Source organism: Choloepus didactylus, chromosome 18 (assembly GCF_015220235.1).
Source record: "Choloepus didactylus isolate mChoDid1 chromosome 18, mChoDid1.pri, whole genome shotgun sequence".
Lineage (NCBI taxonomy): Eukaryota > Metazoa > Chordata > Mammalia > Pilosa > Megalonychidae > Choloepus > Choloepus didactylus.
This window is the reverse complement of record NC_051324.1, coordinates 51,340,393-51,756,072: the sequence shown is the minus strand read 5'-3', so window position 1 is coordinate 51,756,072 and position 415,680 is coordinate 51,340,393. Positions and strand designations below refer to the sequence as shown.

At 49.6% G+C, this 415,680-nt stretch overlaps 22 protein-coding genes and 1 pseudogene across 52 annotated transcripts in view; 16 read left to right on the top strand and 7 right to left on the bottom strand.

Moving 5' to 3' along the window:
* Positions 1–17,086: 17,086 nt before the first annotated feature.
* Positions 17,087–19,252, bottom strand: LOC119514775 (annotated as a pseudogene).
* A 351-nt stretch (positions 19,253–19,603) lies between these two features.
* On the top strand, positions 19,604–23,888 carry GHDC (GH3 domain containing). 2 transcript variants are annotated; one of them, XM_037808942.1, is made up of 10 exons: positions 19,604–19,706; positions 19,899–19,982; positions 20,171–20,481; positions 20,767–20,882; positions 21,029–21,530; positions 21,918–22,110; positions 22,197–22,268; positions 22,341–22,474; positions 22,823–22,908; positions 23,178–23,888. In XM_037808942.1, the coding sequence occupies exons 3-10, from the start codon at positions 20,184–20,186 to the stop codon at positions 23,394–23,396; spliced, it is 1,620 nt and encodes a 539-aa protein (XP_037664870.1). In that variant the 5' UTR covers positions 19,604–19,706; positions 19,899–19,982; positions 20,171–20,183; the 3' UTR covers positions 23,397–23,888. The 2 variants fall into 2 exon arrangements, with proteins under 2 accessions (XP_037664870.1, XP_037664871.1); XM_037808943.1 differs by lacking the exon at positions 20,171–20,481.
* A 1,941-nt stretch (positions 23,889–25,829) lies between these two features.
* Positions 25,830–26,780, top strand: HCRT (hypocretin neuropeptide precursor). The gene is made up of 2 exons (XM_037807878.1): positions 25,830–25,850; positions 26,403–26,780. Exons 1-2 carry the CDS (start codon positions 25,830–25,832, stop codon positions 26,778–26,780), a joined length of 399 nt encoding a protein of 132 aa, XP_037663806.1.
* Positions 26,781–28,707: 1,927 nt separating this feature from the next.
* Positions 28,708–46,628, top strand: KCNH4 (potassium voltage-gated channel subfamily H member 4). Of its 3 annotated transcripts, none has more exons than XM_037809913.1 (17): positions 28,708–28,898; positions 30,835–31,068; positions 31,332–31,478; positions 31,610–31,737; positions 32,573–32,816; positions 33,157–33,314; positions 36,193–36,400; positions 37,788–37,982; positions 38,437–38,636; positions 40,349–40,598; positions 41,209–41,453; positions 42,112–42,150; positions 42,343–42,695; positions 42,976–43,082; positions 43,689–43,762; positions 44,946–45,659; positions 46,402–46,628. In XM_037809913.1, the coding sequence occupies exons 1-16, from the start codon at positions 28,823–28,825 to the stop codon at positions 45,348–45,350; spliced, it is 3,063 nt and encodes a 1,020-aa protein (XP_037665841.1). In that variant the 5' UTR covers positions 28,708–28,822; the 3' UTR covers positions 45,351–45,659; positions 46,402–46,628. The 3 variants fall into 3 exon arrangements, with proteins under 3 accessions (XP_037665841.1, XP_037665842.1, XP_037665843.1); XM_037809914.1 differs by lacking the exon at positions 46,402–46,628 and adding an exon at positions 45,822–46,376; XM_037809915.1 differs by lacking the exon at positions 28,708–28,898 and adding an exon at positions 29,235–29,352.
* Positions 46,629–48,178: 1,550 nt separating this feature from the next.
* On the top strand, positions 48,179–77,406 carry RAB5C (RAB5C, member RAS oncogene family). Of its 3 annotated transcripts, none has more exons than XM_037810199.1 (6): positions 48,179–48,323; positions 72,694–72,947; positions 74,437–74,588; positions 74,863–74,985; positions 75,866–75,959; positions 76,489–77,406. In XM_037810199.1, the coding sequence occupies exons 2-6, from the start codon at positions 72,782–72,784 to the stop codon at positions 76,602–76,604; spliced, it is 651 nt and encodes a 216-aa protein (XP_037666127.1). In that variant the 5' UTR covers positions 48,179–48,323; positions 72,694–72,781; the 3' UTR covers positions 76,605–77,406. The 3 variants fall into 3 exon arrangements, with proteins under 3 accessions (XP_037666127.1, XP_037666128.1, XP_037666129.1); XM_037810200.1 differs by lacking the exon at positions 48,179–48,323 and adding an exon at positions 59,657–59,791; XM_037810201.1 differs by lacking the exon at positions 48,179–48,323 and adding an exon at positions 59,871–59,942.
* On the top strand, positions 59,954–62,723 carry LOC119514445 (60S ribosomal protein L17-like). The gene has a single exon (XM_037810204.1). The coding sequence runs from the start codon at positions 61,327–61,329 to the stop codon at positions 61,765–61,767; it is 441 nt and encodes a 146-aa protein (XP_037666132.1). The 5' UTR covers positions 59,954–61,326; the 3' UTR covers positions 61,768–62,723.
* An 816-nt stretch (positions 77,407–78,222) lies between the features above and the next one.
* On the bottom strand, positions 78,223–80,151 carry HSPB9 (heat shock protein family B (small) member 9). Its single transcript, XM_037810203.1, has one exon. The coding sequence runs from the start codon at positions 78,737–78,739 to the stop codon at positions 78,260–78,262; it is 480 nt and encodes a 159-aa protein (XP_037666131.1). The 5' UTR covers positions 78,740–80,151; the 3' UTR covers positions 78,223–78,259.
* KAT2A (lysine acetyltransferase 2A) lies at positions 80,038–87,722 on the top strand. 5 transcript variants are annotated; one of them, XM_037810183.1, is made up of 19 exons: positions 80,038–80,440; positions 80,578–80,701; positions 81,057–81,202; positions 81,306–81,395; positions 81,687–81,868; positions 81,963–82,154; positions 82,392–82,485; positions 83,003–83,165; positions 83,365–83,475; positions 83,562–83,698; positions 83,796–84,004; positions 84,219–84,345; positions 85,273–85,383; positions 85,777–85,920; positions 86,224–86,338; positions 86,461–86,497; positions 86,570–86,633; positions 86,773–86,857; positions 86,971–87,722. In XM_037810183.1, exons 1-19 carry the CDS (start codon positions 80,108–80,110, stop codon positions 87,162–87,164), a joined length of 2,658 nt encoding a protein of 885 aa, XP_037666111.1. In that variant the 5' UTR covers positions 80,038–80,107; the 3' UTR covers positions 87,165–87,722. The 5 variants fall into 5 exon arrangements, with proteins under 5 accessions (XP_037666111.1, XP_037666110.1, XP_037666112.1 ...); XM_037810182.1 differs by having other exon boundaries at positions 83,559–83,698; XM_037810184.1 differs by lacking the exon at positions 82,392–82,485 and having other exon boundaries at positions 83,059–83,165; positions 83,559–83,698.
* A 336-nt stretch (positions 87,723–88,058) lies between these two features.
* DHX58 (DExH-box helicase 58) lies at positions 88,059–112,069 on the top strand. Of its 3 annotated transcripts, XM_037810190.1 has the most exons (13): positions 88,059–88,185; positions 88,366–88,534; positions 104,572–104,773; positions 105,137–105,327; positions 106,082–106,198; positions 106,729–106,855; positions 106,982–107,173; positions 107,803–108,056; positions 108,555–108,704; positions 108,798–108,959; positions 109,715–109,905; positions 111,001–111,097; positions 111,403–112,069. In XM_037810190.1, the coding sequence occupies exons 2-13, from the start codon at positions 88,367–88,369 to the stop codon at positions 111,586–111,588; spliced, it is 2,037 nt and encodes a 678-aa protein (XP_037666118.1). In that variant the 5' UTR covers positions 88,059–88,185; position 88,366; the 3' UTR covers positions 111,589–112,069. The 3 variants fall into 3 exon arrangements, with proteins under 3 accessions (XP_037666118.1, XP_037666119.1, XP_037666117.1); XM_037810191.1 differs by having other exon boundaries at positions 88,125–88,534; positions 105,137–105,252; XM_037810189.1 differs by having other exon boundaries at positions 88,125–88,534.
* A 942-nt stretch (positions 112,070–113,011) lies between these two features.
* ZNF385C (zinc finger protein 385C) lies at positions 113,012–162,562 on the top strand. 7 transcript variants are annotated; one of them, XM_037810194.1, is made up of 10 exons: positions 113,012–113,637; positions 134,734–134,985; positions 140,628–140,759; positions 154,766–154,911; positions 156,724–156,834; positions 158,266–158,431; positions 159,252–159,539; positions 159,988–160,184; positions 160,511–160,621; positions 161,111–162,562. In XM_037810194.1, the coding sequence occupies exons 2-10, from the start codon at positions 134,736–134,738 to the stop codon at positions 161,342–161,344; spliced, it is 1,635 nt and encodes a 544-aa protein (XP_037666122.1). In that variant the 5' UTR covers positions 113,012–113,637; positions 134,734–134,735; the 3' UTR covers positions 161,345–162,562. The 7 variants fall into 7 exon arrangements, with proteins under 7 accessions (XP_037666122.1, XP_037666121.1, XP_037666120.1 ...); XM_037810193.1 differs by having other exon boundaries at positions 154,763–154,911; positions 159,255–159,539; XM_037810192.1 differs by having other exon boundaries at positions 154,763–154,911.
* Positions 149,373–153,947, top strand: C18H17orf113 (chromosome 18 C17orf113 homolog). 2 transcript variants are annotated; one of them, XM_037810188.1, is made up of 2 exons: positions 149,373–150,726; positions 151,796–153,947. In XM_037810188.1, the coding sequence occupies exons 1-2, from the start codon at positions 150,046–150,048 to the stop codon at positions 153,278–153,280; spliced, it is 2,166 nt and encodes a 721-aa protein (XP_037666116.1). In that variant the 5' UTR covers positions 149,373–150,045; the 3' UTR covers positions 153,281–153,947. The 2 variants fall into 2 exon arrangements, with proteins under 2 accessions (XP_037666116.1, XP_037666115.1); XM_037810187.1 differs by having other exon boundaries at positions 149,373–150,741.
* On the bottom strand, positions 162,487–166,647 carry NKIRAS2 (NFKB inhibitor interacting Ras like 2). The gene is made up of 4 exons (XM_037810202.1): positions 166,520–166,647; positions 165,397–165,504; positions 164,719–164,960; positions 162,487–164,169 (listed from the first exon to the last, which is right to left on the bottom strand). The coding sequence occupies exons 2-4, from the start codon at positions 165,488–165,490 to the stop codon at positions 163,930–163,932; spliced, it is 576 nt and encodes a 191-aa protein (XP_037666130.1). The 5' UTR covers positions 165,491–165,504; positions 166,520–166,647; the 3' UTR covers positions 162,487–163,929.
* Positions 166,648–166,847: 200 nt separating this feature from the next.
* Positions 166,848–208,819, top strand: DNAJC7 (DnaJ heat shock protein family (Hsp40) member C7). Of its 2 annotated transcripts, none has more exons than XM_037808389.1 (14): positions 166,848–167,046; positions 183,102–183,190; positions 183,944–184,068; positions 184,462–184,575; positions 185,242–185,316; positions 192,247–192,365; positions 193,139–193,292; positions 199,457–199,621; positions 200,473–200,564; positions 203,562–203,635; positions 203,997–204,143; positions 204,377–204,529; positions 206,581–206,643; positions 208,477–208,817. In XM_037808389.1, exons 3-14 carry the CDS (start codon positions 183,946–183,948, stop codon positions 208,512–208,514), a joined length of 1,317 nt encoding a protein of 438 aa, XP_037664317.1. In that variant the 5' UTR covers positions 166,848–167,046; positions 183,102–183,190; positions 183,944–183,945; the 3' UTR covers positions 208,515–208,817. The 2 variants fall into 2 exon arrangements, with proteins under 2 accessions (XP_037664317.1, XP_037664316.1); XM_037808388.1 differs by lacking the exon at positions 166,848–167,046 and adding an exon at positions 169,060–169,180 and having other exon boundaries at positions 208,477–208,819.
* Positions 208,820–210,038: 1,219 nt separating this feature from the next.
* Positions 210,039–217,291, bottom strand: LOC119513310 (2',3'-cyclic nucleotide 3' phosphodiesterase). Of its 4 annotated transcripts, none has more exons than XM_037808390.1 (4): positions 217,143–217,291; positions 215,172–215,841; positions 212,973–213,112; positions 210,039–211,608 (listed from the first exon to the last, which is right to left on the bottom strand). In XM_037808390.1, the coding sequence occupies exons 1-4, from the start codon at positions 217,143–217,145 to the stop codon at positions 211,159–211,161; spliced, it is 1,263 nt and encodes a 420-aa protein (XP_037664318.1). In that variant the 5' UTR covers positions 217,146–217,291; the 3' UTR covers positions 210,039–211,158. The 4 variants fall into 4 exon arrangements, with proteins under 4 accessions (XP_037664318.1, XP_037664320.1, XP_037664321.1 ...); XM_037808392.1 differs by lacking the exon at positions 217,143–217,291 and adding an exon at positions 216,958–217,073; XM_037808393.1 differs by lacking the exon at positions 217,143–217,291 and adding an exon at positions 216,532–216,554.
* A 1,426-nt stretch (positions 217,292–218,717) lies between these two features.
* ODAD4 (outer dynein arm docking complex subunit 4) lies at positions 218,718–240,659 on the bottom strand. 3 transcript variants are annotated; one of them, XM_037809228.1, is made up of 13 exons: positions 240,489–240,659; positions 238,637–238,768; positions 237,826–237,976; positions 237,119–237,180; positions 236,654–236,819; positions 235,188–235,412; positions 234,764–234,971; positions 230,567–230,653; positions 228,688–228,884; positions 227,765–227,893; positions 223,782–223,882; positions 221,846–221,930; positions 218,718–219,464 (listed from the first exon to the last, which is right to left on the bottom strand). In XM_037809228.1, the coding sequence occupies exons 1-13, from the start codon at positions 240,600–240,602 to the stop codon at positions 218,920–218,922; spliced, it is 2,202 nt and encodes a 733-aa protein (XP_037665156.1). In that variant the 5' UTR covers positions 240,603–240,659; the 3' UTR covers positions 218,718–218,919. The 3 variants fall into 3 exon arrangements, with proteins under 3 accessions (XP_037665156.1, XP_037665157.1, XP_037665158.1); XM_037809230.1 differs by lacking the exon at positions 218,718–219,464 and adding an exon at positions 219,894–220,071; XM_037809229.1 differs by lacking the exon at positions 227,765–227,893.
* Positions 240,660–252,557: 11,898 nt separating this feature from the next.
* On the top strand, positions 252,558–295,005 carry ACLY (ATP citrate lyase). 5 transcript variants are annotated; one of them, XM_037809137.1, is made up of 30 exons: positions 252,558–252,704; positions 255,299–255,308; positions 256,964–257,134; positions 258,213–258,335; positions 260,199–260,261; positions 260,755–260,945; positions 261,439–261,518; positions 264,201–264,331; positions 265,097–265,215; positions 266,135–266,271; positions 266,895–266,956; positions 268,360–268,477; positions 269,553–269,707; positions 270,177–270,267; positions 271,437–271,466; positions 274,150–274,291; positions 274,622–274,790; positions 276,583–276,687; positions 277,550–277,746; positions 279,467–279,548; positions 280,268–280,378; positions 283,758–283,885; positions 285,333–285,426; positions 287,116–287,270; positions 290,416–290,566; positions 290,750–290,893; positions 292,672–292,785; positions 293,161–293,243; positions 293,549–293,625; positions 294,012–295,005. In XM_037809137.1, the coding sequence occupies exons 1-30, from the start codon at positions 252,568–252,570 to the stop codon at positions 294,104–294,106; spliced, it is 3,465 nt and encodes a 1,154-aa protein (XP_037665065.1). In that variant the 5' UTR covers positions 252,558–252,567; the 3' UTR covers positions 294,107–295,005. The 5 variants fall into 5 exon arrangements, with proteins under 5 accessions (XP_037665065.1, XP_037665062.1, XP_037665063.1 ...); XM_037809134.1 differs by lacking the exon at positions 255,299–255,308; XM_037809135.1 differs by lacking the exon at positions 255,299–255,308 and having other exon boundaries at positions 256,959–257,134.
* A 1,280-nt stretch (positions 295,006–296,285) lies between these two features.
* Positions 296,286–306,257, top strand: KLHL11 (kelch like family member 11). The gene is given in 4 exon segments (XM_037808901.1): positions 296,286–296,890; positions 300,767–301,730; positions 301,733–301,912; positions 301,914–306,257. Coding segments are annotated over 4 exon segments (2,127 nt in total). The 5' UTR covers positions 296,286–296,345; the 3' UTR covers positions 302,352–306,257.
* A 211-nt stretch (positions 306,258–306,468) lies between these two features.
* Positions 306,469–313,242, bottom strand: KLHL10 (kelch like family member 10). Its single transcript, XM_037808903.1, has 5 exons — positions 312,859–313,242; positions 308,907–309,396; positions 307,541–308,158; positions 307,058–307,207; positions 306,469–306,843 (listed from the first exon to the last, which is right to left on the bottom strand). Exons 1-5 carry the CDS (start codon positions 313,050–313,052, stop codon positions 306,469–306,471), a joined length of 1,827 nt encoding a protein of 608 aa, XP_037664831.1. The 5' UTR covers positions 313,053–313,242.
* Positions 313,243–314,004: 762 nt separating this feature from the next.
* Positions 314,005–324,022, top strand: NT5C3B (5'-nucleotidase, cytosolic IIIB). The gene is made up of 9 exons (XM_037808902.1): positions 314,005–314,016; positions 314,260–314,358; positions 314,895–314,964; positions 315,051–315,097; positions 318,986–319,071; positions 319,624–319,713; positions 321,331–321,493; positions 322,369–322,569; positions 323,500–324,022. The coding sequence occupies exons 1-9, from the start codon at positions 314,005–314,007 to the stop codon at positions 323,632–323,634; spliced, it is 903 nt and encodes a 300-aa protein (XP_037664830.1). The 3' UTR covers positions 323,635–324,022.
* Positions 324,023–328,120: 4,098 nt separating this feature from the next.
* Positions 328,121–336,318, bottom strand: FKBP10 (FKBP prolyl isomerase 10). Of its 2 annotated transcripts, none has more exons than XM_037808676.1 (10): positions 335,971–336,313; positions 333,402–333,547; positions 332,883–333,072; positions 332,618–332,763; positions 332,021–332,210; positions 331,688–331,833; positions 330,856–331,048; positions 330,256–330,398; positions 329,871–330,034; positions 328,121–329,482 (listed from the first exon to the last, which is right to left on the bottom strand). In XM_037808676.1, exons 1-10 carry the CDS (start codon positions 336,213–336,215, stop codon positions 329,297–329,299), a joined length of 1,749 nt encoding a protein of 582 aa, XP_037664604.1. In that variant the 5' UTR covers positions 336,216–336,313; the 3' UTR covers positions 328,121–329,296. The 2 variants fall into 2 exon arrangements, 1 of the variants encoding a protein (XP_037664604.1); XR_005212637.1 differs by having other exon boundaries at positions 329,340–329,482; positions 330,825–331,048; positions 335,971–336,318.
* An 819-nt stretch (positions 336,319–337,137) lies between these two features.
* P3H4 (prolyl 3-hydroxylase family member 4 (inactive)) lies at positions 337,138–343,377 on the top strand. The gene is made up of 8 exons (XM_037808677.1): positions 337,138–337,814; positions 338,000–338,152; positions 338,283–338,454; positions 339,149–339,277; positions 340,230–340,375; positions 341,040–341,123; positions 342,573–342,717; positions 342,925–343,377. Exons 1-8 carry the CDS (start codon positions 337,341–337,343, stop codon positions 342,945–342,947), a joined length of 1,326 nt encoding a protein of 441 aa, XP_037664605.1. The 5' UTR covers positions 337,138–337,340; the 3' UTR covers positions 342,948–343,377.
* A 9,444-nt stretch (positions 343,378–352,821) lies between these two features.
* Positions 352,822–375,945, top strand: LOC119513459 (junction plakoglobin). 2 transcript variants are annotated; one of them, XM_037808674.1, is made up of 15 exons: positions 352,822–352,948; positions 363,294–363,509; positions 364,820–365,079; positions 365,243–365,481; positions 366,194–366,395; positions 367,220–367,364; positions 367,461–367,564; positions 368,708–369,046; positions 370,722–370,877; positions 371,314–371,433; positions 372,682–372,832; positions 372,915–373,036; positions 374,411–374,450; positions 374,661–374,814; positions 375,183–375,945. In XM_037808674.1, exons 2-14 carry the CDS (start codon positions 363,302–363,304, stop codon positions 374,798–374,800), a joined length of 2,226 nt encoding a protein of 741 aa, XP_037664602.1. In that variant the 5' UTR covers positions 352,822–352,948; positions 363,294–363,301; the 3' UTR covers positions 374,801–374,814; positions 375,183–375,945. The 2 variants fall into 2 exon arrangements, with proteins under 2 accessions (XP_037664602.1, XP_037664603.1); XM_037808675.1 differs by having other exon boundaries at positions 352,834–352,948; positions 363,297–363,509.
* A 29,595-nt stretch (positions 375,946–405,540) lies between these two features.
* The window catches only part of HAP1 (huntingtin associated protein 1), an 11,267-nt gene continuing 1,127 nt past the window's right edge, over positions 405,541–415,680 (top strand). Inside the window, 19 exon segments of the mRNA XM_037810504.1 lie at positions 405,541–405,545; positions 407,294–407,727; positions 407,730–407,832; positions 408,864–408,927; positions 409,321–409,447; positions 409,542–409,594; positions 409,596–409,715; positions 410,380–410,549; positions 410,625–410,686; positions 411,971–411,976; positions 412,053–412,103; positions 412,106–412,172; positions 412,557–412,606; positions 412,609–412,631; positions 413,236–413,272; positions 413,275–413,311; positions 414,406–414,761; positions 415,107–415,226; positions 415,229–415,680. The exon segment at positions 415,229–415,680 is cut by the window's right edge and continues 1,127 nt beyond it. Of these exon segments, the coding sequence (XP_037666432.1) occupies positions 405,541–405,545; positions 407,294–407,727; positions 407,730–407,832; positions 408,864–408,927; positions 409,321–409,447; positions 409,542–409,594; positions 409,596–409,715; positions 410,380–410,549; positions 410,625–410,686; positions 411,971–411,976; positions 412,053–412,103; positions 412,106–412,172; positions 412,557–412,606; positions 412,609–412,631; positions 413,236–413,272; positions 413,275–413,311; positions 414,406–414,761; positions 415,107–415,226; positions 415,229–415,419 (2,076 nt within the window). The 3' untranslated portion in view covers positions 415,420–415,680.

Below are 415,680 nucleotides of genomic sequence, written 5' to 3'. Positions count from 1 at the left end.
AAAGCCTCTGGACTGTTCCTATGCCAGATAAGCCCTAAAACCCAGAGGTACCAGTCTCTCCAATGTACTCCATAATGTTGATGCCCCTTTTTAGAACGAAGAAGGTAGAATGGTCATGGCCCAGATATCTTTGAGGATTGAGAGAATGATCAAATGAGAGGGAGGAGTTATAACAGAGAAGTTAGGATTTAACAAATGATTATGTCCACTGACTCGTTATATTGATAACTTCTTTTTAGTTTTTAGTGTATTAGAGTAGCCAGAGGAAATACCTGAAAATGTTGAACTGTAATCCAGTAGCCTTAGTCTTTGATAATGATGTATAACTATGTCGCTCTTATCTTGTGACTGTGTGATTGTAAAAACCTTGGGACTGACATCCCTTTATTCAGTGTATGGGTAGATGAATAATAAAGATATAAATGGAAAAAAGAAAATAAATAATAGGTTGGAAGTATGGGGAAAAAATACTCCTCTTAAACAATGGACAGTAGTTAATACTACTTTGATAATCTTTCATCAATTGTAACAAATGTAACTACTGTTAAAAAAAAAAAAGTAGAATTACAAAAAAGTACTTTCATCAGTTGTAACAAATTTTCTACACCAGTGCAGGTGTTGGTGGTGGGAAGGTGTATGGGAATCCTGTATTTTATGGCATAATTGTTCTGTAAACCCACAACTTCTGATTTAAAAAAAAAAAGAGCACCAGGGGATGAATAGATAAACAAAATGTGATATATCCATACAATGGAACACTATTTAGCAATAAAAAGGAACAACATATGAAACAAACAAAAAACTTATTACATAGTCACAGTAATCAAAACAGTATTGCACTGGCACAAGGACAGACTTATAGAGCAATGGAATCCAAATTCAGAAACAAATCCTCATACTTTTGGCCATTTTTGTTTTTGATAAGGGTGTCAAGACTACTCAACAGGGAAGAAATGTTCTCTTCAACAAATGGTGCTGGGAAAACTGGATATCCACATGCAATACCTATTCCGGTTTGCTAATGCTGCCATTTTGCAAAACACCAGAAATGGATTGGCTTTTATAAAGGGGTTTTATTTGGTTACAAAGTTACAGTCTGAAGGCCATGAAAATGTCCAAACAAAGGCATCAACAGTAGGGTACCTTCACTGAAGAGCACCGATGGTGTCTGGAAAACCTCTGTTAGCTGGGAAGGCACATGGCTGGTGTCTGCTTGCTCCTAGGTTGCATTTCAAATGGCTTTCTCCAAAATGTCTATCTCAGCTGCAGCACTGAGTTCCTTCTGTTTGTCAGCTTTTATATGTCCCCAGTGATTTAATTAAGACCCACCCTGAATGGGTGGGGTAACACCTTCATGGAAATTATCCAATCAAAGTTCTTGCCCACAGTTGATTGAGTCACATTTCCATGGAAACAATCAATAGGTTCCAACTTAATCAACACTAATGTCTGCCCCCACAAGATTGCATCAAAGAACATGGTGTTTTGGGGGACATAATACATCGAAACTGACACACTACCTCACACCACATACAAAAATTAATTCAAAATGGCTCAAAGGCATAAATAGAAGAACCAAAACTATAAAACTCCTGGAAGAAAACATAGGGAAGCATCTTCAGAACCTTGTGTTAGGCAGGGACTTCATCAAAATTAAAAACTCTTGTGCATCAAAGGACTTTATCATGTTAGTAAAAAGACAACCTACAGAATGGGAGAAAATATTTGGAAACCACATATCCAATAAGTGTTCAATATCCAAGATATATCAAGAAATCCTGCAACTCAGCCACAAAATAAAAACAACCCAATTTTAAAATGGGCAAAGGACTTGTATAGACATTTTTCCGAAGAAGATACACAGATGGCCAATAAGCACATGAAAAGCCACTCAATATCATTAGCCATTAGGGAAATGCAAGTATAAATCACAATGAGTTGCCATTTCATAACCAATAGAATGGCTAGTAATAAAAAAAAAAAAGCAAGTACTGGAAAGGATGTGGAGAATTAGAAATTCATTCATTGTTGGCAGGAATGTAAAATGGGGCAGTCACTGTGGGAAACAGTTTGGCAGTTCCTCAAAAAGTTAAGTATGGAATTACCATATGACCCTGCAATCCTACTCCTAGGTGTATATCCAAAAGAAAGCAGGAAGTCAGATATTTTCACACCAATGTTCTTAGCAGCATTATTCACAACCCAAAAGATGGAAGCAATCCAAATACCCGTCAAAAGATGAATGGGTAAACAAAATGTGCTACATTCATACAATGGAATTTTATTCAGCCATCATTTTAGTTTCCTAGCGGCTAAAACAAATACCTTAAGCATAAGGAATTTATTGGCTCATGGTTTTGAGACTAAAAGAACTACAAAATTGAGGTGTGAGCAGGACTATGATTTCTCCCAGAAGATGTGTGTGCCAGTTTGGATATATTGTGCCCCTCCCCATATTCTTTAATGCAGACTAATGCGATCTGATTAGTCTGTTGGTTAGGGTGGAACCTCTGATTGAATTATTTCCGTGGAGGTGTGGACCCCGCCCATTCAGGGTGGGTCTTAATTAGATCACTGGCATCCTTTAAAGGGAGCTCACACAGAGAGCAGAGAAGATAAAATGCCCCCAAGACAAGCTGAGAGAGACATTTTGGAGATGGCTGTTGAAAGTTGATGCTTGCTGATGCTTGGAGATGCTTGGAGAGGCAGACAGAAGGACGTTTGGAGGACACACAGGAGCTGAGAGAGAGGAGTGAAGATAGAAGCCCAGAGACATTTGAAGAAAACCATTTTGAAACACAACCTGGGAACAAAGGACCAGCAGACACCAGCCATGTGCCTTCCCAGCTGACAGAGGTGTTCCAGGTGCCATCGGCCATTCTTCATTGAAGGTGTCCTCTTGTTGATGCCTTAGTTTGGACAGTTTTCATGGCCTTAGAAGTGTAAATTTGTAACCTAATAAATCCCCTTTATAAAAGCCAATCCATTTCTGGTATTTCGTATAATGGCACCTTTAGCAAACTGGAACAACATGGTATTCTGGGACTGGCTGCTGGCAATCTCTGGCCTTGACTTTCCATCACATGCACCTGTGGGCTTCTACTCCTTTCCTCTCCTAGTTCCATGACTTCCAGTTTCTCGCTTCATGCAGCTTTTCGTGTGTGTGTTTACAATTTCATTTGCTTATAAGGACTTCCTTTGTTTTTTGGATTAAGAGCCACCGTCATTCAGTTTGGGCATGCCTTAACTAATAGCAACTTCAAAGTTCCTATTTATAAATGTGTTCAAAGCCACAGGACCAGGGGTTGGGACATGAAAATGCCTTTTGTGGGGCACATGATTCAATCTCCAGGAGCCATGAAAATGAATGAAATTCTGATGAACCTTGAAGAAATCATGTTGGTCAAGTAAGCCAGGCACAAGAGCACCTAACCTTCCTTAAGTCACTGGAGAAAAAGAGCAAACTAAACCTTAAGTGGGCAGAAAGAAGGAAATCATAAAGATTAGAATGAAAATAATGGAACAGAAAATAGAAAAAGCATAGAGAAAATCAATGAAACCAGAAGCTGATTCATTGAAAATATCAATAAAATTGACAAATCATTAGCTAGATTGACCAAGGAAAAAAGAGAAGACTCGCATTATTAGAATTAAAAATGAAAGAGGGGACATTACTGCTGACCTAACAGAAATAAAAGGATTATAAAGGAATACTATGAACAATTGTATGGCAGTAAATTAGGAAATTCGGGTAAAATGGAAAAATTCCTGAAGAGAAACAGAGTACTAAAACTGACTCAGTAAGAAATGGACAATCTGAATAGAGCATAACAAGTTAAGGGATTGAATTCATAATAAAAAAAACTTACCACTAGAGATGAATATTTAAAGTGCTGATATGAAAAATTGTCAACCAACAATTCTATATCCAGCAAAACTGTCTTTCAAAAAACAAGATAGATAGATAGAATGTTATGGCAAATATGGCAAAATGTTAACATTGGTGGATCTGTGGATCTGTGGGGATAGGGGTATGTTGGAGATCTCTGTGTGGGGTTTGTTTTGTTTTTGTAACTATCCTATATGTTTGAAAGTATTTCAAAATAAAAAATGAAAAAAAAATTAAAAACATAAATTTACCCACAAAGCAAAATCCAGGCCCAGATAGCTTCACCACTGAACTCTACCAAATATTAAAGGAGAATTAATACCAATTCTTTATAAAAGTTTTCAAAAAATAGAAGAGGACAAAGACATCACAAGAAGAGAAAACTCTAGACCAATATGTTCTCATCCATGTAGATGCAAATACCTTCAATGAAATATTAGCAAGCCAAATCCAGCAACATTTAAAAAGAATTACGCATCACAACCAATTGGAATTTATCCCAGGTATACAAGGTTGGTTTAACTTAAAAAACAACAACAGGGGGCGGGGCAAGATGGAAGACTGGTGAGCTGTATGTTTTAGTTACTCCTCCAGGAAAGTAGGTAGAAAGCCAGGAACTGCGTGGACTGGACACCACAGAGCAATCTGTCTTTGGGCATACTTCATACAACACTCATGAAAATGTCGAACTGCTGAGATCAGCGAAATCTGTAAGTTTTTGCGGCCAGGGGACCCGCGCCCCCCCCTGCCAGGCTCAGTCCCGTGGGAGGAGGGGCTGTCAGCTCCGGGAAGGAGAAGGGAGAACTGCAGTGGCTGCTCTTATCGGAAACTCATTCTACTGATCCAGACTCCAACCATAGATAGACAGAGACCAGACACCAGAGAATCTGTGAGCAGCCAGCCCAGCAGAGAGGAGACAGGCATAGAAAAAAAAAACAACACGAAAAACTCCAAAATAAAAGCAGAGGATTTTTAGAGTTCTGGTGAACACAGAAAGGGGAAGGGCGGAGCTCAGGCCCTAAGACGCATATGCAAATCCCGAAGAAAAGCTGATCTCTCTGCCCTGTGGATCTTTCCTTAATGGCCCTGGTTGCTTTGTCTCTTAGCATTTCAATAACCCATTAGATCTCTGAGGAGGACCCTTTTTTTTTTTTTTTTTTTTTTTAATCCTTTTTTCTTTTTCTAAAACAATTACTCTAAGAAGCCAAATACAGAAAGCTTCAAAGACTTTCAATTTGGGCACGTCAAGTCAAGAGCAGAACTAAGAGAGCTCTGAGACAAAAGGCAATAATCCAGTGGCTGAGAAAATTCACTAAACACCACAACTCCCCAAGAAAAGGGGGGTGTCCGCTCACAGCCACCATCCTGGTGGACAGGAAACACTCCTGCCCATCGCCAGCCCCATAGCCCAGAGCTGCCCCAGACAACCCAGTGTGACGGAAGGGCTTCAAATAACAGGCACACACCACAAAACTGGGCGTGGACATTAGCCTTCCCTGCAACCTCAGTTGATTGTCCCAGAGTTGGGAAGGTGGAGCAGTGTGAATTAACAAAGCCCCATTCAGCCATCATTTGAGCAGACTGGGAGCCTCCCTACACAGCCCAGCAGCCCAGAACTGCCCTGAGGGGACGGCACTCACCTGTGACATAGCACAGTCATCCCTCAACAGAGGACCTGGGGTACACAGCCTGGAAGAGGGGCCCACTTGCAAGTCTCAGGAGCCATACGCCAATACCAAGGACTTGTGGGTCAGTGGCAGAGACAAACTGTGGCAGGACTGAACTGAAGGATTAGACTATTGCACCAGCTTTAAAACTCTAGGATCACCAGGGAGATTTGATTGTTAGGGCCACCCCCCCTCCCCGACTGCCCAGAAACACGCCCCACATACAGGGCAGGCAACACCAACTACACACGCAAGCTTGGTACACCAATTGGGCCCCACAAGACTCACTCCCCCACTCACCAAAAAGGCTAAGCAGGGGAGAACTGGCTTGTGGAGAACAGGTGGCTCGTGGACGCCACCTACTGGTTAGTTAGAGAAAGTGTACTCCACGAAGCTGTAGATCTGATAAATTAGAGATAAGGACTTCAATAGGTCTACAAACCCTAAAAGAACCCTATCAAGTTCAGCAAATGCCACGAGGCCAAAAACAACAGAAAATTATAAAGCATATGAAAAAAAACAGACGATATGGATAACCCAAGCCCAAGCACCCAAATCAAAAGACCAGAAGAGACACAGCACCTAGAGCAGCTACTCAAAGAACTAAAGATGAACAATGAGACCATAGTACAGGATATGAAGGAAATCAAGAAGACTCTAGAAGAGCATAAAGAAGACATTGCAAGACTAAATAAAAAAAATGGATGATCTTATGGAAATTAAAGAAACTGTTGACCAAATTAAAAAGATTCTGGACACTCATAGTACAAGACTAGAGGAAGTTGAACAACGAATCAGTGACCTGGAAGATGACAGAATGGAAAATGAAAGCATAAAAGAAAGAATGGGGAAAAAAATTGAAAAAATCGAAATGGACCTCAGGGATATGATAGATAATATGAAACGTCCAAATATAAGACTCATTGGTGTCCCAGAAGGGGAAGAAAAGGGTAAAGGTCTAGGAAGAGTATTCAAAGAAATTGTTGGGGAAAACTTCCCAAATCTTCTAAACAACATAAATACACAAATCATAAATGCTCAGCGAACTCCAAATAGAATAAATCCAAATAAACCCACTCCAAGACATATACTGATCACACTGTCAAACACAGAAGAGAAGGAGCAAGTTCTGAAAGCAGCAAGAGAAAAGCAATTCACCACATACAAAGGAAACAGCATAAGACTAAGTAGTGACTACTCAGCAGCCACCATGGAGGCGAGAAGGCAGTGGCACGATATATTTAAAATTCTGAGTGAGAAAAATTTCCAGCCAAGAATACTTTATCCAGCAAAGCTCTCCTTCAAATTTGAGGGAGAGCTTAAATTTTTCACAGACAAACAAATGCTGAGAGAATTTGCTAACAAGAGACCTGCCCTACTGGAGATACTAAAGGGAGCCCTACAGACAGAGAAACAAAGACAGGACAGAGAGACTTGGAGAAAGGTTCAGTACTAAAGAGATTCAGTATGGGTACAATAAAGGATATTAATAGAGAGAGGGGAAAAATATGGCAAACATAAACCAAAGGATAAGATGGCTGATTCAAGAAATGCCTTCACGGTTATAACGTTGAATGTAAATGGATTAAACTCCCCAATTAAAAGATATAGATTCGCAGAATGGATCAAAAAAAATGAACCATCAATATGTTGCATACAAGAGACTCATCTTAGACACAGGGACACAAAGAAACTGAAAGTGAAAGGATGGAAAAAAATATTTCATGCAAGCTACAGCCAAAAGAAAGCAGGTGTAGCAATATTAATCTCAGATAAAATAGACTTCAAATGCAGGGATGTTTTGAGAGACAAAGAAGACCACTACATACTAATAAAAGGGGCAATTCAGCAAGAAGAAATAACAATCATAAATGTCTATGCACCCAATCAAGGTGCCACAAAATACATGAGAGAAACACTGGCAAAACTAAAGGAAGCAATTGATGTTTCCACAATAATTGTGGGAGACTTCAACACATCACTCTCTCCTATAGATAGATCAACCAGACAGAAGACCAATAAGGAAATTGAAAACCTAAACAATCTGATAAATGAATTAGATTTAACAGACATATACAGGACATTACATCCCAAACCACCAGGATACACATACTTTTCTAGTGCTCACGGAACTTTCTCCAGAATAGATCATATGCTGGGACATAAAACAAGCCTCAATAAATTTAAAAAGATTGAAATTATTCAAAACACATTCTCTGACCACAATGGAATACAATTAGAAGTCAATAACCATCAGAGACTTAGAAAATTCACAAATACCTGGAGGTTAAACAACACACTCCTAAACAATCAGTGGGTTAAAGAAGAAATAGCAAGAGAAATTGCTAAATATATAGAGACGAACGAAAATGAGAACACAACATACCAAAACCTATGGGATGCAGCAAAAGCAGTGCTAAGGGGGAAATTTATAGCACTAAACGCATATATTAGAAAGGAAGAAAGAGCCAAAATCAAAGAACTAATGGATCAACTGAAGAAGCTAGAAAATGAACAGCAAACCAATCCTAAACCAAGTACAAGAAAAGAAATAACAAGGATTAAAGCAGAAATAAATGACATAGAGAACAAAAATACAATAGAGAGGATAAATATCACCAAAAGTTGGTTCTTTGAGAAGATCAACAAGATTGACAAGCCCCTAGCTAGACTGACAAAATCAAAAAGAGAGAAGACCCATATAAACAAAATAATGAATGAAAAAGGTGACATAACTGCAGATCCTGAAGAAATTAAAAAAATTATAAGAGGATATTATGAACAACTGTATGGCAATAAACTGGACAATGTAGAAGAAATGGACAATTTCCTGGAAACATATGAACAACCTAGACTGACCAGAGAAGAAATAGAAGACCTCAACCAACCCATCACAAGCAAAGAGATCCAATCAGTCATCAAAAATCTTCCCACAAATAAATGCCCAGGGCCAGATGGCTTCACAGGGGAATTCTACCAAACTTTCCAGAAAGAACTGACACCAATCTTACTCAAACTCTTTCAAAACATTGAAGAAAATGGAACACTACCTAACTCATTTTATGAAGCTAACATCAATCTAATACCAAAACCAGGCAAAGATGCTACAAAAAAGGAAAACTACCGGCCAATCTCCCTAATGAATATAGATGCAAAAATCCTCAACAAAATACTTGCAATTCGAATCCAAAGACACATTAAAAAAATCATACACCATGACCAAGTGGGGTTCATTCCAGGCATGCAAGGATGGTTCAACATAAGAAAAACAATCAATGTATTACAACACATTAAAAACTCGAAAGGGAAAAATCAATTGATCATCTCAATAGATGCTGAAAAAGCATTTGACAAAATCCAACATCTGTTTTTGATAAAAACACTTCAAAAGGTAGGAATTGAAGGAAACGTCCTCAACATGATAAAGAGCATATATGAAAAACCCACAGCCAGCATAGTACTCAATGGTGAGAGACTGAAAGCCTTCCCTCTAAGATCAGGAACAAGACAAGGATGCCCGCTGTCACCACTGTTATTCAACATTGTGCTGGAAGTGCTAGCCAGGGAAATCCGGCAAGACAAAGAAATAAAAGGCATCCAAATTGGAAAAGAAGAAGTAAAACTGTCATTGTTTGCAGACGATATGATCTTATATCTAGAAAACCCTGAGAAATCGACGATACAGCTACTAGAGCTAATAAACAAATTTAGCAAAGTAGCGGGATACAAGATTAATGCACATAAGTCAGTAATGTTTCTATATGCTAGAAATGAACAAACTGAAGAGACACTCAAGAAAAAGATACCATTTTCAATAGCAACTAAAAAAATCAAGTACCTAGGAATAAACTTAACCAAAGATGTAAAAGACCTATACAAAGAAAACTACATAACTCTACTAAAAGAAATAGAAGGGGACCTTAAAAGATGGAAAAATATTCCATGTTCATGGATAGGAAGACTAAATGTCATTAAGATGTCAATTCTACCCAAACTCATCTACAGATTCAATGCAATCCCAATCAAAATTCCAACAACCTACTTTGCAGACTTGGAAAAGCTAGTTATCAAATTTATTTGGAAAGGGAAGATGCCTCGAATTGCTAAAGACACTCTAAAAAAGAAAAACGAAGTGGGAGGACTTACACTCCCTGACTTTGAAGCTTATTATAAAGCCACAGTTGCCAAAACAGCATGGTACTGGCACAAAGATAGACATATAGATCAATGGAATCGAATTGAGAATTCAGAGATAGACCCTCAGATCTATGGCCGACTGATCTTTGATAAGGCCCCCAAAGTCACCGAACTGAGTCATAATGGTCTTTTCAACAAATGGGGCTGGGAGAGTTGGATATCCATATCCAAAAGAATGAAAGAGGACCCCTACCTCACCCCCTACACAAAAATTAACTCAAAATGGACCAAAGATCTCAATATAAAAGAAAGTACCATAAAACTCCTAGAAGATAATGTAGGAAAACATCTTCAAGACCTTGTATTAGGTGGCCACTTCCTAGACTTTACACCAAAAGCACAAGCAACAAAAGAGAAAATAGATAAATGGGAACTCCTCAAGCTTAGAAGTTTCTGCACCTCAAAGGAATTTCTCAAAAAGGTAAAGAGGCAGCCAACTCAATGGGAAAAAATTTTTGGAAACCATGTATCTGACAAAAGACTGATATCTTGCATATACAAAGAAATCCTACAACTCAATGACAATAGTACAGACAGCCCAATTATAAAATGGGCAAAAGATATGAAAAGACAGTTCTCTGAAGAGGAAATACAAATGGCCAAGAAACACATGAAAAAATGTTCAGCTTCACTAGCTATTAGAGAGATGCAAATTAAAACCACAATGAGATACCATCTAACACCGGTTAGAATGGCTGCCATTAAACAAACAGGAAACTACAAATGCTGGAGGGGATGTGGAGAAATTGGAACTCTCATTCACTGTTGGTGGGACTGTATAATGGTTCAGCCACTCTGGAAGTCAGTCTGGCAGTTCCTTAGAAAACTGGATATAGAGCTACCATTCGATCCGGCGATTGCACTTCTCGGTATATACCCAGAAGATCGGAAAGCAGTGACACGAACAGATATCTGCACGCCAATGTTCATAGCAGCATTATTCACAATTGCCAAGAGATGGAAACAACCCAAATGTCCTTCAACTGATGAGTGGATAAATAAAATGTGGTATATACACACGATGGAATACTACGCGTCAATAAGAAGGAACGATCTCGTGAAACATATGACAACATGGATGAACCTTGAAGACATAATGCTGAGTGAAATAAGCCAGGCACAAAAAGAGAAATATTATATGCTACCACTAATGTGAACTTTCAAAAATGTAAAACAAATGGTTTATAATGTAGAATGTAGGGGAACTAGCAGTAGAGAGTAATTAAGGAAGGGGGAACAATAATCCAAGAAGAACAGATAAGCTTTTTAACGTTCTGGGGATGCCCAGAAATGACTATGGTCTGTTAATTTCTGATGGATATAGTAGGAACAAGTTCACAGAAAGGTTGCTATATTATGTAACTTTCTTGGGGTAAAGCAGGAACATGTTGGAAGTTAAGCAGTTATCTTAGGTTAGTTGTCTGTTTCTTACTCCCTTGTTATGGTCTCTTTGAAATGTTCTTTTATTGTATGTTTGTTTTCTTTTTAACTTTTTTTTTCATACAGTTGATTTAAAAAAGAAGGGAAAGTTAAAAAAAAAAAAAAAAGAAAGAAAGAAAAACAAGGAAAAAAAAATGATGTAGTGCCCCCTTGAGGAGCCTGTGGAGAATGCAGGGGTATTCGCCTACCCCACCTCCATGGTTGCTAACATGACCACAGACATAGGGGACTGGTGGTTTGATGGGTTGAGCCCTCTACCATAAGTTTTACCCTTGGGAAGATGGTTGCTGCAAAGGAGAGGCTAGGCCTCCCTAGATTTGTGCCTAAGAGTCTCCTCCTGAATGCCTCTTTGTTGCTCAGATGTGGCCCTCTCTCTCTGGCTAAGCCAACTTGAAAGGTGAAATCACTGCCCTCCCCCCTATGTGGGATCAGACACCCAGGGCAGTGAATCTCCCTGGCAACGTGGAATATGACTCCCGGGGAGGAATGTAGACCCGGCATCATGGGACGGAGAACATCTTCTTGACCAAAAGGGGGATGTGAAAGGAAATGAAATAAGCTTCAGTGGCAAAGAGATTCCAAAACGAGCCGAGAGGTCACTCTGGTGGGCACTCTTACGCACACTTTAGACAACCCTTTTTAGGTTCTAAAGAATTGGGGTAGCTGGTGGTGGATACCTGAAACTATCAAACTACAACCCAGAACCCATGAATCTCGAAGACAGTTGTATAAAAATGTAGCTTATGAGGGGTGTCAATGGGTTTGGGAAAGCCATAAGGACCACACTCCACTTTGTCTAGTTTATGGATGGATGAGTAGAAAAATAGGGGAAGGAAACAAACAGACAAAGGTACCCAGTGTTCTTTTTTACTTCAATTGCTCTTTTTCACTCTAATTATTATTCTTGTTATTTTTGTGTGTGTGCTAATGAAGGTGTCAGGGATTGATTTAGGTGATGAATGTACAACTATGTAATGGTACTGTGAACAATCGAAAGTACGATTTGTTTTGTATGACTGCGTGGTATGTGAATATATCTCAATAAAATGATTAAAACAACAACAACAACAACAACAACAACAACAACAAAACCCTAATGTAATACACCATATCAATAGGAGAAAAAACAAAAACTACATGATCATTTCAGTAGATACAGGAAAAGCATTTGACAAAATCCAACATCCTTTCATGATAAATACACTCAACATCCCAGGAGTGGAAAGGAACGTTCTCAACCTAATAAAAGGCATCTACAAAAAACTCAACAGCTGACATCATACTTAATGGTGAAAGACTGTATGCTTCCCTCCTAAGATCAGGAACAAGTCAAGGTGTCCACTTTTACCACTTCTATTCATTGTATTAAAGTTTCTAGGCAGGGAAATTAGGCAAGAAAAAGAAAAGACATGCAATTGGAAAGGAAGAAGTAAAACTATCTTTATTCACAAATGACATTATCTTGTACATAACAAATCCTAAGGCCTACTCCTTGTGCAAACGCCCAAGTCTACTGTTCGTGAATATCCATCCCTCTCCAATTTTCTTCTTTTTTTTCTATCCATCTTTTCCTGAGAGAGTTTTTGGTAAGACAAAGGAAAGAGATAGAGACTGTAATTATGCAATAGTCCATGGAAAATGTGCTAGAAAAGAGAAATGGCATTATCAGTTAGAGAAAAGTTTGTTACTTTCTGGATATTTTACTCTTTCTGGATACTTTACTGCAGGGCCTGAAGCCTCTGCCCATAATGGATAGGGTAAGGAATCTGACTCAACTTCCCCAGCTGCTCATGGAGTTAAGGGAATTGATTTTCTGGGAGCCCTTGAGGGTGACAAAGGGTCCAAAAAAGCCAAAAAGGCAGGAAAGAAAAGGAGAGGGGAAAAAGAAAGGACTGCTGGAAGCCCATTTAGGGGGCTCTTTATGGACTGACATGTCTCATTGGGAAAAATAAAAAGCTCTGTGCAACATTGGAATAAAAAAAAAAAAAAAAACCCAACCCTAAAGAAGCCACTTTAAAAAACAGCAAAAGAAAAAAGGAAAAAAATCAAGCAAAAAACTATTAGAACTAATAAATTAGTTTAGCAATATTTCTCAATACAAGATCAATATGCAAAAATCAATTGTATTTCTATACACTTGCAATGAACTATTGCACATTCCTGTGGGTTATTAGATTCTGCTCCTGTTCATTTGTTTGAGCAATTTTACACTCCCTTTGTAAACTGCAGATAACTGCATGGTTTTGTTACCTACCTGTAAAGTGGACTAGATCCTGTGATCTTGCTTATATTTCAACCCTCTCGGTATTTTCACTTCTTACAGTTTCCTTCAATATCTGACTACAACTCTCCAAACAAACGTTTTCAGTTCCCCACAACTCCACTCCCCTTCCCTGATGTCACTGAAAAACTAAAACCTGACACCCCATCCTTATGGAGATTCTAGGTTGTCTTGGAGCTGTCCTTTCCCCCAAGATCTAAAGCAGCACTGCAAGCTAAAGCCCCACAACTTGAAATATACCTCAAAGCACTCAGCAGACCATGCTTGTCTTGATTTCTCCCTGGACAAGACACTTCTGGGTCACTAAAGAAGTCTGGTAAAATGCTCAAGCCATCCACACCCTCATATAAGAAATAACCATGATTGCAAACAATATCACCAAGGGCATCTATATCTCAGCTTCAAGAAACTCAAGGAGCAGGGCCACAGAATAGAAAGATTTTATCCCCCAACCCCTTATTCTTTAATGCACACTTATTTTTTTTACATTTTTTTGTTGTGAAAAATAACATATATACAAAAAAGTGATAACTTTCAAAGTGTGATTTAACAAGTAGCTTTAGAGCAAATTTCAAAGACTGTCATGGGTTATGGTTCCACCATTTCAGTTATTTCCTCTAGCTATTCAAATACCATAGAAACTAAAAAATATATGTATTTATAAAAAGATTCCATATTCATAATCCTTTGTTAAGTCCTATCTTGTCTGTTGCTACCCTCCCTCTTGTTTGATCACTGTCTCAATCTTCAGGGATATCTGGGCAGTGGCCACCCTAATTTGTTCATATTTTAAAGTGGTGTTGACATTATGATGAAGGGGGCTGTATCTAGTTGATGTTCTTGGAGAGGCTGTTGCCTCTGTGTTTTGGGACTTATCTAGCATAGGAACACCCTGGAGGTTTTAAGTTTCTGGAAAAATAAACTTAGTGAGTGAAACTCTTATAGACTCTCAGATAGGGACCTAGGTATTCTTTAGTATTTTCAGGACTACTGTTGATTAGGGCTTGGCACACTGTGGCCATTTGGAGTATCTAGCTTGAACTTGCATAAGAGTAACCTCCAGGGCAGCCTCTAGACTCTATTTGAAATCTCTTAGCCACTGAAACCTTATTTTGTCACCTTTCTTTTCCCCCTTTTGGTCAAGAAGGCATTCTCAGTCCCTCAATGCTAGGGCCAGGCTCATCTTAGGAGTTGTGTCCCACGTTGTTGGGGAGAATTACTCCCCTGGGAGTCATGTCCCATGTAGGAGGGAGGGTAATGAATTCATTTGCAGAGTTGGACTTATAGAGAGAAAGGCCACATCTGAGCAACAAAAGAAGTTCTCTGGAAGTGACTCTTAGGCATAATTATAGGAGGGCTCAGCCTCCTCTTTACTGCCATAAGATCGAGGGCTTGACTTATTAAGCAGGGGTTCCTAATTTCACATAACATATATTCTGACCAAGATAAACAATCAGTGTCTCACATTATCTTCACTTAGTTGTACAATCATCATCATTCTCAATTTTAAACAATTATCATAACCCAAAACACCCCAAAGCTCTTATCAGTCCCTAATTATTTATCCCTAATATTGGTGTGGTACTAGTAAGGTATTCCTATTAAATATAGTCCATAGTATGCAATAGGTAGTTTTCCCACATCCCAGTCTGTTGTTAACTCTTTGTACTAGTTTCATACCTTAGAAGTAGATCATGCAAACACTTATTTTTATTTGCAGTCCTTATCTGTGGGATACCTGCCTTTAAACAACCCTTTTCAATCACCTTCGCCTTCAGTGTGGCACTGATACTTATAATCCCATTAATGAACTATCATCACCCCTGTCCATTCCCAAACCTTTAAGTTCAACCTCATTAATAGATCTGTACATGTTAGGTAATTATTCCCCCTTCTCTATCTTCTGCCTATTTCTAGGTACCCTATATTCTACATTTTAAGACACCGATTCTATATATTCAGAAGATCATATTAGTGATAACATACAATACCTCTCGTTTTGTGTCTGACTTATTTAACTCAGTTTTATGTCCTCAAGTTTCATCCATGTTGTCAAATGTTTCATGACCTCATTCCTTCTTACTGCTGCATAGTAAGTATTCCATTGTATGTATACAGCATTTTGTTCATCCACTCGTTTTAATACACACTTTCGAATTAATATTTCTCTTTTTCCTTTTAGACATTGTCTTAGATGCCTGACCCTAAAACAACCGGCCTTTTGCCACCACCTCTCAACAAATGATTCAACTTGTCCTCTACCAATAAAAAACATCTAACGAGCCAATCAACTAAGTTATTCAGTGAAAAACTGGATGTATTTCTGGAATAAGCAGAGGGACTGATGAAAACAGTTTTCCTTCTCTTGACCAAGTTGCCAGCCTTATTCCTTGTCCTGACTATCTTGGAACTGTTAAATAAAAGACAAATTTTAAGAATTTAGAAAAGAGAGACCATTTATTTATCATAAGAAGACAATTTGGAAATCGGGGAACCCTTTATGCCAGGACAAAAGTGTTCTGTTTTTTCCTAAGAGAGCTTATATAGTAAATACAGTGAGGTCACACAAGAAAAACTATGGTTAAACAACAACAACAACAAAAAAAAACAAGAAGAGCAAGTTTTATAAGGGGATGGAATGCTAACTAACAAATTTATTTAACCCAAACAAAAGTCCCGGTTTGGGGGAAATCAAGACTCAGTTTCAAAGACTGTCAGAAGGTCCTAGCAGTTGTGAAGGTCATGGACTCCCAGATAATTTGTCTCACAAATAACATGTATGTGTGATTTCAACATGTACAGATAAGTTTTGCTTTAGGCATATGCGGACAAGTTGCCTCCAGGCCCTTGACAATTCATTTAACAGAACCAAACTTGCAGCTGAGGAAATGCAGGGAAAAACATCTGGGACTGCAGAAACAAACAAACAAACAAAAAATTTTTAAAAATTGGGAAGGAAGACAACTTCAGACTTTGACGATTCTATGTATCGATCTCACCCCCGACCACCCCCCTTCCCTCTCCTTCTAGGCTACCTGGGCCCCTGACTGGGTGGTTCCTTATCTCCCTCCTACTCTCTCCTAACTCTTACAGACTCCAGGTGGCCTAATTATCACAGAGGAAAGCATTCCAGACCAAGTGGTCCTAATCACAACCTTGGTAAATCCCTCACCGAACCCAGTAATCAACACCCCCGCCCCCACCCAGGGCTCTTCCTCCAACCCAGTCCTAGCCCTTAACAAGCTGCCTGTCCTTTGTTTCCATGGAGTTGAGTTCTGCTCTCTCTCCCTGCTATAGTGGCCCCTTGAATAAAGTCATCCTTGCCTGTTTAACATTGTCCAGTGCAGTTTTTTCTTTGATACATTATTGGAATATTATTTGGCCATAAAAAGGAAAACAGTACTGATACATGCTACAATATATGTTAAGTGAAAGGAGCCAGTCACAAAAAAAACACATATTATGCGAGTCCATTTATATCAAATGTCCAGAATAGGTGAATCCTTAGAGATAGAAAGTAGATTTGTGGTTGCCAGGGGCTTGGGGACAATGCTGGGGACATAGAGGGGCAAGAGTTAAAGGGTATGGGTTTCTTTTTTGTTTTTCTTTGGGTCAATCCATCTTTACTGGAAGAAACACTAGCAACTGCTTTAAATAATGCATGCCCTGCCCTACCCCATTTTGTGGGGGAGAGTGTTTGCAGACGGGCATCTTCCTCTGCCTGGCAATCTTGATGACCTGTTTGACAGCCCCATGGAGGAGAAGGTCATGTCTTTTGGCTTCTGCTGCTTTCTGGCAAAGCTGTAGTAGTTGCTAGGACCCAGGACCCACCCTTGCTTCTTGGCATAGTAGGTCATTTATTGGGGTGAGTTGGAGAAGAAGATCCAGGTGATCTCAGCAAAGAGGAATTTCTCAAAAGCCTTGTGGATGCACCCGGCACTCTCACCCCGGATAGTGTCAAGTGGGATGTCAATGAAGATGTAACTGGTCTGCAATTATGTTGCACTTGGCCAGGAACACCTTGTTTTAGCTGCCCTCCATCAGGTGCTGCTCAAGGGACACAAGAAGCTTTCGAGACAGACATTGGTCTAGATGTCCTTGGTGGGTAGCCCTCCAACTCCATGCAGAATTCAGCTGGCTCTCACATGGTTCGGGGACAGCAGGAAGAGGAAATTGAGACCCAAGAGCTGGTATCTGTAGGCTGACTCGAGGAGCTGCTCCTTGTAATCAAAGCAGTGGCCTTTGAGCTGGGCCATGCAGTGCTTGTGCAGGCTGCTCCCCTGGGCCCCCATCTCCAGTATGTCACAGGGCAGCATGTTTGGTCATCTTGGTTGGCAGGAAGTTGAGCTCCAGCAGACCCAGCATGAGGCAGCCCAGCTCTTCCCGCCCTTTCCAAGGTTGGGGCTGTGGCAGTTCCACTCGCCCCGGAGCTGCCACTCCTGAGGCCGCTGCAGGAAGATGCCTGCTGGGGGGGTTTCTTTTTGAGGTGATGAAAATGTTCTAAAATTGATTGTGGTAGTGGTTGCAAAAAATCTGTAAATATACTAAAAACCAATGAACTGTACTCTTTAAGTGGGGGAATCGTATGGTGTGTGACTACCTCAATAAAACTTTTTTTTAGTCACGGAGAGAAACAAAGGAAAAGTGAAAATGAGGAGGAGCAGTCAAGAGACTGAGAGGAGGCCATGTTTTCAAGAAGCTTGGCTGTGAAGAGAAGAGAGGGACCCTGGGAGATCCAGGGGGATGTGGAGTTGAAAGGAGGGGTTTTGGGTTTTCAAGAGCCTGGGTCAAAAGCAGGGGCGGAGAAAGGGTTTAACCATGGAAGAGAACCTCATTCTACAGCAGAGCTTCTCAAACTTTGTTTCCGCACTCTGGGGGGCTTGTTAAAATGCAGATTCCGATTCGGTAAGTCTGGATGGGGCCTGAGATTCTGTATTTCTAACAGGCTCCTGGGTATGGCAGATTCTGCTGGTCTGTAAACTACATTTGAGTAGAAGCTCCTGGGAGACTTTGAGGGCTGGGGGGAGGGGATGCATGAACTTCAGAAAGTTGAGGAATTTTCCAGCTGGTGGTAACTGCTTTTTTCCCTGTTATGATGGGACGTAGCATCTTGGGACAGAGAACATCTTGATCGAAAGGGGGATGTGAAATGAAACAACGTTTCAATGGCTGATAGATTCCAAATGGAGTGGAGAGTTCACTCTGGTGGACATTCTTGCACACTATACAGATAACACTTTTTAGGTTTTAATGTACTGGAATAGCTAGAAGTAAATACCTGAAACTACCAAACTGCAACCCAGTAGTCTTGACTCTTGAAGACGACTGCAAAACAATGTAGCTTACAAGGGGTGAGGGTGTGATTGTGAAAACCTTGTGGATTGCACTCCCTTTATCCAGTTTATGGATGGATGAGTAGAAAAATGGGGAAAAAACTAAATGAAAAATAGGGTGGTGGGGGGGGTGAAATGATTTGGGTGTTCTCTTTTATTTTTATTTTTATTTTTTATTATTTTTACTTTTTCTGGTATAAGGAAAATTTTCAAAAAATAGATTGGGGTGATGAATGCACAACTATATGATGGTACTGTAAACAGTTGATTGTACACCATGGATGATTGTATGATATGTGACTATATCTCAAAACTGAATTTTAAAAGAAATGATGGGATGGGGGAGGGCGAGGTGGGTCTGGGAAAGGCCTGGAAGAACAGCTGCTGGGAAATCCTCCCCTCTCTTCAGCCTTTCCCACGGAGACCTCCCATTTGCCTGCTCCATAGCTGTATGCCTGCCTGATCTTAGACTCTGGTAATGAGGGCTGCTGAACCTCTTCTTGCTTTCTCAAGCTCAAGCCAGGTTCTGATGCTCAAACCTGCTACAGACTGAGATGTGCCGCCTTCTCAGTTAATGCTGCTGCATAGGGCCCTTTTCCACACTCAGTTTTCTATTCCTTCCCCTGCACAAGTTTGAGGACCACACTACTCTGGCCCTCACTCCCCCATCTGCCAGCTTGAGCTAGCACCCAGCACGTCGTCCCTCAGGCAACCTGCCCCTTTAAGAGCCCCCCCCCCTCCACCGCCGCCAGCTCCTCCCTCTGGCCAAGTGGCCGGATTTCCCCATCTGGGCCCAGCCCTTTAAAGCCAAACCTCCCTCTTTCTGGCCGGATGTCTATCCAGATCGGAGCTGCTGGGGGCCCAGGGTGCTGAGAGTAGGAAGAAGTGGGCGGTGACAGGTACACGCAGGGCCTGGGCTCAGAAGGGACACAGAGCTGGGACAGAGTGGACCCCTGGGGAAGCAGAGCCAGTCGGGAGCGGGCAAGAGATGTCACTTACCAAGCAGCGCTATGTGCCAGGCACTGTGCCCAGCCCTCTTTGTACAGTTATCTCAGAATTCTGAGGGAGGTATTTTTATTTCCATTTTCCAGATAAGGGAAGGGAGCCCAGCGCTGTTAGCTGAATTACCCAAGGCCATACAGCTCCCGAGTGGCAGAGCCAGGATCCAAACTCAGGTCAGTGTGACTCCAAAGCCTTGACGCTCTCTTCTCTGCATCATACACCTGATAGGTCCTGGCCTCTTCCCATACTTGGGTTTCCCCTGTATGCAGTAGAAAGTGGGGAAGAAATGGGTTATCTCCTCGGCACACCCCTCCACCCCCAATCCCCCAATCCCAGTAACTTTGCCCCTCCCTCCTTCCAGGAGCTGCTGGGAGATGCTGCTGCTGCCGCCGCTGCTCCTGCTGCTGCTGCTGCTGGGGCTGCTGCTGCTGCTTCTCCTGAAGCTGCCGCCGTCGGCTGTGCCCAGGCAGCGGTGGTCCCAGCGAGCGGGGCTGTCCTGGCTTGTGGGCCTCCAGCATCGTGTGGCCTGGGGGGTCCTGGGCTGGGCAGCAGCCTGGCAGCAGCGGAAACTGGAGCAGAGCACTCGGCACGCAGGCCAGAGCCAGGAGCAGGCCTTGAGGCGGTGTCTCCAGGGAGCCCAGGGTGCCCCCCGCCCCCTCAGGGGAAACATAGGTGTGTTCCCCAGGGTCTGGGGAGGAGGCCTAGAGAGAAAGAAACCCCGCAGGACAGTCCAGAACCTGAGGAGCCCGTGACACAGAGGGGCCTGACCCAGAGTCCCTACCCAGGCTGGGGTGGACCCTCTTGCTCAAGATGGCTCTCCCCATCCTGGGCGTTTATAGCCTCCCCACCCCCAGGCCTATCTTGGGATCCTTCTCCAGGGGTCTCTCCAGGCTTCCATGACACTCTTGGGAAACACTGTAGCTTCCTGAGGAGTTTCTGGTGTCTTTGGGATTACAGACATGAGCACCTTCCGGAACCGTCTCCCTCTGACCAAGGCCACCCAGCTCCAGGAAGAAGAGAGCAGGACACAGCTCCAGCCCCCTACGCCAAAGCAGTACCATGCCTCTCTGCAGGTAAACTGGGGAGGCTAGAGCTCAGCCCTGCCAGAGGCCCCTATCTGTGGCCAAGCCCTCCCATAAGGGTAGACAAAGAACCCCCAAACTGTGGGGCCAGGGTCTGGCTCAGGCCCAGAACCAACACCCTCCTCTTGTCCCCCTAGGCCACCTTACTGGGTCTGGCAGCCCTAAGAAAGGCTCACCCAGAGGTGCTGGCTCCAGGGGGCACTGCCTGTGTGACCCCTACATCCCCCTGGCCCTGCCCCTTCCCCTGGCCTGGACATGTCCTGGGCCAGGCTAGTCCCTCTGGAGCCAGGGACCCTGGGGCCCTGCTCCTGGAGGCACTGAGGTCCCCCTGGCTGCGGGCACTGGAGGCTGGGACGGCGGTTGAACTGCTGGACGTCTTCTTGTGCCTGGAGGCCAATGGCAAAGAGCTGGCTGATGCGGTAGCTGCAGGGAACGCAGGAGAGCCTCTCCCCAGAAGAGCAGATGAGCTGCGGGCAGCCCTGGAGCAGGGACCCCGAGGACTGGCCCTTCGGCTCTGGCCAAAGCTGCAGGTGGTGGTGACACTGGACGCAGGAGGCCAGGCTGAGGCTGTGGCAGCCCTGGCGGCCTTGTGGTGCCAAGGGCTAGACTTCTTCTCACCTGCTTATGCTGCCTCTGGAGGTCAGCAGGGCTCAGGGGTAATGAGCTGGGAGCAGGGTGCAGAGATCATATAACTACAGCTCATGGCCATGTATTGAGCCCTATATAACCATCTCATTTAACCTCCCCAAGACCCTCTATAGTGGGGATTAGCGGCTCCGTCTTACAGACGAAGAATCTGAGGCTCAGAAGTTAAGAGACTTGCACAAATTCACTTTGGGTCTGCTACCTTCAGAACCACTACACTCTGCCTCTTTTCCAATAAGGGCCTGAGAGGCAGTGGCCTGAGCCTGGGGGTGTCAGGAAGAGTAGGGTGGAAGGACAGCAATGAGATCAGATGCTCAGAGGAGTGGGGCCTGGGGTCCAGGGTGAGGGGCTATTGATGAGGAGGCTGCTTGCTCCCCACAGGGGTGATGGGCCTGAGCCTGTGGCCAGAGCAGCCCCATGGGCTCTACCTTCTACTCCCTGGAGCTCCCTTTATCGAGCTGCTCCCCATCAGGGAGGAAGCCCAGGAGGAGGCCACCTCCACCCTCCTGCTGGCCGAGGCCCAGCAGGGCAAGGAATATGAACTGGTGCTGACTGATCACGCCAGCCTTACCAGGTGATCCCCTGCCCTCCACTTGCTGCCTCCTCCCCGGCCCGCAGGACCCCTTGGGCCTGACCTCACCCCCACTCCCACCCCATCAGGTGCCGCCTGGGTGATGTGGTACGGGTGGTTGGCACCTACAACCAGTGTCCAGTTGTCAGGTTCGTCTGCAGGTAGGTGACCTCCCAGGGCGCTGAGGAGTGTCCTAGTGCCCTGGGCTCCACTGCCTCCCCACTCCTCCCCAGGCTGGGCCAGGCCCTGAGCGTGCGAGGAGAAGACATTGGTGAGGACATGTTCTCTGAGGCCCTGGGCCAGGCAGTGAGGCAGTGGCCAGGGGCCAAGCTGTTGGACCACAGCTGTGTGGAGAGCAGCATTCTGGGTAAGCTGCTCCACTCCACTTCTTGGGGTGGCTGACCCCAACACTTGCCCATCCTGCTGAGAGAATCTCCAGGAAGGAGCAAGGTCTCAGCCTCCTTTGCTGCTCCTAATAAAAGTCCTTCCCCATGTCTAACTCCCAGCCCTCCTGCTGCAGTTTCTATCCATTTTCTTTCCTGACCTGATTCATATTTAGGGTTAGGCTCTAGGTGACTCTTCATTTACCCCACTCCCCACCAAGAAACCCCTTTTTACCCATGAACTTCAAAGTGGGGAAAAATAGATGGGGGCAGGGGCCTGGGAAGGCGCCCAATTCACAGGAAGTGTGTATGCCTCGGGGGGGTTATCACAGATACCTCGGAGGGCTCCGCTCCCCACTATGAGGTGTTTGTGGAGCTGCGGGGGCTGAGGAACTTGTCGGAGGAAAACCGAGACAAGGTAAATGAGATGGGGAAGGGTCCCCTCCACTCTGCCTGGCCCCGGATGCCGGGTGCCGTGGGGGCAGGGGAGTGATGGGCAAGAGAGGGGCAGGGGAGGAGGACTTCCCCGGGGCACTGGGAAGGGAAGGATGAGCCCCACAGAGACACACTTTTACACATAAGACTCATCCACACCCCTAGCCCTGGGCACGGCCATACACAGCTCTCCTTGCACACACAATCACACACAGCCACATGCCGGCCTCACTCAGACTGTTCTGTTCCCAGCTCGACCACTGCCTTCAGGAAGCCTTGCCCCGCTACAAGTCCCTGCGGTTCCGGGGCAGCGTGGGCCCTGCCCGTGTCCACCTGGTGGGGCAGGGGGCCTTCAGGGCACTCCGGGAGGCCCTCACCACCTCCCCTTCCTCCCCCTTCCCCCCTGAGATGCCCCGGGTACTGAGACACAGGCACCTGGCCCAGATCCTGCAGGGGAGGGTGGTGTCCTGAGCCACGGCCCACCTCCCGCAGAGGCCCAGGTCACCCTTTCCCCTGGGCCCCTCAGGATAAGGAGCCCTAGACTGGCATCTCTGACCGTGTCACCTGACAGTTGATGTGTCCTGAAGCGTAGGCCAGTGGTGCCCTGCCCACGTCCCCCTTGATCCACCCAGGACACTGCTAGGGTGTTCCTGTGCATGCTGATGGCTTCCTGGGTCTCCCAGCCTGAGGGTGTGTGCTTGGCCAGTGCACTGGGTGCTGGGGAGTGAATGCCCCCGGGAGCAACCCCCGGTCAGTAAGAAACAGGAGGTGGTAAATAAAGACCCCAGCTTCCCTCAATGGGACAATTCTCAAGTGTCTTTCAGAGGGTCCCAACAGTACCGAGCCCCAGCTGCCCACAGCAGCCAGCCACCCATCGGTGCCCCCTTCCTGGTTTTCCTCACTTCCCCTCTCCCCTCCTGTGCTTCCTGGAATCAACTCCCAAATAAACCTTGTGTACCCAGATTCTTGACTCAGGGTCTGCTTGGGGGGAAACTGCAGGGTGGGTTCCCTTCTCTCTGCTCCTGCTACAGCCGGGGCTCTCCCTACCCTGGCCCAGCTGTCCCCCTGGGAACCAGGGTGCACCCCTCCCCACCCCCCCCACCCTGCTCCAGGCTGGGTCAGGCCTCAAGGGTATGAACACTCAGGGCCTCAGGGACCCTTACCATGGCCTAGGCCAACCCAGCAATGCAAAGTCACCGCTTCCTGCCTCCCCCCATCCCAAGCTTAACCTAAATGTGGAGGGGCTGCTTTCCATCGCCCCCTTTCCTGGCCCAACACCCACGAATTCCTCCCATGGCAGTGGGGAAGGGGCTATACTTCAAATCATAAAACAGTAGAGCCAAAAGCAACCCCAGAGAGCATCTGGCTTAGCTGTCCATTTTGCCAATGGGGAAGCTGAGCCTCAGCAGGGTTGGGAAGTTTGCCCAAGACCCCAAAGCACCTCCTAAATAAAGGCAGCACCATTCCTGATTAGTTGCCGTCTCTCATTCTGCCTCTGATTTGCTTCTTGATTCCAGGCCCTGGCTCCCATGCACCCGGCCCCCATGTCAGCCCATAACCCCTTCTTGCTGAAATCCTCCCAATCGGCTTGGCCTATAGGACCATTTGACCCACGTCCCCACTCTCCAGGCTCCTTTGTCCCCTTTCCCTTTCCCTGAGGGAACCCACAACTATAAGGCCCACGCAGCACCGCCTGCCATGAGCCGAGCACCCCAACCCCTCCATGCCTTTGCTCAAGTCATCCCTTCTGTGGAATGCCCTATCCCCACTACCTGATGGAAATCCACTCTTCAGGCAAGGCCTTCCAGGGCCCCCTGCCCCCCACCCTGCCCCAGCCAGAAGCCACTGGCTCACTGGTGTGCTTATGTTTGCAAAAATCCTCTTCCCACTCGACTACGGTTATGCCTGGGTCACCCCGAACTTGGACTTGTGAGCGCCTTGAAAGCTGAGGCCACATTTTATTTGCCACTGTCACTCCAGTGCCCAGTGCAGGGCCTGGTACAGAACAAGTGCCCAAAATCAATTCCCTGGATAGGAGAAAACTCCAGCCTGGAGAGGGCCTGGGCCCTTCACTCCACGGCAGCTCCTTCACCCCAAGGTGGCTCCTTTACCCCAAGGCGGCTCACTCCCTGTTGATGGTGGGCTGGGACTGCATTCCTCCCCTCCAGGCAGCATGGCCCAGGAAGGAAGCTGGAGAAGTGGAAAGACAGCATCGGATTTGGCTTCCCTTCCTTTGGCTGCCCAGGCTGGGTTTTTAGGGTTTTCCCCGTTAGAGGTGGGTGGGAGGGGCAGAAGGGAAGAAGAGAGCTGGGGTGGGGTGGGGGGGAATCTCTCCCACGGAGGCAGAATGCCCTGAAGCCTGAGAGCCCCCAGGGGCAGCGACGAGAAGCAGTGAGGGAGCGGCTGCTGCTGGCCGCCCTCCTCCCCTCTCCCTCATACCGTGGGTCTCACCTCTTCTCCTGCCCCTAATTAGCAGCTGCCCCCACCGCCACCACTACATTGTCCCAGGCCAGCGACCCAGCCAAAGCCGCTTTTGTGCTCTCAGATTCCTGGGTGCAAGGTGGCCTCGTTAGTGCCCGGAGACAGTTCCATCTCCAGGGAGCAGACAGACAGATGAGGTGGGGGCAGAGGGTTACACAGATCCCAGCGCGGCTTCGGAACGCCTCAGTGGCCATTACTTGAGTTCAGCCTGGAGACGGCCCCCCTGCCGGAGGCTAATCTTAGCCCTGTCTTTGTCTGGCCCTGGAGTGGACGCAAGTGCCCACCTTCCCCCCCGCACCTCAGAGCACTATAAACCCCAGGCCCCTGGTAGTGGATCCCAATCGACAGTCTCAAGGTTCCTGGCTATTTGGACCACTGCAGACACCACCTTTCCCGGCTGCTGTACCCTGAGCTCCAGACACCATGAACCCTCCCTCCACCAAGGTAAAGACCCGGGGATGGAGGGGTGACACATCATTTCCAAAGAGGCAACGGAAGAAAGGCCAGAAGTGTCTCCGTTCTGGGCCTTTTTCCTTGTGGGTTCTGAGGCAGGGGGCTGGGTCTGGCTAACATTGGGTCGGGCTCTGTTCTCCTAAGAGCTTGTGTTTATTGAGCACTTACTATGTGACAGGTACCGTGTTTGCACGTCATCTCATGTGCCATAAATGGGGGAAATAAACAGGGCCTCTGTTTATCCTGAGCTTACAAACTTTTGGTGCAGACAGACTCTGCTGCCTGTTTCAAGGTGAAGTGGTAAGCACTCTAAATGGGGGTGCCCAGAGGAGAAAGAGATTCATTCTGCTCAGAGGCTTTTAGGGGACTTCCTGGAGGAGATGCTGTGTGGGGCCTTGAAGGATGGTTGGATAAAAGAACTAGGTGCGAGTCCTTCCCCAAGAAGCCCTCAGACGGGCACGAGCACGGACCCAGAGGGAGGAAAGCCAAGGGACAGTGAGGGCGGAGCGCAAGCCCCCAGCGCCGGGTATCCCACCTCCCTAGATCTGCTGGGCTGCCGTGATGCTGCTCCTGCTGCTGCTGCTGCCGCCCGCGCTACTCTCGCCCGGGGCGGCTGCACAGCCCCTGCCTGACTGCTGCCGCCAGAAGACGTGCTCCTGCCGCCTCTACGAGCTGCTGCACGGCGCGGGCAATCACGCGGCCGGCATCCTCACGCTGGGCAAGCGACGGCCCGGGCCCCCTGGCCTCCAGGGCCGGCTGCAGCGCCTCCTGCAGGCCAGCGGCAACCACGCGGCGGGCATCCTGACCATGGGTCGTCGCGCAGGCGCAGAGCCCACTCCGCGCCCCTGCCCCGGGCGCCGCTGTCCCGTCGCGGCCGCGGCCGCCACCGCCGCTGCGCCTGGGGGACGGTCGGGTGTCTGAGCCCTTGTTCCCGCCCCGTCCTGGCCCTGCCTTCTCCCCTCCTCCCGCCAGGTGTCAGCCCCCCGAAAAGCGGCAATAAAGACGAATGTCCATTAGTGTGATTGGTCTCTGTTCCTGTGTGGTCGCGTCCCGCCCTCCAGGGGGCGTGAGAGAGTCATGCGCCTGGAAGCCGGGCTGTGGAACACCAGCCTCAGCTGCCTCGTCGTTAAATCCGAAATCTACCTGCTTGGTAGCTCCCAGTGCAAGGAACGCGCGTAAGGCCCTGGCACGCGGGGAGAACCAGATACGTGCATGCTTGGAGGGGAGGATGCCGGAGAGACAACACGCTTGATGCTCTACAAGTCAGTCTGACAGGGCCTTAACAGAGGAACGCGCGGGAGAGGAGGGAAAGCAAGGGAGGCTGCACAAATGAGCAGAATCCGGCTAGGAAGGGATGGGAGTCGAGCTTGCCGAACAGGCAGGGAATATGAATCATCCAGAGGGGCTGCGGCGTAGGGTGCAGGGTTTTGGGAGCAGTGAGACGACGGAAGGGAAGTGGTTCGGTATGTGCAGCCTGGATTGTGAAGGGCCCCACAAAATCATCAGATTTTACACTTTATTCTGTAGGTAACTGGGAACCAGAGGAAGTCCTTAAGGACGAGATTTTCTTGCAGTGCTAGCCAAAGACTCCCAAAAGTAGAGGTGCAGAAAGATGGAGCACTTTTCAGCCATCTAATAACCCAGATGCTCAGCTCAGGCTGCCTCCCAACCCCCACCTTGCACCCATCTTCCCACTCTCACTGGCCTTCCCTGTTCTGTCCCGGGAAGCAGCCACCCTATGCTGTTTCATTCAGCCACCCCAGGAACTTTCTGCTGACGTGGTGAAAAAATCCTGTACCTGGTACCACTTGGGTCCTTCTTGCTACTGCACTGGTTCATTCCTGAAGAAGCTGGAAATCAAAGTCCACCTGTGCCCTTAGAGATTTGCACACGGTGACTCTGCCCACCGCAAAATTATCTTTCTCTGCCAAGACTTGCCTCTAGTCTCTTTTCTACTAGAAGTACAGCAGAGGAAAAGAGGGTTAAATCAGAGCAGGAAGGGGAGAGCAGGGGGACAATTGCTTTCCAAGATACTTATTTTGTGCCATGACATGTTATGCTATTAAACCGTCACAATAACTGCATGAGGTAAGAATCATTGGCTCCACTTGTTGAGGAGGAAAGCGAGGCACAGAGAAGTTAAATCAGACAATCAGTAAGTGGAAGAGCTGGGATCCTAACCCAGTGGGCTCCGAAGCTCTTTTCATTCCACTGCGCAGTTCTCAGAGGCAGTTTGCAAACTGAGGCACAAGGTAAGGATTAAGTGGTGCATTCTAGGAGCTGGTGTTCCCAGTCTTTCCCTCGATCCTCCACCTGCAAAACTAGCCTTTTACCGTTGCTAACTCAGATGAAAATGAGGGGGTTTAGGGGGTGCTGCGAAGCATCCAAACTCCAGCAGGCGGCACTGCGAACCAGACAGCATCCCCTACGTGGGCGGCGAGCGGGGAAACCCAATGGGGTGGAGACACGGACGCGCGGGGGGGGCCATCAGGGAACCACGAGTGGGGGAGGAGCCACTCTGAAGGGAGGGCGTGTCTATCATACAAGCCCCGCCCCTCCCCTTCGGGCCTCCTCACCCTGTGGGCGGGCCCCAAATTCTCTCCCTGAGAGACACGCGTGGGACGCTCCTCTAGGGGAGGGGAGCTGCGGAAAGGGGTGCGGGTGCCGCTGTCAGCCCCTCCCCGTGCAGGCCCACGTGGCGGGCGCGGGCCGAGCCCAGGGAGAAGAACTCGGCCCGCGGGGAGGTGGTGGGGGGTAGACCGAGAAGGCGCCAAGCCGAACCCAGCGCGACGGGGCTCCGGGCACAGAGGAGGCGGCGGCGGCGGCGGCGGCGGCGGCGAGAGGGAGGGGAGGAGGCAGGCGGGCGCATGGGGCGCCCCGGCCCCGCCCGCAGCGCGCCCCCTCCGGCCTGGCCCCGCTGAACGCCCCCCCAGCGCCGCGCCTAGATCTCGCGCCCCGGGGCCATGCCGGTCATGAAGGGGTTGCTGGCCCCGCAAAACACCTTTCTGGACACCATCGCCACCCGCTTCGACGGCACACGTGAGTGGAGCGGAGGCTGGGGCTGAAGGTTCGAGTTGGGGGCAAAGTCTCGGTCGGGGTCGGCTCAGGTCTCCCGGATGTGATGAGACCCGACGCGAGGAAAGAGTCGAGTTGAGGGTCTGGGAACTCCCGAAGCCGCAGTAAACCAGCAAGGCGGGGAGCGCCCTGCGAGGGGAGGCGGGGAAAGGGCCAGGAGCGCGGGGGTTCAAGGTTGGTGGGGGGTGTGTGACGCGAGGCAGGAGAGGCTCTTTGTGCAGCAAAACGGAGGAGGGGCCTTGGGAGCCACCCACTCCCGGCAGAGCTCTGCTGGGGGCCTCTATGGGGGCATTCGAGACGCGGGCGTGGGACGAAGTGGCTGGGTGCTCTGGGGTCTACGCGCAGAAGACTCCAGCTCTCCCTTAACCCCGAAAAAGGAGAAAATATCAGACTTCGGCAGGACCCAGCTTGGATTAAGGTCACACGCGCCCCCAAATCGGCACCGTGGAACCCGTGGTGCGGCTGTGTCTGAGGGGTGTGAGGCGGGGGGCGTGGGGTTGGCGGTCGGTGTGCTGGAGGGAACTCCGGGCTCGCCCACCCTCGTTCAGCACCCTGGACAGCTGCACCCCCTACTTCTGGGCCTCTTTTCCCGTCGCTTTCCCTCTTCCTACTCCGGAGCCCAGGGCTCTCCCCCTCCTCCCTTCAGGAACAGTGGCCGGGATCTGGAGGGTGCAGGAGCGGTACCCGAGGGAGGAAACCCAGGCGCCGGGGCCCTACCCGACTTCCCCCACCCTCCCTTGTTTCCATAGTGCCCGTCACCGGGGCAACAGGCCCAGGGATGGAAGAAGGAGGCTGCCGCCTGGGGCCCAGTGCCTCCAGGGCAGCCTCAGTGTCCCCCATCAACCGCTCCACCCCCAGACATTCACCACTTCTAGCGCCCTGGGATTGTCGGTCTCAGGCCCCATGCCTCAGCTGAGACTCTGTCCTTGGGCAGTCCCCCAGGAGACTCCCTGCAGCCTCCTACCCATTGGAACTGGAGGGAGCCAACTCAGGTTCTGCGGCTCGGGGTTGCAGGAGCCACATCCCCAATGCCCTCTTCTGCCAGGCTTTGAGCAGACCTCCTGAAATGAGCTAAATGGGGTGTTAAAAAGTGGACCTTTCCTGGAAGGCATCACTGTCTCCCTTCCCCCACACTTAGAACTTTTGTGACTTTAGAAAATCTCTGCACATTGGTTTCCTATTAATAAAATGGGTGTGATACCAGCAGAATCTCTGCCCTGCCTACCCTAGTAGGATGACAGGATGGTGAGTGTGGATGTGCTTTGAAAGCTGTGCGAATGTGGGGGAATTGCTTGTCAGAGAGCTGCAGTTGTAGCTCACTCTGTGCAGCACACTATGTGCCAGGGTGTGTGTGCTTCCTAAGTTAACTCCCGGAACTCTCGCGACAACCATGTGAGGAAGCTATGACTGAGGCACAGAAGAGTAAATTAACTTGCCAAGGTCCCACAGTTAGTCACTGGCAGGGGTAGGGTGCTGGAGCCCATGCTCCTACTCACCGTGCTATGCTGCCTCCTACAGGAATAGCTCACCAGCCCGAAGGCAGGGGGATGGACTGCATGACCACTTGGGGTTCCTTCTCCAACCCCCAGTAGTAGTCCCTGCCTCAGTTCCAGGCCCCCCTCGGGTCCTTGTCCCTTTGTTCTGTCTCTTCTTACTCTCATTTAAGAATATGCCAAACCCACAACTTCTCTAATTTAAATACACACACACACACACACACACACACACACACACACACACGCACACACACAAATATCCCCAAAAGGGGATCCAGGACATGGGAGCCTGAGAAACTTCTGGCTCCGAGACCTCTGACCACAGCTTCAGGGGAGGTGCTGCCCACCTGGGAGCTGAGGTCCTCTCCTGACCTTGACCTGACCTCAACCTCTTCTTCCCACAGACAGCAACTTCCTGCTGGCCAACGCACAGGGCCCACAGGGCTTCCCCATTGTCTACTGCTCTGACGGCTTCTGCGAGCTCACAGGCTACGGCCGCACCGAGGTCATGCAGAAAACCTGCAGCTGCCGCTTTCTCTATGGCCCGGAGACCAGCGAGCCAGCCCTGCAGCGGCTGCACAAGGCCCTGGAGGGCCACCAGGAGCACCGGGCTGAAATATGCTTCTACCGCAAGGATGGTAAGGGGCCCCGGACTCCAGGCCTTCCCCAGAGGCCATTTGGCACAGTGCCAGTCTGGGTGCTCTTCCTCACACTGCCGCAAGCTGACTGTGTGATTCTGCGTGTGTTCCTGTCCCTCTCTGGGTCTCAGTTTCCCCGTCTGTAAGATGAAGAACTTGGCTGACATCCTTCCCTCTCTAAACCTTTGCCAAGCCCTTTGACTAGAGGGAAGAGGGTGCCATGGACCTGCTTTACCCTGCCTCTCCTCTTTCCACACCTACAGGCTCAGCCTTTTGGTGCCTCCTGGACATGATGCCCATCAAGAATGAGATGGGAGAGGTGGTGTTGTTCCTTTTTTCCTTCAAAGACATCACTCAGAGTGAGGGTCCAGGACTGAGGCCCCCAGGAGGCCGTGGGGACAGTAATCACGGTAACTGCAAGTCATGGGGGTGAGGGGTAGAGGGGGAGTCAGAGATCCTTGTCAAAGGTCACACAAGACCTCTCCCTACCCAGTCTCATGGGATGTGCCCCCACTCATCTCTGCACCCTTCTTCCCAACAGAAAACTCCCTCTGCAGGAGGAGAGCCAGTTCAAAACTTCGGTCCGCCAGGAGGCAGAGTCGGACTGCCCTACACCGACTGACTGGTCAATTTGGTCGCCGGAGCCAGGGAAGCATGAAAACCAGTAATGTGAGTCCCATCCCAACATGTCCCAAGTCATCCGCCTTGATCCTGAGGCACCCTACCACTGCCCCCTCCATTGGCTTGTTCCTCTGTCCATTCATTTCCCATGTACCACTCTCTGCTCCATCCTCATATTCCTCCAATCTTCCTTCCATCCCCATGTCCTTTGTTTCCTTGGGTGATTGACATTACTCACCTCTGATGATGTCACAGGGGTGGGACTGTAGCAATAATCACATCACCTACCCTTGGATGAACAAGTCACATCACGGAGAATGAAATCACAAGCTGCTGTTGGTTCTGGGGAGACATTCCCCATTGGGGCCTGGTATCTAGCCCTGTGTACCTCCTCCTAGGACCCTGACAAAACCAGGGCATCGTGTCTCCAGCCCTCTGTGTGTGTCTGTTAAGACTGCAGGGAATGTGGTGGGCTGTGCCAGCCTCCCTTCACCCCTGGGACATGCCTGCTGCCCACTAGGCCCCCAGAACACAGAAGGCATTTGAGGGGGGAGTTAGTAACCCCTAAAGCTAGGGCATATGCCTGGCATCATAATTTCCTTCTCAAGCAGGGTGAAGGTTAAGCCTTGTAAACATCACCCTCTCTTATGCCCCTAGAACACGATTGATACAAAAGGGGAATTGGGCAGTAGCTTGGCAGGAGGAAGGAGATGTCAGGCATCAGCCTCTGAGCCCATCTCCTGCACCTTCTATTCCCTCTCATCGTCATCCTTGCAGTGCCCACCTCCCCTCTTTATCTTATCCCCACCCCTACCTCTCCCTCCCCCCAGCCCTGGCTCCTCTGTCCCTCAAGTGTCCCCAATTGCCGCCCCTCTCCCCTTAGAACATGTTTGAGCCAAAGCCATCAGTGCCTGAGTACAAGGTGGCCTCCGTGGGGGGGTCCCGCTGCCTCCTCCTCCACTACAGCGTCCCCAAGGCTGTCTGGGATGGCCTCATCCTCCTCGCCACCTTCTACGTTGCCATCACCGTCCCCTACAACGTCTGCTTCTCGGGCGATGATGATAACCCCATCACCTCCCGACACACCCTTGTCAGCGACATTGCCGTGGAGATGCTCTTCATCCTGGGTCAGACCCTCTGCCACACCTACCCTGGTGGGTGGGCCCGGGGGGACCCATCCAACCAAGCCCCACTTCCTCCTAGGCCTGTGGGACCCTGGCATTCAGAGCCCATCCATTTCTGGGTTTTTAAATCCCATGGTCCATGTGCCCTGACCCCTGGGCCCTTGGCCTTCAGCCTTTGGGTTCTCTCCTCCCTAAGGACCAGCCAAAAGCCCAGTCCATGTCCCCATCCTGCTGCCTCCTCCATTCCTGGTTGCCAGGCCTGTTCCCAGCTTGCCTGGTTTCTTGGCCCCTTGTAACAGCTCCTTGGCCCAGGTCCGCTAGTAATAGTTCCTTGCACCCCCAGATATCATCTTGAACTTCCGCACCACCTATGTGTCCCAATCCGGCCAGGTGATCTCTGCTCCTCGCTCCATTGGCCTCCACTACCTGGCCACCTGGTTCTTTGTTGACCTCATTGCTGCTCTGCCCTTTGACCTGCTTTATGTCTTCAACATCACCGTGGTGAGTGACCCCTCTCCCATCATGCAAACTAGCCCCCAACTTCAGCACAGCATCCCTCATCAGGAGACCCCAAAACCCAGACTCGGTCTTTCCCATCAATCCATCTACAAATATTTCTGAGGCCCCTGCTGTGGGCAAAGCCCTGTGCTAGGTGCTGGGAAGCATCCGAGAGGGTCTGTGTTCTCTGAGTCTCCGAGGGAAGCCGAGACAAATGAAAAGCTAACTAGGGCTACCAGGGCGGCTTGGTCCAATGCCAAACGAGTGGTACTTTTCACACTTTTATTTAACAAACAACCGATGAGCACTTAGCTGTCTGCAAAGCACTGTGTGGGGCATGGTCACCGTGGGGAAAGGGACAAAGATGCAGCCTCCAAGCAGCTAAGCCAGTGAGGGAGCAGGAAAACGGGAGGGAGCAGCAGGAAGAGAAAAGGGGAATGGGAGTGTAAGGTGCAGCCAAGATATTGTGAGACTCGGCGCTGGGCACACAGCTAGCTGACTTGGAGTTCCAGACTGGAACCTGGGCATGCGTAAAAATGATATGAAATCTGGCCAGCTCTGGGGAGGCAAAAGTACCTGAGCTGAGCAGAGGCTGGGGTGGTCTGGGAAGGGTCCCTGAGAGGTGGGAGTAGAGCTAGACCTCAGTGAGTAGGACTTGGCTGGCAGGAGATGAAAAGAGAGCGTTTGGAGGAACATAGTAAGACAAAACAAGGAGGCAGAGGCTGTGGCATGGATTTGGAGGAAGAGAATACCAGTACCTGTGTCCTCACGGCTCCCTGGGGTGCTGCCTGGAGGTGGCTCTGGACCCTGTTGATTAAGTAGTAGGTCTTCTCAGGTCTGGGGTCAGCAAGTCCCACCCTGTGTCCCCAGACCCCCTCAGTTGTTGGTTGGGGTGGTGGAGAGCAGTTTCCCTGTGTGCTCCTCTCCCTGCCACACTTAGCTATAGCAGGAAACCACCTACACACAGCCGAATTTAACTAGCCGCCAACGGGCTGGGGGCCTCTTCTCCTGGCTGTATACACGTGTGTGCACACTTCCACACACGTGCATGTGTGTGTGTCTGCCCTAAGACTCCTGTCTGCACTGAGGCTCTGGCCATTCTGGACAGAGCTCCCCACCCCTCCCCATGAGTGCATACGTCTGTCCCACTCAGGCAGGATTGGCTGGGCAGATGGCCGTCCCAGGGAGAGAGGGAGACCTACAGAGAGCCTCCTGCCCTCCTCCCAGGTAGTTCCCTCTCCTTTGGTACCTACAAGGGCACTTTACAGTTCACTAAATTCTTTCACATGCATCAACACACTGGAGCTTCAACAGCAAGCCTTAGGAAGCAAATTCTCCTATCCCTCTTTTTCAGAGGTAGATCCTGAGGCTCAGAGAGGTTAAGTGAATTGCTGAAGGTCACTCAGCTAGCAAGAGGCAGACAAGAGATTAGAACAAGATCCCCAGACTCCTAGCCTGGTATTCATCCCAGTCCACCATCCTGCTTCCCAGGAAACCAGGGAACACAAGTAGATGTTCTGGCTTAAGGAGAGATGGGGGCCAGAGGAAGGCAGAGCAAGGACAGATGAGTCGGTACTGGCAGAGCTGCAGGTTTGAAGGAGCCAGATATGAAACATTCTGGTCCAAGGAGAATGAGAGGAAGAGGGCCCCCAAGAGACTGGGGCCTGGGGGCAGGGCCCAGGGGGAGCCCTGAAGGACTCAAGCTTGGAGCCAGGAGCTCTGGGAGCTGGTGGGTAGGCATCAAGCTCTGGAGAAGTTCCATGGTGGTAGAATCAGGGTCACCTCCTTTCCAGCTCCTTCACCCAAAAGTGGAGAAAATGGCCTGAGATGGGTCAGGAGCAGTGTAGGGCCAAGGCCGAGAGAGGCGCTCCCAGAGCCCCCCTAAAAAAGGCAGTGAAGAGCCTCACATCAAATTCCCTGGGTGCTGCCACAGAGCCCCAAGCCCTAGCCACCATGGTGTTCCCAGCCAAAGGGTCCATGTGAGAAGATATGCCCCTACCTGCTCCTCACCCCCAGGAAGGGAAGAGCTCATTGACGTATTAATAACAATAACAAAAACAGTCGTAATATTAGCTAATGTTTAGGGCATTTACTAGGTGCCCATAGCCCCATTGACTCCCCTCCAGCACCACAAGGACTGAGACCTCACAGCCTAGGCTCACGCAGGCCCTGCTCTCCAACCCCCCCAACTCTCGGGTACGACTCTCTCATCTGCAGCTGATTCACAGGAGGCAGGCGCCCCAAACTTTCCCCAGGTCTCTAGCCTGCACAGAGTCCCTCTCACCTGCTCCCACTCCCCCATGCTGCTCCATGCCTCGGGAGGGGCCCCTGTTGGAATCATAGTCATCACTAACAACTAGCTCTTGTCCACAGCTGATTGTGCCCAGGACACCGGCGGCTTCCAGCAGGGGCCCCGATGGAGACTGTTCTGTCTGTCCCCTGCCTCTGGCCAGGACTGGCTCCTCCACCAGCCCTCAGTGCTAGGAAGCAGTAGAGCACCGAGTGGGCTTTGGTGTCAGCTCAGCCAGAAGCAAGTCCCAGCTCCCTCATTTCCCTGGCCTGTGACTTGAGCAAGTCGCTAGCTTTTCTGAGTCTTAGCTTACTCATCTGCATATTGGGAGCACTGTTGGTAACTGGAGTGGAGGCATACGATTTTTATAAGGATCACAGTTGCATAGCACAGTGCTTGGCACACACAGGGAGTACTTTTTATGTGTTCTCCTCTGCCCCCTGCATTTCCTGGTCACCGTCTCAGGACAGTGGGGATGTTTTCCTCCTGCGTTTTCACCTGGTGCAGGGCTCTGGTGGGAAGGGGCTGGGGGGCACGAGGGGTTCAGAGGAGGCGCACCTGCTGACAGCCTCCCCCACCACACCCCCACAGACATCGCTGGTGCACTTGCTGAAGACAGTGCGGCTGCTGCGGCTGCTGCGGCTGCTGCAGAAGCTGGAGCGCTACTCGCAGTGCAGCGCCGTGGTGCTCACGTTGCTCATGTCCGTGTTCGCGCTCCTTGCACACTGGATGGCCTGTGTCTGGTACGTCATCGGGCGCCGGGAGATGGAGGCCAACAACCCGCTGCTCTGGGACATTGGTGAGCCACAGACCCCAGGCTTTCACTGACCACCTGTCCTCCTGCCATGTCCACTCACATCCCCAAGGTGATGCCTCCGCCAGTACCCACACCTACCCTCCAAATTCCTTCATTCATCCCACACATACTCAGTGAGCTCCATCCAGATCAGCCCCTGGGAAGACTGATTTGAAGACCTCACAACCTAGCAGAGAAGCAAGACCAGTGATAAGCACTTACGATACAGTGTGAGAAATACTCCGTAGCAGGAGAGGGTGGGGATTGCATACAGGGAACAGCAGGTTCAAAGGCCCAGAAAGAGCTCAGCCTGTTGCCTCTCTGCCCCCATCATCCCCTTCTTCTCCCAATTTAATGGCCGCTGGTCAGGAGGCAGCCCCAGGCCCTCAGGGGCCCCCTGGAAGGCCCATCAGATCCAGGGCTTTGTCCCTGACACTTTTCTCTCCTTCACCCCCATATCTAGTCCATCACATCAATACCACCTCTCAAATATCCCTCAAAACTGGCCTCTCCTCTCCACATCCTCCCCACCACCCTCTCTCACCTCTCTGCCCTCTCCTCATCTGTATCCTACTACTCTCCACACTACAGCCAAATGAATCTTCATCAAACGCTGACCTGCCACATCCCTGCTCAGATCCTGCACTGTCAGGCTGTGCATTGTCCTCAGAATGATGTCCACACTCAGGCCACCCCCCATGCTTCCTGCATCCCCTCTATCCTCACCTGGCTTCCCTTGCTCCCATGCTTGCTGTGCTGCAGCCACGCTCGCCCATCTTGAGGTCTCAGGATGCACTGCTTTCTGATGTTGGGCCTTGGACGTGTTTCCCTCTCTGGAATCCTTCTCCTTTGATCTCTTCTCCCTTCTTCATCTGGGTTACTTTTCTGTTCCTTGCAGTCTCAACTGAAATACCTTGTCCTAAGGGAACCCTCCAGAAATCACCCACTCCCAAATTGGGCGGCTCTCTCTAACCTGTGGTGGTTCCTGTGACGCTCTCTGCGTCCCCTTCAGTAACTGGCCTCCCATCTGGAATGATTTATTTCATGTCTTTCTCCCCTCCAGACTCTAAGTTCCACCAGGGCAGGGAGAGTATCTGGCTGGGTCAAGTCTCAGCATGCTGTACACAGAAGGTGCTCAATAAAATATTAGAGAGTTGAAGGGCCCCTGGAACAGTCAGCAGTGTAAGGCGCTGGTAACTGTGGGCAGCAACTGCAATCAGTTCAATACGGAGAGGCCCAGACCCCGGGCTGCCCCTCCGGTTTCCGGTGCCAACACTGCAAACCGCCCCTCGCCTCAGTAAACACGTGTCCCAGGTGAGCGTGGCAGCCCAGGGAACCCCTGCTCTGGGCTGCAGGCGCAGCCGGGGCTCGCTCCATCTCCACCCCGCAGGCTGGCTGCACGAGCTGGGCAAGCGGCTGGAGGTGCCCTACGTCAACGGCTCAGCGGGTGGACCGTCGCGGCGCAGCGCCTACATCGCCGCACTCTACTTCACGCTGAGCAGCCTTACCAGCGTGGGCTTCGGCAACGTGTGCGCCAACACCGACGCGGAGAAGATCTTCTCTATCTGCACCATGCTCATCGGCGGTGAGGCCGGGCCCGCCACGTCCCCAGGGGCCCCTGCTAAGCCCAGCGTGCGGATGGGGAAACTGAGGCCTAGAGAGGGCAAGGTGTCTGCCCAAGTCCAGCCAGTCGTGCATTTGTTCATAGACGGTTCCTCAGCACTTACTATGTGTTGGCCCTTGGGGATGCCGCGAACCGAGGCACAGCCTCCTGAGAAAGAAAGGGGAAACCCAAATTCAAGACCTAAGGGGGCAGGGGTGGAGGGGTGGTACGAGGAGCATCGGGTTTCACCTTCCTCTGGACCACCCCCTATTCTCTGCCCCCAGCCCTCGCTTGGCATCGGCTCTCCCGCCCCTCTCCAGGAACCCAGGGAGCCGTCCAGGGCAGGCTGGGTTTGGGAGCCGGGGAGGACGCTGGGGGCGTGGCTGGTGGGGGAGCCCCTCCGCCCCTGACCGGCTGCCCGCCGCGGCCCCCGCAGCGCTGATGCACGCTGTGGTGTTCGGAAACGTGACGGCCATCATCCAGCGCATGTACTCGCGCCGCTCGCTCTACCACAGCCGCGTGAAGGACCTCAAGGACTTCATCCGCGTGCACCGCCTGCCGCGGCCGCTCAAGCAGCGCTTGCTCGAGTACTTCCAGACCACGTGGGCCGTCAACAGTGGCATCGACGCCAACGAGGTAGGGGGCCGGACTTCGGTTCCAGCCCGAGGCCCTGGGGACCCCAGGCTCGCCTCACAGTAGCGCGATGGGGAAGGGGTCGTCGCTGCCTCTTGGGGTTTAGAATGGCGGCAGACTGAGCATAGGGAGGCCGCGTGTCCACCCAAATCCAAATCCTTCCTCCTTTGCACCAGAACGTGGGAGCTTTAAGGGAGCCCAGGCCTTAGCTAATGCCATTCTTCCCTCAGCCATCATTTCCTGAGTGCCTGCTTTGTGCCAGCTTCCATGCCGAACATAGTCCTTGCCCTCGGGGAGACCCCAGTCTGGTGAGGGAGGCAGACAAGTAAACAAATCATTACGGAGAAATAAGGACTGTGATGGAGATGTCAGTGCCATGGGGGCCTCATTGTGCCCAGGCCCAGAGGAGTCAGGGAAGGTGGCACAGAAGAGGGCACATCGTGAAAGACAAGGAGGAAGTCAGCCGGCTAGGGGCAAGCCATTCCAGGCAGAAAGCAATACGAACATGGGTCCGGAAGTGTTGACGCAAAAGAGCAGGGTGTGTTCCTTCAGAGAACTGAAAGTAGTTCAGTAAGCCTCCAGGAACGGGGGTGTGTGAGCACGGCTGGGGGAGGAAAGAGGGAGGGAGTGCCAGAGATGCGGTTGGAGGGGCAGGCAGGCCCAGCTCTGGGATGAACTTGAATTTAGATCTTATCCTGAGAGAACTGTAGATTGTGAAGTGGCATGGGGATCTAGGAGGGAATGGATTGGGTAGGTATTTTTGAAGGTAGGATGCATGAGATTTGGTGAACAACTATTGTTGGAGAGGACCTCTGAGGGACTCCCAAAGTTTTGGCTTGAGCAAAGGGGTGGGGTGGAGGGATTCCAGGAGGAAGGCTGAGCTGAAGTGTTGTGGAGCCCCTGGGATCCAGGTGGAGGTACCCAGTGGGTTGTTGCAAATATGGATCTGCACCCAGGTTGGAAATTGGGGCTCACAGGTTGTAGGAAAGTCATGGGCCAGTTGCCACGATGCAGGGAGAGTGTGAAAAGTGAGAAGAGAGCCAGGGGCCGGGTGGGGAGGCTGAGTAAGAGGAGCCTGGGGACGAAATTGGGAAGGAGCAGTCAGAGAGACGGAAGAAGATCAGGGAGGGAATCATGTCACAGGAGCCTGGGGAGGACAGTTTCTACAAGGAGGAAGGGGTCAGTAAGTCAGAGCTTCCAAGGGCTCAATAAGATGAGATTGGAAATGTGAACATTAAATTTGGCCCCTAGGAAGTCGTTGGTAAAGTTCAAGATCTTGTGTAATCCAGCAGTTTACAGCTGGGGATACTGAGGCCCAGACGTAGGAAATGGATTGTTCAAGGTCTATGGGGATTTAGAAGCAGAGCTGACGCCTTCTCTCCTGACTCCCAGTTGAAGGCTGACCCTCCAGGGATGGTCCTTGGAGGTGTGGGGTTGAGTAAACAGGACATGCATGAGTGACCAGAGAGTGTAGCCACGGCAGTGAACAGATGGGAGAAGACCTAGTCTCGGCTCCAGAGATTGGCTTAGGAGATCTATACCACAACAAGCAAAACTGAGGTTAGACATGCAGAAGTCTTCCTGAAAGGCAGAGGTGGGTGACTTCAAAGCCAAAAGTAAGTTGGAGCTCTCTCCTTGGAGACAGTTCAGCATATTTGTAGACTTGAGTAGCAGCTGCAGGGGGATGGCCAGAATGACCTATGCCCCTTATGCAGTTACTGCGTGACTTCCCAGACGAGCTGAGAGCTGACATTGCTATGCACCTGAATCGGGAGATCCTGCAGCTGCCGCTGTTTGGAGCAGCAAGCAGGGGTTGCCTGAGGGCCCTCTCCCTGCACATCAAGACTTCCTTCTGTGCTCCGGGGGAGTACCTGTTGCGCCGAGGGGACGCCTTGCAGGCGCACTACTACGTCTGCTCAGGCTCGCTTGAGGTGCTCCGTGACAACATGGTGCTGGCCATCCTGGGTGAGGACCCCACCATCACCTACTACCTACCCCAAAACCCTCCCCCCAGGCCTTGGGATTGACCAGGAGTCTAGGGAATGGGATACCTCTAGCTGAGGCCTGGAGTTCCTGCTAAGGAGTACTCTTTCTTGGTCACCTCCACCCTACTAACCTCTTTGACCAACCATTTTTGACCGTTCCCCTCTGACTCTCCCCTAATCCCACTGGCCATCCTCCAACCCATCAACCTTTACCAGTACCTGTCCCTCAGCTCAGCTGATCTTTTCTCATAGCACCATCTCCCAATTCCATTGACCCTTCCCCATTGACCTTCAGCTCCACTGACCTTTCCCCTTTAATTGACCCCTCTGGCCATTCTTTATTGATCATCCAATTCCAACGATCATTTCTCCAGTGTTACTGATATCTCCCATTGACTATCTCCCAACCCACCAGTCATTCTCTACTGACCTTTTCCCAACTCTATTTATTATTTTCACCAATCCCACTTATTGACCAATCTTCAACATCCTTCAGTGACTTTGATCATCCTCAAGTCCATTGGCAACCTCTTGCTGATGTCCTCTTGGTTCCTCTGCCCCAGCTGACTGTCCTCATCCCTTACTCACAGGGAAGGGGGACCTGATTGGGGCAGATATCCCTGAACCAGGGCAGGAGCCTAGGTCAGGGGCAGGCTCAAGCTGTGTACTGAAGACCAGCGCTGACGTGAAGGCACTGACCTACTGTGGCCTGCAACAGCTGAGCAGTCGAGGGCTGTCTGAGGTCCTGAGACTCTACCCTGAGTATGGGGCTGCTTTCCGAGCTGGCCTGCCCCGGGACCTCACCTTCAACCTGCGCCAGGGCTCTGACACCAATGTATGTAGACTTCCTGTGGCTTCTGCTCCCCCAGCCCCAAGATCCCTTCCATCAATGCAGACCTCTCCCAACCCCAGAGAGGCTCATGCTCTCCCTCCACCCTGAAAACATCATCTCTCAACCCCACGTACCCTCCTCCATTGTCCCTTACACTCTTAACATATTCCATCCCCACTGACACTACTTTGTTGGTCGGCACCCAACCACATGGACCATCTCTCACCATCTGCTTCTTCCAACTCACTCATCCATCTCCTGTTGACCACCCGCCAGCCTCACTTCAGACTCCTTTAAGGATCCTCATTTTGGAAACAACCTCCCTCATATGCTCCTCTTCCTTCAAGTCCCTGTCTGGACTGGGCATCATTCCCTGGAGCTGCCTCTTCTCCATTCACCAAATATTTACTGAGCCCCAGTTAGTTTTAGGCACTGGACCAGGTCTGTAATTTACATCCTGGGCCTTTGTCTTTTCCTGCTTTTCAGTCTCACTTTGCCACTCAAGATTCTCTAATTTGGGATTGGAGATGTCTCTGACTCAATTCCATTCAAAAGCCCCACATTCTCAACCCCACAACACTGTTAGATGGGACTGGGAGGTGTCTGCTAAGGGATTGGGGAGGTGTGAGCCAGCTTGACACTGCCCCCCATGTTCCCACAGGGCCTCAGCCGCTTTTGCCGATCCCCTCACCTCTCCCAGGTAACACCTCCTTCCTGGTTGGGGGATAAGGTTGCCTTGGGGAGAAGGCTGGGAGTGGGGGGCACTTTGTCTTGGCTTCTCTGCTGCAGGAAGAAGGGAAGGGGGTGGGGAACAGCATCCACCAGTGGAGGCTGTTGCTTGATGAAGGGGTCTCTTGTTCAGTGTGACATCAGCGGTCCCTTCTGCCCACAGCCCCGCTCGGAAAGCCTTGGCTCCTCCTCAGACAAGACACTGCCATCCATCACAGAGGTTGAGGGTGGGATGGAGCCTGGAGGTGGTCCCAGGCCCCGCCGGCCCCTCCTACTGTCCAATCTCAGCCCCGCACGGCCCCGGGGCTCCCTGGTCAGCCTTTTGGGGGAGGAGCTTCCCCCTTTCTCAGCCCTTGCCTCCTCTCCTTCTTTATCCCCATCACCTTCCCCTGCCCTGGCTGGCCAGGGCCCCAGCCCTTCCCCTCTGGGCCCGCCCAGGGGCTCTGCCGCCTGGAAGCCCCCCCAGCTGCTCATTCCCTCCCTGGGAACCTTTGGACCTCCGGACCTCAGTCCCCGGTGAGACACCAGCCTCCCTTGCCTTCCTCATCCCCCCTGCTGGCTTCTAGAATCTTCTCTGGGCTCAGTCCCCAGTATTCCAACCAGTATTCCTCCCTGTCTTTGCCCCATTTGCCCACCCCTCCCTTCCTGATCCAACCATAGCTTGCAACCCCACCCCCGCTTTGACCACTGCTCCTTCCCAGTTCCCTGGCACTGCTACCTCCATTTACCCCCTGCTTGCTCTGCTCTGGCCCCTACTGGCCCCCATGGCACTGATGATCACTGCCTCTGCCCCCAGGATAGTGGATGGCATTGAGGACTCTGGTAGCACAGCTGAGGCCCCTACATTCCGGTTCAGCAGGAGGTCTGAGCCCCCAAGACCCCGCTCACAGGCCCCTCCTACAGGTAAGGGTCCAGCAGTGGACTTCAGTGCACATTCCCTCATTCATCTGCCATTCATTATATTCATTCATTCACCCACCTACATGCAGTAGGAGCCTAGCATGTGCCAGGTGAATACACAGGTAAATCACACCTGGCACATGCTTTCAGTGAGCTCTTGGTCTGTCAGAGGAGGTACCTGTATACATCTATGCACAGTTCCAGGACCAAGCCAAGAACAGGACTCTGTGGTAGCAGAAGAGGACGCCCCTAACGCTCCCTCCCAGAGGAGGGGGCTCTTGGGTTGGGTCTACAAGGGTGGGTAGGACTTCAAGGGTGGAGCCTCTGTTGAAAGGCATGACAAGCAGAAGAATGTTGTGTTCAGATACCAAACAGAAGCTTTCCATGTCTAGAGTGGCAGGTGGAGGTTGGGGAAATGGGGCTGGGGAGGTTGCTGCGAGGACTCCCTGGCCTCATTTTTGGGTTTCCCAGAAACGGGTTTCCCCAGAGCTTTATCTTTCCTTGCTCTCTGCCTGCCCAGCAACAGGAAGGGGCCCAACCCAGGCTGCAGGCTCAGGCGTCTGTGCTCCCTACACTCACCCTACACCCCTCATCCCTTTCTGCCTGCAGGGAGCAGGCCCAGCCAGGTACTGGCCTCTGAGGCCGAGGAGGTGAAGGAGAAGGTCTGCAGGCTGAACCAGGAGGTGAGTTAGGGCCGGCTCCACCCCTCTAACCTTGGAGAGTATCATCCTGGGATCAGAGATGTGCCTGATACAAGAGCATTTCAGGTTTTGGAGTCAGAGTCCTGAATGTACATATTCATACCAGCTGTATGACCTTGGGCAAGTCCCACAACCACTCTGAACTTGTTTCCTCATTTAAAAATGGGGGAAATAATTTGTTCTTCCCAGAGTTGCTGTGAGGATAAAATGAGTGCATACATGTCTGCTCCAGTCGCTGGCACAGTGTCGGTGTTCAATACCTGTCACTTCTCCTCCCCAGCCTGAAAAGAAGGCCTCTTCTCCCTCCACCTCCGTGGGATTCTCTCCTGCCTGGGACCCTGTGAAATGAGTGCCAAGTAGATGTAGGGGAAAGAGGACAGAGAGGCTGAGAGGCCTTCAGCTGTGGGGCCTTGGACCTGGTTGGGAAGAGCCAGATACTGTGTGCTGAAGCTCTGACCCCGCCTCCTCCCTGGGGATCTCAGAGCTGCCACCCAGCAGCCAGGCCCAGCCCCTGGGAGTTGGCCTTCCCTTCTGCTCTGATAAACATCGGGCCTCCCAGGGGGCTGACACCTGGGCTGGGCCAGGGCCCGCCCTTGTTCAGGAAGAGGGAGGACCAGTCCAGCTTCTGCTGGGTGCCTCAGGCACCCCTCACTTCTTCTAGGCCAGTAACTCCCCAACTTGAGTACCTATCAAAATCACCAGGACAACTTCTCGAAATGTATATTCCTAGGCTTCACCTAATGTAGAATGTCTGGGGTGGAGCCCAGAAATCTGCATTTTGACCAGTTTCTCAGTTGCTTCCAGTACTCACTGAAACTTGAGAACCATCTGTATAGACACTTGAACTTGTTTGATGGGATCACCTCAAAGTAAGGCTGTGTCTATCATTTCACAGCTGTGCTGCCTCTTTATGTGCATTTTTCTACATCTTATAATTGTGGGGGGGTGGGGAGGTGGGAAGCAGTATCCACTGTTCCAAATCCTTTTAGGAAAGAGGCTAGGGGATTTACATCTTGGCAAAAATAACTCCTGCCCTGCCTTCTTTCCAGGATGCCCATGAGCAGAGAGTGGTTGTGAAAGAACTTAATAAACTGAGAGGGGTGTGTACCTGGGAGGTGGTTATGGCTGTGGCATCTGTGAAACAACTTGATGTGTTTTTCAACAGATCTCCTGTCTCAACCAGGAGGTATCTCAGCTTAGCCGGGAGCTGCGGCACATGATGGGCCTGCTGCAGGCCAGGCTGGGTCCCCCAGGGCACCCACCAGTTTCAGCTTGGCCCCCGGACACCCCAGACCCTCCTGGCCCCCAGCTGAGGCCACCGTACATCTCTCCTTGTCTGTCTGGACCACCGCCTAGCCTCCAGGATACTCGGCTTGCTGAGGTCCACCGCCCGGCCAGTGTGGGGACCACAGAGATGGGGATTGCATCCCCAGACTCCAGGCCCCCCGCGCTGAACCCCTACCCCTCAGAGCCTGATCCTCTGAGACCCTCCCTGGTGCCAGAGGCCTCACCCCCGACCCCACGCCTCATGAGGCACAGCTTTCGTTCAAGGTCAGACACTTTCCACTGACCCTGGCCCTGGGCCCAGGCCTGCCTGGGGTGGGCATTGCCACCTGCCATCCAGGAAGGGGCTGGGCCCCTTGGCTTCCTGCCTCAGGGTCAGCAGCCTCCAGCTGGTCTGGTTGGCTCTGGATTCTCTGGACTTTTTGACAAAGCGTGGTCACCCTGACCCTGCTCCCTTTTCCAAATGTTCCCCTTCCTCCTCTTCTGTGAGGGGAGCCTCCTGAGGCCGTGGAACCTAGCAGGCATGAGATGGACCGTGGTGCCCACTGGGCTAGCAGATGAGATGTCCTGCTTTCTCTCCAGGACCTGAAGGCAGGTAGAGATAAGGGGGATGAGGGCACTGGGCCAGGGCCCCAGATCTAGGCTAAGGCAAGAAAAGGCAGGATCTTGGTGGTGGTCGGGCCTACAGCAAGAGGAATAGATTGCAGGGTTCCACTCTGGAGATGGCTTAGTGATATTGTGAGGTCTTCTGTCCCAGCCCCCAGGTCTCTACTGGAGATCGCTAGAGCAATGTTCCCTGGAGAAGAGATCCTAGCTGGCACTTGATCAACTCAAGACATCTTAGGTTTCCCACCGTCAGCCCAGGCTGGAAGGGCTTACCTCGTCCCTCAGCCTACACAGGAAACAAACTGGTGGCCCCCCAGACATATATTCTTTGGCTCTCATAACATTTATTAAAAATATGAATTAGTTACCAACATTAAACATCGGGAGAGTTTGCAGAAAAATCCAAACATCCCAGCTTCACTTAAAAATTTGAGAGATCTGGCAACCCTGGGCAACATTCCTATCTGGCAGTAATCAGCTGGGGTGTGGGTGGCCGCTGTCCTCTTTAGATAGGGGCAGCACCTTCTGTTCTTTGCAGTCCCACCTTTCTGGATCATCTCCTGACACCCAGCTAGCTCCCCTCCTTTGAACTCTTTGCCTGGTCTTGGTGGGTTTTGAGCATAAGAGTGTGCTCCTAGATTCCTATGCCCTGGGAGGTGCTTTTTGGACCCAGCAGTGTTGTTTCCACTCTTGGACCTGGGCCTGCTAACAGTGTTTCTGTCTCTCTGCAGGCTGTCACTCATGGTGGTCTCTTCTGCTGCCAACAGCTCGAAAAACAGTCCCAGCAGCACTTCCTATCCCCATGCTCCCTACCTCAGCCAAGCCTGTTCTTTCCCCTTCCAACATGGTCTCACTCAGGGCCCTGACTTCTTACAAATTTGCCCCAATCTCCCAGCTCTCCTTCACCACCCCACACCCTGGGCTCACTTTTGGATGGGAAATAAACTCTATTTTTGTAGCTTGTTGGCTCTGGCAGTTTCTGGGGGTTGGTCTGAGAGCTCCAGGGCTTTGAAGCAGCTGACAGGGCTGTCAATCCCCACACCCCAGGGCCCTGTTGCTGTCTCTGGGAAGGGCAAAGGTACCCGCCAATCCACTTGGCACCACATTCATGCCACCAGGGGCCCCAGGGAAGAGGGAAAAAACTTAATGAGTCACTATGGGCCAGTTATACCCTCTCCCAGTCACAGCCACAGATACAGACACAGTTAGTGGGAGGGACAGAACCCTGGCTCAGGCCCACCTCCAGCCCTGGGCAGAAGGGCCAGGGGACTGCCCACTCCTCCTGTGTGAGGAACCTGCTGGAACAGGGTTTGAGGGGCAAGCTTGTCACCACCAAACCCTGCTAGGACTTCTACTGTGCCCCATCCCCTCTGCCCTCTCAAGCCCTTTCTTCCCTCTTGGATTTCCTTTCTCTGATAATCACTGGCGAGCGTGGCCTGGGTGGAAGGGTGATGAGGTCATGGATGTTGTAAGATAGAGGCACCCTGATGACCAGATGGACATAGGTGTGGGCAGCATTTTGTGGCAAGCTGTCCTAGACAGGCTGATTCTCTAGCTCAGGCTCCAGATGTAACTGTGAGCTGGTCATAGGAACACCGTCCACAGCTGTCTCTGGGGTGAGCTTTGGTTCTATATAAGATTTTGAGTAGTGTCCCGGGGAGTGGGATGCAGAAGCAGAGGAAGTACTGGTCTCTGCTGGGGTACACGGGCAGAAGCAGAAGTAGTCTTAATCCATACTGAGGGCAGCGGAAACAGAACTGGTTCTGATGCATATGGGGGAGGGGAACCCGGACAAGCAGAAGTGGTTCCAGTCTAGATTTATGGATAACGGCTAAGGTAGAAGTGGTCTGGCTCCGTATCTGGCGTCAGAGAGAAGAGCTGATTCCGGGTGGGAAGTGGAGGTAGGCAAGCAGAGGTGGTCCTGGTGTGTTTGGGATCCAGCCAAAGCAAGAGGGTCCTGGTTTCCGGCTGGGAGGTGGCAGGCGCTCCCCCTTTGATTTCACCCGGTAGCCTCCAGAGAACAGTCCTTCCACCAGCTTCCCCAACACAGAACTCCCCCAACGTCGGGCTCCCAGAGCTGACTTAGCCTGAAAGTGGTCAGGGGCTTCTCCCGGTGAGCGAATGCCAGGGACTGGTCCGTGCTGCCTAATATGTATATTCATTCACCCATGTTTTTTCCTATCCCAATTCCGCACAGACAGCTCCCTGCCCTCTCCCAAAGCTCGGCAAAGCCGCCCTCCCTCGGGGAGCCTGGAACCGCGGTGACGCGATTTGCAGGCCTGCCCTTAAAATGTTCTCGGCTGGGCTCCGCCTCGCCGGCAGTCGGCTCCACCCTAAGCCCAGCTCCTGGGCGGCCACCGGCTCCTCCCAGCGATGCAGGAACTACAAGTCCCGCTGTCCTTCTCGCGTGCTCTTCTGCTTGTCCAGCTCCCCCCACTGGCGTCGCCTGTGGGCCTACCAAGAGTGCCTCCCATTGGTCTCTCCGCCCTGTCAGTCACCTGGAAGTTTAGAGAGGCGGGACGGAGATGGACATCCGGATCCGGAGCGGCTGAAAGGCGGAAGTGGAGGCCGGAGCCTGGGACACTGCCGGGGGGAGAGGAGCGGAGCCTGTCCGAGCCCCGGCCCGGAGTAACGCCGTCGCCCCGGAGCCGCGGTGAGTGTGCCTGTCCCGGGACCCAGTGTCTCGCCCGCGGTGAAGCCTCTCCGAGGCAGCCCTGCCTCCTTCCCAGTCCCAGTTTAGGGGGATACTGGCCCCTCCTGGGCTCCCTGGGCTTGACCCCTCCCCCGACCCGTAGCCCCCTCTTAAGGGGTTCCTCAGGCGTCGGACTGAGGCGCTACCCTTCTTTCCTTGCCTCTCATATCCTTCGTGAGCCTTGGGCAAGCCCCCAGTCCTCCGTTGCCTGACCAGTCCAGTTGAGAGAGAGAGAGAGAGAGAGACCCTAAGTTCCGCTCCTCCTACTTCCAGGATTGGAAGAATTTTTGCCAGCTGTGAAGGAACTGTCCCCCTTCTCTTTTAGAGGTGGAGGGGAGTGATGTCTGTTGCCTTATTCTTTATTCCCGCCCCACAAAAACGGTTGCCCCCCCCATCCCTGCAGGAGTTTTGTCTTGATTTCCTTTGGGGGGCGGGGGAGGTCTGGGTGAGACCGTCCCATACGCACAGAAGTGCATTTGTACTCCCCCAACTCCTTACTTCTCCCCTTTCTTCAAGCCAGAGAGCCATCCAGCACCTCAGCAGGGTCTGAAGTTTGGGTCACTTATTAGGAATTAACTGTCTTCTTTTCCTTGTCCTTCCCCCTCTGCCCCCAGCCCTGTCCTCTAGTTATGTTGTTCTCTGAGTGTGTCTCTTCCTGCCTCTGAAGAATTCAGCTGAGGTTTGCTCAATCTTAGCTACAGATCACAGATCAGGGTGGATCTGCCCATTCATTATCTTCTCTCTTCCCTCCTCCTCCCCCCTTGCTCCAGGCTCAGCCCTCTTCTCTTAGAGCACGTGAGTGGTTTCCAAGCTGCATCAGAGGGACTGCTTCTCCAGGGTCTGCTGGTCTATAGGGAGGAGAATAAGACCAAAAATGAGGAGTCTGGAGTTGAAGGGTTCTGAGCCCTTTCCACTTGTCCGCCCCCCCCCCCCCCAATAACACACACACTCACACACTCTCCAGAAACACCCTGAACAACAGGTCCACACCTCTTCTAGTCCCAGGTCTACTTCCACCCCCTTTTGATCTTGGACAAGCTATAGATTACAGAGAATTAAGTTGAAATCACAAAGGCAGCTTTGGGTTCTTAATGTGCTAATTTTTGTAGCCAAAGGAATTCCCAAACACGTCAGAAAGTGCTGGTTCCCCTAACTTCTGCAAGAGATAAGCTGGACTGACATATGATCCTTGTCTGTTGCTTGGGACTTAGGTGTGTGAAATGGCTGCTGTCTCAGACCAAGCTGGGAGGTTCTTTATTTTGTGGCCAAAGTACAGGCCAGAGACTGTACCTTAATGAGAAGCAGCCTGACTCTTTGAGGCCGTGACTGACTCTTGCTATGCACAGTGGAGGAAGAGAGGGAAAGCCATGCAATCCTTGGGAATTTCTGTAGTTCTTCAGCGTTCTGGGCCACTTTTACCACCCTAGGATGCTTTCAAATATTAAAGTACACTTATGAATGTGAAAGTATTTTGCTTTGAGATCTTTTTAGACTATTACTGGACAGTCACTGTTACCTGACTCCTACAATCTTTTGAACCAGACCTTGGATGCACTTATTTCACTGTTTATTAGACAACAAAAAACTTTCCTTATTAGGGTCAACAGGTGGATCAAATCCTCCGTATTTGTGTGGGCTGCTTTGGTGGGTTGTTGGCATCTTCTTTGGCCAACCTAGTTTCTCTAATCTGGGCAGCCTGTGCGTCCGGGAGGCAGGGCAAGAGAGGCCTGACTGCTGACCGGCATAGGTCTCTGACCAAACTCACCTCATCAGTCATGGAATGTGGTTTCTGGAACTCTTCAGGAAATCGCTGGATGAGGGCTGGCCAGCTTTCTGAGGGGCCTTCTTTCCTTTGCCTGGATGTGCTTTCCTAGCTCTGACTCCAAAACAGGCTTTTGAAGGAAAAACTCTCTATCGAAGAAATGAGGAAGGCAACAGTGTTCCATGTGTTACGTAGCCACTTCTGGCCTCCCAGAGTATAGAGTCAAAGCAGAGTTCTCACACTGTTTGGCAGAAAGAGGTAGGCTCTGTGTGGGACAGAAACCCTTCTTTCCCCTCTCTGATGCTGTTCCTCTCCTGCCTCCTTGCCTCTTTAAACTAGTTGCCCTTTCTCTGCTTTGATACTTTAGAGCAACAGTAGTGACTAATTTTTATAAGTCATTTTTAAATTAAATTTTAAGTTCTTTTCGTAAATGTTCCTCACAAAAGTGCTTTCAAATAGTGGAATTTGTATCCCCATTTTAGGGATGATGCTGAAGGAACTTAAGTATCTTGCCTAAGATCATCCGGTTAGAAAATGGTACAACCAGGACCTAGGATTTGGGGTTAGATGTGACCTCATCTTCCCTAATACTGGGCCTCATTTGGTCTGTTTGTTAAATGAATGAACATGCCTAACAGGGCTAGCAGTGGCACAGAGGCTGACTCTTAACCCGTAAGCATTCCTCATCACTGGTGTCCCTTCTCTGCTCCCATTTGCTTCCCTCCCCTCCCCTCCTGTCTTCTTGATTGACCTCTTTGCTTTACCCTCTGCCCCTGGGGACCATGGCAGTTATGAGTCCCAAGTCTCATGGCCCAAGAGATTGCTGACATCTGCATGCCATTAACTTGTGGGGATCTTGAAAGTCATGATGGCTAGAAAATGAAAGTAAAAGAGAGTGGACTGGGCAGGGTTAAGAGGGCAGGGAAATGACAGAACAGGCCTCTGATTAGCCTTCTGATTCCTCTTTGGTGCTTGCAGGTGGGAAGAATGTGACTCTTCACCAGGAGTTCCTTTTACTTGAATTTACTGATACATGGGAATGGAGCACAGGCATAAATTTAAATTCAGTCCCGTCAAGCAAGTGCTTCGTAGGAAGAACTTTCTTCTTCTAACCCTTGCACAGTAAACAGAGGCAGTATGTTCGGGTGGAAGGCACTAGAGCTTTAGAGTGAGCCAGACCTTAGTTCTCATCCGGACTCTATTTACCAGTTATATAACCTTGAGCTTGTCAGTTGATATCACTGAGCCTCTGCTTCTTCAAGTAAAATCAGGATAACTGTCTTAGAGAATTAGAAATAAAGGGTAAAGGAGCTGGTCCAGTTCCTCACACAGGAGAGATACGCAAAATATAGCAGCTGCCTCTGGTGGGTAGGTAGGGTTTTGAAACTGCATCCTAATTCGGTCCTAGGGTTCTGAGTCAACATAATGTCCCTAGTGTCTGCTGTGATGCCCTGTGCTTTGCTTGATAGTTTCAGGTATCATCTTGTTTGGTAGATATTGAGTAGAATTGATGTGGATAGTATTCCCATTTTACAGAAGAGAGTGCTAAGGATATGACTGCTTCCCACACTGGGGTAGTCAGATCCCTCTGCAGCCATGTTCTGTGGGTACTCAGAGCCACAGACTGAATGAGGTCTTTGCATCTTCCAGGCACTTCATTCTTGAGTAAGAATATTAAAACATTTTCATATTAAAATAGTCTTGGCTCCATTATAGATTGGAATGCAAAGTTTGCTTGAATTTAAGCTAAAACAGGGAACTTGAAAACAATATTTTGGTTGCAGCAGGCCGATTTGGGTTTGATGCCCAAATTCCTGGGATTTTTGCATTTCCTCTTCTCTGAATTGAGTCAGGGGTACTTTGGGGCCGTTTGAGAAGTACTGCTTCAGGGAGGATTTATAAACTCAGATGTCCCTTAGAATCCAGGTAATGGGGCTTTCAAGAATATCTTTTTGAGCGTTGGAATATCTTTTTAAGGAGTCCCCTGCGTTAATAACCTAGTATTATAAGAGATTAGTTTTCAGAGTGATATCCCAGTCTCCTGTATACAGGAATAATAATACAGATAAAAGTTAAACTTGCTGAGCTCTACCTATAATGTACCAGGCACTATTCTGAGCCCTCTGCGTGTGGTGACTCATTTAATTCTCACAACAACCCCAGGGGGTGGGAACTGTGATAAATCTCCATGTTATTGTGCATATTAAGTGGCAGAGCAAGGGTTAGAATTGAAAGTCTGCTTTTAGGTCACTATATGATCCAACCTGTCCTTGACCCATCTCTGGGCTAAATGTCCACCATTCCCTTTGCCCGAGGCCTGCCTGGAAGCTGCATCTCCTCACTTGGCTCTCAAAGCACGTTTCAACCATCACATCCTCTTTGAACCTTCCCTTCCACCAAGTAGACTGAGGGTTTTTTTCCATGTGCTTTCCTCTATTACTGCACCTAGCTCCGTGATTCTTACCTGGGTCCTACTCTAGTATCTGAACCCTTTAGGGGCACACTTCATGTTGTGTCTTATCTCTGCTGTCCATTACCTAGCAGGGTACCCAGATAGTAGGCTTCCCCCCGCGTGACCCCCCTGCCATGAGATTGTTAAAGGAAAGGGCAGACATACTAACCTGTCCCTGAAGCAAATGCCTGCCCACTTCCTTTAACACACAGCTCCCAAGGTCACACAGCTTGGATGTGGTGAATCTGGGATTCAAACTTACATCCATCTGATTCCAAAGCTTTTGCACCATTTCTTCAGTCCATCCTCCAGAAAGCTGCTCACAAGCAGCTAGAAGAGCAAACAGGTAAAGAGAATGAACAGAGGGTGGAGGGATGAGAGGAGGGTCACATACTAAATTTCCAGAGGGTAAATTTCTCCAAATCTCCATTTCCAGTGAAGGGTCTAATATGAAAAGGTGAGCATGGCTTTGGATCCACAGTCCTGTTGACCATCTTCTGTGGCGTGTATGTCTAATAATGGGACAAAAATATTCCACTTCTGCAGCTGTGGGTGATGAGGCAGCACCAACCCCAGCCCAGTACTTAGCGAGGATCAGTGGTAGTGAATTTAACTTGGGTCCAAGGGTGCTACTTTACACATCTGCATAAGCTCATTCTTGAGTGAGGTGGTCTTAAGAAAACTGTGCCAGCAGCTTTCCCTTAGGTATACCACTTAATGCTTGTATACGGTCTTCTATCACTTCTCCACTGATTTGCCCTCTTGGTCTGGCTCCCACCAACCCCCATCCCTGCTCTTCTCTCCACCAGCCCAGCTTTACACTTACTGCTCCATGTAAAATTAACTCATTTTACAAATGTGAGTTTATGGTAACTGGAGTCATTGGATTTCATTTTGTCATGTGTTGAGCCACTGTCTTTTTTTTTTTAATAAACTTTACTATAGAATAGTTTTAGATTTACAGAAAAAATACAAAGGTGGTACAGAGTTTTCCCACAAACCCTGCACCCAGTTTTCCCTATTTTTGACATATTAGTATGGTACATTTGTCACAATTAATGAACCAGTAATGATACATTATTAACTTAGGTCCATACTTTATTCAGATTTTTTGTTTTTACCTGATATCCTTTTTCTGTTCCAATTTCCTGTCCAGAATACCACATTAAATTTAGTTGTCCTGTCTCATGAGGCTCCTCTTGGCTGTGACAGTCTCTCAGACTTTGTTTTTGATGACCCTTGTGGTTTCAAGTAATACTGGTTTGGTGTTCTGGACAATGTCTTTCAGTTGGGGTTTGTCTGATGCTTTTGCTCATGATTAAAGCAGGGTTCTGAGTTTTGGGGAGGAAGACCACAGCTATAAAATACCATTCTCATCTCATCATAGCAAGGATACTGCTATCCACATGACTTGTCACTGTTGATGTTGACCTTGATCACCTGACTGGGGTAGTGTTTGGCAGGTTCTCCACCATAAATTACCCTCCCCACCCTTTCTGTACTGTACTTTGAAAGAAAGTCACTGTGTGCAGCCCACACTTAAGGAGTGTTGTTATGTTCCACCTCCTTGAAGGTGGAGTATCTACATAAATTATTTGGAATTCTTCTGCATGAGAGATTTGTCTCATTTATTTATTTATTCAGTCATTTATTTCTATCAATATGAGCTTATGGACATTTATTTTACACTTTGGGTTATAATCCAGTATAACTTTGTCATTTACGTTGTTCCAGCTTTGGTCATTGGCAGCCCTTTCAATTGACTCCTGTGTCCCTTTGCCATACCCCCATCATTCTGGGGTTTGTTTGGAGCACTTCCTTACTTTCTGGCACTACAAGATGCTCCAGGCTCACCTTATATCACCTTATATATTTCTTGTTCCAGACCTGGGCTCAAAGCCACTCCCTTTTTAGCAAACATATTGTCTCAAACATATTGATATGGAGTTCTGCATATGGGTTCAAGTTGTTTCTTCTCTAGATGGTTTGTCATAGTCACTGAAGGTTGGGTAGGGCAAGACGTACCAGGAAATGCACTCTGTGAGAATCGACTCCTGGGAGTTAATCCCAGCAGCAGTCTGTCGCTTGTCTATTCACCCATTCGTACTGTTTGTGCCCCTGCCTGATGTTGTGATTGAACCAAAAAATTGTCAGAGTTGGTATGTACTTTGGGGTTTACTCTCCAGTTGGGAAGATATGACATGTGCACATAATTGTTCTCTATTTCATATGCTAAATTCTCCGGCCAAACCTTCCTGGACTTGGGGTTTCCTAAGAGATTCCATGTAGTCTGTGCCAGCTCTTTTCTGCTGCCATACAAAACAGGGCCTCCCCTTCAGGAGGGCTGTGCATGGTTTGTGGCTCTAGGGGGGCTCAGGGCAGGCTGTCCCTTTGAGCTGTGATCCTGAGTCATTGAATAGCTTAAATCCCGTTGTACTGTCATCCCTTTGAAGATGTATAACTTGAGCCTTGCTGGAAACACTAACTCGGAATCTTAACTGGAGTCGGTTTACAAGCTGCTTGCTGTCTATTCATAGTTCTATGTGTGTCCCCTTCAGGTGGCTCTGTCAGAAGCACCCCAGGCGAGGGGGAGGGCATGGGTGGCCTCCCTAACCCTGGCTGCTATCCTAGTCCTCAAGTTGCTCTCTGAGCTGCTCAGAAGGCTGTGGTGATTTAATGACCCCAATTTACAAATCCCTAACATTTTCAGCCTGGTTTTGAAAAGGAACTCTGGTTTCTTTGTCAGCTGCCCTATTCCTGTCCCTTCCCCCTCCCTGCAGCTGAACTACTCTTCCCTTTCCTGAAAGAGGCTTTGAGATGGAAGGAAGGACATTTGGGCTTTAAGATGCTTTGTGTTGTGGGGCTCTTTCTTTTTTTAAAGGGTCTTTTAAGGGGTTATGGTTTGCCTGCTTGGAGCCTTCAACTCAATGCTGATTATTGGATGGTGGTGGATCCCCCTCTCCACTCAGTGGCTTTGAGAACCAGCCTCCAGAGAAGACAAGGTTGGGATTGTTCACAGGACTCAGGACATTGGGTGTGAGATGGTCCTTCTCGGACACTGGTAGAAGTTGTCCTGTTCAGCATTCTGTACAAATGAGGGGCACTGAAGATTGGGGTCCAGGGAAACTGGAGGCAAAAGGAATGTGTACATGGTGTCTGAAGTGCAGATTGAGGACTCTGTTTCCTTCATAGAGACTTCCAGGTTTCTCATCCCTGTCTCGTGGGTGTTTACTGAGGGCTTTCAGGAGCCGGGCCCTTTGCTGAAAACCTTACATGCATCATCTTCCCAACAGCACTAGTAGGTTGGGTGGTACTCCATTTTGCATGCAAAGAAAAGGCCACCCTTATAAGCAGCGGTTCCAGGACTTGAACTGAATTTAGTCTAACCCCAGCACTTATGTTCCTAATCCCTGTGCAGAAGGGGCACAAGAGGTCCTGTCTGGGGGTAGGGAGGCATCTCCTTGGCTGGGTTATGGCTCTGATAGGGGATCTGAGCAGCATGGCAGTTGGATATGTGTTTAAGTCCTCAACTGCCCCCATACACTTGCCAAACCCAACTAGACTGTGTCCATATCGCGTGTTCAGTTGAACACATTTATTGAGCACCTACTGTGTATTAGGCTTGATGTTATGTGCTGTTAAAACGAAACCCGTAGTCCAGCCTTTGAGGACTTCATAATGTGATCCTTTCCGTCTGCAACAGTGTACTTCTTTTTCACTCCCAAGCCCCAAGCCCCAAGTTCTCCAACCTCTTGCTACCTACAACAATCTTATGAAAACTTGGGGTCATACAAGTAGAAGTGTGATTCATTCACTGAAGCTTATTTAGATCCATCCATTGCTTGGTTTCTTCGCCTGGCACCATTCTACATTCTGTTCAACTCCATCCTGGGAGGTGTAGGTTGGGGCCAGAGAAGAATCTTTGCCTTGCCTGGCTCTCTTCTTAACATACCACCTGGCACTGGCGGGTGAAGAACTGGGTGATGGGGTGTGAGCCACCACACAGCCTTGCTCCCATCCCCACCATGCCCTGTGACTGGACATGTGTGTAGGCTTGCTGGAGAAAGTGCCAAATTTCAAATGGCACTTTCACTTGAGGCTTCTTGTAGCACTCCCCTAGTTGGGAAAGAGAATCTGTCAAAACCTTGCTGACTGAGGAGGGCTGACTTGGAGGCTGGCCCCTCTGACGGAGAATAGCGTCAAGAATGTCAGCGTTGGGGCCTAGGTCCCTGCTGGTGCTTCTTAGAATCAGTCAGTAGGATGAGCCTTGCCTGCTGGAGGCCTCCGTCTGTCTAGTCTTCCTCTCTGCCCCCCATGCAGGCCCTGCTCCTCTGTTTGCCAATAAGGAGGATCCCAGGGCTCCTTCCCCAGGAATCCTGGGCCCCTTCCATGGACGGCACAGACCACACCGACAGCAGATACAGGGAGACCTGTCACCCCCCAGCTCCCTAGTAGTCTTCCTCCCTATGGGCACAGGAAGAGAGGGAGCAGGGTCTAGAAGTTTGCATCCTTGGCCTGAGAGTTAGCATTGACTCTGCTTCTCTCTGCACCTTTCCAGGGAACCGATCTGTCATCTAGAGCTGAGAAAGCAACTCGGAGATCAAGGAAGGATTTCTTGGTGTTCTTGCTGGGGTAGGGCCCTGGAAAACTAGGGGTCTATCCCTCAAGAATAGCTCCTGCCTAAATCATCTTGGCATCCGTCCCGAGTGACCTGACAGGTTTCCCGCACACAGGAAAGGGGACAAGAGCCGGCTGTGCTCAGTTCTGGCCAACTCTTGGCAAAGCTCCAGGTCTCCAGTGTGTGGTGAAGGACCACTCGGCATTATGTGTCAGGGATTCAGCCTTCTGGTGTGCCTGCAGGCTTTGCAAGCTGTGGTAGCATTCCTGGCTTAGCTGGGGCCCCTTGGACTCCATCGGGGCTTAGCTGTGGGATTGCAGTCTAGGCACTCAGACCCAGAAGAGCCTTGTCATTGAAAGGAGAATGAAGGAGAATGGATCCAGTTAGGGAGCTGGGTGGGCTGAGGCAGATTCAACCGCCTGTCCCAGGGGAGGGTACTGAACCCAGCCTGACTCTCCCTCTGGAAAGGGAGCCGCCTTCCTGTGACTAAAGGCAGCCTCCCCCACCCCCACCCCCACCCCACGCTGCCATTCCCCTAAGCCCACTGCTTGCTGCTGGGATGAGGAGCCCCAGCCCTGACCTGACACCTCATCAGAGCCCTCCGCAAATCCCAACCTGGGTGTTAACCTGGCTTCAGGGCCAGGCTTCCTCCCGTACACTCCAGGTGAAACACAGGCTGTGTGTAGGGTTCCATAGTCCAGTTTACACAAGAGGACTCCCCTTTCTTTGATTCTGTGCCCCACCACTAAACACCCTTTTCCTCTGGTCTGGTTGGGGAGTGTGAAGCATCATGCCATTGTAAATCTTGGTCCCCCTTGAATAAAATAACTCTTGGCTTGTCTTTTTATGATCCTGAACACTTTAAACAATTTTAAAATTCTTTAGCCCTCAGTTAAGTCCAAACAATAAATATATCCTTTACATATATGCAGCAATTGTATTTGTGGATGCTGAATCCTATTTCTTGCCTCTTATTTGTGTCTAACATTTAGGTATCTTTGCTCTCTTTTGGTCTCCAAATTGAGGCAGCATCTTTTTTATTGTCTTTAATAGTGTGAATTTTTTTCATATTAAAGAGGAGGCAGAAAATATTTTATATACAGGGGAGCTAGTTTGGTTTCTTATTTCTATCATTTCTAAGCTTTAATTTTTCATTTTTATATTGAAACCTGTTTATTGACATGTAGCTTACAGATAGTAAAGTTTACCACTTGATGAACTTTTACTTTTGTATGTATGTATGTACCTCCCAAATCAAGATATAGGACTCTTCAAGCCAACAGCATGTTTTTTTGGTTTGATAGAAACTTGTTTTTCCAAAGTTAAAAGCCATATTTTATCAGAGCATACATAGGAGGTGGAAGCCCCTGTTATTCTTAGGAGAATGTGTTGACATTGTTAATATCCTTGATTTGTTATGGTGTTTTTTTCCTATCTCTGATGGGGAAGCCTTGCTCCAGTTACGAGTCCTGGGCTTGGGCTCTGCCACCAGCTGGCTGTGTGACCTTGGGCAGGCTACCTCACCTCGCCTTCATTTCCTTCTCTGTGATTGGAAAGAATGGGATTAGGTTTGTAAGGCTGGGCTCTGACACCCACAATTCAAAACTCTAATTAGACTGTTTATTGTTATAATCTTGCCAGTCGTTGAAACCTTACCTTCAGCCTAATAACTGTCTGGTGCACTCTACATGTTATTTCCTTTAATCTTTAAAACAACCCTGTGAGATGAGTGTTAAATAATGCCATCTTAGGGATAAGGAATTGAAGCTGAGAACAGTCAATTGTGTGACTTGGCCAAGGTCACACAGCTTGGTGAAGTGAGGCTTTCATCAAACCCGGCTCAGCCTCCCAAGTCCTAACCCTGCTGGCAGTGCCTGGGAAGGGAATGCTTTTTTCCCTGGAGTGAAGAGTAGCTGGTTCCTGGCTCTTGGTGCTTCTGATTCTTCTTTCCTCTGGGTTCGCAGCCAGCTAGATGCCTGGGTAGTCATGCTGTGGGTCTGCCCTTTGTTCCCAAGTGCTGGTAATGATTGTTTCCCCTTTGAGGAAGAGCCCTGTTCTTGGTTCTGCAGCAAATCATCTCCCAGCTGATCTGAACCTCAGAAGCATTCGCAGGACCTTAGCTCCATTCAGCTTTCTTTGAATGTCTTCCATTCATCACTTTTGAGCCTGTTACCTCTCTTGTACCCTTGTTTTGTTCTCTTCAAGCTAGCAAGTTGCTGTTGCTGTCTCCTCCTCTTCCCCAACTCTTGTGGTGTTCAATATTCAGGAATGCTTTTTTCCCCGGAGTAAAGAGTAGCTGAAGAGGCACAGTCACTGGCCAGAACCAACTCCGGGGACCCTGAGTGGGGTCACTTTGTTTGCAAGCTGCAGTGGATACCCCTGAGTGAGCAGGTCTCCACCCACCCTTGTGGTTGCCAGAGTCTGACTGGTTTCTTTACTCAGCTCACTATCCAGGCTGGGCTGGGACTCTATCTAGAGGAAGTCTCTGAAGCAAACAGGAAGCACCAGAGACACCCATCAGCTGGAATTCCTCACTTTTTTACCAGGAAGGACAAAAAGTATGAAGTGGGTGAATTCATGGATTAGAGAAGAAAAAGGTAAAAATTGGGAATGGAGTTTGGGAGGGAGGTGTATAACAACTAGCAACCCCTTCCAGCAGCACCTGCTTTCTTGGAGAAGGCTTCAGTTATTGGGTGAAGCCAAGAAGCCCTGCTCTCTCCCCAGTCTGATACACCTGCAGTACCAGAGGTCAGTAGCAAATGAGTGGTTATCCCCAGGGCTCATCTCGGGCGTCTCTCTGAGAGGGTTTCAGAGGGTTCATTTGGGGATGGCTGACATATGCTTTTATGGACACTGGAGATTTCCCTTTTGCTCTAACAATCTGGGGCACAATCTGGATTTTCTACACCAGGTGGTGTTCTTGGTCCCTGTCTCAGCTGTCAGTCTCTCTTGCACTCCTCCCTCCTTTTTACTATCAACTTTAGCTCTCCTGCTTATATCTGGCTACTTGGAATCACTTGGGGAACTTATTTTTAAAACATTGATTTCTTGTTACCACCTCTGGAGATTCTAATTCAGTTGGTCAGGGATTTCTTCCTAAATGTCTTTGGTGATTCTGATGAAAAAAGTTTGAAATCCACTGACCTGTAGTGTCCAGAGGAGAGGAAACCTCAGAGCAAGGAAGAGCAGTGTCCTGCTTTTTCTTTCTCTCCCTCTCCCACCCTTGACCCCAGAACTGGCTGGGCACGTGCCCATTATGCCTGTCTGTGGGGTCAAAGGTTTTAAGAGCTTGGACTGCCCTTTCCTGTGCATCATGGAAAAGGCAAATACACCTAGTATGTCCCCAGGTCCTTGTATCCTCTCATTTCCCGTGAAGATGTGAGGTTGGGACTGGTGCTCATTCCTGATAACTTCTCAACAAACCAGGGTTCTAATTTGAAGGGTGAGGAGAGCAGGTCATGGCAAGGGCAGTCTTTTGCTGTGAATTTGAAGTACCACCACTAATTATTAACATTCATGAAAATATCTATGAGGAAATTCATCCTACTCATTTGTTTTTCCTGGTATTGGAGAAACTGATTAAAAAAAAAAATCCCTGGTACATCCTATATTTTATAAGAAAGTGTGATTATAACTTTAGTTCTTAAAGGGAATTTGATTTTTGTTCCAAAGATTTTTTTAGCAGCTTTACTGAGATATAATTCACATGACAAACAATGCACCCATTTAAAGTATACAGTTAAGTGCTGGCATATTCACAGATATATGTAACCATCAGCACAGTCAATGTGAGAACATTTTCATCACCTCCAAATAAAACCTTGGCACTTCCAGTTGACCAAGATGGTGGCATAAGACACTCTAGGGTTCCATTCCCCCACAGAATCTTTGAACAGTTAACAAAAACTGGCAGAGCCATCTTCCTCAAAGTGCCAGAAAAAAGCTAAAGGATTACCATAACCAGGCAAGTGCTGAATCAAGAAAGTGCAGTGTTAAAAACGGTAGGAGCTCTTCCTGTAAATGGCCCGAGGTGATCTCTGAAAATGGTTCGCTATTCACTTGACCCAGAAAACCCCACAAAATCATGCAAATCAAGAGGTTCAAATCTTCATGTTCACTTTAAGAACACTTGATGGCTCAGGCCATCAAGGGTATGCATATTTCAAAAGCCACCAAGTATCTGAAAGATGTCATTTTACAGAAGCAGTGTGTGCCGTTCCGTTGTGACAGTGATGGTGTTGGTAGGTGTGCCTGGGCCAAACAGTGGGGCTGGATGCAGGGTTGGTGGCCCAAAAAGAGTACTGAATTTTTGTTGTACATGCTTAAAAGTGCAGAAAGTAATGCTGACCTTAAGGGTTTAGATGTGGATTCTCTGGTCATTGAGCACATCCAGGTAAATAAAGTCCCCAAGATGCACCGTCGTGCTTTCAGAGCTCATGATCGGGTTAACCCCTACATGAATTCTCCCTGCCACAGTGAGATGATCCTTACTGAGAAAGAACAAATTGTTCCTAAACCAAAAGAGGAGGTTGCACAGAAGAAAAAGATATCTCAGAAGAAACTGAAGAAATAGAAACTTATGGCTCGGGAATAAATTCATCATAAAGTAAATGCAAATTGAAGTTAAAGCAGAATATTGGTTGTCTTATTAAATATGTTAAATATTAAAAAACAAAACAAAACAAAAAAAACAGTAGGAGAAGCTTGTGGTGCCCTTGCTGGCCCCTCACCAACCCTGTTGCAGTGTGGAGCTAGCCTGCCCCATTCCAGAAGGAACAGAATAACCCTTAGACACATATTGGGTTGCCTGTACGTAGGTTCCAGTCTATCATGTGGCAGCCTGAAAGACTGAACCAGGAAACTCATCTCTGGTTCACCCTCCCAGAACTTGGCCTGCTGGCAGAAGCAGCTTAAGGACAGATAAAGCAAGGTAAGAAACAATTAAATCAAAGCAATGTGAGTCAAAGGAGTACCTGCTTTTAAGATATACAATAAAGCACATGGGAAGGGGGAAAGTCTATTTTATAGGGAGTCAAGAAGGCATTTGAATTCCTGTAAATGGGAGAATTCCTAAGACCAAGAGCAAGGACAAATACAGGACAAGACATACAATCAAAAACGACAGAGAGTACTTGGTACTTCACTTTGCCTCAGGCTGATATTCTTGATAGGAGGGCTAACTTTTGAATGAGAGCATTAGTCAATACAGAGTCAATTTGCAAAGACTGTAAAAGATGTTTTTTATGTTAGTTTCTTTTTGTTAGCTCCTGGCACTCAAGGAAATCCCCCTCATATAGCAAGTTGGATACAAACCCAAGGAACACACAGCTCGGTGACTCCCAGAGCTAACAAATTAAAATATTAAAATGTACAGTATGCAACAAAAGATTACAGGACAAAGAAATGAATGATAACCCATCCCAAAGTATGAGATAAAAATTCAGAAACCACCAATAAAGACACCAGACTTTGGACATACTAGTAATAAAGAGACAGAAATTTTAAAAAGGAACAGATAAACTGAAGTTGAAGACCACAATAACTGAAATGAAAAATTCTCTAGAGGGTTTCAACAGCAGATTGGAGCTGACAGGAGAAAGATCAGTGAACTTGAAGGTAAGACAATTGAAATGATTCAGGCTGAGCATCAGAAGGGGACACCATCAAGCATACCAATATACATATTATGGGAGTTCAAGAAGGAGAAGAAAGAAAAGGTTGAAGGAATATTCAAAGAAATAATGGTAGAAAACTTACAAAATTTAACAAAATACATGAATACCCACATTCTAGAAGCCCCCAAACCCCAGACAGGATAAACTTGAAGAGATCCACATTCAGACACTTAGTAGTGAAACTTACAAATGCCAAGGATACCTCTGTGGGAGCCCCAATAAGATTAAGTGCTGATTTCTCATCGGAAACCATGCAGGCAAGAAGGCAATGGACTGAAATATTTAAACTGCTGAAAGAAAACAATTGCCAACCAAGAATTTTATATCTGGTGAGACTGTCTTTCAAAAATGAGGGCGAGATTAAGACATTCCCAGAGAAGCGAAAGCTGAGGATGTTTGTCACCAGTAGATGTGCCCTACAAGCATTGCTAAGGGAGTTCTTCAGACTGAAAGGAAAGGACGCTAAGCAATGGATTGAAACAGCGTAAAGAAATAAAGACCTCTGGTGATGGTAAGCACATGAGTAATTATAAATGCCAGTATTATTCTATTGTATTGTTTTTTTTGGCATGTAACTCCACTTTTTACTCTTATAGGTTCTAAAATGCAAATGCATAAAAAGGAATGATAAAGCTATGGTTTTGGACATAAAATGTATAAAGATATAATTTGTAACAAGTACTAGAAAATGCCTGGGACAGAGGGATATAAGAACAGCATTTGTGTATATTATTTTAACTTGGTTTCAAATCAGTTGTGATTGTTACAGATTTAGGATGTTAAATTTAAGCCCATGGTAACCACAAAATATAGATATATAAATATATGCAGGAGGAAATGAGAAGGGACTAAAAATAGTACCCTACAAAAAATGATGGAAATATGAAAGAAGGCATTAAACAATGAATTGAGGGACGAAAACACACACACACACACACACACACACACACACACACACACACACACACACACGCATAAATTGCAAAGGCCAAATAGCAAAATAGCAGAAGAAAGTCCTGTATTATCAGTAGTTAATTTAAATGTAAATGGATTAAACATTCCAGTCAAAAGGCAGAGATTGGCAGTATGGATAAAAAAGCATGACTCACCTGTATGGTGTTTAGGAGAGACTCACCTTAAATTCAAAGACAAGTGGGTTGAAAGGGAAAGAATGGAAAAAACCAAATGCATATAGTAACCAAAGAAAGCTGGGGCAGCTATATTAATATCAGATAAAAAAGACTTGAAGTAAAAAAGTGTTATGAGGGACAAAGAAGGACACTATATATTGATTAAGGGGTCAATCCAACAAGAAGATGTAACAATTACAAACATATATGCACCAAACCACACAGCCACAAAATATATGAGGCAAATATTGACAGATTTGAAGGCAAAAAATAGAAGGTTCTACATTAATGGTAGGAGACTTCAATATACCACTTTCAATAATGGATAGAACATCTAGACAGAATATCAATAAGGAAATAGAAGACTTAAACGATAATTTAAACCAACTAGACCTAACAGAGATACATAAAATGCTTCACCCAACAGCAGCAGAATACACATTCTTCTCTTCTGCAAATGAAACATTCTCCAGGATAGACCATATGTTAGGTCACAAAACAATTCTCAATAGATTGTAAACCACTGAACTCATACAGTGTATCTTCTCTGACCACAATGAAATGGAATGATGCTAGAAATCAATAACAGAGGGAGAACTGGAAAATTCACAAATAGGTAGAAATTAAACAATGCACTCTTAAACAACCAGTGGGTAAAAGAAGAAATCACAAGGGAAATTAGGAAAATCTGGAGGCAAATGAAAATTAAAAATCCATACCAAAACTTATGGGATGCAGCAAAGGCAGTGCTGAGGGGAAATTGATGCCCCAAAATGTTTACATTAAAAAGAAGAAAGATCTCAAATCAGAGACCTAAACCCACGAGAGAAGGATCTAGGAAAAAAAGATCAAACTGAACCCAAAGCAAGCAGAAGGAAGAAATAGCAAAGATTAGAGTGGAGGTAAATGAAATAGAGAATAAAAAAGTAGAATCAATGAAATCAAAAGTTGATTCTTGAAAAGATCAATAAAATCAACAAACCTTTAGCAAGACAGAGAAGAAAAGAGAAGATGCAAATAACCAAAATAAGTAATGAAAGGAAGGACATTATATTGATGCCACAGAAATAAAAAGGATTATAAGTGGATACTATGAACAGCTATACTCCAACAAATCAGGTAACCTACATGAAACGGACAAATTCCCAGAAACACACAAACTACCTACACTGACTCGAGAAGAAATAAAGGATCTCAACAGACCAATAATAAGTAAAGTGGTGGAATCAGTAATCAGAAACCATCCCAACAAAGGAAAGCCCAGGACCACATGGCTTCACTGGTGAATTCTACTAAGCATGCCAAGAAATATTGACACCAATCCAGTTCAAACTCTTCCAGAACTTGAAATGGATGGAACACTTCCTAACTAATTCTGTGAGGTCACCATCACCATAATACCAAAACCAGATATAGATATCACGAGAAAAGAAAATTACAGACCAATTTCTCTTATGTATATACAGGTAAAAATCCTCAAGAAAATACTTGCAAAGAAATACAACACATTAAAGGAATTATACACCATCGTCAGGTGGGCTTTATTCCGGGTATGCTAGGGTGGTTCAGTGAGAGGAGATCAGTTAATGTAACACATCAGATTAACAGAGCAAAGGAAGAAAACCACATGATTATCTCAACTGATGCAGAAAAGGTATTTGATAAAATCTAGCACTCCTTAGATATCACTTAGAAAACAAGGAGTAAGAGGAAATGTCTTCAGCATGCAAAAGGTTATATATGAAAAACCCACAGCTAACATCATACTCAATAGTGAAAGATCAAAAACTGTCCTTCTAAGATCAGGAATAAGACAAAGATGCCCACTGTGGCCAGTGTTTTTCAACATTGTACTGGAAGTTCTAGCCAGAGCAGTTAGGCAAGAAAAAGAAATAAAAGGCATCCAAATGGTAAGGGAAGAAGTAAAACTTTCCCTGTGTGCAGATGACAGGATCCTATATATAGAAAATCCATAGCAAAGCTAAAAGAGGTAATAAACGAAATCAGCAAACTGGCAGGGAACAAAATCAATACACAAAAATCAGTAGTGTTTCTATATACTAATAGTGAACAATCTGAAGAGGAAATCAAGAAAAAATTCCATTTACTATAGCAACTAAAACAATCAAATATGTAGGAATAAATTTAACCAAGGATATAAAGGTGTTGCACATGGAAAACTATAAAACTTTGCTGAAAGGAAGCAAAGAAGACCTGAATAAATGGAAGGACATTTCCACGTTCATGGATTGGAATATTAAGATGTCAATTCTGCCCAAAGTGCTTTACAGACTTAAAACAATCCAATCAAAATTGCAATAAACTTCTTTGCAGACATAGAAAAGCTAATCATCAAATTTATTTGGAAGTATAAGGAGTCTCAAATAGCCAAAACCATCTCAAAAAGAGAAGAGTGAAGTTGGATGACACAGACTTCCCAATTTTAAAACTTACTTCAAAGCTATGTAATCAAAACAGCATAGTAATGGCACAAATCAGACATACAGGCCATTGGAATTAAATTGAGAGTTCAGAAGTAAATCCTCATATCTAGGGCCAATTGATTTTTTTTTAAATTAAATTCAGTTTTATTGAGATATATTCACATACCATACAGTCATCCATGGTGTACTATCAACTGTTCATAGTACCATCATATAGGTATGTATTCATCACCCCAATCTATTTTTGAACATTTTCCTTACATTGGAAAGAGTAAGAATTAAAAATAAAAGTAAAAAAGAATACCCAAATCATCCCTCCCATTCCACCCTATTTTTCATTTAGTTTTTGTCCCCATTTTTCTACTCATCCATCCATATACTGGATAAAGGGAATGCGATCCACAAGGTTTTCACAATCACACTGTCACCCATTGTAAGCTACATTGTTATACAATTGTCTTCAAGAGTCAAGGCTACTGGGTTGCAGTTTGATAGTTTCAGGTATTTACTTCTAGCTATTCCAATACATTAAAACCTAAAAATGCTTGTCTATATAATGCGTAAGAATGTCCACCAGAGTGACCTGTCAACTCCATTTGAAACCAGTGAAACTTTATTTCGTTTCATTTCACATCCCCCTTTTGGTCAAGAAGATGTTCTCAATCCCATGATGCTGGGTCCAGATTCACCACCGAGTCATATCCAGCGTTGCTAGGAAGATTTACACCCCTGGGAGTCAGATCCCATGTAGGGGGGAGGGCAGTAATTCACCTGCCGAGTTGGCTTAGAGAGAGAGGGCCACATCTGAGCAACAAAGAGGTACTCAGGGGAGACTCTTAGGCACAATTATAAGCAGATTTAGCCTCTCCTTTGCAGTAAGGAGCTTCATAAGGGCAAGCCCCAAGATAGAGGGCTCAGTATTCCAACCATCAGTCCTCAAGGTTTGTGAGAACATCAGCAACAATCCAGGTAAGGAAGTCTAACACTTCTGCATTTCCCCCAGCTCCTTGGGGGGAGGGCCAGTTGATTTTTGACAAGTGTGCCAGGTCCACTCTCTGGGAAAAGAATGGTCTCTTCAACACATGGTGCTGGAAAAACAGGATATCCACATGCAAAAGAATGAAGGTGGACCCCTGCCTCACCCCATATACATTAAAAATGGATCAAAGACCTAAATATAAGAACCCAAACTATGAAACTCCTAGAAGGAAACCCAGGGAACATCTTTAGGACCTTGTGTTAGGCAGTGGTTTCATTGACTTCACACCAGAAACACAAGCAACAAAAGAAAAAATAGATAAATCTATTTTGACTTAATCAAATAAAAAACTCTTATGCCCAAAGGACTTTATCATGTTGGTAAAAAGACAACTTACAGAATGGGAGAAAATATTTGGAAACCTAAATCCAGTAAGGGTTCAATATCTAGAATATATAAAGAAATTCTATAACTCAACAACAAAAGAAAAAGAAAACCATTTGAAAATGGGCAAAAGACTTGAATAGACATTTCTCCAAAGAAAATACACAAATAGCCAAAAAGCACTTGAGACATTAGACATTAGGGAAATGCAAATCAAAACCACAATGAGATATCATCTCTCATCCACTAGAATGGCTACTATTAAAAAAACAACAGAAATAACAAGTACTGGAGAGGATGTAGAGAAATAGAAACATTCCTTCATTGTTAGTGGGAATTTAAAATAGTGCAGCCACTGCGGAAAAAAGTTTTGTGGTTCTTCAGACGTTAATATAGAGTCACTATATGACCCAGCAATCTCACTTCAGTGTAGATTTGAAAGCAGGGATTCAGACAGATATTTGCACACTGATGTTCATAGCAGCGTTATTTGCAATTGCTGAAAGATGGAAGTGATCCAAGTGTCCATCAGTGTATGAATGGATAAACGAATTGTGGTATATATAAACAAATATTCAACTGTAAAATCATATGGTAACTCTGTTTAATCTTTTGATACATGCAACAAAATGGATAAATCTTGAAGGCATTATGTTGAGTGAAATAATCTAGACACAAATATATGATATTACTTACATGAACTAATTAGAATACGCAAATTTACAGAGTTAGAAATTAGAATAATTAGAATATGACGGGCAGGGATGGGGTTGGAAAACGGGGAGTTAATGCTTAATAGGTACCAAGTTTCTGTTTGGGGTGATGATAAAGTTTTGGTAATGGAGGTAGTGATGGTTGTACAACATTGTGAATGTAATTTACACCACTGAACTGTATATTTGAAAGTGAATAAAATAGGAAATTTTGGGTTATATGTATGTTACCAGAAAAAATTTTTAAACCATAGGACAGTACAACACAAACAGTAAACCCTAATGTAAACTATGGAGTATAGTTAGTAGTATAATTATAAAAATATTATTTCATCATTTTTCCTTAAGGTATCACACGAATGCAAAGTGTTAATAATAGGGAAAGTTGTACAAGTAGCAGGAAGTATGGGACTAGCTATCACCCCTATATCTCCCGCTTCATTCCTGCCACCACTCCCCACCCCACCCCCCAAACAACCATTAATCTATTTACTATCTATAAATGTCCCTATTCTGGACTTTCCTGTAGATGGAATCATATAATGTATGATCTTCTGTGGTTGCCTTCTTTCATTAAGCATCATATTTTCATGTTTCATGTTGTAGCATGGAACAGTACTTCATTCCTTTTTATGGCCTTTTTCATCCATTGCATTGATAGACCACATTTTTTTTATCCATTTGTCAGTTGATGAATGTTTGGGTTGTTTCCACTTTGGGGCTGTTACGAATAATGCTGCTATGAACATTTGTGTACAGATTTTTGGGTGGACATGTTTTCACTTCTTTCGGTACATACCTAGGGGTGGAATTGCTCGATCATATGGTAACTGTTTAATTGTTTGAGTAACTGTCAAACTCTTTCCAAAGCAGCTGCACCATTTTACATTCCCACCAGCAGTGTATGAGGGTTCCGATTTCTCCACTTCCTTGCCAACACTACTGTTAGCTGACGTTTTGATTCTAGCCATCCTGGTGGGTGGGAAGTGGTATCTCATTGCAGTTTTGATTTCTATTTCTCTGATGACTAATGATATTGACCATCTTTTTTGTGTGCTTATTGGTCATTTGTATATCTTCCTTGAGAAATATCTCTTCAGATCCTTGGTCCCACAGATTTTGACTATGCTATTTTCGGTTTTCATCGCATCACTTGACTGCACCAGTGGATATTTCTTGCCACTGGTTCAGGAGGAAAGATTCCCAGCAGTTCGATTCCCACTGCCAGGAGGCAGGACAGTTTGTTTAGTGCATGAACTCACCTTTACATCTGCTGGGGTTCAGTCTTGTTTCCCTTTCTTGTGGGTGGGAAGAGTGGTGCAAAGCTTCCTGGGGAGCTGGGCCTGGCCTTTGCCTGTCTTAACCATCCCTTCTTTGCAAAATCAGCCTCCTCAGTGCTTTACTGTCTGAGAAAGTTTGACACCTCTGCTCATGTGATCACTAAACAGTGCCAGGAAAACCATGAGGCAACAGGCTATGAAAAGTGCTGTGTGTGTATGCATTTTCAGGTGTCTCTAGAAGTCAGGACCAGAGTCCAGGTACAAAAAGTAACTAACCAGTTTGTGCCAGGTGCAGCCTGTCTCGGTTTGTTGTGGGGTCTGGGGTCTGTTCCCCAACAGTCTTAGAATAATGTCAGTACCATTAGCTACTGTTTATTTAACATTTTATGTGCTAGACACTTGGCAGACACTCTCATTAATCCTTGTAACCCTGTATTGATGATGGGAACACTGGGGCTCAGAATTCAGGTGGCTTCTATGAGATGACCCTGGCAGTGGCAGGAGGGAATCCTGCCCTTTGCTGTCTGAAGCCGATACCTGTGCTCTACCCGCTGAGCCAGCTGCTCTAGCCCTTGCTGTCCCTCACTGGCACCATGGTACTTTAAATAAAAAATACAGATGCCAGGCCTCACTGAAAATCTGCATTGGAATCTCTAGGGGCTGAGAACCACCACCTAAAAGCTGTTTTCCCTTCTGGCTTGTTTTAAAAGAAAAAAAAAATTACATTCTATCTGGGCAGGTCGGAAACTCACTGGTTTGACAGGGCAAGACTTAGATTTGTTTCCTCCATTTTTCCAGACTTGGAGGTGCTGGTTATTCCCCAGGCCAGTAACCCTCACCCCCAGCTGCTTGGGTTTTTGTTGGGACTGGAGGACTTCATCTTCTGTTCCCCTCTCCCCACTCAGCCATACCTCCTCCAGTGCTCCATCTGCTCTTTATTGCCCATCTAAGTTATGTATCATGTGGACTCCTGGTAATGACCAATTGTAATCTGTTGTGGTTTCTTCTCCCACTGTTGAGAATAACCAGACACTGCAGGATCAGTGTGACTGTTGACCCAGACCAGAGCTGGCTGGGCCGGCAAAGCCACTGCCACAAAAACAGAGTCTCATTCATGCAGCAACCCAAAACCAAACTCAGGGTGGGATCTACCCACATCGTCCTTCCCCCAGCAGAGAGAGTGGCCTGATGACGGCAGAACCTGGGAGTTACCTTGTCTCAAGGGTTGTATAGCCTTGCAAACATCATTGACTGGTGAGATGAAACGGCCTCTTAAGTTACAAAGAATTTCAAAAACAGCATTTCTTGTTACAGATTGAGATCTTCCCACCACCACCCTGTGTTTCCTTCCTTGTACTTTTGGGGAAGAGGTGGCCCCCGTTTCAAGCCTCTTTTCCTTTGGTACTGTCCAGAAAGGAAACTCTTGTTCCTGGTTAGTGAATCATGCTTCCTGAGGCTGAGTTTTTAAACCAGTTGCTGGAAGAACTTGGATGTGAAAAACGATTTGAGGTTGAACAAGGCGAGCCCTTTGCCGTCAGCTTCTTGCATGAGCGCAGACCATTTGCTTCCCACAGACATCTCCGATTCATTTATACCCCTGTGTCTTGGCTGTAAGGGAATGAACTCTCCTTGCTCATTGGGCAGTCTAGGGCTCTCCCTGGGATCTTGTTCCAAAGACCCCTCCTGTATCGACTCCAGTAAGCAACAATAAAAACTTTTTTTTTCCCATTCTGGTTTCAAATGCTAGACAGTATTCAAGACAGAATATCTACTCAGAGTCTTTCGTTTGTAAACCAATCTCTATATGTTCTGATATCTTCTAGAGGCTTCTGGAGATAGACTCCTCATCTTTCTTTGCAGTTCTAAATCTTGAAAAAAAGAAAAGAAAAAAGTTTGTGGCTTTTGAAGCTATCACTACCCATGACTAAGATGTCAGTATTCCTGGAATACCAGCTGTTGGTGGCACAGGTCTTGGTGTCTCATGGATGTCTCTGCCCTCCCACATCCCCTCCCCCTTATTCTTTCTCTGTGTCACCCTTGCCTCTGCCAGTAGAGAATAGAAGTGAGGCCTCTATTTAAAAGGGAAAGTTGGCAGCTGATCTGACTGCCAGCAGAGCTCTGGCTTCAATGTGTGTTTGTTTATGTGTGTGTCTTGTTTTTTAATGTGTGTGAGACTTCTGGCTGATCAAAAAGTTAGAGAACTGGAAAAAAGGCTCAGGATGAGAGAGTGAAATCTTGCTGTTATTCTGGAGCCACAGAGGCACACAATCCAGCCCCAAAAAGAGAAAGTCAGTTGGTCCTTCTGAAGATAGCAGGAGAAAAGGGCTATTTTGATAGCAACTTGCAGTGGCCAGACCCTGCCCCTGAATGTCCAAGAGGTTGGCCAAGCACCTTATCTAAGGAGCCTTCTATTGGGACTCCCTGTGCCCTTGTCTGCTTCACCACCCACTCTGGCTCTGCACAGAGGCAGGCTGTACTCCTAGCTAACAGACTGGAAGTTCATTGTTTGTTGACCTAAATCCTAGTATCTTCCTGGGCATTTTTTTGTACCCCAAGGAGCCTGTAAACTGTCACTGGGTTGGCATGTGCCCACTCCTCTCCTTTGTGTGTTTATGTTGGTGAATGTACAGATTTGTGTATTTGCTCAGAACCATGAGCCTTAATTTGGGAGACTGCCTTTCTCTTTACTGCTCAGATGGCTGAAAAGCAAATAGATGTGTAGTACAGTCTAGTTAGGGATCTTCTCCTAACTTCTAGTGGGGAAGGGGAGTTGGGGTAAGGGGAGGCCATCAGCCAAGTCATCAGGGAGGGCTAAAGGAAAGAGCTGTGACTTAGGAAGAGCTCACTGTGTGACAGTATGTGAACTAACCTGATACTTCTGATTTCCCTTGCAGTTGGAGACCCCTTCCCCACTAAGTGCCTCTTTGCGTAGCAGCGGCCCCTGCCCCCACGCTCACTGGTACCACTACAGCGGGACGGGCCATGGCGGGTCGGGGAGCTGCAGCACGACCCAATGGACCAGCCGCTGGGAACAAGATCTGTCAGTTTAAGCTGGTCCTGCTGGGGGAGTCCGCGGTGGGCAAATCCAGCCTTGTCCTTCGCTTTGTCAAGGGACAATTCCACGAGTACCAGGAGAGCACAATTGGAGGTGAGTGGACACAGGGGAGTGGGAGCGACCTCAGAGAGACCAAAGAAATGTCTTGGCATTGAGGAAACTACATCTAGGGCAGCCATACCTCTGCCTCATCTTGGCCCTGGAATCGAATCCAACAGCTGATCTCCATACAAGAAAGTCCCAAGAAGCTTTGCTAGTAAGAATCAGCTGGGAGTCAGGACCTGGCTTTCATCCTGGCCTCTTTATTATTTGTGTGGCTTGAGCCAAGATCCTTCCTCTGGCCCAGCCACTGGGAAGGGAGAGGCTGAGTGTGGATCTCCGAGAGTCCTTCCGATTATAACAAGCAATACATCTGCCCCGGCCTCACCCTCCTTCCAGAATCAGGAAATGGCATGATAAGTAGTGGCTTGGAGAGTAGGCCGGTGTTTCTGAAGCTGACCTTTACTGTTTCTTGAGCTCAGTGCGAGTCATTGACTTCCCAGTGCTCAGCATTTAGGATGTGAGAGTCTGGACCCAGCCTCCTCCCTCAGTGGCCAGTGCAGATCTGGAGGGGCCAGGGCTGTCCTTGGGCTTGAGTCATCCTTTCTCTACCCTCTTGGTTGGTAGGAGGCTTCCAGCAACTGGAAACAAAATGGGCCCTGTCAGCAGTCTTCCTGCTGCCTCCTCAGCACTCAGTCAGGAGCTGGCAAGGGGACTGAGGAAGTGGCCCTGGGCATTCACTGGGGTGGGGGAGGGTAGGCAAGAAAAGTGGGCTTTCCTCACAGAGCTGTCAGGATCCTCCGCTGGGCCCAGGGCGAAGGAGACTCCCACATGTCTGTTCCAGCTCTGGGACTTCTTTGAAGCATAGGCACAAGCGCCCCATGTTCCCCTGCCTCCTCAAGACCAAAGAGAGGGTCACTGTATTCCCTGAAAGTCAAAACACAGAGTGGTCACGCAGGACTGGGTCTGGGTTAGAGCTGGGGTGGTCAGTCAAAGCGCCTGGAAGTGGCAGGGCCAGGTGAGAAGCCTGGCAGTGGCACAGTGTGCACTTCTAGGCTTCCTCAGCATAGCTAAACCCGTGAGAGCGTCCTCTGGGAAGAAAGGTCAGCACCACCCCTGGGCTGAAGTAGCCTGAGGGACCAGAGAAGTTTCCAGCTGGGCTGTTTTCTCTGAGGGGAGGCAGTAGAGGAAGAAGAAGAGAGGATAGACTGACCCGTCTGTTCTTGGAGCCAGGTTGCCCCTCGGCTTTTCCTCTCCTGCCCCTTGCTTCATTCCTCTTCAGAGAGTGGTACTGAAATGAATCACATGCATGTAGGCTTCTCTTCTCTCCACGCCCTTGCCTAGGGTGGGTCTGTAAAGCTTATGCACTTCCCATCCCCCCAGGACACTGCTGCAAAAACACAAATTCCACCTGCCATGCATGGGCCAGCTTTGGCTCCTAGGCTAGGGATTTTTCTGTGCCCATCTCAGCAGCAGGTGGGAGTACGTGGCAGTGGTTTCTCTAACTCGTTCTTGCCTAATGGCATCACCTTCTCTCTTACAGCGGCCTTCCTCACGCAGACTGTCTGCTTGGACGACACAACAGTCAAGTTTGAGATCTGGGACACAGCTGGACAGGAGCGGTATCACAGCCTGGCCCCCATGTACTATCGGGGGGCCCAGGCTGCCATCGTGGTCTATGACATCACCAACACAGTAAAGATCTGCCCTTTCTTCTCTTCCTTGCCCTTCATCTTCTTAAAGCCCCAAGTATTGGATTAGAGAGGCTCCCTTTTCAGGCCCTTCGACCCTCTCTGTTCCTGGATGGGGTGGGGGCAGGCTTTTTCTATTGTTCGGGAGCATCTCGTCAGAATTTTTAGGGTAGTAATGCCTGAGACACTTTGGCTTTGCCAGCTTAAGCTTCTCTGGTGAGCAGCCCTGGGCAGAATGCCACCTCTGTCCCCCTGACCTCCTGGCTCTGTCTCCCCAGGATACCTTTGCACGGGCCAAGAACTGGGTGAAAGAGTTACAGAGACAGGCCAGCCCCAACATTGTCATCGCGCTCGCGGGTAACAAGGCGGACCTGGCCAGCAAGAGAGCCGTGGAATTCCAGGTGGGAGGATGGGCAGGATTTGCGGGGAAGGAGTAAGCTCTCTCCATGTGGCTTCCTCCAGGCTGCTCAGGGAGCTTTCAGCAGGGAGCAGGGAGCTTCAATCTTTTCTGTGACTCAAGCTTGGGCCTGAAAAGGAATTGTCACCTGCCTCTCCTGGTTCTTTTTCTTTGGCAGTGGAGCATGTGTATGAATATGTATAAATGAAGCTGTGCTTATTTTTTTCTTATATAAATTTTTAAGTAAATTTATAGAAAAAAATACTTTTTCTATCTTATATATGTACATAGTAAAATTTAAACAGTACAAGAAGGTATATAGAATGAAATAATTAAGTCGCCTCTAACCTAGAAACCCAGTCTCCCTTCCCCCAAGTTCCCACAGTTTCTTACCTTTCCAGAAATACACACATATATGAATCTCTTTCTGTATACTAATTATCTTAATATCGTAATTTCTTTTTCACCAGTCCAGTGTCGATGGTCTTCCAGGTCGTTTGTAATAGCAAAAGACTGGAAACAGTGTTGTGGTCAGTGTCCACTACCTGTGCTTTTGTCCAAATGCGCAAGTGTATTTGTAGAATAACTTTCTAGAAGTATTTCCTATCTTCTAATTTTGAAGAGCAAGTAGACAGAATGAGCCTAAGGAAACCTGAGTAAGACACCTGTCGATACTCTTGAACTCCAAAGACTGTAGGAGAAGTGGAGGAATGGGGGCACAGTGCAGATGTCTTGGGAGAACCCAGAGCTGAAGAGCCTTTAAGCCGCAAAGCCCCTGCATTTGTCCAGCCCCTCTGTTGTGATCAGGGAAGATTTCTATCTTGGGCCTCAGCCCCTGCCAACTGTGACATTTCCCTCCTCTTTCTCACCTCCATCCCAACCAGGAAGCACAAGCCTATGCAGATGACAACAGTTTGCTGTTCATGGAGACATCAGCAAAGACCGCAATGAACGTGAATGAAATTTTCATGGCAATAGGTGGGTCGCCTCTTGTGTCCTCCACACCACACACCACCACGGATACAGGACTTGCCTTCTGTTCTGTAGTAGGTCTGTGGGGGGGTTCCTTAACCAAACAAGGTTTTGCCATTCTTCTTCATCTGACTCCCACATGTAGGTCGTTCACCCCAGAAGTTCCTGAAGCCTGAGCCAGTGTCTCAACATTTCATTCCCTGACTCTTTAACTTGCAGCCCATTTCAGAAACAGCCATCACCATCCCCCCACTCACTTCTTAGGATTTTTTTAGCTCACTGGCTCAGGAGTCATCCTGCCCGGGTTCACATCCTAACTACCACTTAATTAACTCTGAGGCCTGGGGCAAGTCACTTCACCTCTCTCTGCCTCAGTTTCCTGAAACACTCCGAACATGCCTGGCATGTGGAAGCCTTCGATATATGTTATCACTGATAGGGGAGGAAGGGCCCAATTCTTCTCAGGTAGAATTGGAGGAGAGTGTTGGTGTACCCCTCCTGCTCAAATGCATTTTTCTCCTCCTATCCAAAACAGCTAAAAAGCTCCCCAAGAACGAACCCCAGAATACAGCTGGTGCTCCAGGCCGGAACCGAGGTGTGGACCTCCAGGAGAACAATCCAGCCAGCCGGAGCCAGTGCTGCAGCAACTGAGCCCCCCTTGCCTGCCCACTGCTCCCATCTCCTTTGCCTGAATGACCCGACTGGAATCCACTCTAACCAATCGCATTTAACGACTCGGGCACTGCTGGGGTGGGCGGCAGGGGGAGAGCTCCACCATGATTTCTCCATATAATTTTGATCATAGGCCAGAGTGAGTTATTCCACCTGCACCTTTCTGTACAAATACTAATTCAATTTTAAGTCTTAAGTCACTTTTTTAATATATAAGATCTTTTGCTCTTCCCACTTCCTCCCTTTCTACTGCTCCCCCACTTTTCCTTCGCTGGTAGTAGCCACCTGCTCCTGTTCCCCCTGCCCTTGTATCTGAGGACAGGAGGGTGGAGCAGTTACCCTTCCTTTCCCTCTTGCTGAATAGCAGGCCCAGTAAGAGCATCCTCACCCTTACCTTGGGCTTGGTTTGGGGTGGTGGGGAAGGCCGTAGGGGTGAGGGAAGGGAGAGGAAGCTCTTCCCTCAGCTGGCTGTCCTCGGGCTGCAGCCCACCCCCCTTCACAGCAGGGAGAGACACCACATTACCACAATGAATTATTACATGAATTATTGTGACAGCCACGAACCCATCAGCCCCACCCCACCCCCCTTGGTCACCCTGACCTCTGGCTTTGAAGCCCTCTTCTGACCAAATCACGATGATGAGTATTCAGGGGGGGGTGGGTAAGGGGGGGGCGTGGAAGGGGATGGAACCAACTTTTTCTGTATTTTGTATTGTATGTTTTCTTCAACATGTAACCAATCAGTATCTTGTCAATATAGTCAGCCGATCGATCGACCTTGCACTTGTCTTGCTTGTGTTTATCTGGCAGAGTTTATCAGACCATGCCTTCTTGAGTTTTCTTGAAGTGAATTTAAGATGAACCACTGAATCTTGTCAAACGAAAGTGGGTTTTTTTCCCCTAATGTGAGGGGATGCTGGTGGTCATGGTAAACAAGAGAAAGAGGCCCTTGCTGTTACCAGCACTAATGGGGTGGGGAGGGATAAGAATGACCTGGGGCTGAAATTCACCACAATTGCCTTTCCCTCCCACCTCCTCCAGATGACATCTGGGTGACATATACTCTGTATTTGCAGATTTTTGGTCTCTGAGATACCAGAAGCAACCTCTGAGGGTTTTGGGTTGGTCTGTAAGGGATTTGGTCTTACCCTCATCCCTGAAGAGGAAGGAACATCCATGGCCTCTAGAACCCTGGACTGGTCTTTGGGCCAGTGCTGCAGTGCCTGGCTTTCCTCACCACGCCTGTCCTCCACAGCACCCATCCACACCCCAGGCTTGAGCTACACCCTCCCTGGTCTCTCAGGGCCCTCTACTGACTCTGGAGCCGGGCAGCTCTTGGCCCCCCAGCCCTCTGCTGCTCCCTGCTGGAGTTGTTGCTCTCGGCCGCCAAAGGCTGGAGACGGGCAGTGAGCTGAGCTGAGCAGGGCAACGCTGTCCTCTTCAGCTTTGCCCAGGACCCCAGGGACCTTGATCCTTGGTGGATCACCATCTTGAGGTGCCTATCCTGCCTGCCTGGGCCCTCCACTCGGCTCCCCTCTACCTGTGGCTCTAGTCCCTTTGCCCTGCCTCTGACCCCAACCCCCAAAAAAGACCACAGACACTGAGGCTGCTGCACAGCACGGATGTTTACTGGCTCAGGCTGGGTTAGGACCCTTCTTAGAACCCTGGCCCCTGAGTCTTGGGGCCGGTCCAATTTGGGCTTCAGGAGAAGGCAGTGAAGGGCACTGGCCTCGGAAACACAGCTGGCCGGAGGGCGTCAGGCAGCAGCTCATGGAGGCCGGATCCACTTCAGGCGGCAGACGCACTTCCCGGTGCACCTTCCGCGCCATTCGGTAGCCGGCCCCATCCGGGCCGCTGGCCTCCAGTTCCTGATGTCCGGTCACTGTCAGCGAACGGCCGTCCACCTTCACCACGAGTTCTTCGGGGGTGAAGCCGTGGGCGTCCACCTTCATCTGGAAGCCGTCCTCCACATGGTCAGCCCGCGCAGCTCCTGGAGTGTCCCTGAGCAGCCGCACCGGCAGCGTGGCCCCCTGGTTTCGTTCAGCGAGGGCCACGCTGGGGCGCCGGGAAGCCACCTGGTTCTCGTTAGAGTGGCTGCTCCCGCCCCGCTGCATCCGACTGAGCAACTGCTGTCCAGGCACGCGCGGCTGCAAGCACAGGGCTCCGGGCGCGCTCACAGGCGCAGATGCCCCAGAGGGGAGGGGCCCCGAGGGGCTCCGCGTGGCTTCCCGCCTTCGCGTGGCGCCCTTACGCCACTCCGCCCAGCTCAGCTCTGTTCAGCTCGGTGCCCTTCCCTTCTGCACACTTCCGCTGCATTGCAGCGAGGGTCGCTTTGGCAGGATTCAGGGTCAGCTGTGCACGTCCTGCCTCTGAGGGTCAGGTTGTCAGCCGCCTTGGCGCTCCCGCTCCTGATTTATCCTGGGTGTTCCCCCATCCTCGGGCCCTCCCGCACCTCCGCCAGGGGGCCAGGGCGGCCGGACTGTGATTGAACTGGATCAACTCTGGCCTGGACAGGTCAGGGCCACAGACAGGAGATCAGATTGAGCCGCTGGGCTGGGAGGGGGCACTCTTGCCCTTCTGAGAATCAGGCCTGAGGGCAAGAGGACTGAGTTTGCAGAGTGTGACCTTCCAGGCGTGTTCTTCCATTCTTTGGACGTCCTGCCTTTTCCTGACCGCCCGCGATGGTTTCTCCCTCGTGCTGATGCAGGGGGATTGGGAGACAGACCCGTCTTTCTGCCTTTTATTCATCCATCCCTGGAGTCTACTGTGCCGCAGGCCCAGGGCTGAGCTTCCGGCCCACAAAAATGAAGGCGCAGGGCTGCCCCCAAATTGCCCTCGGTCTGGGGAGGGAGAATCAGGCTGTACCAAGTGCTCTCTACCTCATCCTCGCCTCAGCCTTCTTTGTGACCACAGCCATGCCTCTGGCGCTCGGTACTTTTATAATAAACTCTTTTTATTGAAATATAACATACATACAGAAACGTACACAAAAGGTACAGTTGATGAATTATCACAAAGCAAACACCCCTGTGTCATCACTACACAGCTCAGGAAATAGAACCGGTGCTAAATTGCAATTCTGTCCCCAAGACATGTGGGACAAGGCCTCTGCCGGAGATGGGGGTGACAGTAGGGTAAGAGGGAGGTGGGCAGGGTACTCCATTCCTCCAAGCAGGAGCCTGTTTCCTAGGATGCCCGCACTTGTCCCCAAAAGGACAGTAATCCTGACTATCGCGGAAGCCTCTATGAAGAATTAGAAGTGAAGAGGGGTCAACCTGGGTTACTCACTCGGGCCTCACTTGGCTGTCGAAGACCAAGAGATAGCACAGAAAAGTCTGGAAGCTGGAAGCCGAGGGGAGCGGCGATGGCAGACTACAACTCCCATCATGCTCCGGGGCAGCGGCGCCTGCGCACTGAGCGCCGGTTGCCCATGCGGCCCTAGGGCTGGGAGCGCCGCGCCGCGCTCCGCTGCGGGGGAGGCCATGGCGGAAGCTTCCCAGGCCCCGACCGCGACCCTGGTTGCGCAGCCCCGTCCCCTTCAGTCCCCAGCCCCTGCCCCAACTCCTACTCCTGCCCCCAGCTCGGCTTCGGCTCCAGTTCCCACCCCGGCACCAGCCCCCGTCTCAGCTGCAGCCCCAGCCGGGAGCACAGGGACTGGGGGGACTGGAGTAGGAAGTGGGGGGACCGGGAGCGGGGGGGATCCGGCTCGACCTGGCCTGAGCCAGCAGCAACGTGCCAGCCAGAGGAAAGCGCAAGTCCGGGGGCTGCCGCGCGCCAAGAAGCTTGAGAAGCTAGGGGTCTTCTCTGCTTGCAAGGTGGGGGCGGGGCCTGGGGTGAAAGGGGCGGGGCTCGGGGCATCCAGGGGCTCCGATGCGAATGGATGCAGGCTCTGGCTAAGGAGTGAATAATTGCCCCCGGTTGCCGGGTCAATGACTGATATTTCTGTCTCCAGGCCAATGAGACCTGCAAGTGTAATGGCTGGAAAAACCCCAAGCCCCCCACGGCACCCCGCATGGACCTGCAGCAGCCAGCCGCCAACCTGAGTGAGCTGTGCCGCAGCTGTGAGCATCCCTTGGGTAAGGCCGGCAGCACCCTAGTACCTGGGGCCAGGGGGTGTTGGTGGGCCCTGCTCGGACAGGTTAATTCAAGTGCCACAAAGCCTGACATCTGAAAAACCAAAGATGTCTCCTAAGGAGGGATGGGGTTGGGGGTGTATATGCCCCACCAGAGGAGAAGGGAAATCTGCCAGTCCAGAAAAGGCAAGGGCCACCCTCCCCACCCCCCGAGGAGGGCTGACATGGGTGCAGTCTCCTTGGCTGTTCACACTGCTTGGAGGAGCTGAGGGAGTATTTGGGGGGGTCTATGAAGAAGGGCAGAAGCCCATGTTGATTTCCCCATCCTTCCCAACTCTACCACCTGTCCCTTTTGCAGCGGACCACGTGTCCCACCTGGAGAATGTGTCCGAGGATGAGATTAACCGGCTGCTGGGGATGGTGGTAGATGTGGAGAACCTGTTCATGTCTGTTCACAAGGAGGAGGACACGGACACCAAGCAGGTGTATTTCTACCTCTTCAAGGTGAGCTTCCTCCAGATGAGGGTGTGTGGGTGAAGATGAGGCAAAGAGGGTCTGCAGCTCTGAGCTCTGCTGACCGGTACTCCCACCTTCCCCTTCCCCCCAGCTCCTGCGGAAATGCATCCTGCAGATGACACGGCCTGTGGTGGAGGGGTCCCTGGGCAGTCCCCCATTTGAGAAGCCTAATATTGAGCAGGTGGGATGGAGAACATGGTAAGAGGAGAATGGGGGGGTTGAGGCAGCTGCTTGGAGGAGTGGGGAGCCTGCATTCTCCATCCTTCTCAAACTGAGCACAGGGGAGGTTCAGAGACGAAAGGAGATTTTGTGCTAATCTCAGGGCAGAGGAGTGGGCATAGTTTCTCTTTGCCAAGAGCCCCAGAGTGAAGGAGAGCCTGGTCCCTGCCTTCGGGGAGCACCCGCTTTTGAATAAGAAGCCCCTGTTGGCTGCTCAGGCCAAGTCCCCTGTTCGTTTACCCCACCTTCTCAGGGCGTGCTGAACTTTGTGCAGTACAAGTTCAGCCACCTGGCTCCCCGGGAGCGGCAGACGATGTTCGAGCTCTCAAAGATGTTCCTGCTCTGCCTTAACTACTGGAAGCTTGAGACGCCAGCCCAGTTTCGGCAGAGGTCCCAGGCTGAGGACGTGGCCACCTACAAGGTCAATTACACCAGGTAGGCCCAGCCAGGGGCAGCATGGGGAGAGTTGTGTAGGCCCAGCCTGGATTCAGTGGTTACTGCTCTCACCTGCCGCCTCCTGTCCCCGCAGATGGCTCTGTTACTGCCACGTGCCCCAGAGCTGCGACAGCCTCCCCCGCTATGAGACCACTCATGTCTTTGGGCGAAGCCTCCTCCGCTCCATCTTCACCGTTACCCGCCGGCAGCTGCTAGAGAAGTTCCGAGTGGAGAAGGACAAGCTGGTACCCGAGAAGAGGACCCTGATCCTCACCCACTTCCCCAAGTAAGGCTGGTTCTGGCCCATCAGGATTCTGCACCCTCACTGTTGTACCCCCTTTCCCAGGAAGGCGTCCCGGATTGACCCCTCCTCTCCCCCCATGGGTCTCCTGGGCTCTGGGTGTCTACTGGGCAGACTCGCCCACAACCCAGATGCAACTTACTAGTATTTGCCTTTGCACGTACTTGTCTGGGGATGGCAGGTACATGGCTTGGTTCTAATGCTACCCCCTCCCACACCCAGGATAGACATTATTCATTGTTTCCCACGGGGCCTGGACACAGCCTCAGAGTCCTTCCCACCACAGCACTCCAAGAAACCAGAGCTTACACCTGAGGTGAAACCTATTTCCATCCCTGTTCTAGTCCTTTCTATAACGTCTTCCCCCCTTCTGCCACACCTTCCTCCCATTTTAAGTCTGCCTCACAGCCCCCCTCTTCAAGAAGTCTTTACTTACTAATCCTGGCCCTCAAGCGCCCCTTCTGCTGCCAGGTGGGAATAAGAGGTGGCAGGATGGGGCAGCCTCTGAGCCCCATGTTGATACCGAGCGAACTGAGGCTCAGGGTGGCTTGGTGGCCTGCCCGGCCACACCGCTTGGGGTGGCATCAGATCAGCTCAGACCCTGCCTCCCTGTGCTGCACATCAGGGCAGGAAGTGGCCCCTTTGATCTCTGTCCTAGATGTGTCCGTCTTCCACCATTGACGGGGTCTCCCAGAAGGCAGCGTGCTGCACCTCCCCCTTCAGACTAGGGGTCCCCAGAAGGCAGCGGCTGTCGCCTCTCTCAGACTCCCAGTTCCCTGAGGGCAGGGTCCCACTCTCTAACTTGCCTCCTGCTCCTTTGGTGCCTGGCCCAGGGCTCCACTCTTGGCTGGAGGGACAGAGCTGTGGGACAGACTATGCCCTCCCGCAGATTCCTGTCCATGCTGGAGGAGGAGATCTATGGGGCCAGCTCACCCATCTGGGAGTCAGGCTTCACCATGCCACCCTCAGAGGGAACACAGCTGGTGCCCAGGCCGGGTATGTGCTGCTGGGGCCCTGCTTGGCCCTCCTGGCTGAGCCAAGCTTCCCAGAGGGTAGGGGCGATGCTGAGAAGGGCAGCAGGGATGAAATGCCAGGGCTGGGGTGCTCAACTGGGGTTCAGAGGGCTGTATCCCTTGGAGAGATCTGCCCATATCTCCAGTCCCCATGCCCTGAGTTTTCCATCTCTCTCTCTCAGCCACGGTCAGTGCGGCAGTTGTTCCCAGCGCCCCCATTTTCAGCCCCACCATGGGTGGGGGCAGCAACAGCTCCCTGAGCCTGGATTCTGGAGGGGCTGAACCCATGCCAGGTGGGTACTTGACCCCTGACCTCTGACCCTCATCCACCCCTCTTCCAACCTCTTTCACCGGGCGACCTTGCCAACCTCCCCAGCAGGTGAGAAGAGGAAGCTCCCAGAGAACCTGACCCTGGAGGATGCCAAGCGGCTCCGTGTGATGGGCGACATCCCCATGGAGCTGGTCAACGAGGTCATGCTGACCATCACTGACCCTGCCGCCATGCTGGGGCCCGAGGTGGGCAGCCCGGCTTGCTGGCCCCTCTGTCAGTGGGTGGGAGAGGAGACCCTTGATGACCCAAGACCCTGCTCACTGCTCCTCCTCTGGTGCCCAGACCAGCCTGCTGTCAGCCAACGCGGCCCGGGATGAGACAGCCCGCCTGGAGGAGCGCCGCGGCATCATTGAGTTCCACGTCATCGGCAACTCGCTGACGCCCAAGGCCAATCGGCGGGTGTTGCTCTGGCTCGTGGGGCTGCAGAACGTCTTCTCCCACCAGCTGCCGCGCATGCCCAAGGAGTATATCGCCCGCCTCGTCTTTGACCCGTGCGTCCCTGGGAGAACCTGAGCCCCAGGGCACCACCACACCCCCGGGGCCTCTCCTCGGCCCCCTCACCCCTGCCCAAGCGTCTTCCTCCAACCTTTGGCTATTCTTGCTCCTCGTTTCCCAACCCTGAGTCCAGCTCACACCCCCAGGGCTATGGGTCAGGGAGCCTTTGGAGGACAGTCTGGGTCTGTGACATGCTCCTTGTCTCCTCAGGAAGCACAAGACCCTGGCCTTGATCAAGGACGGGCGGGTCATCGGTGGGATCTGCTTCCGCATGTTTCCCACCCAGGGCTTCACCGAGATTGTCTTCTGTGCAGTCACCTCAAATGAGCAGGTCAAGGTGAGCACAGGGCCCCTGCCCCATCCCACCACCTGTCACGTCCCACCGCCCACTTCTGAGTTTGGACCAGGTTAGACAGCAGGACATGTGATGCAGCAGCCCCCCAGCCCTTCGGAATTGGAAGAGCTTTTGGTAGCCAGTAGTTCCTCACATCCCCACAAGGTGGCAGTGGTGCTTCTGATAACTGTATTAAGAAAACACCTGTAGCCCCACGGAGCCCAGGACTTTGCCACAGTTTTAAATGGATCTGTGTTGTCTTCATCACAAGAGTATTTGCATGTATTAGTGAATTAATAGTGGGCGGTAGTCCTGGATTCTCTCCTTTAACTGTCCCTGATCACAAGTAGCATCCCTCATTCTCCACATCTGCCTGACCCCAAAGACACATCTGCCTGACCCCAAAGACACCCGCTGGGGTGCCGCCTTGGTCCCGACAATTGAGGAAGACAGGGTGCCTCTTCAGGGTTCAGATGCTGGGGTTAGCAGGCCTCTCGTGATTCCCCCTCCCCCACAATCCCAAGGCCCAGGACTGGGCCTGTGTTGCCTGTGGACAGCAGCTTCCTGGTTTGGAATCGGCTTCCTGGGTTTGGATCCTGGCTCTGCCGTGGCTGGCCACCTGCCCTTGGACACATTTGCTAACATAGCTGAGTTCTGCTTTCTCTCCTGTAAAGTGGAGGTAACGATACCTACCTCGTGCCTTAACTTGAGACTGGGTCTGTGACGTGCTGAGCCAGGCACCTGGCCCAGAGTAAGCTCTTGGTAATCCTGTGCCCTTCACTTCTCTCCCCACCAACTCCCCTCCCTCTGCCGTGTCACCTTCCCTGCTGCCTTCCCGATCTGCCCCCTCCTCTGGGCCCTCCTGTGACCTCCCCGGCACCAGGCCTGCCTCTCGCCCCTGGTGAGCCCGGCTCCCCCCACTCCCTGCAGGGCTATGGCACTCACCTGATGAACCACCTGAAGGAGTATCACATCAAACACAACATTCTCTACTTCCTCACCTACGCCGACGAGTACGCCATTGGCTACTTCAAAAAGCAGGTGATCCTGGGCCTCACCCCACACCTGCCCACTGCCTGGGGCCAGAGGTCATTCTCTCCAGCCCCCTGGTGTGGATGGAGTGGGAGTCCCTTTATGCTCCATAGTCCACTACCACCTGCAGGAAGTCCTTCGTGCTCCTGTTCTCCCTCTGTGGCTGCCCCAGTGGAGGGCAGGCTGGGCGACTCAGGAGGATCTTGCGGTGTGAGTCAGAGGGGGCAGCTGACCTGGGATCTTGCCAGGGACAGATTCATTGAGTCCTCGCTGTGTGCAAAGCACTGTGTCAGGTGCCCTGGGAGGGGGGCCACAGCATCCGCTGCCTCTCAGGTGCCCCTGGGGTGAGGGGCTGGGAAAGTTGGAAGACACTTGCTGATAGATTAGGTCATCAATCTCCAGGGCTTCTCCAAGGACATCAAGGTTCCTAAGAGCCGCTACCTGGGCTACATCAAGGACTATGAGGGCGCAACCCTGATGGAGTGTGAGCTGAATCCCCGGATCCCCTACACAGAGCTGTCCCACATCATCAAGAAGCAGAAGGAGGTTGTGTATATGTGTGCACGCATGCACGCACACGTCCATGGGTTCTTTTGTGAATGTGCCTCTGGGAGTGAGCTCATGTGCGGACCCAGATCTCATGTGCGTGCAGGTGCTCATGTGAGGTGGGGATGGGCTGTGGCCTTGGATCTTGCTCTACCTCTTGGGGGGAGTTTGCAGGGTGGGGGGCTGGGGGAGTACCTGGATTCAGTGACAGGGCAGCCTTGGTGTTCTCATGGGGGTTGAAGTGGCCTCAGGAGGGTTGTTGCCAGGGCTGGAGTTGGCCCCTCAGACCCTTCTTTCCCTCAGATCATCAAGAAGTTGATAGAGCGCAAACAGGCCCAGATCCGCAAGGTCTACCCCGGGCTCAGCTGCTTCAAGGAGGGTGTGAGGCAGATCCCTGTGGAGAGTGTCCCTGGCATCCGTGAGCAGGGGTCTCACCTCGGAGGGGCGGTCCATGGGCTGGCTAAAGGGTCAGGAGGGCACACTGCTTGTGGGGGTGGACAGGCATTCTCAGGGACATTCTCCCCACGCCCCACTTTGCAGGAGAGACAGGCTGGAAGCCGTTAGGGAAGGAGAAGGGGTGAGTATTGTATTGGAGGGGGGGAGGCAGAGGGACCAGGAGCCTCAGACTTGGCCTCTCTCGGCCCCCCAGGAAGGAGCTGAAGGACCCTGACCAGCTCTACACAACCCTCAAAAACCTGCTGGCCCAGATCAAGGTGGGGAGGCCAGGTTCCTTTCTGGGGGCCCCTGTGCCAGTGGCCGTGGCTTCGTGACCCCATCTGGGGCTGGGTGGTCCCCCGAGGGCTGGGCGTGGGGCGCCTTGGGCCTGGCCCCCAGCTTGGCTCTCCTCTCCAGTCACACCCCAGTGCCTGGCCCTTCATGGAGCCTGTGAAGAAGTCGGAGGCCCCTGACTACTATGAGGTCATCCGCTTCCCCATTGGTGAGGATGTGGACCCGTTCCTTCTGCCTCTGCCCCCAGACCTACTCCTGCCTTCCCTGGGCCCCAGCCCCTCCACCTCTTAAGGGTGTGCTGCTTCTCTCCTGCTGCCCCAGACCTGAAGACCATGACGGAGCGGCTGCGCAGCCGCTACTATGTGACCCGGAAGCTCTTTGTGGCTGACCTGCAGCGAGTCATCGCCAACTGCCGCGAGTACAACCCCCCAGACAGCGAGTACTGCCGCTGCGCCAGTGCCCTGGAGAAATTCTTCTACTTCAAGCTCAAGGAGGGGGGGCTCATTGACAAGTAGACCCCGGCTTCGGCAGGCAGCCCTGACCCAGGGATCCTGCAGCCTCGGATTCTTCTTTGGCACCTGGGGGTCCCCTGGCCCCAGGCCCCTGACTCTCAGCTTGAGACACTCCAGTCAGCGCCCCCCTGCAGCCCCTGCTCCTACCACCCTTTTTGGACCCTCAGGCACCCCCAAGCCTGCAGCTGTGTCCCTCCCTTCATTGTGTCTCACCTTGGGGTGGGGTCTCCTGGTCTGGGGCCCCGCCCCTCTTGTGTAGTGGGGGCAGAGGACGTACCCTGCCCAGCTGCGGTAGCCCCCAGACCTGGTCCCCACAGAGCTCTGGAGTCTGAATTCAGAGCCTGGCTCAGGTCAGCTGTTTCCTCAAGGGCTAAGACAGCTAATTTTAGTTTGGGTAAGTGGGCTTCAGGTGTTGGAAATTGCACCCTGACTGAAGGAGCCATGCCTCCCCTTGCACTGTCACCTGTCAGTCTGTCCCTCAGAGGTGGGGGGCAGGGGGATTACCCATTCCCTGGATTTATTCTGTTGAAGGGAACAATAAAGGTTGTTTTTTTTTTTTTTTTTTGCCTCTGTGTGTGATTGTTTCTTCCATCTCATCCTCCAGCCTGAGCATGCTGACGTCTCACCTCCAATAAACAAGCCTCAGGTGGTGCTGGGGCAGCTCTCCCCAGCCCTGCTGCGGTCCAGTCCCGTGCCCCTGGGTGATGGGACCTGCCGGGCTGCAGCCCACCACTTCTCGGGGCCCCAGTGCTAGGGGCGGGGCCGGGCGGCTGGGGGGCTGTAGGGGGTGAAAGCTGCTACTCTGTCCGCAACACAGCAACACCTCTGACCTCCCGCCCGAGCACCTGCAGTTCGGTTTCCAGGAGGAGGGCACGGGAGCTTTCTAAGGGGGATTTCTGAGGTCGGCTCTGGCTGGCTCCTCCCCGGTTTCAGCAGTTTCAGTTTCCAGTTTCCATCGCTAAGCCCGGCCCAGCGGCAGCGCATCCGGTGAAGCCACTGGGGCACCGGCAGGCCGGCCCTGCAGGTGAGCCCCAGGCCGGCGCGGGCCAGGTGTAGGGTGTTTCTCCTGCCTCTCCCTACCCCCCACCCCCACTCCTCCTTGGCCAGAAAAGGCCCCGGAAGGGGCCCGCGGGAGCTCTGCCTGGCTTCCGTCAAGCTGGAGGGAGGGGCCAGCCTGTGGCTCTGAGCGCCTTGCCGTTCCCAGAATGGAGCTGCGACCCTACCAGTGGGAGGTCATCCTGCCCGCCCTGGAGGGCAGGAACATCATCATATGGCTGCCCACGGGCGCCGGGAAGACACGGGCGGCTGCCTATGTGGCCAAGAGGCACCTGGAGACTGTGGAGGGAGCCAAGGTCGTCGTACTGGTCAACAGGGTGAGTGGCCTGTCCTCCCCTCAGTGGGGTCCCAGCTCCAGGCGCCTCTCCGGCCTGTCCCTAAGCTCGCCTATCTTTTTTTTTTTTTTTTTTTTTTTTTTTTTTTTAATCATCATTTTATTGAGATATATTCACATACCACGCAGTCATACAAAACAAATTGTACTTTCGATTGTTTACAGTACCATTACATAGTTGTACATTCATCACCTAAATCAATCCCTGACACCTTCATTAGCACACACACAAAAATAACAAGAATAATAATTAGAGTGAAAAAGAGCAATTGAAGTAAAAAAGAACACTATGTACCTTTGTCTGTTTGTTTGCTTCCCCTACTTTTCTTTTTTTTTTTTTTTTTTTTTTAAATCATCATTTTATTGAGATATATTCACATACCACGCAGTCATACAAAACAAATTGTACTTTCGATTGTTTACAGTACCATTACATAGTTGTACATTCATCACCTAAATCAATCCCTGACACCTTCATTAGCACACACACAAAAATAACAAGAATAATAATTAGAGTGAAAAAGAGCAATTGAAGTAAAAAAGAACACTGGGTACCTTTGTCTGTTTGTTTCCTTCCCCTACTTTTCTACACATCCATCCATAAACTAGACAAAGTGGTGTTTGGTCCTTATGGCTTTCCCAATCCCATTGTCACCCCTCATAAGCTACATTTTTATACAACTGTCTTCGAGATTCATGGGTTCTGGGTTGTAGTTTGATAGTTTCAGGTATCCACCACCAGCTACCCCAATTCTTTAGAACCTAAAAAGGGTTGTCTAAAGTGTGCATAAGAGTGCCCACCAGAGTGACCTCTCGGCTCCTTTTGGAATCTCTCTGCCACTGAAGCTTATTTCATTTCCTTTCACATCCCCCTTTTGGTCAAGAAGATGTTCTCCGTCCCACGGTGCCAGGTCTACATTCCTCCCTGGGAGTCATATTCCACGTTGCCAGGGAGATTCACTTCCCTGGGTGTCTGATCCCACGTAGGGGGGAGGGCAGTGATTTCACCTTTCAAGTTGGCTTAGCCAGAGAGAGAGGGCCACATCTGAGCAACAAAGAGGCATTCAGGAGGAGACTCTTAGGCACAAATACAGGGAGGCCTAGCCTCTCCTTTGCAGCAACCGTCTTCCCAAGGGTAAAACTTATGGTAGAGGGCTCAACCCATCAAACCACCAGTCCCCCATGTCTGTGGTCATGTTAGCAACCATGGAGGTGGGGTAGGCGAATACCCCTGCATTCTCCACAGGCTCCTCAAGGGGGCACTACATCTTTTTTTTTTTTTTTTTCCCCTTGTTTGTCTTTTTTCTTTTTTTTTTTTTTTTTTTTTTTTTAACTTTCCCTTCTTTTTTCAAATCACCTGTATGAAAAAAAAAGTTAAAAAGAAAACAAACATACAATAAAAGAGCATTTCAAAGAGACCATAGCAAGGGAGTAAGAAAAAGACAACTAACCTAAGATAACTGCTTAACTTCCAACATGTTCCTACTTTACCCCAAGAAAGTTACATAATATAGCAACATTTCAGTGAACTTGTTCCTACTACAACCATCAGAAATTAACAGACCATAGTCATTTCTGGGCATCCCCAGAACGTTAAATAGCTTATCTGTTCTTCCTGGATTATTGTTCCCCCTTCCTTAATTGCTCTCTACTGCTAGTTCCCCTACATTCTACATTATAAACCATTTGTTTTACATTTTTCAAAGTTCACATTAGTGGTAGCATATAATATTTCTCTTTTTGTGCCTGGCTTATTTCGCTCAGCATTATGTCTTCAAGGTTCATCCATGTTGTCATATGTTTCACCAGATCGTTCCTTCTTACTGCCGCGTAGTATTCCATCGTGTGTATATACCACATTTTATTATCCACTCATCTGTTGAAGGACATTTGGGTTGTTTCCATCTCTTGGCAATTGTGAATAATGCTGCTATGAACATTGGCGTGCAGATATCTGTTCGTGTCACTGCTTTCCGATCTTCCGGGTATATACCGAGGAGTGCAATCGCTGGATCGAATGGTAGCTCTATATCTAGTTTTCTAAGGAACTGCCAGACTGACTTCCAGAGTGGCTGAACCATTATACAGTCCCACCAACAATGAATAAGAGTTCCAATTTCTCCACATCCCCTCCAGCATTTGTAGTTTCCTGTTTGTTTAATGGCAGCCATTCTAACCGGTGTTAGATGGTATCTCATTGTGGTCTTAATTTGCATCTCTCTAATAGCTAGTGAAGCTGAACATTTTTTCATGTGTTTCTTGGTCATTTGTATTTCCTCTTCAGAGAACTGTCTTTTCATATCTTTTGCCCATTTTATAATTGGGCTGTCTGTACTATTGTCATTGAGTTGTAGGATTTCTTTGTATATGCAAGATATCAGTCTTTTGTCAGATACATGGTTTCCAAAAATTTTTTCCCATTGAGTTGGCTGCCTCTTTACCTTTTTGAGAAATTCCTTTGAGGTGCAGAAACTTCTAAGCTTGAGGAGTTCCCATTTATCTATTTTCTCTTTTGTTGCTTGTGCTTTGGGTGTAAAGTCTAGGAAGTGGCCTCCTAATACAAGGTCTTGAAGATGTTTTCCTACATTATCTTCTAGGAGTTTTATGGTACTTTCTTTTATATTGAGATCTTTGGTCCATTTTGAGTTAATTTTTGTGTAGGGGGTGAGGTAGGGGTCCTCTTTCATTCTTTTGGATATGGATATCCAACTCTCCCAGCCCCATTTGTTGAAAAGACCATTATGGCTCAGTTCAGTGACTTTGGGGGCCTTATCAAAGATCAGTCGGCCATAGATCTGAGGGTCTATCTCTGAATTCTCAATTCGATTCCATTGATCTATATGTCTATCTTTGTGCCACTACCATGCTGTCTTGGCAACTGTGGCTTTATAATAAGCTTCAAAGTCAGGGAGTGTAAGTCCTCCCACTTCGTTTTTCTTTTTTAGAGTGTCTTTAGCAATTCGAGGCATCTTCCCTTTCCAAATAAATTTGATAACTAGCTTTTCCAAGTCTGCAAAGTAGGTTGTTGGAATTTTGATTGGGATTGCATTGAATCTGTAGATGAGTTTGGGTAGAATTGACATCTTAATGACATTTAGCCTTCCTATCCATGAACATGGAATATTTTTCCATCTTTTAAGGTCCCCTTCTATTTCTTTTAGTAGAGTTATGTAGTTTTCTTTGTATAGGTCTTTTACATCTTTGGTTAAGTTGATTCCTAGGTACTTGATTTTTTTAGTTGCTATTGAAAATGGTATCTTTTTCTTGAGTGTCTCTTCAGTTTGTTCATTTCTAGCATATAGAAACATTACTGACTTATGTGCATTAATCTTGTATCCCGCTACTTTGCTAAATTTGTTTATTAGCTCTAGTAGGTGTATCGTTGATTTCTCAGGGTTTTCTAGATATAAGATCATATCATCTGCAAACAATGACAGTTTTACTTCTTCTTTTCCAATTTGGATGCCTTTTATTTCTTTGTCTTGCCGGATTGCCCTGGCTAGCACTTCCAGCACAATGTTGAATAACAGTGGTGACAGCGGGCATCCTTGTCTTGTTCCTGATCTTAGAGGGAAGGCTTTCAGTCTCTCACCATTGAGTACTATGCTGGCTGTGGGTTTTTCATATATGCTCTTTATCATGTTGAGGAAGTTTCCTTCAATTCCTACCTTTTGAAGTGTTTTTATCAAAAAGGGATGTTGGATTTTGTCAAATGCTTTTTCAGCATCTATTGAGATGATCAATTGATTTTTCCCTTTCGAGTTTTTAATGTGTTGTAATACATTGATTGTTTTTCTGATGTTGAACCATCCTTGCATGCCTGGAATGAACCCCACTTGGTCATGGTGTATGATTTTTTTAATGTGTCTTTGGATTCGATTTGCAAGTATTTTGTTGAGGATTTTTGCATCTATATTCATTAGGGAGATTGGCCGGTAGTTTTCCTTTTTTGTAGCATCTTTGCCTGGTTTTGGTATTAGATTGATGTTAGCTTCATAAAATGAGTTAGGTAGTGTTCCATTTTTTCAATGTTTTTGAAAGAGTTTGAGTAAGATTGGTGTCAGTTCTTTCTGGAAAGTTTGGTAGAATTCCCCTGTGAAGCCATCTGGCCCTGGGCATTTATTTGTGGGAAGATTTTTGATGACTGATTGGATCTCTTTGCTTGTGATGAGTTGGTTGAGGTCTTCTATTTCTTCTCTGGTCAGTCTAGGTTGTTCATATGTTTCCAGGAAATTGTCCATTTCTTCTACATTATCCAGTTTGTTGCCATACAGTTGTTCATAATATCCTCTTATAATTTTTTTAATTTCTTCAGGATCTGCAGTTATGTCACCTTTTTCATTCATTATTTTGTTTATATGGGTCTTCTCTCTTATTGATTTTGTCAGTCTAGCTAGGGGCTTGTCAATCTTGTTGATCTTCTCAAAGAACCAACTTTTGGTGATATTTATCCTTTCTATTGTTTTTTTGTTCTCTATGTCATTTATTTCTGCTTTAATCCTTGTTATTTCTTTTCTTCTACTTGGTTTAGGATTGGTTTGCTGTTCATTTTCTAGCTTCTTCAGTTGATCCATTAGTTCTTTGATTTTGGCTCTTTCTTCCTTTTTAATATATGCGTTTAGTGCTATAAATTTCCCCCTTAGCACTGCTTTTGCTGCATCCCATAGGTTTTGGTATGTTGTGTTCTCATTTTCATTCGTCTCTATATATTTAGCAATTTCTCTTGCTATTTCTTCTTTAACCCACTGATTGTTTAGGAGTGTGTTGTTTAACCTCCAGGTATTTGTGAATTTTCTAAGTCTCTGATGGTTATTGACTTCTAATTGTATTCCATTGTGGTCAGAGAATGTGCTTTGAATAATTTCAATCTTTTTAAATTTATTGAGGCTTGTTTTATGTCCCAGCATATGATCTATTCTGGAGAAAGTTCCGTGAGCACTAGAAAAGTATGTGTATCCTGGTGATTTGGGATGTAATGTCCTGTAGATGTCTGTTAAATCTAATTCATTTATCAGATTGTTTAGGTTTTCAATTTCCTTATTGGTCTTCTGTCTGGTTGATCTATCTATAGGAGAGAGTGATGTGTTGAAGTCTCCCACAATTATTGTGGAAACATCAATTGCTTCCTTTAGTTTTGCCAATGTTTCTCTCATGTATTTTGTGGCACCTTGATTGGGTGCATAGACATTTACGATTGTTATTTCTTCTTGCTGAATTGCCCCTTTTATTAGTATGTAGTGACCTTCTTTGTCTCTCAAAACATCCCTGCATTTGAAGTCTATTTTATCTGAGATTAATATTGCTACACCTGCTTTCTTTTGGCTGTAGCTTGCATGAAATATTTTTTTCCATCCTTTCACTTTCAATTTCTTTGTGTCCCTGTGTCTAAGATGAGTCTCTTGTATGCAACATATTGATGGTTCATTTTTTTTGATCCATTCTGCGAATCTATATCTTTTAATTGGGGAGTTTAATCCATTTACATTCAACGTTAAAACCGTGAAGGCATTTCTTGAATCGGCCATCTTATCCTTTGGGTTATGTTTGCCATATTTTTCCCTCTCTCTATTAATATCCTTTATTGTACCCATTCCGAATCTCTTTAGTACTGAACCTTTCTCCAAGTCTCTCTGTCCTGTCTTTGTTTCTCTGTCTGTAGGGCTCCCTTTAGTATCTCCAGTAGGGCAGGTCTCTTGTTAGCAAATTCTCTCAGCATTTCTTTGTCTGTGAAAAATTTAAGCTCTCCCTCAAATTTGAAGGAGAGCTTTGCTGGATAAAGTATTCTTGGCTGGAAATTCCGGTCTCTTGTTAGCAAATTCTCTCAGCATTTCTTTGTCTGTGAAAAATTTAAGCTCTCCCTCAAATTTGAAGGAGAGCTTTGCTGGATAAAGTATTCTTGGCTGGAAATTCCTCTCTCTCAGAATTTTAAATATATCGTGCCATTGCCTTCTCGCCTCCATGGTGGCTGCTGAGTAGTCACTACTTAGTCTTATGCTGTTTCCTTTGTATGTGGTGAATTGCTTTTCTCTTGCTGCTTTCAGAACTTGCTCCTTCTCTTCTATGTTTGACAGTGTGATCAGTATATGTCTCGGAGTGGGTTTTTTTGGATTTATTCTATTTGGAGTTCGCTGAGCATTTATGATTTGTGTATTTATGTTGTTTAGAAGATTTGGGAAGTTTTCCCCAACAATTTCTTTGAATACTCTTCCTAGACCTTTACCCTTTTCTTCCCCTTCTGGGACACCAATGAGTCTTATATTCGGACGCTTCATATTATCTATCATATCCCTGAGGTCCATTTCGAGTTTTTCAATTTTTTTCCCCATTCTTTCTTTTATGCTTTCATTTTCCATTCTGTCATCTTCCAGGTCACTGATTCGTTGTTCAACTTCCTCTAGTCTTGTACTATGAGTGTCCAGAATCTTTTAATTTGGTCAACAGTTTCTTTAATTTCCATAAGATCATCCATTTTTTTATTTAGTCTTGCAATGTCTTCTTTATGCTCTTCTAGGGTCTTCTTGATTTCCTTCATATCCCGTACTAGGGTCTCATTGTTCATCTTTAGTTCTTTGAGTAGCTGCTCTAGGTGTGTCTTCTTCTGGTCTTTTGATTTGGGTGCTTGGGCTTGGGTTATCCATATCGTCTGGTTTTTTTCATATGCTTTATAATTTTCTGTTGTTTTTGGCCTCGTGGCATTTGCTGTCCTTGATAGGGTTCTTTTAGGGTTTGTAGACCAATTGAAGTCCTTATCTCTAATTTATCAGATCTACAGCTTCGTGGAGTACACTTTCTCTAACTAACCAGCAGGTGGCGTCCACGAGCCACCTGTTCTCCACAAGCCAGATCTCCCCTGCTTAGCCTTTTTGGTGAGTGGGGGAGTGAGTCTTGTGGGGCCCAATTGGTGTCCCAAGCTTGCGTGTGTAGTTGGTGTTGCCTGCCCTGTATGTGGGGCGTGTTTCTGGGCAGTCGGGGAGGGGGGGGTGGCCCTAACAATCAAATCTCCCTGATGATCCTAGAGTTTTAAAGCTACTGCAATAGTCTAATCCTTCAGTTCAGTCCTGCCACAGTTTGTCTCTGCCACTGACCCACAAGTCTTTGGTATTGGCGTATGGCTCCTGAGACTTGCAAGTGGGCCCCTCTTCCAGGCTGTGCACCCCGGGTCCTCTGTTGAGGGATGACTGTGCTATGTCACAGGTGAGTGCCGTCCCCCCAGGGCAGTTCTGGGCTGCTGGGCTGTGTTGGGAGGCTCCCAGTCTGCTCAAATGATGGCTGAATGGGGCTCTGTTAATTCACACTGCTCCCCCTTCCCAGCTCTGGGACATTCAGCTGAGGTTGCAGGGAAGGCTAATGTCCACGCCCAGTTTTGTGGTGTGTGCCTGTTATTTGAAGCACTTCCGTCACACTGGGTTGTCTGGGGCAGCTCTGGGCTATGGGGCTGGCGATGGGCAGGAGTGTTTCCTGTCCACCAGGATGGTGGCTGTGAGCGGACACCCCCCTTTTCTTGGGAAGTTGTGTTGTTTAGTGAATTTTCTCAGCCACTGGATTATTGCCTTTTGTCTCAGAGCTCTCTTATTTCTGCTCTTGACTTGACGTGCCAAAATTTCAATTCTTTGAAGCTTTCTGTATTGAGCTTCTTAGAGTAATTGTTTTAGAAAAAGCAAAAAGGATTTAAAAAAAAAAAAAAAAACAAAAAAAAAACAAACAAACAAAAAAAAAACGGCCCTCCTCAGAGATCTAATGGGTTATTGAAATGCTAATAGACAAAGCAACCAGGGCCATTAAGGAAAGGTGCCCTGGGCAGAGAGATCAGCCTTGCTTCGGGATTTGCATATGCGCCTCAAGGCCTGATCTCCGCCCTTCCCCTTTCTGTGTTCACCAGAACTCCAAAAATCCTCTGCTTTTACTTTGGAGCTTCTCGTGTTGTTTTCCTTCTATGCCCGTCTCCTCTCTGCTGGGCTGGCTGCTCTCAGAGTCTCTGGTGTCTGGCCTCAGTCTATCTATGGTTGGAGTTTGAATCAGTAGAATGAGTTTCCGATGAGAGCAGCCACTGCAATTCTCCCTTCTCCTTCCTGGAGCTGACAGCCCCTCCTCCCCCGGGACTGAGCCTGGCAGGGAGGGGCGCGGGTCCCCTGGCCGCAAAAACTTACAGATTTCGCTGATCTCAGCAGTTCCACGTTTTCATGAGTGTTGTATGAAGTATGCCCAAAGACAGATTGCTCTGTGGTGTCCAGTCCACGCAGTTCCTGGCTTTTTACCTACTTTCCTGGAGGAGTAACTAAAACATACAGCTCACCAGTCTGCCATCTTGCCCCGCCTCCCCGCTTCCCCTACTTTTCTACACATCCATCCATAAACTAGACAAAGTGGAGTTTGGTCCTTATGGCATTCCCAATCCCACTGTCACCCCTCATAAGCTACATTTTTATACAACTGTCTTCGAGATTCATGGGTTCTGGGTTGTAGTTTGATAGTTTCAGGTATCCACCACCAGCTACCCCAATTCTTTAGAACCTAAAAAAGGTTGTCTAAAGTGTGCGTAAGAGTGCCCACCAGAGTGATCTCTCGGCTCGTTTTGGAATCTCTCTGCCACTGAAGCTTATTTCATTTCCTTTCACATCCCCCTTTTGGTCAAGAAGATGTTCTCCATCCCACGATGCCGGGTCTACATTCCTCCCCGGGAGTCATATTCCACGTTGCCAGGGAGATTCACTTCCCTGGGTGTCTGATCCCACGTAGGGGGGAGGGCAGTGATTTCACCTTTCAAGTTGGCTTAGCCAGAGAGAGAGGGCCACTTCTGAGCAACAAAGAGGCATTCAGGAGGAGACTCTTAGGCACAAATACAGGGAGGCCTAGCCTCTCCTTTGCAGCAACCGTCTTCCCAAGGGTAAAACTTATGGTAGAGGGCTCAACCTATCAAACCACCAGTCCCCTATGTCTGTGGTCATGTTAGCAACCATGGAGGTGGGGTAGGCGAATACCCCTGCATTCTCCACAGGCTCCTCAAGGGGGCACTACATCTTTTTTTTTTTTTTTCCCTTTTTTGTCTTTTTTCTTTTTTTTTTTTTTTTTTTTTTTAACTTTCCCTTCTTTTTTCAAATCACCTGTATGAAAAAAAAAGTTAAAAAGAAAACAAACATACAATAAAAGAACATTTCAAAGAGACCATAGCAAGGGAGTAAGAAAAAGACAACTAACCTAAGATAACTGCTTAACTTCCAGCATGTTCCTACTTTACCCCAAGAAAGTTACATAATATAGCAACATTTCAGTGAACTTGTTCCTACTACATCCATCAGAAATTAACAGACCATAGTCATTTCTGGGCATCCCCAGAACGTTAAATAGCTTATCTGTTCTTCTTGGATTATTGTTCCCCCTTCCTTAATTGCTCTCTACTGCTAGTTCCCCTACATTCTACATTATAAACCATTTGTTTTACATTTTTCAAAGTTCACATTAGTGGTAGCATATAATATTTCTCTTTTTGTGCCTGGCTTATTTCGCTCAGCATTATGTCTTCAAGGTTCATCCATGTTGTCATATGTTTCACCAGATCGTTCCTTCTTACTGCCGTGTAGTATTCCATCGTGTGTATATACCACATTTTATTTATCCACTCATCTGTTGAGGACATTTGGGTTGTTTCCATCTCTTGGCAATTGTGAATAATGCTGCTATGAACATTGGCGTGCAGTTATCTGTTCGTGTCACTGCTTTCCGATCTTCCGGGTATATACCGAGGAGTGCAATCGCTGGATCGAATGGTAGCTCTATATCTAGTTTTCTAAGGAACTGCCAGACTGACTTCCAGAGTGGCTGAACCATTATACAGTCCCACCAACAATGAATAAGAGTTCCAATTTCTCCACATCCCCTCCAGCATTTGTAGTTTCCTGTTTGTTTAATGGCAGCCATTCTAACCGGTGTTAGATGGTATCTCATTGTGGTCTTAATTTGCATCTCTCTAATAGCTAGTGAAGCTGAACATTTTTTCATGTGTTTCTTGGCCATTTGTATCTCCTCTTCAGAGAACTGTCTTTTCATATCTTTTGCCCATCTTATAATTGGGCTGTCTGTACTATTGTCATTGAGTTGTAGGATTTCTTTGTATATGCAAGATATCAGTCTTTTGTCAGATACATGGTTTCCAAAAATTTTTTCCCATGAGTTGGCTGCCTCTTTACCTTTTTGAGAATTCCTTTGAGGTGCAGAAACTTCTAAGCTTGAGGAGTTCCCATTTATCTATTTTCTCTTTTGTTGCTTGTGCTTTGGGTGTAAAGTCTAGGAAGTGGCCTCCTAATACAAGGTCTTGAAGATGTTTTCCTACATTATCTTCTAGGAGTTTTATGGTACTTTCTTTTATATTGAGATCTTTGATCCATTTTGAGTTAATTTTTGTGTAGGGGGGTGAGGTAGGGGTCCTCTTTCATTCTTTTGGATATGGATATCCAACTCTCCCAGCCCCATTTGTTGAAAAGACCATTATGGCTCAGTTCGGTGACTTTGGGGGCCTTATCAAAGATCAGTCGGCCATAGATCTGAGGGTCTATCTCTGAGTTCTCAATTCGATTCCATTGATCTATATGTCTATCTTTGTGCCAGTACCATGCTGTTTTGGCAACTGTGGCTTTATAATAAGCTTCAAAGTCAGGGAGTGTAAGTCCTCCCACTTCGTTTTTCTTTTTTAGAGTGTCTTTAGCAATTCGAGGCATCTTCCCTTTCCAAATAAATTTGATAACTAGCTTTTCCAAGTCTGCAAAGTAGGTTGTTGGAATTTTGATTGGGATTGCATTGAATCTGTAGATGAGTTTGGGTAGAATTGACATCTTAATGACATTTAGCCTTCCTATCCATGAACATGGAATATTTTTCCATCTTTTAAGGTCCCCTTCTATTTCTTTTAGTAGAGTTATGTAGTTTTCTTTGTATAGGTCTTTTACATCTTTGGTTAAGTTGATTCCTAGGTACTTGATTTTTTAGTTGCTATTGAAAATGGTATCTTTTTCTTGAGTGTCTCTTCAGTTTGTTCATTTCTAGCATATAGAAACATTACTGACTTATGTGCATTAATCTTGTATCCCGCTACTTTGCTAAATTTGTTTATTAGCTCTAGTAGGTGTATCGTTGATTTCTCAGGGTTTTCTAGATATAAGATCATATCATCTGCAAACAATGACAGTTTTACTTCTTCTTTTCCAATTTGGATGCCTTTTATTTCTTTGTCTTGCCGGATTGCCCTGGCTAGCACTTCCAGCACAATGTTGAATAACAGTGGTGACAGCGGGCATCCTTGTCTTGTTCCTGATCTTAGAGGGAAGGCTTTCAGTCTCTCACCATTGAGTACTATGCTGGCTGTGGGTTTTTCATATATGCTCTTTATCATGTTGAGGAAGTTTCCTTCAATTCCTACCTTTTGAAGTGTTTTTATCAAAAAGGGATGTTGGATTTTGTCAAATGCTTTTTCAGCATCTATTGAGATGATCAATTGATTTTTCCCTTTCGAGTTTTTAATGTGTTGTAATACATTGATTGTTTTTCTTATGTTGAACCAGCCTTGCATGCCTGGAATGAACCCCACTTGGTCATGGTGTATGATTTTTTTAATGTGTCTTTGGATTCGATTTGCAAGTATTTTGTTGAGGATTTTTGCATCTATATTCATTAGGGAAATTGGCCGGTAGTTTTCCTTTTTTGTAGCATCTTTGCCTGGTTTTGGTATTAGATTGATGTTAGCTTCATAAAATGAGTTAGGTAGTGTTCCATTTTTTTCAATGTTTTGAAAGAGTTTGAGTAAGATTGGTGTCAGTTCTTTCTGGAAAGTTTGGTAGAATTCCCCTGTGAAGCCATCTGGCCCTGGGCATTTATTTGTGGGAAGATTTTTGATGACTGATTGGATCTCTTTGCTTGTGATGAGTTGGTTGAGGTCTTCTATTTCTTCTCTGGTCAGTCTAGGTTGTTCATATGTTTCCAGGAAATTGTCCATTTCTTCTACATTATCCAGTTTGTTGCCATACAGTTGTTCATAATATCCTCTTATAATTTTTTTAATTTCTTCAGGATCTGCAGTTATGTCACCTTTTTCATTCATTATTTTGTTTATATGGGTCTTCTCTCTTTTTGATTTTGTCAGTCTAGCTAGGGGCTTGTCAATCTTGTTGATCTTCTCAAAGAACCAACTTTTGGTGATATTTATCCTTTCTATTGTTTTTTGTTCTCTATGTCATTTATTTCTGCTTTAATCCTTGTTATTTCTTTTCTTCTACTTGGTTTAGGATTGGTTTGCTGTTCATTTTCTAGCTTCTTCAGTTGATCCATTAGTTCTTTGATTTTGGCTCTTTCTTCCTTTTTAATATATGCGTTTAGTGCTATAAATTTCCCCCTTAGCACTGCTTTTGCTGCATCCCATAGGTTTTGGTATGTTGTGTTCTCATTTTCATTCGTCTCTATATATTTAGCAATTTCTCTTGCTATTTCTTCTTTAACCCACTGATTGTTTAGGAGTGTGTTGTTTAACCTCCAGGTATTTGTGAATTTTCTAAGTCTCTGATGGTTATTGACTTCTAATTGTATTCCATTGTGGTCAGAGAATGTGCTTTGAATAATTTCAATCTTTTTAAATTTATTGAGGCTTGTTTTATGTCCCAGCATATGATCTATTCTGGAGAAAGTTCCGTGAGCACTAGAAAAGTATGTGTATCCTGGTGATTTGGGATGTAATGTCCTGTAGATGTCTGTTAAATCTAATTCATTTATCAGATTGTTTAGGTTTTCAATTTCCTTATTGGTCTTCTGTCTGGTTGATCTATCTATAGGAGAGAGTGATGTGTTGAAGTCTCCCACAAGTATTGTGGAAACATCAATTGCTTCCTTTAGTTTTGCCAATGTTTCTCTCATGTATTTTGTGGCACCTTGATTGGGTGCATAGACATTTACGATTGTTATTTCTTCTTGCTGAATTGCCCCTTTTATTAGTATGTAGTGGCCTTCTTTGTCTCTCAAAACATCCCTGCATTTGAAGTCTATTTTATCTGAGATTAATATTGCTACACCTGCTTTCTTTTGGCTGTAGCTTGCATGAAATATTTTTTTCCATCCTTTCACTTTCAGTTTCTTTGTGTCCCTGTGTCTAAGATGAGTCTCTTGTATGCAACATATTGATGGTTCATTTTTTTTTGATCCATTCTGCGAATCTATATCTTTTAATTGGGGAGTTTAATCCATTTACATTCAACGTTAAAACCGTGAAGGCATTTCTTGAATCGGCCATCTTATCCTTTGGGTTATGTTTGCCATATTTTTCCCTCTCTCTATTAATATCCTTTATTGTACCCATTCCGAATCTCTTTAGTACTGAACCTTTCTCCAAGTCTCTCTGTCCTGTCTTTGTTTCTCTGTCTGTAGGGCTCCCTTTAGTATCTCCAGTAGGGCAGGTCTCTTGTTAGCAAATTCTCTCAGCATTTCTTTGTCTGTGAAAAATTTAAGCTCTCCCTCAAATTTGAAGGAGAGCTTTGCTGGATAAAGTATTCTTGGCTGGAAATTCCTCTCTCTCAGAATTTTAAATATATCGTGCCATTGCCTTCTCGCCTCCATGGTGGCTGCTGAGTAGTCACTACTTAGTCTTATGCTGTTTCCTTTGTATGTGGTGAATTGCTTTTCTCTTGCTGCTTTCAGAACTTGCTCCTTCTCTTCTATGTTTGACAGTGTGATCAGTATATGTCTCGGAGTGGGTTTTTTTGGATTTATTCTATTTGGAGTTCGCTGAGCATTTATGATTTGTGTATTTATGTTGTTTAGAAGATTTGGGAAGTTTTCCCCAACAATTTCTTTGAATACTCTTCCTAGACCTTTACCCTTTTCTTCCCCTTCTGGGACACCAATGAGTCTTATATTCGGACGCTTCATATTATCTATCATATCCCTGAGGTCCATTTCGAGTTTTTCAATTTTTTTCCCCATTCTTTCTTTTATGCTTTCATTTTCCATTCTGTCATCTTCCAGGTCACTGATTCGTTGTTCAACTTCCTCTAGTCTTGTACTATGAGTGTCCAGAATCTTTTTAATTTGGTCAACAGTTTCTTTAATTTCCATAAGATCATCCATTTTTTTATTTAGTCTTGCAATGTCTTCTTTATGCTCTTCTAGGGTCTTCTTGATTTCCTTCATATCCCGTACTAGGGTCTCATTGTTCATCTTTAGTTCTTTGAGTAGCTGCTCTAGGTGTGTCTCTTCTGGTCTTTTGATTTGGGTGCTTGGGCTTGGGTTATCCATATCGTCTGGTTTTTTCATATGCTTTATAATTTTCTGTTGTTTTTGGCCTCGTGGCATTTGCTGACCTTGATAGGGTTCTTTTAGGGTTTGTAGACCAGTTGAAGTCCTTATCTCTAATTTATCAGATCTACAGCTTCGTGGAGTACACTTTCTCTAACTAACCAGCAGGTGGCGACCACGAGCCACCTGTTCTCCACAAGCCAGATCTCCCCTGCTTAGCCTTTTTGGTGAGTGGGGGAGTGAGTCTTGTGGGGCCCAATTGGTGTCCCAAGCTTGCGTGTGTAGTTGGTGTTGCCTGCCCTGTATGTGGGGCGTGTTTCTGGGCAGTCGGGGAGGGGGGGTGGCCCTAACAATCAAATCTCCCTGATGATCCTAGAGTTTTAAAGCTACTGCAATAGTCTAATCCTTCAGTTCAGTCCTGCCACAGTTTGTCTCTGCCACTGACCCACAAGTCTTTGGTATTGGCGTATGGCTCCTGAGATTTGCAAGTGGGCCCCTCTTCCAGGCTGTGCACCCCGGGTCCTCTGTTGAGGGATGACTGTGCTATGTCACAGGTGAGTGCCGTCCCCCCAGGGCAGTTCTGGGCTGCTGGGCTGTGTTGGGAGGCTCCCAGTCTGCTCAAATGATGGCTGAATGGGGCTCTGTTAATTCACACTGCTCCCCCTTCCCAGCTCTGGGACATTCAGCTGAGGTTGCAGGGAAGGCTAATGTCCACGCCCAGTTTTGTGGTGTGTGCCTGTTATTTGAAGCACTTCTGTCACACTGGGTTGTCTGGGGCAGCTCTGGGCTATGGGGCTGGCGATGGGCAGGAGTGTTTCCTGTCCACCAGGATGGTGGCTGTGAGCGGACACCCCCCTTTTCTTGGGAAGTTGTGTTGTTTAGTGAATTTTCTCAGCCACTGGATTATTGCCTTTTGTCTCAGAGCTCTCTTAGTTCTGCTCTTGACTTGACGTGCCCAAATTTCAATTCTTTGAAGCTTTCTGTATTGAGCTTCTTAGAGTAATTGTTTTAGAAAAAGCAAAAAGGATTTAAAAAAAAAAAAAAAAAAAAAAAAAAAAAACCGGCCCTCCTCAGAGATCTAATGGGTTATTGAAATGCTAATAGACAAAGCAACCAGGGCCATTAAGGAAAGTTGCACAGGGCAGAGAGATCAGCCTTGCTTCGGGATTTGCATATGCGCCTCAAGGCCTGATCTCCGCCCTTCCCCTTTCTGTGTTCACCAGAACTCCAAAAATCCTCTGCTTTTACTTTGGAGCTTCTCGTGTTGTTTTCCTTCTATGCCCGTCTCCTCTCTGCTGGGCTGGCTGCTCTCAGAGTCTCTGGTGTCTGGCCTCAGTCTATCTATGGTTGGAGTTTGAATCAGTAGAATGAGTTTCCAATAAGAGCAGCCACTGCAATTCTCCCTTCTCCTTCCTGGAGCTGACAGCCCCTCCTCCCCCGGGACTGAGCCTGGCAGGGAGGGGCGCGGGTCCCCTGGCCGCAAAAACTTACAGATTTCGCTGATCTCAGCAGTTCCACGTTTTCATGAGTGTTGTATGAAGTATGCCCAAAGACAGATTGCTCTGTGGTGTCCAGTCCACGCAGTTCCTGGCTTTTTACCTACTTTCCTGGAGGAGTAACTAAAACATACAGCTCACCAGTCTGCCATCTTGCCCCGCCTCTCGCCTGTCTTTTTACACGCGGTCAGTCCCTGGCCACATCCTGGGGGTCCCCCACCCAGCTTCCTCTCTCCAGCTCATTCCCCACCCCCAGGTGCACCTGGTAACCCAACATGGTGAGGAGTTTGACCGCATGCTGGATGGACACTGGCGCATGATAACCCTGAGTGGTGACATGGGGCTACGGGCCGGCTTTGGCCACCTGGCCCGGAGCCATGACTTGGTCATCTGCACGGCCGAACTGCTGCAGAAGGCCTTGACCAGTCCCGAAGAGGAGGAGCATGTGGAGCTCAACAGTGAGTGCAGTGGATGGGGGGGCAGGGGAGGCACCCCTCTTGCCAACCCCAGGGCACCTCTTCCTAGTTTTTGTGGGAGTGAGGGGCGCCCCCATTCATCAACCCCCAGCATTCACTCTAGTGGGAAAAGATCTGACTCCCGTGCGGGATCTTGGCAAATCCCTTCCTCCAGCTGAGCCTCAGTTTACTAATCTGTTTCATGGAGGTAAATCATCCTCAGTTGGCTTGTTCTCCCAGGCCTGGCTGCAAATCGTGAAGGGAGGAAAGAATTCTCAGATGAGTTGTGGGGACTACATGAAACAAAGCCTATGGAAGGAAAGACTTTGCAGATGTAGGTCACAGCCTTCCCCCTTGTGTCTCCAGCCTTCTCCCTGCTCGTGGTGGATGAGTGTCACCACACACACAAGGACACCGTCTACAACAGCATCCTGAACCGGTACCTAGAGCTTAAACTCCGGAGGGCACGGCCCCTGCCGCAGGTGCTGGGTCTCACAGCCTCCCTGGGCACCGGCGGGGCCTCCAAGCTCAAAGGGGCTATTGACCACATCCTGCAGGTCAGCTTGGCCCCTGAAGCCCTCCCCACTGCCACACCAGATCCACCAAGGACTTCCCTAACCTGCCCTACCCTGCCCCACCCATGCTAGCCCTACTGGGGCTCCTCCTGACAGGGTTGGGGCCCCTTCCTTACCTAAGGTCCAGACTCCAGTGGCTTCTTTTTGCACTTAGAATTAACTCCCAGCTCTCTACTCCTGGTGACAAAATCCCACGTGATAAAGCTCTCTGCCTACCTCTCCAACCTCACTTCCTACACTTTCTTCCTCACCCATCCTACAGATTTAATGGCCTTCTTCTTTCTGGATCTCGAACAAGTCAGCGTCAGGGCCTTTGCACTTACCACTCCTTTTGCCTAAAATGCCCTTCTCCCTAAATTTTACCTGGTTGACTCCCTGTCATTCAGGGAATGGCTTAAATGTCACCTCTTCAAAGGCCCTCCCTGATCACTCCCACCTCACTCTATCATATCATCCAGTCTTATTCTCTTCAATGCTCGACACCTGAAATTCTTTCATTCTGTTTTTCGCTGGTTTAGCATCTGTCTCCCCACCTCCAAAGTAAGTGTCTTTGTATTCCTAGTACCTAGAATCCTCCGTCATACAGAGAGAGTGAGCAGTAAATATTTGAGTACATTAATCCCCATCTCCAAAGGCCTTGCCCCAGACTGGGACCCATCCTGCCCCAAAGTTCTGCCCATTGTCCCCACAGAACCCCCCCCCCCCAATTCCATGAACCCATCTCTGCTGCCCCCAGCTCTGTGCCAACCTGGACACGTGGTACATCATGTCACCCCAGGAGCACCGGTCCGGCCTGCAGGAGCACAGCCACCAGCCCTCCAAACAGTATGACCTCTGCCACGGGCGCAGCCAGGTGCATGGGGGGAGGGGTTCGAGGTGGGGCTGGGGTGAAGTTAGGGGACATGGGCTTGAATCCTGACTCCCCCTCACTAGCCGAGGTCACTTGCTTATGTCTCTGAGCCTCCATTTTTTGTTTCTGTGAAATGGGGCAGTTACAAGCCCATGCCCATAGCCTGCTGCTGTGATGGACGCAGATGCCTCTGTGGGGGCCTGTCAAAGCCCTGGGCACACTGCAGAGTGCTTTGCAGACCATAAAGCAGGTTACTTGGTGCTGAGGCTGTACCGGGCTCTCTCCTTCGGTGTGGGCACTGCTCAGTGTCTGCCATGACAGGACTGGGAAAGGGTGTGCTCAGACCAGAAGAGAGGCAACCTGATGGAGGGAAGCCGGTGTGGGTGCCTGACCCCAGCCGGCCTCGCTGAGCTCTCTCCCCTCAGATGGGGCAGACAGCGGGGCAGGAGCACGGCAGGGCTTCACACCCCACTCGGTGCCCATTCTCCCCATGTGTCTGGGAATCCGCTCACACCCTCCCTCCTCCCGCCCAGGACCCGTTTGGGGACTTGCTGAAGAGGCTCATGGACCAAGTCCACGACCACCTGGAGATGCCCGAGTTGAGTCGGGACTTCGGGACGCAGACGTACGAGCAGCAAGTGGTGGAGCTGAGCCTGGCTGGTGAGAGGGACCGCGCCGAGGTCGAGGGGGCGGGGTCAGGGGCGGGGCCTGCCTGGGCGGAGCTCAGTCCTCCGGGGGCGGGGCCGCGGCCGCTCGGACCCTGAGCTCTCTGCCCTCTGCCCGCAGCGGCCCAGGCCCGGCTCCAGGAGCGGCGCGTGCACGCGCTCCACCTGCGGCGCTACAACGACGCGCTGCTCATCCACGACACGGTCCGCGCCGTGGACGCCCTGGTTGAGCTGCGGGATTTCTACAACAGGGAGCGTGCCACCAAGACCCAGGTGCTGGCCGCTGAGCGCTGGCTGCTGGCGCTTTTTGATGGTGAGGCACAGGGCAGTTGGAACGGTGTTCAGAGGCCATCCTGGGCCCAGGTGCCAGCCGGGGGGTGGGGAAGGGACGAGGGTCCTGGGCCCTATTTTTCTAACCTAAAGTCAAGGCTGTGGATATGACACAAGATTTTCTTCCTCATTTGTGAAGGTGTGTACAGATATAAAAACTAAATCACATTATTGACAAAGATTTATTTGAAAATCATTTAACTGGGACTGTCCCTGAAAGTTTGTCCCTCATTTTCTTTTACACCAAGAAAATGAGGCAGTCAGAAGGTGACATTTGAGGCTGGAGGCCTCAGCATAGGCTGGGGGCTCAAGGATCTTTCTGAAGAGACCTGAGGTCAAGAGTCAATCCTGGATAGCGGAGGTCAGCGCAGAAAGGTCAAGGGTCAGCCTGGTGGCCGGGTTGAAGGGCGGTGCAGGTCTGACCTGTGTAAGGGAAGGATTCTGTACTGGTGTGAGACTGGCCTTGAGGCTGAGCAGAACAGAGGGTGTCCTTAAATGAGCTGTTGGTTCTTGCTCGGGGGTTAGGTAGGTGCAGGTATCCTTGGCCCCCTCTGTACTCCTGCGGCCTTATTCCTGTGAGTCATGTGCCTCTGTTTTGGGGTTCCCTGGCAGACCACAAAGATGAGCTGGCCCGCCTGGCGACTCAAGGCCCAGAGAACCCCAAACTGGAAGTACTGGAACAGATCCTGCGGGAGCAGTTCAGGAGTCCCAGCGGCCCCCGGGGCATCATCTTCACCCGTACCCGCCAGAGTGCCTACTCCCTCCTGCTCTGGCTCCAGCAGCAGCCTGGCCTGCAGGCGGTGGACATCAGGGCCCAGCTGCTGATTGGAGCGGGGAGCAGCAGGCAGAGCACCCACATGACACAGGTGAGCTTTGGGGAAAAGGACTTGGGCTGGGGGGGAAGAAAGGGAGTTAGGGTCTCAGCTCAGAGAGATGGGGAAGGGAGATTCTGGGGGGAGAAAACGGGGGAAGGGGCAGAATGTACCCCAGGCAGAGGGGCAGAGAGCAGGAGGGGGGAGAGGTAGACACCGAGGTCCCCAGTGCCAAAGGTCCCGCTAGTCCGGGAATCTTTGGAGGCAGAGGTGCAGGGGTCCGGGGTCCCTTGAGGAAGAAGATAGGGTCTGGAAGTTCCTAGGGTAGAGGGGCAAGGATCCTTAGAGGTCTCGATGGGGGAAAAGAGGCCAGATGGCCAGCTGAGAAGGGCAAGATCCTTGGAGGTACCTGGGTAAAGAGAGGTGTTTCTCTCAGGGTGAGGGTCCAAGATTGTGAGTAAAAAGGCCGAATCAGAAGTGGCTAGACTGGCAGGTAGGCCTGAGTCTCCCTCCGGTACCAGGCTCCCTCCCTTTTGTCCTCCCCCACCCCAGAGAGAGCAGCAAGAGGTGATCCGGAAGTTCCGGACTGGCACCCTGAACCTCGTGGTAGCCACGAGCGTGGCAGAGGAGGGGCTGGACATCCCCCAGTGCAGCGTGGTAGTGCGCTACGGCCTCCTGACCAACGACATCTCCATGGTCCAGGTGCCACACACCCCCCCCAACAGCCCTTGAAGGATCTTGCTGGGGACCACAGCCCCACTCAGGCCCTCTTGTCCGCCTTGTTCCCCTCCCCAGGCGAGGGGCCGTGCCCGGGCTGGTCAGAGTGTGTACTCATTTGTGGCCACCAAGGGCAGTCGGGAGCTGCGGCGGGAGCTGACCAACGAGGCGCTGGAGACCCTGATGGAGCAGGCAGTGGCCACGGTGCAGAAGATGAACCATGCTGAGTACCAGGCCAAGGTCTGTGGGCAGCCCACGCACCCTGCAGGGGAGGATGGGGTGGGTGTCTGTCTGTACACTGCCCCCTTGCTTCCCCCTTCCTCCTGGGGCTAACTTGGCCCCAGCTGGGGAAGGTTTGAATCGAGGTAAGTGTAGAGACCAGGGGTGGGGCTGCCTGGAGAGCCAATGGCTGGTCTCCAAGAGGTCTTGGGACCATGCTTTGTCCAGGGCTTTTAATTTATCCTCGGCACCAGATACTTTGTGTATCTATAAGGTCTGTCTTACAGCTCTTCTGGGACTAGGCAGGGGAAAACAAACCCAAATACATGGAACCAGGATTTCTATCCGTTCCCAGAGGCAGGGTCACTCCTGTCCAGCCTTGCCTGACATGGTCCCATTTACTTCCATTGTCCCAGCATAATTATCAATGATGTCCCTTTTGCTCTCAATAGTGTCTCAGGTTGGGCAAAAAGTTGTCTCTCCACCCTGCCCTGAGGTGATCTGATTCCATATCGGATACAAAGAAGCAGCTCTGCACCAAATCCTCCAGAGAGGGGGAAGAGATTCAGCAGGCAGCTTCAGTGCTGCCCCACCCCCATAATATTTTTCTCCCCCAGAGCTGCTTCTACAAACACCAGGGGCAGGGGGTGGAAAAGTCCCTTCTGGGTGCAGACGTTCTGAGGTATTTGGGAGCCCTTCGTCCTCGGGCTGGGGGCCTTCCTGGGGTCAGATCCCTTGGGTCCCCACCAAAGCCCAGGTGTCTCCTCGCACCCCAGATCCAGGATCTGCAGCGGGCAGCCCTGGTCAAGAGAGCAGCCCAAGCCACCCTGCGGGAGAGCCGGCGGCAGCAGTTCCGGGCAGAGCACGTGAAGCTCCTCTGCATCAACTGCATGATGGCCGTCGGCCACGGGAGTGACCTGCGGAAAGTGGAGGGCGCCCACCACGTCAACGTGAATCCCAACTTCTCGTGAGACCCGGGGAAGAGGCTGTCGGGATGAGGGAGAGGGTGGGCTGGGCTGGGAGCACGGAGAATCCTTCCACATTTATACAGTGCTTGGAGGGTTCTGGAGATTGAAGAACATTTTAACTTATACTGATACTGCATTTTCACAGGTCTGGTTAGTTGGGTTTTATCACCACTCTGTTTTGCAGTTGAGGAAATTGAGGCCCAGAGAGGCTAAGTGACTTGCCCAAGCTCCCACAGCCCCTGTGGTTGACCAAGAGCTAGAATTCAGGTTGTCAAGTGCTGAAGGGCCACAAGGGGTGGGACTCCTTGGTCCTACCTACTCTAAAGACACCAAGAGGTGCTAGCTGTCCCTGAGTCACACACACCCATCCTGTACCCCCTGGAAGATAGCTATCCTCCCATTACAAGACCTTTGTTCCCCATCCTTTATGAGTAAAATAACTATTTATTAGGTACCTATTGTGTGTCAAGCAGTGTGCCAAGGATTTTCTTGCAGATTCTCTCATTTGAGAAGGTAGCAATTTCACCTGGATCTCAGAGAATGGGTTGGGTTTAGATAAGAAAAGATAAGACCAGTAGAGGCAGGGACGTTGTAAAGCAGAGATGGGTAATTCCAGTTGTCTTGAGGGGAAGGGATCATGAGCGATGAGATCCAGAAGGAAGACAGAGCAGCCCAGTGTGAACCCTGAGGGTTGGGCTGGAAGTTTAGCCTGCATCCAGTAGGCAGCGGGCCACCTTGGATGGATTTTGAGCAAGGGGATGTCAGGGTGAGGTTTAAGTTTTTAGGTCTCGCTTTGGCGGTTGTTGGAAGGATGGCTCTGGAGTGGGAATAGGATGCAAGCGGGAGGATCCATTAGGAGACTGTTGAGATTGTCCAGGTGGGTGATGCTGAGGCCTGACTCGGGCAGCGGTGGTGGCACAGGCAGAACTGATTGCAGAGTGGATTTCCTGGCCCTGGGAGGTCTCTGTGCCTCTTGGTAGACAGGGAGACAGGAAGAACCGAGGCCAAGTGGAGGCTCAGTAGACAGGGAGGGGCATGAGATCTGGGGCCGGGGGATCCATGAGGGCTCTGTGGCCACCCTCATTTCTCTCCAGGATCTACTACACCGTCTCCCAGGAGCCTGTGGCCATTGACAGAGTCTTCAAGGACTGGAGCCCTGGGGGTGTCATTAGCTGCAGGAACTGTGGGGAGGTGAGTGCTTGGGCTGCTTCCCAGGCGCTAGAGTCCTCAGCCCTCAGTCTGAGGGAGGAGGGGGGTCCAGTCTCTGCGCTCTGGGAGCCCTCACTAGAATGGCGGAGACAGTTCTATCCCAGAGGCCCCTAGTCTGAGGGGGAATGACTCGTCCCTGTCTTAGGGAGCAAAGAGTGTGATAGGGGAGACAGCTCTGAGTCTGAGGTGGGAGACACAGCTTCCCTATCTATGGAACCCCAACTTGAAGACAGATGCCCAGCCTGAGGGAAGCAGCCCAGACCCTGCGTGCTCTGTCGCCCCCACAGGTCTGGGGTCTGCAGATGATCTACAAGTCAGTGAAGCTGCCAGTGCTCAAAGTCCGCGGAATGCTGCTAGAGACCCCACGAGGGCGGGCCCAGGCCAAGAAGTGGTCTCGCGTGCCCTTCCCGGTACCTGACTTCAACTATGTGGAGTACTGTACCCAGAGTCTGTCGGACCTGTCCCTGGACTGACCACCCCGTCGCTGCAGTGCCCAGCTAGGGCAGCAGGGGGCGGTAGAGCCTGCAGCAGCCACCGTCTTCCCCTGGGGAAAGCCTGGGTCCACACCTCTCTTGCCAGTCCCCGGCTCAGGGTACCAGGGTGTCCAGCCACCGAGGAGCCCCAGACGGCCAGGCTGATTCCAGCTCCCACACCAAGGAAGCAGTTGGAAGGTTATGGCTCAGCCCCAGACCAGCCTCACACATGCATAGACACTTTCATAGGCAATGGATAGAGATGAGGGGAAACTGAGTCAGGTGGCTCTCCACCCCGTATTAGGAATCACGACAGCTTCCCTTGGTCCCTTGCCAGCCCTTTGCTGCCAAAGGCACTTCCAATTTCTGAGGCTCTTTGTAAACTAAAAACAAAGAAGTGGGAAAATGGGGTAGACAATTTGTGGTATTTTAAAAACAGCTTGATCGCGGTAATTGACATAAACAACACATATTTAAAGTATGCAATTTGGTGAGTTTTAACATATGTATATTCCTCCACAGTCAATGTCATGAATATGGCCATTGCCCTCACAGTTTCCTCACATCTCTACTTCCTACCCCTCTGCATCCAGTGACCTGCCTTGTGGTATATTTGTAATGTTAATGTTTAATAGCCCTCTTTATGGCTGCATAGGTAAACTTATTCAGAGAGAGCACCCACAGTCTAAGTTTGAGGCTCGTGCCCCCTCCCTCCTGTAATAGGCTCCAATCCCAAGGCCTCCCTCTCCATCCCCTCTAATGCCCAGGTCATCTCCCCTGGGTTGGAGACAGGCTGAGGTCCAGGATTTGAGGGGTGAGCTCAGGTAGACATGGGAGTGGGTATGGGGGTTGCAAAGCCCTAAATTTTCTGTTCTCATTTTAAAAAGAAAGACATGAAAGGCAAGATCTAGGTTGATTCTTCAGGGAAAGGGCTATTTCTGTAGTAAGAGAGGCCCAGCAGGCAGGAGTCACCTTCAGGAGGAGGGGAGCGGCCTAGGGCAGAGATTCAAGTGTAAGATGGCAGTCCTTCCTGCCATCTAACCTCCTTCCCTCCTGCTACATCCTTGGTTCTGCCTCAGGGCAGATGGGAAACAATACACCTCCCCTTCCCCCAGCCTCATCTTCTTCACTTTGGCTTCTAGTCAGGCAGAGCTGAAGTTCCAGTTCCAGCCTTTCTGGTCCCTCTCCCATCCTTCCCAAGGCCCTTCTTCCTCCTAATCTCTGGGTGGCCCTTGGCCCTGGCTCCAGGAGGTGCCCTCCTCCCCAGTCTTGTCCCATCTCTGCCTCCGGAGTCCCCTTCTGCTGTCCATCCGCTCCCCACTTTGCCTTCAGTTATTATTCCCTTGCCAGCAACGTGCCTTTTACGGGTCAATAAAATTAGCGACTGGGGGCAGAGGGAGGGAGGGCAGGGGCTCAGGGGTGCTAAGCTCAGTGGCCTTGAATGTGGCTGGATGCACGGAGTCCGGACGCCTGTCATTCCAGAGCTAAACAGTGACAGCTGAGGGACCTGAGCTGGCACTGGGGGCTGGGAGGTTGGGGTTTCAGGGAGAGATGAGGATAAAGATGGCCTGGGTCCCTAATGGCCCCTCAGTGGCCCAAGCCCTTATGCAGCCAATTACTGGACAGCGGACCCTGCCTTTGAGCTGGGTGTCCTATCTCCCACCCATCCTGCCAGGCTCAGAGAGCTTTCTGGAGAAGGGTGCTCAGATGGAAGAGGGAACTCAGGCAAGGAGGGGTTTCTGGGCATTCCTCATGTGAGGGCGTCTTCCTATGGAGCCCCTGGTTCCAGGGCACCTGGGCGGGGTGCCTGAAGGAGATTTCATGAGGTCCTCGGCGGTGTCCTAACTTGCCAGCCCTCAGAAAAGCCATGGCTCCCGCCCTTGCGTACCCCCACCTGAAGCAGCGGCCCGCCCAGCCCCGCGGAGGCTCCTCCTCCCAGGCCCCGCCCCCGGGCCAGGCCCCGCCCCCTCGCCCGCCTGCCCGCGGCCGCTGCGCTCCCGAGCGCGGCGAGAGCAGGTGGCCGCGGCGGGCTCCGTCTCTGCCCCGCAGGTAAGAGAGCGACGCGGGCTGGTTCGCGCTGAGGACCTCGAGGGCAGCGCGGGAACACAAAGCAACCCCTTCCATCTGTCCCGTCCCCTCGTCTCAAAACTGGGGACCCCAAAAGACAAGTGAGGGCACCTCTGTTCTGGCTTTGCGCACCAACGCTGGGCATGTAGCCGGTGCAGCTAAACTCTGGGGAAGTTTAGAGGGTCCCTGACGCCGAGGTGGGCTCCGAGGGTGGGAAGCTCTAGGGATGTGACTTGCCAGAAAAGAGCAGGTTGGGAGCAGGGACTACAGGGACTCTGGAGTAAGGGGACCTCACTGAGTCAGTGCAGCATCCTCCCCTGGTAGGGAGTGATGAGGTGACCCAAATGACTTCTGTTCCGTGGGCAAATGAGGTAAGAGCCACTGCAAAGCTGAACTGGACCGGGACTTTCAGGTGAGCCCCAGGATGCCTGCATCATTTACACCTGGGAACAGGTGTGGGTGAGGGTGGGAGGTGGGGGAACCAGGGGTTGTCCAGATGGCCCGGGGAGTCAGAGAGCCTCCCGACCAAGTCTTTTCTGTGTCCGTGTTCCAGAACCCGGTGGGGAGGGGTCACAGACATATTCACACACATACTGGGCCTGCTGTTGACAGGAGTTTTGTTTGCATTTTCGGTGTTGGGACTTGCCTCCCAGGACCTCAAGGAAGGCTTCCTGGAAGAAGTGGTCTTGGGCTGCCAGCCCAGATGTGATGCTTAGAGCTCTGAACCACAAAGGAGAAGCAGCCTCTAGGCCTTGGAACTGGGCTGGGGTAGAGCAGAGGACCCTGTGTTGTAGAACAGAGGGAGATTAGAATGCTGCCTCCTGGATCCAGCCAGGGCCCCAGGGACCTCCCCAAAATGACAAGCCTTTGGGACAGGCATAGGTGACAGTTGAATTAGGGCAAGGGTCGAAGGGGGGGGCTTCCGTGTCTGTCGAGATTATTGTCTCCTTTCATCACTTAGGCCATCATCTTCAGGAAGTTCTTTCTTATATCTGACCTTCATCCCTTCTGCTTCTGTGCCAGCTTCTCGCTTCTGAGAGGCAAGGTGCTATAGTGGAAAGAGTGTGGGCTTTGGGGTCAGATAGACCTGAGTTCTGTCTCCTCTACCTACCATGTGACCTTGGGCAAGTTACTTAACCTCTCTGGGTTTGCTTCCTCACCTGTGAAATGGGGATAAGAATAGAACCCACCTCATAGGGTGGCTGCAAGGATTAAATGAGAATATGCACGTAGAGTGCTTAGCACAGTGCCTGGCACCTGGTGAGGGCTCAACGAGTATAAGTGTCCCCTCGTGTGTAGGACAGCAAAGCCGACCTGCAGGGGTGGGGGTGGGATGGGGTGGGAGGGGTGGAAGTTTATTTTCAAACTTGGCCAGACAGAGTGAAGCCTTTCACACTAACCCCCCGTCACCGTCACCACCAGCCCTTGCTGGCCCCTGGATCCAGCCTTTGTGTCTGGGCTGTACAGGGCCCCTCACCTCCTCCTCTCTTAGTCACCTGTTTGTCTTGGGGGTTGAGGAGAGACCCTGCCAGAGCAGGGACCTGTGACAGCAGGAGCCCCACTTCAGGCTGTGCCTCAATGGAATGAGCCCTGGCTTGGAGACCTAACCTGAAAAAAAAAAAAAAAAAAAAAATCCTCCCTGCCCTCCCCACTCCAGAAATCCAGAAGTTGGGATCAAGTCACACTAAAAATTTCCAGGAAGATAAATAATACTAGTAACTGAAAATCCTCTTTGGGGATTGTCCAAGCTGTCCTCCAATGGAAAGACAGCTCAGTCCCTGGCCTGAGCTCTGGAAGCCGCCGGGAAGGCTGGGCCCAGTACCACCCTTAAACCTGGGTGGGAGGGGGGTGCCCCAGCCCTGGAGCTGGGCCTTCCTCCAGCCATTCCTCTCCCTGTGGGGTGAGAAGTCAGCAGGGCCAAAGGGATGAGCCTACCAGGAGCCTGTGCGTCCCCATTGATAGCACACTCCTGATATCTGACTCGGGAGGTCTCTGCCCAGATGGTCACCAGCTTTCTCCCAGGCCTGCACAAGCCCCTTCCCTGGATCTGGCCTCCCCGGGGCAGATTGCCCCACGACTGTGTATACCCCTAAGCCTGAAGGATGGCCACGGGGCAGCTGCTTGCAGGGCGTGTGCATGGGACTAGGATGTGCTGTCTGGGGGTTCATACACATGCATGGGAGTCCCTGGAGTTGCAGAAAGGAGCTAGCACTAGGAAAGGGGGTGCTGGTCAGGGGCCAGGGATGGGAATGAACCTGTCTTTCCCCAGACAGCTTCATTCTGGTGCTTGACTCCCAGGAGTCAGGGAAATCTAAATTTGAACCTGGTCTTCCAGGTCATTCTGAAGGTGTATTTGTCAAGGTAAGAATTTGGAACATATTTCATTTAACAGTTTATTAGCTTGATTTATAACTTTTAAGTATTTAGACATATGTATGTGGATCTCCACTTGTCCTTATGCCCCAAGCCTTGCAAATTTTAGGGGTGGGCCTGGCTGGGCCGGCGACTGAAATTGCCATTTGGTGAATTCCCTCCCTTCTCTCCTTGCCCCACAATATATAGCAGTTCTCCTCTAAAACCAGGCTTAGGACATGCGCACCTGAATCAGGAAGGAGTTTCAAGGTGAAATGAAAACTGTCAGCTGTTGCCAATAAGCAGTCACCCCCTTGGGCCTCCTGACCTCATTCTCCACCCCAAAACTGGAACAATTTTTTAAAATGTCCTGTGGTGCTTGCACGGGAAGCAATGAGGAGGAGAGAGGCCGCTTGTCTCCCGGATGTGGTGTGGGAGTGGGTACTCATTGGCCCCAAGGAGCAAGGAGAGGGCTAAATGGTGCTGCGGCAGCAGGAGGGATGGAAGTTAGACTAGAAGAAGATCAGGGCTGGGCCCCACCCTGCCTCCAGCTGCCCTTCTAAGAGGGAGCTGTACCTGCAGCCAGGAAAGGGGCCCCGAGTCTGTAAGTCTGTAATGTGGGTCCTCCCATGAGTTTGGATCTTGGACTTTAGATGGGGAAGAATGTGGGGGCCAGCTGGTCAGGCAGTGGGGGTCATCCCTGGCTGGAATGAAGGGCACCTTGGTCTTGACTGTAGTGGAGGGCCCTGGGGCACCTGGACACACCGTCTGCTCCAAGGAGAGAGGCGTGCAGCCTTTTTTGGAGCTGTCTCTGACTCACTAATTGATTCTGATTGGGCTGTTTGGGGATCAAGCCTGCCACCTTGGCCTTATTAGTGTTTGGAGGTGCTTGATGGAACTGGACACACACACACACACACACAGGCACGCATGCCACCTACACTAACACACGGAGATGCTATACACAGGTGCATGCTCCTAAACACCGTTGCAAGTGTGATCTCGGGTGCCCATGCGGTTTGCGCCCCCACCCCACCCCACCCCTGTGCCCTCACCACAGTGACCATCTCACTCTCCCTGATCAGTGACTTCATTCACCTTGGGTGACCTGCCACCTCCTGTGGCCAGGGCCTGGCTTACTTGAGGGTGGCTGGAGGCCAGGTGCCTGCAGTGGTTTGGGGCTGGGACAGGAGGCAGCACTGCCCTCCTGGGACTCCCTGCAAACCCCACGGGACTCCACGTTCAGCACCTGGGATCCGCCAGAAGGGTGTCTCCAGGCCCTGAGTCTCCTCTTTGTCCGTCCGTCCATCCTTGTGTCGTTCTCTGTGAACACCTTTCCACCTCCCAGTCTGGGCACGTGTCTGCCCCTGGGCCCGTGGGCTCCCTGCGCTCTCTGCCCTGCTCCCCTGCCATCCGTTCTCCACCTCTCTCTCTCCTCTCCCCCGGCCTAAGTGTCTGCCTCCCTTTCCCGGTCTCTCCCTGCCCACCTCCCTCCCCAAGCCCCACTCACTCAGGCTCTCTCCTTGTCCCTGGCTCCGTGTCTCCCCGCCTGTCTGCATGTCCCTCTATTTCTGTCTCTCTGTGACCATGTTTCTATCTTTACCTCTCTCCATCTCTGCCTCTAAGTCTGGGTGTGAGTCTCTTGGACTCTCTCTCTGTCTTATTCTCTTGAGGAGTCCCAGGGGAACAGGACAGCCCCTGAGGGGGTAGAAGAAGCAGGGGACGCATCCTGGGGCCGCCATGCCCCCTGCCCTGCCAGGCAAGGAGGAGGAAGGGAATTCCAGGCCCTGAGAGGACCGAAGTTCACTCGTCTCCCTCCTTCTGCTCCGTTGAGCACTTGGGAACTTGGGGGGCTTTGGCTCCAGCCTCTGCAGTGATGTTGTTCAGCGACTCAGCTCAGGGTCACAGGCCTGAGAGCAGGGCTGGGGGGGTGAGAGTGACCAAAGAGAGCGATCGACCTTGAGCCAGGGGAAGGGTGTGGGGGATTTGGAGTCTCCCTCAGAAGAGGCATTGACCAGAGTGGGCCTGAGTTGACACTTTTCTTTTACCTCGAAGCAGCCAAGTTCAACCCACCCAACCCGGGCTTCCTGCTCCAAACCACCTCTGTGCTCCCCACCCTGCTCCAAACATTTCCGCCAACTGCTCTGGCTCAGGGGGGCCTGTTTAAACAGCCTCGCTGCCCCCTCCCCGGGGCTCCCCGCCTCTTCCTCGCTGCCAGGCTGGCTTCTCGCACAGGAGCTGCTGTGTTGGCTGTTTTGTTTATTTGACTGAGGTTTCCGTGGGTGGGGTGAGGACCGGCTCCCCAGATGCCTCTCCCACTTCAGATGCCCAGGCAAGAGGCCAGACCCGGCTCCACCCTGGGTCCCACCACCCTCATCGCCCTCCCCCACACCCCCAGCCACCTCTCCTACACCCCCACTTCTCTCTACTCTCCTGGTCTCAGGTCTCTCGATTCCATGACTGATGCCCAAGGACTCCCTCCCCCTCCCCCAGGGACCAGACGGTGACTGATGAGAACTCTGGCCCCAGGGGGGCAGGACAGGGACACCAGTCCCCCAGAAAGGGAGAGGGAATGCTGGAGAAAGTGTTGGGAGTTGGAACCTCTGGGTCCCCTGGGGATGTCCAAAGAGGGACAGGTGGGGTGTGATCCTTGGAGCCTGGGAGAGTCTGTCCACCTGCCTCCCCATCCTTGTTGGCCGAGGCTAGAGCCAGCAATGGGGTGAGGCTGTGGCGGAGGCCAAGCCCCAAGCATGCCTTGCAGGAAGACTTCTCTAATGGGCTTGGGGCCCCTCCCGAGGCCCATCCCCTGGGTGATCCCCCTGGAACCCCAAGCGGCCTTGCCATCCCTTAATTCCAGAGGGTACTTTGCCATATACAGAACTTTCTCATCCTATCCTATGTGCACCTGAAGAGGTAAAAGTCCTCTTCACGGATGAGGAAAGCTCCAGCTCAGGGTGGCAGAAAGACCTACCCTGCGTCAGTCATCCAGCAGAACCTGGACTCGAACCCAGGGCTCCCCACTCCCCACCGTCAGGGCTCTTTCCAGGACCTGCTGGCACTGCCTGATGGGCAAAAAGAACCACAGACTGCAGTCCCTCCTCTGCGATCCTTGCATCTCACCGTCACCCACATCTCCTCCATCTTCAGAGACCCGGAATGGAGACTCCCAGCCCTGTGTCTCTGGCTGGGAAGGGAGCAAAGGGGAGGTGCCATTCTTATGACCTCGTTCTGACATTCACTGTCCTAGTTCGCAGCTTCCTGAGGGGAGAGGGACAAGAGAGGCCTTTAGAGAGGGTTTCAACCATCTGGGTGTTAATTGGGAATGCAACTGTCCTGAGGTTGAAGCTGGCGACTGCTATTCCGAGTCTGCAGGATGAGGTGTGGGGGTGGGGAGGGGAGAAGGGGATCAGGAAGTTTCCCCAAATAGCCTGGCTGTCAGCCAAATATGGGAGTCCAGCTGGGGGGCAGCTGGCCAGTTGGCACGTGGGCCTGGACCTTGGGAAACTGGGCAAGGGGCAAAAATGAAGCAGGACTGGTTTTGTCTCCTCTTTTCTGTCCCACTGAACTGGGCTTCTCTGGAATTCAGTGTCCTGAATAAAGGTGGGGAGGGGGTGGATAGAGTGGAAAGGTGTGTTCTACCCTGTCCCTCTTCTCTCCCAGGGGTCCAGTAAGCCCTTGCCCACTCCCCTGCCCCTTACCGCAGTGACATTGTTATTCCTTCATTCAGTAAATATTTATTGAGCCCCTACTATGTGTTATCCTTGCTAGGCTCTCCCCTGGGGATTCAAGGAGAAACAAGACAGGGAGCTGTCAGAGGGAGTGAGAGAAGGGGAGAAGGAAATCTATCTTAGGGATAGATGCAGGAAGTCCTCTCACAGAGGTGATACTTCAGCATCAGCCATGAGGAGGGGGAGGAAAGAGTCAGGAGGAAAAGAGCAGAGAGAACAGCCTTCCAGAAGACTCCGAGGTGAGGGTAGATGTGCTGTGCCAAGGCACAGAAAGAGACCAGTGTGGCCAGAGAATCCCAAGCAAGGTAGGGAGTGGTACAAAAACAGATCGCAGGGGCACGGGATATTTTGACCCACACATTTTGACCCCACGGATGTTTTGAATGCAAATATTTTAAACCAAAACTCACCATCATTGAAAATTCTTCTCAGAAGGTATTTTCCAGCTTGAACTCTATTCATTCCAGTTCATTCCATTTTTTTTTTCTGATGGTACAGTTCAACAAATTTCCATTTTTGCATTCCAACTGAATTGTACAGAAATTATTTTGAGTGGGATCAATTCTATATAAATGTTGCTGCCAAGATTTGATTCATCAATCAATTTGGGTGTTGTGGGCTCCTAATCCCAAACTGGGCCATTTATGGGTTGGCCTGGGTAACCCCATTTGATTTTGGAAGATTTAAGTGCAGTCAAGATTTGATTCTGTCCATTTTCATCAATAACGAGTTTTCCCAGTTCTAGTGTTGTCAGTGTTACTTGTACCAGAAATATTTTCAGATAGAGAGTTTGTATTTATATCTCAGTTAATCTGCAGGAGCGATCTGGTGGGAGGGGTGGGGTGGGAGAGGAGACACGTTTAGGAGAGGCAGGTAGGAGCCAGAACTTCCAGGCTGGGGGCAAGGACTCTCCTAAGCTGGAGGAGAAGGCTTTAAAGATTTTAGGCAGGAAAGTAACATGATCAGATTTGCCTTTTTTAAAAGCTTGCTCTGGCTGTGTGGACTGCAGTGGCCGGGTGAGGGGGTGTATTGGGGAGGGGAGACTGGGGGCAGAGAGACCCCCCCCACCCTCTCCTCCTCCTGGTACTCAAGGCTGCTCTGAGGCCCCCGGACACCCCAGAGTCTGGCCACTCAAAGTGTGCATGGGGTGGAGAGCAAGAACTGGGTGTTTTCCTTGGGGATCCCTCCTAGCCTGTCGCCTGGCTGACTGGAGCCCTGGGGGATGCCCACCCTGCATGGGGGTGGGGGACAGCCCTGGGATCTGCCCACCTGGATCCCAGAGCGGCTGCTGGCTGTGAAACAGACACAGACACAAGGCGCTTGTCGGGCCCCTGGCTCTGAAGCTAAGGGCGTGCGTGACCCTGGGCAGGGGCATAAAGGGGCCTCTGTCTGTGTGGGGCACAGTGCCCACCTGGCCAGGCCGGGCACCTGAGGAGGGAGGGAGGTGGGCTGGGTGCTGGAAGAGAGAAGGTGGAGGCTTTGAAGTGAACAGATCTGATGTCTGAGGCTCACCTGGGACAGGTCACTTCTTCTTCCCAATCCTCAGCCTGGGCTCTTCCTCCCAGCCTCCCAGCCTCCCAGGCCTGGCCCACCATCCGGACCCACCATGTTGACATAACGATCTTCCTAGAATCATGTATTTTTAAATGTTATTTAACAAACACATACAGTGCTTACCAAGTGCCTGGTTGCTGAACATTTTAGAAATATTGACTCATTTAAGCCTCATCTCGACCCTCTAAGAGAGGAACTATTATCTCCATCTTGTAGACAGGGAAACTGAGGCACAGAGGTGTCCAAGGTCACCCAACTAGTAAGTGGCAGAGGTAGGATTTGAACCCAGGCAGTATGGTGACACTGTGCTGCTTCCAGGAAAGGGGTGGGGGTACCTTAGGGACCTGAATGGGTGGGGGCAAGGGGACCTGGAGTAAAGGGGGAGCCTCGGAGAGCGTAATGGTACATTGCCTCCCATCCCAGGGCCTGGCCTATGCCAGAACCAAGAATGCAGCAGGAGGGAAAGAAGTCAGACTCCAGGACCAGAGACCCAGGGCCAGGGGCGAAGCAGGGATCCTGAGGAATAGGTCACAACCCTGCCACCTTTAGCCCAGTTGTGGGAGCAGCTGTCCTGAGTGGGGTAGCTTTGGGATTCTTTCAGTAAGGATGAGTCATAGCCTGCAGGGTGCCAGGGTTGGTGCCAGGCACCGTGGAGGAGCCAGTCCTGCCCTGGGGAGCCCAGGGTCCAGCCAGACACAAAGCATGGACATACGCAGATGGCATGGGGACTTCCGCCCAGGGGGTGAGGGTGGGGAGAGCACAGAGCCTGAGCCTTCTGGGAACTCACAGAGGCAGGGACCTTCAGGCTTCGTGACAAGCAGGATTGGACTGGCTGAGAAGGGAGTGGGGCTTCCCAGGCTGAGGGCAAGAAGGTGGGATGGTGCATACGGGAAGCAACCAGTGTCCCCTGTGGCTGTGGCTGGGTCAGGGTGTAGAGGTTGCGTGCCCAGCTCAGGAGTTGGGACTTGCTCTCCTAAATGCATCCCTAGACCTTGCTGCGCCTCAGAATCATCTGGGTGCTTGTTAAAAAGGTAAATGCTGGGCCTCAACCCAGGCCCCTGAATACAGGCTTGACAGGCTCCCAGGTGATTCTCCCTTAGCCAGTTACTTGAGAAGCCTTCAGGGTGTGGGGTTCTCACCCTTGGCTAAACACTAGAATCACCTGGGCACAATTCAAATGTCCCAGTGCCCAGGTCCTGCCCCCACCCCCCAAGAAGAATCCCATCAGAATCATCTCCAGGGTGGGGCCTGGGCATCCAAAGTTTTCCAAGTTGCCCGAGTGAATCCAGTGTGCAGCCGTGGCTGAGGGCCCTTGATCTACAGTGAGGGAGGGGGAAGCCACAGGCAGCCTGCCCCTCCTGTCATCCGGAACTGGGCTGCACTGTCCCCTCCTTAGAGAGGCCATCCCTGACCACCCGTCATCTTCAAGCCCTCATCCTCCCTGACCGCATGTGTTTACCTGCTTAGTGTCTGTGCCCATTCCCGCAGATCGTGAGCTCCAGGAGGGCTCCTCAGGACTTTTGTTCACTGCTGGTCCCCTGCAGTGTAGAATGGAGGGTCTGGTGTACGGTTGGGGTTCAATAAATGGTTACTGAGTAAGCTTATTGAGCCCCTACCCTGTTCCAGACACAAAGGGAAACCCATTCCTAGTCATCTCTTAATCCTCCAACAACCCCACGGGGTAGATCTCTGGGGCCCATTTTGCAGATCCGAGAGGTGAAGCAGCTTGCCCGAGGTCTGAGAGCTCCGGAGCCCAGGCTCTGTCCCCCGCCCTGCACCACCTCCCAGCCGAGGCCTCTGAGCTGGGGAAGCTCCTTGGCAGCCTGCAGGCTGGACACAGGGCCTGGGGGGTACGGGGTGTCTTGGCACAGCCCGTCCTCGGGGAGTTTCCTGGAACCTCAGCTGGTTTTGAAAGGCCTCCTTCATGGCCAGCAACGGCCGTGTGCTTCCACGCCCCAGACTGATTTGAGAGGACGACGCCGTGATGTGGTGGCAGCTGCTCCCTGGCTGGCAAGGTCAGCGCTGGCCACCCCACCACCACCCTCAGCCAGTGGGCCTGGAGGGCTCTCTCCTCCCTCCGACTCCTGCCCCAGGTGACCTTGGGTTCTCGGGGTCGTCGTCAGTCTCCCCTGCCTCCAGCTTTCTGAGGTTAGGCGGATGGGACCCCAAGGCTCAGTGGGCTGGACTGGAGTGGGAGGATCCTGCTGAACAAACTAACAAAATAAAAGCCTCAGGAAATGAGGGGTGGGTCAGGAGAGGTGAAGACCTGAATTTCCATAGGGTGGAGGCTGCCTGGTGGTCAGAGCCTCTCTAGCATCTTCTGAATGCAGCCCTTTAAGTAAGAGGGAATGTAGCCAGGGTCCCAGTGAGGACCCCTGGGGCCATAGGCCTTGACCTTCCCTTCCATGGGATCATATGGAGAAGTGCGTCCAGTAAGCCAACTGCTTTCTAGACTGCTACTGGTGCAGCTGATATTCCCTGCTATTGGGCACCCCCAGTTCTCTGTCTCCCCTCCTCCAGCACCAGCCTCTTCTACATACTCCAGGCAGCTCTGCCAAGCTGGGTGAGGAGGTTAAAATAGTTTCCCTTATGTTGGCAACAAACACAAGTTAGATACAGTCCTGGGCTGGGAAAGAGTGGGAACGGCTGGGAGCCCTGGGAGGCAAGATGGTGGGCAGGAGGGCAGAGGCTTAGCTCGGACATGGGGGTGGGCACCCTGCACTGGGAGAGGGGATCTAGTTGATGAAGTTTTGGGTATTCTATCTAAACCCAGTCTTCCATTAGTTTCCAATGTACAGCTGTGTGGAAGTTCACCCTCCCTCCTGCTGTAACTAATGATGTCATCCCTCATACCTCGATGACTCTTTCCGGCTTGCAGGGTATTTTCTATATGTAATGTTATCTAATCTTATCAGCTATCACCCTTGAGGCAGGGGAGTTGTTACTAGTCATTGTTATCGTTGTCCCCATTTTACAGATGAGGAAACTGAGGTCCAGAGAGGAGAAGGGAGATGTTCCTGGTCACACAGCTGTAAGTGGCAGAGTTGTGATATAAACTCATGTTTGCCTGATTCCAAGTTGACTTCAGGTCCCCTGAGTCTCTCTGAATGATACCCATGGACACACAAGCACACCCCTCTCCCGTGGCTCCTCCCCCTTCCATTGCACCATGACTGCGGAAGTTTCTGGGCCTGGAGAAGCCATCCTGTCCATCCCCCTGCCTCTAGCCCAGTGCAGTGGATACTCCACGTGGCCTGGCTTTGGAGCACAGCTGGCCACGGTCCAGGAGACAGTGATGGTGGCAAAGTCGGGGGAGACAAGGGTGTCAGCTGCTGCTGCTGCTTTTTGAGCAAAGACTTTTAAAGTTTAATGTGATAATCTCATCCTGATTATTGCAAACTGAGGGCCCCAGTCCTGTCCAAGAATGCATTCCTGGCATGCAGGGAAGGGGGGGAGATTGCGCTGGGTCCTTCCAGCTCCCCCTGCCCCTCTTCCTCATGCATGCTGGGAAGGGTCCGAGCTAAGGCTTTCTTTAGTGGAAAGGTGTTTCTACTTCATGTAGGGATGATTCAGTCCTCTGACTTTGAGAGCTCTTCTCTTCTAGGTCTGAAAATTTAATATTCTAGAAAGATGCTGCTGGTGAGTCCAGCAGCAAGGGCCTACTGTGTGCTGGGCACTGTGCCAAAGAGGGGCCAGGCTTCAGGAGAGCAGCCCAGCCTGGGGCCCAGGAAGGGACCCAAGAAAGTCATGGCACTCCCTACGCCCCCTCCCCCCTATTTTCCTGGCTGGGAAACTGAGGCCGGTTGCTGTTGTCTCTACATCGTCCCCGCCCAGAAGTAAACCAATTAGCACCGTGTCTGGTTCTGTGTTCCCAGCACCTGTCTCATTATTTGGGGATTTATGTCCCGGTCACCGTGAAGGACGACTGTCCGAGTTTCCACTGGGGGGAGTGCGGCCGGTGCTGGAGCCCAGCGGTGGTGGGAGGTGGTGCCGACCTGCTTGGGGCGGGATGGGGATTTGATTTCAGGGGGATTTGCAATCGGTGGGAACCGCCCTAGGCACATGGTGGCTCAGGGCTATTTTAGGAGCCCAAGCCTAGCCCTGCAGGGGGAGGGGTCACGGTGGACCCGTTCAAGCCCATTAGTGAGTTGGCCCTTTCAGCGGGAGCAGAAAGGAGCCGTGATGGATCAGACAGGGGCTTCTCCCACCATCCTGGCACCCCAGGGGCCCAGAATTATGCCGCACGCCCCTAAACCCAAATTGAGCTGTGAGCAGAATAAAAGCCTGTGGGTGGGCAGGGGTCTTAGGATCCTTACCTGCGCCTCTTTGCCACAAGTTTTCCATAGCTGGGGACCCCGACTGTTATTATTAGGAACATTTATTGTAATAATCCCATGTCTTTGTAGAAGTAACATTTAATTGAGGACTCAGGAAAGGCAGGGAAAGGGCACAGTCTTGAAGCCAGGCACGTGCGGGCTCCTGCTCTGCACGGGCCACTTTCAAGCTGAGTTATGGTTGCATAAGTCGCTTCCCCTCTCTGAACCTCGGTGCCCTTGTCTCCAAAGCGGGGACCAGTTAACACCTAATGAATGATGCCCATATTGTTAATTGGCCCTCTGCTAGGATGGTCTCACATCACCTTCTGCAATGGTGTTTGGTATTAATGGCCCAGTTTTACAGAGACTGAGACTGAGGGCCAGAGAGAAGTAACTTGACTGAGCTCACACAGCCAGAGCCAGGAGCCGGATCCATTTCTCTCACACCCGCAGTGAAAATCGGTTCATTCAGCCAATCCAGCAGTAGGTGCTGGTTGCCTTCTGGGTGCCAGGCACTGTTCTAGGGCTGGGGATTCATCCACAGACTAAACAGAGGAAGAGGAGGTAATGGGATGAGACCGGGCAGCAGCGTGAGCCGGAATGGCTGAACTGGCGAGTCAGTGGCTTTATTTAGGCCAAGGGTAAATTTCCTGTCTGAGAGGGATTGAAAAGGGGGCCTGGATCCCTTGTTGGGCAAGGGGTAGGGGAGCAAGGGGGCAAGGGAGAGCCACCACCACATGGCCTGCCAGCTCTCCCTTACTAGGGAGAGATTTTCTGTTTTTTTCTCCCACCTCACACTACCTTTATAGGAAAAACAATGTCGTTGGGCATATTGGGATAAAGTCTCTAGTGGAAAGAGAGAGCCTGGGTTTTGGAGTCAACCAGAAATGGTTTAAATCCCAACTCCACCCCTTGCTAGCTGTGTGTCCTTGGGCAGGTAGATTAACCTCTTAGAGCCTCCCTTTCTTTATGTTCAAAATCAGGGGAGCAATACCAACTTCATAGGGTTATTGGGAGGATAAAATGAGAGGATAAAGGTGTGGAAGGTCCTGGAATACAGAAGGTAGCAATTTGTCTGCATGCCTGGTTGGGGTTTTAGGGTGTGTCATTCCCAGGAATCTATGTGACACCCCTGTGGTCCTGCTGAATGACTTTGACAGTCTGGGCAGAGTGGGAGAGCCAGCCAGCCTGGGCGAAAGGTCCAGTGCTCACAGGTCAAGAAATCACTCCTTGGGAACTGGATGGGAAGGCTGAACTCACCAGTGCACACTTACAAATAGATGTGGGGATTTCGGTGATCCTCAGCTCTATAAAGAGCTAACTCCAGAGCGCAGCATGAATAGAGGACAGGGTCTAGGACTGGAGGGGAAGTGATCCTCTCCCTTGTTCTGTTCTAAGGAGGACCCTGAAAACATAAATTAGTTTAGGGGGATGTGACTGAAATGATAAAATCCCTGGAAACCATTTATTCAACAAATATGTATTAAGTTTTTTAGTCCAGGGCGGTCATCATTCAGGGTAGTGGGCAGACAGACACGAATAATGGCCCAGAACTGCCTTTGGGGTGCTCAGTCTAGTGGGGTAGCTAGGGAGGGAGTTTGGGGGAGACAGTTCAATATAGTGACAAGTGCAGCATTAGGGACCCATACAGGGTGCCGTGAGAGCACATAGGAGGGGCAGGCACAACTTTGAAGGCTTCCTGGAGGAGGTGACCATGTCAGGGGACGAATAGTTGAGGAAAATGGGTGTCTCTCGCTGGGAGGGGAGACCTCTTAGGAAGAACGTGCCAGCCATGTTCACCTGGCTGTGGAGGGCGGGGTGCACTTTTTCTGCATGTCCAGGGGGCAGATCTAGGACCAGTGTGTGGACAGTAGAGGAAAGCAGCTCTCAGCCCCCCAAACTGATGGCCCAACAATGGGATGGGCTGTCTCAGGAGCCAGTGAGCTCTCCATCGTTCATAGGTTCAAGAACTGGCCAGAGAACTGCAGTTCTCCATGGGCAGACACGGAACATGGACTGTGATGAAGAGAGGTGTGACCGGATCAAGACAGAGGATAGGTGTGCTGCGGAGACGACGAGGCACACACGGTGTCCCCTGACTGCCACAGCCACCCCGGATTTACTTTTCTATTTTTTTGGTAACCTATTTTATTGAGACAGAATTCACATACCATACAATTCACCCATTTAAAGTGTACAGTTCAATGTGGATTTACTTCTAAAGTTGAAAGGAATTCATTTAGTCATTCAGCAGATGTTTATCAAGCACCTGTTAGGTAAGCTGTGAGGGTCTGGGTGGGGGAGAGCAAGGGCAAAGGCAGGGATGAGTCGGTGGGTTCAAGGAACAGGAAGATGTGCTGGGAGAGTGGATGCCACCCTGTGCCCTGCCCTGGTGGGAGAGACGTTGCCTGGGCTCCCCACGGTGGGCCTGCCCCGAGCATGCGGTGGAACGGGCAGCCTTGACACGTCTTTGGGTGCAAGAGCCCTTTTTGTCCCTTTCTTTGACTCTCCCTGTCTTACAGCCCTGCCCCCCCCCCCCAGGTCATGCCACCAACCCTCCGCCTCCAGCCCTCCCCTGGCTGTGCACCCACTGTGTGCCAGAGCCTGCTCCAGGCTGGGAAGGAGCAGAAATGACCCCCATCCCCCACCAGGGAAAGTCTCCCCAGCTGGCTCTCTGGCCGTCTTCCCTGACCTCTGGAGACAGCTCCCAGGAGCAAGCCGAAGCCTCCCAGTTGGAACTCATGTTATGCGTGATTTGGGACCAGTGACTTAACATCCTCAATCTTTCACATCCGGGTCTGTAAAATGGGAATCAAAGCACTCTCCGAAGAGCGGTTAGGAGGATTGAGTGCGATCCTTGCCTGCCACCCAGTAAGTGCCCCATGGGTGTCGGCTTCCTCCTTCTCCTGGGGCGTCCCCGGGCAGCCCCCTTTCCGGGCCCGCAGCTCCCCTAGGGCGCGCTCAGGGCGGCGCGGCTCCTGGCACCTGCTGGGCGCGGGGCCGCCGGGGGGCGGGCTCGGGCGAGCGGCGGCTGCCCCGGGGCGCGCGGGGACGGGACTCGCCCGCCGCACACCGCAGGGAGCCGCGGTTCCGGATCGCCCCGGGTCGCCGTGGGCGGCTGGACGCGGCCCCGCGCGGGGCGGGAGGGCTCGGCAGGTAGGCGCGGGCGCAGGAGTGGGGACCGCACGCCCGGCTCCCCGCCTGGGACCCGCGCCCGGCAGAGGGGGAGCGGGCAGGAGGGGTCCCGTGGCGTGGGGGGGGGGCGGGGTGGAGGCGTCTCTGTAGGACCCTCCCCGGCTTTGATGAGGACGAGAATCTCAGCTCACCCGGAAACGGGGTGTTGTTGTCGGGGGAGAGGAGGGGACAGCAAGGGTGATGGTGAGAAGGACTTCCAGTTCCCTTTAGCGGCAAGGAGCCTTCCCCCCACCACTGGGAAGAGGGTGTGACCCTCACTTCAAGGACGGACTACTCTCCCTGGAGACTGGGGGCTAGACCGAAGAACTCCCCTTCTTTCCCTAAGGAGTTTGGAGAATCCAAGAGGCAGCCCCCTCCCCATCAGCCCCCCGGGGATGGAATAGGATGGAAGAGGTGGGGGAGGGGAGAGTTCCTGTTGAAGTTTTGGGTGTGCAACAGCCCACCCACCACCACCACCCCTCCTCCCTCATCTTTGGCTGGCTTTGTGGGGGGGGGGGGTCTCTCTTACCTCCATGCCCCCTCCCCCAAGCAGACTGCCTCCTCCTCAGCAATGGGCGTAGGTGGGACCCTCCTGACCTGCGGCAGAGGCAGCACTCTACCCCAGCCCCGGCCCCTCTGGCTCCCAGGACTCACTCCTCCAGCCTTGACTTGGGAGTGCCTCCTGGGGGCCATCCTAGGCAGGGAGCAGGGTGGGGGTGGGTGGGGGGTGTTGGGGAGGTCCTGGGCTGGGAGAGCAGACAGTGGGTGGGGCCAGGACCCTGCCCTGGTGTGCGGGTGAGGAGGCACCTGGGTGGAGGCTTCCTGAGCCTTGCTTATCTGCAAGGACAAGAAAAGGGGGTGCTGAAGCTGACACTTCCTCCCTACCACCTGCATCACCACCTTAGAGGCAGCTGCTCCCTGTTGCCGCTAGGAACCCCCTGCAAGAAGAGATGCAGGTTAGATGGCAGGGACTTCCTGCCTGAGGGTGACCTGAGGGTCTGTGCCCCTTCTCCCTCCTTCCTGTGCCCCTTCTCCCTCCTTCCCTTGGAGCTGGAGCTGCACCTTTCAGCATCTCTGGCAGCTCACTCCTAGGAAGTGTCACGCTTCCTTTGTCACCACTTCCCATGGGAAGGCAGATCTGGCTGCCTTGGGTTTGCCCAATGGAACCCCCACCTGGCCCCACACCTGGGCCAGCTGTTGCCTGAGCACTGGGGCTTCCTGCTCTGGCAAAGTAGGGGTGTGGCAGGATGGGGGTTGGCACGGGCTGACCCCACTCAGGCCGTTCCACTCCTTCAGATGTGTGTGTGTTTGAGCAGGTGCTGTGGCTCCTTTTGGGGTGGTCTCAGGGTGTGACCCTGGTGACCCCAGCTCCCTGTGCCCATGGGATGGTAGGGGCAAATACCACTCTGTGGTGGCCACACACACGGAGGTGGCTTCTTCCCACTTCCTCATCCTGGGAATGTGCCATCTCTGGGAGAGGGCAGTGGAGAGGTAGCAGGTCAGAGAGACCAAAATGCCCAGTAGTGGCTCCTCTGGGACATTGCAGAGGCAGCCAGGCCTGAGTGCTCAAACTCTGCTAAGCCAAGAACAGGCAAGGCCTCTCTTCTCCCAGCTGCTTCCCTCTGCAGCTGGCTGGGGTTGGCGGGGGCAGGATCCCACACCCCTGCTCTTGACCCTGTGCCAGGGCCCATACCCCCCGCAGCAGAGAATGGGGGCACTGGCTCTACTTACCTGCCTCTCTTCCCAGCTGAGCCTCAGTTTTCTCACTGGTAAAGCCTTACAGGGTTGGTATGAAGATTAATGGATTTATGGTGCCCGGGAAGTAATGGGTGCTCAGCAGCAGGCTGATCTTTCTTCACACCCACCCTGCCACTCCCCAATGGCTGAGGCAGTGTCCCCCACCCTCTCCCTTAAAGGCAGCTGCTCTGGGTGCCCCCTGCAGCTCGGCCTGCAATGGACCTAGGAGATTAGCCTAGCCCAACCCTCTCCCTTTAAAGTCAGGAAACTGAAGCCAGAGGGGCAGAGACTGGCTGCAGTTTGGCTGGCCAGCCTGGCTCCCTTCTCAGAGGCACAGCCTGGGGCCTGCTGGGGAGGTGGGAGGGTGGCTGTTGGCACACAACGCAGGGGGGGATGCCGGAGTGTATTTGGGCTCATTAAGGGTGTGGAGAGAGAGCCCTTCCTGCCCCCGCTAAAGGCTGGGAACAGGCCTAGAAGCTTCCTCCTCGTTAATCCTGTGGGACATGCAGCACTTTCCTCAGGACCCCCTTCCCCAAGCTGCAGCTGAAATAACCCCTCTGCTCTGTGCTTTATAGCCTCCAAAATCTCTTTGCATCTATCACTCTTTGGGTGGGCAGGCCAGGGAATCCCACCCCCTTTAGTGCCTGAGGACCTCACCAAAACCCAGGGCCCAAAAGCCCATGCTTTTGTCACCCAGACAAAAGCAGGGAAGGTGGGGCCCAGGAGCCCTGCCCGAGTGTCCCACCCCACACGCAATCTCCACTTGGAGGGGCACAGACAGATAGGCAGACAGAAACCCTGGCCCCCCTCATCTCTCCAGCTCTTGTGTGAGTCCGCCTTCCGGTGTGTGGCTCCCTCTGCGATCTGAATCCCACTCTCCCTGCTGTAGCTCAGGGAAGGTGGAGGACAGAGGGAGGATTATCCCCTTTCCTATGTAAATCACAGACAGGTAGATGCCTGATCTTTTTCTCTGCTTTCACCTTGTCCTTTCCCAAGTAAGTTCAGCTCTCTCCTTTCCTTCACATCCCCTTCCTCCCAGCCTCTCTGGCTCTGGCACCCAATTCTTCCTGTCCAGGGTGTGGCACCTCCCTGTCTGGCACCTGGGGCCTGAGCAGGGCTGGCCAGCCCTCCCTGGAGCCCCTCTTTGAGTCTGGAAACCTTCTCTGCCACTGACCCTCAGCAGTTGAAATCAGGGCTTGGCAGACTTTAAAGAGAGGGGGATAGAGCAGTGGCTAGGGACCTGGGCTCTGGAGTCAGGTAAATACAGGTTCAGGTCCAGCCACAAAAGAGTCCCAAAGACTCTTCTCTAATCAATGAAATGAGAAAATAGGTTAATAATAGTGCCCACCTCGTGTGACGTCTTAAAGAGACCTGCATGTACAGCATCTAGCATACGGTAAACCCTCAATACATGGGCTCTTAATATAAAGGAGAGGTGGCCTTGACAGGTGGGTGCTGGAGAGGGAGACAAAGAAGCTTCTAGAACCAGTCCTTGCACTGTCATTCCATGGTACTTTGAAGCAAGTCCACTCCCCGGCTCTGGGGCTCAATTTCCTCATCTGGTAAAGAGAGTGTAGGGACCAGGTCCTGTCCAACGTTGGTCCAGTTAGGGTGAGTCATCCTGGTTCTGTTAGGGATCAGGGTGGGGGGTGGTGACCTGTGGGTGCTCATGGCAGGGGGTGGACATACCTGTATGTGCCCTACTAATTGCCCACTCCTCCAAAGTTTCTGGCTGAGAACCCTGGCTTAGCTGGAGGGATACAGCTCTAGGGGACAGCTGTGAAGGCTGGGGCAGGCAGGGCAGGCCACAGCAGGCCCAGCAGCCTGGCTGGGGGGACACAATTAGCCCTGGAATCCAGGCGGGCCCTGTGAGCCCAGAGGCTGTATATCACAGCAGTTTAATCAGCCACTTGGCAGATATTTGTCCGCTCTCTTGGGCCATGTCCCCAGCCTGCCTAGTCATAAATTGCACTGAGATTTCAAAATACCCCTGTCCTCTCCCTGGCGGGGCAGACAGCCCTCCATGGCGTGGCCAGGGAAATCTCATTCCCCCGAAGCCTGGCAAGTTGGACACGCCTCCCCTCCTGCAACACTTGCACCTGGATCTTCTTCCTGCTGGGAGGTTTGGGGGAAGCCTTGTAAAGGCAGGAGAATCGCTACCATGACTGCCAGCTGGAGGTGAGAGGGTACAGAATGTTAGTGGGGCAGCCCTCCAGGCAACTTTGGGTGGGGAGTGGAAGCTTCCTACGGGGGGTGGGAGCCACCATCAGTGTGTGCACTGTGGAAAAAGCTGTGCCCTGGGCCCCACACGTGGCTCTGAGGTACAGCCCAATTGCTCCATGAGTGTGGAGGAGTGGTCTCCCCCGTCCGCCAGGGTCTCCAGGCTCTGCCTCTGTCTTCTCTCTGGGTGCTCACTACGCCACCCGGAGGCGGTTTCCGGTACTTCAGCCGCAGCCCCCCCACCCCACAGCAGGTGTGCCCTCGAATCACCAGGCACCTGTTAGCACATAAGGGTCAGATCAACCGCAAGTGTCAGATGTGCAGTGACAGTCCCATTCCATGATATGTGTACAGTGACACCCACACTGTGACAACAGCTACAGTGACAGGCACAAGGAGTGAATAGCACAGATTCACCTTAACAAACAATGGACAACACAGGGACACCCACAGGGACCCAGATACCCCATGACAGACACGCAGGGCCACAGATGAGTGACTCCACTCACAAGCTGCCAAACCCAGTCACACCGCAGATTGATAATAGCTGATTTTATAGGACACTGGGAAGTGTTTTACACAGATTCGTTCATCTATTCCTGAGGAACTGCTTATCACTCCTATTTTAGAGATGCACAGAAGAGGGAACTGAGGCTCAGGTCAAATAGCCAGGAGGTGGCAGAGCTGAGATTCGAACCCAGGTTTGAATCAGGATGGAGCTGGTGGTCTTAATCAACAATCTACGCACCCCTCTTTTCACATGCAGGAATGACAGGCTGCCTGCGAGCCACTGCCCACAAAAATGACCACTCTTAATCAGCTTACCAAGAGCAGGGGGCAGGATCCAGAGACCGCAGGCCAGGCAAGTTCTTGGCTGAGGACTTGCAAATCTAATTGTCCTTTGTTGAGAAGCGGGCTCCCCCGCTGGGTGTGTGGCCTGCTGTGAGAACATTATGCCATTACTGGATGTATCTGCTCTGCCAAATGAACGTGAGCCTAAGGGCACAGGAAATGTCCTTCAGGGAGAGGTAGCTCTGTCACACCTCACCCAGGGCCTAGCCTTGGGGTTCCCACAGCCTGGAGGAGAGACACAGGCCCTGACCTCAGGAAGCCTCCCATCAGAGGCAGAGGCAGGCAGCACACACAGATTTGGGAAGGACGTGAAAACTGGCTCAGTTCCCTCGGAGAAAGGGCAATGGGCAACTCCTGAATAGAGCCAGTGAGAGGCAGACAAGTCAGGCAGGGAGAGTTTCCAAGTGAGTTGGGAAGAAAAGACTGGAAGACGGGGGTGGGGGTGATGGGAGGGCCCTACAGGGCCCTGGATGCTGTGGGTGCGTGTGGGCATGTGCATGTGTGTGAAGGGGCTGTGTGCAGCCGGCCCAGGCAGGGAGTCCAGGTCTCTACTGAAAACACCAACTGTCAGTTGCCACAGCCTGAGTGGTCAAGACGGCAGGGGCATCTGGAGCCTTGTGAGGCAGAGGTTTGGATGGCTTCTCACACTGTCACCATTTGTGAATGTCATCAGCTGGACACAGGGTACAGAGAGGTTGGGTTTCCTCTCATGGCCAGTGCTTGCCTGTCACAGGGTAAAATGAGTGCCTGCTGCTGAGCTGAGAACAGGACTCTGGCTTCCCAAAATGTGACCCCACTGGCCTCGCTGCTGCTCCTGACCTTGTGCCCTCCTCATCTCCAAGACTTGAGTCGCTGTCTCAAGCTTGCTCTGTGACCCTCTGGGTGCCCAGGTGTCTTGGTCACCCTATGTGTAGATTTGTTTCTGACACTCTTTCAGCTATTCCTGTATTTTAATCCTGCTTTACTGGAAATAGACCCTATTTTGCTCCCCTTTGCCATCCTTGGTTTGGGGGTGGGGTTCTCTGAAAGCTGGGAATTTCAGAGGGTATATAGGGCTCAGGTATCTCCAGGTCTTGAACCCCTCTAGCTCCTTCTGTGTATTCACAACCTCTCAGCTTTCATCGTACTTGTCTCCAACCACTCAGGTATGAAGCGGCCACTGAGCCCATCTCCCCCGGATAAGAAGGATCCCCCCATATCTGGAGCTGCTGAGTGTCCTCCTCATCCCCCAGCACCGTCTAAGCCCAAGCGGGAGAGGAAACGGCCCTCGTACACCCTGTGCAACGTCTGCAACATCCAGCTGAACTCGGCAGCCCAGGCCCAGGTGCACTGTGGGGGCCGGGCCCACCAGAGGCGGCTTCGGCAGCTCAGCTTGGGAAAGACCCCCCCAGGGCCAGGTCAGTGGGGGGGGGGGGGACCCTGCTCCCACAAACTTTGCTCCGGGTCCCCAGGGGAGGGCCTCTGTATTGGAGCCCCTCTGAGGAGCCCCATGCTGAGACCTTCCTGTGTGGGGTGTTTTGGGTCTGGGGTACCCTCAATGGGATTTTTGGGTCTGAGGCTCCCCTCATCCTGACAAGTTTTGTTTTGCATCTGGGCAACCTTTCCGTGGGTGGGGACTCTGGCTCTGAGGGTCTCTGGGACTGAGGCCTCCTCTTGACATCTTGTGGGTCTGGGGTCCCCCTCTGTGGGGTCTTTCAGAGCTACCACTGGCAGGGATCGTCTTTCAGACAAGAGCCTCACACGTGGGGGAGTCCCGGGCTCCCACTCTGGCCTCTGAAGGTCAAGGTCGGCCAGGTGCACAAAGCTTTGATCGAAGGACTGCTCAGTCACTCTTCCTTTGTCTGCTGGACCCCTAGCCAGGATTTCTGCTTCTCCCTGGTTGGGGTGACTTTCCAGAGGTTTGACTGTGAGCTCTGAAGGGGCAGCTGGCTGCAAGGCAGATTTCTGGGGGAAAATGGGTGAATGCACCCATGAGGGTGATTCCAGCTGACAGGCACATGGGAGCCATGGGGAAAACAAGAAGAGCGGAGCTGCTGGCAGGCAGGGGAGACAGAGTCAGAACCAGGCCCAGGGTGGGGAGGCGAGAAGTACCGGAACTTCCACCCGGCTCTTGGGGGAGGCCACCAGAAACCTACCTTCCAACCTAGGCCACTAGCTTTGCCAGCAGTTACACCTTGGACTCAGGTGCCCATTCTTTTTGTGGCAGTTCATGGAGCACCCTGCTGGTCTCCCCGCCTCAGGCACAAAAAAATAGATCAGTGTTGTGGGTGCCCATGGGACATACCCTGCAGGGTACAAAGAAGAAGGGGCGGTTCCACCTGGGAAGACCCCCTGAGGGAAGGCGGGGAGCTCTGAGCCTTGGAACAGGGGTAAGGGGAGAGGGGGCGGTCCAGACAGAGGTCACTGCACAAGCAAAGGCAGGGGATGCCCCGAGGGCTTGGACCAGCTCCTTCAGCCGCGTACTTGGGGCTGGACACCAAGGGCATGGCTGAACAGGAGTGTAGCTGATTGGATGGACCTCTCTGGTGTGTGTGTGTGTGTGTGTGTGTGTTTGGGTGCACAATTCATCAATTCATCAAATCTTTATTGACAACCTTCTAGGTGCAAGTTGATGTTTCAGGGGCTCACATTTTTCAAAGGCATCTACCAGCAAAAAGTCAGAGGAGGGAGAGCTGAACTCAGAAGTCAGAGAAAGCTGGGTCTTGGGGAGGGAAAGCCTGAGCCAATGGACCGAGGTCCTGGCTTTCCAGGGGTGATGAGCATGGTGGGCATTACTGGAGAGGAGCAGGGGCATTGGCCTTGGTTCTGAAGGTGTTGATTGTCACTGGAGGGTTTCTAGCAGGGGCAGTTAGTGCTTTTAGTTGTCTCCAGCCAGGGGAAGGGGCAAGACTTGGGGGTACATGAGGAGGAAGGGTGGGGGTGTAGTGGGGAAAGCAGATTCTGGAGCCTTCGCCGCAGCAGGACTGGCTAGACTTGATGGGTGATGGCGGAGGGAGGCACGGAGGACAACTCTAGGGAGGCACCGAGGACAGCTCTGGCTTAGGTGATGTCCTGGAGAGCAGTTCAGTTATCTGAAAGGGGACCCTGAGGGGGAAGCAGGAGTGCAGGGCCAGCGTTGGAGTGGAGAGGGCAGTGCAGACAATGCCCTTGGGCCACAGCCTCCTCGGGTCTCACCTCCTGGGCAGTGGCCCTGTGGTATCAGCCCCTTGCTGTCCACCTTCCCCACCACACCAACGTGGGGACAGCAGGTCCTTTGAGGTGTGGGGAGAAAAGACCAGTGCTCTAGAATGCCCCTGATCAGACAGGCTACCCGGAGGGATGCTCTTTACCTGGCTTCCCTTTCCCAAAATCCCCATCCCCTGAGGTTTGGGTAGGTTTGGGGAGGGTCACCATCTTGAGGGTCACCAGGACACGTGATGCCTGGTCTCCAGTCCAGATTGTTAAACTGGACCTGTTCATTCATCTGTTCATCCATCCATCCATCCTCTTTCCATCCAGTATTTCCAGATCCTGAGCCCAGCCCCATGCAAGATGCTGGGATACCCCACCCAGTAGGACTCTGTGCCTGCCCTCTGGGCACTTTCAGTTTAGAGGGGGAGACAGACATGGAGCCAGAACCAGAACTTTACAACAGCACTCGCCAAGAGGAGTGAACTGTATTGTGGGGACACAGGGGAGTGACAGTGGGCCTATGGCAGGGGCCAGGAGTCCTCAGATTTCTGGGAACCCTGGAATGCTGGGGCTCCAGCCTTAGAACCTCCTCTCCGCTGGTCTGATGAACTCTGGACCTGTTCCGGGCCATCTCCCACCATCACCCAACCCCCCTCCCACAGGTTCCTCCTGTTTCCTTGGCTCTCTGAGAGTTGGGGGTGGGAGAGGCAGCCCCCAGCAAGAGGATGCCTAGCAAGTGGCCCTGCGGTGGGGAGTGGGGGTGAGGGGCAGAGTGCCGGGGGGCTGTGCTCCATTCTGAACATGTCTCTCTACTTTGCCCAGGGTGGAGCCTGGGTGAGCTTGCTGCTCTCAACATACAGCTTTAGCAGAGTCCAGAGCCCTTGGGAGCACCCTGATGGGAGCACCCTCTGGAAAATGGGGAGAATCACATCTACTTCCAGGATTCTTGGGACACTTGGGGTTCTTGCATGAGGGGCCCTCAGCACACTGCCTTGTTCCTAGACCCTTGCTGTCTGAGGCTCCAGCCAGTGTGAGGCAGTGAGGAGGGGTGTGGATTCTTTGGGAGGGGCAGTGAGGGGGAGACAAACCAGTCATGCCGTCCCCGTTGGAGGCCTCCTGGAGCTGTCACTTTGATTAGGGGCCTGTGGGGCTGGCAGCTTCCACAGCGACAGGCTGTCACAGGCAGTGAGGCGGGATCCTCTCCTGCTCATGTCCCTGAGGCCGTCTGTGGAGACGGGGAGGTGGATATGGGAGCAGTGGCTCTTCCCCTTCTGAGCTTCCTAGCTAATGCCCTGGTCAGAGGCCTCTGTACCAGCAGCACCCAGCCTCCTGGAACACCTTTGAGGGGGCAAAGGATGGGAAACAGCAGGTACCCCACAAGTTCCCCATCTCCCCTTCTCCAGATCCTCCCCCAACTTGCCCTGCCCACCCCCCAGCCCCGTCTATCTTCTCCCACACAGGAGGCCCTTTCGTTCTTCTGGAATGTGTCTTGAGCCATCTTTCATCTCCCTGCCCCCCCCCCCAGGGGGGTGTGGGCTGCGGGAGCAGCCCCCCAATAAGGCTGAGCTCAAGGACCCTATTGACTATCACGCGCACACACATGCAGTCATACACACACCCCTACACAACTTTAGGTGTTTCATGAACATCTGCAGAGAGAGAAGGGTTTGCTGACTCAACCTTCCCAGCCATAACCTCTGATGCAGATGTTGGGCCACACAGGGCATGGGGCAGGGAGGTGGGGGAGAGGACACCAGAGGCAAAGAGCTGTGACCTACCTCCCACCCCAAGCCGAGCAATGGCTTAGGAGCTGAACTGTTTACAAGAACTCCCAGATTCACCATCCCATTCCCTCCTCACACAACCATCCTAGGAAAAGATAGCGCATGAGTCCTCATTTTACAAATTAGGACATTGGGGCTCAGAGAGATTAAGTAACATACCCAAGGCCACACAGCTGGGTTCAGAGACCAGCGTTTCTGACTCTAAATCCTCTATCACAGGTCCTGCCTCCCCCTTGCTGCCACAGAGAACAACATGTATTAGCAGAGATTGAGCCTTAATGTGTTGGGAGTGGGGAGGAGGGATGGCCGAGGGAAGGCAGACAGGCTCCCAGGACAGATGATTCCACACGAACTTCAGGACCCATGGCCTCTTCATGCCCTGCCTTGCTGTCTTTGACTGCAAAATGGGGAGATGCCAGTCATCTAGCCACCCCTACCCTGGGCTGGCTGGGGAGGGGGAGGGGAGCCTCCCAAAGCCATCTTCTCTCTCCCCCTGTCTCTTGGCAAGACTGACTCAGCCAGCCAGTTAGAGTGGGCCTACCCTTTGTTCATCACCCATTGCAACTTGACACCAGAGAGGAGAGAAAGGGATTTCAAAAATGACTTCAGCTCAGGCTTACTGAAATGGCCAGAGGGGCTTTGGGTGGGAAGTGCAGGGTAGACACTAAAGGGGACAGGAAAGCGGAAATGGAGTCAGACTAAAGGACTTCAGGGCAAAGACAGCCCCGATGCAGCAGACCTCCCCAAGCTTTTGGAGGGGGAACCAGGGGAAGGTCAAAGAGTGGCAGGTTGAAACTCTCCCTCCCTTTCTGCGCCCTCAGACCTCCCCTTGCTCCTGTGCTGATCAGGCCCTCCATCTCCTCTCCAAGTCTTTGACTCTAGAAGCTTCTGGCTGCATTCTGGGCCCGGAAGATCAAAGACCTTGAGCTCGGGTCACGCCTGAGTCACTGGCTTGATGAGCTCCTCGCCCCCACCCCCCTCCCCGCATATGGATTAATTTCAGTCTCGTCAGGAGGCCCTGGACCCTCCAGCCTGTCCCCCATCTCCTCAGTGTCTCCCTGGGTTGCTGGTTCTTCCTCAGTGCCCCCTCCCCTCATACTCACGCCTCTGGGTACAAGTTTCAAAGAAACAATGTCCCTCAAGGCCACCGAGAAGTTCTTCTTCCGGTCTCACCAGTGCCTCCTGCTGCTATTCTCAGCTCATATGCAGCAGGTGCTAGAGGCGCTCCCACGTGCTCCTGGACACCCAGCACACACCTGGGGTGTGAACCTGACCGCCGGCCCTGCCCCCCAACCCCACAGACCACCGGAAAAGGGAAGGCGAGTCTGGGTGGAGAATTAGGGGGCTTAGCTCAAATCCCCACCCCTGCAGAAAACAAAGATTCCGTCTGTGTCTCTGGGTGGGTTAATTAGCTCTGGGCTTGAGTTTCCTTCCTCTCGCGACCCAAGCAACTCCTTCCCTCCAGAGCCCCTTCCTAAACCCGTTTTCAGGAGCTGCTGCTGCCAACCCCTTCCCAGACCTTCTTTGTGGTTTTGAGTATTGACTGCTCCAGAGATTACGGGTTATTGTCTGGTGGAGACAGCATGCTGAGCGGGCGGGGGGCTAGCGGGGATCAGGGCTTGGAATGCGAGACTGGATCCAGCTGCAGGCTGGCTGTCCCCTTTCCCCCATTCTGAGCACCTCCCAGCCACCAGGTGCTCAGGTGTGTAGAAAGCCTGTTTTCCACAAGAGGAGGGAGAAGGAGCAAATAGAAAGGATGAGGGGGGTGGGAGAGGGAGGGGTGTCAGGGGTTCTTGCTGATCAGATGGTTCTCCCTGCCCCACCTTCTTTCTGGCATTGCCCAGTAGCAGTTTTTTTTTTTTTTTTAATTTAAAATTATTTTATGTATCAAATAAAAAATATTTCCTAACAAAACAAAACAAAGCAATGGGAAAAACAAATATCCTGAAATAGCAGTAGCAGTTTCAAGGGGCCCAGGTACAGGACTCCACGGGGCAGGACACCTGGCTTCCTTCCCCCATCCCCATGGCTGAGGTTCCGTGAGGGAGTGCTAAAACCTCTCTGAATCTCTGTTTCCCCTTCAGCAGAAGGAGGTAAATACAAGAGGACGAGTAAGGCTGGACGGGGGAATGGGGACCCTCTGAAGCCAGAGAGCTGCAAGAACTTTCCAGCAGGCAGGGAAGGAGCTGACAGCACCAACTTCCCCGGAGGTCTCTGTGAGCAGGGAGCTGCGGGGCTGGGGGTGAATGGGATGCTCCTGTCACCCTCCCCTGTCCCTAGTCTCCACGTTTGCCCCACATCCCCACTGGGGAAAGAAGTGCCTTGTCCTTTCCACCTGTGATTGGGATGGGGGAAACCAGGGGAGAGGCAGCTCCCTCCTGGAGAGGGAAATAGAGCCCAGTAGCACGCTGCTTTCCAGACAAGACCGGGAGTCCCTCCCTCTCGCCCTGCCCTCCTGTCCCTCGCCGCCGCCCCCCTTCCCTCTGTCACTCTCTGCCTGCGTTTCATTTGCTCTGCGCTTCTCTCCGCGGGGCCTCCAAAGGCAGAGAATGCTCTCGGGTGAGTGCTGAGGACTCCTGAGCTGGGGACGGTGGTGTTGGCTTGGAGAGAGGGGGCCACAGAGGGTGGTCCTCTCCCCTTTCCCCAGCCCTATCCTATTCCTATTGTTGGCCCCCAAAGTTGTCAGTCGGGAGGCTCCCATAGCTGGTTGACCCTGGGTACCTGTTCTGAGGCCCAGGGCTGGGCGAGGAAGCTCCGGTTCTGGCTGAGAACAAAGGTGGTGGTAGTGGGGGGGATGGAGGGGGGATGGCCGGGGAGCTGGAGCTCCTCCCCACAGGAATTAGGAGCGCTGCACATCTGGCCAGATGTGTGTCCAGGGAGCCTGGGTCAAAGGTTCCTTGTATCAAATCATACTTTCAACCCCCTTAGAGGAGGAATAGAAGCCCGAGGGGGCTAAGAGGGGGCTGTTACTGAAGCAGATGGAGGGAGAGGACGGAAATCAGGTGGGCTCCTACCTGAGGGCCGGCCACTGTGCTGGGGTGGACACTGATGTCCCCAGCTTTATCTGTGGTCTCCCCGCTTGCATCCCCATGCAGGGGGTTCCGCCTTCAAGGGGTATTTTTGACACATATACCCACCCCCCCCACCCCCCCAGGATGGGGCAGGGGCCTGGAGGCAGTGGGGCTGGGAGGAAAGTTTCTCTTGTGGCTGAGCTTTGGAGTTTTCTTTCAGTGTCGGGGTGGTGGGAAGGGGATCCTGGGGCATCCACAGAAGTGGGTTGGCAGCTCTGGAGAAGGTGGGAGGACGCCCTTGGCCGTGGTGGGCATCCTACGGGGGTCTGGGCTCAACACTCCACTCTCTGCCTCTGGATCGCTCTCCCTCCTGGACTTCCACTATCTTGGCAGAGTTTTGGTTTTGTCTGTGATAGAAATGGTAACTTCCTGTTATTTGAGGTGTGTGTGTGTGTGTGTGCAAGGGGTGGGGGAGACTGTGCTTGGCTATCTGAGCTTGTTTATGTCAGATGCATTTAATTTTGTAGGGGAGCAGGTGCACACATCTCTCTGGGTAAACGTGTCTGGATACACATCTGTGTGTACATGCAGCTGTCCTTGTGGAGGTGTGGGCCGCCGCTCGCCCGTGGTGTCACAGCGTCTCTATAAGCGTTCTATGAGTCTGCAGTTCGTGTGCTTCCACCCCTCCAAATATATGTGATCTGAGTGTGTCTTTGTTGATCCTGCCTGTCTGCGTACGTGCCTGGTCACGCGTGGCCTCTGTGCTGCCAGCATGCAGCATGGGTTTTGTCTGTTCCAGCCCGGGCACCACCACCTCCACGTGTGCAGCCATCAGTGTGCGTAGATGGTCTAACCAGGGGCTATGGTGTAAGCGTGCCCTGGAGGTGGTGCCTGTGTCTATCAGCGTGCAGTGGCCCCCAGTGTGGGTCCTGTGCTCTTGTGTGTGTGTGCGTGTGTGTGTGTGTTTTTTCCAGTTGTGACAAATCAACAGGAGGCAGTTTCCCCAGATCCTCTCCCTCGGGTGGCAGCCAGGGTGGTGTTAATTTATGAGTCACCTGCTCTGCACCCTTGCCCCAGATTTTGTTGTACCCCTGGTGGCAGCCTCTTCACCATTCGGTCTGGTTTGTTCAGAGCCAACACCGCCCCTCACAAAATGCACTCAGAGAAGATATCCCTCAACCTGACCCTTTTGGGGGTATAGAATTCTAGACCCATGGGGTTGTGTGGTGCCGTGGGGTTGCCCTTCATTTGAGTGCAACCACGAGCCAGGCGATGGCACGTGCGTGTGCATGTGCCATGACTCATGCACAGTCCTAGGCTGGGTTCACAGTGAATGTCAGAGGCAGCTGGTGGGTAGCACAGAGCAGTGCTGCGTGAGGGGCTCCAGCGGCCACTGGCGAGGCCCCGGCCTCAAAGCTACAGGCGCTCTAGGCTTTGTGCGGGGGAGCAGCGGCTGCCCTTGCGGGGTGGTGGCTGGGCAGCTTTGTGAAGAATGGGTCACCAGGTGCTTCGGTCCACTGCAGCAAGCTCACCCACCTCAGCACCCCCTCTGCAAACGGCCTCCACACCCAGCACCTCATTTGGTCCTCAGACCCACTCCTGTCCTGCCCTTTCCCTCCTTCCTCCCTCCCTCATTGTAATCCCCACTTCACAGATAAGGAAACTGAGGTCATAGCTAAGTGTCTAGTCCAAGGCTTCAGAGTTAGATGTAAATGGAGCTCCCTCCTGGGAGCCTGGACTCCAGGCCTCTAGGTCTGGGGGAGGGGGTGCCACCACCCCACATTCCTCCCTCAGGGAACCCATCCCCTTCTTCACCTCTCCTGGGTACGCAGTCAGGGGCGGAGGGTCCCCTGTGCATCTGAGGGTTCTAGAAAGAGGTCACGCCAACTTCCCTCCTGCCGTTTTCCCCCACCTCTGTCATCCCCATTGTAAATAACTTACTCAATTAAGGCATATAACCGCCCAGCCCAAACACTTTCTTAAGTTCCCCGTTAGGCCGTAGGTCAAAGTTCCCGGCAGTCTCTGTGGAGCCCTCAGGCAGCAGGCACTGCCCACCACTTCCTCCACTCCTCAGCTCTAAGTTGACCTCAGTGTTTTTTTTAAAAAAAAACAACTTTTTTATTTTGAAATAATTTCAAACTTACAGGACAGTTGCAAGAATAATAGAAAACCTCTACAGAAAACTCCAACATATCCCCCCCCAAAATACCCAAATCCACCAATTTTAACATTTTGCCACATTTGTCTTCTCTCTCTTTCTCTCTCCCTCCTTCCCTCCCTTTTTCTAAACCTTTGAGTATAGGTTATACACATCATGCTCTTTGAACACTTAATGCTGCCATGTACATCTCCTAAAATCAAGCATATTTACTTATGTAACCACCTTAAGTGCAGTTATCAAGTTCAAGCCATTTAACATTGATATAAAGCTTATAGTCTACTCCAATGGTTCGTATGTCCCTATAATGTCCTCTTGGGCCTTTTCTTCTCCATTATTGCATCCAGTCCAGGATCGTGTGTTACACTTAATTGCCATTGCCTTATTAGTTGCTCTTTTTTTTTGTTTTTAGTTGTGGAAACATATATACAACATAAACTTTCCCATCTCAACTGCTCCCAGGCACACTATTCAGTGGGATTACTCACATTCACAGTGTTGTGCTATCCTCACCACCATCTGTTACTGGAACTTTCTCATCACCCCAAACAGCAACCCTCCACCCATTATGCATTAACTCCTCTTTCCCACTTCCTCGCCCCCATAACCTGTACTCTCCTTTCTGTCACTATGAATTTGCATATTCTAGCTATTTCATATAAGTGGAATCAGACAATATCTGTGTCTGACTTATTTCACTCAATATGATGTAGTATGGTTCATCCATGTTGTAACACACATCAAAATTTCATTCTTTTTTATGGCCGAATAATATTTCATTGTATGAGATTTCCATTGTATGAAAAACATTTTGTTTGTTCATTCATCTGCTGATGGACATTTGGGTTGCTTCCGTCTTTTGGCTACTGTGAATAGCTCTGCTATGGACACTGGTGTACAAACATTTGTTTGAGCCCCTGCTTGCAATTCTTTTGTGTATACACCTAGAAGTGGGATTACCAGGTCATATGGTGCATCCATGTTTAACTTTTTGAAGAACCGCCAAACTGTTTTCCACAGTGGCTGCACCATTTTACATTCCAATCAACAACGTACTAAGGTTCCCATTTTATGCATGCTCGTCAACACTCCCTTTTTTTTTTTTTTACCATAGTCATCCTAGTGGGTGTGAGATGGCATTTCCCTGATGACATTTTACATTCCCACTGACAATGTACAAGGGTTCTAATTTCTTTGCATCCTCACCAGCACTAGTTGTTTTACGTTTTTTTAAAAAAATAATAGCCATTCTAGTGGGTGGGATCTCATTCTAGTAGGTGCGAGGTGGGATCTCATTGTGGCTTTGATTTGCATTTCCTTAATGGGTAATGACATTGAGCATCTTTTCCTGTGCTTGCTGGCCATTTGTGTATCTTCTTTGGAGAAATGTCTACACAAGTCTTTTGCCTGTTTTTTAATTGGGTTGTCTTTGACCTCAGCATTTTGAACCTGCAGTGCACTTTCAACTTCCTCTTCGTTGTTCCACCGTTGCCACTGCTTGGATGCCCTGTCTTGTAAAATGTCATTTATCCTTCTGTGAATCCTAATTGACTCTCCCCACAGGCCTTTAGCTAACCATCAGCTCCCTGGTGATCCCAAAGCGCTTGGTTGATAACTCTCAGAGCACTCACTCGCCAGGCTGCACTCTACCTGATTGTCTCTCACGGACTGTGAGCTCCTCTAGGAATCGCCTGGGTAAATGTGATGAATGAATGAACTCCTGAACCTCCCGCTCTCTAGGAAAAAACATCCTTCTATGGTCTAACTTCAGTCATTCCCGCTGCAGCGCACGCAGCGGGAGGAGGCTGAGGGTGATACCGGGCTAAGCGCCCTGGGCGGGAGCCGCGGCAGGTGGGCGCGGCCAGGTGAGCCCGGGAGACGCCGCCGCCCCGCCCGCGACCCCAGCCCGCGCCGGCTGCTGGCGCCTCTTCGCCCCGGTTACCACTAGTGGCTGCTGTCGCTCAGCGGAGCCCAAGGAGACCGCGGCCAGAGCGTCCACCGCCCAAGATGGTGGCTCCCGTGTCTCCGTGAGTGTGTGTGCGGCGCGGGGAACCGGGCAAGGCTGGGCGTCGGGGCTGTGCGCCCCCTCCCGGAGCTTCCGGGCAGGGGGCGGACGACGCGGGGCTGGGGGCCCTGCGGAGCGGCCGGGGGCGTGCTGGGAGGCGTCTCCTGCGTCCCCGGGACCCATCCCAGGGCTCTTTGACCATGCGCCCCCCAGAGGAAGTTCCCCAGCCCCCCAGGAGGACAGGCAAGGGGGTATAGGGGAGCCCCCATCTCACCAGCGGTGGTAGGGTCTGGAAAGGAAGGCTTTGGGGAGGAGGGCATGGGCCATGATCCCAGGGCCAAATAAATACTGTTTGGGGTTTCCATGCTGGCCTGGGATGGAAGGGGAAACAGACCATCCTACAGTGACCCCAGGAGCCCCTCAAGGGTTCCTGCTCCCACTAGCTGGCTGGGGCATGGAGACGTGTGAGGGACCCGGGTGTGTGACACGTGCCCTCCTGGTTAGCCGTGGCCACAACCGGACCTGCACGGTCACGGTATATTTACACCCCACCCGGCCTGGTCTTTGGGGTGAGGAGGATGTCAGTGGATTCTGACCTGTTTTTTTAGAGCAGCTCAGTCTGGGATGATGTAAATGTTTTATATCTGTGCTGTCCAATCCACCAGCCAGACGTGGCTACTGAGCACTTGAGATGTGGCTAGTGTGACTGAGGAACTGAATTAAAAAAAATTTATTTAATTCTAATTAATTTTTATTTAAATCGCCAAAGATGGCTAGTAACTTCACTACTGGACAGTGCAGTTTTAGAATCTTCACCTTCCCATGCCCCTCCCTACCTGCTCTCTTGTTCTTTCATCAAAGCCCCCTAAGTGTGAGACTTGTTTTATCTCCCCTGCAGAATGGGGCAGGATAGCCAGCCTCCGGGTATGAGGGAAGGATCTGACCAGCTTCCACCTTGGCCTTGTCCCCTCCCCATTCCTAGGACCTGTGGGTGATGGGCTGGACAAGGTCACGGAATCCAGGAATCTTGAGAGGAAAGGATATCAAAGGCAGCTGTTTTAACCACCCAACAGGTGCCCAAGAGCCACCCCATTGCTTTCTCTGCCTAAGAGTTCACTTTTCCTTATTCGTTCACTCCCCAAAGGCTGTGGCACACCCGCTGGGTGCCAGGCACTGTTCCAGTCTCCTGGGGTCCAGATGTGAACAAGTTAGTTATTTTCCCTGCCCTCAGGGAATTTGCACAGGGGTAGGGGGAGAGATAGCCAGGCAACAGAGCTGTGCAGAAATAAGCAAAGATCTGTAAACTGGGGAGTGCGAAGGAGGGAACAAATGGGGGGAAGTGATAGAAAGGAAGAGAAGGGGGACCTCCTGGAAAAGGACAATCAGGGAAGGCTCCTATGAAGAGGGGACGGTCAGGCTAAGGCTGAGGGGAAGTGGGATGGGACAGCATGTGCAAAGTCCCCGGGGTTGGGAACCTGCTCTCTGGAGGAACCGGGAGAAGGCCAGTGTAGCTGGAAGGGAAGGTTCAAGTGGCCGCCAGAGGTCAGCAAGGTGTGGGCATGAGGCAGGATCCTGCAGACCTTGAGAGGGATTCTGATGCTGGCCTCAGAGCAACGGGAACTCATGAAGTAAGCAGAGTAGTGACCTCATCCAGCATGATGAGGCCCAGAAACGGGTAAGGCAGAAACCCAGAGACCATCAGGTAGCGACTGCTGCAGTCCTGGCAAGAGATGAAGGCAGCCTGAAAGATGATGGTGGCAGTGGTGTGGATAAGTTAGAAGTAGACATGGGAGGTACAATCGATAGGACCTGTGGATGGACAAGCTCCTGGATCTAGGAGAGAGATGTAGGGGCTTGAAGGGGCAGATTTCTGGCCAGAGCACCTGGTGGGTATTCAGGCCGTTTATCCTGCGCCGGGGACAACTGGAGAGGCTCATCTTTTGCAGGGACAGACGGAGAGTTCTGTTTGGACAGGTCAGGAAGGTGGCTGGAGAGGTGTGTGCCCAGAGGAGTGGTCCAGGCTGGGCTCTGTTTGGGAATGGTCTGCAGAGATGGTTCTGAAATCTTTGGAGCAGTTGGAAGTTGGGAAGAGAAGGAGATGATATCAGAGGCCAAGGGGTGGCTGAGAAGGAAAACCAGGGGATGTGGGATCTTGGAGACCAAGAAAAGAGAGTGTTTCAGGAAGGTGTGGTGAGCAGTACCAGATGGCCTTCAGTCCAGGGGAAGAGGCCCAACAAGTTTCACCCTCATCTGGAGACAGAGAGCATCTCTCCTTACACTGACTGCAGCTGCCCCTGGCATTCCACTCATCTGTTTTATTTTACCCACCCACTGCCAGGCCCACATAGGGCACTGAATATACATCCCAGGTAGGCGAGACAGGGTCACTGCTTCCCCAGAGCTTAGAATCATCTAGGCAACAGTCTTACAAACAGGAAATTCTTTCATATGAGCCAAAATTCCACCTTCCACTTTTTTAAACAACCAACTTTTACTGAAAGGCATCTGTGTGCCCAGCCCTGTACAGGCACCAGAGATAAGAAAATGCACAAATGTGTTCTGGGCCTTCCAGGAACCCAGTGCAGAGATCCACAGAGAATCTGCTTTCATTATATTGTGTTATGAAGATGCACAGGATGCACAGGAATTACGGGAGGCCAGAGGATGAGTACCTGCCCAAGTTGGGGGGAATTGAGATAGTGGCGGGGCTGCCCGAGCAGTGTGCAAGGAATAAACAGGAGTTAGCTAGGAAAAGAGGAGGGATGGGGAATTCCCGGTGCTGAGGATGAAGGCAGGAACAGAAGTAAGAGCTGGCTCTGGGCAGGGACGCCAAGCCTTTGGAGCTGGTGAGCAGACAGGAGCGGCAGGAGGCTCTAGGGTGTTCAGAGGCAGGGGAGGGGCCTGGTGAGGTGGGCAGACGTGGGCAATGGGGCACCAGTGAAGGGTGGAGGCAAGGGAGGGCCGTACTTGGATTTGTGTTTGAGTGTGTTCTCTCTGGCTGCTGGGGATATATTGTGGTAAGCCAGACAGCCGTGGTCTCTACTTCCACGGTGCTGCCCCTAGCTGGGGACACAGACCAGTGCATGAGCAGCTCCAATGGGTTTGACAGAAGCCAAGATGGGAAAACTACAAATGCTTTTGGGGCACTAACCTAGTTCAGGGGATGGATTTGGGGGCCTGAGAGTGCTGACATGGTGGCAGCTGTCATCCAGGTGAGACAGTGAGGGCCCGAAGTGGGCCACGGCTGGGCAGCTGGTGGGACAGGTGGTGCCACACAGGGCCTCAGCATGGCCTGTGGGGTCAAAAGGACTCAGGCGTCTGATTCTGCCTCAGTCACTTACTGGTTGGGAAGCCTTGGATAAGTCACTTAAAGTTTCCCTCACAGAGCACTTGTAAGAGTAATGGCGACCTCCACGTGGAATCACTGTAAGGCCCTCCACACAGGGCCTGACACGGTTCATGCTCAATGAATGTTAGTGGCTGTTGTTGTTGTTAGGCCTGGAGAGGAAGAAACAGGCTTGAGAGATAATTAGGGGGCAGAGTGGGTAGGTTTGGGCCATTGGCTGGACAGGGCCTTCTGCTCCTGCATTTCTTGTCTTGGTCTCGTGCCGGGGGTGGGATGGGGTGGGGGTGGTAGAGTGAGGGAGGTGGAAGGCAACCAGGTGGCTGCTTTCAGCCATGGCCCAGCTCCCTGGGCAGCCCCCAGTTCCAGGCTACCCTTCCTGGAACCACACTCCAGGTGTGTGTGTGTGTGTCTGTGTGTGTCTGTGTCAGGGAGCAAAGCTCCAGAGAAGGTAAATCCTGGTCCTCAGTCCTGAGGCTCGGGAAGCAGCTCTGCTTTGTGCCAACTTCCATCTCATGGAATAAATGTCTGTATCCTGGAGGGACCAGTCATCCTCTAGTCTAGGAGTCAGGAGGTCTGAGTTTAGTCTTGGCTCAGCCTGAGAACCACTCTCTGTATCTGGAACTCAGTTTCCCCACCTGTAGAATGTGGTGGCGTAGACAGTACCTGGGGCTCTTTCTAGCTCTGATTTTTGACTTCTGAGATGCTTCAGCAGTCAAAGCCACGACCTGGATAGAAGGAGACCTTCGGAGGGGTCTGAGGTCCCCTACCATCCCCACTTTGGATAATCCTCCTGGCCCTTTGCATGAGTCCCAGCGGTCCCTGCCCCAACGAGTGCAGTCCACCCCTCAGCTGGGAGGGCTCTGTACCACCCTACCCCAAACAGTCCCCCCACAATGGACGCCCTAACACCTCTCCCTTGTCTCTTTCATCTCCAGTCCCTACCGGCGGAGCATGAATAAACTTTCCTGGCTAAGTTAGATGGATGGTCCCTGTTAGCCTGGCAGGCTGCCCCTGCTGCCTACCTCCCAACTCCCCTGGCCAAGGGAGGTGCCTCTGTATGTATGTGGGGAGGGATGGGGCTAGGGGGCAAGAGCATTTAGATGGGGGTGGGGGGTACCCTGCCCAGCGAGCAGGAATGGTGCCCCCGGGGAAGAAACCAGCCGGAGAGGCCTCCAACTCCAACAAGAAGTGCAAGCGTTATTTCAACGAGCACTGGAAAGAGGAGTTTACCTGGCTAGACTTTGACTATGAGCGGAAGCTGATGTTTTGCCTCGAGTGCCGCCAGGCCCTGGTGAGGAACAAGCATGGCAAAGCTGAGAACGCCTTCACCGTGGGCACCGACAACTTCCAGCGCCACGCCCTGCTGCGCCACGTTACCTCGGGAGCCCACCGCCAGGCTCTGACTGTCAACCAGGGCCAGCCCACTTTCGAGGGCCTGGCTGAGGGTGGAGGGGCCTACCCAGGCCTGGCCACCACCCCCACTTCTAGAGGCGTCAAGGTGGAGGTGGACCCAGCCAAAGTGGCCGTGCTGACCACCGTATACTGCATGGCCAAGGAGGACGTGCCCGATGACCGCTGCTCTGCCCTGCTCGAGCTGCAGAGGTTCAACTTGTGCCAGGCACTGCTGGGCATGGAGCATGGTGATTCCTACAGCCCCAGGCGGGTGAGAGACATGCAGGTGGGTGGCTGCCAGAGGCATGAAGGAGGGCTTAGGAAGGGAGGACACTAAGTCAGCTGGTCACAGCCCCAGCCTCTCAGGCCCCAGGGCAGCAGGCAGGACACTTCATTCATACTTTCATCCTTCAGAACCTTCACTGAGGCCCTACTATGTGCCAGGCCCTGGGCCAGCTGCTGAGGCTATAACAGTGAACAGGCCAGATCAGGCCCTGTCCTCCGGGGGCCGGGGGGACTCCCCTCACTACCTAGGCCAGAGGTTGCAAACAGATGGCCTGAGACTTGATTGGCCCACAGATGTGTCTTATTACTTTTCAACTTAAAAAACAAAAAAATTGGGAGATTACGTATAAAAATGTGGATTAGTGACTTGCTTTCATGGCAGGTAGTAGTGGAGTTGAAGAGCAGGGCACAGGCTTGCCGGGGTCTTCATCATTCCCTGTCGCTTATCCCTGGCCCCTCATGCTCAGTATCACCCACGCGGCCCCTGGAGGCAGGCAAGGCGCAGCTTCTGTGTGGAACTAGCTGTGTGGGTCCTGGGAGGCCAAAGTGGGAGGTCAGGGGAGTTGCATCTCATTTTACAGAGATTAAAGAGCACACAGCTGGAACCCTGTGTAAATGGTCAGGAGTTGGGAGTGAACGTCTTGATTGGTTAATCCCCGTGCTGGACGATACAGGAAGAAAAACCCAGGAATAATGCAAACTCGGGGGCCATGCTGTAGAAAAAACATAATAAAATCGAGCCTTCCTTCTTAGAGCCTTTTATGGTTCATAAAGCACTCTTATATTTATAAGTTCATTTGAATTTCACAACAACCATGTGAGTGGATTGGAGCAGGCTATTAGTCTGATTTTAGAGCTGAGGAACTGGGGCTCAGAGAGGTGACATGACTTGCCCAAAGTCACACAGCCGGTAATTGGCAATGCCAGGATTAGCACCTAAGTCTGCTGACCCTAAGGCCTATGCTCTTTTCCACCCCCAAACTGTCTGACCCCTCCCCCCTACTCAGGACAAGCCTAACTCTGTCCTCCCTCCTTTCTCTCCCTGGCTGCTCCAGGTGGCCATTGCCAGTGTCTTGAACACAGAGGACTGCCAGCGCCTGAAAGCATCCCCATATGTGGGGCTGGTGCTAGACGAGACCAGAGACTGGCCTGAGTCCCATAGTCTGGCCCTGTTTGCCACTTTAGTGTCCCCCTGTGATGGCCAGCCTGCCACCACCTTTCTGGGCAGCGTGGAGCTGCAGGAGGGTGAGGCCACCGCTGGCCAACTACTGGACATCCTGCAGGACTTTGGTGTGTCTGCACCCAAGCTGGCCTGGCTCAGCTCCAGCCTGCCCAGGGACCGCCTGGGGGGTGTGGGCCTGCAGCTCCAGGCCACCTGCCCACTGCTCACCGAGCTACACTGCCTCCCTGGCCGGACAGACTCTGGGCCCCCCGCCTACCTGGGTGAATATGAAAATGTGCTGGATGCCCTATTCCGTCTTCACGGTGGCCCTGGTTCCCACATGGTTCCTGAACTCCGGGCAGCACTGGACCTTGCAGCTATCGACTTGGCAGGGCCACGGCCAGTGCCCTGGGCCTCCATGCTGCCTGTCGTGGAAGCAGTGGCTGAGGCCTGGCCTCGCCTGGTTCCCACACTGGAGGCTGCAGCCCCAGCCTCACCCACCGCTGGGGCACTGGCCCTGGCCCTGCGCCAGTTCACCTTTGTAGCCTTCACCCACTTGCTACTGGATGCTCTGCCCTCCGTGCATAAGCTCGCCCTTGTCTTGCAGCCAGAGGAGCCAGACTTGGCCTTACTTCAGCCCCTGGTGATGGCGGCCGCAGCCTCCCTCCAAGCACAGCACAGCTCTGGTGGGGCCCACCTCCAGGGCTTCTTGCAGGAACTGGCGTCCTCAGGCTCTGACGGTGGCAACGGGCACTGTACCTACCGTGGCGTGGAACTGGCCGGCTACTCAGAGGCTGCCATCCGGAGCTTTGAGCGGCTGCAGGGCGCTTTCCTGGACTCCATGCGGAGGGGGCTGCAGGACTCCTACCCCGGGCCCTCGCTGGACGCCGTGGCCGCCTTCGCTGTGATCTTCGACCCGCGCCGCTACCCGCAGGCGCGCGAGGAGCTGGGTGCACATGGAGAGGGGGAGCTGCGCGTCCTGCTGCGCGCCTTCGCGCCCGCGGTGGTGCGCCAGCGGGCTCTGGGCGACTTCCCGCTCTTCAAGCGCGTGGTTTGCAGCCTAGGGCGGCTCGGCCCGCGGGCCTTGTGCGCCAGACTAGTGTGCGCGTACTCGGAGCTGCACGAGCTCTTCCCCGACTTCGCCGCCCTCGCCGCCCTGGCCTTGACACTGCCCGCGGGTGCGGGCCTCCTGGACAAGATCGGCCGCAGCCGGGAGCTGCGCTGGTGGGGACAGGCTGGGGGAGGGGAAGGCCGCGGCTGCCACGTGGTGAAGATCGCGGTGGATGGGCCCCCGCTGCACGAGTTTGACTTTGGGCTGGCCGTGGAGTTCTTAGAGAGTGGGTGGGGGGAGGGAATCCTGGGGGTGCAGCTCCCTTGAGGGTGGTCGCCCGTCTGGCGGCCCAGCCAGCCTGGGGCATTGGGCATTCTACAGGCCAAGCTGGATTTGACCATGCTGCGTCCAAGCTGACCTACTAACTGTGGCCTCTCCCGGCAGGAGCTCTCCCATCCACCTTCCTGTGCTCCCTCTGCTCCAAGCTGAGATGCTAACTCAGCCTGGTGGGCTGGGAGGTGGGGGCTGGGTCAGCAGGGGCTTGGGCAAGTGGGCAGGTGCTAGGGTCTCGGGCACCTTAAATTGCTCCTGTTCTTTCAAAAGTTTGTTGAGGAGTAGCTCACCCTTTCCCTTCTGGGACTTAGTCCAAGTTTTGGCCCTAGAAAAGTTCTGTCTTGGTGGGAGGGAGGAAGACTGGGTGTTGGGAAGTGGGATGTTGGGGAGACGGAGGATTTCGTAGCCCTGCTCCTGGCAGTCTCCCTCCTCCTTAGATACTGCCAGGAGTGGAGAGCCGGTGGCCTTACTTGTTCTTGACCCACGGACTCTCTCTGTGCACAAGCTAATGTAATGGTAGAAGGGTACAGCTGTTAGGCAGTGGTTCCTGCCTCCCCTGTATCCCAAAAGGCTGGCTGAGGGTGTTTCTGTATATGACCATGTATAGAGACATATAAATATATAAATGTGAAATAAATCTATCTTTCATAGTGTTAACACACAAAAATCTAAAAGGACTTCTTTTGGTTTTGCAACAACAGGGTCCCGGAAAGTCCCAAATGGATTGAATTTGATTCTAAAATTTGTCTTCCTCAAAGTCGGCTTGCTCTCCAAGTTCCTAGCCCCACCCCCCGCCCTTGCCTCAGGCCTTTAAGACCAGAACCACAGTGCTGGATCTGCTGCCTCTGAAGACTGGCCTCATGGCCTGACCCAGGGATGTCTGAGGGTTGGGTTTTTGTTTTGTTTTGTTCTCTTTTTGCCTCCTGGGGGAAGCAGTTGGGGCCTATCCAGAGCTGGGGATATAGTCTTTTGGATTCCAACCATTTTCTCATCTCTTGCTGTGAGTGCTGTGGGGATCAGGAGCGAGTAGAGAGTGAAAGGGTATGGGACTAGTCTTTCCCCAAGTCCCCTGACTTTGGGTTTAATTTGCAATAAAGTGGAAACCCTCGTTTTGTGCAGTCTCCATGGTGGTGTGTGTCCGGGGCCCCGCCCTGGATCCCTAGTTCCTCTAGCCCCTTTCTTGGCTGGACTCCGCTAGGGGGCTCATTTTGGCCATGACATTGCCTGTGTGGGGGCAGAGAGTGTTGTTCTGGGCTGGGAGCCTCGTGCTGTGGTCTCCCTGCCTCCACTTCCCCAACTGTAGGGGCCCAGGGACCCCTCGCCCCAGGCTTGGCTGGTGCTGCTTTGTGAAGAGGGAAACAAATTTCTGCCCTGGCTCCAAATCCAAGAAACCCATCAGCCCCTTGTTCTGGCTGCAGAGGTAGGAGAGAGCCCTGTGGCTCCCGGCTTCAGACCCTGCCCTTCTTCCTCCCACAGCAGGCCCTGCCTTTGGTGCCCCCAGCCCCCTGCTGGCCTCCCTGCCCCTGCCCACCCGGCCTCTGCAGCCCCCGTTGGACTTCAAGCACTTGCTCGCCTTCCACTTCAATGGCGCTGCCCCGCTCAGTCTCTTCCCCAACTTCAGCACGGTATGGGCTGGGCTGGTGGGAAGGGGGCAATCAGCCAAGGTTGGGGGTGGGCAGGGACGGTGGGCTCAAAGGGGCTGGCTCTCAGCAGCAGGGTCTGTGCAGGAGCTCATTCTCTTCCACCATCTCCCCGAGTGACAGGATGCACCCCAAATAGGGACCCCTGGGCTCAGCTCTCCCCCAGGGTAGGGAACAAGGATGGGCCCCTCTTCCCCACACACATACACAACTGCTGGGCCTGGGGGCTGAAGACTGTAGGTTTCACTTGAGTTTTTGTGTAGGGACATCTATGGATGACCTGTGGGTATCTCTGTGCAGTTTGGGCGTGCCTTCCTGTTTTAGTTTGTGTTTGTGTAGGTCTTTGTGGGTATGTGAGTTTGCATGCTGGTGTCTGGTATATGTGTTTGCAAACAGTTCTTGTGTGCCTGGGTAACTGTATGTAGTTAATGTGTGTGTCTGTGAAACAGATTTTTGTGTCTTTGTGTGTCTACTATGTAGGTGTTTGGTGTGTGTCTGACATCTGAGTGTGTGTGGTTTGGGTGTCTGGTTGGGTGTCATTTGTGTGCATAAGAGTCAGTGTACCTTTCTGTGTGTCTCTGTGATTTGTGGCTGTACATGTGGACTGTGTTTGTATACCATGTGTGATGATGTGTGGTATGAATTTTACTCCACTACATAAGGTATGTGAAATATCCCCCCCCTTTTATTTCACAAAAACAAATTTAATCATCAGCGAGGCCCATCTGATCTCCACAAGCTGGCAGGAGATTCAGTTTCCGTCCCCCTTAGGAATCCCTTTCTCCCCATCCTCCTGGGTTGCACTGAGGTTCCTAATCCAGAACATTTGGGGCGGGGCCTCTGGTCTTTTGTCCCCTCTGTCACTTGCTGATATGTTCCCTGTTCCAGGGCCTGGTCCTTCAAGGGCAGGTGAAACTGCTATTGTACAACCTACTGGGGCCTTGTAGGCCACTGCCCTCCCAGGTCCTGTCTTTGGGTGCTGGGAGAGTTAGAAGCTCTTTCTGTTTTCAGGGAAATTTCCAGAACTATGCTCTTTGCTCAGAGCTTCTGATCTCCTCCCTTGGGAAGGTTTGGCAAGTTCCTCTTGGCAGGCCCAGACAACTTCTGCTTTTGGCTCAACAACTAGGCCCCTGAGAAAAGGGAACATAAAGGCTTGGTTTGACCGAAGAAAAAAATTGCTTACAAATAAGGAAAAGGAAAAACAAAACAAAACAAAACCCTACAAATTACTCCTAAGAAACAATCCTGCCACTCAGGGAACCCTCTGGTCTCTACCTGCAGCCGCCTGCCCCTCCCCTGGCCTTCCCTACTTCCCCGGACATGGTCGTGGGACGGTCGTCAAGGTCTCTAGCCTCTGGCTTCCCTGGCCGTCCCTGTGTGTGGCAGGGTTGGTAGGATAGGACTTATCTTCAAAGGCTGCACTATGGGAAAGAAAACATCAAAGAGGGATTCTTTGTCCCTCCCGCAACTGTTTGTGAGTCTCCAGAATGAGGAAAAACACACAGAGAGACCAGAGGGGCAGCGAGAGAGGCCAAGATGATCAGCAGGACATGGTTTTGTTTCCCAAGACCCCAGAGATCCCTGGTCACCCCTGGCCTCAGAGCTGAAGCCCAGCCTAACGGATAAAGTCAGCCAGGGAAGAGGCTGTCTTTTTCTAACATCCACAGGATGGGGAAGTTCTTCCTAGAGGCTGACCACAGGCCCTCCTCGATAGTCTTTAGTTTCTGGCATCTTGTGCTCTCCCCCCTCTCCTGAGCAGATTCCAGAATTATTGTGGCCTCCCACCCCCCTTCACAGATGGACCCGGTCCAGAAAGCTGTCATCAGCCACACGTTTGGGGTCCCCTCTCCTCTGAAGAAGAAGCTCTTCATTTCCTGTAACATCTGTCACCTGAGGTTCAACTCAGCGGTGAGAGGGGGGTGTGGAAGCAGGTCTGGGGAGGGGGCCGGGTTCAGCTGGGGTCTGAGCTTCTGGGGTCTTTCCGCAGAGGGGCCGGTATTTTCCATACCTGTTTACTGAAGAGGCTCCCCTCGTCCTTTAATTGTCCCACCCTCTCCTCTCTCCAGTTTCTTCCACATCCTTCCTTGCTGCCCTGCTGTCCAGCTCCCTCCCCTCCGATTCCATTTCCTTCCCCTCTGCCTTCTCTCCTGTGTTCTAGATCCCTCTGTAGGAGAGGAGACACCCCCCTGCCCCCCAACTCTGTCCCCAGGCACCACATTCTGAGACCACCTGGTATTCTGTAAAGTTGTTAAAGCACCTGAGAGTTCACAGAATGTGCTCCTGCCCATCATCTTAGTTAGTTCTCATGCTACATCTGTGGAGTGGACAGGGGCGGTGTTACCGTCCCCACTTTTCAGATGAGCCACCCGAGCCTCAGAGAGGTTAACATACTTGCTTACAGCCACACAGTGGTAAGTAGGCCTTGAACCCAGGCCTGGCTGACCCCAGGGCCCTATTCTTTCTACCATAGCCTGTCTCTAGGTCACGGAGGAGCCTCATCCTGGCCAGCCAGGGAAGTTTTACCTTCTGTCCTGGCAACTCTGGGGTTTGGGAGAGACGTTCTGAGTAGACCTGCTGTGGTGAAAGGCTCCAGGGAGGGGCCACAGGGCCTGGCTTTCCTATGCTTGGGGGAAGCTGGCTGGGGAGCAGCCAGCAGGGACCCTTGGCTGAAGGAGGAGGGACACCCTGACAGGCCAGGTTCACGGGTTCCCTGCAGGCTGTTGGGTTACATGGATTGCACAGAGAGTTTGCTCTGAGAGAGGGACCGTGTCTTCTTCATGCAAGCCCCTGGCACCGTGCCTGGCAAATAGCAATAACTATTTGTTGAAGAAAATGAACAAAGGGATGAATGTTTGGGGGTGCACATACCCCGGTGTGAGGAATACTCTGTTTCCCCATTTATGTATTCGTAAACTTGGTAAGTAATGCTTATTGAGCACCTGCTGTTCCCAGCTCCAGCACATCATTCATGTTCCCATTTAATTCTCACAACCCCATGAGGTCGGTATTACCATTGCAAGGTTTATGGGTGAGGAGACCGAAGCTCAGAGAGGCATGTGACTTGCCCAAAGATGCACGGCTAACAAGTGGCCGAATCAGAATTTGAAGCCAGAGATGGCTTGCATCAGAGCTCATATGTGAGAACACATTCTGTAAAGCCCTCTGAGGTTTATATGCTGTTGTCACATCCCATGCTGTGATGACAGTGACAATGACTTGCCCCTTGTGTGGTCTGAGCCCTGCCTCCCTCTGACCTGTCCCTCTGCCCAGAGTTGGCACACGGATGGGACATGTAGACTAAGTGAATGACCAGGTAACCCCATGCTCTTCCCTCCCCAGAACCAGGCTGAAGCACATTACAAAGGCCACAAACATGCCAGAAAACTCAAGGCTGTTGAGGCGGCCAAGAACAAGCAGAGGCCGCAAGCTCCAGCCAGGGGAGGGGCAGTGGTGTCCCCAACTCCAACCCCTGCCAGCAGAACCCCCGGAGAACCACAGAGCAAAGGTCAGTCCTTAAATCTCCTCCCGTCTTTCCCACTCCAATCTGGTTTCTGTTGAGGGGTTGACAGGTTTCTGCTTGTTATTACTTCTGTTTGTGCTCAAGTATTCCATACATACAGAAAAGGGCTCACCTCACAAGTGGACAGCTTTAATGAATTCCCCCAATTTGAACATGCCCAGGCCAGGAAACAACATATTACCAGCTTCCCAACAGCTGCCCTGGGCCCCCTTCCAGTCACTACTTCCTCTACCCCTAGGGTAACTGGGATCCTGACTTTTCTCAGCATGGAAGAGTTTCTCCTGGTTTTGTTGAATTATCTAGTATGTAGTTTTTGGGTCTGGCTTCTTTTGTTCATCATATGCCTATAAGGTTCATCCATGTGGGTAGCTATAGTTCACTCTTTTTCATTGCTGTGTAGTATTCCATTGTATGACCATACCACTGTTTATTTTCCTGTTGAAGAACTTTTGGTAGTTTCAGTTTTATACTGCTATAGTGCTGCTGTGAACATTCTAGGACATGACTTTTGGGTGATTTCTGTTTATTTAGTCATTAACAAATAGCTAGAATAGTATCAGGGCTGTGAGGGCTTTCTGAGACCTGCACATCCACCTTTATGATTTCAGATGGGGAAACCAAGGCCCAAAGAGATGCAAGTCTGCCCAGGAAGTCGGGGGAGAGTGGGTCCTGGAGATCAGCACTAGAACATCAGGGAGCCTTCCACTCTGCGCTGCCACCCCCCCCTTAGTCAGTGTATAAAATCTCGGTCTTGAGAATCGGCTCGGGGCTTCACCCTCTCACCTGATGCCTTCCATCTCCCCAGCAGCCGCTGCAGCTACTTTTCCTGGCCTTCCCCTCCAGCCACCGCTGACTCCAGGCCCCACGCCAGGGGAGCCAGCCCACTCCGCCCTCTTGGATGTGGCCTCCTCCTCTTCCTCCTGCCCGCCCTGCTCCCCAGAGCCTGGGAGAGAGGCCCCAGGGCCCGAGCCAGCAGCAGCTGCTGTGGGAAGTGGCGTGAGTGGGGAGGGCGGGAATGAGAAGGGGCACCTCTACTGCCCCACGTGTAAGGTGACGGTGAACTCCGCTTCCCAGCTTCAGGCACACAACACAGGTCAGTGCCCCCCACCAGCCGAGTTCAGGGGAGGAGGGGGTGGGGACACACCACCAGGTGTGGGCGGGCTCAAGGGCTTGGGGACAGAGGTCCTCTGTTCAGCTGGGTCCTCCCACCAATCCCTGGGGAGGGAGAATTGGGAAGAGGAATGTCGGGCAGCAAGAACTCAGGACCAGAAGGAAGGGTCTGAGATTAGGGCTAAAGGAAAGCTGGCCAGTTACGCTGACAGGCCTTCCCTGGGGGGAGTGCGGGGGGAGGGGTGGCATGAAATGAGAAGCTGGGGAGGACTTGACAGAGACTGGGAAGAGAAACCTCATCTGGCTGGAGGGGAATGTGTGTAGAGCAGCCTCCAGGCTTTGAGGACGGCCAAACTGACCTCACTCAGAGGGCTCTCTGTGCCCCTGCAGCCTCTCCTCGGTGCTGACAGGCTGCTGTTCCCTCCCTCCAGGAGCCAAGCACCAGTGGATGGTGGGCGGCCAGCGAGAGACTCCCCGAAGGGGCCGGGGCCGCCTGGTGCCCCGGGGAGGAGCTGGACACAAGGCCAAGCGAGTGGCAGGGGGCCGGGGGGGGCGGCAGGGGCCAAGCCCCCCTTTCCACTGTGCTCTCTGCCAGCTCCAGGTCAATTCGGAGACCCAGCTCAAGCAGGTGGGAGCAGTGAGGCCGGGACTGAAGTTGGAGCAGGGGTGAAGGGTGTGGGGCTGGAGCAAGGCAAGGAGAGGGTGCCTGATGAGAGAAGTGGGGTAGGGGCAGGGCAGGGAGGGGCTGGAGGAAGACATAGAGGCTGCCGGACAGTGGGCCTTGAGGGCAAAGGCCGAGTCTTAACTCCCCTTCCCAGGGCAAGTTCCCAGTAAATGTGCATTATGCTTGTGAATTCCCGGTAGCGGAAGGCTGAGACAGTCAAGGATGATAGGATGGTTTGGGGGTCTTTGGGCTTCCTCATGTTGTTCCCAGTCTGTCTGTCTCTCCATTAGCATATGAGCAGCAGGAGGCATAAAGACCGCCTGGCCGGGAAGCCCCCCAAGACCTCCAGCCAGCACAGCAAGCTGCAGAAGCACGCAGCGCTGGCTGTGAGTATCCTCAAGGTATCTGTCTCCGGCCAACACAGTTGGGACCTGGGTCAAGAGGGGAGAGGGTGGCCACAAGGGAGGGCCAGCTGGGGGGGTTTGGGGGTCGGGCAGGAAGGAAGCCACCCTGCTCAGAGGCTCCTGGGCAGAGAAAGAGCTGGATGTCATGGGATCTGCCCAGAGGAATTTCCGGGTAGGTGGGCAAGGAGCAAAAGCAAGGGGTGGGCGTGCATTTCCGAGACCATCTCTGGTGCCCACCTCTCCTCCAACAACATCCTCCCCCTTTCTCCCAACCTAAGAGTCTCCTCCCTTTGGGCAGGAAGACAGGTGGTGAGAAAGCCTTTTGGAATGAATGTTTGGGGGTGGAAGGGAGGAGGATTTAGGTTTGGAACCCTAAAAGGCACGTTTTTCCTGTAGCAAAAACCCCAAGGACGGGGCCCCATGAGGGGGTCGGATTTTCTGGGGTCAGGGACCGTGTCCATTTTGCTTTCTCTCTCTTCTTTGTAGTCTAAACTGGCATTGCAGAAGCAACTCACTAAGACCCTGGCAGCCCGCTTCCTGCCCAGCCCGCTCCCCACCGCGGCCACCATCTGTGCCCTGCCAGGGCCCTTGGCCCTCCGGCCTGCCCCCACAGCGGCCACTACTCTCTTCCCGGCTCCAATCCTGGGCCCAGCTCTGTTTCGCGCCCCAGTAGGAGCCGTTCGCCCTGCCACGGGACCCATCGTCTTTGCCCCCTATTAACCCTCCTGAGGAGGCCAGGGCTAACTTCCCAACATTCACTCACCCAGTATCCTCCTCTCCCCCAGAGATGGCCTAGGTTTCTAAGACACCGCAGGGGCCTACCTTTTATAACCTGGGGATTCCTGCCAATCCAGGAAGAGCTGGGCTAGTTTTAAGGGCAGCAGCCCCTCACTCCGTCTGGACTGGGGAATAAACCAGAACCCATTCCGGATCATCCTCACCCTCCTCCTTTCCCCAGCCTTCTGGGGCTAGTCCTGTACTCCCCTGCATTTCTCAGCCCAATTTACTGGGAGCAGACTGATATATCCCCCAAATCTATGCAAAATCCCAGTGCTGTGGTGCTTTCAAACTGCCCCCTCTCCACCCCAAGCACTAAACCCAGGTAGTCAGAGGCCCTAGGAATCTTAGCGTTATGAGCCTGCCTCTTCTAGGCTGGGGACAAGCCTGTGACCCCTGCTGCCATGCTCAGGGGAGGGCCTCTCCCATTCACTGAATTCTCTGGAGAATCACCGAAACTGAGGGATGGGGTCTCAAGTAGAATTCAAGACTACCTGGACAAGGTGACCATGGGAGTATGGTAAAGAAAGGGAGACCCAAGAGCCCCTTCATCAAGCAGTACAAAGGTGAGGCAGAGCCCAGGAAGTAGGGGGCCTGGAGCCCAAAGTTTTTAGGGGCCTCATCCGGTTTAACTGGATGAGGCCAGGATAGGGGTGGGTGAGGGTGATGTTCTGGTTCCCAGTTTTATTAGTACAGGAAGTGATCAATCCCAGAAAAAAGGCTTCCCTTCTTAGTCCTTCATGGATTCATCCTTAGGGGGTCCCTGGGTCTCCCTCAGACTACAGACCAAGGTCACACCAAATACCCTATAGTTCCCTATCCCAAACCAGCCCCTGGGACTAAATTCAAGTTTCCCTTCTTCTCCCAAACGGCATCCTCCTAAATACCCCACTGTGAACGGGGTGTAGGGATCCAGTCTGATACACTCTCAAGACCCATTTTCAAACTGTCAATGTCACAGACACCACCCCACCTCAGCACTGTCCCCTCACCCCACAATATGGGACGTTGCCAGTATCCACCTGTCTTTTTTTTTTTTTTTTTTTTCAACATTTCCAATGGAAGAACAAGGAAAAGGAGGGAGGGGAGGGAATCTTTTTGATAACAAGCAGTTGTAGTTTTATTGTGTCCAGTGCATCAATAAATGAACTTTAAGCCTGAGCCTCTCTATCTCCAACCCTGCTCACCCAGCCCAAGGCCACCTGCCCCTGCTCGCTTCTCCTTCTGGGGAGAAGGGGCGTGTATGGGAGACTGCCTTGCTAGTGTGTCACCCATGCTAGGTGTGCATGTTAGAAGTATGAAGTGGGCACAGGAAGTCGTGGGTTATAAGCTCACTTTGTAGCACGTCTGAGTGTGGAACCACCCTTACGAGCCCAGACAGAAGGCATGTCAGCCCCTGAGAAGCTGCTACTGGTTTGCCCTGTTCTGTTCAGGCATCTGAGGTAAGAAGGGCTAGAGAAGCACCTTGTCCAGCCGTCACCATGGCAGCAGGTGTATAAATACAGGTACTTTATAAACTGAAGTCCAGCCATTAACTTAACCACAGGAAGGGGTGAAGACCAGCCCCAACGGTCGAGCGGGTAGGTGTGAAGTCTGGTTGACTGGGCACGCACGAGTGAATGGTGCACTCCTGCCCCCTGGTGGCTGGAGGGAGCGTAGTGTCCCAGCCTCCCTGGCTGGTAGGCATAGCACCTTGAAGAAGAAGCAAGGGGTACAGTCACAGATGGCCCAAGGCCAAGGGCATTATAAAATCATAGAGCTGGCAGGACCTAGGAGATAACCTAAGCAACTCCTGCAACCTACAGATGAGAACATTGAAGCCCAGAGAGGGGAAAGGCCCTGCTGGGTCAAAAAGCCAGTTGGTGACTCCCGGCCTAGTCACTCATTGTCCATTCAACCTCAACCAAGAGGCCCATCTGCTCCCTGAGCAGAAAGAGGAAGAGCAACAGTTGGGGGAAAGAGCTGAAACAGAACATTACACTTTGTAGGAGGCTAGCTTCTTCCAGCCAAGGCAAGGACAAGAGAAAGGTTGGGGTGTCACAAGACACCCCCTAACATCAGCTTGTACACATGTGCACGTGTACACATCCGTGCACATGGACATGATACCTGGACGCCCCTTGAGTCCAGGCTGGTGCCATGTCTGTGCTGTTGGCAGGAAGTCCAGGGGGTGGGACCATGTGAGAGGACCCAGACCTCGACTGGGCACTTCTGCATGGTAGCTCTGCTTTCCATTGGGGAGAGGTGGAAGTGATGCTGACCCCAGCTGCCCTGGGCCATGGGGGGCAGATATGGTAAAAGCTGGCTCGGGTGGGGAGAGGACTAACCTAGATTATCTGCACTTCCCAGAGTTGGGAGGGAGCAAAGGTGGCCTGAGCCCGGAGAGCCCAGCTGCCTGCCCCAGCGGGAAGCTCTCCTGCTGACCTTGGGAAGGAAAGCTTGTCTACTTCCCTTCCCCCCTCAACCCATCTTCCAGAGCCCCAGAAATTGGAACTAGGTTGGGAGGGTGATTGAGGGATGGCAGCTCTTCAGCCATCCAAGGAGCCACTGCCCTTGTTCTTGCGGCTGAGGGGGAAGGCAGACTTGCTCTGGGGCTGAGTCATCTTGCTGGCCAGGTAGATGAAGGGCTCCAAGAGGGAGCGGCGGTCAGCAACTGACACCTCCCACAGCTTCACCTTCTCTGACTTGGCCCAGTGCTGAGCCACGTCTGGGTCCACGCGCCGCTGCTCCTGCAGGTCACACTTGTTGCCGAGGACCACGATGGTGACCTGGGAAAGAAGGAAAAGACAGAGAGGGCTGTGGATGCATCAGAGACCTCAGGACCAGGGGTGGATAGGAAGAAGGAGAAGGAGTCTCAATGGTTGACATGTCTTCTCTTCCTCTGTTAGAAACCATGGACTGGGGGGACTGTTCAAGTTTTGGCCTCCTCTGACAATCCCTTCAGGAATTCTATTACAAGCCCTGTATCAACCATTCCTGCATACTGCTAGTTGGTTAGATTCTGGTTATAAAACTGGTGAGCACACACTCAGAACACCTACCTAAAAGGAGATTTTGGGGAACACAAGGCTATTATAGATAAGAGCATGGACCAGTCACAAAGAAAGTCTAGTGAATGGGGGTTTCATGCATTAGGTCAGGGACCCCTTAAACTGCAGAGAAGCCTCTTTGGTTGGGAAGTCTCACTATGTGGCCAACTCTAGGCATGAAGACACCCTCCAGTGGCTTCCACCCACCCCTCAATCAGGCACCCAACTCCTAACCAGGGCCCACTCTCTCCCAACTTTGGGCTCTCACCAGGAGCCTAGGGCACGCACCTCCTTTTTGTCCTTGGATTTGTCAATCTCCTTCTTGAGCAGCTCCACGCGTTGAAAGGACTCTCGGCTATCCGTGCTGTAGACCAAGACGTAGCCGTCCGTGCAGGAAAAGCAGTGCCGGGGCAGCTCAGCCCCATCTCGAAGCCCCCGGGTGTCATAGAAACGCACCTGCTCCCGCACTCCCCGGTCTGTCTCAATGGAGCCCACGTAGATGTCTTCCTGCGTCTCAATCATCTCAGAGCCTTGGATAAAATGGGGGTGGGGTGGGGATTGTTTGAAGGGGTAGGAGGAGATGGAATTGTAAGTGACTGAGAATATCCTGCCAGGCTGAGCAGAAAGGGAATGGAAGGAATGCAAGGACAAAGGAGAGAAGGACAGAAACTGGGACTCTGGCAGGACCAGAATGATTTCAGGGGCAGACACTGATCTCATGCTAATACCATGCTAAGTAAAAGCATGACTTGGGAGCTTTTCTCTCCCTGTCTTGGATATTGGGTTTCCTTCCTCTGGAATTGCAGAGAGGATGTTTTCATCTTCAATGCTGTAGGGTTGGGGGCAAGTTTTACTCTTCAGATTGCAAAACACATCTGGTGCTGCTTTCAGCCTTTTCATGTTGTGATAAAATCCTGTTCCTTATTCCATTTCTTTCCACCCCTCCCCACCCCCAACAACACTCACCCACTACATGGTTCCCATACAGAAGCTGTTCCAGGATTGAAGTTTTGCCCACAGATGCCTGGCCGCACACGACCACCTTGCAGCTCTTCCCCATGCTTAGCCTTCAGCCTTGAGGAACAGAAGCACACTGGGTGAGGTGGGGGAAGAGAGGAACAAAACAGAGGACAGACCTCCCATAATGGAGAGCCCAAGTTCTGATCCTAATATTGAGCCTCAAGGATTCATTACACCCTGAATCCAGTCAGGGTGTAATGAACTGATATGTCTATATAACCACTACTGGACAGTGAGCTGTATTTGCTTCATCTTGTTTTTTTCCCAGTACCTGCTCCAGTATCTGGCACAGAGCAGGTGCTCAGTAAATTTTGCCATAAAAGGGAAGGAGAAATGCTGGTTTAACCACTGGCCAGATTCCTTTCTGTGCACAATATGTGAAGAGGACCAGTTATACTGAAGGTGGCCCTGGCCCAGTTTCTTCTTTTTAACCATGACCCTATGGAGAAATAAGCAGGGGTTCTATTTTGAATGGATCTGTCTTAAGCCAGCCTTAATGAAGGGTGGGAGAGAGTAAGCCAATCAATGAAGATCACTGGCTTTCCTGTAAAACACATCTGGACAATCATTATTAACCTCTAAATGCCAGTCATGTTCATGGTTAAGATAAAGGACATCAGACAAAAAAGGAAGGAGTGAAAGAAATCTCAGAAAAAAGGGCTTCGGAGAGATAATTTTTGCTGCAGGGGGATAATATAAAGGCCCTTGGACTGCAGACCCTCCAGAGAAAGCCCAAACAGAGAAAGCCCCTCGCCGAGGACGCCCTAGAGATTCCCCAGAAGGCACCTCAGACATAGGCTTTCCAGAAAGCGCCTACACAAAGGTTCCCCAGGAAGCACAGCTAGAGACCACTCCCAAAGGGGACCCCTACACAGAAACCTCTTCAGAGGAAGCTCCTGACAGCACCCCCTCCAGAGGAGGGCCATACAGAGTACTCCAATTCAGAGGGTAGATTTCCCCCACAAGGGGACCCCCAGAGGGAAACAGAGGCAGAGATCCGCTACCAAAGTGGCTCAAAGACAGTGGCCGATTCCCGGCGCTGGACAAGCACTGCCTCCCAGCTCCGTACCTCGCCGGGTGCTCTCCTCGCAGCACCCCAACCGAACCCCTCCAAGCTGGGACCGAGCCAGGGGCAGCACGGCCGCACGAACGTCCCCTCTGTCTCTCGGGTCGGTCCCTGTTCCGCCTGGCCCCGCCCCCGCCGCAGGCCCGCCCCCTAACTTCCGGTTGGCAAGAAGAACCCCGGCTGCGGGGAGCGGAGCCTACAGCACAGCGCCCCCAGAGGCCGGCGGGGGAAATGATGGCCAGGACTTGGCCTGGTTGTACGCGGGAGCAGATGGTTCTGGGCTCCCTGGATGCGGGGTGCTGTTTTGGTGTTTCTACTGCCCACATGTTCTCCCCGCTAGGCCACCATAGCATAGTAACCCTTCGTTTACTCAATCATTTATTCATTAAATGTTTTCTGAGCACCTACTCTGTGCCAGGTGCATGGCCACGTACTGAAAAATCGCAGATGAATAAAGACACTGAAGCTACAACAGAACTTCACTGTCTAGAGGCGCTAGACGTGTAAACCAACGATTACAGCACAGCATGGTAAGTACTATCACAGAAGTCCTATGGCAGCACAGAAAAGGGGCATCAAGGGGAACTTCTGGAGGAGGTCATGTCCGGGTTGATGTTCGAAGGGCTTTGGGGGGAAAAAGTTGTTCTAGGATGGAGGAAACATGGCAAGAGTCGTTTTTTTCTGGAGCTACAAGTACTTGGGTTCAATAAAAATGGTAAAAGGGGGCCAAATAATCAAAACCCTTGTGTTACCAAAGAGATCAAACTGTATCCTGACAGCAATGGAAAGCCATTGATAGGCTTTATGTCTGTGAAGTGACCACTCTGGTGGAAGAATGAAGATTGGAGAGAGATGAGACTGGGGGACCAATTAGGAGATTATTGTAGTATTCCAAGTTTTTTTGTTTTTTGATTTTTGTTTTGTTTTGTTTTGTTTTTTTAAAGATGAGAGCTGGAATTGGGATGAAAAGGAGATAGATATTTGGGAGATATTTGCTAGGAAAATCAACAAGATGAGATAAATTGGGAGTTAGGTGAGAAAGAGGGAGTCCATGATGCCTCCCATCTTTCTCACTGGGTGCCTGGGTGAATGGTGAATCCACTCAACAAGATAGTGAATTTAGGAAAAGAGAATCATGAATAATATTTTTTTTTTCTGTTACTGAGTATGGGGAAAAAATAAATTCAGTTTAAGTACTTTAAGCCTTAGGGATTTTTGAAACATTCAAGAGATACCTGGTAGAGATCTGGAACTTAGAAGAGAGGTCTAGGTTGGAGATAAATATTTTGGGAGTCATCAACAGATGGGAGTTAAAACTGTGAGAGTAGATGAGTTGGCTTAGATATCGAGAACACAAAAGAAGGAAAATGGTCAAAAACAAGTCTGCCTCCTGCATTGGACCGTGAACCAATAGCAGGCAGGGAAGGTGGTCTGTGAGCCTCTGCCCTCCCAGGCCAGCACAGAGCGGGCATTTTCCAGAGGGCTGTTGAATGAATGGCTGGATAAATGACCTGACCAGTGTGGTTTTAGCCCCCTCAGCACTCGGGAGGCAGGGACCATGCAATGAATATAGACACGGCACATACTATTTTGCTGGAAGAAGGAGTAGATCCTTTTAAAGTTTCCTTGTCCCCTTTTTTAGTTCTCCTAAGTCTTAAATTTTGACTTCAGAAACTCCTCCCCCCATTTAATTCAAGCCCACAAATATTACTGATTTGGGTGAGGGAAATACTACAAAGATGATTAAGTTGTGTCCCTGCCCTCTGTGAGTTCCCAATCCAGACTGCATTCAGGACAAGCGTGCTGAGCCGGGAGATTACGTGAGGGCGGGAGTACTGGGGACAGTGTGGAGCAGGGACCTGCCTTATAAACTCCAGGGCAAGGACTGAGGCCCGTGCTACCCTCGCTAGGCTGAATGCTGAGATGGCACTCCCAGGCGGCTGACATAAAAGCAGCCTCATAAAAGGGTCAGCGTCATTAGGGTGATGAACCAGTTGGTGCTTGGAGATCCGGGGGGATGAAAGGCACGGAGTGAAGACGCCCTGCGTTCCCCTGGCTTGGTTGGGCAGGGCTTGCAGGTGCCGATGAAAGCGGGAGGACTGGGCTCACACTGTTTATTGTTGCCTTTCTCGGGAGGAAGCCTTGGCTACTCTCCAGGGTCAGGAAGGTAGTATTGGAGATTCTTTCCCTCCAGATTCCTGGGTCACCGGGTCCCTATCAAACTCAGACATCCCTGAGCCTTACAGGAGACTCTCTAGGGCTGAGAGTTGCTATGGCAACGAGGCCCTCCGACCCCTAAAGAAAGCAAAGGCTTAGAGAGGCGACGCCCTCCTGCATCTCCTTCCAAACAACGGGCAAAGTGGCGCCCCCTACGCACAGGAACCGTCCCTGGGTTCCCTCCGCCGCGCGGAGACCACCGTGGACCGCCGGGGGCGGGAGGCCGCTCTGGCCCCAAGCAGAGCCTCTCGCTGGTAGACGGGCCCCAGGGAGCTCCTCTGGGCGCAGCGCCACTGAGCTCCTCTATGCTCCGGCCGGAAGTGCTCTTCACCGCCCGCCTCCCACCCGGCTCTTTGGTCCCGGCGGTAAGATGGCGGCTGCCGCGGAGTGCGATGTGGTAATGGCGGCGACCGAGCCGGAGCTGTTCGACGGCGAAGAAGCGAAGAGGTAACCAGGTGGCAGGGTAGTGGAGGGAGCGAGTTTCAGTTTCGTGGCTTGAGGAAACTGATCCCTGCCGAAATGCAGTCCCCAGTGGTTGGGGTGATGCCCCGCCCTCCGCGAATCCCTCCCCCCATCTGAGATCAGGTCCGGATGGACCCCCTGAAGGAGCGCTCTTGGGGGTCGGTCTTTTTCTAGAGCTTCCGCCTGGAGGGGCCGCTGAGGCACGGCCTTATCCTCCACTTGGGAGGAAGGTCGTGCTTATTGTAGAAGCTAACTCGCTGAAGTGGGGTATTTCAGAGGTCGGGTGGGGGACGGTGCGGCGACAATGACGACTTCTTTACATCGCCCCGGACCCCCGCCTTCTCCTGCTAACTTCTGTGCATTGTTTTCTGCCAGCACTTTGCATTTCCAAAGCCCTTGCTCTCCTCACTTCTCTCTCTAGTAATTATGCTCTAGCGACCTCTAGTCTGGGTCCGAGGTGATTAAGTATCTCCTCTATTAACCCTGTCAGCTTTGCCATTCCGTGGTTACCCCACAAGTCGAAAATGATAGAGAAAGAGAAAAGAGGAAGGGTAGGGTCTTGTCCCATACTCTATACATCGAACTCCTCTCCCGTTGTCCTTCCCAAGCGGGATCTTCATTTCTCCCAGGACTGTTCTCATAAGTGAAGCAACTGCTTGGGTGCTGTTGGCACTGCTGGGCAACTGCAGTGACTCGAGATTGCCAGACCGGAGTAGTTGAGGGAGCAGCTGCTGAGCGAGTGATTTTCGAGAACACTCTCAATTCTGGGTAAAGCTAAGGCAGGTTATGAAAGTTTGAGGTACACAGTTGTGGGTAATTCATACTTGGTCTGACCTAAAGCAGAATTGACAAAAAGATTCTGGGAGGATGAAGCCCTTTCCTTATCAGCTGCAGTTTATTTTGATCCCTTTGTTCAGGATTGTCTACAATACTCTGAGTCTTTTACTCACATATTTCATATTTTGATACCTGGCCATTATTGGCGTCAGTCTGGGTGATTTGAAGTGATGATGTAGAATTCATTCATGAGATCTGAAATCAGGGTTCTGAGATTTCTACTATTGAAACGTAATAGGTACTCAGGGAGGTGGATAGTTTTTGTGCTTAAGGGAACTTAGCACAGTCATTGCCTCAAGTTTCTGAACTTTCGGGAGCTGAGTTTTGGTAGAGTGTGATAGGTCCCTGGGATATCAGAGAAGGCAGGATATTCAGAGTCCAGTCTCTCTCTGTTCTTAGTTTTGAGTTTTCACATTTTTCCTGGTTCTTAGAATTAAGCATTCTTAGAATTAATTAGAATTAGTTGTTAGAATTAAATTATGATACTTAGAATTAAGCATCATCTGGTCATATTCTTTATTAAGGAATTGCAAAATGGGAAACAAAACTCCTTCCAACTCAGAGCTTAAATTGAATTGTAAGGATTTACTTTACTGTGTTTTGGAAGAGTTCTGTGGTTCTGTGGTCTAGAGACCTGGGCTATATGTAATTTTAGAAACTCATCCTTCCCAGTGTAAATCTCTGTTGTAGGGACTGCCCTTCATTTGGGTTTCATTTCCAAGCCCTCTATCAACCAAAGCAAATCCTTTTCCTTAAAAAAGTCACAGATTGACTTTCTGCCATATAAGGTACCCTGAGGAAGGTAAACATAGTATCTCCTAGTATGAAAAAAATCCTTGTTTATGTATGATTTTCCAGTGCTGAAAATGGGGTGGGGTAGGGATTTAGGAGCTTTGGAGGGAGATTGTTTTGCATGTTTTACATATCCCTGGAATCCTGTGTAGCCCTAACAGAGGTGGGGACAGGGACATCCCTTACAAATGCCCTTTTACAGTCTGACTTGTTTAGGGACATGTTCTAGTTTGCTAATGCTGCCAGAATGCAAAACACCAGAGATGGATTGGCTTTTATAAAAGGGGGTTTATTTGGTTACACAGTTACAGTCTTAAGGCCATAAAGTGTCCAAGGTAACACATCAGCAATCGGGTACCTTCACTGGAGGATTGCCAGTGGTGTCTGGAAAACCTCTGTTAGCTGGGAAGGCACGTGGCTGGTGTCTGCTCCAAATTTCTGGTTTCAAAATGGCTTTCTCCCAGGACGTTCCTCTGTAGGCTGCAGTTCCTCAAAAATGTCACCCTTAGTTGCGTTTGGGATATTTGTCCTCTCTCAGCTTCTCTGGAGCAAGAGTCTGCTTTCAATGGCTGTCTTCAAACTGTCTCTCATCTGCAGCTCCTCTCTCAGTTCCTGTGCATTCTTCAAAGTGTCCCTCTTGGCTGTAGCTCCTCTTCAAAATGTCACTCACAGCTGCACTGAGTTCCCTCTACCTGTCAGCTCATTTATATAGCTCCACTGATCAAGGCCCACCCTAAATGGGTGGGGCCATACCTCCATGGAAATATCTAATCAGTGTCATCACCCACAACTGGGTGGGGTGCAGCTCCAAAGAAACACTTAAAGAAATCTAATCAAAACTGATAAAGTCTGCCCACACAAGATTACATCAAAGATAATGGCATTTGGGGGACACAATACATTCAAACTGGCACATTCCACTCCCTGGACCCCAAAATGACATTATCTTTCCATATACAAAATACATTCATCCCACAATATCACAGAAACTTACATCATTTCAGTAACAATAGTTAAGTACAAAATTCCATCAAAATCAATTATAGTCATGGTTAGTCCTAAGGTATAATTTTCCTTTAGCTGTGGATCTGTGAACTCAGAACAAATATGTGCTTCCAGTATACAAAGGAGGGACATTCACAGGATACACAATCCCATTGCCAAAAGAAGAAACAGTAAGGAAAACAGGGTTAACAGGACCAAAACAGTTCCTAAAACCTGCAGGACAAACTCCATTAGATTTCGAAGTCTGAGAGTCATTTAGAAAATGACATTGCATCCTTGGGGCTTGAGAGAGCAGGAGCCTAACCCTCCCTAAGGGCCTTTTTGGCAGCCCTTTCCTCTCCAAATGCTTAGGCGAGTGCCCCAACATATCCGCACATTGGGGAGACCACCTTCTCGGTCCCACCCTCCTCAAACATCGGGGCAGCTCCCAGATTCCCTTCCATCTCTGGGGCACACCCTCAACCCCTTCAGAACAGTGTGGTGGCAGCCAGGCTCTCCCCAATTCCCTGGGAATGTGCTCCAGAGTTCCTTCTGACACCAGGACTTGAACAGAAATGATGAATGTGTTGTTGCGAACTGGAAGAAAGGCGATCCTTGTTTTAAAGCGGCAGAGAATTTGGCAAAATTGAGTCCTGGCATCAGATGGAAGGAAGAATTTGAAAGCAACAACCTGGAATACTTAGCTGAAGAGATCTCCAGACTACATGTGGAGGATGTACCCTGGCTTTTCCTTGCAGCTTATAGTAAAATGCTAGTGGAGAGAGATAAACTTAGAACTGAACTCTTGGGTTCAAAGAAACCAGAAGCTGATGGCTTGGAAAATTATGGGCTTCCGGATGGAATCCCAGAAACTACAGCCCAACATGAGGATATAACCAAACATGGAACCCAGCCACCATTTCAGTACAAGCCGCCGTTTCAATACAAGCCCAGATTGGAAAAGGAGTTAAGCAGAAAGGATTTGTGGAAAGTCCTATTGCCTGATGGCTTTGACCCCTGTGTGCTTCATGCAAAGCCAGCAGAATCTTTGCGAGCTCTTTACAGACAGAGCCGCTGCCAGTCGGGACTGGAGAAGAAAGATGAGGAACAAACTGAAGGAAAAATTTCTTCAAAGACAGAGCCATGGAGGTTGAAGTCTGGAGTCAAGAGGCCTTGGGCTGGAAGAGTGGAGCAGCCCACACACATGGAAAGGGTGAGTTTGCCCTGGAGGTCGAGGGTGGGCATTCCACCTCAATGCTCTGGAAGAGTTTTGCCACCCGAGGTCCCAAAGAGGGTGGAGCACATTCCCCGGGAATTGGGGAGAGCCTGGCTGCCACCACACTGTTCTGAAGGGGTTGAGGGTGTGCCCCAGAGATGGAAGGGAATCTGGGAGCTGCCCCGATGTTTGAGGAGGGTGGGGCCGAGAAGGTGGTCTCCCCAGTGTGTGGATATGTTGGAGCACTCACCTAAGCATTTGGAGAGGAAAGGGCTGCCAAAAAGACCCTTAGGGAGGGTTAGGCTCCTGCTCTCTCAAGCCCCAAGGATGCAACATCATTCTCTAAATGACTTTCAGACTTCGAAATCTAATGGAGTTTGTCCTGCAGGTTTTAGGAACTGTTTTGGTCCTGTTAACCCTGTTTTCCTTACTGTTTCTCCTTTTGGCAATGGGATTGTATATCCTGTGAATGTCCCTCCTTTGTATACTGGAAGCACATAATTTGTTCTGAGTTCACAGATCCACAGCTAAAGGAAAATTATACCTTAGGACTAACCATGCCTATAATTGATTTTGATGGAATTTTATACTTAACTATTGTTGCTGAAATGATGTAAGTTTCTGTGATATTGTGGGATGAGTGTATTTTGTATATGGAAAGATAATGTCATTTTGGGGTCCAGGGGGTGGAATGTTACAGTTTGAATATGTTGTGTCCCCCAAACGCCATTATCTTTGATGTAATCTTGTGTGGGCAGACTATCAGTGTTAATTAGATTGTAATTCTTTGAGTGTTTCCATGGAGATGTACCCCACCCAACTGTGGGTGATGACTATGATTGGATAATTTCCATGGAGGTGTTGGCCCACCCATTCAGGGTGGGTCTGAGTTAAATTACTGGAGCACTGTATAAGATCAGACAGAAGGAGCAAGCTGCTACAGCCAAGAGGGACACTTTGAAGAAAGCACAGGAGCTGCAGATGAGAGACAGTTTGAAGATGGCCATTGAAAGCAGATTCTTGCTCTGGAGAACCTAAGAGAGGATAAATACCCCAAGTGCAACTAAGAGTGACCTTTTTGAGGAACTGCAGCCTAGAGAGGAACGTCCTGGGAGAAAGCCATTTTGAAACCAGAACTTTGTTGCAGACACCAGCCACATGCCTTCCCAGCTAACAGAGGTTTTCCGGACGCCATTGGCCATTCTCCAGTGAAGGTGCCCGATTGTTGATGCGTTACCTTGGACACTTTATGGCCTTAAGACTGTAACTGTGTAACCAAATAAACCCCCTTTTATAAAAGCCAATCCATTTCTGGTGTTTTGCATTCCGGCAGCATTAGCAAACTAAAACAGGACATTTGGTCAAGTTCCTGTCTCTCTGGTTACAGTCCTGCTACTAGTTCACTTGGTGACATGGCAGTCAGTGGGTCTCTTGGGTTGTTTATGGGAGGCCCAGCGCGTGAGCTTTTGCTGGAGTCCAGCAGAAGTCTTTTCTTCCTTGCATCTTTGCTTAAGGGAATTCTGCTGCTACTGCTAAGTTGTCAGAGTCCCACAGGAGGGGAAATAAGAGGAGCTTTCGAGACACAGGACCTCATCATAGCAGCTTTTTAAATGGTTACACACTTTATTTTCTTAGGTTTGGTATCTCTAGAGAGAAAAAAAAACGTACTTTAGTTTTTTTGCCTGCCACTCTGACAGTTCTTTTCCCACAGAGCAGCTGAGAGGCTAAAATAAAAGATGTGTTATTTGGCATTCCAAAGTAGATCATGTTCTGTGCATGAAGATTATTTATTTCTCTTTGCTCAACAGAACAGATATAGCTTCTTAGGAGTCAGAGGGTTAAATTTCGGAAGTTTTACATTTCAGTTAATTTAAGGCAATAGCTTCAGGTTTTCCTGAGAAGTTGCTGACTGCTTTACCTTCTGTGTGAACAGTGGCTGACGTGACTAGCAAGAGACCTACCATCGTGTCTCAAGTTAAGGTTCTTTGGTCATATCTCCTGGGATTAGTAGAGGAAACACTTGTGTCTTAGCATATAACTAGCAGTAGTAACTGGACTGTCAGGCCTAAAAGAATCAAGGAGAGCCATCAATTTAGGCGCCAGGACATCCTTACTTGATTCCTTGAAGTGATAATTGTCTCTGTATCTGTTTTCGTGAAAGAGCAATTATTATTAGGCCCTTTCCTAGAGCCTAGGTATTATAAACCCTTTGTGGATTAGGATTTTGCCTTTCTCTCTCCACGTTGTTGGTGGGAAGAATGAATCCTGAATTTATATCCCAGGGTCTGCTGTAGTTATTTTTTTATTGCAGCTTCTTGGGGCCTTTTGGAATTCATGTACTTATTTAACTGAAGAGCTTGTGGAGATGCCTTTTTCCTCCCTTCTTCCTTACCCTATTTTAAATGCTTAGGAATTTATCTCCCTAATCTTCTTAAAGTTCTAGGATGGGCATTTAGACATTTCAGTAAACCTGCAAACTGAATGGGAATTTATCTTTGACCTTGAGCCCAAATCAGTGAGAGACACTGCTCTCAGCATTTTCATTTTGGTGTATTTTAAGTGATGAAGAAATGGGGGATGGGCCAAATGAGTCATGGTTAAGGAAAGGATAAACCTAGGAATACAGAATCCTGAATACCAGCCAATTAATTGAACCCTGATATTAAATGGCAAAACTGTTAAATAATCAAGATAACCGGAGAATGGTAACTGAGGAGAAAGAGTCTCTCTCTTCCTATTGCTTTAGTTCAGATCCACATATTAACCAAAGCTGGGTAAACTTGAGTAATTTTGATAAAACTTTGGGCCTAGTGGCAGTTGCTCTACTGCCTAGACCATTCCCAACGGCCAGAACTCCAATTGGCTCAAAGCCCAATTCTGTTGGACATTCCTGCCAATCAGAGTTTAGCTTAGTCACTGAAGGTAGTCTTTTAAAAGTTTTTGAAAGCTGGGTACTGGGCACTTGCCTTTGCTTCCTTTCACTAGGACTTCAGAAGATTGGAGAACAGTGGTCAACAGCTGCCTAGGTGCCTTGTGGCCTGATGCACAGTCCCTCTGAGAGCCCATTTCTCCCTTATGGGGACTAATGTTTGTTCCCCTTTCTCCAGTACTGAGTGATGTGGAAATTTCTTAGAGGTCGTTCCAGGTATTCTTTTTTTTTTTTTTTTTTTTTTTTTTGATTTTTTAATTCAATTTTATTGAGATATATTCATATACTATACAGTCATCCAAAGTGTACAATCAGTTGTTCACAGTTCCAGGTATTCTTTTAAACTGTCTGAATTTCAGCAGTAAGAGGAGATTCAGAGTGCAGTTATTCCAGTCATCTGTTCATTCTGTTTGACAGTTTTTCTTCCCTAATCAGATCAAAACAGTAGTTCCCATGTTTTACCCCACTAGTGGCAGGGGTATGAGTGGTTAAAGCTTTTCAGAATAATGGGAGGAGGAGTACTTGACTTTCAGATTCTGATTTTGATTTTCTTTGGCATGTCACTTGCAGTTTGTGGGGAGGCTTGATAGATAGATAAGAAAAGTGTTAACGTTTTCTCCTGATCCTAATGCAGAAGGACAAAATATTGGGCTGTTCAGAGAGGGTATGAGAGGCAAGCAGGACCCTCTCTTGTTCTTGGAGTTTCTGTCCTGTGAGTTCTTCCTTGGACTTTGTTCTGAGATAGTCAGCCACTGGTTGAAGTAGGAACCAAGTGAGCTCTGGGAAGCAAAATGCCAGTTGACACTCCAGATTCCCCACTCTGGCCCCCATTCCCTTCCACCAGCATAACAGAAAACCTCAGAAACCAGCCTTTTTCTTATAGTTTCTCAGTTCTAGGTTTTTGATGGGCACTGGTGCCCCCATGAGGGTAACAGGAGATGTCACAGAATGAGGAACTGAGGGGTGGAAGGTGGTGGGTTTGGGGATGTCTTAGGAAAACCAATCTCTGGCTACTGCTGAAAAGCCAGTGACTTGTATCCTCAGAGTATCTTCAGGGAAGCTTGTTTCACAGAGTTACCTTTATGGTTGGGTGTAAATGAATGTTAGGTAGATGCCACAGGTTGTGACACCTCGCATTTAAGGAAATAGCATAAGTTTAAAACTCACAGTTGAGGCAGCTGTTTCTGTGGGAACGTCCCTGTGCCTGTATTTGATTGGAGTTTTGTCGGAAAGGACACATTTGATTGGTTAGTTGCCCCCCCCCCCACCATTGAATAAGACATAGCCAACTTCAGCATGCTGCGTGGTGTTCTTCCCCTACTCAAACAGTAGAGAGCGCTACTGCCCTGTGTAGGCCATATCTGTGTTTTCACTTTGTACCTCTTGGCTCTCTTCTGGCTGTGTTCCAGCTGAGGCTTCCCCTGAAGGTCCAAACAGAAAATAATTTGAACTGGTGTGTTAATGAGTTTTCTTCATTATCTTTGTATGCCGCCTTACCTCTTTTGGGATGGAGAATGGAGGCAGAGCAGAGGGGGTTGTTTTAATTGTGCTATTGTGCTTTAAAATGAAAGCAGAAGCTGTCTGTAAGAAATTGGGGAAAGGAGGCTGGGTGACCTACATTTGCCAACAGGTGGCAGTGCGATAGAGCCCACAGTCTATTTTCTCTGGACCATTATGAAGCCTTTATTTCCACCCAGTGTTTAGCAGCCACTCGGATATTTGTGCAATTGTTCTGAGTATTTATGGCTTCCACTATCTATGTGAAACTTAAATTAATTGACATTTCACCCCTAAATTAGTAGAAGATTGAAAAAAGAAAGAAACAGAATGACTTGCTTTATGTAAGATGGAATAGAAGTCAGGCTCCTAGGTCCCTTTTACTTTACTCTGTCACGAAGGTCGGATGTGACATTCCATTAGGGACAAGACTCTTGGACTGTGGGAAGGAGGAAGGAATTTCTACTCTGAGATTGGCTAAGATCCTGAAAATTCTGAAGAGTGGAGGAATTGTCTAGATCAATGGGCAACTAGTAAACTTGTCTGAATAAAAGAAATGAGCATAACAATCATAGAGGAAGGGTGACTTTCTGGAAGTAGTAATTATATAATAGGAATGCATAAAGGATATTTGACATATTGGCAATATAAATTACTGTTATTGTTAACAGCCTGAATCTTTGGGGGTAAAAAAGGGAAAGGTATCTTTCTAAGGTTCTTTCTGCCAATAAAAAATTATCCAAAATCAAAGGCCCCTAAACACTCCTCTGCTCTGACAAAACAAATAATTTTGTCTTGAGTTGTAATTTTAGCAAAGCTGGATTCTTCTTCCCCTGCAGGAATAATAGCATCAAGAAAATGCAGAAAAAGAAAGACCTTGCTCAAGCTGCTATATATATTTTAATTTAAATTATTATCAATGCTATTGAAAGAGCTGAACTTTATTAAAAATATATTATCCCAGCAAAATACTTGAAATAAATAAAAGCAGCATTTTTTTTTTGTTTGTTTGTTTGTTTTTTTGTCATACAAAAATCTAGTCAGCATTTCCTAGGTTGCTAATGTTACAAAATAGTGAAATCATGCTAGTCTTTATTTTTCATGCTCTGGGGTAGAGTAAATCTTGAAACAGTACTGTATAGATATAAAGAATCTCATCCCTGTTTTAATAATCTACAAAAACTTGGTATGTCATGCAATTCCAGAGAGAACCCCTAACTGTAGTGAGGATGTTTTCAAAACGATCACCCAGTGAATCCTGCATTAGTAGAGACTGAAGAAGATTGCTGAATAATTCTTTCTTTGCTAAAAGATAGACTAATTGGCCCGCGGCAGAGATTTTGCTTAAGTGTTCAACTTGGAAGTATTTAGAGAGAAAATTGAAATTTTTATAGGGCATCTAATTTGGAGCACATTGTAATGTCAACTAGGGTGTTTTAATGTGTTTTTAATTTAGCTGAGCTGTAAATGTGCAAAGTTGGCTGGCAATCATAAGCCCAAGTTGTTTGATTTGATCACATGATGCTGAGCTTTGCTAAGACTTGTGTGATACCAAATAATTCCCTTGGCAGTGTTTGTTGGAGGCATCAGTGATGAATGAGTGCTAAATTGGGAGAGGATGTAACTGCATGATCAGAGGGCGTACAGATTTTAACACCTGTATTGTGTGGAAGAGCAAGCTTTCAGAGCTGCAGTTTTCTGATTGGCTAAGTTATTTCTGAAAAATAAAAACATTTTAAAGAAGCAAAGCAGCCCAGTAGTGAAATGTATTCTCTTTACTTATATCTGTCAGAGAGAAGGCTGGGCCCTCCAGTGTTCACCTTGTTGTGGGGACCCTTCTATCATAAATCCAAAGAGGGCAGATTTTTTTAAAAACCTTTCAATAGCTGTTTTCATAAGAATTTTTTTGCTGGGTATTAAAGTTAAAAGCCTGGATTGGTGGAGGTAGAGTCATTCCTAGCATCTCTAGGTAAATCAGAGCTGTGAAGCTTATTCTGATAAGAGTTGACCCAAGGGTCTGGTGAGGAACTAGGTGAATTATTTTAATCTAAAAATCTTGACACTAACAGGATCTAGTGTGAATACATAGGACTAGGAGTTAGGCAACCTCTGCAGCCACCACAGGTGTCTCACTAGTTCTTCTCTGTCGAGGACAGGTAATACTATCCCTGTAACCACTTTAGAGGGCCATGTTGAGGATCTTCATTGGAAGTGCTTTGAAAATCTGAAAAAGTGCTAGAGATGTAGTGTAGCTCCTCATAGGGCCATCAGGTTAGTTAAAGCTAAGTCTGTTTTTTGCTGTGGTGTTATATTTCAAGGTTTAGTCTGAATTTTATTTCCTACCCATAGAAAATAATCTGTGATTTATATTTAGTCCCTTTTTGGAATCCTTTCCTTTTTTTAAGTTGGTCCAGGTGAACTCAACTAATCCTAATGCTTCCTTTCTTGGTACTGATGTGTTTTCAGTATGTACCTGTTGTGACCTTACTTGGTTATCAAATGGACTAAATACTACTGGCTGAATTGACCCTGGCAGTGAGTGGATTGACAGATGATGTCACCATCAGATTGCCTTCAGTTCCAGTATTAACCACCTCTTCTCCTTCTTTTCCAGTCCCTTGCCTTTGACATCTCATCCTTCAGTCCTTTTGCTGTAAGGGGAACTTGAACAAGCTGCAGCCCTTTCTCAGATTGCCAGGGCAGGACTTGAATGGATTTGACCCTGGAATTGTTCCTGATCCAGCTTTGTTCAGTTCTTGCTGCTGCCGTGCTGGATTCCAAAGATCCACTCTTTCCTCAGCTGATCTTGCAGGGTCAGACACATTGGTTAAAGCTTATCCTGTATTTTGTAGGGAGGTTCTAAATGAAGGACGTACTCCATTTTGGGCATTGGACCTGGGGTCAAAAAATAAGCGTTTAGTCTAAAAGCACTAAGTGCCCATTGTTTAGACAGCTGTCAATCAACCCAGTTTCTATGAAAATAAGTCCTTTTCATGAGGCAGTTGTGTGGGAATAGCTAATTCTGGCCTGATGCTGAGCAGTATGAGGTTAAAAACATGGTAACTTGTTACAACACAATTCTTCTTATTCTTTCTGCTGTGTGCTGACTCTACATTACTCGCTTTGTTTGCTCTAGAATGGAATCTACTCACCATTTACTAAAATGAAATGTGTTTCTTGGGGGAGGCAAAGTTCAGTTCACTAGGTCTTACATCTTAAAGAGACAGGAGCTTAGGACATGGAGGAGCCCTGCTCCTTCTATGACTAATTGTTAGGAATGTCATTTAGCTTGTTTAAATCCAGCATTAAGTTCTGGGGTTGGATTTTATATGCTGGGACTGTTTTGTGTCTTAGTTTAAAGAAATTCATATTCATTGCTCATGTCTGTTCCCAGCGATACAGATTAGTTCTTTAAAGTAATTAGCAATAGGTAGAGGTGAGTATCAGAGAGAAAGCTTAGCATAGTCGAATTTGCCCAAGTTTGGAATCTCACAGTTTTGGGTCCACATCCTGACCTGGGGCAAGTTATTTAACCTCCAAACCTTCATTTCCTCCTTTGAAAAATGGGGTTAATGAAATTCACCTGACTGGTTGTCTAGAACCGGTAATATGGAGAAGTACCTGGCCTTAATAATTATGAATAATCTTTCACAGTAATCATCCTTTGCATTTTTACTAGAAGCCACTGCTGAGCTCACTTACTTCCAAGAGAGTGAATAGTGTTTCAAAAAAGAAGGGGCACTTTTCAATAACTCTACAAATTATTTCACTTTTAACTAAAAAGCTTTATACTATTGACACAGCATTTGTCCAAGTACCTAGATGCTTTTGGTTTTCCTTAATGATTTGTACATTCTTAATTTAGTCTTCTAGATCCTCTTAGGTGCAGCTTGGGCCTGCTGTCTACTTTGGAATTTACTACTCCATTTCTTCACAGCAATTTGGCTCAACTTCTGAAATTCAGTGCTGGGGGAAACCCTTTCTTCAAATCTCTTGGCATATCTATTCTTAAAGAAAAGGTCCTCACAGTTTTTATAGTACTTTGTTTAATTTTGAGCTACAGGATGGTGTACACCAGGTAGAAAGACCATCATTGGTCCCATAACCCTTGCGGTTGGGAGATCTTTCTTGAGGACTTTTCATTACAGATGACCTCTTTTCAGCATTGTGATGGTTGGTGTAATAAAACTATTCAAGCAGATTTGTATCTATCACAGTTCATATCTGTCAACATTTATAGGTCATTCCCATTTTCCTTCTCCTTTCTTCTAGCAGCCTTTTCATATTAGTAGGGCTTCCCAAGACAGTGATGGAGAAGCATGGAAAGGGAGGATCACCTCTATAAAAAGAGGGTGGCTTTGCCAGTTTGTAGTTTAAAATATGTAAGTAAATAAATCACAATTCTCTCCAGTGCTAATACCCATAGAATCAAGCCATAGACTCCCAAACCATTACCAAGGTTAAGAACTATGACTTTTGTTACCACTTCAGGCAACGCTTGAGCTGTGTGTGTGTGTGTGTGTGTGTGTGTGTGTGTGTGTGTGTGTGTGCGCTTATGTAGAGCAGGAAGAGAAAAAGAATCTTCCTTATAACAAAAATACTCAAATCTTTAGTTATTTTGCAGCAATCATTTCGGTAAAAAAAGACTCACTCAAATTGGTCAATAGAATGATTTTGTGTATCTTTGATAGAGGTTAACTTGTTCTTTCAAAACATTGTTGATCATGTCTGATTTGATTCTCGTTCCTTGATCAGGAATGTAATTCCCAATTATGTAACATTGTTCCTTTGGGAAACTACAATTTGTTTAATGGCACAGCTTCAAAAAATGGATCTTTGGGGTAGGGAAAGAATTCTGGTATTACCTGTCTGCTTGATGTGGAAGGTACTGGAGGGATGGTAAAGGGCCAGTAGGTACCAGCAGAGATATGACTGGCAGAAGGCACACCGTTCGAGGGTACTTCTCATAGCAGGTGCTGGCAGCCTATACTTCATATGCCCCTGTCATCCAGGTTCAGTCTCTGCTGTCATTCAACTCTGTCCTCCATCTTAAACATAGATAGGCTAAGCTTTTAACTCCTTTGCCACCTGCTTTTGCTCTGCTTGTCCTTCCAGTGATAAATGCATGAGTGACTTCTCAAGAGAATAAATCATTGGAACTCTAAGGATGTGACCCATCTCACAGGGAGAAATTAGTTGCTCCTGAATGGAATTACCTGTAACTAATTTTATCTAAGTTTGCTAAAGAAACAGCAGTTGTGATACAGTGGAAAGGAAATAGATATTAAAAAAAAAAATTTAGTTGCTTTGAGGGAGTCTCTAAATTTTCCTGTCCTAAGGAAGGATGACTACAGGCAGGAATAGCAAGCAAGGTGAGGCAGGCCGCATGAGGTGGTGACTTTTTTCGTTTTTTGTTTTGTTAATTTAGTTTGACTGTATCTAGGTGACAAAAAATAGCCTCTGAAGGACTTGGGTTCTCTTTCATTAGCAATTCCTTTTGGTCAATCGACATATTGAGCAAGTACAAATTCCTTCAGATATCACACTACTCTTAGCTGCCTGTGCATGGGGCTCTAGACCAAAGATTGGTCCCATGAGATTACAGAGCTTATTACTAGATATAGTAACATGAGTTTCTTTCTCCTTTTCAGGCAAGCAGAATCTTTCAAGGAACAAGGAAATGCATACTATGCCAAGAAGGATTACAATGAAGCTTATAACTATTATACAAAAGCCATAGGTGAGAAGGATCTGGTGCTCATACTAGAAAATACTCATTTGTCAAATACCATTATAAATAGCTCCTGTCTAAGAAGTAGCCTTTTGTCTAATAAGTTGACAGCCGTTTCTGTGTGAAATCTGGGCCAAATGACCTTGTGAGAATATAAAAGGGATTCCTTTTTCTACCTTAGTGAATAGTTCTTTGATAATTTGGCAAATTATAGGCAATTCCAGAAATTCCAGATGTTATGGCAAAAAGATACTCACCTGAATGCATCTCAACTATTTGCCAATTCATTTACTATCTTAGAAAATGGCTTTTGTAGATAGTCAAGTTTCAGTTTCATCCCCTTGCTCAATTTACCAGCATATTTTTAATTCTTATCTAACATGCTTACAGCCTGTCTCCCCACCCCCAATCAATTAATGCAAATTCATTTTAATATTTTATTACATAAAGCCCAGTTCATTAAGAAGATAAATATGCTGACTCTCCGCTCCCCCCCCCAAAAAAAAGATCTTCCTTCAAAGCTATTATACTTCAAAGCTAAGTATAAATGATTTTTTAATTGTTTTTAAATTGGTTGTACCATCATTGCTGTCCATTTGCACAGGTAGTGAAAAATTGACTAACCTTTTAAAGAGAATGTGTCAGGATTCCTATTATGGTTTGATTGCATTGGCTTAGTTCTCAGGGAAATGGCCCTGAGCTTTTGAAGCAATGATCCATGCTGAACTTGGTTTTACATTTTTCTGCCTTTCCTATCTATAGATATGTGTCCTAAAAATGCTAGTTATTATGGTAATCGAGCAGCCACCTTGATGATGCTTGGAAGGTTCCGGGAAGCTCTTGGAGATGCACAGCAATCAGTGAGGTTGGATGACAGTTTTGTCCGGGTATGTAATGGGGCTGTTTGGGGAAGACAGAGTTGCTGCAGCTGAGTTCCTCTAGCCCCAGATTTATCCGCCTTGGCACTGTCAACGTTTTAGGCCAGACAGTTCTGGCCCAAAATGCTCTCCTGTGCACTGTAGGATGTTTAGTAGCATCCCTGGTGTCTACCCTCTAGATACCAGAAGGGTCCTCTTCTCCCCAGTTGTGGCAGCTAACAGTGTCTCCCAATATTGCAAATGTACCCTTGGGGACAAAACTGTTCCTGGTTGAGAACCACTGCTCTAGCCGTTTTCATCCCGTGTTGGTTTTGTGTATGTGTGTGTTTGTTGCTGCTATTTATTTCCCTCTACTTGACCAATCATGCTCCTTTTCTTCCCTTTTTTTGTTTCTTCTTCCAGGGGCACCTGCGAGAGGGCAAGTGCCACCTTTCTCTAGGGAATGCCATGGCAGCATGTCGCAGTTTCCAGAGAGCCCTAGAACTGGATCACAAAAATGCTCAGGCACAACAGGAGGTATGGTCCAATCCTGTCTGTATTAAAAGAGGAGTGTGGTGTATTTGGGAGGAATAGTGACGAGAGTCAGAACTGAGATCCAGTCCCACATCTGCCAGGAACCACCTGGATGACTACAGCCAAATCTCATGGGTTCTCTGAGTTTGCAGTTTCTTTATCTGTAAAGTGAACTTTGAATATGATTTCTAAGTTCATTCAGCTTTTAAAGTCTGTGAAAATTGGAGGGTTTCTAAGATGGCTGCAGGGGTAGACAGATACTTTAAGGAACTGATTTGAGTGAGGTTAAAGAATTGAGTAAATTCAAATCCTGATTAAATTGGTAGCTGCTAAAACTTGTTTCACTCTAACTTTCCATCTCCATTTACACCCAGTTACCCCAGATATATTGTGACAGGAATTAAAATTTTCTGCTCAGTCTGTGGCAATGCATTGCCTTTATTTTATGTATATCAAGGCCTATTCCTGACTTTTATGTTCAAACTGAGAACAAGGATTGAGCCTCAGGCTTTCTATTAAAGGGTCTTGGCTACATCTTCTTCACTTGATTTGTGAAAAGTCCATGGTACTCAAATTCTTGAATGTAAAAATTCTTCCAGGACTTGTTGATTTTTATGGTTGAATCTGTAACTTCATTAAAACTTTTCTATGTCTGATTTTCTGGTATAGTTCAAGAATGCTAATGCAGTCTTAGAATATGAGAAAATAGGAGAAACGGATTTTGAGAAGCGGGATTTTCGGAAGGTAAAGTACAACATCTACTCTTTCTCACAAAATTTCTATTTTGTGTGTGCATGATAAATTAAGGGAGTGATATGGTACAGAAGATCTAGAATAGCAAATTATCACTTTAATTTGTCTATTTTTATCACTTTATTTGGTTTTGACTTTCTTTTCTATTTTACCTCTTTAAAAAATTGTTTTTTCTTTGCTAAGGTACTTACTTTATTAATTATATTTGGCTTTATGACGAAAAGCATAACTAGTTACTTGAGTAAGTTCTGTTGTTGAGGTAAGAGAGAGGCCTGAAATTTTGCTGGCTAATAATAGAGGAGAAGCTGATTGGAATAAAATATTGCATTTGAGTAATCCATTTCTATGTGAGTAATGAGAACTGGCTTTAATTCCTGCTTTATGTGAACTGGGATGGAGCCATAAGTTAGTTCTTTCTACAGAAACGTGCATCCTTTCTGGAGCTGTTTTATAGTTCTTGCAAATTTACTTGCCAAATGAGTTGACATATCTGAAACATGAAAGATATAAAAATTCTAGGTATCTTTCTATATCATAAGTAGTTAAACCTGATCCGTATAATTCCTAACTCCCTTCCTTAGTTGGTACTTCCTTAGATGGGTACTTAGAAATAGCTTTTACTAGAATTTCAAAAGTATAGGCAAATGACCCAAAAAAGGTTTAAAACCACTGATAGGGAGAGATTTTTAGGATCACTTTTAAAGTTTGTGGGTACCATCTGCGAAATGAGTTGTCGCTTCATGTGGTAATTGCTCAGTAATCTCTATAGCAGGTGCTCAATAAATGTTTAACAATAGGGGACAGTAAGGATCATTCTTAAGTCACACACTGCAAAGGTCTTTTATTTGGTGATAAATATATCTGATTAGCATATGCAGAGACCCAGGAATAGCTTCTGTCCATTGGTTTTAATAGCCACAGTGTCTTTGTGGTGTGGTTCATAAGTTTTGTTTTGTATGTTTGGAAAGAGATTCTCCCTCCTGTCACGTTTTCTGAGGTTTACATAGGCAAAAGCTTTGTCTTGAAAGGCAGTCTTTTGGTTTCTTTTTTCTCTTGCCCACTCTGGAGCCAGAATCCCCAGTTTGTGACAGAATACTCTGTTTGTGACATCCCAGACCACCCCCCCACCCCCACCCCCAACTGTAGCTCATGGTGTTGTCACAAATGAAGAATTATGATCCTGGCAGGGGAAACAGATTGAACTTGGAAGAAACAAAGATCTTCTTTGCCTGCAGCTGTCCCTAGTCATAGGGAGGTGGGGGGTGGGAAGTGAAGCAGCCGAGCCTCCAGCTGACACTACCCATAAGGAGCAGAATCATCTCTCTACAGAATGTTGTGAAGGCAAAGGGTGCGGCTGCTTAAATTTTGAGTTATCTCCTTTTTCTCCCCTCATTCTTTTCCCATCTGAAGGGAAAAATGAACACCGTGACCCTTTGTAATGCCTGATACTGTCCTTAGAACTTCAGGGCAATAACTGTGCTGTTGAATGAGAGGCATCCTCGTCACTGCCCTGTTGATATTGCAGAAAGTCTTCTCAACAGAACAGCTCATGGTGTTTACCTTCTTCCCCATTATTTAAAAAGAATTTTGAACAGATGATACTCTTGGTAGATATTCAAGCTAGAAAGTATCCTAGGTATACACCCAAATGAATTGAAAACAGGTACTTAAACATTTACTTGGACATGAATATTCATAGCAGCACTAAAACATCCCAATATTTATCAACGGGTGAATGAATAAACAGATTGTATATACGTACAAGGGATTATGAGTCACCCATAAAAAGGAGTGAAGTACTGATACATGCTACAATGTGGATGAACCTTGAAAATTATGCTGAGTAAAAGAAGCCACACACAATAGGTCACATATCGTATGATTCCATTTATATGAAATATCCAGAATAGGTAAGTCCATAGAGACAGAAAGCAGAAGGGTGGTTGCCAGGAGTTGGGGGTGGGGAGGGGAGTGTAGGTAGTGTGACTGCTTAATGGGGACATGTTTTCTTTTGGGGTAATGAAAATGTTTGGGAATTAGACAGTGGTAGTGGATATACAACATTATGAATGTACTAAGTGCTACTGAATTGTCCACTTTAAAATGGTTAATTTTATGTTACGTGAATTTCACTTCAATTAAAAAAACAAGGCTAAAAAGCATAAAAGATAACTAATAATGAGTGTCCCGCAGTCTTGTCTTCAGTCTGCCCAGTTCCCACACCCCTAAGGTAACCATGGTTCTGTTTCTTCTATTTCCTTCCACAGCTTTATTCTGCATATGCAAACAAATATAAATATAGGTTTTTATTTTTCTTCATGAAAGGTAATATGCTACACATATTGTTCTGCATCTTGCTTTTGTTTCCTTTGCTAGATCTTAGAAGTCTTTCCATGTTAGTACATGGAGAGTTTCCTCATTCTATTTTAGAGCCACATAGTATTCCATTATATGAGTGATGAATGTGTACATTATCTATTGATGGAGATTTGAGTTACTTCCGCTTCTAACGTTTTGGATTTCATCTCTTCCTGACCCCTATGGCCAGATTCTTGAGTCATGAGGGTCAGGCTCTCATGAGGGAGTGTGTCACTTAACTCCATACTTCTCCTCTGGGTCTTTGGTTCTTGGGGAAGAATATGATGTAGCAAGAGTCTCCTAATAAGCTTCAGAAATAGCAACTAAACCAAAAATATAAGCTCAGAGAACAAATTCAGAAAAACATATGGAGAACCTTGATGATGCTGAAAGATTAATTTCAGCCTTTTTTGTTTTTGTGATACTTGGATTTTGGTTTGTATAGCAATGTGTTGGGAATGGTAATCTGATCTAGCCTGCTCAGAACCATTTAAAAATGAACTCTTTTATTGGTATGTTTCTGTATTAAAACGTAGATGGAATGATGGCCACCAGGGTACTGGTGTGAGGCTTCTGGCATAAGGAAGGAGGCAGTGGTGAGCAATTTCAATAGCATAGTGGGCAATGAATCTGTGCTAAGTCGTTTTTGCTATTCCTTGTCTTGCTAAGGAATGCGACTAAGCATGAGGAGGTATGCAAAGTAGCAAGTTAACAACACTTCTCTCCTAGAAGGATATGAGCTTTGATCACAGTCACTATGGATAGGATTCACTGTGGAGGAAGCTTAGTGTGGTGAGGATAGTTACATGCTCTGGAGTCTTACAGTCCTGGTTTTATCACTTATAGCTTTGGCAACCTTAAGCAAGTTACTTAATCTCTTGATGCCTTGGATTTCTCATCAGTAAAATAAAGGAATAATATTACTTCATAAAATTGTTATGAGGATTAAATAGGTTAATATATAAAGTACTCACTAAATGTCATTGTTAACATCTGAATCAACTGCTTTCCTCATTTCAATGATTAAATCAAATGAATTAGATATGATTTAAACCCTGATATCACTCTCCTGCTCAAAAGTGAACCCAGGGGGGAGGAGCTAAGATGGCGGCATAGAAAGGAGTGGAAGACTGTTAGTTCCCCCTGGAACAATTCATAAATGACCAAAAAACTAGTAAATAACCTGGAATAACTGTGGGGAGGCAGACGTGACTGTCCACTCATCATCCACCAACCTGAATTGGGAGGAATGCCCAAGATTGCAGCATAAAATCTGTTAAGTAAAACTGCGGACCCGCGCTGAGAGCCGAGAGCCGAGAGCCCCTCCCTCACAGAAGCCTCACGGTGCTAGAGAGCAGCACTCTCTCAGCCCAGCTCCAACTGGGGTTTTAATGTTAACTGCTCAGTACAGACAGTGAATCCTCAAAAAGCAGACAGAGGCTTTTGGTGACAACTGACCTTGGGAGAGTCGGGGGACATATCTGTCTCAGGACGGGGAACCCAGAGGATCAGGTGCTGTCTCTGGCTCACGGGTGAACCTGGGAGCTTTTCTGTCCCTTTCTCTCTCTGTGGAGAAAACCTCAGCCGTTTTCAGCCTGCAGCGCTTTGCAGTAAAGACAGCCTCAGCCATTTTAAAATCAAAACACTTTGATCAGCAGAGTCAGAGAAACAAAGAACTTGATATGCAGATGACCTCTTTGGAGGGGGCATAGCTTTCCAAGAGGAAAGGGAGGGGCCCAGCTCTACTGCCGGCCTTTCCACCTTTCCAGAACCAGACCGCAAAGCCTGGGGGAGGAGAGCCACAGGCCACACCCTCTTACACAGGCAGTGACAGGCTGACAGGTGCACCTGCCAGGCGGAAAAGCACAGGTGTATCAATCCTCTAAGAAAAACCGTCAGGGAAACCAGATACTGAGTATTTCCTCCTTCTGTGACCTGAGCCTGTTCTCGTCTGGGAAAACCTGATTGGGGTGGCCTAGGAGGTCAGATGCCTAGACAACAGAAAACTACAACTTACACTAAGAAAAACGAAGCTATGCCCAGTCAAAGGAACAAACATACACTTCAACTGAGATACAAGAATTTAAACAACTAATGCTAAATCAATTTAAAAAGTTTAGAGAATATTTTGCAAAAGAGATAGAGGCTGTAAAGAAAACACTGGGCATACATGAGGCAGAAATCAAAAGTTCAAAAAAACAACTAGTAGAATCTATGGAAATGAAAGGCACAACACAAGAGACGAAAGACACAATGGAAACATACAACAGCAGATCCCAAGAGGCAGAAGAAAACACTCAAGAACTGGAGACCAAAACACCTGAAAGCCTACATGCAAAGGAGCAGATGGAGAAAAGAATGAAAAAATATGAGCAACATCTCTGAGAACTTAAAGAAAGAACAGTACAAGAATGTGCGTATCATTGGTGTCCCAGAAGGAGAAGAGAAGGGAAAAGGGTCAGAGGCAATAATAGAGGAAATAATCAATGAAAATTTCCCATCTCTTATGAAAGACATAAAATTACAGATCCAAGAAGCACAGCATACTCCAAACAGAATAGATCGGAATAGGCCTATGCCAAGACACTTAATAATCAGATTATCAAATGTCAAAGACAAAAAGAGAATCCTGAAAGCAGCAAGAGAAAAGCAATCCATCACATACAAAGGAAGCTTAATAAGACTATGTGCGGATCTCTCAGCAGAAACCATGGAGGCAAGAAGGAAGTGGTGGGATATATTTAAGATACTGAAAGAGAAAAACCGCCAACCAAGAATCCTATATCCAGCAAAGCTGTCCTTCAAATATGAGGGAGAGCTCAAAATATTTTCCGACAAACAGACAATGAGAGACTTGTGAACAAGACACCTGCCCTACAGGAAATACTAAAGGGAGCACTACAGAATGATAGGAGAAGACAGGAGTGCATGGTTTGGAACACAGTTTTGGGAGATGGTAGCACAGCAATGTAAGTACACTGAACAAAGATAACTGTGAATATGGCTGAGAGAGGAAGTTTGGGAGCATGTGAGACACCAGAAGAAAGGAGGAAAGATAAAGAATGGACTGTATAACTTGGTGAAATCTACAGTGTTCAACAATTGTGATAAAATGTACAAATATGTTCTTTTACGAGGGAGAACAAGCAAATGTCAACCTTGCAAGGTGTTAAAAATGGGGAGGCATTGGGGGAGGGATGCAATCAGCATAAACTAGAGACTGTAACTAACAGAATCATTGCATTATGCTTCCTTTAATGTAACAAAGGCAATATACCAAGGTAAATGCAGATAAGTGGGGGATAGTGGATGCATGTTAGACACTTGACATTGGTGGTGTTGTCTGACTCTTTACTCTACTTTGATTTAAGGTTACTTTTCCTTTAGCTACTTCCTAGCTGTCATTTTTTTTCCTCTTTCTTTTGCCTCTACCTTCTTTGACTCTCTCTCCTGCCTTGTGGAAGAAATGTAGATGCCCTTATATAGATAGTGGTGAAGGTGGTGAACACACAAATATGTGACCATACAGAGAACCATTGATTGTTTACTTAGGATGGAATGTATGGTGTGTCAAAAAAACCATCTTAAAAAAAAAAAAAAAAAAATGGGTTGATGACAAAACCTCAAGGGCAATATAGTGAGTGAAATAAGCCAGACACATAAGGACAAATATTGCAGGGTCTCACTGGTAAGAACTGATTATAATATGTAAACTCATAGACATGAAATATAAGGTACCAAGATATAGGATGAGGCTTAAGAATGGGGAGTGGTTGCTTAGTATGAGCAGAATGTTCAACTGGGATGAACTTAAATGTTTGGAAACAAACAGAGGTGTTGGTAGCAAGATGTGAGAATAAGTGCCGAATGGTGTGTGAATGAGGTGGAAAGGGGAAGCTCAGAGTCATATATGTCACAAGAAGGAAAGTTGGAGGTCAAAAGATGGGAATGTATAAAACTGAATCCTATGGTGGGCAATGTCCATGATTAACTGTACAAATATTAGAAAACTCTTCCATGAACCAGAACAAATGTATGACAGTACAACTAGAAGTTAATAATAAGAGGGGCATATAGGGAAAAAATATATACCTATTGCAAACTATATACTACAGTTAGTAGTATTTCAACATTCTTTCATAAACAGTAACAAATGTACTATACCAACACTACGAGTCAACAATTGAGGGGCGTTGGTTAGGGATATGGAAGGATTTGAGTTTCCTTTTTTTTTTTTTTTTTTTTTTCTTTTTACATCTTTCACTTTATTTCTTGTCTGGAGTAATGAAAAGTTTCTAAAAATTGAACAAAAATTAAGTGCGGTGATGGATGCACAGCTATATGAGGGTACCAGGGGCAACTGATTGTGTACTTTGGATCTTTGGATAATTGTATGGTATCTGAACAATCCCAATAAAAATTAAAAAAAAAAAAAAAAAAAAAAAGTGAACCCAGGGAACTTCTTTTAGCTTTGAGCCAGTCTGTTTCCTGTGACTAAATTGAAGTGATAACGTTTCTGGAGTCCAAGATGAAGAGCCTTATTTGCTTTCTTCCTCTCCACAGGTTGTTTTCTGCATGGATCGTGCCCTAGAATTTGCTCCTGCCTGCCATCGCTTCAAAATCCTCAAAGCAGAATGTTTAGCTATGCTGGGTCGTTATCCAGAAGCACAGTCTGTGGCCAGGTATGAAATCAGGCCAAAGTATTGATGTTGTCTGGCAGTTCTCTAGAACAGGAGCCTAGAGAGTAGTCCAGTGAGTATGGTCTGTTAGTAGTCCGGAGGTTAGACCAGATTTGAAAACCCACAGGGGAAAACCCACAGCTAACATGATACTTACTGGTGAAAGACTAAAAGCTTTTCCTCTCAGATCAGAAACAAGGCAAGGATGCCCACTTTTATCGCTGCTATTCAGCATTGTACTGGAATACCCACAGGATATATAGGCGTACATAGGTACTTGAGCTGTATTGAAAGAAGATGTGTGCTGTGTGAGGCTTTTTTTGTTTTGTTTTGTTTTTAATATATTCCTTTTCCTTAGAAGTACTTCTCCGCGGGCTGGCAAACTTTTTCTGTAAAAGTCCGCTACTAGCAACTACTCAGCACTGCTATTGTATTACAGATAGCAGCCATAGATGATAGATAAATGAATGAGTGTGGCTCTGTTTCAATAAAACTTTATTTACCAAAACTGGTAGCAGGCAGGATTTGACCCATGGGCTATAGTTTGCTGACTCCTGTTCTGAAAAGGATTGTGAGACACAAGAAGTGTGTTAAAAATAAATACAGGTGGCTTATTCTGGGAAGGTTTGGGAGAGTTCCTGGGAAGCTAGCTATCTTTTAATACTTTCACTTATTAGTATTAGAGGCATGATCAATGAAAAAATTGGTAACAAATAGTAATAACAGTGGGGACATATGAAACCTCAGCTGAATGTGCCCCTTTCTGGCTATTGCAGTGACATTTTACGAATGGATTCCACCAATGCAGATGCTCTGTATGTACGAGGTCTTTGCCTTTATTACGAAGATTGTATTGAGAAGGCAGTTCAGTTTTTTGTGCAGGCTCTCAGGATGGCTCCTGACCATGAGAAGGCTTGTGTTGCTTGCAGAGTAAGTTCTACGTGCCAGATTTGGGTGGGAAGGGAAGCTCCTCCTTTGGGCCTTTAGGATGGGTAGAGTGGAAGGTTTTAGAATCACAAGGAATGTGGTGATGTCTCTCGACTTCCAGGTTTGAAAGATGCTTGGTCTTTTCATTAGAAATTATTTCAGGTCTACTTTTATTAAGGTAATACTTTACCTAAAGGTAAGATCATGTAATCATTATAGGGTCAGGTCCTTTTAATATCTAAGTGGTTGTTTTTTTTTCCTTTTTCTTTTTTTTTCTTCCCTCAGCTGAACAAATGACAGGAATGCTTGCCTGGGGAGAGGAGGCAAGCCCTGGGTAACATAGGTCTCATTGGTATATATTTTTAAATCTTGGTTTCCTCTGTCCACACTGTAGGAAGCACCAGTGAGAAACAAAGTAGCCTAGATGGGGGCGAGGGGGGTGCAGACCTGTGTGATGCTGAGCTGCTGGGATCCAAGAAATCGAAAGTAGACTCTGGCCTCTCTGTGCCATGGTCTGTCCGGCGCCCTCTCGCTCGGTCCCACGCGCCCTGTCCTCGGCCGGCAAGGAGAACAGAGGGAAAGAGGGAGAGACACAGACAAACTGACACTTGAGGCACACAGCGGCAGTGAATGCAAGCCTTTTACTGGAGCCAGGAAGAAAACTTTCTCTGTTACATATTCCACACGAGGCTTTACACCCCGTGGGAGAACAACCTCTATGCGGCCGTCAGGCACGGCTCCCTGTGGGCTGTCTCTCCGAGGCTAGCGCGGGCACTTTCTTATATACGATAGTTACAACCAATGTGCAGGCACTACGTAAGCGTGTACAATAGGCTAGCAGGCAACCGCCGCCCCATGCGTCATATGCGGAAACGGGATGCAGGCGCCATCTTGGCTCACTCGATGGGCGGGGGTAACTCGAGAGCAGGTCTCGGCGTGTCCAACAGGCCCTAACTCTAGAGCAGGTCGCGGCCCGTCCACTAGGCCCCAACCCGGGAAGCGGCTCTCCACATCTCCCCCTTTTTTATATATTTCACCCAGTGTCTCCATTGATGAGTGTACTCCCGTGGGCTTGAGTGACCCACTACATGTTTTGGTGCTTTGGGGAGTCTGGACTAGGCCCCTGCCATTTCACGGCAGAACCTCTGGCACCGACCAGAATGCTTACCTCATATAGAGACCGGAGAGCCCGTGAGCTGGAAACGACGTGACTCTCCCTACCGGACTTTGCCTTGTAACTGGGTAGTGATAGTTGGGACAGGAGAGTGGCATCCAGCGTCAAAGGCGTCACTAGGCGTCTCTGTGCAATGGCCAGAGCCCCGTGCGGCCGTCACCGGGCTCCCGCCTACGAGACTCACCTGAGACAAAATTTGAGACTGCTGGAACTATCAGCTAAATCCGGGATATGGCTATGGACTCTGCCGCGAACCCTGCCCCAGAGTGCCCCACCCCGAAGGGGATCGATCAGTCGAGAGCCTGCTGTTCAATATGAGGGAGGAGTAAAGGGAATCAACGATAGTTCAGCGAGTCGGGGGCTCAGCAGTGACAAGGCGTCTTGTCGATTGTCGATGGCTTAGCTGCTGCGGGCTAGGTGAAGGAGTCACAGGCGGAGGGAGGTTCAAAGTCCAACAGTTCAGAGAAGCCGGAGCGCGGCGTCGGTGCGATGCTTTTGCGACCGAGAAAAGCCTCGTGGCCGTCGAGCCGACCGATGGCGACGGGGTCGCGGAGGATTGGCTGGTCCTCCGGAGCAGTGGTCATCAGAGGTGGCGAGTTGCTGGTAAAAGATAGCACCGGTCTGCTTCCTCACAAGTTGGACGATTCTGCGAATGATGCATGGTCCTAAAGCAAGAGCTAGAATAATTATTATTAGGGGGCCAAGAAAGGGAAGGATATATGGGAGGACGGGAGCGAAGAAACTGGACCAATAACTGGCAGCCTCACGATCTCTTTTACGTTTTTCCAGTCCTTCCCGGACCTTCTTTAGACTGTTCTCTGCAAGACCTGTGGTATTGGCATACACACAACACTCTTCCCCTAGGGCGGCACAGAGGCCTCCCTCTTTGAGGAGCAGAAGATCGAGGCCTCGGCGGTTTTGGAGCACCACCTCAGAGAGGGAATTAATAGAATTTTTAAGATGGGAAATAGCGTCTTGTAGGTGACGGATGTCCTCGTCGACAGCAGCCCGGAGATGAGTTAGGGCGAGACTGTGACTGGCTAATGCAGCAATCCCGGTACCAGCGCCTGCAAGACCTAGGAGGGTGGCAACCGTGAGGGCGGTGATGGGTTCTCGCTTTTGCAGCTTGGCAGGAACTGCAGTTGTTTCCAGGCGGAGGAAGAAGTCTTCCTCACTATGGTATAAGACCCTAGGGATAAGGACAATCAGGAGGCAAGTTTCATTATATTCATTGATGACATTCGTGCTGAGACAGGGGGTAAGTCCTGTAGAGGAGCAGAGCCATTGGGAGGAGTTGTGGGGAATAAGAAACTTGGCAGAGCTACTGGGAGACGAATAGCTGGCACAGGCTGTGAGATTGGGAGAGTTACTTGAACGAGGGCGGATGCACTTTCCTGTAAAGGAGACTGAATGAAAGGTTAGGGGGATAACTGAGGTATTCCAATTGCATTCCGAGGGGTTGTCTTCTGCACTTTCTGAAAAGGAGAAGTTGGAGGCGATGGGCTCATACAGTGAGGAAGTGGTGGAGAGGCAGAGCCAACAGGAGGAAGTAAAATTGGGGTAGGAGACATTTAGTGAGGTGAAGGCTGCCTGGATAAGGCTGAGGAGGGGAGAGGAATAATGAGAGGGGGGCAGAGAAGGTTTGGGTGGTGGTTTTGGCGTAGGCGTGGCTGGCTCGAGCTGAGGTACGGGTGGTTGGAGCTGAGGTGCGGGTGGTTGGCTGTGAATTTTGGTTAATGACCTTATTGGGACCAATGACAGAGGGGTTTTTTAGTACAGCCTCCTTTTTTACAAGAATAAGGGAACCTGGGTCGACTCCTTTCCAATAAATCCTAAAGCCCCAGGTTCGACCGAGTAACCAGGAGGGATCATTAGGAAGTTGCACAGAGATTTAAATGTGAGCAGGTACCTGTAGGTGCAATGTGGTGATGGCCTCCATAGATTCAGGTGGTTTGCAGTTCAAGGGGGCCCATTTTAGAGTTAGGTAATGATCAGTGACGGAAGGCTTCCAATGAGTGGATAATGTTTCACATCCCCAGTATGCACAGTAATATTGGTTGGGAGAATTACAGTAAGATCTTCCAGAGTGTGAGGATGGGCACATGTAATATTGGGCTTGATTCCAACCAGTGGGGCGTATGGAAGGAGTGGGAAACAGATCAGTTGCGTTGACAAGAAAGGAAGGTCGTCCTGCCGTAACTTGGGTTTGTACAACTGTGGAATCCTCCCACCGCGCCAAGGTCCATTTCCAAGGTTGGTGGGGATTAGGATCAAAGATAGCGATACTTGGCTCACTAAGCATACTTTGCAGGAGAAAATGTAAGGTGGCAACTTTAAATGGCAGTAGGTACAACAAGGCCATACTAGAGGCTATAGGTTCTTCCCTGTTAAGGGAGACAAGCTAGCCAAGTGAAAAGCCCTACAATGCTCAAATATGTTATAGCAAGCAGAGATCTTTCTAACAGATTCCAATCTTTTGGGGCAACTGTTGCTAATCCGGCTGCAAACAGCGAAGCCAGAAGACCAATTAAGGAAAGCCAAAAGTAATTTAAGTGGTACTCCATACGATTAGTGATAGAATAAACCTGTAAGCAGGACTGCTTTCCACTTCCGGTTGTGTGCGGACTGGATGTCTCCGGATGGGTTATAGCACGAGTTATTGATGCGCTGGAAGAGAAAAGAAAAACATTTTTCTCAGGGAGAGACTTCTACCCTGGAAAGGTTATTATTAAGGGGAGCTTAATTTTGGATACTTGTGAAATTACAAGATGGCCAGCGTAAAATCTGGGGCATGGCTAAGGCCTTTAATTATAGCTTTAAAACCTAAGTAATGGTGGAGCAACACAGGGTTGTTTTCAAACAGAAAGCTCACCATGTGCTTTATATCAAAATTATATTTGAACCAGAGCCCTGATTCGAATTGTTATGTCTCCTAAAGATTTTAAATGCTTCTAAATCAAATTAATATTATTTCAGAGCAAATTTTTCCTTTTCCACCTTATAGAGTTTCTTTTAATCCACAATCTTAAATTTTTATGCCGCTGCAAAATAAAATTATCAGCAAACAAAGATCTGTAAATTAAAAGAGTTCACCATTTTAGTACAGAGTGCATGCAGCTATATGATAAGATTCCTTTAAACTCTAAAGACAATCCATCAGGGAAAAACTTTCCAGTGCATGTTATGGAAATGATTTGCACTGTGATAGTAAAATGAGGTTTTTGTTTTGTTTTATGTTATGTTTTAAAGACAATTCTAAATCATCTCTCTGGAAAGCAAGACCTCAAACTCTTTATCAGGACATTTCCTTCTCTTATGCAAATAGACAGTCCGAAGGCAGTGAGTCATCTCAATCGATTGTTCACAGTCAGCCACAGACCGATCTCCCTGCTCCACTCCCTCCCCCCTTCTCACTACCGCACCCGACTAGTCTTACATGGAGTCAAAAGTATGAGCAGACAAATACTGTTTTATTTACTAGTATAGGAAATTTTCTTAATAGTACAATTCAACAGCAAACTGAAAGACGTGGCTCCTTTGTCCAGATCAAATTTTTGTTTATATAATTTATATACTCAGCACCTCTTCTATATGGTTGTCATCATGAACTATGTTTCCCTGAGAATAAAATTATGTAGTCTTTCCTCAAAGCAGTACTATAACATGAATGTATTCATTTCAGTCAACAGCATTGAAATGCCTACTGTAAGAAAGGAGAGTTTCTCAAGTAACACATGGAACACAATTCTAAGAATGTGGCCACCCTTAGCAGTGTGTTCTCAATGTCAAGGAAACATTGCCCAGGTGGGAGCTCCCATCTGCATCCAGTCCACCCTTTCTCGCCGGCTCTCTCTTCCTCTAAGTGCCTGGACCGCTGCACACACTCTCGCCTCCCGGGTGGCTCGCGGCCAACCCCCAGTTCAAGGATCGCGCGAACGGTCTCCCATATAGGGACTAAAGGTGGATTCAGACAAACGTTAGTCCGACGCGCCCAATCTATATCGTGACCAAACTTCAGCCAAGAAGGCAGACCGAGGCTGCCGGAGGAGGGAAACCAGGGGGCAAAAATTTCAACATCATTAAGAAACTTCTGTAGGGAGCTTTTCCTAACTGAAATACCCCTCTGCTTCAGGAGGGCTTTTAAAGGAGCTAACAAGGGTAAACTTTCAGACTGCCCCATGCTTGCAGTCGGCACTGTACTTTTAGCTAACAAAGATAAACTTTCAGACTGCCCCATGCTTGCAGTCGGCACTGTACTTTCAACCACTCGGAGAGCTCTTCCGAGTCCCCGGGACCGCCTGAGAATCCACGGGCCCTGACTCTCACGTAAAAGGAGCACTCACCTTCTCGCGCTGGCCGGGCGCAGGAAGTCCGCTGTCCACCACCAGCTCAGCTGGTCAGAGCTTGGTCGAGTGTTCGAGTTCCCCGTACGGGCCACCACCTGTCCGGCGCCCTCTCGCTCGGTCCCACGCGCCCTGTCCTCGGCCGGCAAGGAGAACAGAGGGAAAGAGGGAGAGACACAGACAAACTGACACTTGAGGCACACAGCGGCAGTGAATGCAAGCCTTTTACTGGAGCCAGGAAGAAAACTTTCTCTGTTACATATTCCACACGAGGCTTTACACCCCGTGGGAGAACAACCTCTATGCGGCCGTCAGGCACGGCTCCCTGTGGGCTGTCTCTCCGAGGCTAGCGCGGGCACTTTCTTATATACGATAGTTACAACCAATGTGCAGGCACTACGTAAGCGTGTACAATAGGCTAGCAGGCAACCGCCGCCCCATGCGTCATATGCGGAAACGGGATGCAGGCGCCATCTTGGCTCACTCGATGGGCGGGGGTAACTCGAGAGCAGGTCTCGGCGTGTCCAACAGGCCCTAACTCTAGAGCAGGTCGCGGCCCGTCCACTAGGCCCCAACCCGGGAAGCGGCTCTCCACAATGGTCTGAGCCTTTCTAGATGTGTAACTGACCTCCCCTTCCTTTTCTCCTTAGAATGCCAAAGCACTTAAAGCAAAGAAAGAAGATGGGAATAAAGCATTTAAAGAAGGAAATTACAAACTAGCATATGAACTGTACACAGAAGCCCTGGGGATAGACCCCAACAATATAAAAACAAATGCTAAACTCTACTGTAATCGGGGTACGGTTAATTCCAAGGTAAGCATTTGGTCTGAGTCTTGGGGCCTATGGAGATATTTTTAAGGAACATCAAAGAGGTCTTAGGAAATCTGCCCAATGAGGGTAAGCCAGATGACAGGAGGAGAATTGTTTTGGTTACTATTTCAACTTAAGAACTACCTTCTGAGAGGCAAGCTTTAATTTCTCTTTTCTGTGGGCATTTCGGGGCACTGGAGGGACAATTTGGAAGAATATTCCTACGTCTTCCTTAGGGTCCCATTCCCCTAGCAAGAGAATGACTAGGGGCTTGGAGGTGCTTTTAAGCAAGCATTATTGCTGCTTGCTTAAGCAAGTGATCCTTTCTTTGTAGTTGTGATTTGGGAGAAATTAGAGTGTATGGTGGGCTTAGTGATTTTTTTTCAGCATGACTGAATGTCACTAGGCTCCACTGGACATGGCCTGAGTACCCCTATGGCCCTAAACTCATAAGAACCAGGCTTCTTGCTCTTGGAGAATTCTTATAGTTGAAAATCACCATAATTCTGATCCCTCTAGTTGTTTTCTGGAAACACTAGGGCAGGAACTACCCTTCTTATTTCTGTGTCATGGTTAGATTCTTAATATGAATGATAGAGGTGCTAAATGCCTGCAAACAGGTATGCTTGGCTTGCATCATAGAAAAGAAACCAATTCTGAATTCAGGAAGGCTACCCAGTGCATAGGTGTCCTCAGCACTCTGAGCAGTTCATTTTCCCAGTGACCAAGAACAAGTGTGACAGTTAGGGAGCCAGCATGAGTGATGCTCTTAGAATTCTGAAGCCATGCTCACATCTTCTGGGCTCCCTCAATCACCAAAGATGGGAAGTATGACTGCTTTCTCTCTCCTGAAGCTTAGGAAACTAGATGATGCAATAGAAGACTGCACAAATGCAGTGAAGCTCGATGACACTTATATAAAAGCCTACTTGAGAAGAGCTCAGTGGTGAGTGCCTCTGGTGGGTGGAGGGAAGAGGGAGTGGCAGATGGCCTACCAGGGGGAATTGCGTTATGGATGACTGAAGCAGACCCAGGGATATCGTGAGGTCATTTGGTCCTTCCCCCTGCCTCTAGGTGGGATTGTTCCAGTCCTAGACTCTCTTTATAGACCTCCAGCGGAGGAGATTGCACAAGCTCCCTCAGTCTCCCATGCCTGTGTCTAACGCCCCTCACGGTCAGTAAGTTTCCTCTGATACCTGACCCAAACTCCTTTTGTTAAAGATTAAGTCTATTTCCTTTGGAGATTTTACTTTGTATTGTACACTTTTGCTCTAACTTGGCACAGTGCTTGGCACATAGTAGGTGCTCACTCAATAAATGTTTTGTTGAATGAATGTAAGGTGCTTGGAAGAGGAAGAAATAGAGTATCTCTTAGAGACAGTTGGGAGTTGTGCTTATCCTCTTCGTTCTTATGCTTGGAAGGGATTTAGTGTCTCTGGCTCACTCTCCTAACAGGACAAGGAACCCTTTTTGACACATCCTAGATCAATAGTCTGTGCTCAGGTATTTTGAGCAAAGGCAGTGTATGAGCCAGCATATGCCTACCTTCCAGTGCCTAGATTTGTCTTCAGAGTCAGGGTGCTTGTTCATTTTACTCTCAGACCCACCAGACTTTTCTCCAGACAGGAACATTAACAATGACTAGGAGAGACTACTCTCAGATACTCATCTCTTCTAATTTCAGATTATTGCCCAGAGAATAACCTCCTGTCTTTAAAGTTCTTTAAGGAAGACATATATTTATACTAATCCCCCAATGCTTGTTCCATTCCATATTATGCAATGTTACATCTAGAGAACAGGTGCTATTAGTGATTCCTAGACCCAAGAGCCAAGAGTTCTTTAAGCTCCCCCGTCTTGTCAGTGGTGCAGGGTATCTCATGGACTACTTACCGTTTAGTTTTTAACCTTTCCTCCAAATTATCCACATTTAAACAAAAATAGGAAAACTGCTTCTGGGGTACTTTTTTTTGTTAAGTGAATTTCTAAAAAGATCACAAAGTTTGGCAGAAAGAGCAGCACACACAGAGTTAAATTATAGACCAATCATTAATCATCCCATCTTTGAAAACCACTGGCAGACAAAAGTAGAAGCTTTAGAGGACAAAAGGGTATTCTTGATTCAGCTAAAGACTTATTTCGGCAGAAGCTATATGCATGAAGATGTTTATTGTACTTTTATCTATAGTAATTCTGCCTAAAGCAGAATCACCTAAATGTATGGGGTAGGGGTGACTAGATGCATGATCAACTCAATGAATAATCTGCAATCTTCAAACAGAATAGGAAGAGAACAGAAAATCTGCCAAGAGTATAATGGGAGAGAAGGTTATTTTCTTCTTTATGTTTGTGAAATAAAAATCAGGAATTGCTTTATCTTTGTGGTAGAAACAGAACTGTCCTCTGAGTGGTTCTGCCTTTGAGATTCCACCACTGGGGGAGAGTGAGCACTGTTTGGCACAGTCGGCTGAGTGTTTGGCCTTAGCAGCTGGAATTGACAAGAAATATTGAGAATAGTTGAGACTGAGGCCTTCCTAGAGGCCTGCCCATTGTCCCAGTCTACTTTAGTTTGCCCCTAAAATTGGAGAGACTCCAAATCTTTGCTACATCTCCCATTGTGGGCTGGAATTCTCCCTTTTTCCCTAAAGCCCTGCTTACTTTTCTTTTTCTCAACTTGTTAATTTTAATTTAAAGTGGAAGTATATCCTTAAAATAAAAAAGAAAGCTGTGACATATGTGATATAAAGGTACAAATCATTCTAGTATAAGCCTATTTAATATGTCGTTTATGGACTTGAAAAGTTTATCAGGATTGCTCACTTAGATTATTCCATGCCCAGTGCTCTCAGTTACCAGTTTCTTCCTCATAAGCTGCTAAACATTTCAAATCTTACTACACTTCAGTCTGTGAATGGGTTCTCTGAACACCTAGTAGCATTTGTGCCCTGTGTCTACAGGGCATTGGTTTTGTTGCCAAGTCCTAAATTGAGATGTTGCCGGAAAATTAGAGGTGCCTAAGATGCTGGGTTTCTCTTTTTCCAGCCATATGAGTTGCACTTCCCCCCCTTCCCCAGTCCCCAAGCCTGGGGGTACTCTGTGGTGTTTGCAAAGATGGGCTTATGTGGCAGCAGTAGAATATGTTGGATCTCTTGTGCAGTGATCAGCTGAACTGCATTCTCTAGCTGATGGTGTCTGCCTCAGGAGCACTACCACAATCTTTTAGTTTCTAGGCCATTCTTGGTGCTAGTGATCATAACAGGACATGGGGACATGCCACTTCCTTCTGTGGGAGAAAGTTAAAAGCTCTGGCCATCAGCCTGTCATGCTAGATTCCTTCCATCTGGGGCCAGAGGCTTTTCCTTTCTTCTAAGCTACCAAAATAGAAGCAAACTTGTGTTTCAAGTCTCCTTTTCTGTCTCACTTACCTACAGGTCATATTGACTCGTCTTATTGGAAGCCATTTGCTGGCTACCATCTTGGCCTGTTGAGCTGACTCAGTGGCTCACTAACCCCACTCTGACTCTGGATTGGAGCTAGTCCTGCATGTTTATGGCACGATAGGTTTCAAAGCTCTTTCATACCTATTTTTCACTTTATATTTTTTCTCTCATTTCAATCCCAAGTAATCAACAAGGTGCCTTCACATTGTCCCATCTATCTCTTTGGTGGCTCTATGTCATGTTAAAAGGAACTTTCCTCCCTTGTTGCGCTCTGCTCAGAACAAAGCATCATTTCACTGATTGGGTGCCAGTGCCTTAAGGCCTCTTTCCTTGAGGAACTGGTAGCTAATTCTTGGGAGTGCTAAATTAGAGGCTCCTATTTCATGAAGTAACATACCAAAAGTGTGTGTCTTTTGCTTGAGCCATGCCTCTTCCCCCTAGAGTGATACTGAAGGCCATTGCTTTATGTTTGAGCATAGTACTGATCTGTATTTCCTTCTCAGTTATATGGACACAGAACAGTATGAAGAAGCCGTGCGGGACTATGAAAAAGTATATCAGACGGAAAAAACAAAAGGTAAAGGAGTTTGAGATCATTGGTTTCTTAGGGAACTTAGTGGTCTTTTAAAGACCTTAAAACTGGACATAGGAGTAGTTTGGTTCAGGGATCAGGGATGTACTTAAGGCTTATTTGGTACCAACCAGGAAGAAGTGAACAGGCACCTATTTTCTGGTCCCAAATCCACCCTGAATTTTCACTTCCTTCTCTGTGTGATGAAGCCGAAATGGGGAACCTAAGTATGAGTAGATGTTTTTTAATCTCCAGAAGAAAGCACCATAAAAGCACCTACTGTGGTTAATAAAGCTTATAACTCCAGGGACCCAGCAAGGGGTGCCAGAATCAGATTTGTCCATTAATGCCAGATGTCCTCCTTTAGAACACAAACAACTCCTAAAAAATGCACAGCTGGAGCTGAAGAAGAGTAAGAGAAAAGATTACTACAAGATTCTCGGAGTGGACAAGAATGCCTCTGAGGACGAGATCAAGAAAGCCTATCGGAAACGGGCATTGATGCACCATCCAGGTAGAGCCAGTGGCAGGGAAGGGACATAGTGGGAAGAGCAAGCAGGGCAGGCTTATTACCAAATTCAGTTTATAATGAAAGCCTCCAAGGGGCTCTTCAGCTGAGGCTGTGCTAAATTCCATATCCTCCAAATTTGGGGAAATACCACATTTTAAAATCAGGCAAAGAGTGGTCTTTTTTCTTAAACTTTGAGACTGATTTCATATGAGTTCTTCCCATACTCCTCCCTTTAGATCGGCACAGTGGAGCCAGTGCTGAAGTTCAGAAAGAGGAGGAGAAAAAGTTCAAGGAAGTTGGAGAAGCCTTTACCATCCTCTCTGATCCCAAGAAAAAGACTCGCTATGACAGTGGACAAGACCTAGATGAGGAGGGCATGAATGTCGGTGGTGAGTTGGTTGGGGCAACCTGGGATGAATCTGATGGTTGTAGAATGTTAGAATTTTTTCTAAAGACACTTCAGAAGGAGAGCTGGTACATAATCAGCCAGTAATACTCAGAGTGGTTAATAAAATGCAATTTGATGAGGTTGGTAAAACTAATGTTTGAGGCACTATCTTAGGCACTGTAGATACAAAGACAAATCAAACAGGTTCCCTAACCTCAAGGAGGTTCACAGGCAAGGGGTTGGCAAACTCCAGCCCATAGGCCAAATCCAGCCCCTGGTTGAGATGGAACGATAGACACGGAATCAAACAAATGCAGCAGAGCATGGCAGGTGCACAGGCTATGGGGTGAGCACCAAGGAAGTTTTGTGGTAAGCACTAACGAGAGAAAGCTTGAAAGTATAGTAAAGCCTGGCATCTTTGGGAGTTGCAGGTGGCTCAGTATAGGAAGATAGTAGGCCCTGGAGGGTGGTAAGAGATGAGGCTGGAAGGCAGCTGGATCAGACCTCACAGGGCCTTAAAGGCTGTATTGAGGAATATGGACTTAATCCTGTTGGCTGGAAGTTGTTTTTTTCCTGCTGCATAGCATATGCTGACTGAGGTGTATGTGTGTTATGCATCCTGTAAGGTTTCACAGATTTTTAATTTCCCTAAAAGACTTAGAATGAGGTAGAGCTATCATTGGTGGTGGTGTTCACCGTGGGCTTGGTCAAAGAGATAAGAGGCCCTGGGCCGTGCACAATTCTCAGACACAATTCTCTAATGCCACCCCTTTCTTTTCCACTAAGAAAATCTATTAGAATTTAAAATAAGATTTATCTCATTTAAAATAAGAGAGATGCCATTATATAGATAATCCTCCACAGCATGTGTATGAATCAACCTAGATTTATTAATAATAACCATGTTACACTGTCTAGCAGTTGAGAATAGCTACTATATGCACTTGAAAGCTGTTGAAAGGTTTGAAGTAGGGGCACTGTGGACCAGATTTAGGCCCTAGAAATATGTTTATGATGGCACGGAGGAGAGGTGGGTTGGAGGGAGTGATAGAGGATAATGAGATGGAGGGAAGACATAGTAGGGAGGAAAAGGCTGGAGGGCACAATTATGAGATATTAAGGTGGTTGTATATGGAATGTGTCAGGGAGAAGGAACAGACTAAGTGTATAGTGACTTTGGCTCAGCTGACTTGACAGGGCCATTCACTGAGCTGGGCCACTCAGGATGAAGATAAGGAGGTAGAGAGGAATTCACTTTTGGACACAGGTGCCTGTGGGATTAGCTGGTGGAGTTAAATATTTTGTTTGAGAAGGCAGGTGGGACTGGGGTCTGCAATCCTATTGTAGCCTGATGAAAAGAGCACAGTTAGGCACGAGTTGCTGCTTTCACTGGCCATGTGATCTCAGTCAAGTTACTTGAGCGTCGTTCATAGGTTTTGTTGGCTGTAAATTGGGAATAATAACTTTCCTTGACAATCTCTTCCTAGTATTAAATGATAAAATGTAAGCAAAGTACCAGCACCATGATTGGCACCTAGCAGATGCTTAATAAACCAGAGCTTTTTTCTGGTGTACAGTCTAGACAGGCAATAAATATGGAATCAAACAAATGCAGTAAATCATAGGTCTTGTTCTTATATTTATTCATGGTAGTAAATAAGTGATAAACTTTAGCTAGTGGCCCCAACATTACAGGGAAACAGAGTATGGGGGAAAAAAGACATGAACACTTAAAGTCTTGTGTCAGTAAGTGGAAATGGTGTTTCCAGTTGTTGAGAAGGCACAGTGAAGCAGGTTTAAGTAGGGAAAGCTTTCCTTTGGGACCCCACTTGGAAGAAGGGAGCATTTCCTAGTAGTGGGATCAAGTAGTAAGGTTTGCATAAGGTGGGGCAGATTTACTCATCTGTATTGAGCAAACTATTGGGAAAGGAGGGAAGTGGTATTATCTGGGAAGGGTTTGGAGACCAATTCTCAGTGTCCTAAGTTCCTCTTCAAACAGTTCTAACTTTTTCACCTTTGTGTTCCTTCTGTGTTACTTGCCCTGCTCCACAGATTTTGACGCAAACAATATCTTCAAGGCATTTTTCGGTGGTCCTGGGGGCTTCAGTTTTGAAGGTGAGTATGCCTGTCCTCCTTGGGAGCTCCTAGACCACAAACTGACACAGTGACTCCCCAGTTAGGTGGCTCTTCGGGAATCAGACACTCCACTCAGGTGTTGACGTAGCTGAGGATGGAGCACGGGCGGTTGCCAGGACACTTTGCCTAGGGACCATTAGCACCACACCTCTTCTCAGGGCGGCATCTCCAAGTTGTGTGGCACTAGGACTTCTCTGCAGAGTGAAGGTGTTTAGAAGTTGGCACACGCATATGCTCTTGTGTGGTCTCTCTCTCACTCTGTGGCCCAGGCTGTTTAATACCCTGTGGTAGTGAAGCAGCCCTTGAAGACTTTCTCATAATCAGACAACTGGTTTAAAAAGTGATCTTCCCTGGCTGAGAGATTTCAAATGGAGTCGAGAGGTCACTCTGGTGGACATTCTTATGCACTATATAGGTAACACCTCTTAGTTTTTTTTTTGTTTTGTTTTGTTTTGTTTTGTTTTATCTTCATTTTATTGAGATATATTCACATACCACGCAGTCATACAAAACAAATCGTACTTTTGATTGTTTACAGTACCATTACATAGTTGTACATTCATCACCTAAATCAATCCCTGACACCTTCATTAGCACACACACAAAAATAGTAAGAATAATAATCAAAGTGAAAAAGAGCAATTGAAGTAAAAAAGAACACTGGGTACCTTTGTCTGTTTGTTTCCTTCCCCTATTTTTCTACTCATCCATCCATAAACTAGACAAAGTGGAGTGTGGTCCTTATGGCTTTCCCAATCCCATTGTCACCCCTCATAAGCTACATTTTTATACAACTGTCTTAGAGATTCATGGGTTCTGGGTTGTAGTTTGATAGTTTCAGGTATCCACCACCAGCTACCCCAATTCTTTAGAACCTAAAAAGGGTTGTCTAAAGTGTGTGTAAGAGTGCCCACCAGAGTGACCTCTCGGCTCCTTTTGGAATCTCTCTGCCACTGAAGCTTATTTCATTTCCTTTCACATCCCCCTTTTGGTCAAGAAGATGTTTTCCATCCCACGATGCCGGGTCTACATTCCTCCCCGGGAGTCATATTCCATGTTGCCATGGAGATTCACTCCCCTGGGTGTCTGATCCCACGTAGGGGGGAGGGCAGTGATCTCACCCCTCAAGTTGGCTTAGCTAGAGAGAGAGGGCCACATCTGAGCAACAAAGAGGTATTCAGGAGGAGGCTCTTAGGCACAACCATAGGGAGGCCTAGCCTCTCCTTTGCAGCAACCGTCTTCCCAAGGGTAAAACTTATGGTAGAGGGCTCAACCCATCAAACCACCAGTCCCCTATGTCTGTGGTCATGTTAGCAACCATACCTCTTAGGTTTTTATGTATTGGAATAGCTAGAAGTAAATACCTGAAACTACCAAACTCCAACCCAGCAGTCTGGACTCCTGAAGACAATTATATAATAATGTAGATTACAAGGGGTGACAGTGTGATTGTGAAGACCTTGTGGATCACACCCCCTTTATCTAGTGTATGGATGAGTAGAAAAATGGGGATAAAAACTAAAGGACAAATGGGGTGGGATGGGGGGATGATTTGGGTATTCTTTTTTCACTTTTATTTTTTATTCTTCTTCTGGTTCTTTCTGATGTAAGGACAATGTTCAGAGATAGATTGTGGTGATGAACACATAACTCTGTTATCATACTATGGACAGTGGATTGTATACCATGGATGATTGTATGGTGTGTGAATGTATTTCAATAAAACTGAATTTAAACAAACAAACAAACAAAAAAGTGATCTTCCCTAGAAATTCACAGAGCCAGCTAATAAGCTTTTCTTTCCTCTTTCAGCATCTGGTCCAGGGAATTTCTTTTTTCAGTTTGGTTAATGAAACAGAAACCAACCACCCACAACCCAGAAAATGCAGACTCGCTGAGTTTAACCTTGAATATGGACATAATTCAACTCCTCCCTTCATCGTGTCTTCGTGTACTTAGAGCAGTTTCATTTTCTCAGTTGGATACCTCTGTGTCTGTGTGAGTGGGGTGAAGGAAAGGGAACCAGCGCCGAGGACTGCAGGTCAGGGAGGGAGGCGGGGAGTGGCTTGGGAGGCAGCTTGTGAATTTTTGTTTTACTGTTTAACTTTATTAAAAAAGAAAAAAAAATGAAGAGAATAAAACGTTTGACCCTTTCTGGCCCTTTGCTCTGGCAGTTGTTTTGTGCCACTCCAGAGTCCATGGGCCAGAGCTGGGCACCCAGGATGGAATTTCTGATCCTGGCATGAACTTGAGGCTCTGCCAAATGCTTGGCATGGATGTGCTGTTGGGCCCAGACTGATGCCAGTCAATGGGAAGTGAGTTAAGAAAATATGCTGGTTTTCAGTTAGGGGCCACCAGAAAGAGAAGCCGTGTGTGCCCAAAACTCATCTAGGAGCAGGGGTGGGGTGGGGTGCTAAGCATCAGGGTGGGCTAACCTAGGTAGGGGTAGCTTATGCAGATTCTCAGAAGTTCCTGTTGTCAGTGCTGGGCTTGATGGACATGAAGAGAATAAAATCCTGCCTCAACATCCCAACGCTTTAAAGTGGGACAGGCAGGTCCTGAGCCTAGGGGTCTGGTCACTGACATTGGGCTCATAGAATTGGAAACGCCCTCCTGAGCAAATGTTGCCTGTCCCCTCCACTGATTTCCTGTTGTGCCTCCAGGGACGGAAACAGTGCAGGCCCGGCTTGCTGTTCAGGTCAGGCTTCATGTTTGTGGGAGTAACATTCTTAGGAGCTTCAGGCAGAGGCATTTGAGGTGTTTGCAGAAGCCCAGATTTCTGATGCTTTGACAGAAATGGCCAGGAAAGGCCTTGGACCAGATGATAGTTACTTATGATTTTTTTTGCTTCTGAGCCCTTGCCAGTTTTTCTCCAGACTTCCCCATCTGGTGCCAACGCTGTGGTGAAATGAGTTAAGCCTGGAAAGTTTCCCACGTGTCTGACCAGGAAAGGACTCTTGCATCTTAGGTCTTCCTTGTGTTTGAAGTAGCACTGACCTGAGTATGGCCAGGAGAGAAGTAGGAAAAAACCCAACTGGGAACCTTGAGTCTTGCTGAGAAAGCTTTCTGATTTGACAGGGGACACATGTGGGCCTGTTGCAGCAATTAATGAGCGATGAGAGGCTCTGCTGCACACTCCTCACAGCCAACCACCCCCAACCTTCTGGCAAGTCTGAGACAGCCTCTCTTCTCTCTGCCGTCTCATGAAAGCTAGCACTGTTCAGCCGCCCAGCCTCACCACAGCTGTGCTCAGCCAGCAGAGGGGAGACAGGACCGATGGCCCCAAGCTGTGGGACAAAGCCAGTCCTAAAACGTGCAGCCCTAGCCCCAGGGAAGACTGCTGGGCACAGAAGGGTGAGAGAGACTGCACACAGTTAGGATTAACACGATTTATTTCATCTACCAGTCTTACAAGTTGGCAAAGTTGGACAAAGCCAGGACGGTAACTTAAATCCCAAGCATTTTTGTTGAGTAACAACTTGGTGTTAGTGAGGCTCTGTTACTGAGCAGAAGGCAGCAGAAGGCACCCCAAGAACCACAGCACATGTCAGAGTGCTAAAAACCCCTTCACAGAGGCAACACGTGGACTTCGCCCTTAACAGCCAGAAGTCCACCCATTGGCTCTTAGTGCCCACTGACCCCCCCCCCCCCCCCCTTTAGAGAAGGCCCAGAGGCCTCCAGAGGCACCATAGAGGCAAGATGGTCTGGACAAACAACAAAACAGGAGCTTCCCCCTATGTACTGTCTCTGGCTTCAATATCCCCATCCACACAGTAGAGCCTGTCCCCTTTCAGGGGTGAGATCAGAAGCCAGCCTGAGATGTGGCTGTTGCTTATTATTTTGTTTTCTTTCCTAGTTATCCAACTGTTACCTAGTTAAGGGGTGAAGGAGGAGGGGACAGGGACCTAGGACGAAAGGTGGGAGGTAAACCCCTTTTTCTACCCTTGTAAAGAGCCCCAGCTTTCCTGGAACTGTAATGATTAAGAAATGGGATCAAAGCCCAAGGATCCTCCCCATCAAATCCAACACTGATTTTCCATGGCTGTGGTTACCACTCCAATCCCACTGCCCTTTGCCACCAGTCAGCAAGGTACCTGTAGCTGTGAGGTCTCGCTCCACTAGCCCATCTGTAGGCAAAGCAGTGTATGTGGGGGTGTGGGCTGAGCTAACCAGTAAGTGGAAGCAGGTTCTGGCTGCGGCTCCAGGCCCAGCTCTGCCTGGCCCAGCCCTGTCAGTTTTGGTCCAGGTTCCTGGATGGTGCCTACCCACCTCCCCTGTGTTGAGAACTTGAGTGTTAGAGGAAAAGAGGGTGGGCAGGAAGAAAAGGACAGTCATTTTACAAGTTTCTAAAAAGTTACAGGTAGGTTAACTTTGAGAAAAAAGGAAAAAAAAACAACTTTAAAAACAAAGATGGTACAAAAGGCATGTCTCCCTCTGCTCCCGTCCCCCTCCCTTCTAAAGAGTGAGGGGCGGTACTGGTGGTAAGAAGAACATTCAAATGATGGTGCAGGACTGAAAGGCACCCCCCTTCCGGCTGCTCTGTGTGGGGACAGGTTTGCCCTTCCCGTAGTACCCCGTGAAGATGGCCCTCACCTCCATCTTCTTGGCCAGGCTCAGCATCCAGCGCCCATTGCCCAAGGAATAGAGCTTGCCCCGGTTTAGCTCACCCACCTCCTCACCTGGGTTGCCCGCCCTCTCCTGCCGCACAATCTCTAGGAGGTCAATGCCGGTCTGCACAGCCTCCACATCACTTGCACAGCCTAGGGTGATGTGAGCACGGCTCCCCAGGGGCAGGCTGTCAGAGGGTGACAGCTTGTCCACATCATTTGGCCACAAAAGCAGCTCCTGATCGCTCAAATCCACCCGGGCTCCAGTCGTCTTGGGTGTCACAAAGAGGGCAGAGATGGTCAGCGTGAAGGCCTTGCAATAAGATTTCTTCACCACCTGGGGAGAGTGAGAAACAGGACAGAGCTAGAAATGTTGGCCTCTAAAGAGGGACAGCCCCATCCCAGAGGAAAGAAGGCTGAGTCGGAACAAAAGGGAGCACAGCGGAGCCGAGGTCTTCTTTAAAGGCACATCATCCCCAAACACCTGTAATGCGCAGCAGCTGTGTCGGGAGATGTCTTTTTTCACTCATACTGTGCAGACTGATGTGAAAAGGAAGGTGTTCGGAGAGGCAGGATAGAGCAGGGTAGACAGCCAGACTGCCCAAGTTCAGAACCGAGCTCCACCACTTACTAGGTAGGGGCTTTTAGCAAGTGCCGTGCCTTGGTTTATTCACCTGTAAAATAGGGATACCACCCATCTCAGTTAATATCAGTGTTAAAGGAGTGACCAGGTAGCTTAGAACAGTGTGGGGCACCTAACATTACTGCCCACTCACACTGGAGGGCAGGTAAGACCAGACTGAAATGCTCTTGATCACTCTCTGCTTTGTACACTTTGGTTTACATCTGATTTTTTATCTCATTCTTAGAAAAAGCCTGTCTCTCCCATGTGACCATAAAAACATCTCTATTTTTGCTCACAATCCCCAGTCTCAACCATGTCTGGCATGTAACAGACGCTTAATAAATACTGCTATATGAATGAACAGTTAGAGAAATAGTGCAAAGTGTTACATAGTCTTTCACTCAACAATGTTAGGTGCTGGCAATACACTGATGAATAAAACTATAAAAAAAATCCTTGCCCTTGGGGAGCTTTCACTCAATTGGGAGGAGACCAATAAACAAGAGAATGGGGATGGGGTGGTCAGGGAAGGCCTCACTGAGAAGGTGACACTGAGGGAGTTGATGCTGAAGGAGCCATGCCTATCTGGGGATTACCTCTTGTGCAGGTGTAGGGTCCCAGCTGCGGACTGTGTGGTGGGGAAGAGGCTAGTACCTCTAAGCCAATAAGCTTTACTATCCCACAGCACTCCCTAACCCTGGGGACAAGCCCAGGCCTCAGACCTGGGGACAGGAACCTCAGACTCCCTGAGACACAAGGGACTTTGCACAATCTCAGAGATGCCACAGCAGGAGCCTGCTGCAAACCAGTGTTCTCCCTGAACCAGCAGAAGGCAGGCACCTGTGAGCAGGCCTTGGGAAGAGTGCACAAGCAGGTGGTACTGCCTGGGCTGGCTCCCCAGAAAAGGAACCAGATTTACACAACTCAGCCCAAAAAGGGGAGAGCTGGAGGGAGATGTCATTTTTCTTGAGCTGCTGTCTGGGTTCTGGAAGGTTCCTGTCTTGCACCTTGCACCGGTACCCATCTCCAGAGGGCCCTGCCCCCACCCCAGCCACATTTCCCTGGAGAGAACTCACATCCTGCTGGGCATACTCATCTGCCCCGGCGGCCTTCCCATAGTCGCAAAATTTGGTTGTGCAGTGCAGGACGCCTGGGGGTTTCCTCCCAAAGTAAGTGACCAGTTCAATCTTCTCCCTGGGCTCATCCCCAGAGACAACTGCGGGAAGAGAGACGGCAGTCAGGGCAGGGGAGCAGAAGCCATGGGGCCAGCTTCCCGCAGAGGCCGGGAAGGAAAAACGACATCAAGAATAAATTCTTGAGCTATCTACTATAAGTCATTCATCAATTATGTGGTCAAACCAGTAGCAACTTCAGAGCTATAAAAAGTATTTAAATTCCCTGCTTTTATATCACATTGATTTTTCTCTCTCCCAGACTTGAAAACTCTCAGGCACTTGTAACCCAGAGGTAGGCAGTATAAGCCAAAGGAATCAGATTTGCCAGCATTACATCTTAAAAAGGGGGAGCAAGTCATAAAAAGCAGGGTAGGAAAAAGGGGGGTTAGAAACAAGGGGGCACAGTGGAAGGAGCTCAGGCTTCATAGCCAGAAAGAATGTACTTTAACATCCCAGCCCTTAGTAGCCACTTTGTAGCTTTTAGATCCAGAGCAAGTGGTTGACCCTTGTCTGCCAATCTGATAAGATAATCAGAGTGACCGTATGCCCCAGTTTGCCTAGGACATCCAGGGAGCACCCCCTTTCATTCAGGGCCCATTTGGAGGCAGCTCATGGTCACCAAACTAATAAAACGCTCCCTTGCGGAGCAGTTTGGTGGCTGAGAATCTTATAAAGGACCTGGTACAAAAGGGTCTTGGGATGTCACTAGGTTTTTTCCTCCTTATTCCCCAAGCTGAATCCCTGCAAGGACGGCCCCACCCTCTGCAGGGGAGGAAGACATCTCTCCACTCTGCGCTGACCTGGTTATTGGCCCATTATGTGTCTCCTGCTGTATTCTGGGCAGAAAAGGATTCCATTTCTTAATGGTAAGAGCAGCTTTGAGGGATGGTTACTCCCCCTGGTAGAGCCACCAGCTCTGACCAGGAGCCCTCCCTCTACACTGTTTGCTCTTGAGCTCTTCACACAGACAGGGCTCACTTCTGGCCAGTGGCACTGCAGGCCCCAAGGTTCCCTGGTCTCCCAGAGGGTTCAAGGTTTAGAAACTAAGAGAGTTATCTGAGAACTTATGCAGGCACAAATGTGATAAAAGCTCATAAAAATAAACATGGGTGGGGATATTTCAAATATGAAAATAGCTGAAGATTTGGGGAACTGGAAATGGGTTAAAGAAATACAGATGGATTAGTGGGGGCCAGATTCCCAAATAGGCTAGTGTAGGAGAATGAGGGTCATCAGAGGCCTTATCTCAAAACTACCCTATTATTGGATCAAAGAGCCCTTGCTAGGAGAGAACCCTGGTCCCACCTGGTGGGGGGGCGGGCAGGGAACTGCTAGAATCGACAGTCCAGGGTGCCAGGTCCGGGGGCCTGGCTGCTCTACAGCATTCACTCTGGCTTCGGGCAAATCCCACGTCCCTTCTGGGCCTCTTTTCCTGTCTGTAAAACCAAGGGGTTTGGGACTAAATTTGAGACTTCTGTTCTCTGGAGCTGTGGGATGCTACTGAGGTGCCCTGGGGGCCAAGGAGGAGAGGGGGCAGCCCAAGGTCTAGGAACCGTTCCCCTGTAACGACAGGAAAGCCTTAGTTTTAAGGGTTGTTTTTTTGTTTATGTTTTTGTTTTTGTTTACAGGTTAGGAGTCCATGTAATATTTTGTTTTGAAAAACGGTTCTGTTAAAGTTGAGTTTGAAAACACTGGACCAGATTCTGTCTCTAGAGTTATAGTATATGGTGGCATATTTCTTGTTTGGACAGTAATTTGCTTTTCCCACCTCTGAGGCAGGACAGTGGTCTAGATCTAGCTGGGAGAGGGGAGATGGGGAGAAGAGAGCAGGAAGGAAGGTGCTCAGGAAGGGGCCGTCTCCATACTCCCCCTGTGCTTCCACTCCCCAAAGTCACCTCCCTTTCACACTGACTTGCCTCTGCCTCCTAGCAGGTGAGCCTCCATCTGCCTTCCCCACTCAGCTCCCAATTCACTGAGAATAATGATACACAGTCCTGTGCCCGGAGCACCTTGTGCCCAGTGGTGGCTGGGCTAAAGCCTGAGACTAACAGTGCAAGACCTAGCTTCCCTGTCTCCCACCCCTCCTACCCCACCACCTACAGTGTCGAAGCTCCTTCTTGAAGGCCTTGTGGTTCCCCAGCTCATCCAGGAAGGTCAGGCCAGCTTTGCGGAGGTTCTCAGAACTCTTCTTGGTCAGGAACCAGCCGAAGTAGAGTGGCAGGAAGTCCTTCTCCAGCCCAGGCTTCAGCTTCTTCAGCTCATCAGCTGACAGCTGCCACTGGTTCTTCTCCTTGAGCTGGGCACAGTCCAGCCGCCATGCTGTCTTGGGCTCCACCAGCACCACCTGGTACTGGAACTGGTCAGCCATTTCAAAGAGCTGCTCCAGCCGCTCCCGCTCATGGTTGGTGTCATCTAACACAAGAACTCTGACATCCCGGCGGCAGCAGGCAGCCAGGTCCTCGTCCAGCTGCTTGTACTCCTCGGAAAAAGCCCCACGAGCGCCAGGGGTAATCTTGTAAGTGTCGGCAGACACCATCTTAGTGCTGTCCCGGTACCTGTCCACGATGACCTGTGCCAGTGTGGTCTTGCCACTTCCTGGCAGGCCACGCAGGATGAAGAGCGTCTTGCATTCTTGCAGTGTGGCCACCGTCTCCTCGTCCTGCAGGAAGGGAAACTGCAGTTCAGGCTTGTCCTTGGCTCCTGAGGATGACATTTTGCGGATGAAGATTTTGGGCAGGAACGTGTGGCTCTTTCGGGAGAAGCCTCTACTCTGTGTGAGGAGAGAAGAGCAGATGTCAACCCGAGTCTCTCACAGCCACCCCACCAGCCTTGCCCCCTCAACTCTGGCCTAGTTCTAACCTGGAACCCCTGCGCCTGGCTCCCCAGTCCTGACTTTCAAGCACCCCTGGTGGCGTGGCCATCTTTCCAAGCAGTGGAGGGATGAACATTTTTAGGGCCTACCATGTCCCCCCTTTCCGGTCTCCTGGAGTACCTGTCTGCTCTGGGACTGGAGATCGGTGGGAAGCTTGTCCCCCAGCTTTCCTAAACTCTCACTTTTCTCTGGTTAGAGCTGCAGCCTCAAGGTTCACTCATCCTGCTGCCACCTCTAGAAGAAAAATGTATTGGAGGTGCAAGCAGGGGAGGGCCTGAAGCCTATGGTTCTAGGATCTGGCTGGAGTTTTTATATTCGTGGCACCTATTAAAGATGTCCTGTGTGGCTGCCCTGGCTCAGGGTGTGTATTGGAGGTGGGGAGGTGTTACTGTTGGCTGCCTCCCCTCCCCCAACAATGGCAGCAACATAATACTCTCTTGTCTGGGATGGGGGGACAATGGTCCCACAGAAGGGCTGGTGGGGGGTGCGGGGCAGGAGCACGTTGGACAAAGACCCTCATTCACCAGCCTGCCACCTCCTCCTTTGCCCTCTCTCTGCTCCCCACAAAGTTGTGGCCTTTGTGCTCACTCTAGGAGTGGGCAGTACTGGGCACCTGCTTGCAGGGTCTCGCTCTGCCCGCCGCTTTGCTGTGTGTCACCAGGCAGGTGCCTGTACTTCCCCGGGCCACTTGTTTTCTTGTCTGCTAAAAGCCATCAATAACTATAAATCATCTTCTAAATCGGACCCACCTCCCATCAGGACTTGAGAATCCCTTAACCGGCATATTGCTGTATTAAAGAAAGCCCTCGGGCTGGGGAAGGCCAGGAATGGCCGTCCACGCGCAAGCACGCGCGGGGTCGGAACCAGTCCGGGGCCCTCGTGCTGTGACACCTTCTGGGTCTCTCCAGATAAGCAGCAGCTTTTGTAGGTCCTGGGTCCCTTCCTCAAAAACGCCATCGTTTTCCTCCTCCAGCGGCCGTCCCCACTCCCCCCAGACGTCCCTCTTCTCCCTACCTTAGGACTGCGCCGTTGTACCAAGAAAGCTTCAACTCAAATCCGGAACCTCGGGTCCTCATTTGCATGCCACTTCCTCCCGAGAATCCCCAAATACTTTTGTTTTCCGTTATGGAGCTACCCCTCTGCCCGCCCCCATCTCCAGGTCCTCTCCCTCCCCTGCTGGCCTTCACCCGCCTGCTCACCATGATGAGAAGGGGCGCCGCTGTCGCCGCCTTTGCAGGCACTCGCTCTCCGAGATCACCCGCCTGCGGGGAGGGACACGGAAGTCCAGCGAGCTCGCCCCAGCTCGGTCCGCTTTACATAGCCCGGGGCGGAGGCCCGCCCTCTCCCCGCGCAGGCGCCGCGGAATCGAAACTCGAAACGGGTGCTGAGTCGGGAAGGCGCGCAGGCCCAGGGAGCGGGAACTCCTCACCTGCGGGGCACACCTGCACCCTTGTTCGGCCTTTTTTTTTCCAGTACATGTGAATGAGTAACTCTTCAATAGGGAAGCAGTCGCGCGCGCGCGCGCGCCCCTCCCCACGCCAATCCAGGGTCGCGATTAGGGTGCGGCCAGTGAGGCAGGGTCGTGCAAGTACAGGGTCAAATTCTGCGTTTAAAATTTTTATATTTTATGTATCGTGAATTTCTGCATTAATTTTGATTTTTTTTTACACTATGCGTTAAAATACTTGATTACTGTGTTTTGGGGCTCCTTTTTAACTTTTGCGTCTGAAGCTGTATCTCACTTGCCTCGCCCTAGTCCCTGCCCTGCCCCAGCCCCAACGCTTCCTTCTAGGAACTGTGGAGCCAACCAGGATGGCAGTGGCCAAAGGGACGGATGAATATTGTAGTGAAATCCTAACACTTTCTCTAAGGCCTGCTGCTCAGCTGCCACCTCCTCTGTGAAGCCACTCAACCCTCAGTTCAATTTTCCAGAGCTTTCTGTGTGCCAGTTGTGCTAAGCACTCAATCTTCACACCACCCCTGAGGAAGAAACAAGCTTGGAGAGCTTGATTTACTTGGTTGGACCACCAGGAGGTGGCAGAGGTGGAATCCAGCTGCTGCCCCTACTCCCAGGCTAAACCCCTATCTTTTTTAAAAAAATCTATTTACAAACTTAAATCTGATTTGATCTCTAGATCAGTCATTCATTTACTGCAAAATTATTGTTAATGGCACATACAAAAATAGCCCCCTTTCTTTTGCAGGAGCTAGCTTTCTTCCCCTCTGCTCTTAGCGCACAATGCTCCCTTATCGGTCCCAGCATCCATTTCACTCTGTTTTCCAGGTTTAGGAGTTTATAGGTCAGCCTCTCTGAAGGTGTGATAGCCGAGGCTGTCCCATTCTGGTTTCTCCTAGAAAACCTCCTACAGTGTCCTGTACATGATAGGTACTCAGCAAAACGAACCAACTGCCAGCGGCTGGGAAGGCATACCTCTCCTCCCAGGCCCTTCTCTTTCCTCCTCTCAATGAACTTCCCAGGTTCCTTGGAGGTCACCTGTTTGTTCTCCCTCCTGAAACCCTTTCTCATCAGCACCTTGCTCATTTCTTCCATGAGGTCCAAGGACAGGGTCTGGGTGAGAGGGCCACATTACCACACACCTTGGTCACACTTGGTCAGCCCTTGTCTGGAGGTCTCTAGGGTGAGGGCAGAGTTCTGCTTGGAAAGTACCACCCCATGCAGCATCACTGATTCCTTCTCTGAGGCTCTTCTGAGACAGGGTTGGGGTGACGAGGCACAATGATACACTCAAGGTGTGTAAGAATGAAAGCTATATATTTAAAGGGAAAATAGTGACAGAAAAAGGCAGAGGTGATCAGTGGGGCCCAGTCCCCCATTTTTTCCTATTCAAGATAAATCTCAGCTTGAAAATCAATTTAAATAAGATCCCCATGATCCCTGGGAACTCCGGCTTCCTGATCCCTAATGCTTCTCAACAATGGCTTTATTCATCTTCCATTTCATCTTTTTCCATTACTTCAGCATTTTCTGTTTTTTTCCATTTCTATTTCTCCTAATTTTGTTTTTCCCAGTTCTTTCGACTCTCTTTTTCCTACTTCTGAAAGTTTCTTCTCTAGTCCTCCTGATTCTCTCCAGCTTAATTCTTCTGAGGATGTCTCACCTAATTCCCCTGAAGGCCTTCTATAAATTTCTCTTGATTTTCTTCTGCCCACTTCTAGTAGTTTCCCGCCTGTTTCTCCTGACTCCCTTGTGCCTAATTTTCCTGACAGTTTTTTGCTGATGTCGGAATCTCTTCTTCCCCTTATTCCCAATTCTCCAAATTCTTTTTTTCTCGAGGAGCTGGCTTCCAGTCTCTGCCTGCTTTTTTCTTTTCTTAGCACTGTGCTTTTCAAATCTTCCTGAAAGGACTCTTCTTCTAAGTCTCTCTCGGTCTCACTCTGCTCTCTTTCCCACTGCTTCATCACCTTCTCGGTTTCCTCTCTCTCTCTCTCTTTTCTTATTTCCTTCTCCTCAACTTTCTTTCCATTCAGTGTTGTTTCTTCTTTCAATTCAGTGGTCTCTTCTGGAAAAGGAGAAAGAGGGATGAAGGATAAGGTTTGCTCATCTTTGGGCCTGTGTGAACCCCAACTTGTGGAGGCCTTTGCTTTTGAGACAGAAGAGAAAAAGACCCTGAGAAGGGCTGTTTTCACAGGCTCTTGAAATGGTGGTTGACAGCACACTTTCCAAAAAGGAAAGAAAGTGAACCATCATTCACTGAGTGCCAACCCTGTTCTAGTCATTGTGTGAGGTGCTGTATGATGTACACTTCCAAAGTCATGACAATGCATGGTGTCACTGATTCCATTTTACACTCAAGGGGAATGAGGTTGACAGAAGAGAAACACATGCAACAGTCACACTCCAAGTAAATGCCACTGCAGAACCAGAATTTGAACCCAGTTTAGTGCAATCCCAGAACACATTCTCTTTTCCCTACAACAAATAGCACTGATACAGGCATATCCCTGAGACATTGTGGGCTCGATTCCAGACCACCGCAATAAAGCAAAGTGCAACAAAGTGAGGTATGTCTGTACTGGAAATGACAGTAAGGTTCTCTTCTCCAGCATCCTCACTCTGTCATTTCTCTTTGTCCCAGGAAGCACATTCAATAGTTGTTGGGAGGTTTACTGTGAAAATATGAGCAGGCTGCTAGTAGGAAGTTCAGCTGGAGAGTTACTTTACAACCAAAAGGATCCCTGCTCCTTGCTTTTAGCAGGGGCAGATTGGAGAAAAGCTACCAATCCACCCCTGAGTCTCCCTGACATTCTCCTCCTGGAAGCCTGGGTTTCTGTGGGCCTATAGTAGCTCTTGGGGTTCACAGCAGGAAAAAGGCAGCCATTTGGAGGTGAAAACATAAGAAATGCTGCCACCTGCTGCACTCAGAGGGAAAGTGCTCAGCAGCTGCCATTGGCCGCAGTGCCTTCCGGAGGAAGGACCCCTTCTGCAGCACATGGTGCATCTACGGTTTCCCTGCTGTCTGTCTTCACTTCTATTGCTCCCATGGCTTCTTAGAGCAGCCCCAAGGGCTTGAGGGGCAGGGGACAAAGGCAGAGGTCCTCCTAGGGGATCCAGCCACCACAGTGTTATAGAAAGGGCTGTCATCTGGCTACTCAGATGCCCAGAACCCCAGCCCTGAACCCTTGCCGCAATGCCCAAGCCAGAGAGCACTTCAGCCTGGGAGCCTGAAGGTCCCACTCCCACCACCCCAGCTCCCCTTCACTGCAGTCTGGCTGGAGTGAGGGCACCACAGCGGGGGCAGACAGGAGGCTATTATCCCCTCCAAGACAGGGTGGTGTCATGGGAATAGCACATGTTCTGAAGCCAGACTACCTGAAACCGAACCCACTGTGGAGCCTTCAACCTCTCTCTGCCTCTGTGTCCTCATCCATAAAATCAAACTAATAATAGTGCTTATTCCACAGTGTTCTTGGGAAGACCAAATGAGACGCTCCCTAAGAATCCCTTAGAAGAGAGCCTGGTATTCTTATCGCCCCCTGCTCCTTTAAGGCTTCCCTGCCGGCCAGGTGGAGCCCAGCTTCCTGGTACCTCTTCCACCATGGAAGGGTACCCTGAGGGCCAAGCTGACATGGAGCCTGCCCTGGGCCTAGTGGAGGCAGATAGAGCCTGGAGGCAGGGGGTGAAGGGCCTCTTTCCTCCCTGGAGGCCTTGTGAGAAAGAACGTGTCAGGCCCCATCAGTCTGGGGTGCCAGGGGTGCCTGCCCAGCCCAGCACCGCCTAGCGAGGAAGCATGTGGGCTCTGGGTCCCACCGCCGGATTTGTGGCCCCGGCAGATTACTCGACCTCTCTCAGCTTCCAATTCCCCCAGATCAGCACCCACCTCCAAGGGTGGTGAGGACTGGGTGCGAGCACTCTGGTCTGGTGCTTACCTAGTGCCTGGGACAGACTAAGGGCCCCGAAAGTGGAAGTCTGGGAACTCCGAGCCCAAATCAGAAGGTTCTTCCTCTCAAAGCCTACCCTATCGCGCCCCCTTGTTTGTGCTCTCCTAGCAAGGCACTGCCACTGCACAGCAGCTCTGAAGAGTGCAGGATCGTGTGAGCTGACAACTCTCATTGTCTGTCTTTCCCAATGGCCTCTGTTTCCTTCTTGGCACATGCCACGTGCTCAAAAAAATATTTGATGAATTAAGTGAAGGAATAAATATGTGGGCTCTCCAATCAGAGAGCCTGGGTGCAAACCCCAGCCCAAGGTGAGCTGGATCCCTCCTGTCCTGCCCCATGGAACAAGCAGAGCCGACCAGAAAGGCTGGGGCTGCTGGCAGTGCTGAGATCAGGAGGCTCAGCGGGCAGCGCCAAGGCCCTGGAGTGGAGGGGCCGCCAAGCACAGCTAGGACTGACGGAAGGGAGAGCAGGGGGAGAATTCTTCAGGGTTCCAGGAGCTCACCTTTCTCTTTCTTATCTTTAAGATGCTCCCTGTAGTTGGTCTTCTTCAGTTCTTCAATGATACCCTTGTTGGCATCATCCAAGGCCTGTGGAGAGAGGGAGCCACTGAACTCTCCTAGACCCAGAGTGGCACCTGGGCCTTTTCCATTCCTCACCCCAAAAGCCACTCACAGAAGGCAGGGTCCTGGCTTACCCCGCCCACCCCGGTTTCCTTTTGGCTCCTCTGAAGTTTCCAGACGTGAGGGTAATTTCTACTTATCATCTTGGAATTATCCACACTAACTGCAGTGATACATAACTGCAGGTAGGTACAGATTCATCTCTCCTGGGCTTTGGCATGAATTTGGGGACTGTATCTGCCTGCTAATGTCTCCATTTTAACCTAAAGTGGCTCTTGGCTCCAGCCAATGCAAGGCAATTCAAGCCCCATAAGCAGTGAGCAGGGCAGCAAGGGAGGGGACTTGGAAACACACCGAGGAGCGGCAGGGGCTGGCTGCCTTCAGGAAGGGCTTTCCAGTTGATCATGGCAAGGGTTGGTAGGCGTTCTGCACGGAGGCCCCAGCAGCCAGCACAGGGCAGAGGCCAGCAGGCCCTCCACGAATGCTTCTCACATGACCACTGGCCCCAGACACTTGCCAGTATTGGTCTGCTCCCCTGGGAGCCCTTCTGCATGCCAGGGGTCAGGGGGCCTGGTCCCGTGAGGAGTCACTGAGAGTCAGGGGGTGGTTCGGCCTGACAGGCCCTTTCTCTCTGTCCCTCAACCCTTCAAAACCCTGCCCAGCCTTCAAGGTGACCTCAAACCCTACCGGATGGAAAAGCCTCCAGCCCACCTCCCCACTGGGGCCCTCTCGCTCCGTCTTTGAACCCCCTTAGTTCCTTTATCGCACTGGTCATGAACAAGGTTGTGCTTTTGTCCCAGACTTCCTGTTGGCCAGGAAGTCCCTTCAGGCCACGCCACAGTCATGTCACCTTTGGGCTGGACAGCACAGGGCAGATCCGTGCTCAGGAAGTATTTTTAGAATTGAATTGTCCTGCTATCTCTCTCCACACATCTGCAGGGCGACCACATGGAAGAGTCTTAAATGGGAGAGGCCCCGCATGTGAATCTGAGAGCTCAGGCTGGACTCCAGTAAAGGTGCGTGCTCTTCGCCTGGATGCCCCTGGGCCTGGGAGCCGGCTCCTCTCCACAGGCGGAAGGACAGCCTGCAGCTGTGGAAGCTGAGGACAGACTGCCACCTGCTGGGGCACCTTGGGAGCAACTCAGGGAAATCCAGAGGTTAAGTGGGGGTTAGTCCAGTGAAGGGAGTGGAACATTCCAGGCAGGGATAAAGGCATAGACTAAGGCCTAGAGGCAAAAGAAAGCCTGTTCGGGGATGATGTGAAGCTTTGGTGCTGCGGGGTTGAGGACTGGCCATCTGGAAGGCTGGAGAGGCTCACAGGAGAGAGGTTACTTACGGACAGCCTTCCTGGCCTAGGCAGAAAAAAGTTGAGAATGTTCTCCCAGAGACACTGGGAGCCAAGCAAGACAACGAGGAAATCAGACTGTATTTCTTGGTGTCCCCTGGTGGAGTATTTTTCAAACTGCAAGTCCTAAAATCAATTTAGAAGGTCCCAACCAACATTAAATAAAAGAAAATGAAAAATTAAATAGAATACAATAGAAAATATCAGTGTGCTTAGTATATAGTAAAGGTAAGTGTTGTTTCATAAAACTTTTGTCTGCATTACATAAAAATGTGTACTACTATATAAAGTAGCTTTTACCGCTGATGGCAGCAGTGACATTTGAAAGCTACTGCCCTACTAGAAGGTGCCTTGCCATAGGTGAGTGATAAATATCTGTGGAATGGCTGACTGGGAAGGCTGGGGAGTGCTCACGGCAGACCACCCACCCCCACACCCCATGGCCAAGACCCAGTTGGGTGGAAAAGGCTCACGCTGATGATGGCCTGCTGTGCCTCGTTGTTATGGACAAGCTTTGCTCTCTCCAGGGCCTTCTCGAAGTTGCTCACGGCTGACTCGAAGTCTCTCAGCTTCACTGGAAAGCAAGGGAAGAAGGCACAGGTTGACCATGACACTGGGTGCTGTGTGATACAGCTCCTCTGCAAGTGCCAGGGACACTCTGGAGCCCCTGGCCTGCCTGGCCACCCCCAGGTCATCCCCAAGCCTCAGGCACCATGTCTGAGCTGCCCGGCACTGCCCTTTCCATCTCACCACTGAGGAAAGGGGCTGAACCCGGGAACCTGAGCCTTGGATTTCAAGCCAGACAAAGGGATCCGTGAGGGAAGCGGTCTGGGGTAGGGACCTATTTCTCACATGTGCCAGGTAGGTGGGAGATAACCCCATCTCCGGCAGCACTGAGCCACCTTCAGATTGTTCAGGAGGGGCAAATCCCTATTTTTTAAATATTTGTTCAAAGCATCAGTGGGCTAGAGGCTGGAACCTCAGCTGGAGTTCGGCTCCCACCCTGGTACAATCTGAACCCAAAGAGGAGGTGGCTCAACCAAGCTCACCTAGTTAGTGGTGGAGCTGGGACTGGAATGATTGATCAAGATTTGGCCTTCTTAAGAATTTAGTTTCAGGAAGTAAGGAGAAAAATGCTCCCATACTCCAGTTTCTTCACATAGCACAGCTTTCTTTTTTTTAACAGTGTGCCCCAAATCCACCCACCTCCCAAGAATGGCTTTGGGATCCATGGGGAATGGAGGGTCCTGTGTTCAGAAGACTTCAAAAAGCTATTATAAGCTAAGCCTACTTATAATTATACCTAAGAGTCACCCCAGAGAACCTCTTTTGTGGCTCAGATGTGGCCTCTGACTCTAAGCCCACTCTGTAGGTAAACTCATTGCCCTCCCCACTACGTGGGACATGACTCCCACGTGTGTAAATCTCCCTGGCAACATGGGATATGACTCCCAGGGATGAGCCTGGTCCCAGCATCATGGGATTGAGAAAGCCTTCTAGACCAAAAGGGGGAAGAGAAATGAAACAAAATTTCAGTGTCTGAGAGATATCAAATGGAGTTGAGAGATCATTCTGGAAGTTATTCTTATGCATTCTATAGATACCCCTTTGTAGTTTTTAATGTATTAGAATAGCTAGATGGAAATAACTGAAACTGCTGAACTGCAACCCAATAGCCCTGATTCTTAAAGATGACTGTATAACTATATAGCTTATACAGTGTGACTATGTGATTGTGAAAACCTTGTGGCTTAACACTCCCTTCATTCAATGTATGCACAGATGAGAAGAAAAATGGGGACAAAAATTAAATGAATAATGGGGGTATGGGGGGAATGGAATATTTTGGGTGTTTATTTACTTTTTTTTTTTTGAATAATGAAAAAGTTCAAAAATTGATTGTGATGAATGCACAACTATATGACGGTACTGTGAACAACTGATTGTAAAATTTGGATGATTGTATGGTATGTGAGTATATCTCAATAAAAAAATGAAAAAATATATTAAGAAAAAAGGCTATTACATTTGAAAAGAGACTGATTCAAATGTACACTTTGAAATATGTGGAGTCACATTGAGATCAAATATACATTTTTTGCAAATAGACTTTTGAAAAGAAGGGGAATCAGCAGTGTTCATTCAGAGACAAAGGGGAATGACACTGATGGTCTGTGAGGAGCCTAACACCTACTCAAGGAAGTGAAACAGTAAGGACTATTTTTTTTTAATTTTAACTGATTATATGACCTGCTGTTACTTTGGTTCTGGGGGCTGCTCTTGCTTCATTTCCCCCTTCTGTGCCTGCACAGATTCACACAAGTAGACCTGTATATTTTGGTGGCCATAAATATGCTTTTCCAAGGACTGCAGTTGTTTCTCATCACTGTTGGAGACATTTGCAGGAAGTTCATATGGTGAGAAGAGTGGAAAGAAGTTACTATTACTGAGCACTCCTAGATGCCAGATCCTCTTCTAAGCGCTTGAGTGCTTGAGTTTTAACTTATTTCTCACAGCGACCCTATTGGTAGGCATAATGGTGATCTCTATTTACAGGTGATGAAACTGAGGCACAGAATGACCACTTCCCCAAGGTCGCTGAGCCAGGTGCTCTGGCTGCGGGAGCCCAAGCTCTCCCAGCTGGGCCGTGCTGACTCTAGAGGCCCATGGCTCCCCGGCTGCTGCATTTGAGTTAATCGACCCCACAGAGAGGAAACCGAGGCCAACCGGGAGTTACTTGGTTCTGCAGAGGCCCTCGAGACCAATTAAGTCCAAAAGTGGACTCAGGTCATCAATCCTGAGTGGTAAACCCCATCTCCCCAACAGTGCGTAAGAAGCCTGTCTAAGAACAGAAGAGTTGTAGGAAAAGCCACATTGGTCATGTCTTCCCCAATCTTCAACCTTTTGGTGATTCTCTCTATGCTCTTAGGAAAAAAATCTACAATTTGAAACTTGGCCAACGAAGTCCCATGGATGCGGCCTCACCTCAACCTCCTCCTCCCTCCACCCCCTCTCTGGCTCCCATAAGCTCCAGCCACCACTGACCTCCTTCTCCCTAACTTCCTAAATGCTGTTCCTTAGCCTCAAAAGCTCTGCCCTCAGCTCCTGGAACAGCTGGCAGAAAAGTTTCTCCTTAAAAGTTAATTTCTAAATAGTAATTTGAAGGCTATATCTTTTTGTATATATGTTATATTTCATAATAAGGAAATAACTGAAACTGTGGAATTGTAACCTATAATATTCTTTGAAATTTGCTCTCTAACTACTTATTAAATTGCACTTGGAAAGTTATCATTTTTAGGTATATATGTTATATCCTACAATAAAAATATGATAAAATAAATAAATAAATAAAAAGTGAATAAAAAGTTGATTCCTCAGTCCATCTCTATCAGCAGATGAATGAATAAACAAAATGTGGAATTTACATATAATGGAATATTACTCAGCCTTAAAAAGGAACGAGATCCTGACACTACTACATGTTTGAACCTTGAAGACATCAGGTTGAATGAAATAAGTCAGACACAAAGGGACTGATATTGTCCTATTCCACATATATGAAATAGCTGGAATATGCAAATTTATAGAGACAGAAAGAGAGTACAGGTTACTAAGGACAGAGGGAAGGAGGTATGGGGAGTTGATGAATAATGAGTGAAGAGTTTCTGTTTGGGGTGCTGGGAAAGTTCAGGTAATGGATAGTGGTGAGGGTAGTGTAACATTATGAATGTGAGTAATCCCAGTGAATGGTACGCTTGTGAGGGGCTGAGATGGGAAAGTCTATGTTGCATGTATGTTTCCACAATTAAAAAAAAAAAGAATGATTAAAGAGACAATGACAGTTAAATATATGAATCTGGGCCGGATCTAATAATGAGGAGACAAGGTGCCCAAAAAAACTCTATTGAAATATATGAAAAAATTAGAACACAGACTGTAGGCTTTATACCAATGTTAAATTCTTGAACTTGACAATTGTACTTAAGGTGGTTACATAAGTGAATATCCTTATTCTTATGAAATGTAGTATGTTCAAGGAGCATGATGTATACAACCTACTCTCAGATGTTTAGAAAACAGATAAATAAACGGACAGGCAGGTGAATGGATGGATAGATGGATAGAATGAAATGGCAAAAGTGACAAAATGTTCAAAGTTGCTGGATCTGGGTCTCTGGGTGGGGGTATGCTGGAGTTCCCTGTATGTGTTTTGTATTATTTTTGCAACTCTCTTGTAAGTTTGTAAGTATTTCAAAATAAAAAGTTAAACAGTTACTTCCTCAGATAGGAGGGCAGGAAAGATTTATTATTTTTGCTCACTACTGTATGCCCAACCTAGAGCCTAGAAGGTACCCACTAGGTATTTGTAAAATGAATAAATGGCGGAGTAAGTGCTTCTATGCCTGATTATACCCTGTCACATTTCTGCCTTCACTGGGGGTGAGCTATATACCTGGGAGGGGAAGGTTGAGCACAGTGATGATCAGGCTGTGCTCTGGAGTCAGATGGAACCAGGTTCTAGTCCCAGCTCCATCACTTCTAGCCATGTGACCTGGGGCGATTTCATTTTTCACTTGGTATTCTGAAAAATTTCAAACACACACGAAGTAGAAGAAATAGTATAATAAATCCCCATTAACCACCACCCAACTTCAACACTTATCAATATATTATCAATCTTGTTTCATGTCTATCTCCCCACCCCCTAACCCTTGCTGGTTATTTTTTTTGACAACTTTATTAAGATATAATCTACAAATTATAAAATTCACTCTTTGTAAGGGTACAGTACAATGATTTTTAGCAAATTTATAGAGAGAGTTGTGCAATGATCACCACAATTTTAAATCCAATTTTAGAATATTTCCATCACTCCAAAAATCCCCTCAGGTGACCTGGGGCCATGGGCCGAACTTCTCAGTGCCTCGGTTTCCCACTTATAAAATGAGGACACTAAGGCCTACATCATTGACTGGCCTAATGATTAAGTGTAAGAATGCTTGTGTGCAAAGTACCAGGGGAAGAGGAGCGGCTCACGACGTGGGCACTGCTATGACGAGGATGGCAGACTGTGTTGGTCTGTAGCTGAGCTTCTCAGGGTGTCAAGGGCAGGACTGCTCTCAGAGTGTCCCGAGACTAATCGTACTTTGCTTAAAGTAGGCACTTAACACGTGCTGGTTGAAATGGAGTGGTTTATCCCCACTCTCAGAACAAGTCCTGGTAGGGACACTCTAGGATGGTAACCTCAGCCCACAGAAGTCCCAGACCTGGGATGGCAGCTGGCATGAAGCAGGGGGTGAGAACGCAGATGGTAAGGAGCTTGGAACCTGAGCCTGAGAACTGGGAGAGGTGGGGTAGTCATTTCCGAGCCCATACCTTGTGCCTGGGCCACCAGGACACTGGTGTTCAGCTGCCACTCAATGTCCCCCTCTTCTTCAGCACACTGCTGGGACTTCTCGCCGTAGGTCTGGGCCTGCCAGGCCTGGTCCAGCTCTAGGTAGCAGCGGCCGATCTCGTGGAACAGCCAGGTCTTCTCCAGGGTGGTTTTTGCCAGCGGGATCTTCTCTTCCCACCTGGGGACATGAAGGACCAGAGTTAGCTTCTTTCACTCAAACCCTGCATTTGGCCATAAGAGGCCAAGGGGTCCTGCTGGGTGCCAAAATAAAAATTTTTCTCCAACTACCAGCTATTTTAGATGCAAGGGGAGAATTCATAATCATTAAGATCTTTTTAAAACTATCAAATATTTTTTAAAATTATATTGTGGTAACATATACATAATGTAAAAGTTGCCATTCATTCAGCAGTATTAATTAGTTACAATTGTTGGGTCACTATTACCCCCATCCATTACTTTCATCACCTAAAGCAAAAAATCTGTACCCATTAAATCTCCATTCCCCTTACCCCCTAGCCCCTGGTAACTTCTAATCTACTTTCTGTCTCTACAAATTTGCCCATTCTAGATACTACATATAAGTGGAATCATACAGTATTTGTCCTTTTGTGTCTGACTCATTTCACTTAGCATAATCTTTCCAGATTCATCCATGTTGTAGCCGGTATCAGAACTTCATTTCTTTAATAGCTGAATAATATCCCATTGCATGGATGCACCATGTTTTGTTTATCCTTGCCATCCACCCAAAATTACTTTGGTACATCTCTGGGATCAGATTTGATATAATAGTTGAAGATGGTGTTTACAAAATAGCCTTTGAAATAACATAAAACAGTAGTGAAGAATAGTGTTAAGTGAAAAAACTTGGGTGCAAAACTGTATATATAAGATGCTCACACACACACACACACACACACACACACACACACACACACACACACATGAGAAAATCAACCCAGAGGAAAGCCTGCAATGAATAAATTATCAATCAATAAATGTAAGATTAGGATCAGAACCAGTATTTGTCATTGGGTACTTTTCTGCATTTTCCAAATTAATATTCTAACAATAAGCAAATATTTATTATAAAAGCCTTCTATTATAAAAAGATACTAAGATCTAGCTCACATTCCTCTGTCTTTCAGCATATAGACACCAGAGGCTATTCAGGAAACCAAATTACCTGCAGCAGAACACTGCTGGTGAACACAGACAAGACTACTTTAATCAAATGATGGGGGCTCCGAGGACAATTTCTCTCCATGCTAAACATGCAGTGCTAATGGAGCCAGCCCAGGGAACTGGCTCTCCCAGAGCTGACTAGGCTCTGGGTCAGGGCCCTCACTGGAGCTGAGCCCATCCCATTCTAGGAGTTAACCAGACCCAGGGCTGCACATCAAAAGTCCGACATCTGGGCCATTTGGAGAGCTCAGACACTGTGTGACCCAGTGACCCTTTGTGATTGCAAGAGTCATAGAATAGCCTCTGAAAGGGGCTCAGAGGTCGAGTGGCCTGCCAGTTCCTGAACTTGCCCAAAGGTAAGAATCACCTGAAGTGTTTGTTAAAAGCATTCCTGAGTTCCAACCCAGACCTGTAGAATCAGAATGTCTAGGAGAGACATCCAGTAATTCATCTATTTAACAAGTGCTCCAGGAGAAAATGCCATTTCTATTCCAATAACTAATTTATTGGATTAAAAAATGACTTGCCCATGGAGGCCTGGCAAATCCAGGAGCCAATCCCAGGTCTTCCAATGCCTCTTTGCCTGGCATTCCAGGCCCACGCTGGAGCTCAGCTTGAGGGTGGGGAGTCCTTGCCCTGGGGCGAGTGGGGAGGCAGTCCTTGGTCACTCACGTGTCAATGGCTTGCTGGAATTTCCCAACTCTGGCAAAAACTCTGCCAATGTTGTCAAGGGCTCGAGATTTGGCATCAGGAAGGTCACTGTGGAGAAGCAAACCAAGTTGTTCACTAGACGTTGGCTTTCTAGGCACGTGGAGATAGAAAGTAAAGACAGGGGCCCTGGTCTGCAGGGACTCAAGATCCAGTTGGAGTGTGGTGGTTTAGAGCTATATGTACTCCAGAAAAACATGTCTTAAATCTAATCCATTCCTGTGGTGTGAACCCAAAAAGTAGGACTTTTTGATGAGGCTACTTCAGTTAAGGTGTGATTCACTTCAATCAGGATGGGTCTTAATCCTATTACTGGAGTCCTTTATAAGCAGAATGAAATTCAGAAAGACAGAGAAAAAGCCACAGGGGGAAGCAGCCAGAAGCTGGACATCAATGGAACCCGGAAGAGAAGGGAGAGATCAGGAGACCCCACCATGTAACAAGCTAAGGACTAAGAATTGCTGGCAGCCCGTCCCAGAATGCCACAGTCTTCAGTATTAAAGTGTCACTTTGATAAGGGCTTTTTCCCAGCCTCAAACCGTGAGCAAATAAATTCTTATTTCAAGGTATTGGCTTAAGCAGCCAAGGAAACGAAAACATGGAGGGCAACGCTTAGGCTGGCAAGGCTGTGAGCACACAGGGCCTCTTGTGCCCTGTGTCTGGGAACAGAAACTATTGGTGACTTTCTGGAGGGCAGTCAACAGCACACAAAAGTGTCCCTTGCATGCAGCCATTCCCCTTACAGGAATTTACTGCAAGAAGATAATGTGACAAGAACATTCATTAAACCTCTGTTTATAGTAATAAAAATTGGAAACAATCTAAATGTTATCTGTGCCCTCACACCAATTTTTGTATATGAAAAAATGTCCATGAAATAGTAAGTTAAAAAATCATATTACAGACAGTATGTGATGTGTAACAGTCCCGTTTGTGTTAAAAAAAATTATGTGGACATTTTTAAAAGAGGTAGAGAGACTGTAAGTCAAACTATTAACAATGATTATCCAGGGGAAATGAGATTATGAGGCAGACTTTCAGTGTATCCATATTACTTAAATGGTTTTATAGTACTATGTGTCATGTGGAAAAAAAGATGAAGATGTTTCCTTAAAGAAAAAGACAATTGCCCCCCCCCCAACCTCAATTCTTTACCATTAGCATATGAACTTATTTAGGTCTCTGTTACAAAACAGCCAACTCCCCACAAAAAAATAAAATAAAACGTTCCTCCAGCCCCAAAACCCCCAAGCAGCCTCTTCCCTCTCTCCCTCCATTCCAGGCAAGCTTCTTCACTTCCTCATGGTGCCTCAAGCCCCTCCAGCCCAGCAGGCTTTTGCACTCACCACACCCTGAGCCCCTGGTTTGCTCCTGCCCAGGTGAGTACCCCTGTGGTGGTCTGGTCCTCGACCTGCGCCACCCCTTTTGCGTGCCTCTTCCACAAAACCCTCCTCCTCTGGTTCGTTTTCTGCACTGTTGCCAGACCTGTTCTTTTAAAATGCAAACCGGATCAAGCCGTTCCTCTACCCAAGGTCCTCTGTCTAAACTCACAGACATCTGCCGAGTTCCACTGTAATACTATCTATTTTCAAGGGCAAAACGGCAAACAACCTAAGTGCCCACCTTCAGGATGTAGTTAAATAAATTATTGTGTGAAGCGAAGCTCCTTCCTACAAAGCCATTCAAACAGAGACTGTTTTCAAGATGTATTCTTTTTAAAAACCCACAAAAACGAATGGCTTTCGTTAAAAAAACCCCATGTATGTGTGAAGATACAGAAGTATGTGGGTAAATACATGGACAGGGGACCAGAAGGACACAGCCCAACGTGGTCCCAGAGAGGTGAGGGGAGTGGTGGGGGAGGGTGGGCCAGGGGGAACTTTCAAGTTTAAAAGTTTTCAGCTTTAAAACATACAAAAAAGGTGAAAAAATTATACAGTGAACACCCATCTACCACCACCCAGATACCACCCAGTTCCGAATCAAGTGCAACATTATAGTACTTGGTGCAAAAACAAACTCCGTCATTTGCTCTCAGGACCTTTGGGCTACAGTCCATCCGCCTGAGCGTGGCGCCCTGTCCTCCCACTCCCTGCGGGTCCTGGTCCCCAGCCCTGCCACGTCTCTCTGCCGAGGGTGCCCTTCTCCCTCCCCCTCATCGACACTGCTGACCCTCCCTCCCTGTCCTCGCGGAAGCCCCCTCGGCCACGCCAGGCACCGTCTGCTCTCACGGCATCTCTAATGTTGGTCTTCCCTTCTAGAGTGAGGGGCACAGATATGTGTCATGAATGGATGGAAAAACTAACTTGTCGGATGTTAATTTATTCATAACAATGACATGTAATAAGAAATAATAATAGTAATGAGGAGGCACGCAAGAAAATCATCTACAAAAAAGTACAGAGAAATAAATGAGGGCTGGGGTCACTGAGGAAGACCACTTGGACAAGCTGGGCTTTGTGCTGGAAGGGTGGCAGGCTTTGCATGGGTAGCGAGGGGAGGCCAGGACTGTAAGGTGAGGAACAGATAAGACAAGGAGGGGCGTGGGATGAGAACGAGGGAGTGAGTGGGGCACACGTGCTGCCCATGCAGAGACTGGAGCAGGAGGGGGAGGCCCATGTGTGGATATTACAAAGGAATTAAGGGACCCAAAGAGATCCTGGGCCACCCATGTCCATTCCTTATTTAATCGTCACAAGCCCTTGGAGTTGGTGTTGTATGCCTTTGTTAGAGGTGAAGAAGTGGAGGTGAGCGACTTAATCCAGCCCACACAGTTTCTAAGTGGCAGAGCCAGGAATCAAAGACAGGCTTTTCTCTAAAGTCGTTTTTGTTTTTGTTTTTTCCATACTCCTGGGATGGCAATATGTGATAACTCTTGCTCTGTGGGATGGAAGTGGCTGAGAAATGAACTGGGCATGGGCAGTGTTTAGGGTTTGGATAAGATGGAGAAGACAATATTCAGGAAATACAGTTTGACCCAAATGGAGGATGCGTACAGGAATAGAAAGCATACAGAAGTAGATTTAGAGAGAGCCTTGAGTGCCAAGCAAAGGAGCTTGGTTTTCATCCTGTAGGCCATGAGGGGCCAAGGATCTTTCGCCAGCAGAGGAAGAAGAGGTGATAGACGACGAGCAGTGTGTCTTTGGAGGTGATACGTGGGACCAGCTGGAGAGAGACAACCGAGGCGGAGAGAGCAGTAGTGGTCACCCCTAGGGCCGTGACAATGTGTATGAAAATGGAATAATCAGACACAAAGAGAGAGGCCTTCGAGCTAACTATGGGGCAGTTAGACAGCTGACAGGAAGAAGTCAAGGATGACTCCAAGAGTTCAAACCAGATGCCCAGAAAAGCGATTTTATCCCTGAGAGGAGAAGATTTCTGAGAAGAGGTGAAATCATTATTATTCTAGTGGATACCAGGCAGGCTTCTAAGTTCTTTACATGTATTTTGGCATTTCATCCTCCCTTCTGCCCATTTCACAGCTAGAAGACTGAGGCTACGGGACTTCCTGCTCCAGAAACCCTGCTCTTGATCAGCTCCCCAGTTTGCGAGGCTCTGTCGAGGCAGCCCCTGCCCACTTCTTCCAGCCTCCACTTGGGCCGCTCCTTCTTGGCAGGACTCTGCTCTCCAGCCTCCAGCTTCCTCCTGCCTCAGGGCCTTCCCACAGACCTTGTGTGTCCCTTCTCATTGCATGGGATTCTGTTCTTTTCCTTCATGTCACTGATCACAATTGCAATTAATTAACCACGTCACTTTTTGTTTGATCTCTACAGGCCAATGACCTTGTGTCTGTTCCCCTGTGATGTGCCCAGTGCTACCAGTGCTTGGCAGGTCTGGGGTTCATGAATGCTCATTCAGATGATGTAAGAATGAAAACATCCCCAAGAGTCAGACCACTGGGAGCTTTTTGAGTCTTGGGCCACTTCCTTAACCCTTGTGGCAAAAAAGCCAACAGTCTCAGATGTCCATTTGCTCTCAGCCCTGAGCATGTGCCCTTTACTTTCAGGGGAGTCTACCGCAGGGGTGCAGGGTAGAAAATGGGAGCCAGGAGAGGTAGCTTAGCTGCCAACAATCCTGGCAGGAGGCTGAGACACTGCACCCGACCCCATTTCCCTAGAGGCCCAGGGGCCTTGGCCTCTTGGCCCTCCCCGAAGCACTCACTATTCCTTGGCGATCTCCAAGTCCTTTCGGTGGCTCTGCAGGGCTGCCGCCATCTGCCCCAGCTCAATCTGGGCATTCCCTATGCAGCTGTACAAGTTGCCAACCAGTTCATCTTTGTTGGGCACCTCTTCTTTGTTCCATTCCAACATCTTCTTCAGCACTTTCTCAGCTTTCTGAAGGCTCCCGTCGGCACTGCCACTGGTCAGCACTGGGGAGGGAGAGAGGTGATGAGAAGATGGGGCCAGCCTGCGCATGGTTGATGGGGTAATCCCTCCCCCCACCAAAATGCCATCCACAGGTCAGAGAGGCCAGGAGCTCAGGCAACTGTGGTGCTCCCCCTCAACCCACCACCACCTCGCAAAGGCCCAGGGTACTCTGGGCTCTCTGGCGGCATCTGCTCCTCCCCCATGAGAACAGCACCTACACATGTTAATGTCCTCAAGGCTCTTCAGGATGTACCGGGCAGTCTGTGAGGGACGGCGTTTGCAGTCCCGCAGCCATTTCTCTTGCATTAGCTTCCGGTCCCGCTCCCGGGCATAGATCGGCTTCTGCTGCCTCCAGAAGTCACTGCGGGTGTCCAGATAGTTAATGCCAGTCATGATGAGGTCCTCCACAGTCAGGCCATGCTTGATGGTGCCTTTGATCAGGTCTGTGGGGAAGGGGAGTGAGGAGGGGTCAAATGGGATAGGCTTCTAAGAGAGTCACCACTTGTTGGCTTGGGGACCCTGCTGCAGTTCTCTGGCAAGCTCTGCCTGGGCTACAGAAAACAGTGAGGGAAGCAAGAGCACCTCCCCAGGCCAAAGTGAGGCCAGAGCCTCCTGCTGGGCCCTCCCATGGCACAGAGCTTAGTGCAGGGGCAGCCCTTTCTGCCAAGGTAGGAGAGTCAATGGGAAAGGCAGCTGGTGGGTAGCATTCTGAGAAGGCCCCAGCCTTTTGGGCAATCCCATTTCAAGCTATGTCCTCAGGGAAGACTGAGTCTAAATGCACGACCTGGCCCAGGTTACCAGTGCCAAGTGATCCCTCAGAGACCCAGAGGCTAGTGCATGCTGGGAAAATCCTGCCCACCCGCCTGACCAGAGGTCACCTGGGGTCACGTTCAGGCCACCCTCCCCTTCACAGAGGCAAACCTCTGGAGGGAGGAAAGCATTCAGGTCTGTTACCGAGGACGTGTGCTGGTGCTGAAGCTGCCCCTGCGATACAGACCTGTAGGGAATCCTGCAGATGACCTTGGAAAGTCCATTCTGGAGAAAAGGCCTTTGATTCAAGGGCTCAGGGCATTTGACTCACACTCAGGCTTATCAGCTAATGGAATACCCTCATGCCCTGTGTTTGGGTGAGACATTTATTTCACTGACAGCACAAGGTGGTGGGAAGAGCAGTGGACTGGAGGTTAGAGGCCTGGGTTCTCATGTCAACTTCACCACTAACTTGCTTGTCACCTTGGACAAGTTACTCCCCATTCCGGGTCTCTGTTTCCTCATCTGTGAAAGAGATTGGACCAGATGGTATTTCAGGACTAGTAGTCTAGGGAGTCCCTTCTCGTACCTCTCAGCTGGATTCCTTTGCCTAGTATACAGACCAAAGACCTGAGACCCCCTCGGGGACTATGGTGGTGAAGGAGCCTGAATCTCTGCTGCTCCCTCCCGGGATACCAGCATGCTTGAGAATGCTGGCTGTGAGACTGGTCTTCCAGGGTTCAAATCTACTTATGTGTGACCTCAGGTGACTGACTTAACCTTTCTGAGCCTGTTTCCTCATCTGTAAAGTAAGAATGCTAGTAAAACCTGTCCATGGGTACACGTCAGCTCTCCTTACGTGATGGGCTCATGCATAAACATCCTCCCCAGAATTCCGTGGCCCAAGCCCCGTTATAAACAAAGCATCTGACACCTTCATCCAGTAGGAGCTTCTCCAGATACTCCTTGTCCACGTAGAGCTCCCCCAGGAGCTGGCGGACCGTCTTCTCACTCTTGAGCGAGCCCTTCCGCTTGGATTCTCTCTTGGTGTCGTGCAAGAGGTGCCTCACGGGATGAGGCTTCTGCTGGGCTTTCTTATGCTGGGAAGATGGAGCAAGACCCAACAGAGCCTCAACAAGGAGCACAGAGTACCCAGCCATGGCCCCAGGGTCTGTGATCCCAGACTCCTTCTCTGCCACCTCCTCCAGGACTTCTCTGCGGGCTGAGAACCATGAGGTGTGTGAGACCTTGGCTGCCACCTGGTCTGGGAACATTCAGACTCCCAAGACCCCTACGGAGCTGGGACAGAATCCTATGCCACCCATGATGGGCAGGAGCTCCCCAGGCACATGTGGCCTTTTCCCTCAGAGGGACGTGGCCACAGAACAGGGGCCCTTACCTCAGCCTGCTTGCTTAAAAAGAAGAGGTCTCCTTTGTTCTCCAGCTTAATTGAAGAAGGACCTGAAAGGAAGGAGCTGGTGCTCAGGTCAGCCAAGGCCCCAGGCATGACCTATCACATATTTTTATGTCGGAAACAGCTAAATTTGGCAGACAAAAGGTACAGCCTGTTTGGTACGACACTCTCCTAGGAATCAGACAACCTCCGCTAGCCCAAGGCTATGGCAGCCAGATTTCCAAACTAAGTGAGGCCCGGACTAGGGGGCAGCTCTACAAATCCTGTGCCTTTTCTACACTGCCACCGGCAGACCTGAAAACATATGGCAAGCTCTCACTCTCTTCCCACTCCCCCATCATTGAGCCGATGGGCAAGGCCAGCCCCTTGGGTGCATACATGGTTAGGGAAGCAGCCACGGTCTAGGGGAGTCTGGGCTCAGGACCGGCCTGACCCCATTCTATCATATGACACCCGCCCAAAGAGAGGCCTAGTTTGAAACAGCCATTATAATCTGGCTTTGAGAAAAAGCAGATGTTGCAGTGCTCAGTACAGTGGATCAGGAACTGGTCCTCCAAATTGACAGTTCCTCATCCTCAGCAAAATCAGCAGGAGCCAAACCCAAATGTGGGACACAACCATTGTGCCTACCCCCGAACCTAAAGATTCCAAGAGTCTTCCTGGATAAGGCCATAGACTCCATGATCACTTACTTCCCACTGAGTTGTTTATGGCTTCCTGGGCTTTCTGAATTCCAACTTTGAATTCCCGGTCAGGCCGCAGCTTGTAGCCTCGATGATAAAACACCAAGGCAAACTCAAAGTCTCCCATGGTGTACAGGGTCTCGGCTTTTTGTAAAATCCCCTGGAATGAAAGGAAATCAGATCAAGGTGGATTGCCAAGGTGATACTGGACTCAGAAGTGGTGGAACAGAAGGGTCCTAGGTTGAGGTCAAGGTTGGAATACCGGGGTAGGGAACTGGGTGAGTGTGGGAACCCTGGGCCCCCAAGTGTCTTGAAGACTGTACACAGCAGTTACCTTGATGTAGGACAGTTAATGTTTGACCTATTCTCCTTGTCTAAATGTAATCTATAACTACCTCCTCCCTGAGACTCCCTGAGATACTGTTATCTACAAGATAATCTATAATCCTCCCCTCCTCCCCGTGGATTAAATCAATCCTTCCCTACATTGCAAACCCACCTTATGCTCTCTTACCCATTGGAATGTCGAGCCCTTATAACCAGCTTATTCAGCCCCCCACAAAGTGCAAGTATTGTCACTGCCATTCAGAGCAGCTCCTGAATCCATTTCAGAGAAGCTCCTGAATTCAGGGCAACATGACTCGACTTCTCACCCTGTCCATAATAAAGGCTCATGTCTCAGAATGTGTCTGGTGCTTTCTTTAGTCCTTTGGCTACAAAAACCCTCTTGGGCCATGACAGTGAGTGACCCATGAAAAGAAAAGTGGCAGGAAAGGGCAGTGGTTAAAGCAAAATTGAGTCCTTCCACCCATCCAGTCACCTTGCAGAAAGTTGGATCACCCTGGAGTGAAGCCTCTGCATCCTTCAGGGATTTCTCCAAGTCTCCCAATTTCAGGTAGCACTTGGAGCGGGCAACCAGGCAGTTCTTGTCTCCATTTTGAAGGTGAAGAGCCTGGGAAAGGAACCACTCAGGGTTGACAGGTGCCATGCAGGGCAAGGGAGGAGCCAACTGGAAAAGGCAGCCTCAACCCTTCCTGCAAGAGGCTCCAGGGTACTCTTCAGGGCAGTAGAACAGGCTGCTGGATCTCATCAAACCCAAAGCTGCACCACACTGAAATTTACTCAGTCAACATTATTATTTGCATGTAGCTCACTTGAATAAAGTTGAATCACAGGCTATTGTGGAAGCCACTGGTTGAGACATGGGAGCATGCTACGTGGAATCCTCCAATCCACTCAGGCAATAAAACCTTAGGATCTGTTGGGTGCACATTAAATTCAACCACAAACTTGACATAGCTGCATGAGACACTCAGAACAAATTTCAAAGGCTAAGCATTTGGACAGCAAATAAAACGGATTTTAGGACAATCTGTGAAGTGAGTTATCCATTTTATTAGCACTCTTTTTATGTAATTAACTGAGAACTAATCACTGTCTCAGGAGATCATGATGAGAAAGTGGCTTCCCCCACTCCTGGTGTCCTCTTTTCTTCTGTTTGAGATCATCACCATACTCTGTTCTGTACTGTCTTTCTGGAGGTGTACTGTCTTTTGAGACTGTACCCACCCCTTTCTAAGACCTTTCTGCTTTTCTAAGAAGTAGAAGTAGTTACTGTCTTTCGTGGAAAGAGGGCACTTCTCATTCAAGCCCACCTTCCCCCAGGGTGTTCTTTTACATCCTTGCCTGGGCTCCTGAGGATGGGACATGGTCCAGCAATTTGAGAGAGGGAATTGGTGGGGGCAGGGCTCCTGATCTTAATTGTTGGCCCAACTGGTCAATCATTTCTGGGTTTTGGGTGTGGTTGGTGGTTGAAAGGGACAAAAGACTCTTGGAGCAGTTGAAAAACTTGACTTTAGGGGGAGTCTTGGGACTGGTTAGAGGTCTATCCTACCATGCCATGTGGAATTAGAAGTGGGACATTTGCAGCAAAAGGAATTGTCATAGGAATATTTTATGGCTTACTTGTGAGGGCGAGGGAGTATAGTACATTGATTAGCACCTCAGCATGGAGTCTGAGTGCCTGGGTTTGACTCCTTCCTCTGCCACTTGCTAGTTTAGTGACCTTGGTCATGTTACTCAACCTCGGTCTCAGTTTCTTCATCTGTAAAATGGGATTATAATAGTACCTCCAGCCTAGACTTGTATTGCTCTTAGCATTGTGCCTGATACCTTAAAACAACACCCAGTCCCCCAGAGTGGGTGGGGCAATTTTTATTAAGGCTACATATAAATAGGCTAGTTATTTACTAACCATCTTCTATGAACTACTGTGTACTACAGACTTTATCACTTCTACACGCAGCCTCTCATTCAATTTCCCAGACAATAGTGGGAAACTGAGGCTGTTTAATGGAAGGAGGCCAGTTAATCATGAAACTTTAAAGTAAAAATGTAGGGGAAGGGGGTCATTAATGCAGAGAAGTGTCATTTAAAAATCAGGGTCAAGGAAAGTGGGAATTGGGAGAAAATGACCAAGCATGAGGCTCCTCTGTGACCTATGAAGCTAATCAGTGGTGTCAACCAGGAACCGGGTGAATAACAGAATGAGTTCTTGGCAGTTAACTGAATGTCGGCAGTTAACTGAATGTGGTCCTCCGGGTATTATTGGGACCTCAGTGTTACAGGTAACAGAAAGTGATGATGTGTGACAGGTTCAGAGCACGACTCACGTTGCTGAAGCTCTGGGCGGCTTTAGAGAATTCTCCGCATAGGTAGAGCCGCTCGCCCTCCGCCATATAAGAGGGAAAGGTGCTTCGCAAGCCCTCAGTTTCTGGGTCCGACATGCTGACCGGATTTGGAGACGCCAAAGCGAAGAAAGGAAAGGAAAAGAAGCCCTAGAACCTCTGTCTGGCTTGTGGAAGCCCCGTCTCTTAGCAACGGAGAGCCGCTGAATTACTTCCGGTCGTTCCTCTAACTGCTGCCGTGTCCTGAATCCTGGGACAACCGCCACGAGCGTGCGCATGCGCCCGTGGTGCCGCGCGCCGGGCGGGGGATGTGCGCGCGGAGAGGTGGTCGCGTCTAGCTGCTGCGTGGACCATTTTTTCTCTCTGCGGAGTTGCAACGTGTCCAGAGTTTACGGGAAGGCCCCGGTATTAAGCAGCCAAGAAAACAGGGAGCGGTTTAGGGGCAAAATTCGAAATAGGGATAGATCATAGGAGGCAAGGAAATGTGCACCGCGTTCTGTCATCAGGAGAAGAGAGCACTGGGCTTGGAGTCAGAGTACTTGGGCTGTCTTCACTCCTGTCATTTACTGACCGCATAGTCCTGCACAAGGCACATGAGGGCCCTGAGCCTGAAATTCTCCATCTGCTAATGAGCATGAGAATAATACAGCCTTCATGGATGTGAGGATTTTAATGAGCATACGTGGAAAATAAAGTTGGGTTCAACATTCAGTTTAACTCGTTTTTTCAGCACCTGCTAGTGGCCTTTCCGGACAGACCTCGCCTTTCCCTCAAGAGCCCTCAACTCCATCCCCACCAACCAAATGGACAAAGTGCTTCTTCTGGGTTCCTATAGCAGCCTGAGGAGCGCCATTAAGATCCCTTACCGCCTTACTTTCAAAACTTCTATTCCCAATATCGAGCTTGTGACCAGTACTCAGGCAGGGACCTTGTCTGACTTTGTATTCCCAGAATTCAACAGGCTGGCTGGCACATGATAGGAGTTAAATGAATCTTTGTTAAAATTTAAATGTAAACACACAGACACATGCACACAAGTATGTGTAAAATTGGGCAAATCTGAGTAAGATCAGTGGATTGTATCCGTGTCAATTCCCAGGTTGTGTTATTGTACTAAAGTTTTTCAAGATGTTACTGTTAAGTTTTTCAATAGAGAAGACACGAAAACTTGATCAAAAGGAAGTTCATTGTCTGCGCATGCGCAGGCGGGCTGAAGCCAAAGATGGTGACAGCCGCAAGCCAAGGGAACAGTAGGGCTTATAAAGGATGGTTGGCGGGAAGTTCGTTGTCCAGGGATGGGGAAGCTGGCTGATTTAGGTTTGCAGTCTTTCAGTGGCTACTTTTGGGAAAGGGGGTAGTTGGCAGATTTCCATTGGCTGGTTTGGGGGTGTGGTGCTTGGGAGCAGGAAAGTTTAAAATTTTAAACATTCAATATTCCTAAGGGCAGCGGCGGGGGCGGGGGCTTATTGTGGGCCTGCAGGGTTCCTAGGGTGGGGGGATGGCTCTATCAAAATTCCTAAGAGCAGGGGTGGGGTGAGGGACCCACTGCCTAAACCTAACAGTTACTATTGGAGGAAACGGGGTAAGGGCCTTGGGATCTCTTTGTATTATTTCCTACAACTGCATGTGAATCTACAAGTATCTCAAAAAGATTAATTAAAATATATATGAGCCTGGCCCTGGCATCAAGGGATTGAAACTACCTTCTTGACCAAAAGGGGGAAAAGAAAGGTTACAAAATAAGGTTACAGTGGCTAAGAGATTTCAAATAGAGTCCAGAGGCTATCCTGGAGGTTTCTCTTATGCAAGCTCCAGCTAGATATCCCAAATGGCCACAGTATGTCAAGCCCTAATCAACAGTAGTGCTGAAATACCTAGGTCCCTATCTGAGATTCTATAAGTTTCACTCACTAAGTTTATCTCTCAGAAACTTAAATCAGGAGAGTGTTCCTATGCCAGACAAATCCTAAAACCCAGAGGCACAGCCTCTTTAACAACAATCAGATGCAGCTCCCTTCTCCATAATGTTTACACCCCCTTTCAAATATGAACAAGTTAAGGTGCTCATGGCCTAGGCACCCCTGAAGATGGAGAAAAAGATTAAATGACAGGAAGGGGTAGCAACAGACAAGATAGGATTGAACAAAGGATTACGAATACTGAATCTCTATATAAATATGTATATTTTTAGATGCTAGGGTATTAGAATAGTTAGAAGGAAATAACTGAAAAGGTGGAACTGTAACCCATAAAATTCTTTGTAATTTACTCTATAGCTACTTGTTAAATTTTACTTTGAAAGTTATCACCATTCTGTATATATCTGATATTTCACAATAAGGAAAGAACTGAAACTGTGGAAACATAGCCCATAACATTCTTTGTAATTTACTCTATAACTGCTTGTTAAATTGTACTTTGAAAGTTATCACCTTTCTGTACATATGTTATATTTTAAGGAAATGACTGAAATTGTGGAACTGTAGCGAGGAGGTGTGTGAAAGCAGGAGGTGTACAAGTGTAAGGAGCAGCAACCCGTGCACTGGAGTGAAACTGATCCTGTTTTAGTAATTCGGGTGGGCTTGCAGGTGAGCTGAACACCGCTGCTGAGGTGACCTGAGGATAACTGCGAAAAGCCTTCTCTGCAAAGTCTGTAGATTCAATGCAATCCCAATCAAAATCCCAGCAGACAGTTGTGTAGAAATTGACTACAATTTATACAGAAATACAAAGGACCTGGAATAGCCAAAACAATTTTGAAAAAAGAACAACCAAATTAAAGAATTTACAGTCTCTCATCTCGAGACCTATTAAAGCTACAGTAATCAAGATTGTATGGTATTAGCATAAAGATAGATATATAGATCAATGAGCAGAATAGAGAGTCCAGAAATAAACCCACACATTTATGATCAATTGATGTTCAACAAGTTGCCAAGGCAATTCAATGGGGAAGAGAGAATCTTTTCAACAAATGGTGCTGGAATAATTGAATAGCCATAGGCCAAAAAAAATGAACCTTAAATATTGTATGATTTATCTTATCTGAAATAAATTAAAATAAGCCAATTCAGAGACAGAAAGCAGAATAATGGTTACCAGGGGTGGCAGGAGGGGTTGATAGGGGTATTATTGCTAACTGAATATGAGTTTTGGTTTAGAATGATGGTTTCACAGATGAAACACGGAGGCTGAGAGAAGTGAATAGAATTTGCCCCAGGCCACACATATAGGTGAGCTGGACTGGGACCCTGGGTCCTGAGTTCTGGAAATACACAGTGGTGAAAGTTACACATACTGTTAATGTACTTAATGTCAAATAATTGTCCATTTAAAATGGTCAAAGTGATTTTTATGTTTTGTATATTCTACTTCAATAAAAATAAATAATCACTAAACAGAAAAAATATATCTGACAAAGGACTTGTATTTACAGTACATAAAAAGCTCTTACAACTCTACAGCGAAACATATTAGCCAATTAAAAAATGAGCAAAAGATTTGAACAGCTACTTCACCAAAGAAGATATACAGATGGCCAGTTAGCACATGAAAAGATGCCCAACATCGTTAGTCATCAGGAAAATACAAATTAAAAACCACATTGCAATATCACCATACACTCATTAGAGTAGTTAAAATTAAAAAGACTGTTCTTACCAGGTGTTGGCAAGGAAGTCAAGCAACTGGAACTCTCATACTCTGCTGGTGGGAACATCAAATGGTACAGCCACTTTAGGAAACAGTTTAGCAGCTTCTTAAAAAGTCAAATATATACCTACCATATGACCCAACCATTCCACTCTTAGGAATTTACCAAAGAGAAATCAAAGCATATGTCCATACAAAGACTTATATATGAATATTCATAGCAGTTTTATCTGTAATAGTCCCAAACTGGAAACATATCCATCAAAAGGTGAATGGATAAAGAAATCATACTATACCCATATAATGAAATATTACTCAGCAATAAAAAGTAAAAAGTAATGAACTTTGGCTACGTGCTGTATTAGTTAGGGTTCTCTAGGGAAACAGAATCAATGAGAGGTGTCTCTGACTATAAAATTAGTAAAATTGACCCACACAACTGTGGGTATGCACGAGTCCAAATTCTGTGGAGCAGTTAGCAAACTGTCAACTCCAAGGAAGATGTCCGATGAACGCCTCAGGAAACGAACCAGCAACTTCGACAAACTCCTCAGGAAACGCTTCACTGGGCAGCCAAAGAAGAAGTGAAGGGCCTCTATCTGTCTCACTTATAAGTCTTCAACTGATTAATTGGATTAAATCCAGCCAATTGCACTCTCTCATTGTGGAAGACACGCCCTTTGGTGCGTCATCAGTCACAGCTGCAGTCAATTGACTGATGATTTAATAAACCAGCCTCAAACGTCTTCACAGCAATTGTTAGGCCAGTGTTTGCTTGACCAGACAGCTGGGTACTATCACCTGGCCAAGTTGACACATGAACCTAACCATCACACATGCATAATATGGATATATCTGAAAATAATTATGCTGAGTGAAAGGAGCCAGATCAAAAAGTTTATACGATTCCACTATGTAAAATTCTGGAAAATGCAAACTTAGGTATATAGACAGACAGCAAAACATCAGCTACCTGGGAACACGGCACCACGAGGGGTGGGAGAGATAGATTACAAAGGGAGACAAGGAAATTTTGGGGGGAATGAAAGATATGTTCATGATCTTGATTGTGGTGATGGTTGTATGGGTATATCAATAGGCCACAACTCATCAAAACAAATCAAACTTTAAATATATGCAGTTTATTCTACGTCAATTACACCTCAATAAAGCTGTTAAAAGAAAACATAAAATAGCAATAATAATGTGCAAATAGCTTTTTTGCAGTTTGCAAATCTCCCTCAGTGAGGGAGGGAGCCAGGCAGCATTTTCCTGGTTTCACAGGTGAAACATAGAGGCTAAGGAGATGACAGAATTCGCTCCAAGCCACTGTAACCCAGATATAGGTGAGCTGGACCGGGAACCAGGTCCTGGGTTAGATTGGTAAGGCGAAGAGTACAGGAACATATTCCAGCATGTTTCAGCCATTAACTAACTGGGCTCTTCATGTTACTTCTTTATTTCTTCTTTTATTGTGAGATAAAACACAAGGTACAGAAACATACATAAAATATGTATGGTTTAATAAATCATTATGAAATGAGCACCCATGTAAACACTACAGGGTAAGTCAAGAAATAAGACATTGCCAACATCCCCGAAGCCCCCTGCCCCTCGTGAGGCCCCTCCCCCAATCACTGCCCCCTCCCCTCCCCAGGTAACCACTACCTTCACTGTTGCAACCCTGGGCTGAGCCCCCATCATCTCTCACCTGGATTACTGCAATATCTTTCTTACCGGTTCTCCTTGTTCCTCTCAGCACAGCAGCCAAAATATTCCTTCCGAAATGCAGGTCAGAGCATGCCACTCCTCTACTCCCCTGTTCGAAACCTCACAGGGCTTCCCTGGTTCCCTCAGAATAAAAGCTGCTTTCTCCCTCACTCCCTGTGCACCAGCCACCTGGGCTTCTTACTGTTTCTTGAATAGGAAAATACCAGACGTGCTCCTTCGTTGGGACCTTGGCTCTCTCTGCCTGGAATGCTTTTTCCCCAGACAGCACTTACCTGACTCTCTCCCCTCTGAACACCTGCTCAGATCTCTCCTTGGCAATGAGCCTTACCCTGCCCATCCTGTTTCATACTGCAACCCACTTGTCCTCCACCTCCTAATTGGGCTCTCCTGATTTGGTTACTCCGATATTTTTCTTTCTTTGACATGCTCTATAATTTCTTCATTTCATGGGTGGTGTATTACCTGTTCCCCCTGAGACAAGGTGAGCTACACGAGGGTGAACATCTTTGCTTGTTTCCTTCACTATTGTTCCCCCAGTGCCCAGCGAGGCACGTGGTATGTGATGTGCACTCAGTAAATACGTACTGAATGAAAAAAACGCTCGCTGGCCGGACTCCCCTGACCAGTCTCCCATGATAATCATTTCCTCGTTTTTCTTTGTAGTTTTCTCACCTGTGTATCCATTCACAAATAACACCATTTCGTTTTGCTTGTTTTAACTCCCTACAACTTGAACCATACTATATTTTTTCTTTTATGTTTCACTTTTTCCATTTTGTTGCTGTTGTTCAACATTGTTTCTGAGATTCATCCATGTTGCTGTGTGTGGCTGCAGTTCATTCATTTTCCCAAGCTGTCGAGTCTCCTGCTGTAAGAACACCCCTCAACCTGTCCATCCTTTCTACTGCTGAAGGTCATCTGGGCACCTTCCAGCTCAGGGCCACATTGCACAGAGCTGTTAGGACAGTCTTGCACTGTCTCCTGGCACATGTGCATGTGAGATGCCACTGGGCATAAAGCAAGGAATGGAACTGCAGGGTCTTGGTGTACGTGACTCTTTGACTTTACCAGATGTTCTCGTTTGCTAATGCTGCCGGAATGCAAAACACCAGAGATGGATTGGCTTTTATAAAAGGGGGTTTATTTCATTATACAGTTACAGTCTTAAGGCCATAAAGTGTCCAAAGTAACACATCAGCAATCAGGTACCTTCACTGGAGGATGGCCACTGGTGTCCGGAAAACCTCTGTTAGCTGAGAAGGCACGTGGCTGGCATCTGCTCCAAAGTTCTGGTTTCAAAACATCTTTCTACCAGGACGTTCCTCTCTAGGCTGCAGTTCCTGAAAAATGTCACTCTTAGTTGCACTTGGCATATCTGTCCTCTCTTAGCTTCTCCAGAGCAAGAGTCTGCTTTCAACGGCCGTCTTCAAAATGTCTCTCATCTGCAGCTCCTGTGCTTTCTTCAAAGTGTCCCTCTTGGCAGTAGCGCCTCTTCAAAACATCAGTCACAGCTGCACTGAGTTCCCTCTGCCCGTCAGCTCATTTATATGGCTCCACTGATCAAGGCACACCCTAAATGGGTGGAGCCATGCCTCCATGGAAATATCTCATCAGAGTTATCACCTACAGTTGGGTGGGGCACATTTCCATGCAAATCTAATCAGCACCAAAAGGTCTGCCCCAAAAGACTGCATCAAAAAATATGGCTTTTTCTGGGGGACATGATACATTCAAACTGGCACACCAGATGATGCCAAACTGTTTTCCGGAGTGCCTCAATCTACCCTCCCATCTACAGGAAGTCATCCCTCTTTGGGCCTCAGTTTCCTCTACATTTCCTTTGTAAAATAAGAGAGTTGGACTCGGTGATTTCTGAGGTCTCTTTTGGTTCTGACGTTCTATGAATTTGTGATCAAGGAGCCCTGAATAAGCACCACCTGGGGCTGAGCATCCTTGAGAGAGCACCTAAGGCATGAGGGAGAGAGGCAAACACAACCCGTGTTTGGGATGTGGCTTCCAAACCTCCTAGGGTAAGGCACAGTCCTAAACTCTGAGACTGCTGTCAAGGTAAGGGCCTTGGTCCCCACGGAATCTGACAACTCTCATTTGCTCACCGCACCCTCTGCTCCTGCCTGCCCTTGAGAGAATTTCCAAACACAAAATCTGGCAAGGAGAGAAAAGAGGCAAAAATAATAAATGCATTCAGAGATAAGGTTAAACATGTCACATAAAAATCAAGGGTGAGGGCATGGGAGGAGCTGGGCAGGGTCTGCCTTGGACAGGAGGTTGTAAGCTCCCTTCCTATGGGAAGGCTTCTCGAAAGAAGAGGGAATTTCATAGGAACAACCCTGGTTGAAAGGAAGCAGCAACAGTTTTGTTTTCTTTATTTTTTGGTTGGAGAGAATGTGGTTTAATTAAAGACAAAGCTGATTTCAGCAGCTGCAGGTCTTGTCCAGACAGACAAAAAACAAACACCAAAACACAAAGAAAAGTTACTGAAACAAATTTTTGATAAAACCAGTTTCTGATAAAGATTCTTCTCCCTTTCTTCATTACTCCACATGAGGGGGATAAGGTGAGGAGCCCTGCCCCGAGTGTTAGAAAACATTTCAAATACCAAATTCTCCTGCAGAAATGGGGCTGAGAGGGATGGGGAGACTGTGGGAGTGAGCTGGTGAACCTTATTATGCTGCAAGAATCAGCCACAGTTCAAATACTGGAAGGTTGCAGCTGCCTGAGGGCAGTGTTCAAACACACAAACTGGGTAACAGTTTTTGGGGAGGAAGATTTGAGGGGAGAGAATAGGAGAAAGATGGGTGCAGGTAGGGGCTGGAGAATCAAAAGTTTTCATACTGCCACTGGGTATGGGAGGTAGAGTGCACAGCAGTAGTTTTTAAGAGAGCAGCAGAATTGGGGTGACTTTGGAAAGGGGCCAGTCGAGAGCCGGAGATCTGGTTGGTCTGGCTGGAAACCCCTTATTCTCTGAGCACCAAGCTGTCTCCTCAATGGAGAGATGCCTGTACCCAGGGGAAACAGGAGGGCTGGCCAGTTCAGTGGGCAGGAGGGGCTTGCTGCACCTCCCTGGGGAGCCTCCACCCAGACATATGGGCCCTTGGCTCCAGTTGGAGGCTGGTTAGTGCTGGGCAAAAGTGAGAGGTATAGACGTGTTCAGAAAATGGATTGATAGACAGACACATAGATAGATAGATAGATAGATAGATAAAATGATAAAGGCACAGGTGGCAAAATATTAAAATTGGTGGATCTGGGTGTTCCGGTTTGCTAATGCTGCCTTTTTGCAAAATACCAGAAGTGGATTGGCTTTTATAATGGAGTTTATTTGGTTACAAAGTTACAGTCTTAAGGCCATAAAGTGTCCAAGGTAAGGCATCAACAAAGCATACCTTCACTGGAGAAAGGCCATTGTTAGCCTGGAAGGCAGGTGGCTGGAGTCTGCTCGCTCCTAGGTTGTGTTTCAAAATGGTGTTCTCCAAAATGTCAGCAAAAGTCTGATTTTAACGGCCGTCTTCAAACTGTCTCTCAGCTGCAGCTGCTCTGTGTCTGGGCTTGTGTGGCTCTTGTTAAAGTACTCCAGCGATCCAAGAAAGGCCCACCCTGAATAGGTGGGGCAACACCTCCATAGAAATAATCCAATGAAAGTTCTCACCCACAGCTGATTGACTCACATCTCCATGGAAACACTGAAACAACAGGTTCCAACTTAATCAACACCATTACATGTGCCCCCACAGGACTGCATCAAAGAACATGGCTTTTTCTGGGGGACATAATATATACAAACCAACACACTGGGTACCTGGGGCAACAGGGGTATTTTGGAGTTCTCAGTATGTATTTGGGGTTCATATCATTCTTGTAACTGACCTATAAGTTTGAAAGTCTTTTAAAATAAAAAGTCAAAAAAGAGTAAGTGGTAAAGGAGTGAGAACGCTGCTGGTTCTTCCCAGGTGGGCTCAGGATGGGCCTCTGCTATAAGTCCCTGTCTCTGGCTATTTCAGGGAAGAGATGGTTTTAGAACTGGACACACAGATCCTCCTCCAGACTGCATTTCCTCTCTCCCCCCACCCAACTTCCCTACAATTTCTTTCCTTCTTTCTTTCATGCATTTATTCCAGTGTTCATTCAGCTATGTACACATTAAGTGCCTAATATGTGCCTAGCTCCATGCTACACATGGGAAATATCTTCCAATGGATTCCCAAATGAACAAGACACACACTGGACATTGAGGAGCTCACAGTCAAATGGGAAGACCCACTTGATATGGTCTCTGTGCTGGTTTGGATATATTATGTCCCCCAAATGACGTGTTCTTTGATGCAATCTTGTAGGGGCAGATGTATTAGGTATTAGTGTTGATTAGCTTGGAATCCTTTGATTGAGTGTTTCCATGGAGATGTGACTCAATCAACTGTGGGTAAAACATTTGATTAAAGTATTTCTATGGCGATGCAGACCACACCCATCAGGGTGGGTCTTAATTAAATCACTGGGATCTAAAAAAGAGTTCACAGACAGAAGGAGCTAAGAGCAGCTGAGAGGGACATTCTGGAGAGCAGCTAAGAGAGACATTTTGGAGACGGCCACTGAAAGTAGACTTTTGCTGAAACCTTGGAGATGCTAGTCCAGAGTTTGCTCCAGAGAAGAGAAGAGAGGACAAAGGTCCCAAGAGCAACATTTTGAAGAACACACAGGAGCTGAGAGAGGAGCTTGAACACAACCCAGGATCAGCAGACGTCAGCCACATGCCTTCCCAGCTAACAGAGGTTTTCCGGACATCATTGGCTTTCCTTTGGTGAAAGTAAACTCATGTTGATGCCTTAATTTGGACATTTTCATGGCCTTCAGACTGTAAATTTGGAACCAAATAAACCCCCTCCCAATCCATTTCTAGTGTTTTGCATAACAGCAGCATTAGCAAACCGGAACACTATCTTAGCCTGTTTCTTCAGCTATAAAACGGGGAGAATAACATTTATATGGCCTAAAAACCTAGCATATGTTCAGAGAGTACCTGTTTCCCTAGGAACTTACCTTTCTAACTAGAGGGGTTTACTGCTATACAGGTCACTTTTGACTACAATCGTCCTGCTAGCCCATGAAGTTCCTGAGTTGCTGCCCCCTCCCAAAGCCAGAAACTGGGTCCCTTCATGGGAAATATTTTCTTTACCTAAAGAGACACTACCCTTGAGGAGGTTCTTGGCCCCATTCATTTAGGGATCAAAGAACCCCTGGAACCTCTCCCCCCATTTTAGGACCAAGAAGAGAGGGTATGAGGAGCTGTTATTTCAGGAGGATGCCGGTTAAGAAAGAGTCCAGAAAATGACATCATCAGAGATCACCGTTTCAGGCATCAGCAACAAGTTCAGCTGTGCCATTTCCAGCTGCAACCGGATGGAGAGGGGAGGTGGCTTGGGGAAGTTTTTGTCCCCGTGTCATAACATTGTTGCTGTGTGAGCAGGACCTACAGTGCTGGGCCAAGGGTGCAGACATGCTGATTCTCTGCATGCTGGGTTGACCCCTTCACCTGAGCTGGCCTCCTTTCTAGAGCTAGACAGCTGTTGAGGCCAAGGGGGCAGCTTGCCAGACCTAGGAGACTGAGGTGGAGGTGGGGAAGCTCCAGAATGTCTGAGCAGCAATTATATGTCCTGAGTTTCCAGAACTGTCTGATTTCAAATATCCTGCCCCACAAGCTCACTAGCACCTGTTGATTGGGTATCCTGGTTTTGGGTTTGGAAAATGTGGTCTGTCATCATCGCGGGTAGTGGAGAAAGTGGGAAGGAGGCCACTCCATTCATTCCAGTGTTTAAGCGTGGGGTTGGACGCGAGGCAGGAGACCGGCAGAAATGGCCCCAGAAGGGCCCTGGTCCTGCCCTAGAATCTCCGACGCGAGGCAGGAGACCGGCAGAAATGGCCCCAGAAGGGCCCTGGTCCTGCCCTAGAATCTCCGGCTGGATTCTCAGACCTACCCTGATCCACGCAGAGGTGGGTAGGTGAGTGGGGCAGAAAGCAGTGTGACTGGCACCCTTCTAGCCGCACCTGCTCACCTGGTTCCCCGCTCCAACCCACTATGGGTGGTCTGATCTGTTAGTCCCGCTTTTGCCTCGCCCCAGCCGCTCAGTGGGGAGGAGTATTCAGGGAGCCGCGAGGCAAGCATGTGCTAATTGGAAACGCTTCTGTCTGCCACGCCTACTTAGAAAGCGGGTCTAAGGAATTGGGTTTGGTGTGGCCGATTTCAGGCAGCCAGGATGCGGACGTCAGTTTCTCCCATGGGGAGGGAGGAAAGGGACTCCAGGTCCTAAGAATTGCGCTACAACCAGTTCGGTCAACCACCCGCACCCTCCCACCAGAACGGCGGTCTGCCCAGCCCCCAAGCGATCAGGCCACGGCCCCCAGTCGCGGGTGTTCTGCTCCCAGAACTGCCCGGCCCATCTCCCCACTCGAGGCCCCACCCCCGGCCCCGCCTCGGCCCAGCCAGATCGCGAGAGGCGGCACCAGGCAGCCGTCTGGGGCGGGCGAATTTGTGGGACTACCTGTCCCGGCAGCCCCCGGGTCCGCCCCCGGGGGCGTGGCCAAACAGGACAGCGAATTGGGAGGAGCCCTGGCGCTCAGGCTAGGGAAAGCGTGTGACCAATCAGGGGGCCGCTCCCGCCGTGAGCCGATGGGGGTGGGGAGGATCCCGCCTGGGCCGGAACAAAAGCCAGGTCTCGGGCGGTTGCCAAAGACTGGAGCGGAGCGGAGAGTGTGGGGTGAGTTGATCCTGAGGAAGGAGCTCCGCGCACGGACTTTCGCTGAGAGGTGAGTGGTGGGCGGCTGTTTCCGCAAGAGGGGTTCCCACTCGTCTCAGGAGCGTCTTGCCTCCCTCCCCCAATCCGGAGCCGCCTCCCCTGGCGCCACTTGGTGCTCACGCGCCCTCCCTGCATCTACTTGGAAGTTTCTGGGGTCTTTGCTTCAGGTTAACCTGCGTCCGGGAGTGCGGCCGATGGCCGCCTGTCGACCACTCCCCACTACCCCACATTCTAGTTCTCAGGAGTTTGCTCAGGGCTTGCAGCTGTCCTTGCTTCTTTTCGGCCAAATTGCATTTGCCCCATCCTGGCGCCTCTCACCCCCACCCAGGGGCAGTTATTGCGCCTCCTCCGGCTTTATTGGGCCACTTTTCGCCCCCATCCGGGTTCCCCCACCGGATGCTGGGGACGGGAAGTAGAGAAAGCGGTGGCGACTCGCCCCACTCCGACCCCTCACAGGCAGGGCTCAGGCCCTTCCTTAGTTCTGGGGGGATCGATTGGACTCCACCCAGGGTGCCCGAGGCCTTGCTTTGCAGCGACATATGGCCGGGGAGCCCGTCTCCCTCCCCATTCCTGTGACTGCCGCCTTGCCTGGCGGCGGCAAGGTCCTCCAGGGGCCTGGAGGATGCTGCCGCCGCCCTCCTGTAGGGCCTGGCAGAGGGCCAGCCCCAGTGCCTGCTGCCCTCTCCAACCTTGGCAGAAACTGTGCAGGATCAAGAAGTACCGAATTTACTGGTCTTAGGGGTCCGCCTTGGAAGAGGGTTTTGGAGAGAGTGGTGTGAAGAAATGCAAAGCAAAGCAGTTTCGTCTTGCCAGCCCACCCCGTCTTCCCCATCCTTTAACCTTGCTCTGTGTTTCAACCTGCTCAGCTCCTTGTATTTCTTAAGTGTTGGTTTGGGGGCAGCTGCCCAGAAGAGTGGTAATTTTCAGCACCCCCCCCCTTTTTTTAGAGAAGTGGGTTTACAGAAAAATCATGCACAAAATACAGGATTCCCATGTACCATTTTATTATTAGCAGCTTGCATTGGTATGGAACGTTTGTTACAATTGATGAAAGCACATTTTTATGATTGTGATATTAACTATAAGTCCATGGTTTAACTTAGGATTCACTGTTTGTGTTGTGCATCATCCCTTCTTAAACAGCTTGGGGGGCAGTAATGGGAAGAGCCGTTCAGACATTGGGCAGCTGGTGTCTCTCCATTCTGGCGCTATGCTTGCTGGGGGTGGGGTATCCACAGAGTTCTGCCCTTCTTCTTTACTCCAGTGTTTGCCCACCCTCTCAAAAAAATCCAATCCTACTGATACTAACTATAAAATGAATGATTTTTATTCCTCCCAAAGAGTGACCCTAAGTAGTATCCTCAAATTATTCTTTTGCACTGATTGTGTCCTTGGGGCACCTTCCTTGTTAACAGGCTCTTTTCACTCAACCTTCCCTGTGGGCTGCTTCTGCTTCTGTGGCAGCTGTGGCTGAGCTCATTCCTGGGTGGCTCAGTCTGCAGAAAAGACTTCATTCAACTCATAAGGTCCCACCCTTGGAGTATGTGTATGTATGTGTGCGTTTTTGGTTTTTCTTGGCATGATTTTCCCCAAATGGTTTACATATTTACCTGTTGCCAAGTAGCAGTTCCTGGGATCCAAAAACGGACTCCTGGTGGTCTTATCTCTTCCATGAAGCCATGTAACACCAGTTTGACAGCAATTTGGCTGCTGAGGAGACAACCTAAAACTTTGGGGCTCCCCAAACCTAGGTCAGTTACACTTTAACTTGGGTCCTGCTGTCACTAGAGCAAATGTTCTTAACTTGTGGTCTGTGGTCTGATCATAAGTCACTAGTGAACACCTTGAAATTTTATGCATGATAGGATGTGTGCACATTTTTCTGGGCTATAGTTTCCTTCAGATGTGCAAAAGTCTGAAACCTCAAATGAAGTTAAGGAATTTCAAGACTTTACTGAACAAGTTGTGATTTGTCTCCAGTAAGTCCATTCACTGGATTTATGAACCATTTCCCTTCTAGCCCTGCATTGGTGAGTATGCAGAGGGCAGACTCTCTCCACTTTTATTCTATCGCATAAATTCTTTGTCTCGACCTGGAGAGGGTCTTCCCCCATCTACACCAAAGGGCTCTGGTAGCAAATCTGTTTTGGTAAACTGGAAACTCTTTTTTTCTGTCTTGTATCATCTCCCTATTGTGTCTTCTTCCTCAACCCACTTCCAAGACCCTATGGAGATGGGCACTTGCATCAGAGATTTGATCTGAGGCTCAAGAAAATTGTGTTTTTTTTTTTTTTTTTTCATCTGCAGAAAGTCCCCATTTCTCTCTCTTGTCCTTTCCAATGTTGGGTCTTGGGCCTGTTTGGGGAGTTCCAGGTTCAAGGAACAGTTTGATTGGGAATGTCAGACTTAGCTGACTGACTTTCTTTCTCCTGGAGTTTGTGATCACATGTGCTGGAAGTATCCAGATTGCTGAGGTGGTCAGTGGCTGTCCCCTCCTCCTCTCTGCTTGGTCTGCCCTGGGCTGCGCACTGGGAGGGGTGAGGCGGGCATGCCCATCTGATTTCAGGACCAGCTTTTCTGGTCTGAGTCAGGAAGGTTAGGAAGTGGAGCTGGAGTGGGTGGGGGGTGGAGGACTGTGGGACTGGTTGGAGCATCAAAAGGGGCATGTTCTTTGGAAACTCATTTTGAGAAGGAGCTGAAAGTCATCCCAGGGGAAGGCCAGAAAAGGGAACCTCTCTTTTGAGCCCCTTCCCAGCTACCCCACTTTGGGGCAGACACCAGGTTGAATACGCCCATTGTGCTGTGCTGGAGACAAGCTGGAAGACAGAGAGAGCCAAGCCAGGATTAGAACTTGAAGCCCGTGCCTGGCCAGTTGAGGTGGTGGGGAGGTGCAAAGTGGCCCCTTGTACGTGGACCTTTCCAGGCTGGGGCTGGAGTCCAACCTTCCCGTATGTGTAAACCAGCCAACTCCTTAACCCCACCCTCGTTTATTTGCACTTGGCTTTTTTCTCCCCCAGAAAATTCAACGGCTTCAATTCTGGGCCTTTGTGGGAGAGGCAGGAATGACCTTTCCCAATTTTGCCCAGCTTTTGGCAGGAGTGATGTGATTTCCCTTCCCATTTCTCCCTCCTCTCCTTGGCCCAACTTGTTCCTTGGGTTACCTTATGGGAGAATGGGTGTCAGGGCAAGGCCGTCGAGAGGGAAGATGAAGAGATTGTCACCACAGGCCCTTCTCTGAATTGAGGGGGAACAAGGGCTTGATTCTTGGAAAAATAGTCGGTTCAAGTCTTGGGTCCCCTGCTTGTTAATTGAGTTTCTTGGGCAAGTTAATCTTTTCCTCTGCTTGAGCTTCTATTCCTCATCTAAGACATGGGGTTATGAATTTCCATGTACCTTCAGAGGTACATGGAGATTCTGTATACATGAGTCCAGGAGGTTTCTGCCTCCTCTCTCGGTTCTGGCTCAGTTAGAAGTGACCAGTACATGGTGGTCCCCAGAGAGGCCTCTGTTTTGCTTAGTGGATTTTGCTGTAAATTAGCAACTGGATGACTCAGCGGGGTGGGTGGGATGTGCTAGAGGTCACAGTTTCCCCGCCCTGTGTCTGCTCTGTATTCAGGGGTGGGAGTCTAGTGTCTTGGAAGAAATGACCTTGGAGATGACTTCCCTTTTCCTCGTCCCCACCTAACCAGGGCCTTGGTAGCCTTCTTCTGCCTGAGACTAAGTAAACTTGCTGGCCTGGCCAGGGCCTGGTGATGTGTGTGTGTGTGTGTGTGTGTGTGTGTGTGTGTGTGAGAGTCTGGGTGTGGGGGAGACAAAACCTGTAGGGGAAGTAAGGCCAGCATTGGGCAATTCTGACTGTGTTCCCCACAGATCACAGAACTGAAGGGTGTGTGTTTCAGTATCTGTGCCCACCTTGGATTTGGGGTCACACCACTTGTATTCCTGGTCTCCCCAATATAGCTCCCTTTTGCTCCAGTATGAATGTGGTTGTGGGTGGACATAGTTTGCCTAGAGGGTGTAGAGGCCGTGTAGAGGCCAAAGAAAATGCCACCTTTGTTTTTCTCTACCATGTTCCCTCACCTTTTATCTCTGAATTCACCTTCTCTGCTGGCAAAAGTGCTATTTGAAATCTCCCTTCTGTCCCTCCTGCTGGGTAGCCCTTTTCCTCCTTAGGGGCAACTGGGAGTGGGTCTGCCCTGTTGAGGGAAGATGGTGCCTCCATTTTCCTAACCCTTCTGACCAGCTTCTCTCACCCCAACGGTAGAGCAGGTCTCTGCAGCCATGTCGGCCAAAGCAATTTCGGAGCAGACGGGCAAGGAACTGCTTTACAAGTACATCTGCACTACATCGGCCATCCAGAACCGGTTCAAGTATGCCCGGGTCACCCCTGACACGGATTGGGCCCATCTGCTGCAGGACCATCCCTGGCTGCTCAGTCAGGTGAGCCCCACCTTCACCCTGGGTCTTTCTTCTAGGCCCAGGGTCTGGGGAAGAGAAAGTAATGGGCCCATTGAAGCAGTCTGAGAAGGTAACGTGATTGTAGACTCCTATATGGGTGGGCAGCATGCAGTGGGCCAAGCAAGGTTTTATTCTCAGCTCTGGGCCCTGCACTTTGAGGTACTGTAGCATGGTATATAGAACCTGGGCTTGGAAGTGGACAAATGAGTTCAAATCTCAACTCTTTCTTTATTGACTACATGGCTTGGAGCAAGCCAGTTTACCCCTGAGTTTGAGATTCACCATCTGTCAGATGGGAATAACACTCACTCTGTGAGCTATAAAGAGTAACAGTAATATCGGAAAGCATTTGGTTTGCTGCCTGGCACTTACTAAATGCTCAATAAAAAGTAGGTATGCATTTCCTCTTCCCCCAGAAGCAGAGCGTATCAGGGACGTGCAGAGCAATGAGGATGTGTAACATTGATTGTGAAGAGTGGCCTTGGGGAATCTGCCTGGAGTAGAGGCTGCTGTCTTCTGATCCCTGCAGGGCTGTTTTTGAGAAGGTGTTGGGAAGCTATTAGACCTCTTTGGTGGGGCCCAGTGAGAAGGATGAGGACCAACAGTGAAAGTTTTTGGTAGTGATTTTCCTGGCACTTGGATGTGTGTGAGCAGTGGCTAGGGGCTGCTTGTTGGGAATGTTGTAGGTAGGGTCCAAGCACAGACATGGGGTTGACCAGATAGTCTCATTGGTACTTTATAACCCCAAGGCTCGCATGCTGCCTTTGGAACATATGTGCTGGTCCACATTCTAAGGACATAGGGAATGTTAGGAAATCGCTTATTTATTCAGCAGGTCTTGGTTGTGCCAGGCCTCTTTTTGTGTACTCATGGCTCCGGATTCCTAGGAGTCAAAAGAAAGATGTAGGTGGGGTAGGTGAAAGGTGCTTTGGGGGGTGGCTTTTGAAGGGTGATGGGAGTAGGGTGGATTGGAAACCATCAGGCTTTGTCCTATGCTTTGGGTCCTTAAATTATCACCTCTTACTCTGCTCCATTCTAAATACATTCCCTCTCATTTCAGAACTTGGTGGTCAAGCCAGACCAGCTGATTAAACGGCGTGGAAAGCTGGGCCTAGTCGGGGTCAACCTCACTCTGGATGGGGTCAAGTGCTGGCTGAAGCCACGGCTGGGACAGGAGGCCATGGTGAGTCTAGTATAGGGTGGGGCGGACCTGCAAGGTAATGGAAGCCAATGTGCTCTTGCGGATCAGCAGTCCTGTGGCCCGTCCCCACAGACCAGTCAAATTGCAGCCTAGGGAAGGTGGAGTTCTGCAGAGCTGACCTGCCCTGGTGGCTGTAGGCGGCAGGGCCAGTCTTGGTGCTCATTTCCAGCTGCCCCTGTCAGGAAACCTGAATTCCTTTTATCAGCCTGGGCAGAATATGCTGCTAAAGTGACCCAAGTACAATCTGAGAGCCAGGTGGAAGTGGTCTGCTTTTTTAACAACCATAATGGATGGAAACGGGACTCCAACCCCTTTCTGTTCACTCCAGGAACCCCTTTCTAATTTCCAAAAAAGGATTATGTTTGCTTTGTTATGATGTGCATACCTTAGGGGGGTGGGTAAGGTCAAACAAGGATGAAAATAAAAGGGAGATGCAAGAGTCAGTTAAGGCAAAGAGACGTTGGGCCAAGAACCAAGAGATAGTTAATACTAAAGAGTAAATTCAGCTCTTGGCTTCTCCTGGTTCAGTGATTAATTTCAATTATATAGATGACTAAAGTGAAATATGGTTTGGGAAGGTTGAGAGATGTTCAGAAATAAAATTGTGTCTCCTCTCCTCACCAAAGGTTGCTGGAGAACTGGGGGTCAGGAGTGGTGGCCGAGGCTTGGCTTAGCTGGGGTAGGATGTGCCACCCATCCCTGGCTATCTACACATGGTTCTGGAGGGACTAGTGCCCATCTGGGGTGAAGATGGACCAGGGCTGAGCTGTTCCTGGGCTGCCTTGGAAGTCGGAATGTAGGAGGCAATCGGGATGTTTTCCTCCCTTTCTTGGCTTCCCCAAAGCAGGCCCCAATGTTAATTTCCAGTTTCTGGCTCTCATGGGTAAAGAGAGATCTTTGAAATTGCACATGGTTCTGAGAGCAGAGGGACCCTCACCTTCTAGACCTTCTAGCCCCCAGGCCTTTGGGGAGGGGTCGGCGGTTGTGAGGCGGGATGGTGTCCCCAGGGAGGTCATCATGTGCCCTTGCCCTCAGCTGGCTGTTGGGAGGGGGATGTCAGAACGTCTGTGCTGGCAGCATCGTCGGGGCACATTACCTCCGATGGATTGTTGTCTGCTCCCTGACTCAGCAGTGACTCATGGGCCAGGTGGGGGCTTTGGGACACATTGGGATGAGGGCTGTCTGGCCTTGGCTGCCACCAGGGACCCACTCAAACTGATGAGCTCTGCAGGCCTTTTGTCCTCAGCCAGGGAAAGTCTGTGTAGAAAAGGTCCCCCATCAAGCTCCATTGCTTCTCTCTTCTCCCTGCCCCACCACTGGCCACACCTGGGCTCATATCCTCAGGCTGGGTTACCATGCCCACCTCAGAAAAGCAGGCAAAGCAGAATGGCCTCCCCTCCCCAAGTTCTCAGTCCTCCATTATCCCTGCCTGAGCTTTGGGGTGGTTTTGGTTTGTCTGAGCTCTTGAATTTGCAACGACAGGGAGGGAGATGACTCCTGATATATGTACTTTTCGGGGTGGGGACATGTTGCAGCTCATAGATCACCCTCCAGAGAAAGGCAGAAAAAGAATGTGCAAAGTCTGTACATGACAAAGAGTGGCTAGCACAAGGGCAAGGGGATGGAGGAAGGTACCCTACGAGGCCTTCCTGAGTTTAGGGGCCTGTGACTCCATTGCTTGGGTTTCTGGAAAAAACTTTTTTTTTTTTTGCAGGGTGTAGTGATAGTGCTTGAGCCCCACCTCTGATGGAAGGGCAGGTGGAGAGAGCAGAAGGTGATCTCTCCTGTCCTGGGGAGTAAGAGGTGCTGTTCATTTGGGCCTCATCTCCTTTGATATCTCCGCAGGTTGGCAAGGCCAAAGGCTTCCTCAAGAACTTTCTGATCGAGCCCTTCGTCCCTCATAGTCAGGTATGTGGGTGGTGGCTCCAAGGTGGGTCTTTTCCCTCCTGGAGCTTTGTGGTTTTTGACCCTAAAACAATGAAAAGAAAAATCAAGCTGATGGAAAAAAATGAAAAGGACCAGAGTCCGCGAGGTTGCTGTGGAGCAGGGAGTCAGACAAAGAAAGGGACTTAGTTTGCAGCAGGGGGAAGTTAGGGCTGGTAACAGAGGGGACTTCCGATTGCTGGGATGAGGAAGACTTGAAAGCAGCACCCCCTGCCCACTCCCCATCCCCACCCCCAAGATCAGGTCACACTGGCTCAGTCTAGACCATCAGCCAGTGTGTAGTAGCCTCTTCTCTTCCCAAGGGAAAGATACGTTGAACTGTGTCTGCTGGGTTAGTGTTTTCTAATGGGTTTTGGAAATGAGACCACAGGGGTTGGGCTCCTCTCTAGGGGTGAGGTGGTCCCATCTTCCCCAGTTCTCTGCCCCTCACCCACTTAATGCTGTCTTCACCCGCAAGGCAGAGGAGTTCTATGTCTGCATCTATGCTGCCCGAGATGGGGACTACATCCTATTCCACCATGAGGGTGGGATGGACGTGGGCGATGTGGACGCTAAAGCCCAGAAACTGCTCGTTGGTGTGGACAAGAAGCTGAATCCTGAGGACATTAAGAAACACCTGTTGGTCCATGCCCCTGAGGACAAGAAAGAGTTGAGTGAGAGGGATGGTAGGGAGGTGGCAGTGGGGCAGATGGGAAGACCAATAGGTCCTTTGCACAGACCTGAGAAAGCAAACTGGGCTCCCTGTCTGGAAATCCACCCTCTGGGTACTGTGGTGGGAGGCGGGGAGAGCAGGCGGCAGGGTCAGCCTCTTGGTCCGTCCAAAGGAGGAGAGCTGGGGGGCGGGGGGGAGGCTGGCTTCGAATCAGCTGAAATATGCCCATCAGCCTCCCTCACCTCCTTGCCCCTGTCTGTCTGGCGCCTCCTCCTTTAGTTCCAGGCCTGACAGCTTCCTTTCCGCCTCAGATGGCTGAAGAGTGATGTCCAGGAGCAGGGTTTGGCTGAGGAAAGGGAGGGGCCGGCATGGTCTGGTGTCGGGACATGGAGCTGACAGGGGCAGTGAGAGATTGCTGCGGGGGTGGTGGTGGTGCTGCTGCGCTGCTCCCTGATGGATTGACTGACCATTCCTCCCTCTCCCGTCTAGAATTCTGGCCAGTTTTATCTCCGGCCTCTTCAATTTCTATGAAGATTTGTACTTCACCTACCTGGAGATTAACCCCCTTGGTAACTCGCTTTGCTGGGATGGAATGGGACAAGGGTTGTTGTGCCGGTTTGGATATATTATGTCCCTCAAAGGTCATGTTCTTGATGCAATCTTGTGAGGGCAGATAGTAATCTTTTGATTGAGTGTTCCCATGGAGATGTGACTCAATCAACTGTGGGCGAGACCTTTGATTAAATTATTTCCCTGGAGATAAAGACCCTGCCTGTTCAGGGTAGGTCTTTATGAAATCACTTGAGTCCTGTAAGAGAGCTCACAGACAGAAGGAGCTTAGAGCAAGCTGTATTAGTTTGGGTTCCCTAGGGAAACAGAACCAACAGGAGATATCTGTAAATATGAGATTTTATAAAAATGTCTCACAAAACTGTAGGGATGCATGAATCCACATTCTGTAGGGCAGGCAGCAAGCTGGCAATTCCAATGAAGGTTTTCGATGAACTCCCCAGGAGAGGCTGGCTGGATGAAGAAGTGAGTTCTCTCTTCTCCCTTAAAAGTCTTCAACTGATTGGGTTAAATCCAGCTGATTAAATTATCTCATTGCAGAAGTCACTCCCTTCCTGATGTAATCAGCCACATGCAATGAATTGACTGAAGATTTAATAAACCAGCCTTCTGGTTTATTAAAGCCACAAATGTCCTTGCAGTAACAGGCCAGTGCCTGCTTGACTAGACACCTGGGTACCATCACTTAGCCAAGTTGCCACATAAACCTAACCATCACAGTCATTTATAACAGAGTCCTGGTAGCTATCACAACCCTGGCCTTGCCCTTCAGAGACCTAGACCCCAGTGGACCTTGGCACTTACCAGGGCCATGCAGACAGGTATGCCTGTATGGAGGGATCTCCAAGCTCATTAAGTGCAGGCTCCTGTTTCTGAGCTCTCAGAAGACAATAATTATCCCTTTTTTTTTTTTAACCAATTCCAGCTTCTTTCTTTGGTCTTGAATTGTTCCGTGATGGGGAAGTTCTGTTTTTTTATTTTGTTTTGTTTTAATTATTTTATTGAGATATATTCGCATACCTTACAATCATCCCCAGTGTACAATCATTTGTTCATGGTACCATCATATGGTTGTGCATGCATCATGAAAATCAATTTTTGAACATTTTCATTACTCCAAAAACAAAATAAATAAATAAAAATAAGGACAAAAATACAAATAAAAACACCCAAAACATCCCATCCTCCCTATTAATCATTTAGTTTTTTTGTTGCCATTTTTCTACCCATCTGTCCATATACTGGATAAAGGGAGTGTGAGCCACCAAGGTTTTCACAATGGACACAGTCACACCGTGTAAGCTTCATAGTTATACAATTCTATGAATCAAGAATCAAGGCTACTGGGTTGCAGTTCAACAGACTTGGGTATTTCCTTCTAGCCATTCTAATACACTAAAAACTAAAAAGGGATATCTTTACAACGCATAAGAATAACCTCCAGAATGACCCCTTGACTCCATTTGAAGTCTCACAGCCACTGAAACTTTATTTTGTTTCATTTCTCTTCCCCCTTTTGGTCAAGAAGGCATTCTCAATCCCACAATGCTGGGTCGAGACTCATCCCTGGGAGTCATGTCCCGCGTTGCCAGGGAGATTTACACCCCTGAGAGTCGTGTCCCATGTAGTGGGGAGGGCAGTGAGTTCACTTGCTGAGTGAACAAAAGAGGTTCTCTGGGAGAGACTCTTAGGCACAATTATAGGTAGGCTTAGCCTCTCCTTTGCAGTAACGAGGAAAGTTCTGGTTTTGATCTGAATGTGTGCTCTGTTGCTGTTCCTGCGAATGGGTTAGGCTGTCCTACCAGGCCAGGGAGTTGGCTGCCTCTGCCCTGACCCTTCAGACTCTTCTTTCCCCTTGGGGCCCTCAAACCCACCCACCCCCAGTCCAGCACACTGTGCCTGCCGGAGAAGGTGGTCAGTCATTGACATCTGATGTTGGGAAGAACTTGGTCCAACCTGCTCAGGCTGTGAAGGAGACAGGCCTGGTGGAGCAAAGAAGGTGTGGGTTAAAGAGGTGCAGGGTGGTTCTGTTCAGGACTTCTCAGAGCAGAGTCCAGGAAGCTGAGAAATCAAATCAGATTCCAGCTGAGGACATAGCCACCCTAATGGACCAGATGGTTCTGTGCTAACTTAATTAGCTAAATGGCCCTGGGGGGAAAGGAAGATGGATGTCCAGTGAGGTGGTGGCAGTAAATGAATCCTGCTGGCTGAGGGCCCAGTGAGCCCCACAGTTCCCATTCCACCCGACACGGAGGCTTCCCCCAGCTGGTTCCCAGGAAGTCCAGATGTGCACCCAGGAGCTGTCCTGGCACAACATGTACTTTAAGCAGTTTTTTTAAATGACAGGGTCACGGATAGGTAAATGGTTAGTTATTTAAAACAAGGAGTGTAGAGTTTTATAAAGATGTTAAAAAATTGCCATGGCAGCCAATACAGATTTCCTGGTCATGTTACCTTTAGATCAGGGAGAGATGAATCCATCTCATAGGATTTGTGTTCTCCTTTACTGGGGGAAGCTGTGTCTCCATTAGAGCCATTCTGGTTTCTTGTAGAGCCAAGGAAGTCCATGTGTGGGATCCCACAGGACTGGTGTTTGGGAGGAGTCTGATGGCAAGAGGGTTTGGGATTGATGGTCGCCTCTGTGTGGAGCTGGTGTCTGATTGCCTCTTCTTCTCTCCCAGTCGTGACCGAGGATGGTGTCTATATTCTTGACTTGGCTGCCAAGGTGGATGCCACGGCCGACTACATCTGCAAAATGAAGTGGGGTGATATAGAGTTTCCTCCCCCCTTCGGGCGTGAGGCTTATCCTGAGGTAGGGCTGGTTTCGGGGGCAGGGGGAGATGGTCTGGGGTAAGGGTGATTAATCTGAAATGAGCATTTGGCTCCCCTTGTGGGCTGTGTATTTGGCAGACAGAGGAAGGACAAGAACCATTTAATTTTCTAAAACCCCCGTGGAATGGGGTGGGAGTCAGCCAAGCCTCTGAATCCCAGCCAGAAATCCTTTTAGACATCTCTCTCAATCAACCTCCCTGGGTTTTTAACTTGATTTGTTGCTTCATGATAATTCTGAGTGGTTCCTCCTAATCCTACCCGGAAGGTAGTTTTCACTGGCTACTTGCTGAGAATTTTAATTGCATCCCTTCCTCTGAGGGGTCCTCTCCCAGCATCAAGCCTTCCGTGAAGTAACCCAGGCCAAGGGGAGAGGCTGGGTATGGGGGGAATGGCTGAGATGAGCTCAGCAGGCAGAGACTGGGAGTGGGGGTGAGGGGGGGCAGAGTAGAAGCAGAGTGATGGGGAGCTCAGGACTTGGGCAGAGGGCCACGAACTGGCAGCCAGAGAGAAAGGAGTTGGGAGGTCTGTCCCCAGGCAGTGGCTGTGGCTGTGGATGGTTGTACTTGAAGACACCATCTTGTTTTTCTCAGGCACAGGGGGACTTGCATAATCTCTTCACCCTCCACTCCCTTAAGGCAATTGAGTGACTCTTCACGTGCCTCCAGGGAAAGGGGAGGGTCTCTGGGTTCTGGAACCTGGTGAAGCAGGTAACCCAAGGGCCCACTTGTTGGTCTTTGGTCTCTAGGAAGCCTACATTGCAGACCTGGATGCCAAAAGTGGGGCAAGTCTGAAGCTGACCTTGCTGAACCCCAAGGGGAGGATCTGGACCATGGTGGCTGGGGGTGGTGCCTCTGTCGTGTACAGGTGACTGAAGGGGGCTACTGACGGGACACCACCAGGCCCACCCAGGGGTGTGGGGTCCGACACGTGATGGGGTCTGTCTGTCATCTGTGTGGCCCTGGTCATGCCTCACCTCGGAGGGCCTCTGGTTTCCCACTGAGATGTGGAGCAGGAACTTGTGAGGCACACAGTTGCCGAGATATCCCAGAAGGACCAGTGCTGCTCTGGTGAGGGCCAGCCCTGCACACAGTGTCTCCTGCAGCCTTTATTTGCTTCAAAAAGAAGTTCTTTGTGTTAATTTTAAGTCTTAAGCAAAGATACAACAAATACAGAAAGTGAAATTCCCTGGATATTTCCCCACTCCTTTTCCCAAGTCTGTCACTGTATGTACTTCCAAGCGTTTTAATGCCTCTATAGTTATTTTCATATTTTTTGCTTTGTAGAAATATGGGATCATATTTTATCCCATATTCTATATATCATATTCCATACACTTTGCAATATAATTAACTTTTTTTTCTCCCCACTTAAAGTACAGTAGGTGTCTGTCTGTTTCTGGACACATAACCTGTGTGTATGCTTTCCTTGGACTGCCCACAGTTTTAACTTCCATATTGGGCAGCCTGGCAGGGACTCCTGAGTAGGCTGTTTTCCTTGTCTTAGTGTCAGGGAGGCATTCCATATTCCTTTCACCTGCCATTACCTGGACCGGAGCCCCACATGGCACAGGGTTGGCAGAGTGCATCGACCAGATGAGTCTCCCCTGGCCCAGTTCACCTGCAAGTGTGGCTTCATGGGGCTTGAGGGCTGGAGGTCCAAGAGAGAACTCTCTCAGGTTGTCTTCAGCGCTGTGGGGGGAATCTGCATGACCTCCCAGGCACAGGCTGCCACCCTTTTCCCCGGAGAGTCAGAGCCAGCACTGATTTTGGTGTCTTCCTGGCAGCGACACCATCTGCGATCTTGGGGGTGTCAACGAGCTGGCGAACTATGGGGAGTACTCAGGCGCCCCCAGCGAGCAGCAGACCTATGACTATGCCAAGACGATTCTGTCCCTCATGACACGTGAGAAGCACCCAGATGGTGAGAGACGCCCTCCCCCAGCCTGGTGCAGTGGGAACAACTTTGTATGAGGCATTGCTGAGGTCGTGGTCCTGGGCCTTTGCACCCTCGGGGTAGCCGTTTAACTTCTGTACCTCGGTATCCTTGACTGCCTGGTAGTCAGTGACAACATCTATTTGAAGTTGGGAGAGGCAGCTCTGAAAGGGCAAGGAGGTGATGTGTGCATAAATAAAACCCTATAAGCAGGTGAAAGGAGTAGGAGGCAGTGGCATACTCTCTGATTGTTACAGATTAGTTCTAGTAGCACCTGCCCAGGATTCCATGTATACTAATTCCCATTCCCTTGAACCAGGATGAGATTCTGGGCAGAGACATCCAGAAACCAAGCTGGATTTCTGGATGCCCAATAGGATTGACATAGCAATTCTGTGGGTTTGCGTGAAGCATCTGCTGAGTGGCCCAGATGTGGAGAGCTGAGTGGTTAAGGCTGAACAGGCAGCATCAGCCCCTGCCTCTACTGAAACCTCCTCAGAGTTGGAGGTCCCTTGCTCAGAGGAGAGAACTCCTTCAGTTGGGTTTCTGCTAAGATGCTCAAGTCTACCTTTCTAACCATTTTTTAATTTCTCTTCTTACTCCAAACCTAGGCAAGATCCTTATCATCGGAGGCAGCATCGCAAACTTCACCAATGTAGCCGCCACATTTAAGGTAAGCAGCTGTAGTGGAACGGTGCAGTTTTGGGGGAAAGCAGGTTTGGGGAAGGGATCTGGTGAGCAAGGATTGAGACAGAGGCAAGTTCCCAAGAATTCCGCAGTCCAGGGACATCTCTTGGCCCAGGGTTTCCTGTTGGGCATGCAGAAGATGCTGGGGCGGGAAATCTGGATCTGAAGCTGTGTGTCCTGTGTGTCTGTGGGCAGGTAGCTGGCACTCACTGGACTGTAATTTTCCCACCTGAAGCATGGGGAGAAGGTGAATGTCTGCCTTCTCCCTTTTCAGGAGCAAGTTTTAGAGAACTGGCTCAACTTACCCTGCTTTCCAAAGCCCTGTTGTAAGACTCCTTGGGTCTCTGCAACTCCCAGTCTTTGTCATCTCTCCAACATCAGCCCCTTCTCCAAAAGGTCAGAATGGGAAGTGTTAGCTGACCTGGAGCTCCTGCTCATCCAGTCAGGTTCCCTCAGCCCAGATCCCTGTGTACGGGTCACAGCGTAGGCACATGGTTTAAAGGAAATGTCGATAAGGGTGACAGAGCCCACGTGTCGGGAGAGTTGTTCCCGTCTGGGTGGCCTCCCCAGGAGCCTGTTATTCCATACGCTCAGGTGCTCAGTGGGGCTATTCAGAAGAATGTGCCAACTTCTGGTGGTTCTGTGTAAGTTTTGTGAATAATGAATAAATGTCAACCTTGAACATCTGAGCTCTCAGGAAGTGGAGGACCAGGTCTCATCAGTCCTGCCTAAAACAGGGTCTCCCTAACTGGACCTGATTCAGCAGACAAATCTGAAACAGAATCTTGGTGGCTTTGTTTTAATTTCTAAGCAATCCTACAGTAAAAGGCATAGGGGCCGTTGATAGAGGCAGTTACTTCTGGAGCAGGAACAGTGTATGGAACCTCATGTGAAGTGCTTTGGGTGACAGAAGTGAGACTCCTGGCTCAGTAAACAAGCCCTCTGCCTGGGGAGACAAAGCCAGTGCACACCTTTTCATTCTCCCATTTTTCAAAGTTGATATCCATTGCCAGGGCTGTTCTTCTAAATCACTTGAAAAAGCATTTGTACGACCTTGACATTTAGGAAGACTATGTCCTGATACCTCTGAAAACCTTTGCGTAGAACCCCAGCATAGATTTTTTTTCCTCAAAATTTCAGTAAGCGGTAAGAAGGAGGACTGCAGACTCTTGGAGCAGCAACGTTTCAAGCACTCTCATGCCCTAGGCCTTTGGGTTGCTTTTGCATGGTCCAGGCCACACTGGTAAGGTTCTTGATTGCCAGGACCTGCCGTGCTTCGTAGCACTTGCTACATATGTCCTGGCACATTTGTTTATCACGGCTTAAGTCATTGCTTTATGGCTGTCTTGTTTTTGGTCACGTGTCTGTGTTGGCCCTTTGTGCTTCCAGGGTATCGTGAGAGCGATCCGGGATTACCAGGGCCCCCTAAAGGAGCACGAGGTCACGATCTTTGTACGGAGAGGTGGTCCCAACTACCAGGAGGGCTTACGGGTGATGGGAGAAGTCGGTAAGATGGGGATCTTTTCTCTCCCTCCCACTCCAAGGGTTGGGTGGTCCAGCTTTGATTCCTGAAAGAGTCAGTCCTGGAACTCCTCGTGCTCTCCACTCCACTTTCTGGCTATGCAGCTTTGAGGTAACAAGCTGGGGCTTTCTTCCACTTTCATATTCTGTGCCTCTTCCATTCTCTGCCTTCTCATGACACAGAGCCGGCCGCTTGCCTGTCCCAAACCTAAGAATGTGCAGTCCCCGTTGCCAAGGGCAGTTAGGTATGGAGCAGGGGTTCCTGTGACGTGTCAGAGTGGTGACAGAAATAAGATGCTCTTGTTGAGTAAGCAGGCCCTCTGATGGGACAGACAGCCTTTCTTGCCCTCCCATTTTTCCAAGTGTGGTATCCATGGCAAACACTAAACCCCTCTAAGTCACTTGGAGTGATTGCACTCATTCCTCCAAAACTGAGTATCCGCTGTGGGCCAGACCCAGGGATGCCACAGTGAGATTATCAAGATGTGCCCTCATGGTTGGGACATTAAACAAGTAAACACATGACAAAGATGCTGTCAAATAGGGATGGTATGAAGGCAGCAAGGGTGGCATGAAGACGGGTGGCTGGCAAAGGTCAGCAAAGGCCTTTCTCAGGAGGTGACACTTGAGCTGAGCTGAGTGACGAGGGATCCGGCTGATGAAGACCTGGGTAAGAGAGCTCCTGGAAGACGGAAGAGCTGGGGCAGAGCCCTGGGGAAAGGAGCTCAGGGTGTTCAGGAGCAGAAGGGCCAGGGAGGCTGGAGCTCAGGGAATGTAGGCGCTGGGGCTCGGTGGGTGGAGAGGCAAGACCGGGCTGCAAACAGGCGTGTGGATTCTCACAGTGCTTTTGGTCACTTGGGGCTCGCCAGTAGAGCTGTTTCTTGCTCTTACCAGCAGGTGATCTGGTGGTGAAAATATGACAGCTCATGTATCCTGGATAATTGGCTTTACACAGAAAGTATCAGACATTGGGCAAAGCTGTAAAGGGACCTTTGCAAAATTATGTGGCCCAGGCACTTATTTGAAGACTTGAATGATGGATTCTTTTCCTTCCCTCCCAGGAAAGACCACTGGGATCCCCATCCATGTCTTTGGCACTGAGACACACATGACAGCCATTGTGGGCATGGCTCTGGGCCACCGGCCCATCCCCAATCAGCCACCCACAGCTGCCCACACAGCAAACTTTCTCCTCAATGCCAGCGGGAGCACATCGGTAGGTGCCAACCTTCCTCTCCCCTTAAAGGGATCTTCTGGTCTTTTCCGCCATTCTCCTAACCATCCAGAACGCAATGCCCCTCCTCTGTACCTGGCCATTTGGGGGCATTGGGGAAATACAGAGGAAAATTAGTACATGGTCAATTTCTGGATCTCTCAGCCAATTTTTTTCCTGCCCAGTCAAGGTAGTATAAGGGGAAGAGTGAGGGTTTTAAAATCAGACATGAGTTCCATCCTGGCTCTTGTTGCTTACCTGCTGAGAGCCTCAGTTTGCTCATCTATAACATGGGGACAATATTCATTCCTGTCTCAGAGGGTTTTTATAATTGTGTTTTTGGAAGCAGCCTGTAAAGAACAGTGCTGTACATAATTATTATTGCCTGATTTTTTGGGAGCCCTAAGGACCGATGGCTTTTTTCCCCAGCTGCTGCCTGTAATTCTAACTCTCCCTCCTTGCCCACCCACAGACTCCAGCCCCTAGCAGGACGGCGTCTTTTTCTGAGACCAGGGCTGATGAGGTGACACCTGCGAAGAAGGCCAAGCCTACCATGCCTCAAGGTAACTCCCGGAAGTCTCCAGCACATTGCAGGAATGGCTCCGCGATGCCCTCCCTGTCCCCTTCCCTTTCCGGGTCCTGTTTGGGTCAGCAGAAGTGGATGGAAAGTTGTTGGAGCTTTGCTGTGAGAGTGGGCTTGGGCATGGGGTGGATGAGATAAGGTACCCTGTGGGCTCTCCTGATGCTGAGGACTCATGCCGCCCCTGGGCTCACCTCACTCCCCCTTCTTTTCCTCTACCCTCTTCCTCCCTGTGGGGCTGGGGAACTGGGCAGGGAAGCTGTGGAGGAGATGGGCTACGGAAATACCAGGAAGTGGAAAGGTGTCCCAGACTCTGCTCCTAAGGGGAGGGCAGGAGCCCGGCTCAGGACAAGAGCCAACTCTTACAGTGGTGGCTCCTGTCCCAAGCTCCGTCATCTGGGGGCTCCTACAAAACGTTCCCTCCCCTGTGAGCCCACCATAAGAAAGCATGTCATCTACCAGCCCATCTCTACTTTACCTAATTTGTTTCTCCATCATCTGATCATCAGAGACACAATACCTGCCAGTCAGCCCTTAGGACCAGCATCAGCTAACTGGGCTGGGCTGGTGCAGCTTGCCTAGCTTCTTCCTGCCACGTACAGAGTTGGCTTAAGGCATTTTGTGAAATAGTGACACTATCTCCGGGGACTCAAGATCAGAAGCTGCTGCCCTGAGAGTCCCAGATCAGCAGCTTTGTCAATCAGCAGCTTTGTCTGTAGCACGGAATGACAGTTCCAACCCCCATGCTGGTCCTGTCATCTTATCATGCTTTGTGGGGACAAAAGTGATTGGCAGTAAGAGGGTGGGGCAGGGGCAGCCAGAGAGCCCAGACAAGAGTGGAAGTCACCCCGCTGTCCCTCCAGAGGTTGCTCTGGCCTGGGGAGTTGGGGCAGCTCTGGTGTTCTGTACACCCTCCCTTGCCCTCCCTCTGCTGCCTGTGGTTTTCTGCCCCATCCTGCATCTGCTCTTCTGATTGATGCTTTCACCTGTTTGGTTGGCATCACTCCTCCCATCTTTTGTGGAACAGATGAGAGATGGTGAGGGCGTCAGTCCTGAGAGGCTTGTCCACGGGATCCTTCCCTACTCCCCCCTCCCTCCAAAGCCTCTGGCCCTCAGCGGTCACTCAGTTGCCTTGGTCATTTTCTTTGACAGATTCAGTCCCAAGTCCAAGACCCCTGCAAGGTAGGACACCCCACTCCCTCCCAGTTCCATGTGGGGCTTTGTCAGCAGCTTGTAATTTTATCAGGTGCTTTGTTTCCCCCTCCCCTGGTGGGTGGCAGTGTTGTCTGGTATATTTTCTGTCCCTGCCTCGGTGTGGCCTCCCCCCAAGTCTTAGTCTTCACTCTTCCACCCTCCCCACCCCCTGCGTAGTACATGCTGCCACTGCTGTCCTCACTGTGTGACCGCCTCTGGCTTCCAGCTTAGGGGGGGGATGTGGATTGCACAGGGAGTGAGAGCCAGGCCCTCGGCTCTGGAGAGTGGAGTGGCACATCAGGAGCAAGCATTGTCCTGGGAAGGAGGGAGCCATCAAACCTGGAGAGAGCAGTGGGTGTCTGTTCCTGCTGGTGTGGAAGAGGGTAGCCACGCATCACCCCCATTCTTGTTTACTTCTGTCATGACACCCTTGTCTCTTCCTGCCTCATCCTTACCCCTGCCAACTTCATCCCAGTGCTCCTAACAGTGGGGACAAGTTTAGATTTCTCCAGGCTTTTGGTGAAGAGGAGGTTAGCTAGATAGAGAACTAGAAACCTGGGAGGGTGTACAGTACATCCTTAGCCCAGGTTATTGGAAGGCATCTGGTCTTTGTCTGGTGTGTGATGTCATAGTTTACAATGTTCCTTTTTCTGTGCACACACACTCACCTATTAACCTAGGTGAATAGATTTATCTGTTTAAAATATCAGGACTTCCATTTAATTTTTTGACAGTAACATTTGCAGGGGTGGGGACAGCCTTCTGATGACCTCTGACCCCTGGCAAGGGGAAGAGAAGGTGTGATTCATCAGGGTGGCCAAAATCACACTGGAAAGGCCAGGAATGGCAGCCCTCTGACTGACCTGCTGTTAATCTCTACATTTTCTGCCTCTGGGTAGTTCCCTTCTTATTTAAAAGACTGGACCAGAGCTTGAGCCGTGGGTGGATGGGGACAGAATCTAGTTTACAGAGTGTTCTCCTGCCCCAGGGGGGAGGATGAGGAAGAAGGGGCTCCAGTCTTGTTATTAGTCTCTAAGCTGTGCTGAGAAGTAGGAGAGGAAAGAGGAGGGAGGTCAGGGAGAGGACAGATTGTGCTGGGGGGGTCTTAGACTCCAGAGCAGAGGTTCTCTCAGGGGCCTCCCTGCTGCTCACAGGACAGGGAATTGTTCCCTTCTGCTTTGGGTTTTCTGTGCTTGAGGAACTGAGTACTTTTCATTCCTGCCTTTCCTTAGTCTCTTCCATGCTTGTGGAGAGTCCAGGCTTTGTCCTCCTGCTCGCTGAAGCTTCTGGGAAAAAACATGTGCATCCCATCCACAATTGGTGTGGGCTCCCCTGAGAAAGGGAGTGGAACAGTCACGCTGACTTATATTCTTCCTTCTCAGTTCACAGTCAAGCTGCAGCTTAAGTTTTGAAATCCTGGCTCTGATGCTAGATGACCTAGGATCCATCATTTGGCATCTCTGGGCTTCAGTTTCCTGGGATGGAAAGTGAGGGAACTGGATTAGGTGGTTCCCTTGTTCTGTGATCTCCTGAATCCTTGGAACTCAAATGGGTCCAGGTGACAGTAAATCCTAGGTATTTGCAAAATCAGGAGGTTTCTGTCATCAGAGGCTTATGGCTGTTGGAAGAGGCAGGCCTTTATAGGGATGAGAATCCTACATAGCTAGGGAAAATAATCTCTTAAATTTATTTAATCAGACCTTGAACCAAGTCTGACTTTGGACAGTTAACCAAGTCTTTGCTGGTGTAGTGGGTTAATTAATAAGAGACACCACTGAGCTAGATGCATTGATCTCTCTGGGGGAGCTGAGAGCCTCCCCTGAGGGCTGCTTGACTCCTCCAGAGGGGGAGTCACCTGCCAGTAGGGAGGTGAGGGGGCATTTCCCTTCAGGCTGAAGAATGTACTTGTTCCAGCTGCTTTTGTCCTTCCTTTGCCCTTCATCCCTTTCCCACCTGCTGGGGGGGGCCTGTCCAAGAGCATTGTCAGGAGCAGGAGAGAGCCTCCTGGGAAGAGGGAGAAGACGAGGAGAATGGGAGAGAAGTTTGGGAGGCCCTGGACTCCTTCCTGTGCCAGAGCCCGGCCAGAAGCTGTTAGAGATAAAGCTGCCCTGTTGTGCTCAGCCCCAGCTACAGCAAACCTTTGGACCTACACTGACCTAGGATTCAAGAGAATTCAACACTGACCAGGGCTGGTTCATGTCCAGATTTATAAGGAGACGAGGATTGTTGGAGAGTTGTTTTGACGTCTTGGAGGCCACCAAATTTAGGAGAGCTTACTTTAATTTTTCCAGTGGCTTTAAAAATAGTTTCTCTGTACTCCGTTTGCATATAAGCAAGGAGGCTGATTGCACATCTTTTCTGAGAAATTAAGCAGGTCCTGCAGGAATTATCCTTGGCATCTTGGCTGAGGGGCTGTTCTCCATATCCCCGTCCTTTCTCTGTTCGTTGCCAGCCAGTCAGGGGCCTCTTTGTTCTTTTTACTCTGTCTGCCACCTCTTTCCAGAAGAAATTCCCCAAGCTCTCAGAATTCTATCCCCTTGACATTCCTTTGCAGTTTTGATGTGCCACATCCCTGGACTTGGGCTGGAGGGGTCTGGCAGGCAGCCCCTGCCCCTGTAGGGTTCCCTGGGGTGTGTATTCCGGGTGCACTCTCTGTGTCTTTGCCCACCAGGAAAGAGTGCCACCCTCTTCAGCAGCCACACCAAGGCCATCGTGTGGGGCATGCAGACCCGGGCCGTGCAAGGCATGCTGGACTTTGACTACGTCTGTTCCCGGGACGAGCCCTCGGTGGCCGCTATGGTTTACCCTTTCACGTGAGTCATACCACAGTAGGAAGGCCTGAGATAGAGGGTGAGTGGGCTTCCTCTTGTAGTTTTCTGCCTCTGCCAGGACAAAGGTTAGGGAACCAGATAGTTTATCCTCTTTGCTGGGAAAGGGTCTGTCCTGCTCCGAGACTGGGGAATGTTCCTGGGGGATCTTTTTCCATCAGATGGAAGTTCTTGAAGGGCAGAGACCCTCCTCTTCTACCTTCAGGGTGAAGTTCCTCCCCTTGGCTCCCTCCTTCCCAACTCTGCAAGAAAGAGGGGAAACCTTCCGGCTCTGACACCTGAGGGTTTCCTAACCCTTCCTCCCCTTTCTCACAGTGGGGACCACAAGCAGAAGTTTTACTGGGGTCATAAGGAGATCTTGATCCCTGTCTTCAAGAATATGGCTGATGCCATGAAGAAGCACCCAGAAGTTGATGTGTTGATCAACTTTGCCTCTCTCCGCTCTGCTTACGACAGTACCGTCGAGACCATGAACTATGCTCAGGCAGGTTGCCGGGCCCTGGGGAGAGGGGAGGCAGGGGGAAGCTCCACGAACGGTGCCCGTAGTCACCTGGGGCAAATGCCTGGGATTTGGGGCTAGCCGGTTGTTTGGGTGAAAGTGGTTAGAGACACTTGCAGGGCAGTCACCACTGGCAGGACAGGTCTGGGCAGCAGCTGTTCATGGACTGGAAATGGTCCAAGGTCTCTGCCCCTACCGGTCCTCTCTGTGCTGGATTAAATGACCAAGACTGGCTTAAAAAACAGAATCGAAAGCACTTTCTTCTTACAAAAACATCTCATATTTATTATAGAAACATTTAAAAGTACTGATGAGTAAAAAGAAAGAAAGAAATACCTCAGTTCCCATAACCAGCAACACGACAGCTAACATTCGGATATATCCTTATCCACATTTGGATTTGAACAAATGGGATGATATTGGATGTAGTTACTTTATAATCCACTCTCCTCAGTTACTCTTTCCACATCAATGAATGTTTATCGGCAGCATTATTTCTACCATTTCAAGTATTGTGATGAGCGTCCTTGGGTTAACATCTGCCTGTAACCTTCACGGTGTCCCTCGGGGACATCGGTAGTCATCCGAATGTGCGGATTTAAGAGCCTTTGATCCATTCTGACCAGCTGCCCTCCAGGAAGTTGTTTTGCTGTGAGCTCCCATTGGTAGTTTGAGTGCTGCTTCCCCATACCCTTGCCAACATTCAGTGTTAGGATTTTAAAAACATAGATATTTGTCAAATTGATAGACATTCTCTTTAATTTAAATATATTTGATTCTTAACAAAGAAGAGCATTTTAAAGTATTTATTGGCTGCTTGTATTCTATGATTTGCCCCCTCCCTTTTTTCAATGGGGGTGTTTGTCTTTTTTGTTGTTGTTAATGATTTGGAAGAACCCTTACTAAAGGAGGATATTGACTCTCTTACTCAAATTTACTGTCTCCTATCCCAGACTGGCTTATTTTGGTCTATGACTGGAGAATAGAAATTTGTTTTGGTATCTAGATGAGGTGAAAAAGAAAGCACACCTGCTTAAAACAAGCTACTCTTTCAGTCTGGAGCACAGGTTGGCAAACTACCGCCCAACAACCAAATCTAGCTCACAGCTGGTTTTTGTAAGTGAAGTTTTATTGGAACACAGCCATGTCATTCATGTACATATTGTCCATATTGCTTTCTTGCTACAAAGGTAGGGTGTATTAGTTGCCGCAGAGACCACAGGACCTACGAGGCCTAAAATATTTGCTATTTGGCTCTTTAGAGAAAACGTTTGCTGGCCCCGCGTCTAGAGGGAATACGGGTGGCTCTTAGGTATTTCCCACCTACCTCCATGCCCCTCTGTCCTCCCCTGGACCACTCTCGGCCTGAGTGTGGAAGCAACTCATTTCTCTCACATACTGGCCTTGTCCTGTGGGGACACAGAGTCAGCGATTCAAAGGGTACAGTGGAGAAAGCCACAGATAGCTGCATTATGGGCAGGTACAAAGACAGGTACGGAACAGGTGGGTCTCAGTCATGGGTTTGCTTGTAGCAAGTATTTGGGATCATTTGCTCCTGCTTGGTTCCTGAATCACTGGTGTTAACTAATGGAAATCACTTTTTAGGAGAGGGTTGGCATGATCAGGGTAGAACTAGGAAAGGCCTCTGGCAAGAAGGAGGCACACACTGTTAATATACTTTGATCTAAGAGTCTGGAAGGGGGCACAGAGGGGTTGGGGCCCTCATTGCCCCTCTGAGGTGAAAAGTTAAGGGGAAGGAACTTCTCTCATCCCCTAGATCCGGACCATTGCCATCATAGCTGAAGGCATCCCTGAGGCCCTCACGAGGAAGCTGATCAAGAAGGCGGACCAGAAGGGAGTGACCATCATTGGACCTGCCACTGTGAGCGTGTGCCCCGCCCCCCCCCCCCGCCCCCAGAAAGCCCTTGTTGAAGTTGGAGGCTGTTTTACGAAGTTCCAGGCCCTCAGGAAGCTCACTTACTGCCTCTTCAGTCTCACTCCTAGTCGAAAAGGTTTAGGGAATACCTCATGAAAGTCCGTCCATTTCCAGTTAGTTAATTTTTAAAGGGCTCTCTCCTCAGTCTGTCACCTTTATGGTTTAAAGGGACTAGTGAAAAGATATTTATTATTATTATTATTATTAGTGTTTTTCTACCCTTCTACAACCATAGCAGAGTCTTTGATTATTCCTTTAATTACAAACCAAAGGAAAAGCTACCCGGAAGCCTTATTTTTTGGCCTAAAGGACTTCAGATGAGAAGAAATTGCTCTCTGAATATATTTTTTTGTTCCTTGATTTTACTTAGTTGTGTCTAAAAATTTGTCTGAAGCTAAGATGTTTGAACTAAGCAAGAGACCTTTCACCTCAAGAGGCATGGGGTGATTTTTAACAGAGGAGCACACCTGTGTTCCAGGCTAGTGAACTTTCCTGAGTATGTGGCCCCTTTGGAGCACGGGAAGTGAGTGACCCAACTCTGAGTGTGCATATCTGAATCTGCAATAGTGAGTTGTGCTTTACAAGTAAGGCTTTCGTTTTTCCTGTAATGTCTTTTGAGGGAGAGAAGAGATTCTTCTTAAGCAGGAAACTCAGTGGGCAGGTTAGTTCTCTTGGCCATTTTCTTCCCAGCCTGGCCAGAGTGGACTGGGCAGGTAACACCTGGGTTTTGTGATCCCCTGAGCTCTGTGGTTGGTCAGGAACTTGCTCTCCCCACCTCCCTCCCTGACTGCTGTTTTGGCCCCTACAGGTTGGGGGCATCAAGCCCGGGTGCTTTAAGATTGGGAATACGGGTGGAATGCTGGACAACATCCTGGCCTCCAAGCTGTACCGCCCTGGCAGCGTGGCCTATGTCTCGCGTTCTGGAGGCATGTCCAACGAGCTCAACAATATCATCTCCCGGACCACAGATGGTGTCTATGAGGGCGTGGCCATTGGCGGGGACAGGTGATCGCGGGCAGTGGGCTGCAAGGGGGGCTCCTGTGCTGAGGGATGGGTAGCAGCTGGCCGGGAGCTGGGATGCTGGCTCCTCTGATCTCGGCTCACTGCTGCTTAGTTCCAGCCCCAAGGCATCTCTAACTTGTCACAGGACTGACATGCGCATAAGATCAGAAAATAAGCCGAAGGTGTCTTTCAAAGGTGTTTGGGCTTTGGGGGTAATTCTGTCTGTTGTCTGAGGTGCAGCCATAGGGAGGCAGCAGTGCAGTGGGTAAGCAGGGCCAACTCTGAAATCTGACCAAGGGATTCAAATCCCCGTTTCCCAGTTATCAATTGGGGTGTTCTGGGCAGATTACTTAGCCTCCCTAGACCTCCATCATCCTCACATTAAAAATGGGTAAAATAATAGCACCCATCTGATGGGATTGTTGGGAGGATTCCTGAGATGATGTATATACAGTGCCTAACACAAGGCCTGGCATTGAAGAAGTGCTCAGAGGGTTCATTGTAATTAGTAGAAGTATTCTTATTTTTTTTGTTAGTGGGAACAAAGATCAGTAGGTCATTGTTAGAGTAGTATTTTAGGGTAAATGCCTGGCACTCATTAAGTTCATAGTGACTGTTAACCATTGTGATTGTTTCTTACTACTTCTTTTGCTGCTTAGTTCAGAGGCCAAAAGCCGTTGGGAAACTGAGTCACCTTGTCAATCTCCCTAGCTTCACCAGATCATTTCAGAGGGCATGTCTGGGTTATCTGGTGAGGAAGAAAGGTCTCTCGCCAAGGTTTTCAGTGGTGTAGCCTGGGAACCAAGTCCGCAGTTGCTCCCTGATGAAAGGTCCTGGTTAGATAAATCTGGAAAATGCTGTTGTTATACCTGTGTCCTTGGATTTATAATGCTTGTGAGCGTACCAAAGGCACGTGAAAATTTGCAGAGATACCAGTTTGGCCTTCAGCAATCTTTTTGCAAACTTAGGCAGTAGTAGAAAATAGGGGGAAAAAAAACCGTAGAACTTCTAGCAGCAACCTGCCATCTTTGGTGGTCACTGGGACATAGCTTGGCATATTGTATTAACTCTCTTATTTTGTAAGAGGCTCAGGTGGACAGTTCTGGCTTGGGGTCTGTTGTGAGGTTGCAGTCAGATGTCAGCAGGGCTGCAGCCAGCTGTGGGTGTGACTGGGGCCAGAGGTGGCTCAGTCACGTGGCTGGCAAGTTGGTTCTCGGCAGCGTGGTCTTCTGCAGGCTGCTTGAGTGTCCGCAGAATGTGGTCCCCAGACTGAGCTCTTCAAGAGAGAGAGTGCCAGGCAGAAGCTATTCTTTTTATAACCTAGCCTTAGAAGTTAATGTCATACAGTAATTTCTGCCACATTTTGTTTGTTAGTTGAAAATCACTAAGTCTGGCCCATTTTTAGGGTCTACCATTTTCAGAGAGTTTGTGGGCATATTTTAAAACCACTACATATATGCTCTCCAGGGCATCACTTACTGCCAGGCAGACCTCTGTCTTATTTTGTGCCCAGTCTTCTCTTATGTAGGTTAAAAAACCTCCTCTTCCATTACTTCCATTGAGCTCCATTTGCTGCCTCTGCCCCCATTGTCCCTAAGGCATGTCTGGCCCTCACTGGGCATCCACATCTGCAGGGTTCCTAGCATGTGTGTGCTTCCCCTACCTGTGTGCACACCTCACCTAAGCCTTGTCCTGATCCCATATGTGCCCCCTCTCTGGACAGGTACCCTGGTTCAACGTTTATGGACCATGTCTTACGTTATCAGGACACTCCAGGAGTCAAAATGATTGTGGTTCTTGGAGAGGTAAGTTTAAAAACAAACAAACAAAAAAAAATGCACACACATACACAAAAACAACTTTTTTTTTTCTGATTGTAAAAATAATGCATGATCTCAATTTTTAAAAAAAAGATTCAAGCATTTTGGTTAGCTATAACTTAAAGTGGCCCATCCTGGTAATCCCACCCCCTGGGCTCTGGGGCCTAGAGATTGTCACTGTTAACACTGTTGTATATGTGCCTGAAAAAGGAGTTCTTACCTCCTGGTGGCATGAGACACAGCTCCAATAAAGGAGAAGCTTTGCACTGGCTGGCCGTGGTCTCTACCATGTGGCTAGATAGAGTAAAGAGTGCAATTTTTTTTTTTAAGTTGAAAGAGACTTATAATCTCATTCCTTGTTCATACCTCTGTGCAGGTCTGTTCCTAAATGTCAAATAAGGGAGGGGGCGTCCCAGGGACTTTCCCTAGGAGACCTGCTATCCCTTTAGAAGTCTTCCTTGTATACAGTCTGAATCTTCCAGGCTGAAACCTAAACTCCCTTTCTGCTATTTGGCCAAAGCTCCTGCCCCTTTATTTTCTAGCCAAATAGTAACTCACAGGACACTTGGTGACTTTAGGCCCTGTGCAATTTGGGGCTATTTTTCCTGATATCAGTAAATTTGGCTGGCACTGCTACTCTTGGAACAATTCAGAATGGGCTTTGCTAACTTGTGGGCTTTTTCTTGTTCCCTGTTCTTTGGCAGATAGGGGGCACTGAGGAATATAAGATCTGCCGGGGCATCAAGGAGGGCCGCATCACCAAGCCGGTGGTCTGCTGGTGCATTGGGACCTGCGCCACCATGTTCTCCTCCGAGGTACGGCCCGCACTGCTTGCTTCTTGCGGTGTCGGTAGACCAAGTGGAGGGGGCATTGGGGGTGAACTGGGTTGTCCTCTTACTAAGCACTAGTTCCTTCAGTGAATGTTTATGACTTGCTTGGTTGATTCAAAGTCCAGCCATGGCCCGACTCTCTAGGAGCTTATATCTGGTTGGAGGAGACAAACTTACGGGCAGATTGAGACCAGACCAAGGCTCCAAGACCCTTTAGAGGCCAGAAACAGTGCTGTGGGGACCTGGAGTCAGGGAGCAACCGATTGTCTGGAATAGTTGAGAAGGTGATGCTTCAACTGCATCTTAAGGGATGATGAGGAGTTGGCTGAGTGAAAGGGAGGTCAAGGAGGAAAGGCAGGGGACCAGTAAATGGTTACTTCAGAGCCAGACAGGGGCATGTTGAGAAGTTCTGTGTGGAGAGAGGTTATAGAAGGAAAGGGGCTTGTTACTGGTGTTAATTATTGTTAAAATGGTAAAATGTACGTGACACATAAAGTGCCCGGCACTTTATGTAAATATAAAATATAAACACTGTCTGAGCCTGTATTGGGTTTCTGCTGGGCTATTATAAGCCAGATCTCAGCTCCTGCACTCCAACTTAGAGAATCCTCTGTCTTGAAGATGGCTCATCCAGGGATGGATGACGAAACCAAGGGAAACAGACACTTGTAACCCACATCAGTTCATCAACAGCCACTGAGCAGCCTGTTAATCTGAGGCCTTGTCCTAAGTGTAAGGTGTATAAAAAGATGAAACTTGGCTTTCAAGGCTTCTTTCAACAATAATCCCTTATGCTTAAACTTTTAATTTTCCTACCATAAGCCTTTGTCACCCTATTCTTTCCCCCTAGAATGCTTCGCCTCCCCTTCAGGTTCCTGACTACCTCCAGGGGGCAATATTCATCTGATTGTCAAATGCACACCCCCTTTGTACCAGCAATTCCATTTCTACAGAGGTATCCTATGAATATGCATGCAAAAATGTTTCCAAGTTTATGTACAAGGATAATCTCAGCACCATTGTAGTGGCAAAAACTAGAGACAACCTGAATGCCCAAAAGGAGGGGACTATGTAATTGTGGCCCATCTGTCTATTGGTGTCACAGGCACCCAGAAAATGAGGCAGAGCTTGATACATTGATCAAGAAAGAGTTTAAGATGTATTAAGTGTAAGAAAGAGCAGGTTTATGATACATTCCCTTTTGTGTATGTATAAACTATATGTGTGTGAATGTGCGTGTGCGTGTGTTTTCCAAGTAAAGGAGAAGGGGAGGGTCAAAGAATCCCTCACAGTTGAGCTGTACTTGCACAGGCTTTGGAATCAGATATTGGAGGATCTGTACTTCAGTTTCCTAAGCTCTAAAATGGGATGATACAAGGTTATTGTGCGAATTTAACTAGAAAGTAAATGTAAAGGGTCTGGCATGTATAGGTCTTAGTAACTGTTTATTTCCGTTCTTCAGCGCACTTATTCCACGAAGCTGTCCCTGATTTCTATTTCTTCTTCACCAGCCCCCACAGCCAAAAATGATTCCTCCCTCCTCCTCCTCCATTATGTTGCCCTTAACCGTCTTTGCATTAGCAGCCCCTCTCTCTGACCACCATGCTGGGGACACCTCCAAGAGGGCAAGCACCTTGCTCCTCTGTTCTTGGTCAAGCACACATCACCCCAGGGGTAGAGCAGGTCCTCAAGAGATGATTGGTTTGTTGTTTAAATTAATTTTTAAAACTCTTTTAATAAACTTTCAAACATGCACTAAAGTAAAATAGTACATGGTGATTGCCAGTGAATAGATGGTTTTTGAATTCTTCAACAGGTCACAGTCCTTGATTTTGCCGAACTTGCAGTCTGTAGAGAGATAAGATAGGAATATGATGGAATCTCTGCTCACTGGAAGCCAGGAAAACTGAATTAAGGACTGGGGAGTTGGGATAGGGACAAGTGGGTATTGTGAAGGTCGCCTTCTTCAAAAGAATAGTCCACAAAACACTGGTCCTGTAGAGGTGGTCCTCGAAACAAAACACAAAACAAACCAAACAGAAAAACAAGCTCTGTAAATTAGGAAAATGCTATATTATCTGACTCCCTCTTAGAAATTTTGGTTTTTAGTTTTGAGAACACTCAGAGATAAACTTCGTTGAACCCTCCATTTTCTCAGTTTGAGTACAGAATCTCTTCTTCTTCCTACCCCATCCACCCATGTGTATTAGGTCTTCCAAGAATGCGTTGGGAACTGGTGCTTTATGGCATCTTTAAGACATGTTTTCAGGCTTCCTTAACCAGAGCAGGGCTTCCTAATCTTTTCACCATTAAAGGCCCCTTTCATTATATTTAGTGATAAAGAGCACAGGCTCTGAGGCCAGTTTGCCTGGGTTCAAATGCCACCACATATTAGCTTTGTGACCTTGAGCAAGTTACTTTACCCCTTTGTGCTTCCCTGTTCTTATTTATAGGAAACAATCATCGTTATTGGAAAGATTAAATGAGTAAAGCTCTTAGAAAAGTTCCTGGACGTAGGAAGTGTTATAAATGGGTTAGATTTGATTATCATTACCCACCCTGCCCCAAGTCTGTGTCTTTTTGGGCTTTGATGCCCGATGTTGCATTAGGTTAATTCATTTTCCCCATTGCTTGATTAAAGACACAGTTGCTACTCTGCTTTTCTAATGGGTTTTCTCTTTCCTCTTGCTCAGTCCCTATAGCCAGTCAATCCCCATATCCAATCATCAGGTTTATATTTCACCTCAGTGCTTGCTCAGGTGGAAGAGGGCCATCACTGCTTGGCTCTAGGGGAGTGTAGCCATGTTGGAATATGGGCCTGGTGATGCAAAACCTTCTTTTGAAAGAAAGTTGGAATTTGTATTCTTAAATGAAAACTTCTGGTTGTTTTATTTTAAATATTGGTGCATATTTTATAAAAGGTATGTATGGGACAATCAGTCAGATCATATCTATGAGTTCAACTTACCCTAAGGCTGCCAGTTTCTTTCATGTCACTCAGAACCAACCCCTGCCCCCATGTCCCTCACAACTACCCCAGGGGAAATTGAATGTAACTCGGTATTCTAAGAGGTTAATTCTAGAGTTGAGCTGCCAGGCTTTGTATCCTGACTCTAAAACACACTAATTGTGTGACCTTAACTAAGCTCCTGAACTTCTGTGTGCCTTGGTTTCCTCATCTTTAAGATAGGATTCATTCATCATACCTATTTAGTGAACTTGTTGAGGCTTGAAAGAGTGCCTCATGTGGCACACTTACCACAGTGCTGGCCTGTAATCAGTGTTGACATTTCTCAGGATCTTTTGTGTGTTCTCTCCTAGGGGATTAACAAGCCCAGTAAAGCTGCTCTCCTTTGCCTTCCAGGTACAGTTTGGTCACGCTGGAGCTTGTGCCAACCAGGCTTCTGAAACTGCAGTAGCCAAGAACCAGGCTTTGAAGGAGGCAGGAGTATTTGTACCCCAGAGTTTCGATGAGCTTGGAGAAATCATCCAGTAAGTGGACCTTGGGAAAGATGCCACCTTCCCTCTCCCTTTCCAAGTCCCTCCTGAGGACAGCAGCCTCTCCAGCCTAGGGGCGTCTCATATTCCTGGACCCTCGCAGGCAGCCAGTACAGCCATGTAGATGGTCTCAAATCACTTCTCTGTCTTCAGCTTTTGTTTTGTTTTGTTTTGTTTTGTTTGTAGAAGCAGTAACTTTCTCTTGCCCAATTACAAGCTGTTCAAGCTGGTATTGAGATGTGTCCAGTTCCTGCGCACTTGGTTGAGAGTTGAGAGTTGGTGGCCACAAATGAGAGACAGGCATAGAAACATTTAGAGGGTGTCACCTCTACTTGATTGATGAATTGGATATCCTATTGGCCCTCCCTGCTTCTACCTCTTAAACCTGCCTGGGATGCTCCCCTTCTGTCCTTCCCTGGACTCCAGATTCTTCTTTTTATAAAGCCCTATTCAGAGATGTGGGGGAATGGAGGCAGACTTGACCAGTACTTGTTTTCATTTAGCCCTTGGGAATCCAACTGGTAAGAATAGGCCATTGATAGTAGCAGGTGCAGAGTTGAAAAAAGTGAAAGTGTTTGGGGACCAGAGGGGAGTTCTTGATACTGATCAAAAGCAGTGGGTTTTCTGTCTGATTGATGTGCTCAGATGACCAATTCCTGAGACTTTGGGGTTTCAAAGAGGAAAGAGTTTATTGCTAGGCACAAAGCAGAAGATTAGACAGCCTATCAGCCTAAAAATCTGTCTCCCCAAACTGCAGTAATTCTGATAGTTTTGTAGTATCAAAAGATGGTTAGGTTGTAGGATAATGAATACAGTTGCTCAAGATGAGGTTAGAGATGATCTAATTATTGAGCATGCACAGATTGATTACATGCTTAGTCATAGACTATATGTAAGAAAATGGCAGCCTTAATATGATTATGGGCGTGATTTTTAGTATTATAATGAGGTAGAGGTCACTTAAAGGTTAAAATTTAAGGTGCTGCGCATGTCAGGCAGGCCAGTTTTGCTTAGATCCAGCTCCGTCTATCAAGATAGCTTTGGCATCAGGGTGGGTTAGTTCTGGGCTGACTCAAGGCCCTTCATTAATAACCGTTAGGGGCTGTTTTTAGTGATTGTAAGACTGACGTTGAAAAGCAGGATAAGGGCATACAAGTGAGGGTCAGTCACAAGGTTTTTAGAATCACAAGATAAAGGCTATGTAGTTATACAGTTGTAAATGATCAAGGCAGCTGGATTATAGTTCATTTATTTCAGGTATTTCCCTCTGACTATTCTAAAATACTAGGAAGTAAAAAGAAATATCTATATAATGATTCAGTAATCATAATCATTTCTTAAATCCTGACTTCACAGTTAATTCCTGAGATGACTCAGAAGAGTCCAAAATAATAAAATCTTTGTGAATGTCTTTTTTCCTGCCCTTAACCCCACCTCCCAGGTCTGTGTATGAGGATCTTGTGTTCAAAGGTGTCATTGTACCTGCTCAGGAGGTGCCACCCCCAACAGTGCCAATGGACTACTCCTGGGCCAGGGTAGGTGCCTTGTATGTCCCTGCAGTGAGGCGGGGGAGATTTGGGGTGGTATGGGGGGGAGCCAGATACCTAAGGCTTTTGAATTTATTTGCCCCAAACCCCTAAGAAACAGGCCTTCCCTGCTAATTAGAGCAATCACGTCTGTCACCATGCTCCAAACCACAGCCCTAGGTAGGCTTCTTCGGGGGCATTAGAAGAAACCCTGATGGTTGACTCTGGATTCCAGCCCCTCCTTGTATGCTAGAGTCGGCTTGTGAGGTGGTCTTCTCTGGCCCACGGGTAAAACAAATGCAGGGCTCAAGAGGGCCAGGGGCAGCCTGTGTTTCCCGTGGCTGTGTTGTCTGACTTGGAGACAAAGGGGCCTGGGGACAGGTCACCTCTAGAGGTGCTCTGCATTTGCTAAAGGATTTCAGGGCTGAAGTTGCGAGTCTACTCTGCCTAATTGTCCAAAGGGCATATGATAGATGAAGGGCTAATTTCCTTTAATATACAAGGACTCTTAGAAACAATTTCAAAAAGATCAATAACCCATTTTATAAAAGGGAAGGAAAAGTTCTTTTAACATGAAAAGATGCTTCACCTGTTTTCTCCTATCAGATCATCAAAGAAAAAAATTCTAGGATAAAATGTTGTGTTTTTAAGAGTGTGAGGAAACTGGTGCTTTCAGTCATTGTTGGTGGGAGTGAAAATGGCACAATCTTTCTGGAAGGGCACTTAGGCAAGATCTATCAAATTTTTAAATGCTTTTGCTTATGGCCCAGCAATTTCATATATAGAAATCTACTCCAGAGAGATGCATGCGTATGTACATGTAGATATATGTCCAAAAATATTTTTTTAGTTAGTGGGGAAATGGCCACATTGTGGTATTGTCATGTGATGGGATGCTACATAGCAGTTAAAGGAATGAACTAGATCTATGTGTACCAGTGTTTATAGAGCTCAAATTCATTGAGTTAACAAAACACATTATGGGACTGTATGTGTTTTATAATACATTATTATGAAAAATGAAACATGTCTGTGTATGTTTGTATATAAATAAAAGTAGGGCAAGGAAGGTCCAAAAGCCCACTAAACTAACACTAAGGAATAAGATCAAGATTTGGTTGGAGACCAAAGGGGGCATAGCTCTATCCGTAATGTTTTAAATTTTTAAAAAGGAGAACGCATTCATTTTACTTCTGTAATTAAAAAAACAACCTTTTTTTGGAGCATTCATGGAGTATGAAGAAGGGGTTGGATAGCATCACTTAAGTTGGCTAAGTTGTATGTGAAGTGTTTAAAAGATTTCCCTTGGATTTACAAACTGACTCTTAGCCATGCAGTTTTTGGCTGGTTACTTAGCTTTGTAAGCCTTGCTTCCTCTGTTAACCTTGTGGGTTAAATGAATAGATGGACATAGACTGCCGACCGCTGCCTGATACAGCATGGGCTCAGGAAAGAAAAGAAATCGTGCTGGAGCTAGTGGGTGCTACTGGGGTGGTTCTCCTGTTTTCTTTGCCCTCAGCAGTCTGATCAAAGAGCTTCTGTACTTCTTTCTTGGGAAGAGTTTATCTGAGAGTGGTTGCTTGGCCACCAGAATTGAAGACATTTTGGGGCCCTTTGGTTCTGAGAGCACAGACAGTAGGACAGTCCCGGGACAATCTCTGTGGTCACTACAGCCTTGCTTCCCTCTGCCCCACTCAGGAACTGGGCTTGATCCGCAAGCCAGCCTCGTTCATGACCAGCATCTGCGACGAGCGTGGGCAGGAGCTCATCTACGCGGGCATGCCCATCACCGAGGTCTTCAAGGAAGAGATGGGCATTGGTGGGGTCCTCGGCCTCCTCTGGTTCCAGAAAAGGTGAGACGTGGAGGGCAGAAGGCAGTTACAAAGTGTGAGGGTGGGTAGGGTTAGGGAGTGCGTCCAGGGTCAGTCTTTATGGCCACAATCATACAGGCTGTTCCCAAGTCTTCCAAGGACAGAAAAGCCAGTCTAAACCCAGAGGAGTAGAAAACAGTGCCTTCATCAGGGATCTTGGGCACCACCCCTACCACCACCACCCCCCCCCACCTTGTAAACTTTTAAGAAAATGGGGCAGAGTAAGTGCAGGCCTCTTAAGAAAAAGGCAGGAGTAAGCAGGGGAGATCTGGAGGGCTCTGGTAGCCTGAAGGGTGGGCCTGGTGAAGTTACTGACCAGGCATAGTTAAAAGTACCTCTGTCTTATGCCTGTCCTCTTTGCAAACTTGTGTCCCTCACCAGCTCAAATGTTAGAGAACTGGTTTCTCTGCACCTCCCAAGGCTAGCTGGTCCCTCTCCTGGGACCGTGGTCCACACTCGGAAGCCAGAGCTCTGGCTTGGGGTGGCACTGGGCAGTAGGCTGGATTGAAGTCTTGGTTTGTGTCATACCCTCACCTGTGGAGACACGGGTCTTGGTCCTGCTTTGGACCCTCCCTGGGAAAAGTTCATGGGTTGTAACACCTGAGAAGGTTTCACTGTGTCTGCTCTTGCATCCCCACACCTCCCAACTTCATTCTTGATCTTTGATTGGGAGGTTTATCTTTTTATTTTGAAATGATTTCAGATCTACAGGGAAGTTGCAAAAATAGTACAGAAATAATATATAGAACTCTAGTGTACACTGCCCCCTCTCCCATACCCAGATTTACTAAGAACAAGGACACTCAACTTATGTAACCATCTTAAGTATACCGATCAAATTCAACATTGATATAAGGCATACCGTCATATTCCAGTTTTGGGACATTTTGTCCTCCATTTATTAGATCCAGTTCAGGATCGTGTGTTGCATGTAGTTGTCATTGTCTCCTTAGTTTCTCTCTCGCACTCTCTCTCTTTTTTTTAATTGTGGTAGCATATATACAACATAACCTTTCCCATTTTAACCAGTTTGAAATACACAATTCAGTGGTGTTAACCACATTCACAATGGGTTACCATCACCACTATTTATTATCAAAACTTTTCCATCACCCCAAACAGAAACCTTGCACCCCTTATTCATCAGCTCCCTGTTCCCCCTCCCCCTTCATAACCTATGCTCTGCTTTCTGTCTCTGTGAATTTGCATATTCAAGTTATTTCATATAAGTGGAATCATATAATTTCTGTCCCTTTGTATCTGGCTAGCCCTATTTTTTATTGTAAAATTTAACATACATACATAACTGTGATAACTTTCAAATTACAATTTAACGAGTAGTTAGACACACATTTCAAAGAATGTTATGGGTTACAGTTCTACAATTTCAGTTATTTCCTTATTGTGAAATATTACAGATATACAAAAAAGTGACAACTTTCAAAGTACAATTTAACAAGTAGTTATATAGGTAATTTCAAAGAATGTTGTGGTTACAGTTCACAGTTTCAGTTCTTTACTTATGGTGAAATAAAAGATACATACAGAAAGGTGATAACTTTCAAAAAGTAAACTTTAACATGAGTAGCTGTAGAGCAAATGTCAAAGAATGTTATGGGTTATAGTTCCACCTTTTTGTTATTTCCTTCTAGCTATTCTAATACCTTAGCATCTAAAAATATATATATATTTATATAGATTGAGTATTCGTAATTCCTTGTTAAATCCTATCTTGTTTGTCGCTAACCCTTCCTCTTGTTTAATCATTTTTTCAATTTTCAGGGGTTTTGTCTAGGCAAAGACCACCCTAACTTTCTTAATATTGAAAAGGGGTGTCAACATTATGGGGAAGGTAGCTGCATCTGCTTGTTGTTTTTAAATAGGCTGTTGCTTCTGGGTTTTAGGACTTGTCTGGCATAGGAACACTCTGGTGGATTTAAGTTTCCAAGAGATAAACTTTGTGAATGAAACTTTTATAGACTCTCAGGTAGGGACCTAGGTATTTCAGGACTACTGTTTGATGGGGCATGGCATACTGTGGCCATTTGGAATATCTAACTGGAGCTTGCATAAAAGAAACCTCCAGGATAGTCTCTTGACTCTATTTGAAATATCCTAGCCACTGTAACCTTATTTTGTTACCTTTTTTTTCCCCTTTTTGGTCAAGAAGGTATTTTCAATCCCTCGATGCCAGGGCCAGGCTCATTCCTGGGAGTCATGTTGCCAAGGAGATTCACTCCACTGGGAATCACATCCCACAGAGGGGAGATATTGATTAATTTATTTGCTGATTTGTACCCTTTTTTTTTTTAATTCAGTTTTATTGAGATATATTCACATACTATACAGTCATTCATGGTATACCTGTTCAGAGTTTCATCCTATAGTTGTATATTCATCAATCACCCCAATCAATTTTTGAATATTTTCCTTATACCAAAAAGAGTAAAAATAAGAATAAAAAATAAAAGTAAAAAAGAATACCCAAATCACTTCATCCCCGCCACCCTATTTTTCATTTAGTTTTTGTCCCCATTTTTCTACTCATCCATCCATACCCTGGATAAAGGGAGTGTGAGCCACAAGGTTTTCACAATCGCACTGTCACACCATGTAAGTTACATAGTTGTGCAGTTGTCTTCAAGAATCAAGGCTACTGGGTTGCAGTTGGACAGTTTCAGGTATTTCCTTCTAGCTATTCCAATACACTAAAACCTAAAAAGTGATATCTATATAGCGCATAAGAATGCCCTCCAGAGTGACCTCTCGACTCCATTTGAGATCTCTGAGCCACTGAAACTTTATGTTGTTTCATTTCGCTTCCCCCTTTTGGACAAGAAGATTTTCTCAATCCCAAGATGCTGGGTCCAGTGTAGCCCTATTTTTAAAAGCAGTATTTGATAGCAGCCAAGTCTGCAGCAGCTGAGAATCAGAAAGTTTTGCCCTGTTGTTTTTGATAATTGAGGTAGACTTGGACTGGGAGGATGCCACCCTTCTTGAATGTGAGTGACTTATTCAGAGAGAAGGGGAAAAGAAGGGCCACGGCCTTGTCAGCATGCCTCCCATTAAGCAGCTTGCCTTTCTTTCAATTTTTCTTTTCCGTGCCCCTTCACTCACCCTCCTCTAGGTTGCCCAAGTATTCCTGCCAGTTCATCGAGATGTGCCTGATGGTCACAGCTGATCATGGGCCTGCTGTCTCTGGGGCTCACAACACCATCATCTGTGCCCGGGCTGGAAAGGACCTGGTCTCCAGCCTCACCTCAGGGCTGCTCACCATAGTGAGTACTGTCATCCTGGGAGGGGAACAGTGGGAAACAGGCTTTGGCATCATGCATCTTGGCTGCAGCAGGGTCCTACAGGGAGTCCCTGAGTGTAAGACCCTTTGACAGGGGCTGTTCGGGACATACCAGATTGGTGTGCCTACAAAACTGAGGGCCATCTGGGACTGTTTTCTCCTACAGGGGGATCGATTTGGGGGTGCCTTGGATGCAGCAGCCAGGATGTTCAGTAAAGCCTTTGACAGTGGCATTATCCCTATGGAGTTTGTGAACAAGATGAAGAAAGAAGGAAAACTTATCATGGGCATTGGCCACCGAGTGAAATCGGTGAGTTGTTGTGTCCTTCGGGGTAGGCCCTGGAAGACGGGTGGATGGCGATGAGAGAGCATCAGTTTAGTTTGGGAACACCCAAGCTCTCAACCCACTCAACATACAAAGCTTTGAACCTGTTGACAGATGCCATATATAGGCAGCTGTTTTTTCCACGTTATAATATAGATTGCTCATAAACACTTTTCATCTTGTTCAAGTGCAGGTAACTATATGATGAGCTGGAAACTTGGTAAGTTTAGCTTCCAGAATGAACCTAATGGGAGACAGGACTAATGTGAGAGTTAAGGGAATATATTGGACGGCTTAGGCTAGATAATGCTGCAGAAAGAAACAACTCCGAAGATCTCAGGTGCTGACAACAGCAAAGATTTATTTCTTATACACGCTGCATCCACTGTGGATGTTAGTGTAGCTCTGTTCTATATCGTTTTTATTCTGGGACCCATGCTGAAGGAGTGGCCTTAATCTGGGATGTTGGTTTCATGTCTGAAGGAAAAAAACAATGACCGAACCATGCCAAGGTTCTTGAATTTCTGCTTGGAAGTTGCCCAGTTCATTTCTGTTCACATTTCATTGGCCAAAGCAAATCGCACGGTTACACCTGGCATCATTTGGGCGGGAAGTATGATAATATCAGGCCTGATTGGGAGATACCAGTGGGGAAGGACATTAAATATTTTAAATATTTAGTACAGTCTCTTACAGGGCAGTTAGTCCTCTGTGTGTCCTGGTAGTGTGTTGGGTTTAGAAAAAGAAGTGAAATTGAAGAGGTTGCTGGCAGCTGCTCAGGGCCTTATAGGGTGGCTCCTTAGTAGGCACTTTAGCTCCAGGTCCTTGGCTTTGTAGCTTCAGAAACCTTGTTTGGTCAGGCACCCCACTGGTCAGGGTGATGAGTGTGACTCATAGTACCACAAGAAGTTCTGCCTGAGTGGGCAAGATGAGGGGTGTCCTTTCCCCATGGCATGTGATTCTGGACACCCCTGCCCAGGCCAGCTCAGGTTAGACATCCAGAGGTTACTTGGGGAGCAAGAACTAGATCAGAGCCAGGGAAGCTAGTTAGTTCTAAGGGACCAGATTTCCAAGAAAACACTGTACCTGCACTGCCGTCTTTTGAGTTCGTTCCTTTCTTGGGTCCATACTGACCTAGTGTGCCTGTTTTCTGAGGGAGGAGATGTTGGGATTTGGATATGCATAAATTGTCCCACTCCCCTGCTGGTGGATTATCGCTTAGCATGGGTCTTTTAACAGATAATCTTCATTCCTTTCAGGTCCTGAGTTTTCCTAGAATTTTTCCTAAAATTTCAGGAGTACTTTTCCTCCTCATTCCCAACATAAGCTTGCTTAGTGTAGAACTGGGTACCAGCTTGACTAGGCTCCAGAGCTGGTGGGCAGCTTGGACTAGTGGCTAGAACTGAAAACTTCTGGTTGGAGGGTGAGCAAGTCCCAACCCAAAGCTGCTTAACATCCTATGACTATGACTTAGTCACTCAGCATCTCTAAGTCCCCATTCCTTATCTTAACATAGAAGAGAGAACCTAGAAAGGTTGTTTTGAGGCCCAAATGAGATGTAAGAGGACTTCAAAAACCTTAAACTCCACAGCAGTGTCATAATACATGCTGCATGGACTCATCCAGGTGGATCAGGTCTGGTTCCCTGAAACGTCTCCTGTAGATGATCCATACATTCTGTCCACCTGTGACACAAGTACAAACATGTCCCTTAACAGCTGTGTTCTGAATGGGTCCTTCTGTAACTTTGGGTCTGTTTCCAGATAAACAATCCAGACATGCGAGTGCAAATCCTCAAAGATTATGTCAAACAGCATTTCCCTGCCACACCTCTGCTCGATTATGCACTGCAAGTAGAGAAGATTACCACCTCAAAGGTAATTAAAAATAAATAAATAACAAGGCAGAACTTCCCTAATTATATTTTTGGGTAAATTTCTTGGGGGGAATGGGAACCAGGTTGTATTTTGATTGATTGTGTGGTCAGAATCAAACCTGATTTTCTGGAAGATTTTATTTCTGTTCTATAGCTAAATTCAACTGATGTGTACTGAGAGTCAACTAACCATGGTGTCCCTTTCTGGGAATTCAGAACACAGGGAGAGCACAGTCTCTCTTAACCAATGCTTTGGTGGGAGGTTTTTAAATGGTGGTCAAAATCTCTGGTAATAGTAGTAGCATTAGAAGAAAATTGCAGCAACAACACAAAAAGTGAGATCATGATAAATGCTTTGAATTTTTTGCCTTCCCAGAAACCAAATCTTATCCTGAATGTAGATGGTTTGATCGGAGTTGCATTTGTAGACATGCTTAGAAACTGTGGGTCCTTCACTCGGTGAGCCTTGCAGCATTTTCTTCTTCATAATATTTATTGATTTTTTTTTGTTGATATTGTTGTTGTTTCTTCCCAACTCTGAAAATAATGTGTGTTATGTATGTTCATTGTAAAGGATTTAGAAAACTTTGGAGAGGTATAAAGAAGAAACCAAAAATTGCCTCTAATCCTATCACCCATTGTACTCCTGGTTTCTCCTTTGAAACCAGGGAAAGCTTCTCATTCCTGGGCCAAAGCGGTGCTGCCTCGGGAGGAGGGCAGTCATGTGAGCCACTTTAAAAATACAAGCTGACTGTGTGTTGCAGGGAAGAAGCTGATGAGTATATTGACATTGGAGCCCTCAATGGCATCTTTGTGCTGGGAAGGAGTATGGGCTTCATTGGTGAGTTCGTTGTTGTCGTTTTAAGGGTTTTTTTCCTAACCTCACAGTTCAGCTACATCAGTTAACCCATGTAGTGAGTTTCTTCTACAAAAGAAATATTGTATTTTCTTAATCATTGTTTCTAATCTTCATTTTTTACTTTAACTTCCCCCTTTATCTTTATCTTTGTTCTTAGAAATGGCTTTTGATAGGCCAGGAAAATAAAATTAAATACAACAGTTCCCTCTTTACCGAGGATGGCTGATCTACCTATGGATCTGAATGGATCTGGATTTACGTTCCCGTTTCTTTGTACCTAGTGTATTATAAGGACTTCTCTTCCTTATCCTTTTTCTTCAGTAAACCTTCCGACCTTCAGTAAAAAGATGATGTTTGCTCCTTTTCAGGACACTATCTTGATCAGAAGAGGCTGAAGCAGGGGCTGTATCGTCATCCATGGGATGATATTTCATATGTTCTTCCGGAACACATGAGCATGTAACTGAACCAGAAACTCAACTGCAGTGAAGTGAAGACAAAAACTCCCCCCTCCATCCCCTCCCTCTGGGAAATAGCTTGCAGACAGCTGCGCTAGAGCCTGCACTAGGATGGGCCTGGAATGGAAACAGCCTCTGGTGTACAGGCAGGAAGAGCAGCACCCTCAGGCTAACTCTGTTAGTCCACACAAAGAAGCTTAATATTTTTTTTTATATAAGCATAGAAATAGAAACCAAGCCAATACTTGTGACATTTGCTCTGCTACCTGCTGTATTTATTATATGAAAGCATCTAAGCACTGTCAGAATAGTGTTTTTCCTTGTTGTAGGTCATTATGATGTTGCTTCAGTTTTCCCATTTGTTTAAAAAAAAAAAAAAAAAAAAAAATTCCCTTGGAGAAAGAGAAAGACCTCAAAATATACCATACATTTAAAGTACTCTTAATATCTTGTTTTTCCACTTCCCTTTCTTTCTCCTCATTTACCATGAAGAACATTGTATTAATCTGATTTTTTTAGGATGTTTTTTGTATGTTACGTGTTAAGGGTGTGTTTGGTATCCCGCTAAAAAGTGTTCCGTGTTGCAGCCTAAAATCTGCTTATGTCAGGGGGATGGGACCATTGCATCCTCAGCCAGCATCACAAAATATGTGGAGTAGTAATTTAAAATGTAAAGTTGTGACGTACATGTTTAAAATGGAAATGCAAAGCAAAAAGCTGTGAAATGTCTTCTGTCTTATGTTCTCTGTATTTATTCAGCTGACTTGTGTGTTACTGAAGGATGGGGTCCAAGGGCTCTTCTCCAGCCAGTTTGCATCTAATCCACAAAGATTCTGGACAGCTGCCACTTCAGTCTCCTCTCTGTATTATCATAGTTTGGTTTAAATAAACTGTATAGTAACAATGAAGGCATAACGGTGTCTCAGGTCACCCAGACTCTTCCATCTGTACTTCCTTGAACTGTACTTTTTTATCTTTTAATGCTATTTTATTGAGATACATTCACACACCATATAATCTATCCAAAGTACACAATCAAGCTCACAATATCATCATATAGTTATGCATTCTTCGCCACAATTTTAGAACCTTTTCATTAATCCAAAATAAAAAAAATAAAAAAGAACACCCAAAACATCACATACCCCTTATCCCCCCTATTACTTATGTATATTTTTTGTCTTTTATTGCTCATCTGCCCATACACTGGATTGAACTGTACTTTCTAATAGTTACTATATGTAGTTTAAAAATGCTCATCCTGTCTCCTCAAAAAAGGAAAAAAAGATGAAGAAGAAATTATCGAAACACTATTTTCAAGAAACAAAAACTATCTTCTTCTCTAAACCTGCACCTCTCTCTCTCCTTGAATAGGAACCAAAGCTCTATCCAGATAGTCAAGCCAGAAGCTTAGGTTAGGAGTCTTCCTTTCTTCGGTTTCTCTGTCTGGTTGCCAAGATACCTGGTTGATTTACCCTTTAACTCTTGCTTTGATCTATCCATATCTGGTCTTGTTACTGGTGTCCCTATTTCCAGTTTTGTCCCCTTACAGTTCGTTCTCTACACAGCCATATTTTTAAGAACACATCTAATTGAGCTACTCCCTTGTTTAAAACCCTTAAGTGGTTTTTAGTCATCTTTTTAACAAGTAAGTACCTAGCAACTCTAGACAAAGCACTGCGGAAAACACCACAAGCGTCATCTCATTTAATCCTCACAATGGTCTGGCAGGGAGATAGCATCCCCACTTTTAGACGATAAGTTAGTTAAGAGGTATTAAGTAACTTGTTCACCTCATCTACTAAGCTGGGGCTTGTTCTTACGTTGTTTTTTGTTATTGTTTTTTCTTTTTATTCCTGAGCAACTTTAAATCATCTTAAATCAATATAACAACCAAGATGTAAATGAGTGATGGTCTAAAGTGGCTTTTATTTTGCAAAATGACTACGAAGAGCACGCTACTTTCTAAGGGAGAGAGAAATCAATCCTTCCACCGAGATCTGGGTGGAAGACTTGCTGAAATTTTTGGGAGTCGGGAAAAGTCATCCTAACGTTGAGGATAAGATCGTGTCCCTAAATGTGGCTCGAATTTAGGGGCTGGCGAGGGGGCGCATGCGCGGACACAGGCTAGCGGCTCCGGGCTCCGCCCCGCGCCCACTATTTAATCCCAGAATCCCTCTGTTGTCGCACTAGAACGGCCGGGTCGTTCCGAGACTGCGGGGTTCCGGGCGCGGCAGCGTCAAGATGGCGGCGGCGGCAGTGGCAGCTGCGGCGGCCGCGGCTGCGGCTGCATCGCTTCAGGTGCTGGAGATGGAGAGCATGGAGACGGCTGCCGCCGGCTCGGCGGGCCTGGCAGCCGAAGTCAGAGGCAGCGGCACCGTAGACTTCGGGCCTGGGCCCGGGATATCTTCAATGGATGCGAGTGGGGGAGATCCGGGCCCAGAGGCCGAGGATTTCGAGTGCAGCTCTCACTGCTCGGAGCTGTCCTGGCGGCAGAACGAGCAGCGGCGACAGGGCCTCTTCTGCGACATTACCTTGTGTTTCGGTGGTGCCGGAGGCCGTGAGTTCCGGGCCCACCGCTCGGTGCTGGCCGCCGCCACCGAGTACTTCACGCCCCTGCTCTCTGGCCAGTTTTCCGAGTCCCGCTCGGGCCGCGTAGAGATGCGCAAGTGGAGCTCGGAGCCGGGGCCCGAACCCGACACGGTAGAAGCCGTTATCGAGTACATGTACACGGGGCGGATTCGTGTCAGCACAGGCAGTGTGCACGAGGTGCTGGAGCTAGCCGACAGGTAGGCGAGGGAGGCTGGACTCGGAGGGCCCGGCGCGGAGAGGAGAGGTGAAGTGCTCGCGGTCGGAGCGGATTGTGCCCCCATCTAGGGAGGGGACCCTTGGGAGAACCGGGAGGGGGCTGGAGAAGGCGGGGACGGCAATGCTTAGGGATGAGAATTTAGTACGCTCCGAGTAAATGTTCATTTAATACGCATTGAGCTCCTTCTATGGGTCAGCCGTCGAGCTGGACAATAAGGATGCAACCGTCAAGGCAAGAGCGCCCTGCTCATAGGGAGCACAGATTCTAGGTGGAAAGACAAAGGCAGAGAAGAAGAAAGTCAATATGTAATTAAGTGCTTTGCTGACATTAAAAAAGAGTAGAGGGAAGACCTCTTTGAGGAGGTAACATTTAAGCCGACCTCTAAAATGGCAAGAAAGAACTGGCAAGACAAAGGTGGGAGAAGAACATTCTGGTTTGGCTTGAAGAGGAACTAAAAACAAGAAAAGGCCTGTGAGGCAGGCCCTAGTGGATAAAGGAGAGAATGGTGTGAAATGCGCTGAGATAAGGATTTAAGCTTTTACTGTGACTGTGATGGGAAGCTGGGTAAAGAAACCTGATTTAAATGTTTTTTAAAGATTATTCTGTGTGGATTGTGGGGGGCAGGAATGGATGCTGGGAGACTGCTTAGGAGGCTCTTGAATGCCATTTACAGAAGCGGGGAGGAGTCTGTTTTGGCAGTGTTACCTTACAGGTTTGCTACAATGCATCAGGTCAGACATTGGTTTCTGAGGTGCTGGAGATTTAGCAGTGAACAGAACAAAGTCCCTTTCCTTAGCACTTACATTATATAAACAATAGATAAAATATATAGTAAGCTAGATGATTATTATAGCTATGATGAAAAATAAAGCATGGTGGGGAGCATATAGAAAGGGCTGAGTGGAGAGGAATTGGTTTTTAAATCGGAAATACCTCTTGGAGAAAATAACATTTTGCAAAGGAGTTTCAGATAAGAGGATGGGTGCAAAAGCCCCGCCCCCCTGGGATGGGAGTGTGTCTGGATATTGGAGGACAGCAGGGGATGTTGTGGTTGGAGCAAAGGGATGGAGGGTGAGAGAAGTAGGAGAGGCTTCAGGGTAGTCTTAGGGATGGATCCCAATCCCTTAGGGCCTTGCAGGCCTGTGTAAGGACTTGAACTTTTACTATGAATGAGATGGGAAGATTTTGAGTGAAAGAATGATGTGATCTGATTTGAAGAATTCTGCTGGGTTAAAGAAAGAAGAGGCAAAAGGGATGGAGATGGTAAGGGCAGAAACAGGGAGACTATTTTAGGAGCTATTGCAGTAATCCAGGTGAGAGAGGAGTTGTGGTGGTTTGGATTGAGGAGGAAGTAAAGTGATAAGAAATGCTCCAATTCCTATTTTTAAGGTAGAGGAGATGAATTTGCTGATGGATTTGATGTGGGGGTATAAGACTAGTTTTTGACCAAGCAATTGGGAAGATGGAGTTGTTATTTAGTAAGATGTGGAAGACTGTGGGAAAGCAGGAGGTTTGGGGGGAAGATCAGGAGTATGGTTTTGGTCAAGGAGATTTCGTAGTAGGCAGTTGGATATAAGAGCATTGGGAGCTAGAGATACTGATTGAGGGGGAATTAGCATATAGATGGTAATTAAAGCCATAGGATTGGATATACTTATTTAGGAAACAAGTGTAGATAGAGAAGAGGTGAGGGGGGGGGGTCGGGCAGGGCTGGGCCCTGGCGTTCTCCTAAATGTCATCCAGTAGAAGAGGATCCAGCAGCGGAGACTGATCTCATGGAAGCCTAGAAAGGAAGGGTGTCAAGGAGGGAGTAGCCAATTGTGTCGGTTTTGCCAAGCCCTAAGTGATTGTTGGATGTGGCAGTATACAGGTCTTTGATGGCCTTGACAAAGGCCATCTAAGTTAAGTCTTGCTATAAAAGAATTAGGATCATGGGACACGGGTGGAAATGTTTGGGGGAGAGATCAAGGAAGGTAGGGCTTTTTTTTCCCTCTCTAAGATAGGGAGCTGCTAGAGCAATATGTGTGTGCTGATAGAAATGATTTAGTGGAAGAGGAGCGGGGAGAATAACTGAAGGAGCAAAGTCCTTGAAAACAATATGGGGAGATAGGAAAGATTGGACTGAGAAGGCAGCATATAGGGTACGGATGCAGGTCGATTTGGGTGGTGAGATGATTGCTTCCCTTTTCTCAAAGCTTGAGGCAGGGTCATCCGTTAGGGTGTGGGATAGATGTATATCTGAGAGAGGGAGGCTTGTTGAATAAAAAGGATAGAGAATGGTCAAGCTGTGTTTGTTTCTGTAATGTGATCTTGTGTTTTTTAGATTTGCCCTGCTTTAAGGTGGAGTTGCAGGTGAGGAGAGAACACCCTAGGCGAATTACTGAAAACCATAAGTTCTCTCCATTTGTCAGCTGCTGAGCAGCTGTCTGTGTCAGGCCTTGTTCTGGGTGCCCTACAGCCATCACATTTCCTCTTCCCCTCTGCTCTGAGCCCACCATCTCCCCTTCCCCTTCCCCATAGACTCTGTGGGTGATCGCACCAAGGCAAAAATAAGGTAAGGATTAGAAATAATAGAAAGTCCCCAGCCCAGTGCCTACTACATAGCCTCGTATCAAAGCTGTTGTTTTCATAGAGCAGTTTCCAAACACCCAGGGGAGGCTGTTACCTCAGAATTACCTGGAGTGCCTAGCCAAAACAGGAGCTCCAGGTGGAGGCTCAGAGTTGGTGTATCTAATCAGATCAGCTGCCTAGATGATTTTGACATTCAGACATGTTTGGGAGCCCATAGAGCCCTTACCGCTCCACTGTGTGTTTATCTCTGAGATGGTATGTTCCCTGAAGAGGGTGAAGGGAACCTGTCTTGTTCATCTTTATATCATAGTCAGATATTTGTTAAACATAATAATGGTAACAAATGGTTACCAAATTAAGAGGGACCTGGTCTGATGAAGTTGCCTTTCATTGTTGGAGCATCTCGGTCCGGGGTACTTACCCTTCTTAAAGCAGTGGTCTAAGTTGGCCACTCACTGTGCTGAATGCTGCCAGATTTATGGATTTAACTGAAACTATTGTGTTTTCTTTTTGTTTGTTTTTAACTTTATGTGAATTTAGGCAGGCGGGCATACCACCACTAGTCAGCTCGTGCCAAACCACTTTCTTTTGTATTTTAATCTGTTTTGTTGGACACATCTGTTTTTTGTTTTGTTTCCTGGTTTCTTCAGATGTTTGAGTTTGCCTTTGCCATCCCTGCTCTAATGAGAACCCAGCTTAAGGCCAAAGCCCCTGACCACCCCACCCTTGCCAGCCACCCAAGGAAAAAGTTAAGTTGAAAAGGAGTTTAAAATTTCTGACACAGGCCTGGTCTGCTGTTCCTTCTATATCTGACCATACAGATATCAGGGATTTACAAGTCCTATTTGGCTTTTTATACCATATAGTCAATGCTTAATAAAGTATCTTCACTGAGTCCCTGACTCATTTAAGAAGAGGCTGGTGACTGGCAAAAAAGTAGGACAGGATGGCAGAAGCAAGGTTGGGTTGGGATTTGCCAAGGGCAAATTAAAGTGAAAATCAAGTATGGGACAGTTGTACTTTATTAGAGGATATGTTCCAGAAAACCTAGCATAATAAAGAAAAACTATTTTCTATTTAAATATATATGTTATGTATAATATGTGCTCATAAACATACTTTTTCAGCACTGTACTTTTTAATTTGGGGAGATTTACTTTATTAAATGTGCATAAGGTGAAATTAATCTTTACATTTCAATTTGCGCAGTTCAAATGCTCTCAAAATGCAGCCACGTAAAATAGGCACATTTGAAAATTAATCCTTTCTCTTTTTTAAATTTTAGATTCCTATTAATTCGTTTAAAGGAATTTTGTGGAGAATTTCTCAAGAAAAAACTTCATCTCTCTAATTGTGTGGCCATTCATAGCTTAGCTCACATGTATACCCTGAGCCAACTTGCTCTGAAAGCTGCAGATATGATACGGAGAAATTTCCACAAAGTAATTCAGGATGAAGAATTTTATACTTTACCTTTCCATCTTATTCGAGACTGGCTTTCAGACTTGGAAATTACGGTTGATTCTGAAGAGGTTCTCTTTGAAACGGTTTTGAAGTGGGTTCAGAGAAATGCTGAAGAAAGAGAGAGATACTTTGAAGAACTTTTTAAATTGCTCAGGTTGTCGCAGATGAAACCTACTTACCTTACTCGGCATGTCAAACCAGAGAGGCTGGTGGCCAATAACGAAGTTTGTGTCAAGTTGGTGGCCGATGCGGTGGAGAGGCATGCTTTGAGAGCTGAGAACATACAGTCTGGCACATTCCAACATCCCGCTTCTCATGTCTCATTATTACCTCGCTATGGGCAAAATATGGATGTGATCATGGTTATTGGAGGCGTGTCAGAGGGAGGGGACTATTTAAGTGAATGCGTGGGATATTTTGTTGATGAGGACAGATGGGTAAACCTGCCCCACATTCATAACCATCTTGATGGACATGCGGTTGCAGTAACAGAATCCTATGTGTATGTTGCTGGATCAATGGAACCAGGGTTTGCTAAAACTGTAGAAAGGTATAACCCAAATTTGAATACGTGGGAACATGTTTGTAGTCTGATGACAAGAAAGCATTCTTTTGGGCTAACAGAAGTCAAAGGGAAACTCTACAGTATTGGAGGACATGGCAACTTTAGTCCTGGCTTTAAAGATGTGACTGTTTATAATCCTGAGCTTGATAAATGGCACAACCTGGAATCGGCACCAAAGATACTTCGAGATGTCAAAGCGCTAGCCATTGAAGACCGGTTTGGTGTACATTGCTAGCCCGCACTCCTGTGGACCGTGACACTGAAGATGGATTAAAGGCTGTAATTACTTGTTATGATACAGAGACTCGACAGTGGCAGGATGTAGTATCTTTGCCACTTATTGACAATTACTGCTTTTTCCAGATGTCTGTAGTCCATTCTAACTTCTATCAGACAGCGTCCTTGCTGCCCCAAGAGTTACTCCTTAGAAAATGAAGAGGCAGTAAGAAAAATTGCCAACCAAGTTTCTGATGAGATCCTTGAAAGCTTGCCTCCGGAAGTTCTCAGCATTGAAGGAGCAGCCATTTGCTATTACAAAGATGATGTTTTCATTATTGGAGGTTGGAAAAACAGTGATGATATTGACAAGCAGTATCGTAAAGAAGCCTACCGGTACTGTGCTGAGAGGAAGAGGTGGATGCTCCTTCCTCCCATGCCACAACCTCGTTGTAGAGCCACTGCTTGCCATGTGCGAATCCCATACCGGTACTTGCACGGCTCACAGAGATATCCTATGCCTCAAAACTTAATGTGGCAGAAGGACCGGATCAGACAGATGCAAGAAATACATCGGCATGCCCTAAACATGCGGCGAGTGCCAAGCTCTCAGATTGAATGCTAGGTTCTCCAAACAGTTATACCTGTTTCTTGAAGCTAAGATATCCAGACTGTTACTGGAAAAAGTATGTTGATAACTTATTTTCTACCTGAACTGATTATTATCCCATATAGAGGAAATATAGTAAAAAACTGAAGAATGGGAAACTCAGTTCAGTTCATGGTAATTGTTGTTAGCTTGCAGTCTTTATCTGTCTTTGTGTGAATGTGCTAGCTAAATTTAAGATCTTATTAAAGACAAGTGGAAAAATCAGGTGTAGTACTTGGCTGTTTTTCCGCCAACAAGTTATAGCTCCTTTGTCTTAGGGACATATGTTTTGAACCTGCTTTAAACACCAGTTTTATTTGCACATTTACTTGGATATTCTTTTTCATTTTTTCCTGAATGTTTGATTTGACAAGATCAGAATTTATGCAACGAGCGTGCTTCTTTAGGAGCAGTGTGCAATAGTGAGACTGAAATGTGAAAGAAAAAGCACAGTTTTTCGGCAAGATTATTTCAGAATGTTTGCATTGATATTTTGTTGTATGTTTTTATCTAGAAATGCAATTGGGTTTATTTCTAGAAGAGATAACTGATGAGAAATTTGTGATTGGCTCACGCATCTGGGGGATATTTTTCATTTTTTTACCAGCTGCATTATAGACTTCAAGCCATCATTCTCAGTTGATGGTAGTTGGCAAAAGTATTGATCTTTTTTTTTAGCTGATTGATTGAAAATGGGAGGTTATGTATGTGACATTTGTTTCTCTAAGAAGAAAGAAGTGTAAACTGAGAAAGATATTTAAAAATTTTAAAACACTTTTTTTCAGAAGTTGCAGGTATATTTGAGGAGAAGTCAATGAGTGTAAATAATGCCTATGACAATCAACACTCAAGGCCTTCAACTTTAATTTTTGCCCTGATGCGTAATGGATAGACTCATCATTCCTTTCTAAAAGAAACTTTCTTTTTAGAAATGAGAAGGAGGTAACATTTTAGAGAAATGTTGCTACTAAAGAGAAGCCTCATTATACCTTGTCCCTGATTGTTATAATATTTTATTCAGTTGCCCTAGACTTTTATTGGAACTTTGCCTGAACCCAGAATACCAAATTTAGGTTCATAAAGGTGCGTAGTTTTGGCTCTTAAAATTTATCACTGTAGTTATCAGCATTCTTCTGATTCGCTTACGCATTCCCAAGTTTTATACAAATCAGCACCCAGGTTGGCTCTTTTCCAGTTAACATAATGGCTTTTTAATGAGCGGGAAGAGGCCCTGCTCTTATGCTTTGCAGTGTGAGTCCAGTGTGGTTCTTGTTTCTTACGGAATATCTTTACCCTCTTAGACATTCTGGCATAACATTATAGAAGCTGAATTCCACGTGCAGTGATTTTTTTTTTCTAGTCCATTATAGTTAAAGCCAACCTTCTTGTTAGTTGCGTAATCAGACATCCACAGGAAAAAGCACAACGGGAAATTTTGGCTCTTCCTTTACCACAAGACTTAATTTTTGAGCCCTTGGACCCTATACTAATAACTCTTCTGAAATTTCTATATTATCCCTGCCTAGAAAAAGATTTTTCAATAAATATTTTAGAAATTTGCTTTAAAACCATTCACTTTAAACTGGAAGAGGGGTGGGGAGCTGCAAGTCAATTCCTATGTGAGGGTTTGTTATCCTAACCCACCTCACCTTGTTTTCTTTCTTTTCATTTACTTGTGGTTATTTAAATAAAAGCCATTTGGATTCTGACAAGTGCTAATTCAGCTTTTTTAGTTGTGAGGTATCTATACAAATAAGACAGAAAAGTTCATTGAATGAAGGAAGTTCTTACTTCTTTCTGATAGACTCGAATAGCAAACTTGCTTTTCCTAGTCATGTTGAAATTATTTAGTTACCTCACTAGGAGGCCAGTTTCTCTCAAGGTTAAGAAGTAAGCAAGTTTTTTTTTGTCTCAGAGTTGTCTTCTGAGACAGTCATTACCAGGTTATTTGTAGGGTTGTCTGTTTTTCACATGATGTGGCAGAAATTATAACTCAGAGGATTTGGGTATAATCTGGTTTTGAAAACTTAATTGAAACTTGTTTTTTAACTCAGCAGGCAGCCTAGGCCATGACTGAAAAGAAGGGGTAAGTCCTTCATTGCATGATAATGTGTGCAGGTTTTCCTGACTACTGAATTTCTAATTTTCATATTTGAATTCACATGTGTGATTTCACATCAATAACTGGTGTTTCTGAAATATCTTAACTAACTTGGTGATGAGGAAAGAAACCAGATTTGCTTAAATCTGTTCAAGGCTGACATTCTGAAATTCTAAGCTCTAAGCTTCCTACATTATTTGGAAAGGTTCTAATTATGATGACCAAGACCTAAAATGGCATTTGGGGAAAGCAATTTCCTTTCTGTTGAAAACTTGAAAGATTGTGTTTGGTAATTTGGGCAGTAAAACCATGGCTTTAAAAAGAGAGCTTAATGTACATTCAAGCAAACCTTTTTGTTTTGTTTTACTGCTTTTGTTTTTGTTTTGTGGAAGGAAGAGAGAGGAATTGATTACACCAATAACTTGGAGTGAGGCCTCTTATATCTTAGAATGGGTATCCTTTAATCACCATGGTTAAAAAGAAAACAACCCATGGTATATATTGAGAATGTCAGTCCTGAGCTTCATGTTTAATACATCTCCCTTGCAGTTGTTTGCATGATTAGGCTTGTGTATCTTGATATTCATCTTTGCTTTTGCTGTGCCAATTAAAAAGTAATTTTTTGACTAATCTTAAAATTCATTGACATCAATTTTGTTTTGATCACCTGGTTTTGTATAGTAATTCTGGGACCAAGAACTTTTTAAATTACTGACCTTTTTAATATAGAACAGGAGTTTGAAGCTGAAGAGTATACATGGAAAATTTGTGTGCTTTTATTTTTTATACCATTCAGGCTGCTGATCAGGCAGTTTCTAGAGTACACCTTTTTTTCCCCTTTATGTTTATCTCTTAACTAAATAGTTTAGCATGTGATATGTTTAAAATACTTCATTCTCTGCTTTATAATTCTAGTATCAACACAATACTATAGGTAGAGTGAGCTTAATTGTTTAGTTACGTGGTCCAATCAAGCATAACTAAAGGACTTTTTCATACTTTCCTCAAATTAAACGTAAATTAAAAGGGTATATTGGCCACACTTTATGTATCTGAACATATACAGAACTGTGAAGCAAGTTCTCTGCCTACGCTAGACAAATAGGGTGCTTATAGTTTGCTATTTAACTGTAGAATATTTGAAAAACAATTCAGTCTTTTTTTTTAAAAACTCAAAAATTTTGGCACAGTTCACCACTCCAGTTATTACTTTCTTGAGAATAGTCCATTTTTGTGTTATAGTGTTTACATTAAAATATATGTTCTGGTCTTTGGAAACAAAACAACTCATAGTTGAGTGATGTAATACAATAACTAACATAATATAGTAGTCATTTTGCTTCAAGGAATTTAATTAAATAGCCTAAAAATTACTGCTCTGTGTTGATAACCTTTGTAGGGCTTCCGTCTTATTTATATGCTCAATACTATGAATGTTTTACATTGAAGCACATACAGTAGAGCACTTGTTAACTGAATCCTCCTGCACTTGTGAAAAGTAGTGCTTGCTAACTGTTTCTGATCCAAGTGCTAGGGCTCATTGAGTTATTTGTAAAATAAATGCTTAGTTTGAGTTGCTGTAGTGAGTTTTGGGGGCAGCAGCATCCAGGCCCCTCTGTACTGAAAACAGAATCTTGGCTGTCTCCCTTTAAGTCAGACGAGATGTTGTAGTTGGGATACAACATATTGTAAATAGCTTGCTTTATGTTCCTAAAGCTATCTTGTTCTGTGTTTACACTACTCATTTCAATGTCAGTTTTAAATAAACATATTTCTTTAGAGCTGGTTTGTAATGTATGATTTTTCCTTTTTAATTGTGCACTGTTGAATATAATTTGCCTTCTTCCTTCCCTCCTACTCCCTCATTCATCCAACCCTTGGCTCCCTTAAGTTGAACACTTTCCAGTACTCTTACAAGTTTAAACACTGCATTTATTTAAAAAAAGAATTAATTCTTATTGCTTAGACTTTTTATTAGCTAAATGAAGAGGCTCATACAGGTAGGGTACTTGTCGAAGCAGAATACTTTACTTCATCTCGCAGTGCTAATCCTGTGAAGTTGTCCCTTCTAGCTGCATATTCCCCAACATTGGCCAGCCCTGGTACCACACAGCAGCTCAGAGCACTGCGGTATATGCTCATGTCATGTGCGTCATACCACTCATCAGTCTTTTCATCATAGCATTCGACATTAAAGGTGGTGGTAAAGCCGTTGAAGCCACCTACCACAAACAAGAGGTCGTCCACCACCTCAATGCCAAAATTGCTACGAGGATTAAACATAGTGGGGATCGTGCGCCAAGTATTAGCCACTGGGCTGTAGGCTTCCGCACTCCTAAGTCGATTAGCTCCATCAAAGCCACCTACCTGTTGAGGGCAAAAGAGACACGGTTGACTGTTAACCATTGCTTCCACTTACTGAGGAAGCCATAGTTGTGAAGGATCAGTGACTTCATACTCCCTCTTCCACTATCTTCCATGAAAAAAAAGACTTGGAAATGCTTACCAATGGTAGGGTGAACCTGTTTGCTAATAGGAAGTCAAGGGGGTATCATTTTATTGTGGTTCTAGATAAACTTACTGCATATACATGTTCTCCATAAGCAATTACGCCTATTCCACTCCTCCTGCTTCTCATGGGTGCTATGACTGTCCACTGATTACTCTCAGTGTTGTACACTTCCGCTGTAAACAGGCATTCATTTCCATTAAACCCACCACATATGTAGACCTGTGTGAAGAGAATTCCAAGATTATTAAAATTGTTACTTTTGGGGAGTAGAAAGAAAGGTTGTGTGTGTGGTGGGGGGGACATACTTTTCTTTAATGCCATTCTGTACAACTTGAATTTCTTTTTTCCATGTGTGCATGCATTGCTTTTTAATAAATAAAACAAGGAGTGACAAATGCCTGCTTGGTCACTGGAGGAAGGAGTTAGAACTTACTGCAAAGTAGTACTGCCTCTTTCTGTTTTCCATCCACCCCCCCAAAACAAACAAAAAACAGCATCATTTCTGGTTTGCTCTTTGCCTCCAATCTTCCCCTCCCACCCTGGGTTCTTTACCTTTCCATAGAGTGTTGTGGCACTGGCATCACTCCTCTGTTCGTGCATGGGGGCAATGAGTGTCCATTGATTGGTCTCTGGCTCGTAACGTTCAGCAGTGTTGAGACGCACGTAGCCATCAAATCCTCCCATGGCATAAATAAAATTGCTGAGGACTGTTACACTGACATAGCAGCGTCTGGAGTGCATCGGGGCCACCTGGTGCCAAGTTTTCTTGACTGGGTCAAAACGCTTAACACTATTGAAATAGTCTACGCTATCAAACCCCCCAATGATATAAACATAGCCTTTCAAATAAGCTGCCCCGTGGTAGGCACGGGGACTCTCTTCCTCACAAGTGACATTCACCCATCTGTCTGCCCGAGCATCATATGCCTCAATGGCATTGGTAGGGCTCCCACCACTCCAGCCACCAATTGCAAATAGGATGGCATAGGGCAGGCGGGGCCTGGTGAGTGGGTTGGTGAAGTCGGAATTAGAGGGTCCATTCATGTTGAGGTCATACATGGCCTTCAGGGCATTAATGATGACTGGCTTGCATTCCTCACTGTCTTTCACATAATCGTTCATCTTAACGTTGTTCATGAAATACTCGGCATGCATTAGGGCCAGGCGAACCTAAGAAAGAAATACAGAAAGCCGTTCAGATGAGGTGAGTGTGCCTAGAAAAGTCCTCTCTCCAGTCTGTCTTTGAATTGCATTAGGGTTTTTGTTTGTTTGTTTGTTCATTTGTTTTTAATTTACAACTCACACTTTGAATATTTGTTTTGGGAAGATGATACACATTTGGATGCTCAAGATAAACTAGAAGACATCACAAGCAGTCACAGAGGTAGCCCATTCCTCTGCCACTTGTCAGGACTCTTAGACCAGAAAAAGCTGTGGTACATGTTCAGTAATTGAACATGTATGTCTCTATATGTAAAATAACATTAATTAGTGCAACTGACTACAATTGTGTGCAAAAGTCATGGTTTGGTTCTGAGCATTTTTCTGGCCCAACTTCCTTGGGTTTGGGGAAACTCATAGAATGGAAAAAAGGTGAAAGGAAGAACCAATAGAATTCTTAGGAATACCTTTCTTTCCCCCACTAATGGACAGAATTTGGGTCAAAGAATATAACTGGGAGAGAAGGAGCTAACAATGCCAGGGGGAAAGTGAATTGCAAAATTCCGGAGAATAGTAGATGCCCTCCGTATATGTCAATATAGTCCTGGAATCTCATACATCTGAATGTGGATTTTAGGACAATCCCCCTGGGGTAAATGAATCAAAAGTGAGTGAGCTCGCGCGTGCCTCTCTCTCTCACTCTTTCTCGCTCTCTCTCGCTTGCTCTCATACACAAAAAACTCAACAACAACGTGACCTTGGGTAGCAAAACTGAAATATGCTGCTTCCTATTTTGGGGGTCATGAGAAATCCACTTTAAAATGGCCTCAAATACAGCATCTTCCTGCTTGACGTTGAGCTCATCTTTTTCAATGATATCCTTAAGTTCAGTGACCGATAGCTCTAAAAACTCTGCTGAGACTTTCACCATCTCTTCGAAGTTGTGCAGTATGAACATATAGGCTTTCTGCCGCAGCTCAGGGCAGTAGTAATAATCTGTGAACTTGCAGATGCCAATACAGTTGTCCAGGCACAGTTCCGACTTGAGGAACTCGCAGCAACCCCTGACGATACCCATGATGTTAAATTGGTCTGCAGCAGCCAGCAGCTTCTCCACATTGTCCGGTGTGATAGGAACGGTCCGGGTATATGCATACTCAATAATTAGTTTCATCATGTCAGGGGAAATTCCAGGGATGTTGTATACCTTCTTTTCAGTGTTGTTCCAGCCACTTGTAAACAAAGCTCTACAAAACAAACAAAACTGAAACAACCTCTCTCTCCAGTTTACCATGTTCCTCCACCCCAACCCCCATGCACACACACCTTTTCTTATTGACTGGAGTTTGGACATTTTCAAAACAGTGCACGGGGAGTGTGTTGGAAATAAATTAGCCTGAGAAACGGAGAGCAGACTGTGCTCTACAGAGTAAATCTTTTGAAAGAATTTTGACTTTGGTTGCTCTTATCTTATCCTCATGATAACCAGGTCTTTTTCCCATTTCATGGATGGAGAAGTTGAGATCTAGAGCTGGGAGTAGGACCCCAGACTCTTCTTTCCCAACCCATTGCCACCAAATTTTATCTTGCTTAAGGAAATTTAACTTAAACAATGCTTTTAATAAGTATGATTCAACACATACCCAGAATATGATCACTTCTCACCTCTTCTACTGCTACCACCTTGCTCAAGACTTACTAGATTATTGGAGTAACCTCCTAAGGTGATCTCCGTGCCAGCAGCCAGAGTGCTCCTTATAAAGAGGTTATGTTACTCTTCCACTCAAAATCTTTCACTGACTTCCCTTCTTACAGTAAAATTCCAAGTCCTTACCAGAAACTGGACAAGCCCTCTGTGACCACTACTAATACCTCTCTGACTGTATTTCCTCCCACCTTTCCCCTCACTCCTTCTGCTCCAACCCTGCTGGCCTCTTTGCTCTTCCTTGAACACATAAGAGGTGCTTCCAACAGTGGTCTTTTGTACTTGCTGTTCCCTCTACTTGGAATGTTCCCCAAGATCTCCATATTTCTCATTCCTTCATCCTCTTGAAGTCTTTGCCCAACTGTCACTTTGTCAGTGAGACCTTCCCTGACGACTTTATTTAAAATCGCCACCCACCACTCCTTATGTTTCTTCTTTTTTCCCTAGCACTTAGGATGATCTGACATCTACTCTACTTAAATGCCCATTTGCCCTACTAAAATGCAAGCTTTATGACAGGACTTTTTATTTTTAACTCTGCTTTATTTTCAGTACCAGGCCCTCACTGAATATTGAATGAATAAATGCATACATATTGGGTTTCTATTTTGTAGCAAGGCACTTTTCTAGGTGCCGAACAAGGCAATGAACAAGACAGAAGTCCCTGCCTTATATATTTTGCCTCCTTTTTCTAAGAGCAGGGTCTGCAAACCTAAAACCTGTGGGCCAAATCCAGCCCAACTCTTGTTTTTGTACTTCCCATGAACTAAGAATGGTCTTTCCATTTTTGAATGGTTGAAAAAAATCAAAAGAATATGTCATTACATAAACATTATAAGAAATTCAAATTTCAGTGTCTGTAAATAGTTTCATTGGAACACAGGCACACTGATTTAGTATTGTCTATGGCTGCTTTCACACTACAGAGGCAGAGTTGTATGGTCTGCAAAGCTTAAAATATTTACTCTCTGGCCCTTTTGTGGAGTCTGCTCTAGATTCTAGATGCATGAGAATTTTAGCAACACTTGGGATGCATTTATCATATCTTCATTGGAAACTGATTACTCAAACATTCTCAGCTCATGAACAAAACAACCCACAACCCTTCCGCTTCCTAGGTTACAATGATTTTGGTCAAAACTCCCTTTTTCAGAAGAACCAAGTTGGAGGATTCAAACTTCCTGGATTTCAAGACTTACTACAAAGCTATACAAATCAAAACTGTGGTGCTAGCATAAGGACAGATATGTAGACTAGTGGAATATAATTGAGAGTCCAAAAATAAATCCATTCATCTATGGCCAACTGATTTTCAACAAAAGTACCAAGTCCATTCAATGGGGAAAGAGGAGGCTCTTTAACAAATGGTGCTGCAAACACTAGACCTCCACAAACAAAAGACTGAAGTTGGACCCCTACCTCTCACCATATACAAAGTGGATTAGTGACCTAAATATAAAACCTAAAACCATGAAACTCTTAGAAGAAAACAATAGGGGTTAATCTTTATGACCTTGTATCAGATCTTAGAGCAACATGAGCCACAAAATTAAAAATAGAAAAATTAAACTTTGTCAAAATTAAAACTTTTGTGCATCAAAGGACACTATCCAGAAAGTGAAAAAAACCTACAGAATAGAAGAAAATAGTTGCAGATCATATATCTGATAAGGATTTAATATCTAGACTACATGAAGAACTCCTAGAGCTCAACAACCAAAAGAAAACTCAATTAAAAAATGGGCAAAGGACTTAAATAAACATTTCTCATAGAAGATATATAAATGACCAATAAGCACATGAAAAGATGCTCAACATCATTAGCTATTAGGGAAATGCAAATCAAAACCACAATAAGATACCGTGTCATATCCATTAGGATGGCTATTTAAAAAAAAAAAAAAGAACAATTGTGGGTGAGGATGTGAAGTCGGAACCCTCCTGCACTGCTGGTGGGAATGTAAAATGATGCAGCTACTGTGGAGAAAAGTTTGGTGGTTCCTCAAAAAGCTAAACATAGCATTACCATATGATCCAGCAATTCCATGCCTAGATATATTCCCAAAAGCATTGAAAGCAGAGATTAAAACGTACTTGTACACCAATGTTCATTGCAACATTATTCACAATAAATAAAATATGGAAACAACCAAAACATGGAAACAAACAATAAAGATGAATGGATAAACAAAATGTGGGATATCTATGCAATGGAATATTGGTTAGCCATAAAGAGGAAGCCATAAAGAGGAAGTTCTGATCATGCTACAACATGGATGAATCTTGGAAACATTATGCTAAGTGAAATAAGCCAGACACAAAAGGACAAATACTGTATGATTCCACTTATATAAGGTATCTAGAATAGGCAAATTCATGGAGACAGAAGAAGATTAGAGGTTACCAGGGGCTGGGGGCGAGGGAATGGGAAGCTATTGCTTAATTGGTACACAGTTTGTTTGGGGAGGTAAAAAAGTTTCGGTAATAGGTGACAGTGATGGTAGCTAATTAATTGTACTCTTAAGAATGGTTAAAATGGCAAATTTTATGGCATATATATATATGATCAAAATAAAAAATAAATTTTAAAAATTTCCTTTTTCTTCTGATATTTCCTTAGTACTTCCCCATCATTCCCTTTCCCATCCCCTCAATCCTTGTTAATTTTTCACCCTGTTTGTAATAGTCTCTCCAGAGGTGGGGCATAAGGGGTGGCTAAAGTGGTATTTTGATTTGGGTCTAAGTAGGAAGTCCAGATGGGTATCCATGCTTTCCAGAAGTAGAGCATGTTTGGATGAGAAAGGACCTGGCCCACTAATAGTTGGTTGAATCAGAAGAGGCTCTGGCCCTACTTGTACCTCTTCAGAAGACAAAGGAATTAGACTGCAGGAGTCTGAGCTTTGACAGTGTCCTGAAACTTTAAGAAGGTGGCATGGGAAATATAAAATGAATCAAAATGTCTCAAAGTGGGTCCAATTCCCTCAGTTCGGCAACCCTGTTATACCTAAAGTAGGAACTGCAGCTACAGAGGATGTTCTTGTGGGCACTGAACTCAAAGCCATTGACCTTGATGACCACGTCGCAGAGCTTGCCCTCTAGCCTAAGCTCGTTGAAGATCTCACAGGTCATCGCACTCATCTTCCTCTCCATGTGAGGCTGGTGGAAACCTGTGGAGGCCGCCGTGCTCTCCATCTCCATGGCACCCTGGGACCAGCGGAGAGAGGCTGCTCTCCAAGGGTGTTGGGGAGAGTTGTGGAGGGCCCCTTTAGCCAGCTGTCGCTCCTTTTCCCTACTACATCTTTCAAATAGGGCCCATCAGGCAGCCCAAGTTCCAGAATCCTGGGCCCGCAGTGAGATCACTCTCAGGATTGTGCTCTCAGGTTCTGGAACTCCCTCCTGTCCTTGCTCACCTTCCTTCTCCCCTCCCCCTCCAGAGCACTTAAGCTGAAGACCACCCCACACCTCCTTCTATGTTCTTGGACCCTGAGCAGAACTGTAACCACCAACATCACACAAGAGTTTCTATTAATTCTGGTTCCTGTTGTCCACTTCAGGCTGTGTTCCATAATCCTCTAGCATCCTCCAAGCTTCCACCCTGGAGAATCCACACTTGGCTCCCCAGACACTGAGTTCAAGGAAATCCAAGTCAAAGGGGGCAAAGGGAAAAATGAAGCTGATTAAGTTTCATTCTGGCCCGGATGCGCAGGGTCTTCCTGCCTCCTGGATATGTGTTAGTCATTCATTTTCTTCTCTGATGAGTGGGCCTCGTTCACAATTCGCCCTTATGGCTCTTTCACGACCCCTCCCATCCAGCGATTTTCTTGGTCATGGAGACTTTAAGCCTGGAAAGGGCCACCCTTGCCAGGGTTTTGGCTCCATAAAGAGTGGCAGGAGCCCCTCCAATGCCCCAAGATAACCCAGTCCACCCACTTAACCCCAACTCCTTAGAACCCTCGCTTTCTTCAAAGCATAACTCTGAACCATTTTCTTCACCCAGCGCGTAAGTAGGCCTCCTCAGACCGCCTGGGTCTCCGCGTGCTACCCAATTCCCAGCCCCCTCCCCCAGCCCGCCGGGGCCGAAGGCGACGCCTGCGCAGTCGGGCCGCGGGGCGGGCGTTGTACCCCCGCTGCTGAGTAGGCCGCGACCGCGATGGCGGAGGAGGTGAGGCTGGAAGACGCGTCCGGCGTGGGGCGGGCTCCGGCTCCCTGGGCGCTCCGAGACCCCCAGCGCGCCGCCTCGGCCACGCCGCGCCACCCCGGCCAGTAGCCCCAGCCCCGGCCGGAGCCCCCCTCCGCCCCCTCCCACCCCGCGGCCCGGCCTCACAGGGGTGCCCGAGCGAGCCCCGGGCGCCCCTTAGGGCCCAGCCGGTGCCGGCATCAGCGGTTCTCTCGGGTCTCGGGACAGGTGAACACCCTGATGAAGGCCACAGTCCTGATGCGGCGGCCGGGGCGGGTACAGGAGATCGTGGGCGCCCTCCGCAGGAGCGGGGAAGACCGCTTACAGGTACTGCCGGGGGCGAGGCGGCCCGAGCCGGGTCAGGGGGCGGGTGGGGAGGTTTCCTAGAAGTGACCTGAGGGCAAGCAGGTTAGTTCGCCTTACCCCCACCTGTCCTAAAACCGAGATTTCACATTTCTCAATGAGGTCATGCTGCTTCCTCTGATTAGACAGAAAGCATGTCACACCGGGACTTGGCACCTTAGCTTCCGCACTAGCCGAGGCCAGCGGGCTACCCAAGAAGTTGCGATTTGGAGATGGCCACACAGTTGGAGGCACCGTAGGAAGGACCCCATGGCATCGAGAAGGGTGCTGCTGAGAGTGAGCCTGGTCCATCCCCCACAAGACTGGGCTCTTGGCAGGGTTAACACGTGTACTGTCAGGGATCAGCTCTTCAGTGTGGGTCTGTCCAACCTTGAGTCTCCCAGGGCATGGCCTACAGGCTGGGCACTGCCCTGTTCCGACTTCCGTGATCAGCCTCCAGGGTGAGCCGGGGCCACGATGGAAGGAGCCTGTCTAGGCATCATCTCTCTTTTGCATTTTAGGTGATTTCTGATTTTGATAGGACCTTGAGCAGGTTTGCATATAATGGAAAGCGATGTCCTTCTTCTTACAGTAAGTTACACGCCAGCTTGCCTTGTTGGGCTTGATGGGGTGGTGGCTTCTAAGGGCCAAGTAACAGGAGTTTTGTGTTTTTCCAGATATTCTGGATAACAGCAGGATCATCAGTGATGAGTGCCGCAAGGAGGTGGGTTATTCCACTTTGCTCAGACACGTTTCTCATATGGTGCTTCAGATGGTTCCTGATTAGGGCCAAAGACTCCAGGTTGGAGACCTTAGGAGATTAATTTTTTTTTTTAATTATTAATGATAAGCTTACATGGACCTTGTCTTACTACATCTGAACAGCTTTTCCTTACTGACCAAGAAGTATGGTGATTTTGGAATATCTAATGTCTTTGGACATTATTCTTACTGTTTAGCTATAGAGTTTACAAGAGACTTTAACATTTTTTAAATATATATTTTTTATTTTAGTAAATATATGTAATATAAAATTTACCATTTTAACCATTTTTATGTGTGCAAGTCAGTGGCATTAAGTACATTCACAGTGTTCTATAAACATCACCACTGTCTTATTTCCAGAACATTTTCATCACCCCAAACAGAAACTGAACCCATTAAACAATGACTCCCCATTTCCCCACCCCCCAGCTTCTGGCTCCTGGTAACCTCTCATCATCTTCTGTCTCTGTGAATTTGCCTATTCTAGATACCTCATATAAGTGGAATCATACAATATTTGTCCTTTTGTGTCTGGCTTATTTCACTTAGCATAAAGTTTTCAAGATTTGTTCATGTCATAGCATGTACCATAACTTCATTCCTCTTTATGACTGACTAATATTCCATTGTATGGATAGCCCACATTTTGTTTATGCATTCATCTGTTGATAGACACTTTGGTTGTTTCCATGTTTTGTCTATTGTGAATAATGTTCTGATGGACATTGTTGTACAAATATCTGTCCGTGTCCCTGCTTTCAGTTCTTTTGGGTATATATGCCAATGGATGGAATTGCTGGATCATATGATAATGCTATGTTTGACTTCTTAAGGAACTACCAGACTTTTCCACAGCATCTGCGTCATTTTACATTCCCACCAGCAATGCATGAGGGTTCCAATTTCTCTACAACTTCACCAACATTTGTTATTTTCTGTGTGTGTGTGTGTTTTCTTTTAATTTTTTAATTTTAAAATAATAGCCATTCTATGAAGTGTGTATGAAGTAGTATCTCATTGTGGCTTTTATTTGCATTGCCCTATGTCTAATGACTTTGAGCATCTTTTCATGTGCGTATTGGTTATTTGTGTATCTTCTATGGAGAAATGTCTATTCCCAGACCTTTGCCCATTTTTTAATTGGGTTGTCTTTTGGTTGTTGAATTGTAGGAGTTCTTTATATATTCTGGATATTAAACCCTTATCAGCTATGTATTTTCTTCCATTCTATAGGTTGTCTTTTCACTTTCTGGATAGTGTCCTTTGATGTATGAAAGTTTTAAATATTGATGAAGTCTATTTTTTCTTGTGTTGCTCATGTTTTTGGTGTTATATCTAAGAATCCATTGTCAGACACAAGACCATGAAGATTTAAATCTGTGTTTTCTTCTAAGAGGTTTATGGTTTTAGGTTTTATATTTAGGTTATTGATCCACTTTGAGTTAGTTTTTGTATATAGTGAGAGGTAGGGGTCCAACTTCATTCTTTTGGAAGCGGACTTCTTTCCCCATTGAATGGTCTTGGTACCTTGTCAAAAACCAATTGGCCATAGATGTATGGATTTATTTCTGGACTCTCAGTTACATTCTGTCAATCTATGTGTCTGTTCTTACGCCAGTGCCACACTGTTTGGATTACTACAGCTTTGTAGTAAGTTTCAAAATCACAAAGTATGAGTCCTCCAACTTTATTCTTTTTCAAAATGGTTTTGGCTATTCAAGGCCCCTTGTAATTTCATATGAATTTGAAAATCAGCCTTTCCATTTCTGGGGGAAAAAAAAAAAAGACTTGGGCTTTTGATAGTGATTGCGTTGAATCTGTACATCTCGTTGGGTTGTATTTACATTTTAGATTCCATGAAGATGGAATGTCTTTCCATTTATTTAGATCTTCTTTAATTTCTTTCAGCAATATTTTGTAGTTTTAAGTGTGTAAGTGTGGTGGATTGAATTGTGTACCCCAGTTTGGACATGCTCTTCTTCTTGGTCCACATTCTGGTGGGTGTGGACTCACTGTAAATAAATTCCCTTCAAGATGTTACGTCAGTTAAGGTTTGGCCCAAATGAATCAGGTTAGGCTTTAATCCAGATTACTGGAGTCCTTTATCAAAGCAGAGTGAAAGTCAGATGGAGAGAGAAGCCACAAGTAGCAGCCAGAAGCTGAAAGTCGACAGAACCTGGAAGAGAAAGAAGTTGCCACTGTGCGCATTGCCATGTGATGGAAAAGCCAAGGAACTACAGAGTTTGCCTGTCAGCCAGAAGATACCAACTCCAGGAGGAAGCAAGTCACCTAGCCTTTGATACCATGAGCCAATGAATTCCTATGTTAAGTCAGCCCATTGTATGGTACTTGTTTTAGCAGTTAGGAAACCAAGTCTGTCACCTCCTTGGTTAAATTTTTCCTAGTTTTTTTGTTTTTTTTTGTTTTTTTTTTTTTCCAGATGCTTGTATAAATGAAGTTGTTTTCTTTTTGGATTGTTCATTGTTGGTGTTTAGAAACACAACTCATTTTTGCGTGTTGATCTTTACCCTGCAACTTTGCTGAATTTGTTCATTAGCTCTGGTAGCTTTTTTATGGATTCTTTGGAATTTTCCATATATACAGTCATGTCCTTTATGAATAAAGATAGTTCTACTTCTTCCTTTCCAATTTGGATGACTTTTATTTATTTTTTTCTTTCCTAATTGCTCTGGCCAGTATTTCCAGTACAGTGCTGAATAACAGTGGCATCCTTGTCTTGTTCTTGTTCTTGAATTTCAAAGTTTATGTGTAAAATATTTTCTTTCTTTTTTAAAAGTATGTTCTTCTGTTAAATTCTACTATAATTTTAGGAAAATATTCTCACAATCACACACATTAAATAACTTAATACATTTCAGGAGCTTTCTGCCTTTGTTGATGTATAATGTTTGCATTTCATTCTCTTTTGGACAGATGGACAATGACTCCCATTTGATCTTTTAATATTCCTGAGACTATGCATATATTGAAATTCTTTACTCAGTCGGTTCTCATTTTTATTGGGGTGCTCTTAGTGATTGCCTCTGTGATCCGTGATCCCTGAAGCAGCATCCCTCAAGTGTTGAAAGTTCTGACATTTAGAAGGAAACTTATACCAGAGGAGGCACACATAGTGTGAGCTGTTTCAGCTGGTATTGACAGTTTGGTGGAGCTGTCTACCAACTGCTTCCCTGACTTGTCTTCTAGTTCTAGATTTGTGATTTTTTGCCATATCTGTGTTTCACTTTTCCTAAATATTTTCCTTCAAATTGGCCTGTTTTTAAAAATTTGACTACACTTGATTTGCAAAACAGTCTTTATAAAACCATGAGTTTGTTATGCTTGTCTTTTTCTTATCTACATTACAATAAATCCAAAATTATTGAAAATGAAAAGTGTTTATCCAAGTATCACCTAAAATCATTTTGCCTCCCACTTGAGAAAGCATTCCACATTTTGGGGAACACTCCAGTAATTAGTTCTTGCTGGTTAAGTCCCTGTGACTGAGCTAATTAATAAAATAATTCTAGTGACCCTCTTATCTGACAGTAGTAGCTCTTTAATGTGGTTGACTCTGAGACCAGCTCTGCAGATCCAGGCACTCCCCGGACTTTGACAAATGGATAAACATGAATGTGTTGATCAGTTATGTTGGAAGATGGTAGGAGAGGAGAAGTTTGAATCTTAAGTGATACGTCCCCAAATGAAAATGTTGAGAAAACTTAATTAATGCTTTCTCACTTGAAGTTGCTTCTGAGTGATTTTTTTTTTCATGCTAAACTGTAGAACTTTGGTGGGGAAAACTAGACATGGACTAATGGCTTTTCTCTTCATTTGGGTGTTCCAGCTAACAGCGCTCCTTCACCACTATTACCCAATTGAAATTGACCCAAACCGGACCGTCAAAGAGAAGTTACCTTATATGGTGGAATGGTAAGTGGTGCTGGTGAAGAAATGCTCCTGAGCCCTTGAGAACAGTTGGGGTGGGGGTGGGGTTTCTTGAGCTTTGATGAGATGAAAGGTTCCCCTTAAGGGCTTACTTGAATGCAGTTAGCTCAGCTATTAGAATAAACTGCCAAATACACCCCAGGCTAATTATGGCTACCAGACTCGGGGCTTCAGAGAATCCTTGGGATCAGATAGAGGACCCTTGATTTGGGGGAATAAGTGCTTTGGGGAAATGACTCCTCAGAAACCAGCGTCACCATACAGAAGCCCCAGTTCTCCAGAGAGTGTGGGTCACAAAGGAAGAGATTCAGAGGAGTTTGACTAAAGCAATTAAGTCACCAACTCTTGCCTCTCTGTTGTGTTGCTTTCTCACCCTTTTCCTTTTTAGAACAAAAGCCAGAGTCCTTCAAAAAATGACTGTGAGAAGGGATGAGGCCTCCATGGTCAGGACCTGCAGAGGGGACTTGACTCTGTAAAAGGGAAAGGATACTTACTTTAGTGATTTGAATTTGGGTATTATGGGGTATCTGTTTCTAGGTGGACTAAAGCACATGATCTCCTGTGTCAACAGAAAATTCAGAAGTTTCAGATAGCCCAGGTGGTTGGAGAGTCCAATGCAATGCTTAGGTAAGCTGCTTGCTCTGGAAAAAAATTCTGCCAGATTATTTGAAACTGTTTTGCTCCCAAAAGCGGAGACTGGGAGGAGTGGAGAGGAGTTAGTTGCTGGGAGAATCAGGAGAAACATGACAATATGAGCAACTGATGTGAAACGATCTTGCTTTAAGTTGTTATTGTGGTAACATACATACAACATAACATTTCCCACTTTCACCACTTTGAAGCATACAATTCAGCGGAATTAATTACATTCACGATGTTGTACTCCCATCACCAACATCCATTACCAGAACTTCCCATCACCCCAAACAGAAACTGTACCCATTAAGCACTGGCTCCCCATTCCCCATCCCCACCTTGACCTCTGGTACCCTGTAATCTACTTTCTATGAATTTGCATATTCTAATTACTTAATATGTGAGATTGTATAATATATGTCCTCTTGTGTATTTCACAAGAGGATATATATATATTTCACTTAGTATCGTGACTTCAAGTTTCAACATGTAGCATGTATCGGAACTTCATTCCTTTTTACTGCCATATAACATTCCATTGCAGTATATACCACATTTTTTTTATCCATTTATCTGTTGATGAATTATGTCCACTTTTTGGCTGTTGTGAATAATGCTGCTATAAACATTGGCGTACCGATACCTGTCTGAGTCTCTGCTTTCAGTCCTTTTCGGTATATGCCTAGAAGTGGGATTGCAGGGACTTATGGTAATTCTGTAGTTAACTTTCTGAGGAACTGCCAGACTTTTCCACAGTAGCTGCGCCATTTTACGTTCCTGCCTACAATGCATGAGAGTTCATTGCCAACATTTGTTATTTTCTATTTTTAACATAATAACCCTCCGAGTGGGTGTGAGGTGGAGTGGCTGATTTTCTTTATTCAGAAGTGGGAGTTGGCTAGATTAGGACCCTTGGCCACCGGACACCTTGGCTAAGCAGCTTACCCTGCAGTGCCCCAGGATAGACGCCTGGTTGTAGGATCAGTAGCAGAAAACATGCCTACCCACTGCGTCAGCAATCCCTCCTCTAGGTGTAGCCCACGAGAAATAAGTGCTTGTAGCCTCCACAAGACAGGTCCAGGGTGTTCATAGCAGCTTTGTTCATAATAGCGGAAATCTAGTAACATCTCAGTTGTTTATCAAAAGGAAAGTGATAAACTGTGACATATCTCTAAAATGGAATGCTACACAGCAATGAAAAAGAAGGAACTACTGATAAATGCAGAACATGGATAAATCACAATGATATTGTGTTGAGGAAAATAAACCAGATACAAAAGAATTGATTCCATATGATCCCATTTATATGAAGCGTGCGTATAGGCAAAACTCATCCATGGCGATGCAGAGTCAGAATGAGGTGATGGTGTGGTTGACTGCGAACAGACATGAGGGCACTGTGATCTGGGTGGTGGTTACATGGTAGTGTACATGTGTAAGAAGTGACCAGGCAGAATGCTTAAGATTCATGCGCCTCACCCACTGCATCGTATGTATTTTATGCCTCGATTTTAAGTTATTTTAAAAAGTCAAAAATAAAGAGCAGCAGCAGAGGCAGCGCTTCTGGTTGTCACCGTGCCACTTCAGAATTCATTCTTCTCTTTGCAGGGAGGGATACAAGACATTCTTCAGCACACTGTACCATAACAACATTCCCCTTTTTATCTTTTCTGCCGGCATTGGTGATGTTCTAGAAGAAATTATCCGACAGATGAAAGTTTTCCACCCCAACATCCATATTGTGTCCAACTACATGGATTTTGATGAGAATGTGAGCCAAATCTCATTTGGGCTGGGAATGGAAACGGAGTGGGGACTATAAGCCAGGGTGCTTGGCCCCCTAAACAGTAATCATCACCTGGGGAAGAAAGGGAAGGGAAGACATTGCTGGGTTCTTTGTCCCCTCAGGCAGTTACTTTTTTCCTTCCAGTTAAAGACAGGTTATTTTTTAAGGATCGCCTCTTTGGTATTCGGCAGGCAGTCACCTCTGCCTTAGGGGACCTAGTCTGTGGGACCATGTGCTCCCCTGGGTACTGAGGGGCTTGGACTTTGACTTGCTTTTCTAGAGCCAGGTGTGGGCTGCTCTGACTCGATCACATTCACACTTCTTCCCCTCAAAACTAATGGCCGGGATTTTTCCTCACTTTGATCCAACGTTAGGACGTGGCCAACAGCTGAGGGGCAACATACATGTAACCTGATCAGCACTTAGATCCACAAGCCTCATGTTTTCACCAGACTAGATGACTGGTGATATTTGACGATCCTTGTTGATTTAGACCAGGGGTTAGCAAGCTTTTTCTGAAAAAGCCCAGATAGGAAATATTTTTAGGCTTTGTGGGCCTTACAGTCTTGGTCGTAACTGTTCAACAACTCTGCTGTTTTGGGGTGATCATGCAGCCTAGACAGCGTGTAAATAGGGGAGCATGCTGTGTTCCAGTAAAACTATTTACAAAAGCTGGCCAAACCTGGTCCACAGGCCATCGTTTGCCAGCCCCCCTAGTTTAGACTGTGGACATATGGTCTAGACTATAGGCATTGCCTGTGGCTTCAGGATTCCCTTTCCTCTGTGACAGAGACGGTGGCAAACTGGTCTTAGGTGGGTCCCTGTAGCCTTTCCGTTTGTCTCTCCTCTTGATTGTTTAGGGTTTCCTACGGGGATTCAAAGGCCAGCTCATACACACATACAATAAGAACGGCTCCGTGTGTGAGAACTCCAATTACTTCCAGAAGCTTCAGGGCAAAACCAATGTCATCTTGCTTGGAGATTCCATGGGGGATCTCACTATGGCCGATGGGGTTCCCGGTGTGGAGAACATTCTCAAAATTGGCTTTCTAAATGACAAGGTAGGTAGGGGGCCAGGGCTGCTTCTCTCCCTCCTCCAGTTCCTGGAACACATGCTTATTGAGTGCTTTTAATGTGCTAGATGCTGGTCACGCATTAGAGGTGCAGAGATAGGACAGCCATGTGCTTCAGGAGCTCGAAATGTCATGGGAAGACAGAAGAGATACCCAGAGACGCACCATGTAGTGCACACAGGAGTTTAGAGACAGGGTGGTGCCGGGGCTGAGTGCTTATCATGGATCAGGCTCTCTTCTGGGCACTTCACATACATGGACCTCTTTAATCCTTTACAACAGCCCTTTGAAGCAGTGACTATTACCATCCCCATTTTACAGATGAGGAAACTGAAGCCAAAGGTTTAAGTAAAGTGCCCAAATCACATAGCTTAGGAAATGGTGGAGCCAAATACCATTTCTCTTAAATCATATCTGTGAGGCAGTAGGGATGGGAGAGGTTGGTATCCAGAATATGGTTTTATAATTTAGAGAATAAAAATGTAAGAACAAATCAGAGACCAATAGGTGGAAAGAATAAGATCATAAAGGGGCATAAAGTCTGGGAGAGCTGGAGGACGGCTGGTCCTTGCCCTCTGCTGGGCGGTGTTGCAGTCCTCTTGGGCCTTATGAAAATTCCATTCAGATAGATTGGAGGTAACATCTAGGTTTTCCTAGGTTATTTTTAATCCTTGTTACAGTCTTTTGACACTTGACCTAAGGCTTAGTCATAGAAGCCTGTGCCCACTGCCCATCCCTGTCTCCAATGAGCAGCTCCCTGTAACCTTGAACTCTTCAAGGGTGATCCTTCAGGCTTTCAAAAGGGAGCTGGGAGTTGCTGCTTGGTGGCCTCCTCCCCTACCTGTGGGTGCTTGAGAGTAGTCAGAGGGCAGGGCATTGTGGGGCCTCTCGGTCACCTTCCTCTGCAACCCTGGGCAGGTGGAGGAGCAGCGGGAGCGCTACATGGATTCCTACGACATTGTGCTGGAGAAGGATGAGACACTGGATGTGGTCAACGGGCTGCTGCAGCACATCCTGCGCCAGGAGGACCAGATGGAAGTGCGGGGCTCCTGATTCCTGCAGGCTCGGCCAGGCCCTGCAGGCTGTGACCAGGAGGGAGCCTCACAGGAGGCTGCTCTGCTGCGAGCACCGCTCTTCCCTGTGTGCAGAGAAAACTCCAGCGGGGACAGGAGCTGCTGGGCCCATGCCCCTCCTTCCTCCTTTCCCCAGAGCCTCCCGTTATGTCCACCGGAGACGGGCAAAGCCCTGCCAGGTGGGAGGGCAGCTTTGTTCCCAGTGAACAGGGAACCTGCCAGATCTTAGCACTCTTGGGATCATCCAGTCCAGAGATTTTTTTTTTCCTCAAAATTTTTAAACATTGGAACCTGTTCTTCAAACAAATCTAACATGTAAAGCAGACCAAAATAAAAGCAGATCAAAATAAAAATTTTAAAAAACAGCTGTTCTGACCTTGTACAGGTGTGTTTGTGGGTGGGAGGGGTTGCGTGTGCTGAGCCTGTACATCTTGACTCTTGAGACACGGGAACCCCCAAGAAAGAACTCTAGGGTGCCAAAGAACACAGGGTGGGAAGAGTTTGTTTTTCCCACCTGGAATGGTTTGATTTTATTCTGAGGCAACCATGAGACTCACAACTCAGTCTGCAATCAGTTGGATTGGACCACCCTGCCTACAGAGCTCCCTCTTCAGAGATCTCTGAGGGAATTCGTTTGGGTGTGAATTTTCCCTGATGCCCTTGCCTCCCGCTCCTTCCCTCTCCCTCTTGCATGGGTCCAGGGCCATAGAAGTGGGTGACCTACCAGCGCCACCTTCACCAACATCACCACCACCAACACCTTCACCACCATCACCACTGTTGTTTGCTAATGCTGCCATTATGCAAAATGCCAGAAATGGATTGGCTTTTATACAGAGGGTTTATTAAGTTGCAAATTTGTAGTCCTAAGGCCATAAAAGTATCCAAACTAAGGCACCAACAAGAAGATACCTTCACTGGAGAAAGGCTGATGGTGTCCAGAACTCTGTCAGCTGGGAAGGCACGTGGCTGGCATCTGCTGGTCCTGGGTTGTTTCAGCTCCTCTCTCGACCCCTGTGTATCCTTGCTTCTTTCTCCCAGGGCATTTCTCTCTCAGCCTCTAGGGGTCCTCTCTTAGCTTCTCCAGGGCAAACTCTGGGCTTCTCTCTTAGCATCTCCAAATATCCTTCTCTCCACATCTCCAAGCGTCTCTAAACATCTCTGTTAGCTCCAGCTCTGGCGGCAGCCTCTTCTTGAGCCCCCTTAAAAGACTCCAGTGGTCTGAGACCCACCCTAACCGCACAGGGTCGTATCTCCATGGAGATAGTCAGTCAAAATGTCTCACCTCATCTCCATGGAAACAGCCTAATCCAAATATCCCACAAGTTTGGATTAAAAGAGCATGGCTTTTGTGGGGGACATAATATATCCAAAGCAGCACATCACCTTTACCACCATCACCATTATCATCACCGTCTTCACCACCTTCACCATTATCATCACCATCTTCATGATCATCACCACTTTAATCATCATTGCCACCTTCATCATCTCCACCACCATCACCATCATTATTAAGCCCAGGGAACCTGTGTCCAGGCAGGATTCCCAGGAGGCTATAGTGAGTTGAATGGTGACCCCAAAAAAGATATGTCCACATCCTAATACCTGGAACCCATGAACATTACCTTGTTTGGAGATGCAATTAAGTTCAGGATTTTGACATAAGGAGATCATCCTGGATTACTCCGTGAACCTTAAATTCAATGACAAGTGTCCTTATAAGAGAAAGTCAGAGACTGGAGAGGAGAAGACACAGAGAAGGGGAGGTGAACACGTGAAGATGGAGGCAGCGATGGGAGGGAGGCAGCCCCAAGCCCAGGAAGGTCTGGGGCCACCAGAAGCTGGAAGAGGCAAGGAAGACTGTCCCCTAGAGCCTTCAGAGAGAGCGTGGCCCTGCAGACACTGTGAAGCCTTGTGGCCTCCAGAACTGTGAGAGAATAAATTCCGGTTGTGTTAGAAAAGAAAACAAACAAACAAAAAAACTGGGTGAACTTAAAGGGGGATTGAGACCAGGGACCTCAAGGGAGAAGGCTCTGTGAGCCAAAGTAAAATCTCAGTGATTTTAGACTCTGTTGTCTTGCATTATTTGGGCTTTATTCACAGTTTCTTTCCCTTCTGCCCTCCTCATTGACTTGGATGGTTAAGAACTAGCTGAGTTCTCTCTAGGACAACTTTGAAGAAAAAATGTAGAATAGTATCTGTTCTAGTTTGCTAATGCTGCCGGAATGCAAAACACCAGAGATGGATTGGCTTTTATAAAAGGGGGTTTATTTGGTTACACAGTTACAGTTTTAAGGCCATAAAGTGTCCAAGGTAACACGTCAGCAATTGGGTACCTTCACTGGAGGATGGCCAATGGTGTCCGGAAAACCTCTGTTAACAGGGAAGGCACGTGGCTGGCGTCTGCTCCAAAGTTCTGCTTTCAAAATGGCTTTCTCCCAGGATGTTCCTCTCTAGGCTGCAGTTCCTTAGAAATGTCACTCTTAGTTGCATGGGGTATTTATCCTCTCTTAGCTTCTCCGGAGCAAGAGTCTGCTTTCAATGGCCATCTTCAAAATTTCTCTCATCTGCAGCTCCTGTTCTTTCTTCAAAGTGTCCATCTTGGCTGTAGCAGCTTGCTCCTTCTGTCTGATCTTATATAGTGCTCCAGTAATTTAATTCAGACCCACCCTGAATGGGTGGCCAACACCTCCATGGAAATTAGCCAATCAGAATCATCACCCACAGTTGGGTGGGGCGCATCTCCATGAAAACACTCAAAGAATTACAATCTAATTAACACTGATAGTTCTGCCCACATAAGATTACATCAGAGATAATGGCGTTTGGGGGTACATAATACATTCAGACTGGCACAAGTGTCTTCCTAGCCTGTCCTCCCTTAGGGAAATCCATGCCCTCTCACCCTCTAGGAGAGGGTTCCTGGCTGTTGGAAAGTTGGGTTTATCTGCAAATTAGAAGGGGAAGGGCGAAACAAATGTTTTTTGAATGTGCTGGGCACTGAGATGCCTGCCGTTGAATCCTCACAATGGCCACTGTGAGATGAGGAGTGGCAGCTAAAGCAGCTCCTTCCCCAAGACCCTGGAGATCTGAGCTCAATTACCTTTCCCTCTGGCAAAAGGGAGAAGGATGGGAAGGTGGTAATGGCCAGTGGCTAGCAGGGAGAGGTGGGAATATCATGGAATTGGAAACTATCTGCTTGAAAAAGTGTGATTCAGCCTCTGGTTGAATCTCATCCTTGAGCCTTGTATGTTGTGTTTGAGGTCAGGGACCTTATCTTCCCCATTCAACTGGATACTTAGGGGATGTTCTAATTTGCTAATGCTGCCAGAATGCAAAGTACCAGAGATGGATTGGCTTTTATAAAGGGGGTTTATTTGCTTACAAATTTACAGTCTTAAGGCCATAAAGTGACCAACGTAAGACATCAACAATTGGGTACCTTCACCAAAGGATGGACATTGGCGTCCAGAAAACCTCTGTTAACTAGGAAGGCACGGGGCTGGTGTCTCCTTGCTCCCAGGTGGTGTTTCAAGATGGCGTTCTCCAAAATGTCAGTGTCAGCTTCCAATGGCCGTCTTCAAAATGTTTCTCTCAGCTGCAACTACTCTCTCAACTTCTGTGCATTCTTCAAAGTGTCCCTTTTGGCTTAGCAAGCTCGCTCCTTCTCTCTGAGCTTATATAGTGCTCTAGTAAACTAATCAAGGCCCATGCTGAATGGGTGGGGCCACACCTCCATGGAAATTATCCAATCAGAGTTATCACCTACAGCTGGGTGGGTCACATCTCCATGGAAACACTCAGAGAATTACAATCTGATCAACACTGATAAGTCTGCCCACACAAGATTGCATCAAAAGATGGCATTTTGGGGGACAAAATATATCTGAACTGGCACAAGGGACAAGGGTCATCTCTGTCTCTCCTGCAGGCCCCTCTCCTGTTTGGACTGTGTTCCGGTTTGCCAATACTGCCATTATGCAAAACACCAGAAATGGATTGGCTTTTACAAAGGGGGTTTATTTGGTTACAAATTTACAGTCTGAAGGCCATGAAAATGTCCAAATTAAGGCATCAACATGAGTACACCTTCACCGAAGGAAGGACAATGGTGTCCAGAAAACATCTGTTAGCTGGGAAGGCACATGGCTGACATCTGCTGATCCTGGGTCGTGTTCTAGCTCCTCTCTCAACTCCTGTGTGTTCTTCAAAATGTTGCTCTTGGGACCTTTTGTCCTCTCTTTGCTTCTCTGGAGCAAACTCTGGGCTAGCATCTCCAAGGTTTCAGCAAAAGTCTGTTTTCAGGGGCCATCTCCAAAATGTCCCTCTTAGCTGCTGCTCTCTTCCTTCTGTTTGTGAGCTCTTCTATAGCACTCCAGTGATTAAATCAAGCCTCACCCATACCTCCATGGAAATAAGTTAATCAAATATTTCTCTCACATTTGATTGAGTCACATCTCCATGGAAACAATCAAAGGATTCCAACCCAATGAACCTAATACATCTGCCTCCACAAGACCGCATTAAAGAACATGGCTTTTGGTGGGACATAATATATCCAATCTAGCACAGGCATCTACTCGCCACCTGGGCTCCCTCTTCACTGCGAGGTCCCCCGATTAGGTCTCAGGGAGGCAGGACCCTCCAGAAGAAGGAGGCTGGGACCTGGGGACACCCCGTCTTGAGCTGACAAGACCATGTTAATAGAGGGTTTGCTTTTTTCTTCCCCAGTGGTGGCTCTAAGGACCCTGTAAAAGATCATTCTCGAGACCTTCAGTTTAATATTTTATTCAGCACAAAGGAGAAAGGCATCTGATACCAATTTAGCCTTTTGAGTGTCCAGAGCTCTGCCCACCTCCCTCCCACCCCAAGTCCCAAATGAAGCCCTCTTTTAAGGTTATCCCAGCACAAAACCCAAGGACTTGACAGCCCCAAGTCCAATCTGAGCAGATTCCTTCTTATTTCCCCTTCATTTTCTTTCTCTTCCATGGTCCCTTAGGGAGAGGAGCCTTCTTTAGGGATAAAAGGCCACATACAGCCCAGCCTTGAACTTCAGCACCTGGGGTCATCTCAGCCCCCACTGACCTCAGAGGGGTGGAGGGAACAGGGTGAGGTAGGCCTGCCCTCCTGGAGCCTCCCCCTTCCCTAGGAACCAGCCAGTGCTGAGGAAGGAAGACCAGAGGGGTCTCTCCAGCCCTGATTCGTGTTCCTGGGAGCTGCCACAATGGAGGAATGGGGGCTGGAGGCAGGGTGTTGGGGATGGCAAGGAAAGGAATAAAAGAGAAGGAAATAAAGAGATGAGCTCAGCCTTGCCAAGTGTCTAGTGATATGGAGGGGGGGTCCCAGAAATGACCCTGTCCCACCCCCCAGGCTCTACAAATCCCCAAATTGGCTTCATAACTCCAAATCTTTTAAGGAAGGGGTTTGGGTTGGAAGAGAAAAATGGAATGTTGCACTGTGGATTTTAATCTAGGGCTAGTGGGAAGACCACAGTTGTCTCCTCCGACTACTTCTTGGATGGATCCCAGACTTTATCCCAGCAGAGCAAAGGGTGACCACTAGAAGGTCAGTCCCATTGCCCACTGTTCCCCCAAGAAGTGGGCCTTTGCGTGTGGGGCCAGGCCCAGGCTTCCTGTCCTTCAGAGCTCCTCGTGGACCCGCTCCTGGTCTTCATCTGACTTCAGCTTGAGCTCCTCGACAGTGATCTTCCCATCCTGGTTGCGGTCCTGGTTCTGGAACATGTCCCCAATGGTCTTCTCAGGATCCTGCCCAGGCAGGAGGCGACCTTTGCCCTCATTCACTTGAGTCTTGATGAAGGTGGAAAACTTGGGGAAGGAGAACCAAGAGGAGGGGTGGGGGTAAGGGTCATGGCTGAGGGGCTGTGGGTGGCCTCTTGGGAGGCCTTGGGGAGGGCCCCCAGGTGGAGGTCGGCAAGTGTTTTTCTTTTCTTTCTTCCTCAGGCCGCCCAACCCCTTCCCCAGCTCGGTGAGGAGGTGAGGATGGGGGGGAGGAGAGGAGCTGGTGATGGGGCGTGAGCCCAGAGCAGTGGGACCAGGATGAAGGGTGTGACCTGGGGGCTAGTCAGCGACCAGCAGCGCTGCAGGGGCCGTGGACAAGGAAGCCAGGGCAGGGGGGGCAGGAACACGGGAGCTGGGGGCCGGGGGGGGGGGCATCCTGGTTGGGATGGGGCGTGGGACTCAGCTCCTCACCCACCTCCTCTGGGGGCACCTCTCCATCCTTGTTGAGGTCCATGTTTTCAAACAGGTTGGCAGGAGGGTCCTCGTGCCACACAAAGAGGTAGCCTGTGGGCAGCCCCTCCTCCCGGGACACCAACTCCACCTCAAATAGCAGCACAGCACTGCCAGGGACCCCCCGGGCTGGAGCAGGGAGGACAGGAAAGAAGAAAAAAGTCCTAATCAGGCCAGGGACTGGGCTGGCTCCCCAGCCTGCAGACCTCAGCTTCCCCTCTGGGGGGCTGGAGAGTGGGGCAGGGGATGTTTACAGAACCATCCCGAAGGGCCCCCTGACTCCTCTACCAGCCATCAAGGCCCAAGACAGGCAAGGGCAAAGGGGACAGGAGACGGAGCCGGCCCCTCACCTCCGCTCTCGCCGTGTGCCAGGTGCGGGGGGACAACCAGCTGCCGCCTCTCTCCCACACACATGCCCTGCAAGCCCGTGTCCAGGCCTTCGATCACCTTGTTGGCCCCCAGAGTCGCCTCCTGGGGCGCCCCGTGGTCGTGGCTAGGGGAGAGAGCAGATTCCCAGGTCAGTACCGGTTCCTGCCCTCTGCCAGCTCACCCATTCTTCCCCCGGCAGGTCCTGGCCAGTGCAGAGGCCAAACAGCTCAGACGTGGGATGCCCGTTTTCATCTTCCCACTGCCCCCAAAATGTGGCCTTGAGGTCTCGTTTCTCCCTGCCTCAGTTTCCATGAAACGGAATTAGCAGCTCTTCCCCTACTGCTAGTTTCACCACCTTTTCCCCTACAAAGAATTTCATCTCCCTATGCCTATTGCCTCCCTCGTGTGGATGGGAACCGCAGCAAGCACGAGGCTGGGTGCTCCCCCAGGGGCTGGGGTTTCTTCCTCCTTGTCCAGAGGAAGAAGCAGGAGTCAGAGGGAGAAGCTGTCAGGAGGGGGTAGGAGGCTCCCCGCACCCGTGCCCACCCACCTGCCCAGCCCTGGCCCTGCCCTGGACCCACGAGGAGAAGAGCTTGGTGCCGTCCAGCAGAAAGCAGTTGTAGTGGTATCGAACAAAGTCCCCAAGTTTGGAGGTCTCATTGCAGGTCTCAGGGGGCCGGGAGAGAATCTTGATTTCCACGGGGTCTGCAGGGTTGTGGAAGTCGATGACGTGGACATCAAAGACCAGCACGGCGGAGCCAGGGATCTTGTCTCCTGAAGTCAGAGTAGGGGAATGGGTCAGCTCAGAGCTCTAGGAGGGGCTGTTCAAGGGCTCCACAGGGACCTCTGGACCTGATACCCCAGCCTCTAAACCCACCCCCCACCCCCTGTCCTGGGGTTTCAAACAAGGATGGGATGGAATGTTTGTCCACAGGGTCAATTCTTCTAATCTACTGAGGGGAGGGCTGGCTGGTGGAGGGGCGGGATATTGCAGTGTAGAAAGCCCCTTTACGTTCATCATCTTCTGGTAAATTCCCAATAACTTACCCTACTGATCAATATGCTTAGTCCTGTTTCACAGGTGGGGAAACGGAGGCTCCCAGCAAAGCCAGGTCTCAAATCCAGGTCTCTGCTTGCTAGAGCCATGCTGTTTCTGTTCTTCCATAACTACCCTCTCTCTGCCCACGCAGGAGTCAGGCGCCCTCCCCCAGGGTGGTAGGGGAGAAGTGGGGGGTGGGGAGCTACAACTGGCGAAAATGGCTGGGGTCGGTGACAGGAATCAGGTGGATGACCTGACGTCAACTGTGTGCCTCTTTGCAAGGGAGGGGGGCAGCGGGGGGGCAAGGCCAGGCGCGTGGTTCAGGAGAGGTGAGGTGCAGCGGGGGTGGTGGCAGGAGAGACCCTACCCCCTACCGGTTCCGTTCTCCCCGTAGGCAAGGTGGGGGGGGATGGTGATTCTCCGGCGCTCGCCCACGCAGGCGCCCTGCAGCCCCTGGTCCATCCCGGGGATGATGAAGCCCCGCCCCACGTAGGTGTTGTAGGTGTGGTTGTGGGAGTAGCTGCAATACAGGGCCGGGAGGGGGGTGGGTCAAAGGGACCCCTCCCCTTTCCAGGCAGCTCAGAGCCACTCACCAGCGGCTACCCAGGGCCGCCCCAGCACCTGACATTTCCCTTCCTGTCTCGGTTTCCTCTGCTTACCCCACCCAACCATCCCCACCTCCCCTACCCGCCGAGGACCCTCCCGACCTGGAATCAAAGAGGGTGCCGTCCATCAGCGAGCCGTTGTAGTGGTAACGCATGAAGTCCCCGGCCACGGCCTTCCGGTCACAGCTGGGGGGCTGCTCCAGCGTCTCTAGCTTGACGGTGTCCTTTGGGTTGTGGACGTCTATCAGTAGGACGTGGAAGACCAGCGAGGCCTGTGGGGGGATCACAGTCCCTGGGGAAGGGATAGGACTTGAACCATACACGTGGGGAGCAAACCAGGGCTCCTGTTTGATTCAGGAAATCCTATGTGGGCACCATGCAAAACCACCTGCTCCCCAGAGGCCTTTCCCTCCCTGGCAGCAGCCGCAGCTTCCTCACCTCCCGCCTCCCACCCACACCCCCCGCCCCGTGAGGCCTCAGCTGGGTTTTCCCCACGGCCACCATTAGCCCAGGCTGAGCCTTTGTTTATTAAAGAATAAAGGACCCCTTCGTAGTGAGACAATGACCAAGGGCAGATTTCATCCTTACTTGCCTCCTGGGCTGGGCGCCCTTAGGCAGCGCACAACCTGGACAACTGTATGTGGCAGCCCTGTTTTCTCTTTTCTGGAGAATGCTCCCTTGGTCCCTGCCTGCTCTCACCATAGCCTTTCTCGCCATAGGCCAGGAATGGAGGGATGATGATCTTCCTTCTCTCTCCAGGACACATGCCCAGCAGCCCCTGGTCCATGCCCTTGATCAGCCAGCCGGAGCCGACGTACGTGTCATAAGTGCCACCCCCACTGTAGCTGCAGACAACGGGGTAGAGGTGGTGCTGCTGGAGGGGATGGAGGCAGGATGGGCTCCTGACCCCTCCTCCACCAGCCACAGTTCCCAGTGCTTTGAGGGCTCCCCTCGAGCCCCCCACCTGGAGTCGAAGGCAGTGCCATCCAGCAGCGTGCCATTGTAGTGGTAGCGGACAAAGTCACTGTCCTGGACCACGCGGGGACATTGCGGCGGCTGCAGCAAGGTGCTCACTTGCACAGTGTCCTCCTCGTTCCACACATCCAGTAGGACCACGTCAAAGTAGAGGGTGGCATCCGGGGGAATGAGCCCCGCTGTGAGGGCGGCCCCCGAGGGTGGAGGTGGGGTGATCTGAGGGTCCTGAGTTGCCCCCCGCCCCCACCTCTAGTCGCTTTCTTCCTGGCCAAGCTATGATCCCACCCCGGGCCATGGTGCCCTTCCCCCCTCCCGAGAAGCAGGAGACCTAAACTCTAGCCCCAGATGCACTCATATTAGGCAGTGTGACCTTGGCCAAGGCACGCTCCCTCTCTGAGCTTCAGTTTTCTGGCCCAGGGGTCCCCGATTCTGCCTCCTGGTCTCCTCCACCCCGCTGATGCCTCCCCCCGTGCCCCGGGTTCCTCCTGCCGCCCCCCACCCTCCTCACCCAAACCGATGCTGCCGTAGCCCAGGTGGGGAGGCACGATGAGGTGGCGCCGCTCGTTGACACACATGCCCATGAGGCCACGGTCCATGCCAATGATGAGGCGCCCTACGCCCACCACGATGGCCGCCAAGGTGCTGCGGTCATAGCTGGGGGGGCAGCGGGATGGAGTGGCCTCAGGTGTGCCCAGGTGAGGGGCACATAGCCACGTGCTTCCTCTGGCCAAGGTCCCGTATACACAGGTGTGTGCACATGCACACACACACACAATGCCCTTCCCTGTGTCCGTGTGTGAATACACATGCTCTCACCTCTTCACGCCTCCCTCCCACACCAGCTGTGACTCCCACCTAAGAGGATGGTCCCTGCGAAGGCCAGGGGCTTCGATTCCCCCGGGGATGGGGGGTGGGAGGCAGGCCCTGCCTGCCACAACAATTTGCTGAGAGCAAAGGGGTGGTGAGTACAGCAGAGCAGGGAAGGGGAGTATTTGCTGAGCACTTACCATGTGCCAGATTAAATGCTTGGCATTTCACATGCACCTCTCATTTAGTTTTCTCCCCTGTGGGGTGAGCATTAATATTTTTTCATTTTGCTTATGTGAAAAATAGGACTTGAGAGGCCCTCAGCCTCAAGTCACACAGCTAACAGGTGGCCTGTTGACCTCCAAAGCCCGGCCATTTTTGCCTCTGTACCGTAGAGCACTGTCGATCTTCCAAGAAAAGGAAGGGGAAGCAGAGCTGGTCAGAGGTGGGGATTGAGATTGGTTTTAAATTGTGAAAAGGTCTATTCTAAAATTGCAATAGCTTTTATTTTGGTTACATGTTTAATTTACTTTGAGTTTTCAGATGTTAAAGGGGAGTGGGAAATTTTTATGTTGCTCAAAAGGGAGCCCTGTGTTAGGTAAGTTTTCCAGGCTCAGCACTGCAAGAACTGAGCCCCCTACTGGGCTCCCAGAGGACCCCCGGGGAATTCCCAGCCCCTCCTCCACTCCTAGAGGTCAAGGGCTCCTGGCTGCTCTCCTGGCTACTGCCTAGACTTCACTCTGTCCACTGAGCTGGGTTTCCCTCTGTCCTGCTTCCTCCCCAGTGCTGTGGTGGGGCCCTAAGCACTGCGCAAAGTTTCTGAGTTAAACAGCCTTGGGGTCTAGGGGTGCCCCCAGAGTCAAAGCTAACTCTTGAGCCCCCGGCCAGGCACTGTGTGAAGCTGGCTTTCACTCATCATCTTGTTTGAGCCCTAACATCTGCCCCAGACAGTGGGTACTGTTTTATTATTATTTATTTTTATATTCAAGAAGTTGTGGATTTATAGAACAATCATGCATAAAATACAAGATCCCCATATACCACCCTATTATTAACTCCTTGCATTAGCGTGGTACATTTGTTCCAATTGATGAAAGCAGGTTTTTATAATTGTACTATTAACTATAGTCCATGGTTCAACTTAGGGTCCGCTGTGCTGTGCAGTTCCATGGATTTTTATTTTTTATTGTTATTCTAGCAACCTAACACTAGGTACTATTTTTAATCTCCATTTTTCAGATGAGGAACATGAAGCACAATGCCTTGTCCAGCATCACAGAGAGCCTGCCTCCAAGGTGATGTCCACACATGTCTCATGGGTTGAGTCGTGTTTGGGGAAGGGTCCAAGGGGAACTGACCCCGTTGGGTGTGGTGTGGGGGTCTGCGTGTGTGACTGGGATCCAGGGTTTACCCGAGACTGGCATGCAGCACTGAGCTGCCTCCACCAACGAAAGCAGACTTGTGGGAGCAGACCTGAGGCCCATCTCTCAAACCTCAAGGCTGGCAAGACGGGCAGCCGCGCTGGCCTGGTAGAGCTAAGATGGAGGGAGGTGGGAGGGGTGGGGAGGGCAGATGCCTGAAGGACCGGGAGATAGAGGCCTGAAAACCCTCCCCTCTGAGGAGCCCAGGGTGGCATGTCTTACCGTGTGACACGTAGGCAGACGGGGCCCCTGCACCAAGCTATGCCCCCATCCTGCTGTCTGATTATAATGCCCATGCCACTTTACCCCCACCAGGTGCTGCTAACCCCCATCTCTTCCAAAAAAAGTTCTAGCCCCTCCCCCCACTCAAAGGCACTGAAAACTGGGGCAGGAACCAGAGAGTGAGTCAGGGCAGTGGAAGGGTAGGGGGTCCCAGACTGAGAGACCACATGCAGCAGGGACTGTCCCCTTCCCCTCAACATTGTCCACCAGAACAACCCCACCCCATGCCTTTAAATAAAGCAATAGTGAGTATAGAGAGCTCACCCTGATTATCAAATACTTTGGAGATGTAGGGAGCTTGTGTGAAAGAAACTGGAGTCCTTTGAGAGGTGAAGGTTTGTAATTGGGGGCAGGGGGATGTTTTCAGAGAGACGGATGTCTAGGCACCCCGAGGGTGCTGTTTGAGGGTAAGAGATCATGGAATGAGTGTCCAGATGCAGAGCTTAAAAGTGGCAACGAGGGAGCCCGGGGTCAGAAGAGAGCTTGGCGGGGAGCTCAGGGAAAGAAAGTGGAGAATCGGGGTGGGAGATGGGGGTGGGGTGGGGTGGGGAGCGAGGAACCCATTACCTCGAGTCAAACTTCTTGCCGTCCTCGAAGGTGCCGTTGTAGTGGTACCGCACAAAATCCCCCATCTGCACCTCCCGGGGACAGGCCCTGGGGATGTGGTACCTCTCGATAACCACGTCTTCCAGGGGTCCCCCAGCCGGGCTGGCACGGCCGAGCCCTCTCACCACGGCCTGCACCAAGAGCAGCAGCAACTGCAGCAGGGGGAGCCGCAGGAGGGTGTGGCTGGGGGCGCCCGCGGCAAACATGGTGCTGGGAGCTGGGAGCTGGGAGCTCGGAGCTGGGGCTGCCGGCAGTGAAGGCGAGAGAGGGAGCCGCGGGCGCCAGCCTCCTGGCCCCCCTCCTCCCAGAGCTAGCTCCCCCCCTTCCTGTCCTCCTTCCCCACCCCCGCCCTGGCTGGTCTACGTGGAATGGGGGCTGGGGAGACCGAGCTGGCCGGCCGGGGAGGGTGGGGGGAGGAACAGGAGGAGAGAGCAAGGCCGCGAGTGTCAGCCAGGAATGTGCCACAAAGAACTCCGGGCTCCCTCCTCCCCACGCCCCCACCCAGCGCCGAGACCTGGGGCCGGGATGGGGAGGGAGGAGCAGGAAAGATGAGAAGTCTAAGCGGACTCCCGAAAAAAAGAAAGTACACACACACACACACAGAACTTTCAGTGTCTTTTTCGGGAGCCCCGGGGTCCTAAAGCCGGACTGAGGCATCATCCCATGATTTCTTTGTGTGTACCCCCAAATCTAGGTGTCTCCCAGGTGGATAGTGAGGACCCAGAATCTGAAGGGTATCTCAGTGCTTCCCTCTACCCCTACTGTTCTCCAAGGGGAAGAGCGGCTTTGTGCTCCAAAAGCTAGACTACCAGGACTTTCTGACCTGCGGATGGAGTTACAATCGGTGCTGGTGATAGTGGAGAGCGTGAGGGATAAAACTGGGTGTGCACCTCCCCGACTGGGCTGGGGATATGTTCGGAGGGAGCAGAAAGAGCGTGTCGTGGGCGACCAGGTGCCAGAACAGCTTAGGCAGAGTAGAGAGAGGTGGCACCTCCCTCGATTTCTGGATCTTCAGGTGGGGGTGGGGGGCTGTTCCTGTGTGGGGAGGGGCTTTCTGGACTTCCCATCTCCTGAAGCGTTCACCCACCCACCATCTTGGGACAGGAGGTCGGGCCAACGTAGGAGGCTCAGGACACTACTGGATCCCCTCAAAAACGGGGAGATGCGGCCCTTTGCCCCCCTGCGGACCTGACTCAGGCGACCCTCTCCACACACAGCCCCGATACCCGGCGCTAAGACCCAGCGGGCGCTCCGGCCCGGCCCCTGCTCCCGCCTGCCGGGCCCCAGACGCCTTCTCTGCTCGGGAGCGCCGGCCGGGGCACGGCGGGGGCATGGGCAGCGCGGCGTGGGGGCTGCTGTGGCTGCTGCTGGCCAGCGCCGGGGCCCAGTACGAGAAGTACAGCTTCCGGGGCTTCCCGCCGGAGGACCTGATGCCCCTGGCCGCGGCCTACGGACACGCGCTGGAGCAGTACGAGGGCGAGAGCTGGCGCGAGAGCGCGCGCTACCTCGAGGCGGCGCTGCGGCTGCACCGGCTGCTGCGGGACAGCGAGGCCTTCTGCCACGCCAACTGCAGCGGCTCCGCGCCGCCCGAGGCCTCGTCGCCCGGGCCCGGCCCCGACGGCGGGAGCGACGAAGAGTGGGCCCGCGAGCTGCAGCTCTTCGGCCACGTCCTGGAGCGCGCCGCCTGCCTGCGACGCTGCAAGCGGACGCTGCCCGCCTTCCAGGTGTCCTACCCGCCGCGGCAGCTGCTGCGCGACTTCCAGAGCCGCCTGCCCTACCAGTACCTGCACTACGCGCTGTTCAAGGTGGGCCCCTCTGCCCCCCGCCCGGCGACCTCGCCCCTCCGCGCCCCGCCGCCCCGCGTCGGGTGTTCCGGGACGGGTCGCGAGGAGCGTTGCCTTCCCGCAGAGCACAGGCGCCCTCGTGCGCTCGGGCTGCGGGCTCCGGCCCTACTGGCCGATTCCCCACCGCCACCCCCACTCCTCACCAGGCTAACCGGCTGGAGAAGGCGGTCGCCGCGGCCTACACCTTCCTCCAGAGGAATCCGAAGCACGAGCTAACCGCCAAGTATCTCAGCTACTACCGGGGGCTGCTGGACGCCGCCGAGGAGTCCCTCACCGACTTGGAGGCGCAGCCCTACGAGGTGGGGTGGAGGGGCAGGGGGTGGCTCTGGGCCGGTTCTGAGGCTCCTCACTCACCTGCGCTGAGGGAGGAGGGGAGGTGCCGGGGGTCTCCCTGACCCTTCCTGCCACGCGCGTCCCCTCCCACACCAGGCCGTGTTCCTCCGGGCCGTGAAGCTCTACAACAGCGGGGACTTCCGCAGCAGCACCGAGGACATGGAGCGGGCTCTGGCCGAGTACCTGGCGGTCTTTGCCCGCTGTCTGGCTGGCTGTGAGGGGGCCCAGGAGCAGGTGGACTTCAAAGACTTCTACCCAGCCATAGCAGGTATCCCCCCACCCAGACCCTTGCCAGGGTGTCCCTCGGAACTTCCCAGAACTCCTGTGCCCCTTTATGGAGCACCTATGAAGCGCTCGGGAGAGGGACAGGAGTAAGGTGTTATCCCAGCTCTCGAGGAGCCCTCGGTGTGCTAGAGGGAGAGACGAGATAACAGACACCCTGACGCTGGCTGCAGAGAGCTGTGGTAGAGAGTTTGCATTGTGCTGGGCACCTGTGCAGAGGGCCGTGACATTCCAAAAGGGTCTGGGAAGGTTGGGTCCGAAGGCCTCCCAGGCAGGGGGCAGTGCACGTGCCCAGGTGCCCAGGTGGGAGACAGCCCAGCAGGTAGCAGAAAGCGGTTCGTTCGGCGTGGCCAGAAATCATTCCTAGTCTCAGGATCTCTAACCCTGGGGTCCCTCAAGGGGACCTGGCATCACCTTCTCTGTCTGGCTTCAGTCCACCCTTCAACTTCACTTGCCACTCTCCCAGAAACCCTCCCTGGCTCTCTCTGGCTTTTGTGGTAGGGGTGAGCTGGGGGTGGTAACTCAGCCCAGGAGACTGGACCTGTCCACAGTAATGTTTCTCAGTACCGCTTATGGTGTGCCAAGCACTTGATGTGGGCTATGTCATTTAACCGTCAGTGCCTGATTGGGATGGACCTGGTGGGCTCACCAGCTCTTCACTTCTGCCTCCTGCCCCCCAGATCTCTTTGCAGAATCCTTGCAGTGCAAGGTGGACTGTGAGGACAACCTGACCCCCAATGTGGGCGGCTACTTCGTGGAGAAGTTCGTGGCGACCATGTACCATTACCTGCAGTTTGCCTACTACAAGTGTGAGCCTCCAGCAGGGCCTGAGCGGAAGAGGAAGGGGTGAAGAAGAGGACTACATCGGGGCCCTTGCACAGTCACGGGGAGCTCTCCTACAGAATTGAGGACTCTGAGTGATGGGAGGGAAGTCTGGGAGTGATGAGGATATCAGGAAGGAACCATGGGGGCCTTTGGAGGCCAGTGAGAGGCTTCTGGGAGGAGACAAGAGAGCAGCTTGGGGAAGAACTAGAAGGTCTCTTGGGCAAGAGGCTAGATAGCCAACAACATGACAGCACTTGACAGTCTACAGAGCCCCGCCATATCTGTTTATCTCACTTGGTCCTCTCACCAGCCTCATACGTTACTGGACCCATTTTCCAGATGAGGCAACTGAGGCTCACAGAGGGCAAGGGACTGGCCCCAAGTCACATGGCTAATAAAAATTGGCACCAGGACTTGAGGCCTCCCTGGAGGGAGATGTTGGTGTCCACTGAGGGCTAGGAGGGACAACCTCCAAGGTTCCTGCAGTAGGGAGATGCCAAAATTCAGACAGAAGCTGGAATTGGAGTGGTGGGCTGAGGACCAGGGGGCCAGGGAGTCCCTTCGTGGGGCCGGATGGCAGAGAGATTAAGAGCCAGCTGCCAGACTCGTTCCCCAGTGCCATCACTCTCCATCTGTGCAAGCTTGAGCAGTTTACTCAACCTTTCTGTGCCTTGGATTTCTCATCTGTAAAATGGGGATGATAACAACAGCAAGGGTTAAATGAGTTACACAGGGCTTGGCACATGGTAAGTGTTCAGTACCTGTTAGTTTGCATTATTATTTGGTGGAGTGAGGAGTCGAACAGGTGTTCTGGGAAGTATCTGGAGACCCAGGGGCACTGGACTGAATTGGGAGATGGGGTTGGGGTGGACTTGCTGGGCTTGTCCCTGGGTGTGGGGAGGTCCAGACCGACTCCTCCCCCTGTCCTGCCCGCAGTGAATGACGTGCGCCAGGCTGCCCGCAGTGCCGCCAGCTACATGCTGTTCGACCCTGAGGACAGTGTCATGCAGCAGAACCTGGTGTATTACCGTTTCCACCGGGCCCGCTGGGGGCTGGAGGAGGAGGACTTCCAGCCTCGGGAGGTGGGCACTGCCTTCCAAGGCTCTCATGGGACATGTGGTTTGAGTAACAATGCTGGCTTCCTCTGAAGGCAGGATGGGAAGTGGAAAAAATATGGGTTATGACTGTAGCCAGTCCTGGGTTCAAACCCGAGCTCTACCATCTGGTCCTGGGAATGTCATTTATCCTTTCTGCATCTTTTGCTTCTTCTGCAAATTGGGGATCATACTGCCTACGTCACTAGCCCAGTGCCTGGGACATGGGGGGTATGTAGCAGGTGCCCATTCTTGCCCACACCCCTCCCCACCCTCATCACCTTCACCTTTGGCCTTTCTTCTTCTTCCCCAGGGACCCCCTAACCTGGACCAACCGAGAAGTCTAGGGCTCTTGGAGTCTAGGGCAAAACTGGCAAATGTGGGGCCCATTGTGCCTCTCCCATTTTCCTTGTCAATGACAGACATTGCTAATCACTTGAGGCACACTATCTCATTGAGCCCTCGGAGTCCTTCTCGACCCAGCACTCTAAGGAGCTATGATTATGCTATCAGCATGTGAGCTGAAACCTGTTCCCTACTCCTTGAGCTGGGAAGGGACCAGAGGACCTAGATTCTAGGAGCCCTGGCTCTCCCACCATCTCCCAATTCTGCACTGGCAGCAGGGTTCAGCTCAATCCCCTCATCCCCCCAGGAAGCTGTGCTCTATCATAACCAGACCGCTGAGCTGCGGGAGCTGCTGGAGTTTGCACACATGTATCTCCAGTCAGACGATGAGGTGAGTGGCCCCAAGTCCTCCAGGACTGGAGTGTGAGAGGGGGGTGCAGGGTGGACACCTCAGGCCTTTTCCATGTGCCCCTGTGCCAAAGCTCAGCCCCGCCCTGGTGCTCAGCTGTGTGAAGCAGGAGAGCTTTGCCTGTCTTTTATCTACAGCTTCCTTCTCTCCCCCACTTCAGTGTCCATGTCCCTTTTTCTGCACATGCCTGAGTCCTGCTTGTCCTGGGCCCAGCTCAGATGGCACCTCCTCTAGGAAGCCAGGCTCTCCTCTGGGCTTGCGGTGCCAACTCTGACCCTCTGTGCCTCCCTGGTCACCTGTGACCTGGACTTGGAGTTATTTGCAGCCATGGTCCTTCTTGCCCCTGGGCTGCTTCTCCAGTCTTCTGGAAGATTTCACTCCAGAACAGGGCCAGGACCTAGTTATTCCCAGCTCTCCCACAGAGCCTGGCATAGAGCTGGGAATAACTGAGATTGGATGAACAAGTGAATGAGTGAAGGAAAGAACAAATGCAAGTGCAGTAAGGAAGGATTCTAAATGAGGGTTTGAGAGCCTGAATTTCTCTGAGGTGTTGCTGCTCAGGGGTTTTTTATTAATTCCCTTATTAGCTCATCCATCCGTGCCCCCACTCACCAAACACAGGGTGAAGGTCTTCACTATTAGCACCCAGGCTTTGGTGCTAGCCGGACCTGGCTCCACTTCTTAATGGCAGGGATTCCACCTCTTGGAACTTCTGTTTCTTCATCCATTGAATGGGGAGAATGAATGCCCATCTCACCCTGTCCTGGTGAGAATTAAATGGGATCAAGTATGTAAAGCATCTGGTATACAGGTAGCACACAGCAGGTACTCAGTGAATGATAACCATTTTGATTACTGTTATTTGTTGCCTGCTGTTTGCTTGGGCTTGGGGTAAGTTGAAAGCTCAGCTTTCCCAGGCAACTCACAGTCTAGTGGGGGAAGCGAGAAGCAGCCCGGACCCTTCCCATGGTGCTGTTGGAGAGGTCAGCAGGCTGCAGCACAGCCGGGTCGCCAGTGAGGGCCTCATCTTGGAGCTGATGCTGGGCTTTGGAGGGAGGCACAGGGAGTAAAGGTGTTCCTGGCAGGGAACACAGCCTGAGTGAACAGTATGCATGGAATAGCATTATATGCACCCGGGAGCTGTTGCTTAAAGGGTGGGGTTGTGGAGGTGTAATGCTTAGTGCAAACACTGAATCTCTACTGTTGGAGCCCCATTCATCTGTTCAGGGAGGGAGCAGTTTGGGATAAGGATGTTGCAGAAAAAACCCTCAGAGAGTTCCCAGGTTAGATCTTGAGACCCGGGAAGGAGGGGTTTTGGAGACTGCAGATGGAACTGGGCATCCCCTTGGCCAGGAAGGGAACTGGATGCCAGGCTGAGGCCTGCTGTCATCCAGTTTCTCCCCACTCACCCCCTCCCTGGGGCTGTTGTAGATGGAGTTGGAGGAGACAGAACTGCCTGTGGAGCCTGAGGAGCGCCCATCTGACGCTGAGTTTGAGGGGGAGGGAGACTATGAAGAGGGCATCTTTGCTGACTGGTGGCAGGAGCCAGATGCCAAGGGTGACGAGGCTGAGGCTGGTCAGTGCCTTGGGTCCTGGTGGAAGGGGAGGGATGCAGCCCGGGCTGGGGGCTGGGGCTGCAGAGGCAGTGTAGTATGTGTGTTGGGTGCTGGGACCTCTTCTCTGGGAGCTTCTGACATGTGAGCAACCCCCACCCCCAGCCCCCTGCTACCTGTTGGGAATGGGTGAGGGGCTAACCCCACTGCTCCTTCCTTAATCTTTTCAGAGCCAGAGCCCAAACTGGCGTGAGGAAGGGGCCGCCTTCATACCCCTCAAGAGCTTGGGAAGCCTGGGCCCGATGGCACCACCACTTCGCAGCCTGGGAAGCAGGAACTATTTATTAAAACTTAAAGTGGACACAGCTGACCTGGCCCGGATCCTGGCCCACCTGCGAGCACTGTCTCCCCAGGCCCCTCCTGCTGCCTCCTCTGCGTCTCTAGACCACAGGGTGGCAGGGGTGCTGCAGGCCAGTGCTGGGCCAACATGGTCCCATCCTACTGCCCACTGCTCTCGGCTCCTGGACACTCTCCTGGAGAAGTTTCCAGCTTCTGGTTGTAACCTCAGCGGGAGTTGCAGAGATGGCAGAAGGACAGCTGGGGGCCGGGGAGCCCTAGACCTGGAGTCTAGAGGGCCCTGGCACACTGGCAGCGGGGACTAATAAAGTTTATTGTTGAGTGAATCACAGCACTTGGGGCCCAGTCCCCCCCGGGCTGAGTTGTGAGGGTGCAGGGCCCTTCCACTGCCCCCATCTTAACTCATCTGTAGAATGCGAGGCGGGGGCTAGGGGTGGGTGAGTGGGCCCTTGGACTGCCGCGTGTGTGCGCGCGCACTCGGGAGCGCGCCGCCCGCAGTTGCAGATCTCCCGCCAGGGGGCGCGAGGACACAGTTCCCTCCCCGAGTCCGGGAAGATGGTTTCAGATTTCCAAGATGGTGTGTAAGGTATTTTCCTAGTTCAGCATCGCTTCCCTCGGGGAATGTGGCGACTGCGGGAGGGCGCTGAGGGCTTTTACTTCCAGCTGCTGTAGTTGACCCAGGTTCCCAGCAGTGCGGGCCAGCGTGTCTTGGGGGCCCCGCCCTGCCCTCTGCCCAGTCCCCCCTCCCAGACCTGGGGCCAGGTCCCATCTCGGTGCCAGAGAAACGTTTGATTACTTAGGACCTCCTGGGGGGCAGTGGGATGGCCAGACCCCTCTTGCACCAGGGGACAGTGGGTCCAAAGGAGTGTGGGCGAGGGCGGTGCCCAGTGGCCACCACCCAGTGCTCTGACTCACCGGCGCCCCGCCCCCTTTCTAACAGCTCCGCCTTCTCCCGGGGCGGGGGGCAAAGTGGCAGAGGCGTCTGCCCCTACTGGAGGGTGGAGTGGAAGGTGGAAAGCGGAGTTCTCACCCACCCCCTTCCTTCGCCCTCCCCTGAGGTGTGCCAGGTGCCCTCCCTGTCCTGCCCGGGACCCCTGCCCTGGGCCTTTGGTCAGGATGAGGGCTGGAAGGCCAGAGTCGCAGTCTGGAGCAGGGGCTGGGTCAGGGTGGGTGATCTCACTCTCTCCTTCCTCCCTTGGGTGGGTCTGTCAGGCAAACAGTCTGCAGCAGGAGCGTCTCCCAAGGGCTCCCGGTACTAGGGTGGACCAGGCCTTGGCAGCCCTGCCCCACCCCACCCCTTTCGAGCCCCCGTGTTGCCAGTTTCCACCGTGGCCCTCCCCCTGTTTCTGGGAGGGGCTGCCTTCCAGGGGTGGCACTCGGGAGGGTGGGGAGCAGGGACGTGCTTGAGCGTGTCTGCGCAGCTGTGGGCCTGGTGTGAGTAGGAGCTTTGGAATCTGCAGACAGCGGGGTGTGGGTCTGGGAGTGCGTGCGCCTGCAGGAGAGAGAAGGTCTGTGTGTTCGTGTGTGGATGTGTGGGTCTGGGTGTGAGCATGTGCCTGCAGGCACGTGTCAGAGAATTCCATGGAGCCTCATGGGTGATTGTGAGCATGTCTTTGCATGTGGGTCTTCGTGAGTGTCCAAGAGTGTGGGGCATTCGTGAATGTGTTTCTTAGAGGTTCATTCACTCTTGCAGCACATATTCATTAAGCACCTCCTGTGTGTCAGGCTGTAACAAATGCTGAGCATACAACAGTGAACAAAGCAGGCCATAGCCTTGCCCTCGCAGGTGTTACATTCCAGGAGGGAGAAGGCAATAAACAATAAATATAATAAGTAAATTAGCTGGTTGTAGTAGATAGGTGTGATGGAAAAGTAGAGCCGTGTAAGAGGGATCAGGAGAGCTAGGGGGGTGCAATTTAAGTGTCGATATGTGTGTCAGAGTGTGCATCGAAGTGTGGGGTGTGTGTGAGAGAGAGAGAGGGAAGGGCATATCCCGTGGGAGCAGAAGGCTGTCCCCTCTTTAGGCTCTCTGCACCCCATCCAGGCCTTGAGCCAGCCCCTCCCCAATCCTTACTCAGCTGCCCTTTCCCAGGGAGGCGCCAGCCCCTCCCTCCTCTTCCTGATGCCAGCATCTCCTCACTGCCCAGCTGACTCCCCAAACCGGTGAGACCGAGTCCCAGCGTGGGCCCTCTGGGGCCCTCCAGCCAGTCTCCCAACCCCACCCAGCTCGGCTGCCCTCACCTCCTCCCTGTCTTTGTTTCGCCCTCCCCGGCCTCCTTACCTCCTCACCCCCAACACACACTAAACCCCCACCCAGGACTTCAGCAGCAGCAGCATCTGTGGAACGGGTAGAAGGTTAGGGATGTCCAAAAGGGCAGTGGGGATGGAGACCTCAGCAATAGGGACCAGACTCAGAGAAATCCCACAGGGGCATCCTGGATGCAGAGAGACCCCATCCTAGGGAAAACATGACTACTTCATGTGCCAGTCACCTGGCACGTTAATTATAACCCTCAGAGCAGTCTGGCCACGGAGACATCAACTCCCCTCTGTTATAGGAGGCTGAGGAATGAGAAGCAACCTGTCCAATGTTCCCTGAGCCGGTGGGTGGCTGAGCTGCCCTGGAACCTGTTCTCCCCAAATTGATGTTGTTCACAGAAAGGAGAGAAGGCAGGGCCTTGTCCCTTTAGACTGTGAGCTGACAGCTGACAGAAAGAGGAAAGTGGGGCCCAGATGTGTAGAAAACCCCCCAAACCCCCACGCCACAGCCCACTGAGGGAGGCAAGGGTTTTGAGAAGGAAGGAAAGGAGGCAAGGAGGGAGGGAGGGAAGAGACAGGCAAGTACCCTCTCTCAGGCCTGATTCCAGAGCCCTACCCTGCCCCCTCCATTGTCCATTGTCAGCTCCAGGGATCAGGATGGATGTTAGGAACTCTTGCTGGAGTCTCAGTCCAGCCCCTGAATCCTAAGAGGTGTTGGCCAGAGGAAGGGGGAGGTCCATGGGCTCCCAAAAAATTCCAATGGAAGAGAGTTCCCCCTTAGGTTTGGGAAATAGTTCTTGAAGTCTCACCCTGTTGCTCCCGATCTCTGAGAGAGTAGGGTCTCCCCTGGGGACAAAGAGCAGCCCTTTCCGTGTGTCAGATGGCTGTGTCCCACTGGCCCTGGGGCCAGCAGCTTAGCCTGACTGGGAGGGTCCTGGCAGCTCCATGGCTTCCCCACTCTGGGGTTTTCTTCTGTGACATCTTTCTGAAGGCAGCCTTGCAGAGCACCCCAACTTCACAGATGGAGAAACTGAGGCTCAAGGAGGCTAGGCTGGCAGAGCTCTGCCAACTTTCTTCCCATGATCAAGCTCCAAGGTGACTTGGGATTAGATTAAGGTGGGCAGGGGGCCAGGGCGGCCCACCCAACCCAGCCCAAGCCCAAACCCCAGGTCCCACCTGTGGACACCCCACCCCATAATCACCACCTGCCTGGATCCAGCTGGCGCTGAGGTGCCTGGATAGCATCTCCTCTGTCCCGCAAACAACCCTGGTTGTGGCAGCACTTCTCAGGCCCATGACTCAGCTGGGGAAACTGAGGTAAGGGGGGAGGATAAGCCTGCTCATTTACTCCTTCCCACATGTACATATACCTGAGCCTTTGAATCATAGAAGAACTCACTCACTAAGGGAGATCACACACAAGGAAGAGGCCAATAGAACTTAATGTTTTCCATTTGGAGTCACGTTTCCCTAACCTTTTAGGAAGAAAGTGTGACGGTATATTCCTGGAGCACAGTTTTCCCTTGACCACTTTGCTAAATCACTGAAAGGGGAGGCTGGAAAGGGTTAGGTGGGGTTCAGCCCCTCAGAGTGGGGTGCTTGGCTTCTCTCCACTGGCTTGCATGGGTATGGGAAGCAGGGGGCCTCATGGCCATAAAGGGCTTCTCATTTAAATGATTGTATGTTATCTCCAAATGAGGTTACATAAACAGTCAATGAGAGGCAGGAACCAAACTGAAGGCAGAAAATGCTTGTCATGTGACTTTAGCCTTCAGCACAATTATTTTGATAACCCTATATTTCTTTTTCATACAGTGGTATCCTCAAAAATGGAAATGTCCCTGGACTTTGAAATCCTTACCCCCACCTCACAGACACTTTGGATCCAGCTGGCTTCTTTCAAGCCCTTTATCAACAGCCTGGTCCCTGCCCCACCCACCCCCATGCTCCCGGCCCCTCCCCCTCACTAGATCCAGGTCTCTGCTGGGGTCATAAATTATCCATGAGCTGTAAATTGGCTGTTTCTTCAACCGGAGGCTGAAGTGCTGATGAAATATTCAAGGATCTCAACTCTCAGTTCTCTGGGGACCCTGGGATGGGACTGGGGAAGATGGGATTAGTGTACAAGGCTGAGGGCCCTCCAAGGCCTGGCCCAGTTCCCACCAAGGTGGAGCCCAGGGCAGGAAGATGGGGGATGGTGGGGGTGCGGATAGGGAAGTGGGGAGAGGGGTCTCTTTGCATATTCGATTGCTGTGTCTATGGGTGGTGTTGGCTTAGAGGAAGTTCGGCTTCCAGGCCATGGTTATTGATTTTGGTCCCTGTGGAGGGCCAGCCAGCCCCCCTATACCCCTTGCCCTGGCTCTCCAATCCCGAGGTTTTCCCGAAGGCACCAAAGTTGACTTCCCGCAAAATCGATTCTCGTCTCCTTCCCTGTTGCATCCTACCTTTGTTGGGGTGCAACGATACCTAAAGAGATGGCCTAGCAGGTGGGAGCCAAAGGTTCAAGTCCCAGCCCTGCCAGGAATTTGCTTTGTGTGGCTCTGGGGAAGGCTCTCTCTTGGCTCCTGCTTCAGTTTCTCCATATATCCAAGGGGTTCCTGATTAGATTATTCCTTCTTCCCCAGAACTATCAACAGTCCCCCCTCTGCATGCATGTCTGAGTGTGAAGTGGGGAGGGGCGGCCGCGTGGGAAGGGCGCCTGTCGGGGCAGGCAGCTCTCCCGGCTGGTTGGGGGAGGGAGGGGCAGGCAGGCTCACAGGGTGGGTGGGGCCCCAGCTGTGTCAGCCTGTGTGTGGAGTCGCCCTAGCCAGGAGCAGGAAGGGGGGTGACTCAGGTGGCATGGTCTGATCCCACCCCCCACCCCGAACCACTCAGGAGGGGGAGGGGTTGCTCAGAGAGCCAGGGAGACCCAGCCCCAGAATTCAATTCCAGTGCTTGGAACCAGCCCTGTGGGGCTCCTGAAGGCCTAGAATTGGATTTAGGGGCTTTGGCGTCAGTAAGGGGGAGGCATCCAGACCTAGGCATTCTCTGGAGAGGTCCTGACCTCTCCCTCCACCACCACTGGCCGCTGGTATCTCACCCTGGTGGTGCTATTTCTGTCCATCCTATCTCTGTTTTCTGGTCTCCCTGTTTTCCCTCTGACATTCCATTGCGCCCACACGCCTCAGAGTAAAGCGTGGCTGGAGCTATCTCTATAATTACGAGTCCTCCCCTGGCTGGCTGAGCACGGGGTCCTAGGAGAGGCCCCGGGCAGCCTCCTGCCTCGAGGCTCCTCCCCTGGACAAAGGGCAGCAAAATGGCAGGACCCCGCCCCCACCTCCACAGCCTTGCACCACCCTCCTCTATTTGGGCCAAGCTTGGGCCCCTCCAGCCAGAGTCTGGGAGCCTGGAGGCTCTTCTGCAGTGCTGTCCTGTCCCCCAGCCCTGAAAGGGTCACCCTGAGCAAGCCGCCCCTAACACCAGCAGGCAGGAGTAAGATTACAAACGGAGGTGCACATACTATAGTCTAAATATTTGAGGTATAAATCCAGCCACTGGACTCTTAAATAAGATATACCTTGATGCATATACCTCCACAATGACCTGAAAGGCCAGAATGGAATTTAGAATCCTCAGACTTCTTAGAACATGGCAGTCCAGGAGCATGGCTCCCGGGGCCCCAGCCACCGGGCTACCTCCCCTTCGCTTCCCTCTCCAGGCTCTGCCAGCACCAGGAAGGGCCTCTAGCACATGCATGAAAATGCCCCGCCTTACATGTCCATGCCCTGCCCACACCCCCTCGCCACCCCACCACCATAACTGCCCCTTGTCACTCCTCTGGCCTAAGGGTGCACAGACCAGCTGTCGTGCCCGTCTGTTTAGTTCTCCAGAGAGAGACCTGCAGGCCCTGCAAGCAGGGTCAGTGCTGGGCAAGGAATTGCAGAGTTCCGGGTACTTGGAGTGTTCTGGAAGGGGAGAGGTGTGCAGTCGGTGCAGGCCCATCCCCTTGGCCCAATGTGGTGGGGAGCAACCCCAGAAGGACCTTCCAAAGGGCAGGAGGACCCAGGACAGGAGCCTCCTCCCCAGGTCTGAGGATGTTTCTGCCCCGGGGCTGAGAGTGTGTTGCACTAGGAAGACTTTCTAGTTGTCTGTTCTCTTTTCCTGCTGTTGCAATGCCAGGGCAGGGGCTACTTTGTGATTAAAAGGTACGATTATCAGCCTGAAGTTTGGGCAACTCATCTGTTCCCCCTGAACCCCCTTTATAGAGGCGGCTCTCCCTTAGGCCACCTTCAGCTGAAGAGGAGGGAAGAAGGGTGTGTGTGTGTGTGCTGGGGAGAGAAAACTGACAGGGCTGGTGTGCCTGTACTGGGATCTGCACCGAGGAGTACATCTCTGTCTCTGCCTGCCTCTATCTGGGGAAGGGGTCCGGGAGAGAAAGGGCTGTGTTTGAACAGACAACAGAAACTCTCCCACCTCCTTATATGGGCTAGTGGCCTCCTGGAGGAGGAGGGGAAGTGAGATAAGCTGCTAAGCTGGGAGGTGGGAGGGCAAGCACTCCCGGCTGCCCTGATGCTGGCTGGCCGTCTTGGACACCTTCCCTAAGAGAAATGCCCTCTCCTCCCCTGCTAGTTCTCCTCCCTCCCATTGGCCCCTCATCCATCAGGCCCCACGTTGCCAGTCACTTCTGTCTCTGGGCAGCTCTGATCGGTCCACCTTGGTGTCCTTTCCTTCTTGGAGGCCCCAGAAAGCTAGCTGCAAGGTCCAGTTAACCATGTGGGTTCTGGGTGGCCTAAGGTCTCTGCTTCCACTGAGTTCTGGGTGAGAGAAATGAGTTTAAACTGCAGGGATGTGAATTGAGGATAGACATCAGAAGGAACTTAGCACTGTTAGAATAAAGAGACAAGGGCTTTTACTATAAGGGAGGCTGGGGGATCTCCTTTCCTGGAAATTTGTCAAAAATGAAATCCCTGCCTTTAAAGGCTTTGGAGCAGGAGACTGGAGAAGATGACTGTGGGGGCCTTTCCATCAAGTTCAGGTTCCAGAGGAGGCCTTAGCTACAGTGACCCCCATCCCTACCCCTAGGCTCTCACCTTCCACCTTCTCCTGCCTCTCTACTCCATCCCTACACGATCACATCCTCTACAGAGAGCTGATTCAACTTAAAGACATTTTTTCTGATTCTTTTCTTTGTCCTTCCTCTCTGGCAAGCATACAGTAGGTGCTTAATAAATGTGCAGAAAATCTCCTGATCTGGAAGTGTTTGACAGCTTTTTTTTTCAGTCTTCCCGCTGCTGCTGCGTTGTTTCTACCCAGTCCCAACCTGTGTGCTTAGCTTTGGGACTGGCATGTGGCTGCATGTTCCAGGGTGAGAGACCCAGAGCATTGCTGGGGAGGTACACACACACACACACAGCTTCATCCCAAAGCCTTATTTCTGCCCCTCCACCCCACTCAGTCTTCTCCACCCTTCTGCAGCCATCCAGCCCCACCTGGCCTGTATGCTGAAGTCAGGAGAAAGAGGAGAGTTAAGCCAGGCTTGCGGGAAGTGTGTGCACAGGTGTTTGGTGTGGGGAGACACCTGCGGTTGGGGGGGTGGTAGAGAATGGAGGCAGGGGAAGGGGATGTGGAAGGTGGAAGTGGGAGGCGGTGAAGCCCCAGCAGTAGATGCAGCTTAGGCTCCTGAGCACTTTTCCTCTCCACTTGGGGGCTGCTCGCTGCACCCTGTAGCAGGGTGGCAAGCAGGTGGGTGGGGTGGGGGGAGGTTGGGTTAAAGATGCTGAGATAAGCTGGAAGGGAGTGTGGTGGGAAGCAAGGCAGAGAGCAGTGGCCCTGGCATATGAAATGGCAACGGGTCCAGGGATGTTGATGTCTCCCCGACCCCCTCCAGGAAGACTTCTTATAGGGCACGAGCTCCAGAAGGGAGCTGCCATTCCTTTCTCCAGTGGGGAAAGTGGCCAAGGAAGCTGGTGGCATACCTTCACCCAGCCCCATCCTGTGTGCTAGCTTCTGGGCTATCAAGCTTTTTTTCAAGGGGGGCCCCTTCCTGAATAACCACTTCCCCACTCCTACCTCCCACCCACAGATTGGGTTAGATGACCTATTTATGCTTATCCGTCTGTGAGCTCTCTGAGGGTTGGGATCATGTTGATTACCTGTGTTACTAGGGTCTAACCCAGTGCCTAGCATACAGTGAGTGCTCAATGCCTGTGTATTGAATGAATGAATGAATTTCCCTGTCGGATCCTCGACACACTGTACACCACCAGTGGGCATTCATTTCATCAACAACAAAAAGGAAGTACTCTTGTCTTTTTTAAAATGCCATTTGGGAAGTTCTTTCTGATCTTTAACCCAGGTTCTCCCATTACTGAAGGGCCTGCTGCCTCCATTTCTTTTATACCAGGGCTTGATTCCCTTTTGATCTGCTGCCCGATTTCTTCCAAACTCACCAAAGTCTCTTTGCATTAGTACTTTGTCTATCTTTGTCCTAAATTATTGCTCCTCTGTCTCTCCCCAAGTATTTCTTTTTGCCTCTTCCCCAACCAACCCTCCCCCACTACTTTGACATTTCACATCTATACTATCATTCCACCAGGAGAATCTGTGGTTTGGTGGTCCTTGGAATTAGAAGAAAGTGCTTCTCTTCTAGCTTCAAATGTGCCACTTTCTAGTTTTGTGACCTCTCTGAACCTCGGTTTCCTCATCTTTAAGATGAAGATAGTTTTGCTGTCCCAACAATTTTTTAGAATTGTCATGAGAATTAAAAAAACAAAAATATAGCTAATTTCAACTCTAACATTTTGCAGTTCTCCAAGTGCCATCACAAACCTTACTTCATTTAACCTCCACACACTCCAGTGAGATGGATATATTTAGTGTACCTATCTTAGAGATCATATAGCTAATAAGTGGCAGAACCCAAACCCAGGCCTTCTAATTCTAAATCCTATGAGCATGCCATCTTTGGGGGGAAAATCCCAACCCATCAAAAAATTCTAAGAAATTTAATACAAATACGTTATTACTACTTTGGAACAAGGGTGAATAAGCCCAAAGAAGCATCATGCTTGACGCTGAGTTGGCTGGCCACTGAAGGCGTCTGTCCTTTCCCGTGGTGCCTCCTGACTCACCTGTTGGACAGGTAGGGGGAGAGTAATGAGTCTTACCTGCTCAGAGCTAGGGTGGGGCAAGACACACCCCATTTCTCCCATTGGTCTTTCCTTACTCTTGCTGACAAGACCTTGCTCAATCAGGAGGAAGTAACCTCTTATTAGCCAGTAGGTGCGGAGTTAGGATGGGACCTCAAGTTGGAGTCAGTCCCCAGAGCCGACTGGCAGTCCCTGGGGCCAATGGCAAGAGGATAAACAGAGGCGGCCGTGGTAGAAAACTGGGCGCGAGGCTCCGCCCCGCGATGGGACAGTCAGGCGAGACAGCCAGTTAACTCGCTTCAGCGGGTGGGCGTCTCCCTCGGGGGCGGAGCTTCAAGGGGCGAGAGGCGTGGCTTGGCTGTCAGGTCCCTTCGCCTTTTGTTCGGTTACTGAGTTGCTGCCTTGGCCAGAGTCCGGAGCAGCCGCCGCCCGAGCGCGCCGAGCTCAGCTTCCCGCGCCGGCCCCGATCCCGGCCCGTCCCCGACCCGGCCCGGCCAGGTTTCACACGCAGGTGCGGACACTCGGGGGCAGGTATCACTGGGGAGAGAGAAGCGGCGGCTAGGGACCCGGAGGCCGCTCCCAGCCGACTCAGGGCAGGTGAGGGAGGGCGGCAGGGGGTCGCCACCCTGCACCTGCGGCAGGGGGCGCGCTGGGACCTGGGCGCGGCGGCGAAAGGGGCGCGAGGTTTGGTCCGAACGTGGTCTGCGGAAAGGGAGACGTGAGAAGGGCGGGGAGGGAGCAGGGCAGGTGCCTCCCGGGTCACGCCCTCGCTGGGGGCCGCGGAGCTCTCCTGACGCCGAGCCCCTGCCTCTCTCTCCGGGCCTGCGGAGAAGACTTTGCCCAGCTCCGCCTGAGTCCCAGGGCGCACTCACTCTGCAGTTGGAAATTGACTGTTTGGGAAACTTGCTGCCGCTGGTCTCTTTGGGGCCACCCTCACCCCACCCCACGCGTCATCCTCGCTTTCCCTCCCTCCTTCTTCCCCCAGGCCTGGGTGGGGCCCTATTGTCTGCTCCCGGCTTGCCCAGCTGTGGGGGCCGAACGCATATTTTCTCAGCGACGCGGTCCCCACCTGCCGAGCAGGTGAGCGCAAGGAGCCCAGAGGCCCTGTCCTCCAACTCCCGAAGCCTGGTCGATACTGTACCTGGAACGCCTGCTTCCGCTCTGGTGGGTGCCGGGCTATGGCTCCCCCCAGGGGAGAACGTGGGGCTCGTGCAGGGCCCGGCTCTGCGCCCAGCTGGTGTTTGCACCCGTGGCTCGCCCTGGGGTCTGGGCTGAGGGGTCGCTGTTTGGGAATCAGGCCAGAGGGGTCACCTGGCTCAGTTTCTGGTAGCTGTGACTTCCCGAGCGTTGATATGGAAACAGGACTATCTTTCTCTAACCTCTTATTATTGGAAAAACCACCCAAAGCAAACTTCCCAGGGAGAAGTATTCATGACAGCTTTCTCTGGGGTTTTCCTGCCTCCTTGACCAGCACTACCCCAGGCTTCGGTGGGGTGGGGGGTGGGGGTCCTTCTTGCAGTGGACAGAGCCCCTCCCCCAGCTGGCCCCAGGCTGGACCAGGGCCAACCCCTGTGTCCTGACGCTGTTCTCTCCCGCCAGGCCTCCATCCTGTTTGCTGGGCCCCAGGGGCCTGAGGTGGAGGCTGGGGTGGGGGCTGTGGGCCAAAAGGGGAAGCAGCTTCTTCCTTCTCTTCCTGCCTCCAGGGACCACCACACCCCCTCTGAGGAGGCTTTGGCTCCCAAGCTCTGGGCCCCCCATCCCAGGAATGGGGGTGGGGTAGGGCTGGCCCAGACTGGGAATGTGCAGGGACTGTTCTTGTCTTTTCTTTCTCCACCCACCCCCCATGCTCTTTAGGTGGCTAGTAATTGAGGCAGAAGAGCTTGTGGAGCAATGGGGCTTGATTTCCGAATCATAAAAGTCATTCCTTCTGGAAGCGTTTGCAGTCCTTTTCCCATCCACCCCACTTTCCTGAGAGATGTTGATGGTGAAAGTGGGACAGGAGGAAAGCTTTTGGAGGGAAGGTTTCTTCAACTAGGTTCTCTCAGGCAGCATCGCCTTCAGCCTCCCCTCCCCTATTTCCTGAGGAACACCCCCTCCTCCTGTGCTGAAGTTGGGGATCTCAACCAGCCTTTCGACACTGGTTTCTGAAAATCCGAGATGTGGCTTTTTTTGCAGGGAATTGGAGTCCAGCCTCCTGAGGGGGGGAGCGGGTGGGAGGATATGTAAAAGCCATCTTCTCCCTCGGTCCTGGGTCGAAGGGGGGATTGGAGGGGACCTCACCGCTTCTTTCCTGGTTGTGGGTGGGTGGGAGGGTTGGAGAAGGGGGCCTCAAACCAGTAACTCGGCCCCGCCCCTTCCCCTGGGGCTCAGTCCTGTGCTTAGCCCGAAGCTGGGGAGGGAACCCCAGGCCTTCTACTAGTGGGGGAGTGCACCTCTGGGAGCCACAGGGGCCTGGAGTTTGGGCAGAAATGACCTGTTTTCACTCCTCTCCGTGACTTGGTGGAGGAAGGGAAGGCATTGCAATTACATTGGCTAAATGATTAGTTTAGCTAATCTGGTTTGGGGCTGTGATGAATACTGAGATAGATAATACTGAGAAGGTATTGCTAGGAAGTGCTTGTGAAAACTGGCTACTTGCTGGAGGGGAGAAGGAGGATATCAGGGCAGGGAGAGGGGAAAAAAAAAACGCAGGATCGGATTAGTCATTTCTTGCTAGATCAAGCCCCAGCTTGGGTGACATGAACCCTCTCTACTCCCCCCACCCCACCATTCCCACCCCAGCTCCAATCTCGGGAACCCTGTTTGGGCTGCCAAGCTTTGAGAATGCCGCGTGTAGGAATCCAGGAGGTCGTGTAGGAATCCAGGAGGTCGGGCTGGGGCTGGGGGCCTGCGGTCCTTGCTGGAGGCCCGCGGAGGGGAGTACAGAAGAGGGGAGGGTCTCTGCAGGTCCTGGGAGTGACTTGGGAGGGGAGATGACTGGTCTTTCCCTGGGAAAGCCATTATACTGGGGCAATACCCAAGCTTGGCCTGAGCTGGGCTTGAATCCCAGCTCTTCACTCATTACTTGGGTGGCCTTGGTCAAGTTGCTTCACCTCTCTGAGCCTCAGTGAGCTCCTTGACAAAAGGAGAAAAATAATACCTACCTGCCCAGTAAGTACTTGATAAATGGGAACTTAAAAAATAAGGGAAGACTTTATAGCTACCAAGTACTTTCATTAACCATCCTCACTTAATCCTTACAACAATCCTTAGAAGCAGAAGGTATCATTATCCCCATTCTACAGATGAGGAAACAGAAACTCAGGGAAGTTAAGTAACTTGCCCAAGGTTGCACAGCAAGACCCAAGCAGGGCCAGGACTGGCATTTGGGTCCTCCAGCTGCCTCTAAGCCCATTGCTCCTCCTGCCCTAACTCCCTGCTACAGCTCTGAGAACAACATTCCTGCTATCCACCCCCCACCCCCCCACCCCCACCCCACCTTTTTAACACAGTTTTATTGCAATCAGTTCACACCATACAATTCATTTAAAGTGTACAATCACTGCCTTCTAGTATATTCACAGAATTGTGCATACATCACCACAATCAATTCTAGAACATTTTCACCCTGTAGAAGGTTCACTATGTTATACAGTCCCTGGCTGCCCCTTTTTGAGAAACTCTGCCTGGGAGATTGAGGAAAAGAGAATTCAGAAGGGCCCAGAAAAGTATGTGTGGGTGGCGAAGGTAGGAGCAGGTTTGTTCGGTGGGAGTGACTCATTTCCCAGCCTCAAGCCCTCCGAAACCTCCCCTGTGGCTTGGTTTTTAGTTCTTGGTGGATGGGGGCTATTTTCCCAAGGCTGGGGGGCTGGGAGGGTGGGGGGCTTGGCAGGGGTCCAGGCTGCTGCTGCATCCTGCCTGTCCTGCCTCCAGCTGGGAGGAACCGGGGCTGTTCTGGGCCTGTCCCTCTATAGGAAGTGGGGGCTGGGCTTGGGCCAAAATAAAGGGGGGCCTGCTTCCTAGGGCATGGAGAGAAATGAGAGTCAGATTTAGCCCTGGGTTAATGTCCTGCTGGGTTATACCAGTCGGAGCTGCCAGGCTGTTCTTGGGCGGGGAGCTGGCTGTCCTCTGCTTTGGAGCCTGGGAAACCTAGGGGCCCAGGAATAGAGGTTTTCAGCTGTAGGAGGTCTTTCCTGTGATGGGGGTGGGGACCAGGGTGCTGTCCTGGCTCTCGAGGGAGGGGCTGGCATCAGACCATCCTCTCAGACCTGCCTGTGCCTGGCACCTCTGCCAACTGGGCACCTGACATCAGAACAGGCCTGGGAATTGGGGTCTGGGGAACCCTATATGTGGTGGGGCAGCCTGGCTGCTAAGCCTTTCAGCCCTGGGATGCTGGATTCCTTGAGGTCAGGAGGAGACCCCAGGCATGGGGGTACTGGATCCTGGAGAAGGGAAAGCTGAGGGCCAGTGGCAGAGAAGGAAAGGGAAGGAACTCTGCCCTGGCTGATTGCTGAAGAGGGGGTGATGGGCTTGCAGTTTTCCATCCCCACTGAGGAGATGGAGGGAGTGGAGGTTAGACAGGAGGAACAACTTCCTGTCTGTCAAAGTTGAGATCTTGAGTTGAAGAGGAAGAGAGGGAGAGACGGAGACTCTGGGTTGACTCTCTTTGGAGAGGATGAACAGGGCCCCATCGAGTGAGCTGGAGGGGGGCCGTCCTGCCCTGGGAAGAAGGGCAGTTGGGAATCACTACCCTGTGGGGCGAGTCTGAGGGGTCCCTGGGGGAAGCTCTTAGTCTTGCGTCTTTGGGGAGAGGAGAGACTTTACAGATGGAGGGGCAGGGATCCATGACCAGGCTGGCCCACTGACCCCTGCAAAGAGAAGGAGCTCTGTGGCCAGGGCAGGTCGTTGGGTTTGTGTCCCTGCGAGTGACACCATGAAACCTCTCCCAGGGTCATGGTAGGATCTGGTGGAAATCCAGGCGGCAGGTACTGCCCCATTTTCCAGCAACTCCCTTGGCCAAGCCTGAAAAAAGTCTATCTGACTACTCGCCTTTTCTCAGCCTTCTGGCATCTCAGCTTTGGGGGCCCTCAGGGCAGGAAGCTCAGCTTTCTGTGACCTGCGACGCCGAAAATGTGGGTTAACACATCCTGCTGTGGCCCTGTCCCCATTTCTCTCCCCATTATGCAGACAGAGGATTCTGGAGTCTCTGGTTACCCAGGAAGAAGTGGAGAATTCGGGCAGGGACTGGGCCATCAATACGGTGCTTATTTGGGTTTGAGGAGGAGGCTGGGTCACATAACTCCCTCTCCCCCGTGGTTAAAAAAGTAGTATCTGATTATTGTAAAAAAAAAAAAAAAAAAAAAAATTGGAAAGGTTTAAGAAAAAAAGAAAAAATCACCCGTGATCCCACTTCGCAGAGGCAACCACCACTAACATTTTTTTGCCCGTCCCTTTTCTTAACATCCTTTTGGTTTTTAGCTTCAATGAGCTCATGCTGTGTATATGATAACAAATTTTAACTAAACCTTTACCCAAATCCTCGTTTTTTCCAGCATATACTGTGCAGGGAACTGGTAAAAATAACCCGCCAGGCCTTCCCTGCTCTTGCAGGAGGGGGCAGGAAATGGTCCCTGCTGCCCACTGGACGGGTCCTGGTCGGGGGGCAGCGGGCACAGGGTATGTGTGTATTCAGTTATGTCCCCGACACAAGTCAGCCCTTTGCTGCTGTTCGTGAGGCTGCGTAAAGTGTTTTTCCATTCCCCGGAGTTCCAGTTTGGGAGCTGCCGGTTTGGGATCTGCCGGTTTGGGATTTTGCCCACAGAGGGTCACCGGCAGGGAATGGAGCTCCAGCTGGAGCCCTCTCCAGGGGAGCCCAGAAGTCCCGAGGTTGAGCCACTTGGCCGGGGCCTTTTCCTGTCCACAAATCCCCTTCGTTTTCCCACCCGGGTTTGTTTGCTTTGGGAAGGAGTCCAGGAGGAAAACAAACAGCAGCTGGGTCAGCCGGAGCCCGAGCCTGAGCTGCCTCCACCCCCCAGCTCGTCCTCAGGGCCAGCTTGGGCTGCCCTCCAGACTGGAAGTGAGAGTTTTCCTGTGGAAGCTCGAGATGGGCTTTTTGGTCCTCTGCCTTCTCCGGCCTGGGCAGCCCAGGTGGCAGGGCTTGGCCGGCACGACTCCTGCTTTGGCCTCTGCCCTCTTGGAATGGCCAGTCTGATGGGGGGGATGCACCGTCTCTCCTAAGGAACCTCTAGTCTGCAAGAGGTTCCCTCTGGGCACTGCCATTCTGAGGGAAGAGGCCTGGCTGGGAAGCCCCAGCCAGAGTGGGGAGGGAGACAAGGCTCTCAAGGGAAGCAGCCATGCTTGTCTGTCTCTGCTTTTCTAGAGCCTGTTTCCGCCTGGGATCCGGGACTGCTGGCCAACCTCAGCTGGAGCCAGAGACAGAGTGGGAAGGGGCAGGGGCCGATGACCCTGGCTGAGCCCAGCCTCTGGCCTTGCCTGGGGACAGCTGCTCTTTGGGGGAGTCCCTGCCTGACTGGCCCGGCTGCCTCTGGCTGCAGGAGGCAGCACCTGTGCCTGGGGAGGGGCTGCGGCCCAGTGTCCCCACCTGGCCCTTCCCTCCCAGCCCTGCCCCCTTACACACACACACCCTGTCTCGCCCCCTCCTCCACCCTGCGCTCTGGCCTAGGGGCTGGAAGGCCACTCCCCTCCTAGTCCTGATCCCAGGAGTCTGGGAAAGGAAGCCTGGGTCTTCTTCATCTGGGTCCTGGGTCCCCCAAAGCAGCCTGGCCGTCAGCCCCCGGCCGGGCACATCTCCACTGGCCCCCCTCTGCTGGCTTTCTGCTTCTCTAATGGAAGAACCGCACAGAGGGCTTCCCTGGTCACCACTGAGCCTGCCTCTTACAGATGAGGAGAACGAAGCTGAAGGAAATTGAATGACTTGCCAAGGGCACAGAGCCAGTGGGGCCGGGATGGAGCTGCCTTTCCTGACTCAAAATCCTGTGCTCTTTCCCCAGCCCCTGCACACAGCTCCTTTCCTCTGTCACTGAGTCCATGATTGGAGTCTGCACTTGGGTCCTGGGAACCTCTGGGGAGTCCTCGGCCCTGCCCTGCTTTTCCAGATCCCAAATGCAACATTCCTGAGCCTGTTTTCCGCAAAGCCTCTTGGGCAGCAGACTCCTGACCCTGTTCCCAGGGTCTTTTTGACACTCAGCAGCCTGCAGCCCAGCTCTGCCCTGTTACTGACTATCCCCGGCCGGTGGATATTTTTGATATCAGAGCTGGGCCGGGCTCTGCTGAGCCAGTCTTGGATTCGGGGGGCCTGGTGCCAGCCTGCTGGGTGGGCCGTGCAGAGGAGGAGGCAGGAATGGAGGGCAGGGCTGCACCCAGGATGGCCTCATTGCCTGATCATGGACCTTTACCCGGCGTGGGCCAGATTTGGGGGTGGGGAGGCCCTTCGTAACTCTCCCTGGGGCTGGCCTTCTTTCTTCCTGTCCCTTCTCTCTTCCTGTCCCTGTCCCCAACCCCACCCTCTGATCTCTGAGCTGGCTTCTTCCTCCTGTGGAGCCACAATAGAGCACGCTGCCAAACAAAGGCCCCCCATTCAGCTCAGAAAACCGCCCTGTCTCGGCCTCTGCCCGTCCCTGGCCAGGGTGCCTGGGCAGGGCCGCGCCTGTCGCGCCCACTTCCACCCTGGCTCTGTCCGGGGCCTTGTGGAAGGTCTGACTCCAGGTCCAGGGTGGAGAAAGATGGGATCAAACAGGGTGTGGCCCTCTTGGCCCTGTGAACAGCAAAACCAGCACTTTTGTTTCTCGAGGGAGAATTTTCCCTGTTCTCCTGGGAAGTAGGTGGGAAGAAGGTGAGGCTGGTTGGCAGGCCTGCCTGAGGTCTGACTTCCAGCCTTCCTGCTGCAGAAACAGCTCTCCCCATGGCCCTTTCCTCAGGAAGAGATCCAGTGGGCATCCTCTCTGCACTGCTGTCTGGCTCTGGTCTTGCCCACTGTCATCTTTTGTCTGGCTCGGGAACCCGGGTTCCTTGCTCCTACAGTCTCAGATGTCCATGTTCCTTCAAGACTATTTGGGCCACCCTTTCTGTAGATGAATCCCAGAGAGGGGAAGGAATCACCCAAGGACACCCACAAGCTTGTGGCAGGGCCGGGGCTGGCACGCAGGGCTCCCGATTCGCAGCCCAGTGTTCTTTTCAACTCAGAGGCCCCTTGGCCTCGTCAGCCCCCCTTCGCCATGACGAAGGGCTCTCGGCTCTACTCAGTCCCTTTTGCCATGCTCCCGGCACCCCCGATCCCCTCTTCTGCGGCAGGAGGCGCTGGCCCTCTCGGGGACCCCAGGGTGTCCCTCTTTCCCTGGGTCCACTATTAGGAAACTAGAGGAGCAGCCTTGCTGTGGACTGACGTTTGAGTAGGATTTGAGTCGAGTGCTGCCGTTTTCTCTATGTGGAGCCTCTGTTTCCTCATCCAGAAATTGAGAATAGGAAAATGCCTGCCAGGGTTGCCTTGAGGGAAGCTTGAGAGCTCTTTCATAATAAAGACAACTGGCCCCCATCCCCATCTCCACTGACCTCTGTGTAGTCTCCGCTTTGCCCTGGGTGGCCGTCCCCCAGCTCCTCCTGCTGAGGAAACCCCTGTCCCATGGCCAGCCTTGACCTTGGCGATCCCATTCGACCCGGGGTTCTGGTCCCTTGTGGCTTGGCTGAGACCCCAGGGTCAGGCAGCTGACTCTGCTGGGGAGAACCCCTTTCTGGTAGGGATGGGGTGCTTTGACCAAGCGATTTGTCCTGAGCAGGGTGCCTGGGCTGGGTGTCCCAGTGCTGGCTCAACTTCCCGTCTCTCAAAGTGGCTTTTAGCGAGTTAAAGGGTCTGCGTGTGCCGGGATGGTTTCACCTTCCTTTCCTGGTGCCTGGGTGGACAGGCCTCCTGGGTGGACAGGCCTCCTGGGTGGTGCCTGCGAAGGGCTTGCCCTTCCCTGCTCTCCTGCATTCCCCCTGGGGACCTCTCCTTGGGGCGGGGGAAGGATCCAGGGAAGGGAGGATGGGCACTGGGCGGTGTTTTCCTGCATCTGACTGCCTTAAGCCCCAGGGTGCCTGCTTTGGCCAACCCCATCTCTGCTGCCCAGGAAGGGACTGTCATGGTGGGGGGTGAGATGGGGGGTGAGGTGGGGGGGCTCTGTCTGAAATAGCCACAGTTGGCAGCTGCCTGGGGAGCAGCTGGGCACATCTGGTGGCCCAGAGCGTGCTGTCTGGTGTTCTGGGTCTGTTTCTGTTTGTCAGCCCAAAACTCTGAGTCACTCAGGGTGGCGGGAGGAAAGGAGAGAGGCCCCAGGGAGCCTGCAGGTGTGCTCACGGGCAGGGGAGGGGCCGAGCGTTGCCATAAAAGGGAGTGAGAGCTGAAGGAGCATTAGTCATCCTCCTTGAGAGTGGCACCAGGGCCATCACTGGGAGGACATATCCTTGGTGCATTTTGTTCCCGGGGTGGGGCTGGGTTGCACCAGCCACCACACCCAGGTTCTCCCCTGGTCCCCACGTTGAGTGGGACAACTGGTTTGAGGTACTGGGAGTCCATGCTGGGATGTGTCACCCACGTCTGGCGCCTGGCCCCGGCTCTGCCACTTCTCAGCTGTGCCACCTCACCTGGTAGAGCCTCCGTTTCTGCATCTCTCAATGGGGGTACTTTGAAGCCTGCCTGTGAGATGGTGGCATTTGGGAAAGGTTGGGCACATGGCAGCCCCCACTGGATCTCAGCTTCCCTGGCTTCCCCTCCCATTTCTGGAGGCCAATTCCCAAGACAGGGCCCACTCGATCATTGGCTTCAAGTGCCCCAAGTCTCTGCAGAGAGAGCGAGGGGTTCCTGAATGGCAGTGACCATCCCAGAGGCCTGCTCCACCCCACATCCCTAGCCTGGGTTTGAGGAGGCCAGGAGGAGAGAAAATATCTCCAGGGGAGAGAAAAATAACCAGGCCATCCCCTTGAGCACCTACTATGGGCCAGGCACCATGCTGGACCCTTTGCAAATACAGGCCTCGCAACAACCTGCAAGGAGGGTGGGAGGTACCCCATTTTACAGATGAGGACACTAAGGCTCAGAGCAGGAAGATGAATTGCCCCAGTAGGAAGTAGCTGAGATTTGAACTTGTCTGAAAGGCTCAGAAAGCTGGAAAGAGGGGAGCCTTAGGGTCTGGGCCTTTGGGGCCCCCAGTGATCCTTCCCCAGCTTTGGGAAAGCGAGAGTGCGGTGTGAGTCTCTGAGAGAGCCTGGGGCCCTGGGCGCTACTGGCTGCTCTCAGGAGACTCCTGGGCTCCAGGGAGAAACTTGTCTGATGGCTTCCCTGCCCCGCCCTGTTCCCTGTGCAAAGGCTGGGTGCCCTGGTCTCCTGTCTCGCCTCCGCAGTATTTCCCAGGGAGCCCCAGTGGGGTGGGGGTGCGTCCAGAAGCTGCCGGAGGCTCTGAGTGACTTCCGTGCCTGGGTGTGTTGGATGTGGGCAGAAAGAGAGCTCAGGGAGTCCAGGGCTGTGTCGGGGCATCTGGTCCTTTCCTGCCCCCTCTCCCGTGGGGTTCCCTTTGCCCTGGGCTGCAGGTCAGTGATGCAAGCTCAGGAATCACACACGCTGGGCCCCCCGTCATGGGCAGCCCCTCCCTGGACCTGGTGCTCTCAGCATCCCCACTCCCTGCAGCCCACTGGGGCCCTTGGGCTTCTTTGCTTTTTCTCCCGGCAGGGGTGGGGTTGATGGGTGGGGACTGGGCATAGGGGAGAGGGGCTGGAGTGGGCACAGGGAGGAGCTCGGGGGATGGGAGGACGGAGCAGGGAGCTGGGCCAGGTGTCAGGATGCACGGCCCAGGGCCAGCTGACTTCCTGCCCCTGCCCTGTGTCCCCAGCAGCCACGATGGAGGTGATGAACCTGATCGAACAGCCCATCAAGGTGACCGAGTGGCAGCAGACGTACACCTATGACTCAGGCATCCAGTCGGGCGCCAACACCTGCGTGCCCTCCGTCAGCAGCAAGGGCATCATGGAGGAGGAGGACGCCTGCGGGCGCCAGTACACACTCAAGAAGACTACCACCTACACCCAGGGGGTGCCCCAGGGCCAAGGTCAGGACCCTGGGGGCTATTCCATGGGCCCTGCAGGGAGGGCAGGGAGGAAGAGGCAGACTACAGGGGGCCCCTGGTCTGAGTCACAGCTTCTGCTCTTGGGGCCCCACTCAGCCTGAGGGAGGAGGCCCAGCTCATGCTTTTTAGAGACCCAACTAGCCTGAGGGAGGAGGCCCAGCAGCTTCAGGAGGCCCTTGTCTGGGAGGAAGCAGATTCCTCTTTCATGAACCCGGAGTAGGAAGGAGCCCCTGCTTCTCTGGGGGGTGGATTATCTGGGTCCTAGGACCAGTGTCCACGGATGCCTGCAGGCCCCGGAATGTTCCAGCCAGGGTGAGCTGCGGGGCTGGAAACTACAGGTGCATGTGGCAGCTAGAGCACACAGAGCTCAGCCTCTGCACCCCTGGGTCTCTTTCCGGCCAGCACCCGAGTGGAAAAGCCATGTGGATGGCTATTCCCTTCTGCCTAATTAGAGGGCAGAAACTCTTCCTCTCTCTACCCAGGGGGCCCTAGGACCATGGCCAGGGCAGGGCTGCCTGGGCAGCCTGGGTACCTGTTTGGGCACCCAGGGGATGGAAGCTGGAAGGGCCCCGAGATCTGAGCTGAGAACCCACCTCCTGCTTTCTGTCCTGGTGTAGGCTCTGAGCTGCGCATTCTCTGGGTGCTCTCTGGGCCTCTCTGTTTCTGCTCATACGGTGGGAGGGTTGCTGCCTGTGGGTATGAGCAGGATATGATTAGAACTATGAGATTTCAGGGTTGAAAAGGCACTGGTGTTGTCTACCTGACAGTGAAGGGAGGAGCACAGGTAGACGTTTGGGCTCTGGACTCAGCCTGCCTAAGTTCAGATCCCAGCTTGGGCTCTTATTGTCTCTCTAGAACTCAGTTTTCCCATCTGTCAAATGGAAATAATGATCATACTTACCTTGTAGGATTGTTGGAAGGATTAAATGAGAAAATATAAGAAAAGCACATAATTCACTGCCAGGTATATTGTAAGTGCTCAAAAAACGTTAGCTATTCCTGTTACTAGTAGTGATTGCTAATGTTTTCTAGTGATGTGCCCCAGGCACCTGAATCCTTTCTTTTCAGAGCAGTTTATTCCTCATAAGAATTCCCTGTGGTGGCAGAACAGGTGATGCCCCCATTTTACAGATGAAGTGACTGAGACTGTGGTGACCTCCGCAAGGTTACTGGTTAGAGGCAGAGCTGGGAGTGGTGCTCTGGGGCTTTGGTTGGGGGGCTGGCAGCCCAGAGGACCCCAGCGGCCCCCGGCCCACCTCCTGTGACTCAGTCTCTGCCCCATTGGCCCCCAGGTGACCTGGATTACCAGATGTCCACGACGGCCAGAGCCAAGCGGGTGCGCGAGGCCATGTGTCTTGGCGTGACGGGTGAGGACAGCTCGTTGCTGCTGACCACCCAGGTGGAGGGGCAGCCCACCAACCTGCAGCGGTTGGCCGAGCCCTCCCAGCTACTCAAGTCGGCCATTGTGCATCTCATCAACTACCAGGACGATGCCGAGCTGGCCACCCGGGCCCTGCCTGAGCTCACCAAGCTGCTCAACGATGAGGACCCGGTCCGTGTGGGGCCTGGCCGGGGTGGAGGCAGAGCAGGGCAGGGTTCCCTGGGTAGGGGGGCAGATCATCAGCCCAGTCCCCATCAGCACGAGGAGAGTCATACTTGGAGGGTATGGCAGCCCGGCCTGGCCCACCTGCTCATGTCCGCCCGTCCCTCTCCAGGTGGTGGTGACAAAGGCGGCCATGATTGTGAACCAGCTGTCCAAGAAGGAGGCGTCGCGGCGGGCCCTGATGGGCTCACCGCAGCTGGTGGCGGCCGTCGTGCGCACCATGCAGAACACCAGTGACCTGGACACGGCCCGCTGCACCACCAGCATCCTGCACAACCTCTCCCATCACCGCGAGGGGCTGCTCGCCATCTTCAAGTCAGGCGGCATCCCCGCCCTGGTCCGCATGCTCAGGTACCCAGCCCCTCCTTACCCCCACTCCCAGGCTTCTCCCCCACCCCCGGCTTGCATACCGCATTTACTGAGCAACTACTAGGTGCCAGGTGCTCACAGCTTAGCAGGGGAGAGGGGCATGTAAATGGCAGGTTGGTTCTCACCGGGCGATACAGCCTAGGGCAGAGGCCCGTCCGAGGTGGCTCGGAAGCAGGAGCCATTCACCCCAATGGCAGGGCATGGAGGAGGAGGAGAATTGGGTCGGTGTGGATGGAGGGAACAGTATTGCAGGCAGAGGGAACAGTATGTGGAAGGTCCCTGATGACCTTGATCTTTCCCAGCCTGGCCGTGATGCTGATGGGCTCTTTTCTCGTTACCCCACGCCAGGCTAGGAGTTCCCTGGGGTGGAGACTTTGATCTTGCTCGCCCTTGAACCCTTTGCAGTGTCTGTGGCATGTGGGCTCAGTAGAGACAGGAGTTAAGAGGACCTACTGTGCGCCTGGCATGGGGCTGGGGTCCCAGAAGCAGGCGGGAGGAGGGGGTGAGAGGAGAGGCGCTGGGTGCTGCTGGCACGGGAGTAGGGCTGGGCTCAAGGGGTGACGGGATTTTAGAAAGGAGCTATTTCCATGGGGGTGTTGACATTGGGGCAGCTTCCTGGGGGAGGTGGGAACCCATTTGAGGTTCACATTTACCTCAGGCCCCCTCACGCTCACCCCCTGCCCTGCCCTCCTAGCTCCCCTGTGGAGTCGGTCCTGTTCTATGCCATCACCACCCTGCACAACCTGCTGCTCTACCAGGAGGGTGCCAAGATGGCGGTGCGCCTGGCAGACGGGCTGCAGAAGATGGTGCCCCTGCTCAACAAGAACAACCCCAAATTCCTGGCCATCACCACCGACTGCCTGCAGCTCCTGGCCTACGGCAACCAGGAGAGCAAGGTGGGGTCCCCCAGGATCCCCCCGCCCAGGGCCCAGAGCCCGACATCGAGTCACCTACCATCCTTCTGCGGGGTCAGGCCGCTCTTTAGTCTGTTTAGGTTAAATACGCATGTATATGTTGATAGCTGTATTTTATCATGTGACTAAATACTTTGAGGATAAGGAAATAGAAAAATTCCCTCATCCCCCTTATGCACTGCTGTCATCGTTTCGACACACTTCCCCCAGGGCTGTTCTGCTGATTTAATTTTCCAGAGTTGTAGTCACAGCAAACATGCAACTTTGTATCTGTTCTCTACATGATATGTTTTTAAAAATGTTTGCTTTATTGTCCTCAAAGCATCCTCCATAATGGCCAAATAGCATTTCATTATGTGGAGGCCCCAGTGTCTTTCCTGAGACATGGCCTTTATTTTGCCCTGAGCTGCCATCTTTTTAAGCAATGCTGTAGTGAACATCTTTGGGCATAAAGCTTTCCCCAAAGAGCGGATTCTGGGTTTAGGCTAAATTTTCATCAGTTGAGACTAAGGGTTTTTAAAAACATTTCTAGCCTTTTATCCAGATTGCCAGATAGCTTTCCAAAAGGATTGTACTGATTTGCAGTGCCATCGGTGGAAGGTCTGGTATATAATTCCATCGCAGCCTTGCCAGCTTTGGGCATTATACTGTTTACAAAATTTTGTCTCCATTGAATAGGCATGAAAGCGCCTCAGGCTTTAGCTGGAGCTTGGTAATAACAGCCAGCAGGCCTCGCCTCCCCCTGCCTTATTCCCCATCTTGTCCTCTGCCCGTCTCAACACGCCTTCTCCCTCTGTGCCCTACAGCTGATCATCTTGGCAAACGGAGGGCCTCAGGCCCTTGTGCAGATCATGCGCAACTACAGCTACGAGAAGCTGCTCTGGACCACTAGCCGCGTGCTCAAGGTGCTGTCCGTGTGTCCCAGCAACAAGCCCGCCATCGTGGAGGCTGGTGAGCATGACGGCCTGTGAGGGGGGCCCTGCCTGGCCTCCGGGCCTGGTCAGCCGAGCTCCCCTGTGGCTGACGTGACCCCTGCCCCTGTCCCAGGTGGGATGCAGGCCCTGGGCAAGCACCTGACGAGCAACAGTCCCCGCCTCGTGCAGAACTGCCTCTGGACCCTGCGCAACCTCTCGGACGTGGCCACCAAGCAGGTGAGAGAGACACTCGCACCTGGGGCCGACTGCTTCGGCCACCTCATCCTCCTCTCACCGTGCCCTCCCTCCTGCCTGGGGTCTGACTTTAGGTGCCATGGGACGCCTGAGACCTCTAAATCTTCCCCCCTCCTGCTAAGACCCAAACTGCCTTGAAGACCCTCACCCCTTTAGCTGAATGCGTGAATCTCCAATAGGGATTAGGGAAGGGGAAAGAGAGGGGCCCGATGTCTTGAAGCTGGGGTTCAGGTGGCGCAGGAGGAGTGGTCTTGACCTGGAACCTGTCACAGGGAGCAGTCGTGCACTGAGGGCCAGCTTTGGGGTGGGGGCTGGGGACAAAAAACACAACTTAAGGAAAATAACAGCTTTGGGACAAGTGTCCTGACCCCACTTCCAACCAGATCATCACTCTGTGGAGCCTCCCGCCCCAGTGAGCAAATTAACTGTTTACTGAGCACCTACCACATGCTAACTCTCTGCCAGGCCCGTGTAGACGTTTTCTCATTTAATCCTCTTGACAACCCTGGAGGTAGAGCGGGGTCCCCTTGTTTAGATGAAGGCACCGAGCTTCAGGGAGTTAAGTACTGGCCTGTGGTTGCAGCTACTAAAAGGCAGAGCTGGGATTTGAACCTAGCACTCTCTGTCCCCAAAGCCTGGGGTCTTCCCGTTCTACCACAAGGCCCACGTGACTCTCCCTGGTTGAGGGGAGACCTTTGGGTTAAGGATGTTTCCTGAAGGTGGGTATGGCTTGGGGGCCACAGGGGTGTCAGGGAAGGCGCAAGGGAGCAAGAGGCGGGTAAAGTGGTTCCGCCAGGGCCCTGACTTAGAGGCCTCCCCCTGCTGACACCCTTGGCCTGTGTAGGGCCATGCCTAGGGCTGAGACTCCAGCAGAGAGGCATCCTGGGGTGGAGGAAAGAGCACGGAGCCAGGCCCGGGGTCAGCTCCAGCCCTCTAGCTATGGGCCTGTGGGCGACACCGTCAACCTCTGGGAGCCTCCCCAGGATGCTGATGCCCCCTCACAGCCGAGCAGCAGTGAGCCTGGGCTAGAGACCCTGCAGGCCCTCTCGCTCCCCTCTGATGCATTCGGGAAGGCCAAGGCTCCCCGGGAGCCTCCCTCACTCTCCGCTTACCTGGATCCCCCAGGAGGGCCTGGAGGGCGTGCTGAAGATCCTGGTGAACCAGCTGAGCGTGGACGACGTCAACGTCCTCACCTGCGCCACGGGCACCCTCTCCAACCTGACCTGCAACAACAGCAAGAACAAGACGCTGGTGACGCAGAACAGCGGCGTGGAGGCACTCATCCACGCCATCCTGCGCGCCGGCGACAAAGACGACATCACGGAGCCTGCCGTCTGCGCCCTGCGCCACCTCACCAGCCGCCACCCGGAGGCCGAGATGGCCCAGAACTCCGTGCGCCTCAACTACGGCATCCCGGCCATCGTCAAGCTGCTCAACCAGCCCAACCAGTGGCCCCTGGTCAAGGTACCACCTGCTGCGGGGGGAGGGCGCTGGGCGAGGGGACGGGCCTCTCCGCGGTCAGGGCTGGGTTCTGTATAGTCCAGGCGAAGCCGCTGTGACAAAGAGGACCAAACATACAGTGACTCAAATAAGACAGACATTTATTTCTGTGTTATGTCACAGTTTAGACCTTGATGGCTCTGCTCCAGAGGTCCGGATTCTTTCTATCCTATAGTGGAGCAGAGCTTCTCAGAGTTTATCTAGGCCTGAGCTTCTGCATTTCTACAAGCTCCCAGGCAGTGCTGCTGGTCCGTGGCACACACGTCTTATGCCAGAGGGTTGAGATGAGAGGGTTGTCCTCACACGCATGGTTGTCTCACCATCCCACACATGTGTTCCAGCCCCGGAGACGTGGGGAAAGGTGGCGGGGGGTGGGGCACTTAGCAGCGACCGGAGAGTAGTACCCATCACTTCAGCTCATGTCCCAGAATTTGGTTGTTGGCCACACTGAGATGTAACGGAGGCTAGGAAATGTCATCACCAGCCTGCAGGCCGTGTGTCCTGCTGAAACTCAGGAGGGGCACCAAAAGACAAAGGAAGAGTAGATTCTGGGGGACACTAAGTCTCTGTCATAGGGGCTCATGGGTGCAAAGGGTTAAGCCTTCTTCCCAGGAGGCTGCCTGGAGAGAGAACTGATGTCACCCCTTCCCTCGCATGGGGCAGGGGATGAGGGGGAGCCAGGTGGTGGGTGGGCCTAGGGACAGACTTACAGGGTGTGTGTGTGTGCTTGTGTAGAAACAAGTAAAAGAGCCCAAAGGCAGCGTGATGCCTGGTGCCAGAGAGCGAGGCAGCTACCACTGATGAAGGAGCTTGTCAAAAGTTGCACAGGATCCATACCCACCAGCCAAACTTGAGATCATTTGGACAATACAGATCAGAATGACCCTAAATGATTATGCCCATTAAAAAAAAAAAAAATCCATAGTGAGAAAACATAGCAGCGTGTGGCCCCCTCCTTGGCTTCTGGACCCTGCTGCAGCCCAGGGTGGGGCAGAGTGTGCTGTGAGGAGAGAGGCCGCCGGCTGCAGGTGAGGAGAGCAGAGCTCCCACCCCACCCGGCAGCCGGGTGACCAGGTGATGTGGGCAAGTCACCTGCCCCTGTGTGCATGTCCTCATCTCTCCTGTGGAGATTTTTATCCCTGCCCTCCTAGATTGGCAGGACCCCGAAAGACCCTGGGAGGCCAGAGAGGCTCCCAGGAGTTGGGGGACCCTGGGGGGGGACTGTTTCCCAGAGCAACCTTATAGGGGGTTGATTGTTACATGAACATCATCCCAAGCAGCAGGACTTCCTGGTAACCAGGGTTTGGGAACTCTCAGAAAAGCAGGACCACACATGTCTGTGGGTGATTTAAGAGAGAGGGGACAAGAGTGAGGGTCAGGACATGGGAGCTGGTGGAATGTTCTGGAATGGGATATCACTTTAGCAGGGGCAACTAGAGTTAGACAAAAGGACCCACAGATCCTGCCAATAAGGGGCCTGGGCTGGTGTGGTCTCATTCTCTGGAGCCCTTCTGGCATATCTGTGTTGGGCCTGGGGCATGGAAGAGGCGAAGAAAGGGAGGAGACGATTGATCCTGGGAAACTGGGGTCCTCCAGATGCCCGAGAAATGCCTCTGATCACTGCCCCTTTTCTCGCCAGGCGACCATCGGCCTGATCAGGAACCTGGCCCTGTGCCCAGCCAACCATGCCCCACTGCAGGAGGCTGCGGTCATTCCCCGCCTCGTCCAGCTGCTGGTCAAGGCCCACCAGGATGCCCAGCGTCATGTGGCTGCAGGCACACAGCAGCCGTACACGGTGAGTGAGCTGGGGGCACCCACCACAGCTCTTTCTGGGCAGTCAGGGCATCCTCCTGGTGCATGTGTGTTGTGAGCGTGTGCACGTGTTTTGTGGATTGTGTTGGGTGTGGAGGTATATGCACGTGTGCTTGTGGATGTATGTGCTGTGGATGTGCATGCATGTGTGTGCTTGTGGATGTGCGTACATGTGTGTGCTCATGGATGTGCGTGCTTGTGTGTGCTTGTGGATGTGTGTGCATGTGTGCTTGTGGGTGTGCGTTGGGTGCGTATGTGTGTGCATGTGTGTATACATGGGTGATATGTGGGGGTGGGGAGAGGAGCTGTAGCGAATGCCAACTCCAAGGACCAGTGAAGTTTGTCAGGGTGTCATGGTGTGAGGGGTGGCCCTATCCAAGGACGGCCTGTCCCCGAACCTGATGTCTACTCTGATGCAGGATGGCGTGAAGATGGAGGAGATCGTGGAGGGCTGCACTGGAGCCCTGCACATCCTCGCCCGGGATCCCATGACCCGCATGGAGATCTTCCGACTCAACACCATCCCCCTGTTTGTGCAGGTGAGTCTGAGGTGGGTGGGCAGGAGAGGTGCCCCCAGCCCCTGCATCTCCCTACTGTCTGCGTAGGGGGAAGGTTGGGAGCCAAGCCTGCCAAGGGTTTGGGGGGCTGCACCAGGCACCAAGAGGGGCAAAAAGAAGTTGGGAGGGAAGTGCTCACACCAGGAGTGACCACTTTGCAAACCTCTTGGAAAGTGACTGTCCAAGCTTCAAAGCAGGGAAAGAAATCACAAAGGAAAAAAATCTTGAGATTCAACCACGTAAGTGTTAAAACCTTCTGTATGTCAGAAACAACCTAAAAAGCCTTAAAAGGCAAGTAGCAAATTAGGAAAATATTTGCAATATCCCAACAGGCAAGGGTTTACTATCCTTCATATAAAAGAGCTCCTTTATTCAAGATTCTAGTAGTTAAATGGGCAAAGGAGATAGGTTATTCCCAGGTGATTCATAAACAAACAATGTTCAGCCCCAGGAGTAAAGAAATGAAACTTAACTCCAGTGAGAGCCCATTTTCCACTAGCGAATTGGCAAAGGGAAAAAACAAGGGTGCTCTGTGCTGGTAAAGATGTGATGAAATCAGCAGTCTCATACACCACTGGGGGGAGGAAAATTTGGTCTAACCTTTCTGGCAGGCAATTTTGAAATACATACAAAGAGCCTTGAAAATGTTCATACCTTTTGACCACATAATTCAAGTCCAGGACTCTCCTCATGAAATACTTTTAAATAATTTAAAATATGGGCAAAGATTTATGCATGATAACACTTGGCCATAGATACAAAAATGTTTAAGAGGAATTAAAAAATTTTTTTTTCCTCTTTAATTATTGTTTTTGACATTAAACGACAGCAACCTTCAATGGTGTCAAATGAGCTATTTGGTTAGTTCTTGTTTTGTTTTTTAGCAGTCAGATTTTTAGGTAAAGTTTTTGATAATATAGGAAAAGGCCTTATGCAACTATGTCAGGTGAGATAAGTGGGATCAAAATTTTATATGCAATAACTGGACTATGACAAAGATGCAACGGAAATATGCTGGCATGTTAACTGAGGCTGTGTCTGGGTGGTGGGTTATGACTGGTTCTTTTTTCTGTTTCTTTATCTTTTCCGTGGGCTTTCCACAGCTTCTGGTATGAGCGGGTGTTAAATCCAGAGAAGTGGGGAGGAGATGGCTGGGCCGGGCGAGGGGCTGTGCCTTCTGGCCTGCGTCCCCCTCACCCACCTCTCCTCGGCCCCCGCCCCCCTCCCCAGCTCCTGTACTCATCAGTGGAGAACATCCAGCGCGTGGCTGCGGGGGTGCTGTGTGAGCTGGCCCAGGACAAGGAGGCGGCTGATGCCATCGATGCCGAGGGGGCCTCGGCCCCTCTGATGGAGCTGCTCCATTCCCGCAATGAGGGCACTGGTGAGGAGCTGCGCCACCGGGCCAGGGAGTAGCAGGTCGGTGGCAGGTGCCTGACGTGGCCTTTCCTGTCCTCTCTGCTCAGCCACCTACGCCGCTGCTGTCCTGTTCCGCATCTCTGAGGACAAGAACCCGGATTACCGTAAGCGCGTGTCTGTGGAGCTCACCAACTCCCTCTTCAAGCATGACCCCGCTGCCTGGGAGGCCGTGAGTATCCTGAGCAGGACTGCCACGTAGGGTTGTGCATGTTGTGCATTCACAAGGCCAACACGTTTAGGGAGGCTCCTACCAGACCCTCAGTGTCATTGGTTTTTTTTAATAATTGGATCATTGTAGACAGTTTTCTAGCAGATGGAGATAATTGGTTTAACCACATGTCTTGTTTTGATCCAGAAAAATGACAATTTTGTTTTAATTTGCACAGAAGTGCTATATAATATAGGCCAGTGGTGGCCCTGCTCCTGGTGGGACAGCTCCCTGCACCCATCCCAGCCCCTCCTCAAAAAGAATTAATCGTGGTAAAATATACATAACATAAAAATCATTTTAACCATTTTAAGTGGACAATTCTTTGACAATAAGTACATTGACAACACTGTGTAACTTTCACAACTATCTTATTTCCAGACTATTTTCATCATCCTAAACCAAAACTCACACTCACTTAGCTATAACTCCCCATTCCCCTCCCACCACTCCTGGTTTCCACTATTCTGCTCTGTCTATGAATCTGCTCCTTCTAAGTTTTTCTTTCAAGAGAAATCGTGCAATGTGTATCCTTTTGTGTCTGGCTTATTTCACTCAACTTGATGTCCTCAAGGTTTATCCATGTTGTAGCATGTGGCAGCACTTCATCTTTTATGGCTGAATAATACTCCATTGCATGGACAGACCACATTTTGTTTATCCTTTCCTCTGTTGGTAGACACTGGGTTGCTTTCCCCTTTTGGCTATTGTGGATAATTCTGTGATGGACATTGGTGTACAAATATCTGTCAGCATCCCTGCTTTCAATTCTTTTGGGTATCTACCTAGGAGTAGAGTTGCTGGGTCATATGGTAATTCTATGTTTAACTTTCTGAGGAACCTCCAAACTGTTTTCCACAGCGGTTATTTCACGTTCCCACCAACAATGTATGAGGGTGAAATTCCCTGATATTTACCACGGTTTATTAGCCTTTTCCTCCAGCTCTTCCCTGGATGCTGCACAATGTTCCATTAGATTCTAGAGTTTCAGAACAGTTGCTTCAGACAGTTCCTGCCAGTTCATTCATTGCCTTGGTGGAAGGACGGCCTCCTGGAGCTCCGCACTCTGCCATCTTCCCGCAATCCTGCCCTCCCGGCCCCTGTTCTTGAGCCCTGCCCTCTCCGCCCCACTCCCCAGGCTGCTCCGTGAATGGTGGGATCCTCTGCCCTGGGGAGGGGCCTGAGGACAAAAGTGACCCCACTTGGGCATCCACTGTCCCTCCAGGGGATCTTTGCTTTCCCCTGGCCCCCATTTACAAATCACCTCTCGGCCCCCGACCCCCTTGCAGCCCAGAGCCCGTTCCCCCCTCCTCAGTGTCTGTCGTTCTCCTCCAGGCCCAGAGCATGATCCCCATCAATGAGCCCTATGGCGATGGTGAGTGTGTGTGGGGCTCCTCGGGGCCCTGAGAGCCCAGCGGGGCTGAGCTGTGGTGAAGGAGGGAGAGACGCGGTGTTGGCAGGGCCAAGGGCTGGGTCCCATGATGTGGGAGGTGGGGGAGAAGGTCAGGCCCACTGAGGTGCGCAGGGGGAGATGGGGTGGCAGAGGGCTGTTCAGACCCCCGGACTGAGCCCCTCTCCCCTGCAGACATGGATGCCACCTACCGCCCCATGTACTCGAGCGACGTGCCCCTGGAGCCCCTGGACATGGAAGGGGACTACCCCATCGACACCTACAGCGACGGCCTCAGGCCCCCCTACCCCACCGCAGACCACATGCTGGCTTAACCACCTCCACCCTGGTAGGGCGCTCTCCCGCCTGGCAGCCCCCATGCCTGCAGCCCGTGCTTTCCCTCCCCTCCGCACACCTGCTGTCCTGTCATGGAAGCTCTCCCACTTCTCTGCTGAATCCGGGACACCTTTCTGAGGGGCACTGGGCGTGGGGGCCCTTCAGCTGAGCTTCCCCAGTCACGGCAGCCCTGACCTCTGCCTTATGTGTGTATCTTTGCTTGGGGTGGGGTCCTGCTCCTTCCAGCCCCTTCTTTCTAGGGACGGAGACCCAGCCCCTTCTCGGGAAGGGGGTGGTGAGGGGTGATGCAGGAGTGGCACGAGCTTCTGGGAGATGCAGTGCTGAGCCCCCCTCTGCCCTGTGTCTGCTCCACTACCCCAGGTGCCGTTTCTCATCTGAGAGCCTCTCCGTGCAGGTGATGGAGGGAGACAGAAAAGTGCCTGAGCCAGGGAGGGCGCCAGCCCCACGCCTCCAGGTTCTCCTCTGTAGGGTCTTTTTGGGATGGTGATCTTCTGCTTTTCCGTTCTGAGAGGCCAGGGCCCAGCACCGCCCTCTCCGCCCCGGGGCCCGGCCACTGAAGCTTTAGGACACAAGCTGCCCACTTTCGTTTCCCGCCCAGCAAACCCCAGACCTGCCCCTCTCCAGCTGCCTGGGCCCTGAAGGTCTTTGGTTCCTCACCAAACTCTACCTGACCAACTGCCATGAGCCTCTGGGTCTGCAGGTCCTGGATTCAAGGCCCAAAGCCCCCAGATCCAAAGCTTCTCTCAAAAGGTTCAGGGACCGCCCAGGGGAGCTGGGTCCGGGGGAGCTGGGGTGGGGACGTGGAGAGCGAGTCCCCACTCCAGGAGGCCGCCCGCCTCTCTCTCCAGGACACTAAGTTGGCTTTGGCCCCTCCTGGGGGAGCTCCGGGGACAGCTCCTCCCACCCCGGGCCACCCCCACAGATGCCCCTGCTGACCCTAGAAGTGCCCTTGGCTGACCCCTCTGGTGTGCGGTGAGGGGCTTTCTTTTCCCCTTCCTGGTTCAACTCCCCCACTCCTGCCACCAGCATGGGGGGGACGGGGGGAGGTCCTGGAGGAGTTTTATTATTGTTGCTTTGTTTTTGGTTATTGGTTGTTTTGTAGAGACCAAAGCAAAGAAAATAAAAATCACACACAAGTCCGCTGGAGTCCATTTAGGGGAGTGGGTTGGGGAGGTGGAGGGGTTGCCTCGGTGTCCTGATGCCCTCCCTGGCTGGCTCCTGCATGGGCTCGGGCTGGGCAAGGACAAAGAGGGAGTTTGGGAGGAAGGGGTGTTTGAGGACAGGAGTTGGTATATTTAAATGCACATTCGCAGGAGTCCAACTTAGAACTTTACGAGGCCAGGAGAGGTGAGGGGATGACTGAGAGGAAACCCCCCTTGGGTGCAACAGGCCTTATTCTCTCACACAGGCACCTGTCCAGCCCCTGCCAGCCCCTCCAATTCACCAGCCCCCTCTGTCCTATCAGGCCCCTCTGTCCAGCCCCCTCTGTCCAGCCCCCACGTGCCCCCCCCCAATGCACACTCGCCAGGTCTCTCCAGTGCTTCATGCTCCCCCTGGCTGTGCTGGATCCAGTCCCCTCCCAGCCCCGTCTCCCCTCACCACCACCACCACCCTCACCCCCTACTCTGCATCAGCAAATGGCAGCCAGCGTCTTCCACGCTGTCCTTGCTTTTGGTTTGCTCATGCTGTTCCCCTACCTGGAACAACTTCACCTGCTCAATTCCTCTCATCCTTTGAGATCCAGGGCGGCCACCACCCGGGGTAGGGCTGGGGGAACTGGTGTGTCTGCTCCCTGCCCACAGCCCTGCCTCACTTCCGGGAAGGGCTGGTTACGGTGCCTCTGGCACACCGAGATCTTGTCACGGGACCTGGCTTGCTCTGGTCAGGCCACAGCCTGCTTCCTATCCTGCCTGGAGCTGAGGCAGTGAAGTATGGGTGGGGGTGGGTGGTGCTGGGGCAAGGGCAGGGAGCCCAGTTAGGAGGTGGTTGCAAGGTCTAGACAAGAGGTGATGAGACCCTCAGCTCTAGTGATGGGGAGTGGGGATGGGTCTTTCAGAGATCACAGGGCACTTAAAAGTGTTTTAACAATTCACCTTATCTGTACTCTGCAGACCAGTCAGGGTCCTGGCAGGAAATACTCAAAGCAGGTAGTTTGAGGAGCATCTGGTAAAGGGACGATTTATCAAGTTGTATGGGCAGGTGTAGGCAACTCCTAAGGGAGAGGGCAGCCCCCCCGGACTAATTGCTAGGCCCTCCTCCCCTCTAGCCTAGGCAGTGGGGAGAGAGACCTTACCCAGCACAGAGCCAGGGGAGGCTTCCTTAAAGCCAGGGGTGCAGTCAGCCCCCCCACCCCCCCCCCCGGGGCACTTCTACCAGTGCTCCCCACTGGCCAGACCCACGTGGGGGTCTCCTGTCACCCAGAGCAGGGTGAAGAGGATCTGGAAAGAGACCTGGCACCCCCCACCCCCAAGAAAGGGCAGCTCTCTTAAGCCTCATAACAGGCAGTGAGGACAAGAGAAAGGAGAGGAAGCGAAACACCAAGGTTAAGTGTTGATTCTGGCTGTGGTTGAATCTCACACTAGGTTCTGAGCTTCCGGAAGCTTTGCCAACAAGGGAAATTAAGGCAGGGTCATCTCAACGGAAAGGAGTGAGTTGACCACTTCTTCAGGGAGAAGAGCCTTTGTGTAGGAGTTGTCTGAGCCCTGTTATCTTAAGAAGTTCATTTACTTTCTCTGAATCTCAATTTTCTCATCTATAAAATGGGGATAGTACCTGTTCCACCTATGGAACAAATGTGAGGGTGAAACAAGGAAGTACAGTGATTCTAAACAGGAAGACGGGGGAAAGAGCAAAGGACTTTTTCCCAGAGAAGCTTGCCTTTTTATTTTCCAGAAGGGATGTCCACCCCAGGGACGTATCTGGACATTGGCTGGAACTATGTCACATGACCAGCCCGTGCTGCAAGGGAAGATGAAAATTAAGTATCTTTTTGCTGCACACATAGTCCCCTAGAAAAAACTCAGGTTTCTATTAGCATGGAAAAAAGGGGAACCAAAAGATATTGGTAGATGACTAGTCGTGTCGGCTGCATGAAAGAACAAGTCTCCCCAAACTGACCTCATTTCCTTTTTGGCAGACTTGGTGGGGATGTGGCAGAAGGGCTCTGGGTGTCTGGATTTCAGCACAGGAGCTGACCCAGTCGGCGGAACCTCCAGGGAAACGTAGGCTGGGGGATGTGGTAGACTTCTCTGAGCAACCCTATCTGAGGACCAGGAAACCTGGCTCTGCCGGTTACCACATTTCTACTTCAGTATATCCACAAAGTCAGTGGAGCCAGAGGCAGACCTATCCGGATGGCAGGCGCCACCTGATGGCAGGGGGCGGTAGTGCGTTAAATGGCGGCACCAAGACCCCCGGAAACAGACAGCAAGAATGGGGGGCCAGATTCAGCAAGGTCTGATTCCATAACAATAAGTTATTAAAGTAAGACTTAAGAGTAAGTTATTTAAAAACAAATGAGTTATTAAAGTAAATCTTACACTAAGAAAAATTTAAAATATATCTACACAACTTTGCTCCAGAAAGCATAGAAGCTGGCTTAAAAGATACAACCAACAAGATCAAATAACTAGTCAGAAAACTGTTAGATGGAAATTAAATCCTGTATTTCCATCTGAAACCATCAATGCACATATAGAAAATATAATATGGGGAGATGTGGCTGAGCCCAGGACATAGGGGAAAGATCTGAGAGACCCAAATGACTCCAAGTTCACGATGAAGCTCTGGAAAACAGCTCCAAGCGCAGTGTTCTGGTTTGCTAACGCTGCCGTTTATGCAAAATACCAGAGATGGATTGGCTTTTATAAAGGGGGTTTATTTGGTTATAAAGTTACAATCTTAAGGCCATAAAAGTGTCCAAGCTAAGGCGTCAACAACAGGGTACCTTCACAGAAGATGGCGTCTGGAACACCTCTGTTGTCTGGGAAGGCACGTGGCTGGCGTCTGCTTTTCAAAATAGCATTCTCCAAAATGTTAGCATCTGCTTTCAATGGCCGTCTTCAAAATGTCTCTCTAAGCTGCAGCTCTGAGGTCCTTCCGTCTGTGAGCTCTTTTATAAGACTCCAGTGGACTAATCAAGACACACGCTAAATGGGTGGGGCCACATCTCCATGGAAACATTCAATCAGAGATCACACCCTAACCACAGATGTCACTCACAGTTGGGTGGGTCACATCTCCATGGAAACAACCTAATCCCAATATCCCACGAGACTGGATTAAAAGATCATGGCTTTTTCTTGGGGGACATAATATATCTTAACCAGCACATGCAGTCTTTGTCTTGGTAAGAGGTTAGTTTTTCTCATAAGGAAAGATGGGCGACCTGCAGAAGAGCCAACTAGCAAAAGATGTGTTAGGGGTCCTCAGAGCACCAGAGGAAGCAGACTCATTCTGGAGAACAGAAGGCAGAACTGGAAACAAGGTGGTGGGATTGGGGCTGGAGGTGAGAATTGCAAAGAAGATTTTTGCTCCAAGTAAAAATCTTGAGGAAAACTTCTTTAGACTGAGGGCTGTCTAAAAAGTGCACAGGACAGCTTTCCTGAGCTCACAGTCACTGGGGGTATTCAAGCAAAGGCTGGTGGGCTGTCTGGTGGGAGAGATTCTTGCAGCAACTCTGAAAGTTCTCCAAGGAGGGGTCGGAATGAAGTCACCCAAGGGCCCTCCCAGAAGCTAGTGTATCCTCAGAGTTATGGGATAAGGCAGGGCTATGGGGTATATGTTGTAATATGAGCAGGGCCCCCACTGTTCCTCACTTAGGGGCCAGGGGTGCTGACAGCCCTCAGGGTCCAGCTCACAGCCTCTCTGTCCGGCGCTGCCCCGCTCGGTCCCCGGTTCCCGGCCGGCGAGGGGAAACAGGGAAGGAGAGAGAGAGATGCAGACTGCGCGAACTAACCTGGTCATGAATCACGACTCGAACCACACGGCAGTTGTGAAAGCAAGCCCTTTACTACAGCTAGATGAACATTCTGTGTTACTGGTTCCCACACGGGGCACGGCGCCTCGTGGGAGAGCAGCCTCGATGTGGCCGTCAGGCACGGCTCCTTGTGGGCTGTCTCACCCTACCCCGTCCGGGTAAGACCTTTTATACACAATTAACAACCAATAAGCTTCTAGGCTAGTATCGCGTATACAGGATTTCGATTGGTAGGAGCGGGTGGCGGATACATGCGTCACTATGCGGAAACAGGATGCAGGCGCCATCTTGGCTCACTCGATGGGCGGGGGTAACTCTAGAGCAGGCTGCAGCGCATACGCTAGGCCCGATTCGGGAGGCGGCTTTCCACATCTCCCCCTTTCTTATTTATTTTTGACCCAGTGTCTCCAGTGATGAGCGTGCTCCCGTGAACCCAAATGGTTCACAACCTCTTTGGTGCTTTGGGGAGTCTGGACTAGGCCTCAGCCATCCAGCGGCGGAGCCTCTAGCACCAACCAGAATGCTCACGTCATATGGAGACCGGAGAGTCCGTAAGCTGGAAGCAACGTGACTCTCCCTGCAGTGCTTTGCCTGGCAACTGGGGAACAACGACGGGGGCAGGAACAGCAGTAACCAGAGTCGGGGGTGTCACTAGGTGTCTCTGTGCAATGGCTAGGGTCCAGTCTGGCCACAACTAGGACTCTGCCCTAGAGACCCACCTGAGACAAAATTATGACTACTGGTGTCGCCTTTTACACCCGAGAAACAGCCATGCGATTCGCTACAAATTTTGCTCCAAAGCGCCCCACCTGAGGCGACCAGGAAGGGGTATGGTTAATAAATCGGTCACTATCGGGGGTAACAGAGGTGGGAGTCATAGCCATCATAGTGGTAACACGCAATTGCTGCTGCGCTTGAAACAGGCGTTCTAGCAAACATTTAACAACGACTAATCCCACCAATAATCCCACTGCAATGAGGATCCAATTAGTTAAATTGGGCCAAGAGAACCAGGAAGAAACACTGTGCAATAGTTTCTGTAGAACCTCGCCTAACCCGGAGAGATCGACTTTAACGGGTTTTAACTTGATCCCCCCAATTGTGTCTAAACTAGATTCCACCTGTTGGGAGAGATTAACAAATTCAGGAAAATATGACCTTTTCAGCCAATCAGAGACTCTGGAAATGCTTCCGGTCACGTTGGCCCTGACAGGAGTGACACAGAGTTTAACCGTAAGCCACCGGGTGTCACATGTTTGCTGAAGCACTCTCCAGAGTCCATCTATTTCCAGTCCAAGTTCATCTATCTCCGCTTGGAGTTTCTGAATGGCCTGGAAATTTAAGTTCAGCATCTGATTGTGGCGGCGTAGCACGTCTCGGGTAAGGTTGACCAAGCCATTTACCGTTTCCATCGTTATGGCGAGCTGCCGATCTGTCCATGCTTGTAGCACAGCCTGCCCGATCGTTGGGACAAACAAAGAGGAAGCTACACTGGCAGCATTCGATAGCCATTCTTTTATGCCTCTTGGACGCCTAGACTTAGAGAAGGGGATATTGTTAAGTGAAACAACTTGAGAAACAGGGCCAACCCAGTCGGTTGCCTTGACGGGGAGCCAGACATAACTTGGGCGATACACTAGGATAGCGGGGGCGGCGAGGCATCCGGGTCTTTGGAACGGTTGCAGACTGTAGGAGCAAGCCCTGGAAGGAAAAGGCACCTTTGAGTCTCCTTTTTACTCAAGATCCCTTCACAAGACTGGCGGCTCTTCCCTGTAACGTTAAGAAATTCAAGCAAGACTCCCTTACTTAACTCGCCATTACCAGTTTCACAAGTAGCATTCGCCGCAACTGTGGTGTTGACAACCTTGACAGAGAGGTTAGCAAAAGAGAGGATCAGTGTGTCATTGGTGAGGGGGAAGGACTCGTTGAAGCTTGTGGAGGGTCAGAAGGCAGGTGGTGGAGACCTAGAGACAGGGTACGAGTGAAAAACACAGGAGAGGCGGGAGACCCAGCAGAGAATGGGGCCAGGGTCGGGGGATGATGCCACAGGCCCCAAAGACCACTCTCCTGCGCTACCACAGTTCCACTAAAAAGAAAAAGGCAGATTAGAAGGATTGCTATAGGAGAGCAAAGAACAGAGTTACCGATCCTCTTTTTGGGCAACCGCGGGGTGGTCAGTCCTACTATTATCGTCTTGTCGGTCGTCGCCATCATCAGCAGGGTCGGAGGCTTGGTCTAATGGTTCAGGTTGTATATTCGTTGGCGTTTCTGACAGCTGTTCCTTGGCTTCTTCAGGTGATGTCACGGTTCTCACCAGTCTTTCCGGAACCCACACTGGTTGACGTCCTGGTTCCTGGGGAAAAACACAAACAGAGCCTCTGGCCCAGCTGAGCACCGGGTCAGGGCCTTTCCACTGCCCCGACAGGACATCCTTCCAACGGACTAGACCTCTATGCGGAGGACTCGGGGTGGTGTGTTGCAGGGCAGGTGTCATTCCTTGTGAATTTTCGTTTAAAAAATTATATGTGAGCAAGGCTACAGACAGTCGAGCTTTTGGGGACAGGCCGTGGCCTATACCCTCTTTCTGTTTTTTAAGCAAGTCTTTGAGAGATCTGTGCGCTCTTTCAATGATTCCTTGCCCCTGAGGGTTATAGGGGATGCCATGTTTTAATTGGACATCCATGTTGTCACAAAATTTTTGGAAGGATTTACTAGTGTAGGCAGGCCCGTTATCCGTCTTTAACGTCTTTGGCTTACCCCAAGCTGCCCATGCAGCAAGGCAGTGTGCAATGACGTGGGAGACTCTTTCTCCTGGTTCAGCAGAGGCAAATAAAACTTGGGAGCATGTGTCCACCGACACATGTAAGTACTTGATCTTACCATACTCTGAATGATGAGTGACATCCATCTGCCAAGTATCCCCTGGGGTGAGACCCCTAGGGTTGACCCCAACCGAGGGGACTGCTCTCTGCTCTGCACAATTGTTGCAGGCTCGGACAATATCTCGAGCAGCTGCACGTGGTATGCTGAACCGCTTAGCTAGGGTACCTGCGTTGATGTGAAACTTGGCATGGAATTCTCGGGCTTGTTGATACGGTACCAGCGTCGGAAAGATGTGCAGCTGTCGAGTGGCTACATCTGCGCTATGGTTCCCCTGGGCCATAGGGCCAGGCAAACCTGTGTGGGCTCTAATATGGGTTATGTAAAAAGGGTGTTGCCTGGTCCATATAACCTCCTGTAGTTTGGCAAAGAACGTCCTTACTGTAGAGGAATGTTTAACAATGCCCACCGTTTCTAAAATTTGTACAGAGTTCACAACATAAGCAGAATCCGAGACGACATTTAAGGGCTCGGAAAGGCTTTCCAGGACTGCAATGATAACCTGCAGTTCTACCCATTGAGGCTTTTGTGGTTGGAAGAGCACTGTTTTAGGAGTGTCCCCCTCCACACAATACGCCCCTGTTCCAGAGCTGGAGCCGTCCGTGTATACGGTGGGGGCGCCTGCTAGTGGCCTAGGAGAGGTTACTTTGGGAAAAATCACTGGGTGCCGGGTGACAAACTGCAAGAGAGGAGCCTTAGGGAACTGATTGTTAATGGGACCAAGAAATGTACACCGGAGAATGGCCCATTGATCTATGCATCCGGTGAGTATCTCAAGCTGCTGGGAAGAATAAGGCACCCTGAGATTTTTGGGCTGCTGACCGAAATGCTGCACAGCCCTTTTAATGCATTCTAGGGCCAAGTCTGCAACCGCTGTAGGATAGTGCTCTAGGACTTTTTTGGGGGAAACTCCAGGGTGGACCCAGAGCAGCGGCCCCCGCTGCCACAGTACCGCAGTGGGCTGTAATTCTGTCGGCAGCACGCAGGCTTCAAAAGGCTCATCAGGGTCTATTCTCTTCAATGCAGCGCCACTGAGCGCCTGTTCCACCTGGCATAGTGCTCGCCTTGCCTCTGGAGTGAAGCTTCGAGGTGAGTTTATATTAGAATCCCCCTTCAACAGGTCGAACAAAGGTGTTAGTTTGACATTGGGTATTTTTAGGTATGGACGGATCCAATTGATATCCCCCATGAGTTTTTGTAGATCATTGAGAGTGTGTATATTGTCTAGCCTGAGAGACACCTTTTGGGGGGAAACATGAGTGGGTGCGACTTTCGCTCCCAGGAAAGTGGTAATGTCAGTCATTTGGATTTTTTCAGGGGCAATCTCTAGGTTAGCTTCTCTAAGACTAAGGACTAAATGTGACAAAACTGTTTTAAGAAGATCTGTGTCTCTATGGGCTAAGAGAATGTCATCCATATAATGGATGATTTTCACTTGAGGGAACTGCTGCCGAGTGCTAGCTAGCTTCGCAGCGACATACAGCTGGCACATGGTAGGACTATTAGCCATGCCTTGGGGCAGGACTGTCCATTCAAAGCGTTGACAGGGCTCCTCTTGATTACTAGAGGGCACAGTAAAGGCAAACTTAGGGGTGTCTTCAGGGTGGAGCGGAATAGAAAAGAAGCAATCTTTCAGATCTATGATGAAAATCGACCAGTGCTCCGGTAATGCCGAGAGGAGGGGCAGTCCCATCTGAACGGGCCCTAAAGGCTCCATGCAATCGTTAATAGCTCTTAGATCATGTAGCAGTCTCCATTTACCAGATTTCTTTTTTATTACGAATATAGGGGTGTTCCACGGTGACGTGGAAGGGGCGATATGGCCCTTTTCTAGTTGTTCTGATACTAGGGCGTGCAACGCTGCAAGTTTTTCCTGTGGCAAGGGCCACTGAGGCACCCACACCGGAGCCTCGGTTTTCCATTTTAGTTTTATAGGTGTGGGTGGGAATCTCTCCTCAGTGGCCCCTATGAAAAACCCAAGCCTCGTCTGTCAGACTTGGGGGCAGCTTGTATAGGCTCCGCACGTCCGTGCAGTGAAGCTCCTAAACCCTTGCCGGGGGTATACCCCATTTCTTTTAGCAGTCGCTTAGAGGTTGGGGAGTAGCCGCTAATTAAAGTAACGTCCATTTGGGTCAGAATGTCTCTTCCCCACAAAGACACAGGCAGGGCTAATACATAAGGCTGGAAACTGCCTTGGTGTCCTTCTTCATCGGCCCAATGAAGGGCAGCTGCACTGAGCATGGGCGCTGAAATTTGGCCTATTCCTCTAATGGGCTCTTCCGCCCTGCTCGTTGGCCAGGTGGGGGGCCATTCTTGTTGTCTTATGATAGACCGATCGGCCCCTGTATCGAGCAGGCCCAAGAAAGATCTGCCTTGCACCTTAATGGTTAGCATAGGTCGAGACTCCAGGGACATATGGAGTCCCTCAAAAATCGCTCCACTGGATCCGAACCCTTTTTCCCCTCTCTGTCTGATTCTGCTTGGAAAGACTGCATGTAAGCTGGGTAAGAGCAGGAGCTGCGCCAGCTTATCACCTTCTGCAATGACTAAGGTGCCCCGCTGAGATTGAACCATAACTTGGGCACGGCCTGTGAAATCTGAATCTACAAGTCCTGGTATAACTGTTAATCCTTTCAGGGCCGTGGATGCTCTTCCCAATATGAGCCCTACAGTACCAGCCGGTAAGGGCCCCTTGAAGGAGGTCCCTACTAACTGGACACCCATGGAGGGGGTTAGTACGAGTCTGGAGGTGGCACAGAGGTCCAGTCCTGCTGAGCCGGGGGACGCACGAATTTGATCGGATCCTGTGTTGTCGAATGGCATGCAAGGGGGTCCGTCGAAAGGGCGGACCCCCTCTTCCCGTTTTTTGGAATCTGCTCGGGGCGGCCAGAGAGGCGTCTACCCTGCGCATCGAAAACCGATTTACAGTCTTCTGCGCGGTGGGGGCCTTTGTGGCAACGGCCACACGGCCTGGTTGCTGCACCTGGTTCGCCAAACCGTTGAGTGGCAGGGGGTTGACGTCTATTGGGACAATCTCTCTTAAAGTGCCCTGATTGGCCACAGCCATAGCACCCGTTAGACTTTGCCCCTAAGGTTCTCGGGCTTTTTGTAGCCACCTGTAGGGAGCTGGCTAGCATGGCAGCTAGACCTGCATTAGTTAAAGGGCTGCCAGCATCTCTACAGAGCCTGACCCACTCTGTCAAATTTTTTGCTCTGTTTTGTGCCAGGATAACTTTGCACTCCTTGTTGCACTGCTCAAAAATCATTTGCTTAACCACAGTCTCTGCTACTCCTGGATCTGAGAAGATTCTCTCAGCTGCGGTTTGCATCCTGGCTACAAAATCCGCAAATGGTTCTGTGGGGCCTTGGTGTATATTGCTGAGTGAGGCCTGAGCCTCTCCCTCACCTGTTAGCTTTTTCCAGGCACCCACAAAACAGCGGAAGATCTGGGCATAGACCTCTTGTGGGAAACCCGTTTGGTTCTGGGCATGGGCGCCTCTCCCCAACAGCATGTCAGCATTCCACCCGCCACGTCTCCCCGCCGCATTCCTTGCGGCCTGCTCTTCAGCTAACTCCTCAAACCATGCTTTCCAATCTATGAATCGGCCTGACGGCAAGCAAGCACGGGCTAGCTGAAAAATATCTGCGGGTGTATGATTTAGAGCAGAGAGGTTCTCGATCATGTTCAAGGTATAAGGGGCATTGGGGCCATACTGATGGACGGCCTGCCTCAATTCCCTCAATAGTTTGTAATCATATGATTCGTGCCGATTGCCACCTTGGGGATTGATAATAACCGGGTACATTTCTGAGACTGGCTGCGGCTCAAGTGGCTGGTAGCCACCCAGCATGCCAAAAGGTCTAAATGTTGTGAAAGGGTTCCATCTCCAGAAATGTCTCCCACCACTACCTAATGGCAAAGGGTCCTGAGGGCCTGTATACTCGGGCGGGGGGTACGGCAAAGGTTGCCCCTCCCCTGACCGACCCATCGGGGTTTCCGGGTCTGGCAGCAAAGGATAATTACATTTACTGGGCATGGCCACTAGAGGGAGCTCTCGGCAAGGTCCTTTGGTGGGACCGCCCAAGGCGTCAGTTGGGAGCTGGGGTGTCCCTGGGGGTGCAGCGGTAGACATTGGCGGGGCGGAAGGCCGCACGGGTGTGGCGGGAGGCTCCTCCCACTCAATTAGCGGGGATGCTTCCGCCTTCTCGTCAGTATCGCTATCTGACTCTGAGTCAGAGTCACTGGACTCCGGCGGTTTGCCCTTACAGGAGCCGTCCGCTGACGAAACTGACTGGGTTTCTTGGAGCGCGCACCGTGCTTCTTGCAAGACAGAGGACGGGCTTAGGCCGGTAGCCGATTCTAGTTCAAGGACCGCACGGACGGTCTCCCATATGGGTACTAGAATCGGGTCCATACACACGCCCGTCTGGCGCGCTCGGTCTATGTCGCGACCGAGCTTCATCCAAGAGGGTAGGCTAAGGCTGCCGGTGCAGGCAAACCAAGGGGCAAAAGTATCAACATCATCAAGAAAACGCTGAAGGGAGCTTTTCCTGACCGAGATACCCCGTTGTTTCAAAAGGTTCTTTAAGGGAGCTAAGAGAGGTGAACTTCCGGACTGCCCCATGATTGCAGTCGGCACTATACTTCAGTCACTCGGAGAGCTCTTCCGAGTCCCCCGGGGTCACCTGAAAACCCACGGGCCCTAACTATCATGTAATAAGACGCACTCACCTTCTCGCGTTGATCAGGCGCGGGAAGTCCGCCGTAAGCTCGACGCGCAGCGCTGCTCTCCTCACAGAGGGACCGTCGAGAGCGAGGCAGGAGGAGGAGCTTCCCCGTACGGGCCACCACTTGTCCGGCGCTGCCCCGCTCGGTCCCCGGTTCCCGGCCGGCGAGGGGAAACAGGGAAGGAGAGAGAGAGATGCAGACTGCGCGAACTAACCTGGTCATGAATCACGACTCGAACCACACGGCAGTTGTGAAAGCAAGCCCTTTACTACAGCTAGATGAACATTCTGTGTTACTGGTTCCCACACGGGGCACGGCGCCTCGTGGGAGAGCAGCCTCGATGTGGCCGTCAGGCACGGCTCCTTGTGGGCTGTCTCACCCTACCCCGTCCGGGTAAGACCTTTTATACACAATTAACAACCAATAAGCTTCTAGGCTAGTATCGCGTATACAGGATTTCGATTGGTAGGAGCGGGTGGCGGATACATGCGTCACTATGCGGAAACAGGATGCAGGCGCCATCTTGGCTCACTCGATGGGCGGGGGTAACTCTAGAGCAGGCTGCAGCGCATACGCTAGGCCCGATTCGGGAGGCGGCTTTCCACACCTCTCCCCTCTCCGCGCCCAGCAGAATCAATCACCCCTCCCTGTGCCTGCACACAGCACTTTGTAGACTCCACCAGTGGAGCCCCTGTTGGAAGGGTGTCTGTCTTCTCCAAGGGCATCTGTCTTCTACCAATAACACCTCCTGCTGTTGATGGAACCCCTAAAATGGAAATTTGCATGTGGATCACATTAGTCCTGAAACCAACCCTGCGAGGTAGGGAGGTTGGTGCTTTTATCCCCGGAGAAAGTGAGCACAGCAAGTAGCCTCATGGGCTGGAGTCACCAGCAAGTAGCAAGCGGCAGGCTGGGATTCGAACCTGGGTTGGTCCCTGGTCTTTCACTTACACCCAGACCCAATTCACCATCTGGAAGCTCAGGGATTGGAGGATGGGGGGCAGCACCTTCTCCCAAGCACCTCCCTCCGGGTCCCCTAGCTTCTCTGTCTGTGGGTTCCACCCTGGCGTGTGTTGTCCCAGGATGGAAATGACCTCTGTATCCCATCTTGCCTGCTAGGCCCTGCCTTGCCTTGGAGCAGCTCTGCCCCATGACACTGCTGTTTGTTCTCCATCCCTGGGTGAGCAGTCCTTTCCCCTTTTAGGCTCCAGAGCCATCTCGTTCTAGGCCTTAAGGGATGACTCTTGTAGCCACTTGCTAGGAGCAGGCTAAGAGCTTTACATTCCTTATCCCACTGATGGCCACAAGGTTGCTACTGAGCAGGAAGAACGGTATGATTTATTATCCCCGTTTTACAGATGAGGTTCAGAGAGCTCTTACTCTTTGCAAAGGCTCTCTATGACATCCTTTGTTTGAGGGGGAGCGTGAGACAGAAGGGACATCTTCCACTTTGGAAGACATCTGCAGAGGTGCACGGGCCACCAGGCCCTGACTGGCATCCCTGGTGCCTTCTGGATCCCCTGCTTCATGCCAGGGGCCCGGGTGGGGAGGCCACAAGCATCTCGGAGCTGTCTCCATCCTTGGCTGGCAGCTCTGGGTCTAACTGAGACCTCTACACCCAGGGAAAGTTAGAGAAACACCCAAAAGTTGGTCATTTTAATTTTCCAGGGCTCCTGTAACAAAGTACCACAGATTTTTCTGTGTTTGTTTGTTTTAAATGATAGGAATTTATTATCGCACCATTTGGAGCCAGAAGTCCAAAATCAAGGTATCCACAGGTCGTGCTTTCTCTGAAGTGTGCAGGGTCTGGTGGAGGCTGCCAGCAACCCAGAACTCAATGTCTGCCTCCGCCACGTGCCCGCCTGTCTCCTGCCTCCTCCTCACTCCTACTGTGTCCCAACTTTTGCTCACAAGACCCCCCAGTCATATTGGATCAAGGCCCACCCTGATTCAGTTTGGCCTCACCCTGATAAGATCTTTGGAGACCCTATTTACACATGGGCTCACGTCCCTCCCTAGGACTGGGGGTTAGGATTTGCACTTACCTCTGTGGAGGACATGATTCAACCCATGACACAGCCCAAGCCCTGCTGTGGCCCAGTGACCCTGACGCAGTTGGGGAGGGCAGAGGTTGCTCTGGGCTTCCTGGAGGAGGTTCTGGGGAGAGCCTGAGTCAGTGTGTTCCAGGCCCTGTCCTCACCACCTCCTCCTCTGCTGAGTTATCAGTCAAGCATCTGCTGAGCACTCAGGGCACCGGCCCTGGGGCAGGCTCGGGGACAGAGACAAAGGTTGCCAACTCCTGCCCTGAGCCAGCAAGTCTAGTGGGGAAATCAGCGTTTACAGCCAGGGTCAATGGAAGACTCCAGACAGAAGCTTAGAGGAAAGGAAAGAAAACATTCACTTGCAAAGAGAGCAGGAGGGTCTGTTTCCAGAAGGACCGGCTTGCTGGATACAAACCAGCCGGGATGGAAAGGGCAGAACCCTCAAAAGGACCCAGTGTGTGGTGTGAAACAGCAATTTTCCCACTTACATATTCACAGCAGTCATGACTTAGCTTCGGAAATAAACTTATTTTTGTTCGTGAGTCCAGATCTATGGGAAAATGCAAGACGTTGTTATTTTGGAGACCAGAACCAGTCAGGGTGACCCTGTGGTTTTCTGCTTTATGTCAGGGTGCAAAGCGTTTCCCCGCTGCGTGTAGGATGTGGAGGGCTCGAAGCTGTTGGAGCAGGGAACAAGGTCTGCTCCGGCTTCTGCAGCAGCGTGTTGAGGGCTGGTAGAGAGGGAAGCACGGGGAGAGTGGGGACCCAGATCTGGCCAGATTAGATCAGGGAAGGCTTCCCGGAAGAGGTGGCAGAGCCTTGAAGGACAGAGAGGGAAGAACAAGCACAGGGAACGGCATCTGCCAAGGCCTTTGCCCCTCTTCACCTCCAGCCCCCAGCAGGAACCCTCCAAAGGCACTGGGGTGAGAGCCTGCTGTTGGGGTGGCCTGTTCCCAAGAGGCTGATGGGGATGTGGGGCCTTAGGCCTTCCACGCTGTCAGGGTACAGGGATACTTGTGCCGGAGAGAGCTGAGGCGCTGCCTGTTCCACCGTCACTGTGGACCCTCGGTGTGGACCCTCGGTGCCCCTGGGGGCAGGGAGGAGAGGGAGCCGGTCCGGCGAGACCAGGCCCAGGGTGTGGGAACCAGGAGGTCAGAGCCGGTGGCTCCCCCACACCCCCGCCCAGGCCTGAGTTGCAGGACTCAGAGGGAGGGCGTCACTGGAGCTCTTTGGGGTTCTGGCTTCCTGGGGGGTGGATGCTTCTGTCACCAAGAGGGACAAGGAAGTGGACATGTGAACCCCAGACCAAAAGAACCATCCAGAGCAACCTGGAGGGGAGGTGTCTCTGGGACCGAGCCCCCTTCTGTGGGGTCTCTAAGTCAGGGTCAGCAGGGTTGCTTTTAATTTATTTACTTACTTACATCCTTACTGGGAGGCACTGAAATGAGGATAAAATCCCCTTTTATTGCCATGGAAAGATTGACACACACAAAACCAAACAAAATTCACAGTAAATGCTGGCACCTACGAAGTCAACAGTGATTATTCTGGGTAACCACAGAATCACGGGTGATTTTTAAAAAATGTGTTAATCTGTGTTTTCTAGCTTTTCTTCATTTAAGAAATATTACTTTGTCATATACAAACATTTAAAAACATTTAAATAACTTTCTAATAGGAAAAACGTCAATCTGACATAAAAGTAGAAAAGAGAAGAGTAAATTCCCATGTGCTCAATAGCCACTGACTTCTGCCCATCTTGTTTCATCGACCATCCTCGTTTACTGAGCATATTTAAGCAAACATCAGACATCCTATCATTTCACCCACAAACACTTCAGTATGTTTTTCTAACCCAGGGGTCTTTAACCTTTTTTTGTGCCACAGGCCCCTTTGGCAGTCTAGTAAAGTCTATGGACCCCTCCTTGGAATAATGTTTCTAAATGCCTAAGAAAAAATGTAGAAATCTGTAAAGGAAACCTCGTACATTGAAACATAGTTATTAAAGCATTTTAAAGGTTGTGATATAGTAATATTTGAGGGTCCTTATTAATGCATTAAATTACAAGAGCTAGCAGTGGGCCTGGCAACCACCAGGAAGTTTGATGAGCACAGCCAGCCGAGGGAGGGGTAGGGGCCGATTCTGTGGCCCCCTCACGGATCTGGGCGGCCGTGTGGGCAGGGGACAGTACATGGGCTCTCAGTAAGCCAGATCTTGTGATCCATCCCCCTGATAACTTCCTGTCTGTGAGGTACCTGGATGGGTAGCTTGACTTTTCTGGGCCCCAGTTTCTCATCTGTAAGATGGTAATAGTATTTTTCCTTCCAGGGATGATGAAATGAAGTAAGGAATGTAAAGCATGGCGACTGGTTGGGGATCAGTGAATGTGCATTTCTCCCCTCCCCTCCAACCCCCAGACCCATGACTCGCTCCTGGGAAGACTCACTTCTGGCCTGAGCCCGGCTGTGGACCCCAAGGTCTGTGGGAGCAGCTGACTCCGCAGACAGAAGTCAGGGAGTGAGGGGCTCCTTGGTCTTCTCCCTGAGCCTGGAGGTGGCTCAGAGAGGCCAAAGGGCTGAGGATGGTCCCCCCAGGCTCGCTGCCACCACCCTGGCGTGGCCTCTTGGCGGGCTGGACATGGCTAGTTCCCTGCCCCTCCCTCACAGTGGGTGCTCTGCTCCCCACTCCCAGTGGCTCCCCACGGAGCCTCCCAGGCTGGGGCCTGCCCCGTGACCTGCCTACCTGCCCGGACACAGCTCCTTACCTGCTCAGGCCTCCCAGCCCTGGTCCCTGGAGGAAGCGAGTGGGAGCCGGGCGGAGGGGCTCTAAGTGAGAAGGAGGGGAGGTGAGTGCACTGGGGATCACCCACTGAGGGTCGGTGGAGCTCCTTCTTGACAGCCTTCCCCTGCTCCCACAATAGGCGCCACCCCCTGTCCCCACGTTTTCCTGGTGGGGCTCACCTGTGTTTGCTCACCTTGATTTGGCCTCTCTAGGGCCTTTTGGGAGTCATTTCCCCAGGGTGATTACCCCTAGATTCATCTGGAGAACCCTCTGATGTGTTTGTTCAACAAAGATTTATTGGGTGCCTTCTCAAGTTCAAGTCCCAAGGATAAAAAGTGGGCGAAACAGACGCTGTCCTCACAGTCACCTAAGTAGATCATCTCATAAATAACGTATAATCTTGAACAGTGAGCGGCGATTGGCGGGAGGGGGGTGAACAGCCAGGCTGCCAGTCTCGGGAGCAGGGTGGGCTTCTGGGAGGAGGGGGAATCTGCCCGTTTGGGGAGCTGGGGGTTCTGGGTGCAGAAACAGTGAGGACAAGAGCCCCCAGGTGGGGAAGAGCAGCGGGGTTCAGGGGCAGAGAGAATCACTCTCCCTAGGATCCCGGCTGCCTCTGCTGGAGCCCCAGTTCCACACCCTCCACCATCACCCAGGTACCTGCCCCCGGCCCGCCCTCCCCTTGCTTCTCTCCCCTCCCTGTCCCGGCCAACAGGGGGCCTAGAAACCAGAAGGCAGCAGGCTGAGGGGCTCAGACCCCAGCATGTCCCTACCTCCTCACGGGCTGGGGAGAAGCCTGGGGTGGGGGTGTCAGTGCCCCAGGAGTCTGCCTGGGATCCTGGAGGAGTGAAGGAAAGGGGGGCCCTGAGGGGTCCTCAGTCCCCATTCTCTGTCCATGTAAGGGGGGTGCCTGGGTGCTGGGGTTGGCCTGGGGAGGCCATTGCCTGATTTGGGGGCTTGGGGGGCAGGGAGGTCTCCCCATACCAAATAAGGGGAACCACTCTGTCCTGCTCCCCTGTCTAGAGCAGAAAATAGTTCTAGCAATGGGCTCTGCCCAGATCCCTGGCACTGACCCCCAGGCTCTTTCCACGGGCCCCTTGTCCTAGTGACTTTTCCCAGGGTCAGGCCAGTGACGGAGGCAGGGGGAGGTGGTCCGAGCCTGGGTGCCTTCCCCACAGCTGGGCATCCCAGTGAGGCGACTCTTGTGCCCGTCCTGCCCTCCTTCTGGTCTGGCAGGGGTCAGAGGGTGCACCTGGGGGGAGAAGGCAGGAGCGGTGGGGTCTCTGCTCAGTGGTCCTCTCTGGGCAGAGCGGTGGTGGGCGTGGGAAGTGGCAGCAGAGGACGAGACTTGATGGGCCTGGACTGGGGACCCTCTCTGCATCTCCTGGGCAGCCCTGGGCCACGGAGAGTCAGACGCCCAGGAAATCAGGCCACATGCCTGCTTGCTGGGTGACTGGGGCTCTGAGCCCGGTTTCTCCATCCCTGGAATGAGTCACTATCCCCACTCTCTCTGCCTCTTCGGTTGGGGTGAGTGCTCCTGGGTTTGGGAGCTGGGTAGGGTGGGTGTGTGGACTAACACTGCCCTCTGGTGGCTGAAGTCAGCATTGCCCCGAGCCAGAGGTTGCGGTGACCTGGGAGCCTGTGGGTTCCCTGAACTTCCTCCCCTTCTTTTCCATCCCACTTCCTTTTTCTTCACCCCAAACTTCCCAGAGGGCCTTGCGGTTACCCTCTCATAGGCTGGGGACAATTCAATTCAGCAGACATCTGTTCAGCAGGAATTTCCTGGGACCCTCCTGCATGCCCGGTTCTGTACTTGGGGTTGGGGCTGCAGAAATGTCCAGGACACAGTGACATTGTGCAGGAGGCTGAGGTTGATCGGGGAGGCCCTCACCTACACTTACAAGGTCTGAGCTGTGTTGATGTCCCTCGTGGCCACCTCTCGTGTATACTCTTCAAGCTCACTGTCCACAGCAAATCCTGGGGAGGTGTCTCCTTCAATCTTTTTGCTGACAAAGAAACCATAGAAAACGTGCATGCTTTGAACACTGCGGAGGATGGATTTTGTTACAAGGGTTCCTTCTTTCCCAGAATTATCCCTGGATGTGTGTTCTCTCTTGCATCAGTATTTTCCTCCTTGAACATGTCGTGATGTCCCATCACCCCCTCTGGCACCCATGTCCTCCTTCAGGTCCAGCTCCCTTTTTCAGCTCTCCTTGATTGCAAAAGTTCAACAGCCTTTCCTACATTCTCTGTCTTCACTTCATCCTCCCTGTTATTTCCTCACCCCTTCTGTGTCTCTCTCACCTCCACCATGCCCCTGAGATCGCTCTTGCCAAGGTTGTCCATGAGAACAACTCTCAGTCCTCGTTTTGCCTGATCTGTCAGCTCCACTCACCTCGGTGGCCATCCCTCCTTGGAAACACTTTCTTCACTCTCTTCTAGGACCCAACTCTCTGCTGGTTTTCCTCTACTTCTCTGTCCCATCCATCTCTATCTTCTTTGCTGCTCCCCTCTTCTCTTCCTGCTCTCTGCATACTTGAGGGTTTTAGTCCTGGGTCCTCTCATCTGTCTACTCTCAGTCCCTTGGGATCTCACCAGGTCTCTTAGCTTTAAATTATCATCAGAGAGCAAGGACGTCTGAATAAATCTCCAGCCCCCACCTCTCCCCTTAACTCAGATGTATACATCCATTTCCACTTGGATATTTAACAAGCGTTCAAATTTAACTTACCCAAAAGTGAGCTCCTGATTTTCTCGGCCAAAGCCAGTCCTCTCACAGTCTTCCTCACCTTGGTAAATGATTGGCATCTTTATGGATTTCTCTTTTTCCTTCTCACCCTTCATACAACCCATTGGCAAGTCCTTATAGCTCTACCTTCAGAATATACTTCTAATTCAGCTTCCATCCATAAAGGAGTAACTGGTATCACATTTTCCCACCCCCCGAAAACTATGAAATATATGAAACAACTGTTTTCAAACATCAGACAAGAAGCAGCACAAGACTGTGATCTCTGTGAGAGAGAAAACAAATCAGGCGAGCCCTGCACGGCCCTGGCTATCTGTCTGGAGGCAGTTTCCGAGGGCAGCTCAGGGAGGGGAAGCCAAGCAGAGCCTGGCACCTCATCTATCTGAGGAGATAGAGGCCAGAGTTCAGGGAGGCCCAGGTGGATGGGATGTGTGGGACAGATTTACTGAAAAAGAGGGAGCCATGCAGAGAAAGGATTCCAGACATCTGCAGAGGGATACTCTTGAGTCTTTGGCTGTGCCTGTGTAGGGTGGGACTCCACAAAGCTGGGAAGAGAAACTCGACTGGGGAAAGAAGTACCACCCAGAAGATGTAAGCTAAGAAACTCCCAGAGCTCCCACAGGACTGGGATATGTTGTTCTAACCAGCCAGAGAGGAGAGTCCTCACTGAACACTTGGGGCATTAGAAGAGACTCCAGAAGGATCACTCCTTAGCAATAGGGCTAAACTATCCCTAAAGATTCTTCTAGACCTGCTCAACAATGCTTTAAAACAAGACTCAAAAGTATCAAGATGATCTACAAGTAACTTAATTGCTTTGCAAAACACAGCTCAATACTGATTAAACAAAACCCAGCCACTCAACAATGTAACATTCACAGTGTCCAGTATCCAAAAAAATACTAGACATGCAAAGAAGCAGAAAATGTGATCCGTAACCAGGAGAAAATTCAGCCAGTAGAAACAGTCACAAATGGCAGAGGACTTTTAAACAGTGTTCTAGTTTGCTAATGCTGCAGAATGCAAAACACCAGAGATGGATTGGCTTTTATAAAACGGGGATTTATTTTGCTACACAGTTACAGTCTTAAGGCCACAAAGTGTCCAAGGCAACACATCAGCAATCGGGTACCCTCACCGGAGGATGGCCAATGGCCTCCGGAAAACCTCTGTTAGCTAGGAAGGCAGCTGGCATCTGCTCCAAAGCTCCGGCCTCAAAACGGCTTTCTCCCAGGACGTTCCTCTCTAGCAAGCTTGCTCCTCTTCAAAACATCACTCCCAGCTGCACTCTCTTTCTTCCCCCCAAGTCAGCTCATTTATATAGCTCCACTGATCAAGGCCCACCCCGAATGGGCGGGGCCACGCCTCCATGGGAACATCCCATCAGAATCATAGCCCACAGCTGGGTGGGGCACACTCCAAGCAAATCCAACCATCACCAAAACGCCTGCCCCACACAAGACCACAAAGATAATGGCATTTGGGGGACACAATACACTCAAACCGGCACAAACAGTTACTGTAACTATGTACAAGGATTTTTTTTTTACATTTTTATTGTGAAATATAATACATATATAGAACACTGATAATTTTCAAAGTACGATATAAAAAGCAGTTAGAGAGCAAATTTCAAAGAATGTTATGGGTTACAGTTCCATAGTTTCCGTTATTTCCTTATTGTGATATGTACAAGGATTTAAAGGAAATCAAGAACATAATGGAAAGAGAAATTGAAGAGACAAACAATAGCAGAAATGAAAAAGTTACGGATGGCTTAATGGCAGACTAAAAGAAGAGTAGTGAACTTGAAGACAAAGCAATAGAAACTATCTAAAGGGAAGGACAACAAAAGAATTGAAAGCAGGCACTGAAATCCCTGTATGTGAGTGTTCATAACAGCACTATTCATGATAGCCAAAAGGCAGCGGCAACCCAAATGTCCGCAATGGATAAATGGATAAACAAATTGTGGGATATCCATGCAATGGAATATTATTCAGCTATAAAGAAGAATGAAGTTCTGATACATGCTACAGTGTAGGTGAATCTTGAAAATATTATGGTAAGTGAAAAGAAGAAAGACATAAAAGGTCACATATTGTATGATTTTTTTGTATGAAATATCCAGAATAGGCACATCCATAGAAACGGAAAGCAGACTGATGAATTAGGGGGACTGGGAGAAAGGGAAATGGGGAGTGCCTGCTTCACGGATACAGGGCTTTATTTCAGAGTGATGGAAATGTTTGGAACTAGATAAAGGTGATGCTTGCACAACAGTATGAATGTACTAAATGCCACTCAATTATATACTTTAAAACGGTTAGTTTTCTATTATGTGAATTGCACCTCAATAAATTAAAAACAAAAACAAAAACTGAAAGACAGTGAGAAAAAGATGAGCAGAGCCTCAGTGACCTGTGTTCAATTCATGTGGTCTAACATATATGTAACTGAAATTCCAGAAAGGGAGGGGGGTGTTCAGAAAAAAAAAAAAAAAAAATTGAAGAAATGAAAGTTGAAAAATTTCCGTATTTGATGAAAACTGTACATCCACAAGTCTAAGAAACTCAGTGAGCCCTAACTCAAGCAGGATTAACACAGAGAAAACCCCATCAAGATACATCATGATCAAATTGCTGAAAGCCGATGATGGGGAGAAAAATTTTAAAAGCACTCAGAGAAAAAAGACAAATTATATATGGGGAAAGGCAGATAATAAGGAATGCTAGTCCAAATTGGGATGTGCTGTAAGTATAAAATAAATATTGGGTTTCAAAGACTTAGAATAAAAAAAATGTGAAATATAATCTCATTAACAATTTTTATATTGATTACATGTTGAAGTGACAATATTTTGAATACATTGGGTTAAACAAAATATTATTAAAACTGATGTTACCTGCTTCTTTTTACTTTTTAAAATATGACTGCATATAAATTACATATGTAGTTCATGTTTGTGACTCACATTCTGTTTCTGTTGGAGAGCCCTGCTCCAGAATCTATTCTCCACCCAGCAGCCAGAATGATCTTTTTACAAATGTTTGTCAGTCCCCTGCAGGAAAACCCCCTGGGGTATCCCAGCTCGCATACATTCAAGCATACTTCCGCCCTGCCCCGGGTCTTTGTACTTGCTCTACCTTCTGCCTGAACAGCTCTTCCTCGTATCTGCAGGGCTCACTCTCAACTCATTTAGGCTTCCACCCAAGGGTCACCTCCTCCAGGAAGTCCTCCCAGACCACCCTTTCTGACCAAGAAGCATCTGTTCCTCTTTCCCCTTACCTGGCTCTCCGCTTCTCATCATGCGACATCATAGGTGGTGCAGGCCTTGTCTGTTTCACTGGAGTGGAAGCTCCTGAGGGCAGGGGCAGCAAGGAACAAGACAATAGTTCATCACTGTTTCCCCAGTGCCTTGAGCAGTGCCTGGCCCTTGGTAAGTGCCCAGTAAAGATTTTGTGAATGAATGAATGAATGAGTGAAAGCATGGCACTTTCCAAGAGTGGGGTGAAATCTGAGGTGCTGGGGTGGAGGGAACATCGGGGAGGATGGCAGAGGTGTAGGTGGGTGAGTGTGAGCCCCAGATGGGAAGAGCCTGGAATGTAGTGCCCAAAAGGTGGACTCTTGTTGGCCCAGATGATGCTAAAACCACATAATATTGGGACATCCTGGGCACTGACAAAGCAGATTATTCTCCCTGTTTGGGGGTGGGGGGGAAGTTATTAGAGGGTGTGTATGTGTGCACGTGTGTGTGTTATTACTTGAAGATAACTTAATCATGGAAAACTTCACAAAACAATAGAACAGTGTCATGATCCCCCTGTATCTACCTCACAACTTCAACACACATCAACTCACAGCCAGCTTTGTGTCATCCCCTGCTTCCCCCTCTAGGTTATCTTGAAACAAATCCCAGACATCACTTCTTGTACAAATAGTTCAGTATCTATTTCTAAAAGATAAGGGCTCTTTTAAAAACACAAGCACAATACTATCATCACACCCAAACAACTAGCAGTAATTCCTCAAGATCATGAAATACCTGGTCAGTGTTTCAATTTCTAGTTGATTTAGAATCTAGACAAGGTCCTCACACAGTGACCGGTTTGTGCGACTCTTCGGTCTCTTTTAATGACCCTCGTTTTTCCTTGAAATTTATTTGTCAAAGAGACTGGGTCATTTGTCCTGCAGTTTCCCACTGTCTGGGTGTTGCTCGGGGCACCCCCACGTGTTGTTTAACAGCCATTTCTGTTCCTCCTCTTCCCTGTGAATTGGCAGTTGGAGCCAGAGGCTTGAGGAAGATTCAGGTTTGAGTTCTTGGTGAGATTACTTCCCATTAGAGTTTTTTAAAAAGAAAAGTGATAAGATATTATTCTGCAATAAAAAGGAATGACTCTTGAAAACATTATGCTAAGTGTGGGAAGGCCACATACTGTATGGTTCCATTTATGTAGAAATTTCCAGAATAGGCAAATCCATAAAGACAGAAAGAAAGCAGATGAGTGGTTGCCAGAGACTGGGGGTGCGGTGGGGAATGGGGGGTGACTACTAAGCGGTAAGTGTTCGTCTGGGGTGATGAACGTGTTCTGAAATTAGAGAGTGGTGCTGGTTGTACAACTCAATGAATGTTCTAAAAACCATTGAATTGTGCCCTTTAAAAGGATGACTCTTACGGTATGTGAATTATACCTCAATAAAGCTGTTATTTAAAGAAAACAGGGTGATTGGGTCATGCTTGCCTTTCAGGACGATCCCTCTGTCGTAGGCTGGGCTGGAGACCTGTAAGGTTTGGGGGTGCCTGTGCGTATGGTTGGATCTAGCCATCTCTCTATGTATGTCCTACTTTATCTCAGAGAGGATTTAAGAGTGGCTTGCATCAATTTGGACAGCTCCAGATGAAAGGAAGTGAAAAACAAGACAATAAGGAAGACAGGAGCACAAGGAAATGAGGGCTGGGCAGGTAAGATGGAGCTGGGGTGAGGTTAGTCCAGGGAAGGAGGCCTTGTGCTGGGATGGGCCCAGGCCTGCTTCCTGGCTCCGTGCATTTTACACAGTCAGGGCCAAGTGTTGCATGTCCATAAGATAAGATCCCACAACTGACTCAGGAGAATCACAACTGTTGTTGATACTGAGACCCCAGGGCCATTTCTCCCGGGGACTCAGATTTGTCAGGAGCAAACAGTGGTGAGTGTCACAGGATGTTCTTAGCACGGACTCTGAGATGGTGCAAAGCACGTGAACCCCAGGGCACAATGGTAAAGGGTGGTCCAAGATATTGCAGGGATGCTGGCCTCGGCTGGCCCGGCTCAGTCAATAGTAGTGGTTCCTGACAGCAGTGGTCTCACCTTTGTGTGTGTGTGTGTGTGTGTGTGTGTGTGCACGCGCGCACATGCACACACCTCATGCAGGTGTGCATGAGCTCTGCCACAGGTTGAGAAAGCAGCCATAGCCTCTGACTCCTGTCCAACTGGATGGCCAGGGCTCCCTCCCTTGGGTCCTGGGGGCGGAGCCTTGCTGATAGACATGCAGATGGAGGAAGGAGCCAGAAGCATCCTTGGGGCAAATCTCCTGAGGCCCTGGGGTGGAGCAGGGGATGCAGACTTTGTATCTCTCAGGTGAACAGTTTGGTCCTGGGAGGTGGAACACCTGGGTTCTGCTATGGTCTCATGCATTCCCTTGGCATGTTTGTTTCCCTCTCTGTGCCTCAATTTCTACATCTGTCAAATGTGTCATTTAAGGTCTGCTGTTCCCTTTTTCTTGGGGTTGTTTTAAGGATTAAATGACATCACATTTTAATGGGAGAAAGTATTTTTACAAAGTTGAAAAGGTATGTGTCACAACTGGTTTGCAAAAAAGTCCATCCAAAACACACAAAGAATCTGACAGGTCATGTAATAAAGAGACGCTGTATTAGCAGATATGACAAGATTCCATTTCACAAGGATCAAGGATCATCGAAGCAGCTGCTTCTATCAGAGAGTCAGTCTATGCACCAAAAAAATTGCCTGGCTGGCCATTAACAAAACGACGTGAAAGCAATCCTCTGGGAGGCCCTTTACCCCATGAGACCAGCAAAAATAAAAACAATAAAACCCAGGGTTGGCAGGGCTGCAGGAGAGCACCCTCTCAGTGGGCGTGATTGTAGGGCAGCCCCATTGTGGGGTTTGAGTGGTGGGGCAGCTGGGAATGGGGGCTCCAATGCATCTCCTGACCTGTGCCCTGGTCATTCCACTTCTGGGGATGTGCTCCAAGGAAATAACCCAAAAGAAAAGTGGAGTCTGTTGTATGAGAATGTTCTAAATAGCATGCTTGGAAACAAATGCCTTCAGGTCATTTTTCAACTTTTCAAATAGTAAACATTAAAATCCTCCCTGAGGTTTGACATTCAGCAACCCGAAGGGGGCTGGTGTTTGCTGAATATTGGCTCTGGGCCAGGCATCTTACTTGGTAAATTTAATTTACTACCTTGGATTATCTGCCTCATTTTATAGATCTGGAAACTGAGGCCCTGCCTGGAGAAACAGGCAGAGGCGGGTTCACAGCCAGGCCTGTGGGGCTCCTCAGTCTGGGCCTTTGCCTGACAGCTCACTAGTAAATCAGAAACGGGAACCTCCAAAATGAAAAGGATCCTTGAGGGAAGAGAACTGATAAAATGTTCATCATCAAAATTAAAGACTTCTGGTTTTCAAAAAAATATCATTAAGAAAATAAGCAAGTCACAGCCTAATCGTTTCAAAAATCATCCTAAAATGTAGTGGTTTAAAAAGGCCTCATCATAGATTATCATATCTCATGGTTTTTGTGGGTCAGGAATCTGGGAGCTGCTCTGGTGGGCTGTTCTGGCTCAGGGCCTCTCCCGAGGGACTGTGGCCACCTGAAGGCTTGACTGGGGTGGGAGGATCCGTTTCAGGGTGGCTCGCTCTCTCGGCTGGTGAGTTGGTTCCTCTCGATGTGGCCTCTTCACAACACTGCTTGAGCAAACCATCTCGGAGTCCAGTGACCCAGCATTGGACGTGACTCCCATAGCCTTCTCCTGTCCCCACATCAGCCCTTCCTCGGTGGGGAGAGGACAACACAGAGCACGAAGACCGGCTGGCATTGCAGCCTTGGAGGCGGTGACCAAACAGAGACTGGGAGGAGTATTTGAAACACATAGATTTGACAACACACGGGTATCCAGAGTATATAAAGATCTCCTGCAACTCAATAATAAGACAATCAGCTCTTCCCCCACATGGGCTGAAGACTTGAACAAACAGATGAAAAAAGTGCTCAATATTATTAGTCATCGAGGAAATGCAAATTAAAACCACAGCTACCACCACATAACCATGAGACTGGCTAACCTTAAGAAACTGGTAACACCAAGTGGAGCACGTGGAACTCTCATACGTCATTGGTACCTGTTCCGGTTTGCTAATGCTGCCACTTTGCAAAACATCAGAAATGGATTGGCTTTTATAAAGGGAGTTTATTTGGTTACACAGTTATAGTCTTAAGGCCATAAAGTGTCCAAGGTAAGGCATCAACAATTGGATAGCTTCACTGAAGGACGGCCAATGGCGTCCGGAAAAACCTCTGTTAGCTGGGAAGGCACGTGGCTGGTGTCTGCTTGCTCCCAGGTGGCGTTTCAAAATGGTGTTCTCCAAAATGTTGATCTTGGGGCGTTTTGTCTTCTCTTAGCTGCAACTTCTATTCAAAGTGACAGCTTCCAACAGCTATCTTCAAAATGTGTCTCTCAGTTGCTCTGAGGTCCCTCTGTCTGTGAATTCCTTTATAAGACTCCAGTGATCCAATTAACACCCCCCCCCCCGAATGGGCGGGTTAACCCCTCCATGGAAATTATCCATTCAAACCTTTCACTCACAGCTGATTGAGTCACATCTCCATGGAAACACTCAAAGGATTCCAATCTAATCAACACTAACACATCTGCCCCCATAAGACTGCATCAGAGAATATGGTTTCTGGCGGGACATAATATATCCAAACTAGCACAGTACCCAAAAGAATAACCACTTGGGAGAACTGTTTGGCAGGTTTTTTTTTTTTTTTTTTTTTAATCTTCATTTTATTGAGATATATTCACATACCACGCAGTCATACAAAACAAATCGTACATTTGATTGTTCACAGTACCATTACATAGTTGTACATTCATCACCTAAATCAATCCCTGACACCTTCATTAGCACACACACAAAAATAGTAAGAATAATAATTAAAGTGAAAAAGAGCAATTGAAGTAAAAAAGAACACTGGGTACCTTTGTTTGTTTGTTCCCTTCCCCTATTTTTCTACTCATCCATCCATAAACTAGACAAAGTGGAGTGTGGTCCTTATGGTTTTCCCAATCCCATTGTCACCCCTCATAAGCTACATTTTTATACAATTGTCTTCGAGATTCATGGGTTCTGGGTTGTATTTTGATAGTTTCAGGTATCCATCACCAGCTACCCCAATTCTTTAGAACCTAAAAAGGGTTGTCTAAATTGTGCGTAAGAGTGCCCACCAGAGTGACCTCTCGGTTCCTTTTGGAATCTCTCTGCCACTGAAGCTTATTTCATTTCCTTTCACATCCCCCTTTTGGTCAAGAAGATGTTCTCTGTCCCATGATGCCAGGTCTACATTCCTCCCCGGGAGTCATATTCCACGTTGCCAGGGAGATTCACTCCCCTGGGTGTCTGATCCCACGTAGGGGGGAGGGCAGTGATTTCACCTTTCAAGTTGGCTTAGCTAGAGAGAGAGGGCCACATCTGAGCAACAAAGAGGCCTTCAGGAGGAGGCTCTTAGGTACAATTATAGGGAGGCCTAGCCTCTCCTTTGCAGCAACCATCTTCCCAAGGGTAAAACCTATGGTAGAGGGCTCAACCCATCAAACCACCAGTTCCCTATGTCTGTGGTCATGTTAGCAACCATTGAGGTGGGGTAGGCCAATACCCGGCAGGTTTTTATAAAATTAAATTATGTCTACTCTATGATCCAGAAAGTCCACTCCTAGGTATTCATCCAAGAGAAATGAAAAGGTATGTCCATAATAATAATTTGAAGCCTTGTGCAAGAATGTTCATAGCAGCTCTATTCATAACAGCCCCAAACTGGAAACAGTCCAGATATCCATCAATAGGAGGATGGATAAATAAATTGTGGGATAGTTCTCAGCAATACAGAGAAACACTACTGATACATGCAAAACATGGACAAGTCTCAAAAATATTACACTGAGTGAAAGAAGCAAGACACAAAAAAGTACACATTGTATAATTCCATTTACATGAAATTCTATAGTAGGCAAAACTAACCCAAAGTAATAGAAGTGAGATCAGTACTTGCTTTTGGGGGCAGGGATTGACTGGATAGGGGCAAAAAGGAAGTTTCTGGGTTGATGGAAGTATTCTGTGTCTTGATATGCATTCGTCAAAACTGAGTGCATGGTTCATTTAAGATCTGAGTGTTTCAATGGGAAATGTTATGCTGTATGTATGCTACCACAATACATTTTTTTAAAAGATCTGAACACTTCATGGCATGTAAATTTTACCTCAATTTTTAAAATAGATGAGATAATGTGATATGAAATGGATAAAAGTATGTGCAGGGGTGACTCCAATACAAAATCATATGAGCACATCAGTGACTGTGGCCCTTTGCCACAGCCTCACAGCAGGGCTCCGTCTTCCACCTTTGTCCTCTTCTGCCTGCTCCTCTCATCAGAGCATCCTGGGATTCTGTGGAAACTTAAGTCAGGTCGGGTCACTCCTCTGCAGAAAAGTCCCTCCACTGGCTTCCTACTCACTCAAGTAAGGGCCGGTGCACTGGGCCGGGCTGCTGCCTGTCTGACCCCATCCTCCACAACCCCCCTCGCTCCCTCGCTCCCTCAGCTGGACTCAAAGGACACCTCAGGGTGGCCTTGCCTGACCACTCTATCTAAACTCGCAGCCCACACCCATCACCACTCATCTCTCAGCTCTGCTTTTCTCCACAGCACTGGTCGCATCTAATGTACTAGGTAGTTTACTTACTGATTGGTTTATGGTTTGAGTTCCCCATTGCACCCGGGCCCCATGGGACAGGTGTCTTCTCTGTATTGTTTGCTTATGTGTCCTGAAAACCCCTCACAATCCCTGGCACCAGGTGTTTAATAAATGTTTGTGAATGAATAAAGAACAATTGGAAGATGAAAAGGGAGATGAAAAGAGTTGAGATGAAAGAAGAAATGAAGCCAACACATTGAAATTGCTAACAGTTAGAACCCTAAGAAAGGCAACATGTGAAAAGCGTAGGGGGCGGCTGTGGATCTTGGATGCCTTAGGTGCCCCATCCTTTTCCCCAAAGCCTCTGGCCTGAGCCACTTTCACCAACTTGGCAGAAGTGCCCTGAAGTCTGGGTAGGAGAGCAGGGGAAGGGGCAGAAGGGGCCAGGTGGGCAGGGGGTGGGAGGCGGCTCCCTTCTGCAGGGGAACCCATTCTTTACTATTTCCCTGATACTGAGGGAAACAGCATAGAAACATATATAGAAACAACATAATAGTGAGGACTGTCCCTTTGATAAGCGGGAGATGACGTAGGAGGGTGTGAGGGATTTGGGGACAGGGAGTGAATTGGCACCAGGGTTCACCCACCCACCAGGAATGAGAGACTCTGGCTCCTGAGGAGGGGGGCTGCTATTTTGGGGGTGGGGGGTTCTGAGTGAGCCGGGAAGACTGGGAGTGAGGGCTGTGATGGTTCCCCACCCCCTCAACCTGCCACAATAGGGCCTTTCCATTTTTCTCCGTCATAGCTCAGAGCACTTACTGCAGTCTGTAATTGTCTTACTTGTTTTCTTGTTTCTCTGCCTCTCCTTCTAGACTCTAAACTCCAGGAGAGCAGGGATCCAGGTTCTCTAGTCCAAGAGTTTAGCACAGTGCCTGGCACATCCATAGTAGGTGCTCAACCAAGAGTTTAGAGGTGAATGAATGAATGAACCTATCTAGAAGGAAACATTCTTAAGATGATGTTTCCCTGACCAGGGAACTTGTTGCAGGGACACTCTGATCCTCCTTCCTGAGCTGTGTCTCTTGTCCCAGGCTGTGGCACAGGCACGCTAGGAGCCTCTTTCCAGGGGCAGCAACCTCTGTCCCCAGCGCAGGCCAGGAGCAGTGGCTGTGGGGACAGGGCACCTGGAATTCCTTCACTCACCTAGGAGTATGAGTGAGAGGGATGGGTGGAGATGGATCCCCGTGGATCCAGGGAGAGCACTCAGGAGTTCTCACAACAATCTGAGAAAAGAGGATGAGGGCTACAGAGGAGAGGACACAGTTGAGGAATATTTCGGAGGTAAATTGAGCAGGGCTTGGCCATTGATTGGGTGTTGAGGAGAAGGAATGGGGACAGCAAGAATGATCCCAAGGCTTGAAGAGAGAATGCCGCAGCCATACAGTTTTCACTTGAAGGTTTCTCCAGCCCAAAAGCACAGAAACAGCTACTGGACTCCACTGCCTCCCCACAACTGGCTCAGCACGGATGATGACCCTCCTGTAGCCGGTCCCGGGCTGCCCTGTCAGGGTCTGGTCCTGGAGACAGGTACTCTGATCTCAACCAACCATTCCACATCGCACGCTCTGGGGGCTCTCGGGAATGCGGGGGGATGGATGGAGAGAACTGACATAGGGAAGGATCTCAGAGGAGTTTTCACTGGAATAGGATCTCCCTGGAAGAACAGGTGTTCGCCAGGTTGACAGGAGGAGGGGGAAGTGAATTAGGGCAGGAGGTAACTCACGAGAAAAGGCAAGGAGATGGAAAAGGGCTGTCAGAGGGGCACGAGCAAGAGGGTGAGAGCAAAGGATCAGCTTAAGACGCGCCAGATTGGGCAGCGAGCTGAAAGCGGTACTTGAATTTGGATTTATCTCGCAGTCAATGACAAAATACTGCCCTAACGCACAGGTCACCCCTGACCATACTTAAAATGTTGGGTTGGCTTGTGGATGGATGGAAAGACACCTGGGAAGGCAACTGAAAACCCCCGCGGCGGGAGAGGAGGCGCCTCTTAGGGATCCGCTGGTCCCTGGCCCAAAATCCCCGGAAGCGGCGACTTTGGGCGGAACCATTCTTTGGAGGTGGACAGGATGTATTTCTCCGATCCCAAGTCCACGCAACCAGCTGAAACCCATACTAGACTCTTCTTCTTGCCCTTCCCTTGTTTGTCTCCTGTGTTCCGCCACCAATAACCACTGTCGCGCGACTCCCAGTCCCGGGCGCCTGTGGCTCCTCGGTCGTCCCCTCTCCGCGTGTGGTCTGGCCCGCCAGGCGCCGCTGCAGACACGCGCGGTAAAGGCCGGGCTGGGCCAGCGCACGCGGACTCAGGACGCGCCCCCAGGACCCCGAGCGGGGCTGCGCGGGGCTGGTCCGGGCCCGACCCCGGGATCCTGCAATAGTGACGGCCGCCTCCGGCCCGCAGCCAATCCCACTCCAGAGCCCTCCGCGGGACCGGCTCCGGCGTAGGCACCGCCGGGGGCTGGACCAGGAGCGGGAGCTGGAGCCGGAGCTGCCCGGGGTCCCCCAGTCCGGCTCGGGAGCCCGAGGTGGAGCTCGCCCGGCCCCTTCGTGCGCGTCCACACTCGCCGCGGGCCAGGGGAATGCCCATTCCGTGCCTGACAACCCGGACGCGCTGTGGACCCGCTTCATATTCCGAGGACCCGTTGATCCCCGGGCCACCGGCCTGGGAACTGGAAAGGCGGCTGGCATCTGGAAGACGCCGGCAGCCTAAGTCGTCAGCGGCTGGGAGTCTCGGGCCCCGAGTGCATCGCCTTTATTCGGGAGCTGGAGGAAGGTAAACGGGGTCCTCGGGACCTTGGCGCGTTGGCACCTGGACCGCTCCTGGGAGGGGGGACCCCGTCGGATCCAGGCGCCCCGCCTTCTCTGGAACTCAGTCCCACCCCTCCACCCACCCCCGCGATGTTACTGTTCCGCGGTGTCTGTCTGGTCACTCCTTCCCTGTCTCTATCGTTCCCCCTTCTATCGTTCTCTAATTTCAGTCGGTCGGTCAGGTCCGGGGTCCCCGCGGCCGCCCCCCTCTATTCTACGCGCGCGATGCTGCGGCAGATCTGCGCACACTCCGTCCCGGCCTCCCCAGTCTACCGCGCGGCCGGGAGAGCGGCGGGGGCTGCGGGAGGCTGCGGGAGGGCGCTGGCCGGCTGCGCTCGCTGCGGGGGGTGGTGGTGAGTGCACCGAGAGGAGGTTTAGCCAAGGTCCTGAGCTTCGGCGGTCAAGGGCGGACTTTCCCCAGTGCGAGGATGTGCCGGGCCTCAGGCTTCCTCGCTGTCTCTTCCCTGCTGTCCAGTCCTGGGGTGCCGGGCGGTCTCGGAGTTGGGTCGAGAGGCTCAGGCGCTCCCTCCTCCAGTGCTGGAGAAATCGCTTTCTCCTCCGCACATAACAGATGCGTAGACCTCATTCTGTGCTTATGACCCGTGAGGTTCCAGTGAGCTGGCCAAGGCTGCCCTCTGGGGAGGGGTTGACGAATCAGTCTGTACTGTATTTCCCACAGCTGTCCCCGTTCTCCTGGGTGCCAGGGACCCAGGCCTCCTGAGAGCCCAGTTCACCCGCGCCTGGAGAACTGTGAGCCTCTGATCCCACCCCGGCTTCTCTGGAAAAAAAAAAAAAAAAATGGGGCCCTGTCCAGTTGGCCCTGGGAGCAGAGGAGTGCTGAGGACTAGAGGGTATGGGGGAGGATACTGGGGGCAGGAATGGAGCTCAGTCTTCTCTTCTGATGACCCTTGTGGTTGAAGGAGAACTGGGATAGGGCAGGAAACAGCGGATTGTGGGGTGGCACAAAGTCCCCTTTTCCCTGGCCTGCTTGGTCTTTTCCCTCCATCTCGCCTCCTTCTGCGGTGCTGGGTCCTGAAAGACCCCCTCTAGTCAAGAAGATCAGCCAAGAAGGCATCAAAGGGATGTTCAATTTGCTGGAGAAGGTGTGCCGCCTTTCCTACCCAGGCCAGCGGGGCCTTCGCCAGGCCCCTGTTTCAATTCTGTCTCATCAGGCTAGGGTCCTGTCTCTCCTGCCTGGCCACCTCTCTGGGGGTCAGTCTGGGGGTCAGTCACATGCCAGCCAGGCAGCTGTGGGGCTCTCCAGGCTGGTCGAGCTTTTAAAGCTGAAATGGTCTGAGCTGCTCTTTCTCCATTGGGGAATCCCCAGTGTGTTAATGGTAGAATCTGGTCTAGTGCCCTGGAGAACCAGGGGAAGAAGGGTTTCCTCCGGTGGCCTAGTCTCCCTCTGAGCCCTGTGGCCCCCTAGCTTCTCCCATCTGTCTGGAAGATCCCCGGGAACCAGGAAAGTAGTCCCCATGGGTGGTGGGCCTCTGTAGAGAGAGCGGGACCTTAATACAGCGGCACGCAGCGGCCAGGCCCTGGTGCAACAGAATAGGGCTCTGATGGAGGAGAACAGCAAGTTGGAAGCCAGCCTGGGCTTGGCCAAGGAGGAGGTAAGGGGGAGTTGCTGTCTAGGCCTATCTACAGCCCCCTCGTGTCAGCACCTGGCCCCCTGCTCCAACCCAGGATTCCTCTCTCCTCCTGCCAGATTTTACAGCTCAGACACAGATGAGCTTGCAGGACCACCTCCTTCAGCTCTACTCAGACTCTTGAGGATGAGGAGTAGGAGGAGAAAGAGGAGGAAAAGGAGGAGGGAGAAGAAGAGGAAGAAGAGCAGCATGATCATCTCAAGCTGTGCCTGTCCTACTTTGCACCTGGGCAATTCTTTGAGGCTCAGTTTCCCTGTTTGTGAACAGGGACACAGACAAGCCTGCCAGCAGGTTGCTGTGACTAACTGAGACTGCCACACAGCCTGGGTACAGAAGCCCTGGGTGAGTTGGTGTATCAGTTTGTATATATTATGTTCCCCAGAAAAAGCCATGTTCTTTAATGCAGTCTTGTGGGGGCAGACATATTAGCGTTGATTAAGTCGGAATCTTTGGATTAGGTTGGTTCTATGGAGATGTGACCTACTCATCTGTAGGTGATAGCTCTGATGAGATAATTTCCATGGAGGTGTGGCCCCACCCATTCGGTGTGGGCCTTGATTAGTTCACTGGAGCACTATAAAAGCTCAGACAGAAGGGAGCTCACTGCTAGAGTAACTGAGAGTGACATTTTGAAGAGCAGCTGCAACTAACAGAGGACAAAACGCCCCAAGAGCAGCATTTTGGAGAACGCCATTTTGAAACGCCACCTGAGAGCAAGCGGATGCCAGCCACATGCCTTCTGAGCTAACAGAGGTTTTCCAGATGCCAATGGCCATCCTTCAGTGAAGGTACCTGATTGTTCATGCCTTACCGTGGATACTTAAAGGCCTTAAGACTTTGCAACCAACTAAACCCCCTTTATAAAAGCCAATCCATTTCTGGTGTTTTGCATAACAGCAGCATTAGCAAACTGAACAGTTGGGAACTGGTACCCCCACTCCCTGCACCCCAGCTCCCATCACTGTCTCCCCTGGGAGTTCTCAGGATTTGCCGCACTGCTGCCCTCAGCTGGAAGCCCTGCAGGTGCAGCTCAGGCTTCTAGAGGAAGAGAACGATCAGCTGAGAGAGGAGGTGAGGATGGGGGAGAGGAATGCCCCTACAGGTAGGGGTGTTGACACCCTGGCCCTTCCTCTTTCCCTCCTTCCAGGCCCCCCAACTGGAACCCTTGAGGGAGAGGAGCAGATGCTCATTCTGGACTGCCTGGAGCAGTTTTGTACATGATGTTGTGACTCGGGATAGGGGGCTGTCCCTAGGAGTGGAGAGAACTCAGGATTTGGCATTTGGAGATCTGGAGATATTACTCTCTTCATCTTTAAAATGGGGATTAAAAAGAAAAAAATTTAAAATGGGGTTACAAGGATCAAGAGAGGTAACAACTGATGGAGTACTTTGTGCAAACTGTGAAATACTTTGCAGAAGCTGTGGGTCTCTGCTAAGCCGGCAAGCCTGCATTCTGTTATTTGGGATGGGAGGAGGGAGGGGGCTGGAAGTGAGGAAGGGATGGAGTCAGGAGCTGCCAGAGACCAAGCACCCTGAGGCACTGGGGCTGGGGTACAAGCACTGGGCAGTAGCTGGCCTGGTGTTCTAGGTGCTCTGCATTTATGAAGACCGGTGAGACCCAGGGTTTGTCCCTAAGGCGCTCATGTCTAGCTAGTGCAATGCAAATTCAAGGTGGCAGCAGCCAAACTCATGCTGTTCGCTGTACCCCAGACCTGACCTTCCTTCCCCCTGAGTTCCACAGCTCCCTGAATGGGCCCACTGGTGCCCAGGCCCCAGGGTAGGAGCCAGTCCCCAAGCTGTATTGCTTCTACCTCTTGGGAATCCCTTAGGTCTCCCTCTTCCTCCTCACCTATCAAGGCCTCTAGCCCAGGCCACCTCGCCAACTGCCACAGCCTCTTTACTGGTCTCCCTGCCTCCACTCCTGCCCTTCCAGGCCCTTCTGCATTCAGCCCAAATGAGTTTTCCAAAACCAAATTTGACCGTGTTACTTGTCTACCTAAAACCCTTCAAAATAGCTTCTCATTGGCCAAAGGACAGACTCCACTTTCCCTGCCATGGCCTGTGTCCGGGAACCTGCCTACTGGTCCATCTGCTCCCCTCCTCACGTCTTGTGATTGCCTCTGGGCCTTTCCCTACTCGGCTTGGGCCTGTGTCTTCCCTTCTTTGCCTGCCAAGCCCCACTTGCCCTGCAGAAGTCTTAGCTTGGTGGTCCCTTCCTCCAGGAATCCTTCCCCGACCTTGCAAGGCTGGGTTGGGTGCCATAGCTGTGACCCTTATATGCTCTTTATACTCATTCCATCCTAGTCCATATTGTGCATTGTTATTACTTTTTCCCATCTGTCTCCCGACTAGATGTGAGCTCAGTGTGGGCTGGCACCAGGCCTCCTGGGTGCTCACCCCAAGTGCCCGGCTCAGTGTCTGTCAATAAACCTTGAGAGAAAGGAAGGCCTGACTGAGGAAAGGCAAACCCTGGAGTACCGCTGGTACTCTGCAGGAGCTGAGGGTGGGGGCGATGGAGGCATCTGGGAGGGCCGGGGGAGTGAGGGTGACCTCCCCATGCGCCATCCCCACTAGCGGAGGCAGCCAGCAGATGGCTGAGCTGTGACTGCTGGTGCTCAGGATGGAGAACTATGCCAGCAGCAGAGGGAGGTCACCCCACTGTGGCCCGGGGTTGTGGAGCTGCAGCAGCACTGCCAGTTGGTGGGTAGAGGTGCGGGGGACCCTCCATGGGACCCAAGCCCCCTTCTCCCTGCCCCGACCTCATGGAGCCTTTGGCTCCTGGCTCAGCCAGGCCCAGTGTCCCTCTCCATGCCAGGGTTACAGTTGGAGGAAGTCTCAGAGAACCCTTCATTCTGCCCCCTCATTGCCTCAAGGAGGGGACCCAGGTCCAGAGAGGGTCACAAAGTCTGCCAGGAGCCAGGGTGCATGACCCCCACCCCCGCTTCATTTGGCCTCATTTGCCATGACCTCTTTTTTTTAAAAAAATTCATCCATGGTATACAGTCAACTGCCATAACCTCTTAAAGGGCTGCCAAAGACCAGTAACCAGTACTGATTACTGGTTCTGGTTCTGGATTCTTCCAATATGGGGCTGAGGCTGAGAAGCTGCAGGAGCAGCTGTCATCGAAGAAAGAATCCAGATGCAGTTCCAGGACCAGGTGAGACTCCCCTCAGCTTCTGCCCCATGAGGGCCCCTGGCGCAGCTGCCTGACGCTCAGGAGAGGACACGTTCCTTGCAGGCGGGGACTGGGTCTTGTCTCTGCACCTTTGGTATCAGGCAAAGGGCTTGGCAGCTGGTAGCTCAGCTGGGGTCTGAGTGTACTCCGGGAACCTACCTGTGGTCATCCTGCATGTAATTATTTGGGTCTGGATCCCAGGCCTCTTAGCCTGGCTTCCTGGCCCCCCAGGGGGGAGGATGGGGAAGGCACTTGGGCTGGGTGCTCCTGGGTCCCACCTGAACCTGTGGGTGGGCTCCCAGTTGCAGGACCTGCAGAAGAAGTACCCGGAGTGTGGGGCATGCCGATAAAGGCCCAGGAGAGGTGCAGACCCCCCGGCAGCAAGCCCAGGTGCCCACTGGCTCCGTCACCCACTGCACGTACACTCTGCCCCTGGCTGCCTACCTTTTCCAGATACTTGCAGGGGTCAGACCCCCTGACTTCTCTGTGCCCTGTGTATCTTAGCCCTGCTGGCTGATTTCTATCCTCAGCCTCTTGCTGTGTCTGGGAGTGTGGGTGGGGGTTCTGTCCCCCATCTCCATCATAGGAGGCACTTCCTGGTTTCCAGGAGGCCCTGGCTGAGCAGTCAGGGTGTCTATAAGAAGGATTATGACAGATCCTCTGTTTTTTTTTTTTTTTTTTTTTTTTTTTATGGAAAGGTCCATTGCTGGGACACTGAGGCCCCTGACTGACCCACACTCGCCTGCCTCCGCCATGGGCAGCATCCTTCCCAGCCGGATGGGTTTGCCCACACACTCCAGCCTTTCCCACAGTGCTCTTCCCTTCTGATTTCTTACTCGTGCCTTGTTCACTGCTCCACCCTCTTCCACTCATCACCCTTTTTCTTTTTCAGCATGGTCTCAGATCCATCCTTTCTCCCTGGGACTTTTTGCATGATGGGGCCCCAGGGACTTTACAGTTTCAGCCTCCACTGCCTTGAAGGCTCTTATCTCTGTTGAAGGAATTATGAAAAGACAGGGGAGAAGTTAAACCTGGGGTAAGCTGGCCAGGGGATCGCAGCACCTGCTCTTTCAGCAACCAGACAACCACCTGCAGCTTGTTCTGCAACCCTGCAACCCTGGAGAAAGCCCTGCTGTCCCCTTTTCCTTCAAACATTGCCCAATAGGTGACCATCAGATTTAAGGCTGCTCCAAGTGGGGACCAATGTCTTGCCTTCACCTGGCTGGGGGCTGAGAGGTGAATTGAGCACTGGTCTAGGAGCTGGGAGCACATGGGACTGAGTCCAAGCTTGGTTCCTTTACTGGCTGTGTGTCCTTGGGCAAATCACTTGACCTGTCTGAGCCTTACTGAGGTGGATTGGTTCCTATGGCAACTAGCTTTGGGGGTGGGTTGTAAAGGTTAAATGCTGAAGGAGGAGACAGGGGATATTGGGGGGCCTGTGCAGTGTTGCTGACCATTCTTCCTCCCTCCCCCCAGGGGCCTGTGCTGGGTATTTGAAGCCATGGAAGGGGTACCTAGCTCCCTCACCCCTGGCTGGGATAGAAGTGGGGAGTAACCGTCAGGGTCTATGTGTAGACTGGGGGCAGGAGGGAGAGCTCAGAGGGGCTGGAGTTGGGGGGTAGGCCTGGTGGCTGGACATTCCTTCTCAGCCCCATTTGTGGGAGACGTTCTGGGGGGTGTGGAGGAGGGTGGCCAGGGGCTCTGGCAGGGATTGACTTGTTGGGATATGGAAAGGCTTTCCCATCTCTGTCCCCAGATTTGAGCTGTGCTGCAGTGAGGAGTGACAGCAGGAACAGGGGTTCGAGGCTGAGGAGGGGTTGATGCTGACAATGGATTTTGTGCTGGCGGAAGATTTCATGCCTGTAGAGAAGCTGGTGCCTGCGGAGGAGCTGCTGGCCCTGGAGGAGGTGGTGCCAGCTGAGGAGAGGGAGGTGGCAGAGGAGGTGGAGCCGGAGCTGGAGGAGGCAACATGGACGAACGTGGTGACCTCAGCCCTGGAGGCCAGTGGCTTGGGCCCCTCACACCTGGACATAAAGTAGATCCTTTAGCAACTGGCCAACGGGCAGGACACCCGTTACAAGTGGCAGCTGAGGCAGAAGATGCTCCGGAAAGGTGAGTGCTCCCATGGGGCCTTCCCTTCAGTCAACAAGACAAGCTGCAGATTGTCAAGCCAAGTGCTCACTTTACCCAGCCTAACCCCATCCAAAGTGCTGATTTGCATGGATTTTGCATATCATTTACATAGGCACCTCAGGTCCCTTTCAGAGGAAACTATGGCCTCAATGCTCATTTACATGATATTTGCATAGGATTCCAGATCTCCACCCCCTTTTCTCCTGGGGTCTGGGCCGGGGTCAGGGCTGGGACCGCAGCCCCCTGCTGTGCCTCAGCGCAGTGTCTTTGAGTCTTTGCCCCCACCCCCACCCAACTCCTGCCCCCACCTCCCCCATCCCCAAGGCTCCCCAACCCTGCAGCGTGGCAGCAGCAGGCCAAAACAAACAAGGGGCAGGACCGTGGTGCAGCGGCCCAGGGTGCCGACCCAGGGCTTTCGGAGGCTGGAGGAGGACAGGGCCAACCACCGCCCAGGGCCTGGGAGGAAGAGGGGCCTTCCGGGGCCACCCAGGCCATTGGAACAAAGGCCTTGGCCAGCAAAGGCCCCAGTCAGACCAGTCCCCTGGGTGCATCTGCAGGTGGGGCTAGGGTCTCCTACAGGGTGGTAGGGAGCGGGGCAAGATCTCCTCTCCCAGCTAGAAAGCCCAAAGGCTGTTGAGCCACAGCTGCTGAGTGCAGGCCTTGTGCCAGGCCAGCCGGGTGAGACCTGCTTTTGAGGAGCTCATGGTGATGTCAGTGATGATTTACTGACACTCACATGCATCGGACCCTGAGCTAAGGCTTTACATGCCTTGTCTCCTTTTGTGTTCCACCTCTGTCCTCATTTATTGGGTGAGCAAACTGAGGCTCAGAGAGGTGAAGTAACTTGTTCAAGGGCACAGAGCTAGGAGTGGACCTGAGCCCATCGTCATCACTCCTA

Excerpts from the sequence above, each read along its gene's own strand:
- KLHL10 (XM_037808903.1), bottom strand. The coding sequence starts at position 313,052 with ATGGAGATGGAGAGCACGGCGGCCTCCACAGGTTTCCACCAGCCTCAC. Across the intron at positions 309,397-312,858 it reads AGCTGCAGTTCCTACTTTAG|AGCTTTGTTTACAAGTGGCT; the intron begins GTATAACAGGGT and ends TTTGTTTTGTAG. Across the intron at positions 306,844-307,057 it reads ATGGAGAACATGTATATGCA|GTAGGTGGCTTTGATGGAGC; the intron begins GTAAGTTTATCT and ends TGCCCTCAACAG.
- C18H17orf113 (XM_037810187.1), top strand. The coding sequence starts at position 150,046 with ATGGTCCCTGTTAGCCTGGCAGGCTGCCCCTGCTGCCTACCTCCCAAC. Across the intron at positions 150,742-151,795 it reads GGCGGGTGAGAGACATGCAG|GTGGCCATTGCCAGTGTCTT; the intron begins GTGGGTGGCTGC and ends TGGCTGCTCCAG.
- ACLY (XM_037809137.1), top strand. The coding sequence starts at position 252,568 with ATGGGGGTGGGGAGGATCCCGCCTGGGCCGGAACAAAAGCCAGGTCTC. Across the intron at positions 258,336-260,198 it reads GGCTGGGACAGGAGGCCATG|GTTGGCAAGGCCAAAGGCTT; the intron begins GTGAGTCTAGTA and ends ATATCTCCGCAG. Across the intron at positions 265,216-266,134 it reads GGTGCCTCTGTCGTGTACAG|CGACACCATCTGCGATCTTG; the intron begins GTGACTGAAGGG and ends TCTTCCTGGCAG.
- ODAD4 (XM_037809228.1), bottom strand. The coding sequence starts at position 240,602 with ATGTCGGACCCAGAAACTGAGGGCTTGCGAAGCACCTTTCCCTCTTAT. Across the intron at positions 236,820-237,118 it reads TTTTAAGCAAGCAGGCTGAG|CATAAGAAAGCCCAGCAGAA; the intron begins GTAAGGGCCCCT and ends CCATCTTCCCAG. Across the intron at positions 219,465-221,845 it reads TAAAGATAAGAAAGAGAAAG|AAGAGACCACTGAATTGAAA; the intron begins GTGAGCTCCTGG and ends CTCCTTTTCCAG.
- DHX58 (XM_037810190.1), top strand. The coding sequence starts at position 88,367 with ATGGAGCTGCGACCCTACCAGTGGGAGGTCATCCTGCCCGCCCTGGAG. Across the intron at positions 104,774-105,136 it reads GGAGCATGTGGAGCTCAACA|CCTTCTCCCTGCTCGTGGTG; the intron begins GTGAGTGCAGTG and ends TTGTGTCTCCAG. Across the intron at positions 109,906-111,000 it reads AACGTGAATCCCAACTTCTC|GATCTACTACACCGTCTCCC; the intron begins GTGAGACCCGGG and ends ATTTCTCTCCAG.
- GHDC (XM_037808942.1), top strand. The coding sequence starts at position 20,184 with ATGCTGCTGCTGCCGCCGCTGCTCCTGCTGCTGCTGCTGCTGGGGCTG. Across the intron at positions 20,883-21,028 it reads AGTACCATGCCTCTCTGCAG|GCCACCTTACTGGGTCTGGC; the intron begins GTAAACTGGGGA and ends TTGTCCCCCTAG. Across the intron at positions 22,909-23,177 it reads CGGAGGAAAACCGAGACAAG|CTCGACCACTGCCTTCAGGA; the intron begins GTAAATGAGATG and ends TTCTGTTCCCAG.
- NKIRAS2 (XM_037810202.1), bottom strand. The coding sequence starts at position 165,490 with ATGGGGAAGAGCTGCAAGGTGGTCGTGTGCGGCCAGGCATCTGTGGGC. Across the intron at positions 164,961-165,396 it reads GTATGGGAACCATGTAGTGG|GCTCTGAGATGATTGAGACG; the intron begins GTGAGTGTTGTT and ends ATTTTATCCAAG. Across the intron at positions 164,170-164,718 it reads AATCCAAGGACAAAAAGGAG|GTCACCATCGTGGTCCTCGG; the intron begins GTGCGTGCCCTA and ends CTTCTTTCCCAG.
- DNAJC7 (XM_037808388.1), top strand. The coding sequence starts at position 169,104 with ATGGCGGCTGCCGCGGAGTGCGATGTGGTAATGGCGGCGACCGAGCCG. Across the intron at positions 184,069-184,461 it reads TGGATGACAGTTTTGTCCGG|GGGCACCTGCGAGAGGGCAA; the intron begins GTATGTAATGGG and ends TTCTTCTTCCAG. Across the intron at positions 200,565-203,561 it reads TACTTGAGAAGAGCTCAGTG|TTATATGGACACAGAACAGT; the intron begins GTGAGTGCCTCT and ends TTTCCTTCTCAG.
- P3H4 (XM_037808677.1), top strand. The coding sequence starts at position 337,341 with ATGGGCAGCGCGGCGTGGGGGCTGCTGTGGCTGCTGCTGGCCAGCGCC. Across the intron at positions 339,278-340,229 it reads GCAGTTTGCCTACTACAAGT|TGAATGACGTGCGCCAGGCT; the intron begins GTGAGCCTCCAG and ends TCCTGCCCGCAG. Across the intron at positions 341,124-342,572 it reads ATCTCCAGTCAGACGATGAG|ATGGAGTTGGAGGAGACAGA; the intron begins GTGAGTGGCCCC and ends GGGCTGTTGTAG.
- KCNH4 (XM_037809913.1), top strand. The coding sequence starts at position 28,823 with ATGCCGGTCATGAAGGGGTTGCTGGCCCCGCAAAACACCTTTCTGGAC. Across the intron at positions 32,817-33,156 it reads GGAGATGCTCTTCATCCTGG|ATATCATCTTGAACTTCCGC; the intron begins GTCAGACCCTCT and ends TTGCACCCCCAG. Across the intron at positions 40,599-41,208 it reads CATGGTGCTGGCCATCCTGG|GGAAGGGGGACCTGATTGGG; the intron begins GTGAGGACCCCA and ends CCTTACTCACAG.
- NT5C3B (XM_037808902.1), top strand. Across the intron at positions 314,965-315,050 it reads GCGATGTCCTTCTTCTTACA|ATATTCTGGATAACAGCAGG; the intron begins GTAAGTTACACG and ends GTGTTTTTCCAG. Across the intron at positions 321,494-322,368 it reads ACATGGATTTTGATGAGAAT|GGTTTCCTACGGGGATTCAA; the intron begins GTGAGCCAAATC and ends TTGATTGTTTAG.
- HSPB9 (XM_037810203.1), bottom strand. The coding sequence starts at position 78,739 with ATGCAGCGGGGCGGGAGCAGCCACTCTAACGAGAACCAGGTGGCTTCC.
- LOC119514445 (XM_037810204.1), top strand. The coding sequence starts at position 61,327 with ATGGCTCAGGCCATCAAGGGTATGCATATTTCAAAAGCCACCAAGTAT.
- RAB5C (XM_037810199.1), top strand. The coding sequence starts at position 72,782 with ATGGCGGGTCGGGGAGCTGCAGCACGACCCAATGGACCAGCCGCTGGG. Across the intron at positions 74,986-75,865 it reads AGAGAGCCGTGGAATTCCAG|GAAGCACAAGCCTATGCAGA; the intron begins GTGGGAGGATGG and ends CATCCCAACCAG. Across the intron at positions 75,960-76,488 it reads TGAAATTTTCATGGCAATAG|CTAAAAAGCTCCCCAAGAAC; the intron begins GTGGGTCGCCTC and ends TATCCAAAACAG.
- HCRT (XM_037807878.1), top strand. The coding sequence starts at position 25,830 with ATGAACCCTCCCTCCACCAAG. Across the intron at positions 25,851-26,402 it reads TGAACCCTCCCTCCACCAAG|ATCTGCTGGGCTGCCGTGAT; the intron begins GTAAAGACCCGG and ends CCACCTCCCTAG.
- ZNF385C (XM_037810192.1), top strand. The coding sequence starts at position 134,736 with ATGAAGCGGCCACTGAGCCCATCTCCCCCGGATAAGAAGGATCCCCCC. Across the intron at positions 140,760-154,762 it reads CAACTTCCCCGGAGGTCTCT|CAGGCCCTGCCTTTGGTGCC; the intron begins GTGAGCAGGGAG and ends TTCCTCCCACAG. Across the intron at positions 158,432-159,251 it reads CGGAGAACCACAGAGCAAAG|CAGCCGCTGCAGCTACTTTT; the intron begins GTCAGTCCTTAA and ends CCATCTCCCCAG.
- LOC119513310 (XM_037808390.1), bottom strand. Across the intron at positions 213,113-215,171 it reads CAAGAAGGAGCTTCGACACT|TTGTCTCTGGGGATGAGCCC; the intron begins GTAGGTGGTGGG and ends CTCTTCCCGCAG. Across the intron at positions 211,609-212,972 it reads ATGAGTATGCCCAGCAGGAT|GTGGTGAAGAAATCTTATTG; the intron begins GTGAGTTCTCTC and ends CACTCTCCCCAG.
- FKBP10 (XM_037808676.1), bottom strand. The coding sequence starts at position 336,215 with ATGTTTGCCGCGGGCGCCCCCAGCCACACCCTCCTGCGGCTCCCCCTG. Across the intron at positions 332,764-332,882 it reads GGCACTGCCTTCGACTCCAG|CTACAGTGGGGGTGGCACTT; the intron begins GTGGGGGGCTCG and ends CGTTGTCTGCAG. Across the intron at positions 330,035-330,255 it reads GGCACACGGCGAGAGCGGAG|CCCGGGGGGTCCCTGGCAGT; the intron begins GTGAGGGGCCGG and ends TCCCTGCTCCAG.
- LOC119513459 (XM_037808674.1), top strand. The coding sequence starts at position 363,302 with ATGGAGGTGATGAACCTGATCGAACAGCCCATCAAGGTGACCGAGTGG. Across the intron at positions 363,510-364,819 it reads GGGGGTGCCCCAGGGCCAAG|GTGACCTGGATTACCAGATG; the intron begins GTCAGGACCCTG and ends ATTGGCCCCCAG. Across the intron at positions 367,365-367,460 it reads GCCCGCCATCGTGGAGGCTG|GTGGGATGCAGGCCCTGGGC; the intron begins GTGAGCATGACG and ends CCCCTGTCCCAG.
- KAT2A (XM_037810182.1), top strand. The coding sequence starts at position 80,108 with ATGGCGGAAGCTTCCCAGGCCCCGACCGCGACCCTGGTTGCGCAGCCC. Across the intron at positions 81,396-81,686 it reads AGAAGCCTAATATTGAGCAG|GGCGTGCTGAACTTTGTGCA; the intron begins GTGGGATGGAGA and ends CCACCTTCTCAG. Across the intron at positions 86,339-86,460 it reads GGAGAGTGTCCCTGGCATCC|GAGAGACAGGCTGGAAGCCG; the intron begins GTGAGCAGGGGT and ends CCCACTTTGCAG.